Raw genomic sequence first — 576,716 nt, forward strand, 5'->3', positions numbered from 1 at the left:
TTGCACCCCTCTGACTAAAGGCTTTCTTCAGCATGGCTTAACGTCTCAGACCTAGTGGAAAAAACTGTCACATTAGATAGTCATTTCCAAAGCTTCAAAGCCCAGCACAGACGACTACACTCAATTAAGTTTGCTATGGAGATGAATGATTATGTCTTTACATACTTTCCAGAAAAGCTCAAAGGATCAAGTATGTTCAGGGAGGGAACCCTATTGCCTGTTTTCATATATTTAAAGAGGTTTCGGAAAAGAAAGAGAAGGATGCATGTTTATAATCTAAGGGCAAGGTTCAAGGGAAAAGGTTTTAATTAAAGGAAAATAATTTAAGTTACAGAACCAGTTTGGTGCAGTAGTTACGAGTGGCAGACTCTACTCTGGAGAACCAGGTTTGATTCCCCCACTCTTCCTCACGAAGTCAACTCTTCCAGAGCTCTCTCAGCCTCCCCCGCCAAAAAAGTCTAGTGCCAGAAAAAAATAGAACTTAAAGGCTCCCAGACAATCTTTAGATTTTCCGGCTATAATAAAAAGGTTAAAAACGTGGTCCCCTGTGCAAGCACCAGTCGTTTCTGACCCTGGGGTGACGTTGCTTTCACAACGTTTTCACGGCAGACTTTTTAAGGGGTGGTTTGCCATTGCCTTCCCCAGTCATCTACATTTTCCTCTCAGCAAGCTGGGTATTCATTTTACCCACCTTGGAAGGATGGAAGGCTGAGTCAACCTCGAGCCAGCTACTTGAACCCAGCTTCCACGGGGATCGAACAGGTCATGAGCACAGCTTAGGACTGCAGTACTGCAGCTTTACCACTCTGCACCATGGGGCTATAATACGTGATAATTATTGCCTTTCAATAATTATTATTCATTTAGATTGCTTTTTAAACCCTTCTATCAGCATTTGTTCTATTTAGATCCAGTTTGGTGTAGTGGTTGAGAGCAGTGGACTCTAACCAGGTGAGCCAGGTTTGATTTCCTACTCTTCCACATGCAGCCACCTGGGTGACCTTGGGCCAGTCACAGTTCTCTCAGAGCTCTCTCAGCCCCACCTCCCTCACAGGGTGTCGGTTGTGGGGAGAGGAAGGAAAGGAGATTGTAAACTACTCTGAGATTTTAAGTGAATGGTGGGGTATAAATCCAGCTCCTCCTCCTCTTCTGTTTAACTCTGTTTAGGACTGCACTGCAGGAAAATTATTGTTAAACAAAAAGAGAACAAGCACCCATTAGCTGCAAAATCAGTGGAATAAAGTTTATTTCAAAGGACCACAGCAGACAGCAGAAAGCCTTCACGCATTGTATAATAATGGAGTTAAGGCAATAATCTGTGCTATGAAAATAAGAACTTTTGCAAGCATGCCCCCGTCTTCATCTGTGGAAATGTTGGCAGGTATGCATTTAATGAGCAGCATGACTCTCCTCACGTACCTTCCTTTGTTTGTCTTCAGCTTCTATCTTGGATGCTGGGAGTGAGTAACGTACTATTAACAAGAAAACGTAGTAAATTAATTCCTACTTGCTGAACTCCTCTCATGCACATGTTTACCCAAGCCGAAGGGTCTTGCGTTGATTTCAAACTATGTTTCGAGTAGGCCTTTGGTCCTCTTAAACTGCAACAGCTATTCCAAACACATACCACTGAAAAGAACAGACTGTGCAGCAGAAATTCTTGGTGGGCTTCTACATCCCTAAGGAGTTAGTCTCTTTATAGCATAACTGGAAAGGAAACACTACTTTAATCGTGAAAATATAGGAGAACTTTAATAAAGAGGAAAAAACATTATCTGGATCTATAGTACTGTTCAGCTTGGAGCTAGCCCTTCATCTGTGGTTTTGGGACTTTGTTCAGGATTTCGTAGCAACTTTTATCTTTCCCAGCACCCATGGCCACATGTTCTGAGTATTTTTTGGAGCAGCCTTCATTCACAACATGTAATTACTCCATCAGTTGCTTCCTATTTATTTTGCTAGGAATGCACTATCCAAGCCCAGAGAAAAACCAGGCGAAGGACAATGAGTTTCCTTTACAACCTGGTTCTTTAAAAGTGTGGCAGCGATTTTCCTGGAACATAATTCATGTTAGCAGAAGGAACAGAGAGGCAGAACCCCGTGCTGCTATGGGTAGGAATGCTGTTCCTTCCATGAACCGTGTGTCGCTGCAGACTTGATCTTCTGTGCAGGACCAGGCCTCAGATTCAGCAAGAGCTCACAGGAGCACAGCACCTGAACCTTTCGGACGGCCCCCCTCCTCCCCACCTACCTACCTTGTCCATTGAATAGTAGGTGCAGCTGCATAACAATTCCTGGATTAGGAGAGCAGGCAGGCACTGGATTAGGAGAGCAGGGGCTTTGCCACACCCCCAGCAGTCCTCATTAACCCCTGGAGAAGCCCACGCCATCTTTTTCCACTTCTTATGTGATTTTGGGTGGCAGGTGGCTTGCTAGCCTTTTGACTGTGGTGCCCAAGCCAAGGAGAGCCCCAGGCGAGCAAGGCCTGCTAGGGCTGGCTGAATCACTTTTGGAATGCTGCTACAGGATGGTGGATACAACCACAAAATGGCTGCCACAGGAGGCGGAGTCAGCCACAGAACATCTGGTTTATGAATAATTCTAATAATACCATTTCAACATTTCAGGCAGACGCTCTGAATCAGGATGGCTTTTAAAATGAACAGACTGTTTTAAAATATTTTCTTGTATACACATACAACTCACTTTTAGTCACTCAGTAAAGATTATTGTGCTATGGTGACAGCTGCCCCCAAAGCAATTTAAAAAAAAAAATCTGCTCAGCCAATCAGAAACTGGCCCTGCCCACTTTCTAAAAAACACTTGGTGAAAAAGTTACGTAATTCAGCCAGCTCTGAATCAACCAAGAATACTTTATTGCAAGGAGAAAGTAACAAATGAACACAGGCAAAACTGCAAGTATATACAATCTGGCCATGGTTAACCACGGCCCCCTAGCAGGCAACAGTTACTTCTGTTGGCTCATTCCAGAATCCTTCATTTGCATCTCTTTGTTACAAACTGTTCCATGCCTAGCATCCTGATTGGCCATTTCTTCCAGGCTTCAGGATCCTGGTTTGCAAGGAGTGCCTGTCTCAAGCTCAGGCAACAGAACACAGTAAAACACAATAACAATGGGCACCAGGGAAAGTGTCTGCAGGCACCATGGCACTCCTGGGCACCCTGCTGGGGAACTCTCTGTTAGACTTTTCGTTGATTATTTCTGCTTTCTGTTTTGAGGTTTGTTTGTTTTTTTGGCTGCCATTTAGTTATGATTCTGCTGACCTAATGATTTTAAAGTTGATTTTTGCTGCTGTTTTTACTGGATTATACTGTTTTTATATTGGATTCATAACAAAGTGATGAAAGAGAAGCCATCTCATGAGTGTTCCAAGGCTGAACATGCAGATTAGAAATTATTCTAACAAATAAATATACACAGAAAGAGGAAATCTGTAAAAATAAGAAGTCAGCGGAGAGCAATTACTTCATGCACCCAATGTCAGAAGAATGGAAATTACCACAAGTCAAAGAGGAAGAAAAACCTTTCCAGCTTTCTTGCGTTATGCAAGCAAATAGAGATGTTAAGGAAAAGATCAGAAAGCTGACGTGAAATGCCATTTTCTGCTAGTTTCATGACTCTCCAATCCATAAACTTTCATCACACTTCAATGGGCCAAGCTTCCGTTTTCACATCGGTGGTCAATCAGTGGTTGCCAGGGCCCTTTTTCGTAGCAGGAACTTATTTGCATATTAGGCTACACCCCTCTGATGTAGCCAATCCTCCAACAGTTTACAGGACTCTTCATACAGGGCCTACTGTAAGCTCTTGGAGGATTGGCTACATCGGGGGGGGGGGTGGAGCCTAATATGCAAAGGAGTTTCTGCTACAAAAAACGCCCTGGTGGCTGCCCAAAATTCCAACAGAATAAATGCAGCTGAGATCTGGCATAACAATGCTACAAAATTCAGGCATCTGGCCTATGCATTAAATACTAGTAAGTTCCCACCCTCTCTTGAGGTAGGTTTCCTTAGTGGCCCTGTGAAGGACAGGTTGCCTTTACCCATTGAAATCAACCCCCTTTCTTGTTTTTTAAAGCGACATGAAACTCCCCAAATAGGCCCCCAGGAACATTTAAAAAAAAAAAAATGCATTCCTTCTGACGCTTCAGCTCTTGGAAAAACTGCAGAAGTGTTTTGTCTGCACATAATCTGGAGGGCAAGGGCACATTCCAGTGCAAAAATGTGACACTGCGGTGGGTTGAGAGAGAGCAGACGTGGTGAACATAACTGAAGGCAGAAATCAAATACGGGTAAGAACGGCAATGTGGGGGGCGGGGGAGGCACCATTTCTGCTCAGACGAGGAATTTGCCACTGGAATGCACAGTATCCAGTGGCTTTTGATTTACCTCCACAATGACCGACAGCAAACTGAGCAGTGAATCAAGGAGTCTTAAGAATTGCTTGATTAAATCATACACAGATTATGCCTCGGCAGAGGGGCCAGCTACAGCAAAAGCAAACTCTCCTCGTTGTCCATGAAATGTTATAGGTCAGGCATGGCCAAACTTGCTTAACGTAAGAGCCACATAGAATAAGTGTCAGATCTTTGAGAGCTGCAAGCCATGAACGTCAGATGTTTGAGAACCAGAAGGGAGGGAGGGAGGAAGGAAAATAGATGGGGGAGGGGAGAGGTGGAAAGAAAGCAATTTTAATTTAAATGAATTTTTCCAAGCTGCCAGCTGGCTTAGCTTGGCTTGGAGAAGTGATTTAAAGAGAGAAATGCCTTCTCCAAGCTGGCCAACAGGGTAGTCGGGGGTTCAAGAGCCACACAATATGTGTGAAAGAGCCACATGTGGCTCCTAAGCCACAGTTTGGCCACTCTTGTTATAGGTCTTTCAGATAAAGCCAGTTCTCCATCACGCATTGTGCAACCCTTAAAACACTCTCCTGGAAGTAAGCTCCACTAAATACACTTCTGATGGATATGAGTAGACCTGCTTGCTTGGCTTATTATGATCTGAGACTAGCAGTCAGGAAAATCGACAATATATAATACACACTAGATGCATAAAATAGGTATTCTGTACAGAAAGCAGGGGTGGAATTCTAGCAGGAGCTTATTTGCATATTATGCCACACCCTTTTGATGAAGCCAATCCTCCAAGAGCTTACAAAAAAGAGCCTTGTAAATTCTTGGAGGATTAGCTACATCAGGGGTGTGTGGCCTAATATGCAAAGGTGCTCCTGTTAGAATTCCACCCCTAACAGAAGGTGTACTATTAATAGTAATAACAAAATTATTAAAATACTGGACCACCTTTTTGAACATGCCAGAAGCACAGAATCTTGCTGTCTTAAGGGCAGTTTCATTAAAACAACTGGCAAGAAGAGAAGTATACAAATAATTTGATCTGAATATTTGGACCTAGTTGGGGTAGAAGAAGAAGAAGATATTGGATTTATATCCCGCCCTCCACTCCGAAGAGTCTCAGAGCGGCTCATAATCTCCTTTACCTTCCTCCCCCACAACAGACACCCTGTGAGGTGGGTGGGGCTGGAGAGGGCTCTCACAGCAGCTGCCCTTTCAAGGACATCCTCTGCCAGAGCTATGGCTGACCCAAGGCCATTCCAGCAGGCGCAAGTGGAGGAGTGGGGAATCAAACCCGGTTCTCCCAGATAAGAGTCCGCACACTTAACCACTACACCAAACTGGCTCTCTCAAACTGGGTAATGTATGTGTTTAGAAAATTGGCAATGTAAGATTGTTTAACTGTTTCTAGTACTCCAGACTGACATGGGCAGAGAGATGTACAGAAATTACATCACCTCAGTAACGGCTATTGGCCCACCTTCCTGGTTCTGGTGTTGTTTGTTTATAGTTTTTTTTAATGGAATTATTTTAAATATTAAATGCCTCTTTAATTGGTCAACTGTTTTGTTTTTTATGTTTTCTACCTTGGAAACCCTGATCCAGTGGAAATGCGACATAGAAATGCAACAGCAGGAAGGAGAAGGAAGAAGGAAGAAGAAGAGGAGGAGTTTTTGTTGTTGTCAGGCCCTCTTTTGAGCAGGAACACACAGGACTGCAGTTCCGGCTGGCTTGTTGTTGGGAGTGTGGCCAAATATGCAAATGAGCTTTTTCTACAAACAAAGCCCTGGTTGTTGTTCTACATCACATCGAACACTAATCTGCAATCTCCTGTCTTCAGGGGGGACTAGTATATACTAGGAAGGTATGTAAGCAAGACATGAAGGAAGCTGTAAAGTTCTCATAAAACTGTAACTGCCATGAAACTCAATGTTTATTTATTCTTGAGTAAACATGCAAAAACATTGGCTGGTTAGGTACACACAGGCATGTTTATGAAGTTCAAAAATATAAAGAAAAGATATTTATACTCCTTTTTTTGTAGCAGCAACTCCTTTGCATATTAGGCCAATTCTCCTGGACATTACAGTAGGCCCTGTAATAAGAGCCCTCCAAGCTCCAGGAGGATTGGCTACATCAGAGGAGTGTAGCCTAACATGCAAAGGAGTTCCTGCTACAACAAAAGGCCCTGATGGCAACTGATCGACCACCAACTCAGGGCGGTATTACCAAACGCTGCCACCACTCTGGGTTAAGGGTTCCCCTTGAGAAGGTCCAGAGTTCCCTCCCAAGCCCTTCAGGCCTCCTTTAGCTTAGGCCAAGTAATAGGTGTGAGGACCAGGTAGAGTGAACAGGAAAAAAAGTTTATTTAAAAGATCAGTCAGTGTAATAACAAACAAGGTGCATTAAACAGTAAAAAGGGTGAAGGGAAAAGAAGCAAATGCTCTAACGCAGGGGTAGAAAAGTGGCTCGCCAGATGTTTTTGCCTACAACTCCCATCAGCCCCAGCCAGCAAGGCTAATGGCTGGGGCTGATGGGGGTTGTAGGCAAAAAAACCTCTGGAGAGTCACTGTTCCCCACCCCTGCTCTAACGTGTCTAGACTTACTGTCCCTAGACTGTCTCAGCCAGACATGGGCCTACTCACCTTCCTCTAAGGGCAAGGGTATCTTCCTTGTACTAGCTCTCCCGCAGCTCTGTCTCCTAGGAAAAGGACACCCCCTGCCTGGGCTTGGCCTTTCTATGTTCTCCTCCCAGGCCCCACCCCTCTCTGGGCCAGTTTCCCTCCAAAACCTTGCCACCCAATCAGAGGGACAGAAGGGATCCTGGGAAATGTAGGCTCTTTTGTAACTCTAGGCAGGCTTCTCTGGTCCTGCAGGCCTCGCTAGGCCCAGGATCATGACACCCCCTCCCAGCCCATGGAGTTTTGCAGTGAGGATACACCAGGGGTGGCCAAACTTGCTTAATGCAAGAGCCACATAAAATAAACATCATTTGTTTGAGAGCCACAAGACATGAATGTCAGATGTTTGAGGGAAGGCAGGCAGGCAGGCGGGCAACCAGATGAGGAGGGAAGGGGAAGGAGAGGTGGGAAGAAAGCAACTTTAACTTTAAATGCATTCTCCAAGCCACTGGGTGGCTTGGCTATAAAGAGACAAATGCCTTCTTCAAGCCAGGGCAGTGGGGGCTTTTCAGATACATCCCTGGTAACAAATTAGTTCAGCACCTCTGCGTTACACTCTAAGACATGGGTTTCCCCCTCCCTGTTTTCCAAACTGGCAAAAGGAAAGTGCTGAAATTAGAAAATATCAACATTACAATAAGGGGTGGAAATATTTTTAGAAACAATTCCATCATCTTCCAGCCAGCATTACCCATTTAGCAGAGGTGATAGCAGGGGCAGCGTCCTCACAAGCAATAGTCCTTTCTAATGGCTTTCAAAATGCTGGGAGGGAAATTAGGGCCTCACTGCAGGCAAACAGATTACAGTTTTAGTAATTTACCAGCATATCTGGGTATTAAACTAATCTGTAATTAAAAGTGTGAACTCTCTTCATTGCACGCAGTAAGACTTGATACAGACATCACATGAAATCAAGGTCCATTTTAACTACATGGCTAGTAAGACCAGGTTTCAGCCTACGGACTCAAATCCTGGTTTGTTTCGACAAATGCTGGTTTCATTTCCTTCGCTCTGTAACCTGGGAGGGCATCAGCAGGCATTAATCCAGATGTTTTATTCATGCAGGACATGAAACAATAGTTAAAATCAGGGCTTTTTTTTGCACAGGAATGAACAGAAAAGCAGTTCCGGCTGGCTAGGCATCAGGGGTGTGGCCTATTATGCCAATGAGTTCCTGCTGGGCCTTTTCTACAAAAAAGGCCCTTTTTAAAACAAGGGTGATGCCAGGTGATGTGGCCTAATATGCCAATGAGTTCCTGCTGGGCCTTTTCTAAAAAAAAAAAAGCCCTGTTTAAAACAAGGGTGATGCCAGGGGGTGTGGCCTAATATGCAAATGAGTTCCTGCTGGGCTTTGTCTGCAAAAAAAAGCAGCCCTGGTTAAAACTAACCGTGGTTAATAAACCAGTGTCACAGCCTAGATTCATATCCTGTGTTAAGGAGCCATGGTGTTAAGGTCTGAATTATGTATTAAATGTGAAGAAAATCAACCACTTATTTCATTTATGTCATTTAAGGCAACAATAATGATATATCCTTCAGCGCAGCTGTATCACAAGTTTCTTCCAATAATCTAATCAGTTTCCGGAAGTTCCAGAGTTTTGGTTTCTGAAATTTCATTGTCATCACTGTGGACTTTAGAGAATGGGGGAAAAAAACCTCCATGGCATTCAACAAGCGTTCATGTGTTAGGCTGCTTTTTGATTTTGGTGCGTCTCTTCCCAAACCTACACCAGTTTCATTCACAAGTTTGAAAAAGCTGGAGGAATGTGAAGCAGACCCAAGGATTTAAGAGCTGTGCATGTCTATAAGATTGTCATCAACTAATGCTGTACTGTGCCCAAATATGTATTACAAAGCTGGTTGAATAAATAAAGGATAGCTGAAACCACAACCTTATCTAAAAACACTTCGTTCTGAAAGGGAAAATTTCACAGAGGGCCCTGGCACCTCCCCAAATCTTCAAATCTCTAGCCAAGAATACAGAACTATATATGAATCAAGAGTCTCTGTCCACAGTGCTGGCAATATAGGAGCAGTCGGGGCAGGGGAAGTTTGTTTTCCTAACCCTTCTGTCACCCAGTCACCATTGCAAATAGGCGTCTCCTTTTCCAGGTGCATTCTACCTGTTCCTTCCAGATTTCTTCAGGAAATAAGTCAAGGGACAAGCCAAGATGGGCTTCAAAGGCAGGAACACTGTCCCTTCCATTGTCTATGGTTTCACTTAGATAGATCCAGATGGGCAGCCGTGATGGTCTGAAGCAGTGGAACAAAGCAGGAGTCAAGTATCACCCTTAAGACCAACAAAGTTTTATTCAGAATGTAAGCTTTCGTGTGCACTAAGCACACTTCATCAGACAATAGTAAGGAATGGCAAGCAGTCCTAAATATATATATAGCTATATTTCCACAGTATTCCACAGTATTTCTCTTTTAGAATAATGTATCATTATAATGTTCTTTGTACTGAAATACTCAAACAGGGATACTGGCTGTTTATCTCATTACATATACTAACCCATCTTCCACTATATTTTAATGTATTCTTTTTTTCTAATGGCAAACTAGAATTACGTTTATATGCGTGTTACATGTTTACATCGAACCTCTTAAGTAACCCATGACTTCATTTTAACCCAGAGACTGGGCAGCAAAAACATTACGACAGACTCTCTTTTATTGCACTTCACTTCAGGATAACGAATGGGTTTAGTATCTGGACATCAATCTGTTTTGTATCACCTTTTGTTGTTGTTTCAGCCCAGTTAACACTAACTAACAAACACCAGGCCCCAACTCATTATTCTTTTAATCTGCTAAAATGACTCCGCATACTAACCCACAGCCCACTTTCTCTATATGTAGGTAGGTAGGTAATTTTATTTATATCCCGCCCTCCCCGCCGGAGCAGGCTCAGGGCGGCTAACAACATCATTCAGTTATACAAAAAACAAAGTTACATTTAACATTAAAATTCTGATAAATTTAAAATTAATTAATTAATTAATAATAAAAGTGCTAATGCTGCTTGTTCTTTTTTATGATGACGGTAATCATTAGCAACCACTTTCTTCATCAGCGAAAGCCAGTAGAAAGAGGAAAGTTTTGCAGGCCCTACGGAATTGATCAAGGTCCCGCAGGGCCCGCATTTCCTCTGGAAGTTGGTTCCATAGGTTCGGGGCTACAGAGGAGAAGGCCCGATTGCGGGTGCATTGCAGCTTCACCTCTCTTGGGCCGGGGGTGGTCAACAAGTTTTTTCCAGCTGACCTCAGTGCTCTCTGGGGTTCATATGGGGAAAGACGGTCCCTAAGGTAGACAGGTCCTCGACCATATAGGGCTTTAAAGGTAATGACCAGCACTTTGTAACGAACCCGGAATATAACCGGCAGCCAGTTATATGTAGGACTGCTTGCCATTCCTTACTATTGTCTGATGAAGTGTACTTACAGCACACGAAAGCTGACATTCCGAATAAAACCTTGTTGGTCTTAAAAGGTGCTACTTGACTCCTGCTTTGTTCTATGGTTTCCCAGTAAGCTAGAGGCCCAAAAGTGGGGAAGACTCCCCTAACTTCACTCTCCACATTCTGTCAAGCTATTCCTAGAGAATGTAAAGGTCAGGCCCTGCTTCTGACATCAGAGAGGAACTAGTTCCTCCGGTGCCAATGCTCTCCCACTACCCACGAAGCACTCTGTTCACCCCCCCTGAAATGAGTGAACACTACTAAACCAGGGAAGAAAAAAGTAATTCTGGCCATCTTTGAAAATGCAATGTTCATTTCATATTTTTTTTCTTGCTCTGCAAGTAAATGAAGTGGATGTATTTATACTGAAATTTTAAAAGCAGACAATGACAGGTTTTCATACTGTAAACAGTGCATAACACCCCCCCCCCCCCAACTGCATAAAATATAATTAGGAAATTCTCTAGGGGAGATGTGGCCTGACCTCCCAGACAAACATTAAGCAATCTGGGACTTCCCATGTGAAATTCTCTTGATGTTCCAAACCAGGCTTAGTAACCAAACAAAGATCTCCTGCAAAATTATCCAACTGATGGCCGAAAGTTCTCACAGAGGCTTCTCTGCTCAAATTCACTTACAAGAGGTTTTTTTGTAACTGAGACAAGAGGGTTTTTTAGACTGTACCACTTCAGGTGCACGGCGGCACACTCTAGAATCTACTAATGCCATCTATGAACGTATCTATTTAACATGTGAATTGTTTAATCGTTTTATCTAAATTGTTTAATGGCTGGGAATCATTTTTATTCTGATGTTTTTATTCTGTTGTTCATTGCTCAGAGCCCTGAATCTTCAGGGATACAGTGATTCACACATTGAAATAATAAATAAATGTCACCTTTATATAAACCAACAGCATGTCAGAGATGAAGCTAAGATGAACTCTTCTGGATCTTTTTTTAATACCCGAGCCCCCCCCCCCCCCCGAACATGGAAACTTCCTTCCTACCCTGTAGCCCTAAGCCAGGGGTGTCAAACATGCAGCCCGGGGGCCAAATCAGGCACCTGGAGGGCTCCTATCAGGCCCCCGAGCAACTGGCTCTTGTCTGCTTCCTTTTCCCTCTCTCTTTCTTCCTTCTGCATCTCAGAGGCTTGCTAAATTGCAGAGGAGCTACAGAGCAAAACCTCAGTTTTCTCCATTGGTTGAGACTCCTCCCCCTCCTGGTCCCCTGGGGAGGGAGGGAAAGAGCCAGAGCTTCCTTTGTCCAGTTGTCTGGATCCCAGAGGAGAGATACAAAGAAAGCACCTTTCAGAGCAATGAGTGCTAATGTTCTAAGCATGTTTTATTTTAAGGTGGGTTTTTTTTTAAATCTTTAGTCGTGTTTGTCTGTGTCCTTTATAAGGTTTATATCTCTGCTACCTAATCTTAAATAGGTACACACATGGCCTGGCCCGACACAGCCCTGCCTGGCCCGACAAAGTCTCATTTATGTTAGATCCAGCCCTCATAACAAATGAGTTCAACACCCCTGCCCTAAGTGGTATCACCCAGGAAAAAGGTTTTGCCACTTTATTCTGTCAACTCTATGATTCGGGCTTCACTCTTCCTTGGAGCAGTTCTGCAGAGCCTCCCAGGCATAAGAGAGAGAGAGTGCTAGACTGGCTGAAGTCCTCTTCCAGTCAGTGGTCAGCAGAACGGGCCCTTGTATGGGTGGCAGCAGCTGGCATCAGTTAGAACGGCCCCAGTCGGCAGCTGCTGTATTCATTAGAGCTGCAGTAATGACCAAGTCTCTACCGTTTTTCCAAAGAAGCTCAAATGGGTTTGGGGGTCCTATTACATTTCACTGACTGACAGCTGAGAAACCGAAAGCCGGGAGACACCCCCTCAGCTGTGCTAAGCCTGGGCTATGTTAAGAGCTTCTGAGGGGCAGTTCCTGTTACTGAGAAGTAATGCAAATCCAGCGCAGCTCTCCAGTGGCAGTTTGTGCCGAGTTCAAAGCGTCCCAACAATGCACTTAGCAACAATGGGAACATCAATGGTTCCTGGAAGCAATATATAACACTGGATCAAATTTTCGCCAGATGGTGGAGTGCTTCGGGGTCAGGTTTCTTGTTTCGCATAATCTTTTGACCCGCTCCACCACACAGTTAACCGATTCCTCCCACAAAAATGTATTGCAAAGCAGGGAAACTTTGATAATTGCTTTGTCGAGAATGCGGATGCTGGCTAATTTGGGGCAACACCTACTTAGGGAAAGGATGTGCATGAACTTTTCCCCGGTTTTGTTCAAAGTTCTGTACGATATACTTATTTTTTGGGAAACATTTTTGCTGCTAAAGTTCCTGGAGAAAAATGGGGAAAGAGAAGCCATTCCCATATGCCACCCCGGTCTATGATTCTTCTTGTAAGCCAAATAGGAAAGAAAATTTTAGACTTGCATGCTAAATTCTCATTTACCAAGACCTACGGAGGGGAAATGCCATCATTCCCCCTCCCTTCCCCAACTAGGAAGTGGGATTTTTTTTTTTTAAACCCAGGCACCTTACAGTATTGCAATAAAGAAAGAAAATCATGCTTACGAGGCAGTAAGTCCTCCTATATTACTACCAGGACCAGCCCTACCACTGGGCAAACTAGGCAATTGCCTAGGATGCCAGCCTTCTGGGAGTGCTAAATTGGGTCCCCCCCCACACACACATGACTCGGTGACGTTGGGACTCTTTAGCTTGGAGAAACGTCGACTGCGGGGTGACATGATAGAGGTTTACAAGATAATGCATGGGATGGAGAAAGTAGAGAAAGAAGTACTTTTCTCCCTTTCTCACAATACAAGAACTCGTGGGCATTCGATGAAATTGCTGAGCAGAAAGGTTAAAACGGATAAAAGGAAGTACTTCTTCACCCAAAGGGTGATTAACATGTGGAATTCACTGCCACAGGAGGTGGTGGCGGCCACAAGCATAGCCACCTTCAAGAGGGGTTTAGATAAAAATATGGAGCACAGGTCCATCAGTGGCTATTAGCCACAGTGTATGTGTGTATATAAAATTTTTTGCCACTGTGTGACACAGAGTGTTGGACTTGATGGGCCGTTGGCCTGATCCAACATGGCTTCTCTTATGTTCTTATCAGTGTGGGGGTGGGGGCGCTAGAAGTTAAGCTTGCCTAGGGTGCAGGACAGTCTGAGGCAGGGGTGGAAGGAAGGAAAATAGATGGGGAGGAGGTAGAGGTAGAAGGAAAACAAATTTAACTTTAAGTATCTTCTCCAAGCCAGCCAATAGGGCAGTGAGGACTTCAAGAGCTGCAATAATATGGTCTAGGGCCACCCCTGATTGGTGTAGCAGTTAAGTGGGAGGACTCTTATATGGGAGAACTGGGTTTGATTCCCCACTCCTCCACTTGCACCTGCTGGAATGGCCTTGGGTCAGCCAAAGCTCTCGTAGGAGTTACCCTTGAAAGGGCAGCTGCTGTAAGAGCTCTCTCAGCCCCACCTACCTCACAGGATGTCTGTTGTGGGGGGGAAAGGTAAAGGAGATTGTGACTGCTCTGAGATTCAGAGTACAGGGTGGGATATAAATCTAATATCTTCAATATCTTCTTCAGTAGTATAGTACTATAGTAGTATAATGCTACAATAATATAGTAGGCCTTCAGAGTAAAGATGCATAGAATCAGAATGAAAATGTCCTGGATCTGCTAAGTCCAGCAGAGCAACAAGATGAAGAGGAGGAAGAGGAGGAGATAGTTCTCTGAGGAGAAGACAGTCGGCAGACCTGACCCAAACCCATAGCCTATGGCAGTACTGCAGGATGAGGTAGTCCCTAAAGGACCTGACATAGATCCTCAGCCAAGAATCAGCACACACCGGCCCCTCAGCTTCCCAGCCATGGGCTGGCAACAGAGAGGCAGCTGCCAGTCAATTCACCCCCTCCATCACCAGAGCCTCAGGAATGCTGTTGGAGGAAGATAAGGAGAGACCTTCAAGTCCGGAGGCGCAGTGCCCAACTAGCAGCACACCATTGGCCCAGCACCAATAGTGAGGATAAGTGCTTGCAGGAAGACTGAGGAAGCCAGCAGGTGCACGATGCAACACAAGTGGTTTAGCTGCATGGGGCCTAAAAGGGAAAAGGGAGTTAGCTGTATGGAAGCAACTTGTCTGTTATTACTGAGCTTGCTGCCTCTATTCTGGATTGGTCTCCTTGTCTTTGACCTTGGCCTGAATCTAGAAACCTTTATAGTGGATTCCCCTTCGGACTTGAAGCCGTGGGTGTCGTCTAGCCAGTATCTGAACTTTATGACTGTACTCAAAGCAGCTCCGACACCTAGAAGCTAGCTGTGTGTGCTTGCCGTGTGCCTGCAATCAGGTCAGGAAAACTTCAATATACCCACATGTACAAATACAGGTTTGTAACGACGCACATAAAAGTTGGAGGAAGATTTAAAACAAATATTTTGCACAGAGCCATAGAGTTTTATATCAAGGCATTCAAGTAGGGTTCAGATCTCTTTAAATAAGGGGGGGGGGTTGTGCAAGCAATGGGAGTCGTGGAATTGGTACAGCTTTTGGGCCTTAAGGATTTTATTTGCAGGAACAACTGATACCCTCTGAGACACTTCTGTTCTCAACAAAGAATTAGTTACTCCCACTCTAACCTTGATAACCCAGGCTAGCCTGATTTCATCAGATCTTGGAAGCTCAGCAGGGTTGGCCTTGGTTAGTATTTTGGATGGGAGACCACCAAAGAATATAACAGTTGCTACACAGAGGCAGACAATGGCAAACCACCCTCTGAATGTCTTTTACCTTGTCATAAGTTGTCAAAAAAGTCACTTACGAAAGTCATAGGGATGATCGGCACAGTCAGCCATCACCAAAAGCATGTGTTCTTGTAGGATTTGTGATCCGAGCTCTTCCTGCGTCCTTTCGATGAAGAACAGCAGAAGGTTCCTCTTGAAAGCAGTGCTAGTGCTGTAAAACTGCTGCAGAGGTGTCACAAAGCACACTGTTGAAAAAAAGGAAGTAAGATCCAGGAGGTTCAGCATTCTGAAACGGCAAGCAGGCGTGTTCTACAAAAGCACCTGCTGACACCAGTAAGAAGGGCCAGAAGTTTTAGATGACTCCTGCAGATGTGGTTTGAACAGATTGTGATTGGTAGCAACTTGTGCCTCCAAAGAGGAAATTCAACTGTAAAAAAATGATTATTAAGTTCTCAGATTACTGAATAATTACCTGAAGACCCCACCGCTCATGTGGAAAGTTCATCCGTACTCTGGGCAAATATATTTGGCTTCAAACGGGGAGACAGTAAGGAAGGTGCCGCTCACATCTGGAATGACATTCAGCCATGTTCCCTGACAGATGCTTTTACAGGTGGCCTTTGCAGCTAGGAAGACTAGGTGGAAAGAAGCAGCAGTCCTGCATGCTTTTAAAAGGGAAATTCTGTCAAGGAGAGCATTCGTGCGTGCCGTGTGTGCTAAGCCTCCTAAGGCATAGGCGTCCTGTCCTATCAGCTCTGCTTCCTTATCTCCATCATCCATATCTAATAAACCAGAAGGTATGTACCCATCTTGTGGGCCTAATTCAGTGCAAAATGGGGGAAAGCAATGGAGTTAAGAAGTGGTGGGTCCATCTTTGAGAGCCAGTTTGGTGTAGTGGTTAAGTGTGTGGACTCTTATCTGGGAGAACTGAGTTTGATGTCCCACTCCTCCACGTGCAGCTGCTGAAATGGCCTTGGGTCAGCCATATCTATTGCAGGAGTTGTCCTTGAAAGGGCAGCTGCTGAGCACCCTCTCAGCCCCACCCACCTCACAGGGTGTCTGTTGTGGGGGGATGTTATGTGACGCAGAGTGTTGGACTGGATGGGCCATTGGCCTGATCCAACATGGCTTCTCTTATGTTCTTATGTGACTCAGAGTGTTGGACTGGATGGGCCATTGGCCTGATCCAACATGGCTTCTCTTATGTGACTCAGAGTGTTGGACTGGATGGGCCATTGACCTGATCCAACATGGCTTCTCTTATGTTCTTAAGAGAGTGTAAGCCTCTCTGAGTCTCTGATTCAGAGAGAAGGGCAGGGTATAAATCTGCAGTCTTCTTCTTTGAGCAAGCCCACTGCATCACAAACCAAGGAGAACTAGGTACAGGAGCAAAAACTTGGGAGGAGGAGGCGGGGGGAGATTGGATTTATACCCCGCCCTTCACCAACTACGGGAATCTCAGAGCAGCTTACAGATCTCCTTTCCCTATGAGGTAGGTGGGGCTGAGAGAGCTCTGACAGAAACTGCCCTTGAACAGAAAAGCGTTTAGAGAACTTGTGGCTGACCAAAGGTCACATCAGCAGGTATATGTGGAGGAGTCGGGAATCAAACCCAGTTCTTCCCGAGAAGAGCCCGTGCATTTAAACATTACGACAAACTAACCAAAGAGGTGCAACGCAAACGTGACAGTAAGACAGACAAAGTCAGCTGCATTGTTATGTGTCTCAGGTGTGCTACACCGCTGGTCTGTGGTGCACAGGCTCCGAATGGGTTGTCAGTGTATTCACATACCAAAGCTGTGTGACTCAGGCAGTAGTTCCCCATTTTTCTGCATGTCTAAGCACCTTTTGAGCATGGCACACGGAACAGCCATAAAAGTGAGCTTAGCAAGAACAACTAGATGCCTGATGACTTGCCTGGGAGGAGGAGGAGGCGGGTGATGGTGATAGACGGGGCTAGTGTGATTTGGACACGTGCAAGAATGTTGAATAACTTCCCCAGGCATGGTGGCTTAGGGTTCCCTCCCTCCCAGATATGAGGGATTGTTTTGTATTTATTGCTTTCTGTGCTTTGGTATTTAAAAAAAAAAAGACATCTAGTTCAAATATGCTGATGTCATTGCTGTTTATTTGGGAGATTTTAATATATTTCAGTTGTGGTCTCCATAAATTTTATCGGTCATAAACTGTCCCAGGAGCAAAATGTTAGAACCCAAGCAAGGCAGACTGAATGCAAACAAGAAGCAAAATCCTTTGAGAACCACCACCACCCCATCCTCCAAAAGAGCTGGTTCAGGAGTAAAATTTCCAGATGTTACTTGCCTGCCTCCCCACTCCAGGTGCAACCCACCAATCTCCCAAAAATGCTGCTTTTGGGGGATAACAGACTCGCAAGAAATGATGTGATGGAGATCATAAGAACATAAGAGAAGCCATGTTGGATCACTCTGTGTCACGTAAGAATGTAAGAGAAGCCATGTTGGATCAGGCCAATGGCCCATCCAGTCCAACACTCTGTGTCACACAGCGGCCAAAAACCCATGTGCCATCAGGAGGTTCACAAGTGGGGTCAAGACTCTAGAAGCCCTCTCACTGTTGCCCCCCCCCAAGCACCAAGAAGACAGAGCATCACTGCCCCAGCCATAAGAGAAGCCATGTTGGATCAGGCTGATGGCCCATCCAGTCCAACACTCTGTGTTACACAGTGGTCAAAAAACCCAAGTGCCATCAGGAGGTCCACCAGTGGGCCCAGGACATTAGAAGCTCTCCCACTGTGCACCAAGCACCAAGAATACAGAGCATCACTGCCCCAGACAGAGAGTTTCAGCAATATGTGTGGCTAATAGCCACTGATGGACCTCTGCTCTATATGCTTATCCAATCCCCTCTTGAAGCTGCCCATGCTTATAAGAAGAGAAGCTGCATGACTACAGCAGTAGGAAGGATCTGTGGAAATTGCCAATGTAGCATGGATCCAACTCAAACTGACTACAGTGGTGGGCAATCTCTTCTTTTGCAAGAAAGCTGCCCAGAGAATTATGGTGCTAGTTTTGCATTCCCATGCTTAACTTCCCTGCTCTGTGGTAGTTTTGAATTTAAGAACGTAAGTGCCCTGCTGGATCAGACCAGTGATCCATCTAGTCCACCGTCTTGTTTCACAAAGTGGCCAAGCAGTTACCCTGGAGGGCCAACAACAGGGCACAGTGAACAAGACCTCTGCTACCTCCCAGCACCGGTGTTGAAAGATTTCCTTCCTCTGAATGTGGAGGTTCCCTTTAATCACCATGACTAGTAGCCACTGGTAGACCTCTGCTCCACAGATCTGTCTAATCCCTTTTTAAAGGGATAACGGCTCCCCTCCCTGGTGGCTGCTGCCATGATGAGACAAGAGCCCGGGTGCTAGGGCTTTTGCAAATTTAGTAGCTTTTACAACAACATGCTACTAATAAATAACAACAATACGAGAAACAGTGATACCTCTAAGAAGCGGCTGGAGAGGGGCGAGAATTGACTCACTATTAGGACTGTGGTAGCTTCTCGCCCTCGAGACAAACTGATTGAGAGTGCTGCTGCCGGCTGGGCCGGATGCTGGTGTGGAGGCTGGGCGTGGCCACGGGCTGGAGTGCGAGGTGAGGCCGGGCAGTGGAGAGGAGTGTGGCGCGGCGAGAACGCAGATGGCAGCGAGAACGCAGCGTGGTGCGGCTGGCAACTGCTGCGAGCGGAGCTTTACACAGCTTTACACAGGCGACGTGGGCTGGAGTGGTGGATTATCTTCTTCCCGGAGTACTCTACCTCCGTGAGCACCCTCCAGCTTCCATCTCTGTGGGTGCTGCTGGGGGCGCCGCTGAATCGACGGCTGGGAGCCCCACAACCACGAGGCCCTGTACAGTGGCGTTTGGAGTGGCGTTTGGAAGCCTGGTGCGTTGGGCGACCCGAGGCGGCAACAAAACCTGTGATTATCCTCTGACCGGGAGTCAAAAGGGCTTAACCCGGACGGTTAGGGAGGATACAGGGGAGGTCTTATCCCCCCCTCCCCCGGGTCGCCTGAGCTGTTCAGGGTCCATCGGGCCCTCAGACAACACTGCTGCACTTTAAGAATGGCACTTTAATATCTATCACTCCTAATTTATAACTTTAACCTCTATCCTCCCCCGATTTGAATGTTTTATATTGCTGGCCACTAAATTGATTGGAATTTGTTATTAGTTATTTAATTGGATTATTATTTAATTGTTTAGCGTTGAAGAAATTCAGATATTTATATATATATTTAGCAAATTAATTGTTGGATAGATTGAAATTGGGGTTTTTTATCTATTAATATGCTACTGATGAAATTAAGTATTTTGGCTAATCAATTAAAGGGGAGTTTTTTAGGGTTGGGATTTTTAAATTAAATTAACTATTAATTAAATTAGTAGTGAGTCAGCCAATTTGGGGACAGGTAGTAGGAGGTGGGGGTTTGAAGTTTTTAAGAACTTATAGGAGGGTGGGGTTGGTTTTTCTCTGCGCTAGCAGAGGCCACACCGGACGCAGGTGTGGATGCCCAACCTGGGGATTCCAGTACTCCTGGGGAGCGGAAGGTATGATGGTGGAAGCAGACAGAATTATAAGGGAAGGAGGCAGAGACAAAACAGTGCTTGACCCCCTTCCAGCCTGTATCACATCCCGACGGTGACAGGTAGTGGGGCCAAGAGAAATAGCCCGCCTCCGTCATTGGTGTTATGTAACGCCCGGTCCATAAATAATAAGATCTTGATCCTTAGGAAATTCCTGCTTAAGTAGGACATGGACCTGGCTTGCGTGACCGAGACCTGGGTGCAAGATGGGGAGATGGTAGCTCTCTCCCTGATGATTCCCCCGGGTTACTCGGTCTTTCATCAATCATGGACTAGCGGGCAGGGGGAGAGTGGTGGCGCTATTCATATGGGAGGATTACTCCTTCCAGGCTCTCCCGGCCCCAATGATCAATGGTATGGAATGTGCCGGTCTGGCATGGGATGTGGGGGAGGGGTTGGCGATTTGGCTGGTGTACCATCCGCCTAACACACCAGTCAGCACCTTACCATCCCTGATAGAGGCCGTGGCAGGCTGGGCGTTGGAATACCCAAGGCTTGTGAACCTGGGTGATTTCAATGTCCATGCCGATGATGCGGCCTCCAGTCAGGCGATGGGTCTAGTGTCTTCCATGGCGACACTGGGACTCTCCCAATTTGTTACAACTCCCACTCACCAGGCAGGACACATGTTAGATTTGGTCTTTGCGGCCGGGGTTTTGGTGGACGGTATTACTGCTGAGGCGGTGCCATGGTCAAATCATTTTGCCCTCTAGGCTCGTGTGAATGCGCTGCCCCAACCCTGTAAGGGCAGAGAGCCTATTTTGGCTTGCCCGCGGATGGACGCTGAGCGGTTCCAAAAGGCTTTGCAGGATCCCTGGCGATTCCCTTGATGACCTGGTTGAGGCTTGGCATGGCCAACTATCCAGGGCCATCAATGAGATCGCACCCCGACATCCTCTGCGCCCTTGTGCTAAGCTGGCTCCGTGGTACACCCCGGAGCTATGACAGCTGAAACAAGTGCTCAGACAGCTAGAGAGGCAGTGGGGGCATACTCGTGACGAAGCGACGAGAACATCTTATAGAACATTTATGAGGTCTTATGAGATGGCAGTTAAAGCCACAAAGAAGGACTTCTTTGCGGCTAAGATTGCATCTGCAAATTCGCGCCCGACACAATTATTTAGGAAATTTTGGGAACCTTACAACACTGCCTCAAGGCAGACCAAACGTGAGAGAATTAGAGATTGACTGTGAGGCTTTCGCGAAATTCTTTGCAGACAAAATCACGTCGCTTCACCAGGACCTTCCCGCCACATTGGATACAGTGCAAGAACTCAAGGCTCTGTGCCTGTCTTCTGGTTCAGTTCTGAATCACTTTGACACACTTAGCCTGTGGAAGTTGACGGAATTCTCTCTACTGTACGCCCAACAACTTGTGATCTGGACCCATGCCCCTCTTGGCTGATTAAATCTTGCCAGAAGAAACTTAGATGTCCTATACAGGACATCGTAAATAGATCCCTCTCAGAAGGGTGTTTTCCAACACCTCTTAAAGAGGCTATGGTCCGTCCTCTCTTGAAAAAAGAGTACAGCAGATCCGGCCGAATTGGCAAATTATCGACCAGTCTCAAATTTACCATTTTTGAGTAAAATTATCGAGAAGGCAGTAGCGTTACAGTTGCAGGGTTTTCTGGATTACGCTTCCATCTTAGATCCTCACCAGTCCGGCTTCCGCCCGGGTCATGGGACAGAGACAGTGCTGCTCGCTTTGGTAGATGACCTCCAGCGGCATCTGGATCGAGGTGGCGTGGCGGTGCTGGTGTTAGATCTGTCGGCTGCGTTCAACACGGTCGACCATCAGTTACTGACCCGCTGGCTCGCCAACACAGGGATCAGGGGGTTGACCTTACAGTGGCTTTCCTCCTTCCTTGATGGACAGGGACAAAGGGTGGCAAGTGGGGGAGAACTGTCCTAGAGGCACTCACTAGATTGTGGGGTGTTGCAAGGGGCAGTCCTCTCTCCGATGTTATTTAACATCTACATGTGCCCCCTTGCCCAGATTGCCCGGAGGTATGGGCTTGGGTGTCTTCAATATGCAGATGACAACCAGCTCTATCTACTAATGGATGGTCGGCCTGACTGCGTCCCAAAAAATCTGGACCTAGCATTGCAAGCCGTGGCAGGTTGGCTCAGGTTGAGTAGGTTGAAGCTGAATCCAGTGAAGACGGAGGTCCTTTGCTTGGGTTGTGGCGCTCTAGGAAGAGAAGTTCCCCTCCCAGTCTTTGACGGTGTGTCACTGAAAGTGGCACACAGGGTCAAGAGCTTGGGGGTTCTACTGGAGCCTTCATTGCTAATGGAGGCCCAGATAGCGGCCACTGCCAAATCCGCGTTTTTCCATCTGAGACAGGTGAGGCAGTTGGCCCCCTTCCTGGGGCATCATGACTTCGCGACAGTGATCCATGAAATGGTCACCTTGAGACTGGATTACTGTAACGCCCTCTACATGGGGCTGCCTTTGTGCCGAACCCGGAAGCTGCAACCGGTGCAGAACGCGGCAGCTAGGCTGTTATTAGGGCTCCCAAAGTGGGAGCACATACAGCCGGGGCTGCGTGAGCTGCACTGGCTGCCAGTTGTATACCGGGTTCGTTACAAAGTGCTGGTTATTACCTTTAAAGCCCTATATGGTCGAGGGCCTGCCTACCTTAGGGACCGTCTCTCCCCATATGAGCCCCAGAGAGTACTGAGGTCAGCGGGAAAGAACTGGTTGACAATCCCTGGGCTGAAGTAGGCCAAATTGAAGAGCACATGAGAACGGGCCTTTTCGATTGTAGCTCCACGCTGGTGGAATCAACGTCCGGATGAAGTGCGGGCCCTGCGGAGTTTTGATCAATTCTGCAGGGCCTGCAAGACTACTCTTTTAAAGATGGCCTTCGCCTAAATATAGAGCTAAGTTAGACCCACTGTAGACGTATCCAGCCACTAAATTCACTGAAGATTTGAGATGTAGCACCATAAATGTTAATTTTAATAGTAATGTTGGTTTTAAACGATGTTTTTTATTTAATGTATTATTTATTGAATTGTACGGATGTTTTATTGTATACCGAATTTACATGTTGTGAGTCGCCCTGAGCCTGCTTCGGCAGGGAGGGCGGGATATAAATAAAATGTATTATTATTATTAAAGCTGCCTATGGCCACTTTAATCACTTGCTATGTAAAGAAGTATTTCCTTTTGTCTGTCCAAACGTTACTGCCCATCAGCTTCACAGGATGCCCTTGAAATCTAGGATTTTGGGAAAGGGACAAGTTCTTTTTCATCTCTTTCCATCCCATGCATAATATAAATCTCTATTATATTCCCCTTCAGTTGACACTTTTCTAAAAAGCCCTATATGGTCGAGGACCTGCCTACCTGAAGGACCGTCTCTCCCCATATGAACCCCAGAGAGCACTGAGGTCAATAGGGAAGAACCAACTGACTATCCCCGGGCCGAAGGAGGCAAAATTAAAGAATACTCGCACACGGGCCTTCTCCATTGCAGCTCCACAACTATGGAACCAGCTCCCGGAGGAAGTGTGGGCCCTGCGGAGCCTTGAACAGTTCCGCAGGGCCTGCAAGACTTTCCTCTTTAGGATGGCCTTTACCTGACTGAATGATTGATGGGACTCGTCTTAAATGATTCCGCCATCATACATACTTGCATCTAATAGAATAGCACCAGAAATGTTAATTTTAAATTGGAATGTTTTATGTTGAATGTTGATTTTAAAATTGTTATATAACTTATTGTATAGACTGATTATGTTGTTAGCCGCCCTGAGCCTGCTTCGGCGGGGAGGGCGGGATATAAATAAAATATTATTATTATTAAACTGAAAAGTCCCAGACTTTTTAGCCTTTCCTCATAGGCAGGACTTTTTTTGTAGCAGGCACTCCTTTGCATATAGACCACACACTCCTGATATAGCTAATCCTCCGAAAGCTTACAGGGCCTACTGTAAACTCCAGGAGGACTGGCTACATCAAAGGAGTGTGGCCTAATATGCAAAAGAGTTCCTGCTACTAAAAAAGCCCTGTTCATAGGGAAGGTGGTCCAACCTCTTAATCATCTTGCTTGCTCTCTTCTGTGCTTTTTCTAGCCATATGATTCTCTTTTGGAGATATGATGACCAGAACTGCACAGAGTATTCCAAATGAGACCACACCACCAATCTACTCAGGGGCATTATAACAATGGCCATTTTATTTCCAACCCCTGTTCTAATAATCCCCCCAACAACATGGGAGTTTGCCTTTTTTTTAACCATTGCAGCAAACTCCACATTTTAACCTACCAAGCACAGGGAACAAGTACAGCGAGGCTAGGGGTATAAAGTGCAGGTGTGACTCTACCCCATAGAGTCACACACCCTCTCCTATACCTGTTCAGGGACACAAGTTCATGCTTGTGCTGCAGATGAGCCATCTTCATGTGAACACTAAGCAATAGAAACTGTATTCTTCAAAAGAATGAGAAGAAAGGGGTGTGGAGTTCCTTTCATTATCCCTTGCATATCTGTTTTACAATAGGAGGCGGCTCCCATGTTCAGAAATAAATGCAAGGACGTGCTAAATTAAACACAGGAACTCCCCCAACTGAGCTGCTGTCATAGGCCAGAACCATTAAGAGACACAAAACCAGAGTGGAATTAAACTGATGTGTAGCTGCATAAACTGTTGTGGGTTCTGTATAAAGGATTTTTTTTAAAAAAAATGTAATATAGAGCTTCTTCAACCTCCCACCCCAAGATCCTAGGTACAATCTACCCTATCTGCTATGTGACCTCATTTATGCAGAGTTTCTGATTGGAGCTTCTCTGCTATGCTAACAGCAGCTATAGACAATTAGTTCAGGCATCCTTTTCCAAATCTTGCAATTAACAAAAACAAATTTCCCTTTCTTTCTGGTATCTTTTATGAATGAGACACAGTATATGAAAATGAAGGACAAAACTGGAAGGTGTGACTTTACACAAATATAAAAAAGGAAATCAGAAAGCAAACGTTACTGAGCTACTCCCATGTATTTATTACTTCCTCATTTCCCTGTACTTCACTGATCTGTTTCTTAAACTATTCCCGAGTTTATAAGCACCTTTGGTTTTCCATTTGACAAGCAGCTTTCCAGTTATCGAACCTCATTCCAGAAGTGAAGCTTCCTCAATCTAAAATATTTTCCATTATATATGGTGATATTAATAAGCCTGTATAGTTATAAAAAGACCCAATACTTGAACAACTTGTTCTGTTATTGGCAAAACCCAAGCCCAGCAGATCTTGTAATGTTTGCATTTGGTTCCATCAGCTTCATGGCAACCAAACTAGCTTGCGCTCTTCAACAAGTCAATGAGCTACAGTTCACAGCAGATCTGGCTTTGGAAGGTTATGAGAACAGAATTCCTGAACAGAGAATGTTGGCAGGTGTAAGAGAGATTGCACCTACTCAAGTGACCACCAGCCCAATGTTCCGACTTCCACTGCATGGGGGTCCCTCTAGTTGGATTTGTCAAGTGCTCAAATCCCTCCACAGGCACAAATTCATCAAGGGGCCCCAATACTCACTCTAGTTCACTGCATGTCACTGGGGAGATATCTGCAAGAGAGAACACAAAATGTAGGACACTCCCCTTTGCCATTCCAACTAGCGGTGGCAATCTTATGCTATGCAACCTGGAGTACAAAATTGTGCTGCGCAACCATCTTTATGCATAACTGGCAACCAGTGTTCCCTCTAAGTTGAGTTAGCGTGAGCTAGCTCAGTTTTTTTAGCCTCCAGCTCACATTTTTGTCTTGTTGTTGTTCAGTCGTACAGTCGAGTCCAACTCTTTGCGACCCCATTTTTGTCTTCGCTCAGGAAAAATGGCCCCAGAGCAACCTAATTTATGCAGGAGCTCACAACATTAACGCCAGCAGCTCATAAAGTAGAATTTTTGCTCACAAGACTCCACAGCTTAGCGGGAGTATTGCTGGCAACTACAATGAACAATCATACAAAGTAATGTGGGCTTTCTTTTCTCTTTTTTAAAAACATGCATTTAAAAGATGTTGCAAGATAACAGAAGAGAAATGCACACGAGAACCACTGCTCCCTACAGCAGGAGGGTTTGTCACCTATAATAATGAAACTAATGCATAACTTAACTACTGCAAACTCAAGATAACCAAAACGTACACCCACCCAAGACTTTGGTCTTACTGTAAAAAGCACGATCTCCTTAAAGCGATACAGAAAGCTTCATACACAAGTCAGGCTTATATTGTTTGGCACATACTGTGCATTGCCAATGTGCAAATTAAATTCAGCTCTTTTTAGACAAGCAGGCTTCTAGGCCGCAGTCTTGCAAAGCTTACAAATAAGGGAACATCAGCATGTACAGCCACCTGTATAACTTAACAGACCAAGCCACCTTGATTTAAAGAGGCATATCTGTTTATCTTGTGCATTAAACCTTCTTCTCCCTACCCCAAGTACAGAGCAGCCAGATCACATCTCCAACTGTACCTTTACTGCCCTTGAGTTCACTGGCAACAGCAACAGGGGGTACTATAGCTTCCCACTGCAGTCGCTTCTTCCATTCTTCCCTTCTGTGGGGCCAATGTTCTCTCTTGCTTTGGCAAAAGGAAAGAGGGCAGAGCAGGAGAAAACAGCATCATCTGTCAAAAGAGCAACCTCCGGGCTGTGACCCCTTCCCCCCACAATCACTTCCATTTGATTTCCACAGGATTGCCCCCCAGTGTGAAGGCCTACGGTACACCTATAACTGATGTGCTGGATTTGGAAGTCAAAAGTTTGATGCTCAGGGAGTTGCTACTCGTCTCTCTAGGTCAGGGGTTCCCAACCTTTTTGAGCTTGTAGGCAGCCCTGAACTTCATACACAGCATGGTGGGTGCAGTCATAAAATGGCTGCCACAGCTTAATTTAACCACACAGTGAAGATCCTTGTGCTGCAGTGGCAGCTGCTGCCAAAGTCACGATTTCAAAAATCAGGCAAAGCCAATCAAGTCTCCAATGGCCAACCAGAAGTCTTCCGCTTCGCCCCCAAAATAAGCATCACTGGAATCAGACACAGATCAAGATGGGCAGTTGTATTAGTCTGTCTGTAGAAGTAGAAAAGAGCAAGAGTCCTGTAGCATCTTAAACACTAACATCATTGGTGGCTGGGTGGGAGCGTTCATGAGACACTGCCCACTTCTTCAGATACAGCTCCAACAAGGGTGGCCAAACTTCCTTAATGGGAGAGCTATACAGAACAAATGTCAATCGTTTGAGAGAAGGAAAGAAGGAAGGGAAGGAGGGGTGGAAAGAAAGCAACTTTAAATGCATTCTCCAAGCCACCAGCTGGCTTGGAGATGTGATTTAAAGAGAGAAATGCCTTCTCCAAGCTGGCCAGGGAGGGTTTCAAGAGCTACACAATATGTGTAAAAGAGCCACAGACTGGCCACCCCTGAGCTAAAATAACAAATGACCCCATGTTTTAGCTGTATCTAAAGAAGTGAGCGGTGAAAGGCAAAGACAAGACATGAAGATTAGCAACTATGAATCCTTTCTACTTGACCAATCATGGGATCTGACCCAGCGATTGCACCCTGCTATACTGAACTAAAGAATCCCAGACTGAGGATGGGAATAATTATATCCCCTACTCAGGAAGACCATCTTAAGCAGAACAGCAAATACATACTGGGCTTCTTTAAATTTAAAAGGAAAAAGAAAGTCATGTCAATGCAAGTGAATGTGCTCAATTTAAAATAAAAATATTCAGTTGTATTTATTCACATATTAAAACTGTACAAACTAAAGAAAATGACACTGAACGTTTTTGGAGACTATTTTTACAATACACAGTACACAATACCAAATTGTTAAACAAGGCAGAAGACAGTAGGTACAGCCCAGAAAGCAACCGTGAGACAGCTTTTCGTTTCTTTAAAAAAAAAAATGGAACTTAACAAAAATAGATGTTACCAGCTACCAGTTATTATACAATGATAAATACTTCAAAAATATATTAAGTTATATGAAGTTTCTGGGTTTGACAGGAAATCCACAGAAAGCCCAGCCTCTGATGGACCTCCAAAATAGACCAATTTCAAAAAAGGTTTTTCAATAGTTAAACTCGCTTCAGTTAAAAGAACTGGTTCTTCAGCCTTCTGCTGTTTTGGTATCAACATTCATCGCCTACATGTAGTGTAAGTTGCATTAAGGTCATAACAAAAAAAGACCACGTAAGCTATTAATGCTCTGTGCAATATGGATCTTGCAGTTATACATTGAGGAGTCAAATCAGTACTGTGTGCATTGCACCAAAGGTGGAATTATGCTCTTCATTCTTGCTAATACTGGCTCACATTTCACAAGGCAACTTCTTCCCCCTACACACACAAACAAAAATCCAAACACACATCTTCACTTGGGTTCCATTGCAAGCCCATCTAACATATTTAGCATAACATCCAGTACTCAGCAGTTCTCTAGAATGGGACTAACATGACAACTACAGCTCTCACGTCAAGGCCAACAAAACATCCAAACTTAGGATTTAACCGGTCTTTGCTTCCATTCGTGTATTGCCACAGCCAAGGTGGGATGTGCTTCATTTTCAACGTTCTGCTCCAGACACCGATTAAAAAATATAAGCTTCTGTCTTTCACCATCATAGAAATATAGAATGGACTCTTAACTGGTACTTGTTGGCAGTTTCGAAGAGTTTTTCCCCCTCCCCATAGTCAAGTCCACCGATGTATTTTTATCGCACAGCCAAGAGGAAAGCCAATCCCGCCAGGCCAAATCCTGCGGCCGCCATGATAGCGTTGCTTATGGTACTGTTCTGGTCAGTTGCATCAGAGCCATGTTTGTTGAAGAAGTGATAGAACCCGTCCTAGGAAAACAAAGAGCAAGATCTCAAGTCAGAGGTATTGGGAAATCAGCCACCTTGCATTCAATCTTCACATCTTTATCCCTCCCAACCTCCAAGGAGCTCACAGGCCATGCAACAGGGTTTCCTCCCTCCTCCATTTTATCTTCACCATCACCCTTGAGGATGGTTAAGTTGAGAGTGTGACCAGCCCGAAGTCACCCTGCAAGACTCATATCAAATTCAAACTCGGGCCCCCTGAGCCCTAGTGCAACACCACGCTGACTCTCTTAGGAATTCTTCCAAGCCAAGGGGGAAGTAGATTCCTCAGGGTTAATTCACGACTTCAACCAGTGGATGGAAAACACCACTAGCAGAACCTTCATGCCAGTCCAAACAAAGGCACCTTTTAAAAGTGACCATTCATGTATTAAACCACAAGTCACTGAAGTCATTGCCTCTGTCAGCCCCAGAACTATGAGCTAGTGGTTCCCTACCCCCCCCCCCCAATGCTCTGGCACATTCCCAGCAAGGGTGGGGGATCCAGAGCCAAATTTGACACCATCCAACAATACCCCTTCCTCCCCTGTGGTCCAACCAATGCAGCACACACAAAATCATCCTGTTCTTTACTACAGTTCCAAGTTAAATGAAGCTATGAGAAAAGCCATGGTTACAAGTAAGAACCAAACACTCTGCCTCTAACTCGGCAGATGCCCCAGCCAAGCGTTATCCTGTCAGCTACAAATTGACAAACTTGGTACAGCAAGCCTCGGGAACAGATATCTTCAGAAAGGTACTATTCAGTCCTATCCCCGGTTCTGAATGTTGCGTGTGCACACATACGGATACACATGCTCCTTAGGCCTGCAAAGGGCTCAATTCAGAGATGACCTATGACCAAAAGAAACTGGGCAGCTGCCTTTATTCAAGATCAAGGAGAAATGGCAGTAACACAGCTCCAGATGGCCACGTCTGAACTTATCTGGCAGATGTCTATGTAAACGAGTTATGCCCTTTAATTTCTTCCGGAACTTTGTTCTTTCCACTTTAATTTGTGCACACAATGGATGCATTTTTCGCTGTCAGTTTACACTTTCTTTTGCCAGCAGCTGCTCTATGTTCATTAGCATTCAGGTGGGCAGATTACAGGAAAAAGAGAATTAACCCCCCCACAAACACACACAATTTGTATATGGAAAGGAAGAAGTTAAGCCAGTCACCTTTCAGAATTGTTTTGTGTACATTCAACAAAGTAGAATTGAGCCTGTACAACTGGAAATGAGACGGGGAGGTGACACATTATGGTTTATTTCCATTTCACTACTATTTGAAAAAGGACTGGAAAAGGGCTAGTTAAGAATGCGGGACAGAAAGTTCTCTTCTGGAAATAAAGGTTTTCCACTACTATAATTTTCCTATGGCAGATTCTTTTCGCCCCCTACTTCATATCAGCTGGAGCTGAACATGAGTAATCATTTAGACATCCAACTCAGGGGGAAAAAGCACATTAGACAGTTATTCCATCAGCTACACTTAAAATTAACTGTAGATATATCCAATCCAGTTTAAACTACATATAAACTGTGTTTTACTGAATTTTGCTCCATACCAAATAGAGACTCCAGATCTTTAGACAGAACTGTATGTACATATGCCAAATGAATCTATCTGAATGGAGACATTCTCTGATGCAAGAAAGCCTACACACCTATTAAGACCCATTTCAAGTCCACCACTAGTACCTTTTGCTTTGACTTTTAAAAAAAGTCTACCAGCACAATTAAGAAGTTTATTTTAACAAAAAACCCTGTGGAGACTAATTTATGCCAACTGACATTTAAAACTACTTTACATATAACATTTAAAACTTTGAAAGATGTTTCTTCCTGCTGTGGAGGAGTGCTGCTAAGTTTTCACAAAATGATGTTCTTTGCTTTGTAAAACCCATCTTATTCAAATGCCAGACTGTCACTACACTAGCATTAATGTCAGTTGCCCCAAGATTAAATGGGTATTAAGACAGATTTTCTGCTCTGGGCCCACACCCTAACCCTAGACCAGGGGTGGCCAAACTTGTTTAATATAAGAGTCACACAGAATAGACATCAGATGTTTGAGAGTTGCAAAACATGAACATCAGATGTTTGAGAGCTGCTAGAAAGGGAAGGAGTGGAAAGAAAGCAACTTTAAATGCATTCTCCAAGCTACTGGCTGACTTGGCTTGGAGAAATAATTTAAAGAGACAAATGCCTTCTCCAAGCCGTCTGATGGGGTGGGTGAGGGCTTCAACAGCCACACAATATGCATGAAAGAGCCACATGTAATTCCCAAGCCACAGTTTGGCCACCCCTGCCCCAGATACTACAAAAGCAGGTTTCTTTCTACAAAAGGGCCCCAGATCCACCAACCAATCAAGACTTTATTGACAAATGCCACATCAGCAGCAGGGGCACAAACATAAATCGTTCGCTTTGTAAAGGTAAGCTGATTTTCCAACATGTGGCAAATAAGGCTCCTGCTACTGTCACACATGCTCTCCTCTGTGCCCAGGTAGAGGGAAAGGTTGTGCACAAGAACCCTTTTAAAGATTATCTGCCCTAGGCTTACTTCAAAGCAGGTCCTTATGAATGGCTGGAGAAGTGGCATCTTATTACATTCGCCCATAGGTTAGAAAATAAGCTTTTGTCCAAATAAAAATCTTTAGGGGGCCTTCTTTTTGTAGGTGCTTTGGGATGTTTGCAGACTGTGACTTCACAGAGACTGCGGGGGAGGGAGGGAGATGTGACCAGATTTCACCAAGAGGCAGGTTTCGAATAGACTTTCCCACCAATGGCCTGTTTGAAAACTGAGAACTCAATACAGGTTTCTATGTATTCTCTACCCTAGTACTGTGGGAAATAGTTGCTTTGAAGTTGATTATTCAACATTCCTGGAAGAGGTTTAAACCTGCACCCACGCTCAACAATGGCCAGCGCCAGATACTTCAGAGAGACAGAAACTCTACACTGGGGTGGGGGAAGAAACCCTTAGTTAACTAGAAGAAGTATTTGTAAGCTTTGGCTGGGCCTTTGCTTGAGCCAGAAAAATAAGAAATCCATTCCTAAACAGTTAAAACATTATTGCTGACCAGCCATATTAGAAATGGATGTTTCTTTTTTGTAACGATCTCATAATACGTAAAATTCAAAGACAGAGAAGGCTTATGCAATATTAACGAGAGTATTTCTTTTTAAAATTTAAACTCTCTGAGATTCTAGCACACAGCAAGGCTCTATTTTTTTTAAACAGACTGACCTTTTGGAATTTCAAGAAGGGCTGGAGAAATTCCAAACACTTAAGAATTTGAAATATTTTTTCTCTCCAGCCTTGATTTTATCTAAGATGCAACAAAGACTTTTGTTGGCAGAGTTCTCATGCCAGGATCCATGGGAAAGGGGGGCGGAGAGTAGGGTTATGATTATAATGCAACCTCCTCCCCCCCAAAAAATGACCTGGAGAAATACCCTGCTTGCTCTTGCCTCCAGGGAGCCTAATCCCTTACACCAGAAGCTGTGGAATGTCCTTTTTCAGTTTCAGTGTACCCTTCCAGGGCCTTTTTTTGCAGCAGGAACTCTTTTGCATATTAGACCACACACTCCGATGTGGCCAATCCACCAAGTGCTTACAAGGCTTAGTACAGGGCCTACTGTAAGCTCCAGGAGGAATGGCTACATCAGAGGTGTGTAGCCTAATATGCAAAGGAGTTCCTGCTACAAAAAAAAAGCCCTGGTTCTATGCGCCATTTCAATAGTCGCACACCTCTCCGGCAATGCACAGCACCAAGCTGAGAAGGCAAACCAAACCTACCTAACATCAGCCCTCCAGAAGGAAAAAAAAAACCATACAGGAAACTGCTGTGTTGTCAGAAGCTCATGCATTTATGCATGACAAATGCTTTGGTGTTTATAGGTGAAGAGACTGCATTATAGGTGAAGAGACTAAAAGTCAAGGAAAGGAAGGACTTCCCAACTTCTGCTTGGGAACACACACATCCCTGCACTACTAAAGCATAAAGAATTCCCTTTCCCAAGCAGGGAATCTTAAGAACATAAGAGAAGCCATGTTGGATCAGGCCAATGGCTCACCCAGTCCAACACTCTGTGTCACACAGTGGCCAAAAAAAATTTATATATATATATATCTCGGCTTGGCTTCGCGAACGAAGATTTAAGAAGGGTGCAATAGTCCACGTCTGCTGCAGGCTCTATATACACACACACACACACACACACACTGTGGCTAATAGCCACTGATGGACCTCTGCTCCATATTTTTATCTAAACCCCTCTTGAAGGTGGCTATACTTGTGGCATCTTTATCCCCATATTACCACATGATGGTCAGCTGGGGAGGCATTCTCTCACCCCAACTACTACACCCATAGGCTGAATTCAAACACACCTAAATGACCACACCCAAATGCTACACAAATGTCCCCAGGGAGTCATGAGGATCAGGAGGTGAAGAGCCAGAGTGGTATGATGGCCAGAACAGGGCTCCCCACACTTTGTGAGCCTGCAGGCACATCTGGAATTCTGACACAGCCTGGTAGGCACAGCAACAAAATGGCTGCAGCAGGAGGTGGAGCTAGCTAGCAAAAAAATTATTGCACCCAAGGGCACCATGCTGAGGGGGGGGGGTGACTTTGGGCCAGTCACTCTGACAGTCTAACCTACATCATAGGAGAGAAAAACAAGGATATAAATGAAATATATTAATAAATAAAACTGAAGGTTCTGTGTTCCTAACTGCAAACTTCCACAAGTTTCTCTCCAGGCTTGGAGCTTGTTTGTTTGTTTTTAAAGGAATCTTCCATTCACCGCAAGCTTCATGAACCATACCTGAAATATGGCATGGGGTGATTACTGGAGCAATTTGCAACTTTGCTTTTAGGGGTTACAGTGTATTTATACATAGCATCCTATATTTAACAACAATTATAAGCTGCCATTTGAGGGCAATGCTTCATTCACTAAGTCCCATGAATACAGCCTTTGCACGCTTAGAAGATGATTTATTTCAAACGTCATCAAGAGACAGAAGTTTGTTCCCTGGCCTGCATACTCCGTTCCTTACAAAATGGCTACAGAACGGAAAACTTCCTAAAAACAAGAGATGCCACGTTGGATCAGGCCAATGGCCCATCCAGTCCAACACCCTGTGTCACAGAGTGGCAAAAAAAAACAAAACCAAGCGCCATCAGGAGGTCCATCAGTGGGACTAGGACACTAGTTCAGAAGAGCTGTTCCACCAGATTTAAGCATCATGAAGTGTGGGTGGCCCATGTCAGTACCACCAAACCAGGAACTTTTCCACTTCCCTGCCACACAAAAGGGGTGGGAATGTGTGAGCAAGAGGTCTTCTGGGATTACCATCATAATTAAACCTGTAATGTTGGCGACACCTTGGGGCGGTCAAATGATGGCTGCACCATTCTCAGGTTTAACCTTTTCGTATCTAGCAAGCCCCATGGATCACTTCTGGGCTTCACACTGGAAGACTCTTACTGGAATTCAAAGAGGTAGCCCGGATAGTCAACCTTCAAGGACAACTGCATGTGGCCGAGAATGCGGTAGTGCAGTCTGGACCTGATCACTGAACTCTAGCATCTGTTCTCTATGACCTCCACTAGCTGTATGAATCTAGGCAACACCAAACACCACACACTGCAGTTGCTGGCTTTGACCTTTACCACTCTTCTTCCACATGTCTAACCTGGAAATATGAAGGTAAAATACCGACATCTACTAAGCAACGCTTCCCTTTACTTGGGAAAGACTTTCCACCAGACCTTCCCCGTATCCAGTCATGGTGATAAAATCAGTACTAGTGATTAATCCCAGACAGGAGACACCCCAAGGCAAGGAGTGCCACTGTGAGCAAGACCTGGGGGCTAGGCCACTGTGAAATAGGTGTATTATTTAAGTCAAGGACAATGGCACTGGCCAGGGGTAGCCAAACTTACTTAACTTAAAAGCCACATAGAATAAACGTCAGATGTTTGAGGGAGGGAAGGAAGGAAAATAATGGGGAGGGAGAGGTGGAAAGAAAGCAACTTTAAATGCATTCTCCAAGCCACCGGCTGGCTTGGTTTAGAGAAGTGATTTAAAGAGACAAATGCCCTCTCCAAGCTGGTCAATGGGGCAGCAGGGGCTTAGAGAGCCACACATGTGTGAAAGAGCCATATGCGTCTCCCATGCCACAATTTGGTCACCCTTGTACTAGGCAAAAGGTTAATCACAGCTGCGTCTGTACTAGGCTATCAGGTTTGATCAAGGATGCCAACTGCCAGGTTGGGAATCTTCTAGAGAATTAGGAATTTCTTAAGAGAACTGGGGGTGGAGCCTGGGAAGGGCGTGGACCTCAGCAGTGTATAATACCATAGAGTCCACCCTCCAAAGCAGCCATTTTCTCCAAGGGAAACTGATTTCTATGATACGGAGACCAGTTGTAAATCTGGGAGATATCCAGGTGGATCTCACCTGGAGGCTGACAACCCTAGGCTAGATATAGACAACTCTTGTCTTTCACTCTCACCCAATTACCTTATTACAGCCCCAAGATTTTGAACAGGTAGGTTCCATGATCCCCAACACAGCCCTTTGGGTCTTAGGAGAGCCAGTCTGGTGTAGTGGTTAAGTGTGTGGACTCTTATCTGGGAGAACCGGGTTTGATTCCCCACTCCTCCACTTGTACCTGCTAGCATGGCCTTGGGTCAGCCATAGCTCTGGCAGAGGTTGTCCTTGAAAGGGCAGCTGCTGTGAGAGCCCTCTCCAGCCCCACCCACCTCACAGGGTGTCTGTTGTGGGGGAGGAAGACTCTGAGACTCTTCGGAGTGGAGGGCGGGATATAAATCCAATATCATCTTCATCTTCTTCATAGGGGACCTCCTTCCCTTTTTCACTAGAGGGCAGGTGAGGACATCCATTCCTATACACCCAATTTTCACTTTTCTAGCTAGTCACAGTAAAAAGAAAAATAATCATTCTAGAAAAGAGGTGGAACTATATAGAGTGGGAATACTTTAGCAAGGCTGCCAAGAGCCACCATGGGCCCCTGGACAAAGATTCCACCGGGGCTCCCATCTGACACTGTTCCAAAACAAAAATCAGAACAAAACTAATAACTTTGCTAGCTCTTAGCTTGCATCTATAATAATAACAAGGATTCACATGTCCATCTGTCTGTCCCATTCGCGGCAGGCATTGCTTACCAGAAAACAAAAACTAGGGATATCAAAATTGGGTACCGATTTCAGGATGATCGTGGGAGTTCCAGAGTCAAAAATGAAAGGAACTGGAACATCTTGGCCCCGGTTACCTCCAGGCTCCCATGCTATTTGCAACAGAAGCTAAGCTTGCGTAACAGTTAAAATGTTGGACTAGTATCTAGGAAACTCAGCTCTGCCAGGCAGAAGCTTAGTGAGAGACCCTGGGCCTGTCAAACACTCTCAGCCAAACCTTACTTCATGGACCAAGGTGGGCAACCCTTGGTCTTTGTTGGCACTGAACTCAAACTTTGTTCTACTTCACAGGGTTGGCATAAGGGTAAAACAGAGGAGACTTTGGGTCCCCCCTTGGGAAGAAAGGTGGGATATAAGTAAATAAAATAAATAGTCTTAACCTCTGTTCCTCATTTGTTACCACCAAGGTAGACCTTTTTGGCACCAGGGACTGGTTTTGTGGAAGGGAATTTTTCCACAGACCGGGGTGGGGTGGTGGTGGTGGTTTCAGGATGATACAATTGTGCACTTTATTTTGGTATGGTGGTTCAGTGTGCGGTTAAGCGTGCGGTCTCTTATCTGGGAGAACCGGGTTTGATTCCCCACTCCTCCACTTGCAGCTGCTGGAATGGCCTTGGGTCAGCCAGAGCTCTGGCAGAGGTTGTCCTTGAAAGGGCAGCTGCTGGGAGAGCCCTCTCAGCCCCACCCACCTCACAGGGTGTTTGTTGTGGGGGAGGGAGATAAAAGAGATTGTGAGCCACTCAGATTCAGAGTGGAGGGCAGGATATAAACCCAATGTAGTCTCCTTCTAATTATTATTATTACTACATTGTAATATATAATGAAATAATTATACAACTCATGGCCTGTTTTGGTACTGGTCCATGGCCCGATGGTTGAGGCCCCCTCACGTGATGGGTGGAAGGCAAGCATGTTTACTACTCTGATAAGATTATCAAACTGGTCATTACATTAACAAAAGTTTGCTATTATACTACTATTAAACATATTCTATGTTGCCAAGCAGGAGAGATGAAAAGTTGAGACGGAAAAAAATACAGATGGGGAGGAAAAAATTAGAAGTGGGGACCAATACTCCCTCTAAGCTGCGGAGTCTTGTGAGTAAAAATTCCACTTTGTGAGCTACTGACATTAAAGTTGTGAGCTACTGCATAAATTAGTTTGCTGTGGGGCCATCCTTCCTGAGCTAGGACAAAAATGTGTGAGCTGGAGGCTAAAAAGCTGTGAGCCAGCTCACACCAACTCAGCTTAGAGGGAACACTGGCAGATCATGGAAAAGAGTAAAATCAAGGAGGAAAATGTAAGAAAAGACAACAAAAGGGGGTTTTTGGAGGGGGGGCTGCTAACACACTCATACAGGACTGCCCCTTTGCAAGATCTGGTTGTGCTGGATGAAACTCTAAGAGAAAAACCATAGATAAAGACCTGGAGAGAAGTCTGCATGTGCCTAGCATGTCCTAGCTGGTCTTGCCTTGTTCCAGGGGTGGCTTGACTGATGGGTTTAGCAGGATACGACCACCCAATGGTTTCCCACAGTCTACTAGTAAATTGCAGAAAGGATTTCCCTTCCCTAGGCCTCTAGTGGCTGAAGAAATTAAAAAAAAAACATTTGGTCAATACAGCATATGGCTGGCTTCAGGGGCCCTTCAGCTGATTTGGACCCCTCAAATTTTGTTCCTCCCAGTCCCCCTCTTTTGGCAGCCCTGTACTCTAGAGCAGAGCTGGCCAAACTTGCTTAACATAAGAACTGCATAGAATAAATGTCAGATGTTTGAGAGCTGAAAGACATGAAGGAAGGAAGCTTTAAATGCATTCTCTAAGCCACACAATATGTGTGAAAGAGTCACAGTTTGGCCACCCCTGACCATCCAATAATATGTAAGCCTTCTATTTCACCAGGACCCCCCCGCAGTGTAGGCTGGGCAGACCACCTTCTTTAATGTCCTGTCTCAGCTACAGAACAGCACCTGAGCAATACAAGAGAATTTGGGTGTACTGTTCCAAGCAAGAACACTTATGTAATGGCATGAAAACAGTACACACTGTGCCATACCCAAAGGACTCTGGAGCTCCTTGCTGGGAAACCACACCACCCGTGTCAACAGGATAACCACATGCAACAGACTTGGAAGCAAAGATTCTCTTAATTAAAGCCAGGCTAGACACTTGCTCAGCCTGACAGACTCCCTTACGTCCAGGTCTTTACCATCTACAAAATGCAAATCTGTATTGTATAATAGTCAGCCTGGAATCAGAGTCCAAAGTTCCGCTCTGCCAGGGAAGCTCAAATGCCAGTCATATTTCTCAGCCTCACAAGGATGCTGCAAAGCTAAAAAGGGGGAGAGAGAACCCTGTATGCCCCCCCCCATCCTTGAAGGAAAGGAAAAGCAGGGCAAAAATGGGCTTAGAAATGTACACTGTGTGACTGATGCACAGCCCTCTTTTTAATGTCAAGAGGGACAACATTTTTCACATCCTCACAGCTGTGGAAATTTCCAGGAAAGAGGCACCCGAAGGCTCAGAATCCCTGCAGCGGCTCTTCCGTTCCTGACCTTTCAAGCTGCGCAGGCAGTCTTTTCGCCTTACGCCACCCAGCTCCTTCCCAGAAGCATTCCAAACTCTGCGGGTCCCTTGCCAACATTACCAGAAGGCTGAACAGATGCCCTTCGCTCCGCATAAAACGGCCGCAAGGGCAAAAACCTGGCCTCTTTGCAACTCCCCGCAAGCCCCGAGCGCCAGTTGCTGCAGAAGCCCGCCTTGCCTTAGCCAGGCAGGGTTCCTCACATCCATCTTTGGGCAAAGCATCATTCGGTTCTGGAAGGCTACACGGTGTACCGAGCAATTTTAGATTTAAAGGGACAAAGGCCGAAAAGGGGGGGAGAAGAGCAAAAGAGGCCAGCGCAAAAGGCAACTTCTCACAGGCTTGTCATAGAATTTGCTTCCCTTATATGGGAAAAAATATTATCCAGGCCTCCCTGATGTAACCAACAGTCATCCCTCCGCCTATTCAATCCTCTCCCCCCCCCCCCGCCCCGCGCTCCGGTTTGTTCTGGAAGCGGCGCCCCTCGCGTCTTCATGGAGGTTCTGGGGGTGGGGAGCGGTGGGCCAGGGAGCTCGCCCGCCCGCCCTGCCCCCTCCGGCAAGGGGGCTTGCAGCAGAGCCTTGGAGAGGGGACGGCGCGCGCGCCTTGGGGGCGCAGGAGCAGCCCGGAGGAGCGCCTTCGCCAAGGTCATTCTCAGCCAAGGAGCCCGCATCCGAGGCGGAGAGGAAGGAGGGGGGGGGGGAAGCGGGCAGCAGGAGACCCTGGAGCACACAATGAGCCCCCTCCCCCGGCAGCCCCGAGCGAGCGAGCGGTGCAGAGCTGCAATTGCGGGGAGACGCCTCCAGGCGCCGGGGAGCGCACAAGGACGGGGGTGGGGGGACGGGATTGGTCTCTTCCTGCGGGCAACCGGGGAAGGCGCACGCCGCCTGGAGACCCCCCTCTCGAAAGGCCGGGGCGCAGCCCGACGGAAGCGCAGCCATTGCGAAGGGAAGGAAGGGGCTGGGTTGGGGCTGCAGGCAAGCGATGCTGCTGCTGCGGCAGGAGGAGGAGGAGGAGGAGCGCGCCCCCCTCGCCCGGTGCCCTCGTCTTCTCCTCCCCGCTCTTACCCAGCCGCCGTGCGCCTCCAGCCACTCGCGTTTCTCGCCGGCCAGATAGGCGACCAGCGCCTCGGCCAGGGCGCTGATCTCCTCGCGGGCCCCCCGCTCGGCTAGCGCGGCTGCCAGGTTGCCGGTGAACACGACCAGCGCCACCACCCGGCCCCAGTTCAGGCCGCCGTCGGCTTCCATCTGCGCCGCCACCCGGCTCAAGTGGGCGGCCGCCCCGCCGGGCTCCGGTAAGGCCGCCGGGCTGCAAGCCGAGCGGAAGAACGTCTTCTCGCGGCTCTCCAGCTCGTCGGCCACCCGCCGCAGGGTCTTGGCCGTGCGGCTGGGGGGCAAGGCCGAGCCGCCCAGGTGGTGCTGCAGGTAGTCGTCCACCAGCTGCGCCGTCTCGGCTGGCAGCTCGCTCGGCATGGCGGCGGCCGATGAATCCGCTGGCTCACTACAACCGGGCCCCGTACCGGCGCCTGGCGCTGCCTAAGAAGCCGCCTCCGCCCCCGCGCTTGCCCACGTGGCCCGGCCGGCTTCGGCGGCTCCTCCTCCCGGCCTGGGAAGCTGAAGCTCCACGGCCCCCTCTCCTGGCCAAAGGAAGACAGCCAGCCGAGAGGCGCGCAGCCAGCGCCCATCACACGCGTGGCCTTCGGAAAGGTTCATTCCAGGCGGGGTGGCCTTGCAAAGCCCTGGCGGCAAAATAAAACAGGGATCCAGTGGCGGCCCCAAAGACTTCACAAACATTTATCCCATCAGCTGACTGGAGTGCCTGCTCACTAGGCTAAAGCTTACTCTGGAATAAATTTAACTGGTCATCATAACCGGGGCTATAGCCCAAGCTTGTTGGACCTCAGAAGTTAATCAAGGCTAGCCCTGGCTGGATATTATATTATTATCTACTTTTAAAAAAGGTAAAGGTAGTCCCCTGTGCAAGCACCAGTTGTTTTCAACTCTGGGGTGACGTCGCATCACAACGTTTTCAGGGCAGACTTTTTAATGGGGTGGTTTGCCATTGCCTTCCCAAATCATTTGCTGCTACTACTAGCAGTTTTTAAGTTGTAGGATTGCCAGCCTCCAGGTGGGGCCAGGAGAGCTCCCTGTTTTACAATTGGTCTCCAGATGAAAGAGATCAGTTCACCTGGAGAAAATGGGTGCTTGGGAGGGTGGACTCTATGGCCTTGCGCCATGCTGAGGTAAGGTTCCTCCCCAAGCCCTACTCACTTTAGTTCTACCCCCAAAATCTCCAGGTATTTTATAACCCAGAGTTGGCAGTCCTGGGATAAACAAGGAAATTCTGGGCCGCAAGGTCAGGCAGGCAATGACAAATTACCTCTGAGTCTCTTGCTTTGAAAACCCTGCTGGTTGCCATAAATTGGTTATGCCTTGATGGCATTTGCCACTACCTGGACTCCTGTTTTATTTTCCATTAAAAGGTGCATTTATTTATCTATAGCTGGCTTTTCTCCCCAAAGCGGCTGGTATTGTTCTCTCTTCCACAAGAATCCTGTGAGGTAGGTTAGACTGAGTGTGTGGGACTAGACTGGCTTCCCACAGTGGAGATCCAAACCTGGGTTGCCATCCTATGCTGAGTTACTTTGGAGGCACTCCTCTTCAAACTTCCTTCTGAGTAGGCTGGATCCACACAATGAAAAAAAACAAACCCAAAACAGAGCACTCAGTGGACGTTTGATCGGCATTCATGCTTTTACATTCTCAGGCCAACGTTTGCCTATGAGGAAAGGCTATTTTCTACACTACATTTATAGGCCTCCTTTCTCCCCAATAGAGACCCAAAGTGCCTTCCATCAATCTGTCCTCCATTTTATTTTTATAACAACCCTGTAAGGTAGGCTACACAGAGCGTGTGTGACTGGCCCAATGTTACTCAGATTCCATGGCAGTGTAGGGAAACAAACCTGGGTATTCCAGATCCCAGTCAGACACTCTAGCTCAGGGGTGGCCAGACTCGCTTAATGTAAGAGCCACACAGAATAAACATCAGATGTTTAAGAGTCGCAAGACAGGAAGGGAGGGAGATGGGTGAAGAAGAGGTGGAAAGAAAGCAACTTTAAATACATTTTCCAAGCCACTGGCTGGCTCGGAGAAGTGATTTAGAGACAAATGCCGTCTCTAAGCCGGCCAATGGGTTGGTGGGGGCTTTGAGAGCCACACAATATGTATGAAAGAGCCACATTTGGCTCCCCAGCCACCCCTGCTCTAATTTCTAGACCACGCTGTCTCTCCTCACTTTCTCCTTAATTCTCTGAAATTTGGTGAGCAAGACTGTATGGGTACCAATGCTCCCTTGCAAACTATGGAGTCTTGTCAACAGAAATTCTACTTTGTGAGCTACTGACATTTAAGTTGTAAGCTGCTGTATACATTAGTTTGCTCTGAGGGCATTTTTCCTGAGCTAAGACATGAATGTGTGAGCTGGAGGCTAAAAAACTGTGAGCTAGCTGACTAACTCAGCGTAGAGTGAACACTGATGGGTACTGTGTTCAGTTCTAGAAAATTTAATCACAAATGGCTGGGAATGTGTTTTCAGTTGAAACCAATGAAAATTTACAACACAAAACCTAAATGATTAAAACTGTGACTTTATATTTTGAGTCACACCTTCAGTAGCAAGATGTGTGGTACAACAGCTAGGGGAAAAAACACTCCATGGTTACCAAGTTGCTGTCAACTCATAATTGACTATCTTCTCTATTTTGGGAGGTGCCCATTGTGTCTCTGATCCATGAATCACAATGTGTGTGGCTGCAAAACCTGGTCCTTTAATGATAACGCTCTTATGCATCCCCCAGAATAGCCAGATATCATTCATTTAGCAGATATATTTTCCCAACTCTACATGTGTTATATTCGCTAGAAAAATGTTGCTCATTACTGTTGTGGTTGTTGGTAAGCATGTGGTAGTTGTTGCCAATGAAGTCATCCTCCATGGTTTCTAAACTTTCTTACTGCATAAGCAGATGAAAGCTTGCCCAGGAACTTTTTGAAACAAATAGAGAACAAGAAAAGGGAAGGGAAAATGAGAATGAACATTGACAAAAGGACAGGAAAGTTGGGAAAATTACAAGAACACAGAGAAGGAACAAGGGAAATGTGTAAATAATGGGTATTCCCCAATACGATGAGGTTATTTCCCTTACCTACGGTAAGCTGTATTTAAGTACTTTCCCCATAAAAAAAGCATAACTGAGAGGGTAGTATTTCTAGGATTTGGTTATCTCTGTAAACAGGAACTCCCCCCCCCCCATTTACTACTATGAAATAAGCAGGAGTTCATGGAGGCTCTTCACAAAATGGCTGCTCCAAAACTACCTCATTGTGTCTGTCATAAGGAAATATTTTGTTATTGACAATACTGTCTGGAAAAAGGTCCAGAGCACAAACTTAGTAATAATATGAATAAATCTGACTCTCCCCCTACCAGATTTGTGTGAGGGTTTTCTCCTCAGCCTACCTCATTCAGGTGGCCTGCGATCTACTAGGCCCGGCTGAGGCCTGCTCTCCTCTTGGGAGTTTTCCTGAAGAGCCAGAAGTCCAGACAGGGGACAGGAGTCTTCCGCAAGGGCTGTCTCTTAAAAATTAATATGAAACAATAGGAACAAAGCCCCAGGAACCCTGGGAACTGTAATTTGGTATCACTGGGGCTTCTTGTGGGCTGCAGCTGTTGTTATAACGAAAAGAAGACGACAACAAAAAACGTGGAAGAGAAAAGCCAAAGAGCCTGCACAAAGAACCAGAATGCAAATTGGGGGCCTGGCCTATGACAGGCTAGGCTGCTTTCCGGAAAAGAGAAAGAACTAGGGCTAAATTCTCCCTGAAGAGCAGGAAGAAGTTGCTCAGGTGAACAGCAACTGTCAGAGACAAGCTTTTGATGTGCTCAGGTGAAGACCTAGTGCTTTCCTCAGCAGAATCTGAAGTTTTCTTTCAGACTAAGTAGGCTTCCTCCAATGGAAAGGACTCTCTCCACTGTATAGATTTGTGTAATACACATGTACACACACACACTACAGAAAGTTAGGAAGATGGAAAGGGTTCATCATCTTTTTTTCTCATGAATTTCTTTTCAAAACCATGCCATCTACCAAAACTGTACAAAGCCTTATTTCACAGAGTGCATGATATTTTTTCTTTTGACATTGCACAATATGTATCTACCTGCACGTTATAATAAACCATGGTCATAACAAACTCAGTGCGTTTGGAAATTTTCAATCTTTTATTTTCTGCATGACTTGATTTTTCATGGTCTCACACTTAGTACAAAAGCAGAAGATAAAACCTTGGGATACCCCCACAACTGTCTCAGTTTCAGGAACCTTGATTTCAAGAAACTTTTTGTTGTTGTTCAGTTGCACAGTTGAGTCTGACTCTTTGCGACCCCAAGAAACTTTAGTACATTATTTACTTGTTCTGCCATACAATGCGTTGATAAGTCTATCCTAAAGTAGTCATTTACCATTAACACTCCCACCCCCACACTGCAAGTACCAGCTCAGCTTTCAGCAAAGCATCCTTGGAGCTAGTCTAGTTCTTAGAATAAACTTTGGGACTTTTGTTACTAGGAAAACCCCTATAAAACTTTGCAGTTTCTTGTAGTATTGCTGTTTTGTTTTCTGTTGATTCATGCCTTCCAACCACCCAAATCAATATAAGGCTTCTCACTATTATCTTTTAACGCATCAGAGAAATGTGGCAGTATAGATCCGAAGTCCAAGCTATTGGCTTTTATGTTTTATTACATTTATAGCTTACCTTTCTCCTTTTGTGTTCTACAACTCTGGTGAGTGACTAGTTGCTGCCAGAAACATGAATGGCAGTTTAAATCCACTTCCCCACCACATACTTCAAGATGGCCAGTCAACAAAACCTTCATCTCAACAACACACTCTAGGTACATACACCATCTATCTGGAAGGTCAGGAAGAACCAAGTCCAGTTTATACTTCAGGGTATAAATTCTCATATCTGACAAAGGAAGCTTGGATTCTTGAAAGCTTTGTACCCTGAAACTAGGGTTGCCAGCTCTGGGTTAGGAAATTCCTGGAGATTTGGAAAGTGGAATTTGGGAAAGGAAGGATTTAGAGAGAGGATGGACTTCAGCAGGATATAATACACAGAGTCCGCCCCAAAACAGCCATTTTCTCCAGAAGAATTGGTCTCTGACACCTGGGCATCAGTTATAATCCCAGGATATCTCCAGCTACCACTTGGAGGTAGGGAACCCTGCCTGAAACTTGTGTTGGTCTCTAAGGTGCTACAGAATTCAAATCTGGTTTTCTTCCCCGATTTTATTTTTTAAATAGATAATTTTTATTTAAAAATATATCACAAGGGGAAAAAAACACGTGAGGGAAAGAAAGGATAACACCTACATAGTAAAGGGAAGGAGCATTAAGTCAGTATATAACCCCAACAGAGGAACTTAGCAACCATGCACTCAAATAATTCCAGTCCTGGAAGTGTACATTAATTGGAATACTCTCCAATCTCAGCTAAATATTGGTACCTACAAAAGTGCTGTTTGTATCATCACAGCATTGAGAGTTTAGACCAGGGGTGGCCAAACTGTGGCTCGGGAGCCACATGTGGCTCTTTAACACATATTGTGTGGCTCTTGGAAGCCTCCACTGCCCTGTCAGCCATCCTGGAGAAGGCCATTTCTCCAGGCTAGGCCAGCCATCAGCTTGGAGAATGCATTTAAAATTAAAGTTCCTTTCTTTCCACCTCTCCCTCCATCTATTTGCCTGCCTTCCTATATTGTGGCTCTCAAGCATCTGATGTTTATTCTATGTGGCTCCTACATCAAGGAAGTTTGGCCACCCCTTATATTAGCGATCTTTCCCATTACAAATTGTGTCTAACTATTCTACTGTAGACCAACATGGCTAACCTTTGAAACCATCTAGGAAGGTGCATTCGTTTTCAGACCAATGGAGAAAATTAAACAGCTATTATTTGTTGCATTCACTTTTGTAACAAAAACAAATGTGAATTATAATGAGCAAACTAATACCATCCATTTAATTATTTTCACTGGTGCCTAGCCGTCTGGGTGAAGAGTTCAAGGAGGTGGAGAAAAGGTCAGTAGAGACAGATAAGAAACTGATACCTTTCCCCCCAATCATCCAAGTCAAGCACATCTGGCAACAGCAGCTGGAGCAGAAGTCAAGAAGGGGAGAGAGGAAAGAGACATCAAAGCATTCTCATTGAAACAAAAATAAATGCCATAAAATTAATGAGAATGGTAATAAATATAACCAAAAAATGGATTATGCTCTTGAAACAAAACCAAATTTAAAAAGAACGGCAACGTTTCTATGGGTTGTATGATAAGTTTCTTTTAGTTTCCTTGCAGAAAGTGCAATAAGTTTCAGCTTTTTTATTCTATCCTATTCTGGCAAAAGAAAAGTCAGGAATATATGGGAAACAAAGCTACATTTAAAAAAGTTAAAACCACACAGAACCAATCATAGAGGCAAAGATTCTCAGTATGGAAAATACAATTTATTACATGGAGGCCCATATCAACACAATGTTTTTTTCCCATTCAGAATGCAAAACACCTTGTCAAGTAAATACTGCCTAATCAAACATGTGCAGTGTGTCAGCTTGGCATTGTACAACATGCTCTAACATTTACAGTTTTTTACAGTGCGTTCAATTTGTCACAGGCATAATTTGCCACAAACACTGCAAAAGCACAGAGGATCATTTTCCCCAAACAGAAGATGCGGGAACTGATTTGACGAGGATCGTAGAAGTCTGAGAAGTTCCCAGCACATCAGTTACATTACAGTTGAATTCGTTCTTGAGTTGTGCAGCCAGACGTTTTCATGAACAAAAGAACTGCCTAATATAAGTATTTACACCTCTTTAAAAATAAATATTTTTTAAAAAATCTATTCCATAAATTAATTTCGATCAGTTGGCTGTACTACTGATAGTTCAATCAATTCAAATCTGGGCTAAAATAAATCTAAGAGATGCTTTCTCTATTCTTACAAGGAATCCCTTACAAAGATACAGGAGTGTCTTCAGCCATCCACCAAATGGCTGTCCACTAGCTGAAGGATCTGTTTTCCATTGGAAGGGCCACTTGGAGAAAGAGCTCAAACTTGAGCCAAGAGGCAAGGTGGGGTATAAATATTTTAATAAATTAATTTATACACTTTGCTCAGTGTAGTAGTAAGAGAAACCACCCCATTATATTCTTACAGCAGTTGGGCTGGGTTTAGAAGCAGTCTCGCATTCAATGAGAACGTACACTCCCCGCCCCTCTTAGACAGGGTGTACAGAGCTCAGAATTAATCTGTGCCTTCTATTTATTTGGATGGGAGACGTTTTCAGATTCCTGCAGCCTTCTGATTTTGTGTCTGTGGTACTGGGCAAGTTAAAGACATTGCAAAGTATACACTGCAGTGCCCATTACGAAAGGCTGAGGATGACAGTTTCAAATCATCCTCAGTTCTTTTGTACAGGCTGGTCTAACTGGTATTGTTTACAATCTTCTCTCTGATGGAAGTGTACCCAGCACATTAGACAGATTCTATTTGTAGTAACAAAAACAAAAAAATTAGTCAGAAATACTAGATGAGGCAATGGTGATTCTCTGATCTAATATTTATTGTGAAATACAGATGTTGAACTTCCTTTCCACTGTTCAGTGGAAATGGTGTTTTCTTATTAACCTCCCTTCTCCCACCATCCGACCAGCTCTAACAGAAAGCGTTTGAAATGTTTACAGGAAGGATGAAACCATGAACATGTTAAAATTAATTTTTAGAAACTTACTTTTTAAAATGGTGGATAGCCTTAATGGGTGTGGGAAAAGTCTAAACTGCCATATTATGTCACACAGTTTGCAGAGCCGAACTTAACACCATTGATCAATAATGTTATTCTTGGTTTCAGCCTTGCATGAAGAAAACCACAAGCTTTCCTATTCTCCAGATACAATTTGATTAACATGCGCTTAGGCCTTACACCCAGGTGAGAAACTCTTATGCACAGGTAGGTTTCTCCTGTAATTAGGGTTCCTCCCATTGATTTAAACATTGATGCTGGTTCCTTGAATGCTGTAGGTCTGAAGCTTGAGTGGAGCAGGTGGCCTAAGTAGTCCCGCCCCCCCTCCTGAATGACTGCTACAGATCTCAAATCCCCATCCTATATTGCAGCAGACTGAATTGTAACCTGAAAACAGACCAGGTTGGAACAAAGACTGAAGGAAAACAAAGCAAGTCTATGACAACGTAGGGATGCTTTCGTATGGAAAACCCCACTTATGAAAACACTGTATAGGCTTTAGCAGATATAGAAATAGAGCAGTCAGGTAAGTATGCCATGTTTCTACCATCAGTCACAGTTTGTACCAGAAAAAGGAAGATATTACAAGACTGATTATAAGAACAGATGCTTAGAATTGAACATAGTAGTACCTACAGTTCAGTTATATGTTGCATAGTATATAATTAACTTTCATCTATATGATTCTTCCATCATCTCAGGTTCTGTAGCAGAGGTTTGTAGCTCATCGTTCTAGAGCCCAATGGGTAGCACTAAATATGGTACTTTAGGCAAAGTAGATTGGAAGTAAAATCTTTAGGCAAAGGTAGATTGGAAGTTCAGGTGTGATGTTGTAATGCTGAATTGTTTTTATAACATTTTGTGATCTGCCTTGAGTCTCAGTGAGAAAACTTAATTATAAATAATAACAATTAAAAATAAATTAAAAAATACATATGGAAAGCTGCCGCCAGCACTCCTGCATATACAAGGAACCAGTGAACTCAGGGTTCAACATATTTCTTTTCTGGATAATACTAGCTTTTCTGGATATTTTATTTATTGGAAACTTGCATCCTCAGACTAGCCTATCTATTGTTCCTATTAAAAAGTTAATCCAAGCAAAATCCAAAAAATGGGACCTCAAACACAAGTCATCTTAGTCTAAACTCATTACTCCAAGTTGGCTTTCTATAACTCATACTTTCTTACATCTTTTTATTTAGAAAATTGGTACCGTTCATCTCCAGAACCTACTTCGGGTGGTTTCTGAGCAAAGCTGTCTGATGGGTACAGTCTGGGCTTGGACATAAAACACTCCTGTTTAGTTCCCTTTAGATACTCTGCCAAGTGCAAAACTCTCTATTTTTTTCATTAAAACTAAAACATTCTAACAGGTCAGGGAGAACATCAAATAGGGACTATGGTGTATGTTGCGTGTTAAACATGATGAGAACTCTGAACAAATTTCCCTTGAGAAATTTGAGCATTATATTCTCCAAGGCAAACCTTTTATCTGAAAGTGACCTTGTACTGAAAACTGGAATAGAATGGAAGATTTGTCACATGAATCTTCCTTCTCGGTGGTCCTGGGGTGGGGCAATCTTTATTTCCGAGATGAAGCCCCTCCTCTTAGCAGGCAGGGTCACCGATCTCTGCATGATTCCTGTAAGGGAGGGGCTTCCCCCACAGAGCCCTGTCCATTTCCAAAGCCTTAACACTCCCTTCCCCAAATAAAGCAACAACTCAGAACAACCAAGCTGAACTTACAAAGAAAGCACCTTCAAGACCAACAAGTGCTAATGTTTTAAGCATGTTTTATTTTAAGGTGGGGGGGGGTTGTGTGTGTGTTTGTCTGTCCTTTAAAAAGTTTATATTCTTAAATAGGTACAGACATGGCCCGGCCTGACCCGACAAGGTCTCATTTATATCAGATCCGGCCCTCATAACAAATGAGTTTGACACCCCTTCTCTAACCCATCCATGATGGATGTGGAAAATCTGTGTCCTAGAGAAACCTTTCCTGAAAGAAATGAACACTGACGAAGAGACTTCAAGGTAGACGCTTCAAGGTAGAAGCTCTGAGCCTACTCAACATCCAGACAATGCCACTGCTTCTCCCAGAAATGCTTAGAATTAGGAGCCAGTTTGGTGTAGTGGTTAAGAGTGGTGGACTGGAGAATGGGTTTGATTCCCCACTCCTCCACATGCAGCCAAGCTGGGGGACATTGGGTCAGTCACAGTTCTCTCAGAGCTGTTGTCTCAAGAGCAGTTCTCCCAGCCCCATCTATCATGGAGAGAGGAAGGGAAAGGATATTGTAAACTGTTCTGAGACCCCAAGTGAAGGGTGGGGTATAAATCCAAACCTCCTCCTCGGATCCTCTGAAGCAGGTGAGCATGAAACTGGGACCATTGAAGGACATCTTGACAGAAAACCACCATTCCTAAAAGACTTGCCAGGATTGCCCTGTGATGTCCTGAATGGCAGTTTGTATTTTCTCCTGCCACTCTTGCAATAGGAAGACTGTCATGATGATGATGATGATGATGATGACGGATTTATATCCTGTCCTCCACTCTGAATTGCAGAGTCTCAGAGCAGTCTACAATCTCCTTTATTTCCCCCCCCACACCCACAACAGACACCCTGTGAGGTAGGTGGGGCTGAAAGAGCTCTCACAGAAGCTGTCCTTTCAAGGACAACTCTCCGAGAGCTCTGGCTGACCCAAGGCCATTCCAGCAGCTGCAAGTGGAGGAGTGGGGAATCAAACCCGGTTCTCCCAGATAAGAGTCTGTGCACTTAACCACTACACCAAACTGAGTTGTGCGTATCATTGCTCCCCAGGTGTCAAACTCTCTAAGCCAGATATATGACAAATAAGTCAGATGATGACAAAACCATGGTCCTGGAGGCATGAAACTGTCTGACGTCCATCCTCTATTCCCTACTGTAGTGATGGGGATCTAATTAAGTTGTTGTCCAAATAAGGAAAAATGAACACTCCCTGGATTCTCAAATGTGCTGCCAATGAAGCCACAACTTTGGCGAACACACTTGGCACCAATTTGAGTCCAATACTGAAAATGGTGTCTGTAGTAAGCAAATCATAGGAACCTCCGGTGTGCTTTTTGGACTGGGAAACATTTATAAAAGATAAGATCAAACAGTAATCAAAATATTGACTCAGAATCGCGGCGCTCTCCAGAGCACAGCCAAAGGTGTCCTTCTGTCTTAAGTCAGGGCTAAAGACTGGGCTCTGTAGGTGAAGCCCCTCCCCTCCAAGAATCACACAAAGACCAGCAGCCCTGCCTGCTAAGAGAAGCAGCTTTATCCCAAAAGTAAAGACTGCCCCACCCCAAACTACTGGGGAACTTCAATCCTACCCCTAGTAAACTAAGATTTGATGAAGAGATGGTCTATTCTTTCTCTGCTTGAGTGTTCTTGATCCATCAGGTGGGTTTTTGCTTTTGCAAAGGCTTGGAGTCATTACTCTGCTATTAGGGTTGCACGCTGGGCTATCTCCTCCCTCGTAGGAACAATATACCAGGGGTGGAATTCTAGCAGGAGCTCCTTTGCATATTAGGCCACACACCCCTCATGTAACTAATCCTCCAAGAGCTTACAGGGCTCTTTTCTGTAAGTTTTTGGAGGATTGGCTACATCAGGGGTGTGTGGCCTAATATGCAAAGGAGCTCCTGCTAGAATTCCACCCCTGAATATACCATTCCATGTCCATGAACATGGGTCTCGCCTGCTCCCAGGGTCTGAATCTCTTGCAGCATACAAATGAAGCAATGAGAAAAACCTGCTAGGTTATGCGTGCAGCCTCACTCCATGAGCAATCATACTTGTGCATGTTCTGCCACTGGTTTTAACATCATGGACATGCAAAGTCAGATTATTGGTCCATCTGAATCAGAACTGCATAGTCGGACTGGTAACAGCTCTCCAGGGTATCAGGCAAAGAAAACTGAACCCGTGACCGCTGGCATGTAAACAACATGCCAGGGGCCCTTTCGTCACTGAGCCACACTTCCTCCTCTAAATCTGTGCGTCATTCCATACCTCCCCTTAGCCTAGGTGAGCTGCTCAAAATCTTACATAATGGGATTCTCAGGCATTTCTTCATTTCATCATCTCTACCAATGACAAGCACAATTTCCGCATAAGTTCACTGCTGGCAACACACTGTAAATGACTCATAAAGGGGTTTAGTTAGTACTTGCAACGCAGCATCTCGGTAATTCAAATATACCCTTCGAATGATACGAATTTATACTTTCTGGGGGCCTACCTAGCAATTATCTCACAAACACAGACATTAAAGCCGCTCTGCCATCCAATTTTGCTTTATGCTTAGAAGTTATTCCAGTTCACAGTGCACAGATTAAATTGTGGGAATCGGCAGTCACAAAAAGGATTGAAAGGATTCTTACACACAAAAAAACCCCCCAAACCCTCACCACTTTTATATAACAGCAATTATCTTTAATAGGAAATAGGTTGGGTCTCACAGGAACTGACTCTGAAGATTCTTGCAGAAATGCTAACTTGATTAAATTGCTGGACTTTATATCATTGTTCTCCACTCAGCAATGGCTAAGAGATTGGCAGATGTTAAGTCTGCACTGCACAGGGAGTACCTCCCAGTGTTTTATCACCTAATTGAAATGTTTCCTAATTTCGAGCTTAAGAAAATAAAATGCTGTTGGATTTTTTTTTTCCTTGATAAGCAGAAATTGCAGGAGGCCTCCAACTCAGATGGGGGCCTCAATGGATAATCTCCTTCTGGGGCGCCTATTTCCCCTGTGGAAGGGAACATACACATTGCCCGTATACTGCCTGTATGTTCCCTCCAACAGGGCAAAAACTGCAGTTCAGGGAATCTGAGGCTGGGGAAACAGAAGAGATAACCCCTGCCATGACACCATCCTCATCTGAACTGAGGTTGCTATTCCTTCCCTATCCAAAATGATTTGTCGACAGATGTGCTACTTAAATTCCCAAAGTCTTCAAGTCGTAACAAACTCATAGCAACCTCATCCACGGGGCGTTCCAGGCAAGACACATGCAGAAGTGGGGAGGGGTTGTGGCTCAGAGGCAGAGCATCTGTTTGGCATGCAGAAGGCCCCAGGTTCAATCCCCAGCATCTCCAGTTAAAAGGATCAAGCAGTTGGTGATGTGAAAGACCTCTGCCAGAGACCCTGGAGAACCACTGCCAGTCTGAGTAGACAATACTGATCTTGATGGTCCAATGGTCTGATTCAGTATACGGCAGTTTCATGTATGAGCTGCGGCCAGTCTGAGTAGGCAATACTGACTCAGTATAAGGCAGCTTCATGTGAATATTTGCCATTGCCTTCTTCTGCTTAGCTACCCTAGTCTTCCCTTGTGGTCTCCCATCCAAGTCCTAAATGTGGCCAACTCTGCTTAGTTTCCAAGTTCTGGTGAGCTCAAGTGAAGCTGGACTATTCAGGCTGAAAAATTACAAACTTCAGTAATAATCTCTTGGTTCTGGGGAGCAATCAGCAACCAATGGAAACAAATGGTGTGTGGAGGGGGACTCTCACTGGGTTTTAATTATTCTAAACAGCACTTGTTCTTTTTAAGCCTCAAATTCAGCACTCAACTGAGAAATGTTTCAAAGAACTGAGACTGCTTTTGCACACTCCAAGGAACCTGACAAAGAGGAGGAGTGAGTGACTCACACATCTTCTCCCCCATGCTGTTTTGGAGTCCAGGGTAAGCCAATGCCTCTTTTTTTAAAAAAAGCCTTGTCTAATTTTTTTTCCTTAGTTTCTAAGCTTGCCATTTTATTTCTCCTTTCACTCCTAGTTGGAGAATGTCATCTTTTTTTAAAAAAAAATTAATGCAAAACAACTTTGTTAATTACACTTAATACTATGAAAAACAAGCCAAAACAATTTTGCTTATTACACTTAATACTACGATATTAAGTACAGAGTCCCACGCGGGCTGGCTGTGCGTCCGCTACAGCTTCACATGGACAGTTGTGTGTGATTGTTCCTTCCAATACACTCACCATCCCTCTAGCTCTGTTCACTTTAAAAACAGGCTGAAATTTCCCTTTGCCTGGAGGTGGTATACTACACAGGGGAAAATGGTACAGGATTTAGTACGGTCTTCTGCCATTTTGGCACTATATGAACATATGAAGCTGCCTTATACTGAATCAGACACTTGGTCCATCAAAGTCAGTATTGTCTTCTCAGACTGGCAGCAGCTCTCCAGGGTCTCAAGCTGAGGTTTTTCACACCTATTTGCCTGGACCCTTTTTTGGAGATGCCAGGGATTGAACCTGGGACCTTCTGCTTCCCAAGCAGATGCTCTACCACTGAGCCACCGTCCCTTCATCATTATTATGTGTTACTTTTGACAGCCTAGACCAGCTCAATTTCATCTGATCTTGGAAGCTAAGCAAGGTCGGTCCTGGTTAGTACTTGGATGGGAGACCACGGAGGAAGCCCAGGGTTGTTATGCAGAGTAAGGCAATGGCAAACCCCCACTGAACGTTCCTTGCCTGGAAAACCCTTTGGGTCACCGTAAGTTGGTTGTGACCTTGCAGCACATAATTATTATTCAACAACAATCAAGTTTGCTGTGGCGAATAAGAGCAGATTCAGGGAATTAACTCAGTTGACGACAAATATAGGGTTTGATCGAAACGAAGGGTTTTCACACACATTAAATCATGCACTTTCAATGCAACTGGATTTTACAATGTGAAATGGCAAAATCCATTTGCAAGCGCTCACTGAAGCAGATTGAAACTACATTATTTGGCATGTGTGAAATGTGTGAAAGTGCCCTAAGTTTCCTGCTAATGGAAGGCACTTCCGCCAAGTACAGCAGAACTTCCCTGCCTCTCTCTCCCACCTCCCACTGCAGCCCTTTCTGAAATGCTGCTCCTGGGGGACATGAGGCCCTCAGGAATTTCAAGAGAGGAAAATGCAAAATGGGGGCAGGGGAGATAGTGATAGCAGCTGAGGATACCTTCTGCCTCAGGATGTCTGCAGCCAGCACAGTGATAGCAGCTGAGGATACCTTCTGCCTCGAGACCCACTGATGTCTGCAGCCAGCATGGAACGCTCTCCTTGCTCTGTGAACACCCATGCTGGATCAGACTAAGGGTCCATCTAGTTCAGCTTCCAGTTTCCAACAATGGCCGGTCAGATTTATTATTTATTTATTTATTCCTCGCATTTATATCCCGCCCTCCCTGCTGAAGCAGGCTCAGGGCGGCTTTCCCCCAGCAGCTGAGAAACAGAAGCTCAATGACTCTGAACCCAGAAGCCCCCGTCTGTTATCAATAGCTGGTGACAAACTATCCCTCCACAAGTTTGACCAACCTCCCCTTTTAAATCCATTTAAGCCAGTGGTCCATGTGAGACCTTGTGTCCTGTACGTTAGTTCCACAAGTCACCTACTTATTCCATACAGCAGTAGAGCATAAACATAGTGGGGAAGGGAGATAAAGTGGAAGTTACACATTCTTTCTCTCTTGCTGCCTTTATGGGAATGCACGAAGAAACCCCAACAATGGTAGGAATCTGTATTATTTCTGAGTTGACTTTCAGAAGTCACGTAATTCATGCAAAATACTATACACATAGTGTGCATTAAAATACTAAGGTCTGTTTTACAGGTTATTTTGATAGAAGTCTGGCTTTTTAGAATTGTTAAACTATTTTGCTAAGAAATAAAAGTCATTTCAAAAACAGAATTAAAAATGACTTAACTATACCACACACAGATCCCGCCCCCCGCCCGCTGTATGACAAAAGTGTATTTATTACCTTCTCTAACTAGTAGTGTTTGAGCAATGACTGGATAACCCTGGCAAAATATTATTCAGTTGTTTGACTACCAGATTGCTCCAAGCTGTTTCTTTTTGTTGTAGCTTTTTGTCTCTTTTTGAAAATGTAGATTTCATTTTTGTGTCCTATGATGTCAATTTTAACGCATAGTTGGAGACAGTGCTGAGGGTTAAGCCCAGATCTGCAGAGAGAAAAATAAAACTATGATCAGGAACTGCAATGGTATTTGGTTTTTTCCAGGGCTTTTTTTGAGCATGAACTCCATTGCATTTTAGGCCGCACCCCCCTGATGTAGCCAATCCTTCTACAGCTTACAGTAGGCCCTGTACTAAGAGCTCTGCAAACTCTTGGAGAATTGGCTACATCTGGGGGTGTGGTCTAATATGCAAAGAAGTTCCTGCTACAAAAAAAGTCCTGTTTTCCCCTCAAAATTAAATATATGTTACTGGCAAAACCTGAATTAGTATTTGGATATTTCCAGAAGATATTTCCAACCCGAAACAATGCTCAAAATTTTCTGTTTAGTTTCAGAGCAAGTAGTTTCAATCTGAAACTAAACACGGATTTCTGTACACTGTTTTGCACTGGAAATATCCGAACGCACACCTCTATCAAAGTTTCAACCCACAACCAGGGAGACATGGGTTCAGAGTCTCACCTGGACATTCACTCTGTCTCAAGGTGCAAATGGACGTGACACTGGAGGTTCTATAAACACAGCTCCCAGTGTTCTTTCCCTAAAAATCAGATGTCTGGAGCCCCAAAGTGGATTGCAATGAAGTGTACGGGAGGAGGTTAAGACTTCCCCTTAGGCCATTTCTCCAACCTGAGCTGGCCCCATTGAACTGCAAAGTGTCCTGCTGTATACCCCCTCATGTTCCTCAGAGGAAGGGCGGGGTGAAAATGTGATAGGTGATGTCCTGGGCTGGCAACAGGGTTTCTGGCACCCTAGGCCCCTACCCCCCCCCCCCCATGCATCAAGTGCCTCCAAGTGCATCCACTGCCCCCGGTGCTCCTTCCCTGCTGCTGCCCACCTGCAGGTAGACGGTGAGGCAGAGGAGGGCAGCAGAGAGGTAGCAAGGGTGGGCGTGGTGGCAGCGGAGAAGGGGCACGGGAGTGTACATAAGGAGGGGGAGGAGGCACCTGCCAGCCACCCAAGACCCGGTAGCACCCTAGGTGGCCGCTTACCTGGCCTACTGGGATGCGCCAGCCCTGATGATGTCAGATATTCCTAAAACTGAAGGTCAGTTCACACACCTCTGGCTGGAGGCAAAGGCATGAGTGAATGTATCCTTCCCATCACACACACGGGCCATAAGAAGGCATTATCTCCTGGTAGTCCCTGGGCTAGAAGAGGCTAGGTTAAACACAACCAGAGCCTTCTCAGTGGCAGCCCCAATAATCTGGAACACCGTCCCAGAAGCCATCAGGGACTTATTGCAGTTCTGCAGCACCAGCAAGACTGAATTGTTCCGGATGGCATATGACATCTGAATGGAAGAGGGCTGCCACCCCACCTGGACCTGTCCTTTGTATTAATACCTACTGCCTAGGAATTGACAGCTTTGGAGAGAGGAAAATGATTCTTGCCTATAACTGATGTAGTAGCACCACTGTGATTTTATTTGATTGTTTTACTGTTTTAATACTGTTTATTAATGTTGCCTTTATTTATTTTATGCTGTTAGCCGCCCTGAGTCTGCTATAGAATGGGCGGGATATAAATCTAACATAACATAACAAACAAACAAATTAAATACATATTATCTTAAATAAATCAACAAAGCAATTCCATTTAAATAGTTATTGACAGATACCTGGAAAAATTGGCGTAAATGTCTACATCTCTGCATGTATTAGAGATAACATTAACAGGAAAGAGAAGCAAAAAGAAAGCATATCCCATACTCTTAGTGTGTGATCCCATGATCCTGAGCAGAATGCGGTCCCATCACATGAAACTCTCAAAGTGCTAACACGATTCTCATGCCCGAACAGAATGGAGACACGCGACCCTTTCAGAACATCCCACACATTTATGGTGTAGTCGTTGTAGCCCGCAAAAAGTAAGCGACCTGCGAAAGGAATTTCATTAATAAAGAATAACCAAAAAACTTTTACGGCTGCGGGATCTGACAAATAAAGTAAATCTAAACAGGCCCTCGCTCCTGCTGTATAGCCTGACCTACACACTGATTTACCAATGGTTTATCCATGGCTAGTTGCAAGGCAAGCCCAAGTGGACTTGTCCATTTCACCTACTTCACTTCCTCTTTCTGCCAAGACACAAGCACTACTGCACCATGTGTGCAAACTGCCTACTTCTCCTCCAATAGAAAGGAACATTTCTACAACAGAACACACGGGCGAAAAGCTGCTCTACGCTGAAGTCTGACCACTGGTTCATCAAGGTCAATGTTTTCTACTCCATGGTTCTCCGCATCACCTGGTATTTGATCCTTGCACGAGCACATGCTGGGAGCTGAACCCAGGACCTTCTGCACACAGATACTTAGCACCAGGGCTTTTTTTGTAGCAGGAACTCCTTTGCATATTAGGCCACACACCCCTGATGTAGCCAATCCTCCTGGAGCTTACAGGGCTCTCTTAGTAAAGGGCCTGCTGCAAGCTCCAGGAGGATTGGTTACATCAGGGGTGTGTGGCCTAATATGCAAAGGAGTTCCTGTTACAAAAAAAGCCCTGCTTAGCACACCTTTCTCATACAACTACCATCAACAGGTGATGTGTAAAACTGCTGCCTGACTACAACAGGGGTCTCCAACCTTTCTGTGGGTACCTTTGGAATTCTGAAACAGTTTGATGGGCACATCCACAAAATAGCTACTACATTATGATTGCCACAAGAGGCACAGTCAGTCACACAACAGCTGCCATACCTTATCTTCAGCCACACAGAGAAGATCCCCATGCTGTTGTGGCAGCTGCCGCCAAAGCAATGTTTTTTTAAAAATCTGCACATCTGATCAAATCTTCAGTGGTTGATCAGAAGCCTTGCTGAGCAAAAGACCAATCTGCCCCACCCACTATCTAAAAACACTCAAAGGCCACCAGAAAAGGTATTCTGGCTAGCTTGGTGTCGGGGTGTGTGGCCTAATATGTAAATGAGTTTGTGCTGAGTTTTTCCTACCCAAAAGTGGGGACATGGGTGTGTGTGGCCTAGGGTGACCATAATGTCTGAAGGCCAGCCAGGGACCCGGGGGGGGGGAGGGGGGGGTGCGCGCGCGCGAAGCGTGTGCGCCGCCGGAAACAGGAAGTGACGTCACTTCCGGTGACGTCACTTCCGGTGATGTCATGCCACCACCGGAAACAGGAAGTGGCATCACTTCCTGTGACATCATTTCCCCCGCGTCACCTGCCGGAAACAGGAAGTGACTTCACAGCACTTCCTGTGACGTCCCCAAAAATCCCCCAAATATCACCGCCGGAAACAATTTTGTTCTCAAATCCTGAATATACTTCATCAGTATATGGGATAAGGCACTTTCTCAACTGTGCTGCATAATGCAGCCTATTTATTTTGTCCTGTTGGCTCTGTTGGCTCTATCTGCGCCACCTTCATCACTTTCGGGGTGTGGATCCCCCAGTGGGGTGGTCTCCCGACTCCCTCCGCTGACTGTTTCTGATAGCCCTGCGCCCCCTCTTTCATTTGATATGTGTCCCGTGCGGGTGCCACCCTCCCGCCGGGAGATGCCGCAAAATGAGCCCCCTTGAGGCTTATGGCGGCAGGGCTCGGGGGAAGCGAGCTAGACTGCTGTTCTTTTGAGGGGTTATAGAGTGTTTCGAGCCCGTCCCTGTGGCATCGGTCCCATCGTTGTGGGACCAAGGGGGCCGGCGCAGCGGCACGCCGAAGCAGCCTGTCACTAATAACACCGGTCAAGATGCAGGACAGGAACCTGGAAGTGACCGACAGGCTGCTTCAGCGTGCCGCTGCGCCGGCCCCCTGGGCCCCACAATGATGGGACCGATGCCACAGGGACGGGCTCGAAACACTCTATAACCCCTCAAAAGAACAGCAGTCTAGCTCGCTTCCCCCGAGCCCTGCCGCCATAAGCCTCAAGGGGGCTCATTTTGCGGCATCTCCCGGCGGGAGGGTGGCACCCGCACGGGACACATATCAAATGAAAGAGGGGGCGCAGGGCTATCAGAAACAGCCGGCGGAGGGAGTCGGGAGACCACTCCACTGGGGGATCCACACCCCGAAAGTGATGAAGGTGGCGCAGATAGAGCCAACAGAGCCAACAGGACAAAATAAATAGGCTGCATTATGCAGCACAGTTGAGAAAGTGCCTTATCCCATATACTGATGAAGTAAATACAGGATCTGAGAACAAAATTGCACTAGAAGACACAAACGCAAAGCTCCCTTACACTGAATCAGTGCTTGGGTCCACCAAAGTCAGTATTGTCACATAAGAGAAGCCCTGTTGGATCAGGCCAGTGGCCCCTCCAGTCCAACACTCTGCGTCACATAATAACATAAGAGAAGCCCTGTTGGATCAGGCCAGTGGCCCATCCAGTCCAACACTCTGCATCACATAACAACATAAGAGAAGCCCTGTTGGATCAGGCCAGTGGCCCATCCAGTCCAACACTCTGCATCACATAACAACATAAGAGAAGCCCTGTTGGATCAGGCCAGTGGCCCATCCAGTCCAACACTCTGCGTCACATAACAACATAAGAGAAGCCCTGTTGGATCAGGCCAGTGGCCCATCCAGTCCAACACTCTGCATCACATAACAACATAAGAGAAGCCCTGTTGGATCAGGCCAGTGGCCCATCCAGTCCAACACTCTGCGTCACATAAGAACATAAGAGAAGCCCTATTGGATCAGGCCAGTGGCCCATCCAGTCCAACACTCTGCGTCACATAAGAACATAAGAGAAGCCCTGTTGGATCAGGCCAGTGGCCCATCCAGTCCAACACTCTGCGTCACATAAGAACATAAGAGAAGCCCTGTTGGATCAGGCCAGTGGCCCATCCAGTCCAACACTCTGCATCACATAAGAACATAAGAGAAGCCCTGTTGGATCAGGCCAGTGGCCCATCCAGTCCAACACTCTGCGTCACATAAGAACATAAGAGAAGCCCTGTTGGATCAGGCCAGTGGCCCATCCAGTCCAACACTCTGCATCACATAACAACATAAGGAGGGAGGGAGGGAAGGAAGGAAGGAAGGGGAGAAAGGGAGGAAGGGAAGAAGGGAAGGAAAGGAAGAAGGGAGGGAGGGAAGGAAGGGAGGGAAGGGAGGGAGGAAGGAAGGAAGGAAGGGAGGGAGGGAAGGAAGGAAGGAAGGAAGGAAGGAAGGAAGGAAGGAAGGAAGGAAGGAGGAAGGAAGGAAGGAAGGAAGGAAGGAAGGAAGGAAGGAAGGAAGGAAGGAAGGAAGGAGGGAAGGAAGGAAGGAAGGGGGGGAGGGAGGGAGGGAAGGAAGGAAGGAAGAATGAGGGAGGGAAGGAAGGGAAGGAAGGAATGGGGGGAGGAGGGGAAGGAAGGAAGAAAGGAAGGGAGGAGGGAGGAAGGAAGGAAGGCAAGGGAGGGAGGGAAGGAAGGAAGAAAGGAAGGGAGGGAGGAGGGAGGGAAGGAAGGAAGGGAAGGGAGTGAGGGAAGGAAGGAAGAAAGGAAGAAAGGGGAGGAGGGAGGGAGGAGGGAGGATAGGAAGGAAGGAAGGGAAGGGGAGTGAGGGAAGGAAGGAAGGAAGGAAGGAAGAAAGGAAGGAAGGAAGGGAGGAGGGAGGGAAGAAAGGAAGGCCGCCCCCCGCCCCCCCCGCTTTCGGCCCCCTTACCTTAATCCAGGGCGGCGGATCAGCGGCGGCGGCGGCGGGGAGTCCTCCGGCGGCGGCCTCGCGGCGAGGGAGGGAGGGAGCTGCCGGGGCTGGCCTCTGGAGGCCTCCAGGGACCAGCGCCGGGCCTCTCCGCTACCGGCGCTGGCCTCTGGAGGCCTCCAGGGACCAGCGCCGGGTGCCCCGCGGCTTCCCCGCGGCCTTCCGCTTGGTTCCCCTGGAGGCCCTCCAGAGACTCTGGAGGGCACTCCAGGGACCAGCGGAGGCGCGCGGGGAAGCCTTCGCTGGCCGGCGCTGGTCCCCGAAGGCCTTCCAGAGGCTCTGGAAGGCCTTCCGGGACCAGCGCCGGGTGCCCCGCGGCCTCCCCGCGGCCTCCGCTGGTCCCTGGAGGCCCTCCAGAGACTCTGGAGGGCCTCCAGGGACCAGCGGAGGGCCGCGGGGAAGCCTTCGCTGGCCGGCGCTGGTCCCGGAAGGCCTTCCAGAGGCTCTGGAAGGCCTTCCGGGACCAGCGCCGGGTGCCCCGCGGCCTCCCCGCGGCCCTCCGCTGGTCCCTGGAGGCCCTCCAGAGACTCTGGAGGGCCTCCAGGGGACCAGCGGAGGCCGCGGTGGGAAGCCTTCGCTGGCCGGCGCTTGGTCCCGGAAGGCCTTCCAGAGGCTCTGGAAGGCCTTCCGGGACCAGCGCCGGGTGCCCCGCGGCCTCCCCCGCGGCCCTCCGCTGGTCCCTGGAGGCACCTCCAGAGACTCTGGAGGGCCTCCAGGGACCAGCGGAGGCCGCGGGGAAGCCTTCGCTGGCCGGCGCTGGTCCCGGAAGGCCTTCCAGAGGCTCTGGAAGGCCTTCCGGGACCAGCGCCGGGTGCCCCCGCGGCCTCCCCGCGGCCTCCGCCTGGTCCCTGGAGGCCCTCCAAAGACTCTGGAGGGCCTCCAGGGACCAGCGGAGGCCCGCGGGGAAGCCTTCGCTGGCCGGCGCTGGTCCCCGAAGGCCTTCCAGAGGCTCTGGAAGGCCTTCCGGGACCAGCGCCGGGTGCCCCGCGGCTTCCCCCGCGGCCTCCGCTGGTCCCTGGAGGCCCTCCAGAGACTCTGGAGGGCCTCCAGGGACCAGCGGAGGCCGCTGGGGAAGCCTTCGCTGGCCGGCGCTGGTCCCCGAAGGCCTTCCAGAGGCTCTGGAAGGCCTTCCGGACCAGCGCCGGGTGCCCCGCGGCCTCTCCGCGGGCCTCCGCTGGTCGCTGGAGGCCCTCCAGAGTCTCTGGAGGGCTTCCAGCGACCAGCGGAGGCCACGGAGAGGCCTCCACCACTGCCGCCGGGCCCCCGCGCGCGGGCGGGGAAGGCGGGGAGTGAGGGTGGGAGCGTCCCTGCGCGTGCGCAGGGGCCTCTGCGCAGGCGCAGGGACGCTCCCTCCCTCACTCCCCGCCTTCCCCGCCCGCGCCCAGCGGCCCACCGGCTCCTGGGCTGGCCTAAACCGGGACCTTTAATGGTCCCCGGTATAGGCAGCCCGGGGATCCGGGATTGGGTGGCCAGATCCGGGAATGTCCCGGGAGACCGGGACGGTCTGGCCACCCTAGTGGCCTGATATGCAAATGAGTTCCTGCTGTGCTTTTTCTTACAAAAAGCCTGTGTGAAACAATGGTGACATCCGGGGGTGTGTGGCCTGATATGCAAATGAGTTCCTGCTGTGCTTTTTCTACAAAAAGCCCTGTGTGAAACAATGGTGACATCCGGGGGGGGGGGGGGAGCCTGATATGCAAATAAGTTCCTGCTGGCTTTTTTCTACAAAAAGACCTGTGTGAAACACTGGTGACATCAGGGGGGTAGCCCTGATATGCAAATGAGTTTTTTTCTAGAAAAAAAAAGCCCTGGTATTGGTGGGCACCATGGTGCCCACGAGCATTGCATTGGGGATCCCTGGTCTACATGCTTTTAACCCAACAGGACATAAATGTTGTGTTACTCTACTTGTTATGTTGCTAATGGCATTTTCTTTAAAATATTAATTTTCCTATTTTATAGCATTTCAAACAGATTCTCAACACTAGATCCAATTTCCGGCAACATTCAAAAGAATTACATGGATTTCGGACCTTAATAAATGCCTGTCATATATTCTTCGGATGTCTCCTTCAGTCCTCTGCCTCTTCATTTCACAAGGCTGCAATTATACCCAATTTCCTAATTGTTCCTAAGCCAATGAGACAAAGCACTTAAAACAAGACCTATCCAAAAGGAAGCGGCTGTAATGACCGTGAGCTTCCCCAGCTCTTGCCTGATTGTGATCTGATTGCAGACTGGCAGCTATGTACAGACACAAGAGTTTTAATGATTTATTTCACTCATTTAGTCAATCAATACATTGGGAACAACAAAGCTAAAACTGATGAGGGATTCCACAGCAGTTCTCATTTCTCTCCCCCGCCCCCCAAATGCAGCAGGAATTTCAATCTCACCACTGAGAGAGAAGTCCACACTGGAGGCCCCCAAAGATGATGCTCTCTTTGGAATAAATAGCGACTTCTCTGTCCGCACGGAGGTCATATAAGCGGCACTGGAAAGCAGTAAAAAAAAAAGCAACATGAGAGCAAGTTTGGTGCAGTGGTTCAGTGCACGAACTCTTATCTGGGAGAGCCGGGTGTGATTGCCCACTCCTCCACTTGCAGCTACTGGAATGGCCTTGGGTCAGCCATAGCTCTCACAGAGCTGTCCTTGAAAGGCAGCTTCTGGAAGAGCTCTCTCAGCCTCAACCACCTCACAGGGTGCCTGTCCATGGGGGGAGGAAGATAAAGGAGATTTGTAAGCCACTCTGAGACTCTGATTCAGAGAGAAGGACAGGGTATAAATCTATGGTCTTCTTCATCATCATCATCATCATCATCATCTCTCAGCTTAAGGAGAGGTTAACACACACGTGATTTGTTTTTAGCATTATGTTCATTGAGTATAAGGGCTTTTCCACATTCCCATTTTCCTTGCTGTGCGTCAGAAGCCCCCACCCCCCGTCCCTTCTGCAAGCGTTTTGTTCCCTCTACTGTTCGATTTGATATTACATCACTTTCTGGTCCAGTCTATCTTCCTGCAGATTTGAATTGCAGGTTTTTATGCCAGAAATAAAGCTATGCAGTATCTAACTGAACAACCGAGGGAGCAAAACACTTGTGGAATAACACTTCCCCCCCCCCCCCCCCCACAAGCCAGCAGAACACACAAGTGAGGAAAAGCTCTAAGCCAGTCTGGCTCTCTTTGAGGAAAAAAAGCAGGGTACAACAATCTAAATAAATAAATACAGGGTACAAATGAGTGATTTCCCCACCCCACGATGGAAATAATTTCCCCTATGCAAAACAACATCCTCAGTCTCATTTTCCATGATGATTTCTTTCTCTTTCAACGATCCATCAATTTCATTTGTCTTGTACCAAATTAACCACTATTACTTTCCCTTCCCAAGCTTGTCTGAAGTAGCCGCCATTTTATTCATGAGAATTATATGCAAATGATTTCTTTAGCACATTCGTGTGTCACCCTTCCTCCAAGGAACTCAGAGTCATATACATGGGTGGTCATTCCCATTTTATTCTCAGAGTAGCCCTAAGAAGAAGAAGATATTGGATTTATATCCCCCCCTCCACTCCGAAGAGTCTCAGAGCGGCTCACAATCTCCTTTACCTTCCCCACAACAGACACCCTGTGAGGTGGGTGGGGCTGAGAGGGCTCTCACAGCAGCTGCCCTTTCAAGGGCAACCTCTGCCAGAGCTATGGCTGACCCAAGGCCATTCCAGCAGCTGCAAGTGGAGGCTGGGAGGATAGCAATTGGCTTTTGTCTCCCAGTGAGCTTCAGGGTTGAATGTGAATCTACTTCTCCCCGGTCCTCATCCAACATTACACTAAGTCACAGTGGTTATTTGTGTCTGACAGTGCCATCATAAGTAGGTATCATGCTACTGGCTTCAGTGGATTTAGAAGAGATTATCCAGGTCTTTTTTGTAGCAGGAACTCCTTTGCATATTATGCCACACATCCCTGATGTAGCCAATCCTCCAAGAGCTTACAGGGCTGTTAATACAGGGCCTACTGTAAGCTCCAGGAGGACTGGCTACATCAGGGGTGTGTGGCCTAATATGCAAAGGAGTTCCTGCTACAAAAGAGACCTGAGTGTATCCCTGTTTATACTGGTGCGGTCAAATGCTCTAAAACAACCTAGGATTACAGTATCCAGGGGACTCTCTTCTTGTATTTGAATCTCCTAGTTTTCTGAGGCAGTCATCCAAGAGTTTGCTTTGGTATACCTCTGTATGTTAGGCAGGGTAATTAACTGGGGACAGAGCCGGTTTGGTGGTGGTTCCGCGGTTTCCTTGGTGATGGTTTCCACTGGTCCATCAAGATCACTCAGACTGGAATTGACTGTACATGGACTCAGGTAGAGGCCTTTCACATCACCTACTACTTAGTCCCTTTAATTGCAGATACCAGCAATTGAACCTGGGACCTTCTGCCTGTTAAGCAGCTAATCACTGAGCCACGCCTTCCTCTCCCCTGCATCCTGTAAAGTGTAAACCTATGAAGATTAGTGCAAGGAAACAACACTGGGGAACTTTGGCTTTTCTGTCCTTCTGTTGTCCCTCCTGAATAACTGGTTGGCCGCAGTGTGAGAGAGAGAGGATGCTGGACTAAGTGGACCATTTGTCTGATCCAGCAGGCCTCTTCCTGTGTTTCAAGGCCATAGCCAGGATTTTAAAAGTCGGGGGCTTTTTAAAAAGTCAGGGGGCACCCTTTCCCATCCGCCGTGGAGCTTGCCACGTCTCAGAAGCTTTCTGGCATAGAGGCAAAAGCTGGAAGCTCTGAAAGTGGCGAAGTCGAGGCAGCCAGCCACCCGTAAAACTTTTGAGACAAGAAGGGACTGCACATTGCATGCAAGCGGGGGGGGGGGTTTCCTTCCATTTCCCTCTCCCGTACTCTGGCGCTTTGCAGCTAGCAGCTCCATCTGTCCCCTCTCCCAAGCCACACAGCTTTCTCAGCCTCCGGCTCCTCCGCCTCCCTTCTCTCCACCTGCTGCTTTTGTTGCTGCAGCGCACGATGTCCTGCTCAGCTTTCTCAGCTCCGGCTGCCGCTGAGGACGGTTCACTGGTTCAGCCATGGCGACCCCCACCCCCCCCAAAATACCGGCTACACCCAGAGGGCCCCCTAGAAGTCAGGGGGCCCAGCCTGGAAGTTGGGGGCAGTGTCCTCACGGGCCCCCTGTGGCTATGGGCCACAGTGTGTTCTAATCACAGTGGGGATCATGGAAGATCCATTATCACACAACCATGTTCTTTCCCACTCATATCTGCTTTCAGACTTTTGTTTTGCACCTTTGGTATGTGATTAGGGGAGGGACGGTGGCTCAATGGTAGAGGGACGGTGGCTCAGTGGTAGAGCATCTGCTTGGGAAGCAGAAGGTCCCAGGTTCAATCCCCGGCATCTCCAAAAAAGGGTCCAGGCAAATAGGTGTGAAAAACCTCAGCTTGAGACCCTGGAGAGCCGCTGCCAGTCTGAGTAGACAATACTGACTTTGATGGACCAAAGGTCTGATTCAGTATAAGGCAGCTTCATATGTTCATTATATAGGGTTTTATTTTTTATTTTTTTGGGGGGGGGGAGGGGAGGTACCATAGAAAGCAAGGTTGAGATGCCTTCAAATACATTACTACAGAAATATGTGGTTTTAGGTACATGGTTTTTATTCATTGTGTTTGGGATTCTCTCTGACATTGCTTTATTTTGGATCATAACCAGGGCTTTTTTTGTAGCAGGAACTCCTTTGCATACTAGGCTACATCCCCGATGTAGCCAATCCTCCAAGAGCTTACAGGGCTCTTCGTACAGGGCCTACTGTAAGCTCTTGGAGGACTGGCTACATCAGGAGGCTGTAGCCTAATATGCAAAGGAGTTCCTGCTACAAAAAATACCCTGATCATAACCTGTTATTTTAACAGTCCCTCCTTCTAAAGATAATCCTGTGACTGATCAGGACTGAGCATGCTCACTGCCCTCCAGGAGGCATAGAATGCTGAGGGCAGCATTCCTGGGAGTGGAATGGAAAGTAGAAGACGATGGGATAAATTGGCTAGCTTGAGCACTTAAGAGTTTATAGTTTCTTGTAGTTCTGTATGTTGGAGGAGAATGTTCTCCCCATCCTGGGAATTACTTATAGACCCTCCTCCTTTACATCTTGCAGGAATCTACTCTTTTTTGCCATGGTTGCTTGAAGAACCAGAACATCGACACAGAAAAGTATTTGTTCAGAATCTAAATGCATTCAACAGCATAGAGTAATGTGGCCAAACCATGGGGATTATTTCCGGGGATTCAGAACACAAAATATCTGCAACTACAGAGGACCTGTGCAGACACCATATGGACGTTGAAGATGCCCTAAGCAACAATGCAAACGTAAATCTGAAAGCACCCACTGCAGAATCGAGCAGCTGTTGTTTCAGGGTTTGGAAATCCCAAACTTTGCCACTCTCTATTCAGCTGTGAATCTCAGTGGGTGGTCCTGGGCGTGCCGCTATTTCTCAGCCTACCGACATCTCCGGGTTGCACTGAAGTTAAAAACAAGATGCAGATATGTTTGCTACCCATACCCGGCCCTCAGAATGGGACCTGAAAGAAATCTAAATAGATACAGAAAGCCAGCCAAGTTTCCCCTCTCATTTTCTTCCACATCTTCCCAGGCACTTAAAAGAAATGCAGTTTTATTGTGGTTAGCTTGCTAAGCTGGTGGGTGGGTGCAATGTGCCTGCAATTACAGGTATTCACGTGACGTGGAAACTTTCTGCTGCCCTAAGAAAAGCCTTTGTTTCATGTGCTTCTTTTAAAGTTGCATTTTAGTGTTATAAACAACAAGGTACAAACTTTGGCTTTGTCTCAGAGGAGATGGAGCCCAAATCTGGCCCTGGTAACCTTTCATCAGCAACTTTTCAGATTATCTAAAGGTACTTTCATCCTGATCTGGGTGGCTCATAATAACTCTATCTCATCAAATCTTGGAAGCTAAGCAGGATCAGCCATGGTTAGTTCTTAGATGGGAAACCACCAAGGAAGTCCTGGGTTGCTATGCGGATAATGGCAATGGCAAATCTTTTGCTGACCTGGATGGCCCAGGTTAGTCTGATCTGATCATATTTTGCAGCTAAGCAGGGCTGATTCTGGTTAGGATTTGGATGGGAGACCACAAAGAAGTCCAGAGTTGCTTTGCAAAAGCAGGCAATGGCAAACCACCTCTGAGCATCTCTTGCCTTGAAAATCCCACAGGGTCACCATGAGTTGGCTGTGACTTGATGGCACTTTCCAACAGGTAGAGATCCTCCAAATTAATCTTGCCAAAGATATATTTCCTGTAGGCCATCAGAACTGCAGCAGAGATTCTCGCCCACATTAACACCCACTACTAAGACCAGTGGTAATAATACACCATTTCTAATTAGGGTGAAAAGCACATAAGCTCGACAATCAATCAATCCCGTCTGCAAAGCAATTTCAAAACAGAATGCAAAGCAGTGGTCACGTGACAATTCCACTGCATGCCCTCACAGCCTAGTGGTATTCACTCTGTGGCTCATAGAGAGCCACACTAGCAGTTACTAGCAGTCAAAGGAGCCACATTTACTTCCAGACAAATGTTCCCTCTAAGCTGAGTTAGTGTCAGCTAGCGCACAGATTTTTAGCTTCCAGCTCACACATTTTTGTCTTAGCTCAGGCAAACTGACCCAAAATCACACTAATTTATGCAGTAGCTCACAACTTTAATGTCTCACAACGCAGAATAAGAACATAAGAACATAAGAGAAGCCATGTTGGATCAGGACAATGGCCCATCCAGTCTAACACTCTATGTCACACAGTGGCCAAACCACCCCCTCCCCCCAAGTGCCATCTAGAGGTTCACAAGTGGGGCTAGAAGCCCTTCCACTTTGCCCCCCCCCCGCCACAAGCACCAAGAATACAGAGCATCACTGCCCCAGACAGTTCCAACAATATGCTGTGGCTAATAGCCACCGATGGACCTCTGCTCCATATTTTTATCCAATCCCCTCTTGAAGCTGTCTATGCTTGTAGCCACCACCACCTCCTGTGGCAGTGAATTCCACATGTTAATCACCCTTTGGGTGAAGAAGTGCTTCCTTTTATCCATTCTAACCCGACTGCTCAGCAATTTTATCGAATGCCTACGAGTTCTTGTATTGTGAAAAAGGGAGAAAAGTACTTCTTTCTCTGCTTTCTCCATCCCATGCATAATCTTGTAAACCTCTATCATGTCACCCCGCAGTCGACGTTTCTCCAAGCTAAAGCCCAAGCGTTTTAACCTTTCTTCATAGGGAAAGTGTTCCAAACCTTTAATCATTCTAGTTGCCCTTTTCTGGACTTTTTCCAATGCTATAATATCCTTTTTGAGGTGCGGTGACCAGAATTGCACACAGTATTCCAAATGAGACCGCACCATCGATTTATGCAGGGGTATTATGATACTGGCTGATTTGTTTTCAATTCCCTTCCTAATAATTCCCAGCATGGCGTTGGCCTTTTTCATTGCAATCGCACACTGTCTTGACATTTTCAGTGAGTTATCTACCACGACCCCAAGATCTCTCTCTTGGTCAGTCTCTGCCAGTTCACACCCCATCAACTTGTATTTGTAGCTGGGAGCTTAGAGGTAACATTGTTCCAGACCCAGGAAAAGGCTCATGTATCACTGGGATTTGCAGCTTATCTGGCCTCCAGTCCCCCCAGGTGGATCTTCCAAGGTGGGAACCACCTACCAACCTCAAGTCTCACCAGGCAATGGCCTTACTCACTTCCTTGGAACATGCAGTGGGAACCACATTCAGGCTCAGAAGATCCACAGGTCTCAGAAGATCCACAGAAGATCCACATTGACCTACCTGTGGCTCCTCCATTGAGCATCTCTGCCTTAGCCAATGGCTTTCCGTGCACGTTCAGTGGAAAACGCATGAGGAATTTTACATGTACCACCAGCTTGATTTTAGCCAGTCCTAGCCCCAGCTTGGGTAATCATCAGACTATTCAAAAAGAAATCAAGCAACCTACCGTGGCATCATCTGAACCAGAGGCAAAAGCATCTCCGCTTGGATAGTACCTATAAGTGGAACAAAAAAACCCCATTACATCCATAAGGTTCGTTCTAAAAATAGTCGTCATACCTTGTAAAGCAATCTGGATATTAAGAAGTACTGCTATTTGCAATTCAAAACACATAAAGGCACTGGGAGATAAGAGACTGGATCTTCCCAGTGTCTTTTTAAGCTTAATTATGTCTGCACAGGGCCAAATCCAGCATATTGATTACCAATAAAGATCAGACCAGAGATGGATGGATTTCTATCAGTCTTTTAAAATTACATTACAGTCCAGTACTCACATGGGTCCCCCAGGGGCTGAACCCTTTCATCCCTGCATGGTTTCACTAACCAAAACCCTTGTGCTGTTCTGCCCCTTCAAAGAAAAACAAAAGACATTGTTGTCTCCAGGCTGTGTTCCACACCCACTCGGGGCACCAGGCGTGCTACCACAGGTGGCCTCAACAGGTCTGGTCCCAGTCAGCTCTCCATTCTCCCCACCACAGTAACTCACACTTGCATGACTGCATCTTCTAACGTCTTTATTCAGGCTTTCCACAAAGCAGGATTCCCAGGGCAGTTCACAGCCCTCCCTTCCCTGGCTGCCTCTTGTTCCTCTCCCAGCCTCCACCAACAGTTCTGCCTTCATACACAGGTCCTTTGGGTCAGTTTGGTGTAGTGGTTAAGTGTGAGGACTCTTATCTGGGTTTGATTCTCCACTCCTCCACTTGCAGCTGCTGGAATGGCCTTGGGTCAGTCATAGCTCTTGGAGAGTTATCCTTGAAAGGGCAGCTTCTGGGAGAGCTCTCTCAGCCTCACCTACCTCACAGGGTGTCTGTTGTGGGCAGGGGGGGAGGTGTAAAGGAGATTGTGAGCCACTCTGAGATTCAGAGTGGAGGGCAGGGTATAAATCCAATAATAATATCATCATTATCATAATCTTCTATCAATCTTCAGTTTCGTGTATCAGCCAGTTTGGTGTAGTGGTTAAGTGCTGGACTCTTATCTGGGAGAACCGGGTTTGATTCCCCACTCCTCCACTTGCAGCTGCTGGAATGGCCTTGGGTCAGCCATAGCTCTCGCAGACTTGTCCTCTCACCCCCACCTACCTCACAGGGTGTCTGTTGTGAAGGGAGAAGATATAGGAGATTGTGAGCCGCTGTGAGTCTCTGATTCAGAGAGACGGGTGGGGTATAAATCTGCAGTCTTCTTCTTCTTTGCGCTTAGGACCCTCAGCTGTGGAGTCTGTTCTGAACCCCTGCCTTCCACATGCCAAATGACTCCTCTGGCCTTCCCCAGTCTGCTTCGCTCCAGCCCCCAATAGCCAGCCAGCTTCTCTCCAATGGATGCCCTTCCAGCCAAGCCCATGTGATTGGGTGAGAGGTCTCCAGTTGCTCTCCCCTGCCAGCTCTTAAAGAGGCCCTGTCCCCTTTCAGCCCCTTCAAGCCCCAGTCACATATTTGTCATTTCCCCCCTCCAAAAGACCAATAAGAGGGCAAATGGTGAAACTGTGTAGGGAGGAAAGGGTTAAGCCCCTCCTTTCTCCTGGCATTGTTCCACTCTGCTTGGAGGCTGCTGCGTGCAGGTGAAATGTACCTTGTCTGGTCCTTACTGGTAATCAGCACCTGTTCTTGGACTTTCACTTGGTCACATTGCTGCATGACCAACAAGTAATGAAGCCCCCCTCCATGATCCCTGTAATGGAGACTCTGCCTTCACTTTCCCACCCATATCCAGCTTGGCACAACTACAGGGCAAGCAAGGGCAAGTGAGGGCTTGGTTCTGTAGATACAGCCTTTGCTATTCCACTGGCTCATCACAGACATAGTCAGGGAGGAAGTTCTACCCCCTCCCCCCATCTATTAGTCCTTTACACACCATCCCTAAAGTTGGAGTCCTGTCGCTCCCTTAAGACCAACAAAGTTTTATTTAGTATGTAAGCTTTTGTGTGCTAAAAGCACACTTCATCAGACAATGAAATGGGGTACAGTTAGCAGTGCTACATACAACTTGTGGGTAGTGGTTAAGCATGCAAAATCGTATAAAGTTAGACTCCATGGACAAGATAGTGAAAATAACAAACTGAAAGAATTTCAAGTGTAATTCCTTTAATTTAAGCGTAATCTCTAAGTGTGATTTTGTCTGTCAGTATTTCTGCACCTGCAATGGATGGTGTAAACGTTACGGCAATGTCCACTGACCTGACGCTGTTGACATCTGATTCGTGGGTTTCAAACGACTGGATGCACTGGCCAGTCCGCATGTCCCAGACCATTGCTTTTTTATCACACCCCTGAAAACAAAAAACTGTTGTCAAGTTATAGCAAGACCCGAATTTTAATGCAAACTTCTGATTGGTGCAACCTGGCCGGTGCGGGAAGGACAGAGGTCCCTCCTGACTGAATCTCCATTAACTCTGCATCTTCTCAAAGTTCTGCAGACCAAAAGACCCTGCTGGCCTGGCAGCAAATGCTTTGCTTGTCCTTCTATCCAAAAGCCTGCAGCTGCTAGAAGGCTGGGCCTAGGGGAATCCCACGCGGGTGGTTTCCCTGAAATTGGACATCCAGCTTGGAGCGAAGGGTTTCTCAGGGGATTGCTGCTGGAGATCCCAGTTCTTCCTCTCCTGAATCTTCAATGGGGAAGCTCATAAATCCAAGGGGGGAAAGCAGAACTCAAAATGCTTTCTTCTGCACCACAATGCCCAGCCACAGTCGGAAAGGGTTAGTTTGCCTGGTGTGCGTGCATGTCAGTTTCTGGGAACAGGCTACCAAACAAATAGCACAAAACTCCCACAACTCCTCTTACTACTTGAGTAATCAGCACCAGGTCCAGTTCTCACATGATGGAGTGAGAAGGCCAAGTTCAGGATGACCTCTGTACTTCATGGATAGGGTTGCCAGCTCTGGGTTGGAAATACCTGGAGATTTTGGGGTGGTCACATATGAGCACACTCAAAGATGCTAAACACTGGGCTAAAGGCAGAACAATTGTTGAGAAAAACTGTGTTTTTTGAGAATTGAGTCAAAAATATACAATAGGTCTATTGATGAGAAGATGATGATGATGATATTAGATTTACATCCTGCCCTCCACTCCAAATATCAGAGTCTCAGAGCGGCTTACAATCTCCTTTACCTTCTTCCCCCACAACAAACACCCTGTGAGGTGGATGGAGCTGAGAGGACTCTCACAGCAGCTGCCCTTTCAAGAACAACCTCTGCCAGGGCTATGGCTGCCCCAAGGCCATTCCAGCAGGTGCAAGTGGAGGAGTGGGGAATCAAACCCAGTTCTCCCAGATAAGAGTCCGCACAATTAACCACTGCACCAAACTGGCTCTTTCACCAAACTCAAAAGGTCAACTTCAATTTGGAATACTGTAAACCCACACCACGCCCCTGGTATAGATGGGTTTATGTTTAAAAGTTTTGCAAGTGTGTGTTCTTTGACTAGGGTTAGAGGCCACTAAAGAAGGCACATTAAGCTGAAACGTCTTTGGCCTGTTGGTTTTACATATACAATCCTTTTGGTCTGTAGTGAAGTTTCAATATATTGATAGTACTATTCAACAATTGTATTTTATTTTTAAAGTACTTTTTCACATTTGTTATAGAGTGGAATAGATATATGTAAGCTTGTTTTAATGGTTAAACTCAGCTTTTGAATACCGACCTGTTTAAGTGGCTGGGTTTCTTTCCCCTTTGGTTTGTTTGATTTTGGGGTGGAGCCTGAGGAGGGTGGCATTTGGGGAGGGGAGGGACATCAACAGGGTAGAATGCCACCCTACAAAGCAGCCAGTTTTCCCCCAGGGGAACTGATCTTGTCCGCCTGGAGAACAATTAACAATGGGAGATCTCCAGGTAGCACCTGGAAGTTGGCAACCCTACACTCAATGATCAGGAATGGAAAAGGAAAGGTCCCCTATGGAAGCACCAGTTGTTTCCAACTCTAGGGTGATGTTTTCACAACGTTTTCACAGCAGACTTTTTACAGGGTGGTTTGCCATTGCCTTCCCCAGTCATCCATGCTTTCCCCCCAGCAAGCTGGGGACTCATTTTACCGACCTCAGAAAGATGGAAGGCTGAGTCAGCCTCCAGCCGGGCAGCTACCTGAAAACCCAGCTTCTGCCGGGGATCGAACTCAGGTCGTAAGAAGAGCTTAGGACTGCCGTACTGCAGCTTTAACACTCTGCGCCACGGGACTCAATGATCAACCCCTCCACAAATTCATACCCCAGTGATCTAGAAAGAGAACAGACGCAAAATCCTGCAATTCTTTTCTCTGCATTCATTTTTAAATTCAGGCTGGCACGGGGAGGTGGGCCAAACGAACTGGTCAAGAGTCTGCTGAACTTTTTACTGGTCGGTTGTTTTCTTTTTCTCCAGCTCAAAACCAGCCCCCCCAGAAAAGGGGAAGTGGATGGGGAAACAGCAGGAAATTGTACCTTTGATCTCAAAGATAAAAGAAGTAGCTGGCTCAAGCCAGCCTCATTTCATCAGAAATCAGAAGCTAAGCAGGGTTAAAGAGCCCCGGTTAGTTCTTGGATGGGAGACCACAAAGGAAGTTCAAGGTTGCAACGCAGAGGCAGGCAATAGCAGACCACCTATGTAAGTCCTTTGTTGACATCTGGCTAGCCCTAACTCATCAGATCTTGGCAGCTAAGCAGAGCTGATTCTGGTTAGTATCAGGATGGGAGATCACCAAGAAGTCCAGGGTTGCTTCACATTGGTAGGCAATAGGAAACCACCTCTGAATGTCTCTTGCCTTGAAAACCCTATGGGGTCACAATAAGTCAGCGCTTTCCAGCACCACAGGGAGCTGTACCTCTGCTCTCGAAGACAGAAAAAGCAGCTTGGGACATGGGATTTTGAGCTGAAAGGGAAACAGATGTAAGCCTCTGTCAATGCCCTTTTCCTCCACACAGGTCTGCAGCCTGTCCAATGTACCCTGAGGTGTAGGAAAAAACGCTCTGCCTGTAGCGTGAAGCTCAATTATACAGCAGAGAAAGCAATGGCACCACAGATTGATTTTTCTTTCTATGTTTGTTTTAAGCACAGTAACCATTCTGTGAATGTTTTCATCCTCTTTCACAAAGAAGTGGCAAAATCGCAAGTGGCGAAATCACAGTTCAACACTTCTGGCATTATACCACATCACAAAAATTCCGGGAGATGAGATGAATTCTCACCATTTTTCTGACTCACCTCCCCCCACAAAAAAAGTGTCCGGAACAACCCACCCCCCCACCACAAAATCCCAATGTTGTGGAATTTTTACCATCTGAGATCACCTCTGCTGTTTATCTGAATCTGCCCTTTGTAATTGCACTTGAACACAAACCTCGGTGATGTCGGAAAACAGGTGGCATGACCTGTACAAACCAACCCCCTTGCAATTAAGATGTTGTAGAAGATTAAAAGCCCTCCTACTATTGTGTTGCCCCTAGACATTTGTTTGGGTAGCTTGTCCAGAGATCTAGGCCCTGCTCAGCAGCCATACCTACAAATATTGTCTTTCGCTTGGAGACCCACCCCCCCAGTTGAAACAGGGTTAACATCTGCCCCACCACAAAACACAAAGGCTCCCATGTGGTTTCTCCTCCACTGGAAACAAGCCCACTCATCCAGGGCCAGCTCCAGATTTCTAGGGGACCCTGGGCAGAGAGTTTGCAGGGGCCCCCTTCCCACCCACTCACCCATATGTCTCACAACCTACCTGTGCACCCTTCCCTGTCAATGCTCACAGCCAACTGCACTGCCCGCAGCCCCTTCCCCTGATGGCACTGGGCAGTGAGTGAAGCTGGGTGCATGGACAGCGGAGCCCTTGCAAGAAAGTCACATGTTGGGGAGTCAGCAGCTGCTGTGGGCCCTGGCAGCTGCTCCACCTGAGGGCATGCCGATGCCAGCCTCGTACTTACTCCTGAGACGAAAGTGTTCCCTGTTTCTGATGGAGCAAGATGCAGACACAGGACGTCAGCCCCGTGCCCATGGAAGCTTTGCAACAGCTGCCCGCTTTCAACATCCCAGAGAGCACAAGTGCCATCTCCGCTAGCAGTCAAGATCTGGAGGGCAGAGAAGGAAAGGAAGGTTATGGAAAGGATGCGTGGCTGTGCCCCAGAGGGGCCATGGCTCAGTGGTAGAGCATCTGTTCAGCATGCAGAAGGTCCCAGGTTCAATACCCAGCTAAGAGGATTTGGAAGCAGACCTCTGCCTGAGACCCTGGAGAGCTGCTGTCTTCCTGAGCAGACAATATTAACGTTGATGGACCAATGGGTCTGATCAGGGGTGGAATTCTAGCAGGAGCTCCTTTGCATATTAGGCCACACACCCCTGATGTAGCCAATCCTCCAAGAGCTTACAAAAAAAGAGCCTTGTAAGCTCTTGGAGGATTGGCTACATCAGGGGTGTGTGGCCTAATATGCAAAGCAGCTCCTGCTAGAATTCCACCCCTGGGTCTGATTCAGCATAAGACAACTTCGTGTGTTGAACTTTTGGCAATATAAATAGGGGCAAGCTCAGCAAAACAAATGACACATCAAGTATTATTTCCGCATTTTAGAATTCCCAGTTTTCACTTGATGTATAAGAAGGATATTTACATTGTCAAGACGGGACACAGACATTCTTTTGTTTTGGAGACCGAAGAAAACAAAACATTACTTATAGAAAGCATGCGAGCGCTATATTCTCAGTCAGAGAATGGTTAGTTTTTTAGTGCAAAACTCTCCCCCTTTTAATCCAGAAAAACAACCCAGTTAGGACAGCAGGTCTATGAACATCTCCCTTGTTTTTCATTCCCCCTCCTTAATCTATACGCAGTAAGAAGCTCAAGAAACATATGTAGGATGGATCGCTAATTGCCCCCTTGTGGTTGCATTTTAAATGGTTTTGCCAGCAAAAGAACTTGCATCAGTTCTTTGCTGTTAGAAAACCCACATCAGGATGACGTGGGCCTTAAATGAGAAGCCAGTGGCAGCATTACTCTTCCCTCTCCCACTCATGCAGTCAATGTACCGGACACATTTAAAAACAAGACGCTTAGCGAATAAGAAAGCTCAGTTGAAATGGGAAACTTGGAAAAGGCAAGTTGTATCTGATTGGTTTTGCGTGGAAGAAATGCCAAGTCTAGTAAGTCACTGGCCTGGAAATGAAAGTCAAAGTGAGTAATCCTAAACATGCCTACTCAGAGGTAAGTCCCATTTTATTCAATAGGGCTTACTTCCAGGAAAGTGTTCTTAAGATTTCAGCCAATGCACCCTGACCTGGATAGCCCAGGCAAGCCCGATCTCATCAGATCTCGAAAGCTAAGCAGGGTCGACTCTAGTAAGTAGTTGGATGGGAGATCTCTTTGGAATACCAAAGTTGGAGGCAGGGACAGACTTTATTCAGTCACCTCTCTGAATATCCTCCAGGCCCCCAGGAAGGGTCAGTCACCAGAGGTTGACATAACTTCCAGTTGCTCTCTCTCTCTCACACACACACACATGAATTAAAAAAAAAAAAAAGATTGCAGCCAAGGTCTCACTACAACATTCTCAAAGTCTAGGAAGCTGCATCAGTGCATCTGATTAAAAAGCCACAAGCATGCATGGCCTTAAAAATAAAAGTCCAGATTTGGATAAATGTTATACTAAAATGAAGGCATGTGCAAATTTCCTGTGATAACCTTCTGATCCCCAAAAGATCATAACTGGGGTTGCAGGACTCACTTCAGGGAATAGCTGCACGTATCATGAAACCTTTCCCTTCTTTACTGTGTTAGCACTGCTCCCCAGAGAAGAGATACAGAAGGAGCAGTTTTACCTCCTTCCCCTTTCTCGTTGTATCCTCCGACTCAACAGACTATCTTTCCACGTTGGTCCTGCAACCCCAGGATTTATCTATCTGAGGATCAGGAGGTAATGCTGACAAATCTGTGCTCATGCACAGGTGCTAGGATACAAGCCAAGGCCTCAACCAGAGGAGGGGTGTATGTTGGGAGAAGAAGGGCTCAGTGGTACCACTGTATTTCAGTGGCAGAGCATCTGCGTGGCATGCAAAAGGTCCCAGGTTCAAGCATCTCCAATTAAAAGGATCAAGTTGTAGGTGATGTGAAAGATCTTGATCTGGGGCTCAGTGGCATCCAGACAAGCAGAAGGTCCCAGGTTCAGTCTTCAGCATCTCCCATTAAATGCATCAGGCAGCAGGTGATGCAAAAAGACAGAGCTATGGACATTTTGACTAGACAGGACTGATCAATGGTCAAATTTGATCAAAGACAGCTTTGTAAATTCATGGATCTAGGTGCCTTAAGACCAATACAGGCCCCTAGCCTGAATTTTTGTTTTTAGAGTAATCTGCTAAGAACACATGCAGGAAAAAAAGGAGGGGGTTGTGGCTTAAAAGTAGAGCATCTGCTTTGCATGCAGAAGGTCCCTAATTCAATCTCCGGCATCTCCAGTTACAAAGGACCAGGCAGCAGGTGATGTGAAAGACCTCTGCCTGAGACCCTGGAGAGCTGCTGCCAGTTGCATAGACACACTGACCTTGATGGACAAAGGGTGTGATTTAGAGCATGGCAGCTTCATGTGTGCTCACATGTGTACCCAATGGCTATTTAAGGAACATATCTGGTGTCCAGTTTTCCAGGCACAAATACTTGGGTGCCTACTGTTAAATGGATTTGAACTGTTAGGTATCTTTAAACATAGCAGAATGTCTTTTTTTGCTGGTTTCTCCAATAATTTATGTCATTCCCCAGGAGTCCCCAAGAGTATCCCTTAGGGTTCAGTACCAGGACAAAATTTCACACGAGTATAAGCAGGGCTTTTTTTGTAGCAAGAACTCCTTTGCATAGTAGGCTACACCCCCCTGATGTAGCCAATCCTCCAAGAGTTTACAATAGGCCCTGTAAGAAGAGCTCTGTAAGCTCTTGGACAATTGGCTACATCAGGGGAGTATGACCTAATATGTAAAGGAGTTCCTGCTACAAAAAAAGCCCTGAGCATAAGTAGGATCCTCTTTCTCCATATTCCTTGCATTCAGGCAACCCTGTTTGCTGAAACACTGCCAGATTCTTGCCTTCTTTAGACCACAATTTAGTTCACGCAAGTGCTGCAGGTAGATCTCCGGCTCCCGTTTCCATAGCAATAGACGTGAATCATCATCTCAGGTTTATTACTGGAAACCACAAAATGGGAAACAACGGATTATGTGGAGCTTCTCCGGTCCTGAAATAGAATCAGCCACAGCTGACGTCCTGCTAGGAAGAACTTAAATATCTGGTGAAGTGACAGACACTAAACTTGTTCTCGGTTTTCCTACAAAACACCCCCCAGTCCTGAAATATTTTCAAATTTATGCACTTCAGTTTTGTTGTGCGATAAATTCCACAATTAGATAAAGAATTTTTTATTATAAATAGGTGCAAAATGCATGAAATTGCTGCCTTCTTCTGCGAACAGGAGGCTGGCAAGCTTGAAACTGGAGCTCAGTTTGCATCTCTGCCAATATATAATCATGCATGGCCTGATAAAGTCACTTTGTATTCTCCCCCCATTGGGCAGCAACACAGCTTAGGATTTTACTGCAAGTTGTAAGATGGTAAGGACCAAGGCCACTGGCCACTATGTGCCTAACTAAATGGAGAGTGATCAAAATGTGGAAATCACAGAGAGGGGCCAAAATGTGGAATTCTCTGCCATAGGATATACAGATGGCCACAGGAATAAAAAGCTTCAAAAGAGGATTTGAGAGATTCATAGAGAATATGTCTATCAGTGGCTACTAGCCATGGTGACCAAAGGAAATCTTGATAGTCAAAGGACTTCAGCCTCTGAATCTCAGTCCCAGGAGGCAACATAAGGAGAACACCCTGGCTTCTATGCCCTTTTGCTGGACCCTGAGAGGAACTGGCTGGCCACTGCATGAGACAGGATGCTGGACTAGATGGACCCTCACTGGTCTGATCCAGCCGGGCTCTTCTGATGTTCTTATGAAGGTCTCAGCCTCTATGCCCTCTTGTTGGCCCTCCAGAGGAACTGGCTGGCCACTGTGTGAGACAGGATGCTGGACTAGATGGACCACTGCTCTGATCCAGCAAGGCTCTTCTGATGTTCTTATGAAGGCCTCAGCCTCTCTGCCCTGTGGTTGGCCCTCCAGAGGAACTAGTTGGCCTCTGTGTGAGACAGGATGCTGGACTAGATGGACCACTGCTCTGATGCAGCAGGTCTATCATCGTCGTTGTCATCATCATCATAATCCCAATTTATTAATCATCCTATCCCAGTTTATGCCAGGGTATGGGCAATGTTCAAAAAGGGCATAATGCCATAAAATAAATACACAAAATATTAAAAAGTCAATATAACACATTAATAAAACTAAAAAACCAGATTAAAAATTCCAAGATGGCCTCCCTAAAGTTTTCATCCCAGTTCTGGACTGGCTGGCCACTTTCTGGGCAGGGGGAGAGGGAGCACAAAGTTAGAAGATTATAGGAAGGGGAGGGAGAGAGGGTGCCAGCCACTGCAGAAAACTGTTGCTGTTCTCAACCAAAAACCTGGAGGAACATCTCTGCCTTACAGGCCATGTGAAACTGCATAACATTGATAAGAGGGAGTTCAGGCTTGGATAAACAGTACTCAAGAAAACAATTGATTGTTTACAACAGTGTAAATACAAAACAGAACAAATACTGCAGGTCAAACTCTGTAGGTTTGTAGAATCATTGATCTTAAATCTACCTCACATCGAAGAAGAAAAAGAAAAAAAGAACAGATTGGATTTATACCCCAGCCTTCACTTGGCGTTTCAGAACGGCTTACAATCTCCTTCACCTTCCCCTAAGACATCCTGTGAGGTAGGTGGAGCTGAGAGAGCTCTCTCTAGAACTGCCCTTGAGAGAACAGCTCTGAGAGAAAAGTGACTGGCCCAAGATCCCACCAGCAGCTGCGTGTGGAGAAGTGGGGAATCCAACCTGGTTCTCCCAGATTAAAGTTAGTGCTCTTAAACACTACACCAACCTGGCTCTCTGCATGTGTGTTTATGTATAATCCTGCCCTTCCTTCAAGGTGCTCAGAGCTCTTCCCCATTTTATCCTGACAAGTCTGCCAGGTAGGTGAGCATGTGACTGGCCCAGCAAGGTTGCTCTGCAAACTTCTATGGCCAGTCAGAGAATGGGATCAGATTTTGCATCTGCCATCCAAACCACTAAACCACACTGGAACTGAAACAAATTCCTAATGGTGTGTTTTAAAAAAATAATAGACAGAAGCTACATTAAGAAGGGACAATTTGGAGCTGAGAAGCAGCAGAAAGGAGCTTAATAGCTTCCACGTGCAATGTGTTGCTACTTCATATTGCATCCCCTGCCCACTCCCACTCCCCAATTGGGTTCTAAATGCCTGTTTGCAACTTTAAATGTACATATGGAATTCTACAAGAGAAAAAGCAGTGTGTGTTGGGGGGCGGTGTTGAAGCAAAGAAGCAGCTGAAAAGACGGGTGAAGTGTTTCATTATCACAGCGTCTCTGCTCCAAACTGTATGCAGTCCGCTAAGGGGATGTGACAATGAACGTACATATGGAAACCTTTTGCAAAGGTGTTTGAGAGCCAAGGAATAATTTGTAATGGAGAACATAAACATGAAGCTGCTTTATACTAAATCAGATCGCTGGTCCTTCAAGGTCAGTATTGTCTTTTCTGACTGACAGCAGCTTTCCAGGGTCTCAGGCAAAGGTCTTTCACATCATCTGCACCCCGTCCTTTCAACTGGAGATGCTGGGGACTGAATGAGCAAGCCAAAGAGGTGCTCTACCATTGAGCCCTGGCACATCCGCAACCTGAAAAGTCACCTGCATACCTGGCTGCTGCTTCTCTGCTACAAACTGCATCCTCCCACTGCTGGTTCACATCTGTACAGCTGCATCTCACATTCCCAGAGCCCCTGTTGTGTTGCCAAGTATCAGTTTTGTTTTATGTCAAAAAAAGGGAGGGCAGGCACCACAAAGAAGAGACCTCGCAAGTGAAACATAGTCAAGTTTATGAGAACTCTTCTCCAGGGTTAACTGAACTGATTTGTCCTCTTCTTTGCCATCTCACATGTTGACTAACGAGTGAAGTAAAGCTTGGCAGCTGTTCTGCCATGACTCAAGTTCCCTGTCCCTGGTGGGCCACCAAACATCAAATTCATCCCTTTGTGACTGTACATGGCACTTAGATATCACTGAGAGAGCTTTTGCAGCAGCTGTCCTTTCAAGGACAACTCCTGTGAAAGCTAAAGCTGACCCAAGGCCATTCCAGCAGGTGCAAGTGAAGGAGTGGGGAATCAAACCCGGTTCTCCCAGTTAAGAGTCTGTGCACTTAACCACTACACCAAACTGGCTCTCAGTTCATACAATATAAATTCATACAGGGAGACTTTGTACTCTAGGTTTCCCTTTGTACTTTAGACTACACAGTTTGTTTCTTCCCCTTTGCTAGCCATAGCACACACCACTGAGAACACATGCATGAAGCACTGGTCCATCAAGGTCAATAAAGTCTACTCAGGCTGGCAGTGGCTCTCCAGCTGAGGTCTTTCATATGACCTACAACCTGGGACCTTCTGCATGCCAAGCAGAGGCTCTTCCAGTGGGCCACAGAAGGCAGCTTCATAGAACTCATGGGAAATACTTGCCTGCATGTCCGAGTTTGTGAAGCTGCAAGCTGACAGGTAGTTTGTGTGCATGGCGACCGATTTCTTCTTTGCGGCCATGTTCTCATTTTTTTCAAACGTCAGCGGATACACAGAACACTTGTTGTCCAGCCCACTAGAGTTAAAAACAGTCAGGGAAGAAAGAGTATTGAAGCATGAGCTGCACTGGATGGTTGCCAACTTCAAACCCCTCTGTTTTGTTTTTATAAAATTTTGTGAAGTGACAGGGAAGGCAGGACCTCCGGGTGGGGGGGGAGAAGACTTCAATCATAATTTCCCCCTCAAGATTCCTGTATTATGGAACTCCTTTCCCAGGAAATTCCATCACGCTATACCATTAAGATCTTTAGGATGTCAATTAACTATCTGATTTAGGTGGGTAGCTGTGCTGGTCTGAAGCAACAGAACAAAATTTGAGTCCAGTGGCACCTTTAAGACCAGCGAAGTTTTATTCAAGGTATAAGCTTTCATGTGCATGAACACTTCTTCATATACATTGCAATGGAAGTTACCAGTCCATACATATAGGCAAAGGGTGAGCAGCAAATCAGCATACAACATCATGAAGATTTTTAACAGATACAAGAACCAAACAGGAATAACCAGCTTAGTTTATATGGTCACCATTTGTTCAGGTTTAATTCTGGGGGGAAACATAGTGAAGCAAATAAATACATCAGAGTTGGAGATTGATGTGTAAATGTTAATTGTGGAATGCTGAGAGTAATTAACTGAGACCTGCTGTTACACTCCATCCATCTCTTCTCCAACATGGAAGTAACTAACAGCATCCTTTTCTTTAAGGTAGGGTGACTGGTTGTGCAGTATTATAGCTCCTCTGTCACCAGACCAGAGAAATACCAAAGGGTGATTAACATGTGGAATTCACTGCCACAGGAGGCAGTGGCGGCTACAGGCATAGCCAGCTTCAAGAGGGGGTTAGATAAAAATATGGAGCAGAGGTCCATCAGTGGCTATTAGCCACAGTGTGTGTGTGTGTATAAATTATTGGCCACTGTGTGATACAGAGTGTTGGACTGGATGGGCCGTTGGCCTGATCCAACATGGCTTCTCTTATGTTCTTATTCCAAATTACATTACATTCTACTATGCATTACATTACATTCCAATCACTATTCCTATTTACTTTTCCATATTAAAAATACAATAAAATAAAGAGAATGTATAGCCTTTCTTGGTGGGAATACAGATCTGAAGACTGAATGAGACTAGCATATGTAGTGAGATAAGAAACCAATATCCCTGTTAAGTCTGGGGGGAGGTATTTTTCCAAGTGTTGTAATAACTTGTAATTCAGTAATTTCCTTTTCCATTCTGTTCCTGAATTTCCTTTGCAATAAAGCAGCTACCTTGAGATCACCAATTGAATATCCTGGAAGTCTGAAGTGACCTCCTTCATGTTTCTCAGCATCTACCTATATGTATGGACTGGTAACTTCCATTTAAATATATCCGAAGAAGTGTGCCTGCACACAAAAGCTTACACTTTGAATAAAACTTTGTTGGACTTAAAGGTGCTGCTGGACTCAAATTTTGTTCCAATGAATTATCTGGTCTGTCCAGACCTGACTCTGCTAGTTTGTCTTTCTAAATGCTGCCATTGAACTCCTGCTGTTTCTGTAATTCCCAAACTGGATGCTTTTAGAAAAAAGCAAGAGTCCAGGAGCACCTTAAAGACTAACTAAATGTGTGGCAGGGTAGGAGCTTTCATTAGTCACTGCTCACTTCTTCAAATACAGCTGGATTGTGAGTCCATCTGTTCTTATATCTTGGAGAGCGGAGTGATTTCAATGCGAATTCTAGCTGTATCTGAAGACGTGAGCAGTGACTATTAGACCCTTGGCTCTTTTCTGCTGCTGCAGACAGGTCTTGATCTATTCCCACGGAAGGCACCCTACGTAGTCACACAGAATGGAAATCCATCACCTTTGTGAAAAAACTTGCACAGGTACAGACAGACATCATCTCTCTCACCAAATGCAGAAGATTTAACATCCCGCCCTCTCCACTTCCCCACATGTCACCTCCCCAGGGGGCAAGCGGGCACTGAACATTTTTATTCCCACCTTGGTTAGTGTAATGTTTTATTGTGGATGCTAAATATTTTAATGTTGTTTTAAGTTATTATTGTGTTTTCCTCAATGCAAGCTGCCCTGGGCCCTGCCTGCAGGGAAGGGCAGCCGAACAAGTCCAAAGAAATAAATAAATATAAAAAAGGGACTGAGAATTAATCCACTACAATCCCTACCTGAAGAAGTGTGCTGTGACTCACAAAGGCTCATACTCTGCAACAAATTGTGTTAGTCTTTAAGGTGCTACTGGATCCTTACTCTTTTCTACTGCTACAGACAGACTGACACAGCTACCCATCTTGGATTCTTTTAATAATGTTTCATGACCTTTTTTTTTTTTTAAACGTTAGCCCAATGTTTTTGTTGTAAGCTGCTTGAAGGTCCTATGGGGGTGGGGAGAAGCGGCCTTTAAACCTTTATATAAGATACACTAGTAAAAATCAAATTGCTTTGTGGAGATATGGTTACTGCCTCTGCCATAATGGTCATGAATGTCCTCCAGAGACTTTCACTTACCCGCAAGCAATGGCACAACCCGACGGGGCGTAGGCACAGGCCATTACCCAGGTACAAGGCATCGTCACGGCATGTTCCTGAAAGACAAGATATTCCTTGCATCTCACTTGCCAGTTTTCAGTCCACGCTGTATTACTGAATGGTACTACAGCACAGCAACCAACTGTAAGGAGATATGTGTGGTTTTGTTTACATAAAGAGGAAGAGACAGAGAAAATTTCTGGCTGGAGGAGGGGATTAGTGGGCAACCTCCATACTGGGCTTAGGGTTGCCAACTTCCAGGTGGTCCCTGGAGATCTCCTGTAATTACAATCAATCTCCAGATGACAGAAATAATTTCCCATGGAGAAAATGCCTGGTTTGGAGGGTGTCCACAAGGGGCGGAATTCTAGCACGAGCTCCTTTGCATATTAGGCCACACACCACTGATGCAGCCAATCCTCCAAGAGCTTACAAGGCTCTTTTTAGTAAGCTCTTGGAGGATTGGCTACATCACAGGTATGTGGCCTAATATGCAAAGGAGCTCCTGCTAGAATTCCACCCCTGGTGGACACTATGGCAATATATCCTGCTGAGCTCCCTTTCCTTTCCTTCCCTCCCCAAACTCCACCCTCCCCAGGCTCCATTCCCCAAATCCCCAGATATTTCCCAATCCAAAATTGGCAACCCTAGGATTAGAGAGCCTATAGTTCTCCTGGAATTACAACTGACCTCCAGACTACACAGATCAGCCCCCCTGGAGCAAATGGCAGCTTTGGAGGTGGACTTGTATGGTATCACATCCCAACTAGACTCTCTCCCCAGTTTCTTCCCCAAAGCTTCAGGAATTTCCCAACCTGGAGTTGGCAACACTTTATAGAACACAAAATGAACAAAAAATACCCCAAGGATTTTGTCGTAGCAGCAGAAGGCGTTGCTCACCTTATTGGTAGTGAAGGCGTCCCAAACAATCACTTTTCCATCCTGCAACAGACAAGCAGAAACAATGAATTTTGAAAACACAGAAATCAATTTAAGGAAAGCAGCTAGACAAAATGCCTGTGCAACAATAGGTGATTTTAACTACCCACACATTGATTGCATTGATATGTATTAATGTCAGGAGAAAGAGATTGGCTTTCTAGATACTCTCAATGACTCTGCCATGGGGGGAGACAATCCTGGACTTGGTCCTAAGTAATGCTCAAGAACTGATGAGAGATGTAAACATGATAGCACTTGGGAACAGTAACCATAATGTTATTAAGCATTTATGTAAATAGGGAGTTGTTCAAAAAGACCAATGCAACCACATTTAACTTTTGAAGGGTAATTTCGCTCAAATGAAAGGGCCACAGGAAGTGGCGGTGGCTACAAGCATAGACAGTTTCAAAAGAGGACTGGAGAAACAGAGGTCCATCAGTGGCTATTAGCCTCAACATACAGATGGTACACTCTGTCTGGGGCAGTGATGCTCTGTATTTTTGGTGCTTTGGGAGGCAACAGTGGGAGAGCTTCCAGAGTTCTGGCCCCTCTGGTGGATCTCCTGATGGTACCTGGATTTTGGCCACTGTGTGACACAGTGTTGGACTGGATGGGCCATTGGCCTGATCCAACACAGCTTCTGTTATGTTCTTAATTTTTAGAGCACACTGAAGCCAGTTCCTCCTATTTGTGTTTCATTTCCCCATGATGGCCCTGGCTTTAATAGAAAGGAATGACACTACAGTCAAAAGCCAAACAAGGCCTCTCTGAATCTAGGCCCTTGCTAGACCCTGCCACTGAAGGTACCCTAGGAATAGGGTTGACCTGGAAATCCTTCCAAGACTATTTGAGGAAATGTGGATACTGGGTCTCCCACTAATGGCCTCTTTGCCCATCATTTGTTTGTGGGTGCGATATTGAGCCAAAACTGGGGAGCATCTTTCATGAAAAAAAATTTGTCCTCCAATAAACTTTTGTCCTCTTCATGAAGTTATTTTATTTCTCAGAGGGTATACGAGCCAGAGAGAAGCCATTGTTATAAGCTGGCTTTCTGACATCATCAAGGAGTTAAATCCAATTGGCTATAAGGCATCATGACATCACCATATTCGCAGTGCAATTCCCGAACTGCTTGGAACAAGAAGAGACCATTTTAGAAAATGGCACTGGAACAGGAGCCAAGTGGTACTGTGAACAGGGGTTAAAAACAAAAACCAGGGAAGGCTTGGGGAAACACAGCGAAGCCACCCACTCTCCCCCAAGTCTTCCTTTTTGCACCAAAAACATTGCAAACGTTTGACTCATCCTGCATCAGGTTCCAGCCTCTTTTGTGGTCTTACTTATAGTCTTACTCATAGCAGCGTGCAATGCAAAAATTACACAGGCATGGAGCTAAAGTAATGGAAAACAAACTTTACCCACACAATATCAGCTTTTGTTAAGCCTACAAGATCAATTTAAAAAAATGGCATCCCAAACAGCTGGCAATCCTAGAGATGTAAAACTGATACTTGCTAAAGACAAGTGGGGAGAAATGGGAATAGCAGTACAGGAGACTGCTAATTCAGAACTTTTAAAGCTACAGGCAGCATCTCTGGGTTGAAATCTGGCAAACTCTAGGTACAAAGTCCGCTGGGGAAAATGGATTCACATGACTGTATCATAGCAGAGCAGAACTGAGAAATGTTAGATGTTTATGCACAACAGAGTTTACATGGAGTCCCTAGTCTTAAAAATAGATGCAAGTCCAGGAGCACCTTAGAGACCAACAAAAGTCTCAGGGTATTAGCTTTTGAGAGTAAAAGCTCCCTTTGCCAGATACAAGTAAAAATGTGCCTTACAGTCCTCTAGAGGGGTTCTACTAACTGTGCAGAGAAGAGATTCAGCAAGTACAGTTGGGTTAATGTTTGCTTCACCGTAACACAAGCTCTGCTGATTATCGGCTCTGCTAACATCCCACGACACTGCCCAGAGGGTTTTTACTGATGTGTCAATAACTTCATTTGTTTTCTGTCGAACTTTTATTAACCATTGTTTCTATCCATCATGATATCTCGTGATTTGTAAGCTGCCCTAAACTTGCTCTGTGGAGAGGACGGGAAATAAATAAAATTTTTAAAAATAAAAAATAAAACACAACCTTTACGCTTAAAAGCTCCTGTCAGACAAATTCTGCACATCACCTGATTCTGAGCCAACACAGTTTGTGAACACTCACCCAGTTTCCTGATACCAACCATGCAAGACTCTCCCAAGGGGGTTACTAACATGGTTCACAACTTAGGTTGACAGTACTGCAAAATACTACGATTTATTAACATCTTCTCCCAATGACAGGGTAGCATTATAAGCAACTTTTGACATAAGCCATGCTCTTCCTTTCCACTTCCCCATAACCATAACATGTGCGCACACGTGCTAACTCACACAGAGCTGTCGCTGTGTCGTGCTGTTAGTTCTTTGTACTTTTCCCTGATCTACACCATTGCCTGACACTGGCAGTATAGGAAAAGTACAATAAACGTATATGGTTAAGTATGTGCAAACATTACAAGGAGTTTGGGGGGGTGGGGGGGAGAACCTGACACAAGGCTGCCATTTTCAGCAGCAGTCTTGTGTCGAGAGTCAAGTCCTTCCCTGTTCATCCTGTTCCATTTGCAACTATTGAAATCGCAAAGATTCAGCACTGCATGAGGGTAACACCACCACTCCCAAATAAACACAGAAAATGCATTTATAATCTATCCTGAATATGTTTAATGAGATCAGAAGCATGCTTCCTCTAGTTCGGTGGGATTTATATATTTTTTTAGGATTACAGCAGTAATTTCAAACACCCTTGCCACACGGTGGCATACCAAAGTAGTCAAGAAACTCAAACAGATGGGTAAATTAGAGATCCAGGAAATATTCTTTACAGAAAGTACATTGATACATCATTGGATTATAGCTCTTCCTTTGGAGTAACAACTTCTAAGCAACCATCTCATAAAACCTTTTAGGCCAAGAGAGAGATTCTTGCTGAACGATACAGCAAAAGGACAAACCTCCCAAACAACAGCTGAGTAAACACCATCAAATGGCTTCTCTGTACCTGGGAAGAGCTGACGATTCTTCTTTTATCTTTGCACCAGTCCATGCAGAGGACTTTATTGCCGTGGCCTTTCAGCGTTCTCCGAGTCTTCATCACAAACTGCCCCAGCGCCTCCACACGCTCTGCCACCTGATGAACTGTAAGGAATTTGTCACAGAGAGTCACCACAGGATGGTGCAGAGGATGCCGTTTTTTGCAGAGATGCGCAAGACTGGATGTGTGACTTCCATAACAAAGAATAAGGTTGTTGGACTGCAACTCAGAAAACCTGTCTTGCATTTTTAAATTTCCCAGCGCAATGTCTTCTCCCACCCATTCTCCAGTCTCCACTCCTCCACTTGCAGCTGCTAGAATGGCCTTGGATCAGCCATAGCTCTCATGGAGCTGTCCTTGAAAGAGCAGCTGCTGTAAGAGCTCTCTCAGCCCCACCACCTCACAGAGTGTCTGTTGTTGGGGAAGAAGATACAGGAGTGTAAGCCGCTCTGAGACTCTGATTAAGAGAGAAGGGTGGGGTATAAATCTACAGTCTTCTTCTTCCATTAGAACAAACTGGAGTGCTCACTGAACACAAAGAGGTGAGTGACAAGACCAGACATAGCTGGGGAGTATTAGATAGCAGAAGTTACGGCTGACTTGCTTCCCACTGCATCAGGGAATTTACTAGACAACTTTGCTTTGATAATGGCCCTTCACTAGCAGGGTTTGTCTTTTCTGATAATGTTCCTGACCCTTTGAACAGTAACTGCACAGATGAAAAATCTCCACTACTGCATTCCTATGCTGGGAAAAGCATTACATGCAAAATGTCTGTCTGCAGGGACCCACAAAACAAAAGCGGGGAGTGGAGACAGCAAGTATATTCACAGGTGAAAGTATCTGTAATAGAGCAGGTAAGGAACATACGAACATAAGAGAAGCCATGTTGGATCAGGCCAATGGCCCATACAGTCCAACACTCTGTGTCACAGTGGCAAAAAACCCCAAGTGCTATCAAGAGGTCCACCAGTGAGGATAGAAGCCCTTCTACTGTGCCCCCCCACAAGCACAAGAATACAGAGCATCACTGCCCCAGACAGAGAGTTCCAACAATAAGCTGTGGCTAATAGCCACTGATGGACCTCTGCTCCATATGCTTATCCATTCCCCTCTTGAAGCTGTCTATGCTTGTAGCTGCCAGCACCTCCTGCAGCAGTGAATTCCATGTGTTAATCACCCTTTGGGTGAAGAAGGACTTATTTTTATCCGTTCTAACCTGACTGCTCAGCAATTTCATTGAATGCCCACGAGTTCTTGTATTATGAGAAAGAGAGAAAAGTACTTCTTTCTCTACCTTCTCTGGAAACGTACCAGTAGACAAAATGTTCAGAATCTTATGTCATTCAACGTCTATAAATAACACTCACGGGATGGAGGATTAGATAAGGGCAACAGCACTGGAGGAGAGGATCAATGCTCCCCCCCCCCCCACCATCCCATGCTATTTTCCCTATGTTAATCACACTGCTCAGTGGATATTGGCCCAAACAGGGAAACTGCAAGCGTATACAACTCTCACCTCTTATTAAAGTTACATCTTGCCTTTTGTGGAGTCACATCAGATCACAGTACTCTGTAGGGTTACCACTTCCGGGAATTTGGGGGCAGAGTCGGGGGATGGCAGAGTTTGGGGAGTAGAAAGGATCTGATGCCACAGAGGCCACCCTCTGAAACTGCCATTTTCTCTAGGGGAACTAACCTGTGCAGTCTGGAGATGAGTTATAATTCTGGGAGAATACCTCAGCAGGTGGTTGGCAACCCTAGTACTTGGCCGTGGATTGTATTTATTTGAATTTATTTAAGACATCAATTCATGCTTTTCTACCTTACAGGCGGCTGACAAGGTAAATAATAATAAAATACGTAAAATATATGTGAACGGCAGATCACTTTGAGGGAGAGGGACCTCCTCCTGGGCCTATCGGAGGGCTTTTTTTCTGGAAAAAGAGGTGCTGGGACTCTCAAGAGGGAAATGAAAGCAAAACACGAGTGATCCTTGTTAACTTTTAAACCTTTTATAATTTTGTTTCTATGAAGTTCTGGAACCAGTCCACCACATTCCCTCAGAGAAAAAGCCCTACCTATCTGCCATCTCTTAAATTCTCCAGGGAATGTTTGTGGGTGTGCAAACATGGAGAAAGGTTGTCACAAATTGGGACATATATGTAGGGAACTAGGAGCCATTGTGATGCCTGGACCTCAAAATGTATCACATTTTTCTCCTGCCTTTCCTCCAAATAGTTCAGGGCATCATACATGGCTGTATTCATGGCTCCATTTTTTCCTCACAACAACCCCATGAGGCAATTGAGGCTGAGAGGGAATGACTGCCCCAAGGTCGTCCAGTGGGATTTGTGGCTCATGAAGATATGAACCCAAGTCTCCTAGTCTACCACAGTGCCAAATTGAGGGCACTACCTCTCAAGACTGCTCCCTCAAGGCAAAGAGCAGGAGGACAACTGTCTCTCCCCCTCTGTTTATGCAAAGCAAGAAAAAATTACCTCAAGAAATGCTTTTAAACTAGGGCAGCCAGGTACACCCCACTCAGTCACTGTTGGGGGATAGAAGAGTTGCCAGATCCAGGTTGGGAAACTCCTGGAGATTTGGGAATGGAGTCTGGGAAGGGCAGGAACTACAGTGAGATACAATGCCATAAAGCCCACCCTCCAAAGCAACCATTTTCTCCAGGGGGACTGAATTGATCTCTGTAATCTGGAGATGAGTTGTAATTCCAGGGGATCCCCAGGTCCCACCTGGAGGCTGGCATACCTATTGAACACAATGCTTTTTGACAAATGACGGCCCACCCCAATCCAGAGTCAGCTCTAATTAATTTAATTTAATTTTTTATTCATAACCCACCCTATCCCGCAAACGGGCTCTGGGCAGCTTACAACATTAAAAACCTTACAGAAACATTAAACAAACCACATCCAGACTAGACAATATCATAATTACATAATCTGTAAAATTACAGAATTATCAAAATAGTATCCAACATAACTTAAGCACCTAGATGGTAAGGTGCTGATAAGGTGCTGGGGGCAGCGATGACTTCAGGGGGCACCTGCTGGATCAATTAAAAGTCTGGTGGAAGAGCTCTGTCTTACAGGCCCTGCGAAACTTGGATAAGTCCCACAGGGCCCGGATCTCCACTGGGAGCTCATTCCACCAGGCGGAGGCCTGGACCGAAAAGGCTCTGGACCTTGTTGAAGCCAGTCGGGCATCCTTAGGACTAGGGATCACAAGAAGATGTTGTACAGCTGACCTCAGGGCCCTGACAGGGGGGCTCGTATGGGGAGAGGCGGTCCTGGAGATATGCAGGCCCCAGGCCATAAAGGGCATTAAAGGTAAGGACCAATATCTTGAAATGGATCTGGTACTCCAGGGGTAGCCAGTGCAGTTCATGCAGCACCAGAGGCATCCATGTCCATAGAGGCCTCGATACTAATAACCAGGCTGCAGCGTTCTGCACCCGCTGGAGTTTCCAGAGCAGGATCAAGAGTAGCCCCACAAAGAGTTACAATAGACCAATCTGGAGGTGACCGTTGCATGAATCACTGTGGCTAGATCATGGGGAGTGAGGTAGGGGGCCAACTGTCGGGCCTGCCTCAGATAGAAAAAGGCAGCCCTTGCAGTGGCAGCAACCTGGGCCTTCATAGATAAGGAGGTATCCAGGAATACCCCCAAGCTCTTCACCTCTGTTGATGGCACTAATTGAGTACCATCGAGGGGTGGGAGCCTGATCCCACTTCCTGCCCTCCCCCAATTCACTGCCACACGAGGTGGCATTGGCTACAAGCATAGCCAGCTTCAAGAGGGGATTGGATAAACACATGGAGCAGAAGTCCATCAGTGGCTATTAGCCACAGTATAGTGTTGGAACTCTCTGTCTAGGGCAGTTATACTCTGTATTCTAGGTGCTTGGGGGGAACATCGGGAGGGCTTCTAGTGTCCTGGCCCCACTGATGAACCGACCTCTTGATGGGGGTTTTTTGGCCACTGTGTGACACAAAGTGTTGGACTGGATGGGACACTGGCCTGATCCAAGATGGTTTCTCTTACATTCTTATGTTCTTAAAACAGGGAAAAGGGTAATCACAGTCCACAAATGAGCAGTAAACTCATTTCTGGATAAGACTGTTTCAGGGATAAATGCGTTGTCTAGATCAAATCAAGCCTGAACTCTCTGTGGAAGCTAACATGACCAAACTGAGGCAATCATACTTTGTCACATCATGAAAAGACAACAGTCCCTGGAAAAGGCAATAATGCTAGGAAAAGTTGAAGGCAGCAGGAAAAGAGGAGGACCCGACAAGAGACGGATTGACACAATTAAGGAAGCCACAGCCCTTGGTTTGCAAGACCTGAGCAACGCTATTAATGACAGTTTTGGAGGACAGAAATTCATAGGATTGCCATAAGCCGGAAGTGACTTGACAGCACGTAACACACACACACACGACTTAAGAAATCCATTTTACACACAATTTGGAGAGTAGCAGGTGCACTTTTTAGAAAGAAGCTCTGTGGATTTCATCGTAATCTTATTTACAATTTTATCACCATAATCTACAGGTTTTCAGTTTTCTAGTTTTGTCATCCAACTTTATGTGCATCTTATATTGCTCTTATTGCATTTTTTATTTTAAAGACAGTAATTTATCTTGAATCTCAGTAAGACAGGTAGACTGCAGTAAATAAGTAAACAGAAATTGGAAACGAGTGCCTTATTGCAAGTTGCAATAAATCTGTAGATAACATAAAAGTACACAACGGAGCCAGAGATCCATAAACCATACTTGTTTTGCCCTGGAATTAACTGAACATTTCCTTAGGAACCTTCCCACAGAACTGGGTTGAAACTGTCCCCTCTCTGTGCATACACATATAGATGTACACCCTGCCTTTAGACCTTTTTTTTTGGGGGGGGGGGGAGACCTATACTGGGATGTGAAGCAAGGTGGGGGTGAGAACTAGTCCAGAGGAGAAATAAAACTGTATCAAGGTATGTTAGATAACAACTTTACATAAAAGCTGTTAGTTGGCTTTCTGTAAGAACAGACAGCTAGTATGGTACAACAACAAGTCCCAGGTTCAAACTCTGGACCCAGAAAGCTCTCTTAAGTGGCTTTGGACCACTCACTCTTTTTCATCTTGATCTACTTTAATGGATTGTCATGCGCATAAAGCTCCTTAAAGGGCATGGTTTTAATCTGATTTTTCTAATCAAACTAATTACTCACACATTAAAGTTTTTGCTCTCCCTGCCTCTCAAAAACAATAGTGTCAATGCCCTGACGGTATGCAATACAGCCCAAACAACTGAAACCTCCCTCCCCTCTTTTTGAGCAGGGCATCTATTTCTCTTTCGCTCCTTTCATGAGCACCACTAAGGCTCTGCGCTAAAAAACGCCCTCCCCCCCATCATTTCCAACCCCATACTTGTTTCCAACCGCCGCCAATAAGAGCCTGGGCCAGCCACCTGCTCGGCGAAGCCCCACCCTGCCCGTGGCCTCAACCCGGAGAAGGATCTCATGCGCTCCAAAGGGCGAGCAACAGAAGCCGGGGCTGTGCTAGGCGGGGACGGTGCGTGGCGCGGGAGGCGCTCCATCGGGCTGCGAGGCACGGCTTCTCCACCGGGCCGCCTTGCAGCCAACTAGGGGGACCCCTAGCTGGAGGGGGGATCTATGGCGCCCCCGCTCAAGGCCCCGGGCGAGGAGAGCAGGCGCCCATCTGGAGCGGCGGCAGCAGCAGCGGCACAGCCTCCGCCTTCTTGTTTTGACTGCCTCTCTCTCTCCCCCTCTCCGCCTTGCAAGGCGCAGCTCCTGTGCCGGCCCTCCCCGCGCCCCCGCCGGCCGGGACTCACGCTCCACGTCGTGCAGCTTGGCTCTCTCCTCCTCCAGCTTGCCCTTCAGGCTCTCGGCCTCGTTCTTCAGCGAGGCCAGGGTCTCGTTCTCCTGCAGCCCCTGGGTTGCCATCTTTGCCGAGGGAGAGAGAAAGCGGGGAGAGAAGAAGGAGTCAGGCGGGCGGCGGGGAAGAGGAGGAGGAGATCCGGATCCGCCCGCCTGCCAGTCTGGCCGGCTCCCCGCGGGGGAGGCCAAGGCGGAGCGGCAGCGCCCTCCCCTCGCTGCTGATTGACGCTGCGGGGCAGCCCGCCCGCATCTCTTCCCCGGCTGGCCCGGGGGCTCGGGCGAGGAGGTGGCTGCGGCTGGTCAGAAGGGCGGCATCCCGGTGGGAGGGTCCAGCGGGGCGGGCGGATCTCGCCTCCGCGCCCCACGCCCCTTGTGGCCCGGTGGGAGGGCAGGGCACGCCCCTAAGGCAAATGCGGGGCTCGCCTGCTGCTGCGCTAGGGAGCGCATGATGCAGCAACCTGGCTGGAGCCGCGCAGGCAGCAGACCTCCCCGGAGCGCCTCTGCATGCTGCCCTGAGCAACAACCAATGTCATGGGGAACTTGAATTTCATGACCATGGATTTCAGGGATTGCCTCTTCCTAAGCCCCTAGGTTCCAGCTCTGCAGCATCCCTGCTTCTCCAGCATCCTCCTCTCTGGGCTATAAAGGTGCAGGGTTTTTCCCCCATTTATAAGGAGCTGGTGCCAACCAATGCTCCCTCTAAGCTGCAGTCTTGTGAGCAAAAATTCTACTGGTATGAAAGTTGTGAGTTACGGGCATTACAGTTGTGAGCTCCTGCATAAATTAGTGTGCTCTGGGGTCATCCTTCCTGAGCTAAGACAGAAAGGTGTGAGCTGGAGGCTAAAAATGTGTGAGCTAGCTCACACTAACTCAGCTGAGAGGGAACACTGGTGCCAACGCAGGCGCTCTTGCAAGCAGCTCTGCGTCCTCCTGAGGCACAAAAGAGCTACGTTTTCGCTTTAGTTGCCCATAGCATTATTTGGATGCAGCCACAACTGGATATTGCCAGGTCCCCCCTTGGCCATCAACAGGGGCAGGGTTACCAGACCCAGGTTGGGAAATTCCAGGAGCATTGGGGACGGAGCCTGGGGAAGACAGGGACCTCAGTGGGGTACAATGGCATAGACTCTCCACCCTCCAAAAGCATCGATTTTCTCCTGGGGAACTAATCTCTGTCATCTGGAAATGAGCTGGGATCCCAAGTCCCACCTGGATGCTGGCATCCCTAATCCTGGGCCCTGAGCTAGATGTCCCAGGATAGCCCAATCTCATCTGGTCTTGTGAGCATTTGGATGGGAGAGCACCAAGGAAATACAGGACTGCTGCAGAGAAGCAGGCAAGGGCAAGCCACTTCCATTAATCTTTTGGCTTGAAACCTTAAGGGGTCACCGTAAGTTGGCTGCTTGCAACTCAGTGGCACTATGCACACACAACAACAACTGGCAGGACTCAGCTAAAAAATGTGACAGATGTCCCCAAGATCAGGGGTTAAGGGCCCCAAATGCATGCAGCTGTAGAGGTGCTATCACAGCATATGTGTGCATATCTTGGGCATTTATCTTCCAGCTTTCAAATTCACTTTATCTTGGAGGAGACACAGGTTGACTTTGACTTCCAAACTGGCTCCCTGACAAAGGACAAACAAACCATCAGAACCCAAGTATGAGGTCTAAATCCCACTGAGATCTTGCAAAAAAAAAAAAAAGGGAGGGCCTTCCTTGCAAAGCTGGAAAGGTGTCAACTGGCACCAGGGTGGTGCCCGTGGGCACCAGGCTGGGGAGCCCTGTTCAACGTCTTTTAGCTAACTGTATGGAAGGCACCATTGAGTCATATTTCTACCTTTCTTCTTCAGCTCATCTGCCTTTAACAGTCCCTCTCCCACTCCCAGCATGGGAAAACTTAGCACTCCTCTTGAATTTCCACTTGTCTCCTGGTTGGTAAAAGCATATGAGTTTTCCCCACCCCCCAAAAGTAAGGACAGGTGAACTGATAACATCTAACAGAGCATATTATTTCATCTACAGTAAGTAACTTTCAACACAACCAGATTGCCACTATTCCTGCACATCAGCTGTGGCTCATGGAATTCATTGCCACAGGAGGTGGTGGAGGCTGCAAGCATAGACAGCTTCAAGAGGGGATTGGAGAAACATATGGAGCAGAAGTTCATCAGTGGCTATTAGCCACAGTGTATTGTTGGAACTCTGTCTGGGGCAGTGATGCTCTGTATTCTTGGTGCTTGGGGGGACAACAGTGAGAGGGCTTCTAGTGTCCTGGCCCCACTGATGGACCTCCTGATGGCATCTGGGTTTTTTTGCCACTGTGTGACACAGAGTGTTGGACTAGATGGGCCATAGGCCTGATCCAACATGGCTTCTCTTATGTTCTTATGTTCTCATCTGTGTTTACTTTGCATGCATTTTTAAAAATAAGAATCTTAACAATGAAGGTATGGGCGCAGAACCAGTCTTCCTGCTCTTACCTGTATTTTATATATTAAAGTCAAGTATCTCTTGTGCTTGGACCTGGATAACTCAGTCTCATTTAATTTAATTTAATTTTTGGATTTATACCCCGCCCTATCCCGCAAGTGGGCTCAGGGCGGCTTACAACAGTAAAACAACAGAGTTAAAATAATATCATAAAAACATTACAAAACTGGAGCAGCACAGTAAACAATTCTACAGACATAGGTGGCATAACCACCCAACAGCATGTGGCTGATGGCTAACAGCATAACATGACACCATAATGGCGAAATGCTGGGGGAAGTGATGACTTTCAAAGGACACCCGCTGGATTAATTAAAAGCCTGGCAGAAGAGCCAGATCTCAGAAGCTAAGCAGGGTCAGCTCTGGTTAGTATTTGGATGGGAGACCAGCAAGGAATACCAATGGCAAAGCATCTTTAGAATCATAGAGTTGGAAGGGACCTCCAGGGTCATCTAGTCCAACCCCTTGCACAGTGCAGGGAATTCCAAAGTGGGAGCACATACAGCCGGGGCTACGTGAACTGCACTGGCTGCCAGTTATATACCGGATTCATTACAAAGTGCTGGTCATTACCTTTAAAGCCCTATATGGCCGAGGACCTGCCTACCTTAGGGACCGTCTCTCCCCGCACGAACCCCAGAGAGCACTGAGGTCAGCAGGGAAGAACCTGCTGACTATCCCCGGGCCAAAAGAGGCAAAACTCCAGAGTACCCGTATCCGGGCTTTCTCTGTTATGGCTCCACAGCTATGGAATCAGCTTCCAGAAGAAATGCGGGCCCTGTGGGACTTCGAACAGTTCCGCAGGGCCTGCAAGACTATCCTGTTCCGAATGGCCTTCACTGAGTAGAACTGCTAAGTAAAACTTGCCATCTGGGTAATAGCACAAAATATTAATTTTATTGTTTTTAGAATTTTACTGGATTTTAATTAATTGTAGTTAAAATGTTATATTATACAATGTATGTATTGAATTCTTGCTGTTAGCCGCCCTGAGCCTGCTTCGGCGGGGAGGGCGGGATACAAATAAAATGTGATGATGATGATGATGACAAATACCTTCCCCCCCCCCCATGTACACCCAGTGACCCCAGCTACATGCCCATGCTCAAAAGATGTTCTGAACATCTAATCTTGAAAACCCTATGGGGGAAGTTGATTGCAATTTGATGGCAAAACAATCCCTTACCATTTCAACACAGAGTGAGCAGTAGTTGAATTTCTCTGATTTGCGGTAAATCTCCCGGAGGGGACGCTCATTGTAGCAGTAGTCACACGGACCAAAGACATTAGCCAAAAAGGTCTGGTCGCACATCTTGGCTTTGAGGCTGGAGCTGAAAGAGACCAAGGAGGAAAGCAGAAGGAGAGAAACAAATTACATTCTGGGATCCATAGATCTAGCCTGTCATTGAATGTTTTGGGTGGCCCCTAAGGCTTCACAGTTAGTCCCCCCCCAACCCCCCCCCCCTGCTTCTGGGCTCCATTGAGAATTTTGCTGAACTCTACAATTTTACAAACTTTCTTATATTTCCCCCACAAAAAATGAGAAAAGAATCAAAACATATAAAGCAGAGATGGAAATCTCCATTATGCCAGTGTAGCCACATAGAAGAAAGTAATTGAAAAAGTATGACAGGGAAGGCTAACTTCTGACACACACACACACCCTCCCCCTGGCATTGATAACATCACTGAGTCATCTTCCGCTGCATTTTACCATTGATCCAAATACTAACCAGGGCTGACCCTGCTTAGCTTCTGAGATCTGGCTCTTCTGCCAGGCTTTTAATTAATTGGATGTCCAATTCAGCACCCCCAGAAGGCTGGCGCCCTAGGTAACTGCCTAGTTTGCCTAGTGGCAAGGCCAGCCCTGGAGGGACCTCCCAGCTGCACGTGGATCTTGGGGCCAGCTTTTCCTGCTGCATGGTTTAAACCACACCACAGGAGAAGCCAAGCCAAGCCAAGCCCTGGGTCAGGCTGGCTTTTTTTTCCAATCAGTATTTCTCTTCCCTGGTCTATTGTATAAAAAGATTGAGAGGGAAGAACATAATAGACTGTTTTGTGGTGTCACTAGCAATGCTAAGCTATGTCAAATAGTTACGGATCGAAGATTTTCAGGATTGTGACCAACTTCCACTGCATTTCACCATTGAAGCACCATGTTTTAATCATCTGAGAGAATGCTGCGATGTAGAATTTGTATAACAATGGAATATACTCAAACCCTTACAACAGACAGCAGCATCAATTCGTTCCTCTAGATGGATCGTAGACTCAAAACAGTGTAGGAGCTTATGTTCAAGAATTCTTAGATCCAAATTCATTGATACAGTTAAAACCACTGATACACAGAGCTGTTAGATACCTGTTTGTACTTCCCAGCATACAGCTATCCCAGTGGTCTGATAAAGAGCGTAGGGACATAAAATGGGCTATACAGCAGTGCCACAGAAGTTTTAGCTCTGTGAACAATCCTACTACTCAGATTTATCGGACTTGGGGAAAAAACTATAGACATCAATAATGAAAAAGAAGAGATCGGAATCTCAAGTGAGGGGCTGGAAAATGCTAATTGCAGCTTCTAAAAAGAATGATAAAGCTTTTTGGGATCTTGTGTTGGATGATTTTAATGTACATGCTTGATTCTTGTATCTCAGCTGATGCCGGCAAACAGCAGTCATTTTGTAGAAAAATAGGTGGTGGAGCTCATCCAGGGATTGCTATGCAGTTGCACCTACTATTCAACGGACAAGGAGGTGGAACTCTCAAGAGGAAGTGGAACTCTTAAAAAGGTCGAGGAGCTGCGCTCCTGTGAGCTCCCACGGAATCTGAGGCCTGCCTGGGAATTTGATTTCTGTAACATATTTATTGAAAATACAGCCGCATATGAGACCAGTATAATCTGAAGAAGTGGCTGTTCTGAGAAGGTGCTTGAAAGTGGGTAGAGACCCTGGAATACACCTAATACCTGCTGAACGACTAACCCACAACGGCAGAGCACTTTATTGGCATCTTTATTCACAGGAATTAATTCAATAGGTAAAATATCAGACCAATAGAAACACGCTGTCATTGTTCCAGTAGTTAAGAAAGGCAAACAAACAGATCCAAGGAATTACCTTGGCTTGTTATCAGTGATCAGCAAACTATGGTGCATCCTTTAGTTGACTGGATAAATTCAGAACCAGTGCTGGGTTCAGAGCAAGCAGATTTTACGTAGGGAGCCTCATCTTAATTAATTACTGTATTATTTTAATTTATTTGGCAGAAAAATATACTATGCTCAGGGAAAGTTGTGAGTGGCATTCACAGATCAGAAGTCAGCATTCAATTCCATTCCTAGGATACGCTTATGGAAAAAAACTCAGGAAAACCACGATTGAGCATTGATCGCTGTGGTTGGTATAGATGCTTCATGATAATCCAACAGTTCAGGTTCGGTTCAGTTCAGTTTATTATTCCGGCCCATGGGCAGCATAAATCAAAACAAACTAATTTATATAAAATACAGAAAGCACACCGCCAATGAGAGTATTACAGTACAATATACAAGGACTTAAGGAGATATTTAAGGGCAGAGGGGTCCTTATAGCATTCTTGACGGAAGTATATTCCTTAATTCAGAGTCCAAAAGACCCATAAATTTCACCAGTAACGGTTGGATAAATTTGGTTCGTGTTTCTTTATAGAGACTACACACAAGCAGAGTATGTTCAATAGTTTCTACTTTACCTGTGCCACACAGACAAACACGCTCAGCCATAGGCACCTTTTTGTGAACAGGGCCAGAATCTGCCAGAAGTATATTCCTTAATTCAGAGTTCAAAAGACCCATAAATTTCACCAGTAACGGTTGGATAAATTTGGTTCGTGTTTCTTTATAGAGACTACACACAAGCAGAGTATGTTCAATAGTTTCTACTTTACCTGTGCCACACAGACAAACACGCTCAGCCATAGGCACCTTTTTGTAGCGACACTCTATGACTGCAGAAGGAAAAGTGTTACATCAGGCCATAGTTTAGGTTAGATGTGGGCCAGAGGGGCAAAGGACAGGAACATTTTTTATGAAGTCTGGAGTCAAGCAGGGACGTCTGATGGCTCCACTACTTTTTAATGTTTTTAAATTATTTAGCGCCCACTCTTAAATGAGACAAATTTCACTTGCCAAGCCTTGGGGCCCTAGAAATACCCATTTTATCACACGCTGATGATATGGTGATCTCCTATCAGACTATGAAGATGACTACAGTCCTTCTCAGACTACTGTCAGGGACAAGGTCTGACAATTAACTCTGTGAAGAAGATATTGGTTTTTACAAAAAGTAAGAGGATATTAAAGTTATAAATAGATGTTAGAGGGTAATGGACTGGAGCAGGTTGGGCCTTTTAAATATCTGGGGTAGTTTTTGTTGCATGTCTGTTGGAAACCTCAATGGAAGAAGACGACAACATTGAATTTATATTCCGCCCTCTACTCAGTCTCAGAGCAACACAAAATCTCCTTTATCTTCCTCTCCCACAACAAGTACCTGTGAGGTAGGTAGGACTGAGAGAGCTCTCTCAGAAGCTGCCCTTTCAAGGACAACCTCTGTGAGAGCTATGGCTGACCCAAGGCCATTCCAGCAGCTGCAAGTGGAGGAGTGGTGAATCAAACCAGGTTCTCCCAGATAAGAGTCCACACACTTAACCACTAAACTGGCTCTCCAATATAAGGCTATAACAGCATCACTGGTCTGCTCTAGTGCAGCGCTTTTTCATCAGGAAAGATGCTGCTTCTGGCAGCAATTACAGCTTTTAATGCTAAGGTGTCTCGACTACTAGAGCAGCAATCTGGACCCATCAAGTAAATGAAACTATAGATTGGCTGCTAATACAGTTCTTGTGTCAGATCTCTGGGATCCCCAAATATGTGGTTAAGTACTATCCTTAGACTGGAACTTGGCCAGTGGTAAATTGAACCTAGGGCTTAGATACTAGGATTAAATCTGAAGCGCAAAATAATGTTATTTAAGAATAATAGCTTATTATATTATATGAAGCATGGGGATTTCTCCAACTCATGGAATCAGGCTATTACAGAAAAGTGACTTATTATGCAATGCCCAGAGAATGCTGTTTTTGTGAAATGGTGGCCCATAGCCCATAAGCCTATCAAGCAGTTGATTACGAAGACTGATATCAATAGTACTACTGTTGGGCTAGCAGTATCTGCTCTTCTCTCCATGCTCTTCTCTTCACAATCCCAAAATAACTTGTATAGCCTTGCAGTTCCAAGATACAGGTGAGCAATCATGCTCACTAGATTAAATTGTCTGCAATCTCTGAAGGCTGTATATTAGGCAGACCATTTTCAGATAGATATTGTGGTTGTGGCTTAGGAATCATAGAAACTGAAGCATGTTTCATTTGAATGTCTGCAATATAAGGCTAGAGAGAAATGGCTCAAACTATTTACACCCCAGTGAAATGAGCCTCCCCCAGATGTTTTAGTTACCAAAATTTTAATGGCTCCTACACCAGCTCAACATAAAAAAAACTAAGATCATGGCATCCGGCCCCATCACTCCTTGGCAAATAGAAGGGGAAGACATGGAAGTAATGACAGATGTCACATTTCTGGGATCCCAGATCACTGCAGATGGTGACTGTAGCCATGAAATTAAAAGATGTTTGCTCCTTGGGAGGACAGCTATGGCAAACCTAGGCAATATAATAAAAAGTAGAGACATCACCCTGCCAACAAAAGTCCAGACAGTCAAAGCGATGGTATTCCCAGTAGTAACGTATGGCTGTGAGAGTTGGACCATAAGGAAGGCCGAGCGCAGAATAGATGCTTTTGGGCTGTGGTGCTGGAGAAGACTCTTGAGAGTCCCTTGGACTGCAAGAAGATCAAATCAGTCAGTCCTAACGGAAATCAACCCTGACTGTTCCCTGGAAGGTCAGATGCTGAAACTGAAGCTCAAATACTTTTGCCACCAAATGAAAAGGGAGCACTCGCTGGAGAAGACTCTGATGCTGGGAAAGACAGAAGGCAAAAGAAGGGGACGGCAAAAGATGAGATGGCTGGACATCTCATACTGATGTGACTAACACAAATTTGAGCAGACTTCGAAGGATGGCAGAAGACAGGAGGGCCTGGCGTGACTTTGTCCATGGGGTCGCAAAGAGTCGGACTCGACTGTGCAACTGAACAACAACAAAAGACCAGCTAATACACTTGTTGAGGCCATGAGAGTTTGGGCAGCTCAGAAGACACCTTCTCAAGCATAGTATAGCCTGTCCTTGCTGGGTTGAATTCCTCCTTTTATCCTTAGCTGGAATAGGTCAATACTACTCAAGATACATAGGTCATAGAAGCAGAAGAAGAAAAGAAAGATTGCAAATATTTTACATCTGCTATCGCAAGGGGGGGAAAGATATAAAACCACCTACCTTCTGTTCCCAGAGATAAACACTTAGAAACGTCTGGAAGACAAGCAAGCGAACTAACTCTGTGTGAGTAGAACTGTGCCAGGAGAAACTTAACATAGAGGTAATCTACTTAGAAGATATTTAAGGCGCAAGTGTCCACTTCGATATTGTAAAGCCTTTGTGGCATTTCCATACCCCCAGTATAGGTGTCGGGAGCTAATGTTAGTCCTCAGTCCTTGAAGTCAGATTCTCAAATAAAGAGAAAAATCATCAGATGATGATGCTTAATGTCTTATTTCTAAAAAATTCTATGCCACCTTATCAGTGTATTTCTTGTGCTTGGACCTGGATAGCTCAGTCTCATCAGACCTCAGAAGCTAAGCAGGGTCAGCCCTGGATAGTATTTGGATGGAAGACCAGCAAAGAATACCACGGTTGCTAAACAAAAGCAGTCAATGGCAGACACTTAACCTTTAAAAAGTGCCTATGTGCACTTTAAAAGTGCCTGTGTGCACTTTGATTTAGTGCAGGTCGCTTGGGAAAAGAGGTTATGTCTAAGTACATGCATGCACTTGTGTTTCATATCAGTCTGTTAAAAGTTTTAGAATGTTAAAGTGCCTTTGTGCACATTTATATTGTTCATCTCAGATTATTTAGTAGAGTCTACTCAGAAGTAGAGACCGAAAGGTTTTTTCCCTAATACATATAAATGTTTTGATAGTATAGTTTCACCCTGACGTTGCTTCTATTATAGTTAATCCCATCCTCCCCAGCAGCTTTTGAAAAAAACCAAGGAAAAGGCCACTGTTATATACATGTGCGCAAGGTGATTTTCAGCCCTTAGGTTCATTGTAACATCAGTAAGAAGAACTTAAGAACAATGAAAACAATACAGGTGGTGTGATCCACGGGGGGTGTTTTGTTTGTTTTTAGCAGGAATGCACAAGAACACAGTTCCGGCTGGCTTGATGTCAGGGGTTGTGGCCTAGTATGCAAATGATTTCCTGCCAGGCCTTTTCTACAAAAAAGCCCTGTACAAACCAATTGTGACATCAAGGGTATGGCCTAATATGCAAATGAGTTCCTGCTGGGCTTCTTCTACCAAACAAAGCCCTGGTGCGATCTATCTATGCAACTTTATTCACAATGAAATGACCTCTGAAAATAGTTCATCAGGCTTTTCAAGTGCCAGGTAATTTATTTCACTTTCAAATTTGCATGGGCATGGATGTTTTCTGTTTCTTTTTAAAATAAAAAAAACCCTAGTCAAGTGGCTCATAAACATAATTCCAATAAAACTTCGGTAAGCACAGCTGGCCTATACAACAATCACAAAAAGTTGGGGGGGCCCCTTTCCCATTCACTGTGGGACTTGCCACTTCTCAGAAGCTTTCTGCAGTTGGCACACAATCTGGAGGCTCTGAATGTGGCCAAGTCAAGGCAGTCAACCTTAAATTCACTAATTCACCTTTCCAAATCCCCATTTAATGTGCATCAGCAATTCTCTGACAATCCAGATTTCCCTAATGTGTGGATCCCTGACATGATATTCCTACTTCACCCAGATCTTTGCCCTGACCTGCCTTGCCCAGGCTAGCGCAATCTCATTAGATCTTGGAAGCAGTTTTTGTATGAGTAGTCACCAAGGAATTCCAGGAGCGCTCTACTCTGTGGAGGCAGCCAATAGCAAAGCAACTCTGCTTGTCTCTTGCCTTGAAAACCATACAGGGGTTCCCATAAGCCAGCAGTGACTTGATGGCACCTTATACACACACCCAGGCCTCAGATTCAGCAGGAGCTCACAGGAGCGCAGCCCCTGAACCTTTCTGAGGGTTCCCCCTCTTCCTCCCCACCTACCTTTTCCATTGAATAGTAGGTGCAGCCAGGGCTGTAGCCAGGATTTTAAAAGCCAGGGGGCTTTTTAAAAAGTTGGGGGGCCCCCTTTCCCATTCACTGTGGGACTTGCCACTTCTCAGAAGCTTCCTGCAGTTGGCACACAATCTGGAGGCTCTGAATGTGGCCAAGTCAAGGCAGTCAACCTTAAAACTTTGGAGTCAAGAGGGGAGTGCTCACCAGCTTAGCCATGGCAAAAAGAAAAAGAAAGAAGCAGGCTGCAGCCCAGAGAGCCCCCCTGGGAGTCAGGGGGCCCTGCCTGGAAGCCAGGGGGCAATGCCCCCACAGGTTCCCCTGTGGCTACAGGCCTGGGTGCAGCTGCATTACAATTCCTGGATTGGAAGAGTGGGCAGCCAGCCAGCGGCTTTGCCACACCCCTAGCAGCCCTCATTAACCCCTGGAGAAGCCCGCACCACCCTCTCTTCACTTCTTATGTGATTTTGGGTGACAGGTGGCTTGTTGGCCTTTTGACGGGGGGGGGGGGGGCAGGAGAGCCCTAGGCGAGTGAGGCCTGCTTAGGCTGGCTGGGATTCTCCTTTCTTGCATCAAGTTGCTTTCGGCTGGGGGAGGGGTGACATATGCTAATGAGTTATGCTAATGAGCTCCACCACCTATTTTTCTACAAATCGACTCCTGTGCACACCAGATTTTCAGAAGCAACTAGTAAGCTAGCTGCCTGTGCTGCTGGAAACATAGCTCTCTGTGTACAGATGTGTCATGTGCAAACTTGAGAGTGAGGAAGTTCCGAATCTTCAAATCATTAAGGCAATGGATAAGCGTCATTTATCCAAATCAACTTCAGTCCTCTGAATAGGTTTTCTACCACTCATGGTGTTGGACATAGGAGATTTTTTTGCTTGTTTGGTAGGCATTAAGTATTTGACTGCTGAATAACACTGTGAATTGTCTAGAAAAACCATAGCTAGGTGAAAGAGAGTGCTGTCCCAACACACTTATAACTGGACACATGATGACATTAGCCTTATGAGACAATTTCTGACTATCTGGGAGAAAGCACTGAAAAGCAAAGTGAAGGTGTACTTCTGAATAAACATGCATAGGATTGCACTGTAAGATGTATCTTGAATCAGAGCCTTGATTTCAACTGCTTTGTTTAGAAACAGGCATTTTGCCATTTGTGTTACTACACCTCATGCCGTGAAGCTTTTGCACAAAACAAAGGAGGTCTCCGTGTGACCCAATGTGAAGCTGTGAATTCAGAGGATCAATACACTGACAAATCACTCCGTACTTCGTAGCGGCAGCTTCTCTGGCCAGGAACAACGGCTGGCAAACAGCCAGCCCATGAGCTGCACAATTTCCTGAACCAAGAGAATTGAGCCTGCAGTCTTAAGTATGGATGTTCTTAAAAGCAGAGCACTCTATTTGGCCTCACAGACGGTTCAGACGTTATTTTCCCACGGCTTCCTCTTGCAAGAAATCTGCTTGGGCAAGTGGTCTACCGGCTTAGAGCTAGTGCCGTAAATTGGTAGGGCAGGGGTGGCCCAACTTGCTTAACGTAAGAGCCACATAAAATAAATGTCAGATGCTTGAGAGCTGCAAGATGTGAACATCAGATGAGGAAGGGAGGCAGGGAGGGAGATGGGGAAGGGGGAGGAGGAAATAAAGTAACTTTAAATGGATTCTACAAGCTGCTGGTAGGCTTGGCTTGGAGAAGTGATTTAAAGAGACAAATGCCTTCTCCAAGCCAGCCAATGGGAGGGGGGCTGTGAGAGCCACACAATATGTGTGAAAGAGCCACATTTTGCCAACTCCTGTGCTAGGGTGATCTTTTCATGAGTCTTTCCTTCTCCAGTGAGGCTTATGAAAGTAAAGAGTAATGAAGAAATAGATGCCTGAACAAGCTCACAGAGGAAAGCTGGCAAGAATAAGATTAGAGTCTGGTACCACCTTAGAGATTTTCGAGCTTTCAAGAGTTAACATCTCCCTTTATCAGATGTAAGTAGAAATGGAAATCCAATGCTGATGTCAGAAAGTGGGAGCGAAGGGTTTTGCAGAGAAGGGAGTTAGGATGCAGAGGTACAATGCAATCAGCTTGACTGGAGCAGGGGAGAAATGCTTAGGAGCAAGACAAAGTGGAAGTAAGTAAAATCAGAGCTGACCCTGAGAGTTCTTCCTCCAATATTACATCGCCTAGGCAAGTGGACTGTGTGAGCCATTGTTAGCAGGAGTCTGCAGTGGAGAGGCTGTGGCTCAGTCGTAGAGCATTTGTGTGGCATGCAGAAGATCCCAGGCTCAGTCCCAGCATCTCCAGGTGGTAGATGAAGTGAAAGACCCTGAAGAGCAGCTGCCAGTCAGAGTTGACAATACTTACCTTGATATATCAAGGGTCTGATTCAATATAAGACAGCTTCATGTGGGAAAAAAAAACCTGTAACAGCTTGAAGATTTACAATGAGCACGGGAATTACTTCTTTGTTTCACAAGCACTACATCTCTTCTATTTTGGCTTCATCAGAGAATTAGGAGTGCAGACAACTCAGTTTAGAATGCCTAAACTGTCTTCAGAAAAATCATATACATAAGAATGGTACGGAGATCAAGATAGGTAGGGATGCTGTATCTATATTCCCTTTAAAAAGATGTACAAGCCATTTCTGCACATGTGCATAATTCACAGCAGCCAATTGCTTCTTTCACCAAGAATGTCACTGGGGGAAATATTTAAATAGCTCATGCGGCATCCTGTTGGTTTTGTAATGTGGACATGAGGATTAGAACAGCTGGGCAGGAAGCCCTTCTCTGCTCTTTCCCCATCCTCAAAGGACACCAGCTGAACAGCTTTTTCAAAGAGACCTCTGGGATGAGAGGGACGCCCACTCTGCAATTGTACGGTACATAAGTCGCAAGAGCAAGAACTCATATCCAGTTGGAATGTGGTCACTGGAAACAATCCAAGGGAGCTATATGCCCAGGCTGAGCAGAGGCATGCAGCTGACCTCTTCCCGGATGCACAGTTGTCCCCTAGCATTGTAAAACAGCTATGTAGGACTAAGGCCATCGGCATTAACAGGTGCAAAAGCCATCTGTTCTTACACGCACACAGTGCAAATGGCCTCTGTGATACAATTTCCTCTTGTGATGCCTGCTGGGATGCTTTTCATTTTGTGCAGAGACATAAGCAGCCCTTCCATCCAATCTCTGACTGGACCATAATTGTATGTAGGCAGAATCTGACAGACAAGATGCACGCAAGGTTTCAGCTGATCTGGTGAAGCAAGGAACATTAGTAGCATTGAGGCAACAAAGGTAGCATTGTGTTCACGTGATAGGAGGAGCACACTCTGATGGAAGGCCTAGGAATTTATTGGATTCATAGAATTTCGAAACGCTCCAATACTATTGCATTTTCACTGCGTCTTTCAGATATATCAATACAACCCACCTTGTACTGTGATTTTTTAATACAACCATACATAAATATTATCCATTCATTCAATTGATATTCCGTGCTTTTCTAAATATGTGGAACTGTTTATACAGAAATTTGAAATTTTACACTAAAAACGGAGGGCCGGGGCGGGGGGAATCTGGCCTTCCCCTGACTGGTGTTCTTGCTGGGATTTTTAATGTGCGTAATAGCAGATAATCTATCTACAGCTATAATCCTTAATACACTGAGAGGCAAAATGGACATTACAGACACGTGTGTCATTGGTTTTTGTGTGTGTGTTCGTTTTTAATGAAATGAGCTTTGACAGGAGTTGCTTAATCTTTTACTTGCCTCCTGTTTTTCTGTGTTGGCAAACATACATCTGGAATCCACTGGAAGGGGAAGGGAAAACAGTTTGGAAGCAATGTTCCCTCTAAGCTGCAGAGTCTTGTGAGCAAAAATTCTACTTTGTGAGCTACTGGCATTAAAGTTGTGAGCTACTGTATACATCAGTGTGCACTGGGGTCATCCTTCCTGAGCTAAGACAAAAATGTGTGAGCTGGAGGCTAATCTATGAGCTAGGCTCACACTAACTCAACTTAGAGGGAACACTGTTTGGAAGGGCAACTGTGAGTAGAAAAAAGGTTGGTGAAAAAAGGGTTAAGAAGTGGGGAGCAGCTGGGGCTCCAAGACATTCGTGTGTGTGTATTCACTCCTCCTTCTCTTGGCCTCCAACAATCCTTGTCTCCAAACCACAGCCTCCAGAGGCAGCATTTCATTTGAAAATTTAAGAAGTCTGGGCTTAGTTAGCTGTATTGGTGTGTTACATGCAGTTTGTCCTTCAACTGGAATCAAGTGCCTTTTAAACCAGCAGAGCTGATTTTCAGCACATGTATGCTCAGGAATCCTGTACAGCCTAAATCCCAAATGACCTCCTCTAGTTTTTAGTTTATACATACAAATGTTTTTGATATTCCAATTTCCCCAGAGCAGTGGGTCCATCACTACAAATCCTTGTTTGGTGAGGCTATCTCAGAATCCCCTAATCTGGAGTGTTTGCATGCCCTACCTCCCTGGCCCCCAGTATCCAGCTTATTGACACACTGAGATCTGGGAAAGCTCCCAGAATAGATCTAATCTCCCCAGAAATGATCAAGAGAAATAAAGCCTGGTGGGCACCTATTCTAGACAACCTATTTATCCAGATTGAACAATCTGGGAAGATACCTAAAGACTGGGGGACTGCCATCATTATCTCCTTGTATAAAAAAGGTAACAAGGAAGACCCTAATAATTATAGGCCAATCAGTTTACTCAGCATAGTGAGCAAACTATATGCTAGGCACCTATGGGGCAAATTTAGATACTGGCTGGAGTACGACTACCATCTCGCTGAGGAGCAAGCGGGCTTTAGAGAGGGTTGTTCTGTGATAGATCATTGCATGCTTTTGGACCACCTGATTTTTAAGTATTCTTCCAATTCGAGGGCATCCCCACACGCAGCCTTTCTGGATCTTAGATCTGCCTTTGATTCAGTATCTAGAGCTATCTTATTGAACAAACTAAGCTAACATTGACAGATGGCTACTTTTCTTTACCCAGGCCTTGTATGACCAGACATTTATTAGGGTCAAATACTCTCATCAGGCACTCTTAACAGACCACATTAGTACATACAACCATGCCTTCCATATTAAATATTTTCTATGGCGTAGCACAAGATGCTTAACAAACATCACTAATGTATACGCTCACACCCAGGATGAGAAAGCCAAACAGTGTTAGGAAAAGGTTGGGCAAAATAGACATCAGGGAATTAAAATACCACGTACGCTGATATAGTGCTACTAAGTTAAGGACCAGTGCAAGAAGTCACTGAACCGGCCTGTAATTTCAGTCTCTGCACATCCACATGGAGGTTGGCAAGCCTATAAAACTGCACTGGTTTTCTGCTTGTTTTATGATGCATGAGCACACCATAGTGAGCTACCATTTTTATGCACAGGAAAAATATTTGTGGGGCAGGGAGAAGAGAAGGAGGAAGGTTGATACAGAGTTAAAAACTGCCATTTTCTGTGTCTCCAATATAGTCCTACCCACATATCAATAATCTGACAATATATTGGCAGTGTATGATTGTCATCTTTACAAAAAAAAATCTCTCATCATATGTACACTTTAAATACCTACGATGACGGCTTTCTTAAAACATACATATACAGGGATCTAAATTTACAAACAGCATTACAAATATTGTAAGTGACAAAGGAATATTTTGTTTAGTCTTGAGTAACTGAAAGTGTTTAGTGCTAACAAGAACAATCAGGGTCCCGCTGCCCAGGAGTTAACACGGATAGATCCCAGCTCTCGGCACCTATAAACTACAACAAGGACAAGAGCAGGGCTTTTTCTGTAACAGGAACTCCTTTGCGTATTAGGCCACACCCCCTGAAGTAGCCAATCCTCCAAGAGCTTACAGGGCTCTTAGTACAAGGCCTACTGTAAGCTTTTGGAGTATTGGCTACATCAGGGGTTTATGGCCTAATGTGCAAAGGAGTTCCTGCTACAAAAAAAGCCCTAAATAAGGGTAAAAGATGAACAGTGCAATCGTATTCGGTCTAAGGCTCTTTATATCAAGCCAATTAGACTGGAGTAATATTGAAAAACAGACTGAAGTAACTTTGTCTAAGATTAAAGTCTAAGTCTAATGAATGGCACCTTTAAGACTTTAAGGTCTTAAAGATGCCATGGGACTCAAACGTATCTGAAGAAACGTTGCATGCACCCAGAAGCTTATACCCAGAATTAAACTTCGTTGGTCTTAAAGGTGCCACTGAACTCAAACTTCATTCTGTTGCTTCAAACCAACACAGCTACCCACCTGAATCTGTCTAAGATTGCACTGCAAAAAATTTAAGTCTGGAACAGAAAATATGATTCCTTATTATGTTTCTTACACCAAGAATTACAAACAGTTTTCAAAATTAACTTCTATGCTATGTAGCTTACTTCACAGAGTTTGGGGAAGCACCCAACTGAGTCTGATGTTTGGCTGTTCAAGGACAAGGTGCATTTCACAACCATCCTGTTTAATTATATTCTCGTAAGAAAGCCAAGTTTGAAACTGCTGGGAATTTGTATCATTTCCAGAGCATGCGGCGAAGGGGTGAAAGGAAACGTCACTGGGAAGAGATATTTGGTATCTAGCATCAACTGTGGAGAATTCTCTCTGTTGTTGAGCATCACCTGAAATTAAGAATAAAGAGGGCGAGAAGATTAAAGCTGTGCCAGTTCAAAACACAGAACTGGAGGACAAAAAGGCCAAAACAACATATTCTGTTAGATGGGACTGTGCAACAGAGATTGATTAAATTTACCTGTACTTTACGAACGAATGATGGAGTCACTCTTTTCTCAAAATCATCTATGGGAGTATATGAATTCAGGATTTTTACTATCTGTATAAAATGAAAAAAAAAATAATTAAATTAATGCTTGCAATTCACATTCTGAAAAAAAGATGTCTTCAGAGAAAAAAATAATTGCAGCAATAACTTTTATGTTCTCTTCCAGACCAAAAGCAACATATTGGGAAGACACAAAAGGGAGTTCAAAAAGGTGATGGAACAGTTAAGAGAAAGCAAGCAAAGGACAGAAGCCTGGTTTAAATCTAAAACATAGGGATCATGGAACTGGTGGTGGAGGAGCAGGGACTGCATATAAAGCAGGAGGTTGGTCTGTTTCTTTGTGGACAGCTCAACAAATAAAAGTTTTGGACATTTTAATTACAGAAGTTGTGATGCACAAAAGGGGGCCTGGACATATCAGCACAGCTCACCAGGAAAAAGCTTCAGTGCATGCCTGCCCAACTGAAATGATGAGTCATCAAGGTATAGAATGTTCTCAGGGGACACTCTGTACAATACTCTATGATTCCAGGAAGGAATGCCCTGGGTCAGTACCTGCACAGCAGATAAGGATGTGCAGCGTTCAGAGATCTCTTTGGCATCATCGTCTGTGATCTTTTTCACCTGAAGGAGCCAAGCAGCTTGGGAAAGAGGCTCCAAAGTCTCCTTGGCAGAGCAGTTCTGCAGATTCTTCTCCTTAAGCCATTCTTCCAGGTAGCTAATGTTACATCTAGGATTAACAAGCAAAAGCAAACACTTTTTTAAAAAATCCCTTTCTCTCAGAAGCTAGCAATGCAATGAATCACTTTTTACTATCCAGTAAAACCTCAAATGTAAGAAAAAATCTAAAGCAAGCTGGTATGCCCTGGCCTATCCACCAAAGATGCTGTATATGCTCAGAAAAGGAAGCTGAAACTGTCACTCACATGCTTTAACACCATGAGCTCTATTCTAGAGAGAGACATCAGTTAATATTTCCATTACTCTCTAAATTTAAACCTATAGATAATTATGTGAAATTTGCAGATGTTGTGCTACTGAAATACTGGAAGATACTAAGAAGTCTGTAACTCAGGCAGTAGCAAAATATTGTTTTGTCGCCATAAATAAGCGGAAGTTTTTAACAAAGTAGAGATGGTTAATAATGCCACTTTTAAGGTTTAACATTGGTGGAATTTGAATATGAGAATGCTTTTATGTAGTCAGAAATTATGGTCTGTGACTAGGAGATTTTGTATATTGTAATAAATTGGAATTGGAACGCCATGATCTCATCAGATTTTAGAAGTTAAGGAGGGTCAGCCCTGATTAGTATTTGGATGGGAGACCACTAGGGAAGTTCAGAGTTGTGACACAGAGGCAGGCAATGGCAAACCACCTCTGTTCATCTCGTCTGGAAAACCCTACGGGGCTGCCTAAGTCGGCTGCAAGTAGACGGTGCTTCCCACCACCACCAAAGTGATATGGTATGAACATACTAAAACATCAGACATGGTTTATATAAAAGAAACAATTTTTCAAAATTAAACCAAATAATTTACATTTCATCGCTGTAGACTGTTTATTTATTCACCCATCTTGGAAAGCGCTATGTTATTCTTCCTGGTAATTTTTGTATGCTGCCAAGCTTTTGTGTATGTGTGTGTTTAATGCAATACTGTTCTGAAGCAGCGGCAGACAATTTATTCTGTGCTGTAGACCGTATTGGAAACAAATCACCTGCCAGAAACCCACAGTTAATATTTTTGCTGCATTAGAAATAACAGACTTTGTATTTGTAAGAACACTGTGGGTACCATACTTTAGTTAGTTGAAATGTTACAGTTATTCAATTATTTCAGGAGTCTTTGTGAGCCTGGGGTCACATATGAATACACACACACAAAGCTGCCTAATACTGAATCAGACCATTGGTCCATCAAGTTCTGCATTGCCTACTCAGACTGGCTGTGGCACTCCAGGGTCTCTGTCTGAGGTCTTTCATATCACCATCTCCTTTAAAAGCAGAAATGCTGGGGCTTGAACCTGGGACCTTCTGCATGCCAAGCAAATGCTCTTCCACTGACCCATGGCCTATACTGTCCCCTGAACTAAATTTTGAACTCTGACATGGCATGGTTGGCACACCAACAAAATGGCTACCACAGCTTAATTTCAGAAACAGTGAAGATCCTTGTGCTGTGGTGGCAGCTGCTACCAGAGCAATGAATAATAATAATAAAAAATCTGCACTGCCCATCAAATCTCCAATAGTCAATCAGAAAGCTTGCTGTGCAAAGGCCTCACCCACTTCCTAAAAACCACCTACTTCCACCCACTTTCTAAAAACACTTGGAAGGCCCCAGAAAAGGTATAGGCACCGTGGTGACCATGGGCACCATGTTGGGGGAATCCTGCTCTATTTTATTAAGTACTGACGTTTGTCATTGAGGTTCACTTGAACTGGGTCTCCCTTGACAAAGTCCAATACTCAGCCAGTGTGCAAAAGACATAAAACGTAAAACATAAACCCAGCTTAAAATTATTCAGCATCAATTTTTGCACACTGTACAATCATGTTTGAAGGGTTTTGAATGATATCTGATAAACTCCCAGTTATTAAAAAAACAAAAAACCCTCTCCCATGAATTTGCTTTTTGGAAACGTTACAAGGCTTCACCTTATCTGCATGCCTTTTCGACAAGAGCACATGTCTTTGCGAAGGAAGAGGCTATTAAGCGTGACAGCTCCGACCAGATAGAAAAGCTGCTTCACCGCCTGCTTCAGAAGCTCCGAGTCCAAGCCATTCTGACACATCGTGGTGTAAAAATAGCTGAGCTGCTGCAAGATGGAGGTCATTGTGTAGGCATCTGTGTCGTCGATGCTGGAAGACCGCTTGCGGAACCCGGTCGGTTTTAAGCCAGAAATCCCCTGGAGGCTTTCGTACTCCAGCATTCCGGGCACTGGGAAAAGATAATAGCAAATGGGCAAATCTAAAAAGGTTCCTTTATCTTTGCCTTTTTGGCTCCAGAAACAAGTCATGATTTTCAAAAGCCGCTTAGATGTTTTAAATATCAACTGCTTATTACTACACTAATGCAAAGAGGAAAAGCCATCTGGGATACAACCTGTGCTCTGAGAATACCATATCTAAGCTAAACGAAATGGAAATACAGATTATATGGAGGGCAAGCAATTTACCCCTAGAAGAAAACTCAAATGTGATGCCAATTTGAAAGTCAGGCTAGGCACAGGACTATAACTGCATTCACACAAACACTGTAATGTAATCCTTTGGTCTGGGCTTTGGTTTCTAAAAGCTCTAGTTCAGGAATAATAACTGCCATCTTCCTGTTAAGAAATAGCAATCCAAATGTACCTTTTTGGAATGCTTCAGACCACTGAGGGCTTCTGTGCTGCAATCATAACTATCCTTTCCTGAGAGTAAGCCCCACCGAATAGACCCAACTGGGATTCTAAGTATTCCTGTTTAAGATTTCTATCCTATTCTCCTAAGAGTTAGGATCATTGTTAACTTCAGGGTATTTTTTTCATGATAGTGGAAAGTACCTCTTTTCAGTCTATATACCATAGCAAGGCTATGATCACACACACCAAATAATGCACTTTCAATCCACTTTCCAACTGGATTTTGCTGTGTGAACTTGCAAAATCCAGTTGGGAAGTGCACTGAAAGTGGATTGAAAGTGCATTATTTAGTGTGCGTGATCACGGCCCATGTCTCTGAATGGTGCAAGAAAAGGAAGATTGCTCCAGATATAACCCATGCTGGTCTCAGTAGTGGATGAGAGCCCAGGTATGCCTGGAGCACAGCTTCTTCTTCTATATTACGATGGCACCTAGGGATGCCAGCTGTGACGGAAAGCTAGGGGTTAACCAGAAACTGAAGACGCACAGGGCCTGCGTCAGGTGACCTGAGGGTGGGGGCAAAGTGCTCGGAGCTCTCAGGGAGGGAAAGTGGTTGAGTGACAGAAACTGCTGAGGCAGTCATTCAGTCACTTGTCTGACAGAGTTGGGGCCTGTCAGAAGTCTGTCAGTGTTGGAGCCTGACAGAGACTGAGTGGGTCAGTTCGTGCTTGACCGAGGCTGGGAGGGCAGCTGATCCTGTGAAGGAGCTTGAGACAGTGACGGGAAAGTCTTCCAGAGACTGCAAGCTCGACAAAACCAGCCAAGAGGGCTGTGTGTGAGGAACAAGTGTGAGTCAGTCAAGACCTGAACGGTCACAGACACCTATAGACAACTCTGAAGATCTAATGAGGTGGTTGAGGGAGTGGATGTGGGTCTGAGACACCAGAAGGGCTGAGAGGAGAGACTCCAGTCGAGGGGTGAGACTTGGCACATCATTCTCAAGAGGCTAGACCTTGGCTAGAGGTGGAGAGAGCAAGTTATAGGGAAACTGTGAACTGTGTAACTGAGAGACTCAAAAGAAGGAAAAAGTGATTGTAAAGCCTGAAACAACTGAGCAACGTGTTAGCCTGTGTAAATATCTCCCATGTCCCCAAGTTAAGACTTTATGTTACAATAAATCTGTGGTTTGAGTTAAAGTTCTTGAGAGCCTATATTTTTGGGAAAAACTACAAAGCTGCTGTGGTCCCCTACAAAGAGAATTCTATTTCCATCAAATAACAAAGTAAAATACCCTGAAGAGACTGAAATATAGAGATCCAGTGAGGCCGTGAGGTGGGCGCTGCTATACCAGCTTCTAGGTGGGACCAGGAGATCCCCCAGAAGTGCAGCTCATCTCTAGACTGCAGAAATCAGTCCCCCTGCAGACAATGGATGCTTTGGAGGGTGAACTCTATGGCATTATATCCCTCTGAGGACCCTTTTGTCCCCAAGCTCCATCCCCAAATCTCCAGTTTTCCAATCTGGATCTGGCAACCCTACCTCCCCACCCCCCACCTGGCAACTCTAATGAGGCCTAACTCACATGCACATGTGAATAAGGTAGGAATAAAATGGTAAAACACTGTGGTGGTAGAAAGGACAGTGCCACTTCAGACTGCATGGAGGATAATGGGATAGCCCATTTTTGAATGCTTCCATATATGAAAAAGCTTCTTGCAAACAGAAAGCAAAAACTGCAGCAAAAGCTTTCTCCTTTGAGTTTTCTGTTTTGAATGTTCCTTTGCTTCCCAAAACTCCACTCCCAGCAAGTTTCTTTAATGACCGTTCCCCCCCCCTCCCCCTACTTGTGGTACAGGTTAAAATCAACTGTAGCCCATTTGCTGTTTTTTCATAATTACTGCAAAGGAGGGGTGACTTAATTGCTCTGCTTTTGGCTGCTGTATCTTGCTGTTTTGTAGCTCTGTCTACCCTTTTTCTTGCAGGGGACAATTAATATATCACTGAAACTGTGTATGTGTTTTAAACATAGCCGTTAAGAGTAGATTCTGGATGTTGAAGGAATTTTGTTGACAAAACATGTACAAGTGCTATAAGCTATTTCTTTAAGTGACAGTATTGTATTATTGAAATTGGTCAGCTGAGAATGAAGAAACACCATTCTTTGAAAAGCTGGAATCCATCACCTGCAGTTTGAAGTGGTACATTCCATTCTACCAGTTTAATATTTTAAAACTGCATTTCCTGACAAGTGTAAACCAAACCTGAGGCTCTACTTTTGACACACAAGATGAAAAGTCCCACCACTCTGGTTTGATGAGAGAACTGGGCAATGTAGACAGTCAAAGACCCCACAGCTGTTTCCAAACATAGGTTATCTTACCGGCAAAGATTTCCTGCACAGAGCTCCCCCCTCAAGTAAGCTAGAATTTTTTTGCACATTCCAAAACCTCATATCAGTTTTACCAATGGCTTATAATAACTTATCACAGGCAGCAGACCATTTTTAGCCTTTTACACACAAAGCTAAGAATACAAGCACAGATATAAACAACTCTTTCACACATAGAGAAAGAGACAAGATGAAGGTTAATGCGCTCTTACAGCTTTGTGGCCATATTGTATGAGATTTATCTGAACAGCACAGAAGATGCTAAATAGGAAAGAAGTAGCACATTTATCTTCCCCGACTGCCTTTTTCTTACCTATCATTGGCTGAATGTTGTTCTCCATTACAATAATGAACTGGTGATAGATACGAATGGCCAAGTCACTAAGCACCTGCCTGTATTCCGACAGATCGAAATGCTTCAGGTTGTTCTTATTTTGTTGCAGGCTATTGTATTTCATGAACTCCTGAAAGTCAGTATTATAAATATGAGGCTCTTAAGACCATAAATAAATTGCAGGCTTTAAACTATTACGCATTTAACTAGATTATTAGTACCAATGCACATGAGAACAACACAGGGGATTTAGAGGTGAAGTCACAAGCATTTGTGTGTATATTTTCTACTTAACACTATTTTTATTTTTGTGAATTTATTTATTTTGAGAATTTATAGTCCGTTCTTTCCCAGGATGGGCTCAGGGCGGATTACAACACAACAGAACAGTTAAAATCGAACAATAAAACAGTTAAAACCATTAAATAAAAATGAAATCAGAATATCAGTGTGCTATGAAGTGTGCACACTTCAGAATATCAGTGTGCTATGAATATCAGTGTGCTATAACATACATTCAGTTTATTATATATCATATATTTATTGCACTTGATAATCCAAAACGTTACTTTGAATCTCAACATCTGATGGCTTCCTTCCTGCCTAAAAGTTCCATGGGCACAAGACTGTGTGGGATTTTTCACAAGCCCACCTTCCTTTGATAGCCCCTGAAATTCTGATTCAGTGGGATGGGAAATAACATAGAGGCGGAATTGATTATTTCTTGCAGGAGCGGGATTTTACAAAAATCACACACCCCACCCATGACAAAATTCTAGGCAGGGTCCAAGCCAATGTGTTTCCTTCTAGATGTTCAGTGCCTGGTGCATCTGGATAGCTCAATACAGGGTTTTTTTGTGTTTTTTTTTAGTAGGAACTCACAGGAACGCAGTTCTGGCTGGCTTGGCAGCAAGTGGTGTGGCCTAGTATACAAATGAATTCCTGCTGGGCTTTTTCTACAAAAAAGCCCTGTGTGAAGCAATGGTGATGTCAGGGGTGTGTGGCCTAATATGCAAATAAGTTTCTGTGGGCTTTTTCTACAAAAACAGCCCTGGCTAAATATGTATGATTTAAGAAGAAGAAGAAGATATTGGATTTATATCCCGCCCTCCACTCCGAAGAGTCTCAGAGCGGCTCACAATCTCCTTTACCTTCCTCCCCCACAACAGACACCTTGTGAGGTGGGTGGGGCTGAGAGGGCTCTCACAGCAGCTGCCCTTTCAAGGACAACCTCTGCCAGAGCTATGGCTGACCCAAGGCCATGCTAGCAGGTGCAAGTGGAGGAGTGGGGAATCAAACCCGGTTCTCCCAGATAAGAGTCCGCACACTTAACCACTACACCAAACTGTGCCATTCAGCTCCTTTTATACAGGAATATTAAACTATTCTTACCTCTTCCCCGCTGTATTGTTTCAGACAATTAAGAAAGTGGCATGTGTTTGAGAGCCAGAAGGACATCATTTCAAAATCTTCAACATGTTCCTAAATCATGAGACAATAAGTTTTTAAAGTTATATTTTGTTTATGCATATAAATAGTTTAGAACACCACTAACTGCAATTACAAATGAAGGTTATCGTCACATGTTCCGTTAGGGCAGATGAAATGTCTGAAGCATCCTGAAAAAAGAAAAAAGTTCTAGACTAGAGGTTCTAGAAATGTTTTCTCTCCTGACTTGGATAGCCCAGACTAGCCTGATCTCATTAGATCTCAGAAGCTAAGCAGGGTCAGCCCTGGTTAGTATTAGGATGGGAGACCACCAGGAATACTAGAGTTATTATGCAAAGGCAGGCAATGGCAAACCACCTCTGAATGTCCCTGGCCTTGGAAACCCCACAGGATCACTGTAAATTGCTTGCAACTTGGCAGCAAAAAGGGAGGGGGGGGAGAGAGGAGATTCCAGCCATCTGGAAACATCAAAGGATGACAAAAAAACTGGGCTGCACCCCTGCAATATGCCAGCAGAACAAGAGGATAAAATGCCAGAGGATAGGTGTCAGCTTCTGTGCAGTTCTCATCAACTCAGGCTCTTTGATGTAAATAAAATAAGGAGTTTATTGAAGGAGAAACATGTTCACAGCAAAAGACGTTTTCGTAAGAACTGTCCACCTAAGATTGGGTCAGATACTTGTACTCTATGCATGGCCATTAATACATGTAAGCAATTCTAGACGAGCAAGAAAAAGCTGCAAAAGCATTTGAAACATATTCCCATAACCCCCCACCCCACACACACGTACACAGCTGCTAGGTATCTTTCCACTGAAAAAGAAAATTAGAACTGTTTCTCCCACAGTCTTGATAAGTGTCTGGTCTTCAAGGTCTCTTGTGAAGCCTCCGTTAATGATTTCCCTACAAAGGCACGGGAACCCATAATATATATGACAAGGCATTACAGCCGAATAACATAAAACCCATGGCAAAAAAACACTTTCTTGTCAACTGGTTTATTATCTTGCAAACCACAAACCAGTCACCTATCACCTGGCATTTCCTCCCTGTTGTTCATCTGAAAACATCTTCGCTAAACAATACATGGCAGACTCCTTTGTCTCTGCCTCTATGGCCTTTGGGAAAAAGATCTTGGAACAAATGCTCTAGTAAAGGATGGATTTTGTTTGTAGGATGTTGGCTAGTGATTTGTTGTTCCCGAGACAGAATTCTTTTCCTCATCCCCAGGCTAGTTAATCTCCAGCCTTGGGCCAGCAGGTAGGTGATTCTGGATTCACCAACGATTCCTGTTCTTTCAATACATCACTTATAAAGTAAGAACCTCTGAATTATGCAATTGAAATGCCAACTACTGAACTTAGTGGCAAAGCAATACCAACAGGACTAGGAAGTTTTTAATGGCATTGGGTTAGGAGAGGAATGTAAGGCTTGGGAAGAAGATATTGGATTTAAATTCCACCCTATACTCTGAATCTCAGAGTCTTGGAGCGGTCACAATTTCCTTTACCTCCCCCCCCCCCCCCACTCCAACATACACTCTGTGAGGTAGGTGGGACTGAGAGCTTTTACAGCAGTTGCCCTTTCAAGGACAACTCCTAAGAGAGCTATGGCTGACCCAAGGCCATTCCAGCAGCTGCAACTGGAGGAGTGGGGAATCAAACCCGGTTCTCCCAGATAAAGAGTCCGCACATTTAACCACTACACCAAACTGGCTCTCAGAACGCATCTGAGGCAAGAATTTAGGTTATATGAACAGTCAGGATGGCCATGCATTAATACTCCAAATTTTGGCTATGTAATGTGCTCAGGTGTAATAGTTTCTTCTAGCTTTGCAGCTCATACTCAAAACTCCTAATTTAGCTATGCTGTAAACCCAGGATTAAAAATTCCACCTGATTTGTAATGTTTGCAGTCATGGCATGAGTTCTAGAATTTCTCCAGTCAGAAAGCCAATTTATTTGAGAATACAAAGAACTGATAGGCCCTTTCTTTTGCTGCAGCTTGTTGCTTCATAATGGGTGGAATATTCTGCAAGCAAAAGGAATGGAAGATGAATTTCCACAACTTTGCATGGGATCAGGCATGGGACAAAGTCACAGAACTAGCCCTAAGATACAAGGCTGAAACAGACTACTGCTTCATTGTAAGACCAGTAGCACTCTTAATGCTAACATTGTCCAATAGCCCCTTTAATATTCTGATCATATCAATCATATCAATATCAGTCACACATTCTCAGCCTAACCTACCTCACAGAATTGTTGGGAGAATAAAATGAAGAATGCCTGTAAATATATACAGGTCTTTTCCCAAGAAAAGTGGCCTTTTTGTTGCTATCATGGTGGAACCCAGGTTTCTTTGATAGAGTGACTGGTGGGGTGTAAGATGTAAGAGATTGAGAACCACTGGTATAGATGGCTGAAGTGTACAAGAGACAGGGGAAAAGCCTTCAATAATGTGTGATGCTGGGGAGGGGGAGAGCTCAAGCAGTAATTCTTGGCACTGAAAATAGGAATGCTGGAAGCTTCGTCTCTGTGTTCAGCTGTGAAATGTATGAAAGAAAGCCAAATGTAAACAAAACATCCCTACCTTAATTACTTGTTTGATACCGTTGATTGCCATATTCATGAAGGATTTCAGCATTCCATCATCATTCAGACAATCTGCATATCTCACACACATGAAAAGGATATGAGCCGGGAGCCCCGGTATCATATTTACTACCACTCCACGGGGTTTCAGATCTGCATGAATCCAAGAATCAAAGGGTATTTATTATTTATTGAATACAAAAGTAATCTCAACGCCTAGTGAGCTTTTAAGGAAACACAGTATAGTTTGTGGTGCCAGTGGTTCAGAGAAAGAAAGGGAAAGAGAGGCATGCAGATGCTATGGTGTTGCAGATGCTGTTGATGCGAGAAAATAACAAATGGGAAAGGAGGGTGGTGATAGATGGATGGGATCACCATAATGGCAAGGTCTCCTGGAAGATGGAGACAAAACAATGCAGAAGAGTCCTAGTGCATTCTTTCTATCCTATTTCAGGGTCTTTGAACAGACAACACCATTTTGGAGGTGGTTTAGGATGACCGTTCATGGATGAAATATAGTAAACGTAATGAGGAAAAAACCCAACATCGAATTAATTTGGCACGAGTTCTACCGACTCTTCAGAGAGAGTAACTTACAGAATCTGTAGATCTGAGAAGGAAAAGCAAATTCAGGACAGTGAAGCATTCCAAGTTTTTTATCTTCAGGAGTGACGAGCTTACATAAATCATGGGAATAGAGGAAAAGAAGGACAGAGAGATGAGTTGCATTTTCACATCTCTTCCAAAGCAATTAGTTTTAGACAAAGATACTCTAGTTTTGTTAAGAACAAAGCTGGAAATGACAGACAGGAGATAGGGGGGGGGGACCATTAATACTGGTCACAACCCAACAACTTGCATGAACTATTTTGGTCTTGCTTGTGAGTTATACTTAGCTGAAAAGCAAAGGATTACTGAAGTACCGAGAATCAAATTCTGAACTATTCTTGCTTCATCTTCCTTTCGGTATTGCAGCATTCCAATGTATTCCTTTTGCACAGTTGAAATGGGCACTTCATTGTCTGTTAAACATCAACACACACACGTTGCCAGGAAAAACATACTTTTGCTAGCATTAGAAAGTTTGAAAAAAATCTCAAATTATGGCATGTCATCTTACAGAACATCTACAAGAAGTGCAATAACCATGGCCTGCTGAACTTTGGAACAAAAGTCATCAGTTTCACTGTGGCATCTTAAAAGGGCATTTTGGTCACCACAAAGGTCTGCTACAGATATAACGCTGGATTCCTGCACTGTATAATTTGCAAAGAAGTAGCCAGCCTCTGGGACAGTTCCCTCTCTCCTCTGAAGTTAATCTTCTCTTATCTTGTTGCAAACCACAAACAAAAACCATGACTTACAAGTGGTTTATAAGCCTTGGTTATCAGGGAATTTGGGGTTAACTATGTATGCTTGGCATTATTTTATTTAATGTTTTACTTTAGCTATGTCCACCTTTCTAATTGAGACTCAAAGTGGATTTCACAGTGTAAACCCATTTAATTAACAGGATGTGGCATCTAATAAGCACAGTAATTGACCTTGGATTGCAAACATTTAAAACAAAGCAAAAAGCACATAAATTGAAAACAATGTGGCAAGAGCAGGATTATATGTACAGCTAATATATAATGCGTGCTATAGACAGAGGGACTAATCTGCAATCTCATTTTCTGTAAAAAGCATCTTCCAGAACCATTCTGTTGTGATATAGTTCTACTGCCTTTACAGAAAGGATCTCTTGAAGAATTCTGTTTAACATCATTTATGGAAAAACAGAAGCCTGGGAGTCTTCCTGACCTCCTCAGGGAGGCTGTTCCACAAGATGGAATCCACCTTGTGAAATGCAAAACCATGTTTCATGCCTACAAACAGAGGGAGGAGAGAATTTGGCCTAGAGAGAAAAAGAGGCAGGGCTGGCTCTTCCACTAGGCAAACTAGGTGCTTGCCTAGGGTACCAGCCCTGGAGGGGCGCCCACCTTTTTGCTTTAAAAAATTCCTGCCCCGCCCCAATCGCTGCTGTCTTTCTCCATTGCTTTGCCACCGCTTTTCTCCATCTCCTTCCCCTCCCTCCCTGCTCTGATCGCTGCTATCTTCCTCCGTTGCCTTGCCATCCCTTCTCCATGCCTCCTGCCACTCCCCTCCTGCCCCTGATCGCTGCTATCTTCCTCCATTGCTGTGAAGGGGCGCCAGGGAGAGGGGAGGCAGTGGCGGGGGGTGACAAGGCTGCCTGGGGCACTGCGGGCCCTAGGGCCAACCCTGAAAAGAGGGAGGGGAAGGAAACATGCATTGCAGAGAGAGTTGCTAGCTGTGAGTTGGGAAATTCCTGGAGACTTGGGGGGTGGAGCCTGGGGGGACAGGTTTGAGGAGAACAGGGATCTTAGCGGGGTATCATGCCACAGAGTCCAAAGCAACCATTTTCGCCAGCGGAACTGATCTGTGTAATCTAGAGATTAGTTGTAATTCTAGGAGATCTCTAGGTTAATAACCCTAGTTTCTGAGGATGGATCCCATAGCACATCCTACTTTGCAAAAGAGCCAGTGTTAGGGTTCCCACTGAACAAATAGTATACAAACTTACTTGGATAAATTATTAGGCACTGTGGTCTATACTGCTGTGGATAGCTTACTGTGATTGGATCCTATTATCTCATTTTTGCATGTTAATACTTATTCTGTGCTTCAGTTCTTTCTGCTTGGTTCCAGACTTCTACAACTGGATAGTATTGTTAATTGAATGTTTCCATTTTGTTGACTGTATGTGTAACCCACCTTGAGTCCCTGTGAGAAAGACAGGGAATGAGGGAGGGAGGGAATGAGGGAATGAGGGAGGGAGGGAGGGAAGAAGGGAGGAAGGGAGGAAGGGAGGAAGGGAGGAAGGGAGGAAGGAAGGAAGGAAGGAAGGAAGGAAGGAAGGAAGGAAGGAAGGAAGGAAGGAAGGAAGGAAGGAAGGAAGGAAGGAAGGAAGGAAGGAAGGAAGGCTGGGAGGGAGGGAAGGAAGGAAGGAAGTTCCATGCCAAAGTCAACTATGTTAGCCAAACCCTACATGTCTGGTATTGGGCAGTGCTCTTTGCTCTGACTGAATTTCAACAGCCAAACAACCTAGCTGGGTTACTTGCCCATGAGAATCCCTGTACACATTGGTTTCACTTTCCACATGATTTGTATTGAAGTCCACATCCAACTTTTTAAAAACAAACTGTGTACTGAAAACAAACAAACAAACCCAATGCTCTCACCTTTTTCTATAGACTTTCTAAGGGTCCTGATCTGATCCTGAAGTTTTTTTATCAGTCTGTCCTTTTTATCCAGCACTTCCTCTAAATCCTGCAACATTCAGTAAAAATGAAAACAAAACAAAGCAAAAGGATGTTAACAGAAAATGCCTTGCATGTTACAGGACTTCGACCTTCCTCTATGATGTCACCTAAGTCTATTCCTATGAGAAGAGTAAAATTTTTGGTTTATTGCTGGCCAATAATAGATGCCTCAGGGAAATGACCTTGTTACTTACACTTCAGACAGAAAAAAATGAGATTTGGAGCAATGCTGCAACTGAATGCTTCCTGGCAAACACTGCTATGAAGCACTAAGAGAATCCTTTGTGGTTTGATTGTGCAGTTTTAACTTACTGTGTAATGTGTTTTGCTCCAACTCCTTGCCCTTCACTGTTCTATTAATAAACCAGGTTGGATGTCAATCCACTGAAATATATGCCCAATTTGTGCACTGTAGCCTCAATAATATAAAATCAGAATCCTACAAAGATAGGGGGTCACTTTTTCCCCTTCCACTCCACAATCACTATTTGCTCTGCAAATGAAAACATACAGATATCTGCTACAGGAGTGTTTCTTCAACTAAACCGCTCGTGTGACTCGTTGGGACTGCACAATATGGGTGCTGATGGATGCATTTCCGAGGACTCAGCTTGCTCCCAGGGTTCATTGGTGTGGGAGATGGCAGGCTCTGGCTTTTGAACTCTGATAATTGTTGGCCAGGTCTAAACTGAGCTCCCGTGGTGAGAACCAGGGTGGCACAGTGGTTAGAATGCTGGGTTAGGATCTGGGAGGCACAGGTTCAAATCCCAACTCTGCCATGGAATGTCGCTGGGTGAACATGGGCCAGTTTAAACTTAACCTACCTCACAGGATTGATGTGAGGATTAAAACAGAGAAGACGAGAATAGTGTAAGCTGCTTTTTGGTCCCCATTAAGGAGAAAGGCAGAGTATAAATGGACATAAACAAACAGTTCACAGGCAGGCTCAGTTTAGACCTTGGCAGCAGCGAGTGGGAGGAGATAACAGGTGTACCATGCTTGGGGGACATACTGCCTTGTCCATACACTAGCTGATGTATTCTTCTACAGAGCAAACAGCTACTTGCGGTAGGGTGACACGAGAGGGAAGGATTATATTCTTTTTCCCCTAATACCAGCATGGCACTGATTCAAATCCACACACACACTGGCTGCTATTAGGTAAAATGCAATATGTTTGTTTAGTCTTTAGCAATATTTAAATAAATGATTACCAAGAGCATTTCCCTTCCTCACCGTGTTTTCCATGATAAGATAGGCCTCATCCTGCCACATTTTGCTCTTGGCTTCCTGCTCCATTTCATGCTGCTTCTCCATAGGATCCTTTTGAAAGTCTCCGTCTCTAAATATCAGCTTCTCTTTTTCTTTTGTGTATACTTCATTTTGCACTTGTAACACTCTAAGAAAAACAGAAATGTTTTAAAATTTTCTATGCATAAAATGAAAATACTGTTATAAAACAACCCACATTTTCACACTGTTCATGCATAGCATGCCAGGCAGACACGTGTGGTAATTCCTTATTGAACTGCCAACATATATTTATTTCAGATCTCTTTTCTTTGAGGCTGTAGCCAGTTTTTCAGAGACAGATGATCTGCTTACTTTCTCAGTGTTCCTTCCTCCTCCAAGTGATGACGTAACCGATTGGCCATTTCTTCCATTTTATCTTGAATAATAAGGAGAAGAAGTGAGCAGTGATGCACAAAAGATCATATCCTGTCACAAATTTTGTTAGTGTTTCAGGTGCTCCTGGACTTTTGCTCTTTTCTACTAAAATAGTTTTACTAAACTTCACACAACGCCTACGAAACTGCCTCATACTGAATCAGACCACTGGTCCATCAAGGTCAGTATTGCCTACTCAGACAAGCAGCAGCTAGCTCTCCAAGGTCTCAGACAAAAGTCTATTCATATCATCTCCTGCCTGATCCATTCAACTGGAGATGCTGGGGATTGAACCCAGGACCTTCTGCATGCAGGGCAGAGGCTCTTCCGCTAGGCCATAGTGCACCCCCTTACATAAAACATTCATGGGATTGATGTTCTCATCATAAAGATTTATAGTATATACATGTCACCTAAAAGTTGTCCTTCATGAAGTTGCCAGGCTCGACTCAAGGAAGATCTGGGGACTTTGGAGGTGGAGCCAGGAGCAAGGTTGTGACAAACACAACTGAACTCTGAAGGGAGTTCTAGCCATCACATTTAAAGGGAATGTGTGTCTTTTAAATGCCCTCCCTCCATTGAAAATAATGGAAGATAGGAGCACCTTCTTTGAGGGCTCATAGAATTGGACTCCTGGTCCAATCTTTTTGAATCTTGGGCGGGGAGGATTGAGGAGAGGCACCAGATGCTATGCTGAAACTTTGGTTCCTCTGCCTCAACAAACAACTCCCCCACAGCCGCAAATACCCACAGATCAATTCTCTATTATACCCTATGGGGACCGGTGATAGAAACCAGTGACAGAAAACAGTCAAGCCGATATTTCAGACCAGAGGTGTCAAATATAATGCCCAGGTGGCCAGAACTGGCCTGTCCATGGCTCCTATGTGGTCCACAAACAACTAAGAACATAAGAGAAGCCATGTTGGATCAGGCGAATGGCCCATCCAGTCCAACACTCTGTGTCACACAATGGCCAAAAAACCCAGGTGCCACCAGGAGGCCCATCAGTGGAGCCAGGACACTAGAAGCCCTTCCACTGTCCCACCGCCCCCAAGCACCAAGAATACAGAGCATCACTGCCCCTGACAGAGAGTTCCAACAATACGCTGTGGCTAATAGCCACTGGTGGATCTCTGCTCCATATGTTTATCCAATCCCCTCTTGAAGCTGTCTATGCTTATAACTGCCACCACATTCTGAGGCAGTGAATTCCATGTGTTAATCACCGTTTGGGTGAAGAAGTACTTCCTTTTATCCGTTCTAACCTGACTGCTCAGCAATTTCATTGAGTGTCCATGAGTTCTCGTATGATGAGAAAGAGAGAAAAGTACTTCTTTCTCCACCTTCTCTATCCCATGCATAATCTTGTAAACCTCTATCATGTCACTCCTCAGTTGATGTTTCTCCAAGCTACAGAGCCCCAAGCAATTAACCCTTCTTCATAGGGAAAGTGTTCCAACCCTTCAATCATTCTAGCTGCCCTTTTCTGGACTGTTTCCAGTGCTATAATATCTTTTTTGAGGTGTGGTGACCAGAATTGTACACAGTACTCCAAACGAGGCCACACCATTGGTTCATACAGGGGCATTATGATACTGGCTGATTTTTTTTCAATTCCCTTCCTAATAATTCCCAGCATAGTGTTGGCCTCTTTTAACTGCAGTCTTGACATTTTCAATGAGACCGTTTTCGCACACAGCTCACCACGGGGTCACATTCCTGTTCTCTCCGCAGCGTCCGTTGGATTTCCCACTATCTGTGCTGAAGTTACAGGAAATGCTGCGGCTTTTGCGTAGCAAACTTAAACTGCTAAAACCCAGTTTACGTTTGCTACGCAAAAGCCGTGGCACTTCCTGTAACGCTGGGGCAGATAGTGGGAAATCCGATGGACGCTGTGGAGAGAACAGGAACGTGACCACGTGGTAAGCTGTGTGTGAAAACGGTATGAGTTATCTACCACGACCCTAAGACTCTCTCTTGGTCAGTCAAATAAAATTTATTTGGTCGGTCAAATAAAAATTTTTTACTTACAGTCTCCACCAGTTCACACTCCATCAATTTGTATTTATAGTTAGGATTTTTAGCCCCAATGTGCATTACTTTGCATTTGGCCACATAGAACACGTTGATGCAATGGAAGGAGTGCTGGGGGGGGAGTGGGCGGAGCCACTCCATTGTGGCTTTAACATGGCAGAACAACCTTGCCTGCAGCAGTCAAGCACTGTGGGAGCATCTGCCCAGCGCTGCACTGCTGCCTGTCCAATCCACCTATGTGGGTTTTCCTCTGCATCTCCTTCCAGCCCATGGGGCTTTGCAGTGAGGATTCACCAACTTGGAGTTTACCAGCTGCTATCCTTTATACAGTTTGTATCTCTGGTACCTGGCGTTACGATTTATGGCACACATGGCCTGACTTGACAAAGTGACAATTATGTCAGATCCGGCCCTCATAACAAGTGAGTTTGACCCCTCGGTTTCAGGCATTCGGGCTTCGTAGACATTCTTAATAGTTGAAAACCTCCAGAAAATTCATGATAGGGTTAATTCCCTGGGTGACAAGTGCTAAAGCAAAACCCTGTGCTAATTCTATAAGCAGGGGTTTTTTTGTAATGATGGAAGGAAGTACATTCCAGGAGCTGCGCAAGCTTTTATATCAAAAGTGGTTCCCCTTATTCTTTATGGCTCAGCTATTTGGATAAAAGCTATCTCAGATAATATCGATCAAACCCTTGCTTAATTTTTAAGAAAACTGCTGGACATACCGTGTTCTGTCTCAAATGCTGTAGCACAGGAGGAGTTTGGTCAGATGTCTCTGGAAGTAGGAGCATGGCTTTATAAAGTTTATCTGATATTAAAAGGGGGGGGGTTGTTTGTTTGTTTTTGCTAAGGATGGCTTATGACCTGCCTTGAAATGGGATGGTATTGTGCCAGGATACAATTCTAGCATCATCTATGTACTTACTTCATTCCTTTTATAGATAAGTCAATATTGTGCACTGTACCTTCCCCCCCAGGCAGAACCTTTTGTTCCTTCTTTTATTTAACAGGAGGGGCAAACTCCATTCCTCTCCTTACAGTTGCCAGATGTTCAATACCATAACTGTAGTATTCCCAACTAGATATGAAACACCCTTGGGTCGGTCTAGCCTTGCTTAAATAACTGCCCACTTCTTCCACCTTAAGAAAGCAGCTCATTGTAAAATAACACAATTCACCTAAAAGTCACCCCCCCCCCTTTAAGCTCAGAAACTAACTGGATTTTTCTTTAAGCTCAGAAACTAATGAGTTGGAGCCAAGAAGGGACTTTTTCTCTTAGCAGTTTGGCAAAGGGATTCTGGGCATTGTTTATCTGCTTGAGCTGCGTAGAGACTAGAGGTAAGCATTTGGCTAAACCCGAGCTGAAAAAAATCCAAAAAAATCTTATTGGTTGACACCTCAGACCTCTTTACTGTGCCTGCAGAGACCACAAAAGAGGACAGCCAAATGTTTAAAGATTTTTAAAATGTATTGCAGCATAAGCCCATTTCATCATATGATGTGGGGTTTAAACCTGCAAACATACATCTCAGAATAAACTGTTAGTCTTTGTGGTGTCATGTGATTCTGCTGGTTCTGTACTTGATCCGTTTCCTACCGCCCTGCTTTCCCCCCTGTCCTTTTCATCCGGCAGAACTGTGGCAATGCTGTTAAACCTGGGACAGTTTTAGGAGACGCTCTGGTCTCCCTTCCATTAACTGGTCTCCACCTTCTACATTACCTCTTGCAGACTTTCAAACACACATTTCCAGCAATTATTTTCAAAAAGACAACACAGCTACATGTCGAAGAAGGGGCAGTGCATAATACATATAATTGTCATTGGATCTTAGATTTGTACCATTTTGCATTCTAAACTACTGCCTACCAGGTAATTTTACTTTTCTGTCATTGGATCTTAAATTTGTACCATTTTGCATTCTGAGCCACTGCCTACCAGCTATGTGTGGCTCTGCTCACTGTACCGACTTGGAGCACACGAAAGCTTACGTTCTGAATAAAACAAAGTTAGTCTTAAAGGTGCACTTGGCTCCTATCTTGTTCTACTACTTCAGACCAACGTGGCAGCTCACTTGGATCTATATAATTCACATGTTATTCTTTAGTTATGTGGGGCACAAATGCAGTAAATAAAATAAATAAACAAATACATAAAATATTCAGCATGCATTATTAATTAAACATATGAAAGTGCTTTTGTGAGTCAGACTATTGGTGTAGCTAAGGAGCATTCTCAAGCAGGTCTGCTCAAAATTAATTCCCATTTTATTAAATGGGGCTTATTTCTAGGGCAGAGTTCTTAGGATCACTGTCCTAATCAAGTCATAACTATTCTGACTAACAACAGCTCTTTGCAGTCTCAGGCATACCCCTGCCAGTTTATTTATGTATTTAATCTCAGAGTCGGAAGTAACCATCGGGGTCATTTAGCTTGAAGCCCTGCTAATGCAGGAAATACAGCTATAATATCCCTGATAAACCGTTATCCAACTGATGCTTAAGAACCTCCAATGAAAGTTCTTCTGCTTCAGAGGCTTTTGGTATGATAGGCCAAGAGCCAAACCTGGGCCTGAATTTGAGATTACCCGTTTTTAAAAATTACCTTTATTCTTTGCAGCTTCTTCCTGAAGACGGTTTTCAAGATCCATCTTGTGCTTCTGAAGCTCAGAGATCCGCTGCTTGAGATCTGGGATCATCTTCATATAAAGGGTGGAAATATTCAAACAAAAATGTCATTCTAGAGTTTATGGCAGAAATTTAAATAACTGGGACTGGAGGAAATTGCAGCTAACTACCATGGGACTTTGTAGGAGTGACAGGGTAGAAAGATTTCTAATCTATAAATAAACAAAACTGGGTGTGATCATTTATCTTTATTGACACATGCTGCAGACTCAAGACGATATTTGACTGAACAGGGAATCTGTACCCCCTGGTTCCCAGGAATTTCCTTATGCCCTGTCATAACTGTCCTCTTGCTATCTTCCCCAGAGGTTCTTGGACTAGAACAGGGGTGGCCAAACTGTGGCTCAGGAGCCACAAGTAGCTCTTTCACACATATTGTGTGGTTCTTGAAGCCTTCACCACCCAGTCAGCTGACTTGGAAAAGGCATTTCTCTCAGTTCTCCAAGCCAAGACAGCAACTTGGAGAATGCATTTAAAGTTGCTTTCTTTTTACCCTCCCTGTCTTACAGCTCTCAAACATTTGACATTCATATCTTGCAGCTCTCAAATACCTGCCGTTTATTTTGTGTGGCTCTTACATTAAGCAAGTATGGCCGCTTCTGGACTAGAAATACATCTCAGGTTACCTAGTCACCTCAGGTTACCTCAGAGAGCCAGTTTTGTGTAGTGGTTAAGTGCATGGACTCTTATCTGGGCGAACTGGGTTTGATTCCCCATGCCTCCACTTGCAGCTGCTGGAATGGCCTTGAGTCAGCCATAGCTATCGCAGTAGTTGTCCTTGAAAGGGCAGCTGCTGTGAGAGTCCTCTCAGCCCCACCCACCTCACAGGGTGTCTGTTGTGGGGGAGGAAGATAAAGGAGATTGTGAGCCACTCTGAGATTCTGATTCAGAGAGAAGGGTGGGGTATAAATCTGCAATTCTTCTTCTTCTTCTAGCAGCTTTTCTGCTAGAAGCTTCTAGCACAAATTCTTTAGCTGTTGCCAACATTTAAATAATTCTCTGCTGTATTCAAAGGCTTGTTAGGTTCTTGTTCCTCCCAAGCTTTTTCTCTCCCTTCTCTCCTAACTTCTCCCTGCTTTGGTTTAGGACAACGCTGTTTACACTGTGATTTAAAGCTACAAGGACCAATTTCTAGTCTCATTCTGACCAAATTCAGCACAAATGGACGTGTATCCTGCAGAATGTGTGTGTACATACTGTCTGCTCAATTGTGAAACCCGAATCTGAGCTGTAGCTTCAGATTAATGGCTGTTAGTTGTGTAAAGGCACCCCCTGATGGACAAATGGAATATCTGAATCACGGACCCAGGAAGAGAATTAAGATTCAGTACAAGCAGGCATCAAATATGGAACCTCCTGTAGCTTAAATGTTTTAGGACAAGGTGGCCAAACTTGCTTAAAGTAAGAGCCACATACAATAAATGTCAAATGTTTGAGAGCTGCAAGGAAAGACAGAGAGAAGGAAGAGAAGCAAATAGATGGGAGAGGGGGAAAGAAAGCAACGTTAACTTTAAATGTATTCTCCAAGTTGCCGGCTGACTTGGCTTGGAGAACTGATATAAAGAGACAAATCCCTTTTCCAAGCTGGCCAAAGAGGCAGTGGGGGCTTCAGAGCCACACAATGTGTATGAAAGAGCCACATGTGGCTCCCAAGCCACAGTTTTGCTACCTTTGTTATAGGATGATTCTTGTCATCTCTGACCCACCTGCTCCTTTTGGGATCTTCAGTTTGTATATGCTGATCAGCTGGCAAACTGTTGGTAAAAACACTGTAGATGAATTCCTTATAAAATACAGATGCCCAGCAGCAGCTGTCTTTACTTGTCACCTGTTTATATTCAGAAGTGATCTGCTTTGGTGTTTCTTTTCCATCTGTTTCAACAGATTGATAAAATCTTGCAGTTTTCTCCCAACATTGCTGATCACGTTTTCAACAACTTTCTCTAAATTAATGACTTCTGCAGGTCAGCAATGCACACATACACGGAGCTGCACAGAGTGACACACCAAGTGACACATCTTCTGACAACACCTTTTCTAGAAAGCATGCTTAAGCAATATACCTTTTTCTTGCTTTATGTTGTCTTCCTCGCTGTTAAACTTTGTGTAATGCAGACTAATGGAAGAGTTTAAAGTATGGGACTACCACAGTATAGGGCAGGGGTGACCAAACTTGCTTAATGTAAGGGCCGCATAAAATAAACATCAGATGTATGAGGGAGGGAGGGAGGGAGGGAGGGAAGGAAGGAAGGAAGAAAGGAAGGAAGGAAGGAAGGAAGGAAGGAAGGAAGGAAGGAAGGAAGGAAGGAAGGAAGGAAGGAAGGAAGGAAGGAAGGAAGGAAGGAAGGAAGGAAGGAAGGAAGGAAGGAAGGAAGGAAGATGAGAGGGAGGGAGAGGTGGAAAGAAAGCAACTATACATGCATTCTCCAAGCCGCGGGCTTATTTAGCTCGAAGAAGTGATTTAAAAAGACAAACCCCTTCTCCAAGCTGGCCAACAGGGCAGTGGGGACTTTGAGAGTCACACAATATGTGTGAAAGAGCCACATGTGGCTCCTGAGCCGCAGTTTGGCCACCCCTGGTATAGGGGCTAAGGAAATAAGATGTGCTGAACTCAATGAGACAATTCTGAAGCAAGGTATTTCCAAGTTCCGTAAAACTTGGTTCTCACCATGTTTTCTGAGGTCAGTCTGGCTACTTGTAGTCGAATGCTGTCATTTATATCATTCTCCTCCCTGAACAGCTTCTGCAAATGGCTTATTTCTTGACTTAGATGTTCCACTTTAGAGTTGAGACCATCTATTTCTGTCTCATAGTTCTCCTTCTGAGACTGGAAGTGGTTTTCCAATACTCTGTTAAAAGAAGATACACGCAAGGAAGTAAAAGAATATAAAAATCATTTAATATTGCAATGGGAATTCCAAGAGCAATCCGACATGAAAACCAAAGCACTTTAAATGCAATTAATTAGCTCCACCCCCCTCCAAGCTTATTTGTTTTAATAAGACTTGCACAGAAGAAAATTATGGAGGGCTACTCCCTTCCACTGCAACAGCAATAATGCTAGAAATAATGCTTAGAATGTTTAGAATTTTCAAATTCTCTAAAGCTGTACTGGAAATGAGCCAGTGAAATGGCTGTCAGTCATTTCAGCCTAACAGCACACCCACCCTGCCCATAGCTACATTAGGCCTATTTGGATAGAATTCACATGTAGGTAGCAATACAAATTGCTTCCTGTTTCTGTTTCAAGCCCAGTAACCTTTTAACGGTGAGAAAGCCTAATAAAAGAGGCATACAGAGTAGCACTGTATATTTTTTAAACTATATTTTTAAATTTTTGTCTATGCACAAGCACAATAAAAATATTAACAATAACAGCATTAAAGGCATACATTAAATAATCTCAGTATCATAGAATCATAGAGTTGGAAGGGAACTCCAGGGTCATCTAGTCCAACCCCAAGTATCATGCATGCAGGAGGAAGGAAGCAAATATACCGCAGAAATTAAAAATATAACTCACAATACACTGGGTTGCTCGGAAGGGTTTCAGAATCGGCTAAATATTCTGTTACAGGCTACCAAAGCATTTGAAAGTGTTCCTGATAAGATTCAATGTTAGGAAGGATTGCACAGCTAGTGATTTTGCTGCATACAAAAAAATCTCGAGATTGGTAGGCCACATACTTAAGAACATAAGAGAAGCCATGTTGGATCAGGCCAATGGCCCATACAGTTCAACACTCTGTATCACACAGTGGCCGAAAAAAAAAATTATATATATATATACACACACACACTGTGGCTAATAGCCACTGATGGACCTCTGCTCCATATTTTTATCTAACCCCCTCTTGAAGCTGCCTATGCTTGTAGCCGCTACCACCTCCTGTGGCAGTAAATTCCACATGTTAATCACCCTTTGGTGAAGAAGTACCTCCTTTTATCCATTCTAACCTGACTGCTCAGCAATTTCATTGAATGCCCACGAGTTCTTGTATTGTGAGAAAGGGAGAAAAGTACTTCTTTCTGTACCTTCTCCATCCCATGCATAATCTTGTAAACCTCTATCATGTCACCCCGCAGTCGACGTTTCTCCAAGCTAAAGAGCCCCAAGCGTTTTAACCTTTCTTTATAGGGAAAGTGTTCCAACCCTTTAATCATTCAAGTTGCCCTTTTCTGGACTTTTTCCAATGCTATAATATCCTTTTTGAGGTGCGGTGACCAGAATTGCACACAGTATTCAAATGAGACCGTACCATCGATTTATACAGGGGCATTATGATACTGGCTGATTTGTTTTCAATTCCCTTCCTAATAATTCCCAGCATGGCGTTGGCCTTTTTTATTGCAATCGCACACTGTCTTGACATTTTCAGTGAGTTATCTACCACGACCCCAAGATCTCTCTCTTGGTCAGTCTCTGCCAGTTCACACCACATCAACTTGTATTTGCAGCCGGGATTCTTGGCCCCAATGTGCATTACTTTGCACTTGGCCACACTGAACCTCATCTGACACATTGACGCCCACTCACCCAGCCTCAACAGATCCCTTTGGAGTTCCTCACAATCCTCTCTGGTTCTCACCACCCTGAACAATTTAGTGTCATCTACAAACTTGGACACTTCACTGCTTACTCTCAACTCCAAATCATTTATGAACAAGTTAAAGAGCATGGGACCCAGCTCTGAGCCTGCGGCACTCCACTGCTTACCGTCCTCCACTGCGAAGACTGCCCATTAATACTCACTCTCGGCTTCCTATTAATTAGACAGTTTTTGATCCACAAGAGGACCTGTCCTTTTACTCCATGACTCTTGAGCTTACTAAGGAGCCTTTGATGAGGAACTTTTTCAAAAGCTTTCTGGAAGTCAAGGTAAACAATATCTATCGGGTCTCCTTTGTCCACATGTTTGTTCACCCCCTCAAAGAAATGCAACAGGTTAGTGAGGCAAGATCTTCCCTTACAGAACCCACGCTGAGTCTTCCTCAATAACTCGTGTTCATCAATGTGACTACTTATTCTGTCCTTGTTTCTACCAACTTTCTTGGTATTGAAGTCAGACTGACTGGCCTGTAATTTCCCGGATCTCCTCTGGAACCCTTTTTAAGGATGGGGGTGACATTTGCTACCTTCCAGTCCTCAGGAATGGAGGCAGATTTCAATGGAAGATTACATATTTTGTCAGAAGATCCACAAGTTTAACTTTGAGTTCTTTCAGAACTCTCGGATGTATGCCATCTGGACCTGGTGACTTATTAGTTTTTAATTCGTCTATTAGTTGTAGGACCTCCTCTCTTGTCACCTCAATCTGACTCAGGTCTTTCAACATCCCTTCCAATATAAGTGGTTCTGGAACAGGCAAACACTTCTCATCTTCCACAGTGAAGACGGAGGCAAAAAATGCATTCAGCTTCTCAGCCATTTCCCTATCCTCCTTCAGTAATCCTTTGACCCCTTGGTCATCCAAGGGCCCCACTGCCTCCCTGGCTGGTTTCCTGCTTCTAACATATTTGAAGAAATTTTTATTGTTGGTCTTTATGTTTTTTGCAATATGCTCTTCATAGTCCCTTTTTGCCTGCCTGATCACAGTCTTGCACTTGATGCTTAATGCAGAAGCTGAAGAATCTCACCATTTTTTGGCTATAACAATTCTGGCTGCTGTTAATTAAATACATTATTAATCGTATATTTCGTCACCTATAGGAATAGTCTAAAACTCTTTCCAGGGCCCCTCAAAGAGGCAGTGGTCCTCCCTCTCTTGAAAAAACCATCACTAGATCCAGCTGAATTGGCACACTATTGGCTGGTCTTGAATTTGCCCTTTTGGGGCAAAATTATTGAGAGGGCAGTAGCGCTACAGTTACAGAGCTTCCTGGAGGACCCTTTCGTCCTGGACCCTCATCAGTCCGGTTTTTGTCCAGGTCATGGGGTGGAGACAGTACTGGTCGCCCTGGTGGATGATCTCTAGCGGCATCTGGACCGAGGTGATTCAGTGATACTGATGTTGTTGGACCTGTTGGCTGTGTTTGACATGGTGGACCATCAGTTGCTGATTCACTGCCTTGCTGACGCAGGGATTCAGGGGTTGGCCTTACAATGGCTCTCCTCTTTTCTCCATGGTCAGGGACAAAGGGTGGCGATTGGGGGACAATCATCCCAGAGGCACCCACTTAATTGTGGTGTGCCTCAGGGGTTGGTGCTCTCCCCGATGCTGTTCAACATCTATATGCGCCCCATTGCCCAGATTGCCAGGAGGTATGGGTTGGGTTGCAATCAGTACGCTGATAACACCCAGCTCAATTTACTGATGGATGGCTGGTCTGCCTGTCTGGTCCAGGGTTTTCTGGATGACGCTTCCATCCTAGACCCTTGCCAGTCCGGCTTTCACCCAGGTCATGGGACGGAGACAGTGCTGGTCGCCTTGGTAGATGACCTCCAGCAGCATCTGGATCGAGGCGGCGTGGTGGTGCCGATGCTATTAGATCTGTCAGCCGCATTCGATATGGTCGACCATCAGCTACTGACCCACCGCCTTGCCGACATAGGGGTTAGGGGGCTAGCCCTACAATGGCTTTCCTCCTTCCTCAAGGGACGGGGACAAAGGGTGGCAATCGGGGGTGAGCTGTCCCAGAGGCACACACTAGATTGTGGGGTGCCGCAGGGAGCAGTTCTCTCCCCGATGCTATTTAACATCTATATGCGCCCCCTTGCCCAGAGGTATGGGCTCGGGTGTCATCAATATGCAGATGACACCCAGCTCTATCTGCTAATGGATGGCCGGCCTGGCTGCGTTCCAGGGAATCTGGACCTGGCATTGCAGGCCGTGGCAACCTAGCTTAGGCTGAGTGGGCTGAAGCTGAACCCGACGAAGACAGAGGTCCTTTGCGTGGGCCGCAGCGCCCTAGGGAGAAAAATACCTCTCCCGGTTTTTGACGGTGCGCCGCTGAAAGTGGCGCACCAGGTCAAGAGCTTGGGAGTTCTACTGGAGCCTTCATTATCAATGGAGGCCCAGATAGCAGCCACTTCCAAGTCAGCGTTTTTTCACCTGAAGCAGGCAAGGCAGTTGGCTCCCTTCCTGGAGCGCCGGGACCTAGCAACAGTGATCCATGCAACGGTCACCTCAAGAATGGATTACTGTAATGCCCTCTACATGGGGCTGCCTCTGTGCTGAACCCGGAGGTTGCAGATGGTGCAGTATGCGGCGGCTAGGCTGTTATTGGGGCTCCCGAAGTGGGAGCACACACAGTCGGGGCTACGCGGACTGCACTGGCTGCCAGTTACTTACCGGGTTCGTTACAAAGTGCTGGTTATTACCTTTAAAGCCCTATATGGCCGAGGACCTGCCTACCTGAGGGACCGTCTTTCCCCATACGAACCCCAGAGAGCACTGAGGTCAGCAGGGAAGAAAAACAGGTTACTCACCTGTAATTGATGATCTTCGAGTGGTCATCTGTGCAGTCACACACATGGGTTTTCCCGTCAGGACGAACCCTACCTCGGAGATTTTAAAAGCTAGCCTAGGCGTTATTTTTGGCGCGCACTCCCTTTCGCTCTGGGGAGCAGGCATCCACTGCGCATGCCTGGAGCGAGAGGGAGGCGCCCCACCCACTCAGTTTCTTTCCCCGCCGCTGACATAGTAGGTGAGCGGTTGTATAGGACCAGTAGCCAGCAGCGGGGATGGCTGGGCGGGCGTGTGTGACTGCACAGATGACCACTCGAAGATCATCAATTACAGGTGAGTAACCTGTTTATCTTCTTCGTGGTCTCTGTGCAGTCCCACACATGGGTGACTGATAAGCTGACCTGCAAGGTGGTGGGTGCTGGCACTAGAGTTGGAGAAAAGAATAATGCAAAGGTTAGTGCAACACAGTCAGCACATAACAGGCTACAAGGTAAGCAATTACTCACCAAGCATCCTTAGTCAAAGATGGAGCGGAGTACTGCTTGTCCGAAGGATGCATCTCGCCTAGCACGAACGTCCAAAGCGTAGTGCATGGCGAAGGTCGAAGGGGAAGACCAGGCGGCAGCAGCGCAAATGTCTTCCATGGATACACCCCTGGCAAGGGCAGATGACGTTGACAAAGCTCTTGTGGAATGAGCTCGTATGGCAGATGGGACTGGTTGCTTTGCGAGTTTGTAGCACAGCTCTATAGCAGCAACCAACCATTTTGACAGTCTCTGTGTAGATATCTTTTTTCCCTTATTAAGGCGGCCGTAGGCCACAAAAAGTCTGGAGTCCGTACGGAACGATGCTGTTCTATCTATATAGTAAGCGAGTGCTCTTCTAACATCTAGACAGTGTAGAGCTGCTTGACCCTTGTCCGTAGGACGTTGGAAAAAGGCAGGTAAGGTTGTGATTCTGTGCAAATGAAATGCGGAAACCACCTTGGGTAAGAAGGCAGGGTCTGGCCGTAACACCACCCTATCGTGGTGAAAAATGGTGTAAGGCGAGTCTGCTCTGAACGCACAAATATCACTTGCTCTCTTAGCAGAGGTGAGTGCGACTAATAGTGCCGTTTTCCATGACAGAAGGTGAAGCGGTATCGTAGCCATAGGTTCGAAAGGCGGTTTTACTAGCTGGCTTAGCACTAGCGATAAACTCCAGCTAGGATACATTTGCCGCAATGGTGGGTGCAAATGTAAGATTCCTTTTAAAAAGGATTTCGCAGCAGGGTGTGAAAAGACAGTCCGACCCTGTACATGCGGGTGAAAAGCTGAGATTGCTGCAAGGTGCACCTTTAAAGATGAGTACGTGAGGCCCTTTTCTGACAAATGCAGTGTATATGCCAAGATTTGAGGTATGGAAGCCGAGAAAGGTCTGAAGTTATGCTTGGTAGCGTAGATGGAAAATCTTTTCCATTTCATGGAGTATGACTTTCTCGTTGCTGGTTTCCTCGCATTTAAGAGGACATGTCTTACTCCTTCAGGAAAGTCTGAGAACATATCCTCCAAGCCGTCAAGCGAAGCCTGTTCGGGTCGTGATGGAGAACCCTGCCGTTCTGCTGAGACAGGAGGTTCTGTGCCAGAGGAAAGTGATGGTAAGTATTTTTTGACAGAAAGAGGAGGGTTGTGAACCATGGCTGGCGTGGCCACCATGGCGTCACTAGAATGCAATCTGTGTTGTCCAGTTGAATTTTCTGTATACATCGTGTTATCAACGGGAAGGGTGGGAAGAGGAAGTGTAGTGGACCGGTCCATGTCTGTATGAAGGCATCCCCTGCAGACTGTTGTGAGGGCGGACCTCTCATAAAAAAGAGAGCACACTGTGCATTGTCTGGTGCAGCAAACGCATCTATTGAGGGGGTTCCGAATTTCCGGAATACTGGCAGAAGATATGACCTGTGGAGTGACCACTCGTGGTCGTTGATGAGATATCTGCTCAGCCTGTCCGCTTGAGCATTCTGGACGCCAGGAAGATGTACCGCAGTGAGATGGATCCGGTGAGCAATACTCCAGTGCCAAAGGTGCATTGCTCTTTTGCAAAGACGGGTGGATGCAGTTCCTCCTTGCCTGTTTATATAAAAGACCGTCGCCACATTGTCTGAAGCGATTTGTACATGTCGGCCTTGAAGAGATGGGAGAAACGATTGTAAAGCTCTGTGAACAGCTAGAAGCTCTAAACAATTGATGTGGAGCGACTGTTCGTACGGTGTCCATTGCCCCTGGACAGTGAGTATGTCAAGATGGGCTCCCCAGCCCCACCTCGAGGCGTCTGTTGTAACTACTGCTGATGGGCTTGGCCGTAAAAATGGCATTCCTGCAAGCAGGTGAGCTCGTACTGTCCACCATTCGAGTGAGGGGAGGATGTGGTTTGGAACAGTGAGGACGGTTCTTTGAGACTGGCGTTGGGGCCGAAATGCACGGACGAACCAGATTTGCAGGGTTCGCATGCGTAGTCTTGCGTGTGTTAAAACTGCAGTCGTGGCTGCCATAAGTCCTAACATGCGCTGAATGTTGAAGGCCGTTTGTTTGGGTTGTTGTATTATTTGTGTGGCCAGTGTCTGAATGGAAGATATCCTGTCTACAGGAAGGTATGCCTTGTGGTCCGTGGTGCACAAGCGAGCCCCTATAAAATGGATGTCTTGAGTTGGGGTCAGGTGTGACTTTTGTTGATTGACCTGGAGGCCCAGTTCTGCTAAGAGCGCAAGTGTCATTGAAATGTCCTTCATCAACTGTGCCTTTGAAGCTCCCACGAGGAGCCAATCGTCTATGTATGGGTAGGTTGCAATTCCGCGTTGTCTGAGGTATGCCGCAATTACCGCCATACATTTCGTGAATGTCCGTGGTGCTGTGGAGAGTCCGAAGGGTAGGGCTCGGAACTGGTAGTGGTTGCTGCCCACGGCGAAACGCAGGAACTTTCTGTGGCATTGGTGTATTGTCAGGTGGAAGTATGCGTCCTGTAAATCTACCAGTGCCATCCAAGAGTTTCGAGGGATTAAGGGCAGAATCGATTGTAAGGTGATCATTCTGAATTTTCTGTGACGGATGAATTTGTTTAGGGCTCTTAGATCCAGAATCGGGCGGTGTCCCCCATCCCTTTTGGGAACTAGAAAGTACCGGGAATAAAATCCGGTCCGATGGTACTGGTCTGGGACAGGCTCTATAGCCGCTTTGGCTGTTAAGGTGTCTATTTCTTCCTGAAGGGAAGGGGATGGGGGAGTTGAAACAAAATGATGTTTTGTTGGTGGTGTTTGAAACTCTATCGAGTAGCCTCTCAAAATGATATTTAAAACCCATTTGTCCGTGGTTATTTGTTGCCAGTTCTCGTGAAATGGAAGAAGTCTGGAAATGTGTTGGGTTGGTAAAGGTAGAAAGTCAAAGAGACTGCTTTGATGAAGACGCAGCCTTTTTAGGTGGTTGTGGTCTCTGCTGTCTCTGGTTAAAGGATTGCTTCGGAGGAGGAGCCTTACGTTTCCAGTATTCAGATTGTCGAGGAGATCTGGAACGTTTGAACGGCGTTGGTTTCCATGGTCTGGGCTTATAGCTCTGCTGTTGTTGTTGTTGCGCTACCCCGAGCCTTTTTGCTCGTTTGCGGCTGTCGTCCACGGTGGTAAGTATATCGTCTGTTGTGGCATTAAAGAGACCTTGGCCGTCGAAGGGAAGGTCCTCAATTTTGAACTTAAGATCAGGTTGCAACGAAGAGGATCGAAGCCAAGCGTGTCGTCTTAGGGCAATTGAGGCAGCCATCGCCTTTGAAGTGCACCCCACAGAGTGTCGGATAGTATTTATCTGTTGCTTTGAAACCCTGTTGAGCTCCTGTAGCAGCTTATAGGCTTGTTTCTGGGAAGGTTCAGGTAGGGCAGAGACCAGCGTATTTAGTTGGGAGGAGATATTGTGGGAATACGCGGCGAAGTATGCTAAGTAATTGTTGATTTTGGCATTTGCCGTAGAAATTGAATACATTTTCCTTCCTAGGGTGTCTAATTTCCTGCCTTCCTTCTCAGGAGGTACAGGGTGACGTGTCTGTTTAGATTTAGAAGAAGAATGAACTATCAGAGAGTTCGGGGCTGGATGGCTAAATAAAAATTTCGACTCCGTTGCTTGGATCCTGTAAAGGGATTCAATTCGTTTTGAAGTTGGGGGAATAGATGCTGGGTTGTCCCAAGCTTCTTTGATGGCTTCTAGGTGTACCGGTAACATCGGCAGAAAGGAACCAGCAGGTAAATCTGAGTGCACCAAGTCGTGTACCACGTCTGTTATCTTGGGTGCATCTGAGGTAAGGGTAACGTTAAGTGCAGAGGCCATGTTGGCAATCAAGTCCAGGTATGTCTTTGCCCCTTCGGAAGGTGACAAATCCGCGGGTTTGGCGATATCCGAGGCAGGGGATCCAGGGGACATCGACTGTATCGAGTCCGATGATTGTGCATCGGATTCGGCATCAGAGTCAGGTTCGGGTGCCGTTGGGTCCGGTCTGGTTGGAGTCGTGCTTTTAGGTCTGGTTGGACTCTTAAGCTTAGAAGTCGAAGTGGAAGGAGTCGGAGATGGCTGTTTTGTTAGTTGCTTACTCCGTTGGACAGGAGTCGCTTCCTTGGATTGGTTCCTGTGGTAATCGGTACGGTACCGAGAGTGGTGGTAGCCGCAACATGGATGGGAATCCATTGATGGAGACCTCGAAGCGTAGTGGCGTCGTCTCGGGGACATGGATGGAGACCGAGATCTCGGGTTGTAGCGATAGCGGTCCCTCCCCCTACTAGGGGATCTCTCCGGGAAACGCGTATGATGGTACCGATGTCTCTCGATGCTGGGAGATCTGGCTGGGAACCGATGAGTATCAAAGTACCTATAAGCGTCATGTCTGTATTGGATGGGATTCGACATATCGCGGAACGATCTAGGGTTGATGTGCTGTTGAGTCCACTGCAGCGGGTCTCGGATCTTCTCCAGCGAAGGGTCTGGTATGGATCCTTGCAGAGAAGGGGATCGAGACGGAATCGGAATAACTTCTTCCGTCTGCTGATGCGGTGATTCCGTAATCGGGGTGGCCGCTTCTTGGGTATCGGATCCGGGTGTGGAGGGCTCACATTGTCTGTCAGGCTCGTGGGCTTTCTGTTGTTCCGAAGATTTGTTCGGGTCGGTAGATTTTCTCGAGTCCTTCGGGTCGGTAGATTTTTTCGGGTCCTTCGGATCGGTAGGTTTTCTCGAATCCTTCGGGCCCTTCGGATCGGAGTGCTTGTGTTTCTTAGTGTGCTTCCCACTTTTCGTTTTAGTAGACGCGGCCGTTTGTTCTGACGCGCCGTCGCCGGCTTTCGCGGCATCGCCGGGCTTATGCTTGCTGGGAACAATGGCCACTGAAGCTGCCGACCGTGCGCCGTCCCCTTGGGGAGTCAGGAGGGGAGGCGACTTACTTGCAGAAGAAGATTGAGACATTTCAGGGTGAAGCACAGACTCCATAAGATGGCTTCTTAGTCTAGCGGCTCTGTTTTTGCGCGCCTGTTTGCCGAATTGAAGGCAATGCGCACAGGCGTCCACTTTATGGGTTTCTCCCAAGCAGAATAAGCAAAGCGAATGTCCGTCTGATGTAGGGATTTTCGCCCTACACCGCGAACACCTTTTAAAAGTTATTTTACTGTCCCTTCCTTCCATACGCCCGGGGGGGGGGTAGGGGAAGGGAGGTCTGAGGTAAAAGCGGGGAAGATATTTATGCTTTTTTTTTTTTTAGAGAGTATAAGAATATAAGAAAAATAGCAAGGGAAATAGAATAAAGAGGAAAACGTGAAGAAACGGAGGCTAGATGTTTGAGGTAAACGAGGAGCGCAGCGAGGTAAGACTATCCCGGGCGGCGGTTGGAAAGAAACTGAGTGGGTGGGGCGCCTCCCTCTCGCTCCAGGCATGCGCAGTGGATGCCTGCTCCCCAGAGCGAAAGGGAGTGCGCGCCAAAAATAACGCCTAGGCTAGCTTTTAAAATCTCCGAGGTAGGGTTCGTCCTGACGGGAAAACCCATGTGTGGGACTGCACAGAGACCACGAAGAAGATCCAGCTGGCTATCCCCAGACCAAAGGAGGCAAACCTACAAAACACTTGCACACGGGCCTTCTCTATTGCAGCTCCACACCTATGGAACCAGCTCCCGGAAGAAGTGCGAGCCCTGTGGAGCCTTGACCAGTTCCGTAGGGCCTGCAAGACCACCCTTTTCAGGATGGCCTTTGCCGGCTGAGCGACTGATGTTAGGTGACTTCTATCACCATTATTTTTGTGAACAGAATTAGCACCTAAAATCTATCTGTAATTGTATTTGTTTTAAATTGGAATGTTTTTAAGACTAATGTGATTTTTAACCTTTGTATAATTATATGAATATGTTGTTAGCCACCCTGAGCCCGCTTTGGCGGGGAGGGCGGGATATAAATAAAATTTTATTATTATTATTACCCCATAAAATCTGGATCTGGTACTGAAGGCCGTGGCAGGGTGGCTTAAGCCGAGTCGACTGAAGCTGAATCCGACAGAGGTCCTTTGCCTGAGATGCGGCGACCTGGGAAGGGGAATCCCCCTACCAATTTTGATGGTGCTCCACTTGCAACGGCGCCCAAGGTCAGGAGCTTGGGGGTGCTACTGGAACCTTCATTGACAATGGAGGCCCAGATAGCAGCCACTGCCAAATCCGCCTTTTTCCATCTTAGGTGGGTAAGGCAGTTGGTCCCTTTCCTCGACTGTGGCGACCTGACAACTGTGATTCATGCTACGATCACCTCGAGATTGGATTACTGTAATGCCCTCTACATGGGGCTGCCCTTGTCTCAAATCCGGAGACTGCAGCTGGTGCAGCTAGGCTGTTATTGGGGCTCCCCATGTGGGAGCACATACAGCCTGGGCTGTGGGAACTGCACTGGCTGCCGATAATGTACTGGATTCGCTACAAGGTGCTAGTTATTACCTTTAAAGCCCTATATGGCTGAGGACCTGTCTACCTTAGGGACCGTCTCTTCCCATATGTTCCCCAGAGGGTACTCAGATCTGGGACACAGAACCTGTTATCAATCCCTGGGCCGAGGGAGGCAAGATTGAAGACCACTCGGGAGAGAACCTTCTCTATAGCAGCCCCCTATTGGTGGATCCAACTTCTAGAAGAAGAGCCTTGCGGGACCTTGCCTAGTTCCACAAGGCTTGCAAAACAGCTTTATTTCAACTCGCTTTTAATTGATAGCTACATATGAGGATACTCAAGAAGACTGAAGTTATTGGAATCTACCTTTAGCACCAAATTGTTTTAATATGTTTTAATTGTTATACTGTTTAAGGTTTTAATTAGTTAATGCTCAATATTTGTAAATGTTTTTATTGTTGTAAGCCGCCCTGAGCCTGCTTTGGCGGGGAGGGCGGGATATAAATCCAATGAAAGAAAGAAAGAAAGAAAGAAAGAAAGAAAGAAAGAAAGAAAGAAAGAAAGAAAGAAAGAAAGAAAGAAAGAAAGAAAGAAAGAAAGAAAGAAAGAAAGAAAGAAAGAAAGAAAGAAAGAAAGAAAGAAAGAAAGAAAGAAAGAAAGAAAGAAAAAGAAAATGAAAGAAGTGCTGTTTCCCATGTTCTGGGTAAAGTTATAACATTTATCAACCTTACATGCTGGAAAATTTATCCTCCAAAAGGGTCTGACCAGTAAACATAATAGCACTGTATATTTCATTGCATCTTCCAGTGCAGGTGATCTGGAACTGCACAGCAATTTCAAAATCAAACAGAACTCTAGCCATCTTATGTTACTTTAAAAGGCCCCAAACACTGATGCATATTGCTCATCCTGCATTTAAATGGTCCAAGGTCAAGTAGTGGTAGAATGCTGGCAAAGAATGGGGAAAGAAGAGGGTAGAAGACGTTGGATGAATAAAGTGGAAAATGCCCAGCCACCACTGAATTCTAATTTGTATTTATTTTAAAATTAGTAAACCACAAAATATGGCTCCATGGAGTCTCAGGGTAGTTGATGCAGGGATGCCAGACTCCTGGTGGGATCTGGGGATCCCTTGAAATTACAGCACATCTCCAGACTTCAGACATTAGTTCTCCTGGAGAAAATGGATGCTGTCAAGGGTGAGCTCTACAGCATTATACCCCTCTGAGTTCCCTGTCCTCCCCTGGCTCCATCCCCAAATCTTCAGAAGTCTCCCAACCTGGGTCTGGCAACCCTACTTCCCCCCTCCCACCCCATGGCCTGGGGGGACCTAGCAACCCCCACTGGATGGTCTGCAAATCCTACTGCAAAACTTACTCAGATATATCCTAGCATTTGCCCATATTAACAAGAGCTTGCACTATTGATTCACTCCATAACTCTTTTCTGCTAAAAATTAACATGGTATTATTACAGATACTATTTGTTATGATATCTGATGTGTTTCATTATACTAATAGTGGACCTTGAACAAAAGCAAATAATAGATAATAAAGCTAACCTTGTCGCTTTTTTAAGGCCTTCATAAGCAAACCAAAGTTCTCCATCTTCGTTTAAATGTTCCAGATCTTCAGTAGACAATCTAGTACACAAAACAAAAGGAGGAAAGACTATGGAAAAAAAATCTTAAATAATGTGCAATTTGTAAGAAAAAAATCAACAATTTTCCAGAATGTACTTGTACCTGCTCCTCACATCTGCAGAATCATAACTATCAAGAATTTGCTTTGTAACATCTGACATCTTTTCTGCAAATTGAAAACAAATTAAAATTAGTGTTAAATTTTCACTTTGGCAGCACAATCTTACAGACCACATTTTTCTGTTTCACTGCTAACTCTCATTTTGGGAATATATAATGTTCAATTTAATACCTGTACATGAATCAAAATCAGACAATTCCAAATGCTTTCTGTGCAAACCTCCCATCCTAGCTATACTATGCCTATTAGGCCACGCCCCCTGATGTAGCCAATCCTCCTCGAGCTTACAGTAGGCCCTGTACTAAGAGCCCTCTAAGCTCCAGGGGGACAGGCTACATCAGGGGGGCTTGGCCTTATATGCAGAGGAGATCCTGCTAGAAAAAGAGCCCTGGTTAGACAGAATATTGGTCCCCACTAGGTGTCCTTCATGAACCTCTAGTCTTTTTGATGACCATTTTTGATGACCATTGATGAGCCCTCTAAGCTCCAGGAGGATTGGCTACATGGCTGAATTACAAGTGCACAACAAAGAAATATCCGCCATCAATACCAACTGATAGATATAGCGCCAACGATAATATTATGGTTGGATTTAATCCAATTGAATGTAATCCAACTTGATGTAATTAATTAATAATGGTTTTTAAATTAATGTATTAACTGGTTTTTAAGGTTAATTTAATGTATATTAATGTAATGGTTTATTAATGTACTGTTGTTTTTTGTTGTTGTTAGCCGCCCTGAGCCTGCTTGGCGGGGGAGGGTGGGATATAAACAAAATTTTACTTACTCTACTTACTTACATCAGGGGGGCTTGGCCTTATTTGAAGAGGAGATCCTGCTAGAAAAAGAGCCCTGCGTCTAACTTTCCCCCCATACTGAGTGGAGCAGTTCACATCCTGAGCAGAATATGACTGCTGTAATAATCTTCAAATGGGCGCCTTCAGACTGCTGCTGAGTGGGCATTCCTGTATTCATGAGTGGCTGCTCATGTGCACAGCTTAGAGGGAACACTGGTTGGGACCCACTTCCCACTTCTCTTCCCAATCACAAAGTATTGCAGAACAGCTCTGGTAAGGCTTTCAGAAGCACCAACTACTTCTAAGTTTTCACTCAGAAAAGGAAGGCAGGCTTTGTATTACATCCAGGAAAAGGTGAACTTGTTGCAAGAGAGCTGAAGTAGCACGTTTATGTTACTTTGAACAACTGGAAAAATGTATCAATAAGCCTAGCCCCTACATATCTTTACCATTTGAATGATAAATGGTTTCAAAACGTACCTCTCATTTCACGCTTCTGGGACTGCAGTTGCTTCTCCACATCCATTTTCTGAGTCTGAATAAGTTCAATTTCTTTTCGTAATTCAGGTATTGTCTGAAGCAGTCAGAAAGGGGTTACATGAAACACAGTCCAATGAAGTACACAAACCCCACTGCTTAGTTCCCTTCACTTTGAGAACTGCCCAGTTATTCTTACTCTTTGCTTCTTGCCATTTAACTGATTTTTAATCCATGAGAGAACCTGTCCTCTTATCCTAAACAATTACCTGGAAGTTTCTGTTTGTGCTACCTAGCAAACAAAACGTGAAACAAATCTGACTTTTACTTAACGATTTTCACTGGACACTTAAAATACCTTCGTCTTGTTTGTAAGTGCTGCTAGTTCCATTTTTAAACCAGCACGGATTTGAAGTTCTTCCTGAAGGTGATTTTGGAGCTGATCGTTTTCTTCTTTGAGAGTCTTTATTTCTGCCTTTAGGGACTCAATCTTTATTTCGCTGTCCTGCTTCTGGTTCTGAAAGTTTTTCTCAAGAGTTCTACAGAGATTTAGAAAGAGACTGAAATGTATCCACATTCCACACCCCTACTTGAGCACAAATCCTAAACATGCTACTCGGAAGTAAGTGCCTCTGAGTACTTCCCAGTAAATGTGTTTGCCATTGCAGTCCAAATCTATTTTAATGGAAGTAGATTATAGCATTGTAAAATGTTAAGAATAATCTAAAGAATTATGATATTCCAGAGGGGCATAACAGGTTCAATCTTACAGCTCCCTTCTACCAAGTAAGATGCTTTCCTCAAACAGAACATAGGCTTCTCACTAAGCTTAAAGTAAGATTAAACCTAGTGTCATAATTCTGTTTACCATATTCCAACTCCTCCCTCCAAAACATCCATTCTTAGAAGTTTTCTGTCTTTTGTGTTAATTTCAATTTACATAAATATGTATTTGTTTGGACAATTAAATGTAAACAGACTCTCCTTTGCTTTGCATATATGTGAAACACTCAGGAAACTTTAATGATTCAGCAAGGTGCACCGTTAGGTTATCAATAAGCTATTTAGCAACTGCCCTTAGCAATGCTTTTTTAGCCCTATTATAGACAACCTAAATTGTTTTGCAGAGAAACGCAAACTATGGCATTGTTCAAGCCATAGTTTGCTGCTATATAAACAAGTGTGGGAAAACCTCAGGCCCAAGTACTCCCTCCTTTCCTTTGCGGCAAACTACAGTTCGCTGTTATGTCCAAACTGCAAAGTATGGTTTATGCTTTTCTCTTCAAACCAGGATTAAGTCACAGTTTGTAACAAGGGTCGCCAGCTCTAGGTTGGGAAATACTTGGAGATTCTGGGGGTGGAGCCTGAGGAGGGTAGGGTTTGAGGAGGGGCAAGACTTCCATGGGGTATAATGTCATAGAGTCCACCTTTCAAAGCGACCATTTTCTCCAGGCGAACTGATCTCTGGCACCTGTAAACCAATTGTAATCCCAGATCTCCAGCCACAACACGGACGTTGGGCAACCCTATTTGTGACCCTAGTTTAGAGCAGAAAGCACAAACCATAGTTTGTCATTTGAATAAAACAACAAACTATAAGAACATAAGAGAAGTCATGTTGGATCAGGCCAATGGCCCATCCAGTCCAACACTCTGTGTCACACAGTGGCCATCAGGAGGTCCACCAGTGGGGCCAGAAGCCCTCCCACTGTGCCCCCCCCCCAAGCCCCAAGAATACAGAGCACCACTGCCCCGGACGTGGGCAATCCTAACTGGAAACCCCGGACTATGATTTGCTCCAATTGCAGAAATTATGTATTGGTTGGCTACGTGCAAGAGGAGGAGAGAGCAGGGAAGCATACAAGCCTAATTTGTTCATTTAGGTATGTTCATTTAAATTTAAATGACTATTGCCTCTGAGAAAGTTGCAACTTAAAAATCTTGCCAAATTTCATACATTCGTTGTCTTTCTTCCTTTTGAACATCAGTGAAGAGTTGTTTTGTCAGGTCATCCATTTTATCTGCAGAAAGATAATTCCATATTTTAAAAACTTTTATACAGAAAAAAATAACAGAGTCAAATATGTGTATCACATATTAACCAAATCTTAAAAATGTTTCATTTTAAAATGGAGACAGTCAAAATAGCTGGGAGAGACGTCATAAAAGTTTTGAAAGCACTACTTGCTTTAAAGTTAATTTTGGAGTAAGGACCACATAATGCAACTAACTCAAGGCAGATATTCAGCATCCAGGACCTAAAGATTCAGAATGGAGACTCCGCCCACATCTCTGGCAAAAGGCCCTAACATGCTTCAGGGCAGTTATGGTGATCCTGCACCCCAGGGCAAAAGTCCAGGAAGCCCCAGAAAAACTGCCTCCTCACCCCCCACCACAGGGCCAAGCAAGGGGTGGCCTTCACCCTGCACGAGGTAGGTGGGAGCTGCCACTGGGAACAGGGCTGCCAGCTCTGGGTTGGGAAATACCTGGAGATTTGGACGGGGGTGGTGGTGGAGCCTGGACTGGGGGTGGGGAGGGACCTCAGCAGAAGAAGAAGAATTGCAGATTTATACCCCGCCCTTCTCTCTGAATCAGAGACTCAGAGCAGCTTACAATCTCATTTATCTTCCTCCCCGACATCAGACACCCTGTGAGGTGGGTGGGGCTGAGAGAGTTTTTACAGCAGCTGCCCTTTCAAGGTCAACCTCTGCCAGAGCTATGGCTGACCCAAGGCCATTCCAGCAGCTGCAAGTGGAGGAGTGGGGAATCAAACCCGGTTCTCCCAGATAAGAGTCCGCACACTTAACCACTACACCAAACTGGCTCTCAGAGTATTATACCACAAAGTCCATCCTTCAAAGTAGCCATTTTCTCCAGGGGAACTGATCTTGGTTACCTGAAGACAAAGTGTAATAATAGGAGATAAACAGGTTGCTTACCTGTAACTGATGATCTTCGAGTGGTCATCTGTGCAGTCACACACATGGGTCTTGCCGCAGGCAACGGATCCATACCTCGGAGCTCCAATAGCTCGCCTATAGCGTCTTTTGGCGCGCTTTCCTCCCGCCCTGGGGAGCAGGCAGCGACTGCGCATGCCTGGAGCGGGGGGAGAGCGCCCATTCCACTCAGTTTCTTCCAGCCGCCGTTGGCACTGACACTATACAAGGTTAAGCAACAATTACAAGAGGCCAGCAGCGGGGAAGGCTGGGTGGGCGTGTGTGACTGCACAGATGACCACTCGAAGATCATCAGTTACAGGTAAGCAACCTGTTTATCTTCTTCGTGGTCTCTGTGCAGTCCCACACATGGGTGACTAGCCAGCTAAATGTCCTGGAGGAGGGTGCTGGTAAAAGAAGAAAGTTAGTCACGTAACCCAATCACATCATATGCAATGACATCATATTATGCAACATAGAGATGGAAGCGGATGCACTCACCCCTGACTTCAGTGGAAGATGGATCTGAGGACCGCTTGACCGAAGGAGGTGTCACGTCTCGCACGAACGTCTAAAGCATAATGGGAGACGAACGTGGATGGTGAGGACCACGATGCAGCCGCACAAATGTCCTCTAGGGAGACGCCTTGCAGGAAAGCCGAAGACGTCGAGACCGCTCTAGTAGAGTGAGCCTTAAGACCTTCGGGCAGAGGCTGTTTAGCCAGTTCGTAACACAACCTGATGGCACTAACTACCCATTTAGATAGTCTCTGGGTAGAGATTTTGTGTCCTCTGTGAGGCTTTCCGTAGTCCACAAATAGATTAGGGTCCTTACGGAAAGGTTGTGTACGATCAAGGTAGAAAGATAAAGCCCTTCTAACGTCCAGAGAATGCAGGGCTCGTTGACCCTGGTCGGATGGATTGGAGAAAAACGTTGGTAGAGAAGTTGAAGTCGATAAGTGGAACTGGAAGACAACCTTAGGAAGGAACGCAGGGTCTGGCCGCAGAACAACTTTGTCCTTGTGGAAAATGGTGTAGGGAGGATCGTGGCGGAAGGCGCATAAGTCACTTGCCCGTTTGCCTGAGGTAAGGGCTACCAACAATGCTGTCTTCCAGGAAAGAAGGTTAAGGTCTATGGTAGCCATAGGTTCAAAGGGAACTTTCATCAAGCAGGAAAGGACTAGTGACAAACTCCAGGTCGGGACGAATGGCTTAACAGGTGGATTGAGGTGTAACATGCCCTTAAGAAAGGACTTAGACAAGGGATGGGAGAACACAGTTTTGCCATCAACAGGGTTATGGAACGCAGAAACCGCACCAGATAAGTGAACTTTCAAGGAGGAATAGCAAGGTCCTGATTTCTGTAGAGAAAGTAGATAATCCAGGATCAGGTTAAGGGGTGCTGATTCTGGCTGCAGATGATTAGATGTCGCAAATGAGCAGAAGCGCTTCCATTTGTGTTGGTACGAAAGTCTAGTGGAAGGCTTCCTTGCGTTGAGGATGATGTTGGCTACCTCTGTGGAGAGGCAGGCGGATGTATTCTCCAGGCTGCCAAGGCCAGGACCCGAGGGTTGTGATGTAGAACCTGACCACTGGCCTGGGATAAAAGGTCGCCCACAGGAGGAAGACGGCGGTAAGTGTGGCGGGACATTTGAAGAAGCCTCGTGAACCACGGTTGCCGAGGCCACCATGGAGCAATGAGGATGCAGTCCGTGCCATCTCGTGCTATCTTTACCAACACCCGTGTCAGAAGGGGGGTTGGTGGGAAGAAGTAGTGAAGAGGACCTGTCCAGCTGTGTAGGAAGGCGTCGTTGCCCCTCCTGGAATAAAATCGAGGACATTTGGCATTGTCCCTGGAAGCAAAGACGTCCACCTTGGGTGTTCCGAAGCATCGGAAGATACGACGAAGGTTGGTCGGATTGATGGACCATTCGTGGTCGTCTATGCGAACCCTGCTGAGGAAGTCGGCCAGAATATTCTCCACACCCGGGAGGTGAATGGCGGTCATGTAGATGTTGTGCTTGACACACCATTCCCAGAGTAGTACGGCTATACGGCACAGACGGAGGGATCTGGTGCCTCCCTGCTTGTTTATGTAGTAAACTGTTGCCATATTGTCCGTGGAGATCTGAACGTGCCGACCCCTTATCAGTGGGAGGAACGATTGAAGGGCCCTGTGCACAGCAATCAGTTCTAAGCAGTTTATGTGCATGGCCCTCTCGGAGGGAGTCCAAAGCCCCCTGACGGTCTTGTCCTCTAAGTGGGCTCCCCATCCCCACTTGGAGGCGTCTGTTGTCACGATGGCCATCAGAGGAGTCGGTAGAAACGGCTTGCCTGCGAGGAGATTGTTGGGTACAGTCCACCACGTGAGAGATAGAAGTGCTCTCTGCGGAACAGTAAACAAAACGCTCTGCGGTTGTGCCTGGGGGTGGTAAGCTCATACAAACCAGAGCTGTAGTTGTCGCATCCGTAGCCTGGCAAAGTAAAGGACAGATGTTGTAGCGGCCATGAGGCCCAGCAGGCGTTGGATTGTGAATGCAGACTGACGAGGCTGTTGTTGAACTGACTTGGCCAGGGCAATGATAGTTAGTGCCCGATCCTCGGGGAGAAAAACACGATGGAGAGAAGTGCGTAGAAGGGCCCCTATGAACTTCAGGTCCTGGGTAGGTGTGAGGTGTGATTTTGACGCATTCACGCGAAGGCCCAGGGATCTCAGAAGGGTGAGAGCTGTGTTGAGGTTGTGCTGCAGTTGTTGTTGAGTCGGAGCTATGAAAAGCCAGTCGTCGATGTATGGGAAGACTGGGATGTTCCGAATGCGAAGCGCAGCTGCCACCACTGCCATGCACTTGGTGAAAACGCGGGGTGCAGTGGAGAGGCCGAATGGTAGGGACACATATTGGAAGTGGTCCTGGCCCATGGCGAACCGCAGATACCTCCGATGTTGAGGTCGGATGGTCACATGGAAGTAAGCGTCCTGAAGATCTAGAGAAGCCATCCAGGAATTTCTGGGGATAAGGGGCAAGATGGACTGCAGGGAGATCATTCTGAACTTCCTGTATTCGATGTGCTTGTTGAGCTTCCTCAGATCTAGAATGGGACGCTTGCCTCCATCCCTCTTGGGGACCAGAAAATATCTCGAATAGAAGCCTGTCCCTCGATGTAGAGGAGGGACGGGTTCTATGGCGTTTTTCTGGAGCAAGTCCAGGATTTCCTGATGGAGGAGTGAAGACGGGGGGGCGGGGTAGCAATGAAGTAGTGGTGACGAGGTGGAGAAATGAACTCGATTGCGTAACCTAGGCGCACGATGGTCAGCACCCAGGAGTCGGTTGTGATCGAGTTCCAAGTGGGAAGGAATGGGGAGAGACGTGTGCGGAAAGCAGGTGGGGTTTGAGGAAAGTCAAAGAGACTGTTTGGGAGGAAGGGAGGACTTCTTGAGTTGTTGTGACCGAGGTCTTTGTTGAAACTGAGGCTTCTGCTGCACACTCTTCCTCTTCCAGAAGTCATTTCGCTTGGGTGACCGTTGACGCTTCTGGAATGATGGTCTCCAGGGTTTTGTACGGTTGAACTGTTGGGAGAACGGTTGGGAAACTCCCAAGCGTTTAGCACGCTTGCGTCCATCATCCACTGAGGTGAGAACCTCGTCGGTAGAAGCATGGAAGAGGCCCAGACCATCAAAAGGGAGGTCTTCAATCTTCTGCTTAATGTCCGGCTGTAAGTTGGTGGACCTTAGCCAGGCGTGGCGACGCAGGGCAACAGATGACGCAAAGACCCTGGATGAGCAGGAAACAGCGTGGCGTATGGTGTTTATCTGTTGTTTCGACACTCTAGACAGTTCGGATACCAAACTAGAGGCCGTTCTCTGGGAAGGTTCGGGAAGGGAAGGGATGAGAGGCGTAAATTGGTTAGCCAAGTTGAAGATGTAAGCCGAAAAGTAGGCTAGATAGTTATTTAGCTTGGAATTTGTGGAAGCGAGGTTGAACATTTTCCTGGCCAAAGTGTCCAACTTCCTGCCCTCTCGGTCTGGAGGTGTCGGATGTCTGGAGGGCTTAGCCTTAGTGGCTGAATGCACAATGATAGAATTAGGTGCTGGATGGGAAGCAAGGAATTTGGCCTCGGGAGCGTGAACTCTGTAGAGAGAATCAAAACGTTTAGAAGTGGGTGGGACTGAAGCAGGCTTGTCCCAGGTCTCACGGAGGCCTTTGAGGTGCACAGGTAGCATTGGAAGTAGTGAACCCGGTGGGAAGTCCGCTTGCACCAAGTCATGTACAATGTCAGACACCTTTGGTGAGTCCAACAGAAGAGTAATCTTTAAGGCCTCGGCCATGGTGGTGATCAGATGGAGATAGGCCTTGGACGCGTCCGATGGGGAAAGTCGGGGCTGTGGCGCCGAGTCAGAGACTACCGAGTCCGGATGGTCTTCAGAGTCTGATGATGCTGACGAGTCACCTTCGGAGTGGAAGTCCTCACCCGAAGGAGGATGTGGAGGCGGGATCGGGTCCGAAGTGCCAGTCTTAGGCTTTACGATCTGATCACGCTGGTCCGTAGGAGCGGAAACCGGGGGAGCAATCAAAGCCGAGGCTGATGGAGTGCGCGGCCTAGCAACATCACGATGATGATAATGGTCCCGGACTCGAAGCGGCTCCACATGGGAGTGGTATTCGTGCTCTCGAATCCGACGGTGGTCACGGAGTCGAGGAGAATCACGAGAATAATCAAGTTCTCGGGTCCGATCCTGATCACGCGGTCGTGGAGAATCTCGATCACGGGGTCGTGGAGAATCTCGAAGCCGATCGCGATCACGGGGTCGTGGAGAATCTCGAAGCCGATCGCGTCCACGGGGTCCAGGGGAGTCCTCGTACCGGATCCGAGGTGTGAGAACCTCACGGCCGAAGAATTGTGCTGAGTACGGGGAGTAACGCGATCCCTCTACAGATGGGGAGCGAGAGGAGTGGTGGTAAGGCCGGCGTCTGGGCGAAGGAGACCGAGAGTAAAGGCGGTCGAACCTTCCAGGGGCATAGTAGTCCTGATAGTAACTCGAAGAGCCGGAATCGCGGCGCCCACGTGGAGATCTGGAGCGACCTCGGAATGTCAGCGACCGGGATCGGATTCGATGTGTAGGAGGATAAGCAGGCGAACGAGAACGAGCTCGATTAGCGGGAGCCTGAGTTGCGGAGTCCTTGTACAGGGGAGAAATCCCGATATCTCGGAAGGATCTGATCCGAAGAGGTGGTTTAAGGTATGCTTGAGTCGAGTCGGTAGTCGGATCGGGCTCTAGAAACTCCGAAGGAACCACGCTATGCACCGAAGGTGAACGGGATTGAATTGGTATGACCTCCACTGCTGTGGATGAGTGAGGCATCAGTTGCGGCATGTCGGTGATGACGTCCGACGGGGCCGACAGTTCGGGCGGAAGTGACGGCTGTGCTGGAGGCGTGGGATCCATGAATGTCGAAGTCGAGGTAGGTGCCCGAGGCTTCTTGGGAACCGAATGTGACTCGTGGAGTTTCCTCGAAGCCGATTCGGAATGACGAGCTTTTTTGGGCGCCGAATCCGTGGATTCAAAATGGCGCGATTTCTTCGAAGTCTTATGGCCGGTATCGGCGTGCTTCGAGGGTTTCTTTTCGGACTTGTGCTTCTGTTTAGAGAGAACCACGTCCATAGAGGCCGAATCTCCCGCTCGTTGTTGGGGAGGCGGCGAGCCCGACGCGGGCATAGCCCTCAGGGACAATTCAATCAGGAAACTCCGGAGCCTGGCTGCACGGTTCTTACGGGCCTGCTTGCCGAAGTTAGCACAGTGAGGACAGGAGTCGACTCGATGGGCTTCCCCCAGGCAGAATAGGCAGTGGCTGTGGCCGTCCGAGGTGGGGATTTTGGTCCCACAGCGCGTGCACTTTTTAAAGGTAACTTTCCCTTCCATGCGCTCCGGACAAGGGAGGGAGGGGAGGGAGAAGAGGGGAAAGATAGCGCAGAGACGGGCCTCTTTTTTTTTTTTTTAATTTTTCGGGACGAAAAGGGAAATATAAGAAGGAGAGGAATACAATACCAAGCGGAGATGAGAAGAGAGAGAAACGCAAAGGATGAGGTAACTGACGAGCTAAGGAGGAATGCAGCGAGGAGGGTGTTGTCCGGGCGGCGGTAGGGAAGAAACTGAGTGGAATGGGCGCTCTCCCCCCGCTCCAGGCATGCGCAGTCGCTGCCTGCTCCCCAGGGCGGGAGGAAAGCGCGCCAAAAGACGCTATAGGCGAGCTATTGGAGCTCCGAGGTATGGATCCGTTGCCTGCGGCAAGACCCATGTGTGGGACTGCACAGAGACCACGAAGAAGATCTTCAGGTGCCACCTGGAGATTGGCGACCTTAACTGGAAATCAGATTCCCAAGCCCTGGGTGGGGTGGGCACAAGTGGTGGCAAGAGTAAGGACCACATATTTTTGTTTCCTCATCTACTTGGGGCGCATGTGGGTGGTCAGGGACCCTTCCAGCCCACTCTTGCCCACTGGCTAAGGCCACCTCTGGAATACTGGCATAACATCATGAGGCACAGATCACGAGGAAGCGCTCCTGGACAAGTATCAATCAATTGGAGCTGTGCATAACTCTACTACCCATGAGGATACACCACTACATCAATGCATCCCGTCCCATCACGTGTACTGATTTATAAACACAGCAAACCTTGCCCCGTATCCTGTCGTGCTTTCTACTCATCATTTCAAAGGTACCCCATAGACATGTGAATCACTGCACCTTTCATTTCCTCCGTTTTCTCCTGAAGCTTCCTTTCTAGTTCCTCCTTCTGTTTCTGCAGCTTTGAGTTCTGATTTTCAAATTCTGAGATCCTCTAAAAAGAAGTAAAGACAGTAAAAACTCTGACAGGTCGCCCTTTTATGAGCAATCACTAATTTAATTAGTGCATAAATATTCCAAAGCACTCATAATTTCTAGCCAAATGCATTGCCAGTTATTCTGGAGTTGTTATTGTATTGCACATTCCATTCATTTGTACCTGTTGATAGTCATCCCTGTTTTTCTTCTCTTTCTCTTCAGCTTTTTTCTTTTGTGTGGCTGATTTCTCAAGATCCAGGTGAAGCTTTTGAATTATTTCTACATCATTGGAATGGTTTGAGGCTAGAGTGGTCAATCTCTCCAATAAGGCATGGTTTTCCTTATTCTGAAATTAATACAAAATTAAGACTAGGCAACAGAAATGCTCTATTGGTCTGCTTAGACAACTGGTAAAATTAACATGTCCACCACAGAAACCAAGAGGCTAAGTTCCCACTTATTTTATCTACCAAGTATTATATACAATAATATCTGTTCTTCCTTGGTTAAAAAGAATGCAACAAATATGTTCATTAATGGGATGCACTGATGCAGTAGCGAATCCTCATGGAACGTAGAGTTATGCACAGCTCCAATTAATTGAGACTTGTTCAGGAGCACTTCTTCATAATCTGTGCCTCATGAAGTTTGCACTTTTCTAGTACTTCAAATGAACCAGAATTTCTTCTTTTTAAAAAAGCTACTGAGTGAAAAGTGCTTAGCACAGTTATTACTAATATAGATATGCTATCAATATGAGAAAATGTTTTATACTGAACATATGAAGCTGCCTTCTACTGAATCAGACCCTCGGTCCATCAAAATCAGTATTATCTACTCAGACTGGCAGCAGCTCTCCAGGGGCTCAAGCTGAGGTTTTTTACACCTACTTGCCTAGACCCTTTTTAGTTGGAGATACTGGGGATTGAACCTGGGACCTTCTGCTTACCAAGCAGATGCTCTACCACTGAGCCATCATCCCTCCCAATTAAAGAACTAAATCACAAGCTAGCTGAAAATTTATTCAAAACAAAAGCTTTCAGGCTCCTCTGAATATCTGTGGTCGACTGGGATTCAAATCTGGTTCTCTCATATTCTAGGCCAATACTCAAATACTATACTACCCTAGCCATCTGCAGAACAATCAGGAAAAGACTGAAGCTTGGCCATATTCTGACAAGCAATGCTAACATTAATTTATTAATGTGAATATGGGATTATGTCAAATAAACATCAACTGCAAGTCTGTGATACAAGGATGACCAGATAAACATTCCTGGAAAACCAATAGTTATTTTATCAAAATATAAAACATCCATTGTAATTTAAATGACAGAACAATTGATACTTTTTATCTACCTTGTCTTCCAGTTTTTTCTGCAGTTGCTGAACCCTGTACGAAAGCTGGATGTTCAAAACGAAACGGCGAATACTCTGGAATCTGCGTCTAGCGAGCCAAGCTCGGGCGTATTTCTGGAGAATGACAGCTTTGTGTTCTTCAAGCATCTGTATAAGAAAACAGAGGGAAGAAAACATATATACTAAATCAAAATGATGTGACAACAACACAAGCTATGTCACAACAAAGCACTTCCATGACATGCCCTGGCTGTTCCATGGTGCACCCTGGGGGTTTGATTCCCCATTCCTCCTCCTGCACCTGCTGATGTGACCTTGGGTCAGCCATAAGTTCTCTCAGAGCTGTTCTGCTCAAGAGCAGTTCTGAGAGAGCTCTCTCAGCCCCACCTACCTCACAAGTTGTCTGTTGTGGAGAGGGGAAGGGAAAGGAGATTGTAAGCCACTCATTCAGGTATGAAAGGCAGGGTATAAATCCAATCTTCTCTTCTCCTTCTTCAGACGACCCAGAAACATGGCAGGGAAGCACTTCAGCAGTTTGCCACTGGGATGTACACGGCAGCTTTTTGAAGTGGAGTAGAGCCATCAGATGGCGAGGTGGGTGCACTTGTGGCTCAGGGTCCAGATGTGCATGTGTAAACGTGCCTTTTAAATCCAGGGGGGGTAGTTGTGTTGGGGCAAATTGCCCATCTGAATGCAGCCAAGTATGACCACAGCTGCACAGGAAAGCAGATGACACAACTCCTACTGGTCAGACAATAGCGTTCATACGTTCACCACTGCTGTAGTTTGCCATTGCAGCAATGCCCTCATTGTTAGTTGACTGTCAGGAGCTGATGCCAGGTTCCAACAACCCCACTCTGGCTGACACAGCTGAAGACAGACTCACCCATATGATGAAGGCCAGGACAGGGAGGTGGCTGGGATCCAGGCAGATCCCTCTGACACAGCTTAGAAAAAGGCAGGGAGGTGCGTGGTCAGAAGGCAAGGCTGAGCTTGGACTTGGGGAAGGTCAGAATGGGCGAGGTTAAGAGGCAGCCCTGAACAGCAAAGAGGAAGAGCAGGACAAGGAGACAGGCAAAGCTTCCATTTCCTTTTATAGGCTCCCAGATGGAGCAAGAGGAAGGAGGTTAGAGATGAGCCAGGTGGGGCTGGGATCAGGGAGTCCTATAAAAGGGAAAGCATCGCACCTGGCCAGGGAGGAGCAAAAGATTGAGGTCAGACGGGGGGGGGGGGGAGGGGGAGAGCACATGGAAAGCCATTCTGGGGACAGGAAGAGGACTTGGGTGCTGGAACCCCCTCCACTACCAGTTTGGTGTAGTGGTTAAGTGTGCAGACTCTTATATGAGAGAACCAGGTTTGATTCCTCACTCCTTCCCTTGCAGCTGCTGGAATGGCCTTGGGTCAGCCATAGCTCTGGCAGAGGTTGTCCTTGAAAGGGCAGCTGCCGTGAGAGCCCTCTCAGCCCCACCCACCTCACAGGGGGATCTGCTGTGGGAGAGGAAGGTAAAGGAGACTGTGAGCTGCTCTGAGACTTTGAGATTCAGAGTATGCGGCGGGATATAAATCCAATATCATCATCATCTTCTTCTTTTCCAAATCTGAGGCTGGTAGGAAAGTTCCCCCCTTTGATGGCAGATAGTATGGAGACTGTCTTAGGGGCGTGAGAGCCTCACCCTGATATTCCATATATAATTTAACACATAACATTGTCAACAACAGGCACTTACATAATGCTTTACACGGCAATGCTCCATAGGTAGGTAGATAGATAGATAGATAGAGAGAGACAGACAGACAGACACACACACGGAATACCAGGGTTGTGATGTGGAGGCAGGCAATGGTGAACCACCTCTGAGTATCTCCTACCTTGGAAACCCTACAGTGTTGCCATAAATCAGCTATGACTTGATGGTACTTTTCATCACTACCATGCTATATGAGGAGGCTGAGATTGTTTCCTGTAGTCACTTAACACAGTCTGCGACTTAGAAGACATCTGAATTGGGACTTCCAGGTACTACAGAAGCTCTGTTTCACAGATTACTTCGCAATTGTAGAGGCAAGACAACATTTGATAGATTTGAGAATATACTATTGGCGAGGCTAGAATACATATTACAATTCTGTATCTAACATTTAACAAATGTCAGAGCTGCCTCTTAAGTTATGGTACACGTCTAAATGATTTTGGCATTTATTTCTTCACTTTATGGTAAACCAATGCATAGATTTGTGGAATGTCGATGGAACATCTGATTGCTATTTTTACCTTTCTGTATTTCTTCCTTGCTAGAAATCCCCGAACGAAAGCTTGGATTGTCAAGGCGGCCACGCGGATAAGCTGGCAAAGTCTACGCACTAGGTATCCCCGGCAGTGCTTCTGGATAACAATAGCTGCCCATGTTTCCTTTAGGGCTCTTGCAGTTATAACTTGTCTAAAGAAAAGACAAATTATCCTTAGCATTTGAGCTCCACTCCCTGCCCATACCTTCTAAGAAGCGGTTAACATGCAATTTACTTGTACAAAGGAAACTGTAAAGAACATCATATATAATCCCAACACCCAATTTAATTTGTTATAATTACTTAGGTTGGGAAGCCACTGAAAGGAACATCTTGTGGATCAGTAATAGCAGAAATAAAGGAGTATTTAGCTAAGAAGGGTAACAATCTGCCAAAACTATTTATTTATGTATTTATCTACTTCATTTACCCTGTTTTTCTCCCTGATGGGAACCCAAAGCAGCCTACATTATTGTGCCTGGAGTGAGGACCAGCCTTTTGGGGGGAAGGGGGGGGGGCAAGGACGATATAGACACACCATTCTGGGAGGAATCAGGCCACAACTGTATTGATTACATCCTGGGTTCCTCAGGTCTTGGCACAGCATAGGTTGAGATGGGTTTGCTGAACGTCAAGCACCTTCTCCATCTGCCTCTTTCAAGTCTGAACTGCGAGCCACAGAAAAACCTACAGCCCACAGGCCTGCATGCCCCATCCTCTAGGGTAGGCAGCAGGAGGATGCTTGAGAGCTGACTGGCTGATAGTCAGTGCTGGGCTCAGTTGCCCCAAATTCCCTCCACCCAGGGACATATGGCTTCCCCAGTCCTTGGCCACTCTGCTACTCCATTTTATCCTATCCAGCAAAGAGTTAACCAGTTAGCAATTCCTGAAGCAATTAATCAATTTTACCATAATGTTAATCAACCTGTTAGGTAAAAGGTTTACCAACAGTTTTAATCATATGCGGAAGGAAGGAAGGAAGGAAGGAAGGAAGGAAGGAAGGAAGGAAGGAAGGAAGGAAGGAAGGAAGGAAGGCAGGCAGGCAGGCAGGCAGGCAGGCTGGTCTCCTAGACTAACTACTAACAGACTGGCCCCAAGAACACAGGAACTGGGAACAAATATCTGTTCCAGCACAGCGACTGCCAGATGGAATTCTAGGCATGACCTCTGTCCTTCCACTGAGTCACACATTTGTCAATAAGTAACAGGGGTTTGGTGCAAAATTACCTTACAGCACGCTGTCCTCGGAAATACTGCTGTATTGTAATCGCTGCTTGTCTTATATGAAGGAATTTTTTCCTCTGGAGCCATCCTCGAATATTCTTTTGAATCACAATGCACGCTTGCCTCAACTTATCTGACCGTAGCTTTTCCAGATATGCAACTTGCCCTGCTCTGAAGAAAATTTTTGTTCTGCCAAACTGATACTGGCCAGGATCCTGGGGTGGGAAATGTTAAATATGTTTAAAATCTGTTGAAACAAGATACAAATCCTAATGCCAGCCTTCATAAAACAGCAGTAACATATTTGGGCAAAGAATGTATTTTCATTTATGTGTATCAAAGGAACACTGGGAGTTTGATACTAAGAACAAACAGAACAAAAAGCTCTGACCTGGATTAGCCGCTGCAAAACGATCTTGCAAATTTGTTTCTTATCGTTCAAAGAGAGTTCATGCTGAGACATAAGAATGCTGTAACGGCTGTAGAACTCAATGTATGTCCACCTATAAAATAAAATGAACATTAGAACCAACTAATCTAGCTAGCAGAAGTGAAATTATTGAAACCAAAAGGGGACCACTACTTACCTGGATGGGTAACTCTGAGAGCTAATCCGAATTGTTTCTAAAACGCCACAGGCTCGTAATTGCTGAACCACTCTTTTTGAATTAAACCTAAGAGCACACAATAAAATAGTTATTTATGCCAGATTTATTAAAGTTTTTGCCCTATAATATAACCCATTTTGTCCCATGATATAATAGATGGGCAACTGTAACAGAAGCAAAACACAATTGTACGTGATAGTTTACTCAACTTTTCTGTTGGAATAAATTATGTCATACATATCTGAAATTTTATGGGAAAGAGATTTCCCACTTAATATTTTTGGTTCTAATGAACAACTGTCATGTGGCTGCTTCAATTTCATTATGCTTTTTCCTATGAACGATTACATCACATTTAAGTTGAACAAATATACTCACTCAAACGGTAATTTCTGATCATTTGGCTTTATGCATCGTACATAATGAGGTGTGGTTGCATTAAGTGTCTCCATTAATAAATACAAAGAATTGCAGAACTGAAAAATATGAAAGCAGCAAATTGGCTAATTTATCTTTCATGACAAAACAACAAACTTCAAAATCTTAAATTAGCACCAGCTTATCAAGGGAAATGTGGTGTATCCGCAGGTACAGTTTAAAACACAGAAAATCTCCAAATTAGGAAAGTGGCTGTCAAACATGATGGGCAGGACAGGAGCTGGTTTTTCTTCAGGACATTTTAGGGAAGAGGGCCAACATTCTACAGCCCTGGCATTCCTGGGAAACCAGGGAACTGGGCAAGTCATGAGATCTTCTTTATGTTTGGACCGGATCAGTGTTGCGAGGGGAGATCAGAGAAAAGGTTGCTACAGGTGGCACCTGGAGAACTCCCACTATTATAATTGATTGCCAGGGGACCCGAGATGAATTCCCCTAGAGAAAACGGCTGCTTTGGAGAGTGGACATCATGGCATTATACCCTGCTGAGCTCTCTCTTCTCCCCAAACCCCGCCATCTCCAGACTCCACCCCCAAAATCGCCAGGTATTTCTCAGATCAGAGATGGCAACCCTGCTGAAGGAATCTTTGCCTGGAGGAAGTAAGGGATATTCTACATGTGGTATCTTTTTAGCCTTCCATGTTCCAGTATGATGGAAGTGGAGAAGAGACCTTTGTATTTATGATAATTACACCTAAGCAAAGAGTGAAAATAGCTAAGGTGACCAAAGAAGTAACAAAAGCTACACATATTCCAAATCAGCAGCTGGGTCCATTTTGAGTGGTATTTTCTGTGCTCCAGGGCAAAGTCACCATGCCAAGGAGCTTTCAAATAATCACAATCAGGGCTTTTATTGTAACAGGAACTCCTTTGCATATTAGGCTACACCCCCCCTGATGTAAGAGCTTACAAAGACTCTTCTTACAGGGCCTCTTGGAGGATTGGCTACATCAGGGGGGTGTAGCCTAATATGCAAAGGAGTTCCTGCTACAAATAAAAGCCCTGATCACAATGAAAAATTAATGCTCCCCAGCAAAGAGTTCATAATGTTGACAATGTTGATAATCAGTTTTCTTGTCTCCAAGAGCAACTTAAAAATACCTTATTGCCGACTGTTGTACGGAACTGTTTATTAGGCGGTTTGATCACTGTTTTTGCAGGCTTAACTTTGATAGATGAGCTGAACGGGGACAGTAGCACCGGATTGTCTTGAAAAAAGTTTGCACAGAGTTGAAACTGAAAAGAGATAACAGCTACTGTATTTTATAAGAAGGTTAAGAATAGTTTCTGACAGCTATAGACAGCCTAAAAACATAAAGCAGAATAATTGTGCCATGTTTACAAACCTTGCTGTTTTTCAAGATTTCAATCAATACTTCATATACCGTATCTCTATTTTTTTCCAGAAATCCTTCACTTTTATATTCCACCTGTGTGAGAAAAGTGAAATCAGCAATTGCAACACAGCAAGTGGTTAAAAGTGCACCATTTCTCCAGGGCAAATGACCAAATGTAATAATCGGTATCATTATTAGTAGAATATAAGGATTAGAAGATTGCCTAACCTGAAATGTCAAGAAACTGGCTCTGGCTACTGGCCATTTGCATCTATGAGTGTTGCAATATCCCCTGGTCAAGCAGTCCTAGGTTCTTGGAAGAATGGCAAATGTACTTTCCATGGAAACATGGCAATATTTTGATAAAATGATGAATGAAGAACTAATGCAGTGGTTATTGCATAACTGAGAAGTGGATAATAGATAGACATTTTTATGCAAGGCAATGGAGTTGTGTATGCTTTCTTCTGTGTGTGTGTGTGTTTTACTCATTCAATAATGTTGTTTCAAACCCTAGTTTCAAACTCTGGATTAGGTTAGGATTGAATCCTGGTTAGCATTACTCATGGTTAATATTGGTGCAGACACACGGTAAATACAGAAACATGACTAAGGGCTGAGGCTGAAGTTTGTTTTATGTTGTATAGTTGGTACAGAATGCCACAGCTCAGCTATTATCAGGACTTAGATGGAGTATGCATATTAATCCCATCTTGCAGGCAATTCACTGGCTGCCCACCAGTTACCAGGCTCAACTGGTAGCACATGCAAAACTCTTCACGGCTATGAACCCTCGTAGGTTCTTCTACAGGTGCCAGCCTTCAAATAGGCAAAACCAGCAACTGCTTGTAAACAGGCCTTCTCTGTTGCGGCCCCCACCTTGCGGAATGGTCTGCCTGAGGAGGTCAGAAAGGCTCCCACCCTCCTGGCTTTCTGCAAACTATGCAAAACTGAACTATTCAAGAGGGCTTTTCTATGCAGGGAATAAGGCTGCACTATACTAAATGATTCACAATTCACAAATTTATTACAGACTGTGGCCTATACTACTATTTTACAATAATATGTATAGATGGCGCAAACTAGGATCCTACTATGGAATTTAATTTGTCATGTTAATACTCTGCAGTTCTGCTTTTAGACTTCCGGTTGGTTCTACCGGGGCTTTTTTTGAGCAGGAACACAAAGGAACACCGTTCTGGCTGGCTTGGTGTCGGGGATGTGGCCTAATATGCAAATGAGTTCCTGCTGGGCTTTTTCTACAAAAAAAGCCCTGAGTTCTACAATCCTAATCCAATGGCATTGTTTATTGAATGTCCCATTTGTTGACTGAATTGACTCACACTGTGTAATCTCCCTTGACACCAAGGGAAAAAGGTCCATAAATAATGAAATTAAGTTCCCCTTGTCAATGTTTTGTTTGTCTTTAGAAACAAGAAAAGGTCACCAGCGGAAAATGCTATGTTTTGCTGGCTGTTTGTCACATAATTTTCACAGTAAACATTTTTATAATTAGCTTTGTGAAAGGAGCAATACAAGGATCCCCTACCTTATCAGCAAAGTGCTGTATGATGAAAGATGTGTTTGACATTCTTGGCTTTTCAAAGAGCAGGTTTTTATTTATGAAATTATTGTATAACTTCTGAAGCCAATTTTCATCATTTCCTTGAGGGAGCTGCAAAGAAAACAGATAGCAAGGTGCTCAGACTGCATTTATTCTAGGCATTTTTATATCACTTTTCCAGAGGAAATAATCTGTACACAGAACATTAAAAAAGAACCCTTGGAACATGGAGACCAGGCACAGTTATGAAATATCTTGGCTGACAAACTGCACTGCTGGGCCCAGTGTTCAAGGAATTGGTGACTCTAGCAGGGGGACCCTAATGCCTCATTCTTTGGGCTGTCCTTGCAAGAAAGGAAGGCCATGGCTGCTCTGTGCTGCAATTCAGAGCCACTGCTGCAGATGATCAGAGAGCAGTAATGCAGCTACCAGCTCAACAAAGGTTAGGCGACATGAGAAACCGTTCCTAAGCCTGACCAAGCCCAAGAGCCTAAACCACTTTGTCACTCTAGACTAGCAGCACTCATGTAGTCTACGACATTTCTTGAGCTGCCTTGAGTTCAGCATCCTGTCTGAGAAGGTAGATTCAGGTGGGTGGCCATGTTGGTCTGAAGCAGCAGAACAGAGATTGAGTCAAGTGCTAACTTTAAGACCAACACATTTTTTCTTATTCTGGGTATAAGCTTTCATGTGCAGGCACACTCCTTCAGATACATTGAAATTAAAGTTACCAGTCCATACTTATAGGTAGAACGGAACGGAACGGAACGGAAAGGAAAGGAAAGGAAAGGAAAGGAAAGGAAAGGAAAGGAAAGGAAAGGAAAGGAAAGGAAAGGAAAGGAAAGGAAAGGAAAGGAAAGGAAAGGAAAGGAAAGGAAAGGAAAGGTCCCCTGTGCAAGCACCAGTTGTTTTCGACTCTGGGGTGACGTTGCTTTCACAACTTTTTTGCGGCGGACTTTTTACGGGCTGGTTCGCCATTGCCTTCCCCAGTCATTTACACTTTCCCCCCAGCAAGGTGGGTACTCATTTTAGCGACCTCGGAAGGATGGAAGGCTGAGTCAACCTTGAGCTGGCTACCTGAAAACCCAGCTTCCGCCGGGGATCGAACTCAGGTTGTGAGTAGAGCTTAGGACAGCAGTACTGCAGCTTTAACACTCTGAGCCACGGGGCTCTTTCCATATAGGTAGAGGGAGAGCAGTAAATGAGTATACAGCATAATAAAGGTGTTTAATAGATGCAAGGATCAAACTGGAATAACAAGCTTAGTTTATATGGCAGTCACTATTTGTTTGGGTTTAATTCCAGGAGGAAACATAGTAAAGGAAATAAGTCTGTCAAAATCAGAGATTTACAGCCACTGTGGAGGAGAAGGATCAAGTGTGCTAGGGTCTCAGTTAATTACTCTGAACATTCCACAGTTAAGAAAGGTACATCTGCCCATCAATCTCTGATTTTGATATATTTGTTTCCTTCACTACATTCTTCCCTATGTTTGACCACAACAACTAAGCTTGTTATTTCAGTTTGATCCTTGCATCTGTTAAATGCCTTTACACTGTAATAAAGGGTGGGATATAAATCCAATATCATCATCATTTGCTGCTCACCCTCTACCTGTATACATGGACTGGTAATTTCTATTTCAGTGTATCTGAAGAAGTTTATACCTTGAATAAAATTTTGTTGGTCTTAAAGGTGCCCCTGGACTCAAGCTTTGTTCTGTTGTCTGAGAGGCTGGCACTGGAATGACACAAGGACACATACAAACACTGAAGTATTCCTTACAAAATAAAAAAGAAATCTATTGTTCTTACATTTGAGTGATGTCTTGATGATGTGGTTGTAGAAATAAGACGAGTGGTAAGCATGGAGTAGAAAACAGTGTTAAGAAAAGGCAAAGGGTGCAGTCTGGAACAACCAATGAACCACAGCAAAACAAAAACAAAATGAAACTGGGGACTAACCATGCACTCTTCATCCAGCAGGTCCAAAATGCCCATTTTAGCTTCAATAAGGTCAATAACTGGTTGGTTGTCATAAAAATCAATGAGCGTCCATGGGATATTTTCTTTCATATATTCTTCTTGTTCAAGTTTAAAGACATGCTGATAATGAGATTGTCAGAAACGTATCACAACAAAACAGTCTTGTTAATTTAAGTATAACTAAGGTTAATGATTGCCAGTTTGGTGTAGTGGTTAAGTGCGCGGACGCTTATCTGGGAGAACCGGGTTTGATTCCCACTCCTCCACTTACAGCTGCTGGAATGGCCTTGGGTCAGCCATAGTTCTCGTAGGAGTTGTTCTTGAAAGGGCAGCTGCTGTAAGAGCTCTCTCAGCCCCACCTACCTCACAGGGTGTCTGTTGGGGGTGGGGGAGATAAAGGAGATTGTGACCACTCTGAGATTCAGAGTATAGGGGGGGATATAAATCCAATATCATCATCATCAACAAATACTGAGAACCCTTATTGGGTCAAAAGGTGGAATTATACTTGTAATTAATAAACAAACAAACAGCATGGCTTGAATGTTTTGAGTTTCAGGGTGGATACTAGCATTTGAGGCTTGTCAATGAATCATGAATCAGTCAGTCACATCAATGGGTCACTATGATAAAGTATAAGGATTTGGCCCATTAGGAACTCAAGCACCTGAGATTTTTTCCCTTGGTCCTGCTGTATATTTAAGTTAAACATAAACAAAGCTTCACAAATCCAAACATCAATTTTCCAAGACAGGCAATGCAAATACCAGTCCAAATTAATAAAATAATTCAAAAATTTCATACCAGGTTAAATTGCTGCTGTAATTTTTCATTGGCATAATTGATACAAAACTGTTCGAAGCTATTCACATCAAAAGTTTCAAATCTGAAATAAATGGTTGGAAATCTGATTATTAGGTTACATTTTAATTTGATCTGTGATAAAGACCATTCATGAAAGACAGTCATTAATGGTAACAAGATTTGGGAGGGGCAAAATCTCTTTTAAAATTTGCTTTCTGAGCATACTGGCCCAAATCCACAACATCCTTGTACAGAAGACTGTCAGTGAAACGTCTCCTTATGCTTTGAGCCTCTCTAGCTGGTCAATGGGAGGCCTTCAGTGACATTTCAGCCTTCCAACCTTTGTGCAATATCCTGTCCTAGGTTGCCAGACTTGGTAACCAATGGGAGACTGAGGACAGGCATCGCAGCTTGCCATTGGTGTAGGAAAACCCAGAAATGACATCACCTGTCTTGAGAAGACTGACATCACTTCTGGGTTTTCCCTGATGTGGCATCATGCCATCTGCCCAACAGACATTTAAAAAAAAAATATTCTCTTGCCGTTATTCCAGAGGGATGGCAGGAAATCAGAAATGGGGGGTTCCTTGCTCTGCCAGGGACTATTAAACAAATGAAACCAAGCACCATGTGAATTATATGAATAATATTAATGAAAATAAATTCTAAACACCATTCTACTATAATAAACTCATATAAAATGATGTGTTCAATACACATCATCCACCATGTCAATATAATAAAGATAAATTTGCCGCTCATATAGTCCCTGTAGTTTTTATGTGGAATATTAAGTTCACAAAGAAAATTCCACAAGATGATGATCACTCCACAATAGGATCCTACAGTGGGCTAGTTCTCCAGCCGTTTCAACAATTCTTTCTCAAGAACGGTTCACTGTAAGTGAACAGATGCTGTAAGCACAGACGATGACCTCTCCAAATACTTCCACCCACTGATACAGAAGCTTGAACTGTGAAAACACACTGGGACTGCAATCACACATTAATGCACTTTCAATCCATTTTCAATGCACTTTACAAATGGATTTTACTGTGTGAACTGGCAAAAATCCAGTTTGAAAGTGCACTGAAAGTGGTCTGAAAGTGCATTATTGTGTGTGTGTGATCGCAGGATGGAAATGGTTTTACTGAGTCTGAAAATATTTAGAAAAAGAGTTATCCAGTTTGTGTGATGAAGCTAATTTTACCAAAATTTGTTTTCCTACTATATACAATATCCTTTGCCATCCAGTGAGTCTCTTAAATCAATTTTTCAGCATATTAGTCTACATGAGACTGCATCAACAATCAAGAGGTGCAGTCTAACCCTTTAACACTTGTTTGTGTGAAAAAGAAATGGACCTACCCGTAGATGTCCAAAACGCCAATAAAAGTGTGCTGCTTGCCAGAAAACTGCAATGCCTTATTAATTCGTTCCACAATGAAATCAAAGAGATGGGAGTAGATCTTTTTTGCCAAAGCATCACGTGCATTAAGAGCTTGAAGTTTCGTCATTGGCTTTATCACTGTCTCAGAGGTAGTGATAATTTTTCTGTGGCACAGCCATTGTGCTATTTTGTCGCTGTCTAGATCCAGAAGTTCACAAAATATATTAAGATGTTTATCATCCAGCTTTGAAGAACAAAGAAGAAACCAGAACAAAATTTGAGCCCAATGGCACCTTGAAAACCAACAAAGTTTTATTCTGGGTATAAGCTTTCATGTCTATACACACTTCTTTAAATACATTATAACAGAAACCACCAACCATTTCATATAAGTATTGGCTGAGGAGAATGCTACCAAGAAGGGTTAATTAGAACTATGTTTGGATTAAGGCAATTGGTAAAACCTATGAAGAGCAGCAAATATTTGGGTTGCCAGCCTCCAGGTGGGGTCTGGAGATCTCCTGCTTTTACAACTGATCTGCAGCTGGCAAAAATTTTATTTACGTATTTATTCGGTTTATATTCCATCCTCCCTGTCAAAGCAGGCTCAGGGCAGCTTACATATTCGTCAGCTCCCCTGGAGAAAATGGCTGCTTTGGGTGGATTCTATGGCCTTGTACCATGCTGAGGCCCCTCCCCTCTCCAAACCCTGCCCTCTCCTGGATCCGCCCCCAAAGTCTCCAGGTATTTTCCAACCCAGACCCGGCAACCCTAGCAAATGTAGTCAAAATTGGATTAAGGCAATTGCTAAAATAGCAGCCGATCAGCATACAGCATAATAAAAGAGTTTACAAACTGATGCAAGAACTGAATGATGTCAGCATGTGTAGTGAGATAAGAAACTAGTAATCACTGGACCTTTTAATAAAAAGTCACTAGCAGTGCAATCTTAATGTGTTACACCATTCTAAGGATATTAAAATCAATGGGTTTAGTAGGGTGTAATTTGTTTAGGATTACATAGCAAATACTTCTAAGAGCTGTATGTATGAATGTAACAACAACCAAGCTGACAGTGGGCCGAAGAAGAAGATGATGATGATATTGGATTTATATCCCGCCCTCCACTCCGAAGGGTCTCAGAGCAGCTCACAATCTCCTTTACCTTCCTCCCCCACAACAGACACCCTGTGAGGTGGGTGGGGCTGGAGAGGGCTCTCCCAGCAGCTGCCCTTTCAAGGACAACCTCTGCCAGAGCTATGGCTGACCCAAGGCCATTCCAGCAGGTGCAAGTGGAGGAGTGGGGAATCAAACCCGGTTCTCCCAGATAAGAGTCCACACACTTAACCACTACACCAAATTGGCTCTCCAAAGTATATGGAATGGATAATTAACTACCCCATTATATGAATATATAACTACAAACTCATAAATTAATGAATGGTGGGTCTGCACATTTACTGGCAAAGAGGTAACCAAATTTTATAAAGAACTGTGTAACAGTCGTATGCATATATAGAAAAATCACATTTAAAACCCTGCTTTGAAAATTAGTTTCAGTACAGTATGTCTTTCAAAGCAGATGGAAATCACTTTAGTTTCTGAAATCCTTAGCTAAAATTAGGAGCAGACTCCAGTAACAGCGGCAATTTCCGTCCACTGGCAGCAAGTGGAGAACGAAGAGGACAGATGCTCTGGGGTGTGCTAAGACTGAACTCTGGAATTCATGAGTTCATTTGCAGAAACTTTCCCATGTTTTAGCTCATCTCCCCTCAACATGCAAAATGTTAATAAAAACAATAGTGTCTCTGACTACATAAAGAGGGCACTTGCTTCCTTCTGGGAAGCCAGAGATAGCATAGTTGCTAACTGAGAAGTTGCCTTTAATCCTGTGGTTTAGCCCTGTCCCCAAGCTGACATTCTACACTAGAATAAGAGAATCAAAGAAACCAACTCTATGACTCTATGTTTCTAGTGTAAAGTGTCAGTTTGGAGACAGGGCTAAACCAGGATTAAAGGTCTAGTGCAAAACTGGTCAGAGAGAGACAGCGAGAAAGAGGCAGAGACCCTTACCCCTTGACAGAAACAGACTGCTGATGGGCTTTATGTCAGTGGTTTTCTTGGTAATTCTACTTTTTTAATTTTTACATGATAAGATGTTTTGGTTTGGACTGTTTTATGGATTGTGCTCCAATTTTTATTTTCTTGCCACTGATGCTCTTCTGCATTGTCTTCAGACGGCTTTCTATGTTTTAATGTATTTTTATCATTTTAACCAAAGATTAAGTTGATGTGTACATATTTTGCATAGAAACTGTGGTACAAAAATATTTCAATATAAGCAGATGCCCAAGTTTCAAGACCCTGCTTATCTTCAACACTAACCTATCACTTTATGTGATAGGTTAAAGTGATCCTCTCAGCACCTGAGGGAAAGGTGGTATCAAGCTTAACAAAAAGAGCTGAAAGAGCTGAACTTTCCAAATAAAAGCAGGCCCTTAAACAGAAACTGAGGAAAAACAAGACTGGTCCTGCTGTTGTTCACTAAGCCGCAAAACATTTTATTGGTATTTCTTACGCTAACAGATGATCTTTCCTCACTGACAGCTGCTATTTTCATGTTGCCTAAATGCAGGATGGCCGCCAGTATTCTAAAAACATCCATCTGGAAATCTTCCTTTAGTCCTAAGAAAAAGCAAACAAATCTCCCTGTTATTTATAGCACTCAAGAATGGGAATGGGAAGATGAGCAGGTGTTGGGTCTTACAGTACTATGTAAGTAGCACTTTAGAGACCTACAAGTTTCAGGGGATAAGTTTTTGAGAGTCAATGCTCCCTTAGACATGAGTAGAAAAGACATGGAGATCTCTCTATGTAAGTAAGTCCAGGGCTATTTTTGAAGAGAAAGCCCAGCAGGAATGCATTTGCATATTAGGCCACACCCCCTGATGGCACCAGTGTTTCTCACAGGGCTTTTTTTGTAGAAAAAGCCCAGCAGGAACTAATTTGCATATCGGGCCACAACCCCTGATGCCAAGCCAGCCAGAACTGTGTTCCTGTTTAAAAAAAAAAAGTCCTTAGTGAATAATTCTGCAGCCAGCATGAGAATGAGTGAGCCAAAACTCTATATAGTACAAGACTTAACTATTTTGTCTAGACCATTTGCTGACTTCTCTCTGTTTCCCCCTTTTCCACTACATGCTGGAATAAGTGTGAACTAGACCCCATGGAAGTTGTATTTATACATTAAATTTATATAGTATACTGTTTCCCAATATGAATGAAGGGATGGGAAGACAGTATTTGCACATCAGAAGGAACAGGCGGCAGTTGGTTTCTCAATTGGGGCAAAAAAAAACCTGCCAGGGGGATTTGCAGGAAAGACTCGGCACGCTCAGGAAAGATTAAATACCTGCTGCTCACCTGTTCTCCCTTGCAACTGCCACCTTCTGTCCCTGATATATAAAGCACCGGGGACCCTGGAAAACTAAATCAAATACCCACTGCCAGCAGAAGCTGCCAAATTCCATTGAAGCATACAGTATGGAAGCCCCACAGTTAACAATCTATAACTTCTGGTCAGCAGCTATTTTTGCAGCTCTTGTAATTTATACTCCTGATACACAGACAAAATGTCTTAAAGGAACAACTCTGTCTACCTACCTAGCAGGGTGAATGTTCTTTGAGTCTCTATCATGTAGTTTCCGTCATCCACACCTTCAATCACGGTGTTTCCGCCCATATTAGTGTAATGAAATTCTTCAGCACTTCCTGTAGGAGAAAAGCAAAACATGTAACTGGATACTCCAGGTATTAAGATGAAAACATTCTGCTAGTAGGCCATAAGTAACCAAATAATGCAGCTACGTGTGAAAACAAGAGTTGTAGGGTATCTTAAAAACTAATAAATGTGTCTTTCTGGGTAAGAAACAACTGTAACTATGTGAAAAAACAATTCAAATGAGATGGAAGTTTCATTTTACTTTATTATTTTTCTTTTTGCCGTCATAGCCAACATGGCCATCTCATAGGGTTTTTAAGGCATTTAGAGATGGTTTGCCATTGCCTGCCTCTATGTTGTGACTCTGGTTGGTCCAAATATAATCCCTGAGCTTTGTGGAGGGATTTACGCCCCACCATCAACTAGTTGCCATCTCTCTGATAGAGCTGATGTTTGGTGAAGAGCCAGTTTGGTGAAGTGGTTAAGTGCACGGACTCTTATCTGGGAGAACCGGGTTTGATTCCCCACTCCTCCACTTGAACCTGCTGGAATGGCCTTGGGTCAGCCATAGCTCTGGCAGAGGTTGTCCTTGAAAGGGCAGCTGCTGTGAGAACCCTCTCCAGCCCCACCCACCTCACAGGGTGTCTGTTGTGGGGGGAGAAGATATGGGAGATTGTAAGCCACTCTGAGTCTCTGATTCAGAGAGAAGGGCAGGGTATAAATCTGCAGTCTTCTTCTTCAAAAAAAAAATGATGACACTGCAGGTCCATCAAGGTCAGTCTTGTCCAATGGCTGTCCAGAGTCTCAGGCGGAGGAGGTCTCTCCCATCACCTGACAACCTTGCTTAGCTTCCATGATCTGAAAAGATCAGCTAGGTCAGGCATCCCTTTTAGAGCCAGAGTGAAGGATTTACTTAATAGTCAACATATTAATAATTCTGGAAACAAATGTAAAGTTATGAATGATGGTGATGCTTTCGCATGGCCTCTGTGGTTTGCAATGTTTCGTAAGATGTCGCTCAAGAAGAAAAGAACACAGAACAGATTTATCTTTATAGCTCCAGAGTGGCCAGAGTCTCACAATCTTTATAGCTCCAGAGTCTCACAATCTCCTTTACCTTCCTTCCCTACAACAAACACCCTGTGAGGTAGGTGGGGCTAAGAGAGCTCTCACAAAAGCTGCTCTTTCAAGGACAACTCTGCAGGAGCTATGTCTGACCCAAAGCCATGTTTGCAATCAGGAGAAAAGCAGTTCATCTGGATTTATTTTGGATGTCCCCAACAAGTGTAGGTGCAGAAAAACATGCAAAATGCAAGGAGTTGTAGTGTCCAGGAGGCAGCAGACAAATTGCTCCAACAAGTTCAGGAGCCTTATGCCCCCATGGGCACTTGTCCTAATTCTCACTCCTCCCAGAGGAGTGGAGATCTTAAAGGCGCATCCACTTCTGGTTATTATTCCACTTTTCCACGATTGGTATCTTGGCAGAAGCAGGGAATGATATGAAGAGGTTCTTGGTGCAGATTATGGTAATTCCTGAGAGACTATGGGTTGAGCTCTTCTGGCACGCATGCCATATCCTAGTTATAGGATCCTTGATTGGTATCCATGTTGAGGTCCACACAGCAAGTGCGATCCAAACTTCAGGATTATACAGCCCTGCAGAGAATTTGGTCCCTCTTCTGAGCTGGTACAGAAAACAGCCGATGCTAACACCGGGACCTTTGAAGGTGTAGTGCCCTCTTTCAGTGACATGAGAACCCTTTATGAAGGATCCCATAGGTTTTTAATTCAGTAAAATAGCTCATAATATCAGTCTGAATTATATACAGCCCAAGACTGCTTAGAATTGCTTTTCCGTTCTATCTGAACAACAATCTTTTGCATTTTCAGGACTCTCATTCTCTTTTGCATCTACAATGAATCCAGAGATTGGAATTATATTTCCTATGCAAAATTATTCATTTTCCATGCTATCTGCTGATATTTATCATCACTGGTGTCAAGCCCGACTATTTCAGTGTAAGATGGCTGAACAAATGTCATGCTCTGGTTTTCCTCCATTATTTACAGCCCCCTCTCCACGTGTATCTTGGCAGATATCTCTACGTGTATCTGCCCTGTGGCGCAGAGAGGTAAAGCTGCAGTACTGCAGTCTAAACTCTCTTTTCACGACCATAGTTCGATTCCAGAGGAAGCTGGATTCAGGTAGCTGGCCCAAGGTTGACTCAGCCTTCCATCCTTCCAAGGTCGGTAAAATGAGTACCCAGCTTGCTGGGGGGGAAGTGTAAAAGACTGGGGAAGGCAACGGCAAACCACCCCGTAAAAAGTCTGCCGTGAAAACATTGTGAAAGCATTGTCAGCCCAGAGTCGGAAACTACTGATGCTTGCACAGGAGTCCTTTCCTTTTCCTCCACGTACACTGCCATCTGGTCAAGGATGTTTATGTAACGGTAACTGGCCTGCTATGTCTAAAGCACAAACTCCCCTGCATTCACAGGTTCTTATCAGTTCTCGGGTTGGTGATAGAATGCTTTTGTAGAATAAAGGAGATATACTGCAGTACCCTTTGAACCTTAGATTTGAATAGAGCGCTTTTTTGTAATGGTTTATGATACCCTATATAGCATCTTGTAACCTCTGGTATCTCAGTCTTTCCAAGGACCATGTTCCTTGGGCACCTTGAAGTTTTTAAATAAAGCAGTCTATTTGAAGCAAGACAAAGGACTTCATTATTGAAAATATCAGGGCTTGACAACTGGTCTTTCCTGAGCATCTAGGACAAAAGAATTAAAATATGTATGTCTATAACTAATCCCTTCAGCTTGGGTCTGGTAAAAAGGTAAGGGTAATCCCCTGTGCAAGCACCAGTCATTTCCAACTCTGGCATCACAACGTTTTCATGGTAGACTTTTAACAGGGTGGTTTGCCATTGCCTTCCCCAGTCATCTACACTTTACCCCCAGCAAGCTGGGTACTCATTTTACCAACCTCGGAAAGATGGAAGGCTGAGTCAACCTTGAGCCGGCTACCTGAACCCAGCTTCTGCCAGGATCAAACTCAGGTCATGAGCAGAACTTGGACTCCAGTACTGCAGCTTACCATTCTGCCCCACTCCCTCTTGGGACTGGTACAAACTCATATAGATAGAATTTAAACTACTGATGATTATTTTTCTATAGCTGATGCTTTATTTGCACTGAAATCTTCAGTATCCAGTACTATACATTTTAAATTCATGCAATCTGGTGTTTGTCAAACTATTATAAGAAAGCAAAAGATTAATAGATTAAATAAACCAATATTTTGAGACATACCCAGTTTAAGATGTTTAAATTCTGGCCTGTGAGCAGAAGCACACAACTGATAAAATATATGGTAATTTCTTTCATTCTCAGACTGTAAGTGAAAGAAAGGAACAATTGATAAAACTAGAAATAATTAAGAACAGCATATACAAGGGTTACCAGCCCCCACAGGTGGGAGTGGGAGATCCCCTGACTTTGCAGGAGAAGCCTGCCCCCAACAGCCACAAACCAGCATGTCATCCCTAGCATGATGATGTCATACAGAAGTGAAATCATTTCACCACAGCAACTGCATGGCAATGCTCTGGTATTTTGGACAAAATTCTATGGTAACAACAGAGTTTTGCCCAAAACAACAGAGCAGTGCCACACAATGACTCCCATGTGATGACATCACTTCCTCATGATGTCATCACATCAGGGAAGCCACACATGGTGACATCACCCTCCTCACTCCCAGAAAGCTTCCTGCCACCCACCCTGTCAGCACCAGGTAACGATCTGGCAACCCTAGTATATACTGTAGAACTGAACAATATGGCAATTTCTGAACTGCCTGTTTACTTCACTACCATAGCCTCATGGCTCTATGATGCGTGCCCTGTGAGATTTCTTCTTCGTCTGGAATGAAGAAGAAGAGGAAGAAGAAGATATTGGATTTATATCCTGCCCTATACTCTGAATCTCAGAGCTGTCACAATCTCCTTTACCTTCCTCTGTCCTCCCACAACAGACACCCTGTGAGGAAGGTGGGGCTGAGAGAGTTCCGACAGAAGCTGCCCTTTCAAGGACAGCTCTGCGAAAGCTATGGCTGACCCAATGATGTATAGTTATAACAAATGTTGATTTTAATTATATATTATGAAATGTTAATTTTAAAGTGTAATTTTATATTTTTATGTTAGTTTTATATATGTTGTAAGCCGCCCTGAGCCACTCGGTGGGAAGGGCGGGATATAAATCCCAGATAAATAAATAAATAAATAAATAAATAAAGGCCATTCCAGCAGCTGCAAGTGGAGGAGTGGGGAATCAAACCCGGTTCTCCCAGATAAGAATCTGCGCACTTTACCACTACACTAAACTGGCTTTCAACATCTTCACAGAGAGGCCAAGTGGCTGACTACAGAAACAGCACCAGAGCAGTAGATATGAATACAGGAAGCTGCTTTATACTGAATCAGACCACTGGTCCACTCAGATTGGCAGCAGGTCTCCAAGGTCTCAGGAGGAGGTCTTTCCCATCACCTACTGCCTGACCTACTGTAGATGCCAGAGACTGAATCTGGGATCTTCTGCAGGCCAAGCCAAATTACAAAATTCAGTGCACCCCAGTGTATCTCTAGTTCTGCAATCTCTGATAGTGAGATCTGAATGCACGCTCTCTCTAAAGCAAGATGGGCTATATTATACATATTTTGCCAAAACTGTTATTCTAATTATTACTTAAGTTTAGAAAAAAACTTGGGCAATGGAATAATATTGCCTGTGGAGGATATTAATTGAATAATTGCACATAGAATTCTGGTGGCTGCTTTTCTAAATATGAACACATGAAGCTGCCTTATACCAAATCGGTCCATCAAGGCCAGTATTGTCTACTCAGACTTGCAGTTGCTCTCCAGAATCTCAGGTCTTTCACATCACCTACTGCCTTATGGAGACACCAGGGACTGAACCTGGGACCTTCTGCATGCCACGCAGATGCTCTACTGCTGAGCCACAGCCCTTTCCCCACAATCTTTTTGGAAACCACTATGCAGAAACACCTTTTATTCTTTATCTGATACATCACCTTTTCCTTCCCCAGGAAAAAGCCTGCAGTTAAGCATCATGAGAATTAATTTGTCTAAAATTCAGACAGTTTGGGGGTTTGTACTGCATTCAAAATTGCAAGGATTTAAATGTCAAGACATGATACAGGCAAAGAGAAACATTATTTAACTCTACCAAAAATTAGTAAAAGGGCACTGTAACTTTATTGCTGAATTTTACTAACCTGGAAGACGACTCTGGATTTCTCAAGCAGGTATGTTCTCATATTTGCCCCGATGATCTGGTATCTCTTATCAAAACTGATTTCCGTGTATTTTCCAAACCGACTGCTATTGTCATTGCGTGTGGTTTTAGCATTACCAACAGCCTATAAAAATAATTAATTGTGTCAATGCATGTATGTGAGTATATACCTCTTTACAAAATAATGACTCAGGGATGTGCTCTGTTCAGGAGTGATCAACTTTGGGCTACCCAAACGTGTAAACTAGATGCTATATTATAAGGTAAATATATGATGCTTGGCCAACCGCTTTAAAAGCTTGTGATATCCAGACACTTCAGTTACATTTGGTAGCAGCATTTAAAATGTCTCTAGACCTTTCACCACACTCAGCATAAATGGGATGAAATGCAGTCCCATCTGCTTTTGGAAGAGCACAGCAATGTCTTCAGGCTCTGCTGCACTCCTACCTGAATTAAAGGGTGAATTCCCAGGAGCTAAAAGCCTCTCTGATTTATAAATCATCCATTGAAAAATACTTTAATTTCAGATGTTAGGCAGCTGTTCAGTCATTTAATAAGATTTTTTACCTGTACACTGAAAGAAGTACTCAGTGAGTTTGAATAGGAAGATTCAGCCAAATAATGGGCATACTTTTTAATTGCTTACCTCTGTTATTGGGTTAGAGGCCAAAACTTTATTCTCCACTTGTGCATTGCTGCTTGATCTACTGACTGTAGCAAAGTACCTCATGGCATATCTAGCAGAAACAGTTTTCCCAGCTCCTGATTCTCCACTGACTATAATAGATTGGTTCTTGTTGTTCCTAAATCAAGAAGGTAAGGCGTTACTCAAAAGTGTTTTTTTTTTAATTTGAAAACTGTGTTTCTATATAGATCTGCGTCACTGAAATTTTATAGCCACTGTGGCCTGGTGAATACTATAGTAAAACTTAGCCGTATCTTGACTGCAAACTTTTATCAGTCTTATATTGCTTTAATGCACATGGTTTCCCTCAAAGTATACTTTGTTGTTTTGTGAGGGGGCTGAGAATTCTCTGCTAGAAATGGCCTTCTACAGATAAATGACAGAGAGCAATTCATGACTCCTGCTTCCTCCAAGAACCCTGCAGGGCATACAGAATGTTTTTAATAATCTTTGAACAGCTTCCTGAGAATCAGCAAACCTGCTTGTTTGATAGCTAAACTGTTACTGGAGAGAACAAAGTTTGATTCCTGTGGCACTGGAGCGACTTCTCTGTATCCCTAAAAAGTTTTTGAGAAAGGCAGACGTGCTGCAGCCAATTGCAAAGCAAAACAGTAAAGGTAAAAATCCCCTGTGTAAGCACCAGTCATTTCTGACTCTGTGGTGATGGCCCATCACGACATTTTCACAGCAGACTTTTTACGGGGTGGTTTGCCATTGCCTTCCTCGGTCATCTACACTTTTCCCCCAGCAAGCTGGGTACTCATGTTACCGACCTCGGAAGGATGGAAGGCTGAGTCAGCCTTGAGCCTTCCACTGGGATCGAACTCAGGTTGTGAGCACAGCTTGGACTGCAGTACTGCAGCTTTACCACTCTGCACCATGGGGCTCCTTTGCAAAGCAAAGCAGCAGGATTTAAATTCTACTTATATCTAAAACATAATATAAAATACTCCATCCTCCACCTTGCCATCTGCTTGTAAGCTTCTTCCGCCACAGCAAAGATGTGTGGGTCCATATCTCCCATGTTCTGACCACTATAGGCGTGGATAATGGCATCTCCGTATATTGGCAATTGCTTGTAGGGGTTTATAGCGACCAAAATTATTCCTGTGGGGAAGGCGCATAACAAAAAAAGGAAGAGTTGTATTACGTATACTTTTTTTGCATCAGAGACAGTGAGCATGAACTTTTACTTACCACTGTAGGTATAAATAAGCTTGGACTCTACAAAGCGAACTTTGAGGTTGTGCAGGACAGCAGGCTCATGAAGGTAACTCAGCGCCGTGAGGTCATTTTCACCGACAAGTATATCTGGATTTCGCAAAGGAGGCAAAGCTCCGGGATCAACTGGAAAATGCAATTCCTGTCAACACACAACTGAAATAAGTCAACAAGCACTGTACAGGCTCTGCTACCGTTCAAGAAGCTTTCTCAGACCAAACCCATGTAATATCAAGGGAAGATAAGAACTATCACTGCAAAGTGCAGACCGGGATCCTCAGGCTTTTTGAACCCACAAGGACTTTTGGAAATCTGGCACAAGGTGGTAGGTGCAACAGGAGGCATGTCTAAAACACAAGTACAGTTCTGCGTAATATAATAGTAATCTTTAACATTTCAGGCAGAAGCTTTGCTTAATGGGAAGTCTTTGGAAATTAATGCATTGTTTTAAAATGCTCTCTTGCTTACACACATCACTTTCAGTCACACAGTGAAGTTCCTTGTGCTGCAACAGCCATTTTAAAAAATATCTGCTTAGTCAATTAGATCTCCATTGGCCAATCAGAAGCCCTGCTGGGTACAGAGCTAGTTTGGTGTAGTGGTTAGGAGTGCCAGACTCTAATCTGGGAGAACCAGATTTGATTGCCTATTCCTCCATGTGCAGCCAGCTGGGTGACCTTGGGTCAGCCACAGTTCTCTCGGAGCTGTTCTCTCAAGAGCAGTTTCTGTCAGAGCTCTCTCAGTCCCACCTACTTCACAGGGTGTTTGTTGTGGGGAGTGGAAGGGAAAGGAGATTGTAAGCCACTCTGAAGGGCAGGATATAAATCTAATATCTTCTTCTTCTTCTAAAGCCCCATCTGGTCCTACTCACTTTTAAAATCAGTTGGCTGGCACCAGGAAAGGTCAGTGGGCACCATGGCACCAATGGGCACCATGTTGGAGACCCCAGTGTAGACACTAAAAGCATAATCCTAAATGGTGTTACAGTCTTCTGAGCACTATTAAAAACTTCCACTTACCACACCATCTTCTAGCTGTAGGTGAAGTACATGGTCACCAGGCTTATAGTTTGTTGTGATTTCAGCAGACTGCCATACTTCTTCAGGATCAGGGATCCAAACTCTGTTGTACTAGGAAAAGAGCACAAAAAACATAACAATGCACTTCAGTTGGTAGCATTTTGTACAGATTAACCCGCAAACTGATAAATTATCTAGTGCTCCAATAACGTAGTTGCAATGAGTTCCAAAGGAAAACACAATGATGCTTCCTCAGCTCCAAAAGCAGTTCCTGTGCAAAAGACAATAGGGCAGTATTGAAAGGGACAGAGAGAATGTTTATGTTTCCTACTAGTAAAGACAGGCATCAGTCTGACAAACTGGAGCATTTTAAAGTCTCAGTGATGGATATGGCAGAGAGTTTAATCTGCTGAGTTATTGTTGTTCCTAGTGCAGGAAAATCAGATGTCCCTGCTTATGATGCTCTATAGAGTCTAATGATCTAATAATGTACATCTTGAGAAATGAACTTCAGACATATTTCAACAGCACAAGAGAAGCATCCTGTACAAAAAATTATCCAATTATCTTTACATTCTCTTTTTCCTAAGTACAGGAGCTCATATTCTGCTAAGTGAGCTTCCCTTTTCATTTATGTGACCAACTGGCCAGTTCCCACACAGTCACTTGGCTCAGAAACAAATTATTCACAGAAAGACGTATTCAGTCAGTGCCACATGAAGTGACGCCAGCCTGAAACACATTATTTTTTCTCCTGCCAGCTGCTAAATTGGGGGTCAAGAATGTATGAGTGCTTTGTTGCAAAAGGATGAAGATATGTTCAAAGGAACAACACAACCCAAACACCTAGGCCAAGTGTTACCATCACAGGTCTGCAATAGGTTTCTGACTGCCAGATCCATGAGATCCCCATATGCAAACGTATCATGTATGCAAAACAGCCTAAATTTCTACAACAGTCATCATCAATATTCAGAAAATGTCTCTATGCTAATCCTTTTTTTTGTTCTGCAACCATTTGTATTATTATACCACCAGATGATTCTTTGCACTACACCTATTCATTCCGTCACAGTCACTCCCATAAGTATCAAAGAGATGTTGAATACAATGAAGATTCTTATCTCAAACTGCACAGAAAAAAATGTGACTATTACAATAGGCATAGGTTTTACAAGCATTCAGTGTGAATACGCCATGCACTCTCCTGCCCCAAATATACTGCTGCAAACTCAACTTTTCTGGCAGCTGGCAGCAGGAGGAATAGTACATCTTGCTTCTGACATACTGGAAGGGGTCAATGGGATTCACCTTCACAATTCTCTTTTGTGGGTAGTTGACCTTTCTCCGTTTTTACTTCTAGGAATGCTTCAGACATGAAGGAAAGACTGAATCCTCAGATATAGTAGATATCTTTTGGTTAGAGCTACTCCAAATCAGAATCCCTCTGTATATGCCTAAAGAGAATGTTTAACCCAGCATTCCCACAGGCTGCCATCTCATCATCTACAGAGAAGAAATGGACTTCACTCTGCGACTTGTCCCATCCAACTAAAGTAAAGCAGGGGTCCCCAAGCTTTCTGAGCCTGCGGGCACCTTTGGAATGCTGACATGGGGTGGTGGGTGCAACCAAAAAATGGCCACTGTGGGACGCACAGCCATGCACCCACCCACTCACGCAAAGAAGTCCAAGTTTAGCGGGAAAGGGGGTAATTTTTAAAAATGCACTCAGAAAGAGAGAGAGACAGCAATGTTTTTTTTTTTCTGCACAGCCAATCAGATCTCCAATGGTCTATCAGAAGCTGTGGTAGGCAAGAGCCCCAACTGGCTCCACCCACTTTCTGAAAATACTTGGTAGGCATCAAATAAGGTGTTGGCAGGCACTATGGGGCAATTAGGCACCATGTTGGGGAACTCAGAGATAAAGTATGCCACCAATCCATGCTGTGTCTTGGTGATGGACAGTGACTTCTGTTTCTTTCAGGGAGGTTGTGAAGACACGAGTGACATTATTCTCCAGCATCCACAGCCATAACAAGTAGAGACTCCGCTATCAGATACAGGCTGGCGTAACAACACAGTAACCAGATTTTGTCCTATGTTAATGGCTAGCACAGAATGCACATTTTCAAGTTTAAGTTGCAAAGTGACTCTTGCGTCATTCATCAACATCAGGAGACAGGCTCAAGCACAACTTAAACTTGTAAATAGTGGCTGTAATAGCACTTTTGTAATTAAATTGGTTTATTTATTTCCTTGATTTGCCTTATCAATGCAAACTGTACAAGGGCTAAAATGTATAACAAGTTTAAAAAATGGTTCTCTTTTATTTTACGTTAATTACACTCATACATGCTTATATACAGAGCAAAAAAGTTAAAAAGAGATTTTTAATGTTATGCTAGAGACTAGAGTGGGTTGTAATCCATTGCCCAACTATCCATGATTAAAATCTACTGTTAAGCAATGTAATGTAAACATAATTGACTCTTTGTGGATTTAAACACATAGAACAATCCAAAATGTACAAAATTATGCATGGGATGGAGAGAGCTGACAAGAGAAATTTTTCTCCCTCTCCCCAAATACTAGAACTTGAGGGCATCCAATGACGCTAATGAGCAGTAGTAGGTTCAGGATGTACAAAAGGAAATACTTTACCCAGAGAATGATTAAACTGTGGAATTCACTGTCAGAGGATATAGTGATGGCCACATGAACAAACAGCTTCGAAACGTTGATTAGATATCATGGAGGATAAGTCTATCAATGGCTACTAGCCATGGTGACTGAAGGAAACTTCCACATTAGAGGCACTAATCCTCTGAATCCCAGAGTCAGGACACAACTTCAGGGGCAGGTCTTGGCTTCTTTGCCCTATTGTCAGCCCCCCAGAGGAACTAGTTGGTGGCTGTGTGAGACAGAATGCTGGACTAGATGGACCCTCACTGGGCTGATCCAGCAGGGCTCTTCTTATGTTCTTATTCACTATAAAGTGTGAAACTGCTCAACGCCAACTATGGACACCTATTCCGCAGTGTTATGCCCAACACTGAAATGCTTGCACAAGCCGGTGTTCCATATTTGCACTGATGCTCCTGCACACAGAAAGGGACTCTCTGGCCCGAGGCAATGAAGTATAAAGGAAGTGACTGTATGCTACATGTGCATGCATACGGACTTCGTCACATAATTATTTTATCTAAATATTATTCTAGCGAGGTCTAGTCATAAAACAGATTATTTTTGGTACCTCCATTGGTAAATGTAAGGAGCCACCTTCAGATATGTGAACCCTGCCTTACAAGTAAACATACAGAGTTTACTTTCATATTGAGTTACACCCAACCTACCCCTTCCGCACCCCAAGCTGGATAGTTCCTTGAACCAGCCAGGACACAACCATTGTAGTCAATCAAAAAACTTCAATTTAAATTATACTGATGCATAACAGCATGGCTGCATGGTGCTTCTAAAGAGTCACATGAACACCACATACTTACAAAAAAGTGAATAATCAACAGGGATTCTACAAAGGAATCTAACCTTTCCTCTACTTTTCAGTTTCTGGCAAAATTGCTTAATAATTGTATCTTTACTGTAATAAATTTGTACAAACGGCTCAATCACACAATGCTTTCCGCAAAAACAAATCAACAGGGTACAAGTCATCTAAAAAAATAACTTCTTTGCTTCATTTGTACTGCATTTTCTCCCAGTGGAGACCCAAAGTGTCTTAAATCATTCTTCTCGCCTCCATTTCATCCCTTCCAACAATCCCATGAGATATTTAGTCGAGAGCGGGTCACCCAGCAAGCCCCCTGGCAGAGTGGAGATTCAAGCCTAGCTCTCCCAGATCCTAATGCAACACTCTGACCACCACATCACATTGATAAGCATATAAAAACAAAATACAAGCATCATTGTCACCTAAGAAATGCACAAAGGAGAAACAAAAAAAGACAGGATGGAAATGTGGGACATAATTATTTTCTTGCCAAGTTTGTATAGGTACACTTGTTAAGGTTTGTTTTTCCCATCTCAGTTTAACATCCAATAAAAAGAACCAACATTCCTAAGTGACACCTGTGACGGTTTTACCCTTTGAAGTTGTGACCCAACAGTAAGTCCATTGTATTCTTTTCCCCAAGCAACATTGGACAAAAGAGACAATTCTGTTTCTCCCGAGGATGGGGTTCCCAGCCCCCTTTTCTGAAGACAGGAGGACAGTACTTCTTTCACATTCCAAATGCCCATGCCAGCTGTTCTTCATTTTTGATGCCAAGATCTAGACCTGAAAACCATCTCTACAGGATGAGAAACAGCTCGACGGTATTTGCAGGTATGTACAGGAAGTCACAGGAGGAGTTATACCCCTCCTCAGTCTGCCGATGTCTCCCTGCATTGTTATCTCGGCAGGCAGAGATTTTGGAAAACATCTCCTATGACAGTATTTATAGCTGACATTTAGCCACTATTTTATAACCCAATCTCATCAGATCATGGAAGCTAAGCAGGGTTGGACCTGCTCTGAACTTGGATGGGAACCATCAAGGAAGTCCAAGGTCACCATGCAGAGGCAGGCAATGGCAAGCCCAACTGTTTCTCTCTTGCCTTGAAAATGTTGTAGTTGCCGTGAGTTGGCTGTGACTTGATGGAACTTTCCACCACCCGGTCACTATAGCTCCCACAACAGTAATCATGAAAAAAAGATTTATCACAAAAAGCAAAAGACCATGAAAATTAGCTAATACAATACTTTAACTATATTTCAACTTATATTAATTTGTACTGAATCAAAATAGAAGTTTCTAATAAATCAAACAAGCGTTGTGATAATGTAATTGTTTTCGAAGTGGCAATGAGCTCACAATAATCCAGTCCAATAAAGTGCTTGTGCAAAAATGTATCTACAATCCTTCTGAGCCCGTAAAGTGCCAAGAATGCAATGATTGTCCACCTCCAACATAGTTGCTAGTTGTTCAGCTTGATTCAATCATCTTCCTCGTGGAGTGGTAATTGATAGTCCACAATTTTCTTGTTCCAAACCATCTGCAGATTTTAACAGTATAAACAAGCACAGTATCCTTCCAATAGAGAAAGAAATCTGAACAGCTACTAACAAGCTACAATGGAGGTGGACACTGACGTCCAATCATTATATTCTTGGCGCTTTATCGACGCTGATGAAGGATTGTAGAGGCATTTTTGCACAAGCACTTCATTGGATTGGATTATTGTGAGCTCACTGCCACTTTGAAAACAAAGTGCAATACAATTAATATAAGCTGAAATATAGTTCAAGTACTGTATTAGCTAATTTTCATGGTCTTTTGCTTTTTGTGATAGCCCACAACAGCAATGATTGTCTGAGACTAATTCATACAGGGCTGCTGAGGGAAAACTCTAGTTGTAAGATTCCAGGGATACAGGTTACTAGTAGAATGGCAGCATGCCTATTCTAATCAAACTTCTTGTATGTTTTCTGAATGTGAGGATGAAATAGGAAACTTTTGTGTGAGGGACTATAGCGATTTCTCAGTAGCCCTGAATTCATGTTGAGCAAAACCTTGAAAGCAGGTCTTCTCTGGACCACACAAGACGCAATTCTATTGAGCAACTGCTATCCTTGTGTACATCCTTTAGGGATGCTTATCACTTAATATGCATGTTCATGAATATTTAATATTCTCCTGATAAGTCTGTTAATGATACTCTGTAGGAACAAGTTCCACAAGGACCTTTTTTGCCTGCTGCTTTCTCTCATTTTTGCCATGGTGAGAAAAAGATGCATCACAGCTTCCCCTTAGGGCTGCCAAAAAACACCAACAAATTTGGAATATGAACTCTGAAGTATGAGGTTTTGTGTAAGAATGAACAGACAGCTTTGTAAATCTCATAACTGCAAATGCTGAAAACCTCAGCTGGTGAGAGAACCTGAAGAGTGTTCATTTGCTTCCACTTTTCCAGCACCACTATTTTTAAGTTGAGAAGTTCCCTGGCTCTCGAGAAACACTCAAGGCTAATGGCGGCAAATGGTACAATGTAGTCACAGAACAGATTTTTTTTTCTGCATGGTTTTACCATGTTCCACCAACTTTCAAGAATCCTGATGAAACAGCTCTAAGTGAAAGAGGGTACATTTTTGCTACTTGGGCTTTTTCCTGAAGAAGCGGACAGTGACTCATGAAATTCTTACGTTCTTATGTAAAGCTCCTGCCCTGCCACAAAAGCTCATACCTTGAATAAACTTTAGTTGGTCTTCTAGGTGCCTATTTTGAGTCTAGGCAACTCAAAATTTGTACTACTGCTTCAGACCAACATCACATGGCTGCCCACCGGGATCTGTCACACATTTTTGTTATTCTTTAAGGTGCTACCCTCTCGGCTTGGCTTCGCGAACGAAGATTTAAGAAGGGTGCAATAGTCCACGTCTGCTGCAGGCTCGCTGGTGGCTGACAAGACCAATGCGGGACAGGCAGGTCCGGCCACAGTGGCTGCAGGTGCTACCAGCAGGCCTTGAATTCAGCAGGAGCTCACAAGAGTGCAGCTCCTGAACCTTTCTGATGGTTCCCCCGCCTCCTCCGCACCTACCTACCTTGCCCACTGAATAGCTGGTGCAGCTCCATAACAATCCCTGGAAGAGCTTCACCACTTATTTTTCCGCAAAACGACCTCTGGCTACCGGCATCCAGTAACAAGACAGGAAACTTAGGTCTCAATTTGGACCAGGAGGATGCCAAGAATACACGAAAATAAGTCTGAAGTGGTGAGCAGTGACTCACACCCTACCACAAGTTGTTAGCCTTAAGGTGCTCCTCGACCCTTGTTCTTTCCCACTGCTGCAGGCAGACGAGCAGCGTAGTTTTTTACCCCTTTTCAGACATCTGGTGGGGCCAGCTAGCTCTGAGGACTGCGTGCCCTTCCTCATTCCTCCCAGGTTAAGGAAGAACTCTACCTCAGCAACAGATTTCCTTTCTTTCTTTCCTTCTCTCCCCGCACCGGGCGGCATTTCTCTGACCCCTCCCGTCGCGTGACACAACCCGACCATCCGGAGTCTCCATCCCCACGACCACCTCCCCTGCCCAGCGAACGCCGAGCACGGCTCTTCGTGCCCTGCGCTCCATATGGCGGGCTTTTCCCGAGGAAGAAGAGACCTCCAGGCGCGCCTCCCCTCCCTCACACCCCCGGCCGCCGCCTCCCCTCCCGCGCCCCCCAGCGGCCTGATCCCACGCACGGCGGTGGGAGGCGGGCAGACACTGCTGTGACCTACCTGCGTGTAGAGCTCGACCAGCGCCATTGGGGAGGGAAGGGGCTACGTGGAGCGAGGCCCGCCGGCTCGCTTCTCTGGGAGCAAAAGCGAAGCCGGCAGCGGCGGCGGGGCCGGCTGCTTCTCGTGAGGCGGGAGGAGGCGGAGCGGCGGGCTGGAGGAGCCCGGCGGCCCTGCCTGCCCCCTCTCGAGCGCCACGTTTGTTTGCCCGCCGGCCCGGCCTCCTTTTCCTCGGAAGGGCTGGTTTAGGCGGGCCAGCGCTGCCTGGAGGGAAGGCCTTTGCCTGCTGCTTGGAGGCTGGGCCAGGCGGGCAGTTTTGTTTCCTGGGAGGGAAAAGCTCAGGCAGCAGGTGCCACATTCCAGACTTCCAAAAGAGCCTCTCCAACATAAAGGGATTTATTCCAGAAGGGAATGTAAAAGGAGATTTCAGGTGCGCCGGCGTAAAATTCCACCCAATCTGACTCACATCTATGATGGGATAGGGTAGCCATATTTTGAAAAGAAGGAAAAAAGAAAGAAAACTTTTCCGACGAATTCAAACACTTGATCCCTGTGACAAATCTCATTTTAAATATCCCTCCTATTGAAGCTGTGATCGTTGCTAAGGAATATAACCTTTTCATCGGTTTTTTTAAAGTGCACAAAAGAGGATAGACCCCCCCCCCAAAAAAGGACATCCGGTATGGTAATCGTATCCTATGTTGGAATAAAATATTTTGTTTTTAAAACACCACTGAGCACTTATTCTGCTGCTCCAGACCAACATGTCATAACAGCCACAGGATTCTTCAAAAGGTTACCAGGGGACCCTAAATGCAGCACTTTAAAGACAACACATTCCTCCTAGTGTAATTTCTTTTTGTGAGGAAGAGCCAGCAAAGGCCTACAGCAGAAAGAAGAGAATCTTGTGGTGGCACCTTACATACTGAGAGAAGACACTGGCCCTAGTTTTGACTATATAACCAGGTGTAGAAAGACAAGCAATTTTTCCTCCTCCCATAATACCAGAGGTAGATGCATGACAAATCAATTTACTCCATGCAATGTATCACTTATACACAAACTCACTGCCACAAGCTGTAGTGCATTTTTCTCCCTGCCATCAAGTCACTACTGATTTATGGCGACTCCATAGGGTTTTCAAGGGAAGAAACAATCAGGTGGTTTGCCATTGCCTGCCTCTGTGTAGCAGCCCTGGACTTCCTTGTAGTCTCCCCATCCAAATACAAATCAGACCTAAACCTGCTTAGCTTTAAATGCAGGGATGGGGCAAGCCCAGGCCATCCTCAGAAGACATTAAAAGGGGACTGGAAATTGGGTCTAATAATGGTTATTTGCAATGATGGGTAGATCCAGCCTCCATGATGAGAGGTAGATTTCCTCTTACATCGGTAGCTTGCTTTTAAAAACTTCTGGGGCACCTTCATGGCCACTGTGGGAAAAGGATGCTGGATTAGATGGCCAGTGATCTATTTCACCAGGGTTTCTACTTCAGAAATAGAACTGAGCTTCAGACAAAAATGGCTACCCTCCTGGATCTACTTCAGAAATAGCTTATTCACACAGATAAGGACACCAGAAGAGACTTAACAGTTGTATTTTTATTTGGACATTTCAGTGACAGCTAAGATAACAGTGTTTATGAAGCATATGTTTACTAAGTACAATGTCACACTATGACAGTTTCGAGCGTATGTCATTCTGATACACCGTTTTAGTTTCCTATCTAAGCACGGTGGCAATATCTAGTGAAAACCTATCGTCCACGGTTTTGTTCCAAAAAGAATTACAGATTTAAAAATAGTAATTTTCAAAGGATTTTTTATGCAATGTTGAAATGTGTGTCCAGTTTTAAACACTAAATAAAAGCGCCCTTCACCTTTCAAATGCTGGTGGATTTGAGATATGGAGCAACTTAAGAAACAAACGAACAAAAATCCAGTGTCCCAAGCAGTCTCCGTGGAAATGTTTTACTGATATCAAGGGGACAAGTACACATATTAGCTCTGAACCAGAGATGAGACTTCATTTTTAAAAACATCCTCCTCTTTGCTGAGCAAAAAGGGCCAAAGTCTGGCTTACAGATTTACGTTCTTGCTTTCTCTCTGGAGGACAGATGGGCTATATCTGCAGTCATTTGCCACTGTCACTGCTTCCACATGGACAAGATCCTGTAGAAATCCACTCCACCAATCCACAAAGGATTCCCTTTGGTAGTGCACAAGGCGGGATTCTGTGGAAAGCAATGCATTCAAGAATAGCTGTGCTATCATGCAACAGCAGCAGGGTCTCTACATCCAGGTAAACATGTTGTATAGCACACTTTTCCTTACTTGTGAAGGCCAGGAGTGCGGTCCTTGCAATGCAGCTACGTGCAGATATGTTTCAATGGGGCACAGGATTACACACAATCAGGTAATAACACAGCAGAATCTTTCAGCACTAAGATCTATCCCGGATTGAAGCCAGAGAAGTGTCTGGCTGAAGTCTGGACATGATTATGTTTCTGACATCAGTAAATTTATGCTTGGAAGAGGGGGATTAAAAAAAACCCCACAGAAACCTAAAGAGGTAATATTTTTGCAATACTTCAGGTCCGTACCATTCAAAGGGGCTGTCTTGTTTCTAGCACTGGAGAGCAGTTTCAATATCAAATTAACAAAGAAATGTCCACATTAAAAGAACACAACCATGCTTTAAAGGGAAAAAATAAGCAAAAACAATTGTTTGGGGTTTAAAGATGCTAGCCTTGAAAACTTCTGAAAGGTGCAAGTAATACTGTTACGTCAGGTGTTCGATGCATTACAAAATACCAGTTCAGCTTAGAAATATTTTCCTTTAAAACATGTCAAGCAGCATAGAATTTTAATGTGACAGAAAGTAACACTGATAAAACTACTGAACATAAGGATAATGCCTATAAACATTTACTTTTCTGAGTAAACAAGGTAAATTTATTTTGCACAGGTAAAACTGAAAAGAAGCATACATTTAAAGAACCTCTTGGAATAAAATTCTTCCACTAAGATGAAGAGGGCTCCATCAGTTAGTTCAGTGGGAACAGCAGGAAAATACTGTAGATTGTGGAGGGTTTTTTAAAAGTTGGGTTTTAATTTTTACAGTGCTGCTGCCTTAATCATTATTACTTGATGTCACAGACCATGATATACTAGGAAGTCAGAGACAGTGTGAAAAGTTACTGTATTCCACTATAATTAAAGAAGCCATGATCAGCTGAGGCTAGGGTATTTCAAGGCTCCCATACAGCAGTGGGGTCTTGCTTCTGCAATCTACTTCCTTTGCCCAGTGCATCTTGGCAATAAAAATCTCTACCTGGCCAGTGCCACGGAGGATGTTTTGTTTTGGGGTGGGTTGTTTTTTCTTTTGAACAGAGCGTTTTAAGGAAGTTCTAAAAGCAGAACACCTTGTTGAAAGTCATTTAGTAGACTTAGTGCCAGATATAAGCATATTCAAGTAAAGACCTTTTCGTTTACTATAAATAAGAAAAGAGATTAAACAATAATGCTTTAGTGTAGGTAACCAGAGTTTTAAAAGCAACTATTCATAAAGGCATTCACCTTCACATCCCAGCCCACTTTTCTTTTAAAGAACAGTACTAGCACAATTGAAGCTCATTTTATTTACTTTTATCAGTACCCATGTACAAATTGCACATTTATCTTGTGTAAACCCTGGAATATCCTGGTCTTCTCAAACAACAGTTACATAGTTTCTAAGGATTTGCAGGCAAATTGTGTCCAGTTTAACAACAGGCCTGTGCAGCACATAGATATGTTTTAAAATAAATATACAGAACAGTTGTTATAATACATTAAAATATTGCACGTGGCAAATTTCAAAATATGTAATTCTTGCTATGTATACATAATCATCACTGATCACGTTTAAAAGAAAGAAAACAAGGACTGGAAAACATTGAGCCTTTAAGGTTCAAGGTACATTTTGAAATGTCAGTTCCACACTGAGGCAAAATTGACAGAATGTGTGAAATCTTGGTAAATATCTTTTACATCGAGCATTAGCTTTGTTGTGGTCACATCCAGTGAAAGATCCAGAAAAGCAGAATATTGCAGGCCCAGGAGCTAGGGAAGGGAGTGGGGAGGGAGAAATTATATAGCACACCGACCTGGTTGGAAAACAAAGGCCACGGCTTTACTGAATACAGTGCTGGAGCACTGGCACAGCATAGGGATGGATCCTACATCAAGAGACCTGTCTGCCACCCAATGAACCCACCATCCCCAGCCTGTCTGCTGGGGGGTTACAGCTGCAGAGTGACAAGCCTTTGGAACCATGTGGGTACCAGCCTCTGCATGGTTCCCTTGTCACCTGGTGGTGAGGGCTGACCTGCAGCCCTTGAGCTGAAAAGCTCCACCTCCCAAGACCCAATAAGAGGGTCCCCAAACCAGGGGGCACATAAGTTTCACTCCCCCCCAAAGGATCCGTCCCAGTGCCCAAACCAACGCAAGAGTGGAGAGGAGACCCCCTATCCCCCTGCCAACCTGCAGCCAATAAAGCAGCCTGTGTCGAAGGCTTTGCAGTCAGATGTCCATTACCAATTCCAACAAGTGGACCTCATCGTCCCAGAATAACACTGAGAGCCTGAGTGAAATGTCACCCTACTCCCACCCCACGATTCGATTAGCTGCATTGCATAAACCAAAACACAAGGAACCGGTAGCAATGAAAAGCAGCTAAGACTGAAAGCATCTCCCCAGGTGGCTGCTTGAATAGGCTGGAGGCGGGGTTGGGGAGCAAAGCAATGACCACTGGCTCTGGGCATATTGCCCCTTTTCTCTGACAACTGGTCACCAGCAAGCCATGGACAGCCCACCACAACGTTGCCTGCCACGACGACTTCCATCCCAATTAGCCAGCCATACAGCTGACCCCACGGCAGCTGCCATCTTCAGCTGCAACCCCCCCCCCCGCCCACCCCAGGCCACAAAATGCAACCTCAGGTAAAGTCGTACAGCAGCTTCATTAAAAAGTGCATCCAGATCAGATTTGCTTTACCTTTTAAATATTAAATATGTAGCAAGATATTTAAGGGATTTTTTGGAGGAGGGAGAATTCCTCCTTCAGGTAGGGATCTGAGATTATACCATGTTCCCCCATCCCAGATGAATAATATTACTTCAAACGCACCTCACCCTTGCCACTGGAACTTAAAAACAAAAGAAAACAAAAAACAATGGTGAAAAACTGGGGGGACCCCATAATGATAAATAAATACTGAAACATGACATGACTGGGTTTTGTTCATTTAAAAGACTTGAATACTTTAGTAAACATACCGTACTTTAAAAACAATTTTTATGCAGCTTCCAGTTGGTAATTTGTGCTTAGTTATTTACCATTACAGGTGATATTCCTTGACACTTGTGTAAATCCTACTGAAAGACTGTTTTGTTTGTTAAAGTTTTGTTTTTACTTTTTCTCCTGCCTAAAGATTATTATTATTATCATACATTTAAAAGAACACAGCACACAGCAGCACTTTGATAACGTTTTGAAATAGTACTAACTAATGAACAGCTATGTTGTACCACATAGTAAGCCAAAAGACTTTTAAAATATGTCATAATTTATGTCTCAGGGACATAAATAGGGAAGCTGTTTGACAGATTACTTCTTTGAGTGCAATCTAGTCCAAATTTCTATGCTGCACTCCCCAAATAAATGTATGGGAATCGTTCAGCAGTGTAACTGTACTCTTTGTTTACTTAAACGGGACTTGTGCAGACCAAATGCCTTGAAAATTCTGTTCCTCTATTGCCAGTGTATATTATACTTTCCAGTCTCTAACATCTCATACAGGAGATACCCCTAAATGCTTATATAACTTCACTAAAATCATTATATAAATTAACTAAAATCTTACATTATCTTCTCTGTCTTTCCTGATCAGATCATACATGACTTAGCTACAATTAAATACATTAAAATGCCCCCTCAGCTGTAGGTTTGGCTATCAAAATGAGAGTCAGAATCACATGGACTGAGAGTGTACAATGAAGCTATCCACACTGGCAGCTTTTTCCTCTCTATTCCACCATGTATACATGCAGCGGGGGCTGCCACTGTCGACTACTTCAAACACAGCCAGGTGTACACGCTGAATTCATAAGGCATGAAATGGCCCTCAGTCTTCTTAAACTGAGAACTGCCTCTTCAGGTGGCACCCAGTAGCCACAGAACAATCCAGTTCTAATCCCAGAAGAAATAGTCTCCAAATTTGCCTGGCCATACTGTTTCCAGCTCGAGATTCAAATATGAGCCAGTTTACGACCAGCAAAAAAGAGAAAAGCATTCAATCTGAGCTTTAAAAAAAGTTTAACTCTGAAAACTTTATATAGGCCTCAGCACACGAACAATGATTTATACAAATGTATACATTTCTATCAGCCTTCCAGCCATAAAACAGTCTGGCAGCCTTTTCTACCGGCCATGAGGTTTAGGACATGTACAATATTATACTTCCACTCCCCCTCCCCCTCCCCCACAATGGTTTTCCAGAATCCTAATTTTCATTATTTGAAATTACAGGCAGAAAACTCATGATCAATGACTAAGTGTACATTTGATTCAGACACGAGTGAGAAACCCTAGACCCAAACTTGCTGGAATCTGGATAGTTTCTAATGCAAGAGATGATGGGTTAAATGGGAAAGTGACGGGGAAGATATGCTTGGCATCCATTAACAACTGAGGGGAATCCTTCCTGTCCCGCATGCGCATCTGCAAAAATAAGAATGCATTACATTAGCATCTCAAATCTTATTTCATACTATAGAAATTTAATTTTCTCAACAAGCAATTATTGAAATGTTACTCAACTGTGCCATCTATCTCCTATCATTGCACGCTGTACCTGAATTAATATATTCTACATGCAAAAACTCTGACTTGTGTTCTGGTAAACTAGACTTCACCACTTTCTGAGTGCAGGAACGTGTTTTTTTTTCTGAATTAAAATTGGAGGCACAATTCACTTACACCTTGAAAGAATCAGTGCAAGCATTACCTGTCCTCAAATGAGCCCAACCGCACCCCCCACGCTGTAAACCTGTACATGTCACTGACCTAGATATATAACTGACCTGTATATAACTGTGCTGTCTATCTGCTCTGGGAATTAAGAGAATAATGCAACTCACGCATTATGAAAGGATGCAACAGAATTTCTCTCCCCCAGTAGAGGCCAACTGGAAGAATGCAAGGCCAGAGCAGCACATCATGCAGAGATACAATGGGCAGCCTCCTCTGCAGATGTATGTTTTGGGAGAACAGGTGCCTTAATTAATTTAAATTTATTCTGGAGCAGTTGCCATTCTGAGCCCATGAAAAAATTATGAAAACTTTAAAAATAATTTTAAATAAATGAGCCTTTACTTGAGAACAGCTCTCAGGAAATGCCTCCACTTGTATGTGCCTCCCTGTTTAGCTCATTCTGTGGCTGAGGCCTTGTTTCACATTCCCTTATTTACAAAAATGAAGTCTGCCAAAGGTGAAGGCTTATTTTTTTCAGTGCTGGCACCCAGAAATTGGAGTATCCTCCTAAGGAAGATCCATTTGTCAACAGCTTTGCTTGTGTTTCACTGATAAGTGAAGTTCTTTTTATTTAGGAAAGCATCTTCTAGCTGCTCATATTTGCACTAATGGTATGATACCTAATTAAATTTTCTCTATGAACTGCACCACCCCTCTCCAGAGCTTACAATACACAACCTCTTCTCATGCACAGCATAATGGCATGTCATACATATCACGGTCACAAACATGTGGCTAGACAAAACATGAATAATTAATCTCAGCATAGATTCAGCAGGAAGAAAACACCTCCATCTCCCACTTCACATTTACAGTATTTGTTCTCACTGGAATCTCTCTGTTATGCCAAACTATAAAAGTAGTGAAGAGGAGCTGGCTAAACAGTCTTACCTGTATCGTCCGGATAAACGACACCGTTACTCTTTCCTCAAACTCATTAACTGGAGTATACAAATTCAAAACTTTGACGATCTGTAAGAAAAACACACATTTCTTTCCTTCTACTGTTGATTTATTGATCCTTGCACTTAACCATGCACATTTTAAAATACAGTTTTCCCATGTGTTTTGGTTAAAATGTTCCTCTCTGCATCAATTTATTTATCAACAACTTCAAGACTTGCCTTGTTGCAGGGAGAGAAGAGGGAAGAAGAGTTTGAAATAGATAAAATTAATTTTAAAAAGTAAATCCTTTAAAGCAAAATTATCATGATGACCCTGCTATCAAAAGACTTCAAGCCCAAATCACCAGATTAGAACAAGAGTCTGTTATGGAGGGCTGGCCAAGTGAGATAAACACTCAAAAAGGGGCTGAAGTAAAAGTCCTCACAATTCAGGGTATTTCTGCCACCAGTCCCCTTCTACTATCCAGACAGCCAGAGATTAAAGCCCTCCTGGAACTAAAGCCAAGGAAATCACCATTGCAAGACAGGACACCTTGAAGGTTTCACATACTCTGGTAGCTGGAGTCAGTGAAGGCTAAAGTACTGGATTCAGACTGAAGCCTCCTGAAAAAACTCCACAAGAATATACTTAAAGTGATTTCTTTAAAATTGTGCAGAAATAATTAAAGCAAATCAGTGAAGATAAAATAAAAGCTAGAAGGCTAAGAACGTTTACAAACAAGGGTTCAAGGTTTCTGATATTACCCAACAGCACACTGAGATCTTCAAGATTCCAAGTCCAAGGCAAGGTTTCCAGTCAGTAAGACCAACCAAACAAGAGAGCACCCAGGCTCATCCAAGCATAGGACTGGACATGTTCTCGTGCCCATCTCTCCCATCACTCTTATCTACGTTTCTGAAGCATCTAGGTGCTTGCTATGTTTCAGAGGGGGGAAAATATTCTTTGTGCTAGGCCTCTTTACCAGGCAATTTTTAGTAGGCCCAGGGCCTGAACCAATGTTAAAACTTGAACAAAAAGCTGCGTAGAAAGCCAGTTCCTTGACACTTGTCCATCCTTAATACAGCTAAGCATCTGCCGTACTCTTAGCCTAACCCATTTTAGCAGAGACAGCTGGACTGATTAATTGCTGTTCCTTCCACCCAGAACACACAAATAAATGTGTAGGTCAGGGACCCTGAGTTTTGTCGAACCACTGGGTATTTTTGGAATGTTGAAAGCAAACACTGTGCACTGCAACAAAATGGCTGCCACAGGGGGCTGGCTCCAATCATGGAATATTGGGGGGTTCCACAGGTGTTGGAGGCAATTGTTTCTGAACAGGTGTTCCCTGTAGACACAGAGGGAATGTCTCACGAGCTCTTCTGAACCACCTCCTACCCCAACGAAGTAGAGAGAAGCCAAGACTGGCTTTTAGCTTGAGAGGAAAAGGTGGTTTTGAGAAGCAGCAAGTGGGTACCAAGAAACGTATCAGCAGACACCACGGCACCCACAAGCATCGTGCTGGGGACCACTAGTGTAGGGTAGACAATACCTGTAGGCTTAAATTTCACTACATCCCCAACAATGATTTGTTTGCCAGATAACAGTCTAATGATTTTTGATGGATTCCAAAGTAATCCCAAGAGAATAGTTTCCAGTAATAATCTGAGTCTGAAGTTAAATCTGATTATTGCCAACTTTGTTCCCTTTTAGCAATTCAGTTTGGCACTTCTGAGATTATCAACTGAAAAGACCAGCAGAAGAGAGCCCACTTTCTGATGGTAAGAAACCAACAATAAGAACCCTAATGGCACATACAATTAGCACAGTCAAACTCTGCATAGCATTTTTTTTCTCCAAATAATCATGTAAGGGAGGTGGGCTTACCTGTGCAGTAGTTAAGGCATTGCACATAGAACAAATGGCCTCTGCATCTTCATCTGTCTTCTTTTTCACCTGCAACAGCTGGGCTGCCTGAATGAGAGGCTCCAGAGTTTCTTTAGCTCCACTGGTCATCAGATTTTTGTCACGCAGCCACTCTTCAAGTTGACTTACGTTGTACCTGTGAATTGGGAAGGGCAGAATCTTATGACCATTTTCAGTCTAAAATAAGTTTATCTCTTGTCACCACCCATTATTCTGTAATTACTGAACAGACTTTTTAGTTAAGACTGTGGAAGCAGCACCTTATCTCCCCCCCCACCCCCACCAAGAGAGAGCCAGTTTGGTGTAGTGGTTAAGTGCATGAATGCTTATCGGGGTTTGATTCCCCACTCCTCCACTTGTACCTGCTGGAATGGCCTTGGGTCAGCCATAGCTCTTGCAGAGGTTGTCCTTGAAAAGACAGCTGCTGTGATAGCCCTCTCAGCCCCACCCACCTCACAGGGTGTCTGTTGTGGGGGAGGGAGATAAGGGAGATTGTGAGCCGCTGAGACTTTGAGACTCGGAGTGGAGGACGGGATATAAATCCAATATCATCATCTTCTTCTTCAGTTCTATTAACACCTTTAGAAGGCACAGCACCAAGGAACTGGGAGCAAAAAAAATCTCAAAACTTGCTCTTGTAATTTATTTGCTTCTTTGCTAGTAGGCAATTTTCTGTTCCTCTTTTTCATCTGGAAGAATGCCTTGATATTTTATCCACTCAAACCAGACATTTTAATCATCCTAAAGCCACACATATATGAAGCTGCCTTATACTGAATCAGACTCTTTGAAGACATGAGAAGACATCCTCACCTTATCTGCATTCCTTTGCTCCACGAACACATATCTTTTCGCAGGAGTAGGTTATTGAGCGTCACAGCTCCAATGATGTAGAACATCTGCTTGACTACCTGCTTGACCAGCTCTGGATCCATCCCATGTTGACACATGATTGAGTGGAAGGTGTTTAGCTGCCGGATGATAGAGTCCAGTGTGTATGTCCCTTCGTCTGCGATGCTGGAGGTCCTCTTTCGGAGGCCAGTTGGTTTCACTCCTGACACACCTTGGATAGTTTCATGCTCCAGCATTCCTGAAACTGATTTACATCATTGTTAGCTACAAAATCCTAACTTCAATGCAAAAATGAGACAACTGGGTTAAAAAAGCAGGGTCTTCTTGAGACACAGCACAAAGAACTATATCAAAGATAACATTTGTAGAGTGAGAAGAACAGCGATGATAGTACACGTATTAATAAACTGACTTGCACCAAGCCCAGGACCGGCTCGCCCACTAGGCAAACTAGGCGGTTGCCTAGGGCGCAGGGAGGGTGTGGGTGTCAAACTGGGCTCCCCACCACTTCCCAGTACCGTAGCCAAGCACCTAGTTTGTCTGCCTCCTTCACCTGCTACCACTGTCTGCCACCACCGCTGTGGCCGCCCACCCTCCGTTCCCTTCCCTTTGCCTCCCCCCCACAGCTCCGCATCCCTGCGCCTCCCACCTCCCCACCACGACGCCTCCTCCTCCCTCCCTTCTCCAACCCATGTCGATTTCAATGCCAGAACTGGCTCTAGCACCTCGTTCCGGCTATCTAAAGTCCTCCTATCCGCCTATCTAAAGTCAAGTGATCGGCAGGTGAAAGGGTGGCCCTGCTGCCACTGACTCCTCCCCTCCCCATGTCCTGGATGGGAGAAGAGTCAGTGGCAGCGGGACTGCCTTTCAGGATGCTGGTCCTGACAGACTGCGAGCACGGCCCTGCGGTGCAGTTTTACCTGCTGATCGAGTGATCATGGGGGGGGGGGGGGGCGCTTTACATAGCTAGAACGTGGTGCGGCATTGAAATCGACATGGGGTGGGGAAGGGAAGGAGGGAGGAGGCACAGCGAGATTGGGGGGAGGCGCGGGGGGGAGCATGGAGCCGCCGAGGGAGGCAAAGGGGGTGCTTTGGGGGGGCACCAGGCAGCAAGTCTGCCTAGGGTGCCATGGAGTGTCAGGCTGCCCCTGATCAAGCCAAAATGTGAAAATAGTTTTAAAGGGGCAATTATTAAATGTAAGTGATTTTGCCTGGATATCCAGAATGTTTTTACTTAAACCCACTTATTTACTTCATTTATACTCTGCCTTCCTACTCAACAAGGACCCAAAGCCACTTTACATTTTTCTGCTCTCTTCCTTTTTTATCCTTACAACCATTCTGTAAAGTAGGTTATGCAGAGAGAGTAGCCAAGGTCACTCACAAGCTTCAACAGCAGAGTGAGGATTTGGACTTGGATTTCCCAACCATTTTAAAACTATGGGCATCTTTGGAACTCTGACACAGCATGGTGAGCATAGCCACAAAGTGGCTACTGTAGGAGATGGAGCCAACTATAAAATGGTTGCCCCGGCTTACCTTCAGTCACACAGTGAAGATCCTTGTGCTGTTGAGGTAGCTGCTGACAAAGCAATGTTTTTATAAAAACCCTCAGAGTCAATCTTATCTCCAGTGGCCAATCAGAAGCCTGGCTGGGCAACAGCCCCATCTGGCCCCACCCACTTTCTACAAACACTTGGTGGGCACCAGAAAAGGTGTCAGCAGGTGCCATGGCTCCCATAAGCACTATGTTGGGGACACCTGCTCTAACCACTACACCACTCTCAACGTACTTAAGGCCCACCAATAGTATTCACTGTGACTCATCTCTCAATTCATGATCCACTCTAAGGATGTGTTCATACTACACTAAATAATGTGTTTTGCAAGTGGATTGTTCTTACACAGTAAAAATCCAGTTGCAAAACACATTGTTTAGTGTAGTATGAACGTACCCTAAGTCAGCTCCAGATCTGTTCCTCTCTTCTCTGAGAACAGACAGTAACAACTGCCTGCTTTTAATCAGGAGCAGCACCTCCTCCCCACTTCTGAAAAACTTTGGTAGTCTAGTGGTGAGTTCTGATGCTAGAGTTCAAGAGTCTCTTCTTTTAGTACCCCCAAAAGAATAATAGTTATACTGCTACCCTTTCTAACTCTTTCTTGTATAGGAGGAATCAGTCAACATTTTTAAGTCAAGTTTTGACACTGCTGTTTAAGGAGAAAATGCCTCCATCACACACAGAAAGAAATGTTCAGATTGGACATAGTCCAAGGAAGTTAAAGACATGATGACACTAACATAAAGACAGCAGATGACACTAACAGATAATTCATGAACAGGTAGATTAGAAAAAGAAAATCCTAGCATCTGTTATTAAAAAAAAACATTCCCCATTGTGTCTTACCAATCATTGGCTGCAGAATATTTTCTAACACCCTGACAAGCTGCTGGTAGATCTGAATGGCTAAGTCACTCAGTACTTGTCTGTACTCAGCAAGGTCAAAATTGGTGAGGCAGTGTTCATTCTGACGAGATGTGTTGTGCTTCATAAATCCCTGAATGCACAAAGAGACAAAATGCCAACTTTAGTGTATTCTGTTGCATATTTCCATCTATAGCCCCCTCATACTTAGTGAGCAAAGTGCCTGAACACAGAAAGTGTATTTTAAAAGGCAAATAAAGACAACCTCCTGGAGGCCAAGTGATCAGCCATCAAATGCCAGAGTAGCCTTTGGAAAATGTGCCTCTTTCTGCAGACAAGCCAAATTGTGCCTGAATCCGAAAAGGAAGCTCCAATGCATTCATACAGAGAAACGGGGAAGAAAAGAGGAGGAAGGATAAACTTGCCTCTTCACCACTGTACTGCTTCAAACAGTGTAGGAAGCGGCAGGTGTTCGATAGCCAGAAGGACACTGTTTCAAAATCATCACCTCTTTTCTGGAAGCAACAAAGAAATAAAGCACAGCTTACATCAAAAGACAATCTGAACTAAAATAGAGTACGTGTATCTGTAAATCTGATGTTTTAAATTGTACTGGACTTCTGAATGAAATGTCCTCTTTCATACAGCCTTGACCCCAGCCTGTGCTACAAATGAATATTAAATTGACAATTAAATAGATGACAGAGTATTAGACCCCCATACAGAGTTGAAGTAACACAGAGAACCTTCTCTGTATCTAGGTTAACCAGTCAATAATGAGAATTGATACCCTGAATAATCAGAGGGGCTGTGGCTCACAGGCAAAGCATCTGTTTGGCATGCAGAAGGTCCCAGGTTCAATCTCTGGCATCTCCAGTTAAAAGGACCAAGCGGTCGGTGATGTGACAGACCTCTACCTGGACCCTGGAGAGCTGCTGCCAGTCTGAGTAGACAATACTGACCTTGATGGACCAACTGTCTGATTAAGTATAAGGCAGCTCCATGTGTTCATGCGTACAAGGAATTTGCCAGGCAAAACTATAGCAAATGCACAAGAGCTTTTATCAGAAAAAAGATGGCCATCTGGGGAAAAGCCAGCCTTTGTTCATCCAGGCTCATGTATGCTTTCTAGGCAAGGGGAAGTCTCTTTCTCCATAAGACTGCTATATGGAGAGAAATGGAAACTCCACCTGTTGCTATTGTCATCCATTCCTGAAACATGCTTTGGTTATGATAGCATAGAAAAAGAGAAGATCAATAATAACTGCTATCTAGATGCAATCAACATGTTGCCCTCATGGACAAAAAATATGGTTGTTTGACTACACGAGTTGTCATATACATTCCCTAACTCTAGCTTCAACAACTCAACAACAATACAATTTATGAGGAGTACTGAAGAAACCAGTAAAGCCAAACCTTGTATCTGTATTCAGAGAAAGAAAGAAAGAAAGAAAGAAAGAAAGAAAGAAAGAAAGAAAGAAAGAAAGAAAGAAAGAAAGAAAGAAAGAAAGAAAGAAAGAAAGAAAGAAAGAAAGAAAGAAAGAAAGAAGTCTGTCCTTTCCTGGATAGAATGAATCTTCTTTAATGAACATCCATTTTTTAGGACCCCTGTTAAGATCAGCCTTAAATCAGGTTTTCCTTTGAGAGTTCCTGTTCTGTCACTGATCGAAGAACAAACACTCCTGTGTATTTACTATGCAAAAGGCACTATGGAAATAAAGCAGTGCCTTTTAACGAATGTAATACTAACTTATAAAAAAAATTTAAAAACCAAATAAACTGACCTTCAGAATCTTTTTAATGCCGTTAATCGTGGAAGTCAGCAAAGATCTGACTTTTTGATCGTCGTTTAGGTAGTCAGCATGGCGGACACACATGAACAAAATGTATGCCGGCAGACCTGGGATGAGGTTGACTGCCACCCCTCGTGACTTCAAGTCTAAGAGAGAAGACAAACATACAAATTCAGAAGAACTCTGCAGGGTTTAACAAGGTTATGACTCTTCTTGGGCTTACTGATCCATAATGATCTGAACCCACGACAGGATTAGTGTAAAGTTACAGAAGGCATCCATGTGCACATGCCATACAACTCGTACTAGGGATTAAAGTTTCTTAAAAGAGGTTTGTTTCAGGTGGGCAGCTGTGTTGGTCTGTAGTTAGAAGAACATTTGAGTTCAGTAGCAATTTGAACACCAATAAAACTTTCCAGCTTTCATGCATCAAAGCTTGCTTGGTCAGAAGTGACAATTAATTGTTTTTCTTTCCTCTAATGTTAGATAAATGGGACATAACAAATAGCAGCAATTTATTTGCAACATCCTGCAATGCATTTCATAAACAAGAAAGCATTCTTACCTAAAATAAGGTTTTTGACAAGCTTTGGCTCATCCTCTTTCTTATATTCCAACATTCCTTGAAAATCTTTTTCTTTCCTTGGAATATTAACAGGATGGATCGGCTCATCAATTATTTGCCCGGGGGAAATGTTCTCCATCTGGCCAACTTCATTGAAAGAGGGAAGAAAAATAAAAGTTTTTAAAACCCAGCACAGTTAAAATTTAAGTTGTGATCAAGAAGCCTGGTGCTGCATTATTGAAATTCTGGTCGTTCAACTTTGATGATGTCAAGAGATACTGTCTAACAAATGTATCTACAGAGTGGGAGGGGCTAGGGCTCGGTGACCGAACATCTGCTTGGCATGCAGAACGTCCAAGGTTCAGTCCTGGGCATCTCCAGTTGAAAGGGCCAGGCAGGAGGTGATGTGAAAAGACCTCTGACTGAGACCCTGGAGAGCTGTGCCACTCTGAAGAGATTATACTGATGGTGATGGACTGATGGTTTGATTCACTATAAGGTGGTTTCATCTGTCCCTGCACATTCCTCTTGAAAGAATAGACAAGTCCCTTCAAGTTATTTTAAACTGTTACTCCCATGTCATTCTTAAAGAAGCTGTGGAAACTGAATCTTTCAGGCAAATCAGGAACACAGGAGCAGCATAGATCTGCTCTGTGAGAGGTGGAAGAGAGCTGACAGAGGTTCAAAACAAGCCCATGCAATAGATCTCTAGACTAAAAATCCCAGCATAACCCTATTAATATAAACCAGCCCAAAAGGTAATTTTAAAAATAAATAAAAGCTAAATAATTCACTTAAGTGAATGAAAATTAGCAGAACAAGAACATGTACAAATATAAGCTTATACTTAAATTTTTTTTAAAAAAAACCCCTCTTACCTCTGTATAATCAGTATTTTAAAAAATACTGAAAATGGAAATTTGTTTCACTGAGGCCTGATTACGGGAATATCCTCAGCAATGTGGCCAAAAGCATAGTCAGTATGCTGAACAACTGGAAACTTACCTTGTCTTCTAGTTTTGTGTCAATGCAGAATGCTAGATATAATTGCACACTCCCTACAAAGAACTGCTAGCATCAGCCCAGAGAGTATCAGATGAGCCTGCTTTAATTTTCTAGCAACCGGCGCAGTTTAAAAACTGTTCTGTACATTGCCTGAATTCTTACATTGCATGAGGACTGAAGGCTACCAATACAGTGCCTGTGTTTCAAAGCTATATTTAGCGTGGGCAAACGGAAAGCAGGAGCTGAATCCAGGACACTCCCTGCTGCTGTTAAACTAAGTGAAAGGTCTTAACGTAATCTGCAAGACAGCAGCCTTTTGGGTTCCTCCTCCAGATGAAGTCCAGGGTTTGTATGTGTTACTTTCTCCGAGGAATAAAAATAAGATCAGGTGAAAAGGGAGGGGATACTTATGTATGAACTGAGCAGGGAGTCATCTTTATCAAGTTGAATTGAGAAGGAGTGTCCGCTTTGAGAAGAGTGTTAAGTCTTCCTTGCACAGTAAATATTATCTCTGGCAGCCAGTCTCATAAGAGCAAGCCATTTACTGAGATTGATAAACCAGGATGTAACTTTTCCCCGCTTATGCTAGCATTTATTAAAGCAATGATTGTTCTAGGCAGGGCCCAAAAGATCAATCATGCCCACTGGAATTCCTAAGTCCATTATAGCGCAGTGGGAATTAATTTGCTGACAGAGTTGCAGTCTGCATTGCCAAACATGCATGCAAAAATGAAACTAGAATTCCACCCAGAATTCAGTTCTTTAAAAAGAGGCTTTGTTCACCAGGAATCAGTTTGATATTCACTAGCTGATTATTCTTCCACTATATGATCACTTCAATCAAAACACAACTTGCTACTGAAAAATCAGCATGATTGTAAAATATTTAACAGGCTGCAGGGCTCTTTTTCTAGCAGGAGTTCCTCTGCATATTAGGCCATGTCCCCCTGATGTAGCCAATCATCCAAGAGCTTGGAGGGCTCTTAGTACACGGCCTACTATAAGCTCCAGGAGGACTGGCTACATGAGGGGGTATGGCCTAATATGCAGAGGAGCTCCTGCTAGAAAAAGAGCCCTGAAGTCTGTATCTTCCACCAAAATTTTTAAAGCACTGCAGCAAACTTTCTAAAGGGAAAACAGACCCAGGAATCTTGCTCTTCTGCACATAAATCCGAATTCCCCTTCAACACAGAACAAATCCCATATTGGTTGAAAAGTACTTAAGATTTTTGAGAAATGCTTCTGTTTTGCTTTTATTTTGCTATCCCCTTTAGCAGAAAGATTTGAGCCCACCACCAGCTCTGCTTTAAGCATCATGTGAAAAAACCATTTCCTTATTCTCAGGCTAGTATTTGGGGTTTTTTATCTTACCGCTCTTCCCTGGATCATCTTTGTATTATTTTTTAGATGTTTTACTCACGTCTTAAGCTGCTATTTTACCATTCTTCTTATTTTTTTCATCTTTTTAAAATTATCAACCTGCTGGTGGCTATTGGGGTTTTTCTTTGTGTGTATTATGTCTGTGTTGGAAGCGGCCTTGACAGTATTTTTGGCTGAGAGTTTAAAAATAAATAAAGGTCTCTTCCCAAAGTTAGAACAACAGGAGAATAAAGCAAGGGCCAGGCCTGCCCAGTGTGGCTGGAACAACAGGGTCAGGTATCCCTTTCATATCAGCATTGGGAATTGGACTGGCACCATGGGCTTTGAAGTGACGTTTATGGCATTTTGGGATGGCCATTGTTCAAGAAATCCATAAGTAGAAAGGGTTTCTGTTCTGAATTCTGATGCGAGACACTTTTGTCTTTCAAGAGAAAAGAATGCATTCCTATTAGTCAGATGTCCTCCCAAAGTAGTTGCTCTTAGTGAACAGGGGGGGGAAACACACATGAATTTCTGCTCTCGTTCAGCTACTTTGTCCTTGCCTTTCAGGTTATTATACACCCCCCCAAAAAACATACCAACATTTACAACCATTTTTATAATGTTTCAGAAGTACACAAACTTAGCACTTCTTTTCAGGTATGGCATCTAGTTGTCACCATCTGAAGACACTGTGCTTCAGGAACAGTAAAGAAAGACAATAAAACATTCTTGATCACACAAAGAGGCTGTACCTTCAAGTTCATCTATCTTCTTGGCAAATACTTTGAGCTGCTTTTTCAACTTGCGGACTGTCTTGTCCTGTTTTTCAAGCTGCTCCATTAGATCCTATACAATAAACGTAAAAGATAGGGGTTAGGTATTGCAAATGCCATCACATATGCAATATGCAAAAAAACCCAGATCCGTTTGGTTAGTGCTAGAAGAGGAACTGAGTGCAGTTGAAAGGTAACAGGCAACATCTGGCTGAGGATTGCAAGCCTGCACACTGCCTAGAACATCAGACATTGTATAGAGCATCTTGAAATACACGCAGCACAATGGAGACAGAACTCTTCCGCAGTGATAGCTTACATATACCAATGTATTCATACCTTACCTCACAGTGTGGTGTCATTCACAGATTCAGAGAAAATGCATCTTTGCTAGTTGTCATCTACCTGTGCCTTTAAGGTGCCTCTGGACTCCCATTTTATTCTGCTGCTACAGATTAACATAGTGATTTGTCTGGAATTATCACTAGAATTCAATTCTTAACGGTTCACCTTTAAAATGAGAGTATAGATACAGTCCTGGTGGACAGAGCAAGAAACAGCATATTGTTTCTCAAGAGCAACCAAAGAGATGCTGCTGGAAAGCCTACAACCAAGGCAACATCTATCCATGATTTTAGACTACGTCCCACCACCAACTGGAATTTAGAAGCATGCTACCTTTGAATAGGTGGGTTCTCTTTTTAGCAGTTATAGAAGACCCACCCACAACAAATTGCTCTAGTCCATTTTTAAAGCTAGCAGCCACCACCACATCTTATGGTAGTGAATGTTTACTCTGAAATACCCTGAAAATGAAGGAGGAGGATTGGATTGGATTTGCACCCTGCCCTTCACTCAGAGTAGCTTACAATCTCCTTTCCCTCTCCACAACTGACACCCTGTGAGGCAGAGAGCTCTTTTGGGAACTGCTCTTGAGAGACCAGCTCTTTCAAGAACTGTGGCTGACCCAAGGTCACTCAGCTGGCTTTGTGTGGAGGAATGGGGGAATCAAACCCGGTTCTTCCAGATTAAAGTCCATGCACTTATCCACTACACCAAATTTCAAATCTTTTATTCTGAATGTTAACTTCATTTGCCAAAGTGTTAGCCGTGAGTCTGCTTCGATCGTGCTGCGATGTACCAAACAGCAAGCTGTCATTAGTAACAACTGAACACTGACACAAAGACACAACTGACACAAAAAAAAAGCTGTGGGGGGGAGAAGGATATTGTGAAGTTCTCTGAAAAGAGTTTCCTGGAGAGTGAACAAAACAGCCAGCTCTTCAGTTAGCAATTTGGAAGTAACAAACAAAGAGAGAGGCTCTGCTCCGTGTACATACAATCATCCGTTTGTAAAGCGAAATCCGGTACGATTGATACTTCATAGGGTCATCTGCATATAACTCCTCATAATACTGAAAAAACAGGTAGAACATGGATTCTTCCCATTCTTTGAGGGTCTAATATTTCAGCAAAACTGCTCAAGAAAAGGCAAATGCAACTATACAGACTTTAAGGCAGCCCAGACTTCCCCTTCACCGAGCAAGGATGCAAAATTCATAGCCCGCAGATATTAACGGTGGGCAAAAGTTTTGATATAAAACATGTAGCTTTTAAAGGATATTTCAAAACCAGAGGACAATTAAAACAATTCAAAACACAATGTGTGCTTTTTTTAAACTTCAGAACTGGTTCAGTCAGCAGTATATTGTCATATTGGTCAATATCCAAATCACACCACTGAGAAAGAGGGAAAAGTTATAACCGACTCCTGTGGAAAAGGTTTGGATGGAAACCCTTCCCTTCCAAAATGTTTTGGCACAGTCTGGCAAGATCAAAAAAGCCCTCAGCCCCTCAGTCAAGCTATGAGCAGGGGTCATTTTGTAGAAAAATAGGTGGTGGAGCTCATCCAGGGATTGTTATGCAGCTGCACCTACTATTCAATGGACTAGGTAGGTAGATGGGGAGGAAGAGCGGGAACCCTCAGAAAGGTTCAGGAGATGTGCTCCTGTGAGTTCTTGCTGAATTCAAGGCCAGGCTGTAAGTATCCCCCTCAGCAGGCATGAGAAAAATTTAATACTTGTAATCAGTGTTCCCTCTAAGTTGAGTTAGCGTGAGCTAGCTCATAGATTTTTAGCCCCTTAGCTCACACATTTTTGTCTTAGCTCAGCAAGGATGACCCCAGAGCACAATCATTTGTGCAGTAGCTCACAACTTTAATGCCAGTAGCTCACAAAGTAGAATTTTTGCTCACAAGACACTGCAGCTTAGAGGGAACATTGCTTACAATAAACATGGTTAACTGAATTACTTAATGGGATCTGATCAGTTATATTGCATAGTAATCAATGCTACAGCCAATGGCTGAATTTGATGAGTAGACATAAATACAGGTTATTATGGGGTCAGAACTCAGAAAAGTGTCATGAGAAACCACTGCAGCATGCAAATGCAATAAAGCCAACACTCTTAAACCACAGATTCAGGTGGGCAGCCATGTTGGTCTGAAGCAGCAAAACAAAGTTTGACTCCAGTGGCACATTAAAGACCAACCAAGTTTTATCCCTGGTATCAGCTTTCGTGTGCCTTAAAGGTGCCACTGGACTCAATTTCCGTTCTACTCTTAAACCATGTATGAGCCACCTTCCCAAGGAAGAGGTTGGTCTGCCTGGAAGGAAGGCATCACACATCTCCCAAGCCTTGCCTTGGTCACATGGCTTGTGTGGAGTTAGGGTAGGAAATTGGCCAAGTGGAATAAGCTAATCTCCTGCCAACAATAGAATGCCTGGCCAAGGTGTGGCTTCCCAATACAAATACAGTTTATTCCCTCCCCCCAAGTTTTTTTTTTTTTAATGGGAAGGTATAGCAATGGGAGGTGCGGGAATACCAAAGTGATTTTTAAACACTTGATACTTTTTTGTGTGAAGCCTGCTGTACTACTGGCATTATTAGATGATCCTGCAAAAGGTATGTTAGTAGTTCCAGAGCTAACCAGTCAAGAGCAGCATTTAAGAACACTTTAAGTGTTAAGTGTACTAACCAGAAAGCTTTCCAAGTTATGGAGAAAAAATGTGCTTTTGGACTTGCAAAGTTAAATCGCTCCACTCTTTCTTTTTTAAAGATTATATATATTTTCACATTGTACCTTGGCATTTTGTTTATTTAGGTCTAGCTTAGTTTATGAGCCCTGTGAGAAACCCATTGGTTTCTTTTGTTCACAGAGTAAAAGAAGCTATCATATGTGTAAATAAATCAGTCTCTGTTTAAACAAAACCACAGCAATTTCAGAGGCTTTTGGCAGAAGTCAAATGTACCTATTTGTTTGGTTGTCTCACTGCTCTGTCCTAACACAAAGCTTCTACTGCCAAGAGACCTTAGGCCTCCTGAACCACTACAAGCTTTCACAGATCTTTGTGTGTGTGTGCACAGTTGTTTCTTATTCTTGTGTAGATACTAGATACCTTTTATCAAGCTTTCTGTTGCAGAGCTGCTGCATTTTCCTGGGTGAAAGCACTCAGTTCTTTTTGGGCAGTAGGAAAATGCAATGCCTGCCATTTCGGGAAGTTTTCCTTCCACTTCTTCAAAACATGAGCTTGCTGTATAGCTCAAGTATCTCTTTTTTTAAAAAAGCAGTTCCCTGCCAGGTTATCCCTTTACTCTCATGAAATTCCATGGACACTTTTCTTTTTGGGGTTTTGAAAAGCCTTTGTGCTTCTTTCAGAAGCACTTCAATACATACCATATTTTTTCCAGCTTTGCTTTTAAGAAGTGGCTAAAACAGCCTGGCCATCCAGGCAGACAAAACACTTATCTGTACTAAAGCAAGCTAATCCCCTTCCATTACATGCATTTTGTACTACAGTTATCGCTAAAGGGAAAATAGTTTAGGAAGTCCCTCGGGCTTCTGAGAAAGTGAGAATCTAAACAGTGCAATCCTTGAGAATGGCGGGGGGGGGGGGGCCCTGCAACCAAGACCCCCTCCCCTTCAGACGTTTTCAAAACTGTAAGTTCCTGAATCGTGTTTGAATAACAGGAACAGTGTGTTGGTGCGCCAGAGACAGACTGCTTTCCCCCAAAGGAATCTGTGGTTATTGGGCCTTGTTAGTGACTAAAATTTCAGAAATTGTGGGATGTATAGTTCCGTTAACTCCTGAAGCGGTGTTGTTGAACCTTTAGCCTGATAGGTTGTTTATTCCACTGCGAAGGGAGCTTATTTACCTACTGTTGTTAGCAGGGAAAGTTCTTTTAGCCCAGAAATGTAAAACTAAAAAGATCCCATCCCTTGAAGATATTGGTTTTTAAAAGCCAGAGATATAATGATACAAGACAAATTATCTACACAGATCCTATTGATCGAGTCATCATGTTATAAAAATAATTTGCTAGAAAAATGGTTCCCTTTTCTTGAGTTTACGAATACAAATGCCTCTGCTGAAGATATTATACCTCCTAAATATTTGGACTGTATCATTTTGAAGTTGGATAATGGTATTGTTTTTTACTTTTCTTCGTACTGTTTCTAAAACTTTTTTTGTATAAGAAGTTTTAAGTATTACTTATTATTTAGATTCATGTTTGTTAAAATGAAAAATGTTAATTTTAAAAAAATATCTGTCCTCTTGGGCTCTTCAATGCACTTTACACTGTTTTAATATTCGGCTCACCAAGTTTTCATTAGTCAGGCGAGTGATCTCGTGCTGCAGACTGGCCTCTATCCGAGCTTCAGGGGGCAGCTGCAGGTTCTGTGCCAACAGCTGTTGCTGGCGATTGTTCTCCTCCTTCAGACTCTGAATCTCGCCACGGAGGGCTTCCAGTTCATTGTCGTGGCTCCTCTTCTGGGTCTGCAGTTGAGATTCCAGGAGCCTACAGGAACCCCAGTAAACAAAGGGCATTTGGGGGAAGGCGGAGAGGGAAGGGGCGATATGGAAGAAGGAAAAACATTTTGTTCAGAACGGGCACTATAAATCCTCACCAAAGATCTGAAATTTCAGTTGCTGTTCAAAGATGTATTGCTGCTGAACGGCATGGAAAAAGAATGGAAAACGCAGAGTACTCTTTAAACCCTTTTAAGTGCCTTGAACTCCACTGGTCTATCGGTACGACATCACGCAGAGTTAAAAGTCGACCCAGCTTGATATTGCCTTGGCTTCACCTCTGATACACAGAAGCAAGCAAACAAAGCCATTTGATACATACAGGTTTGACATGCCTGGAGCTATGCAAAATTAGGCAGCCCACTTTAGGCGAAGTAGCTGGAGCAGATTTACAGGGCAGCACATTAGCAATCACTGGGGGGGGGGGCAGAGGTTTACCACTACAGGAAGGGGGCATTTGGATCTCCTGGCAGTGTATTGGTCCTTAGACTTCAAAGGACTGGTTCATTAGTCCAGGAGAGCTCTCAAAACTGTGTTGAAGAAAAGGAACAACTAGACAAGCCAATCATTTCTTTAAGTGAAGACTATGAAAAAGGAAGCTTCCTTCAGTATTGACTCTGGTTAGAGAGAAAGAGAAGCATCCTCCAAACAAATAACTACTGACCAGATCCTTTAAAAAAAAGAACAGAACAGATTTCCCCCTTAAAACAGAGCAATATTACTGGGGGAGTCAAATGCAAGATCCAGAATCAGGAATCTGGTTGTGTTGCAGATTCATTATGTTGCCTTGGATGCGTGAACAAATGATTCATTTGCCATATGTGACCTGTGGGAGGCGAGGGAAGAAATGAAGGATACCAAAGCGTTGAGATCGGTGCCTCTGAATCCTGCCCATTTGCCTCAGATCTACTGAAGTGTTCTAGCAGACACATTTCCAGGGTTTAAATATACCTAAGCGCACAAGCTGAGAGCTACATTGACCAAGCCTGGGAAGGTAAAGATGAGTCCTTTACCTTCTGTTTTTCTGCCACTTGCTCTAGAATCTATTGCTTCTAGAACGCTGGGGCAAGAAGCAAAAGCTACCCAGAGCCATCTCTCCCTTTGGCTCTACTCTGCAGCACAGCAACACTACTCCCAAGTTAGCTTCCGGCAGACTTACGAAAAGGAGATGTTGTTAATGTTTAGGGGAGTTTTTTGTTAGCAGCACAATGAAAGGAAAGACACAAAGTTAAAGAGTATTTGTTACAAACAAACAAACATTGGTTAAAATCGCTTTGCCAAAAATGCACAAGAAATTAACTATCCTTGTCCTAAAGAGTATTTGTTACAAACAAACAAACATTGGTTAAAATCGCTTTGCCAAAAATGCACAAGAAATTAACTATCCTTGTCCTGGCTCCTAAAGTATCTAACTGCAAGTATAGGAATTGGGTATTTGGGGAAGGTTTAGGACTCCACCGAACTAGTGAATGCATTCAACATATGTATGTTGGCTGTGGGCAGACTATCTTGCTATCATTTGAATAAACTTCCTGCAACAGTGTATTTCCTTCAAATGGTATCATTACTATTTCCATTTTTCCTGGACAGCTATGCATAATAATCGTTATAGTATTAAAGCAGGCACACACAAAATTAGAAAGCATTCAGTTTGGTCAGGTGTTTTATACAGCCTGTTTCCAGTCACAATACCCTTCCCACCCCACACCCCCCAGGCCATGAACCATATAATCACTGTTTAAAGCCTATTTGCAATAGCAGAATAGATGTGGCTTGTAAATACTTCCAACCAGTGGCAGCATGAGGATTTGGGGGGGATGCCAGACGGGGTACCTTTAGCACCCCTCCTTTGGCCTGGATGATGGCAGCTGCTGCTCCTCCTTGCCACCAGAAACAGGGTCAAAGTGATGAAAGAGGAAGAGGGGGCAAGGCAGCTGCCGCTATGCATTTGCTCTCTCTCATTCCATTTTTGTTTTCACAGAGGAAACAAAATCCCGGAAGGAGAGGGGGCAGAACAACAATGGACTACAGCGCCAGCTGCTCCTCCTGTCCTTGCCTTCATACCAAGCAGCCAGGTGGGACTATGCCCGCAAAAAGTAAGAGGAACAGTGGGATCGACCCCACATGTGTGCTCCCCCTCTTGCGCTGAATGCAAAGACTTGCTACCTGCCATTGACTTAGGTCTATGTTTGCATTTTTACTGTGTCAGAAGTTTCCTGCTCAAAAAGAGGCTGAAATGGCTGCTACAGCTTAAAGGCTCCATCTGGCCAGTGATGGGCCCTGGAAGATGCCCAGCCATGCTAAAGGCTGATGTGGGCCCTGTTTTTAAATGCTGGACTTTGCAAGATAGGGGCTGGGGTTTGTTTGTTTTTTCAACATAAATCGATTTGGATTGAACTGCGTTGGTAAACTGCTTGCCTGATTATAAAAAATGGGAAAAAAACTTGAATTAAATATTTGTAAAGTGCTAATGTGTAAGAAATGCTATTGCTGAAGCAGTTTTGTAGCAGGTTAGTCATAGTGGAGAAAGCAAGAGAGATGGCAAAACCAACAAGACCCATCCTGAGGAATTTTGTAACCTGTTGGCTTGTTTTAGCCCTTCATATACCAGCCACAGCTCTCCATCCTCATTCAGCAAGTGACAGTCCTGAAGAGATGATCTTCCAAGCAAAATGGTTTTAAAAATGCAAAAAAACACACAAAAAGGGATAATATGGTGATGAGGGTGATGCAACAAGTTAATGAAAAAAGGAAGCAATGCACGCCAACACAGTTTTGCAAAAAGAAAGTGAGGGGAGCTCATCAATCTTTACAGCTATAAATCCTACACTGCCTAAATTACCCCTTTGTTTGTGCTGGTATATGTCTTACATTACAGAAAAGAGCAGCTCCCTATTAATATAGCCACTGAGATGAGATCTTGGACACTGAACGTTAACCATACCTGTGCAAATGCTTTTGTTTTTTGGGGCTGACAGAGGCTTGCAGACCAGATAATAAAGCTGACTGAATTATACTTAAGTTAAATGAGATTTTGATGCGATAACTTGTCTGAGCCATTCAATGTGTAGGATATGGAGACTTCCTTGTTCCAGATCCATTCAACCCTTCAATCCCACCCCTACAATGCAAACGACAAGCACCACAGAGGCCAACAATGCAGCCCTGAGAGAACAGCTGGGTGAAGGGCACATGTGGAAAGTCTTCAGCTGCTATGGGGTATAACAGATATCACAAACACAGCAGCACAGCCTGACTGGAAGCATCCTTTAAAACATAACTAATTCCTTTTCAAGAGGAAGGTCTGAAAACACTAGGTGCTGCCAATTTATGGTAAAAGCTGGATGTACCGAATGCTGATTGTCTGGCTCCTCTTTATGACACAAGAAACCCTTTTCCCCAAACCTCAGAGTAGTTTTCTCTCTTAAAAAAAATGTTCTTTTCCCCTCCAATAAATAAAGCAGTGAGTGAATGGATAAATGTACGAACACGCAGACTGTATCTTACAAATTAAAATGTGGCCAACCTGCCTGAAACTTGACTGAGACAGCAGGCATTTTACAGGTCTGTGGTTTTACAAATGTAAAGCTCGATTCACACCACAGCTGACGGATGCATTTGTACAATGTCTGTCTCCATGCTCTGTCTCTCTTTTTGCACAATGTCTGTCTCCATGCTCTGGTTGTATGTTAAAAAGACAAAGTTTTTAAAAAGAGGATATTCTAAATTGGAATAATATGTAATTCTGAATTGGCATCCTAAAATGTTGAAGAAGACTATGTAATTAGATTCTTTTCTAGTATCTATCATTGGGCGATGACAGCTTCTGGAGGGGAAGGCACTGAAGGGGAAATAAGTTTGAGTATCCCAGTGCTTTTTTGTAGTAGGAACTCCTTTGCAAATCAGGCCATACCCCCCCCTGATGTAGCCAATCCTCCAAGAGTTTACAGGGTTCTTTGTACAGGACCTACCTTAAATTCCAGGATGACTGGCTACATTGAGGGGGTGTGGCCTAATATGCAAATGAGTTCCTGCTATAAAAAAGCTCTGGAGTATCCTAAAAAGACAGAATGTTGAGTTCAAATGTGTCCTATGTATACAAAAGCTGAAATCCAGACAAAATGAAGCATCATTGTTTAGATGGTGGCAATACAGTTTGCCAAGCACCTTTAGTAAAAAGAAAATGTAATCTATGAAAATTAAATATGCCTATCAAAAATTAGACATAAAACTATCTAGATCTACTCTTGCCATGAATATTGGATCAAGTGGTGCTACCTCTATAGAATATGTTTTCCCCAATAGATGTTCTAAAATGGAAAGCCTCAGTACTTTAAAAAAGGAGAAAAAGCCAGCTCTTTGCAGATGAAATCATCTGTCAGTTCAGTTCAAATGAAAAAATTAAAACCAATGTGTACAGAAGACCTTGTTTTTGGAGGAAAATAAGAGATGCAAATTAGTACATAAAGATCAAAGGCTATTTATCCTTATAGCTGAAAAGTGACCAGGCAAGTCTACTAAGAGAGGCAGAATCACATTCTGAATTAATGTAAAATACAACATAAAACAACCTACCTGTTTGTCTCCTTCAGACCAATATACGCTTGGGCTATCTCTCCTTTATCCTTCATCTTTTGTACATCCTCCAAAAGAATTGTGGAATCTGTCATGGTGTTCTGGAGGGAATGAAGAGAAACCAGTTTCACAATATAGATTAGTTTCCAAGTCCTTTTAAATCTCCTTCCCCCAGATTGGGATGATCTGAATATAGTGGTCCAGTTTAGAGTTCACCATGATCAATCATCATTTGGTTGTTGGGGACAAGACTCAAGCGCCTGTGCTTCCTCTTCCCCCCCCCCCCCCCAAAAAAATGTTATTGTTCTCTCCTCTTCTCCCTGGCTTTGTTTACACCTACTAGAGCCCACAGTCTGAAGTAGGTTACTAGGTCCAGCTCAGAAATAAACTATGGTTTACAGCAACCACAGTTTGTACAACTGAATACCACACTGTGGTTACAGTGGTGAATCAGAGCATGCAAGAGAAGAGGAAGTACACAGCCCAAGGTTTAGCCAAACCCTGGTTTCTGAACCACTGTTATGGACCACGTAAACGGTGGAGGAGGGAGGGCCGTGGCTCAGTGGTAGAGCATCTGCTTGGGAAGCAGAAGGTCCCAGGTTCAATCCCTGGCATCTTCAAAAAAGGGTCCAGGCAAATAGGTGTGAAAATCCTCAGCTTGAGACCCTGGAGAGCCGCTGCCAGTCTGCGAAGACAATACTGACTTTGATGGACCAAGGGTCTGATTCAGTATAAGGCAGCTTCATATGTTCATATGTAAACACAAGAAGCTGTCTTATACTGAATCAGACCTTTGGTTCAAGATCATGGTTGTCTACTCAGACTGGCAGCTGATCTCCAGAATCTCAGGCAGAGGTCTTTCCCATCACCTGCTACCTGATCCTTTCAACTGGAGATGCTGGGGATTGAACCTGGGGCCTTCTGCATGCCAAGCAGATATTCTCCCACTGAGCCATGGGAAGAAACGAATCACCAAGGCAGAGGGAAGGAATTAGGAGGGAGGAACTTGATTGACTGTGGGCCAGTCACACTCTCTCTGCCTACCTCTAAAAGGGCAACTAGAATGATTACAGGTTTGGAACACTTTCCCTATGAAGAAAGGTTAAAACACTTGGGGCTCTTTAGCTTGGAGAAACATCGACTGCGGGGTGACATGATAGAGGTTTACAAGATTATGCATGGGATGGAGAAGGTAGAGAAAGAAGTACTTTTCTCCCTTTCTCACAATACAAGAACTCGTGGGCATTCAATGAAATTGCTGAGCAGTCGGGTTAGAACGGATAAAAGGAGGTACTACTTCACCCAAAGGGTGATTAACATGTGGAATTCACTGCCACAGGAGGTGGTGGCGGCTACAAGCATAGCCAGCTTCAAGAGGGGGTTAGATAAAAATATGGAGCAGAGGTCCATCAGTGGCTATTAGCCCACAGTGTGTGAGTGTGTGTGTGTGTGTGTGTGTGTGTGTATAAATATAAATTTTTGGCCACTGTGTGATACAGAGTGTTGGACTGGATGGGCCATTGGCCTGATCCAACATGGCTTCTCTTATGTTTTTACCTCACAGAGTTGTTGTATTGAGGATAAAATGGAGGCTGGAAGAATGATGTTGGCAATGCTTTAGGTCCCCATCGCGGGTAAGGGGCATATAAATCAAAGGCATTCATTTACAACAGAATGGAAACAAGTTTACCTTGTCATCCTGGCAATCCATTTGCAAGCAGGAAAAGAAAACAAGAAACACTTGGTCACCCCCGAATTAGCCTTTGCCAAAGCTATCCCAGCAGGATGGGACAAGCTTTTCCTGGCCCACTGAACCTGCCAGAAGAGATGCCAACTGTTCCCAGCACTGCGTTGAAAGGCTCCTCCAGTCATTTAAAAAAGGACCTCATTTATGAGCCGTGAGAGCACGAGGCGTTTCATACAGGTTTGTTCACAAATTAGATCTCTTGCCTGGGGCTCCATCATGCATGACTACGTAGCCCCCTCTTCTCCAAAATTTATTTCCAGTATAGCATGATACATATACATTGATATGTACATTATTTTAATCAATCTTTTTTTTAAGAGGGGCAGGGAAGGATTGTACAAATTGAGTCTCAAGCAAACATGCAGAGCACCTGGACAACCTCATCCATACAGCGGGGAGGGAGACAGGCCCCTCCACAATGCATACTGGATCCCTGCTGAGTACATGATACTCATACTCAGATAGGCTGTGCCCTGTGGGATGAATGAAATAGAGGATAATCACCATGTTCTTCTGAACTGTAAATTCTGATGATGATCTTCGTACTGCTTTTCTAAAGCCCTTTTTGGCAATCTTTGGAGGGTCGATTTGAGGACCGTAAGATCTTTTCACTGTTAGCCTCAAACAAGAGTGAAACCATCGAATCTGAAGCAAAATTCTTTTCCCATCCTTCCAGGAGGTGATGTTCTTTTTGACCACAGACTCTATTGTTCTCCATATGGTGTTGCCTTGTCTTGTTATGCCAATAAAGATTGTTTGTGTGTGATACTCATAAGATACTCCTAAAGCTCACAGAAATTTCTTTGCTAAAATTCACAAACAACTTATGCCCCTTCTCTATGCCACTTGCATTCTGCCTCAATAGACAGGGCTGTTGTAATACTGGTCTAGAGCTGGTCCTCCTCATATTTCTTTTAGAAAGTGCTGAAGTTACTGAATGCTGTAACATATCAGTAATACAGGGCCCCTGCCTGAAAGCTTGGAATTACAACCAGAGGTGTGCGATTTTTTTAAAAAATTCAGTATTTTTCAGTTTGGGTCTACTGGACCTGGAGAAATTTTGGTATTTCTGAAGAATCCCAGATCCCAATACCAGTACAGTATTTGTATCCAGGAGTTTTCAAAAATCTGGGATTTGGGGGTGGGGTGGGGTGGGATGGGAACAGACCTGAGAAGAAAAATACCACATTAAAAACAAAAGCCAGCCTGATCTTGAGGCTGGCTTGGCTTCTCCTGCAGCCTGGTTTAAATGTTGCAGCAGGAGAAGCCAGTTCCAGGATCTGTGTATCATGGAGAGATTGCTGTTTGAGGCACGCAGATCCTGGTTGGGACGACTTCTCTTGCAGCATGGTCTAAACCGTGCTGCAGAAGGAGCCAGACCCAGGATCTGTGTGCCTTGGATCTCCATGCCAGAGGGAGGCTGTTCCTCGAGACATGCGGATCCAGGCAGGGATGACTTCTCCTGCAAGTATGCTTTAAACTGAGCCATAGGAGAAGCCAGCTCCTTGCTCCCAGAGACATGCAGATCCTGGCAGGGGTGGCTTCTCCTGCAGTCTGTTTTAAATCAGTTTGGTGTAGTGGTTAAGTGTGCAGACTCTTATCTGGGAGAACAGGGTTTGATTCCCCACTCCTCCACTTGCAGCTGCTGGAATGGCCTTGGGTCAGCCATAGCTCTCACAGAGCTCCTTGAAAGGGCAGCTGCTATGAGGGCCCTCTCAGCCCCACCCACCTCACAGGGTGTCTGTGGTGGGGAGAGAAGATATTGGAGATTGTAAGCTGCTCTGAGTCTCTGATTCAGAGAGAAGGGTGGGATATAAATCTGCCGTCTTCTTCTGCATGAGAAGCCAGTCCCAAGCCAAGCCTGCGGGAACAGTCAGCTCCCTCCAGCACAGTCAATCCTGATCCTCAGGCCATCTTCTTTAAACTTTAAAGGGATTGCAGCAGAAGCCTGACAAACAGCTTCTCTGTTTTCATATCTACCAGTAATTCCCGAATATAGCTGGGATTTTCCTGGGAATTTTTCCCTAAGAAAACCCCGATACTTTTCGGATGCCAAAATAAACCTGAAAAATACTGATAAGGTATTTTCAGGTACATTTTTTATTTGGATAGATCCAAATGTACACCCCTAATTACAACAGATCATAGGACTCAGGCTATTATTCACATTTGGCTTGAGGAGGTGGAATTTTGGAGTTGATATCATGTTCCACTTTGATTTCCCAAGTTCACTGTGACCTGACAATAAACCTGACATGCTCGCATCCTTAAAAGAATGGTTGGTGAAGAAATGAGAAACCACATTACATGTTTGCAACATTATCGGGAAAATATCTTCACACAGCACAGAAGACTAATGGAAACAGTGCAACGAATCATGTGCACTTCACACACAAACCAGTGGCCCCACAAAAGAACACACCGGGAGGGGAAGGCCTCCCCCCACTGCCAAGGTTTCCCAAATACATCTGAAAAGTAGACTGCTTTGAGGAGACAAAAGGAGGTGCATCCTTAAAGAAAGTGCTCTCCCCTCTACCAACTACAAGGAAAACTCAGGGTAAGTCCCAGGGTTTTTTTTGTAGCAGGAGCTCCTTTGCATACTAGGCCACATACCCCTAATGTAGCCAGGGCCTTAGTACAGGGCCTACTGTAAAGCTCCAGGAGGATTGGCCATATCAGGGAGTATGGCCTAATATGCAAAGAAGTGCCTGCTACAAAAAAAGCCCTGGTAAGTCCCATTTCACTTCTATGACCTACCTTGGGCTGAATGGCCTCTTTCTGGCTCATCAATTGTGACCTAAGGATGAGGACTTCTTCTTTGCGGACCTCCAGCTCCTCGCTGACTGACGTCATCTGCTCCAAGAGGACCCTGTATGCCGGGGCACCTGGCGCGGTGACACCCGGAGCATTCTTCTCTATCAAGGCCTTCCGCAGCTCATTCAACTCATTCTTGAGTTTCTTGTTCTCTGATTCAAGCTCTTGACGCTGCAGGAAAACAGCCAATGGTTGACCCTGTTTATCTACAAAATGTTTTTTGCTACAGAGCTACTGAGGGATGGGAAATCAGATGCTTTGGCCCAGTCAGCATTATGATAACTTCTTACTTTTTATGACTTGCCAAAGGACTCCTGAAAACAGAAGTTTGAAAACTTTCCTCTGATAGAGATTTCAGAAACATCCAAGTCAAGTATCCAGAATTACCTTAAGGGATTCATATTCAAGCTCTGCTCCTCTCATCTGGGGCCGTTCTTCTTCCTAGGATGACAGAAAGAAAGGTTTCATCCTTTAGGAAACATTAGAGGATGGAAAACCAAACATACTTAATAGGGATGGGCACAAACCTAAAAATTCTGGTTCACTTCGGGGTTCAGGATGACAACTGAATTGAACCTGAACCGAGTAGAAAAGGCCCCCCAACCTGGCCAGTTTGGATCCCCCTTTCTTCCAGCTGTGGCTTGCCATGGCCAAGAGAAAAGGGTTTGTGGGGGGGGGGGGAGAATGCCCAGGAAGGATTAAATGGCTGGCAGTCATTAAAACCTAATAGCTAACAGGTGGACATCCCACTATTAGGTTTAAATGGCTGTCAACCATTTCACCGGTCAGTTTTGTTTCCCTCTGCTTGGAAGCAAGAGGAAATGAAACTGACCCATGAAATGTCAGCTGCAGACCCACACTGCTCAGCTGTTAGGTTTAAAAGGCCTGAAGAACGGAACAGAAATGGACAAAAGTCTGGGAAATGTCTGGGGAAGGTGCCATCCCTGAACATTGGTTTGGGGGCTCCAAACAGGGCCAGGTCTGTGCCGAATATTGGCTCATGAACCAGTTTGTGCTCATCCCTAATGCTTAACTTGATGAAAGAACTGGATACTTCAGTCAGGAAAGGAAAGGTCCCCTGTGCAAGCACCAGTCATTTCCGATTCTGGGGTGATGTTGCTTTCACAACGTTTTCACGGCAGATTTTACGGGGTGGTTTCCCCATTGCCTTCCCCAGTCTTTTACACTTTTCCCCCAGCAGGCTGGGTACTCATTTTGCTGACCTCGGAAGGATGGAAGGCTGAGTCAACTTTGTGCCGGCTACCTGAATCCAGCTTCCGCCGGAATTGAACTCAGATCATGAGCAGAGAGTTCAGACCTCAGTACTGCAGTACTGCTGCTTTACCACTCTGCGCCATGGGGCCACTTTAATTCAGTCAAGGTATGTACAAAAAATGGGAATCTTTTTAAAAAAAAAAATACAAACAAGAACAAATGTTATCCATGTATTTGACCCATATAATGTTTTTGTTATTCATAAACACATTCACTGAGCACAGGCAATTAAAACAGAATAGGAAACTAGGATGCAGGGATGTTCACAAACGTTATGTGTTAAGAGAACCTCTCTAAAATCCAGAGGAAAAAGTTCTCTGATCCTTTTTTGCAATCAGCAATGGCAAAGTGTAAAAGCAGGTGCTGAACAGACACCTGCCTGTTTCCAAGGACATTTCATTTGAATGAATGGGAGCCTTCAGGTATTCTTTAAGATTTAATTCCATTGTGTTACTTTACTTCTAATCCGCTTGCCACCATGGCACAATATGAAAGTAAAATGGAATATAATATTAAAGAATAGTTTAAGGTTCCCAAGAGCTACTCAGGGGAACAAAATTATCTTTGAAAAACAAAAAGGCATTCTTTGATCATCCAGCACTGCCTATACAAAAAAGAAACATAACTTGCTGCCCTTTGACCCAATAAAATAAACACCCCACTGGGGGATGCTCATGGAGGAATTTGTACTTCCTTTAGTCACTGCCTACTTGCACCTCCCATTGAAAAGATCCACTGCATTTTGAGAACCAGGGATCTACGACCTGATAGAAAACAGGACTCCATTTTCAACCTCTAGCTGAAGAGAAGTGGAACTTTCTGATACCTTTTTTCTTCCACCCCGGCTGGGAACTGGGAATGCAATGACTGGGAACTGAACAACAGCACTTTAAATGAGATGCCATCAAGGTATATAATTTCTTTTTAATGTAACTGGTTTAATGATTTAAATGTATGCATTTTATTTTTGTACATCTCCCAGAGCCTGGCACTGGCTGGGATGGGGCAATTCATTCAGTGAAATAAATAATCAACAACAACAACTTGTTGGGTCTTTACCTTGGCCTTGGCTCGAAGAACCTGCTCCTCCTTTCTGTCCAGTTCATCCTGCAAGGACTGCTTTTCCTGCTCCAACTCGGTAACCCGTTTTTGTAGCTTGAGGAATAAAGACATATCGAGGGGTGCTTTCTTTTCACTTGGCTCCTGCTTCGAGGGGAAACCAAACCATGGGGAGATCAGCAAGATTCTAAATTGCACCAAAGAAGACAGGCCAGCCTACACATTACTCTCATTGTCACCGGGAGAATGTGGGAAATGGCCCCTGCACAATGGCTTCTCCGCAACAGTACCGCAATGTATGGTGCAATGTTTATATCCCCAGTGCCATAAGTCACCACACAGGGGTAGCAGTGGTGTAGAAACCAGCCATGAAATATGGAAAAGTTACATGATCTGTCTCACATGACAGCAGGGGCAAAAAGTTGACATCATCAGGTTGCAATATCAACCAGACTCAATGAACCTAAGCATGGCACCTGTTGAGCTCGTTAATGTGTAGACTGACCCTAAAAGTTTGCAAGAATCAGGGGTGGTGGGGTGGGGAGAAAGGAACAAGAAGGAATGTATCAGTGTTAAGAGGGTTGCTTATTGGCACTCAGGCTTTTCAAAAGGTTATTTTTTTAAAAAAGAAATCACAACTGTAAAAGGTCATTTTAGTAAATAAATCTAATAATATAAAAAGGCATCTAGCCTAAAGCTTTGAAGACAGAAAGCTAGGAACTAACTAGAAGATTTTAAGTCTATGATCACGCATACCTTTCTTGCTTTGTTTGAAAGGGGAGGGGAGAAAGAAACAGGGTTACCATTAGATGAAGGTTATGTAAGAAAGAGATATTTAGATGCACACAATTTAAAAAAAAAATATTTGTCCCTACTCTAAGGTGACCTGCAGCCTAAATTACATCCTTCAGTGCCCACTGACTTCAATGGACTCCAAAGGGTATAACTGTGTTTTGGATGGCTCTGGTAAGACAGTAGAACATGAAAATATTATGTATCTCCAAAAATAAGATTTCTGCCTTTTCCTTTGTATCACTGAATGTATCTGCACATGCGATGTTCCATGACTCAAAGGAGTGTTTCTATAATCAACTCATTTCATAGCTAATGTAATGTTCACTGCCAATTTGCTAAAGTCCATGGCACACTAATTAGTATTCAAACTACACTGCATGTGTAACACAAAAATATATAATCCAGCGTTGTCTGCAGCCATGAATATTAAAACTCCTTAACTTTGTTTTCAGCAGGGGTGGAATTCTAGCAGGAGCTCCTTTGCATATTAGGCCACACTCCCCTGATGTAGCCAATCCTCCAAGAGCTTACAAAAAAGAGCCTTGTAAGCTCTTGGAGAACTGGCTACAATGGGGGTGTGGCCTAATATGCAAATGAGCTCCTGCTAGAATTCCACCCCTGGCTTTCAGTATGATACTTTACTGAAGATTACAGTCATAGATTATGCTGAAGGAAAACAAGTTGAACCTTTTCTAAATCTGAGAGCAGGTTATTGCTCCTTGCAAAAGCTGAAAAAATAGTTCACAACTCTAGGTAATGGTGACAGCTTATATTTTTAACTAAGGGCTCCTACTGTGAGACCCCCAGCTGCAGTTCAACACAATTAGGTGCAGGGGTTGTGACATTAATTTCCGCAGCCTATGTATGCATAAGCTCCTGGAGAGGGGCTGAAAGGAACCCTCTTTCCTGTAAGATGGCTCCTTGAGTCATTCCATTACCACCACCCTTAACAGGAGAGCAGCATGGAAGCTGGGAGGGCAAGCCTTCACTTCAGGGGCAGCACAAGTTTGCCTCAAGGGAATTTGGAGAGTGGGGAGCAGTTAAATCAGCCAGTCGCTTTTGAGAGTCGGCAGAGAGTAATCAGAGCTGTTGTGCTATGAAAGTACCGTCTGGGCCATACTTGAAACCTCATCAAGAACACTGAAATGTTCGAAAAAAGAGTAAGTGGGCAAAGAAAGCAGAACTGAATCCTGGATCAATTAGCAGCATAGAATTCTGCCCGCTTTTGAACGTGCATGCTCCTCTGGTTTAGAAGGACAGGAAGCCTGGGAGGAGATGATCTTGTGCATCAAGATAAAATCTGCTTGTCTTAGAACACAGGACGTGAGAGTACATCATTGACAGAAAGCGAGGTCTTGCAGCAGGAAGTTATTGCGGCCTCATTTCTCTTTGGGTCGTCCCAGAACCAGTGTACCAAATGGAGGTGGGAGAGAAATGTGCAGCAAGAATTTAGCAAGTGTTCACCTGCAGTTGTTTCCCCTAGAAACTATACAAGTTAAAGACAAATAAGGCAGAATGCCTCTTCAGTGCTATCAGCCTGAAACATATTTACAGTGAATTCAAAAGCATCAAAGATTTGGCTCCAAAACAATCAACATCCAAGGAGGAGCAGCAGCAGGGTTTGAATTATTCATAACCAAGTCTGATCTTCTAGGGAAGTAACACAGCTGAGTCATCGTTCTAGAAATGTGTCAGACTTTCTGCTTCTGAACTTAATGCACAGGCAGGTTCCATTAAGGTGGCTCTCTTCCAGGTTTTCCTGACTTTCCTTCATCATGGCAACAAATGGACTTGTATTGGTAAACTGCCTTCCAGTTCACAGGACCCTTACTAAGCTTTCAGTATGGCAGCTTCAGTGGCTCACTCTCAGCAAGGTATAAAATTATCTCCTTTACTTTCTCCCCCTGCCAGCCTTTGGAATACATTTGCCCAAAGAACATGAGTGAGGAAAAGCCTGCCAGGTTTAAAATACAACGCGGATTTGCTTACTGGGCCAGTTCATAGCTAGGTCCCAGGACATGGCTGGAGGACGCATGATGCAAATAATTTGTTGAAGAAAAGAAGAGGAGGAAGGAAGAAGACCGCAGATTTATACCCAGCCCTCCTCTCTGAATCAGAGTCTCAAAGTGGCTTACAATCTCCTTTATCTCCTTCCCCCACAACAGACACCCTGGGAGTTGGGTGGGGCTGAGAGAGCTCTCCCAGAATCTGCCCATTCAAGGATAACTCTGTGAGAGCTATGGCTGACCCAAAGCCTTTCCAGCAGCTACAAGTGGAAGAGTGGGGAATCAAACCCAGTTCTCCCAGATAAGAGTCCGCGCACTTAACCACTACACCAAACTGGCTCTCTTGCCAGCGTTGCTGCTAAACTGCCAGCATCACTACTAAGTGGGTCTGGGGGCATTCTTGGTTTGCACAGGTCTGCAGCTAAGCTGCACATGCACCCCAAATCCTCTACAACATACTACTACTCTGAAAAGGACTCCCAGAGGGAAGAAAGTTTGAAAAACCACAGCCTTTGGAAAATCTTCTGTAATATTTATTCTCATTGTTCTATATTTCAGTTTACCTATTCACCTGACAGAAGAGCCAGCTTGAACTGTCTCAACTTTACATTTCAAAGACAGATTCTGTAATGCTTGTTCTTATATTAGTTTAACTCTGTTTGATTTTACTGTTGTAAGCCGCCCTGAGCCCACTCGCAGGATAGGGAGGGATATAAATCCAAATATTAAATTAAATTAAGGGTTGGAACAAAACACCCTCCAATGGGTGAGCGACTGAAGCTGGAGGAGGAAGGCTTCAAGCTTGAGCCAAAAGGAATAAATATTTTAATAAATAGGTAAGTAAATTTTGCTCAGTTGAGTGGTAGGACAGGGGTAGGATCTCCCCCAGTTGATGGAAACCTGAAACTGGGAACCACAAAAACATTTTCCATGCAGCACCCGTTCATGGAGTGGCCCAATCCCTGTCGTATCTGTTTGCTTGGGAAGCCACACCCACCACACACCCCATGCAGGCCAGGGAGCACTGCAGCGTTACACTCACTGTGCGCCTGCTGAAACAGGGTGCACTCTGACGTGGTTACCACGCAGGCCCTCACCAAATCTTTCCACTCACCATCTTCTAATTTTGGTATGCAAAAATTGCACATGTGCCAAATAGATGCAGGCATCTAACTATACACCGTTGGAGTGATAATGATGATCTTTAAGCCCTAGCTGCCAATTACTTTCAGAATCCTAACATCAGCTTTATTGTGGAAAACGACAGATAAGCAGTTCCACACAGAAGCCAGCAGGAGGAGGGTTTCTCCTTTCTAAGGATGACAGGGTGAATTTTGGCCACTTCAGGCAGCTGCTATGCTGTTCACAGTTCCAGGCATGGGTGTGTGTTTGCTGAAAACCCAAAGGGAAAGTATCCATGGCGAGAGAGCTCATTGAAGCTTACCTCCATTCTCATGGGAAGCTCTTCAGCCTCTGTGATCTCAGAGCCGTAGGTGTATTCCGATTCATTGCTACTGTGAGTGGAATCAGTTCTCTTGTGCCCAGGTTTAGAGATGTTCTAGTGGATGGAGGGAAAAGACAAAATTGCCGGTGTCACTACTTAATTTTTTGTGTTTTCATACTCCTACTGCTTTACACTTTTAGCGCCTTGAAGAAGTCAAGGTTGATTTAGTTCTTTTGTCGCATTGTGTTAGCCAAGAAGCATTTGGGGGAAAGGCTCAGACTTCTTGCTGAGACAGACAAGTGAACATATGAAGCTGCCTTATACTGAATCAGACCCTCGGTCCATCAAAGTCAGTATTGTCTACTCAGACTGGCAGCGGCTCTCCAGGGTCTCAAGCTGAGGTTTTTCATGCCTACTTGCCTGGACCCTTTTTATTTGGAGATGCCGGGGATTGAACCTGGGACCTTCTGCTTACCAAGCAGATGCTCTACACTGAGCCTCCCTCTCCAAGTGATTTGGGCAAGAGGTTTTTACAGAAGGGGAAATATATAAGAATGGTCAGCCTAACAGAATTGAAGTCAAGAATTCTCTAAAACCTCAGCTGGAAGGGTAATTAGCTGGGGTGGATGCATGCAAGGGAGAAGCTGAGGACAGCTCCCCCAACCACTCCTCCCATCCACTGCTTCTCTGCCTCTTAAAACTGTACCTTTTGAGGGAGATATTTTTGTAATTTTTGTGTGCATATGAGTGTGTGTGTGCACCTGGAAGTCATGGCGACTTGTGATGACTGACCCCTACTGGGGGCATGGAGGATAAAGCCTGCCCCTGCCTCCGGGTTCTGGTATTCCAATGAGGTCTCCCATCCAAGTACTTGCCAGAGTCGGCCCTGCTTAGCTTCCAAGATCTGATGAGATCACCTGAGCTATCCAGTTCAGGACAAACTGTACTATTTTTTTTAGTTGTATAGCTGAGTCTGCCATTTGCCCTTGGATTTCTTCACACCAAACCTTCCCCAGGGCCTGAAAACCACTCACCACCATCAGCTTCATCTCATCCTTCAGATCGTCATATCGCTCCTCTAACCGGCTGAATTCATTGAGCAGATTCTGATAGCGTAGCCTTTCGTCGTTCAGATCCAGCTCCAGCTGTTTCGTCTCTTCCATAAGCCTTTTCTCCATAGCATCTAGTTCAATGGGAGAAGGGGGAGAATATGAGAGCTGCAACTGACAGGTTTGCACAGTACAGCTGCGGTATCTAGAGGTACTGAAAGAATGGTTATCACTGTCGAGCTGCAGCCACTAAATGACTTCTCCTCCCCCAGCACAAACGTTCTCCACGTTACTCCCCCGCAGTAACTATTTTAAGGCAGGAAACAGCTGCGTAAAAGCCAAAACCATCAGAAATGAGAAAATGAATACTGTGTTTTAAGCTTGCAGCAACAGCTATCTGCAAATCTAACAGGGCCTTTTTTGTAGCAGGAACTCCTTTGCATATTAGGCTGCACCCCTACACACACACACACACACACACAATGTAGCCAATTCCCCAAGAGCTTACAGGGCTCTTCTTACAGGGCCTACTGTAAGCTCTTGGAACATTGGCTACATCAGGGGTGTGTGGCCTAATATGCAAAGGAGTTCCTGCTACAAAAAAAGCCCTGCAATTTTTAAGAGTCCTGCTCACTTATCTTTGGCTTGGGTCAGATGGAACAGTGGACTGCGGAGATCGAGATTAAGGAATCCTCAGCTTCACAAGCATCTTTCCTTCCTTCCCCCCATATCCTCTCACATGCAGTGATGCAGTTAAAACTTCTGCTTTCACAGTTAGCTTGTTCTTCCACCCAAGCCAAAAAAACTATGGTTCATACTCTACCCTGCAAACCAAGATTCCAAATCTTGGTTCAATTCTAGTTCAGATAGGGGTGCAAATTTCAGCGTTTGCTCAGATGTAATGGCAAGCCAGGGTTTGGTGTCAAAGCAGAAAGTCTTTAGATTGCTGCACCCAAGGGAAATTTATGTGATTTTCAAATGTTACAAAACTATCCCAAAGCCAGCTGTCTCATCAGTATAACCTTAGATTGCTTCTGAACTGATTTTATGATCTATAGAACTACCTCCACACCGGAATATATTGTTCTGCTGAAGGAGTAGGGGGGTATACAAACAGCTTTTTCAGCTCCCTTGAAGAACAAGGATAAAATAATTGTTAAAGTGATAAAAAGAAGTTTCAAAGTGTAAAGAGGTGTGCCTTTCCCCCCTCATTGTAGCAAGAAACTAAGAAGAGAACTGGTGGGCAATATTTATGTAGACATAATGACAAACTTGACAGCCTGACTGATACCTCTTTCCCTAGCAAGAGTTAGGCAAGGCATTTATACTATCCAATGAAAAGGAGGAGTCTCTTGGGGCCATAACTGAGTCAACTAACAATTCTTGTGCCGGTTTCACCAATTCAAGTCTTTCTGCTAGGGACAGAGTTTTGCTGGCAGGTGGGGTGGGGTGGGGGGGCTGAATCCAGCCTAGTCAACCCAAAATCCCAAGCGGAGTTTACCTGTCATCTCTTTGGCTTGGTTCTGGATGCGAAGGTTCAGGTCGTCTTTTTCTTTTTTAAGCAGCGTGTTTTGCTCTTTCAGTTCCAGCACCAACTACAAAAAATAAAAATTAGAGATGGCTTGCAGCTGAAGTTGCACAGGATCTGCCTTGATACATGAGTTCTTTGGGTAATACTTTTTTTTAAAATGCTATTTCAGTCAATGCTGATCAGTAAAGTCATTCTGATGCGACTTCTGTATATCACATGTCATTGCTTGTTTATTATTTACTTGCAAAATTTCTCTACAGAGAATCTTCCTCTGCCTCCTTGGCAGGAGGCCCTGATGTCTATATTATATGCAGCCTAAAACAATCAACAGCTCTGCTGTTGGTGGAGCTGCGATTTCAACAGTACTGCACAGAACTAAGCTAAATAGAGGCACTATGCAGAGGTTCAGTAAGACAGACCATGGGACAAGTGGTGCTTGTCACACTAGGACTATGGAGACCCTGATTCCAGTCTTCATTTTGACATGCAGCTTGCAGAGTGATCTTGGGCCAATCAGTCATACTCAGCCGAGTCTAACTCACAGGGTTGTGCGGAAGATAAAACTGTGAAGAAGAAAACTATGTGTACAGCTCCAAGCTCCCTGAAAGGGGGGTCAGATAAAGCTGCAACAGATCTGTTAAAAAAAAAAAAAAAGTAGTCCCCTGTGCAAGCACCAGTCGTTTCCGACTCCGGGGTGACATTGCTTTCACAATGTTTTCACGGCAGACTTTTTACGAGGTGGTTTGCCATTGCCTTCCCCAGTCATCTACACTTTCTCCACAGCAAACTGGGTACTCATTTCACCAACCCTGGAAGGATGGAAGGCTGAGTCAACCTCGAGCCACCTACCAGTGCTGCAGCTTCACCACTCTGTGCCAGTACAAAAGCCCTAATTCAGAACTCAAGAGTGGACATCGTCTTTAGGTACAGTAGCTCAAGAGAGATGCGACTGTTACCCATCAGGACAGCCCTTCATCCTCCTCCCTGTGACATGGCAGGATATGAATGCAGCTGTTTTGGTCAGCAGGTATTCCTTGTAATGTCTACTTCCATCCCCACCAGATAAGCCTGATGCGGCTTTTTGGAAATCAGTGATAAAAATTGCAGGGGAAATAATTGATTTTGACATTCCTTTCTTGCCAGAGTCTGTCCTCCTAAATATTTGGCATACCAAACCAAGCTCTAAAACAAAAATGGATCTTCTTTCAATTTTATTATTAGCAGCCAAAATCAATATAGCTCAATGATGGAAATCAGATAAATGTCCAACTATTCACCAATGGTACAATAAAATATGGGACTTGATGATCCAAAATAAATTGTCTACAAGCATATTAAGATACGAAAATCCAAGACCAGCTGATAATTTTGTTGAGAAATGTTTTTTCTTTCTCTCTTATATTAATGAGAAATCCTTATTAAGCCTACCTACTCCAAAAAAGTATCTGGATTTCATCATATATTAACTATGTTTATGATTTAGTTTGAGTCTTTACCTGTTATGTAAACTGTCCACGTAACGAATTACAGGTGTGTAAGTGATTGTAAAGAATTTCTTTATGTATTATTTATATTATTTAATTTATATTTTGATGTATAATGATAATGCCTTGCTTACTTGTATACCAAAGATTTTGACTAAGCTGTATGGAGTTATTTAAAATAATAAAAATTATTAGTTATAAAAGATAAGCCTGATGCAAGCCTCTTACTGTAACATGGAAATACTGCCAGCTGTTGCAACACTTAACGTAAAAATGCATGCGAAGAGCTTTGAGTGCTTAATAGATCACTAAAATAGACAGTAATATCATTGCTATATACAATTCCTAGAAAACGATTTTTCTTCACTTTTAACTGTCTTGGCTACCTACTACAACCAGAAAGCCTTTGAGAAAGGTAAGAACTGTGCATCTGTATGTCAGATATCAGCTCATGAATTATTGCTGGTGTCAGATTCAGTCTGTTGTAAGAACCATATGACGACAATACTTGGCAATCAAAGAAGGAGATTGTTTTAAATATAGAAGGGAATTATCAATCAGTCAACAAACTCATAATGAGTTTTAACCAATCAAGGCATTTAAATTTCAATGTAAACAAACAAAAAAATTTTTAAGGCACACTTGCTTTGTTTATAGATGACCAATCAGAAATATTTAACCATTTAATGTAAATCTATTGTCTGATCATAATCAGCAATGATCAACAGAAGTTTGCCTTTTTTATGTGGGGGCCGAAGGCATACTCACCTGATTTGTTTCCAGTTTGTATATCTCTGCCTTTTCTTGGATCAACTTCTTCTCAGTCTGTGTTTGGTGCAGTTCTTTTTGGAGCTTGGTGATCTCCTCCTGAAGGCTCAGGACCCGGTTGGTGGCGTTCTTGGCCTCTTCCTCGCTCATCTTAAGCCTTTCTACGTCACTTTTCAGCTTCTCCGTCTCTGAACTGTATGTCACTTCTAGACTTGTTAGCTTCTCAAGTAAAGACTTGGAGTCTTTGCTCTGGAGGAACCCAAAAAATAAAAAGAGATCAACACTCATAAAGATTTTTATTTAGCATGTAGGTGGTTCCTTTTGGTGTCAAATTTGTACAATGAAACAGCTCACTGATTTTTTTATCTACCCTGCTATCCATATTAAAGACACCCATTCATACCTTCCTTTGTTGAGACTCTAAGTTCTTTGGGGGCAGTAATGTATTTTGTGACCCTGAAGTTACATGTTTTGTTTTTTAAAAGATTCTGGGTTGGATCCAGCCTGCTTTCTTCACTCAGTCTCAACCAATTTACCTCCTTACTGCAGCTCTCATTTCCCATGGATTCTGTTCCCAGCAAAGATTTTTTAGATTGTCAAAGAGGACCCCCTCCTCCCCTTTTCACCAGCAGAAAAGCTAGTTGGATCCAACCCATTGAGTATTATTTACTAAAATCAATATGTCAGTGAAGCTAGCATTGCTCAGATCTGCTAGAATTAAAAGGAATTAGTGAACCAGCTACAAGCAGATAATTGTATGTGACACTTGCACACACAGAGGTCTTCAAGAGCAGTGGACTCTAATGGGTTTGATTCCCCACTCCTCTACATGAAGCCTGCTAGGTGACCTAGAGCCCGGCACAGTTTTCTCAGAAATCTCTCAGCCCCACACAACTCACAAGGTGCCTGCTGTGGGAAGAGGAAGGTAAGGTAAGCCACTTTAAGATCCTTAAGGCAGAGAAAAGCAAGGTTTAAAAACCCAGTCTTCTTTCTTCTTCAACAGGTTGTGCTCTACTTGGGGAAATGTTGCCAAGGTAAGAGTTTTGTTTCAGAGCATCCTGTGTGCTTTAACCAATTTTTTGACCATTCACACATGCCCCCCAGCAGTGGAGTGTCTTTGTACCTGTTCATCAAGTTTACGCTGGAGCTGCATGATCTTGTTCTCCATGCCAACGTTGAGCTTCTTGTAGTGTTCCACAGAGCGCGCCTCTATCTTCAGCTTCTTCAGCTCTCGCTTGGCCATCATGCGCCGGTAACAGCACTGCAGGTAGACAATCGCCTCCAGAGCCCGATGGTAGCGCGAGCGAGCCAGCCAGCCACGCACATGCTTCTGAATAACTGTAGCCTTGTACTCCCGAAGCATCTGTATGTGACAAAACAAGCAAACAAAACGCATGTGTTTAGTCTGAATTTCAGGCTTTAAAAAAAGGTTTGCTAGGGAAGATAACTGAGCGAATTAGAAGAGTTGGGACAAAGAATAATTAAGAGAACAATCTGAGGTGTGCTCAGAAGTAAGTCCTATTTTAGCCAATGGAGATTACTTCCAGGAAACATTCAGTCTGGAGAAGAGGAGGCTGAGGGGGGGACAGGATTGCTCTCTTTAAAGATTTGAAGGGCTCTCACTAAGAGGAGGGCAGAGGTACGTTCCTGTTGGCAGCAGAGGATAGAACTCGCAATAATGGGTCTATATTAAGGGTGAGAAGGTACCAGCTGGATATTAGGAAAAACCTTTTTACAGTAAGAATTGTTCAACAGTGGAATCAGCTACCGGGGGTGGGGGGGTCTCCCTCATTGGCAGTCTTTAAGCACCATCTGGACAAAAATTTGTCAGGGATGCTCTAGACTGATCCTGAGCAGGGGGCTGGACTAGATGGCCTATATGGCTCCTCCCAACTCTATGATTCTATGAAAGTGTTCTTAGGATTGTGCTGCTAAGTCAGTTAACTGAAAAACAGAGGAAAATTAAGACTATGGAATAAGGGAAGAAAGGTACTGTCTGGCAGGGTTCTTTTTGTAGAAGCCCAGCAGGAACTCACTTGCATATTAGGCCACACCCCCTGATGCCAAGCCAGCCGGAACTGTGTTCCTGCTCAGAAAAGGCCCTGTTGTCTGGCCACTACATGCACAGCTGAGTTATGTTCCAACAACCTACTGTTTTGGAGTGTGCGTGTGTATGTGTATGGCGGAAAGTGCTGTCAAACCGACTTATGGTGGCCCCCACAGAGTTCTCAAGGCAAGAGATATTCAGAAGTGCTTTGCCATTGCCTGCCTCTGTGCTGCAGCTCTGGATTTCCTTGGTGGTCTCTCCCATCCAAATACTAACCAGGGCCAACCCTGCTTAGCTTCTGAGATCAGTCCAGGTCAGGGCACGTGCATATATAGAATCCTGTCTAAATTCAACTCTTGGAAGACTGACTTCCCTGCCTCCCCTTCCAGCTGCAGCCTGAAATGCACCCCCAGTAGTCCTGGGAGGAGCAGCATGAGAGGAGAACTGATTGACTGCTACAGTGGGGGAGGAATTGGTGAAAAATCTCCTCCCTCTTGAACATGCGGATCTTTTCCATGAGATCTAAGCCTACATATTTTGAACACTAAGTGGAATTTCAGGTCCAAACAACCTCAACAGCCCAGCATTCGGATGTCTTGAGTCTAACATAGATTAGGCTTGCGCAAATACCACTGAATAGTTCCACAAACTTTCCAACAACTTCCATACAAATGGAAACTTCTTAAAAACAAAACAAAACTTTCTTTCTCTTCATTTTGCACCCTGCATTAACCACAGGAGAGCTTCAGAGTTCACTCCAACAGGAATATTTCTTCGTGGATAATTTCAAGTTAAGAGCTGCTGAATATAAAGTGGTTTTTGAGGATGCTGTTCAAAAACAAAGGTCTGCAAATTCTCGTTTAAATCCTTATGGCATGAGCTTAGCCTGTTAGCATTTTATTCAATGGCAAACCACCCCGTAAAACGTCTGCCGTGAAAACATCGTGATGCGACGTCACCCCAGAGAGTCAGAAACAACTGGCGCTTGCACAGGACTACTTTTACTTTTTTAAAGTAAGTTTTATTATCATGTACCTAAGAAAGAATTTTAATGTATTAACCATGTCAAGGCTAAATTACTGTGCCTATGTTAAGGTTGTGTGTTCTTTCAACATCTGACCATCTTACTTGTGGCACCAAAATTCTAGAACTCTTTCCCCAGGGAGACTGTCTCTTTCTACTGCAGTCTTTCGCCAGGGAGCAAAGACTGTTTTGTTGTGTCAGATGTTCCTTCAGTTATCCCTCCCTCCTGCCTTAGGTTTTAAATGCTGTTTTTTATATTTGAACTTTAGTTTTGTTTTTGTTTTATTGATGTCTTTTTGTTTGGTTTTAATGTTTTTTAAACAACGTATTTGTTTTATTACATGTGGTTTTTAGTCAGTCGGTTAACCAACTCGGTGGCTCAGATGAGGGCAGAAAGGTGGGATATAAATCCAAATAAATATCCGGCTGATCACAAAACTAACCATGATCACTCCTATTAAACTGACACTGTCACAGACTTCCCCGTACAGTGCCTTAAAAACAGTATAATACTCTGGTGACAAACGTGACAGTCTGGATCTGTTTCTCAATTGTTAGTATTCATACAAGAGTTTTTTTAAAGTTAGAAACTCCCAACACGTGTGATATTGCTAATAACATTTCTTCCTTTACAGCACTGTACTGATTTAGCATAGCACTTCCCATTCTAACTTTTTTCAAAGCCTATAATTATTTTAATTATATTTCAATTGCTAACTTATGCTATGATATATAGCTAGAGACATTTTAAAATATTTTCCTGATTTTTTAAAAAGGTCTCACAGAAATACCTTGATTCAGCAGGTATAGCAGATCCACATCTATAGTCAAGCAATCCAAGTAACCCCAAAGAATATTAAATTATCAAAACTTTTACTAAATCCATCAGATTGTTTACAAGACAACACCTGGACCTGACCGAGCTTCCTATGAAACTGATGGACATCACAATTGCATCACATGCTGGGCATTTAGAGCAAGTGACTCGGTCCTCTCAGAAACCTTATTATGATCATGTGACTACTGCCCATACCGGTTTTTTAAATAACAACTGTCATCTACTGCAATTCCTTCCTCTGTGCAAAGAACATGCCATGCAAGAACGTTAAACTGTTTCTAATGACAGAAACCCATCTGATGCATCAAATGAGACCAGACATTTGATATACAATTGACCTTATCTGAAATACCTGAAGAACCACCAAAAGCATGTAGGATTACAGCTGTACAGAGAGTTATCTCTTTCTTTTAGGTTCCAACAGACCCTTACTGAAGATTTCTCCTCCAGAACAGTTCTCATATTTTGTCTGTCTTTTGAACCTTTCTGTGATTAATATCTACAACAACAAAAAATCTAGAGCTCAGTGAAACAATTGTGATGCAATAGAAATAATACAAATCTGTTGGACCAAAGGTTAGCGGCAATCTACCAATAGGGTATAGTGGGTTGTCAAGGGGTTTTTTTGTAGCAGGAACTCCTTTGCATATTAGGCCACACACCTCTGCTGTAGCCAATCCTCCAAGAGCTCACAGGGCTCTTAGTACAGGGCCTACTGTAAGCTCCAGGAGGACTGGTTACATCGGGGGATGTGGCCTAATATGCAAAGGTGTTTCTGCTACAAAAAAAGCCTAGTTGGATTTAACATTTATCCTGAAAGACCTCAGCTGAAGTCCCTCTTCATCATAAAAGCTCAATAAATGCCTATGAGCCAATTCCTCTTTCAGTCTAAACCACCATAGAAAGGAGTATGGGGGGAGCTGTTACTGCTGCTATATGATAGTTGCACTGATTGGCTCTAACAAACTGGGTCTTCTGGTGAATACAGTGATCAGAAAGATCACACACTCAGCTAACACCCTCAGGGTTTTTCAAAACAAACATGTGCGGGACAACCACATGATTATAATTCAGCGTCACAAAGTGACTGGCTTAATCATCTTTCACTTGATAGCCCAAGGGTGGCTGAGATGGTGTGATCATATACCGAGAGGAAGTTTAGGGTCTGAGTCTAACCAATTTTAAATATCACTAAGTGCACAAACACAGATGATGAAGATCACAGGCATCCATTAGTATATAAAAAGTTAATCATGCCATGCATATAACCACAATCTAAATGGAGGAGGGGGGTGCATGCAGGAGAGTTTACTCTTCAAGCCCTGCTTATTCCGCTAGTCAAAACCAGGTTCCTTGTGCTGCTATCAGTTTAAAAGCAAAAAAGTCTAAAAAAGAAAAGGACCCTTTTTTTTGTTTTCCAAAACTGATCCTTAAGGGTTAACCTCCCCTGTAATGGTTTTATTAACCTTTAAAACCTGTCTCCCCTCCCTGTACAGCCCCAATACAAACTGCAGCTGCATGCACATTAATCTATCATGGCTACCATACAGTATTATCCTGCTTCAGAGACGCATGTACGAAGGTATACGTACATTTTTTGTGCGCTCCAATTTCCACATTTATTGTGATGAAGGACCCCACACTCCCCCTACACTCCCATTCAGTCCTTCCACTGAAAGGAACTAAGGATTTCTTGTGAGCAGGGGGAGCTCCAGTGCACCCATCTGAACTCCCCCACTGAGGACTGGATGCTTCAGTCCAAAATCTGTCTCATAATTTTCACCATGTAGACAGTGTGAATAACCTATCCTCCAAAATATAATCATCAAGCACAGGGTTACACAATTATGTACCCTAAGTTTTCAAAACTCAAGGCAAAATTTGAGTCTGAAGAACTCAAGGCAGCATTGCTGTCGACTAATAGAGATGGGAAACAGCGCAAAATCTCCTAGTATACTAGTTTATTTTACCCCACCTTATGAAAATATCAAAGCCCCTCTGATTAGTTCCAACCAAATCTCCCAGCCCTAATTAAAGAAATCCCATTTGGTTCAAACTTAAAAATTAAAGCATAGAAAAAGAGTCAAAAAGAACTGAAGGGGATAATTCAGACCTGGCAGTAAAAGAGTTCTTAGATGTACATAGCGAATTTTCGAAAAGCCCAGTCTTCTGCAATAAGAAGACTTCTCATCAGAAATACCTTTAGTCCTCTTTGGACTTTGCTATCTAATCTGAATATTATGCAATTTCTGGGAAGCAGGTTAATGAAGGGCACTAGGAACTTTGCAGCCCTCTTGACTTCCAGTGCATGAAACTCTGAAAGGAAGTCTCATTAAGCATATGACAAAGTCTTGGCTCTGACTCTAAGGTCCAACCAATAACATTTTTCTGCTAGAATCATCTCTTGCAGCTACTGTTAAGGAGGTGGGGAAGTCAGGTTATCAGGCCTCTTGTAATGAGGCACCAGCAGAAGATCTCTGGTCAAGTAGACTGGTATGAACTCATAACAGCAAAATATTTTGCTTTTATTAATTCTGCTGGATAGTATGTCTTTAAAGCTAAAAGCTGAGGATGATGGTTCCAATCCTCAAAAGTGCAGAAGTGTTACTAGGGTTTCCAAGTCCAATTCAAGAAATATCTGGGGACTTTGGGGGTGGAGCCAGGAGACTTTGGGGGTGGAGCCAGGAGCAAGGGTGTATAATTGAGGTCCAAAGGGAGTTCTGGTGATCACATTTAAAGGGACCGTACACTTTTTAAAATGTCTTCCTTCCATAGGAAATAATGAAGAATAGGGGCACCTTTTTGGGGGCTCATAAAATTGGACCCCTTGATCCAATCTTTTTGAAATTTGGGGGTATTTTGGGGAGAGGCACTGGATGCTATATGGAAAATTTGCCCCCCCAGAACCCCAGATACCCACAGATCAATTCTCTATTATTTCCTATGGGAATAAGTCTCCATAGGAAATAATAAGTTCCCAGCAGACATTTCCCTCTCCTCCTCCCGCTTCCTGATGACCCTGAAGCGGAGGGAGGGCCTCCAAACTGTTACAGGAGATGGTAATTTTCTAGTTCTGCATATTAATTAGCTCAGGTTGGAATGTTCAGATGCATTATGAATTGAGTATCATTTCCCCAAGCTCAGAAGGTAAAATTAATTCTACAATACAGTGTCAGAGTTTAGGCTGATCATGTACAGAGGTACACTCCATAAATGAAGCTGTAGTAGTGCAGTCCTAAGCTCTGCTCACGACCTGAGTTCAATCCCCGCGGAAGCTGGGTTTTCAGGTAGCTGGCTCAAGGTTGACTCAGCCTTCCATCCTTCCAAGGTCAGTAAAATGAGTACCCAGCTTGCTGGGGGGGGGGGGGGAGTGTAGATGACTGGGGAAGGCAATGGCAAACCACCCCATAAAAAGTCTGCCGTGAAAACATTATTAAAGCAATGTCACCCCAGAGTCGGAAACGGCTGGTGCTTGCACAGGGGAGCTTTCCTTTCCTTTGAAATGACAAAGAGCTTACACCAACATTATGCATTGGGAAAGATCTCTCAAAAGAAAGCAAGATATTTTCCAACAGGTCTTTGAGAAAGCTAATAAATATCTAGCTGATTTGGGTTTCAACTTAGGGGAATTAAGTCACCCCCCCCCCCCGATAAAACATACCCTCAAATTGAACACTGACATTCAATGACAAGTAAAGCTGTATGTCAAAGTAAAGCTACATGCTCAGTGGCTTTTGCTTTTGAGGCTATCACGCTTTAACTGATAGTGCCACCTGTTTTAATTTGTATTGCTTTTTAGCTGTTTTAATTATTGATTTCCTGTGTTTATATTGTTGTATTCTATCACTGTGATCCGCCCAGAGCCCGCTTGTGGGGAAGATGGAATAAAAATAGAAATAAATAAATAATAAACACCTGCTGTTAAAGTATGAGAGGAAAGCTAAGTTTGGAAGGGTGTCTTCTCAAAACAACAAGTGCAAATTACCGCTAGCTGTTACATTACTTCAATGTTTTGTAGTGACCTACCAGAATCCTGTCCTTTTTCACATCTTCATAAATCTGCCAGAAAAGTCTGAGATACACTGTCATCAACATGCTGATGACACTCAACTATACTTCACCTTTTCAGCTCAGACAGTGGACATTTTGAATCACCGTCAAGAAAGTACATCCTTGAGTCAGTAATGGTTGGGTTGGGGTTCATAAACTGAAGATTACAAAAAAGGTGGAGGATTTTCCTTGACACATGCTTCATAGCTGAGAAAGACATTGGAATTCTATGGATTCTAATATTTATGAAATCCACATCCTGGCAGGGAAGCTAGTGTATGTATGGATGCGATTTATGTGCATCAAGAGATAAGCCTGTAGAACCAAAAATGAGAATGTTTATACCACCCTGAAGGTAAGCTCTAACACATACCCTGGTTATAGAGAGAAAGAGACAAATACAGAGAACATAAATTTGAAATTAGGAGGTAAAAAACAGGCACTCTTACCCTCCGGTACCGCTTCCTGGCAATGTATCCTCGTGAATACGACTGCAGAACCACAGTGGCTGCTCGTGTGCGGCGATACCGTTTGCGAATGATGTACATGCGCTGGAATTTCTGAATAATGATGGCTGCTCGAGTTCTTCGAAGGAAGGTGGCAAGGCTAACCAAAAAAAGTGGAAAAATAGTTGTTTGCATACAGCCTCCCAAGTAGTATTCAGAGAGTATCATAAGATTGCTTTCTCTGAAAAATTGCCTTTGGAATTTTGCAAGAGAATAATGGGGCTAGAACCCAAAATCCTCATCATTACAACTTAGAATTCTAGCACTGCTCAATAGCGTTTACAAACTGTTGAAGATCCCAGACTAATCTTATGCATGCTCACTTAGGAGTAACTCCACTGAATCACTGAGGCTTATTCTGAGGAAACATGGACAGGATTGGTCCTGGTGTTCATTACCTATTATAACCCATGATGACACTGTAGCCTATGTGTATATGCACTTGTACCCCATATCTCTTACTTTGGGGCTGTTGATCACTATGAGACTTGCCCACAAAGAGCTTCTAGAGGAAAAGAAGCTCATATATGCTATATCTCAATGGCAAGAGTTGGATACAGCACCCTGTGAAAAAAATGAACCAAGGTTTTGGGACTTGACTTCTTCAGTATGGGTAATGCATCTATGGTTGTATGGCCAGATTTCAGTCAAAGACTGGCACTTTCGCCAAATCTTTAGGGCTCCCAATATCTGCTTTTCTGTCCGCTATAGAGTCCCCTGGCCAAAAATAAAAATTAGATTCAATCTTGACCAGTATAAATCCAAGTTCTGCAACAGAAGAAATTTTATTTCTTCTTCTGGACGTAATGCCTTCCGTATCTATCAAGGTTGCTCTTTTGCCCCAGCTGTTAAGCAAAACCAATCTAGGTTAGAGCCTACAGCCTAGGCTAATGGTTTGTGACAGTTCCTTTTATTGTTGGCTGCATATTCACAGGTTTTATAGGATTCAGTTTGGTAAAATAATTTAATGTTCTGCAATAACCTCTTTTAACATTGTCTGGAAGCAACCTTGGTTTAACATTTTTTCTATTTTTTTTTTTTTTTTGCGTTTGTTGCGTGAGCTCTTTTTATCTCTTCCTTGTAAACTCAGTTTGTAATGCCCTTTGGCTCCATGCAATGAATTTGAATTTTTTAAAAAAACGAAAGCAAAAATGCCAAGTATTTAGGTATATCGAATACAACCTGTGTATATCAGGCAGTCTGTTCATTTCTGGTTATTTCTCCCCTATAGTTTTTTGGCTTCTAGTCTTTGATATCAAATATTTTTAGAATTTGATATTGATTTTACTGTTTATTCATATTCATTTTAAATTCTGTTAGCTGTTATATGATATTTAACATTTAAATCATGTCATTCTACACTGCTGTTAGCTGTCTCAAGCCACATTTGCTGTGAGAGAGACAGGATTTAATTCGAAAAAATAAACATTTATTTATTTAATTTATGCCTCGCCCTACTCCAGAAGTGGGCTTAGGGTAGCTTACTACTTAAAACCACCAAACTGTAAAACTAATAAAACAATAAATGTCAGCAACACACAATAGCAGAAACCCATGCCTCGAGTCAGGCAGGAACAGAATGCAGTAGAATAAAGGAGATCAGAAAGTTGACCCTCAGCATGTGGGAAAAGTCAAGTTTTTTTTCAGAGCAGGCACTGCGGATGTGAACTGACCCTTTCAATCACTTTCAGTTGTCTCATCTTTGCTGCCTTTGAGTCCAAACACTGCCCCCTAAAATCAGAGAAGATCTTCACAGGCCCATTTCTTCCTCTCCTAAAACCACTTCTGTTCGGACAGCTAACCCGTAAAAGTCAGGAGGACGCCAACAATGTCAACCATGTCCTACCTGGCTTGTTGGTATACTTATTTTTTCTGGTCAATCACTGAAACAGCTGCTAAGGAAATATTTACTGAGATCCTTAATGACTGAAGTTATCTTTTGGAAGTCCGAACAAGATACTGCAGCATCTGTATTCTGTTCTTAGCTCAGTTTACAATCCTTCAAGCTGAATGCAGCTCTTCAGGGATGTACTGAGGTCCACGCTAGGCACTCACCCACTTTCTTTTTATAATCTCAGTCGGGTAGTAAAAACAAAGGGTATTTTGAGTAGGGCTGCCAACTCCAACTTGGGGATTCCTGGTGCTCTGGAAGGTGATGTTTGGGGAACACGGTGTTCAGTCGGGATGTGATGTCATACAGTCTGCTCTTCAAAGCTCCCATTTCCTCCAGGGGAATTGCTCTCTGCCCTCCAGAGTTCAGTTGTAACTCTGGACTCCACCATGAGGATGGTAACCCTACTATTAAGCCTTGGGTAGGCTGCAGTCAGTTTAGAAGAAGAAGATGATATTGGATTTATATCCCGCCCTCCACTCCGAAGAGTCTCAGAGCGGCTCCTTTACCTTCCTTTCCCACAACAGACACCCTGTAAGGTGGGTGGGGCTGGAGAGGGCTCTCACAGCAGCTGCCCTTTCAAGGACAACCTCTGCAAGAGCTATGGCTGACCCAAGGCCATTCCAGCAGGTGCAAGTGGAGGAGTGGGGAATCAAACCTGGTTCTCCCAGATAAGAGTCCGCACACTTAACCACTACACCAAACTGGCTCTTTAGGAATCACAAACAGTACAGGCCTGATTAATATTTATACCAGCCATAGAAACAGTTTTGCATGTCTTAATGGAATGCTCTTATTATTCTAACATTTGGCAGAGTATTTTATCTCCAATTTTAAGAGGCATCTCTGATTTACCTGCTTCCCACAAATTATTATTTCTTTTCAATCCAAAATAAATGTTGCTGAAACTGTAGCCAGGTTTCTTCAAGCAGCTGTCTATTTATGTAGTGATATTCTTAAATTAACTTTGGGCTAATTTTATGATGTTGTATTTTATACTGAGATATGCGTCTTAACTACAAAAGAACCCTTGTTAATGTTCATGTGACTGAAATGTATTTTATGCCAATAAAGGTAACTGAACTGAATATTTATACTGAGCAGAACAGAGGGGGGAACTGAAAATACTGGTGAGTGCTCTATTTAAAGCCACCTGCAATTAGATCAAAGTAAGCTCCCCAGGTGTGCAGCTTACCATCGTGCCTGGTATCCTCTGACGTATCTCTGAATGGTGATGGCCGCCTTCCTCATGCGGAGGTATTTCTTCCTCATCAGCCACCCCCTGATGGTCTTCTGGATGCGGACACAAGCGGCTCGCAGTTTATCGGACCTTATTTTTTCCAAATAAGCTACTTGGCCAGCCCGGAAAAATATTTTTGTCTTCCCAAACTGGTACTTATCCTTGTCCTAATTTCAAAAGGAAATGTACAATTGGAGACAAACTGGAAAGGACGTTAACTTGAAAAAAAGTAAAAGAAAGCTCAGTGACATCAGAATTAGTAAAGAGGCAAGAAAAAACCCCCAACAGTGAATTCTGGGAATTAAATAAGGGCAGCATTTTGTTTAAATCCTATTATTTCCGGGAGCTTTATAGAACTGAAGTATTTAGGGAAATACAGAATGTTAAGAAATAGAATACCTGCACTACTGAGCACTGTATTGAAGTACAAAGGGTTTTTTTAAACATATAAACAAATCCAATACAGTGTTACCTACTCTGCTTGAGGCAATTCATGTTAAAAATTAGCGGCATTTTAAAGAAAGCTGTACCACTCTATTAGGTCCTGATGCATTCTTTTGAAGGTTGGTTTTATTGGTCTGCATTTATATACTTTTGTTGGTTCCAGCATTTTAGTTTTATGGCTTCATGTAAATGGCCTTGAGCATACTGAGACTGGAAAAAGATGGTATGAATTAAAAAACAAACACAGATAGCTACTCAAGTTTCCTAACACTTAATGGCAAAATTAATATGGGATGTCCCATAAAATAACAAAAAAGAATCTGTTTTGAAATACTATGCTAGCTTTAGTATTTGGCAGTAACCACCTGGTTATTTCTGGAAGTGGCAATGAGTCAATGATACCAATGAGAAAGGGTAAGGAGGTCTCTCAAATAGAGGATACTGATTGGAGTACACTTCAGAGGTTGTCCCAAGTCCTTGGAAGCCAAGAAGGGCAGTCGATTGAGGACAGACAATAAGAAATACTTCTTTACATAGAGAGTGATTAAATTTGGAATTCGTTGCCAGGGTATGTAGTATTGGCTCCAGGAATAAACAACTTTAAAAGGGGATTAGATAGGTTAGTAAAGGCTACCAGTGGCTACTAGCTACGATGATTGACAGGAACTTCCATATTCAGAGGCACTAAACCTCTGAATCCCAGAGCCAGGAGGTAACATCAAGGGAAGGCCTCAGCCTTTCTGCCCTGCTGTTGGCCCTCCAGAGGAACTGGTTGGCTACTGTGTGAGACAGGTTGCTGAACTAGAGGGACTACTGGTCTGATCCAGCAGGGCTCTTCTGATGTTCTTATGAAGGCCTTGGCCTCTGTGCCCTGCTGTTGGCCCTCCAGAGGAACTGGTTGGTCACTGTGTGAGCCATGATGCTGGACAAGGTGGACCACTGATCTGATCCAGCAGGGCTTTTCTTATGTCCTGGGAGGTGCAGTTTTCTAAAGGAGAGTTGGCCATTGTAAGTTTTTACGAGCATTAAAGATCTAAACCTCTGTTACAAAAGCAGTCAACAGGCAACAAATTGTATTAATCAAATTTCTGTTTTACTCCTAGAAACTATCATGAGTGAGGCTTTAAATGGGAAGGTAATTTGGAATTGGTTTTTAAAAAGAATAAAAGCCCAGGCAATCATTTAGATTCTGCTTTCTTTTATCTTTTCACAGATGCTTCCCTCCTCCCCATGCTGATCTGACAGGATAAGACACTGGCAGATTACTGAAATGAATAGGAGGGCCCCTGAGTCCAGATAGTTTGGAAAGTTTAGCACAGATAGCAGATATCAAGCACCATAATGTCACTACCAGAATCAGCTTCTCCAGGACATTTTTACACGTCTGCTTCCTGTCCCCAAGGACATCTTTCTGTTTCATCAGGACACGATAGCGGCTGAAGAATTCTTGATATGTCCACCTAGTATCAAGAAGCAAAATGGTGTCAGCTGAACCACACACACACAAGCTGTCTCTGTATCCTTCCAACCATCCTGACCTCCACGGGCTTACCTTGAAGGAAAACCTGCAGCGCTAATTCGGATTGTTTCCAGCACACCACAAGCTCTAAGCTGCTGTACAGTCCGCTTTTCATCAAACCTATATATAAAAATATTAATAAAAACATGGCTTCTAGATTGGAAGCTCTGGTGTAGTTCAAAATGATGCAAAGTGAGTGCCTGAGGCAGAACTGTGGAACAAATAGGTCCAGAAATTGGTGGAGAGCAGAAAAGTCTCTAGTAGCAGCTTACTAAGAAATAAACAGAGACCTCCACCTTCTTAAAGGATTCACAAGCATATACTACATTTACATCTTGCCCTTTCTCCAAAGAGGTAACAGTGGCCTTTATGAGCTTTTTCCAGTTACATCCTTACAAAAAACAGAGTGTGGTAGGCTAGGCTAAGAGGTAGTGGCTGCACCAGGACACTTGTGGTTTAGTCATGATCAGAATCCACATTTCATGGATTGAATTCCACCATTTAATCCTCAATCCTGCATGGGCATCGTGTCATGGATGGAGCTCATAAATAGGCACAGATAGCAGTTAAGCTATGTGTGATTACTGATGTACCAGAAGAAGGGTGCAGAACGAGGCATTCCTTGCTCAGAGGAGCCACCTTGGTGCTGCTGCACTACAGCAGGCTCTCCCAAATACAAACATGGGCCAGTCAGAAGTGCCATCAGGCTTATGTCATTATGCATATTAGGTCACACACCCCTGATGTAGCCCATCCGCCAAGAGCTTACAGCGCTCTTATTACAGGGTCTACTGAAAACTCTTGTACAAAGAGCCCTGTAAGCTCTTGGAGGATGGGCCACATCAGGAGTGTGTGGCCTAATAAGCAAAGGAGTTCCTACTACAAAAAATGCCCTGGAGCAGCCTGATAAACAGGGGCACAATTCATGTAGCTTGCCCTGGGTTACCCCAGGCACAAAAATATTTAGTTAGGCTATTTTCTGGTCCTCCACTATCACTAATGTCCAGCAAGACAGAGGCTATGAGTTCACCCTTGCAAATAACTGCAATAAGTGCCAGCAGATGATACCAAGTAGAAGATAAGAAATGGAGGGAAGACGAGCTGAGGTAGAGAGGAACGTAGCAAGGTAGGTGTTGTCTAGGCAGCGGAAAGGAAGAAACTGAGTGGGAATGGCGCCTCCCACTCGCTCCAGGCATGCGCAGTCGATGCCTGCTCCCCAGAGCGAGTGGAAAGCGCACCAAAAAACGCTCTAGGCGAGCTACTGGAGACTCCGAGGTATGGATCCATTGCCTGTAGCAAGACCCATGTGTGGGACTGCACAGAGACCACGATGAAGATTATCTACATACATTTTGACACATCTCTGCAATCAATCTGGTACAAGATCTGTTAGTGGTTGCTCATACCTTGGGTCAGCCATAGCTCTCACAGGAGTTTTCCTTGAAAGGGCAGCTGCTTTGACAGCCCTCTCAGCCTCATCCACCTCACAGGGTGTCTGTTGTGGGGAGAGACTGTAAACCACTCTTAGTCTCTGATTCAGAGAGAAGGGTGGGGTATAAATCCGCAGTCTTCTTCGGATTCAGCTAGTGTAAACAAAAGGGGGACATGGGTGCTGGGCAAGTCCTGGGCTCCATATCACTGTTTGGGACTTTGCTAGAGACCACAAAGTGGATCATTGAAAATCTGCATCTTAGAAGATGGACAACAGTTGCCAACAAAGGCAACAAATGGGGAAAGGAACACAACTTTCCACTAAGCCTTTTGCCATTCGAAAATTAGAGTTAATGTCTGCATTGCCAAAATGCTCCTGCAGACTGTGCATTACGACAATCCAAAATATAGAAAGGATTTATACTTTTTGCCAGCTTACAAGTAACTCCTGGATCCTCTTCATAAACATGGCTGACTCACAAGCAGACATGGACAGAAGTCATTACGTTCCAGCACAGAACGATCTCACAGGAACACAAACCATAAAACTGCCCTGGCCTGCAAGCTCCATGTCTACGCCCAAGAAGCTTTCCGTGTCCTGTCTAAAACAAGCAGTAGTGTGTACAGGCTTTTTCCCTACCGTACTTCAGAGAGACAAGCATCGCATTTTATGTAACGTGCAAGCCAACTTACATGAATGGAAATTTGAAGTCATTTGGCTTAATACACCGGACGTAATGCGGAGTTGTGGCATTAAGAGTTGCCATCAGGAGCTGCAGAGAATTTCGAAACTATGGCAAAGAGAAGAAAACAAAGAAAATTGGAAAAGAAAAACAGAGAATCGTGCTCTGGCTGCTTTCTGGCCTGCTTCCTTTCTACAGGCTGCAGAACTCCTCAGCCCAGCCATGTGAAAGAACATTCCAGGCAAACATAAGCCACAGCACTAAATAATGCAGAGCCACCTATGGTCTGCGTCTCCCGTATTGATTGAATCGATCTGCCCTGGATTTATTTCGATCTTCCAGGAAGTCAAGTATCCCATACTTAGAGCGATGTTTTACTGCAAGGCGCTACGGTCTGTCTGGGCTACCTAGTCAAAAAAAGGATCTCCATTTGATAAATGACAAAAGGATTAATGTAGACTAACTGCTGCGTAAACTGTTATGGCATCTCTTCCTGCCCTATATCATAAGGGATACCCCTGATCACAGAGCTACACACTCCACAACTGCACAGAGTTGAAAGGGTGGCTGCGGAAATGGCAAGAACTAAATTCACCAACCTGATGACCCACTGTTTTCTTGTGTTCTTTGCTTGCTTGGTCCGTCTTAGACTTGGTGGGTTTAATGGCTGTTCGAGACAACGGCGTGCGGCCAGAGGATGTTGCTGAAGTGGGGCTGATGGCCTTCACGTCCAGAAACAGCTCAGACAGGATTTTAAGCTGGTTCAGACATGGAATAAAAATGTCATCTCTGAATTAGAAAGAGGGAGGGCACTCCAAAGGGCAGTGAAAAGGTGAACCCAAAAGGGAGGGGGGAGACTGTCTCAAACAAGATGGCATCCTAAGTTTTACCATGCTCCTTTGACTAATCTGAAAAGCTGTGGGAGAAATTTAGCCCCTAATTTTCCTTCACGAGAACAAGTCAATGTAAATAAGTGAACCTTCTTCATTTACCTGTAATAATTATTTATTCTGTCTTACGGTTCCCATCTATCAAAGGCATTTTTTCTTTAGTTCATTTTACATGCTCCCTTTGGCAGAACTTCATGGTAGGTTTGCAGAGATAATGCATACAGGCAGCTCAAACAGTGGAATAATCTCCTACTTTTTCCTCTGCAATCTGTATACTATACACAGAGCTTCCCTGGTAGTTCCTGTTCTGGCAATTTATCCTTAACATCCTGCAGATAACCTTCTTTTAAACATTCTTTCGGATAATGAGAGAAAGGTTACAGAAGCAGTTGCTAGATACATTTCAGCAGCTCTGAGATCCACATAGAAGTACTGTCGCCTTCAGGACAGATTTCTATTTTAACTTTTATGCACAAATGTATGTTGTTCTCAGGGCTGGTCCTAGACTGTCTGGCACCTTAGGGAAGGCTAACTTCTGGCACCCCCCCCCAGCTCTGATAACACCACCGAGTCACATGGGGGCACCCAATTTGGTATCCCCAGAAGGCTGGTGCCCTAAGCAATTGCCTAGTTTGCCTAGTGCAGGGCCGGCCCTGGCAGCTCTGAATGTATTCATTCTTTTTATATGAATTTATTTTATATATTAAACATAGCTTCATAATCTCCTTGTGTTATGATGGCTCAGTAGCTACATTTTGAGAGTCCAATACTGAGTAGGCTTTTGGGACATTTTCCTTGAATATAAATCTTCTTAGAGAACAAACAACATTTTAAAAGGTAAAGGTAGTCCCCTGTGCGAGTACCAATTGTTTCAGACTCTGGGGTGACGTTGCTTTCACAATGTTTTCACGGCAGATTTTTTTATGCGGTGGTTTGCCATTGCCTTCCCCAGTCATCTATACTTTCCCCCCAGCAAGCTGGGTACTCATTTTACCGACCTTGGAAGGATGGAAGGCTGAGTCAACCTCGAGCCAGCTACCTGAGCCCAGCTTCTGCCGGGGATCGAACTAAGGTCATGAGCAGAGCTTAGGACTGCAGTACTGCAACTTTACCACTCTGCGCCATGGGGCGTCTTAAACAACATTTACCTGAATTTAAATTAGCAGCACAAATGTTACATACATGGTCTCCTAATTACAATTAGGAACATGACAGCCACACCAGGCCAAAGAGAAATTTAAGATAGTATGCTATAGAAAGTGAAGCATCACATGGCCCACATAACGCTTTCGTCAGTGGAATACACTGAAGTTGCTGTCACTGCAGCCATGCTAACTCCTAAACTGGAAAGTTTGACATTTCAATATTCTCTTTGGATAATGGGATCCAGATCCCCACCCACATCCCCATCACTGCCGACCACGGAAAAGAATGTAGTCATCATGCAATGACATTCCATCACTGAGGAAAAGTGGATTCAGGTGGAACATAACCATATTCAAATGTCTAAGAAGAGTCTCACGGAAGTGAAACATGCCAAATAAGAAGAAAAGCAAGTCAAGAAAACAAAGCAATTCACAAGTCAGGGAAACAAAGCAATTCATATACCAGTTCAAGCTTGGTGTTACAGAAGGGTTGCTAACAATCTAAATGGAGCGCTTTGTTGGATTTTTTGGTAATGCATGACAAGGGCAAGAAAGGAAAGCAAGATCTACGGTGGGGCATGCTTCGACAGACAAAGCTGAAAATTTGTAGAAACAGGCGATGTGTGTTTCCATGATGTCGTTCAAGGAAGTATGTTTATGCTTTGCACTCGCCAACATTACTTTTTTCATGTGCTTGAGTGTAATATTTGTCACTACCATGCTGCTTGCAAATGCCAGCAATCTTGTACACAGTTTCAAGAAGGCCTCACAGCCAATGAGGCTTACTGAAGCATTAACTGTGTACAGGAAGGCACCTAAGAATGTGTCCACACCAGCCCCTTTGTTACACGTCACTGCATTTCCCTTTTATCCCTCACTTTAAATATTTTCAATTCCAAATGCACATCCTCCTGCCAGAATTGCAGACGGGTTTTGTTTTTTTTTAATTAAAAAGAATACTAAATTTGCAAGAACTGTTCCTATGCAAATGTACACCCAATAGTATACCCAATCCAAAATGTTATATGCAGCATGCCAGAAAAGTGGGGAAGGGGGCTTGAAATGGAATTGCAAAGTATCTGGTTTTGGTTTCCACTCACATAAATTAATGAATTGTCTAGGTGAATGAGTACAGATCTGCCATTCTTTTGAAACTAGAACGATACAATAAAGAATGACAGAGTTGCACAAGATCTAGGAACAAGGACAGAAAATTTGTGTGTCCAGTTCTGACAAAGATTTTTTAAAATTCCATAAAATATCCCAATGTTGAATGTTTAAGAACCACAAAGCATGACCAATCATGGGATATGATCCAGACAACACCAGTTTTTTAGTAGCAGAATCACATGAACACTGCTGGTGTGGACACCTCACTGGTGATCAGGATTTTAAACTCTGGTTTAAAGATTACCTTCTGGAGAAGGAGGTGGGTGATGAAAAACAAGGTAGATAAGTAAGAAGTCAGAAAGCTAATGCATACAGCCATCTATCTAGGTAATCTTAAAAAAATAAAGAACTGAAAAAATAAGCCATTTGCGTGCCCTCCCTTCTGCTTCCAAGCCTTCATGGTTGCTTTAAAACAATTAACAATAAAATCCAAATAAAAATTGACTTTAGACATCAATTGAACCACAAAATCAAATTAAAAGGAACGGTAGCTACAACATGACATCAATAAGAAAAAAAATAGATCCACTGAATGCTCAGGGAAACAATACAATTTTGAGTAAAAACAGGATAGGTGCCAAATGAATGTTTCTGGTGAGGATATTTCATAATTTCGGTGTCCCCCTCATCCATTGTCCAGGGTTCCCAAGTTCCTGCTGGGGGTGGGGGATCCCCCAGTTTAATGGGCCCCAATCCACTAGCAGGGGAGAGACCACCTGGGGGATTCCTGCCCCCAAAAGAGCCTGTTGCCACATGGCACAATGACATCAACCCAGAAGTGATGTATTGTGCTGGGCTCATTGTGAGGGACGCTCAAGGAATTTGGTTGAAACTCCATTGTTTTCATGCAGGGACGTTCTAGCAATTTGGGGAAAATGAGCACACAATAAATAGTCCCTCACAGCAGCCGTGGGGGACCTGGCAACCCTACCTTCATCACACACCTCAACACTGAGGGGGAGAGGGCACAGTAAAAAACTAGCCAGTAAATTACAGTAGGTGATCTTTCAGATGCCCTGGACCCAATCCATTTAGAGCAGGGGTGTCAGACATGCGGCCTGCAAGCCACATCTGGCCTATTTAAGGCCCAAATCTGACCCCCCTCCCAACCAACCTTCATCTCCTGCTTCCTCTTCCAGGGCTGCTGCTGCTTGGTTTTCTTTGCAGCTTCCTCAGTGGCTCTTTGCTTCCTGCCTCTTGCCTCCCCCTCCCGCCCTCCCTCAGACATTTTATTTATTTATTTATTTATTTTAATTTAGACCCCGCTCCTCCCGAAAACAGCTCCCGAAATCATAATATACCATAGAACAGGCGTCGCATTCAACAGAGTACAGTCAGTAATAGTGGCCATGTAGCATATCGACATCAATAAGTTCTTATTAACAGAACACCCACAGACATACACAGAACTCCGTGGCTGCATCATATGAACTGATCTAGCAAGGTCATTTCGAGTAAATTTATGGGGGATATATTGGAGGATATGAAAGAGACAGTGATACGCACAAAGTAAATCCGATATTACATTGGTGGATTTAAGGGAGAAAATATCCCATCCTCCATGCAAGGGAGACAGGATGGTGTACATCATACTCTTCTATTTATCCACATAACCACTCTGTAAGGTATGAGTGAGGCAAAATATCCTTTAGTATCAAGGGGGAAATCTCTATACTAACCTTACTTGATTTTAGAACTTGAATTTGTTCTTCATAGACAGTGTCTTTGTTTTTTTCCAAAAACCCTTCACACTGATATTCCACCTGGAAAGACAAATGCCTACTTTTACAAGACAAAAAAAAGTACATTTTCTCTCTCTCTCTCTCTCTCTCTCACACACACACACATAGAGAACCCTCAAAAGTGTTCAGCGCAAAAGCCTCTCCTGTAACATCTAGGAAAACTCCTGTACAATCACCAACCTTGCAGAGATTTAAATACAAATGCCGCTTTCAAGATAGGCTACTGTTCCAAATGGCAGATGATGTTTGCTACTGAGGTATCTGACCCCGCTAATAAGGTTCTGACAGAAAGTGTGGATTCTATAACATAAAAAAATCAATCCACTTTGTGATGCTGCAGCATAGGTAAAAGTCAAATCTCATAAAGATATTCAAGACTCAGACTAGACCAAAAGCCAGGAATTCCAAGACCCTAGCTACCAAGTGATTTTCCTTTTCTGAACAGAGCCACACAAGGCCTCTGTGAACTGGGGCCACAGGAAGAGGGAGGGGAAGGGGGCTATAGCCCTTCCTCCCCTGCATTGTTTTCTTAAGCAAAAGCAGCGCCACAAAATCTACTTCCCCCAAGCAATTCACTGAGTGAATAGCTGAGTGATGCTATTTTAGTTGAGGAATATCACATGGGAGAAACATGTAGCCTTTCTCCCATATTATGGTCCTAGTTCAGCTACTCTTTAGACCGCATAAACCACTTGGGAGGGCTGATCACAGAATCACCAGTGATTCTAGGACAATGGCATTTCTCATATCAGGGGTGGCCAAACTTGCTTAATGTAAGAGCCACATAGAATAAATATCAGATGTCTGAGAGCCACAAGACATGAACGTCAGGGGAAGGAAGGAAGGAAGGAAGGAAGGAAGGAAGGAAGGAAGGAAGGAAGGAAGGAAGGAAGGAAGGAAGGAAGGAAGGAAGGAAGGAAGGAAGGAAGGAAGGAAGGAAGGAAGGAAGGAAGGAAGGAAGGAAGGAAGGAAAATAGATGGGGAAGGGAGGAGAGGTGGAAAGAAAGCAACTTTAACTTTAAAAGCTTGAAGAAGGAATGTAAAGAAAGAAATGCCTTCTCCAAGCCAGCTGACAGGGCAGTGGGAGCTTTGAGAGCCACACAATATGTGTGAAAGAGCCACATGCGGCTCCAAAGTCACAGTTTGGCCACCCCTCTTATATGAATGCAAATTTTTGTACATAATTAAATTGACAGGTCTCCTCTGCACGACTTACAAATCATTATCTAAAGTATCTTAACTTGACACACCCTCACCGAAATATTGATTGATTTAAGCTCAAATTTAAAATTCTCTAATGTGAGCTGCAGCGAAAAGCCAAAAAAAGGTCTTTAAAATGCACCTATAAATGGGTTCAAGAGATGATAGTCAGTCACCATGGCTAAAAGAAGCATTCAGCGTAAGGAACGCCATCTTTTGTCTGGCAGAAAATCGACACTCTTACCTTGTCAGCAAAGTGCTGGATGATGAACGCTTTGTTTGACAGTCGGGGCTTCGCAAAGAGCGCTGTTTTATTCAAATGTGTATTGTACAATTTCTGGGCCCAGCTATTATCAGAACCCTTGGGCATCTAAAAAGGGGGCAAAGTCAAATAATTTGAAACAACCTGCCATTACTCTGAAATAAAGAAAACAACAGACAGTTGACAGGCAAGAGGAGGAAATTGTGCTGTTTTCAATTCCAGACACAAATGCAAGTGGGTCGACAACTCATTTTGTTGATGCTCACAAACAGAATGGCGATTCTCATTTGTAAATGCTACTTTAAATATCTGTCTGCGCATCATTACATACAGAGGAGAGCTATTCTTTCATTCTTAGATTGAGATCTGTATCTGACAAAAACAAAGAACTCCCTCATGTGGAGAATTTATTCACACAATGCATTTCTTGTCTGCGAGAGCAAAGGGAAGCAAGTAAATAAAAGGAAAAAAGTGAATGGGGATAAAAAAAACCAACCCTAAATAATAATAAGACTGCAGATTTATACCCCATCCTTCTCTCTGAATTGGAGTCTCAGAGTGGCTTACAATCTCCTTTAACTTTTCCCCCCACAACAGACACCCTGTGAGGTGAGTGGGGCTGAGAGAGCTCTCACAGAAGCTGCCCTTTCAAGGACAACTCTTGCGAGAGCAATGGCTAACCCAAGGCCATTCCAGCAGCTGCAAGTGGAGGAGTGGGGAATCAAACTCAGTTCTCCCAAATAAGAGTCCACACACTTAACCACTACCCCAAACTGGCTCTCACTACACCAAGCTGGCTCATAAATATGGATGATCAAAATAAATATTGTCCCTGCCCTCAAAAGCTTGTGAGTACAGTTTATGTCAAAATTCAATGCCACAGGGTTGAAGCAGCACAATCAACACAGTGGGTTGAATCCTACAGGTTTTTCCCACCACGGCTTCCTCCGCCAGAGCAAGGCCCCTCACGTAGCAGAACACAATCACAGGATCCAAGGCAAGGCTTTTAACTGTGCAGCCAAAGTCACTGCCATTCCTAAAAAGAATTTTCAGCAGCCCGATATGCATGTTTCCTTGGATGCCAAAAGCCCCAATGAATCTGATGGGGCTCTCTCCGAAGCGAGCAGACACAGGAATCTAGCCCAAGGCCCCCTTTTGGCATTCTCACACCCGCTCTCGCAACAACAATGCAGCATGAGCTCATCTGGGTGGAAGTCATGGGAGCAGCAATAAGAGCAGCTGAGGCAGCCAGGCCAATAACAAAACCTCTAGAAAAGGGGGGTCAAGAGACTGTCTGCCAAGACATCATGAGAGGCCATGAACTCAAAGAAGAGTTTTCTACAGACTTAACACCTGCGCGCTTTCTGTGCAGGAAATCTGTAACATTTGCTATTCGGGCTTCCATGTATCCCATAACCCAAATCTCCCCAGGAGCATATAGTAAAAGAAACGGCTGATATCATCTCGGCCAATATTTCCCACCCCTCGCAAGAGACAGCCAATGCCCTTGAGCAGGGATGAAAAAATGATGAACACGACAACATCATTTTGTGCATTTCTTCTACTAGACTTTACTTGAAATAGGGGGAAGATGTGGGTTATCAGCAGTCAGGTATTCTATAACATCTAATTAGACCCACAAGCAAAAGGGGACAGAACAAAGGCTTCTTCTGGGGAAAGGACAGTATTAGCTGGTGTTGTATCCAATGCATTTTATCCTTTTGTAACTACTGGTCCTCCTGTAACTACTTAACTAGCAGTCAAGGTAAATAGCCACACCTGTGTAACGGGATCAGTCCCAGCCTCTATTTAAGGTTCTGGTGGGAAAAACCCACAGGTTTACAAAAAAACAAATCAGATCTCTGAAAAAGAGGAAAAGGGGGAGAGGGAGGAAATAAAGCCTCAAAGCCATAAATATGCATGCACAGATGTTGCAAGTTGAAGTTGGACACCATTTTGAGTTGCCACAGCAATGGGGAGAAAATGGGATTTTCCTTCTCCTGTGATTCCTTAGAGGTTCCTCTCTTGTAAGTATACCAAGACATATACCATTCATCAGAGCAGCAAAAGCCTCCTTCTCCTTTCTCATCCTGCTCCCTACAAAGTGGTACACCAGGGGTCCCCAGTGAGGTTCCTGTGAGCACCATGGCACCTGCCAACCCCTTTCCTGGTGCCTGCCAAGTGTTTTTAGAAAGTGAGAAGGGCCGGGAGGGGGCTTTTGTGTAGTAGGGCTTCTGATGGGACATTGGAGATTTGATTGCATGTGCAGATTTTTTAAAATGGTTGCTTTGGCAGCAGCTGCCACCATAAGAACATAAGAGAAGCCATGTTGGATCAGGCCAATGGCCCATCCAGTCCAACACTCTGTGTCACACAGTGGCCAAAAAAATTATATATATATATATACACACACACACACATATATACACACTGTGGCGAATAGCCACTGATGGACCTCTGCTCCATATTTTTATCTAACCCCCTCTTGAAGCTGGCTATGCTTGCAGCCACCGCCACTTCCTGTGGCAGTGAATTCCACATGTTAATCACCCTTTGGGTGAAGAAGTACTTCCTTTTATCTGTTTTAACCCGACTGCTCAGCAATTTCATCAAATGCCCACAAGTTCTTGTATTGTGAGAAAGGGAGAAAAGTACTTCTTTCTCTACTTTCTCCATCCCATGCATAATCTTGTAAACCTCTATCATGTCACCCCGCAGTCGACGTTTCTCCAAGCTAAAGAGCCCCAAGCGTTTTAACCTTTCTTCATAGGGAAAGTGTTCCAACCCTTTAATCATTCTAGTTGCCCTTTTCTGGACATTTTCCAATGCTATAATATCCTTTTTGAGGTGCGGTGACCAGAATTGTACACAGTATTCCAAATGAGGCCGCACCATCGATTTATACAGGGGCATTATGGTACTGGCTGATTTGTTTTCAATTCCCTTCCTAATAATTCGCAGCATGGCGTTGGCCTTTTTTATTGCAATCGCACACTGTCTTGACACCACAGCACAAGAATCTTCACTGTGTGACTGAAGGTAAGATGCGGCAGCAATTCTGTGGCTGGCTCAGCCTCTTACGGCAGCCATGTTGTGGCAGCAATTTTGTGGCTGTGCCCACCACACTGTGTCAGAATTCCGAAGGCTGGGGACCCCCTGTGGTCAACAACAAATACCAACAACCTTACAACATACTTGAGGTCATTCGGACTCCTACCTTACATTCTTCATCCAACAAATCCAAAACGCCCAATTTGGCCTCTATCAGGTTAATACAAGGCTGATTATCATAGAAATCTATCAAGGTCCATGGAATTTGTTCCTTCATGTATTCTTCTTGTTCCAGCTTAAAGACATGCTACGGGGAGGAAAGAGGAAATGCAATTGTCAGAGCAAGTCCACGGACTTTGAATTCGCTTTCTTCCTTTGTAATTTATCTGTTACTTTGGTAAAATGTACCAATCAAGCCAAATAATTTATCAAAGAAGATAAAAGAATCTTTCTCCGCATAATCTATTCAAAGTAAAAGTTACTTTAAAAGGTTTTTTTTTGTTCATGAACACATAAGATTACAAATCTAAGAAAATATACATCAGTTGATGAAAAACAGTGCAGCAGTCAGAAAGGAACATCCCTCCTAAGATACTGATCAATAAAGTCTAAGAAAAGTAAGCAGCAGGGTAGAACAGGGGTGGTCAAATGGTGGCTTGGGAACCACATGTAGCTCTTCCAAACATATAGTGTGGCTCTTGAAGCCCTCTCTGCCCTCCCGGCTAGCTTGGAGACGGCATTTAAAGTTAAAGTTGCTTTCTTTCCACCTCCACCATCTATTTGTTTTGCTTGCTTGGTTGCTTCCTTCATGTCTTCTCAAATCTGACATTTATTCTACATGGCTCTTATGTTAAGCAGGTTTGGCCACCCCTGGGCTAGAAGGAGAGTCTCAGGCAACACCTCCAGCTTTGATGCTATTTTCTTTCTGCAAGGGAACACAGTTTTGCTGTACCCAAGAGGATGCTTTGTAGACAAGATTCTTTGGACATTAGTCTTTCTTCCCAAAACCTACACCTGAGTTTGTTCTTCTTGCACCAAATCAGTGCCTCTTAAGTCTATACATGCAGTACAGGAAATACCTTGAGGCTCCACCACTCAGTCTTAAGGGGCAGCCTGCAGCCCTTCTTCACTAGCATATTCTGCTGAAGGCTCATATTCTGCATCCTCTCACCCTAATCTCCAGCAAATCTAGAGATGCTCTCTGAAGCAGCAGGCTGGAGCCCTTTCCCACACGTGAATCTGCTCATGAGGTGGACTCTGGCCTGTTGCTGTAGTCACCCTACTTGTAAGACAATCCAGTTAACATTTTCAGTATCTCTCTCCAGACTTCCCAGGGAATACTGCAAAGCGTTCTCTTTCCCCATAATTATGCTCTTCCTTCTGGTTTTAGAATTCTAATTAGGGACAATTCGTGCAAATTATACCTCAGAGAGACATCCTAGGATGCTCAGCTGGTGTAGACACACCTTCAGTTCAAAGGATCCAGTCAGCAAAATGGGCTGTAGGTGGGTAGACCACACAGAGAGACGTGGCTGCTGTTTCTCACTTACCATATTGAATTGTTGCTGTAGTTTCTCATTGGCATAATTTATACAGAACTGTTCAAAGCTGTTGATCTCAAATGTTTCAAACCTGGAAAAAAAACAAAGCAGTAAAGTGAACGTCTTGGCAGTTTATGTTTATATAGTAAAAATCCAGTAAAGTCAACATGAGGCAAGGGGAGGGATTAGAAATGCAAGATGCCAGAAAACTATGCTGGCTGCAATAGTTCTGGAACTGAAATATTGCTAGGAAGATGACAGCAGAGACTACCAATGAGGTGACCATAAAATTTACCCCCTATAAGTGTGTGCATGTATCCATGGGAAAGGGGGAGACCAAGAACAAATAAAGGGGTGGAGAAAGAAGTTGTTCCAGACTCTAGGCCAGAAATGCCTTCTCATCACCCCAAACCATTTGGGGCTCCCATTTGCAGAATCTTAGATGAACTGTTCCTTTCTGACCATTACACTATTATTCAACAGCTGATGTCATGAATCCTGAAGACCAGAGAATCTAGGGGCATGGGCTATCTCAACTGCAGAACTAGATGAACTAAATCTCCATATTTTTGCCTTCTACTGCAGTGGCAGGCCTAATCACCGAAGGAAACCCACCTGGGCAACATACTGACATTCACAATACATGCACCAGTTTTAGCAAACGGTAGTCTGAAGTTCACACATGCCTAGACACCATTTCATGGCTGAATACATAAACTGGCTGCACTGGAAAAGATCCCTGAGGTGAGAAACGGCTTTGAATAGTTCCTCCCTCTACTGCTCTTTGATCAGTAATGGCACATTCACACATGCAAGCCGCCCACTTGATGCTTCAACCAGCCCTGAGGTGCATCACCATGTTGGATCAAGTTATTGTTCATACTTGCTTTATTATTTCGCCTCAAGGGGTGACACTCACCCATAGATGTCCAAGACGCCAATGAAGGAGTGCTGCTTCATGGTGGAATGTAGAGCTTGGTTCACATGATCTACAATCCAGTTAAAGAGATTTGCATAGATGTGCTTAGCAAGAGCATCCCTGGCGTTGACGGCCTGCAGTTTGGAAATCGGCTTGATGTAGGTCTCAGTGGCCGTAGCAAGTTTCCGATGGCAAAGCCAGTGAGCCATCTGTTCGTACTCCACCCCCATGAGACCGCAGAAGATGCTGAGGGGTTCGTGTTTGGGCTACAAGGAGAATCATTTCCTTAGATTTGAAAACCAAAACAGTTTCTCAATTCATACTTCCAAGCAGGCAAAATACACCCTAATTTTCCAATAGGGAGTAGGTTTAGAAACAGCCCATATGAACAGTGCTCTTTGATTTTTCAGAACACAAAAGAAAGGTTGGGTAAAACGAATCATCATTAGAATTCTCCTAGGAACTGCTTCTGGTCCTTAATTCGATTCCCACTTGCCCGCAGATGTGCTGACTTTATTCATCTGAGACTAATCAGGCATCTTGGAAAGTACACTGAAATTTCGACACAAGCTCCTGAGGTATCACAAGATTGCCTTCTGATAGCCAAGAGACAACAAAGACCCACTTTTACATCCTGAAAGGTTCTTCCAAACAAGACACAATGTTCTTCAAAAAGACATTGTTCTTTTAAAAGAGGTCTGTTGCGAATGGGTATGAAGAAAGTTGGTATGGAGAAATGAGAAAAGAAGGTATTTGAAAAAGATTTTGAGGGCACTGCAGGATGAGAGGAGAAGGTTCCCAAAGAGGGGAGAAAATGGAAATTGGTCAAATATTTACAATGCAGTTATGGTGTGCAAACCCAAACATAGCCAGGAAGATAAAGGTTATAACTAATTAGTAAACTGATTTGGAACTCACTGGTATTGTACAGCTGTCAGCGTCTCGAGATGTGAAGGACACATTGCCCAGGTGAAGAATAGCAGCGAGGATCTGGAAAATTCCCATCTGATAGGAATCAACGATACCTAGCGGGGGAGGGAAGATGAGTCAAAACTCCTTTCAGAAGGGCAATAACACAAGGAGTTGTAGCTGAAGAAATCTTAATAAGCATAATAAGGACAACAAAAAGACCTGGCCATTTCACTGCAAACCTTGACCTGGAGGGACCTGGCCAGCCCATTCCTGTCAGCCCTGGCTAGTTTGGATGGGAGACCTCCAAGAAACACCAGGGTCATGACACAGAGGCAGGCAATGGCAAATCACCTCTGAACATCCTTTGCCTTGAAAACCCTTCAAGATTGCCATAAATCAGCTGTGACTTGATGGCAAAAAAAAAAAGTTAAATCTCAAAGGGGAAATCATTACTTATATCTCCGCTTTTCCCACTTACTGTGGGACAGTAATGCACACTGTATGTTCAATTGGTGCCATTCTGATATTAACTATTTTAACTTCCGATTTTAAATTGTATACTTTGTTGGTAACTGCCCTGAGCTCTGTGAATTCAGAGAAGGGCATATACAAATCCAAATGATAAAGAAATAATGAATGTCCATCTCACAGTGCATTTGTTCAGGCATTCAGCTACTGCACCATCTCCTTAGGGAGGAAATCTAACTCAAAGCAGCCGCTGCCATCAGTGCTGGGTTTTTGCCACATCTTGTGCAGATTAAGTTCTGTTAATTCGACACTGCCTAAATACCAACTGCACCACCTGACTGAGCACTCAAGTCAGTTGTTCCCTGGGCTTTTTTGTAGCAGCAGCTCCTTTGCATATTAGGCCACACACCCCAGATGTAGCCAGTCCTCCAAGAGTTTACAGTATTTATTTATTTCTCGAATTTATATCCCGCCCTCCCCGTCGAAGCAGGCCCTGTTCTAAGGGCCCTGTAAGCTCTTGGAAGATTGGCTGCATCAGGGGTGTGTGGCCTAATATGCAAAGGAGTTCCTGCTACAAAAAAAGCCCTGGTTGTTCCCCAAGACACAATACCTGTTCAGGAGGCATTATAGAGCCCCAATTTCAGACCTCACCTTTTTTGCTAGGCTACGTTCATGCTCCCCTTGGCCTGCTGGTCCTTCTGAACTGTGGGCTACCACTTGCAAAAATTGACCCTTCCCTGACCTGAACTGTGCCACTGGCCTCTGACCCTGTTAGATCTGGGTTTCGACCCCAGAACCCTGAAGTTTGAGTGCCTGTCACCCATTACTGTGAGATATGATCTGCATTTGCATCAGATAGCACCAGGAGACAGATGTGCCATAAAACATTTAGGACTTCATTAAAGAGAACACCCCTACATGATTGCTACATCCCATTACCGTGGAACTATAAAAGGTTTAATATATCAGAACTGCCACCCTCCCTGAGAAGTAACATATATCAGAATAATATCACAGGGCAATCACTTATTTAAAAGGTTTAGGAGTCTTTACAAATATAAGCAACTGCATAAATCTATCAAGCTTCAATTCACATGCAACGCTCTGGTCACATTCCCTTAGACTTAAGTGCCTCTATGAAAAAGTAAGTGCCATAAAGGGACTGGCTTACTGTCTAACCAATGTGGGGGTTTTTCCCAGTAGGAAAAAGAAAGCAAGGTGATGCAGAAGAAATTAAGATCAAGCCAGCACAAGTGACAGAGATGACATCAGGACTTCATAGAACACATAGTTTTTGTTTATGGTAAGTAAGGTGCGGCAAATTAAGTCTTTTTTTTGTCCAAGCAGAGGAAAACAGAAATTAAAAACAGGAACAACAAAGAGTTCCAATGTGAAATTAGAAGACCGGCTCCTGATTTTTAAAAGCCTTCAAGTGTCATTAACTCGATGCTGGGACATCTGCAACTGAATCTTTCCAGTATTTTAAAAAGCTGCCTCCCAGGGCCCCCCAATTCAGATCAAGATCAGCTCCCTGGGGAGATGGGGTTTAATCCTTCTGTACAGTTCTGTTAATCAAAGTGCCCCTTCTCACACCCTCCACTGTTAGCTCTGGCATTGTCTGTCTGTTATCACTGGAAGGCTAAGAATTTTCTGTTTGTAAAACTATGTGGAAGTAGAAGGTTTCAGTTCCTTCTACCAAACCACAGCCCCTGGCCAGATTGGAAAAGACTGAGAAGATCCAATCATAGATTATTATTACTTCTGTATCGAAGGATCTGTGCTGGGTCTCCATCTATCACTCACAGTAAGCGTGTCAGTGATGGCTGATTTGCATATGCCTCTGACTCCGCTGCTCGTGCTCTTCCCTGTCCTCTCCCCATTTTGGGAGCAGTACTTTCAACTGCAGTGCATGGGATCCAACTCATCTTTCTAAAACGAAAGAACTGTAAAGAATTCATAGCATACTACCAAGACAGTAGCCACAGTGCCAAAGGTCTTGGAAGAAAAGGCGGGGGGGGGGGGGGTGCTTCTGAAAATTACCTAGCAAAGTGCAAGCCCGCCGAGTGTTCTCCATCTCTTTGGCATCATCAATCCCGTCGATCACTGGACTGCCCCCTTGCTTTGTATAATGAAAATAGTTTGCATTCCCTGTTTAAAAACAAACAAACATGCATCCATACCAAGTCTGTGAATGTTGGATTTTTTTTTAGATTTGGATTTAAATCCCGCCCTATACTCTGAATCTCAGAGTCTCAAAGCAGTCACAATCTCCTTTACCTTGCCCACCCCCACAACAGGCACCCTGTGAGGCGGGTGGGGCTGAGAGAGCTCCCACTGAAGCTGCCCTTTCAAGGGCTGACCCAAGGCCATTCCAGCAGGTGCAAGTGGAAAAGTGGGGAATCAAACCCGGTTCTCCCAGATAAGAGTCTGCGCACTTAACCACTACACCAAACTCAATAAATAGTAACACAAAATGTTAAAGACTGGTAACACAAGATGAGGCTTGGGATACTGATGTAATCAGAGGAAATTTAAAGTAAGAATTCTTAGGGCCCAGCTCCCCAAGGTCCATGCTTCAAATTAAGGCATAGTGTCTAGGAGGAATGTTCTTAGTGAAGATCCAAGGCTCCAAGACCTGGACAATGTGGGGGACAAGCTAAAGCTTGGGCACATGTTTTGCAGGAAGAAGGTTCTCGGTTCAGTCCCTGGCACCTTCAAGTATAAAGGCAGCAAAGCTGCAAAAGACAGCTGCTTCACACCTTGAAGAACCATTGGCAAAGTTCTGGTCGACAAGAAAACATATAAGTTACGTGATCATATATGTCTGAATTACTAATGAAACCACCCACTGTGTGTTCAAAGAAAGCAACAGCATATAACATGTAAAGGAATAAGTTTAATTCCTCTTTATAAAATACAAGTTCCAGGATATAACTGTTCTAGAAAAACAAATGATCTGTTGAAACAAAGGAGATTCCTTAATAGCCATCACTTCAACACGGGTTTTGTTACATGGCAAATCACAGAATATAGTAGACGCAAACTTCGTACCTAATCGCAACGTTTTAAATTCAGGCAATGTTGCAGAAGCACAGAGTTGGTAGAAGATATGGTAATTTCTCTCCTCCTCTGCCTTAAAAAAAAGATGAAATATCTGTCATTTTCATAAAGTCAACAACTCAGTTTGATTGGTTAGTAAAGCAGTAAATGGAAATTGAAGTAAACATGGATTGCATTATATCTCTATGAATAATCAAGATATAATAATCAAGTTTTTTGCCATCTTCTGGGCATGGAGTAGGTGTCACTGGGGGTGTGTGGGGAGAGGTTTATGTGAGTTTCCTGCATTGTGCAGGAGGTTGGACTACATGACCCTGGAGGCCCCTTCCAACTCTACGATTCTAATCCACTCAAACACAGTCCTCACTTCATTTAACCAACCTGTTTACTCCCTGAATTTCATCTGGGAAAAGGCCACTGATTATGAATTAACATGCTTGAGGTCTAACTGAGCATCAAAAACAACTGGGGGGAACTAACTAAAGATGAAAGAAAGGAGGTGCCCCCTCCAGCATTTCCAAACAGTGCATGTTGGGGCAATCAAGAACCCCCTCTCATACTTTCACATTAGCTGCATCCTCCTCCCATATAATCATATCCCACAACAAACATGTTGGGTTTCTTCCTTTCTTAACATGAGAGATTAAAGATAACACACTTTAATAGGTTACTAGTCAGATCTCTGTATGCCATTTTCTTTAAACGTAAAAACAGAAAGATGGAGGGTGAGTCAAGGCATGGCTCAAGATGAAAGGAGAGAGGGCTCTGAGTAACAATTGTGAATGACAGCTGCCAAGAGTGGTTTCATTTTATGCTCACTTTACCCTCTCTACTCTACATTTAGATAAGCTTCCAGGGGCAGAGTGACAACTCAAACTACAGTTTGGCAAACTGTTGTTTGCAAAACCATGATTCACTGTTACATCTGAACCCGGAAAAGAGAACAGTTTCCTGTTGTTGCTTTTTCCTTTCCTCTAGGCAGATGCTCAAATGAAAAGGCAAATACTTCAGTGGCATTATGTGCCATGTGTTGCCATCTCCCAGCACTGCTAATGAGATGTGCAAGGGGCCATGCATTCATAGATAAACTGCTCGTCTTCACTGTTCTGTCCACTGCCACTGTAAAATGTTATCAGGCCCCACAAAATTCCACCTCTGTTGTTCACCCAGACCTAGCATACTATGGTGAAAGTACTGTGGTTTTAAGTTTCTAACAGAGACCCTCCCCCTCACCTTCCCAACCCCAAATAAAATCTATGTGCATTTTACCTGGAACACCACTCTTGATTTTTCTAGGAGGTACGTTCTCATGTTAGCACCAATGATTCGATATCTCTTATCGAAGCCAATTTCAATATACTTCCCAAAACGACTGCTGTTGTCATTCCGCGTGGTTTTGGCATTCCCAATAGACTGTGAGAGTTGAGAGATAAAGGGGTCGTAAGCTGTCTCACAACAGCATTGTCAAAAGGTCATCGAAACCATATTTGCAAGGAATTATATGAACCACAAGTTTAGCCCCTTGATTCGTGAGCATAGATTCTCACACACAACTTACTCCCGTGATTTCCTCAAAAACGTCATGTTTAGAAAGATTTCTAAACACCCACACAGGTAAATTAACAGCCACAAGTTAGGCCTCCACATGTGGAAAATTAAAAACCTGTCTTATGGCAACAGAAGAAAACATTTCTTCTTATACAACATATTAAAATGCATGGATTACACTGCAACAAGACATGTCGATGGCATCACGTCCTGCTTGGAAGTTTCCCATAAGCATCTGGCTGGCTACTGCAGGAAACAGGATGCTGTAGACCAGGGGTGTCGAACTCATTTGTTATGAGGGCAGGATCTGACATAAATGAGACCTTGTTGGGCCAGGCCGTGTGTGTCATAAAATGTGATGCCATGTAGTGGATATTTAAACTTTATAAAGGACACAACCACAATCAAAGATTTTTTTAAAAAACCTTAAAAATGCTTAAAAGATTAGTACTCTTGCAATATTTCGTTTATTTAACACTTTCTGATAACTGACACCTATTGCTCTGAATTACTGCATCAAAATCTGTGCTGTAGGATGTTCAGGTGTTGTTCAGGTGTGTGTCTGTAAACTGTAAACCTACTTTTGATTTATTGACATTCATTACAGAAATCTCATGGTCAATGTTTTGAGCCTAAGACCAAAGGGAAAACATGAAATGGCTGGCATTGCAACTTTTGCACATAAGTTGCTTCATGTGCTGGTCAGCCAATGGAGAAAACAGAGGCTTTGCTCTGTAGCTTCTGTGTGATAGAGCAAGTTGTGATGCAGAAGGAAACAAGTGAGAGAGAAGAAAGCAGATGACAGTGAGTTGCTCGTGGGCCTGATAGGAGTCCTCCGGGGGCCTGATCCAGCCCCTGGGCCACACGTTTGACACCCCTGCTGTAGACAGACCTTTGGTCTAGTCCAGCAAGGGATCTTCTTACGTTAAAGGAGAAACCAATTTTTAGTGCAGACAACTGTATATAATTCACACTATGATAGGCAATATAATCAACATCTGTACCCTTGCCTGTCTCACAACAGCATTGCCAAAAGGTGATTCCCAGGGAACCTCATGGGAAGCATGGTGTGAAATACGTAAATCGTTAAGAAGACCACTTAAATACAAGCAACATTATACAGATTTTCTTTAGTAATGCGTGTGTGTTCATTCCAAGGTTTAGTGAATAAAGTTAACAGTCTGAGACTGTCTTGGGTTCAAAGGCATGTCAAGTACTGCGCAAGTCTCCTGCAACGCAACCAACATAGGTGAGGTAAGGCTAAGCAGACAAGAATGGCAACTGTACACTAAATGTGGTACAAAACTTAATCTTTACAGCAGGTCTCCAAAAGCACTCAGAAGTTGGGGACGGAATTTCGGTGTGGCACAGATCTACAGATAGTTCCTATGTAGGTTTTATAAACTGGGGTTTTTTATTACTTTCCTCACTGGAACCCAAGGTGGATTACAAGCATGATAAAAACACAAATTTTCAATTAATCAGTAGGTGGATTATAAGATTTAACATATGAATCTAACAGCAAAGATTCCTAGAAAGACAAAATAATGCCGTTGGGCAAAACAGTGGGGAAATCCCACACAATGCATGCAAACATCCATTTAAGGAAACAGGACAATCAGTGAAGGACAGACTTTATTCCCAGGGCTTTTTATGAGCAGGAACACAGTTCCAGCTGGCTTGGCATCATGATCTAATATGTAAATGAGTTCCTGCTGGACTTTTCCTACAAAAAAGCCCTGTTTATTCCTAATAAAAGTTAGCTCTTAAACTGAACTTTTACACTGCAGCTTTGCTCCTGAAACTGTCAAGAGTAGAATCACTTCACACAAGGAGGCAAAGGTAAACACACATGCCCACTCATTAGCCCATTCAGTGCTAATAAGCATTTAGTAAGATTATTTTGAAATTCCACACAACACTGCAAACCAGGTACAATTACCTTGTTGAATACCATATCTCAAAACCACCTGTGCTAAAGTTGCATTAAGGCAGATGTCATCTCTGCTTTTGTTTGTGAATCAAGGAATACACAAGAGGGAAAAAGGATATATATTTTTAAGTTATTAAGAGAGAAACAGTGTTTGGGTTCCATATTTTAGAAAGTTTTTCCTTCGAAAATTCTTTATACTCAAAATAATGGTAGCATTCAGCAGAGTAGTCATTTCTGTAAATTTTGCTCCATATTACATGAAATAGACTAGCTTTCCTAGTATACCAATATTTATTTAACTGTGATAAGATTTCAATATTGTATGCAGCTTTAAAAAAAAGAAAAGCAGATAAGGCCAAACAAACAACGAAATGAATTGTCTATTAAAGCTATCAGCAATACACACAAGAAAGGTGAAGAGTCTGTTGAACTGGACCCTGTTACACAGGGCTACGTAAGTCTGAAATGAACCTACTTCAATAATGAGTGCCAATGAAATGACTATTCTAACTCTTTGGGGTTCTTCAGATGGTACTTGTCCCTGAAACCCATATGTACAGTAAGACTGGGAGCAGGTCCTGGATTCACACACTGGAAATTAGGTTTAGGATGGTAAACGCCAAGTACTGAAATTACGCCAGGTCCTAGAGTTTCATTTTGACTTTCCTGCCTTAGGAGGAAAAGGGTCAGGTCATTTCAAATGCTAACATAGTACAGTTTGTTGATGGGAACCCTCTGCATTAGGGTTGCCAATCCCTGGGTAGAGGCAGGGGATCCCCTGATTTGGAGGTTCTCCCCCCACTTCAGGGTCATCAGAAAGTGGTGGTGGGGGGAGGAAAATATCTGCTTATTCCCTATAGAGACTGATTCCCATAGGGTATAATGGAGAATTGATCCATGGGTATCTGGAGCTCTGGAGGGGGCTGTATTTTGAGGTAGAGGCACCAATTTGCAGCATAGCATCCAATGCCTCTCTGCGAAACACCCTCCAAGTTTCAAAAGGATTGGACCAGGGGGTCCAAATCTATGAGCCTCAAAAGAAGGTGCCCCTATCTTTCATTATTTCCATTTAAAAAGTGTGCAGTCCCTTTAAATGTCATGGTAGAACCCCCTTTGGAGTTCAACTAAGCTTGTCACACCCTTGATCCTGGCTCCATCCCCAATGTCTCCTGGTTCCACCTCCCATGTCCCCAGATATTTCTTGAATTGGACTTGGCAACCCTATTCTCCATATAGGCGCCCCTTTACATCCCTTGTACATGTTCCTCTACTCTCTTACCTCCATTATAGGATTGGAAGCCAATACCTTCTCTTCAACATTAGCTTCACTGGCAGATCCACTTACGGTGGCAAAATATCTCATTGCATATTTCGCGGAGACTGTCTTTCCAGCTCCAGATTCCCCACTTACAATGATCGACTGGTTCCGTTCATCTCTGAAATAAGAAGCAAATCAGTTTCAGCTGCTTTCTGAAGCAATATGGAGAATATGCATATAGATCCAAAATAATGCAAAAACAAATGCAAATGGTATATTTATGAAATCTTGTAGACATTTGCAGTATCTGCTTTTAGATTTGGCTTTCTAAGCTCCCTCTGCTTTTAAATATAACAGTTTCCCTTTTGGATCAGCAATATTTACATTCATAAGCTTCTTATTCCAAAGCATTTCAAAAGAAAGTGTTTTCCAACACTGTATCTCTCTGTGTTTCTTCTAGACTGCTTCATTTCTCTCATATTACTAAACAAGAACTAGCTGTTTTCCCACATACCAGGGTGCAACATCACTGCAGCAGTCATTTCAACTGATGACAACAGAGTGACAGAAAGAACCGCAACTGACTAACTTGCCCTTTTCTTTATTTGCACTTCATTAACACACCCCAAAGGGTGACTTTTACACCTGTTAGGAGATGCAAAAGAACCCCTGATGGGAAAAGCATGGAGAACAAGAAGTGCATAATAAGTTCCTTCTCATGTTCTACCCTCATCAGTACAACCAAAACAAATCTAACTTCCATGGAAATCAAACCTAAAACCATACATTTTAACCTCATCAATTCCAGGGTGATGTAGGCACAGTTAACTTCCACTAGATTGCACTCGTGGCTGCAGAAGGCCAAACTAAGCAAAAGTTATTCATAGATGTGACAATAAATGGGTAGAACATTTAGAGGGAGCCAGGGAAAGTGCACACACCATACAACACTGCAGCGCAATACTGACTGGGAACTTGAGAGATTACAGTGAAAGACAGCATATACTTTAACAACGTAATTTGCTATTTGCAGTTCAAATCCTATTCTACACCTGTCTTTCAAGGGGTAAGGAGTCTGAAGTATCAGAAAGTTAGTTAGTAGCCATGTGTTCATCCCATATTTCATGCTCTAACTTTAGCTTAACATCCATTTTCAGAGGTTCAAGACCAAGCAAGGCCTCTCAAGCATCTCGCGTTACTAGTATATCTCTTCTAATACTGATCCTGGGCATAGTACTTGCCTGCACCATAAGAAGCTAAACTTTGAATAAAACAGATTACAAATGCTATCAACTCCAGCGCAAACATATAATCTGTTGATGCTCAATGTTTCTCTGTAACATTGTCTTGATTGCTTCCTTTTATTTTAGATGTTGTCTGTATTTTATTTATTTTATTACACCATTAAAGGTTTTGAAATTTGATTTTGTTGATGCTCAGTTCCCGTTTCTACTGGCATTGAGCTGTGGACGCTGTTCGCTTAGCTGATTTATTCTTTGGTTTTTACACGCTGTTTGTTTTGATGGTCTGTTCCGTCTAACTTTGATCTTGTTTAAAGCCACTTCAGGGGTTATGCCCAAGAGGAATACGCATTTTTAAGAAAGAAAGGATAACCTTTCCTAACAGCATCTGGCAAGTTCTTGGCACAGAGTGACTCCATAGAAGCAGAATAAACTGGTGCTGTCTACTCTACACTGAATATCCACACTGAACAAGAAGAGTTCATTGTGCATCTGCCACAGTCCTTTCAGACTTGGCCCCCACCCCACCCCCATCCAGGCTCAGAAGGCTCCAAGGCTTTAACAGGGAGTATTTATTTCCTGAAAGTGTGGAGGATCCCGGAAAGTTTGGCCAGGAGTCCATGGGCAAAAGCTTTTGTCTTTCATTATAAAGTGCTGTTCTCCAAGGGGTGTTCTTTTCTGCTTAGTAAAAGTAATTTTGTAGGCGTGGAGTGGAATCATACAATCTACCCAGGCAATTTGTTCCAGCATCCGATAATTGCGGATGTGATCCCACCTTGGTCTCTAGTTTACATCACGAATTGGAGCGAAGCATACTTGCTCTGCCAGACGAAGGCTGTGTGCTCTAAGCCCAGCTCCCTGGGATCTGCTCTCAGTGGAAAGAACTGCCCACCCTTTCTGGAGCATGTATTCTGGTGAGGCTGATGTGTCCCCTGCTTCGGCTGGGACTGGTAGGATGGCAGCAGCAGGATCACCTCTCTCAGCCCATGTCTAAGTGACTATTTCCTGAGAAGGTTCAAGGACAGCACCAGGGGTAGAATTCTAGCAGGAGCTCCTTTGCATATTAGGCCACACATCCCTGATGTAGTCAATCCTCCAAGAGTTCTGGCTTAGGAGACTCAAGTTCAGATTCCTACTCTTCCATGTAACCTTGCTGGGTGACCTTGAGCCAGTCACACACCCTCAACTCACAGCATTGTTAGGATGATTGAAATTTACTCACAAGCCTAATTTGGGTTTTTAAAAAAACGGTGTCCTTGTGCGTGTTTGTAAAATGTTTTTTTTTTGTAAACTCTTGGAGGATTGGCTGTATCAGGGGGTGTGGCCTAATATGCAAAGGAGCTCCTGCTAGAATTCCACCCCTGGACAGCACCCTTGATGTTCCATTCTTCCCCTTCTGACACGCAAGTGCCCAAACCTGGGTTCTGGGTTTTAAACCCAAGTATGCGCAGTGGGTTAGAGTTCTGGCTTAGGAGACTCAAGTTCCGATTCCTACTCTCCCATGTAACCTTGCTGGGTGACCTTGAGCCAGTCACACAGTCTCAACTCACAGCATTGTTAGGATGATTGAAATTTACTCACAAGCCTAATTCGGGTTTTTAAAAAAACTGTGGCCTTGTGCGTGTTTGTAAAATGGTTGCTTTATTTACATTTTTTTAAGAATAGTTTTATTTATATTGTAAGCCACCTTGCGTTACGCAAGCGAGAAAGGCAGCTAATAAATGGCTTTTTAAAATATATATATGAGGGAAAGAATGCTGTGAGCTATTTAGGGTCTCCAGGCGTTCCCTCTAAGCTGTGCACATAAGCGGCCACTCATGAACACAGGAATCCCCGCTCAGCAGCAATCTGGAGCCGTGCAGGGTCTTGCACTGCCTGTTGGGCATTTGAAGATTATTACCAGGGTCGGCCCTAGACTGTCTGGTACCCTAGGCAAGGCTAACTTCTGGCGTCCCCCTGCACTGATAACGTCACCAAGTCACACTGGGGGTGCCCAATTTAGTGCCCCAAGAAAGCCGGTGCCCTATGCAATCGCCTAGTTTGTCTAGTGGTAGATATGGCCCTGATTATTACAGCAGTCATATTCTGCTCAGGATATGAACTGCTTTGTGGGGGGGGGGGGAGAGTTAGAGGAAACATTCTCTACTGGGGAGAAACGTCAGGTATCAAAGAAGAAAATAATATTTGGGCTGGTACAAGGACCGCAAAGTGCCTTGCTTCCTCACTTGGCCCTGAGTGCCTTGACGCTGCAACTGTGGCATCTAAGACACAAGGAGCCTTGGAAAAACAAACTGCATAAATATGTGAAATGTTAACAAAATTCAGTTGTATGTTGTTGCTAGGGCAGTTTAACTTCTAAACGTTATTTCAGTTACTAGGTGCAAATACAATTTCTCCTCTGTGGATGGAATGTATCCCAGCCCATCCACTGATAATTCTCTAGGTGTATACTGCAGATAAGGAAATAGCACCTTTAAAAAGACATAAAACCTGGTATCTGTACAGATCTGTTCAAATAGAAGTGCCTGCTTCTGTGTTTCTTAAAGAGAGTTTTCAGCTGCAGTTCAAGATTTACTTGTGTGTGGCATTTCCATACTGCTTTCCAACTGAAATGCTAAATCAGCATGCAAAACAGTCATAATAAAACTTTAAAATAACTACAACAACCAAACATGACCAAACAACAAAGAGCAGCAATACTGCATGAAAATATTGTCATTACCCAAAAGCACAGGGGAACAAGGCTGGCTGACAGGAATATCAGAAAAGAGGGAACTAATCAAACATCAAAAAAGCAAGAAACCCTCTGGGGCATCTATGTAGAAGGAGAAGAAGACTGCAGATTTATACCCCACCCTTCTCTCTGAATCAGAGACTCAGAGTGGCTTACAATTTCCTATATCTTCTCCCCCCACAACAGACACCCTGTGAAGTGGGTGGGGCTGAGAGGGCTCACACAGCAGCTGCCCTTTCAAGGACAACCTCTGCCAGAGCTACGGCTAACCCAAGGCCATTCCAGCAGCTGCAAGTGGAGGAGTGGGGAATCAAGCCTGGTTCTCCCAGATAAGAGTCCACATACTTAACCACTACACCAAACTGGCCTTGCTTACCAGAGAAGTCAGTTTTGGAAGTATGGCCTCACAGACTGCTATTAATTCCAGGGAAATTCTTGTGAAAAGATCTGCTCCATGAAAAGCCCCACCATCTTAAGATATCTAGCACTTTCAAATACAAGTTCTCCCTATCACTTATAAGATTAAGAACATGAGTCAAGGCTACAAACAAAGGTTCTGTTTCCCACAGAAGCTATCCAGACGCCCCCAGAAGACCTGCAAAAGCAGAGCATATGCTCCAGAATTTCCCTCAATGTTGCCCCTCAACAAATGGTAATAAAAGAGGTAGACTGCTTCTAAACTTGGAAGCTTATTTAAGTCACTGCAGGTAATACCATTGATGGAACTGCCCTCAAATCATTTATCTAATCCCATTTTAACTCCATGTATTTTTTTTAAACAAGGAGTGAGAGGCATGCTGTATCTAATAAGCAAATGACCTGCCTGGACTCCCCCTCTCTCTGTGCCTCTCACTACAGGCCCCCCCCCTGTTCTCAGTGATTTAGGTTGCTTCCATTTTCTAATATGTTCTCTGCATTCATACAGGAAATGCACAGAAAGCCATTCCGCCTGTAATTTTGCTTTTCTATTAATGCCATTATCTATCAACGGCCAGCCTGCAGACAGAAAAGTTCCTGGCTTGCAGTTTATTCTCTTCCTTCTCTCCCAATCCATTTTAATAAAACTGCAGTTCCTAAAGGGAGCTTTCCATTTCTCGGCAGTGGCCCGGCTCATAAAATTGACTATGTACCCTGAACTGTTACCAACCCATGCTGTTCTAACGCCGTTACATGCCAAGAAGAAATTTTCTTTCTGTTCTAAAGGGGATAATTCAGCTTTGGAGATGTTATGAAGATGCATCATCTACCAGCTGACCTGAAACTTTCAAGATGCGAAAGCACTCAAGAGCCACTGGCTAGGTCCCAAGGAAGGCACAAGATGCAGCAGCCCAGCCACAGCAATGCAGGCCTAGACCCAGACAGTGTTGAGAGAAACCCCCTGCATGTCCCCTTAGAGTTTCATTGAGGCAGGGTTTAAACAGGGGCGGCCAAACTTTCTTAATGTAAGAGCCACATAGAATAAATGTCAGATGTCTGCAAGCCTCAAGACATGAACATCAGATGTTTGAGAGCCGCAAAATAAGGAAGGATGGAAGGGAGGGAGGGAAGGATGATAGATAGATGGAGGATAGACGGAGATAGACGACAGACAGATAGATAGAGGAGGAAGAGGTGGAAAGAAAGCAACTTTACCTTTAAATGTCTTCTCCAAGCCAACCATCAAGGGGTGGCAGAGGCTTCAAGAGCTACACAATATACATGAAAGAGTCACATGTGGCTCCCGAGCCACAGTTTGCCCACTCTTGGTTTTAAATAATGAACAAACAGTGTGATTGAGATATTCTATAGTGCTTGACACAAAGAAGACAGCCCTGACCTGCATAGCCCAGGCAAGTCTGACCTCATCAAATCTCAGAAGCTAAGCAGGGTCAACTGTGGTTAGTACTTAGATGGGAGACCTGCTTGGAATATCAGCAGTCAGGAGGCAGGGGCAGGCTTTATTCAGCCACCTTTCTGGATATCCTCCAGGCCCCCAGTAGGGAGTCACTTCATCAACTATGACCTCACTGGGGTTACAGTAGTGGCTTTACTGTGGTATACATCATATGTATATGAATTTATAATTATCTTGCACATCTGTGAAAGTTTGATAAGATTTCTGATATATTGTGGCTGGGGATTTCTGGTTGTTACCTCAGTAGAAGTCAAGCACTGGAAGTCATCAGGACATTCAGGTGAACACACTCACACATGCCCATATAAAAACACTTTTAAAATACCCAAAAAAAGAAGGAAAAAAGAGATACAGCAGACATGATGGGAGCTCTTTTATATACTTATTTATTACATCGAATCCTGACTTTCTTTCATCATGGAACACAAGACAGTGCACACAGGGTTGTATCCCGGCAACAACCAAACCAGACTCTAAAGACAGCTGTATCATGTGCCCTGAGGCCATGGCCATGCTGTAAAGAAGCCATGAAAGTATCTTGATGTGGAGAAGCAGAAGCAAAAGTAACATGGGATATCAGAGATCAGATCTTGCAACTGGGGTTTTTTGCTGTGCTGGTAAGGGCAGAGGGCTTAAAAAAAAAAAATTCTGCCTTCCCCTGTGCCATTTCCCTAATCAAAATTCCACACATGCACACCCCAAGCTGCTGTTAAGCCCAGCCTCGGAAATGACACAGGCACCTGTCAAAACAAAACAAATCGTGAGATCTGATCACAGACCTCCTGCAGCTCACGCTTTCCAGTGGCTTCCTGACATATCCTGCTGCTGTAAAATGCCTAAGCATAACCCTTGACTGAAGCAGATCCCCTTCTGCAGAGTGAGGATACTGTGAAGGCTCCTGGTTTAACACAATGGGTTTACCTGCTACCATGAGAAGAGAACTAGCACTGCAAGCAGTAACAAGTCAGCTTAAGCACGCAGATGGTGGAATTCTAAAAAAAGGCAGATCCAAATGCAGACTACAGTTTCCAGATGAAGCCTGAATGTACACCACCAGTGCAATGAACCCAAAGGTAAGACAAAGCAGACAATTTGATCTAAAAAAAAATTCTTAGGAAACAATGCTACATAGACAAGAAAAGGGTCACAGATTCCTTTAACATAACACAATCCCTGTCAGAACTGTTCTGCTTTCCTCAAGCAATCTAGGACAGCGAAGAAGTCTCCATTCTACAAACCTGGCCATTTGTTTATATGCTTCCTCAGCCACAGCAAAGATGTGTGGGTCCATATCCCCCATGTTCTGGCCGCTGTATGCGTTGATGATATCTTCGCCATAGATAGGCAGCTGTTCATAAGGATTTATGGCCACTAAAACTATGCCTGCAAAATAAATATCAGAGGTTCCTGCTAAATATCGATTTTATCTGATATATTCTCAGTTCTCCATATGTCTTCTCCATCTCCTTTTCTGTTTCCCTTCCTCCTCGTCTATGAGTTTTGTTTTCAAAATCTCTGCAAATATATATATTTTTAACACCATATGCATTTCAAAAAGAAAGCACTGGCTCTCAAAAGCTTAGGCTGGAACCAACTTGGTTGGTCTCACATTAGTTAGATTTCAGTTTTATTTTTTAGGTTAGATTTCTGTTTTATTTTGCTACAATGGAATAACACAGGTGTCCTTTGGAAATCATTATTCATCTGAAAGGAAACACTGCAGTTATCTATGAACAGAGAATGCACAGATCTTGAAGCAGATGAGCCAGCTGTGGCCATTCCTGAGTAGAAAATATCTTACCACTGTGATGCACATTCCAATAACATCTAAATTAAGATTACTACAATGTGCTCTACATGGGATTGCCCTTAACGACTGTTCAGAAGTGTCAATTGATACAGAATGCTGTGGTCAGAATGCTGACTGGAGTGGGTCACAGGGATCATATGTCTTGTTTCAGCTATACTGGTTCCCAATTTGCTTCTGGGTCCAATTCAAGGTGCTGGTATTGGCATTTAAAGCCATATTCTGCCTCGGGCCAGCCCACTTCCATATGAACCTACTCAATTTCTTCTGTCATCTTTGGAGGTCCTACTTCAGGTGCCCCCACCACCTGAAGCTAGACAAGCAGCAACCCAACGAAGGGCCTTCTTGGTTGTGATGCCAAAACTTTGGAGCTCCAACCTCAAGGAACATAAGAACATCAGAAGAGCCCTGCTGGATCAGACCAGTGGTCCATCTAGCTCATCCTCCTTTCTTACACAGTGACCAACCAGTTCCTCTAGAGCAGGGGTGGCCAACAGTAGCTCTCCAGATGTTTTTTTGCCTACAAATCCCATCAGCCCCAGTCATTGGCAATCTAAATCTATCTAAACTCCTTTAGCTGTTTATTTCTGTGGCCATCACTACATCTTCTGGCAGCGAATCCCACGCTTTAATCACTCTCTGTGTAAATTAGTATTTCCTTTTGTCCGTCCTGAAAATCTGTTTGCCTACCTCTACTGTTAAAGATTTGCTTGTTTTGTTTGTTGTTCCCTCACTAATTATTAGCACTCTTCCTCATTTGTGTGTTTATATGTGTTTATATTTTAACTGTTTTGAATACTTTATACTATCTGTATTTTAAATGACATTTTTATAATTCAACAAGTTTGCTTTGCTGTTGGGGACCCTGACTTGGGTCGAAAGGCAGTATAGAAAAGCTTTAAATAAATAAATGAAAGCACAGTACCCAACAGCAAACTGAAACAGGAGTCCAAGAGCACCTTAATGGCACAAAGGGGTTTTTTAAAGCAGGAACGCACAGGAACACAGTTCTGGCTGGCTTGGTGTCAGTGGTGGCCTAATAGGCAAATAAGTTCCTGCTGGGCTCTTTCTACAAAAAAAGCCCTGCTAAGTTTTCAAAATTAATAGCAGAGGGGTTACATCATATACTAACAGAACTTTGTGGAGCTTGATGGGATTAATCTCTTTCAATTTTAATCAGTTTCTCCAGCTTTCCATCTGCAACTAACAACAGAATAATGCTGATTTAAAACACAAAATTTGGTTGCCAGCTCAGGTGGCCGGAGACTATGTGAGCACTTGGCAGAGTTCACCTAGGAAACAAGTGTTTTGTTTCCTGCACTGCAATAGCAGCATCCCCAAGTGAACAGATGCATTTACCATTTTTCCAAGGGGGGGTGGGAAGAGGAACAAACAATAGTAACTCTAAGAGATACAAGGCGGGGGTGAGAGATAGCTCTCTGGAGTCTCTTGAAATGGCTCCAGTGAAAACAGGTATATACTCAAGTGATTTTATGTACATGCAAAGAAGCATTTTCCAAATTACATCACTCACTAAAATGCTGTTGTTAACTTGTTAAATACTCTGGGCTAAATCTAATTAAACTCAACCAAATTAAAAGAGAAGCACTTCAACTTCATCGCTTCGCAAGTTAAAAGTGCTATGAGGTTTTCATCTCCCAGGATGACTAATATCTCTCCGGCCCCAGAGAAAGATGAGGTAGGTCACTTTTTTCTTTATAAACAGTAGCTTTGTGTTTTGCAGTGGTTTTATATAGTGTTCTAACAATAATTATCGCAGTGCAGCAGTACAGGCATGTATTAAAACAAGCACACGTTCCTGCATTCCTGTAACAATAAGACTCAACGAACCTCAACTTCAGTTTTATCTTCTGGGGCAGATGATGTGGTCTGTGTGTTACAACAAAAACAAAGAGTACTGTGATACCTTAAAGATCAATAAGATATCATAGCGTAAAACTTTGCGCATCAGATGCATGAAGCATTATCCTTAGTTGTATTTATTCTGCCAAATGAGGATAATGCATATCTGATGAAATGGGCTCCAGGCCTCAAAAGTTTAAGCTGCAAGGAATCTCTCCATCTTCCAAGTAGGTGCTACAAAACTCTTGGTGTTTCTATAAAAATTGAGTGTGGAAACAGGCTGTGTATATGGTGAAAAATGTCAGAGAAAACAGATGATGAAGAATAAGTTTGTACATTTATACCCCTCCTCTCTGAATCAGAGTCTCAGAGCGGCTTACAATCTCCTTTATCTTCTTCCTCCACAACAGACACCCTGTGATGTAGGTGGGGCTGAAAGAGCTCTCACAGAAGCTGCCCTTTCAACCCAAGGCCATTCCAGCAGCTGCAAGTGGAGGAGTGGGGACTCAAACTCAGTGAACAACTCTTAACATTTATAGCTTTTTAGAATCACAGGACTGTTGTGAGGACAAAAACATAAGAATACCTGCTAACTCATACTCAAAGTGGCACAATGAATGGGCTATCTGAAAGAAAAACAAATTCACCCTGAATCTTCACAGGGTAGCAGTCCAAAACAGCCAGCAAGGTAAAGCAACCTGGTTCTGTGCTTACCGCAATATGTATAAATGAGTTTGGAGTCTATAAATCGAACTTTGAGGTTATGGAGAACAGCGGGTTCATGGAGATAGCTGAGTGCGGTCAGGTCATTTTCGCCCACAAGTATGTCTGGGTTCCTCAGGGGTGGAAGCTCCTTAGTTTTAGGATCAAGCTTATATTCAAGATCCTGCAAATTAAATTACATAAATTTCAGTTCATTTAAAGACATGACATACGGTCAGGTTTTCCACATGTAGTTCACTTGCTGTGTGGCCTAGAAATGCTGAAACCAGAAGATGCATGGATGCAATTATGATACATGGCATTACATGACTACAATCCACTGGATGCCCATACAACCTTGTACAAGCCTGGAAACCCATGGTGGGTGAAGGGTCCAACACACTGGGCAGCAGATGCAGAGGATGAAGAGCTATGAGCAGCCAGTCACAGCACTGCCGTTCTGCTTGCCTCAAGCAATGTCATCCCACTGACCTCAGTGATTGGACAAGAGAAAAAGACAGAAAGGGTCCACAAGCATGTTGTGGTAGGAAGCAACAACTCTGCTGATGGGGCAACAGAGATGCGCCCTTCCCCCACAAGCAATGCCAAGCCTTTTTATGTTTTGGGAAAAGCAGGACAATTCCTAGCAATTTCCATCAGTGCTGAACAATGAGATACTAGTGATAAGACGTCACATTACCTTGCCATCTTCTAATTTAAGATGGAGGACTTTGTCTCCTCGTTTATAATCTTTCAGGAGTTCTGCTGACTTCCAGACAACTTCTGGATCAGGGATCCAAATCCTTGCATACTGCAAAAAATAAAAATAAATAAGAAATGGGCTCTTTTCTGGATTTTCACGGGTAATTTACATTAAGACAACAGGAATAATCAACCACACACACACCCCGTACGAGTCACAGTTCCTGTTTTCAAGATTTCAATCATTCCAAGATGGGGGGAGGGGGGACACATCGATCACCCAATGAACCCAGATGAACAGTACACTGCAACTCACCCCACCTTTTAATGTTACTTTAAGATTTTTTAAATGATACTTGTAATCCACCTTGGACCCCAGTGAGAAAGATGGGCAATAAATGAAACAACTACTGCTATTACCATCTCACAAGCCATAACCCAGATAGATTCACATATCAGCTAATGAACTGAAATTCCTCTTCAGCATAGAAAAGCACCACAAACAGTAATTGTAAAACGATCAATATCACATTGTTAGCTAAACTCCAGATGAATAAATGCTAATCTTATTATTGTTTGTAAGTCTTAAGCAGTATAGAACTCTGTGGGAATCATTTAATGTCCCACTTTCTGGGTACGTCTTCGGGGCCTCAGGACAGTGCCCGTGAGCTCGTCAGGGGAGGGCAGGATATAAATCTGATAAACTAAATAAATTTTTAAAAAAGGTTCAGGAGTAATCAACACATATTCTTCAGGAGGACTTCTAAAGTTCTTATAAATCAACCAATTTAACAATGATCCTGCAAACAGGGTACTAATCTAGATGAATTCCATTAGGTCTTGATTTTGGCAGGAAAAGGCAAAGTAGATATTCTAAACAACAAATAAATAAATATAGGAAGTCAATGATGCCTTTACCTCCCCCTCCTTCTAACTTCACTGCCCTGTCCTCCTTTAACTCTTCCATTCTTAACTTCCAGAGACTGTTCAGTTCTACTAATAGATTTCCACACTCTTTGGTTTCATTCATCTCATGCTCTTCCCCACCCCCTCCCTCTCTATGGACCTTTAAACCAATGGGATAGTTTCAGGGCAAGCCTAAGTAGAATTAAGCTCCAGTGAAAGCAGTGAGCTTGACTAATTTCACATAGGGCTGTACAGCTTTAAAAGTATGATGTTGAGTGTGTGTGAGTGAGAGAGATATGACAAATTTCCCTTGCAAAAAAATATAAATGATGTATTTTATGGCTGTAAATTATTAATACAAGGTATTTGTAAATTTCAAAAGACTGAGCATTAGTGCTTACTGAGTAATATATATGCATTTGGATTTCTGTTAGTCTGACACTCAAACACCTGCATTATTGACATAAATCCCTGAAAAAACAAAATAGCTTGATAGATGTACAGGCTGGATTTTTTAAAATTTGTTTCTTTCAAAAAAAGTTATCAAAATCTATTGCTTTCAACAACAGATTCCCCATTCCTTTTTCAGGCTACATCAAGCCTGTCTCTTTCTACCGTCACAAACTCTTTATGTACTGGATCTTCCAATAATGCTCTCAGTTGCAGAATCTGCTTCTGGTTCTTCTCCCAGTGCCTTTTCTTTGGCCTTTTCCTTTTCATCCAACAGGTTTTTCCCAACTGTCTGAACTCCTCTTTTCTTCTCAGTAAAAAGGTATGCCCTGTGCAAGCACCAGTCGTTTTCAACTCTGGGGTGATGTTGCTTTCACAATGTTTTCACGACAGACTTTTTACGGGGTGGTTCACCATTGCCTTCCCCAATCATCTACACTTTCCCCCCAGCAAGTTGGGTACTCATTTTACCGACCTCAGAAGGATGGAAGGCTGAGTCAACCTGGAGCTGACAACCTGAACCAGCTTCCACTGGGATCGAACTCAGGTCGTGAGCAGAGGGCTCCGACTGCAGTACTACAGCTTTACCACTCTGTGCCATGGGGCTCTTTTCTTCTCAGTACCTCTGTGCAAAGGTTGGGATGGTGTAAGCAGTCACTAAAATCCTCCCTCTCAACACAATGCAACAATTCTCTGGATGACAGCGTGTAAATTTCTTCCCCAGGAATACTTGAGGGCTACTGCCCATACATTCCCAGCATAAACACCAAGCAGCACATACAGAGAGACCAGGCAAATAGCTATGTATTAGCCTGCCAGTGCTTGGCATTCTTTACTGCTAGCCACCCCTGAAGTAAAGCTTGGTAGAGCTTCTAAAGCACTCACTCTGCCCTTCCTTCTAGGGATGCCAGACTCCAGGTGGAACCTGGGGATCACCTGGAATTACAGTTCATCTCCAGACTAGAGATCTGTTCCCCTGGAGAAAACGACCATTCAGTACTTACCGTGAGGGGTCCTTCTCCTCTGAGGATAGTAGGGCACCTTGTGGGTGATTCCCAATTCATCAGTAGGGAGGCAGGACTAAATTTTCAACTTCCTGTTTCCCTCAACTCGGTTCGGCAACTCCTGCAAGCAGTAGGAACCTTCCTTCTAACTCAAAAAATATAACTTATATAACCATTAGAACTAGAATAAGGCAGCGAAAACAGAACAGAAATACATAGCATAGTTGAAAAAACAGGGTAACAGGAGTATTTACACTTTCTTGAGAACCTATAACTTGAGTTTTTCTCTGTTTCTGCTTCATAGAAATATTTTTAGATATCTGTTGCACGTCGATGGCGAGAATTAAAGGGTAGGGCCAGGATGTCCTACTATCCTCTGAGGCGTAGGACACTCTATGGGACATCTTACAAGCAGTGTCCCTAGATAGTGGGAGGGATCTCACCATCGACGTCCCTCAGAATATGTTGCAGCACTTTTCTTCCAAATGCAGCATCAGCAGAATCATATGCATTAATTTTGTAATGCCTGATAAATGTTGAGATTGATGACCACGTAGCCGCTCTGCAGATTTCCTCTACGGATGCCTGTGAGATAAGGCTGCATTTGCTGCTGTGCTTCTCACTGAATGAGCTGTCAAACCTTGTGGCGGCAGAAGTTTTTGAGCTTTATCGGTCTCAGTAATACATAAACGTAGTGATTTGCTAATGGCAGCATTAGACATTCTTTTGCCTGTGTGTGGTGGAGATATATTTATGAACAGAGAATCTGTTTTGCGGCAGCCCTTGGTTCTCTCAATAAAGCATCTTAGAGCCCATCTGATGTCCAGTTTATGCCACAACTTCTCCTTGGGATGTACCGGATGTGGACAAAATGAGGGTAAGTAGATCCCTTGAGCCCTATGAAATCTAGAGTCCAACTTTGGTCTAAATGTGGGATCTGTTCTGAGGACCACCTTGTCCATGTGGAAGATACATAAATCCTTGTGGACTGAAAGCGCTCCCAATTCAGAGACTTTTCTGGTAGAAGTTATGGCCACCAGAAATATAACCTTCATTCTAAGGAATGACAAGGAAATCTTTTTTATAGGCTCAAAAGGCGATTTTGTTAATGCAGTGAGCACCGTGTTTAATTTCCAAGTAGGAAAACTGTGCAACTGAGGAGGGAGAGAAAGAGTGGCACCTCTCAAAAACCTAGTGATATGAGGATGTCTATTCAGCGCATTTTTGCCATCTAAATTTAATACAGAAGCAAGTGCTGCCACTTGACGACGAAGTGTGGCTGCTTTGAGCCCTGAATCCAAGCCGATCTGAAGAAATTGTAGAATTTCTTTCACCCTAGGTTTCAAAAGGTTCATCTTTTTCCTTCTGCCTCAGCGGATGAACGCTTTCCAGGTCACATTATATATACAGACCATAGAAGGTCTCCGAGAAGCTAACATGGTTCATTTCACCTGATCCGAGTATCCCAGATTTAGCACCTTTGACCTCTCAATTTCCACGTGGTCAAATGAAACCATTCCAGGCGTGGATGACATATCGGCCCTTGATACAGCATGTCTTCTGATATTGGCAAAGTTAGCGGAAGATCTGTTGATAACTCTTGAAGATCCGCAAGCCAGGGACATATTGGCCAGTATGGAGCTACCACTATTATCTCGGCTTGAAGTAGTCTGATTCTCCTTATTAGCCTTGGTAAGAGTGGAATTGTTGGAAAAGCAAATAGTAAGGTCTGCGGCCACTCGGCTGTTAATGCGTCTGTGGCCTCCACTTTTGAATGAAAGTGCGTGAAGAAGCGCTTCAGTTTGTTGTTGTATGGGGATGCAAATAGATCCACTTCTGATTGGCCAAAGTGATCCACTATAATCTGGAATACGCTGTACTTCAATGCCCATTCCCCCTGACGTTTGAGGACAGCTGAGACAATCTGCTTGAATATTGGTAGAGCCCTTCACATGTTCTGCTCTTATCGAAGCTATGTGAAATTGTGCCCAATTTAACAGACAAGTCACTTCCTTGAGAAGAAGAGTAGACTTGGATCCTCCTTGTCTGTTTATGTACACTTTTGCAGAAACATTGTCCGTTCTGACTAATACATGGCCGTTGTCGATCCTTGCAGCAAAATAGATCAACACTAGTCTGATTGCCTGCAGTTCCAAAACATTGATTGGAAGCTTGGACTCCTCCTGGTTCCAGGAGCCCTGGACTGGAACGTTGAAGCATGTGGCTCCCCAACCTGATAGACTGGCATCCGTATATATTTGAATCCATTCTCCTATCCAAAACTGTTTTCCGAGTCAGGTTGGAAGTCTTTGTTCACCAGCGTAGGTCCATCTTTAGTTTCAGTGGAACCATCAATGAACAGTCCATCTTCTTTGAGATGCGATATTGGTAGAGTCGTAAGAAGTTCTGGAGTGGTCTGGAATAGAACCTGCCCCATTGGATGACATCTATTGTTGCAATCATTAAGCCTTGTAGTGCTGCTAACGACATTAGAGATGAGTTCTTGCTCTGAATCACTGCTGCGGTCGCTTCCGTTATCTTTTGCGCCTTGTGAAGTGGTAGAACTAAGCAATTCTGTAATGTGTCTATTATAACTCCCAGGTGTTCTAGGTGATTCGTTGGCTCCAGTGAACTCTTGTGACTGCTGATTTTGAATCCGTGGCTCTGCAGAATCTGGGTGGTCTTGCTGGTGTCCAACTGTGTTCTTTCCAATGTTGGCGCTCTTATAGGGTTGTCGTCTAAGTATGGGTGAATGTGAATACCCTGTTCCCTCAGCAGGACGACTAAGTTGACCAATACTTTGGTGAACACCTTCGGAGTCGATGATAGGCCAAACGGTAGTGCTCTGAACGGCATATGATGGTTGAGATAGCAAAATCGAAGGAACCTTCTGTGATCCACAAACATTGGTATATGTAGGTACGCCTCCGTAAAATCTATTGAAGTTAATAGTTCTCTTGGTTGTAGGGCTTCTGTTACTGAATGCAGTGTTTCCATTCAAAACTTCTTTGACAGGATGAATGTATTCAGATATTTTAGATCTAACACTGCTCTCCAGTCGCCTGATCTTTTCGGCAATGTAAAAAATATCGAATAGACTCCTTTCTTCTGTTCTTCTGGAGGAACGGGTTCTATTGCCCTTATTTCTAAAAGATGCTGAATTGCTTGAATGGTGCAATCTCTTTTTACTGGATTTGTATGACTTGGTGAGCAGACAAAGTGGTTGCGTGGTATTTGACTGAATTCTATTTTGTAACTGTCGGAGACTATTTTTTTGCACCAAGTGTCCATAGTTGAATTCTGACACTGATGTTGAAAATGGAAGAGGTGCGCTCCAACTGGAATTATATCGTAGTCACGCTTTATTTGGTTTGTTGTCTCTGTCCGATCTTTCTGTCTGTTTATTGAAATTCCAGGCTCCTCTTCTATTGTCTTGTCTAAACCGGGGTAATGTGTGTTGCTCACGAAAGGAAGATTGAAACCCCTGTCTGTTGTCTTGACGACGGGGAAACTTGGGCATAGCCTTCTTGTCTTTAGTATCTACTAGCACTTTATCTTAGACTTGGCCGAAGAGGTGCCCTCCATGAAACGGATAAGACATCACAATATTTTTAGAATGTGTGTCTGCCGACCACGCTCTCAACCAAACAGAATGTCTGGCTGCCGCTGATGAAGCAATAGCTCTGGTGGCGAAGATCATGGAGTCTAGGGAGGAGTCTGCCAGGAAGGATACAGCCTTTAAGACCTGATTGGTCCCTTCCACCATGCAATGGTCTTCCTCTGGGATCCTTGAAATAATTTTCCTCATTCATACAATTGAACCTCTTGCCACCATGGACCCTACTGCCAATGCCTTAAGCACCATAGCAGAGGCTTCATGTGCCCTTCATAAGGCAAACTCTGTCTTCTTGTCAATATGATCTTTTAGTGTGCCTTGGCCGTCTTCCGACACCAGACCATATCTCTGAAGAGCTGCAATTGGAGCATCAACTAAAGGAATCTGCAAGAAATTGTTAGTAAAGGAATATAACTGGTAGAGCTTTTTTAGAAATCCTGGGTTTAGCAGATGGTTTTCTCCATTTTGCTCTGATCTGCCTTTCAAAATACTTTGGAAATGGAAAAGTCTTGGCAGAGGATGCCCTTTGTTGAAAAAATTCCATATCCTCTTCCTTATGTTTTACTTTTGATTTTCCAGCTTCCTCCTCCTCCTCAGCATCAGGATCATCGTGAAGATCTAATGCTGTGAGGGTTCTAATGAGTAGATATTGATAGTCCTCCATTTTAAAGAATCGTTGGGCAGACTCTGGGACCTCAATATTTAAACCTTCCTCGTCTGAGAGGAATTCCCCTTCTTCTTTGTCACTGGTTCTATCAGACTGGTCATCTCCTCTGGAGGGAGAGGAATCTCTTCCTCTATTTGAAGAGGAAACCTGTTTTTGTGCTGCCTTGGTAGATCACTTATCCTTCCCTTTTGGTCTTCTAGAAGGGAAGAGTGATGATGATGAATGGGAGTGAGATCTGCGTCTCTTTGTACTGCGATGCTTACAAAAGGCCTGCATTTCCTCTCTCATTTGACCTCTAAGTAAAAAGAAGAAATCACTAGGGAACAGCACAGGAACCAAATCCTCTTGTGCAGCACCTGGAGGAGCCTCTAGCTGGTCTACTCGAGAGTAATGTGTAAGGCCGTGCTAGACTTGGCCGTGGATCGGGGCCCTGAAATTAGCGCTCTACCGCCCATTAAACAGCCCAGCTCACATGCCTCATCATCTCCACCGGACTGAGAAGGATCTGGACGGCCCGAGGCCTGCATTCTGCCTTTCGCCGGGGCATCTTTCGCTTTGCGGCCTGTTTTGGCGCGCTTTTCTGAGGCGCCGTGTGAATGCAGCAATGACGCGGAGATCCGCACAAGCCTCTCTTGGGTCTTGTCAGCTCCACTAACCCTCTGTTCACTCAAGGGCTCGCACTCCCCGCAGGATAGTGGGAGGCAGCACAGTAAGAATCATGAAAGAACTGCCAAGACAAGTGATAAATGACAGAAAAGCATACAAAAAATTGACAGAAAAACTACATGACAATGAGATGATGGATAATACCTGAGGGTCTGAGCTTTGAGCTGCAAGGAAAAAGGATTACAATTACAAGCACACAGGAACTGCGTAGGTTTTATGACGAACATAAAGAATTTGCACCATGATGGATTACAAATTATTATCTTGGAATGTAAATGGACTAAATTCACCACAAAAAAGAAAGGAAATGTTTCATTGGATTAAAAAGCAAAATTGTAGTATAGTTTGTTTACAAGAAGTGCATATCAAACAAAAGGATTAAAATTTTTATGGAATAAACAACTGGGACTAGAATTTTATTCATTGCTGAACAGAAGAAAAGGGGAGTGATTTTCTATATTAAACAAGAATTGGAGCCGAAATTAGTGTTTAAAGATAAAGATGGAAGATTTGTAGCGGTAGAAATAATATTAAATGCAAAAAAAGTTGTTATTGGGACTGTATGCACCAAATGGTGCAAAGGATGCTTTTTTAAAAGACATTATACAACAATTTAATGAACTGGTTTATGACCAAGTTTTGATAATGGGAGACTTTAATGGAACAATTAAGAACACACTGGATAGGTCTGGGGGAAAAAAATAATAAGGAAGGAAAATTACCAAAGTCTTTTTTTGAATTTGTCAAACAAGAAAATTTGGAGGATATATGGAGGAAATTTAATCCTGAAGTGCGGGACTATACCTTTTTTTCAGCAAGACATAAAACTTTTTCCAGAATTCACATATTGTGGGGCACTAAAGACTTAGACCTTAAAACAAGGAAAATAGAGATGTTACCCAAAATTGGGGCGGACCATAACCCAATAATGTGGATTACAAAATTGTATAAAAAGTTGAGAAGATGGAGATTGAATGAAGATTTATTACAGAATAAAGAAATAGTGACAGCTCTAGAAAATGAAACTTAAGCTTTCTTCCAAATAAATAATAGAGGATATAGAATTTCAGACCGTCTGGGATGCTTACAAAGCAGTGAGAGGAATATTGATTTCACTGAATAACAAAGATAAGAGGGCAAAAGAAAAACATGTTGGACATTCAAAATGAAATAAAGAAAAAAGAAGGGGAACTGAGAAAAAGACCAGGGAAAAAGAAAATTATAAGGGAGATTACAATATTACAAACGCAAATGAGACATTTGTTAAATAAAGAACTGGAATGGAATCTGAAAAGATTGCAGCAGAAATCTTTTGAGAGAGCAAACAAACCCGGAAAATATTTGGCCTGGCAACTGAAGAAAAAGAGAAAAAGTAAAATTATTAATAAAATTGTGGTAGAGGGAAGAGAGGTGATAGATCAAGAAGGAATAAAGAGAGAATTCTTCAAGTATTATGCCAAGTTATTTAAAGGTGTTAAAATAAGGAAAAGAAAGATGGATGAGTACTTACAAAAGATAAAAATAGCACCCTTAGCAGAAAATATGCAAAAAGTTTTGAACGATCCAATTGAAAAAATAGAAATTGAAGCAGCAATTAATGCAATGGAAAATGGAAAAGTACCTGGGCAAGATGGATATACAGCTAAATTTTTTAAAAACCTCGAAGAGGAGTTAATCTTCAGAAATTGATGAATATGATAAGAACAAAAGGGAAAATACCAAATACGTGGAAGAAAGCTGTTATTTCATTGATTCCAAAGGAAGACAGAGATGTTATGAACGTAAAAAATTATAGACCCATTTCATTATTAAATAATGACTATAAAATATATACAAGAATCTTGGCAGAATGGTTTAAACAATATTTGATACATTTTATAAAGGAAGATTAAGCAAGGTTTCTTCCCAAAAGGCAAATTAGAGACAATATCAGAACTGTTGTAAATATTGTAGAATATTGTGAAAGACATCCAGAAAAGGAAGTAGCATTATTCTTTGCGGACACAGAGAAAGCATTTGATAATTTAAATTGGGATTTTATGTTTGCAGTAATGGAGAAAATGGAGCTGGGAGAAAGCTTTATAAGAATGATAAAAGCAATATATACTGAGCAACATGCAAGGCTATATATAAATGCTGATCTTACAGAAGACATGATAATTAGTAAAGGTACAAGACAAGGTTGTCCACTTTCCCCACTGTTGTTTATAATGACTCTTGAAATATTACTGATGCAAATTCGAGAAGATAAAGAAATAGAAGGATTAAAAGTAGAAGGATTTACTTACAAATACAGAGCATTTGCAGATGATATAATGTTTATAAATGAAAACCCCATACGTCACACCTTTGTTGTTAGCCAAAATACAATAATATGGGGAGTTGTCGGGACTTTGTATTAATAAAGAAAAATCAAAACTTCTATGTAAAAATATACAAATAAATAAGCAACAAGAATTGCAGAGACTAACGGGCTGTGAAGTTATCTTCAAGGAAAAATATTTGGGTGTGGAGATAACAATGAGAAATATTGATTTGTTCAAAAATAATTATGAGAAGCTATGGCGTAAAATGGATGAAGATATGTTAAAGTGGAATAAACTTAATTTGTCACTGTTGGGTAGAATAGCCGCAATTAAAATGAATATTCTACCAAGAATAATGTATTTGTTTCAAACTATTCCGATTGTGAAAGACTGTAAACAATTTAACAGATGGCAAAGAAAAAATTCAGAGTTTGTGTGGGCGGGGAAGAAACCAAGAATTAAAATGAAAATTTTAACAGATGCAAAAGAGAGAGGCGGATTTCAATTACCAGACTTAAAATTATATCATGAAGCAGTTTGCTTAGTATGGATAAAAGAATGGATAATGTTGTTAAACAAAAAACTCTTAGCGTTGGAAGGTCATGGAAATAAATTTGGCTGGCACGCTTATATGTATTATGGGGGGGGAAGACGGCTTTTTCTCTCACCATTATATAAGAAACAGCTTGCTAAATACATGGATGAAATATAAGAAATACGGAGATGAGAGAAAACCGTTATGGATAGTGCCAGCCGAAGTGATAAAAATAACAGCTGAGACGGGTGAAGAAAAGTGGTTGTCATATAATCAACTATTAAAAATACAAAGTGGCAAAATAGAATTGAAAACTGCTGAAGAGCTGAATAATAAATATGATTGGTTTCAAATGCAACAAATAAAGAGCTTGGTGGAGAATGACATTAAAACTGAAGTTCTGCTTGGAGACAACGAAAAATTAATTTCAAAATTATATAAATTACTTTTAAAATGGTCTATGGAAGATGAAGTAGTGAAATCTCAAATGATTAAGTGGGCAATTAATGTAAATAAAGAAATACAGATGGAAACTTGGGAATATTTGTGGAAGAACTCTATGAAGCTTTTGACATGTCATAGTATTAAAGAGAACTGTTTTAAAAAGATGTATAGATGGTATATGACTCCTAAGAAATTGGCAAAGATGAATAACAAGATGCCAGACAGATGTTGGAAATGTAAAAAACATGAAGGTTCTTTCTACCATATGTGGTGGACTTGTGAAAGAGCAAAAAAGTATTGGCAGATGATTCAACAAGAAATTTCTAGGATCTTGGGATATGAATTTAAGAAAGTTGCAGACTTTTCTGTTGGGATTACAAATGGAAAAAATTCCAAAAGAAGATAGAACTATAATTTGGTACTTGCTTTCAGCTGCTAGGACATTATATGCGCAGTTGTGGAAGCAAGAAAAAATACCAGAGAAATGGGATTGGATTGTAGAAGTTATGACATGGAGTGAAATGGACAAATTAACGAGAATTTTAAGAGACTATGATTTAGAAGTTTTTAAGAGGGAGTGGGAAAAGTTCAGAAGATATGTAGAAAAATAGTGGAATATAAAAGGACATTAGACAATTTTTGATAATGATTACGTCCTAAAAAAAAGAAGAATATTAATTTTTGTTTTTATTAAGGGTACCTTTAAACATTAGTACTTTAAGTAAATCACACCGGCAGGGGTCAAGTAACGGGGGGAGGGGTGGGTACAAAGTAATATATGGGATAGATAAAAGAAGTTATTAATGATGCAAGAAATATAATTTGTTACCATATGTTACCAAATAAAATTGTTTTAACCAAAAAAAAAAAGAAATTGAGTAAAAGTATCTAGCTGAAGAGAATAATAGTAGCAGATGATCCTATATTCGATGCTCTCTCTACAGAGGCAGGAAAAGATCTGAGTTGAGGGCGACTCTCAACGGAAACAGGAAGCTGAAAATGGTTGGGAATCACCCACAAGGTGACCTATGCCTCAGAGGGAGAATGGATGCTTTGGAGGGTAGACCCCATTGAGGTCTCAGTCCTCCCCAGGCTCCACCTCCAAGTCTCCAAGAGTTTCCCAACCTGGATCTGGAAATCCTACTCCCCCCCATCCCCTGCTGATGACCAGAGAGGAATTGGCAATCCTACCTTCCCAGGATCTGCTCCCAAATCTCTAGAGATTTCCAATATAGAGTTGGTTGGCAACCTTATCTTACACGAAAGACTTCTAAGAATCATCTCAAACACCAAGGACCAAAATGTTGGAAGAATGATCTGTACTTAGGCTAACATGACTCTTTCCATGGCATTCCAAAGCTATCGGTTCTTTGCCTCTGCTCCCAAGCCCAATGGATGGTTCTCCGCCACAGTACAGCCTTCCCTGACCCACGCAATCCAACATAATGTATGTCGCCTTCTACATAGGTTTCCCAATCCCAGACTGGGAAATTCCTGGAGATTTGGGGGGCGGAACCTGGGGACGGTGGGGCTTGGGGCAGCAAAGAGCCTCAGTGGGATATAATGCCACAGAGTCCACCCACCAAAGCAGCCATTTTCTCCAAGGGAACTGATCTTTTTAGTCTGGAGATCAGTTGTAATTCTGTGAGTTCTCCAGTCCCAACCTGGAGGCTGGCAACTCTGCTTCTATGCCAGGCAACATAGCAGAGCCTGCAACCTGCCAGAGCTTCAAGTTCTCCACCAGACGTAGGTAAGCCAGTGTGGTGTAGGAGTAGCACCGGACTGGGGGGGGGGGGGGGGGCTGGGAAGCCCAACTCATTCACAACGTTCACAAAGAACTGCAGCCAATTGCTTAAATTTAAGAAATGAATTAATGAACTGAACTGCAAAAATATAATGGAGGAAGTGACATCATCAATACTCAAGGAAAGTGTAACAGTAATGAGTCAGATGTTGTTCTTGAAATATTCTGACAAAACTCCTGCCATAATCTTTACTATTATGTACAAATGCATTCCCCCCCCCCCCATTAAGCCTATGGCACAAAATAACCCCTCCTGTTAATTATTAAAACCATGTGATCAGACCAGCACAATTCAACACAACTGCCACATCTTGTGCCTTTGCTGTCTCCAATTGCTCATGATCAATTACTTCATTAACAAAACCTGAGTAACCTTCAGCCTATCAATAAAACATAGCTTGTTGCCTGCAATGTACCTACGTGACAGCACATTGTGGTCTGGAGGGCAGTAGACCAGTGTAGACAGCGCTGGCTTAGCCTACATGACCCCTTTCATCTCTAGGACCTGGATAGAGCAAAGAGGCCATAAATGATGCCTTGTAAATCCTGCTGCCCAAGGTTAAAAGCCTCCTAACTATGATACCTTATGCATGCATCTATCAGGAAGCCAGTTGTAATGTTTTCACTGCAGAAATTATGTCAGTGGCGCCTTGCCCCCAAGCTCTGAAGTTTCTAATTTTAAGCTAAGGTTTCCAAGATAAAACTGGAACCTTTGATTATATTATCTTCTGAAGATTCTAATCTGGAAGTCTAATGGCCGCACTATTTAGAGCAACCCACAAAGTGGACTAACAGGAAATTTATTATGCAGCTGACAAGGAATTACTCTATCTTTAAATCACATGGAGACACATGTCCTTGCCGAGATCAATATACACAACTTGGGGGGGGGGGGTGTTGTTTGTTTCAACACTTTTGGTTCCCAAAGAGCCAGACCAACACTCTTTGATGATCACCCTTACATAACGTACACCTACTCCTCCTCCCTGTGGTGGGTACAAATCCTTATATTGCCATCTGCCAGCCATACGCACTAGTACAAGCAATGGATGGACATCCATATGTTGCTATAACACGAAAACAAGTACAGCTGGTCAACAGTTACTGTCAATGAGGAACTGAGAGTTCTTATTTTATTTAATTAATTCATTTATTTAGATTTCTAGCCTGCCCTCCCCCTGCACTGCAGGTTACAACAGTGAATATATAACGCATTTAGAACAATTAAAACATAATTAAGCAATATTAAAACCTATACAGACATCAGATGATGCGACTCACAAAAAGGCAACCAGGCACAAGTTAACAAGTGTTTCCAAGAAAAACTATTTGTATCTATGCCCAAGATGGAACCAGCTACTGGGGCAAGCAGGGTTTCCAGGTTCCTACCTTGCTGCTGGCAGGGGGGTCCCAGACCTGGTCCTGGAATCTTTTTTGATACAAAACCACAGAGTTTGCCCAAAACCCAGAGCATCACTGCACAACGTTGGTGATGTGATGATGTCACTTCTGAGTGATGTCATTGCATCAGGGATGTTGCGCAACAGTGTCCCTGTTTGACAGCGGGGTCTGCCCTGCTGGCCAGCTTTGGGGCAGCAGACTGGAGCCCCGGAGACCAGGGGAGCTGGACTGGGGGGCTGGCAACCCTATGGGCAAGTAGGCAAAAAGCCACAAATGGTAGCACAAAAAAAATAGTGCAAAGCACGGGAAGGGAGGCCAGTGTAATTAGAGCTCCACTACCTCAACCATAGGCCTGGTGGAACATCTCCGTTTTACAGGCCCTATGGAATTGCAAAAAGTTTCACAGGGCCCTGATGTCACTTGGGAAAGTGTTCCACAGAAAAGGACCTAGATAGGACTGCAACCTTTCTGAAGGAACAGATTTATGGCCTTGCAGGATTTTGAACAATTCCGCAGGGCCTGCAAGACCAACCTCTTCAGGATGGCCTTCACCGATTAGAAAGAGAGACTGCTAAGTAAATTTACCATCTGCCGAAATAGCACCAGGATGTTAATTTTATTGATTTTATTAATTTTAAAATCTTAATTAAATTGTTAAATTAGTTATTGTTTTAAACATTATTGTATAAGTTAATGTATTGACTTGATGTTGTTAGCCGCCCTGAGCCTGCTTTGGCGGGGAGGGCAGGATACAAATTAAAATGATGACTGTCAGATTCAAGGTTGAAGATCTCCACATGGTCTCCTCCACAGTGTGTAGTGCCTCTACCCAGCTTTGGTGCATGCACCAGCTGCAGCCTTCTCACAACAAACACAACTTGGCCATAGGGTAACCTTTGCTCTGTTCACATCTAGATAGATCGATCTACCACAATGCACTCTGCATAGAACTATTTTAAGAAGATACTTGGGAAGCTTCAGTTAGTGTTAAATGCAGCATCCAGACTGCCGACTGGCACAGGTTTCTGGAAACATATTTTGCCAATAATTGAAGTTATGATGGCTTCCAATTTGCCTCAGAGTACATACAACTACTGCAGTACTGCAGTCCAAGCTCTGCTCACAACCTGAGTTCGACCTCAGCGGAAGCTGGGTTCAGGTAGCTGGCTCAAGATTGACTCAGCCTTCCATCCAACCAAGCTCGGTAAAATGAGTACCCAGTGCAGATGACTGGGGAAGGCAATAGCAAACCACCCCATAAAAAGTCTGCCAAGAGAACGTGAAAGCAATGTCACCCCAGAGTTGGAAACAACTGGTGCTTGCACAGGGAACTATCTTTATCTTTTTTACCTTTACAATTCAAAAAGGGCCATGCTGGTTGTGGACTTTAAAGCCGTGTACAGTTCGTATCAGGATACATAAAGATCTGGTTGCTCCCATAAGAGGCAGAGCAGGAGCCTCTGAGGAGGAGCTGGGTAGTAATGACTGCCTTCCCTGCAGCTGAAAAGAGAGGGCTAAATGCTTGCTCTGCCACTACCCTAAGTTTGGCATTTCTGCCTTTGCTGAAAGGAGAGGGTTGTGTATTTGCCACACCCTACAGGAATACAGATGAGCCACAGCATGTGGTGCTGTCTATAGCAGGAGTGGCCAATGGTAGCTCTCCAGATGTTTTTTGCCTACAGTTCCCATCAGCTTCAGCCATTGGCCATGCTGGCTGGGGCTGATGGGAGTTGTAGGCAAAAAACATCTGGAGAGCTACCATTGGCCAACCCTGGTCTAGAGCCCTGAGAAGCTCAGTTTAGACTACAAAACACAAAATTATGCCTGAAATAGTTTTGCCACATTGCAATCTGTGCCACCCCCCACCCCCACCCCCAGCACAGACAACTGCCTGCCTCCCAGGAACTAATGCCAAGCTTATGCCTATCCCACAACTGCAGTCATTCTCTCACTTATCTTATTCGAACAGCTCTGGAAGAGTGTGGTTTTCCTCTAATGACACTGTTCTTATGGGATGACATGACGCTGCAAAATCTGCTTCCCAGCCACAGTGAATCTGCAGCATCGCTGCTGTTTCCAAAGGAAGCTGCATGCTATAGTGTGAATGCACAGGAGCAAGAGATAACAACCAGTGCGAACACTACTAATTGTACAACCAGGTCTCCATGACATGGCAGGGCTGTATTGCTGGGAAAGGAAACGTAAGCTTTTTTTCCTGTATGTGCACCAATGCAAAGTTCCCACCTCGCCCTCCTTGCCGTGCTTTCTATCTGTTACGATTCAGATTGGCTTGGGGTGGAGGGAGTCAAATCAAGAGACTATAATTATCTGTAAGTATGGTCTACAGAGCCTTCTCATTTCCACATTCTTTCACAAGTTGTAGTGCCAAACACGTGTGTTATGTGTAAAGTCCCATCAAGTCGCAGCTGATTTGTTGCAACCTTGTAAGGTTTTCAAGAGGTGATCCTGGACTTCCTTAGTGGTCCTCTATCCAAATATTAACCAGGGTCGAACCTACTTAACTTCCAAGACCTCACAAGATCAGGCTAGCTGGTCAAGGCAGTGCCAAACATAGACCTGGGGAATATGATATAAGGAGCTTTCACATCTTTGTAAATGGCTGCAGTAGAAGATATTGGATTTATATCCTGCCCTATACTCTGAATTCAGAGTCTCAGAGCGGTCACAATCTCCTTTACCGCCTCCTCCCGCCACAACAGACACCCTGTGAGGTGGGTGAGGCAGAGAACTCTTACAGCAGCTGCCCTTTCAAGGACAACTTCTACGAGAGCTATGGCTGACCCAAGGCCATTCCAGCAGCTGCAAATGGAGGAGTGGGGAATCAAACCCAGTTCTCCCAGATAAGAGTCCATGCACTTAACCACTACACCAACTGGCCCCAGTAGCCATGGGATGGCATGGTGTTGGACCAGGGCTGTATTTCTGGGAAAGGAAATGTAAACTTTTCCTTGTACATACACCAATGCAAAGTTCCCACTTCAACCTCCTTGCCCTTGGGGTACAGGTTCTTGGGTTGTAAAAAACATGCACAAATTTGTACTTGCATAGACTGCAGAAGCATCTTGACTCTAGTGTATGTGCAATGTAAATTCATTCTCCCCCCCCCCTCCCCTAGCCTATCCCCATAATGGTTTACACAGTATGTGCGGGTATAAGGATCCCACAAATCACAGCTAACTTATGGTTTTCAAGGCAAAAGACAAACAGAGGTGGTTTGTCATTGCCTGCCTCTGGGTAGCGACTTTGGACTTCTCCGGTGGTCTCCCATACAAGTACTAGCCAGGGCTGACCCTGCTTAGCTTCCAAGATCTGGTAAGACTGGACTAGCCTGAGCCATCCAGGTCAGGGCTTAATTCACTACACAGAGCATAACATCGAAGATTTTGAATTGAAGCTATTCTAAATACAACCAGATTAAGTATTCCCTTAAATATATTTCCTTTATTTTTTAAAGTAGGAGAACACAGTGATTGGTTTATTTTTACCTCCCACTTGCAAAAGCCAGAGCAGGGAAGACATTTGTAGAGCAAGTAACTATAAGAAGCATCAGGACAGGATGGGGTGGCTAAAGGGAAGTGATGATTGGTCTAAGAATAAGTATTGCAAATTCAGCAGTGCCCTTATTTTCTCCTGTTAAATCTTAACAGGAATATTTCAGTCCTTCAAATATATATGCTAAAGTTTCAGAAAATATCTGCTGATGCATCAGTGATCCTAGAAGCAGATCCAGTATTAGCTGCACAGGAGGAAGGAAAAAGAACCTCTTGTGTCTATAATCTGAAGGAGGCAGCTCTGGCCCACTGAGACAGTTTATTACTCTTGGAATCACTTCCGAAGCAGATGCGCATGACTGGCTAGACAAGACTCAGGTTAACAGCATGACCAAGAAGCACTTGGACACAGTACTCCAGAAACCAGTCTGGTCTCTTCTACGCTAGTTTCAAAAATCATTGCACATGATGCCACGCAAAGCCTCCTTCCTACTTGACTATGCTTGATGCAAATGAACAGTAAAGATGTCTGATCTCATACATACATGCATATATCCTGATACTCTTATAGGGGTGTCAGCTCTGGGTTGGGAAATACTTGGGAGATTTGGGGGTGGAGTCTGAGGATAGCAGGGTTCTGGGAAAGGGAGTGGCTTCAAGGGGGTACAATGCCATAGAGACCACCTTCCAAAGCAGCCATTTTCTCCAGGTGAACTAATCTCTGTTACCTAGAGATCAGGTGTAATCCCAGGAGATCACCACCACCATCTGGAGATTGACAATCCTATTTATGCCATAAGAGATTGTAGTAGTTTTCGAGCTGCTGTCATGCTGATAATTTTAAAAGAGTCCTTGGGACCCTCTTTAACTATTCACATTTGAAAAGTCAAGAGCACTCCTGAATCACTGGGTACTATAGATCCAAGTGGGCAGCTGTGCTGGTCTGAAGCAGTTGAACAAAGCAGGAGTCAAGTTGCACCCTTAAGATCAACCAATTTTTATTCAGAACGTAAACTTTTGTGTGCTCTTAAGTACACTTCATCAGACAAGGAATCCAGCACAGTAAGCAGAGCAATACATAGCTGAGTAGAGCCATACATAGCTGGTAGGCAGTGGCCCAGAATGCAACATGGTACTGATTTAAGAACCAATGACAGTGAAGTAAAATTATCTGATAGGCAGTGGTTTAGAATGTAAAATGGTACAATGACAGAATAGTAAAATTAACAAATTGAGCAAACCTTTGATCTGAGTAGCATGAGCATGCGAAAGCAACAAAACAGCAGTATGCAGTAACATTAACAAATTGAGCAAACCTTTGATCTGAGTAGTATGAGCATGCGAAAGCAACAAAACAGTAGTATGTCAAAATGTGAGATTGTCTGTCAATGACAATGGGAGATGGGTTCAATATATGTAATGGGATAAGCAACCAAAGTCCCTGTTTGAGTGTGTCAATACAGCTAAAAGAGAAATACATTGGATAGCGATGTTCTTGTTCACCTAATTTACTTTTTAGCATGTAAACATCATTCTAGTTTGCCATAGGAAAAAGGAATACAATAAAATATAGTGAAAATGGGTAAAGTATATGTAATGAGATACACAGCCAATATCCCTATTTTGTGTATGTCAATACAAATAATTATACTGATACATAATTCTAAAAGAAAAACACATTGGAATACTGTGGATGTATAGCTGTACTCACTGAGAGTGGGTTTGGCATCTGTAATGAGATAAGAAACCAATATCCCTGTTCAGTCCTGGGAAGGTGTTTGTTCCAAGTTTCATAATAATTTGTAATTCAGCAATTTTTCTCTCCATTCTGTTCTTGAAGTTCCCCAGTTATGTTCGTGACACTACAGATTTTCTGAAGAAAATACAATCTTTGAACAGCCTTCCAGAGAATACTATCTTAGCCACCATGGATGTGGAATCTTTGTATACCAACATCCCTGTGACGGAAAGCTAGGGGTTAACCAGAAACCGAAGACGCACAGGGCCTGCGTCAGGTGACCTGAGGGTGGGGGCAAAGTGCTCAGAGCTCTCAGGGAGGGAAAGTGGTTGAGTGACAGAAACTGCTGAGGCAGTCGATCAGTCAGTTGGTGTCTGACAGAGTTGGTGCCTGTCAGAAGTCTGTCAGTGTTGGGGCCTGACAGAGACTGAGTGGGTCAGTTCGTGCTTGACCGAGGCTGGGAGGGCAGCTGATCCTGTGAAGGAGCTTGAGACAGTGGCGGGAAAGACTTCCAGAGGCTGCAAGCTCGACAAAACCAGCCAAGAGGGCTGTGTGTGAGGAACAAGTGTGAGTCAGTCAAGACCTGAACGGTCACAGACACCTATAGACAACTCTGAAGATCTAGTGAGGTGGTTGAGGGAGTGGATAATAATAATAATAATAATAATAATAATAATAATAATAATAATAATAATAATAATAATAATAATAATAATAATAATAATAATAATAATAATAATAGATTTTATTTCTACCCCGCCCTCCCCACCTAGGCGGCTCAGGGCGGCTCACAACAATTCATACATTAACATAAATGATAAAACATTAGATTTAACAATTAAAATTAAACATATAAAAACCAGTTAATTAAGTTAAAATACATAATTTAGTTATATTATATATATATCTGGCAGCAATAAAACTGTTCTGGCGCTGATTCTGCCAGTTAAGGTAATATTAAAGATGGCGGTTCTTTGTTCCTAGCAACTCAGCAGTCGATATCGTTATAAGCTTGTCTAAAAAGGGCGGTCTTGCAGGCCCTGCGGATGTGGGTCTGAGACACCAGAAGGGCTGAGAAGAGTGGCTCCAGTCGAGGGGTGAGACTTGGCACATCATTCCCAAAAGGCCAGACCTTGGCTAGAGGTGGAGAGTGAGTTATAGGGAAACTGTGAACTGTGTAACTGAGAGACTCAAAGAAGGAGGAAAAAGTTAATGTAAAGCCTGAAACAACTGAGCAACGTGTTAGCCTGTGTAAATATCTCCCATATCCCCAGTTTAAGACTTTGTGTTATAATAAATCTGTGGTTTGAGTTAAAGTTCTGGAGAGCCTATATTTTTGGGAAAAACTACAAAGCTGCTGTGGTCCCCTATGAAGAGAATTCTATTTCCATCAGATAATACAAAAATAAAATACCCCGAAGAGACTGAGTTAAAGAGATCCAGTGAGGCCGTGAGGCGGGCGCTGCTATAATCCCACACCGGGATGGATTAAAAACTGTAAGTAATATAATCTCCGATAAAAACATAGCTGACTTTGCTACCAAACTGTGCCATTTTGTTCTCACCCATAAATAACTACTTCAGATTTGGCAATGAACTTTTCCTAGAGATCAATGGTAAAGCCATGGGCACCCGCATGGCCCCACAATATGCTAACATGTATATGGCGGACTTGGAGCAGCACTTCCTAGACTCCCACCCACTCATACCTACCTTATACCTTCGTTACATTGATGACATCTTTATGGTCTGGACGTATGGTAAAGAAGCCCTGAACACATTCCATCAGGCTTTCAATGACTTTCACCCTACCATCAACCTGACAATGAATCAGTCTATGCAAGAAATACATTTTCTGGACACCACTGTAAAAATAAACAATGGATGCATTGACACCACTCTATACCGGAAAGCTACTGACAGACAAACATACCTGCATGCCTCCAGCTATCACCCCAAACACACCAAACAATCCACTGTATACAGCCAAGCTCTACGCTACAGCCACATTTGCTCCAATCCTGCTGACAGAGATTCTCACCTGAGAGCTCTACAACAAACCTTTTTGGAACTAAAGTACCCACCTGATGAAGTCTGGACACAGATCAACAAAGCCAGAATGATACCCAGAGAAAACAAAACAAAACCCAAAAGAGAAAATAACAGAATACCACTAGTGGTCACACACAACTCTCAACTTAAAACAGTTCAATGTATCATCAACAACTTACAACCTCTTTTGGACAGTGACAGCTCTCTTTCAAAAGCACTGGGGGGTAAACCTTTTCTTGCACACAGAGAGCCCCCCAACCTCAAACAACTCCTCACTCACAACAATACAGCATCTCATCTGAGCATGGACACCAGTACCAGAGTTTGCAATAAACCCAAGTGCCAATTTTGCTACCACATAAACCCAGACAACACAATCACTGGGCCTAACAACATTAACTATACCATCTCAGGCTCATTCACTTGTTCATCTTCCAACATTATATATGCCATTAAATGCCAACAATGCCCTTCAGTTCTCTACATAGGGCAAATAGGACAAACCCTACGCCAAAGGATAAATGGACACAAATCTGACATTAGGAATCACAGAAGTGAGAAATCTGTGGGAGAACACTTTAACCTTCCAAAACATTAAATGGGTGACCTTTTACTGCAAAGGAACGTCAAGAACAGAATGGAGAGAGAAGGCTCGGCCCTTCCCGGCCAAGCTGGCATCGCCAGCGTTCAGGCTGGGGGCCGCATTTGCCCCCGTGGAAGAAAGAGACCGACGATTGACAGCCCCAGCCCATCCGGGGCTAGAGCTGGGCGTGGCGTCAGGGCTATATAAGCCCTGGCCCCGCCCGGACAGTTTGCGGCTGTCTTCTTGGCTCTCTGAGGGAGAGCCTCTTGCGCAGCGGTGTCCAGGCCAGTGGGGATCGTCTGCAGAGTGCGGCAGGGTGCTAGATCGGCGGCGCAGGCGTTTGAGGCAGCACGAGCAGCCGGTGGTGGTCTGGAGCGTGGTTTGTTGGCTGGTGCAGGGGACTGGAAGGGCAAGCGACAGACTAGGGGGAGTCTCTTCAAGGCACGAGGGGACCGTTTAGGCTGGCTACGGCTGGGCTTGGGCTACAGCTCGCGCGGCGGCCGCTTGGAGGGTCGGGCTGTCCTGGGAGAGTTGCGAGCCTCGTAGCGGTCATTTTGTGAGCGGCCCCTCCCGATCGGGCCCTGAATACCCCGTGCTAAGCACAAGGTGCGTGCGGCGGCCATTTTAGGGCGACGGTCGTCCCGTTCTGCTGTTGGGCGCGGGCGGCGGCCATCTTTTCAGTCTATTTGGGCGGCAAAAAAGAGGCGCGTGCGGTGGCAAGGAAAAGGCGCGTGCAGGGCATATTATATAGGCGGGCGCCTCCCTCCCCCCCCACACCCCCCCCTTTTCTTTGCTAACCCCTGGTATACAGGCCTTGTACTTTTCAAACGCTCGCGGCGGCCATTGCATTAGGCCGCTGTGCTGGCCGGCGGCAGTGTGATTTGAGGCTGCTTTGGGCGGCGCGGCGAGTGCAAGCGGCGGCCATTTTCTAGTTTTGCCACAGCGGCCATTTTGTGTACTATTAGTTTTTAGCAGCAGGCCCTGGGCGAAGCCCTCATCCAGCGAGCCATATCCAGCCTCCTGGGTGCCACTAGCCTCCTTGTTGGCGGGTTTTCAAGTGTATTTCTTTGCCTGATACCTAGTTGGGGGAAGTGCTGGGAAGCAGTCCTTTTATCTGCGGCCCTCATTAAAGGTTGAGTTTGTCACTATGGCACCCAAGAAGGGTCAGTACAAAGGCAAGGGCAAACAGCCTGCACGGCCACCTCGCGCGCGTCCAGGTGGGGAGCACGGTCAAGGGGAACAGGTCCATTTGGCCCTTATTAGGCAGGTGGAGGCATTAGAGCAGCAGCGGATTGCAGTGGGAGCTCCCATTTGGCAAGGGCGTCGACGCGCTTCAGGGCGGTCGACGCGCCTTACATTTGAGGCGGAGATGCTGGCACGATTGTCTGCATTGCAGGGTGGAGTGTCAGCGCCTGAACCACAGCCGGAGCAGGAAGACGAGGAGGACCCTGGCGAGGGACCATCAGGGGGACAGCCGAGCGGAGGCGGAACTGGAGGCGATCCTCTACAGAATCCGGAAGAGGGCGGAACTCCTGTTGATGCTGGGGGTAAGTCTTTAGGACAGCAAAATCCAGGGTGGCCCTGGGGACCCATCCAGAATCCAGTTCCCCCCCCCCAAGTTTGGGGAGTGGGAATTGGGGCGCAGGGCAGCCTGCGGTACCCGCTATTCAGTGGGGGGCTGGGTTACCCTGGCCTTGGGGCATACAGAGCCCTGTTGCCCCTGGATCCGGTGTAAGTAGTGCTGGTTGGCAGGCTGCGGGTTTACAGGCTGTAGCGCCAACTCCTGTAGCACCAACTCCAGCAGCTCCCGCTGCACCTCCCCCCCAAGGGGTGCTGCCCTGGGGGGGACTGCAAGCTGCCCAAATGTTTGGCATGAGTCCCACTGGGCTGGGGGCCATTATATGCCATTAAATGCCAACAATGCCCTTCAGTTCTCTACATAGGGCAAATAGGACAAACCCTACGCCAAAGGATAAATGGACACAAATCTGACATTAGGAATCACAGAAGTGAGAAATCTGTGGGAGAACACTTTAACCTTCCAAAACATTAAATGGGTGACCTTTTACTGCAAAGGAACGTCAAGAACAGAATGGAGAGAGAAATTGCTGAATTACAAATTATTATGAAACTTGGAACAAACACCTCCCCAGGTCTGAACAGGGATATTGGTTTTTTATCTCATTACAGATGCTAAACCCACTCTCAGTGAGTATAGCTATACATCCACAGTATTCCAATGTATTTCTCTTTTAGAATTGTGTATCAGTATAATCATTTGTACTGACATACACAAAATAGGGATATTGGCTGTATATCTCATTACATATACTTTACCCATTTTCACTATATTTTATTGTATTCCTTTTTCCTATGGCAAACTAGAATGTTTACATGTTAAAAAGTAAATTATCCAATGTATTCCTCTTTTAGCTGTATTGACACACTCAAACAGGAACTTTGGTTGCTTATCCCATTACATATATTAAACCCATCTCCCATTGTCATTGACAGACAATCTCACATTTTGACATACTATTGCTTTGTTGCTTTCGCATGCTCATGCTACTCAGATCAAAGGTTTGCTCAATTTGTTAATTTTACTATTCTGTCATTGTACTATTTTACATTCTAAACCACTGCCTACCAGATAATTTTACTTCACTGTCATTGGTTCTTAAATCAGTACCATGTTGCATTCTGGGCCACTGCCTACCAGCTATGTATGGCTCTGCTCACTGTGCTGGATTCCTCATCTGATGAAGTGTGCTTATGAGCACACAAAAGCTTACGTTCTAAATAAAAATTGGTTGGTCTTAAAGGTGCAACTTGACTCCTGCTTTGTTCAGCTGGGTAGTATAAGTTGTCAAGAGTATAACAAGCCCTTACAAACAAAACATGATCTTTCCCACCTGCTAATGGCAACCATTTGATGCCAACCATGATGGAGGTTACATGGAGCGAGCTGCCCTCAGGCAACTTGTTTCCTTGTGCTGGACGCTTGCCAAACACTAAGCTCCTTTTCTAAAGCAATGCAAGAACTGTCTTGCTTCAGAAACTAGGGACAGAGTACTTCATTTTGTGTTCTTTGTACAAAAAAGTAGAGGACTTGTGAACATTTGCAGAATTTCATGATCTCTTTGCTAATGAAGAGAGGACTGATGTTCCGCCCCTGCAAAGATCATGGAAGGGGGTGAAAACAGACTCTAAGGTTAGGTTCCGGAAGACATGTATCCTCAGGCCAGTTCAGGATTTATTTGAGTAATTTCTGCACTCCCAAGATAGCTCATGAAACAATTACTTATTAAGTATTAATAGCGAATATTATTAAATATTGTAAGTACCACCAATAAAATATGCTTTTGCCAAGACTGGCAAATACACCCTCTTTGCTGCCAAGAAGACCACAGATAATGAGGAATAACTGAACACACCTCTCACACCCTGTGGCCACTTATCAGTGTGTAACTCTTCTGCCACCCAAGCACCCTGTTGCTCAGTGGTGCTGGCAGTCAAGAGCAACTCATGGGTGGCTGGTGCTGAACCCCAAGAACAATCAGAACACTGGACAACCTCTTCTACACAATGGAGGGTTGCCAATCTCCAGGTGAAGCCTGAAGATCTCTTGCTTTTACAACTGATCTCTATAAATATACTTGTTTAGCCTTCTATTAACCTTTTTTTCAATCCTCTATTCTCTTTTTTATTTGTAGTAGTTGTTGCTGTTGCAATTATGGTTCTGCAAAACTGGTTTTGTGTTTGTACTATTTCATAGAATATTTCAAAAACGAAAGTTATAAAAAACAAAAAGAAAAAAGCTGAGCAGACCAACAGGAAGAATGCTGCTAATGGTGGTCACCCCTGGAAATGTACGTAGGTCTACAACAGGAGTCACCAACCTTTTCTGTAATGGATACTGCCAGTTATGCATAGGCTTTAATACAATTTTTTTTAAATAAAACAAAATAATAGTCTACAGCAGCTCTTTCTTGAGTCATGTAGGTAGGGGATTCAAAAGGCACTCCACAGCAAGCAACAAGCTACCTGCTGGAGATCCCTGGTCAATAAAATAACATCCCCCCCCCCCCCATCCAGTGTATGCTATGCTACACAGTATCATGAGCAGCACTTGATTTTTTTATTATCATTTTTTGGCCAGGAAAACCAACCACCTCTCCTTGCAGCAACAAGAAGGGGAAACCAGATTATAGATCACCATAGAAACTAAACTGCCAGTGTCAGCTGATCCCTTCACAGGAGATATTTAAGGGATATCAGTGTCCTTCTAACACCAGAAAGCTGTAGCTCCTGAGTATAGGAGCTTTATCTTCCGTGTTTCTACTGCAAACACAGACGTCCAGTTGGAAAGGACTGAAATCAGCAAGGAGGAAGAGAGAATAATCTTCACAATGAAGCTATGTAAGGCAACCAAGATGTGAATCATTTGGTGCCATTTATTCCAAATGACAGCTAACTCTGTCCCAAGGGAAAAGCTCACGGATTTACATCAGACATGCAAAGAGCAGCACATATTACGTAGGGTTTCACGCACAGGCTGCAAGGAAATATAAAAGCAGGACATTGCTCTGGAATGTTATCACAGCAGTTACACACAAAGATATGTCAAAATCTAGACCAGACAGATCACTCTTGAAAGGTTCTTTACATGGCAGCTGGAAAGGAATTAAGCAAGGCTTATCTACTCTAGAATAGAGAAGAAAGCAAGCAGCAGCTGCTCCAAAAATATAAAATGGAACTGCCACACACAAAAATAGAACTCAGCTATATGGTGCATTATGTTAAAAGCAGATAATAAAACAAAGTACAGTAGCGGCAGCAGCCATCATCAAGTAAGACCCTTTTGACACCTGAATCATTGTGCTGTTTCAACAGAAGCTTGCAAAGAAATATCAGGTTCAACAGATTTGCAAAGGAATCTAACGGGGAAAAGATTTCCCTCAAGTCAACTTGCTAAGTTCCAAGAAAAGCGATGACTGCTCCAAAATGCCACTGAAAAGCATTGAATGTTTTTCAAGAAAAAATGATGAATGAGAGAACGTGAACTTCCTGCCCCATTGCACATACAGTCAGAATCCAATCAGGTAAAAAGAAAGGACACAGATGGAATTCTATCCCTCACTAAGAACAGAAATGAATGGCTGCAAGATTCCTCCAGCACTTCATGATCTCATCTAAGATCACATGGGAAGATCATCCGACCACATTAATTGTCAAAACAGTCATATCACAAGACCCACTGGAGGCAACGGCCTCTTGGAGACACCGGCAACAGCTAAAACCATTCACTGTGAATTCTCAAGATGGATCTGTAAACACCAGGATGCTGGAAGATCATCAAACCCTGCTGGAAAATCCATCAGAATGGGACAACTGCCCTAGTATCATTTTATCATTTTACTTGTAGTGAGGGACATTGGGAACACCAAAGTAGAACAAATTCATAGAGGATGGATACTTCAGTGGCTGCTAGCCATGGTGACTAAAGGGAACTTACACATTTAGAGACAATAAAACCTTTAAATACCCCTGCCGGGAGGCAACATCAGAGAAAAATCATGGTCTAAGAGTGTCAAACTCATTTGTTATGAGGGTCGGATCTGACATAAATGAGACCATATTGGACCAGGCCATGTGTGTTATAAAATGTAATACCAGGTAGCAGAGATACAAACTTTATAAAGGGCACAGACACAATTAAAGGGTTTTTTGAAAAAAAAAAACTTAAAATAAAACATGCTTAAAGTATTAGCCCTCTTGCAATACTGTGGTATCAAAGGAAGCTCTCCCTCTCCCCCCCACCCCCATAAGAGAGGAGCCTCAGCCAATGGAGAAAATAGAGGTTTTGCTCTGTAGCTCCTGTGTGTTTGAAAAATCCTGGCAAAGCGCACTGGGAAGCAGAAGGAAGCAAGAGAGAGGGAGAAGGAAGCAGACTTGCTCGTCGGCCTGATAGGAGCCCTCCAGAGACTTAGTCTCGATATGCAGTATTGTTGGCCCTTCAGGGTAACTGCTTGGTCAATGGTTAAGGCAAGATTCTGGACTGGTCTGATCCAGCAGAGCTCTTTTCTTGTTTCTGTCAACTGACTAAGTCTTCACCTGTTGCTTTCAATGATACAGATATATGTGGGGCATATATCAGCCCCACCTTCCTCACAGGGTGTCTGTTGTGGGGGTGGAAGGTAAAAGGAAATTGTGAGCTGCTCTGAGACTCTGAGATTCAGAATGAAGGGTGGGACATAAATCCAATATCATCTTCTTCTTCAATATGAATGAAGCATTATTCAACGTACCAAACCAACCTGTTGTTCAGAAAACCATTTTACATGCACTGCATTAATTCAAATGTAAACCAGTATAGATGAATAATACCAGAAGCACAAAATGCCATTCTAGAGTTGATGCTGCCAATCAGATTAAAAACAAGTCCATTTAGACTGAAAGCAATGAATAAATTACTTAATGAGTTTGTTGGGCCTTTATTGGTTCTAAGACTCCGCTTCACCAGACAGCCTTGGTCATTGCTCAAATTTCCAAAAATCTCTACTTGTACATAAAGGTAAAGGTAGTCCCCTGCGCAAGCTCCAGCAGTTTCTGACTCGGGTGACATTGCATCACAATGTTTTCACAGAAGACTTTTTTACAGGGTGGATATGACAAAATGCCAAAAGCCATCTATTATTGACTTTCTTCCTCCTTTATACCCCATTCCTCTCCTCCAGTAAACTCCATTTGCTGGGCCTTGCTCAAGGAAAAGTCTGTTTTCATAGGCTTAAACAAATAAAACTCAACTGAACCACCTCCATCTTTAGTGGCAAGTTTATCAAGTTTTAGCCAAAATATGAAGTCAAAACTAGACAAGATAACACATTTCTCAACAAGGTGGAGTTATCACCATGCACTTGGGGGGGAGAGAACCACAAAAAACAGAAGAGCTATTTCACTAGCACTCACTGAACTGATTTTCATCCCCAGTAGATTTAAACTATATAAACATCCATACATAAACCGGGCTGTCCATAGTTATCACAAATCCTTCCAGCTTTTGGACGACACAATAGATGGTTCAGCCTTCAATGAAGGGCTTTATCAAAAAGCTGTCTGGAAGTTCAAGTCCACCCTGCTGGGTTATAATAGCTGACACTTGCAAAGAACCGCATAAGTTTGGCAAAGGAAGACTTCCCATTGCAGAAGTCACAATGATGCTTCTTTAGCAAGGCTTGTTCTGCTGAATATTGAATGTTTCTTGTTTTTTAACAATGCCTTCCTCCAATTTAACTGAGGTAGGAGTTTGGCTAGCAAGCTTTTAATTTTGTGGGTCCTTGCTGGTTCCATTATTAAAAATTAATAATATGTTTCTTGCCTTCCTGCCCTCTGACGAGGAGCTGGTTTTAATGACAAGCTGCACATTTTCGTCAGATAAAGAACTCAAATTTGAAACTGTTCATTAAGGACTCTTGGGTGTGTCCCACCAGGACCTGATGAAGGGTGGCCTATCCATTCGGCATGCCTACGTGATCGCTTAGGGCACCAGAGATGAAGGGAGCCCAAACCAGCCTTGTCATCACACCGGTCAGTGTGATGGCATAGCAAGTCTGCTCTTTCACTCTCTCTAGGGGTGGGGGGGTAGCCCTCTTCCTCCTTTAGGAGGAGGAGGAGGGAGAAGAGGATGATGATGACATTTCAAGGACAACTCTTATGAGAGCTATGGCTGACCCAAGGCCATTCCAGCAGCTGCAAGTGGAGGAGCAGGGAATCAAACTCGGTTCTCCCAGATAAGAGTCCGCACACTAAACCACTATACCAAGGCAAGGCCGTAGGCAGGGCCCCAATATTCTTCCTTTAGGAGGTATGGCACTGCAACAAGCCACTGTCCCAGCCCTAGAAAGTGGCATGTATGGGGACAACTTCCCTGCAGTGCAGGGGTGGGGGTGCACCTTCCACATAGTGCAAAGTGGTGCTGAACTCATTCGCCTAGAGCACCAAAAATCCTTAGGCTGGCCTTTATCTGGAGCCTTGTCATCTCCAGCCTGTTACTGACTTCAAGAGTACTGAACAGCTGTGGGAAATGCACACTATCCATATATAAAGAAGACTGCTTTACATTTCAAAAGCCATATCAGTATATTGATCCATTTATTATTTGTCTCAAACTCCCCAGAGAGCCTGCATATTTTCAGTTTTACAAAAGAGCATGGAAACAGTTGGCAGAATCTATCAGACAGTCCTCAGGCACAATTAACAGGAACTGAACAAGCCCAGGAGAAGTTCCCTCTGGCTTCAGACCACCTTTTCCATTTTTTTATAAAAACAGCTGGTAAACTAGATTCAAATAATTTATGTCAAAAATGGCAGTGACCCAATCCCACATGTACAGATTCACTCCAGATCTCTGGCAAGAAGCTAAAACTGTCATATATGCTGTCATTTTTTGTTACTGATTTCCTAATGGCAGAAAGGGGAAGCCTCTTTTGCTTTGGTCTTTGTATTAATGTAATAAGTCAACTTCAGTTCTAAGGTTGCTTAACACTTTCACCGTTTAAGCAAGGTCATTTGATCAAGGCAGAAAGGTCATATGATTAATGAATTATAGACAGCCACCCTATACCCCAACATGAAAATCAGAACAGTTAAAGGAAACCTTGTTTCTGCACAGAAATAAGCATGCCTTCGATCATAAACAAAACAGACGAACAATGTATGGCTACAACAAGTCTAGTTTCCCGCTAGTGCATCCACTGAAGAAGGAAAGAGGAAGTCAACAGAGAGGCCTTGCTGTTAATATCTGCAGTACTGTGAAAGCCATTAACAGGTCACATTAGATATCGCTTGCTTCATGATACTCATCCCACTTCACCCACTGGTTGGACAACAGCTGTCAGGATTATTTCCCCCACAATTAATTTGCGCCATTTCCTTGCCACACATTTCTTTAAATGAATGTGAATTACTCCCCAGGGCATCTACAGGAGCCACAGGGATCATGGGGCTTTCCAGAATAAAGAACACACAACACTGAATTTGTACCATTGAAGAGGGCAACCAAAAAAAGGTAAAGGTAGTCCCCTGTGCAAGCACACTAGGACTATGGAGACCCTGATTCCAGTCTTCATTCTGACATGCAGCTTGCAGAGTGATCTTGGGCCAATCAGTCATACTCAGCCGAGTCTAACTCACAGGCTGTGAAGAAGAAAACTATGTATACAGCTCCAAGCTCCCTGAAAGGGGGGTCAGATAAAGCTGCAACAGACCAGTTAAAAAAAAAAGGTAGTCCCCTGTGCAAGCACCAGTCATTTCTGACTCTGGGGTGATATTGCTTTCACAACGTTTTCACAGCAGACTTTTTACGGGGTGGTTTGCCATTGCCTTCCCCAGTCATCTACACTTTCCCCCCAGCAAGCTGGGTACTCATTTTACCGACCTTGGAAGGATGGAAGGCTGAGTCAACCTAGAGCCGGCTACCTGAACCAGCTTCCTCAGGGATCGAACTCAGGTCGTGAACAGAGGGCTCCAACTGCAGTACTGCAGCTTTAACACTCTGTGCAAAGACAACGTGCCTTGATGGCAGGACTGTGCCACGACATCTACTGTGAGAGGGCAGAGCCAGTAATATCTTTTTGCCTGCTCCTCTGGCCATCCCAGATCTGAGAACACAGGTGAACCATTTTGTTGTTGTTGTTGTTCTACCTGGCAGCCTAGCACAACAAACTAAACAGAAATGAAACCGTCCTTTGTCCAGGCCATACATACCTAATCAATTTGGAGCACTGGAGAAGCCTACTGAGAGTCTCACTGAATATCCTTTCTGCAGATATGCCAAACATGCCAAACACTAAACATAGCACTGAGCAGCTTGACTGGCACAGAATATGGAAAGCATTGCAAAATTTTCAGACAATGGATCAGATTTTTTGCCACCCTCCTAAAGCGTGCCCTCTTTCCCCAGCATTCTTGATAAAATTATTACTGGGGAATCATGCAAAATAATTTGTGAGTTCCTAACTGAGATATTAGGAGCTCCGTGGCGCAGAGTGGTAAGCTGCAGTACTGCAGTTCAAGCTCTGCTCATGACCTGAGTTCGATCCCAGCGGAAGCTGGGTTCAGGTAGCCGGCTCAAGGTTGACTCAGCTTTCCATCCTTCCAAGGTTGATAAAATGAGTACCCAGCTTGCTGGGGAGAAAGTGTAGATGACTGGGGAAGGCAATGGCAAACCACCCCATAAAAAAGTCTGCCATGAAAACGTCGTGATGTGATGTTACCCCAAAGTTGGAAACGACTGGTGCTTGCACAGGGGACTACCTTTACCTTTTTAACTGAGACATTAAGTTCTCTACAATAACAAAGAATCTTACAGCATCATCAAGGACTGGCAAATTCATTGTGGCTTTCATAAGCTGGAGCCTTTGTTTGATGTATGAAATGTTACATTCAGTTCACAAAATAGGCTGCACTGGCTCACAAAATCTTACAGTGAACGTGTTATGTCTTTCGGGTACCATTAGATTCTTGCATCATTTCAGCTGCAGCAGCCTGTGACCCTGGAAATTCACTCTAGCTGGCAATGGGTCCAGACAAAGGTGAGTCTCCAAAATCAGTATAAAACCACACCCTTAGTTACAAGTACATAATAACAGCAATTCAGAATGCTTTATTCTCTGAGAGTTAGACTGTCTGATTACCCTAAGATCTTTAATCAGCGAATCAAACAACACATATTGGAATCTTAGGGAAACAAACAATGCATTCACCATTCCTGTCTCCAGAATCCACGCAGACCAAACCTAAATGCACCACATATATTTTGCTCTAATCTAAGTAGACATTTAATCAGGCTGCTTTGTACGATTACTACGTGTAAAGTAAATCACAGTGAAGTCCTATACAAAATGGAGTGAGTCTACATAACCTTGCACTGTAAGACTCCTCTATTCCTGGGCTTAAGATCTTTTCAAAATAGCCTGCTTTTATGAATGACATTTCGTATCCCTCAGGGTGTATGGATATGGCAGTTTCAGCAATGTGCAATTTAGCTCTCAGGTTCATTAAATCCCATAAGCTATGTAAGTGCACTGCTGATCTTATTCTACCGTTAGTAATATAATCAATAAAACATTTTGATCCTTGGTTGTTCGTTCCTTTTCAGAGACCTTAGCTGAATATCAGGAAACATAGCTAAGGGTCAAATACAAGCCTCAACAGTGAACGGAAGACAAAAATTCAATGTCATCCTCAACTGATGTTGCTAGGCCAAAAACCAAAATTCAGTTAAGGCCCAAAGGAAGAAAGGGACCAGCTGAACTACTGATGGACTGAAGGCCTAAAATATGTTCTGCTTGAACTGCAATTGGGAGCAGAGTAGAGAATTTCTGAGCTTTAGCCTATGACTTTGAAACTTAAGGTTTGTGCTGTCTAATGAAAGTGTCACACAGTTGAGCTAGTCTTTTTTGTGGCATGGTTTTAAAACAACAACAACAATAAATTTAATTTATAAAAACCCCTCCCTCAAAGGGCTTAGGACGGTGTACATAATTATTAAAAAAATACAATAAATTAAAGTATAAAATAAGTAATTAGTTGCAGATAAAATCAATAGACATCATCAAGATCATCGGTGTTTACTGTTATTTCTGTCCCTCCACAAGTCCACAGGGGTGGGTGGAAGGCCAGATATGACAAAGGCCATTGCTGTTTTCAAACTGTAGGCCTGGTGGAACATCTCTGTCTTACACACCCTGCGGAACTGATCTGGGTCCTGCAGGATGCAGATGTTACCAGGTAGGGAGCATGCCTAAGTGGTACCAGTGTTAGCAGCGTCCTATCAAGTGCTGGGAGTCAACACCCCTACCTTGGGTCGCCCCCACACAGCCAAAGGACCTCCAAGAACGTATCGGCTGTTTAATAAACTTTCCTGTTGATTGATTCTATAATAAACTTTACAAATCTTTTACAACAAACAACAGTCTGGTTACTTGTGCACAACTGCCCTGGATTTCTAACAACAGCAAATCCCCACTTTGCCATGGAAGCTTGCTGGGAGCACTGGATAAGTGTCAGCAGTGTGTGTTGCTAAATTTGGCTTTTGTTGGGTATTTTGGGCAAGTTGCACACTCTTCGTCTAACCTACCTCACAGGGTTCATGTGAGGACAGAAGGGAGGATTGGAGAACAATGCTAGCTGCTTGAAGAGGCTATTGGGGAGACGGGTAGGGTAAAAAAATGGAACAAACTTTTATCACTCAAAGAAGTAGTCTTCATTATAAATTTATTTATAAATTAATAAGTACAAAAATAAGATCCACACCAGGAAAAGCAAGGAAGATAGCATAATCTGAAAAATGGCCATGGGAACAGCCTTTAAAGCCATACAGGAGCTATGAAAGGAGTCCATCGTTCCCATTTTTCCCATCATCATGGATGTTGTTCCCTGTCACAGAAAAAAGAAGATGTGGAGTGGCCCAAGAAGAAATGCCATTCAGGTTACAAGTTGTCTCTTTCCTTCCTTTCCCTCCTTCCAAAAGTCTTTGTTCCAACTGAAGACTATAGCCAACGTATCCTATAGTTTCAGAAAGCCCCCGATCCAAATCTCTTCCTTGCCATGACCTCACTTGAGCAGCATTTCTGACAGGCACAAACAAGGTTAATTGCCAGGTTTCCATGCCTCTCTGTCTTGCAACCAGTGCTGTTAAGAATCGTTAAGAGTGCTGGACTATATCTCGAAGAACTGGGTTTGAATCCTCACTCATGCCAAAGAAGCATGCTGGGTGAACCTGAGCTATTCACTCTCTTAGCCTAACCAACCTCACAGGGTTGTTGTGAGGGTAAAATGGAGGAAAGAATGATGTAAGCACTTCGGGTTCCCATTGGGCAGAAAGGCAGGGTATAAATTAATAAAATAAAATAAATGCTGAGATGGAAGAGAACTCTTCTATTAACTCCAGGCTGTCGTGATTACCACCCGTAGCACCTTAATAAACTTAATTTATTTCCCAGAAATTGTGATCCTTAACCACACCATACTCCCTGTTAAGCATTCTAGCTACTGGGAATAACAAACCTCAGTTTGTTAATGAGGGTTGCCAGCCTCCAGGTGGGGCCTGGAGATCTGCTTTCACAAATGATCTCCAGCTGGCAGAGATCAGCTCTCCTGGAGCAAATGGAAGCTGAGGCTCCTCCCCTCCTCAAACCCCGTCCTCTCCTGGATCCACCCCCAAAGTCTCCAGGTATTTTCCAACACAGACCTGCCAACCCTAAAGGTGCCACAACGATATGGAATTAGTTGAAAGGTTCTGTATTCAACCTCTGCATTCCTATATGCAGAAGGAGCATGCAAATCCGGCAAGTCATCAGAATTGTCCATTTGTGGCATCTGAATTGAGCTGCTGCAGACAAGTCACTCCGTTTCAATGAAAGGTCTCCAACTGTAATACGGGGCAATAATTCTCCCTCAGAGGTTGTCGGACATCTCTGTGGGTTATTCCTACTGTTCCTTCAGGGAGGCAGGAACACTTTTTTCAACTTCCTGTTGGCGCCTTCGGAATAACCCCGCCCTCAGTTTTGTTCCTGCCTCTACAGGGAGCAGCAGCACAAGGCTAGGCTCAGCCTTTTTTCTCTGTTTCTTCTTCTCATTTTCCCTTCCATATCTTCTCCTTTCCATATCTAATTTATCCCTCCCTTCCTTCTGCCTTTTGCTGGCCAAAGACAACTGAGGGAACTTGTCTGGGTCGTTTAGAATGGACTGTAGTAGAGATGGTTTCCTATCAGACGAGGAGGGAGAGTCGCGCGCCGCGCTTCTAGCAGCGCCGACTCACGTCGAAGGAGCCGACCTGCCTTCGCGGCTTGTTCGCGCCCTTCCCGATGCGGCCGCAGACAGGTCAGCTGCCAGCGCCAAGAAACGGCGCGTAATGGAGGCCCCAGCGACTTTCCTCGGGGCGGCAGCAAACAGTGGCGGCCATTTTGGAAGTGCGGAGCGTAGCTCTCAGACCTTCCAACCCCCAAGAGCAGGCACTCCGGAGGCTCGGAACTACCTGCAACCGCACATCGAAGGCTTCCAGGACGGGGTGATGTACAAATGGGCAACCCTCTGAACCCAGAGGCTATGCTTTTTATTAGAAGGGCTATGCAGGAGGAAATGGGCTCCTTTTGCGCCCGCATGGGGCTTCTCCCTCAAGGACCAACCTTTCCTTTAGATCCTCCCCGTCCTTTCTCCTGGCCCACCAAGGCAGCGCGAAAGGCCCCAGTACAGTCTTCCCAGTCCTTATCTTTTGAGCCTGAGTCTATAGCATCTGGCTCTGACCAGGAAGACAGGGAAGAGGGGGAATGTTTCTCCGAGGAGGAACAGGAGGAGGTTAAAATTCCTGAGCAGGCTAGTCGTTTCTTCCGTCAGGAAGATTACCAGTTTCTCCTAGCCAAGACGCTCTCAGCATTAGAAATTGAGGAGGGGCCTATTGATGAGGAAGCCAAGGTAGCTAAATCAAAGAAGTTTAAGTCAAGAACCAGCGGAAACTCTGAGTTCTTGCCCAGGGAGGAAACTTCTGAACAAGTCTTCCCTTTTCCAGAATACTTTGAAAAGCAGGTTAGAGCAGAATGGGAAAAGCCAGCTTCCCTTAAGCAGTTTCCTCACTTAGTAAAGAAGTTATATGCACTGCCTGCCTATACCAATGAGTTGTTACAAGCTCCAACTGTGGATGGCCCAGTAGCAGCTCTACAATCCTCGGGACTGGTTTCAGAGGACGGCCAGGGTTCTCTTAGAGATCCCCTGGACAAAAAAGCTGAGGCGACCTTGAAAAGATTGTACGAATCTGTGGCCATGATAGTCAAGGCGTCCTCTGCGGCCTCCCTGTTCTCCAGGGCGTCCATTGTTTGGGTACGTAAGTTACTCCAGATGTTACCAGAGGACAACAGACGTATGTTAGAGGGCGCCTCACGCATCCTTAAGGCAGCGTCATTCACAGCCGACGCAACCTTAGATATACTGACCTTTGCCTCCAAGACAATGGCTTCCACTACTGTGGCTAGACGCCTTCTGTGGCTTAGGGCTTGGCAAGCTGACTTTCTCTCTAAGTCTACAGTGGCAGCTTACCCTTTTCAGGGGGATCGTCTCTTCGGGGACGCTTTGGACAAGATCCTAGTAGAGACTAGGGATAAAAAGAAGGCCATGCCCAAATCCATTCGGAGGACTGAAAGGAGGGGCCCCCAGTCCTTTCGGACCCAACATTCCTTGGCCAGATATCGCTCTGAATCAAAAAAGTTTAATTGGGAAACGCCAAAGAATTCCTTCAAAAGAGGTTCATTCGGCTCCAAATTCAATCGCAATAACTTCTCCAAAACGGACAAGCCTGACAGAGAGGCCAAGTCCAAGCAGGCATGACTACAATCTCTTACCAGTGGGAGCCCGACTACTCCACTTTGCAGAAACCTGGGAGGCCTCTCAGGCAGACCAATGGTCTTTAGAAATTGTACAAGAGGGGTATTCAATAGAGTTCCACCGCATTCCACCAGACAGATTTGTCAGATCTCCTACCCCCAAACAGGAGCACAAGCTTCTCGTCACCACAAAAGCAATACAGCATCTTTTCGACATTCGAGCAATCGAACCGGTCCCAGGGTTGGAGAGGGGGAAAGGCGTGTATTCCATCCTTTTCACCATACCCAAGAAGAATGGCGACTGGAGGGCCATCTTGGATCTCAAATTTCTAAATCGCTACGTCAAAGTACGTCACTTCAGAATGGAAACCTTGAGATTCATTATGGACTCTCTCTTGACAGGGGAGTACCTCACTTCCATAGACCTGACCGAAGCTTACCTGCACATACCTATCCACCCTTCTCATCGTCGATTTCTAAGGTTCGTGGTACTGAATCAACACTACCAGTACAGGGCCTTACCTTTTGGCCTGTCAACAGCGCCCAGAGTTTTTTCCAAAATGTTAATCCATCCGATAGCCCAGCTGAGGAAGCAGGGAATTCACATTCACCCCTATCTGGACGACCTCTTGGTCAGATCCAACAGCAAAGAAAAATCTCTTCGGGGTACAACTCTGGCCATTCAGTGTCTTCAGTCACATGGATTCCTGGTGAACACAGAAAAGAGTTCTCTTCAGCCGAGCCAGAGGTTGGAACATCTAGGTGCAATGATCGACTCCACCTGCAATTCGCTATTTCTACCTCTGTCCAAGGCCAGGGCCATCAAGGATTTGGCTACCAGGGTCATCCAGAGCAAATCATCACCACTGATGTTGCTTGCCAAACTAATGGGACTTTTGATATTGACCATAGACATGGTTCAATGGGCCAGATTCCATTCCAGACCTCTTCAATTGTTCCTACGTCCATTTCAACTTCAGATAATGGAGAGAAAGGTTATAAATCTGATAATTCCGTTAACAGTCAAGAGGAGCTTGCAATGGTGGACGGACTTGTCTCATCTTCGCCAGGGCAAATTGTTCCATCCTCCCTCATCCCTAGAGCTGTTCACAGATGCCAGCCTGGGGGGCTGGGGGGCCTCTCTTCAGGACAAACCAGTCCAAGGCAGGTGGTCACAATCCGAGAGTCTGCTTCCCATCAATCTTCTGGAAATCAGAGCCATACGTCTAGCTCTGGTTGCTTTCAGGACCCAATTGCTTCAGAAGCATGTGCTCGTCAGAACGGACAACATCACAGCCAAGGCGTATCTCAACAACCAGGGGGGCTCCAGATCTTCGCAGTTGCACAGGGAAGCATCAAGGATTCTGACATGGGCAGAAAAGAATCTGGCCTCTCTAAGGGCGGAACACATCAGAGGCCAGGACAACATACAGGCAGACTGGTTAAGCAGACAGGATATCTGCGAGGGCGAGTGGGCCCTCAGCTCAGACATATTCGATCTCATATGCCAGCGTTGGGGTCAACCAGAGGTGGATCTCTTCGCTTCAGACACAAACTCCCAGCTACCAAGGTACTTCACAAGGTTCTTCCATCCAGATGCCGAACAGACAGATGCCTTGACAGCTATATGGCCTCCAGGTCTCTTGTATGCGTTTCCTCCGGTCCCTCTGGTTTCTCGAGTTCTGCGGAGGGTGAGAGTTCTACAGGCAGAAATCATCATGGTAGCTCCCTATTGGCCACGACGTCCGTGGTTCTCAATGTTGACAGAGCTATCAATAGACCTTCCGATGTCGCTACCAGTTTCTCCCGACATGCTCCATCAGGGTCCGGTGTGGTTTCATCTGACCGCGTGGAGATTGAGCGGGAGACATTCAGAAGTCTAGGTTACTCACCGGAGGTGACGGACACTATGCTAGCGTCAAGAAGACCCTCCACAGTTCGCATATACAACACTACCTGGAAGGCTTTTGTCCTATGGTATCGTAGGAAAAAGGTTTTTTCGCTTAATCCCTCTGTGGCGGAGATACTAGCATTCCTGCAGGAGGGTCTAGAGTCCAAGTTACAACCAGCTACGTTAAGAAGGCAGATAGCTGCCCTGTCCACTGTCTTACCGGTTGTGGGAGGGTTCAGGCTGTCTCAACATCCACACATCCAGTTGTTCTTGCAGGGGGCAAACTTGAAGTCCCCTCCGACAGTCCATCGTTTTCCGTCTTGGCGGCTCCATACCGTTTTATCGGCGCTTACTAAGAAACCATTTGAGCCTCTTCGAGAGGTGGACCTAAAATGGGTGCAGATGAAAACTCTCTTTTTAGTAGCCATCACGTCTGCACGTCGAGTTTCGGAACTGGGGGCCTTATCAGTGAAGGCGGGTCTTTGCGTGTTCCACAAAGAAAAGGTGGTTCTGCGCACGGATCCCTCCTTCCTTCCTAAGGCTGCTTCTAGGTTCCACCGCTCACAAGAAATCTACTTACCCACTTTTTGTCCAGAACCCAAACACCCAAAGGAGGTAGTCTGGCATACGTTAGATGTGCGCAGAGCTTTGAAGATTTTCATTCTAAGATCAGAGTCAATTAGAAAAACTGACTACATGTTCATCAACATCTCTCCTCCAAGAGCTGGAGACAAGATGTCTACTTCATCAATTAGTACAGTTCTGAAGGCCTGTATCAGGGAAGCATATAGGGCATCAGGGTTACAGGTACCTGGGGGTATCACTGCACATTCACTTAGGAGTGCCTCCACAAACGCGGCACTGCTGAATAGGGCTTCAGTCGAAGAGGTGTGTAGAGCTGCTACTTGGTCCTCTCCGTCTACATTCATAAGGCATTATAAGATCCATTCCATGGCATCAGCAGATGCAGCATTTGGGAGAAAGGTATTGCAGCATGTTCTGGGGGAGGTCAGCGATGAAGACCCACCCGATTAAAGGGGACTGCTCTGGTAGGTCCCACAGAGATGTCCGACAACCTCTTAGGCCCATTGGACTTACCGTGAGGGGTCCTTCTCCTCAGAGGTTCGGAGGACATCTCGCCACTCCCAGATTCATTTTCATCGCTTAGGTTTCTTTCTACAGCCTATCTCCCTTGTACTGTGTTACTTTCAGTATTATCGGAGTTCAAGTTTACAGTTTACATTTTAAATACGAGTTGTTAGTTGTGTTTATAGTCCTTCTAGTTAGAGGGAAGACGATACTGCTTTCGGAGTCCCACAACTGAGGGCGGGGTTATTCCGAAGGCGCCAACAGGAAGTTGAAAAAAGTGTTCCTGCCTCCCTGAAGGAACAGTAGGAATAACCCACAGAGATGTCCTCCGAACCTCTGAGGAGAAGGACCCCTCACGGTAAGTCCAATGGGCCATTCTCATCTACCAGGAACAACTGCTAAAAGAATTACACTGAGATAATATATGCAAAGCACTCTGAACACTTGAAAGCTCTAAATGCTACATAATTATTTTTAGAAACCCAAATTCCTAAAATTATATCGGCTTCTTTTGAAATACTGGATTTGGCTGCTTGAGATGCCAAAACCCTCCTGAAAGAGAGCTCCAGAATAGACTTCTGAGGAACTCCCTGCCTAGGAGCTAAATGTGTATTTTTGTGAAGAACTTCATGCCTTTTAAAACCATGCCTTTCTCTCCCAATGTTCTTAAGCAGGCACACCCTGAGAAGAATCCTATGAGCAGCAAAACTCATTAGGCTGAATACTGTCTAAAACAGGAAGCTCTGCAAACACAAGTTCTAGAGAGCCATGTTTTTGCCATTCAAATCAGCTGTTAGCAGATTCACTGGAGCAGTGGTGGCCAAACTTGCTAAAAGTAAGAGCCATATAGAATAAATATTTGAGAGCCACAAAACATGAACATCAGATGATTGGAAGGAAGGAAGGAAGGAAGGAAGGAAGGAAGGAAGGAAGGAAGGAAGGAAGGAAGGAAGGAAGGAAGGAAGGAAGGAAGGAAGGAAGGAAAATAGATGGGGGAGGGCAAGGGAGGGAGAGATGGAAAGAAAGCAACTTTAATTTGAAAAACAGTCTCCAAGTCACCAGCTGGCTTGGCGAAGTGATAAAGAGACAAATGCCTTTTCCAAGTCAGCTGACGGGGTTGGTAGGGGCTTCAAGAGCCACACAATATGTATGAAAGAGCCATATGTGGCTCCCAAGCCACAGTTTGGCCACCCCGCACTGGAGGATGAGCCAGTACTCAACTGCGCCCCTCAAAGCACTGGGAGGCTGAAACGAGAAGGAACAACCAAGCCCAGCAACTACATTACAAATAAGTTTGGACTTGCTCTGCAGTTCTCTCCCAGCTAATCAATACACAGTTATACAGCTGTGCAATCCTATGCCAACTTACTTCAGCCTAAACTCATTTATACTAATCAAGTTACAGCGGAAGAACTCTGCACAGGATTGCACATAAAAGTTCATCTTTCTCCTCCAAGCATTCTGTTACATTACCATCACAAAACTAATAGTGGAGATAAATCACCAGGAACAAAATAAATTCTACAATAACAACATCTCGCTGTGGAACAAATCTGCTTTACAGGATTACTCTGACAACTGTTATGTCGGCAAATCCTCCTCAAAAAACTTTTAAGAATTTCAAAAAGCAGTACTGGTTTCCCCCTTCCACCCACCCCCAACAATCAAGAGTTTCATCCCATAAAAAGTTAGCTAGCATACTCTGAATAATCTTATTTATGTAACCTTTAAACATCTTAAAAGTAAGCTATACATTTTACGTACAACTGTAACATATCCCTTAAGATGCAGTCCTGTAACTAGTTACAGTTGAACATCATTATTGGGGTCCAGTAGCATCTAAAACTGGTGCTGGAGAAGACTCTTGAGAGTCTCTTGGACTGCAAGAAGATCAAATCAGTCAGTCCTAAGGAAAATCCACCCTGACTGTTCTCTGGAAGGTCAGATGCTGAAGCTGAAACTCAAATACTTTGGCCACCAAATAAGAAGGGAGCACTCCCTGGAGAAGATCCTGATGCTAGGAAAGACAGAAGGCAAAAGAAGAAGGAGACAGCAAAAGATGAGATGACAGCATTACTGATGTAACTAACATGAATTTGAGCAGACTTCGGAGGATGGTGGAAGACAGGAGGGCCTGTCATGACTTGGTCCATGGGGTCGCAAAGACTCAGAATCGACTGTGCGACTGAACAAGAACAAGCATCTAAAATACCATAAAGACTTCCAGATATAACCTTCCAAGAGGCAGAGCGCTCTCCCATCAGTTTTACAAGTCGGAATGTAGATCCTTCATTCCCAGTCAGAAGATGGGATGGCTGTTCCAAAGAAGGGAGTCAAGATACAGAGGTACAATAAAAAATATAATCAGCTTGATTAGAGCAGGGGAGAAATGCTTAGGGGTTGAAGAACTTTAGTTTCTTGTCATAGGCCTGACAGATGGAGATGTGATAGCCCAGCTTTATGAACAAAACTTTAGAGCAGCCAGGAAGACTTGAATTCTGTTTAGAGCTATTGAGGTAGGGTTCATGGCTGTTTAAAGTGTTTCACAACTGATCTTCCACCACCCTTGAAAACTGTTATTCCCCCCACCCCACTTGCAGGTATGATACCATTCCTGGCATCCCTCCTTCCCCCAAGACTGATAGCATCTTTCTGAGAGATTGATTTAGATTTGGAAAATGGGGACAAGATTCAACACCACCACCCCAACTGCTGTTCCTCTAGTAAAAACAAAACAAAACCCAACACCACCACCCCAGGGGGGGGGGGGGGGAGAGAAGAATTTTTTTATAGTTAAAAAAAACTTCTACATTTTAAAAAAGATCTTTCCCGTCATTTCAGCCTTTAGGTTGCTTGCCAATTACAAGACAATTCTATTTATATCAGCAACAAGGTGGGAAAGAAAAAGCAACACTTACTTTGACATAGGCATAGTCTAAGTCATCTAGCATTTGGTAGGGTGAAATACTGGCATTCTGAGCAGCAGCCACTGTAGATGTTACAAACGACATGTTCTTCAAGTAAATGAGGTCTACATTCAGAATCGATCCACAACAAAGTTCAGACAGCCCCTGACCGTCTCCCAGCTCTTCTGCAAGACTGGTGCTACCCACCTTTCAAAACTATGTAAAAACAAACCATAACTCCCCTGAAGAGGCCAATGTGTGACAGCTATGTCAGAACACTGAATTCCTTCATTGTCAAGGCTTTTCACAAAATCTGAATTGACTTCTTCAGCCACACAAAGAGGAAGAGTGTTTTCACTCCGTGCCTCTTGAGCGAATCGTCTTATGACAGTCATCAAGTGTTGAAATTGAAAAAAAAAATTACTCAGAGGAGGTTAAATAATTTCTTATTCATTCCCCTTAAGGCAGACAACAAGCAGCTCTCTTGTGCTGTGTGAACAGATGGCTTACCTATCTTCCTTCCTCCATGAAAAGCATGCTGATACTGGGAAGACTAACAGTGGATTTCATAAACCCACAACTGTATTGGTACTGGGATATGAAGTCTTACACATGGGGCTTTTTTTTGCAGAAAAAGCCCAGCAGGAACTCATTTGCATATTAGGTCACACCCCTGATGTCAAGCCAGCCGGAACTGTGTTTCTGCTCAAAAAAAGCCCTGATTACTTTCGGGAGTGGGGGGGGGGCTGTAATTCTGTCACCCATGTCCTGTCTTCATTCATAACCTGTTCCTAGCCTTGGCGGAACCATAATGTGGATGGAGGTGTAGATCTGAATAACTCCAGATGAACACAATGGAGTGCAACTGGGTAGCAATAACACTTTGATGTACATATAAATGTGCAGTTCAGTGAGCACCAAATTTATGCCTGTTCTCAGATCTCCTTAGCTGGACTGGAGTCCTTGCATCTTGAGAAACAAGTGCATATGTATAAACATAAGAACAAAAGAGATGCCATGTTGTATCAAGCCAATGGCCCATCTAGTCCATCACACAGAGGCCAAAAGACCCATATTTAAGTCACTGACAATTTTATCTGATACTATAATCTCTGGCCATTCCAGGAGGGTATTACTTCATATAGAACTATGAGTTTGTTCTGCTGCCATGGGAGTGATCCAGAGTGAAAGAATACTGTATGAATGCACAGCTCAGCTTTCCTTTAAAAACAGGGAGGAAAAGCCCTAAATGATGTAACAGCGTGCTCAAATGTTGACATGAAATAATGCCTAGTGAAATCTCAGAAACTAGACAAGGCATCAGAGCATGGCTGTGTGCCCAGAAGAAATGAAATAAATTATGAAATAGCTTCAAAATTACAAAAATTATGCAGGGCAAGAGAAATCATACAAAACTGCATAATTTATATGAACAGTATAGGAATTGTATTATTTTTGTTGGGGCATAGCTCCTGGAAGCAAGGCCTCGTTATTGTGCAAGGAGATCACAGCACCCAGTTATTGGAAGCCAGTGGTAGCTAGGAGACACAGGCAACGCAGCAGAGGTCTTGTTTCTGGGATGCGCTAACCCCAACATTATCACCTCAAAGCGAAAGGAACAGCCTCTCAGCATTCTGCCACATCACAACAGATGCTGCAGTTAAAAAAAAAAAAAAGACCACGGTCATACAGCCCGGAAAAATCTACAACAACTAGATGCTGCAGTCTTCAGCAAAGCTTATTTGATTGTAAAGAAAAAAACAGAACTACACAACTCAACAAATGACCTTAATCTTTTTTTTAAAAAATCATAAAAGGAATAGCCTGTCCACACCAGCTACAAAAATAACTGAGAATCAGTGCAGCACAGTGATTATCATGCTAGACTAGAAAAAGTCAAGTTCATACATCCATTTGGACACAAAGATTACCAGGTGACCTAATCAATCATTCTCTCTTCACTTGACTCGCCACAGAAGGTTGTAGAGACAGTAAAATGGAGGAAAGATGTATACAACCCTGAGAACCATGGTGTGAGGGCAGATTAAAAACGGGATAGAATCTTGCACCAGATTTTATTCTGCTGCCTCCTGCTCCTGTTTGCTACAAGGCAGGAGAATGCAAGATGCAACTGGTTGGGTACCATAATTCCCGCTGCAGGTATGGCACTTCCCACCCCAGGACAGCTGTGCTTTGATGTTTCTGCTACCACCTCCATCTCCAATGGATTACTGGGTTTGCCAGCTTGAGCAGGAAGGAACACAAAGCTCCCAAGACTTCGACTGTTCTCTACCGCCATTTTCTTCTTATAAAATGCTTGAGTAGTAATTTGTGTCGCTTTATGTATATTTACATATTTATCTGATGGGCTACACCACTCACAGGCTTACTGATTGAGATCTTTTCATGGCACAGCCCCAAATAACTGCCAGGTCTTCAGTTTCTCCAGTTCCAAAATTCTAACACAGACATGGGTGAGAATCCACAGAATAGCCTATGACACTAAGGGAAGTCATATCAAGATACAGTAACCAAGTTACCTATTTAAAATGATTGTATATCCCTCCTAAGTTCAGTGGGCTATAACAGATACCCAACTGATTCATTCCAGACTTAATTCTACAACATACATCCAGTCCAACACTCTGAGTCACACAGTGGCCAAAACCCAGGTACCATCAGGAGGTCCAACAATGGGGCCAGGACACTAGAAGCCCTCCCACTGCTGCCCCCCACCAAGCACCAAGAATACAGAGCATCATTGCCCCAGACAGAGAGTTCCAACAATACGCTGTGGCTAACAGCCACTGATGGACCTACTGCTCCATATGTTTATCCAATCCCCTCTTAAAGCTGGCTATGCTTGTAGCCGCTGCCACCTCCTGTGGCAGTGAATTCCATGTGTTAATCACCCTTTGGGTGAAGAAGTACTTCCTTTTATCTGTTCTAACTCAACTGCTCAGCAATTTCATGGAGTGTCCCATGAGTTCTTCTTTGTGAGAAAGGGAGAAAAGTACTTCTTTCTCTACCTTCTCTATCCCATGCATAATCTTGTAAACCTCTATTATGTCACCCCTCAGTCGGCGTTTCTCCAAGCTAAAGAGCCCCAAGCGTTTTAACCTTTCTTCATAGGGAAAGTGTTCTAACCCTTTAATCATTCCAGTTATCCTTTTCTGTACTTTTTCCAATGCTATAATATCTTTTTTGAGGTGTGGTGACCAGAATTGTACACAGTACTCCAATTGTACACAGTACATCCCCATGATAAATGTTTCAGAAGACCATGGGTGGCTATTAGGATACTGCTCTGCTTGCTTTCTGAAGGAATAATAGCTATGCACGCATTACTAACTTCTTTGGAGATGTGCCTGTATGTATGGCAAAGACTTTAGAGTAGACAGCTCACACACAGACTCCTACATGGTTACACGACTCACAGCTGAATTTGGCCATTCTCCATTTACTGGCCTTTCAGAAAGCTTGTTGAATCTTCTCGCAAACTGCTGATTCAGCTTACATATCACATCACTAAAGCGTGGGAGTGGTTAGTGGTTCTGAGATTGGAGTCTATTCAGCATCTATCTAGTGTTCATCTGGCACACCCAAAGTAAACTAGCTTTGCTTTGTGGCAAGGGCATTTCAGAGTCAATCCCTAATGTGCATTATTAAAGAAACATCGCAAGAAGCAACAAGAACATGGCATGTTATAGGAAGCCAGGACTTTTTATAGGCTACTTCATACACAAATGATTGTCTATATAGATGGTATCTTCATAGGTAGTATCTCTGTGTTAAGAAAATCAGGCACAATCACATATGAAGAACACATACACACCACACTTGGGAAGCCATGGCTAAGATCGTACATGGAGGATCAGGTCAGGGTTACCCTGACCTAAGTTCTTCAGTTTCTCATAATTTTATTAAAGCTTTGACAAAAAGTATTATAAATAAATATGGCATAACCCCTTGTTGTCTTCCCTACAACAAGAAGCTAACCCTAACCTAATTTCTCCCCTATCTCTCATAATTTCACTATTTAAAAAGCCCTGTTTAATTATTGTAGTTGGCATGGAAAGCAACAGGTTAAGAAACTATCTCTCGGCTTGGCTTCGCGAACGAAGATTTAAGAAGGGTGCAATAGTCCACGTTTGCTGCAGGCTCGCTGGTGGCTGACAAGACCAATGTGGGACAGGCAGGTCCGGCCACAGCGGCTGCAGGGAAAAGTCTGATTTAGGGTTGGTCCTGTAGCAGTGCGATTCTTCCTCAATCTCCTTTTGTCCTCAAGACCAGCTATGCGTGTGTTCTCAAAGGAAGAGACAGCCTGGTGGATGGTGTGCCTCCATGCTTTGCGATCTGAGGCTAGGTCAGACCACTGGTGATGGTTGATGTGACAGGTGCTAAGGGATTTCTTCAAGGAGTCCTTGTACCTCTTCTTTGGTGCCCCTCTATTTCGATGGCCGGTGGAGAGTTCGCCATACAGGGCAATCTTGGGAAGGCGGTGGTTTTCCATCCTAGAAATATGCCCTGCCCAGCGCAGCTGCGTCTTCAAAAGCAGTGCCTTGATGCTGGTAACCTCTGCCCGCTTGAGGACTTCAGTGTTGGTCACAAAGTCACTCCAGTGGATGTTGAGGATGGTGCGAAGGCAGCGCTGATGAAAGCGCTCAAGGAGTCGCAGGTGATGACGGTATAAAACCCACGATTCGGAGCCATAGATGAGGGTTGTCATCACAACCGCTTTGTAAACATTGATCTTTGTGCCTTTTTCCAGATGCTTGTTGCTCCACACTCTTTTGTGCAGTCGGCCAAATGCACGGTTTGCCTTTGCCAGCCTGTTGTCAATCTCCTTGTCGATCTTGGCATCTGAGGAGATGATGCACCCCAGGTAGCTAAACTGCTGGACTGTCTTCAGAACTGATTCACCCACAGTGATGCAGGGAGGGTGATAATCTTCCTGGGGTGCAGGCTGGTGGAGAACTTCTGTCTTCTTCAGACTAACTTCTAGGCCGAATAGCTTGGCAGCCTCTGCAAAGCAGGACGTCATATGCTGCAGAGCTGATACCGAGTGGGAGACGAGTGCAGCATCATCAGCAAACAGTAGCTCTCGGATGAGTTTTTCCATTGTCTTGGAGTGTGCCTTTAGTCGCCTCAGGTTGAACAGGCTGCCATCGGTGCGATAGCGGATGTAGACACCATCGTCCTCATCTAGATCTACTGCGGCTCTTTGAAGCATCATGCTAAAGAAGATCGTAAAGAGAGTTGGCGCGAGAACGCAGCCTTGCTTTACACCTGTGCCTATTGGGAAGGGCTCCGAGAGGTCGTTGCAGTGTCTGACTTGGCCTCGCTGGTCTTCGTGTAGCTGGATGATCATGCTGAGGAACCTTGGGGGACATCCTAAACGTTCCAAGATTTGCCACAGGCCTTCCCTGCTAACGGTATCGAAAGCTTTGGTAAGGTCGACAAAAGTCACATACAGACCCTTGTTCTGTTCCCTGCATTTCTCTTGGAGCTGCCTGAGAACAAATACCATGTCGGTGGTGCTCCTGTTAGCTCTGAAGCCGCACTGGCTCTCTGGGAGGAGTTCTTCTGCAATGGTGGGCACCAGTCTGTTCAGGAGTATTCTGGCAAGGATTTTGCCTGCGATGGAGAGCAGGGTTATCCCCCGGTAGTTGGAGCAGTCTGACTTTTCCCCTTTGTTCTTGTATAGGGTGATGATGATTGCATCGCGAAAGTCCTGTGGTAATTTGCCTTGTTCCCAGCAGGTGACAAGTACTTTGTGAAGTGAGCTATGTAGTACTGTGCCCCCATGCTTCCAGATCTCTGGTGGAATTCCATCAACTCCTGCTGCCTTGCCACTTTTCAGTTGCTTGATGGCTTTAACAGTCTCTTCTAGGGTGGGGATCTCATCCAACTCTGTTTTCACCGGTTGAAGTGGGGTGAGGTGGATTGCTGAATCTTGAACTACACGCTTGGCACTGAAGAGAACCTGAAAATACTCCGACCACCGGTTCAGTATGGATGCCTTGTCTGTGAGGAGCACTTGGCCGTCTGCACTATGCAAGGGACTCTGAGCCTGATATGATGGACCATATACTGCCTTCAGGGCTTCGTAGAACCCTCTTAAATCACCAGTGTCTGCACACAGCTGGGTTCTCTCTGCAAGCTTGGTCCACCACTCGTTCTGAATGTCTCGAAGCTTGCGCTGGAGGTTGCTACATGCAGCGCGAAAGGTTGCTTTTTTCCCAGGACAGGAGGGCTGAGCAAGATGTGCTTGGTAGGCAGATCTCTTTTTTGCCAGTAATTCTTGGATCTCTTGATTGTTCTCATCAAACCAGTCCTTGTTCTTCCTTGTGGAGAACCCGAGGACTTCTTCAGAGATCTGCAGGACGGTAGTTTTTAGGTGTTCCCAGAGTGCTTCTGGAGAAGGGTCTGTGGGGCAACTGAGGTCCTCAATTCTTGACTGGAGTTTTGCCTGGAAGGCAGCTTTAACTTCGGCTGACTGGAGGCTGCCAACCTGAAACTTCCTCCGAGGGATACCTCCTCTCCTGGGTGTGGGTTTAAAGTGAAGACGGAGATTGCAGCGTACAAGACGATGATCCGTATGACATTCTGCGCTGGGCATTACTCGGGTGTGTAAGACATCTCGAAGGTCTCTCTGGCGCACCAGAATGTAGTCGATAAGGTGCCAATGCTTGGACCGTGGGTGCATCCAGGTTGTCTTCAGACTGTTCTTCTGCTGGAAGATAGTGTTGGTGATGGTGAGCTGGTGCTCCATGCAGAATTCTAGCAGGAGGCGCCCGTTGTCATTGCAGTTGCCAATGCCGTGTTTGCCAAGTACTCCTTTCCAGGCTTCCGAGTCTTTACCTACTCTGGCATTGAAGTCGCCAAGGATGATCACCTTAAGAAACTATAAACTTCACATAAAAACAATCAATAAAAGAATTGCACACAGACACACTTTATGCCATACAACAAAGCATTCTGATGCAAAACGACAAATAAGATTTGTACATCTTTTGACAATTGCCAAGAGACTATGCTAAAATTACTGTAGTCCACAATTAAATTTCCAGATATTGTGGTAACTTGATGCCTGAGATTTGTCAAGTCCTGACTTTGTACCTGGCCCTTTCAACTGGAAATGCCAGGGATCAAACCTAGCACCTTCTGCATGCAAAGTAGATGCTCATGAATTAAGTTCCAGTTTTTTTACTGGACAGTAAAGATTACAAAATATATTATTTAATGTCTTGCTTTTGAGATCTACAAGAAATCTGCACCAGTGGACTACATAGTCCAAAACCACAGACACTCCCCACCCTACTAATATCATTTCCTCCTCAGAACACATCCCAGCATTCAGACAAAGTGGTCTAAACCATAGTTTAGCTGTTGATCTATCTGGTACCTTGTTCACTTACTGAAAAAGGCTTTAAAATGCAAGTGCAACATGTTGATCAGTAAATCTTTAATTTACTTCAAACACTCTGTTAGCTAAGTGCTGTTTGCACTGTCTCTGCAATAACTGCTAATAGCAGACTGTTTTACTACTGTTACAATTTTGTTGCATATTTTTCAAAGTAAGCTGTTTCTCTCAAGGATGCAGTTCCCGCAATCACATGACCAAAATGGGGTGGGGGAGCCAGAACGAAGATATTTCTAGTAATCCATGCTATGGGGGCACACAAACACACAGGTGGCATTATGTGAATTAAAAATAATATTTGTAAAAGCAACACATTTTTGCTCTCTTGAAGGATAGCTTCAAATTTCAGTATGATAGCTCTGTATCCATGCTCATTGCTTTGAATAACTAAGAAGACAAGCACAATAAAAAGCTATGACAGAAAGTATTATAAATAAATATGGCACAACCCTGGTTGTCTTTCCTACAAGAAGCAGCTAACCCTAACCCTTCCCTACAACAAGAAGCTAATGGAAAAATTCTGCATCATTTGAGTAAATTGGCAATATGACATCTTAATCCTACTTATTTCCAGTACTGGTCTAAGATAGCAGTTTGTGATATTTCACAAGCGTGGTGATCAATATGCTGTTAAACATTTATTTACCACTTTTAGGAGTAAGTCACATATATGTCAGGCTATAAACATGTCACCTAATTGGAGGGGAAATATTTCACATATTGTTTATGGGGAAGTGCTTCAGGCAAATTGTATGCAATAAGAGAAATCTCTCTCAACCAACGAAAGTACAACCTGGCATTCTGCCAGCTACTTATTACTTTTATTTAAATATATATTTCTTGTAAATACTGGAAGGAACATATATAACTGCTTTGGAATTGATTTTTTCCTTGGAAGCAAGAGAATATGCAGTTAGCGAAACAAGGTATTTGTCACTATAACTGTAGTGGAATGTACTCAAGGCCTAACTAAAGTCTGGTGTGATATGATTGACAAACCAGACATCTTTAAAAAATTTCACAAGGTTTGGCTGGTTACAAATCATGGCTTGTGCTTAGGGTCCTGGGTGACAACATTGTGCTGGTGACACTCTGATTTAGGGGCAAATTCTATTGTTTTGAAGGGGGAGGAAACCATAGAGTTTTGCCCAAAATCCACAGCATTGTGCATGACATCCCACCCATCCTTAGAACACCTCCAAAATTCCCCCTTGCCACAACAGTGAGGGGACCTGGCAATCCTACTTGTGCTAGCTGTGGTTTAAATGGTGTATAAACAGAGAAAACTATAGCTGACCTCCAGAGGCAACTGGACCTAGAGACTAGAGGACCTAGCAGATGGAAAATACCAACAAGTAACTTGTATTGATTTACTAAATTTATTCCCCACTTTCTCCCAATGGGGAACCAAAGAAGTTTATATTGCTATCCTCTCTTCCATTTTATCTCATAGCAACCTTATGAGGTAGACTAGACTGAGATATGTGACTGGCCTAAGGTCAGCCAGCAAGCTTCCATGACTGAATGGGAATTAGAACCTGCATCTCTCAGATGCTAGTCCAACATGCTAACCCATTACACCACAACTGGTGCACCACCTTAGACCAAAGCTTGCCTGCTGCACATTTGCAACCATACGTTGGGTTGCAGTTTATGGTTAATACAAACCAGAGATTGGCACAACATCAGAACTAAATCAAAGTTTAATACAATTAAGCCCATTACAATTAACAGAGGTGCCTTTTCAGCTTAGCAAGCCAAAATCTTAAAAGAAAACTCTAGCTTGAAGATGCAACTAGTGGACTTTTTACAATAAACTGCATATGTAAGAATGTGTATATATAATTATATCCCCCCAGCTGGCAGTTAGGAACACCACTTCCCAAGTTAGGCTTCAAAAGGCAAGAGTGATGCCATAAAAGCAGTCCCTAGGTTATGTGTAGTGAGGATGTAAATATTAATTAACACGTACCATTGCAGAACAATTTAAGACTGCCTAAAGAGAAAGCTAAATAAGCTTAAGGCTCAATGAAAGAAAGTTCTCCTCCTTCATAATTCTAAGTTTAGGGTTTCCAGCTCCTATTTGGGAAATATCTAGAGATTTCGGAGGTGGAGCCTGAGCAGAAGGAGGAACTTCGTTGGGGTACAATGCCATACAGTCTTCCTTCCAAAGTGGCCATTTTCTCCAGGTGAATTAATCTCTGCTGCCTGGATATTAGTTGTAATCCCATGACCTCTCCAGTTACCATCTAGTTTGCAATATACCTTCATGAGAGACGAGCAACTATGGAAAAAACATGAATCACAGCAATCTCAAAATGGCCTAAACCAATTGGAAATGATCCGGAACACGGCTTGTGTTCAACTGTCTAAGCCATGGCTCCCTTTGTACTATATTCTAAAAAGGGGAAATCTCTAAAATACTATCTTTACTAGCTCTTTTGCAAATTGGCAGGTTTCCCATCTATTCCAGAGCTTTTCTTCTATCAAAGAAAAAGGAACAGCTTTGTAGTAAACTAAGGCAAATCAATATTTATTTGGGGAATTTATACACTGCCCCACTGAGTTGAGGCAGCTAAGTAGTAAAGCAACGTTTATTATAAGCGAAACTGAATATACTTCTTTCTTTATATCTAGAGGACTTAAACAGCATACAGTTCCATTCACAGTTAATTTATCATTTATAAATTGCTGTAAACATATAAAAGTTGTCCAAGGTTCTGGAACCTGGCAAAGCATTAAACATATGAATTATAAAATGTTAGCTAGCTTAAATTATTGTTTTATTAAGTGAAATTTGTGCCCCTAGTGCATCCATCTGAATGTCCTCAGGCTGAAGGATAACACACACATCCACTTTTGCACTTCCAAACCAAAGTCGTTCATCTTTGTTCTCATCTAATGCACTTGAATTTTGTAGCCTTCAGTTGTCCCTATGAATGTGTGAGAAGGCATGAGTCAGACAGTCGAGCCTCTTTGCATTATCCTGTGGCTGCAATTCTAAGGGCACTTCCCTGGAAGAAAGCCCCTTGCTTCCAGAGACCTGTACAGGATTACTTCCTACAAACTGACCAGCACTAATGTGGCAATTTCTCGCTCCAACAATTCAGCAAAAAACAAAGTCATGATTAGGAGAACAACAGTCAGCAAGCCTACACAAACAAGGTTATCAAAAGCTATATGAGGCCATGTGCTTGGGTTGCCAGTCCCCAGCTGGGGGCAGGGCATCCCTCCCCCCACTTCAGAGCTATCAGAAAGGGGGGCAGGGGGTTGAATGTCAGCTGGGCACTCCATCATACCCTATGGAGACTGGTCCCTTTATTGGATCAGGGGGTTCACTTCTATGAGCCCCCAAAGAAGATGCCCCCATCCTCCATTATTTCCAACATAAGGAAGGCATTTAAAAGGAGCATGGTTCCTTTAAATGTGATGGCCAAAACTGCCTTTGGAGTTCAATCGTGCTTGTCACAACCTTTCTCCTGACTCCAACCCCAAAGTCTCCTGGCTCCACCCCCAATATCCCCAGATATTTCCTAAGACAAACCTGGCAACCCTAGTTAACTGTGCTTCTCTAGACAGTTCCTTCTGTTGACTTCATTTCGTCAGACCATGCACTGATCTTTTCAGTTGTTGCTCTCCAACTTTACATAACAGCCCACAGTCAAGAAAGTGAGGAAAGCTCCTTCCCTTGTAGACTTTTGAAATCGATGTAAGACTGTTCTGTTTACAAGTCAATGATTTTTCTTTTATTTGCCTTTCTGGTAGACTATTATGACCAACTACTTTGTCTCCCTCATATGCCCTAGATACAAACCAAACACTACTTAATACATGTCCAGAATCAGCATTGGTAGTTCAATGATATAATTAGTAAAAAGTAGCCCCTTCCCCAATTCTGACAACCAAACAAAACAAGACCATGGTGACAGCCCCTTGACAACGCAGAGCCTATTCACTAGCTAGGTTCAATTTGCTACCATCTGCAACACTTCTTAGAAGATTCCACAAAACTCCCTATGCTAACAGACTATGTACTCGTGCATGTCCAGAGTCAGAAACTTTAGAACATGTGTTCCTAAACTGTACTTTTTACTCTGACCTGCGCTCCATACTCATTGACGCGTCTGAGTGAGCAAACAGTGAAGCCCAACAAATATGAAATTGTCTTCCTGTTGTCAACTCGGAACTAATTAGTAATTGAAACTGTTGCAAAATTTTTATATTTAGTATCTAGGAGGCGCTTAATTTGCAAATTGCCATTTGATGGATGGATTGGTTCCTTGTTATGTTCAATATCATGCCAACAAAAGTTATTGAATTGAATAGAAAGACTATGGTGATCCAAGACCAGATGTCTAATTTTTCCTGATGGGCAGCTGGATTTCAGCCACTGTGTGACACAGAATGTTGGACTGGATGAGCCACTGACATGATCCAACATGGCTTCCCATATGTTCTTATGTCCAAATTGGACAGGGATTGTGGCACTGGCACTCATGCCATATTCCTGGTGTAAACTGTTCCCCAACTATTTACCCAGTAGGAAAAACACCAGGAAAACAACAAAGGCACAGGGAAGAGTTATCCTCCCCCACCTCCCAAAAAACCTGTAACGTGCTCCAATACAGGCCTTCTCACAGCTACTATGTAATGGAAGTTTAAAGAAATGGGAGAATCAGTCACAGATCTCCAACTTCTCATATAGACTGGCCCTCAGCTAAAATTAAAAAGTAAACATAAAACAATTTAAAAGAGGCAACCGTACAAAAAAAAGTTTGGGTATTACAAGCTATATGAACTCAAAACTAAATCCAACCAGAGAGAGGAAAAAGAAAACTTAAGATATGTTCCATAGATATTCTACAAGACAAACTAGTTTTTAAAGCAAACAAACTGGCAAACACTACAGATTCTTCATTAGATAGAAGAGCTGATAGCAAAAGTGAATCATTGTGTATAATATGACTTGGATTATGGACTCTATTCAGCCAACTCACTTTTAGGGACTGAATTCAAGCTAAATCCTACCACAGCAAAAAAAGAAGAGAATTTAAAATATGTTCAACAGATTTTCTACAAGAAAAACTAATTTTTTTCAAAGCAAACAAACTGGCAAACACCACAGATTTTGTCACGAGATAGAAAAACTGATAGCAAAAGCGAGTAATTGTGTGTAATATGACTTGGGTGATGGAGACTATTTAGCCAGCTCACCTTTATTCTAAGAACAGAAGATGAAGAAGAGTACATTAACAGAATCAGAGATCTAAATATATAGTAAGCAGAAAAAACAGCTAGCATTCTTCACGCTCCAAAACCTTTTAAGATTCACAGAACCCTGTGAGATCACATAAACAAGAACAGCAATACACAAGCTGCAGATTAATTCTGGAAGCACATCTGGTCAAAACTCTGTGGTCAGATAACGGTTTCATTTTTAAGCCTTCATGCTGAAAAAATGTGTATGTATGTTTGCATGTGATTTTGCTCTATCCCAATTTCTCAAATGGAACCATCAAACGGAACTGTGAAGTAAAGCTCCCCTGGCCTCCTCTCAAGGGTTAATGTGAACAGTAACTTCCTCCAGGTGTTACTAATTGGTCTACAGCCTGTACAGTTGTTATCATCTTCAAGGCCAGAGATGAAGGTGGCGTAATTAGCTTCTCACGAAAATCTGCTCCTGTATGATAGTGGGGGTTGAGGGTGGAAAACCCAGGATGATGAGGCAGTCTTTTAGAGGCTTCTTCAAAGAGTGTGTCCTGACTGGATGTCATCCTCACCTGATGTTGCTGGGCCAAAAACTATAACTCAGCTAAGGCCCAAAGAAATGAGGACTATGATGGACTGGAGACCTAAACTATATTCTGTTTGAATTCCAACTGGGAAAAGCATAGAGAATTTCTGAGCTTTGGTCTATGACTGTCTAATTCATACTCTGAAAGTGTTAGATGGTTGAGCTAGTCTTTCTTGCTGCATAGTTTTAGAGTAATGTATTGACCGTTTAAAGGAGCCCCGTGGCGCAGAATGGTAAGCTGCAGTACTGCAATCCAAGCTCTGCTCATGGCCTGAGTTCGATCCCGACAGAAGCTGGATTCAGGTAGCCGGCTCAAGGTTGACTCAGCTTTCCATACTTCCAAGGTCAGTAAAATGAGTACCCAGCTTGCTGGGGGAAAAATGTAGATGACTGGGGAAGGCAATGGCAAACCACCCCATAAAAAGTTTGCCATGAACCTGTCATGATGCGACATCACCCCAGAGTTGGAAATGAATGGTGCTTGCACAGGGGACTACCTTTACCTTTATTGTTTAACAAACTTTCCTGATTTATTAATTCGATACTAAATTTAAAAATATTTTATAACAAACAACAGTCTGGTTACTTGTTTACAACCAGCCTTAGGACCCATAGAGTTCAGGCCTGGTGATCTCACAGGAACCATTTCCTGATGGGACCTAAAACCTCCTTTTCCTTTTGATCCATATAATTTGCTTCATCATTTTACAGAGTAAAAGAAGAGGGCACAGTTCTAAACATGGGGCGTGAGGGTACTTTTCTTCCTCTTTTGTTCTTGCTGCTTCAAGTCACTTTGAAAAGTCAACTTTCCAAACTACAACCACCTTGAAATTGATGTGGCTACATCTGTGCTCTGTGTACATTCTGTGGCCACACCTGTAGCCACAGCTAAAGACTAGCTTGGGAACTCTGGCACTGTATGTTCTCATGAGCACTCAGAGTAGACTTCTCTTTTTTAGCAGTCATCCCAACATATCCTGACTAAGGCAGCTTTCAAGGGAGATGTGAGACCCAAATCACTGGCATTTCAGGCTCTTCACTCTCTAACTATAGCTTCACTGGCTAGTACCAGCTGGGCATCCTTAGCAAACAAACAAAAAAACAAAAAAGGCACTGTGACTGGCAATCTGTATTCCTTCTCAATCACATCCTTTCATTAACATGCAGAATACATGGCAACTGATTATAACGAAGCCAGAGTGATAGACAGAGACTTTTTAAAAATCATGCAACAAGGATTACCATGAACCTCTCAAGAATGAACTACTAAGATAAACACTTCCTGCAGGGCTAAAGTCACAGTGTTGTGGGGGGGGGGTAGGAGGCCTTGTTTTAAACCACCTTCAAGACCCATAGAGTTCAGGCCTAGTGATCTCTCACAGGGCACCATTTCTCAAGAGGAACCATCTACGGAGTCTAAAACCTCCTTTCCCTTTTGATCCATACAATTTGCTTCATCATTTTACAGAGTAAAAGAAGAGGGTACAATACTAAACATACTAAATCTGTGGGCTTTAGTTCTCCTCCACAACAGATCACTTTATTTTTTTTAAAAGGTGCCACAAAATGCTTTATTGTTCCCACCAGGCATGGGAAGGGAGCTGTAGGAGGGGATATGAAATAAGACCACAGGTTTACAAACTGGCCCCCAGATTTTAAATATAGCCCAATGAACTTCCTTCCTCTCTTGCACAATTCAGGCCAACCCCCAGATGCAAATCAGATGGATGCTGTTAGAATATGGTCCACTAAGATGACAAGTAGCAGGCATTCCCTGAATGCTACAAAGTCACAGTGCTGGGGGGAGCTAACTCTTTATTGAAGCCTCAAAACTGCCCCTCCATAAGCAAGACAGGAAAGAAGGACTGGAGAAACAGGAGGAATATTAAACAGTGGCTCCATGAAGACTAGCAACATTTCATTCCTGCTTCAGCTTTTGTGAGTCAGAACTAGAAGGGAAGGTATCTCATTGAGGGCTAGAAAACAGGAGCAGTAAACAACAGCATCCCCCTCCCATCTCCCCCATAAGAAGAATTCTCAGTATGATTTTCCTTTGCCTGTCACTCTAAAGAAGCCAGCTGTGACTCACAGAAACTCATACTGACCCCAGTGTTGTCAATCTTTAAGGTGCCACTGGGTTTCATTTTCTGCTGCTAAGTCGGCCCAACACAGTTTTGCAATCTGAAAGACCAACAAACATTTTATTCCCTGCATCAGCTTTTGGGAGTCAAGAGCGCTCGCTTCCTGTGATGCACAGGATGAGGGCTGGAAAACAGGAGGGGGGAAATTGAACAGGAGGTCCTCTTGAAAAAAAATACAGGCAACATTTTAATTTCTGCATCAGCTTTGGTGCGAAGCGAGCGAGCTGACTCATGAAGGCGACGCTGGGACACAAACGTCACCATCTTTTTCAAAAGGTGCCGCCAGACTCTGATGCCAATTCGCAGCAACAGAGAAAACAAGAGGGGAAAAAATTAAACGTATATATTTTAAAACATAGACAACATTTTCTAACGTTGTATGATTTTGCAGCTACAGACTACCGTCTGTTGCTTAACGCAGCTCCACCTGACTCGCAAAAACCCTGGGAATTTTGGCTGGGTCTCACCAGGTGCTTCTGGGGCTGGATTTTTGTTTTCCCTCAGGAGAGAAATTCCTGACAGATGGCCCTGTGGGTCCGCCATTGTGTGCGTCTGTGTAAAAGTGCAGCCAGCTCAGGGCGACCCCTCATGGGGTTTTCACCAGGAGCACAATGAAACGGGCACCCACCGACTCCTCCAGGAGGCCGCGAAGAAGCACAGCCTGCCTTCCCCTGCTTCACACAACGGTTTCTTCTCCCATTTGCTACCACTGAAAAAACCTTCCTCACGGGAGTAAGAATTCCCCTAACATTTGTCTCCTAAACATTTGGGATGACTTTAGACTTTCTGAATTAAAGCAGGAGTTGATTTCTTTGCTGCTCAATGCAGCTAAGTATGCTACTGCATTACACTGGAGACAGAATTCAATTCCCTCACTGGTGGCCTGGCCTGGTTAAGCAAATGCTGGGAGTATTTTGTTTTGGACAACATTACACATAATTTAGAAGAGAGGCATGCTTCCCATCAAAGGTCAACTATTTTAACGAAGTGATCCCCTGTTCTGGATTATTTCTCTTGTGAGAATTTTGGTTCAACTAAACACCATATAGCGGTCCGGCATTAATTTGTTTTTAATTTGATTTTGCATTGTTTGTACTTGTGGTTCATTTGGATGTTGACTGGGGACTAGCTGACTTTGTGGGATCATAATTTTGGCTATTATTTTGACTATCATCCTGAAGGTTAATCTGTTTGTTGAAATAAACTGTTTTATTTTTAAAGGGGGGGGGACCCCTCATCGCCCTAGGCCTGGCCTCGCTTGGCCTCCTCACCGGGCGCCGCCGACCTCCCCCCTCCCTTAGCAACCACCCCTCCCTCCTCCCCGCGTTGCCAGGCGCCTTCCAACCGCCATTAACTGCCCCAGCCCAACGGCGCCTCAGCCTGCCCGGGCCTGGCTCCGTTCCCGCCTCAGTCCCGGCCTAGCCCGCCTGCCCTCCGCGCCTCTCATCTTCCCCTCACCTTGGTGTAAAGCTCGCAGGCTGCCATCGCGGGGCTGCTGCTGCAGCTGCCGGCCCGCCGGCCGCGGCTCTCCGTCCTCAGTCTCCGCCGAAGGAGGCCAGAGGCGGGGTTGGGCAGGGCGGGGTTGCTTCGGAAGCCGGGGACTGGAGGGGGAAAGAGGTTGCTGAGGAGGAGGAGGAGGCGGCGGCGGCGCTGCTGCTGCTTCGCCTCGCCTCAGGCCGACCTCGCCATGTTGCTACCTGGGAAGCGCGGCGGCGGCGAAGGATGGGGATGATGCAGCCTCTCGGCAGGCCCCCTCCTTCTGCTGCGGCGGCTCTTCATGCATTGTGGGTACCAGAGCCGGCGCGGGGATGCAGGCGGCAGCGGCAGGAGCGTGGCGTCCCCGGACTCCTGAGCGCGCTCTGCCTCCCACCGGCTGCGGGTGCAAAGTGCCGAGGAAAGGGGGGAAGCGCGGAGAGGTGAAGGGGCGGGGGCGGGAATAAACTGGTAAGAAAAGAGACAATGACAGGAAAGGAGCTGTTGGCAAATGGCAAGCCCCCCTGCCTTCCAGGCTCCTTTAAGCCCCCAGCCCACCCGTGTTTCTGTTTTGCAGCCTGATCCTTTTATGGGTGGCTGCCTCTTAGGAAGTTCGTGCCAGGGGCCTTTGGGGGGGTGGGTTGCATCTGATCAAGTGAAGGGTTGACTGCTCAGGAAATTTTCTTTTGGTCTATAACAGGGGTGGCCAGACTTGCTTAACATAAGAGCCACACAGAATAAATCTCAGATGTTTGAAAGCCACAAGACATAAACATCAGGTGTTTGAGAGAGGAAGGAAAATAGAGGGAGAGGTGGAAATAAAGCACCTTTAACTTTAAATATATTTTCCAAGCTGCTGGCTGGCTGGCTTGACTTGGAGAAGTGATTTAAAGGGACAAATGCCTTTTTCAAGATGGCAGACAGGATGGTGGGGGCTTCAAGAGCCACACAATATGTGTGAAAGAGCCACATGTGGCTCCCAAGCCACAGTTCGGCCAACCTTGGTCTATAAGCTGCTCCTGGGCTAAGGATGTGATGAGGAATTTTCTTTTTTATATATATATAGTTCAAAAACACTCTCTTACCAAAGTTTCCTAAAACAACCTGACGCTCTCAGGATCTCATACATGAGACCCAGAAAACTTTTTAGAACAACAGATAAACTTTATTGTACTCCAGTTTTCTCTCAGGACAGTGTGCTTAGGCTCTCTCTATATAAAAGCAAACCAGCCTCCAGGTGGGACCTGGATGTCCCCCAGAAATACAGCTTATCGCCATATTACAGAGATCAGTTCCCAAAGAGAAAATGGATGCTTTGGGGGGTGGACTGTATGACATTGCATCCCACTGAGGTCCCCGTCCTCCCCCAGGCTCCACTTCCAAATCTCCAGGAGTCAGGGCCAGATGTACTTATTTTTGGAGGAGGGGCAAAGTTGAAAAATGGTGCTCTCCACTACCCTCCCACCATGAAGATCTACCTATTTTTTTGAGAGAAAAGGGGTGCTGGTGTCACTCCCCCCTTGCTCTGGTGCCCGGGGTGGATGCCCCCTCTGCCCCCCCCCTTAGATCTGGCCCTGCCAGGGGTTTCCCAACCTTAATCTGGCAAGCCTACCCCCCTTCCTCTGCGGATGACCAGGGGAGACCTGGCAACCCTATTGTGGGCTCTGATTTTGTTCTGCTTAAAGGACTAATGACCTGAGACTGACTTGGAATAGTGTAGTATTCAGCACTTTAAAAAGTGTAATTCAACATGAAGAGAGTTAACTTTCCTACCTCTTCAGTTGTAATGCTAGATCTCTAGCTGCCACCTGGAGACTGGCAACCCAATATAAAGAGTTTTTGTGGTTTTCTTTCTTTGAATGTACAAGATGGTGAACAGCCTTTTTGTGCATCATTAGAAGAAGAAGATATTGGATTTATATCCCGCCCTCCACTCCGAAGAGTCTCAGAGCGGCTCACAATCTCCTTTACCTTCCTCCCCCACAACAGACACCCTGTGAGGTGGGTGGGGCTGGAGAGGGCTCTCACAGCAGCTGTCCTTTCAAGGACAACCTCTGTCAGAGTTATGGCTGACCCAAGGCCATTCCAGCAGGTGCAAGTGGAGGAGTGGGGAATCAAACCTGGTTCTCCCAGATAAGAGTCCGCACACTTAACCACTAGACCAAACTGGCTCTTAGTGCGAAAGGTAAGCTTTTTCAATACTTATTTGGAAAATTAATGTTGCCTCTCCAGAGACCTGCTTTAGGCAGCTCATAAAATTAAAAAAAAATTATTATTTATTTGGAATACATGTATACTACCACATTTCTCATTTTATTTCTAAAGCCCAGCAATTACTTCCTCCTAGGATGCTTAGCACTAGCTAGGTGCTTCATCCATTCTGGTTCTGGGCAGTGTCTTTGTCGTAGTGTATTCCTTGATACAAAAGGTTGAGTCAAGCCAGCATGGAGTCTGCACAAAGGTTAGTTACAACAAATTTACTGAAGTATATTACAGTACCTGATGTGCAATTGTGTATTGTCCCCTAATGTTCTGTGATAAAGTGTACCATAGTTTTATGGAAGCTGTCTAAAAACGCCATGCTTTTCTGAAAATAGATCCCCATATGGAGTGCTAATGCAGATAATGTAACAAATAAGGGCATGTTTATAGTACTTCTAGAGTACAGGTAGGAGGGGGCAGAACCCTTTCCCCAAAAGACTCTTGTACATAGATAAGGGCCCCTTTTGCTGGACATGTGCATAGATTTGTTATACTAAGCAACATCCAATCATATGAGCCTCCCCTAACTTTGAAGGGTACAGCCACAATTCCAGTTACCTGTGCTACTTCTCCAGGGCTTCTGAACTTTTTTTGCCTTATCAATGCTACATGATGCAGCAGTGACATAGGGTCACCCAGTGTCAGAAGCCACACAAGTGACAACAGCCTTGCCAACTCTAGGAAACTGGAGCAACTGAGTGGCAAGAGCTTGAAAAATATTTTAAACAAGTTACCCATTCATCCCTCTGCCAAAAAGTGTTACAAAAGATGGCCACTATTTCCATATCAAGGAAAGTTGTTTGCCCCCAGAAGAAAAATCTTATTCCAGAACTCAATAAGGAATTGTTAGCCACTACTGAAGAGAGGCTCCATATCAAGAGGGAAGGAAATGAGAGTGAAAGCATGAGGATATTGTTCACAATGTTTTCCCAAAATACTATAGTTTTATACATTAAAGCAGGGACCAGAAGTTAGTGCCCAGGGTGCCTATTGACACATTTTCTGGCACCTGCCACCTGTTTTTTAGAAAGCGGGCAAAGCCAGGTGGGGCTTTTGCCCAGTGAGGCTACTGACTGGCTGTGCAGATATTTAATAATTGTGTTTTGGTAGCAGCTACCACCCCAGCACAAATATCTTCAACAATGTGACTGAAGGTAACCTGCAGCAGGCATTTTGTAGCTGCTACACCTTCTGTGGCAATCACATTTGGACAGCTGTTTTGTGGCTGCACCCACCATGCTATGTCAGAATACCAAAGACATATGCAGGTTCAAAAAGGATGGGGACCCATGCATTGATTGCTTTCTCGTTTAGATTTAAGGGTTTGCTTTTTATATTTTAACCAAATCTATTTCACTATATTTTCATTCTTTTCCATCTAACTACGACTGATGGAGTTTTTATTTTTATTCCAAGGGATTAAAAATTAAGTGGGGTAGCTTTATAAAAAGGTAACCCTTCAACTGTGTCTGAAGTGGTACAATCTATTGTACTACTCCATTCTGCTGTCTAGACACAGGCAGCCCAAGATACGGTATGTACCATTTTGAAACTTTCCAGAAGCATCCATGGTCCAGTGTAGTTACTCTCTCTTATTAAACGCAAGAAGCATCATCTTTTCAGAACTGTAAAACATTAACATCTTGAGGCATAATGTCTGTTTTAAACATTGCTACTGCAGTTACAGAAAACACAAATGGCCTTATACAGGCCAAACTAGATGCGATGGTGGCCACAGGGTCAACCTGTAGCCACCAGTACCATATTAAAAGCACTATGTTGCCATTTTAAAATTGTCTTGAGGACCTGATCAGGCCTGCAGTTGCAAATTATTAGGAAGGGAATTGAAAACAAATCAGCCAGTATCATAATGCCCCTGTATAAATCGGTGGTGCGGTCTCATTTGGAGTACTGTGTGCAGTTCTGGTCGCCACACCTCAAAAAGGATATTATAGCATTGGAGAAAGTTCAGAAAAGGGCAACTAGAATGATTAAAGGGCTGGAACACCTTCCCTATGAAGAAAGGTTGAAACGCTTAGGGCTCTTTAGCTTGGAGAAACGTCGACTGCGGGGTGACATGATAGAGGTTTACAAGATAATGCATGGGATGGAGAAAGTAGAGAAAGAAGTACTTTTCTCCCTTTCTCACAATACAAGAACTCGTGGGCATTCTATGAAATTGCTGAGCAGACAGGTTAAAATGGATAAAAGGAAGTATTTCTTCACCCAAAGGGTGATTAACATGTGGAATTCACTGCCACAGGAGGTGGTGGCGGCTACAAGCATAGCCACCTTCAAGAGGGGTTTAGATAAAAATATGGAGCAGAGGTCCATCAGTGGCTATTAGCCACAGTGTGTGTGTGTGTGTGTGTGTATTTGGCCGCTGTGTGACACAGAATGTTGGACTGGATGGGCCATTGGCCTGATCTAACATGGCTTCTCTTATGTTCTTAAAAGGCAATTGTTTTCCACCTCCGTACATTTTGAAGTGCCAAAACTGCCCCTGCAGGGGCTTTTGTTGGAATGGAAGACCTAATGTAATAAATGGGATTCAACACCTACAACTTACCTTTTGTATTTTAAGTACCTTAAGCTTTTTAGCGAATTAACAATAAAGCTTCTACGTGTGATAAACTCATTCATCCCATTATAGAAACTTGTTCCCTACCTGTATTTAAGAAGCACAAATGCAATGTAGCTGTATCTACTTACAGTACTCATGCATATCCATTGATTGAACAGAATTCCACCATAGGTATTGTTCATTCAATTTGTTAAGTTTAGCCAGCTCGGGTTAAAAATGCCTGCTGAACCACTTGCTGAATCAGAATGCAGCATCAGAATGCAGCAAACTGGATGCCTCTGAAAGTTCACCACCAATCAGGTACAAAGGGGATAGCCATAACATTGCAGTGTTACCCCTTCCCTAAAGCTAGTGTTCTCATGTTACTATAGCCAGGGCTTTTTTTGAGCAGGAACACACAGAAACGCAATTCCGACTGGCTTGGCGTCAGGGGCTGTGGCCTAATATGCAAATGAATTCTATAGAAAAGCCCTATGTGAAAGGGTGATTTCAGGGGTTGTGGCCTAAAATGCAAATGAGTTCCTGCTGGGCTTTTTCTACCAAAAAAGCCCTGACTATAGCCAATAAATATTCAGCTTCCCTCCTGCACCCCTCTAGCCCTGAAGTCATCCAAAACTGGAACACAAAGCTGTGTCACTCAGTTGGCTGTCTGCTATGCAAGGCTCTTCAAGATCCTCTTACAGGCCCAGCATCTACCTGGCCACCTGTTTGGGGCATCCATAGTTAAATAGCTGATAGTGAACGGCCTGAAAGACAAAGGTAATGGTGGATGGAAAGCCAGACATCTTTAAGGCCGTTGTGCTTCCCACCTGTGATGAGGTTCAGCTTACTCTTGCTGACTGGGGTTATACTGGATTCAACTTTACTGCTGGGAAAGCAAGTTAATGCAGCTGCAAACATAAAACACCTTTCTTCCAACTTAAGAGTGGAAGTTGGCTCCCTATCCAGCCAAACTGGGCACCTGGATCCATCAAGACTAGATTACTATAATGCATTCTACATAGATAATAATAATAATAAATTTTTATTTGTACCCCGCCCTCCCCTGCCGAAGCAGGCTCAGGGCGGCTAACAATACGATGACCAATGGTGCACCAAACAATAAAACAGTTACATTAGAACCATTAAATTAAACATTAATTAACCTTAAAAACCTGTTAAAACAATTAACTAAAACATATTATGACACTATCCTTGACGCTCTTCTAGTTAGTACTGATGGCGGATTTTCTTCGTTGTCGGTATAATTCAGTTATTCATAAAAGCTAATTTAAAAAGGGTGGTCTTGCAGGCCCTGCGGAACTGATCAAGGTCCACTCAAAGTTGGCTCAGACTTCAAGGTAGCGCAGAATGCCACACTGGGCTATTATGAGAAGCTAGCTAGAGTGGGCACATTGCATCCATTATGCAGTCACTCCATTGGCTGTCCATCAAGCATGGGGTTCAATGCAATGTATTGGCTGTCACAGACTGGCTTCATTACCTTGAACCCCAATACCTGCAGGATCACCTCTCCTTGCTGCACCATGACAGCTTCGCTTATCTGATCAGGGCCTTTTGCAAATACCACCCTCCAAATAAGCAATCAACCCATGCATTCTCTACCGCAGCCCCCACTTTAGAGAATGGGCCGCCTGATCATGCCAGAAAGGCTCCCACCCTCTGGGCAGTCTGAAAACTATGCAAAACTGAATTATTCAAGATAACAGGGCTATATTTTAAAAGAATCATCAGGAAGATGCTTTAAGAGATTGTGCAGTAGTGTATACAGGACTTACTACCTGCTGCTATATGCTATCCTACTACAGAAGAAAGTTTAAGTCCAATAGTACCTTTAAAACCAACAGAGTTTTATTCCAGGTGTAAGCTTTCATGTGGGTGCGCACTTCTTCCGATACATTGAAATGGAAGTTGCCAGGTGATCAGCAAATTAGCATACTGCTTAATAAAGCTGTTTGACAGATGCAAGGACCAAACTGTCAAAAAAACTTCATTAAGCTAAGCTTGAGTCCAGAGGCACCCTTAAAACCAAAGTTTAATTTTGAGTAAGTCTTGTGTACATGCATACTTCAGATCTGACGAGTACCCATGTTGGTCTGAAGCGACAGAACAAAACTTGAGTCCAGTGGCACCTTTTAAGACCAACAAAATTTAATCTGGGTATAAGCTTTCATGGGCATGCACACTTCAGATCTGACAAAGTGTGCATGCCCATGAAAATTTATACCCAGATTAAATTTTGTTGGTCTCAAAAGGTGCCACTGGACTCAAGTTTTGTTCTGTTGCTTCAGACCAACATGGGTACACTCCTGAACTTTATTAAGTTGTATACTAATTTGCTGGTCACCCTTGACCTATATGTATGGACTGTCAACTTCCATTGCAATGTATCTGAAGAAGTGTGCTTGCACACAAAAGCTTACACCTTGAATAAACCTTGGTCTTTAAAAGGTCACTGGACTAAAACCGTTATGCTGCTCCAGACTAACATGGCTACCCACCTAAGTCCTACTATGTAATTTTCCATGTCATATTGATATTTATGCTTTGTTTTAGATTTTCAAACTCCTAACCATTATCTTTATTGGATGTCCCATCCTATTGAGTGCACTGACTTTATGCTGTGTAGTCTGCCTTGAGTCTCAGTGAGAAAGATGGACTGCAAGTAATGAAAACAAAACCCAACCCGCTTCGGCAGTGAGGGCAGGATACAAATCTAATAAATACAAAATAAACCCTGCCTTTCCTTGTGTCATTCAAGGGAACACAGCCTTCAGTGTGAAGGACAAGACATACGACTAGTCCATCCAGCTGTTTGAGTGACAGCTTTATGAAGTCAAGAGGTTATATCATGTGAAAGCAAGCCTGCTAAAGTTGTGCTCTCTCAAGCTAAATGCAGCTTGTCAGCCACATAGAGTGGTCCACTAATGAGCTTGTTGGGCTGCAGTTCCTAGCTGTCAGATTGTATTCAGCTTGGTGCCTCACAAGCTGCTTTGAGGCAGACCTGCCCAGTCTGTTGAACCAGCCATACTGAACAGAACCTGCTGCCTGCAGGTTTTGCAGTTACTGCAGTCTCTCCTACATGTGTTCATTATGCTCTATTCCCAAAGAATTGTGGTCCACTATGGTTCTAGCCAAGATGGCATATAGACATCTCAGTCTGGGAACCAAAGTCGGGGTAGAATTTAGAGTGCTGTGTCACACTCTAATAAATGGGCAATGCCAGCAGCACCCACAACAACAAAATCTTGTCCAGCATCTGCCTCAGAAGGATCCAGCCAGGGAGAAATCTGGTTTTGAACAGTTATCACTGCCATACATTTAAGCATTGAAATAAGCTTATTATGGAATTAAAGTTTCAAAACAATAAGCTTTTAATACCATTATTAGAAAAATAAGCACTGAAATATATAAAGGTAATTACAGTACGGTAACGTTTTAGTTCTGTAGTCAAACACATTAGAAAATGAGAGGCCCCAGCTATGTTATCAGAAGTCCAAAGCAAGTTCTGCAGAGATTAAGCCAGAAGTAACGAGATGAGATGCAATGATGAAAAACCACAGTCAAGACCAGACAAACTTCTACGAGCAATGAAAACTAATTAGATGAATTTATTATGCATACTATACAGTGTGTGTTGGTAAGGAGCAATTGAAATTTTCATCACTTCAGCATCAGGAATGCATTAAGGGACAACATGGCAAACCAAACAGTTCTTTTGTGGCCTCTGCACAAACACTCTCCTCTAGCTATGAGTCATGAATGGGTGGGACAGCAGTAAGGGGAGGGATATTTATGAATCACTTGATTTAATTCACTAATAACTAATGGGGAAGGTTCAAGGGGGGGGCACTACTAGATACTGTCTTCATTATAGACATACTTAAGCACTACTCATCACTGCATAACGCTGAGAGATTGCCCGACTATAGTGCAGATAGATCTCTGAAAAAGTAATTTATCAAATGGTAAACTCATATTTATACAGTATGTACACAAGCTTTACAGCTTTATCATGATGTAGTAAGCTGAAAGTTGTTAAGTCATCACAGTTTGATCTTCTACTAAAATGATTGTTGATCTACTTCCTTGAATCCTTAACAGTGCAGATGACCGAGCAATCTTCAGTTGTTGAGGTTCATCCAGAGATTCAGGTTCACCACTGGATCAGACTAGTTGTTTCTGTAAGTTCCTTACAAATCCATGTATGTTTTCCTTACAGCCTTAACATTTTAATTCAGTGATGGGAAATGGACAGTTTGCAGAGAGGAATAAAAAATGCAAAATCACAAACTAACTTGGGGGGAAGGAATGTTTAGGTTTACATGGCTATTTATATCTCCCTAGACATCATACTAATTCAACCTGACTAACTGCTGTACAGCAGCAGCAACCAGAAAACAGAGTCATTTTCTGTAGTAAGAATCACCAGGTTTAGGCCACAGTAGTTCAATTCATACAAAGCCCAGATTTTGCATTTAATCACTACTCATACAAAAATAAAGTGATGGGTTGTTTAGACGATCTTCCAAGGAAACCCATTTATTGTCACCTTGCTCCTTATTCAGTAAATGGGATCGTTCTCCCCTCTGTGGTTTTTAAAAGCAAAGTGTAAAGTACGTAGTTGTCAACTGCAGTTAAGAAGATCACACTTAAATGCTACAGAGAGATGCAGTAAGAATCAGGCCTACTGAATTATTACCCATGGACAAAAGTTGGTATGTCCAAGAATTTAAAGGCATCTTCCTTGTAAGACAGGCCAACAACAAAATAGCCCCTGCACAAGTGACATTAATTTTGAATATATCTAAATCTATCACCCTTACATTATACCATGTCTATTCTTGGTATAGAAACAATATTTATTTTTAAGAGAGGGGGTGAAGTCAATAGGAGATAGAAATGCTCAGTACCTTTGAAAATCAGGGCTTTTAGTTACAATACTTAGTATTACAGGCTGGAGCTTTAACATAGTAATTACCCATATTGATTTTAATTTGCTTCTTAAAGGAAGATTTCTATCTTTTATATGGCCCCTCTTGCTATATGCTCTTTGTGGAAGTTGAAGCTACAGTCTGACGGATTCCCCTCAGAGTGAAAATGCTTGGTAAAAACAATCTGAAATTCTTTTAATACCATCCTTAACATTAACTGGTTTTTATGAACAAGTTAGTTAAATATCAATTTTAGCCAACTGCTTTAATCTGAAACAGGTCACCTTTCAGAAATAGTCCCTCCTGGAATATCTACTTATAATATACATTGACAAAAACATTTCTAATTGTTTTCATCTGAATCAAGGAATTAGTTTGTCACTGTAGCATATGTGAAATTCTTAAGTATCACCTGAAAATACTTCCCAATCCAAATGAAACCAGTTAGAATTCTTTCTGACCACACTACTTTTGAGTAAGCATACTTAACATATCAAATGACCTTAAGTAAAAACACAGATTCTCCCACACTTACACATTCCAAAGCACCCTATTGTTCAAAGTCTTAAAAGGTATAGTTTTTTAAAGATACTGAAAAGCAAATACAGCTAGCCTTACACAGTGACCTATACAAGCTGCTTCGTGTAATATATTTGCCTTTAATTCTCTCAGTTCCCCTTTAAGTAAGCCAAACTACCGCTTAGATATACTAGCTGAAATGTTTCTATTTTAGGACTGGAGATTATTATTGATACACACAAAAATGGGCATACTAGTGAAGACAGCTCATCATAGTACTTCAGGTGTCCCCCAAGTCTTCTACATGCAGGTCTGTTGCTTTCAATAATATAATTCTGACTCAGAGGTTTATGACTTTCAAAGGTACAGAATCATTTGTGCTTCCAGTTGGCACATTTTTTTTTAAATGTAGAGATAACAGATATTTGCAAAAGTTGTGCAAAACTATCTTATTTACAGAAATGGCACAAAAGTGAATTCAGTCAATGCACAGGCACACTTCATTCACTGCAAGAACGTGTTCTATGCTACGGAATCCAAAGGAATACCAGCTTCAACAGATAGTTGTCAATAAGCACTAGGTTCACAAGAATTACACCAAAATGGGCAAATATTGCCCAAGTAAAAAAATCTATTGTTAAAGCTGAAGTAGGTTTAAGGCCATTCAAGTTCAAGAGCAGATACGCAAATTAAGTCGGAGCCCCATCTCTCTCTTTTTTTAATACATGCTTTACCTTCTAGTAACTTGTGGTCTAAAACCTCTAGTGTACAAAACCAAAACATAGGAAGAAACACAAACAGGGGAATTGTATTCAATACAAACATACTATGCTGTAACTAAAGTGAACTTAGGAAAGCAGAAACATTAAAAATTGTCAAACTTGGTATTATGTCACTTGCTGGAACCAGCCCTACACTAGCAAATAGTAATATGTACATTTTCAAGTAGAGTAACTTTACATTGTTCTAACAAAACATGTCCTTTTTTTTTAAATCAGTGCATTGTTCTCAACTTATCCCAGGACTACTCAACTTAATTCTTAACAGGACTCTTACAATAGCAGCACAGGCTACCTCTACCTGCAAAGCGATCAGTCAATGACTTAGTGAAAACAAAAAAAAAGAGTGAGAAATAACTATTAAGGAAAGATTAAGGGAATGAGAAGATTCATGCAGTTCTGAGAGTCAAGTCAGCCAGCCAGTTTGCTAGCAACAAGAGATGGTTTTCGCTGTGGAAGGTCCTGTGGAGTAGGAATGTGGTCGCCTGTGACTTCTGTCTTGTCCGGGGCTGTGGTAGGGAGCTGCTTGTTCTTCATTTTTGCTTTTGCCATATTATAATCCCCAGAATCAAAATACTTTTGCTGAAAGGGGAAAAACAAAGTCAGTGCTTGCCTCCCTGAAATGCAAATCACAAGTGCACACAAATCCAGCATTCCCTCAAACAGTATTCAACCCCTCTTTCATTTATGAGTCAGGTTTGAGTCCCGTGGTACTATAGAGACCCAACAAGTGCTTCAGGGTGCTGATCTCTAAGGTGCTACCGGAATCAAATTTAACATTTCTACTACAGACCAACACGGCTGCTCTTCTGAAACAATCTTCATTTATAACTAACTCAGTCATTATAAACAGTACGTTCGCACTTGTGCAGAACTCATTCAACCTTGTTAATTCAGGACTAAATGTAAAGCTTTAAGGTTCAGTAAGATAACCCATCATTGAAATCCATGATTACTTTCACAGTAGGAGCAATCCTAGGCAGGTCTACTCAGAATTAAGCATCATCAGAATTGCAACTGATGCTATCTAACCTAGTGAATGAGAAAGGCAGGACATTTCCTGCAGTAGCAGCTGAAGTTCCACAGAAACACTTCTGCATTTCAGCCACTCATGGCCATCAGAAACATGCCTGTACTACAGTGACCAAATCATGACTATAGGAGCTTAATGCTGGCTGGCTGTGCAAATCCATCAGCCACAGGAATTACTCACTCTTAGCAACTATACATGAGGCATTATGAAGCTGTCTTCTATTACCATCCCAAGCTAGATAAGAGACCCACTATCTCTTGATTTTATTTGAAAATATGCTTCGTCAAGCTACAAGTCCATCTAACCCAGCATCCCATTTCTGTAGCCAAATGCCAACAGGAAATCCACATGAAAATTGGCAGCCCTCCCCTGAAGATGCTGCCCTCCCCCAAGCAGCTAGCATTTGGACAGACCTACCATTCTATCACGCTCTGAGCTTCGTTACAGAAGGTGGTAACATGATAAACATTCTGTATCTTGCCTTTCTAGATACTTCAGTGAACCCTAGAGCTTCATCTCCTCACCTCCATGTGATTCATTTCCTCAGAATCCCAGGCTCCCCCCCCCCAATTTTTTTTTTGTGGGTACCTGTGCAAGTTCTTCTGCAGCAAAGATCTACACCAAGAATTCACTTAGCTTCTCTACTACCTGCCTCCTTGTACCCCTGCAATCTAATGGATGGACCCTCACTGAGAGCTGGCATGGTGCAGTGGTTAAGAGCAATGGACTCTAATCTGAAAAACCAGGTTTGATTCCCCACTCCTCCACATGCAGCCTGCTGGGTGACCTTCGGCCAGTCACAGCTCTCTGGTCCTACAAAACAAGTCTAGCTTGCCACCAGCATAACGCTAAGAGTCAGAACTTGCAACTGCCAGACAATCTTCGAGTCTCCAAGCTACTCTACACACAATGCCATACAATAACTAATTTAATTTTCTTTTTCTGATGCATTTCAATGCATCTTTATTGCTTATCAGGTACATGGTGTTTATAACTGCTCCCCCTCTCAAGGCAGCCAATTTAATGCGATTCAGGGAGGAGAACCAACACACAGAAAGGTTTTACTACATGTCAGAACAAGCATAAGAAATACTATGCCCATTAATTAAGTAGGGCTTTAAATTATACTAGTTGGCAAAACTAATGTGCCGAGGATCACAAAGAAACAGGCCACACTAATATGCGCTGAGGTTAAGAGCAGCTGGCACAATACTCTGGGCCCCAAACAGTTTTGTAGCAACAGAAAGACCAGAATCTTTTTATTCCAGCATGAGTGTTTATGTCCCAGCGCCTACATAATCAGCTCAGTAGTTATGCTGAAACAGAAAGTTACTAAAAGACTGCTTGCAGTGCAGTAGACTTAACATGGAATTTGCTTTTCTGGGTTCTGCAGCTGGCCTTAATATAAAAACTACCATGTAAGGCCTTGAAAAGCATTACAGGATTTACACAGATGAGCAAACGAAGCAATCTGAGCACCCTTGATTAACTCGGAGTTATTTACAAAAACCCCCCAACACTATTTGAATTGACGCCTTCAAGCACTCTTCACTAGGGCAGTCAGTTCACCAGTAATTAGAAAAGTAATATTAGGCAGTGTGAGAATAAATGTCAGAGTGTTACTGTTCAGAACTTTTGATATTAAATCTTCATGTGTAAGATATATAAAAATGTTCCACTATTCATTTACTTTCAAAAAGGTTATATTGTGACAAAAACATTTTATCATCCGGCAAAAGTCCTGGTGCACAGCGACATCCTATTTCTATAAGTTTGCTTGCTGTTGAGGAACAACTTTCCTGCCACAGTACACAAGTGCAGTTTATTAGCCTTTCTGGGGAAAAGACACCTATATGGTTTTAATTCCAGAAAGCCTTTCAAGCTCTTAAGTACTGTTTATGGCTGCTAAGCAACTGTTTACAGCTAACTACTTTTTAGCACTACTCTTATTTCTGGTTTTTAAACATGGGCTTTAGATGCTGCATTTTGCTAGAGGCTGCAGGACAGCTTATAAATAAAAGATTTTAAAATGAATGACCACTAATCCTAAGCATGTCTATTCAGTGTTCCTGCCTACCTGAACAAGTTGAACAAGAAGTACGCTATATTTCATTAAACTTTCAGAAGAGTTTAAAACCACATTGGGATCTGTACCGAGGACTCAGTATGCATACACTCTCAGTACGCATACAAATATTAGTGTAACAGAAGTTCCAGGAGAAAAAGTACCATAGCCTTACAGTAACAATTTCGCATTTTCTTAGACTTGAAACATCTTTGAAGCTGTCTTCAGTAGCAACACTAGACTGTTGAAGAATTTGCATACCTCCTGCTGGGTAAGGTGTGAAAAACAATTCACATTTAAAATGCCATGTGTTACAGAAGCAAGTGTCTTTCAAGGCCCTACTCTTAAGGCTGCTTTGACCCTGTGCACACATTCACTGACGTTCAATTACAATCTACAGGCTTTATACTCAGGAAATACTGTTAGGAATGGGGTGCTAAATATTGAAACTAGCCTTACCAGCAGAACTGGCAAGAATACAGGTTGACAGATTTAAAAGGCTTTCAGCCACCCAACACAGTCCAAGCATACTTACTCCTTTCTGAAGCCTCTTCCTCAAGAAATCTGAGCCCCCGGGCTTTTGTCCCAGATGAGGATATCTGGCTTTCAACTTTGCTTCCTCAGCTTTCTCCGGGCTAATCACCTTGTCTTCCATTTCCTGAAAGAGAAATAATACTACATCACCACTGCCTTCCCACATTCTGCCTTGTGAAACCACTAGTGTGATTTTTTTTGTGTGGCTTAAAACAGTACTAGAGAATCAGTCTTTATACCCATTTATTCCTACAGGCTATTACTACATTTCAAGTTGGACAAAAAGCAGTACGTCTGAAAACACCTAGCTGAAAACTGAATACAGCCTTCCCACCATAGCCACACCCCACCAGAAGTGTGTTATACCATATTTTTCTGACTACCAGGTATTTTAGGAACAATGGGGAAGAAGAGACAAATACAATAGGAAGGCTGATTCAAGCTAAATGGGCTTCCATCCTTGACCCCTGCCAGTCCGGCTTTCGCCCGGGCCATGGGACGGACAGTGCTGGTCGCCTTGGTAGATGACCTCCAGCGGCATCTGGATCAAAGTGGCGTGGCAGTGCTGATGCTGTTAGATCTGTCGGCTGCGTTCAATACAGTTGACCATCAGTTACTGACCCGCCGCCTCGCCGACAGAGGGGTTAGGGGGTCGGCCCTACAATGGCTTTCCTCCTTCCTCAAGGGACGGGGACAAAGGGTGGCAATTGGGGGTGAGCTGTCCCAGCGGCGCACACTAGATTGTGGTGTGCCGCAGGGAGCAGTTCTCTCCCCGATGTTATTTAACATCTACATGCGCCCCCTTGCCCAGATTGCCCGGAGGTATGGGCTTGGGTGCCATCAATATGCAGATGACACCCAGCTCTATTTGCTAATGGATGGCTGGCCTGACTGCGTCCCAGGGAATCTGGACCTGGCACTGCAGGCTGTGGCTTAGGCTGAGCAGGTTGAAGTTGAACCCGACGAAGACAGAGGTCCTTTGCGTGGGTCGCGGCACTCTGGGAGGAGAAATGCCTCTCCCAGTTTTTGACGGTGTGCCGCTGAAAGCGGCGCATCGAGTCAGGAGCTTGGAAGTGCTACTGGAGCCTTCACTATCAATGGAGGCCCAGATAGCAGCCACTGCCAAGTCGGCGTTTTTTCATCTGAAGCGGGCAAGGCAGTTGACTCCCTTCCTAGAGTGTCGGGACCTAGCAACAGTGATCCATGCAACGGTCACCTCAAGATTGGATTACTGTAATGCTGTCTACATGGGGCTGCCTCTGTGCCGAACCCAGAAGCTGCAGCTGGTAGAGAACGCAGCAGCTAGGCTGTTATTAGGGCTCCTGAAATGGGAGCACATACAGCCGGGACTGCGCAGACTGCACTGGCTGCCAGTTGTAAACCGGGTTCGTTACAAAGTGCTGGTTATCACCTTTAAAGCCCTATATGGTCGAGGACCTGCCTACCTGAAGGACCGCTTCTCCCCATATGAACCCCAGAGAGCACCGAGGTCAGCTGGGAAGAACCAGCTGACTATCCCCAGGCCGAAGGAGGCAAAATTAAAGAATACCCGTACACGAGCCTTCTCCATTGCAGCTCCACACCTATGGAACCAGCTCCCGGAAGAAGTGCGAGCCCTGCGGAGCCTTGAACAGTTCCGCAGGGCCTGCAAGACCTTCCTTTTAAAGATGGCCTTTACCTGACTGAACGACTGAAGATTCGCCTTAAGTGATTCCACCATAGTATTTACACCTAATAATAGGAATGTTAATTTTAATTGGAATGTTTTTAAGTGAATGTGATTTCAAAACCTGTTGTATAATTTATTGTATGGACTGAGATGTTGTTAGCCGCCCTGAGCCTGCTTCAGCGGGGAGGGAGGGATATAAATAAAATATTATTATTATTATAAAAAAGTGCAATGCTTCTCACACCAATATCCATTTTCCCTCTCTGTGCACAGATCCATCCATCCAAAATTCAAGCCAGGCCACAGACAGATGCATGTATCCAGCAAAAGAATTGCAACCAACTAACACTCAACTAATGCAAGTGGCACCAGAACAGAGGTTTGTAGCTTGTCAGTATCACTTTCAGTCTGAAGTTCCCATGTGAAACTGATCTCTTGTCAGAAAAAGTGGACCATCAAAGAGGCAGCCAAGTTCTATGAGTCTCCTTGCAAGAAAGCTCTCTTCACACCCATCAGCTCGATCCATTCTAAAAATGGGTAATAACTAGAACCATCTTTAAAGCAACTTTTTGTTCAAATGTCACAAAGCTGATAAACTGAGAGGCATCAACATGTAGTAGAATTTTCAACACACAACTCTAGCAAACTTAGAAGTGTGCTCCTAAAATTCACAGCAAATACCCATTTGGAAGCTACAGCAATGACAGAGTCAGCACAACATCATATCCCATGAGGATGCTTTAGCACTGCAGACCAATCTGTATCAGGGGTAAGAACACTGATAAACCCCAAAAGCTGCACCCTGATAACATTGGCTGCAATCTGGTGGACATTTACCTGCGGGGCTGACTTCTGAGTAGACATGCCCAGGGCTGCACTGCTCAGCCCAGTTTTCTGCTTGCCAACACAGGCTGCAGCATAAAACTGGTGCATTAACCGTCAGAACCAAGACTCCTTAACTCCACTCCTACCCGAAACGGAAAGCTGTCTAGATGCTGACAAGCTCTTCAGATTTAAAAAAAAAAAGGGGGGGGGGGAGAGTCGATAATATTTTTAAGTCAAACCACCACCTCCAATTACAAAAAGGCCACTGGATGCGTTGTCAGCATGTAACCCTCGCACTGTATTTTGCCTGCGGGGGGGGGGGGGAGAAAAAGATTTAGGGATGATGTCACGTTGCACAGCTGCTTCCCGCGTCTCCTCGCTGCGCTGGGGCCCTGACCCAGCTCGGGGAGACTGGGACCTCGACAGCAGCGAGCACGCCCACCAAGCCCTCCCGCTGAGTTCCACAACGAGCAGAGGTGGAAGCCAATCCAGCGGGGCGTCGGGCAGTTCCTCCCAGCGGGGCAAGTGCGAGGCTGGGCCAGATGCTGCAGAAGCACCCCGTCACCACCCTCAGCCACGCCGTATAAACACCAACCAAGTGGCTTTGCTCTTCGGAGCGGTCTTCCACGAGGAAGAAAGGTTGAGAGCTACGGCTAGCGCCGCACACACGCCCCCATTGCTATCCGACCCCCCCCCACACACACACACACCTCCGCCCAGCTCAAGACGAGGCCTCTGCTCGCGCGGTTTCCTTCCTATAAAGAAAGAGAAAACGAGAGTGGCCCCCTGGCTCGTTCCCAGTCTCGAGCTTCAAGCTTCCGGGCAAACAGAAGGGACTGCACCCCTCAGAGAACTCAAGCTTCTTTCATGCATCTATCAGTCAGCGCGCGAAGGTGGGTGGGTGAGCGGGCGAGAACCCCCTCGTCGCCCCCATTCCCTAAAGTTTTCCCCGACTCCTCAGCGAAGCCGCGGCCTAACTTCTTCCCGCTTCCCCCCGGCGGCGCCCTCTCTCTCTCTTTCTCTCCCGGGGGCGCCCCGCTGACCTTCTGCTCCTCCGCAGAAGCGGGCTCCGGGCTCTCCGCAGACATGGCGCGGCTTCCCACACAACAGCAGCCGCCGCTCTGACAGGGAGAGGAAACGCTGGAGCCGGCGAAGCGCAGCCGCCGCCGCTACCACAACCGCACACAAGATGGCCGACGCGTCGAGGACGGCGAGTCCGCAGGTTCAAACTTCTTCCGTCGCGGCGAGCTGCTCTTCTCCGCCTCCTTTCTAAATCCTGCCGCCCCAGAGCGAATGAATGAGCCCGACGAGAAATGACGAGAGGTCCGGGTTGTAGTCATATTCCTAGGCCGCCGCCGCGGCATTCTGGGAATTGTAGTTTGATAGCCTTAATAGTTTTTTTTAAAAGCAATGATGGAGGAGGACGGGGGAAGAGACTGGGCTCAGGTACCTGTGGCCTTTCAGGAAGGTTTGCTTGCCAGATTTATGGAGCAGCAGTCCAGTAGCCATAATGGTTGAATGGAACCTCCATGTTCAGGGGCAGTGTACCCCAGGATATCAGTTGCTAGGGAAGGCTGTAGGCTTCCCAATCCCCAGGTCCCAGAGGGGGATCCCCCGGTTTTACAGGCTTCCCCCCTCCCCCAGCCAGCTGGCCGGCTGGGGAAGCCCCACCCCCACAGCCATCATGCACCTCCATGAACGATTCCCATAGGGAATGATGGGGAATTGATCCACGGGTATCGGGGGCTCTGGGGGGGGCTGTTTTTTGAGATAGAGGCACCAAATTCTCAGTATACCATCTAGTGCCTCTCCCCAAAATACCTTCCGTGTTTCAAAAAGATTGGACCAGGGGGTCCAATTCTATGAGCCCCAAAAGAAGGTGCCCCTATCCTATGGAAGGAAGGCATTTAAAAAGATGTGCAGTCCCTTTAAATGTGATGGCCAGAACTCCCTTGGAGTTCAATTATGCTTGTCACAGCCTTGATCTTGGCTCTGCCCCTAATGTCTCCTGGCTCCACCCCCAAAGTCTCCTGGCTCCACCCCCAAAGTCCCCAGATATTTCTTGAATTGGACTTGGCAACCCTAGAAGGCTGTGACTTCCATCTTCCAGTTATTCTGGCCTTCCTACAAGTAACTGATGGAATCAGCATTCTGTTGACCTGATGGTCTTCAGGACTGATGCAGCATATGGATTAGAAAATGCCTCTTCTTTTATGGGGCAGCTACTGGATTTAGGACTAACTTTAATCTTATTTCAGATGGAAGTAACCACTTTATTTATAGCCTGTCTTTATTTTTGAAAACATCTCCATCATCCATCAGAGAATATATGATGGTGCAGCCAGACTTTTAATTTGCAGATTTCCCAACCTACTTGGATGGAAGAGCCTCTCTGTATTTCAGAAATCTGATCTCAATCCCAGATGTATAAAAGAACAGATCGAAATAAGAGGAGATCATTGTAAGATGTATAAAAGAACAGATCGAAATAAGAGATCATTGTGTTGTAGCAGATCATAACATAAGAGAAACCATGCTGGATCAGGCCAGTGGGCCCATCCAGTCCAACAGTCTGTGTCACACAGTGGCAAAAACCCCAGCTGCCATCAGGAGGTCCACCAGAGGGCCAGGATACTAGAAGCCCTCCCACTGTGCCCCCCAAGCACCAAGAATACAGAGCATCACTGCCCTAGACCGAGTTCCATCTATACACTGGGGCTAATAACCACTGATGTACCACTGCTCCATCTGTTTATCCAATCCCCTCTCAAAGCTGTCTATGCTTGCAGTCATCACCACCTCCTGTGACAGTGAATTCCATGCATTAATCACCCTTTGGGTGAAGGACTTCCTTTTATCTGTTCTAACCCAACTGTTCAACAATCTCATTGAGTGCCCGCGGGTTCTTGTACTGTGAGAAAGGGAGAAAAGTACTTCTTTCTCTGCCTTCTCTTATGTAAGCATAATCTTGTAAACCTCTGAAGAAGCTCACTGAGTCTCATCCATCTGACATTCATGTCTTGTGGCTCTCAAACATCTGACATTCATGTCTTGTGGCTCTCAAACATCTGACATTTATTCTTTGTGGCTCTTATGTTAAGCAAGTTTGGCCACCCCTGTTCTATAACATCCAAATCTAAGCTGAAATTCAAAATCTGCGCCAATGCTCATAGTTTTGAAATGTGACCTAGAACCTTCTTTTTTCAAGGACACCAGATGTTTAATTCTGCAGTTTTCCACAAAATTTAAGAAATTTGTTTCTCCTGAGGTGATGGAAAAAGAAATCTCTTAACAGCTATTCTCTCTAGAGTCTAGGCTTGCCAATCTCCAGGTCCCAATGGGGGTTCTTCTGCTTTCCCAGGCTGCTTCCCGCCCCCAGTCAGCTGGCTGGTGGGGGGAAGCCCCGCCCCCAGAGGACCATGTGCGTTTCTACCTCCGGGGGCTTCAGTCTCTGATTGAAAGGCTTCCTCTTGGGATGGAGTGTTTGTGTTACTTTGAAGAAGTTGACAGCAACTCGTGAGTAGAGAGGCCAATCCCCCTTCAGAGTCCCCAGAAATGGGGGTGGGGGGGACGTCTGCTGAGCATTATTCTCTATGTGGAGATTGATTCTCATAGGGTATAATGGGGAATTTATCTGAAGGTTTCGGGGGCTCTGGGGGAGCTGTTTTTTGAGGTAGAGGCACCAAATTTTCAGTATAGTATCTAGTGACTCTCCCCAAAGTATCCCCCAAGTTTCAAAACAATTGGACCAGGGGATCCCATTCTATGAGCCCCAAAAGAAGGTGCCCATATCCTTCATTATTTTATATGGAAGGAAGACATTTAAAAAGGTCTGCGGTCCCTTTAAATGTGATGGCCAGAACTCCCTTGGAGTTCAATTATGCTTGTCACACCCTTGTTCCTGGCTCCGCCCCAAAGTCTCCTGGCCCCACCCCCAAAGTCCCCAGATATTTCTTGAATTGGACTTGGCAACCCTACTAGAGTCAGTACGTCAGTTAGGAAAACAGTGCTTAAATTCTACATTGAAAGATCTCTGCAGTCACACCCTTGACCGAGAATACTGAATTGTCCTTAATCTGCAGATGAGGTACTCACTGAGAGTCAAGCAAAGCCATTATCTACGACCTTTTTAATATAGGACATCTCTTATGGGCAGAAAAAGACTGAAATCCTCCCACTTGGCAGCTACGACATGGGGCAGTGCTGGTGTGCAAAAAGCTCAGGAGTATTTCCCCATGCAAATTGCAAACTTTCCAAACAAGCAGAAAAGCTGCAGCAGAAGTGAAACTGATCAGCCCACCCAGTTCAATGGCAGCACACCAACCCACCTGCAATGCCGAGGCAGCTGTCAAACAGGTTAAGGCCCGTGGGTTTATTGTTGTACAATTTCTGGCTGAGAGACTTCCGGGGTTGGAAAATGCCGAGATGAACTGCTTCTCAGAAGGGGAGCAGGCTGGAACTTCTGTTAGGGGTAGTGGAAGGCAATCTAATGCCTACTGCCTACTTTTCTCAGACAGAGATCAGTCCAAGATATGCACAGGAAACTTTGAGGAGATTTACCTTGGCTAAAAGGGAGTCCCGGGGGGGGGGGGCTCCTTTAAGGGATCTCCGGAGACGAGTTGCATTTTCATCATCTGCAGAAGTTTCGAGTCATTTATTTGACATAAGCTCGACAAGATCCTAATCTTCTTTGATACTGCTAAACATCTAAAGCTATACAAGACCGGTGTTGATCTGGATAACTACAGAAAAGGTACAGATTGCTATCTTTCATTCCGGGATTAATTAAAGTTAAACAAAATAAAATCAGAAGGTGGGAAATTGAAATCTAGAAAGCTTGGAAGAAGAAGGGGAGAAGGGATGAAATTTGGACTTTGTAAATTTAAAGGACAGTGCTAAAAAGTGGAAAGGAATTTATTGTTTTGTCTACTTGCGGTTTTGGAGAAAAAGCCCCATCGTCATAAATTTGCAGCTCCCACAGCCAACACAGGAAATACATCAAGTATCGTGAGAAAACGGGATTTGGTGGCAAGCAAAGCAGGAAGTATCAGATGGAAAAGGGAAATCATTGAAGCAGCCAGCCTACTCTAGGACTATAATATCATAAAAAAAAAATCAGCGGCCATTGCTAGAAGGCTAAAATTTAAATCAATTTCTTAAAGTGTTCGGGACATTAAAAATTGGTGGAACCGACAGAGGTGACGATTATAAGGTAAAGACTATTGGACATTACTGTTAATAACCATTTTAGAAGCCTCTAGAGGAAAAAGGAAACAAAATTAAAGTGAGGCAGAAAGTCACAACCGCCATTTTGGAAAAAAAATAAAAACTTTAAAAAATAATATCTGATCCCAAGAGGCTCTGAGGACAGCGAAATTAGGCTTATTGGAAAGAGCAAGCCTCACTCTTTTAAATCTGATAGTTGAAATTTAATTTGGTGAGGTCAAAATTTTCGGTGTTTTTACATGTCAGACCACAAGCAAACCCGTGCAAGGACTGCTTCACTGGAGAAAATGCAGGACCGATTAGATGCAATGGAAGCCAGGATAATGAAAGGAATGAAAGAGATGATAACTGCTTCCAAAAAAGAAATTAGAAAAGATATTGACGAGCTAAAAAAAGATATAGAGGATCTCAGAAATGAGACTGATGACATCAAAAAAAGTGCAAGAGGTGGAAGGGAGAGTGAAACTACATGATTCCACCTTGTTAAAAATACAAGAAAAAGTGGCAATTCATGACTGCAAATTAATGGAGACCCAGATACGTCTGAGAGGAGTACCTGAGGATTAAGAAACTGATTTGAAAGAATATATAATAAAAATAATTGCAGAATTTTTGGAGGAAGATCCTGAAGGGACTAGAAACATGTATGACTATATGTATACAGTGAACTCACTATATGCCAAAAAAAAAAAAAAAAATCTACCAAGAGATGTGGTTATAAGATATATGACAAAAGAAATGGTGGGAAAAATCATGAATAAAAACTTTGAAAAGACATTGATAGTGGGAGGCAGCAGAGTAAGAATTATGAAGGAGTTGCCAAGACAAGTGATAAATGACAGAAGAGCATATAAGAAATTGACAGAAAAACTACGGGACAAGGAAATGATATATAGATGGATAATACCTGAAGGTTTGAGCTTTGAGCTACAAGGAAAAAGGATTACAATTACAAGCACACAGGAACTGCGTGGATTTTATGAAGAACATAAAGAATTTGCACCATGATGGATTACAAATTATTATCTTGGAATGTAAATGGACTAAATTCACCACAGAAAAAGAAAGGCAACGTTTCATTGGATTAAAAAGCAAAATTGTAATATAGTTTGTTTACAAGAAGTACATATCAAACAAAAGAATTACAAATTTTTATGGAATAAGCAATTGGGACTAGAGTTTCATTCATTGGCTGAACAGAAGAAAAGGGGAGTGATTTTTTATATTAATCAAGAATTGGAGCCGAAATTAGTATTTAAAGATAAAGATGGAAGATTTGTAGCGGTAGAAATATTAAATACAAAAAAGCCATTGTTACTGGGACTGTATGCACCAAATGGAGCAAAGGATGCTTTTTTAAAAGACATTATACAACAATTTGATGAAGTGACATATGATGAAGTTTTGATAGTGGGGGACTTTAATGGAACAATTAAGAACACACTGGATTAGTCTGGGGGGAAAAAAATTAAGGAAGGAAAATTGCCAAAGTCTTTTTTTGAATTGGTCAAACAAGGAAATTTGGAGGATATATGGAGGAAATTTAACCCTGAAGTGCGGGACTATACCTTTTTTTCAGCAAGACATAAAACTTTTTCCAGAATTGACACGTTGTGGGGTACTAAAGATTTAGGCCTTATAACAAAGAAAATAGAGATTTTTACCTAAAATAGGGGCTGATCATAACCCAATAATGTGGATTACAAAATTGTCTAAAAAGTCAAGAAGATGGAGATTGAATGAAGGTTTACTACTGAATAAAGAAATAGTGACATCTCTAAAAAATGAAACTAAAGCTTTCTTCCAAATAAACAATAAAGAAGATATAGAATTTCAGACGGTGTGGGATGCTTATAAAGCAGTAACGAGAGGAATATTGATTACATTTAATAATAAAGACAAGAGGGCAAAAGAAAAACAGATGCTGGACATTCAAAATGAAATAAAGAAAAAAGAAGGGGAACTGAGAAAAAGGCCAGGGAAAAAGAAAATTATGAGGGAGATTACAATATTACAAACACAAATGAGACATTTGTTAAATAAAGAACTGGAATGGTATCTGAAAAGATTGCAGCAGAAATCTTTTGAGGGAGCAAATAAACCTGGAAAATATTTGGCCTGGCAACTGAAGAAAAAGAGAGAAAGTAAAATTATTAATAAAATTGTGGTGGAGGGAAGAGAGGTGGTAGATCAAGAGGGGTTTAGATAAAAATATGGAGCAAAGGTCCATCAGTGGCTATTAGCCACAATGTGTGTGTGTGTCTGTGTGTGTGTGTGTATATATAACTTTTTTTGGCTACTGTGTGACACGGAGTGTTGGACTGGATGGGTCATTGGCCTGATCTAACATGGCTTCTCTTATGTTCTTATCAAGAAGGAATAAAAAGAGAATTCTTTAAGTAATATGCCGAATTATTTAAGGGTGTTAAAATAAAGAAAAGATGGAAGAGTATTTACAAAAGATTAAAATAGCACCCTTAACAGAAAATATGGGGAAAGTTTTGAATGATCCAATTGAAAAAATAGAAATTGAAGCAGCAATTTATGCAATGAAAAATGGAAACGCACCTGGTCCAGATGGATATACAGCTAAATTTTTTTAAACCTTCAAAGAGGAGTTAATCCCAAAACTTCAGAAATTGATGAACATGATAGGAATAAAAGGGAAAATACCAGCTACGTGGAAGGAAGCTGTTATTTCATTGATTCCAAAGGAAGATAGAGATGTCACAAATGTAAAAAATTATAGACCAATCTCACTATTAAATAATGGCTATAAAATATACACAAGAATCTTGGCAGAACGGCTTAAACAACATTTTACAAATTTTATAAAGGAAGATCGAGCAGGGTTTCTCCCCAAAAGGCAAATAAGAGACAATATTAGAACTGTTGTAAATATTGTAGAATATTATGAAAGACATCCAGAAAAGGAAATAGCATTATTCTTTGCGGATGCAGAGAAAGCATTTGATAATTTAAATTGGGACTTTATGTTTGCAGTAATGGAGAAAATGGAGTTGGGGGAAAACTTTATAAGGATGATAAAAGCAATATATACTGAGCAACGTGCAAGGCTATGAATAAATGCAGATCTTACAGAAGACATGATAATTAGCAAAGGTACAAGACAAGGCTGTCCGCTTTCCCCACTGTTGTTTATAATGACTCTTGAAATCTTACTGATGCAAATCCAAGAAGATAAATAGAAGGATTAAAAGTAAAAGGATTTATTTACAAATATAGAGCATTTGCAGATGATATAATGTTTATAAATGAAAATCCCATACAAGTCACACCTTTGTTGTTAGCTAAAATACAGGAATATGGGGAATTGGCACGACTTTGTTTTAATAAAGAAAAATCAAAACTTCTATGTAAAAATATGCAAGTAAATAAACAAAAGGAATTGCAGAGGCTAACGGGTTGTGAAGTTACCTCTAAGGTAAAATATTTGGGTGTGGAGATAACAATGAAGAATATTGATTTGTTCAAAAATAATTATTAGAAGCTATGGCGTAAAATAGATGAAGATATGTTAAAATTGAATAAACTTAATTTGTCATTGCTGGGCAGAATAGCTGCAATTAAAATGAATATTCTACCAAGAATAATGTATTTGTTTCAAACGATCCCGATTGTGAAAGACAGTAAACAATTTAATAGATGGCAAAGAAAAATTTCAGAGTTTGTGTGGGCTGGGAAGAAACCAAGGATTAAAATGAAAATTTTAACAGATGCAAAAGAGAGAGGCGGATTCCAATTACCAGATTTAAAATTATATCACGAAGCAGTTTGTTTAGTGTGGATAAAAGAATGGATGATGCTGTTAAACAAAAAACTCTTAGCGTTGGAAGGTCATGGAAATAAATTTGGCTGGCACGCTTATATGTATTATGGGGGAAAAAAGATGGATGTTTTTTTCTCTCACCATTGTATAAGAAATAATTTGCTAAATACATGAATGAAATATAAGAAATATGGAGATGAGAGAAAACCGTTATGGATAGTGCCAGCAAAAGTAATAAAAATAACAGCTGAGACGGGTGAAGAAAAGTGGTTGTCATATAATCAACTATTAAAAATACAAAGTGGCAAAATAGAATTGAAAACTGCTGAAGAGCTGAATAATAAATATGATTGGTTCCAAATGCAACAAATAAAGAGCTTGGTGGAGAATGATATTAAAACGGAAGGAATAAAAAAAAGAGCAAACAGAAATGGAAAGAGTTCTGCTTGGAGACAATGAAAAATTAATTTCAAAACTATATAAATTACTTTTAAAATAGTCTACGGAAGATGAAGTAGTGAAATCTCAAATGATTAAGTGGGCAATTAATGTAAATAAAGAAATACAGATGGAAACTTGGGAATATTTGTGGAAGAACTCTATGAAGCTTTTGACGTGTCATAGTATTAAAGGGAACTGTTTTAAAATGATGTATAGATGGTATATAACTCCTAAAAAGTTGGCAAAGATGAACAATAAGATGCCAGACAGATGTTGGAAATGTAAAAAGCATGTTTTTTTCTACCATATGTGGTGGACTTGTGAAAGAGCAAAAAAGTATTGGCAGATGATTCAACAAGAAATTTCTAGGATCTTGGGATATGAATTTAAGAAAATTGCAGAGACTTTTCTGTTGGGATTACAAATGGAAAAATTTCCAAAAGAAGATAGAACTATAATTTGGTACTTGCTTTCAGCTGCTAGGACATTATATGCGCAGTTGTGGAAGCAAGAAAAAATACCAGAAAAATGGGATTGGATTGTAGAAGTTATGACATGGAGTGAAATGGACAAATTAACAAGAATTTTAAGAGACTATGACTTAGAAGTTTTTAAGATGGAGTGGAAAACATTCAGAAGATATGTAGATAAAGAGTGGAAAATAAAAAGACATTGGACTATTTTTGATAATGATTAAGTCTTAGAAGGAAGAAGAATGTAAATTTTTGTTTTTATTAGTTAAGGGTACCTTTTAATATTAGTATTATACGTAAATAACACCGGCGGGGGGTCAAGGGGTGATTAGAAAGTAATATATGGGATAGATAAAAAGACGTTATTAATGATGCAGGAATAAGATATTGTTACCATATGTTACTAAATAAAAATTGTTTTAACCAACAATTTCTGGCTGAGAGAAGGGAATTGTGATTTACATGCGACGGAAACAGTTAACACATGAGGAACATTGTTTTTAAGAAACCTAACCTTTGCCATATATTTGATCATTACAATCCCAAGTTCTCAAACAAGCTAGATTTCTCACAAGTCTCTTGTGCCAATGAAAGGTTCCTTGCAGCTTTTGAAATGGTCTCCATTTGATATTATTAAATTCAAAGAGCTCCCAGAGTTAGGACTGGTCTGTTTCCTATAATCTTGGGTGTACAGGAAACATACGTCTTCCTCACCCAACAGCTTCCAAAACCCCCAATATAAATTAAATCTGGGAGATTTTTGAGTGAAAAGCCTTATTCATCCAATACCCAGTGTGTGATCTCTCACTCTCTCCCCACCCCAGACCTTTAAAAAAAAATCCCCAAGGTCTCTCATTCACTGGGTGAACTCTTGGAATTGATAACCTTGTTTGACAGCTTGTAGCTAGTTTGTATTCCAATACAAACTAACTACAAGTCGTTGTCAAACAAGATTTGAATTTATCAGTTACATTGAGTGTGCACTACAGAAGCACATATTCAGTCTGTTCCGTCCAAATGTGTGATTATACAGAAGACCTGAAAGGAATGACAAATCTTATCTATATACAGTAATATTCTGTATTGCATTGGAATGCCAAGATACTATACAGAATCAGAAGAGTGCATGTAAAAGTTTGTTTTACAGTAAGCAATGGCAACTTTGGATCCTTGCATCTTGAAGATTCAGAGGGAAACTCTCTGCCTCTTTTACTGTCAAAAGACACGGACCAAAAACAATCCTGGCTATAAAGGGAGACTGAAGAAATGCACGTTTGCCACATTTACATGAATTAGTAAAGAGATAAATGATTAACTAGTTATGTTATGATTAGTAATATCTAATTTAAATGTTAATTTGTTAGGTGGGTGAGGTGCATTTCCTAAGCACCAGTGCCCGGTATCATGGCCAGATGTAATTGGGCCAAATTGAATGTGTGAAGTCTGACCCGGTTTAGAGGGGAAAGGCTTAACTAAAGAGGCAGGAGCTCTGCATGTTGGCTTTTACCTGTTGACTGCACAGGAGACGAATGGGTTAGTCAGAGCTGTTCCAGTGCATGGATGCTGCAGAAGTGAAACAGGGAAAAAAAATCCCTTTGAGATTCTTAAAGATGTCTTGGTAATCATTTCCTCTGAAGAATATGCCATTTTATGCACATTTCACACACGAGATTGTCTAGTTTGGTCAGCTACCTGTTTTCTTGGGAGGGGCTTCAGGTCAGCAAGAGGAGACTCAGATCTTTGGCCATGTCCGGCAGGTATGTCTTAGGCCTTAAAGCAGTTCTTCACATGGGTTGTGGGTTTATTTTGGAACTTCCAAGGAGAACACTACGACTTTGATGGTGGCAGTTGCTGCAATTAGTTCTTGCAAACTGAATCGTTAAGCAGGCTTAACTGGAACTAGGGAAAACACACCTGGGATTTTTAAAGGTTGTTATAAAGTTGCATGAACAAGTGATGATTTTGAAACACCATTAAATGATAAAGGTATGAAACATTTCAAGCAAAAAATTCAGTCACTTTCTCCAGGTGTTTTGTTATCACTGCATGTCTTAAATTCAGTCAAAATTGCCCACACCCCACCTTGAGACTAGAACTTGAACAGGATTGGAAGGGGTATTAATATTTAAGATTTCTTTCTCCCTTTCTGCAAGCATTATTAACCCATCTGCAATCCAGAGAAGCATGCATTCTGCTCTGAACAGTTGCTCCTTATTCCACCAATTGCTGTTTAAATTCTAAACAGTTTCTATAGTGCACCTTCAGAGCCATTCTCTTTGGGGGAAATACCCTGCCTGCCTGCACATGTACAAGGAACTTGCAGGATTATGAACCTGTTTTCTAATCTAACATTAATCAGTCTTGTACAGCATTACTGCTGTTATAGTCATATTGTTTTTCTCCAGACAGCTGATTTCCCAATGATCTTCTCTCTGAGCACTGATTAAGGCCAACAGATGAGCATCATGTGGTTTAGAATGGGATCTGTAATCCTCGGATGGACAAGGTAACTTTCAGTAAGATTGGCCAAAACAACATTGAAACAAGCACAATTGGGTTTCAAGTACAGGCTAAGCTGTACTAATTTCTGATTCTGTTACCTCTCTGAAATGTTTGATCATATATGTTAAGACAAGTCACTTTTAAAAGGGAGCACAGCAATTTGGAAATGGTATGGCTTTCCCATTCATGGGGTTCTATTAATTTTCTTCACTTGCATGGTCGACAGAGACCTTCAATGAATGGACTGACCTTGTACAGCCACCTAGTGGCCTGTGTAGGACATAAACGCTTCAGTCCACAAAAAAAGTCCCCAAACAAAAACCAAGAGTGCAGATTTTGCTATTTTCACATATATTTTGAGATATTAAATACTACTTTGTTTTCACAGTACATCTTTTTTTTTTTTTAAAGAACACACAGTCTGAGAAAGTCATGTATGGGACAGCAGTATTATGTAAAATTTCAATCCCGGTTAGGACAAATGAAATGCTTTAAGGGAAGGTCTTTTCAGGGGACATTATGAGCTGGGGGTGAATGGCTGGAATGAGCTGCCACATTTCAAATGTTGTCATGGGTCTCGAGTGGGAAAAAGAAATCAGGCATATGAAAAAAAAGCGGGAGCCAACCTTCCCCTAAATGCTTGCATAGTATGAGAGATAAGATGCAACGGAAGTTCAAAACCCCATCCTTATTTTAAGCAGCTTAAATATCACTTTAAAAACACATCACACAGCAAAGACTTTTTGTATATATTTTGGATTTCAATAGTAATGTCAAAAATACATAGTATGATTTTACATAGGATTTGTGCTACATTAGAACAGTAAAGACAAACATCACTTAAGTAAAAGAAACATTAAATATTAAATAACCAAAAAAACAAATAAAATAAAGGTGTAAACACTAAAACTAATTTGGGAATCTGCTATTGCAACACATCCAATGAAGTGGTTTAAAACCAGTATAAAAAAAGATTAGGACTTAAGTATGTTCCAGTCTACTTGGAATACACAAACACTAATCTCAGAAGCCTTTCCAAAAACTGGTCCAGGAGCCCAGAACACCCTCAGTGCTCACTTAACCACCTTTTCACTTGCTTCTCTACTTAAACCTTTACACAACAGGTCTCATGTCAAATTTTCCCATCTGTTAAATCATAATCCCACAATACTTTTGTACAGTTCATCCTCGCTAGCATCTGGGTGAAAACTGAGGATTTGTCGGAGATTCAGTGTAAGATTTGAGTTCGTATGCGGCGCCGCTGTCAACTTCCATGGATTTCCGAGAGAACAGGAGCCTTACGTCTCTGTAGAGGTAGATCTTTCCAGACTTAGAACTCTGGAACCTAACAGAGGAATAAAACAGCGGTGTTAGTCAGGAGAACGAACGGCACAATGAACGTGTGTCGCAACAGAAAGCTGAGACCCAGGAGATATTTCTACACAGACTAAACAATTTTTTAAAACTAGCTTTTAAAATGCATATTTGCAGGAAGCGGCTGCTTTTCAATTAGTGTTAACTACTACTCCTGGTAAACACTTTGCAGATCTGGCAGAGCACTTATTTGAAGAGGTGAGTGCAGATGAAACTTCACTGCAAGTATGACTTTTAATTAAATGCTCAGACAAATTAACAGGGCTATGATATAAATATTTAAAACATAGGGGAAGGTGAGTCTGTTTGATTATTGCATTTCTCTCTCAATAACATAGTGGCATTAACCTGTCTAGACAACTGCTACTGTATTGTGGCTAAAGGTAAAAGTAGTCCCCTGTGCAAGCACTGAGTCATTACCAATCCATGAGGTGACATCACATCCCATCATGATGTTTATTGGCAGACTTTTTGTTAGCGGGTGGTTTGCCATTGCCTTCCCCAGTCATCTACCCTTTAGCCCCAGCAAGCTGGGTACTCATTTGACCAACCTTGGAAGGATGGAAGGCTGAGTCAACCTTAAGCCAGCTACCTGAACCCAGCTTCTGCCGGGATCGAACTCAGGTTGTGAGCAGAGCCTGGACTACAATACTGCAGCTTACCACTCTGTGCGATGGGGCTCACTATATTCTATCTAGTGTTTTTTTATCTCGCCCCTTCCTTCAGTTAACATGGGGCAGTGTACCTCTGTGAGATAGGTTCAACTGAAAGAGAATGACCAGCCAGGGTCACCCACCGAGTTTCCATGCAGGAGTTGGGCTTTGATCCTGGGTCTTACAGATCCTAGGCCAACACTGAGCACTACACCACGTTGCTTGTCTAGAGCCAGGAAACCAGGGCATTTTTTGTAGCAGGAACTTCTTTGCATATTAGGCCACACACCCACCCCTTGAATCATAGAGTTGGAAGGGACCTCCAGGGTCATCTAGTCCAACCCCCTGCACAATGAAGGAAACTCACAAATATCTCCCCCTGTATTCACAGGATCATCATTGCTGTCAGATGGCCATCTAGTCAAGTTTAATACGGTCATAGACCAGTTAAATTAAATACAAATAACTTAATAAAATACAATCAGGTAAAACAATAATCAGAATAAAACATACACAGTATGATATAATTTCCCTCCAGAACACTAGTTAGGTTCCATAGCCAAGGCATTCAGTTGGATATTTCCCTTAGGAATTGCTTCCGGAGACTTATAGCTCACGAAGCAAATTTTGCCACACATAAAGTGGTACTTTTATTCCTATCCGCCAATAATTTGTCTAGCTGATATCTAATATTTCTCCCAGGGACATTGGAACAGATCGGGAGTATATAGTCGGCCCTAATACACTGATATAATTTACATTGGAATAATACATGTTCCCTACCTTCTGGTTTCTTGTCCCCACAAATACACAATCTCTCCTCGTATGGTTGTCCTGTGTATCTGCCTTCAATAATAGCTGACGGTAACATATCAAGTCTGAGAAGGGTAAATGCTCTCCTATACTCAACTTTATCAAGATTATGCAAGTATGGCATCGGTGTTATTTTATGTAGCTCTATTCCTGGTAAATAACCTTTAAGCTGATTCAAATCATGCTGTCTTTCGACATCCAAGATTCTCTGTTTAAGAAAGGGTTTAACCAGATTGTACTCCATGTTGAGCAAATATTGTTTAGATAGTCCATAATAACCCAACTTGGACTCCGTTTCTCTAATCCACGGAGGCACAAACGCGTCTCTTGCTATCAGCCCCGCCAAACTGGTGGGCTGAGTCATTAGTTTATACCAGTAAAGAATAGCAGCAATCCACAGTCTTGCTTTCACCATGACCATACCCGTTTCTACTCTGATAAATGAGTTGGGAGCACATGGAGGGACTTGTAGTATATGCCTAAGGAACTTTGATTGCACTTTCTCCGCTAAATACCAGAGATGCTGATATGGTGTTATACTCAAGGGTGCCCCATATAGAATTTGGGCGAGGGCCTTGGCCTTAAAGTCCTTAACTGCAGCCACCACGTTCTGCCCCCCGGAGGTCCAATAGAATTTCTCTATGGCTCCTGAACTTTTTGCTGCACTTGTTGTAACATATTCCACATGTGCCTTCCTGGCCCCTGAGGCCTGAAAGACTACCCCTAGGTACTTAAAGCAGCGTGTCTGTTCAATAGCCCTATCGTTTATCTTCCAATGATGTACCTTGGGTCTATTTGCAAAGGCTAAAATTTTAGATTTTGAATAATTTATTTCAACCTGATTAGCTTGGCAGTAAAGTGCAAGAATTTTCATTGCTCTCTTTAGCCCAACTGGGGTCCTAGAGACCAGCACTGCATCATCCGCATATAGCAGGAGCACGATATGCCTATCTGCAATCTTTGGAGCATGCACCTCTGGACCACTTAAATGTTCCCCCAGATCGTTTATAAAGAGGTTGAACAAAAGTGGCGCCAAGATGCAACCTTGCTTAACTCCCTTCCCTACTTTGATGGCTTTCGTGAGATGTCCCTTTGGATTGATCCTTGTCCTGATCTTGGTATTCCTATATAATACTTTTATCAATGCCAGAAGCCTCTGATCAATTCCCACCCCTCTCAATGTTTCCCACAGTATGTCCCTCTGAACCATATCAAAGGCAGATTTAAAGTCTATAAAGGCAGCGTATAGGGAAGAGGTGCTGTTAGAGGAATATTTGGAAATAAGATGGTCTAATACTACACAATGATCCAGGGTGGAACAACCCGGTCTAAACCCAGCCTGTTCTTCTCTCAGGATGTTATTACACTCAATCCACTCCCACAGTTTCGCTTTAAGATGGCTGGCATATAATTTGTTTAGGATACTTAAGAGACTGATGGGTCTATAGTTATTTGGGTCATTTCTGTCTCCTTTCTTATGAATAGGTACAATAATTCCAATATCCCAACCCGTAGGTACCCTCACTGTCCTGTCTATTTCAGTGAATAATTTGGCAAGCATGGAGCCCACCAGTCAGCATTTTCTTTAATTAATTCGGCCGGGATTAAGTCTAGTCCTGGAGCTTTATTAGGCTTCAGGGCTCCAATTAAAGATTTTATTTCTGAAGGCTCAACCGGAGGCCACTCTGGCAGTTCCTGAAAATCCTCTGGGGGAGAAACCACCTCATCTGATGTCCCATACAGTGCCATATAATAGTTCTCCCATACTTCTGGAAGAATAGTATTAGTAAGCTGTGAGGAGAGTCTACCAGAACCGCTATTTACCAACTTCCAGAATAATGACGGATTTTTTAATTTGACGGCCTGTCCCAGCTGTAGCCACACTAATTCTTTTGCCTCTTTCTTCTTCCTAACAATTAACTTTTTATATCTAGATTTCTGTTGTTTTAATTGTTCTCTGTTAACTGCCTCTGGATCCGCCCTATATGTCAAATAGATTTTACTAAGCTCCTTCTTTGCCATCAAGCATTCATTATCAAACCAACCATTGTTCTTCTCTGCCCTCCTTACTGAACTAGATATTTGCCCTTCTAATGGGGATTGGAAATGCTGAATGAGATCCTCATATAATTTGATGATCTCTCCCCCCTCCTCCGAAAGCCTGATGTCATTTGCTAATTTAGATATGTGCTCTTGCTCAAGAAATTCCTGCATATATTTCTTCTTTTGGTCGTCCCATTTAATCCTAACATGTTGCCCCCCAAATTCGTTATTTCTCAGGAAACGATCCTCAATGCGGGGGTGAAGACTGAGGATTACAATATTCAAGGTAAGAGGAATGTGATCGCTGCCACAGTAGGTAGCCACCTTGAATGATTCAACACATGGCACTAGGTTCCCTGAAACAAGGAAGTAATCAATTACACTTAACCATCTAGCCTCTGTTTAAAAACCTCTAAGGAAGAAGAGCCCATCACCTCCTGAGGAACCCTGTTCCACTGAAGAACGATTTAATTTCGACCCATTGGTTCTGGTCCTAACTTCTGGGGCCACAGAAAACAATTCCACACCATCCTCTAGTGTAGATGACAGCCTTTCACGTACTTGGAGATGGTGATCATCTCTCTCAGCCGCCTCTCAGCCACCTCATCTCCAGCCTAAACACACCCAGCTCCTTCAACCTTTCTTCATAGGACTTGATCTCCAAACCCCTCACCAACTTTATCGCCCTCCTCTTGATCCGTTCCAGCTTGTCTATATCCTTCTTAAAATCTGGTGCCCAAAACTGAACACAATACTCCAGGCGATGTCTTACCAGAGCAGATGATGTATCCAATCCTCCAAGAGCTTACAGGGCTCTTAGTACAGGGCCTACTGTAAGCTCCAGGAGGATTGGCTACATCAGGGTATGTGGCCTAATATGCAAAGGGATTCCTGCTACAAAAAAAGCTCTGCATGAAACATTTTATAGGCTTCACCCAAACCAGTTTACTGGAAAATCCTTTCTAAAATCTAGTTAATCTTGAAACAGTGAACTGTGGATTGCACACTAGTGTGATGTGCTGTTCTCTGTCTTGCATCAGCAAATTGTATCTCAGAATTTGGCTCACACACATGAATCTGCCCAGAACACCCAAGAGTTTTGACACACACACACACACACACAACAGGTGTGAAAAACTGCACAAGCAGAACCGGCCCTTAGGTTTTAAAAGGCTGCCTCTGTAAAACAAAAAAAACCTTTTTCTGAATGTCAAGTTTCAGCCGGGGGGGGGGGGGGGGAGAATGCTTTTTGCTGACAATCTCTTGCTAAGGGGCTTTTACACAATGGAAGCGCTGACACCACTTTAATTAGGGCCTTCTAAACAGATGCTGCCACAAAGCCGTTTACAGTTGTATGACTTCATTTGTTTTGCAGAGAAGAACTTGTATGGTTTCAGCAACTAAACTTGAGTCACTTGTTTCAAATCTATTGTTCCAGGATCGGACTTTCACCTACACAAGCAAAAGAGCACTGTTGACTAGCCTGCATTCATTGCCTTCTTCCAAAAGGATTTGTTGAAAAGCAAGCGGTTGGTTTTACTGGTACTCCTTTAAAAAAAAATACATAAGAGTTCCTTGCTTGCAAAAAACACGACTCAAAAGCGCTCTCTCTGCCCTTGCTCAGCAGTCTCACCTCAGATGAATGAGGTAGCGAAGAAGCCTGTCTTCAGGACGCCTGTGAGTGTTTTCTTTGTTGACACTTCTCTTTGTTTCTCGTCTCACGGGGACAGAAAAGGTTCTTTGCCGTAGGAATGTTTGATGATTGGCCGGCATCTCTCGCAAGTCGTAGATCACCACAAACATCTTCACCACAGTCTTGTTAGGATTAAATAAGGTCTGGGGAAAGGACAAAGGGACAACTTCAGAATGAGAAAAGTACTCCAAGCGGACTGCAAAATGTACAGATGGGGGACAAACTCATTGAATGAGTGCAGTTCAGAAAACTCTACAGGAACTACGAGGTGTACCTGGTTTTGTTCATCATCCTGACTAATCTAGATATCAACAGAATGAACAGAGCCCATTACCATGAACCTGTACTACACGTAAAGCCGCCTTCTACTGAATCAGAACCTTAGTTCACTGGAGTCTGTACTGAATACTCAGGCCAGCTGTAGCTTTCCAGGATCTCAGGTCTTTTAACAGGAGATACTGGGGGTTGAACCTGGGACCTTCTGCTTGTCAAGTGGATGCTCCACCACTGAGCCACAGCCCCTCCCAACATAGCCAGCGACAGGACACTACACAGTCAACTCAAAAGCTGAATTAATTCTGCTCACTTGCTTGCCGTTAGCTCCCCATCAAGTCCCTGGGCATCAAGCAGCATAGCAAAAGGTGGGGTTTTGGGCACTACATTTTTGTGAGTACATGTTCAACGTGCAAACACTAGGCAGCTTAAAATTAAGCTGTCTCTGCAACCAACACATCAACAAATACAGATGCTAAGAAAAGATTTAAATGTTCCATGTAACTCAGTAACTTTTATATTTATTTACAGTATGGCAGAGTTACACACCGGAAGTATATAAAATATGTAAGCAGGCTGATACAACAGGTATACAGACCAATTGGGCAATCCCCCTAACTAATGGTATAATTAAGTGATGATAGACAGATCAATCTATTGTGGTTGCTCAGGCTGTGATTTGACAAAAGCAACTGGCACAAAGGAAATCCCTTTCTTTCCTCCGTTTCCTGCTGAAAACGGACCCCCACTGCTACTTTTAGTCCATGGGGGCAGCACAGGTTAACGTATTTGCCTCCCCCTTCAAACTGCATCCCCAGCAGCTGCGTTCTGTAAAGAAGAAAGTACACTACAATTTTTCATAGTCTGAAATTCATCTTTAAGAATCCCATGTGCAGACATATCAGTCTAAAATTACCTAATTTTTTACCCAATGCCAACAATTCTGCAGTATTCTCAGATCACATGTTTTGAATATTGCTCCAGGAAAATTTAGGTCAGATTGAGGAAGCATCAACAAAAGACTAATTTGCCCTGAAACACACACACAAGAACCTATACCGGTGTCAGTGTAACTACACAATTGTTAGGCCACGTTTGCCTGTCTATAGCAGTAGAAAATAACAAGATTCTAATGCCACCTTAAAAACTGACAAAATTTGTGGCAGGTAGGAGCTTATGAGGCACTGCAGAAGTGAGCACTGACTTACACAATCTCATACCCTGCCACAAATTTTGTTAGTTTTTAAGGTACCTGAAATTCACCTAATGCACTTTCTAAATATGGCTAGCACATTTCATCCAAAATCAGTGTAATGCACACAGAGAAAGACCATAAAGCACCCAGCTCCAGAGATGCCTATAGATAGGACACTCCAGAGAACAATGTCATTTCCTGCAGCACACCAAACTTCATTTTGTTCTACTGTGAGTTTTATCTACCTGAAGAACTGAGCGCTGACTCACAAAAGCTCATATAAAAATAAATGCTAGTCCTAATGTTAGACTATTCCATTATGCCATGGAATTTGTGTTTTATATATCTGAAGTGCCCTAACAACAAATACAGTTACTCATGATTGACCTACATTTCATAGGTCCCTACTTCTGAGAATAGTTCATTTCCTAAAGGAACATTTTGTATCCATGGTTAGGTGTTTGGAAAGGTACTTTCTTTATGGAGGCTAAATATGCTTCATTCTTTCTGCTGTCTCAAAACTCTTAACACTCTTTAACTGGTCTCTTCTGTTCCTCTTCAATGTTATTCATTGGTGGATCTGTATAATATGGGATGCAAAAGGAAGATACAAATGATCTTAAAGGACCCTTCACATCCGGGCCACTTGCTATTTGAGATCTTACCATCAGGCAGACGATATAGAGTGTTGAAGGCTAAGACAAATAGATTTAAGGGCAGCTTCTATCCAAGTGCTGTGGTTAGGCTAAATGCAGGGCTATGAATGGTTATTTGTTTTAGATGTAGGCTAAATGTAGGTTTATGAATGGTTATTTGTTTTAGATGTATTTAAATGGATTATGTATATTTTTTTTTCTTTAGTGTTGATGTGTTGGTATGTTTGTGGAAGAGCACCTCATTTTGTTGCTCTCATTTTCCTTTTTTGAGAGCAATGACAATCTATCTATCTATCTATCTATCTATCTATCTATCTATCTATCTATCTATCTATCTATCTATCTATCTATCTATCTATCTATCTATCTATCTATCTATCTATCTATCTATCTATCTTCACTTCTTCCTTAAATTGTGTTAACCACTGGCCATGGCTCTGTAGCCAAGGTGCAATTGCTGTTTTGTCTTTTGCACAAGGCGCTTCTTAACACAACCCACAGCACTTTTTTTTCATAGCAGTGGTGCATTGTTAGCCAACTACCTTTAGATATTGACTGACATCCACTACAAAGCAGTCCTTTTTCACTGGTGTTAGTTAAGTTATCCCAAATTCTAGTGATTTTTTGTTTTCTCCTCAATCCTCCATCTGATTAACACCATTGTTTTTACTTTTCCAGCAATATAATTCCGCCCCCCTACATTTTTACTATATTTTCAGTTTTTAAAAAACTGTGAGTTCCAAATCTTGGACATTCTCAAATATTTGATGTTTTTAAAATTTTGTGGACTATATTACCTGCAGTCCCTGTTCAGCTGAGACTAAGAAAGAAGCACCCTAAATTCTCTCTAAGTACATTGCCCAGAGCCCAGTTTCAGCTGGAAAGGGGCAATTCATTATCAAATTAATAACAACAACTTAGTCCACTGCACAAACAGGACTCCGAAGACTCCACTGGTAGAAAACACTGCAGGCCTGGTTACTACACCTGGCGCAAGGCATCATATGCATGTCACATCTGTTCTAAGGGAACTCCTAAAACAGCAAGGAAGCTTATCTAGTTCTGGGTAAAAGCTAATTCCTAGGTACACAGATTAGAGAAAGGGTTATTAAAGTAACTGAATAGTACAGGCACTTACCACTTGTATTGTTCCTGAAGGAGGTACCCGATAACCCCTTTTACCAAGGGATTCTAGAGCAATTACACCCTGAGAAGAGTGGAAGAAGGGGGAACAAGATAGTTAACATTATTACCACGCTGAATATCTCCAAAATATAGGCAAAGTACACAATCTCTCGTGTGCAGAAAGAGGTGTAATGCACTCCTTGGGAACTAGTGAACAATCTCCTGGTTTCAGTCTATGCCTTGCACAGTCCTAACAAAAGTATATTACATTTCAACAAGCAGAGAGGCAGGGAATCCATCTTCCACTTTGACTGCATGACTCTACAGAATACACAGCTAGCCTTTTGGCTAGCTCCCTTGTCAATAACCCTTATCTAATAGGTCTAAAAGTTTATACACATCATCTGTTGCGGATTATCCAGCAGCCTTTGCTGTGCATACTTGCTTAGGTACAACTGTCTTGGACAAAGGTTGATGATAAACATTGACATATATGTCTTTAGCATTTAAGAGGCTGTTTGTGTAAGAGCTGCTTCACATGTGATTTCCTACACACACATACACACACCAAACACAGAAGGACAGCCAACGTTGTGTGGCGGTTAGGGCATTAGACCAGCAGATCCAGTTTTGAACCCCCACTATGCCATGGAAGCTCACCAGGTGACCTTGGGTCAGTTGCACATTCTCAGCTCAACATATTCATTCACTCATTGATTAAAACATTTATACCCTGCCTTTCCTTGTAAGGCAGCTTACAATAAATAAGATACGTTTTCAGTTCAAATTTAAAAAAAAAAAACGGCAAACCCCAAATCTCACCTCCTCATGGTACTGCTTGCAAGGATAAAATGAAGGAGGGGAGAATGAAGTATATTACTTTGAGGGTCTTGGAAGAGAAGTGTAAAGAAAATTCACTAAATAAACAAAAAATGGCTCTGGCCACTGATGTATACTCTCCACCCATTTCAAGAAGTCACAAGGTGACTCTTTATAGTTTGAGCTCAAGAACAAACAGGACCTTCATGCAGATAAGAAAATACCCATGTAGCAGTATCATTGCTTGTGAACTTGCAGAACCATAAAACAGCTGAGATCCCACACAACATACCCTGAATTGGTAACTGGAAAAGGTCAGGCCGGTACCTCCCTGCATATTGCAGGAAAACCCGGCCATTTAAACATGAGCATACATTTCTCAATTGACAGCACTGCATATAGAATCTGCCTCTGAAATTAAGATATCTTTGACCAGGCGTGGCCAAATTGTGGCTCAGAAGCCACATGTGGCTCTTTCACACATATTGTGTGGCTTTCAAAGCTTCCACCACCTTGTTGGCCAGCCTGGAGAAGGCATTTGTCCCTTTAAATCACTTCAAGCCAAGCTAGCTGGTGGTTTGGAGAATGCATTTAAAGTTGCTTTCTTTCCATCCCCCATTTTCCTTCCTTCCTTCCTTCCTCATCTGACATTAATGTCATGGCTCTCAAACTTTTATTCTGTGTGGCTCTTACATTAAGCAAGTTTGGCCACTCCTGCCTTTGACACTTCCATACATACTGAATGATGCACTTTCAATTGACTTTCAGTGCACTTTAGCGATCATTTGCAAGTGTATTTCCCCCTTTCATGCAGTAAAATCCAGTTGCAAAGTGCACTGAAAGTAGATTGAAGCTGCATTACTCAGTGCCCCCTTCTTTCTACTCAGGATCCAAAAAGTAAGCTGTGCACAACAGTACAAAAAAAAAGAGGTGACATAAGGACTTTCCACACTATATCTACACAATAATGTCTGCCGTAGAATGTGGTGTTCAATTTTTTTTCATTTTTGTATTTTGTATGTACATGTGCACGTTTGCACCTGGATGTCATGGCAACCTCTGGTGACGGATCCCTACTGGGGGCCTGGAGGATATTCAGGGAGGAGGCTGAATAAAGCCTGCTGCTACCTCCTGCCTCTGGTATTCCAAGGAGGACTCCCATCCAAGTGCTTGCTAGGGTCAGCCCTGCTTAGCTTCTGAGAACTGACAAGATCGGGCTTGCCTGGGCTATCCAGGTCAGGGTGGTGTTCTGCAATCATTGATACAAAAACTACTTCTCCGAGTTTAAAAGTTTATTTCTTTACCTCAGTTATACCCAGGCCTTTTTTTGTAGCAGGAACTCCTTTGCATATTAAGCCACACACCCCTGATGTAGCCAATCCTCCTGGAGCTTACAGTTGGCCCTGTACTAAAAGCCCTGTAAGCTCTTGGAGGATTGGCTACATCAGGCCTAATATGCAAAGGAGTTCCTGTTACAAAAAAAGGCCTGGTTATAACTCATTTTTCTCCCCACTGAAAACCCAGAGCAACTTACATCATTCTCCTCTTCTCTGTTTTATCCTCCCAACCAATGTTCCCTCTAAGCTGCAGAGTCTTGTGAGCAAAAATTCTACCCTGTGAGCTACTGGCATTAAAGTTGTGAGCTACTGCATAAATTAGTTTGCTCTGGGGCTATTTTTCCTGAGCTAAGACAAAAAATGTGAGAGCCAGAGGTCAAAAATCTGTGAGCTAGCCCACACTAACTCAGCTTAGAGGGAACTCTGCTCCCAACCACCCTGTGAGGTAGGTGAGGTCGATGTAGGTGACTGGCCTAATGTCATCCTGCCAGGTTGCAGGACAGAGTGAGCCTTCACACCTTGAGTCTCCCACCTCCTATTCCAAATCTCAGAGCACTAGGCCACACCAGCTTTTTTCCCTTACAAGGTAACAGGATTTAGTGTGATACTCAGGGGTCTATGAGCCACTGATTTCTGTGGTTAATGACAAAGCTCCGCTTCTTACCATATAAGGAGAGGGGGCGTTGTCATCAGAAACACTGTAGAATGAAACTTCAACCGGAAGAGTCATGTGTGTTGGACAGAAGATGCCGCTTGCTCCCACTTCGGCTGTGAAACCATCTACGACACCCAGGGGATCTAAACGATAGTTCAACACAGACTCCTGAAAAAACAAGGAGAGAAACAAACAAACAACATTTTTGTTGAAAAAGCCATCTACAGGGAAGGTGGGAAAAGTCTATTAACATTACCCCTAACCCAGCTAACTACAGTTGCCATTCTGAGCATGTTTACTGGAGTCAACAAGTGCCAAAGAATTCAATGGAACTTGCTTTGAGAGAAAACATGCTCAGGATTGCAGGCTTGTGCCACAGAGCCCCAGCAGCCTTATCAGTACACCAGTCACAAAAACAAGAGAGGGTTTTTAGAATTAATGTACAATACCTCAAAGTTTCCAAGGAGGCTAAGACTTGTTACAGGTGGTGCACTGGAACTCAGAAATGGTTTCTCATGGCCATCTGGGTCATTCTCTTTGCTTATACAATGTTGTGGACTATTTAAAAATGTTGCAAGAAATCAAAAGTTACTACTTTTTTCCCCCCACTGTTAATAGGCATGCAAGTAAATTTGTATTCCAACTGTTGCAACTTTTGAACGACAGCATTTACTTAATGCAAGACTAGGATTTCCCCCCCAGGTATGTCATCAAAAGGGGAGGGGTTCATTCACAGTTAAGTTACAATTCTGACCAGTAATGCATTTTGTTTAGAGTGTGTGTGTGTGTGGGGGGGGGGGTTGTCATACATTCAGGATCATCCTCCTTTTGAGTAAATACGGTACTTGAAAGTTAAAGGAACGTACAGAACTTCCAAGGCTGCTGCCCCAATTAAGATACTCTCAGAAACACCTGGACAGACACAATTATCATTTCTGCTTTCATTAATTTGCTGTTTTGAAGTGTACATTTGCCTTACTTATGTGTAGACTAATATGTGCCCAAGCAACTTCCTGTGCAATTGTTTTGACACATGAATGGTTACATTTCATCAACATCCTACACCAGAGGCTGGTCTCCACTCCTCAATGCAAGGCTGGTACAAACACAGAGCAGAGGGTCAGTGGGGATCTGTGGGGAGATAGTTGTGAATTTCCTGCAATGTGCGGGGGGGGGGGGGGGGGTTGGGGTTGGTCTACATGACCTCTGAGATCCCTTCCAACTCTTACGTTTCTATGAAACCTGTCAGCCCCAGCACAAGACTACCTGCTTTGTCTCAGTGACCAGGCCTTAAGGACCCGGTCATCTTGCTGAATATAAATGTTTTAATTAATTGTGTTGTCATTAAGACTTCATTCAGACAAGTACTTTAAATTAGTCTCTTTTTGGTTTATTTTTTACATTATTGCATTAGAAGCATGTTACTTTATAGGAAATATTTATTAAATTACATACTATAGAACTTTGCATCATTTCAGAGGAATGCAAACAGAAAAGTTATAAGGCATGTGAACTACCTGAGTCTGACGCACTGAGCATTTGCACTTTCTCCAAACCAATCCTTCAGTATTATTATTTACATTTTCTAATGTTTGTAACTTAATTTTTAAAAAAGCTTTTTAAAAGTACCTTTTGGAGGACAGACATTTCAACTGGAACAGAGACGCGTCAAGATCGAAACAGCCAGAACGTGTTTTTCTTTCAGGAACCTTAAAATAAGAACACACATACAGCACTTAGTTTGGACAACCTGATAATCATATAATGTGTGACGTTATTTTTTAAAATGGAAGCAAGTTGGACAACAGAGCAATCTGTCCATTTACAAGCTGTGATAAATGTCCATCCTGTTTGCAAAAATGGCGCATCTATACAACTTGATGATGATCCACCCGGAGCTTCCCTCTCAACTGCCTTGTGCCATTAAGATAGATCCAGGTGGGCAGCCGTGTTGGTCTGAAGCAGTAGGACAAAGCAAGAGTCAAGCTGCACCTTTAAGACCAACAAAGTTTTATTCAGAATGTAAGTTTTCGTGTGCTCTAAGCACACTTCATCAGACTACAGCATGGAATGGCAAGCAGTCCTAAATAAACTGCCCCATTTTCTCTACATTTAGGACTGCTTGCCATTCCATGCTATAGTCTGATGGAGTGTGCTTAGAGCACATGAAAGCTTACGTTCTAAATAAAACTTTGTTGGTCTTAAAGGAGCAACTTGATTCTTGTTTTGTTCTTGTGCCATTAAGGTTTTTAAATGGTTTCAGTCATTGATGGGCTTCCAAAAGCAAGATGAAGCAATAGATTCATTGGCTTTATATTTTAACCAAGTCATCCAGCACAACAGAAAATTATTTCTGCATGTATGCTGGAGTCTTTCGCTGACTCTAATATGGAACTGTACACAAAAGAGCAGTGTGTACATCCAAGCACAGAGATGTCCCTGTCTCTGCTTACTGGATGTATTATCTTGCTTTTACTGCATTGTTCTCTACTTTTGTAATTCTGTTTTTGCACTGCAAACAATGCAGTGGGAGTAGCATAAATAAAATCAGAAAAAAGGCAACAAAAGGGATGTATGAGACACATCATGGAATATGTCTAATGCTCTTATTTTGTTTTCCTTTTCTTTCTTTTTTTTGGGGGGGGGGGTGATCCTAGCCTCACTTCATTATTTGTCAGATACCTCATGCTGTTGGGCTGCATGGTCTTACACTGCGTGATCTGCCCTGAATCTCCATGAGAAAGACAGGCTAGAAACGAAGGCAAGAAAAAGCAGTTAATCCAAACATGTGCTCCCCCCCCGCCAGCTCTGACAAATGTGCTCCCCCCCCCCCAGCTTGCAGGTAAGTAATGCAGTGATCCGTGTGCTGTTCATCTTTTATGGATGCAACCCTACTAATGCAAAAGAGGTGGGTGGGGGAAATCCTTCACGTGCACAGAGGAAGGATATGTGCACAATGCTCCCTACTTAGTGAGCGTGCTCTTGAACTAGCTATCAGGGTGCTGTCACCTCTAACAGCACCAAATCACTTTCAGGTGGAGAAGAGTAAGGAAAAAGAAATCAAAGCATGCCCTTCCTTCCCATTTCCTTTTGTCATCCAACATGTGATCATGACAACCTGAGCTGATGGCACCAACAGCTTGTTTTGTGAAGAGAGCCTTGTACACAACTCACTGTTGCATACAAGGATAGAAAGATCAGGCCAAGGGTTTGCCAAGAAATGGATAAGAATCAGTGTTCCCTCTAATCTAAGTTAGTATGAGCTAGCTCACAATATTTTTTAGCCTCCGGATCTCACCTTTTTGCCTAAGCTCATGAAAAATGGCCCCATAGCAAACTAACTTATGAAGTAGCTCACAGCATTAATGCCCGTAGATCACAAAGAAGAATTTTTGCTCACAAGACTCCACAGCATAGAGGGAGCATTGGTGAGAATGCTGGCTCTCGCGAGGTAGAAGAGATTTTAGGGTTTTGTCCTTCCCCTCCCACCCCAGACTAAAACTGGAAAGATTTTGAAAAGTGATTTCAGAAACCACGTAGTCCCCATGTTATAAAAGAGAGACTGCTATGCTGCTGTCAAGTGGATTTTAGGGAAGGGTTTACAGGCCTCGCCAAGGCTCAGAAGACAGCAGACAGGGCTGTTCATGAAAGATAACTTCCTGCTCAGAGTTGATGCACTTTTTAAAGGATGCAGTTTTGGCCATGGATGAAGGGGAGAAGAGGGGTGGAAGCCCCAGGGGAATTTCCAGAGAATTTCCCCTGTAATGCTGAACCCACTACATTGAGGAAAACAGCTCTACAAAGAATCTTTGATGACAAAGTTCCTGGAGGTGCCTTCTGGGCAGCGGGCAAAAAGGAGTTGAGCTGGAGAGATACAACTCGCCCTCCAGCATGCATGCTGTTCTGAGTTCTGCACCTTTTTTGGAGCATGAGACGTTTCTGAGATCGTGGTCCATGCAGCCCAGAACCCCATCAGCGAGTGCAGAGACCTGAAGAGCGTGCAGTACAGTACCTAACTCTCTCCCGCCCTGGTGGTAGGGGTTAAGAGCAATATATTGGAGCTTACAGGGCTCGAAAGTAGAGGCAAGCCAGTTCGTGGATGGAAAGCCTTGGTGGAAGTCCCGTCCAGATGGTGAAAATTATTTCTCCGCCAAACGTGTTTAAGTGGTATTGTTCTCTGTCCACAGAAAAAGGAGAAAAAACAGGCTAGGTATATCAGGAATGAACAGAGATAAAATACAGCACTGCTAGCCACCTGCAAGAGTGATTTTTGCTATATAACTTCTTACCTTCTAGTGTATGCAATTTCTACAGTTCATGTAATAGTTTGGATTCAAACCCAGGTTCTCCATCTGTTTAGGCTACTTGTTGAGACAATCGCAAATACATTGCAGAATCTAAGGGACTTTAACATTTGTGAGGGATTTTTTTAACAATGTATTATAATCCTTGCTTTAGAACTTGGGAAGCTTTCCACATAGCTCCAAAGCGCTGAACTAAAAGAAATGGGAAGCATCCCTTGCAGAAGTGCCTTCGGTGGCTCATTTTAAGATTACAGCCTGTTTCAAAGCTGAATTGTCAGATTATAGTTTTCAAAGATCCCAGAAGCTCATTGCCGCTGATTCACGTTTGCACTTGCATTACTCATCAACAGGCACTGTTCATTTATTTTTTTTAAAAAAACCCACACTATGACACACAGGACCTAGGGTTGCCAAATCAAAGTTAAGGGGCATCATGGAGCTGAAAAGCTTTCCTTCGAGAACTATCCTTTCTGATTTATAGCCTTGTGATGTTTTGGAATAATTGCCAATCCTTTAGATAAAGCCATATAGAGCATTCTGTGCTTATTAGCAAACACCATGAGGAAAAGAACCTACCAGTATGAACCAAAACATAATGTAATAGGGTTACCAGATGTCTTTTTAGAGGACATGTCCTCTTTTGGGGTTGAGAGGTTAGGAACATTCCTACCAATGATCATAGCTTAAAATGAGATTTGGCATAGCAGTCACTGGTTTGAAATAGTCAAGAAATACGTCCTCTTTTTTTGCTTTTAAGAGCAGCCATGTTGGATCAGGTGAACCAGGATAAGAACGTAAGAGAAGCCTTGTTGAATCGGGCCAATGGCTCATCCAGTCCAACACTCTGTGTCACACAGTGGCCAAAACCCAGGTGCCATCAGAGGCCAACTGAAAACAGCTGGGGCCTGAAACAGGAAAGACAGCTATCAAACACCAAGCCACCCTATTTGCATCCAGCTCTAGCTCAAGGAAGAGCCCCGTGGCACAGAGTGTTAAAGCTGCAGTACTCAGTCCTGAGCTCTGCTCACAACCTGAGTTCGATCCCCGGTGGAAGCTGGGTTTTCAGGTAGCCGGCTGGAGGCTGACTCAGTCTTCCATCCTTCCAAGGTTGGTAAAATAAGTACTCAGCTTGCTGGGGGGAAAGTGTAGATGACTGGGGAAGGCAATGGCAAACCACCCTGTAAAAAGTCTGCCGGGAAAATATTATGAAAGCAATGTCACCCCAGAGTCGGGAATGACTGGTGCTTGCACAGAGGACCTTTCCTTTCCTAGCTCAGAATTCCTCCCCCTCCCATGCGTACACACACACACACAAACTCACTCACTTGCTTCCCCAGCTAGTCATTACCATGCTGAAGCAGCTGTTAATTACTTTAGGGAAAGATGGGGTAGACATTGAATAAGTCTAAGTTAAAACATCACTCACCAGTACATCTCCATTTTTCTTTTGTTCACCAGGAGCTGAGCCATCATCTATGGGTTTCTTCTGCAAACGCTTTTGGGTTGCATAGTCCGTCGGGTCTTCGTTCTCATCATGCGTGGTTTTCACTTTATCTTGCTTGTTTTTGCACTGGAAACTTTCGTGGTCTTTATGCAAATAGTTTTCAATACTAGTGAGCTGGGAGTTCAGTTCGCAAATATTTGGTTGTTTAGAGTCTTGGCTTAAGCGCTTCGGCTCACTTTTGTGCAAACTGTCAGGTGCCTGTGTTACAGTCACTTTAATATTTTCAAGTATTCTAGACCGATCCGACATTGGATTGTTTAAACAGTCTGTGTTGCCATTTTCGCTAGCAATTGTTCTGTCCTTAAGTTTATCTGTGCAAATCAGTTCACTGCCACAACTGGAAGAGGAACACTGCTTGGCAATACTTTTGTATACCACTCGAGGTTTACGGGGAGAACCGGAAAGTACCGCTTCCAATTTATCTGCCAATTCTGCTCTATTATCTTCTTTCTTACAAGACTGGATCGTAACAGTCATTGGAAGCGTGTTTCTACCGGAAGGAGATGGCTGAAATGTATTTTGGACTACATCGCTATGTTCTGCAAGAAGCAATTTTCTTCTTGCTTGGGGTTTTGGAGATGCCTTTGATTCAGCGTCGTATCTACAAGAACTCGGAGGGGTTGCTGGTGTTCTGCCTTTTGCTTTTAGGTTGTCTTCAAGCAAACTCAGCCTTGAAGCAGAGAAGGAATCCGACAAAGTCTCCCTTCCTTTCTTCGGCGGGCTGTTCTCCACACAGGAACTATGAAAACCCTTTGGATTAACTGAACTGATTTCATGTATGTTGAACACAGGATGGGAAGGTGGAGGATCACAGTGAATCAGGTGTTGAGCAATCCTAGCGATAACCTCCTGCCGCTCCTGAAGTAAAGAACTTATCAGTGGGTTAGCTTCCTCTATAGTTTGGCGGGAGCGCTGGGTCACTGGACTCTGGGAGTTGGAGAATGGTAATTCTGGTATTATTCGGGGTTTTCCTATATTGCTGTTTTCTGATGAAGCTAGTTCTAAGTTAGCCGTAGATCCAGAGGACAGTTCCTTTCCTCTTCTCAGCAGACTTTCACCTTCGTGCACAGTTCGAGTGGCTTTCGAGTTAACCATGCCTGTTTCATTCCCATTGAATGGCCGCCCCATAATAGGCGACGTTGCTGGATCACAGTGAATCAAATGCTGGGCGATCCTTGCTATAACCTCATGCCGCTCTTGGAGTAAAGAGCCTATCAGTGGAATAGAATCTCCTAATGAATGGCGGGAAGAGTAGCCATTAGGGGAGTCGGCCGAAGGCTTTAACGCTCTCTCTGAGGTTTCCTGTGATAGTTTCTTACTCTCAACAGTAGCTGTATAGCACTGGAGCTTAGACTCTGCCTTGAAGTCTGATCCAAGCCCAGTCGGTGGGAAAAATTTCAGGGTTCTGACAGCTGTTCCAGGCTCAGGACTTTTTTTGGCACTGAGCACACCTTCGGTCCACAGCAGTTTGCTGCACAGGTGCTGCGAGGCAGGTGTGTTACATCGCTCGGCCTTGAAGGAATTACAGTGCTGATGTCCTCCACACTCTCCTACCCTCTTTTCATAAAAGCCAAGGTTGGTGTGAATACTGCAGGTCAGGACTGGATAGTTAGATTGTCTCGGCAAGGACTGGACACTGACTTTCAAGGCCACGTTGTGAGAAACATTAGGAACGGGGAAAAAATGCTCAGTTGGTGTCTGGGAAAAAGTCCACTGCAGGTCTACATGTGCTGCGCTTACTCTGAAATGGTAAACAGAAAGGTAGATTTGGTATTTTGAGGCAGTACTGCCTCTTCATGCGCAGGTACAACAGCTATCTGCTCTCAGAAGGAAAAGACTGCTAGGAACAAACAAGCATCCTTCATAGAACAATGTTTGCGAAGCACAAATGAAGAGCAGTTTGGGTTTCAGACATACCTGTAGAGAATATTGCGTGGCACTGCGCCATGTGAAACGCTCAGCCAAGCACTCAACTGAGAAAAGAACACAAAAGAGCGGACAGCCAGTAAGAGGGTCTTCTCTTCAATAAATCGGTCGCCACTTCTAAAAATATATCCAAAGAGAGAGACAGAGACAGAGAAAAATACCAGTGAGACCTGTTACACAGAACAACAGAAGAGTATTTCGGCATTGATGGATTGTGAAAGTATTGGAGGGGAAGGCTTTTTTATTATTTTGCAAGATTTCCTTTCCCATTCTAAGAAATTTTAAAATGGACTACAGGAAAATGTGATTCAGTGTGCACAGTTTAAAAACATGCAAAGTTTACCAAAACAGGTTATCAAAACAAATAGTATTAACTAGCAAAACTCAATTTTGCTAATATTTAACATGCCAACAAAATATTAGGATTTCAGTCAATTATACTGATATATAGTTAAGCACACACCATTAAGAATGCCACCTAGAACAGAAAGTTTAGCAACTTTTCTGCTTGTGGATTCACTCACTTTATCTGCTTCAAGCAATTGTAAACCATTAATGTGCTTATCTAGACAATATTTTGCCCAGGCAATGTGCAAAAGTTGCAGGAAAATACCTCATTTAAAATACTGCATTTTCATTTCATAAATACAAAAATGGAATCATATAAAACTAGTATAAAGATGAATATGGAACCAAATACACATCAGATGACAATTCTCAAATTACACATTAATCTTAGGAAATTTAGGCCCACCCACATATACAAACTTACTGTCGTGGAACTGGCTCCAAAATCCATCTCTCTAGTAACAAGGCATCTTGCTTGACTGCAGGATCATTTAAATCATTCCCTTCTGTGGCTGGCCCTTCATCACTATAGCAACAGTCTGGAAGTAGCATCACTTCTACCATGATAGGTACATTATTTTTCCACAGCAATGTGACTTCAGACCTAGTGCGTCGAGCTTGACGACACTTAGAACAAACAAATTGGAAAAACACATTAAATTTAAATTTTGATTGCCAACAACATAAAGGGACCTGGCCACAATCATATACAGGTGCAATGTTTAGAAAAATCCTGAAAGAGCTGTGTGGTACCATAAAGTTTACTGTGTCATAAGCTTTTAAGACCCAGAGTTTGCTTCATCAGATACACAAAGTATATTTGTAGGAAGATATACCTCTCTCTTTCACTTGAATGCCAAACAGCAGAAAGGGGAGGGCAGGTTACTGCAAAGAGAGACCAGAAGAGCCAGTTTCCCAAGACATTACGTTGCATGGCTCAGCAGAGATGAAAGCAAGATCCAGTCAAGAGTAAAGGATCCACAAACCCAGGCCTCAGATTCAGCAGGAGCTCAGCTCCTGAACCTTTCTGAGGGTTCCCCTCCTCCTCCCTACCTAACTTGTCATTGAATAGTAGGTGCAGCTGCATATTTATAGCCCTCATTAACCCCTGGAGAAGCCCATGCCACCCTTTCTCCACTTCTTATATGATTTTGGACAGCAGGTGGCTTGCTGGCCTTCTGACTGAGGGGGGTGGCTGCCCAGGGAGCCTCAGGCGAGCAAGGCCTGCTTGGGCTGGCTGGATCTCTAGCCAGTCCAAGCAGGCCTCGCTCACCTCTCATTTCTTTGGGCTGCTTTGGGCTGAGGGGGGGGGGGCAGCATATGCTAATGAGTTATGCTAATGAGCTCAATCACCTATTTTCTACAAAACAACCCCTGCATGAACCATTCTTGAGAACTACTGATGAATTAGGATGAACCCGGAACGATGTAAACAGATCCAAAAAAATTAACAATTGCTTTCTGAAGTGAGCTCATCCCCTGCAGTCTGATAACATCAAATTAGAATGAATTCCAACGATAGATTGAGATGGATAGTAGTGTTAGCCTGTCTGCAGCAGTAAAAAAGAGCAAGAGAGTCCAGTAGCACCTGAAAGACTAACAAATACGTGGCAGCGTATGAGCTTCTGTGAGTCACTGCTCACTTCTTCAGGTACAGCTGGAATGTGAGTCCATCTGTCCTTATAATTGGAAAGTAGAGTGATTTCAGACACTGAATGACCACAGCAGGTGAATAATGGTAGGTGTGACTGGATTAGGTGTGATATGTGGAGGGGTAAGTGAGGCATGCAGAAAGCAGCGCTGGTAATGAGACAGAAAACCTAGGTCTCGATTCAGTCCATGTGGATGCATTCTCTTGTGCCTCATTATCAGTTGCAATTCAGCACTCTCCAACTTATCAGCCTCCCTTTGAAACTCTTCCACTGAAGTATTGTGGCCTTTAATTCTATTACTGAATGTCCAAAAGAAGAATTGCAAATTTATACCCCGCCCTTCCCTCTGAATTAGAGACTCAGAGCGGCTTACAATCCTCTTTATCTTCTCCCCCCACAACAGACACCCTGTGAAGTGGGTGGGGCTGAGAGGGCTCTCACAGCAGCTGCCTTTTCAAGGACAACCTCTGCGATAGCTATGGCTAACCCAAGGCCATTCCAGCAGATGCAAGTGGAGGAGTGGGGAATCAAACCCGGCTCTCCCAGATAAGAATCTACACTCTTAACCACTACACCAAACTGGCTCTCAGAAGGGTTGACATTCTCACCTACTAGTTTCTAAACATTTCAAACTTCTGATTCTATTTCCATTTACTTGCACTGGGACTGTCCAGGAAGAGGGACTGTCCAGGAAGAGGAACTATTACAGGTTTATGTCACCTGTACTGTACTTTGCTAATTCATTCACTGGGAGCTCTGAGTGGATTATTTACTCTTGCAACAACTGGGTCTTGTTTTCCTCTGCAATTTAATGAACACACCTATGTCCACAGGGAACTATACCTTCTAGCACATCTTTTTCTTGAAATGCAAATACTGAAAACATTTTGGAAGGGCCCAATACCTCCTTCACATGTTTGCCATTTAATTTATTGGATGAATCAGTTTATAAAGCAGGGTCAACAACAACAGAGAACACTAGTTGTCATACCTGGGCCAGTTTGTCACTGCATTCATGCTTGGCTGTTACTGGCTGACCCGACTGGGCTGGAGGACAGTGGAAGCCTTCGGTTCGACCCTTGACAGAATATTCTGGTGTTCTACCTTCAGTAATCAGCAAGGCCAAGTTGACAAGGAACTCTTCCGCTTCATACTCGAAGTATTCATCTAACGTGTCTAACAAAGAGACCAAAGGCCCCAGTTATATATGAGCACCAATATAAACAGTAATCACATGCATTCATGTTACTTTGGCAAAATTAAATTGGGTTGCCAGCCTCCAGGTGGGGACTGGGGATCTCCTGGAATTACAACTGGTCTCCAGAAGACAGAGATCAGTTCCCCAGGAGAAAACGGCCACTTTGGAAGGTTGATTCTAAGGCATTATATCAAGGTGACATCCTTCTCCTCGCTAAGCTCCACCCTCTTGAATGTTCCCCCACCCCCGAATCTCCAGGAATTTCCCAACCCAGAGCTGGCAACCCTAGTTCCATTTCTTTATTCCTTTCAAAAAACAGCAGACAACTTGCACCTTCAGATTGCTATGCCACACATTTTGCCATTTTTATGTTACAGAAAAAATCAGAAATTATTCTCAAAAGTGAATTCTGGTTCCAGTCTCTAGTTAAAGGTCAAGTTATTTTATGTAACAGTAAAGCTTCTGTCTAGACAGCTTTGACTTCCAGCACTGAGATCCTAATATCAAAAGTTCAAACAGGTTGCATCCACAAAGAGTTGCCCACAACAAGTGATGCTCTGTATTCTTGGTGCTTGGGGGGCGGGTCACAGTGGGAGGGCTTCTGGTGTCCTGGCCCCACTGATGGACCTCCTGAAGGTGCTTGGGGTTTTTGGCCACTGTGTGACACAGAGTGTTGGACTGGATGGGCAATTGGCCTGATCCAACATGGCTTCTCTTATGTTCTTAACAACTCATATGGCTGATCGTAACCAGGGCAGGACAAGTACTCTATGTGCTATCCATATACAATTATTGAAATTGGGAGGTCCTCTTTTTCCACTGGCATTCCATATCACAAGCCTAGTGCTATAGTCACCTTCTGAAAGGGCCCTCAGCAGAAAGGATCCTAATTAGTGCCTAAAAAATAACTTCCTTAGCCTCTAAGTATCTGAGATCCAAATCAACTGGCGGTTCATTTCTTTCAGTCCCTGATAGATTGCCAAAGTTCAAACCAAAATGACTATACACCATGATAAAAAATGTACCAACAATTATTTACTCCACAGAAGATTAAACAAGTAGCAAACAGGTGTAAAACATCTACAGGAATTACACAAAGAGGCCAAAAGATAAATAGCAAACATTTACCAAAAAACATTGACAATATATACAATAATAGGAAAATACTGGTTTGCAGGTTACACTGATCCCTAGGTGTCAAATCTTAAGTGTTTACAATTATTTCCTTTCCTTTACTAAATTTGCTTGCAGAGGCAAGCAGCATATACTTAAAATGCCTCTCCATAAACATAAAGCTAGTATTTTGAATCCCTCAAATTAATTCTAAAATGGCAGAGCATGTTGTATCAGTGTTTAATTAGAAGCTAATCTCCAGCCCATCCTTCAATATGTAGGCACAGAGACGTCTTTGCTGCCTTCCAGGTAGACCTTGATGTTGATGATCCCTGGTTGGTTAGAAATAACATCACCCTCCTCCAGAATTTTGGAAGAGGATGTTGACATGCAAGCCTCACTGAAACCTGGCTAGATGATACTAGGCCAGTCACTTTCCTCTCCACTGACTCCACAGAAGTTTGCAGACCTTCATCAACCTTGACTGAAAGGGATGGAAAGGAGAGGTAGCTATAATCTTCTAAGTGTCTTCCAAAGACACCTGGAGCACCGAGTAGCCAGTTTTGATTGTCTTTTGTGCCTGGCATTGGGTAGCAGGGACAGGGTCAGGAATTCTACCAATTTACCATCCACCTTTTGCACCCAGTGGTCTTCTGAGCTGAGCTGATGGAGGTGATCTCTGGACCAGAGCTGGAAATGAGAACTCTAGGCTGGGAGATTCCTGGAGATTTGTGGGTAAGGACCCCAATGGGGTATAATGTCATAGGGTGCACTCATCAAAGCAGCCATTTTCTCCAGGGGAACTGATCTCTGTCATCTGGAAATCAGCTGTAATTTAAGGAGATACCCAAGCCCCAGCTGGAGGCAAACCTAAATGTAGAGATTTCAATTTCCATCACCTTGTCTGGCCAGACTCAGGAATTCATAGCCATCACAGAACCCATGTTGTTTGAGGTCTAACACATTAGAAAGACCATCCAGTCACTAAAGCCAGTTCATTAGCTACCAGTCTCCTTCCCTGTGAAGCTCCAAGTGCTAGCTTTGATCTACAAAGCCCTTCACAACATGGACCCCCACCCTGTATATCTCTCCGGATATGTGGCCACATGCTGGTATGTTACCTGCTGGTAAGCTTTTCTTTCTGAAAGGAACGCTTGTCCTTTATTAAACTTACAGCATTTTCTGTAGAAGTCCCCAAATTATGGAATGGTCTGCCATAGGAGGCCAATAAGAGCACGTTCTTCGGGGAGATTTAGAACACCGCACAAGCCTGCTCTGTTTCTACAGGCCTTCGAATGCTACAGGTGCTTGCTTTGTATTGGGGTCAGAGGTCTAGGGCATTGTGCCTTTTGGATTCCCTGATAATGGAAAGTAGCAAACCCCCCAACCGCTCACTGAGCCTTAGGACAACTGGCATACACTGCATAAGTTGATGCAGCAAATTTACTTTTTTATGGCATGCATTTTTAGGGGACAATCTGCAAGTTTAGGACTATATTTGCTGCATATACTTTAATGAGGTTAGCTGCTTCATGCTATAAATAAACAGGACACAACATTTCCATATCATCAAATAAATGTTCTACAGAGCTTTGCCCCTGGCATAGTTGGAAAAGCAAACAGGATTTGATTAGTTTGCCAGGAACGTGTTTCTGCTTCATACATTTGGAAAGCTCCAAAGGGTACGTTCGCAGTACCGGTACATTGAATGTCATCTTGCCATTTCATAAAGCAAAAGCGTTGGCTTAAATACATATTCTTCCTCTGAAGCTATCACTGGACATCCAGTACCCCAACTCCCTCATTGCTCCTGTTCCATTTCTCCTTGAAGCTAATCTTAAGCGCTATTTTATATTAATCATACCTTTTAACCACTTCTACCACATTTTGAAAAACAAAACAAGCCCGTATCATTTCCTGGAATCCCTTGTAACGATGAAATATTCCAGCTCAAAGCATCCATGTTGGAAGGGACAATAGATTGCTGTCATTACTACTCAGTGGTGTTCTGGGCAAAAACTCTAATTGCTAGAGCAGCCATCATCAAACCAAATGCCAAGGTTCCGTGCGAGGTCTACATGGTACTATACCTGTCAAGTCAGCCTTTATTGGATATATATATATATATATATATATATGAGCAAATTGGTTAAAAAAGATAACATGGAACGATTATGTACATATACATCAGAATAAGCATATACAGAAACTGCTTCTATGAGATCCTCTGACGTGCCTTTAAAACAGAGTAAAGAAACTTAGACACTTTCTCAGTGACACTAGATGAAGTATCGTTCAAAAGTCTATAGACCTTAAGTGCATCAGAACAATCAACCATGCTAACTAAAAGAGGATGCAAATAGTCAACAAGTACACTGTGCAAAGTAACCAGAAATTATTTGTTGCTTTTTTTTATTTAAAATGTGCATTTGATTCAGTTGACAGGGACCTCCTCTGGATTAAGCTATACCTGTCATTAAGACCAATTAATGTTAGAATATAGCACCTTTAATAATCAGGAGGAATGAAAAAAAGCGTGGTACCCAGGAAATGTCCTTCAGGATAAGTTTTAGAACCCTGGTACGCCTACCATACATAATAGTTTAGAAATCTCAGCATTTAGCATTTGCCACCTCTTGTGCCAAGTGAGGTTTTACAAGGAACACAACAGAGTATTCATTGTTACAGTACAAGTCCAGTCTAAACTAGTACAAGGAATTAAAATTCAGCAACCCTCAGTAGATAAAGCAGCAGCTGGCAGTGCTCTTCATAAATTACACAGAGATACTTGATTCCAGCAGATGCATAATGTAACAAATCCCCTTGTTTTATGTTTCTATCACAAAGCACCTCCACCCCCTCCATTGTGAAAACAATACAGGCCTCATTTTTGCATTCTGTTTCAGTGGTACTAGTCCAAGTATTCCTAATGACTACAAAATTTTAAAAGTGTTTATGATTAGAATGGTTTAGCTAAACCATTCTTTGCAGAACCACTAAAATAAGATTCCAAGGTAGCAGACAATCGTCAGGTATGACAATAAAGGAAGTTCGGTTTAATACAACAGTCAGGTATGACAACTAAGGAAGTACAATTTAATACTTAATGAAAAACTGGAGCGAAAAATGGATAGTACTAACACAGAATGGTTGAGCAGATAGTGAAGTTGCTAATGTGTTATCTTGATATTGTTTTCTATAAAGACTAACACAGCCACACTGTACTAATTCCTTAAAAAGATCTACTTCCTTTAAAAAAGGTCAAACTGGAAGACTATCTGAAAAAGCAGCTTAGGTTTTAGAAATACAGATGTCATAGTTTGCTCTCAAATGTTGTGACAGGTTTCACTGAAACTTGTAATTGAAGACTACACCTTTATGCAAGAGATTCTAGGATTCAGCTCAACTTGAAACTACCTGACAATGCAGTAAACTCTTGAGCTGCATGCCATGACCTTCCTGCTTAAGATCAAAAATAATAGTACTGCCCTTTTTCATTGGAGCTTAGCGAAGTGATTACAAATAACCACGTCTAAAATACTGCAAAGGATGAGCTAAGGGACTTATCTTTGCTAAAAATATACAACACTCTTTTTGTTTTAATTGCCCAGCTATTTATATTCCAGATATGAGCTGGGGGGGAAGAGATCACTAAGTCCTCTTTTAAATAAGGTTATTTTCTCAAAGCAAAATTGCTTCTTGCTTCCAGCTTCCTCAGCTTCTAACAGTGTAATCCTGAGCAAAGTTACATCATTCTAAGTTCAGTGACGTCGACAGGCTTAGAAATGCACTGCAAGTCTCCCTTTTCTGGTACCTTCTCCTCTGCTAAAACACTGTTAAAAAAAACTACAAAATAATGTTTCACCAGTTGGTTGACAGCTTTGCCCAAGAGCTAGTTCACACAATCTCCATTGTGTAGACTCTGTGATGGACACTAGCAAGAACTGGGTCACATCATTTCCTATACCGGGGTGGCCAACGGTAGCTCTCCAGATGTTTTTTGCCCACAACTCTCATCAGCCCCTGCCAGCATGGCCAATGGCTGGGGCTGATGGAAGCTGTAGGCAAAAAACATCTGGAGAGCTACCGTTGGCCATCCCCGGCCTATACAATTTTCAAGTATCTTGTGGGCTGGTTTAACATACTTGGAAAAATGGGCCAAACAGGGTTTATGCTGAACGCTGGTAGTTACTTTGTTATTTGAAATATGCTTAAGTTTGGGGTGACAAGCGGCTTTGTTTTGTGTTCAGGCTGGCCTCAGTATTTCACAAGGCAATGTGAAATGTTTGACTTGCCCATATATGCCAATGTATTAATTAGCATACACAAGGGAGGGAGGGACAATTAAATGGGTCAATTCAGGCCAGTGTGTCCATCATTCATTCCTATGAGTTGCATGTCCATACAGTAGAAGCCAGGCAGGAGATCCCCTGCCCTACAATTTCCCAGGTGCTTCCATAATTTAAATTGCATCTCAGCCAGCAGGAGAAATGCATACAGAAACACTATGCTTCCATAATCCCTATCCTACCTGCCTTCCCTTTCAGGCCAATACAGCTATTTGTCTTCTGTTCTCCAGGCTGAGAAAACCACATGTCAGTTTCAGGCATTTTAAAACAAATTAGAGAAAGAAACAGGCAAATTATTGCCATCAACAATTTCCATTGTTCTGTACAGCTCTAGTTTATCTTCAATGAGAAAGGGGGGAGAATCCAAGGGGAAGTACAGTCGTGATATTACAACAAAGTCCTTCCTAAACCATGGGAAACTGTTTTAGTTCTTCTTGCTCAGTCTAGTAGGATGTTTCTTCACTGCACAGCCAACAGACTAGTCTTGATTCCAAACAAAATTTGGGAGTCAAACCAAATTTGGCTTCTTCCCTCTCTGAAGGGGAAAAGAACGCTCCCTTCTTGTGGCAGAAATCTGGGCTGTGGATGTTCACAAGGAAACTAGAGCTTCCTTAGAACGGTCACTTCCCCTAACCAAAGAAGAAGAGAACTATGCAAGGAAAGACACATGCAGGTGGTGTTATTTTGTATATCAAGCACAGAATAACTCCAAGGAAAAAGCAATCACTACCTGCTTCTGCAATGCCATGTTTTTTCACTGATGTGGAAAGCGAGGCTTTTGTAAAACAAAATGGTGGTAGTACGGCGGGATAAATCCTCTGCGGACTTTGAAGACTGACTCAGATGTGCTGGATAAATTAAAAACTGGAGTGAGGCACAGAACTGAGCAGAGAACAAGGAGCCGAGAAACCTGGACAATATTCAAGCTCCAAATTAATATTCTTTTGGTTATTGAGCATCAAACAAATCATTAGGACATCCTATTTTGTTCAAGAAAGTGCGCAATACCTCTCAAGCTTCAAATCAGAAACAGGTTAGGTCATCTACTATTTAAACGAAATTTCACACAATGGTGTTGCTGCATGTTCCAAGAGAATGCAATATGTTTAAAATAAACACATCTTCAAAATGTTTTTTCCCCCAACTACTTGGCAAAAGCAATAAACGCACAGACCTCCAATGTTAATAAAATGCATCACAAATGATTCTAAGGTGTTGTGAGAGCAGTACAATGTTTTTGTGCCAAGGAAACAAAGTAAACAAATTCACATAAGGATTTGTAATAGTTTGCTGACTAAACATGTAGGGCAGAGGTGTCAAACTCATTTGTTACAAAGGCTGGGTCTGACATAAATGTCACTTTGTCAGGACAGGCCATACGTGCTATAAAATGCAACACCAGGTACTGGAGATATAAACTTGATAAAGGTGATTTCAGATGCCGAATGGCAATAGCAGGTGAATGACAATAGCAGCTTGATTAGATTAGGTGTGATGTGCAGGGGTAGTAGGCATGAAGCAGCATTAGTAAAGCAACAGGAGACAGCAGCATCCTCAGGGAATCACAGAATCATAAGGGGCCTCCAGGGTCCAACCCCCTGAACAACACATAAAATTCAAATACCTCCCCCACCCCTCCACATCCCCAATGACCCCTGTTCCTGCCCAGAAGATGGCAAAAACATCCAGGATCTCTGGCCAAGCGAAAAACTGCTTCCTGATGCCAAAGTAGCAATCAGCATTTCCCGGTGTGTATAAGAAGGGGCCACAAGAACTCAGAACTGATACAGAGAAGGAAGTAGGAGAGAATTTCATCTCCCTGCACTCAGCCAAATGCATATCTACCTGAGTTCCTTTTACAGAAACCTAGCACAAGTGCGTTTAAAACAGCCTTTCTTGTCTTTCAGTAATCCAAAACTTGATACATGTCCATTTAAGAATTAATTTTCCATTTTTCACATACGAACACCAACCATACGTGGGAGAATGGATTGTTTATTTAGCCTCCCCACCCATTTCTGGAAAAGAAGCAAAGCCATTTCTAGGATTTACATTAAGAAACCTATAGACAGTGAGCAAGAGAACACCTCTATGCAGAGGTGTTTGGAAGAGGAGATTTTTTGGGGGGAGGACTATTGTTGAAGTGATGCTTCATTCCAATAATAAATAGTTTTCTTCTCCACAATCAGCACCTCTCTACAGTCGCCACCTTCTCTTCTAAAGATGCAGCCTTCCACACTCTGGCTCCCTGGCCGAGAGGAAGATAGCCTCCTCCTTCCTCCAGCTTGTTTCCACCCCCCAAAAAGAAATGTTGCGGCTTGCGAAGCGAAAGCAAATCAAACTCCTCAAAACTGCCTCTGTGCCACTGCAGCTTCACCAGCAAAGGTTTTACTTTTGCAGGGAGAATCAGCATTTTCTGGCTGTAGGCAATACAATCCAAGAAGAAAAAACGCTTCCTATCCCCCTTCCCAATCAAACCACAAACACACCTAGTCTCCCCCCAAACCACAACCTCTCCAAAATATTATTCCAATTGCCCAGAATTCAGAGGGTGCAAAAGGAGCAAGAAACAGACTCAGAGGAATCTCTCTCTCCTCCACTCCCCCCCCCCTTTTTTCTCTTTTGGTATCAATAAATCCAAAGACGTTGAAAGTCTTCTAAAAGCCACTAAAAACTTCCTAGTCCACTGGATTGGAGCTCTCTCTTCTGCTTTTGTGGAAAAGGCATCAGGAATTTTTTGCTGTTGTTGTTGTTGCTAAAAATGGAAGCCTCCCTCAAAAAGCAGGATCAAACATGATCACTTTAGCGACCCCTCCCTTTAAAAAAAAGAAACGCACCCCTCAGGAGGAGGAGGAGAAGGAAGAAAAGGAGGAGGAAAGGAGAAGCAGGAGCATGCTTGCACATAAAAGCTTATACCTGGAACAAACAGTTGTTGGTCCTGAAGCTGTTTTCTCTCTTTCCTTCCCCTCTCCAAAAAAACAAGAGAAGGAGGAGCCCCTGAGAAGGAAGCGGAAGCTCTGTGTGTATGTGTGTCAGAGAGAGAGAGGGAGGGGGGGAGGCAGGCAGACAGCAGGAAGTGAGGAGCCACCAAGGAAGCTGAGAAGAAGGCAGCTAAGGTGCGGCTGCAGTAGCAGCCCTGGAAAAGAAGCAGAAGAATAAAGTTGCTTGGAGGGGATGGATTTAAGCCCTGTGTGGGCCAGTTGTGGCCCACGGGCCACATCTTTGACACCCTTGAGTTTTTGGTTCTGGGTTATTCTTTCTTTCGCACCATGAAAAATACACACACTCAACGAAGTCTGACTGCTTTCTCACCATTTGACAGGCCAGAAGCCACCCTTCAAATGCAACATTTCAGACACATTTTAAAACAAAGGGTTAATTCTGATATTTGTTTTCCTTCGTATTAGTTTGGAAGGCAAAACATGGGTGAGGGATTTTTTTTGGGGGGGGGGGGTTAGAGGGTGGGGAGTTCAGTGGGCAGGAAAAGACACTTTCACCAGGAATTAGGTTTCGTCCAACAGGGAAAGGCAGCAATTGAAACCTCAGTTTAGGTACAATGTATTGTTTTTTAATCAAGGTATCTGACATGTTGAATCCCAGAGTGAGAGCAAGGACTCACAGTCAACGAATGAAATTTGAGAGGTTCTATTTTAAATACTGTAGACTATCAATCTTCGCTTTGCACAGCTTAAAAACTCATATCCCAGCATAGACTGTCATGAATGTAAACTTGCAACATTTTACTGAAACTGTATTGCAAAGGGATTCCCAACACACACTCATTAAATCAAATGCTAAAATGCTGCCAGAATGGTTTAGTCTAATTTTGACCCTTAAAAACATTCTTGCCCCTTATTTGGTTCAAGTGAAAGCTATAGGCTCCCTCTGAGATCAAGAGGGCTAAATATATATGGGCACAGATCAAGAGAGCTATATAAGAACACTTGCTTGTCTAGCTCATAGAGTTAGTTTCAGGTAAACATGCTTAGACCTACTAAAAGGTACATTTAAAAAATCAAAACTGACAAAGAGGTTGTTTTCTCCAACACACCTAACCAGTACCTTCCACATCCTTCTATTTTCAATTAGAAAACAGACAAGCACAATGGCTTATTAGACTTTTCTCATCTGTTCACCTAACACATTTAAAATTTAACCAGCATAAGCTTCTAATAGATTTTGTTTAATTCTTGCTAATTTATTAACATTTGTCCAACATGACACAATGAGACAGAAAACATAAAACAAAAAGCAGAAATACACAACGGTAAATTTTTCAGAGGAACATTCAGCACAATCTAGTAGGCTGATCTACAGTAGTGTGTTTACCCAGCTCTGACCTAGTTTCACCCCTGTGGTCCCCGAGGGTTATCCCAGTTGCAAGCCTATTCTGAAGAGGAGTTATTGTGTGTTTTGTAACACCCTGTGCTGTGTATTCTTAGCACACATTTTCTAAGGGCCGGGATTCACAGCTCAAAATACACAGCTCCAAGGTAACCCCCACCAGTCTGCCCTGCAAGTCAGACAAATTAACAGCTGCATGAGCTTTCCGAATCACGTTTCATTCTTCCATCCTTGAATAGGTAAAGAGAAAGGAGCCCAAATCACAATGACACTGGATCTAAATAAATATTAAATTGAATGCATGGTCAGGGAGGGACGGAGAGAAACTGTCCCTAAACACAGAGTGAGTACTCGTGTTCCTTGGGAAGGTAAAATACATAGAACAACTATGGCTATGGCATAAACCAAATGTTTTTCCTGATGCGTTTTGCTGCCAGCTAAATAATATTTATGCAGAATGGCTGTGCTGCAAGCGTCTTCAGGAATCTCTTCCCCACAGTGGGCATTAGTTCTAAATTCCTCTGCAGCATCATTATTCCTTGTGCAATAAAATAACTACAACATGCCCATACTTCCACTGAGATTGGAAAGCCCTTGCCTTGTTCTGGGTCTGAGGGGGCTGCAATTCTCCCCTCCCAAGCTCCACTAGTCCCACAAGGCTTAATTCAGAGAAGGAACCCACACATACAGGAAACAGAGTTCTCAAAGTCTTGTTCTCTAAAAGCCAGACACGCAATCCTAAACTTTACAGACCTATAATCCTGTTCCTTACATTTCATTGTTATCACACCGGTTTCATACACACACTTATGACTGCAGAAAGGGCATCAACCCTTGGAAAACAGCCTTTGATGCAGTTTGTGAAGTCAGCTGTTCCTGCACTGGGCCAGGTTTTTCAAATTACTCCAGGATACAAGAGGAGGCAGCTTTGCTGCAGTTCTTACACCACTGAGATAACAAAAACACTTTGCAACTGAGCCACTATTTACAGCTACATTTACAGAAAAACTTTTCTCAGAAACTGTGTTCTTGGACTTAGACCCCAAGAGATCTAGATTAGGGATGGGCACAGAGCATGAAAATGTTCATTGGTCTGCCCAATTTGGTGGTTCGGTTTGTGTTTTTATTTTCTGAACAAATTGTGGTTCGTTTGGTTCAGGAAGGCGTGGAACTGCCCGAGAGGGTTAGGAAGTGCCGGTGTGCCAAAATGGCATCACCCAGAAGTGACGTTATCATGCTGGGAGCATTGGCAGGAGGATGCACTATCATTTGGAGAAAAACTTTATGATAAAGAACCAATAATGACATAGACAAGCCACCTAAAAAACAAGCCATTTCATTTTTATTTTGTGCACAGCACCATTTGCCAAACCAATTTGTAATGAACCACAAATCGGCCCTTTTAAGTACAAATTGCAGTTCATTTGTTGATTAGTGCCCACTCCTAATCTAGATTCAAATCCTTGTGCCAATCGTGAAGCTCACTGGATGGACTGAGTAACCTATTTTGTCTCAACCTAACTCATCTAACCCAGCTGCTGCAAAGACAGGATCTCTTTGTTTTCTGCCACCTCCTAACCAGGCATTTACATCTCCCAACTTAACTCAAAACTTGCTGTGGAGAAGTGTTGTTCCTTCATACCTCCTTTTAAAAATTCTGCCTAAAACATGTTTGTTTAAAAGCTAGGATTCTCAAAGCCTTGCGGCTAAGTGAAGTCTCACAGCAGTAAGAGCAGAACCGATGTGCACCCCGTGCAGAACCTCTTGCACCATGAATACAATCCACATTCTCTATCTAACTCCAGATTTGTGGGACAAATAAGCCTGAAGATTTTCTGTCCCCAGCTGTGAAGAACCAGCTAAAGGCTGCCTGTTAAGAACATTGTTCCTTTCCACCCAGGCCATCTTGGAATGCTTTAACCAAGGAAACATGGGAAGCAGCGCATGCAGCCAAACAGGAACCACTATGTTGTTTTTCCCTACTCAAAAGCGAGCCCAGTCTCCTCCCTCCATTTACAATGCATCAGGCAGATACGTTTGAACAAAGGTTCCACCACAGATTATCAGACTTGCCCCTTCCCCCTGCTCCAGGTATAGAGCCACCCTTCTCTCCCCCTCCATTTTTATGCACTATTTGCATGTTTAAACAACTCTAGTTTCACAACCGATTTCTTTTTTTAAGGTGCTTTTTAAAAAATGCCGCAAACCTAGTCTGGGAAATGGTCTTAATGAAATTGAAAGCGCCATTCAGTCAGCATGGCTACAAACTAGCAGAACCATTTCTTGACCCAATTAAGTTGGCAAAAAATTAATTGGGTGCATGTATGAAAAAGTGATGAGTGTACTTCTAAACATGCAGCAACATTTTCTTAAAGATAGTACTTATTTTTCATGTTCTATTTTGGTCATACATACAAACTTGTCCCCCCTTCCCCCGAGGGTAAATACATTATAGCAAAAGAAACAAAAAAATGCAAAACCCCACCCTAGATTACACAGGGAACAGCTCTTTACATATATATCTACATGTGACCTCTGGCTTGAAGTGGTTCAACCAACAACTGTTTGGTTTGGGGAGGTCCAAATCCCTATCACAGGTATCTTCACAAAGCAGCAGTTTCATCCCTGCGCTCCCTTTCATATCTTACAGCATTGCTCTTCACATCTTCATGACTGACCCCCATGTTTGTAGTATTTTCTGCTTAACAAAGCTCTGTGTACAACAAGCTGACTACAGTATCCTGATGGGAATTCAGGACTTTTATCTTGTGACAACATCCTGATATATGAGTCAAAGTTTAACCAAGCAACTGCTTCCACAGATTTTCAAACTTCTTGGAGGGGGGTCTACCTCTCTTTGGACAGAATAGCACTATAGGATATGCACAAGTCGTACTAGAATTTGCAAAACCTGTTGAATATTTACTCTCATAGCAGATTGTAATTTTTTTTTAAAAAACCCTCTATTCAATAATGAGAAGTGAATAGAGAAACACAGCATCATCTCCACAGGGGAGAAGCCAAAACTATCTGAGCATTGAAACTTGATTTAATGACGTCCAAGTTCTTCAAGTTCCCTCAATTATAAGTCAAAAATGTATCACTCAACTGCCACAAGAAGGCCCAAGATTCTTAAATCATTCTGTTTGGAGCTAGAACATTGTGAATTGGGCAGAATACAAGCGCTAATGCAGTCTCTACATTAGATCAACTAATGCGAGCAAGTCGCATATACATCTATGCACTAACTACATCTATGCACTAAATAAGCTTGATGGAGCTGAAAATGGATTCAGACATCTGTTTGTGGACTTCCCCCCACAGACAGAACAAAAAGAAATGCTGTGGGATTAAAAGAAAAGAAATAACCTGCATAGCTGCACACTTTCTACAGGTGAAGATAGATCAGGAGCCCCTTCCTCCTCTTTTCAAAGCACTGGCAACCAGACAGCATTGATCAACTGGTAGGAGAAAATGGAAGCAACAAACATATACCCTGCACTGAGGGTCTGTTTGACCTCACACTGCAGGACACCCCTGGGCAAAAGAGAACTGCTGGCGTAGTGATGGTATCTTTCAGGTAAAGCTGGGGGAGTTGGGTTCAAAGCACTGAAAAGAGCTGCAAACCACAACCACAAAGCTTTCTCCTCCAAAAGCTTTTTTTCTTTTTTTTAAGTTCCAGTGTGTCCTTAAAGGCCCCACTTGAACACTGGGTGCAGTCCTAACACTGTTCAGTTCTGAGTATATATGTCCTACAGGATTGTTGACTATGCTGGAAAAAATTCTTAGGTGAGTACAAAGATAAAAGGAACATCTAGAAGACAAATCCTATGAGCAAAGGCTGATGTACCAGGTATGCTTAAAACAGATTAAGCTAAAGATATACCAACAATTTTTATTTTTAGATTGGCACTCTTCTGCACAATTATTTTGTTGGATGGAGTCTCTGCATAAGTCGATTATAGTGCAGCGAGGCCTTTAGCAAGTTCCAAAATTTTCAGGTTTTTTTGTTTAGTTTTTCCCTATTGTCTGCCTGATCCATTAATGACAACAAAAGCAAATGAACCTGTCTTCTGTGCTTTGAATTAAGATAACCACTATGGCACTCCTAAACCTAAGGGGAACTCAGCACTAGAATAAAAATATTAGAATCCTATTGTCGTTTGAGACAAAGATTTCCTTCCTTGGATTTTCAAGGGAAAGTTGGGAGCCATCTGTCATGGATAGTTTAGCTACAGATGTCCTGCCTCAAGGCAGAAGGACTTGGCCTTGATCTCCTTTCCAACTCTATGGGAATTAGATAACCAGCATAAGCATCGTATCAGCCAGCAAAAATAAACGAATTCCTGAAATCAGCAAGACTTACTTCATATTACATTTTAGAAACTGTTAAGAAACAAATTTGCTTACTAAAAAACTTATCGTTGTGCCCCTCCATTAACACAGTGATGAAAAGAGAGGGGGGGAGTTAATCATAGATTCAACATTTAGAAGTCAACAAAATGTTTGGAGGGGGAAGATATTTATTTCTTAGATTTATATCCCACCCTCCACGCCAAAGCAGGCTCAGGGTGGCTCACAACAGTCAAACTAAAACAATACAACAGTAAATAAACAATTAAAGTTTTAACAATTAATTAATACCAATTAGATAATTTTAAAACAATTTAAAACAATTTTGATGCTAGTGTTGATTTCATTAAGTTCAGCGATGTTGGGCATCTACTTATACTATAATTCAGCTAAAGGCAAGTCGAAATAGGACTGCTTTACAGGCCTTGCAGAACTGAGCAAGGTCCCGCAAGGTCCTTACTTCTTCTGGAAGTTGGTTCCACCAGTGAGGGACCGCAACTGAGAAGGCTCTTTCTCTGGTAGCCTTCAGTCTCGCCTCCCTCGGCCCGGGGATTGACAAGTTCTGCGTTCCAGATCTGAGTACCCTCTGGGAAACATGTGGGGAGAGACGGTCCCTAAGGTAGAAAGGTCCTCAGCCATATAGGGCTTTAATGGTGATAACCAGCACCTTGCAGCGAATCCAGAATACTATTGGCAGCCAGTGCAGTTCCCACAGCCTTGGCTGTATGTGCTCCCATATAGAGAGACCCAATAACAGCCTGGTTGCCACATTCTACACCACCAGCAGTTTCTGGATATGAGACAAGGGCAGCCCCATGTAGAGGGCATTGCAGTAGTCTAATCTTGAGGTGACCATTGCATGGATCACAGTTGCCAGGTCACTGCGCTCAAGGAAGGGGACCAACTGTCGTACCAGCCTACGGTGAAAGAAGGCGGATTTCACAGTAGCTGCTATCTGGGCCTCCATTGCCAATGTGGGCTCCAGCAGCACCCCCAAGCTTCTGACTTTGGGTGCCAATATCAGTGGCTCCCCATCAAAAGCTGGCCGAGGGATTTCCCTTCCCAGACCACCACGACTCAGGCAAAGGACCTCTGTCTCCATCGGATTCAGCTTCAGATGACTCAGCCTAAGCTACCCTGCCACAGCTTGCAACGCCAGGACTAAATTTTCTGGGGCAGAGCCCGGCCGGCCATCCATCAGTAGATAGATAGACCCTGCCCATATCTCCGGACAATCTGGGCAAGGGGGCGCATATAGGTATTAAACAACATCGGTGAGAGCACCGCCCCCTGAGGCACTCCACAATTAAGTAGATGTCTCTACCCTATGTCCCCGACCGAAGAGAAAAGAGGAGAGCCATTGCAGGGCCAACCCCTGAATCCCTGCGTCAGCAACGCGGTGGATCAGCAACTGATGGCTGACCGTGTCGAACACCGCCGACAGGTCCAACAACATCAGCACTGCCGAACCACCTCGATCCAGATGCCACTGGAGATCATCCACCAGGGCAACCAGCACTGTCTCTGTCCCATGACCCGGGTGAAAGCCGGACTGGTGTGGGTCTAGGATGGAAGCGTCCTCCAGAAAACTCTAACTGCAGTGCAACTGCCCTCACAATAATTTTACCCCAAAAGGGTAAATTCGAGACCGGCCGGTAGTGTGCCAATTTGGCCGGGTCTAATGTTGGTTTTTTCAAGAGGGGGTGGACTACTGCCTCTTTGAGGGACCTTGGAAAGAGCCCCTCAGAGAGGGATCTAATATCCCATATAGCATATCGAAGCTCTACCTGGCATGCTTTAATCAGCCAGGATGGGCAAGGGTCCAAATCACACATTGTTGGGTGCACAGTAGAGAGAATTCTGTCAACTTCCTCCAGGCTAAGTGTTGTAAAACTGTCTAAAGCTGATCCAGAAAACAGGCATGGAGCCTCGAGCTTGCATACTGTTTCAACTGTGGCATGGAGGTCGTGGTGGAGCAACGAGACCTTATCTGCGAAGAAGGTTGCAAAAGCCTCACAGCCAATGTCCAATTCCCTACAATTTGGTCTGCCTTGTGGCAGTTGTAAGAGTCCGAATAACCGTACTGGGTCCATTAGGTTCCGTGGGTGAGCTAAAATACGCTTGCCGCCTAAACGGGTTTGGGGTGGCACATCCATACAGGCCTTCAGGACACAGTGGTCCGACCATGGCACTGCATCTGCAGTAATTTGGTCCACCGTAACCCCCGATGCAAAGACCAAGTCCAGCATGCGCCCAGCCTGATGTGTGGGCATTGTTACAAATTGAGGGAGTCCCAGCGTAGTCAAGGATGACACTAGTTCCATCGCCTGACTGGAGTTCGCATCATTGGCATAGACACTGAAATCACCCAAGATTAACAGCCTTGAGTATTCCAATGCCCAGCCTGTTACAGCCTCCATCAGGGATGATAAGGCGCTAGCTGGTGTGTTAGGCAGTCGGTACACCAGCCAGATAGCCAAATCCTCTCCAACATCCCACTTCAGACCCGCACAGTCAATGCCATTGATCTCTGGAGTAGGGAGAGCCCGAAAGGAGTAAGCCTCCCGTATGAATAGGGCCACACCTCTCCCCTGCCTGCTAGTCTGTGACTGGTGAAAGACTGAGTACCCTGGGGGGGCTACTCTGGGGGGGGGCGGCTACCGTCTCCCCATCATGCACCCAGGTCTCAGTCACGCATGCCAGTTCCATATCCTGTTTAACCAGGAAATCCCGAAGGACTGAGATCTTATTATTTATGGACCTGGCATTGCATAACACCAGTGACGGAGGCGAGTAATTCAACCTGACCCACCACGTGTCACCGTTGGGATGGGATGCAGACTGGAAGGGGGCCGAGCATCTTCATGTCTCAGCCGCCTTCCCTTACATTTATGTCTGTTCCCACCATCATACCTTCTCCTCCCCAGGAGTACTGGGATCCCCAAGCCAGTCATCCGTCCACTTGTCTCCGCAGTCGCCTCAGACCAATATATAGGATGCCCTGCTACAATCCTGTATTCTAGTTTCTGCTTTCTTTTCTCCCTGCCCTTGCTAACTAAGAACACCCTCCCCAGTCAATCTATCAGCCTCTGCCAATTACCCTCCCCTAAATGGTTAATTCTAAAACCCCTCTTAATTTCAATATATTTAATTACCTAATAATAATCAATTTACCCCAAATGGCCAATTAAATTCTAAGCCCCAGCCACTCACTAATTTATACTCCCCAACTTAATTCGCCAATAACTCAAATTTCTCAATAGCTAATTAATTCAAATAACAATCCCAACCCAAGTTAATTCCTCTCCCCAATTAATCAACCACTAATACAATAGGTTCAATTAATTTAGCAGCCAATAATCACAAAACATAAATTAGAACCCATAGCTAGCAATAAAAGACAAAGAAAAGGGCAAGTTATGAATTAGGCTGCTTGGTCTTCAGTATGCATCATTTGAACTCTTAACCAATTTTGACCAAGGGGGGGGGGGGCAAGCATGAACAGGTATTCATGTTTTGTTATGAGGTATCCCTCAGCAGTATTTTTACTCACTAGGAGACAGAGCCTCCCCTTTCTATGTTAGCCAGTAAGACTTCCCAAGTTTCTCAGATAAGGAGAAAGACACACACACGTCACACACACGCACACATTATTTTATTTGTGTACACATACATTTGAAACAAGACAGCCCATATCAATATTACTTACAAAGACATTGTTGCTATAATCAAGAGACCTGAATGCACTGTGACATACACATGGAGTTCACATTCAAATGTGTCTCTCCAATCGCTTACATGGAAGAGGTAGCTCTGTGCACTTAAAGGAATAAATGTACACAGTTGCACCTTCCACCAAAGGGAACAGAGGTGCCGCTGCAAGCATGGACACACCACGTGTCTGCTGTGAGCTCCAGGAAGAACTTTTAGGAGGGCCATGGCTGCAGAGAGAAGGACTACAGACTCCCAATTTCTCATAATCTTCTATGCAGCAGGAAACTATCAGCAATTTCTTGATGAGCATGTCGAGCATTCCATTTCCAGAGACCAAACTGAAAAATACTGTATGTAGAGCTGTAACGAGAGCTTTAGGCTGCTTATCCAGAGTGCTGGATAACTTGAAAAGATGTACCTAAGCAATGTATTTCTTCAATCACTTATGCTATCCTTCACTACAACAATATGCTTATAAAACACAACATTTTACTAGGACTGTGAAAAAGCATACAAAACGAGTATGTTCTTCTCCACTCATTTTTTAAAAAGTCTGCATTTGTGTTTGTGTGCTTGAGTGTGTTTGTGCCCTCATGCCTGAAGTCATGGCTACCTCTGATGACTCCTGCTGAGGCATGGAGGACATTCAGAGAAAAGGCATGATAGCCTGCCTCTACCTCCCATCTCTGGTATTCTCTGGAGGTCTCCTGTCCAAATACTTGCCACGGTCAGCCCTGTGTAGCTTCTGAGATCTGACGAGATGGGACTTGCCTGGGCTATCCAGGTCAGGGTGTCCTTCTGCACTCTTGGGACATGGCAACATGGGACAGAAAATCTAGAAGTTCACAGCTACTGAGAGATGCACATCAACTGAGTTAATGTCTCCTATTAGAACCTTGTATTTCTTCAAAACTTCATCTCACAAGAGCCCTCTTCAGATGCTCATCCACAAGTGCAATATACATGGAGGGGAACAAGACTACACCTGCTGGCTCCACCCCAATGTATACATGTTCAGCCGCCCTGAACCTGCTTCGGCGGGGAAGGCGGGACATAAATTAAATATTATTATTAAATGTCTGCAAGGAGACCTTAAGTATGTGGGCTCCTCCATATGATCAGGAACACTGCAAGAAGTAGGGTCCCAATCAGGCAGAAGAGCCAGTACACATATGCAGAGCCAGAAGGCACAATCCCTCTCCCTATCCCCCACTCTTTACAAGTAAACACCACATAGACGGAGACCTGAAAAGGGCTGATGTTGTCAAGTGGAAGGACAATGGTGTGTCCACTTCCAACTTTAAATTAGTTTTCAGGTAGCCAAACAGCTGGTTGCTATTTGCATAACCTTTCTTTGCCCTTAGCTTAAGCATAAATAAATGACAAAAGACAGATAATGCTGTGATGATCTTTGCTATTATAACGAATGAAAGTACTGTAATAATTTCCTTGTGTTTTGAAAGAACTTTGACCTATGTAACGGAGGAAAAAAGAACACAAAAGAAGCACTGTCAGCCAAGTCTTTTGTTTTTACAGTAAACAACAAAAGCAAACAATATATATGGCTATAAGAAAGCTTTTCTATGGTAACATTAAAGTGGATATTGTGCATACATCACTGCTGTGTCACAGTGGGGGTAGAGACCAACAGATTTTGACACAAATTATTCTGAAAAACATTTATTTCCCTAGTTTTACCACTAGAATAACTATAGGAAAGAAAACATGGAACTATGTAGAATTTAAACTTAGTATGTAACAGCGTTATGTTAAACTGTTCATGGTTCAAGTTATAACTACGGAATTATTAACACAGTTACTCAATAACCAAAACATTAACTTCAGCACCTTCCACTGACCATTTTTCATTATTAAAAAAAGAGTATTTTTGAGAGACAGCAGCTCACTTTTTTCTTGCCTATTATTCCTCCTCCCCCTCTGTCCAGAATCAACAATTCAGAATTGTTTCTAACATCATTTTGTCATTGCAAGTCGCAAAACAGTTAAATGGAAATTATCTTTGTTTACTAGTGACATGCAGACAAGAAGAAACGGTAGCCCGTACGAGCTTAACGCCAGTTCTACCAAAGGAAACATTCAGGTTCATAAACAACTTAAAAGGTATTTCAGTATCTTAGAATTACTAAATTCTTTCAGTTACACACCTTCTATATGCAGCCCTTTGTTTCCGCTGTAAACCATACTGGGATTGTTGCGGAAAAAGTTGTTTACTGGCAGCAACTGGACTGACTACACAGCCAGTGTTTCAGGGATCCAGATGTCTGCAGTGGCTAGAAGAAAAATGTTCGGCTTTGGGTGCATACTCAGCCTCTCCGTGCAAGACATTTTTCTCCCCCACAAAGAAGGCAGAGTAAGAGTGCACATAGCAACAGAACTCACAGCTGATTGGATGGAAGGCGTGCTTAAGCCCTTCACCGCTCACAAGGTCTACTACAGTTTCCTGTCTGTTTGGCAGTAGTATCATGTTTTCCTTTCTCCTCTTGTGAACCCAGCTGTGTTTGGGCAATTTGAGAGGAAAGAACAGCAGAACAACAAGTAGCCAGAGCCACTAAATATGGCACCAAGAGTTGCTATTAATACCGTTCAAATAATAAAAGATATACAAATCCCCATTACTTTTAACACACACACAAATACCAAAAGCAGCATTCAGAAATCAAGACAGAAATCAAGATGGATTTGATTTGTACAATATGGCAAAAAGATGAGAAACATCAGTTATTTCTGATTTCCTAGGAAGTGTGTCTACATTTAACATTTATTTATGCTTAATGAGCTGCACATTCTAGACAGGTCGACGGAGAAACAATACAGGAGAAAATGGATCCAGGTGGGTAGCCATGTTGGTCTGAAGCAACAGAATAACGTAAGAGTTCCAGTAGCACTTTTAAGACCAACGAAGTTTTATTCAAGGTATAAGCTTTTGTGTTACACACAAAAAAACGGCAAAAAAGGAGAAAATCACATAAATGTACTTATGCAACTGAGTGGGTTCAGAAAGCTGCCCAGTTTTTCTTAAACAGAATATTCAGCATGTACCATATATGCTCATATAAACAGGCAAAACAGACTGGATCAGGACAGAGGTTGATCAAGTAGGAGATGGTTAAAGTTCAAAAGAGAGCAGACCTTTTTAAAAAAATTAATGCTAAAAAATGTGTTTCTTACCCCGCCCCCTGGTCAGTTTCTGAAGCGTTCTAGTCCTCAACACCCAAATTCATTCCCAGCCCTTGGATTTTATGTGCCATAACTGGGTCTCCATCTCACCCCACTTACTCTGAACCTCACAATGAGTGCTTATATTGATACATTAGCACAGCTTACTTCTCCATTCCTAAATAGACAGGGAAACATAAGACCATATTAATTTTGTACAGCTGTTATAGGTATCCTTGCCTTGTAGGAAGGAGGTAAGGTCCTTCACTGCAAATAGTCATAAGACACACACCCAGGGTCAGAAATATATTTTAATTCTTACTTCCAGTGAAACCAAAACTTCCAAAAGTCTTTTTCCAAGTACATACTTTGAGACCTGAACTCTTTCAGTGTTGGGGTCAACAGATGCAGAGAAAACAATGCAATAGTGATTTCAGGTTAACACAAGAAGCTAAGTAATGCCCTACTGATCAGATCAGTGGTCCACCTAGTCCAGCATCCTGTTTCACACAAACCTCAACATCAGTTGCCTTGGAAGCCTGAACACGCAGAGGCCTTCCCATAATATTGTTTCCTGCCTCACATCTACTGCTTCTGAATGTGGAGGTCCCCTTTTGTCATTAGGGCTTGCTGTTCTTGTTGTTCAGTCGCACAGTCAAGTCTGACTCTTCGTGACCTCATGGACCACATCACACCAAGCCCTTCTATCTTCCACCGTCCTCCTAAGTTCGCTAGTAGCTACCAAAGAATCTGTCCTCCAGTCCCGCTTTAAAAACAGAAAGAATAATGGTTTCTTTAGCTTTAAAACTAAAATTAACATCTATTGCCAACCCTACCAGCAGAATCCAGTGGACTAGACCAACCTTCTGGAAACCCTCCTCACAGAGCTAAGCCTTTGAAGGGATCAATTAATGCAAAGGGACAGAGGAGATGCCCTAGTTGGCATCAACAGGTAAGTCAGAATCAGCTGCCACCTCACAGTTGGAAGCAGCAGGGATGACTGACTACAGAGGTTTGGAGGAAGAAGGAACCTAAGTTAAAGGAGTGAGACTTTGCATAGTACACAAGGAAGTTGTCCTCAGGGTGGCTTGGCATAAGAGAGGCCAGGCAGTTATATACAAGGGAACAGGCCACCTTTCTCACTGCACAGGACCAGCTGCTGCTAACATCCGATGTGAAAGGTGCAACCCAGAGAAGGGACTTGGAGCAGCCAATGAGGCCACAGCTGGGTAGGGGCCAAAGACATGTCAAAATCCACCTACCCACTTCCTTGTTGACCTCAACCAGCACTGAATTAGCCAGAAGGTAAAGTGGCCCAGTACTTTTGCTATTAAGCCAGCCCCGTGGCACAGAGTGGTAAGCTGCAGTACTGCAGTCCAAGCTCTGCTCATGACCTGAATTCAATCCCGGTGGAAGCTGGGTTCAGGTAGCTTGCTCAGGGTTGACTCAGCCTTCCATCCTTCCAAGGTCAGTAAAATGAGTACCCAGCATGCTGGGGGTAAAGTGTAAATGACTGGGGAAGGCAATAGCAAACCACCCCGCAAAAAGTCTGCCATGAAAACGTGAAAGCAACATCACCCCAGAGTCGGAAACTGGTGCTTGCACGGAGGATTACCTTTAGCATTTATATGTGCACACCCTGCAAACAGGTCTGTATTATCTACCCAGCTGTTACAAGCACTCTAGTGCATCTGTATTCCACAAGTAATCTGATATTCAATAACGTAATTTTAAAATAATGTACACTTCCTACAATCCACCTGCCTTTTACTCCATTTGCTGTCTGTGCTTCCACCATTAAAAAATACACAGAGCATTTCAAGTGCATTTCACGTTTAGAAACAACACTCTAAAAGGATCAGCCACTCTCACCATACAGTAGATGTGAAGGGGGGGGGGGGAGAGAATGACTGAGGCAATCTAGGAGCGGCTCAGTTAAGGCCACCTAAATGACAATCTTCAAACAATTCCAGGTTACAAGAAAAGGCGTTTTAATATTTTTTTTTTGCTAATGTTTTATACAATGAAATGCTACCACTATCTAGATCAGGGGTGTGAAACATATGGCCCAGGGGCAAAATCAGGCCCCCAAGCAACTGGGTGTTGTCACCTTCCTTTTCCCTCCCTCTTGCTCCCTTCTGTATCAAAGCTTGCTCTGCCAGGCTTGCTCAATCGCACAAGAGCTACAGAGCAAAACCTCTATTTTCTCCATTGGCTGAGGCTCCTCCCTTGGGCAAGAAGGGGGTGGCAGAGCTTGCTTTGCCAGGCTCTCTCAATTGCACAGCAGAAGTACTGAGCCAAACCTCTTTCTTCTATTGGCTGAGGCTCCTCCCCATCCTGGTCCCCTGAGGAAGGAAGGAAAGATCCAGAGCTTCCTTTGCCCAGTTCCCTGGATCTCATGGGAGAAATACAAAGAAAGCATCTTTAAGATCAACAAGTGCTAATGTTTTACGCATGTTTTAATTTTTTAAAAAAAAATCTTTGTGTTGATCTGTGTCCTTTACAAAGTTTATATCTCTGCTACCCAGTCTTAAATAGGAACACACACAGCCCAGCCCAACATGGCCCAACCTGACAAGGTCTCATTTACGTCAGATCTAGCTCTCATAACAAATGAGTTTGACACCCTGATCTAGATACAATATGTAAAGTTTGCTATGTAGTAGTTCTGTACTGCAACAGGGTCTTTCAAAGACTCCCCCACACACACTCTATGTAATTCTGGTAACTGGGAAAGGAGTGCTTGCATCTATACCTGCAGCATTTGCTTTGCTTTTTCACAGATCCAGAGGATCTATGCATCTGATGAAGAGAGATGTGTTTCTCGAAAGCTTATGCTACAATAACATTTGTTAGTCTTAAAGGTGCTACTGGGCTGTACTATTTTGCTTTTTCAGAGTATGCAGGGGCTACCATTAGTCTTCCTCAAGACCTGCCCCAGCTCACTACTACTGCAGCTATGCAACTTCCTTCTACTTCTTGCAGGGACACCTGGTTTAGTCCCTTCCTCCAAAGTAATTAGAGGCTGGCCTGCTAAGGCCTTGTGTAGATTCTTCCTTCTCCTGCTATTTAGTGTGATTCTCCATATTCTTCTTCTATCAGAGGCAGCTTTCTCAGCATCTAAATTCACTTGGGCTTTGTTTCTCTCTTTCCCAAAGGCCATGGAAAGCACACCAATGATTTTTTTAAGTTATGAAACTTTTATTCAAACTTATACATTATATATACATGGAAGCACACCAATGATGATGCACACAGCAATGAAAAAAAATCAGAAAGGTAGCATGAAATTGATAACATCTTTCCACACTTCCTTAGTTTTAGCCAGGTGAGAGGGTGGTGAGGGAAATACTGTATTGACTCCATCACCCTGAATAAGGTGATCCCCACCCAAAACATGTTATACTCAAAAGGATTTTTATCATTGGATGTACCGTAACTGTAACTTGTATGCAAATTTAAGACACACACCTTTTTTGATGGCATTATCTGGAAAAAAACTGTTTTGCATTTGAGTAAATACAGGAGAGTAAGGCGGAGGATATAGGCAGGCAGGCACAGTTGCACTCTACATGAGATAATCACACAGGGTCAGCTGAGCTCACACTTCAAAAGGAACTATGTTGCAATTGCAATCTAAACAGATGGGGGGGGACAACAAGACAATAACAGAAGAAGCACAAAAAGGCAACTGTCTGGAAAATCATCTGCTATTTCTCAGCAATGAGAGTGAACAAATGACATCAAAATCTGAGAAGAGCGGCATGAGCAATTCTTCTGTTCCTACTCTCTTCATCTTTTAATCTTTTCTTTTTCAGGAATGACAAACTTGCCCTTGTTCAGTCATGCCTCTTTCCCTATCAGCAAAGCTGGTCTGATCAAGCAAATTACTAACCAATCTTAATAAAGACATTTTATGTTCTAGGGCCCACTCATTAGTCACTCTGATTGGCTAATCACTTCCTAGGTGACGTTATACATCATCATCATATTCTTTTTAGCATGCCTCTCTCCATAAGGTTCCTGAACAACTCATCTATTTTGAGGCTACCTGTGCATGACCCATTAGCTTCCTCCCTACTTCACTTGGCACCTCTCTTTGCCCGTGTGTTCTTCATCCAGTTCTCCAGTTACTAGTGTCCTTTGCTCTTACTCCATGGAGATGCCCCTCCTACTCATCAAGTACCCTTGAAACTCTCATCTGGAATAAATACATTTATTCACAGAGCTCTATAGACCATATACAATTGATGTTTTTAATAAAAATTATGCATGGACTGGAGAAAAGTAGACAGAAAGAGCTTTTTCTCCCTCTCGGAACTCAGGGGACTCAACGGAGTTGATGGGCAATGGTTTGAAGACAGACAAAAATAAACACATCTCTACTCAAGTAGATACAATGATGGCCACAGGCAAAGATGGCTTTTCGAAAGGTGTTTGGACAAACTTCATGGAGGAGAGGCCAATCTATGGTTACTAACCATGATGACTAAAGCAAAACTCTGCAGAGGCAGTAAATCTCTGAAAATCAGTGTTAGAAGGTATCAGAGTAAGTCTCTCTCTCCTGTTTGTTGGCCCTACAAGCCAACTGGTTGGCCAGTGTCAAGCAAGATGCTGTATTACAAAACACATTGGTCTAATCCAGTTAGACTTTAATCCAGTAGCAATTTAGATGTTTGGGGTATAAACTTCATCAGCACTGAATCTGGAAAGTTTATACCCTGAAAATCTTGCTATTCTCTAAGGTGCTACTGGACTCAAATCAAGCTGTTACTGCAGACCAACATGGCTACCCTCTCAAACTGGTCTAATCCAGCAGAGCTCTATTTCTGTTCTTGTGTCTCTTTAGAATACGTTCTTTATCATCCTTCCATTCTACATTTTGTGCAGATGGTCTGAAGAACTAAACCACATACTTAAAAGTGTGTTTGCAATAAAAGCATGTAGTCATGAGATTATATATAGTACATAAGGGCAATTCCATGTAAACACCACCTAAACAAGGAATTGCATCTCCTATGCACTCAATTCAGTTTGTTTTGTAACCCACAAATCAATAGTCCAACCCTAAAGCTTGCTGTGAACGCAAACAAATGCTTGAGTATATTACCTATTCCGAATATTTTATCTGCCGCCTCTCTAGAGACCTGCCCAAGGCAACTCACAAATAAAACTATACAACAAAACCAAACAAGCAACTAAAAAAGCAATCAAGGGCATAAAAACAGCTAATATATTGAGAAACCTAACATTATATTCATAAAACACACCCTCAGGCTAGAAGCAGACCATAAAAACATCTGAAGATGGAACCCCTTCATTAAAAGTTTGGGTAAAATGAGATGTTTTGACATGGGGCCTAAAGGAAACAAGGGAGGTGGCCAGGCAAACCTCAAGCGGGAGGGCATTCCAAAGGAGAGCTGACACCACCACAAAAGCCCCATTCTCTGGTCACCACCCTACTGCAGGTAAGGCTTCAGAAAGCAGGGATCTTAACTTGCCAGAATGATTTTACAAACTTTGCCAATCAATATGGTTGCCCAAATGCTTGTGATTGGGATGTAAAATGATTCACAGTTTCTTTTAATCAAAATATTCACAATACAGTTGAACAAACCAACGTGCTACTTAGGAACCACCCCAAGATGTGCCTCTGTGCTCTGCCAGCTGTCCTATATTAGAATATACTAAGCAACTGCTATACTAATACAGTTGTGGCTGTCATTATGGCAGAGACCACTTCTATTTTATCCTTCGTTATGTGATACAACAAATTCATTTAAGACGACCCCACTGCCATGTTGATTACATCTCACCATTGGCAAAGAAGTTTGAAAGAATTCTTCTAGCTTTAAGGTAGTAGAACTGGGAATTGGGGCAGCAGAGGCAGATACTCTAACCTTCTTTGGAAAAAAGGCTTGTTAACATTAAGCGCATTAAATATGACGGAACTCAAACTGACAGTTATTTTTAAGGCCTACTGCTTGTTTGGTAAGTTTCAGGAATCAAAATGCATAAGACCAGCTTGAAAGACAGACAGACAGAGAAAGAAGAGAGTTTGAAGCTCTCAGTGTCCTTTATTTTGGATGAAAACTTGAACCCAACACTATTTGTTTCATGCTCTACTTCAAGCAGCTGAATAATTAGAAACTATTGAATAAAATAAGTTTACTGTGGCTGACTGGCATGAACCTCAGAATAGCATGGTGCTCTATTAACATACCAGCCAGTACTAGGAAAACTACAGGATAAGAACTGGGATAACTAGATAATAACTAGGATAACAACTGACCTACTGAAATAGCAACTGGAAGGGACATAAGAGAAGCCAGGCTGGATCAGGCCAATGGCCCATCCAGTCTAACACTCTGTGTCACACAATGGCCAACCCCCCCCCCCCCGCAAAAAAAAAACAGGTGCCATCAGGAGGTCCATCAGTGGGGCCAGGACACTAGAAGCCCTCCCACTGTTGCCCCCCCCAGCACCAAGAATACAGAGTGTCACTGCCCCAGACAGAGTTCCATCAATACACTGTGGCTAATAGCCACTGATTGATCTCTGCTCCATCTGTTTATCCAATCCCCTCTTGAAGCTGTCTATGCTTAAAACTGCCACCACCTCCTGAGGCAGTGAATTCCTTTGGGTGAAGTAGTACTTCCTTTTATCCATTCTTACCTGACTATTCAGCAATTTCATTAAGTGTCCACGAGTTCTTGTATTGTGAGAAAGGGAGAAAACTTACTGCGAGCGAAACTGGGGTGTTGGGGCTGGTCTTGCCAAACAAAAGTTATAGCACTCCATAGCCAGTGACATGAGCTGTCATTACAGCAGTAATCTGGGGGAATCTTCCTGCTTGAGTATAGGGGGCAGACAGGCCATGTAACTTATCAGGAAAGTACCCAATAGGCTGCTGGTGGCCAGGAATAAGCAGAGATAAACTCCACCAGTACCACAAGTACCACAGAAGTCTGCTTCTGTCAAAAAGTGCCTACACCGATCATCCATTCAGTACACCGGTTACCCCCTCCTGTCCTACCAAGGAGGCACCTGATAACTCAAAACCAGTCACTATTGTGGCTACACGTTCTGGGATGAATGATCCCTACGATGCTGGCTTGCAAAAGTGCTGGGGCTGCTCAGCTTTGATCAGGCCCATTCATCCCCCAACTGTCCAACTGCTTGGGTGCATCTCACCCAGTAAGGCTTAAAGACTGATTGCTCCTGCTTTAATGGCAAGCTGAGGCTTGTTCTCAATATCTAAACCTCCCCCCCATTACAGTTTGTTCACTTCCCCCTTAAACCAGAATACTAAATCATGGTTTAACCCTGGTCTGGAGAAAAGGACAAGCCATAATTTGAGGTTCAAATAAAATTGCAAGCAATTCTGTACTATGAAACCAGAAATTATTCATTTCAGAAACGTATGCAAGACCAAGGATCCTGCAGCAAACCACGGTTTGTCATTATGTTTGAACCATGCCACAGGCTACTCTAGAAGAATAAGAGAGAGCCACCACTAAAGGAAGTTGTTTACCTCCAGCAACCCCCTTCCATAAGCAAGTAATCTGTGCAAGAAAAGGCTGTTTGTAGTCGCTCCTTTGTTGTCACTCCAACCATCATCCCCTGCTGCTTCAGAATCCCTACTTTCTCCAAGACTCAAGAACCTAAATGAATACTAGGAGGTGGGGAAGGTATGATCTAATCTAATTGTCAAGGTATTTTGCTTTAGGCAAGGGAATCTTGATTAGAAGGCAATCCATTGTGCTTTCCATCCCACCCCAGAACATAGAAAAATAACCACACTAGAGTGAAAAGACCATGACTAGTGATTCAGTTGTTGATAAGGCTAGTTCTCCACATGAAGTAACAACAAAGTCACAACTCAGACCCACTACTAGGTGGAGATGGAAAGTAATCTGTCCCAAACATTAAAATCCATGCTATAAATTTAAAAAATCCACTAGCATTTTAGCTCTACAGACCTGCAAAAAAATATGTTGCATCGGTTATATTAGTGTGCTCTTGGTGCCTCTAACAAGCACTCAAGGATGTCTTCATCCACATATAAACTCCTTGTGTTTTTGCCACAGCCATGATCCATTAATTTAGATTTCACATAATCTTTGATTAAGGTTCATAATAAGCAGGCAATCTTACTTGGCCGTGCAAGGGAAAGTTAGAACTGATTAATAAAAAAACCCAAAATCCTATCCCTATATACAACAAACAGCTCCTTTTTATCTCTTTATGTCAATAAGGTACTGACTGGACTCCTTTTTATGTCTGTACACAATATACTAGAATTGCAAAAGTAGCCACAGATTAAGGCTAGATTCCCACAGTACCATGGGTACCACCTGCCACTAAGATTTTCAATCTCATTCTTTCAAAAATACGGATATTAAGAAGTCACGGATGCACTTCCAACACACACCACAGCTCGCTCTCTCTCCTTTATATTTTTCAGCAACATGATCCCACAGCCAGAAAAACAGCCAGAACAGCTTTCTCACTACAACAGGAAGAAGCATCACTTCCAGTGTATTGTCTCCTCCCTGCATTTACCTGTGACATCTATAACCAGAAGCACAACTTAGGCATTTTCCGAACAGCTGCTCTGGCTAAACAGGAAGCAACATCACCTGCAGCTCACACGCTGCTTGTTGTAATTACTGATTACGAATACACAGTTTTATTATCTGTTAGCCGCAGAGATTTAGTCAGCTAGTCATTTACAAGAACACTCTCCAGTCAACCATTACAAAACTGTGAAGATAAAATTAGATGCAAGGCATCAGTGTAGTTAAACACCACAAATTTCAGGGCCTAACAATTAAGCCATTTATTCCCCACTTGCCCCCCCATACACACTTACCTTGCAACATTAAGAAAATTTTTTCCCAATCTTAAAAACACTAAAGGTGTCACAAGGGGGGGGGAAAGGCACTTCTACAGTATGCCAGTCAACTTTCCCCCCCAAAAAATCTGAAAAACTCAGCTGCCACTAGAAAGGAGCAACTCTTGTGGGGACTGGGAGAGACAAAGAGGATACTAAGGCAGCTACATCTCTCAAGTCACTCTTAATTGAAAGTTCTGCGCTATCATTCATGACCCTACTCCCACTTTTTGGTCCCTGACTGTGGACAGTAATGATGAGCCCTGCGGCACAGAGTAGTAAAGCTGCAGTACTGCAGTCCAAGCTCTCTGCTCACAACCTGAGTTTGATCCCGGCGGAAGCTCAAGGTTGACAGCCTTCCATCCTTCCAAGGATGGTAAAATGAGTACCCAGCTTGCTGGGGGGAAATTGTAGATTACTGGGGAAGGCAATGACAAACCACCCCATAAAAAAAAAATCTGCCATGAAAACGTCATGATGCGATGTCACCCCAGAATCAGAAACGACTGGCGCTTGCAGAGGGGACTACCTTTACCTTTTACTGTGGGACACTGGGAAGGGTAAGACATTTAAAGGCAGATGGGCAAGGTTGCAATTGCCCTAGGACTTGGGGTTTTCACCCTACTCATAGCAAATGAAATTGTTCCTATGTTTATAGACTGTGTTGTTAAATGTATGGTAACTGTCATAACTGGAAGGCTGATGGCTAGGCCTTGGTCTGGGGAACACAGTACAGGGTTACGGAGGGGCAGGCTCCCCACATGATATAAAGGGAGGCCCCCCTCAGGGACTCAAGGGTCATGTAGATAACAATCATTCTTAGGGAGAAAGAAAAACAGTCACCAGACTCAAAGCTAAGGTCTCTTGTCAAAGAAATCACTTTTAAGCCTGTTGATTTCAACAGAACTAGGCTCCTGTTTAGAATTTCTCCCGCTGAAAACATTGGCAATTAAAATGTTTTAACTTCTGCTGGATTGTGCCTTCACCTGATTGCAGTATATCAAGAACAAGGAATTATACCAGGGGCCAGTTTTTAAATTTTGAGATAGGGCAGCAGGCAACACCACAAAACAGCAGCCATCAGGGTAGCAGACAATCACAACTTTGGGGGGATTCCAAGCCAATTGTCCTTGCATGGTGGGGAGAGGAATTTCCAAATTGATGCTCACTGTCATCCTAAAGAACCAAGTTAGAGTCCAATAGCACCTTTAAGACCAACAGAGACCAACATGAAAGCTTACATTTTCAATAAAACTTTGTTGGTCTTAAAGGTGCTACTGCAGTCCTAAAGGCTGAGATATTCTGAAGTAATTCCTACTCCAATGAGGCGGGGAAAAACAAGCGGGTGCCAGGAAACATGGAATGAGCACCATGTCGGAGATCAGTGGAACACCACATTGGAGATCAGTTTCCGGCTTTCCCATTTTTAGACTTCAACCAAGAAACAACTGCAGTTCAGACCAACTCCATAATTCACCAGAGAATCTTTCAGACACATTTTTAGTTTACAGAGAAGTAAAAAAAGAAACATTTCCAGTTTTCAAAGTGGGGGGAAAGCCCTCCCAGAGGTAAAAAAAGCATCTGGCACATTCCATCCTATGCATATTTGTTTTCTTGCAACCTTTTAAAATCACAGCAGATGCTTTTTATTTCAGAGCCAAATTTTAGTCTCTTTGACCAAACTGTCTTTTCTGCAGAGAGCCCCATGAATCAGTTGTTAAACAAATGTGATGACATGCTGCGTTTTTAATTTGCACAAGGAAGTCATCCAATTCAACACCATGTTGACTTAAAGACATAAGCATACAATTCCATTCTGCAGGCAACTATTTTTCCTGTCCTAATCTCCAGTTGATATGATCACTTTACACCTAGGTGCAAATATAGTTATAAAGGAAAAGACAAAATGACTATTGGTTATTAAGGCCTGATGTATCAAATCAAGAGAAAAAATAAAGCAGATATAAAATGTCTTTTTTTGCAGTCTAATGCAGAATACTTTCCTTCCAATTGGTCCAGTACATCATGGATTGTACTACAGTTCAGTCAAGATCTCTGCTCATCCCATATCCTTTGCTATTAATTTGCAACTCATGGAAGCAGGTAACTGCACCCTTGACTGCTTGACTGTAGCTGCTATGCAGAAAACTGGCACAAGTAAACATCTGAATTTGGTCCTCCAAAAAAGCATCTTCAGGCTCATTGTAGCAATCAGGCCACACACTGTAACTCTTTGTAGATACCATAACAATACAGGAGCAGTTAAATTCTGTAACATTGTTCAGTAAAATTACAGCTTATTTCCCAAACCAAATAGCTGTTGACTTTTGATTGCTTAAAATTCACTTTCTGATAAACGATAAAAGCTATTACTGTCCATTTTACTAAAGTTAAGCCATGCAAGACTTTGGAATAATATAATACAAATCAAATCAATACCCCAGCTGGTTTCCACAACCGAGGATTCAGACACTGTCCTCCCTCCCTCTAAGGTACACTGACTAACTACTCTATAGCTCTCTCATTAGAAAAATGTTAACTGCCTTCTCAAAGAGTAAAGTGCTCTTGTTTATCAGAACCTTAGACAAACAGCTCCAAAGTTCTGGACTGTGAAAGGAGTTACAAAATATGGAGAGAAAAGGAAACAAAAGATTCAATATTTGCAAACCACATTCTTCTAGAGCATTGTGTGCAAGAGGGTCCTAAGCATATTTATTCAGAACTAAGTCCCACATAGGTCATTGGGCCTTATATTTCCAAATAACTGTACTTAGGATTCCAGCTTTTACATAAATAATCTGGGAAGAAATTCATACCATATGTGTTGTAAGGCTTACTCTCATGTAAACATGCAAAGGAATGCAGCCTCAATGATGTCCAAAAGCACTCTGGAAATAGCTGTCAAAATGCATAATGCACTTTTGTTTCAATTGCAACACTTTTGTGTCAATTGCAACACATCCCATCAGCTCTTCTTTTCCAAGTAATTCCAACATTGGTAAAATGCATATTCTCTTGCACAATCAAATAATACCACATACTTGAGATACTACATAATGTAAAGTATTTTGAATACAAAAAATAGACTAAAAATAGCTACCCAACAGGCAAGTGTCTGAAAAAGCCATCCCCTTTTTGATGCATCATAATGTTTTTGTAGAGAATTTATTACATACCAGAAGTGATTCATGGACCAGGACTGTATATTTGTTTCAGGTTATGGAATTACACATGCATAAACAAAAGCAGGGGCCCGGGAGATTGCTCACTGCTGCGATTTGTGGGGTATTACAAAAAAACTGTTCTCCAAAGTGGTTACTACAGTGAAATACAGCAATGTATAGCAGTGAAGGATAAGTATTATTTAAAGCCAGATGTCACGACACACAAAACTCCTCTAGTGGCAAAAACAACCTTCACAATAACTACACAAGGTCAGAATACCACTTGACCCATTTATTTTATCTCCTAGCCAAAACACGTACAGACAGAGCAGGTAAAGAGATACAGGACTTCATCAGAAATACACATGGGAAACAGTATGAGTTTTAGCTGTTTTTCAGGAGTTGTTTTTCTAACTTCCATGTACAGGGAGACTGCATTGCCAATATCAAGCTGACTGTAACCGGCAACTGATTTTTTTTTTATTATGTTGCAACTGAATGATAATAGGGCAACACTGTTTGGCATTTAAACTACTACACCATCTTCCAGGGCAAAGGGTGTTTTCCACAATGAGTTTCTAACTCTTGACTTGATTAAGTAAATGCAACAATTTACATAACAGCTTTTAAAAGAAAGTTTCAAACAAGAGTCTGTTGATCAGGTCCAGGTTTACAAGAAAAAAAATGAGATTGAATAGAAAAGGTTTAACCTGCCCCACCAATCCATTATCAATTATCCAGTATTGATCATTATACATGGAAATACTTATAAAATTCATTTACCTCGCTCAGGCTTCATTTTCAGTCCGGTGGTGTTGCTTATGTCAGTGAAGAAGCCTGAATGGAGTGTCCTTTCCCCCCCACCTACGGTGTCGTCTCACACGGATGCTGCCTCCAACTAGATTTGCTCTCTTTCGTAGAAATCATTAAAAAAAAAAAACTCGAAATCCAGTCCTTATTCCTTAACAGCTTACAAAAATACGTCTCACCTAGGCCTCCTCTTGGCATTCATTGCAATTGCAGGCAGTAGTCTGCTGGGGAGGGGGGGGGGGGTGATAAAGACAGCCCGTCTCTCTCTCTCTCTGGAACTTGTCCTTCCTTGACACAGCCTCTGAACAGGTCTATTTATAACCTGCCGGGGCAAAAGCTCAGAAAACAAAAGCTGAACCCCCGCCCCCCATCAGAATCCAAAAATCAGAGCTCAAGGCAACGTCAACCCAAGCAGGACTCCATTGCTTTCTGCTTGCTTGGTTTTGTTTTTTTTTTTTTTAATGTACCTGTTCGAGAGTCGGCCAGGAGGGGCAGAGCTTAACCCTCTTTTCCCCTCCTCCTCCTCCTCCCAAACCCGTCTAGCCTAAATAAAAACCGTCTAGCGACAGACGCTGACGGCTCATTGTCAGTCTCAAGAGGTACGCAGCTCTCGGAGGGGCTACCAAGGCGAGACCCCCCTCGCTTTTGCGCCTCGAGGGGTTAAAAAGGCTCCCCGCGAGCATAATCCGAGCCCGACCCGCAGGAACGTCTGAACCGTCCTCCACGCGTCAACCCTCACCTGACACAACCCGAGCGGGGAAAGGGAGGGAAACAATAAGGGGGAATGGAGGGGGGGGGGAGAGAAGGGCCCAACTTTCACCGCCTCATCTTCCTCTTCGCGAAAGAAAAACAACAAAGCGAGCCCCAAAAAAGCAACCGCCAACGGCTGGCGCCTCTCTCTTGCTCAGACAGACGAAGACGACGACCTAACTGGGGGGTTTCTGGCCCGCCCCGCCTTCCCCTCAGCCCCCTTCGCGCCTCACCGCCCCGACGCCCCTCCGGCCCGTCGCGCCCTCATCGCCTCTCCCTGAGGAGAAAAAGCGGCGCTCAAAATGTCGCCCCTCGCGGAGAGAGAGAAAGAGAGACGGGCCAGGCAGAGGCCGACCTGCCCGCCCGCCCTTCCTCTCCCCCTGTCCCCCAGGCCTCAGCCTCAGTCTAAACACAAAGCCGCCGCCGCCGCCTCTTCCTCCTCCCCTGCCTGCTGCTGCTGCCGCCGCTTGGGCTGCTCTGGCTGTTGCTGCTGCTGCGGCGGCCGCAGAGTGTTTTCCATGACTCCGCCGTGCCCTCCTCTCCCCTCCTCTTCCTCCGCGGCGGCTGCTGACTAACTCTCCTCCTGGGCACCCTCCAGCAGCCCAAACGGGTCACACACGCGCCAGCCCCAGACGGGGTGGCAGCGGGGGAGGAGGAGGGGACTCGGGCCACGGGCGGCGGCTGAGCCTGACTCGTGCAGGCCAAAATAAAACAGGGAGGAGAAGAGGCAGGCGGGCGGGGGCAGCACGCAGGCAAAGGAGCTCTGCCCCGCCTCCCTTGCAGTAGCCGCAGCCGGCAGCGTTGGTAGGGCCCTCCCCGGGAGACTGCTCGTCACCCCCCTCCCTCCTTCCCGGCTCCATTTGCTCTGTCGGGGGGGGGGGGGAATACAAAACAACAAACACGCGCGCGGTGGCTCGCCCGCCGGGATCACGTGGTCGAGCGGCAGCCAATCGCCTTTGGCAGCCGCGGCCTTGCCCCCGCGGCGGGGCGGAGCTCGGTTGGGATGGCAACCGAAGGCCGGCTCCAAACTTGGGTCTGGGAAGCCCGAGAGTAGTCGGGCAAGGCTGGGTTTTCCTTCTTTGCGAACCGCGCAGACGGGCAGAGCCCAGCGTGCCTCGGCTGAAGCTAAAAAGCAGAGCAAAGTTGGAGTCCGGTGGCGCCTTTAAAGCCAACAAAAGTTTAATTCTGAGTATAAACTTTTCGCAGGACAGCTTATACCCAGAATTAAACTTTTATTGGCCTTAAAGGTGCTACTGGACCCAGGCTTTGTTCTGTTGCTTCGGACCAGCACAACTATCAACCTGAATCGAAAAAAAACCCTCTTTGCAGACCGCACAGATCTCTTCCTCAAGGCCCAAAAACAACAACAAACAGATAAGTAGGGAGCAAAATTGCCACAGCATGTGGATTTACATTCATATTGGCAAAAAGTACACGTAATGGCTGCAACCAGGGTTGCCGTCCTCCAGGCTGTGATTGGAGATCTCCCAGAATTACAACTGATCACTAGACTACAGAGATCAGTTCCCTTGGAGAAAATGGCTGTTTTGGAGGGTGGATTCTGTAGCATTATAGCCCGGTAAGGTCTTTCCCCCTCCCCAAACTCCATCCTTCCCAGGCTTGACCCTGCAGAATCTTCAGCAATTTCACAATCCAGGGCTCGTAACCCTAGGTGTAGCATAATAGAAATAAAACTCACCCAGGTGCTGCTATGACTGGGGCCATAGGCAGAGCTCACCTCCTTCTTCAGTGACAGGTTATTGCTCCAAAAGTAACCAAAAGCTTCTGCAGGAATAAGACACAGACACACATTGCAGCTGACTTCAGTGGTGGGGAATCCAAAAATCGGAGAATTGGCATTTTCCTATCTTCCATCAAAAAGAGGCCTGAAGTTTAAATCCACCCCCCATTCGAAGCCCCGGCACATAAATTGGCTTTACAGAGCCTCCTAAGAACTCTGCATCCCCCTCACCTTCCCGAGGAGTCTGTTCCAAAAGGAGTGGGCTCTAGCAGCTGCCTTTGGACTTTTCTAATTGGAGCTGCTTCTCATGTTTCGCCCTGCACTTTCCTAGATTAGACCTGATTTTATGTATTGTTAACCCTACTTTACTTATCAGCAGTTGGGAGTGGTCCTCATCTACTCCGAGGAGACTGATTGCTTCTTTTTCCATTTAATCTTGTTTTAAACCAGCCTTTCTTTGTCGCATCGCCCCCACCCTTTCTGTTGTTTGCATTTTTTTTTAGTCGAAATGCATCTGGATGAACCCTCCCTCCATGAAGTAAGCTCTGACTCACAAACACTTATGCTGGAATAAATGCTAATCTTTCAAGATGCCACTGGGCTACTGTTTTATTTTGCTGGATGAAAGCAGATCCCAGAAATTTTCCTCAAGAAAAAAAAAAAAGGACTGTCCACTGAAAAGGGGGATACCTCTGGCCATGTTCCTTTCACCAAGTGCATGATGCCCACAGCCCACCCATCCTCTGCTTTATTTTTTAAATTTAAATTTAAATTTTATTTATAAATTTATGATTTAATATTTTATTTATACATTTAAAACTTTGCAACAACACAAATAAACCATATTAAAGCTAAACAATATTGCAATTACAGAATTATCAAATTAGGTTGAAAACCAGAATCCACATCATCAGCAACAAGTCATCAAACCACCTATAGGCTGATAGTATTCAGCTTAATTTAAATACCTAGGTAGTAAAGTGCTGGGGGAAGCGATGACTTCAAGGGACACCCGCTGGATTATTAAAAGCCTGGCAGAAGAGCTCTGTTTTACAGGCTCTGCGAAACTTAGATAAGTCCCGCAGGGCCCGGATCTCCAGCAGGAGCTCATTCCACCAGGTAGGGGCCAGGACCGAAAAGGCCTTGGCCCTCGTTGAAGCCAGTCGGGCGTCCTTAGGCCCAGGGATCACGAGAAGATGATGTGCAGCTGACCTCAGAGCCCAGGGGGGCTCATATGGGGAGAGGCAATCCAGGAGATACTTTGCTCTAATAGTGGCCATGCCATATAGAACATAAATCCTGCTCCAGTGCTTGCTGATGTAAACTCCCTTCAAACGCTTAAAAAAAAACAACAGATGTATTGTGGCATAAGCTTTCAATGGGGCAGAGCCCACTTTGTCAGAGGTGTGAAGTGTTTTCTTTTTTAACTGTCAAACGAGGCTCATACTTCATGCCTCCCTCAGCCCACGAAAACTTATGCCACAATCAATCTGTTAGGATTTCAGGTGCCATAAGGGTCTTAGTTGCCTTGGTTAAAAAACAAACAAGCAAACCCTAACATGACTTCTGAAAAAGATCTGGAAAGCAGTCACTCCTCTTCGCCCCATGGGCAAAAGTTACTCAGACATCCCCTTCCCTCTGGAAGTGTCAGGAGTCTCTGGAAAAGTTTATCTAAGAAAGTTTCCACCGTTTAACTGTTCCTCCACGGATACCTGTGTCTTCTCAGAACTGTTTTGATGTTCCCATCTTCTCCTAGTCCTTTCTTGTCCTTTTCCAAATAAATACAAACTCTCCTGCATTAGTTCAGGATCTAGTGAACGTTTTACAGAGAGAATAATCTGAAGAAATGAGCAGTGACTCAGTAAAGCTCGAGCCCTGCCAAAACTTTTGTGAGTCTTTAATGTGCTACTGGACTCTTGCTTTTTTCAGATCTGAAGAAGTGTGCAGTGACTCACAAAAGCTTCCAGCTGGAACTCATTTGCATTTTAGGCCACACACCCCTGGTACTAAGCCAGCTGGAACTGCATTCCTGTGCATTCCTGCTCAAAAAAGCCCAGGATTTAAGGAGAGAAATACCTTCTCCAAGTTGGCCTATGGGGTGGCGGGGGGCTTTGAGAGGCACACAATATGTGTGAAAAAGCCACATGTGGCTCCCAAGCCACAGCTTGGCCACCCCTGGTATATATCACAAGAATATATTCAGTACGTATTTTGTGCTCCCAAAGTGGGTTGTAGTCGATGCAAATTTGTGCCACAATATAGTTCCTGTAACTTTCTGGAATTTCTACCAAATTAACACTAGGCAAGCGTTATTTATCTGGCCCTCATATAAGACAGTCAGTTTAGAACTCTACAAACACCTAACCCATCAAGTTACAAAAGAAACTTATTTTATTATGCAATGACAAAGGACAGACCCTCCCACAGGTTATGGGTTTGCAGCCCAGCCTGCCCTCCCCCATGTCTAGAAGAAGAAGAGATTGGATTTATATCCCGCCCTCCACTCCGAATCTCGGAGTCTCAGAGCAACTCACAATCTCTTGTATCTTCTCCCGCCACAACAGACACCCTGTGAGGTGGGTGGGGTGGAGAGGACTCTCACAGCAGCTGCCCTTTCAAGGACAACCTCTGCCAGAGCTATGGCTGACCCAAAGCCATTCCAGCAACTGCAAGAGGAGGAGTGGGACATCAAACCCAGTTCTCCCAGATAAGAGTCCATGCAGTTAACTACTACACCAAACTGGTTCTCTTACAGGGCTGCCAAGCTCCAAATGGCACCTGGAGCGATCTCCCACTACTATGATTGACCTTCAGACAACCAAGGTCAATCCCCCTGGAGAAAAAGGCTGCTTTGGAAGTCGGACTGTATGGCATAAAATACCCTGTTGAGGCCCCTCCCCTCCCCACACCCCACTAGGGTTGCCAAGTCCAATTTAAGAAATATCTGGGGACTTTGGGGGTGGAGCCAGGAGACTTTGGGGGTGGAGCCAGGAGCAAGGAAGTGACATCACTTCCAAGTCAAAGGTCAAGTGATGTCACTTCCTGAGCTTCACTCCTCTATATCACTTCCAGCACACTGCATCAAACCCCACCTCTAAAACCCTTCACGGGGGTTTAAGAATCCTAATTTCTACATCACTTAAATTGAATGTGTCCATCTAAAAAATTCAAACCCATGGGCAATGGCTATCCTCCTACACTTCAAAATGGGGTCTCTTCTAATACTAAATGTATATATCCCTCCCCAGCAAAAATGATCAGATATAGCAAGGTGCTGTAATTAATCTGAATTTTTTATTGAAGAACTTTTATTAGATACTCCAGCACACCTGATTCTAAAGGGGGGGGGGGAGAGAGAGACTTTAGTGCTAGACTCAATTCAAATGATAAGATTCTAATTGACAGATTTGGATGAAAGCTTGCTAAATAATGTCACTTAATTCAAAACAGATATGGGCTTCCCCCTTAAACAGTGGAAGCCATTCCCAACCTAGTAAGACTTAGTTACTGCTGTCTTCTCAGGTCAAACACAATTACAAGGCTAAGTAGCTCTATCATACCTCTGGTAATTTTGTGGTCAGGTATTTCTCAGTTGCATTCCCTTTGCCACAAAAAAGAATTTGTAGCTCTTTATGCTTCAGGAACTTGGCAATTTGGAAGCTTAAGATAATTCACACCAGAGAAAATTCTTATATGCACACTAGAGCATATTATGTCCTCCTCTATGTCTAGCAATTGGGAGTGGAGGTTTGCATATATCACCCCTACCAAAAATCCTAATAAGCAGCTCTGGTTACCATCATGTAATAGAATAGCTCTAGGGTTGCCAGGACCTGTCACTGACCAGAGGCAGGAGTAGGGTTGCCAGCTCCAGGTTGGGGTATTCCTGGAGACTTGGAGGTGGAGCCTGGGGAGGACACAGAACTCAGGGGATTACAATGCTCCCAAAGGCCACCCTCCAAAGCATCCATTTTCTCCAGTAGAAATTGACTTTTTAATCTGGAGATATGCCATAATTCCAGGAAATACTTTCAAGTATCAGTTATTCGTCTTTCCATTTAGTGGGATTAGAAAAGAACACAATATCAAAGCAATATCTGCAGTGCTGCATTTAGAACACCTGAGACTCAGAAGCAATGTTCCCTCTAAGCTGTGGGGTCATGTGAGCAAAAAATCTACTTTGTGAGCTACTGGCATTGAAGTCATGAGCTCCTGCATAAATTAGTTTCATGTGGGGCCATTTTTCCTGAGCTAAGACAAAAATGTGTGAGCTGGAGACTAAAAACTGAACTAGCTCACACTAACTCAGCTTAGAGGAAACATTGCTCAAAAATATGTTTAAATGTCATCTAGAACCAACATATTCATAATGCAATAAACTATATTGCTTCTTTTTCACAAAAAATACAATTCCTGTCAAACTATCTGATCTTTACCTGGAAAATCCCTCCCCCCAGTTGTTATAGGATTGGTTTGTTTGGTGTGTTTGTTGTGATAAAAAAAAAACCTGCTATATCTTAAGGGGGGGGGAAGGAGAGCAAGATAATTAACTCAGCTAAACAATGCTAGCAAATAAAAATAGGTTAGTTTAACACCCATTTTCTCAAGTGAAAATGACTTCTGTAATCTGGAAATGAGTTGAATAAGTATGCTTGCACATGAAAAAATATACCTTGAATTAAACGTTGTTGGTCTTAAAGGTGCCACTGGGTTCAAAGTTTTAGCAAGGTTTTAAAAATTAAGACAAATTTCTTCAGAATGTTCCAGACACCCGGGCCAGCATATACTAAAGTTAAGCTGAACATGGGGTAGCCAAAGGCAATAAAAGCAGAGGAGGCAATAAATCAGATAAGACAATGAAAAAATAAACAGTCTCCACAAGAACACAGGGCTGGGACTGCGCTTAGCCCAGCCCGGCTGAAAAGCACATAAAACGAAAACTTAAGCACTCTAAACCAATACCTTAAATCATTGTAGAAAGCACCTTAGTAGCAGAGCAAAACAGCGTCAGAAGATTACTCCTTGCCTGTACACCCACCCACTGCAATTCCTGTTCTGGAAGAGAGGCTTTTCGTCTTAAAAGCAAAGCAACCCCAAAAGTTCTCAATAAGTATTCTGCTGCAAAGTTCTGCAGAAGTTGCTGCTGACAGGTTGAGGGCAAGGCAGTTTATCAGTTCATGCATCATTCAAAATCTCATCAAGAACACCTCATGCCTTTCCGTTCTGTAGTGAAGGCACAGGGCAGGTTTGTGTGAGGAGAAAATGTTTGCTAGATCTCCCCTCTCTCGGTGCCTGGAAGGAATGTTTATTTACACACCAACCACCGTTTGAGCAATGAGATCTACAAATCCCGCAGGCTCTACAAATCTTCCTTACTAACAGGACAGGACAGACACCCCCCCCCTTCCCTTCTTTTTAGGCTCTTTCTTAGCATGCCTGGGTGATGACTGGACTCCAGTGCCGAGCCTTCGGTGGGTACAGGGAATCAGGCAGGCTCTCTCCAGGAGAGTGGCATGAAATTGGAGCCGTTCCCCTCCCCCCCTCCCGCTTCTGGACTTTTGAAGAGCGGGGGAGGAGGCTATAAATTCTGGAGTCCCCCGCCAGGGCGGGGGGGTTGGGAAGCCTACACCCCACCTTTCCAATCTCCACCCCCAAAATATCCAGGAATTCACCGACCCAGAGCTATCAACCTTACCCATGCTCCAGTATTCCCAATTCCATACCTGGGCCCTGCTTACATTCAAACCACACACGATTAAGAAATAAATACAATGTATTTACATTAATACAACATAAATACAATGTTATCTCAAAGTATCATTCTGAAACTTCATCATGCCAGAATAATTACTGTTTTAAGGCCTTAGATGTCAGTAGTCTTTATACAGCCTAAAATAATAGTTTACTGCCCATCAGGGCTTTTAAGCTCAGCAGGAAATCATTTCATATTAGGCCACACACCCCTAGTTCTGAAAATCTGGTGCCTCCACCTTAAAGAACAGCCCCTCAGAGCCCCACATACCCACAGATCAATTCTCCATTATACCCTAAGGGGATCCAGTCTCCTTGGGAATTATGGAGTATCAAGTTGACATTTCTTCCCCCCCACACACACCTCTGATAACCCTGAAATGGGGGAAGGGCTCCAAACTGGGGGATCCCCTGCTCGCAACTGGTGACTGGCAACGCTAACTCCAAGGATGGCAGCGTATAGCTATTTTCCTTAAACTGGACTGCAATCCAGGTGTAAAATCCTAGAGTTGCCAGCTCTGGGAAATACCGGGAGATTTTTGGGGTTGAGCCTGGGGAGGGTGGGTTTGAGAAAGGAAGGAACCTCAGCAGAGTGTAATACCATTGAGTCCACCCTCCAAAGCAGCCATTTTCTTCAGGGGTACTCAGCTTGGTCATCTGGATATCAATAGCAATAGCAGAATATCCCAAGGTGCCACCTGGAGGCTGGCAACCCTAGCCCAACACTGGTATGTGGAACAAAGAGAACAAGAGAGAGAACAAGAGAGGCCAAAAGAAAAACTTGCCAGATGCATTTAGCTAGTAGGAAAGGAAAGGTCCCCTGTGCAAGCACCAGTTGTTTCTGACTCTGGGGTGACGTTGCTTTCACAACATTTTCACGGCAGACTTTTTACGGGGTGGTTTGCCATTGCCTTCCCCAGTCTTTTACACTTTCCCCCCAGCAAGCTGGGTACTCGTTTTACCAACCTTGGAAGGATGGAAGGCTGAGTCAACCTTGGGCTGGCTACCTGGATCCAGCTTCCGCCAGAATCGAACTCAGGTTGTGAGCAGAGAGTTCAGACCACAGTACAACAGTACTGCTGCTTTACCACTCTGCGCCATGGGGCCGCTAATAGACATATGTACAAAGTTACAAATATAAAGGGAGGAATGACCAAGAAAAATCTGGAAGATAGATAGGGTTGCCAGATCCAGGTTAGGAAATTCCTGGAGATTTTGGGGGGGGGGGCCTGGGGAAGACCAGAACTTCCATGTTTTAAACAATTTATTGATAACATATGGTTACAGTATCTAATTATATTCTTGCTATCTCTAACCCATACGATATTTTCAATCCCCCCTCCCTCCATTACTAGACTCCCGCTGAGGTTATATATTTAAATTCAATTATAAAGGTACCCTTAACCAATCAAAGTTCAATGTCTTTCTTTTCCCACATTCGTATTAAAAAATTGTCCAATATCTTTTTACATTCCACTCTTGCTCTATATATCCTCTAAATTTCTTCCACTCCTTTTTAAACACGTCCAAATCATAGTCTCTTAAAGTTCTTGTTAATTTATCCATCTCACTCCACGATAAAACTTTCACGATCCAGTCCCATTTTTCTGGTATTTTTTCTTGCTTCCACAACTGCGCATACAATGTCCTAACAGCTGAGAGCAAATACCAAATTAAAGTCCTATCTTCTTTTGGAAATGTTTCCATTTGTAGTACTAGCAGAAAAGACTCTGCAACTTTCTTAAAGTCGTATCCCAAAATTTTAGAAATTTCTTGTTGTATCATCAGCCAGAACTTTTTTGCTTTTTCACAAGTCCACCACATATGAAAAAAGAACCCTCATGATTTTTACATTTCCAACACCTATCCGACATCTTTTTACTCATCTTTGCCAGTTTTTTTGGAGTCATGTACCACCTATACATCATCTTAAAACAGTTCTCTTTAATATTCTGACACGTTGATATCTTCGAGTTCTTCCAAAGATACTCCCACGTATCCATTTGTATTTCTCTATTCACATTAATTGCCCATTTAATCATTTGAGATTTTACTACTTCTTCTTCTGTAGACCATTTCAATAATAATTTGTAAACTTTCGATATTAACTTTTTGTTATCTCCAAGCAGAACCCTTTCCAATTCTGTTTGCTCACATCTAATTCCATCAGATTTAATATCATTTTCCATCAAGCTTTTTATTTGTTGCATTTGAAACCAGTCATACTTGTTGTTTAACTCTTCTGCAGACTTTAATTCAACTTTATTACCTTGAATCTTTAGCAGTTGATTATATGACCGCTCTTTCTTCATCAGATTATTACTTCTGCTGGCACTATCCAAAGCGGCTTTCTCTCATCACCATATTTCTTATATTTTATCCAAGTGTTTAGTAAGCTATTTCTAATATAGTGGTGAGAAAGCCTATATGGCTTGGGACCTGTCTACCTGAAGGACCGTCTTTCCCCACATGTTCCCCAGAGAGTACTGAGGTCGGGAACACAAAATCTCCTTACTATCCCTGGGCCAAAAGAAGCCCGCTTGAAATCCACCAGAGAAAGGGCCTTCTCTGTTATGGCCCCTACATGGTGGAATCAGCTGCCGGAGGAGGTGAGGGCCCTGCGGGACCTTGTTCAGTTCCGCAGGGCCTGTAAGACGACCCTCTTCCAGCTAGCTTACACCTAGCTTGAGAATTTAATGCAGCTTGCCAGATTTCTTTTTATATATTTGGAATATTTATTAATTTTTAAGGTTTTATCTGTTTTTAAATGTTTAATTCCTTACATGTTTAAATATTGTTTAATTTTTGTGTCGGATTTATTGTTGGAAGCCGCCCTGAGCCACTTGTGGGAAGGGCGGGATATAAATTCTAAAATAAATAAAATAAAATAAATAAATAAATAAAAAGAAAAGAGACCGTCCATCTTATTTTTCCCATAATACAAATAAGCGTGCCAGCCGAATTATTCCCGTGAGCTTCTAACCATAAAGGTTTTTTATCTAACAGCATTATCCAATCTTTAATCCATATCAAGCAAACTGCATCATGATACAGTCTTAAGTCCGGAAGTTGAAAACCTCCTCTCTCCTTAGCATCTGTTAAAATTTTCATCTTAATCCTTGGTTTCTTCCCGGCCCATACAAAATCCGAAATCTTCCTTTGCCATTGATTAAATTGTTTGCTATCTTTCACAATCGGAATAGTTTGGAACAAATACATTATTCTTGGCAAAATATTCATCTTAATTGCAGCAATCCTGCCCAGCAAGGACAAGTTAAATCTGTTCCATTTCATCAAGTCTTTGTCCATCTTGCACCATAACTTTTCATAATTATTTTTGAAGAGGTCAATATTCTTCATGGTTATTTCTAAGCCCAGATATTTGACTTTAGAGGTAACTTCACATCCCGTCAAAATCTGCAATTCTTTCTGTCTATTTGGTTGCATATTTTTACATAAAAATTTCGACTTCTCTTTGTTTATATATAATCCTGCTATTTCTTCATATTCTTTTATCTTGGCTAACAACAAAGGAGTCACTTGGATCGGATTCTCAGTTATAAACACAATATCATCTGCAAATGCTTTATAAGAAAATCCTCTAATTTTTAATCCTTCTATTTCTTTATCATTTTGTACTTGTTGTAATAAAATTTCAAGAGTCATTATAAACAACAATGGTGAAAGCGGGCATCCTTGTCTTGTACCTTTGCTCACCTTCATTTCTTTTGTAAGATCTGCATTTACACACAATTTTGCATATTGTTCCGTGTATATTGCTTTCGTCATTCTTATGAAGTGTTCCCCCAAATTTATTTTTTCCATTACTGCAAACATGAAGTCCCAATTCAAATTATCAAAGGCTTTTTCTGCATCCACAAAAAATAAAGCTGCTTCTTTTTCTGGATGTTTCTCATAATATTCCACAATATTAATAACGGCTCTCACATTGTCTCTTATTTGCCTTTTAGGGAGAAAACCAGCTTGATCTTCTTTTATAAATTTAATCAAATATTGCTTAAGTCGTTCTGCCAAAATTCTTGTATAAATCTTATAGTCGTTATTCAGTAGTGAAATTGATCTATAGTTCTTTACATTTGTGACATCTTTATCTTCTTTAGGAATCAACAAAATTACCACCTCCTTCCAAGTATTTGGAATTTTTTTTTCTCTTATCGTATTCAACAATTTCTGCAGTTTGGGTATTATCTCATCTTTAAAATTTTTATAAAACTTAGTTGTAAACCCATCTGGCCCAAGAGCCTTACCCTCTTTCATAGCTTTTATTGCTGCTTCAATTTCAATTTTTTCTATTGGATCATTTAAAATCTTTTTCATATACTCAGTCAGGGGTGCTATTTGGATATTTCGTAGATACTCTTCCATTTTTTCTTTTCTAATTTTCATACCTTTGAATAAATTTGCATAATATTTAAAAAATTCTCTTTTAATTCCTTCTTGATCAACTTCTCTTTTTGATTTGCCATGATTTTGTTGATAATTCTATTTTCTCTCTTTTTCTTCAGTTGCCAGGCTAGATATTTCCCAGGTTTATTCGCACCTTCAAACGATTTTTGTTGCAAACTTTTTAAATTCCATTCTAATTCTTTATTCAACAAATGTCTTACTTGGGATTGTAGTATTGTAATTTCCTTTATTAACTTCTTCTTTCCTGGTCTTTTTTTTAGTTCCCCTTCTTTTTTCTTTATTTCATTTTGTAAACCTAGCAACCGCTCTTCTTTGGCCCTCTTATCTTTATTATTCAATGTAATTAATAGTCCTCTCATTACTGCTTTATAAGTATTCCAAACTGTCTGAAATTCCATATCATCAGTCTCATTTATTTGAAAGAACACTGCAGTTTCCGTTTCTAAAAATGTCAAAATGTCTTTGTCCTGTAGCAAGTCCTCATTAATTCTCCATCTTCTTATTTTCTTTTGCAATTTTGTAGTCCAACATATTGGATTATGATCTGCACAAACCTTTGGTAGAATCTCCACTTTTTTAGTTATGAGGCCCAAACTTTTGGAGCCCCATAACATATCTATTCTGGATGGGAAGACCAGAACTTCCATGGGGTACAATACCATAAGAGTCTACCCTCCAAAGCAGCCATTTTCTCCTGGGGGACTGATCTCCGTAGTCTGGAGGAACAGAAAAGAGCAAGAGTTTAGTAGCATCTTAAAGATTAATGTTTGTGGCAGAATACAAGCTTTCATTAGTTGTTCTCATAAAAGCTCATACTCTGCCACAGTAGAAAAAAAAAGTAAGAGTCCAGTAGCACCTTCAAGACTAACACAATTTGTGGTAGGGTAGGAGCTTTTTCAAGTCACCACTCCGTTCTTCACATACAGCTAGAATGTAAGTCCATCTGTCCTTTATATTGGAAAATAGAATAATTTCAGATGCCAAATTACATTAGCAGGCAAATGGCAACAGCAGGTGTGATTGGTTTAGGTGTGATATGCAGAGAGGGGTGGAGAAATCAGCATTTGCAATGAGACAGGAAACCTAGGTCTTGGGTCAGTCCAGGTGGATGCATTGTCATGAGCATCCTTATCAGTTGCAATTCAGCAGTCTCTCTTTCTAATCTCCCTTTGAAATTCCTTTGTAAGATAACTGCTACTTTAAGGTCAGCAACTGAATGTCCTGGAGGGTTAAAACATCCCCCCACTGGTTTTTGAATGTTGCGGTTTCTGGTATCAGACTTATGTCCATTAATTCTTGAAGGGGCTGGCCTGTATGACCAATGTAGAGGTTGAAAGGGCATAGCTGACACATGATGGCATCAATCACGTAAGAGAAGGAGCAGGAACTTTAGATGGTGAGGCTTATGTTGCTGGGTCCACTGATGGCATTGATAGGATCCGGGGGGGGGGTGCAGAAAAAGTCCAGCAGGATGCATTTGCATCTTAGGCCACACCCTGTGACACCAAGCCAGCCAGAACTGTGTTCCTGTGCATTCCTGCTGGGAAAAAAAAATCCCTGCTAGGATCTAGATGAGAGCAAAACTGGCATCTTGGTTTGTCGCAAGCCTTGGTACCAGATTCCATTTGACTGTTAAGTTAGGGTTGCCAGCTCTCAGGTGGGGCCTGGAGATCTCCCTATTTGATGACTGATCTCCAGCTGGCAGAGATCAACTCCCCTGGAGAAAATGGCTGCTTTGTAGGGTGGACTGGACTCTACGGCCTTGTACCCTGCTGAGGCTCCTCCTTTCCCCAAACTGCATCCTCTCCCAGCTCCACCCCCAAAGTCTCCAGGTATTTTTCAACACAGACCTGGCAACTCTATTTATCATTGCAGGTGATAAGTTGTTTTAGTCTGTCTGTAAGCAAGAAAAGGGTACACCCCACCCACCCACCCCGCACTGCCTCTGTAAGGGAAGTGTCACTATATAGCATGGATTGTAATGTGTTGAACGGGCTTGAGTTGTGAGCTGTAGGTGACCACCAGTGGTGTTCTATTGTCATTTTCTTTGGGTTTGTCTTAAAGCAAGCTATCACTGGGTATCATTCTGGCCTTTCCAATCATCCTTTTTCACCATGTCAGGAGGATTCTGCAGTTGCGAAATGCCTGTTGCAGACCCTACAAGTGGGTATTCCTGTCTGAGGCAAGGGCGCCCAAACATACAGACCACGATTCTGAAACTGGCCCATCCAGGGCTCTTATCTGTCCCGTGAGCAACTGATACTGTTCTCAGCCCATGAGGGAGAAGGGGTCATAGGAGGACAAAAAGGGCTCCCTGAAGGTTTTGGAAATCTCCTCCAGGCCTTCCCCTCCTGGCTCCACCTCCATTGTCTCCTGGCTCCACCTCCAAAGTCCCCAGATATTTCTTGAATTGAACCTGGCAACCCTATGCCAATTTGTCAGTTTCTGCCACCAAATTTGTTAGTCTTTCAGATGCTATTGGACTCTTGCCCTTTTCTACTGCTACAGACCGACTAACACAGCTCCCACCTTGTAGTCTGGGGATGAGCTATAATTCTGAGGGATCCCCAAGTCCCATCTGGAGGCTGGCACCCCTGAAGACAAATCTTCCAAAAACGTTGTGTTTCCATTGCATTGCCGAATACAGATGAAAACAAGATCCTATGAAAAGAGACCAAAATCCAATCAGAGTGGGTGTGGACCACCACTCCCACTCACTGATGAATCAACAAACTGTGCACACAGACCTGTTAAAAGAGGAACAATGACTTCCCCTGGTCAAACCAGTCCCAGCCCAAACTGAGCCCATAGCTACATATGAATGCCAACTCTACAGCTTCTTACAGAAGCCTCTGGTAAAAACTGCTTTGAGAGAAGAAGAGATTGGATTTATACCCCACCCTTTGCTACCTAGATGCGTCTCAGAGCAGTTTACAATCTCCTTTCCCTTCCCCTCCCCGCAATGGACACCCTGTGAGGCAGGTGGGGCTGAGAGAGCTGACAGAAACTGCCCTTCCCAGAACAGCCTCTGACAGAGTTATGACTGACCCAAGGTCACTCTAGCAGTTTGTTATGTATGTGATGGTAATGTGTCTATGGGGTTCTTGCCTGGCTCATTGGAGCCTGTAGGATAGAGCTTGGGGACTCGGGAACAATGGGCAGTAGGATCCAAATCCCTTCTGCCCTGCTCCAATCACGGGCCCCCTGCTGGTTTGAATGGTCCAATAGGACGCTAGCATGGGAACCTGGAATGTATATATAGTTGGCCCTGTTGGCCCAGTAGTTAGTCTTTTAGTGCAGCCCTATACTATGCTATATTGAATAAAGAGCTGATTTATCACTACCACCTCGCCTCTTCCATGTGTTGACCCCACTATATTATACAGTTGCATGTGAAGGAGTGGGGAATCAAACCCGGTTCTCCCAGATAAGAGTCCACACACTTAGCCCTTACACCAAACTGACTCTCTTTGCTTTGCTAGAGGTCTGGCAATCTTCAAATATTGTTACTGAATATTCAGAGAGGTTTCAGATCAGTTGCTTTAAAGCCCTGCTGTTATTCATTCTCCTTGCTTCCTGAATTTATACATTGGGATTCCAGGATGGCTTCAATTGACCCCCATTTGTACAAGTCCAGTTGAGCCTTTGAGAGCAGGCGTCTCCCCACATCTCACTCCTGGCAGCTTTAGCTCTGCCCACAGGAACTGGATCCAAAGTCCCCTGAGGAGAAAAGCCGCTAGCAACTGTGTCACACACCCTTGCAGAAGCGCTCGTTTCTACAGCACTTCTCGCACTCCCGCTTGTGCAAGAGGTTATGTCATCTCAGGCTGGTTTTGAAAGCTGCTTCCCTAAAGGTTTCCATGTGCATCAGGTGCTCACACCAGCTATTACTGGTTGCTGCAGGTTACAAAAACCCTCTAAGGCAGGTCGTTTTGCTTTGTCATACACCCAAGGTGTGCTCACCAAGGACACCTGTTCCCCTAATTTAGGGCTATTGTCCTACAGCCCTCATGGGTCAATGGCTCGAGGCTTATTTACTCTTTATTCCTGCCCTTCCCTCTAGGGCAGGGGTCCCCAACCCCCAGGCCATGGACCGGTACCGGTCCGTGACCTGTTAGCAACTGGGCCGTGAGTTGTATAATTATTTCATTATATATTACAATGTACTAATAAGTGGAAGAAGACATTGGATTTATATCCTGCTCTCCACTCCGAATTTCAGAGTCTCAGAGTGGCTTACAATCTTCTTTACCTTCCTCCCCCACAACAGACACCCTGTGAGGGAGGTGGGGCTGAGAGAGTTCTCCCCAGAAGCTGCCCTTTCAAGGACAACTCTATGAGAGCTATGGCTGACCCAAGGCCATTCCAGCAGCTGCAAGTGTAGTGGGAAACCAAACCCGGTTCTCCCAGATAAGAGTCCACACACTTAACCACCACACCAAACTAAAACTGGTCCCTGGTGTCAAAAAGGTTGGGAACTGCTGCTCTAGGGTCTCAGGGGTCTTCTTTTCTCCATGACATTGGTCAGGCTGCATCTGGAGTATTGTGTGCGGTGCCGGAGGCCTCGCTTCCAAAAGGATGCAGACAGAAATGAGCAGTGGAGAGCCAGAGAATGGTCAAAGGCCTGGAGACCAAGCCCTCTGAGGAAAGGCTGAGCTGAGGGACTTGGGAAAGTTCAGTCTGGAGAAAAGGATGTTGAGGGGGGACCCGATTGCTCTCTTGAAGTATCTGAAGGGCTGTCACTTATAGGTAGGCTTCCCAACCCTCCCGCCCTGGCGGGGGACCCCCAAATTTGCAGCCTCTTCCCCCGCTCTCCAAAAATCCAGAAGCGGGGGGAGGGGAGGAAACGGCACCAAGAAGCGTGGCGAGCCGCGAGTCCGGGTCCTTCTGAGCCCATCTCGGAGGAGCAGCTAGGTGAAGCAGTGAACGATTCCCATAGGTAGCACTATTATACTACCCAGGTTTAATCTGCTACATCCAGGGTTTCTAAATGGTTTCCCTTACGTCCACCAACGCTTACATTGGTCTCTTTGCCTATCCAGAAAGTACCAGCCGACCAACCACGATTCAGCGCGCTGAAGGGAACAAGCAAGGTGCGCTGCTGATTGGAAGCAGAGTAAAGAGAGGCAGATGGAAGAAAGCTTAGGCGAGCGACGATTGTTTAGATTAAGCTCCCGCCAGGGACCACAAGAGCAAAACAGATTGGTAGAGGAAAGGTGGAGGCGTGGTCTCTCCTGTTGAATGGGCGGGTAATCTCAGGCGCGAAGTGTCAGGATTGGGGGTGACGCGCGTATTGCGGCGCAGTGATTGGCCACGTCACTGCCATGTCGTTAAACCGGCTGCGCTCGGAGTGGGTTTAGTGTGGCTGGGAGCTGTTAGATGCGAGAGAAGGGAGTGGGATCTGTCATGGCGCGGGTGTCGGTGCTTGGAGTTTTGGTGCTGGAAAATCCGAGCCCCTTCAGCCACCCGCTTCATTTCCAGGTGCAGTTTGATTGCGGAGAGGCTTTGCCGCACAGTAAGTGGGGAGGGAGGGAGGCGCCGTCTCTTTCTTCTCACTTGGACGCCCAGGTAGGGGAAGGGCTTGGGCTCTACCCGTCAGACCAGCTGCCTCCCATCTCCATCGACTAAGGCAGGCAGAGGGTCTTCATATTTTGCCACATGGAGAGGGGGGCGGAAGAGAGACTTGTGTGTTCCCACGAGAGGGGAATTGATCAGTGGGTATTGGGGGCTCTGGGGGGGGCTATATGTTGAGGTAGAGGCACCAAATATTTAGTATAGCATCTAGTGCTTTCCCCCAAAATATGCCCCAAGTTTCAAAACGATTGGACCAGGGGGTCCAGTTCTATGAACCCCAAAAGATGGTGCCCCTATCCTTCATTATTTCCTATGGAAGAAAGGCATTTAAAAAGGTGTGCTGTCCCTTTAAATGTGATGGTCAGAACTCCCTTGGAGTTCAATTATGCTTGTCACACCCTTGTTCCTGGCTCCACCCCCAAAGTCTCCTGGCTCCGCCCCCAAAGTCCCCAGATATTTCTTGAATTGGACTTGGCAACCCTACTTATAGGAGGGCACAGCACTGTTCCTGTTGGCAGTTAGGGTTGCCAATCCCCAGGTGGGGACAGGGGATCCCCTGGTTTGGAGGCCCTCCCCTTACTTCAGGGTCATCAGAAAGCAGGGGGGAGAGAAATGTCTTTTGAGCACTCCATTATTCCCTATGGAGACTGATTCCCGTATCTGGGGCTCTGTGGGGGCTGTATTGTTAGGTAGAGGCACCAAATTTTCAGCATAGCATCCAGTGCCTCTCCCCCAAATACCCTCCAAGTTTCAAAAGGATTGGACCAAGGGGTCAAATTCTATGAGCCCAAAAGAAAACACCCCTATCCGTTATTTCCAATGGAGGGAAGGCATTTAAAAGGTGCGCAGTCCCTTTTAAATGTGATGGTCAGAATTCCCTTTGGAGTTCAGTTATGCTTGTCACAACCTTGCTCTTGGCTCCACCCCCAATGTCTCCTGGCTCCACCTCCAAAGTCCCCAGATATTTCTTGAATTGGACTTGGCAACCCTATAAATGGCAGCAGAGGAGAGGACTCGCAATAATGGGTTTAAATTAAGGACGGGAAGCTACCAGATGGATATAAGGGGAAACTTTTTTACAGTAAGAGTCGTTCAATGGTGGAATCAGTTACCTGGGGAGGCGGTGAGCTCCCCCTCCCTGGCAGTCTTTAAGTAGCATTGAAAAGTTTCTCTAAGCTGTGTCTCCAAATTGCCCATCAGGCAGCCTCCTGACTTGCTGTTGAATTGAGTCTTACTCATTCCACCATCTGGTGTTATCAGTTTTGCTCTACCAACTAAAAAAACACAGAGGAATTCCCAAATATCAAGAAGCTATCTCCAAAACCATGCACTCCCACTGATGAGATACCAACAGATCATCAGAGCAGTCAGTTTCACGAGTTTCACGAGAATATGAAGAAACAGGGCTTTCCCCCACCCCCCTTTTTTGAGCCGGAACGCCCAGGAACGCAGTTCCAGCTAGCTTGGCATCAGGGGTGTGGCTTAATATGCAAATGAGCTCCTGCTGGGCTTTTTCTACAAAAAAGTCCCATGTGAAACAATGATGATGGCAGGGGGTGTGGGCTAATATGCAAATGAGTTCCTGCTGGGCTTTTTCTACAAAAAAAGCCCTGTGAAAAAGTGAGCAGTCACTCACAAAAGTGCAAACCCTGCCAAACATTTTGCCAGTTTTTAAGGTGCTGCTGGACTCCTGCTTTTTTTAGCTGCTGCAGACTAACAATAGCAAAAATGGGCTCCTTTGTTAAAACCATTCACAGCTATATAAAACAGGAAAATGCACTCCTCATACAATTCAATATCTTGTATCACAGTGAACTTTATATATATTGTACAATTATTTAACCAGACAAAAAACTGTGGAAGACAATGAAACTCTTAAACAAAGCAGGAGTCAAGTTTCACCTTTAAGACCAACCAAGTTTTATTCAGAACGTAAGCTTTCGTGTGCTCTCTAAGCACACTTCATCAGATGAGGGGATTAGGTATGCTTAGAGAGCACACAGAAGCTTATGTTCTGATTAAAGCTTGGTTGGTCTTAAAGGTGTCACTTGACTCCTGCTTTGTTCAACTGCTTAGACAGACACTGAAGTCTCTTGCTCCTGGGGTCCCTTGCCTTGTTAAATAATTCCTTGAGCACTCTGTTTGAAGGACTTTTGTTTTGTAGAGTGGACTTGTTTAATGAGTCGTGGACTGAGTAACTTACCAGTACTTTGCTACTGCTGGAGACACAGGATGTGAATGTTTTGTTTAATAGAGTAATTGCATATAGCTCCATTTTTATTGTAGTACAATATATGTAAAGTTCACTGTGATATAAGATATTGAATTGTATGAGGAGTGCATTTTCCTGTTATATACAGCTACAAACAGACGAATACAGCTACCATCTTGATCTAAGAATGGTTGAGGGCAGGCCATCAGTGGTAACAACAGGGCTTTTTTGGAACAAGAATGTACAAGAACGCAGTCATGGCTGGCTTGGTGTCAGGGTGTGTGGCCTAATATGCAAATGAGCTCCTGCTGGGATTTTTCTACCCCCAAAAAAGTTCTGGGTGACAATGTATTCTATTTCCATTTAGAATTTCTCCCCCCACACACACACATCTCCGCCAGTCCTTTCTCTCCATAAAAACTGTTGCCCAAACGATACCTCCCCAGTATTAGAGTCCTATGAATGAATAATCCTTCCGCAACCAAGTGCATTGCTCAAAAGACAAGCCAGCCATGTTTCTCCAGCCAGACATGCAGAGGTGAGTAATAATAATCCCATAGCAGTGCTTTGATATTTAAATTCCCTAGTAATTCAGGATATGTCACCCTGTGCAATTGTTCTCTGCATAATTACAGATCTGAAAGCTTTGCACCAGATGTAGCATCGCTCCTCAAAATAGAAAAGGAAGAATCTCAAAGAGCAACAAGAATGTACAGAAATATTAATACAGGTGATTGTACTTCTGGATGTTTCAGGCACCATTCTCACCCTCCAAAAGTCTTGGCATTCTCCATAAAAGGGAAAGAAAAGTGGCATCCTTCAGAAATAACAATTGGGAAAGTTGTAAGTGGGTTTTTTTCCTAGATGTGTTTAAAACCTTTATTGCTCCTCAGGAAGTCACTGGAATTTAGGAAGGGAGCACTGGATTGTTGATTCCTCTGATACCACTTCAGAAGCCAGTGAGGATGTATGCATGTCAGATTCTTGGGCTCCCTGCTTTTGTGTTCTGTTGTGAAACCAGATAAGCAAGAAAGAAGTTGTTCCAACAAAGAAGATATTATGTGGGTATAATATTGCACCATGCAAACATGTTGACAGCTGCAACATTTCTAAAAAAACCTCTGCGCAATCAATCAAACCTCAATCAAACCTCTAGCCAATCAGAAGCCTTGCTGAGCAAAAGCCTCTCTTGAACCCCCCCCACACACACTTTCTCTCGCATTATGCACAAGTATTTCCCCTCACTTTCACTGTGCATGTCCATTAGGTTTTCTTTGTCATTCTGCATTGATTTTCCTCCCTTCAGCACTCAGTTCACCTTCTGGTTGATGTTTCCCTGGATTTTCTGAGAGCGCTTTCCTGCCAGTTTCCCCTTTGTTTCGCTTGGAGGTAATTCAAAAACATACCAATTCCCTTGGATTTCCCCCCTGCCCTTTTGCCACCCCTAGAAGGTCACTTCCCACACACATTGCAGTTGTTCCTCCCATTCTACACCTTCAGCCATCCTCTCCCCTTCCTCGGTGCATGAGTTCCATTTTCCCCTTGCTTTAAAATTTCTATTTTTTTTTTACAAGCAGCATGAGTCTAACGATAAGAGACTATAGCTAGTCTTGGATTGCTGAATTTAAAAATTAAAAATGACTGGGTGGGGAGAGTTTAAAAGGAGCTGCACAAGGTTTAGTTCCCTGCTGGTGTTGACGAGGGAGAAAAACAGGGTATAAAAACAAATAAAGAGAACACTTGGGGGACTGGCTGGCAGGCGAGATCACTGCTTATTTCAACATTTTAAAGTTCATTTCATCTGAAAAAATGTCTGCTTTGGATGGTGGGATCTATGGTCTGTGGCAAGGGTGGCCAAGAGCTACATGTGGCTCTTTCACACGTCCTGTGTGACTCTCAAAACTCCCACTGCCCCATTGATCAGCTTGGAGAAAACATTTGTCTCTTTAAATCACTTCCCCAAGCCAAGTGAGCCAGGGGCTTGGAGAATGCATTTCAAGCTAAAGTTGCTTTCTTTCCACCTCTCCTTCCCTCCCTCCTTCTCCCATCTATTTGCTTCCTTTTCACCTTTCTTTCAATTTTTCCTTCCTTCGTTGCTTCCTTCCTTGCAGCTCTCAAACATCTGACATTTATTCTTTGTGGCTCTCACATTAATCAAGTTTGGCCACTCCTGATCTATGGCATCGTACCCATTGAAGTCCCTCCCCTCCTCAGGCTCCACCCCCAAAACCTCCAGGCATTTTCTAACCCAGAGCTGGCAACCTTACTGAGCTAAAGGTCTGATGGTATAAACTGACTTCATATCTAACCAGCTAGAAAATGAACCAGATCGCTCCTTCACATGCTGCTTGCTGTTACTGAAATCAATATTCTTTTCAGCTGGTTTCATTAGACTGAGAACACACAATTCCAGATAGTTCTGGGATAACAGATCAGGTGTAAGTTCTGGAATAATAGATCAGATGTAAGATGGCATGGGATAATTTTAAATAAATGTGTGTGTTAAGTGCTGTTGAATAGCTTCCACCTTATGGCAACCCTATGAATTAATGACCTTGAAAATGTCCTATCCTTAACAGCCTTGCTCAGGCCATGGCTTTCGCAGGGGTGTCAAACATGCAGCCCAGGGGCCAAATCAGGCCCCCAGAGAGCTCCTATCAGGCTCCCAAGCAACCGGTTGTCATCTGCTACCTTCTCCTTTTCTCTTCCTTCCTTCTACATAACAGTTTGTTTTTCAAAGCTTGCTCAATTGCACAGGAGCTATAGAGCAAAACCTCTATTTTCTCCATTGGCTGAGGCTCCTCCCTTGGGGAGGAAGGGAGGGAGAGCTTGCTTTGCCAGAGCTCTCAATTGCACAGCAGGGAACTGGGCAAAGGAAGCTCTGACTCTTTCCTTCCTTCCCTAGGGGACTGGGGGGGAGGAGCCTCAGCCAATAGAAGAAAGAGAGGCTTGGCTCTGCTGTGTGATTGAGAGAGCCTGGCAAAGCGAGCTCTCCCTCCCCCCCTTCCTCCCCAAGAAAGGAGCCTCAGTCAATGGAAAAAATAAAGGCTTTGCTCTGTAGCTCTTGTGCGATTGAGCAAGCCTAGCAAAGCAAGCTGTGATGCAGAAGGAAGCAAGAGAGAGGGAGAAGGAAGTAGATGACAGCCAGTTGCTTGGGGGCCTGATTCGACCCCCAGGATGCATATTTGACACCCCTGGTTTAAACCTTCCAATAGTTTGGGGAGTGGAATTTTAGTGTATATAACCAGGCTGAAGCCTGAGTGTTCCAGTTTGATGGAATCATAATAAAATGATTTGATCACTATGTTTGGCGTCCTCATCCTTACCATCGATCCCAGTATTTAATAGTTTTCAAGGTGAGAGATCTTCGGGGGTGGTTTGCTGTTGTTGGTCTCCACACAGCAGCTGCAGTGTCCCCCCATCCATATGCTAGCCAGGGCAGACTCTATATAGCTTCTGAGATTTGATGTCAACGGGCTAGCCTGGGCCATCCAGGTCAAGGCAAAATACCTTTCATTGAATAAAGATCTGAATGTGAACTGAGTGTTCAAGCAAACTGGCTCTCCTCGTTGCCTGTGAAGGTGGCTTACTCGTGCGTCATTTACCATGCCATCCGAAGTAGAACTGCACTCTTCTAAGCCCATGGACTTAGAAAGGTGTCCAGGGGTGGAATTCTAGCAGGAGCTCCTTTGCATTTTAGGCCAAACACCCCTGATGTAGCCAATCCTCCAAGAGCTTAGAAAAAAGAGCCTTGTAAGCTCTCGGAGGATTGGCTACATCAGGGGTGTGTGGCCTAATATGCAAAGGAGCTCCTGCTTGAATTCCACCCCTGGGTGCAACTCTGTACTGTTCGACAGGTTTCTTCCCCTCATCACAGAACAGTTTCTTTCATCACAGAACAGTTTCATGCCCAGGCCACTCTGATTACCTTTTGCTTCACGTGTTTGAATAGATTTCCTCCCCAACCCCTTGATTGCTTCCCACTGACACTATGGGAACAAGTTTTAAGCTGTCAAAGAGGGTTTCCTATTAAGCGTGCATAAAGGTCTTGCAGATATTTAAAATGGAATGCTGGACAAATTCGCGCTGCTGGGATTTACGTTTTGTTCACATTTAAACTCTCAGTCCCTGGCAAGTTTTGCAAAGCTCTTTGCTCTGTTTGCTCAAGTGGGGCAGGTTAATGCTCCTAGTCTTGAGCAACAAAGACAATGTGCAGTCCATCCGTGGGACACACGTTTGTGGCTTGCCTTAACGGCCTGCTGGACTTTGTGCTGGCCTCCAGTCCCTCCCATCTCCCAGGGGATGATCTTCTCTCAGAGGTCAGTCCACTCTGGGTTTTGGACAAAGGTCTATGGTAAGATTGGCTATCAACCGTAGAGTTTTGCTCAGAAATTAGAGCATCACCGCACCCCCACCCCCATCCCGATGGTGCCAATGTGATGGCGTCACTTCCCAGAACTGCCTCTTCCACCAGCCAGGTGCGGGAGGGTTTTAATGATCCTATTGCACTTGGCTGGTTTATGGCAACTCCAAGGGTTTTTCAGGGCAAGAGATATTCAGAGGTGGTGATGATGATGATATTGGATTTATATCCCGCCCTCCACTCCGAAGAGTCTCAGAGTGGCTCACAATCTCCTTTACTTTCCTCCCCCACAACAGACACCCTGCGAGGTAGATGAAGATATTGGATTTATATCCCGCCCTCCACTCCGAAGAGGCTCAGAGCGGCTCACAATCTCCTTTACCTTCCTCCCCCACAACAGACACCATGTGAGGTGGGTGGGGCTGGAGAGGGCTCTCACTGCGATAGCTATGGCTGACCCAAGGCTATTCCAGCAGGTGCAAGTGGAGGAGTGGGGAATCAAACCCGGTTCTCCCAGATAAGATTCAGCACACTTAAACACTACACCAAACTGGCTCTCCAATGGTGGTTTGCCATTGCCTGCCTCAGCATCACGACCTTGGTATTCCTTAGAGGTCGCCCTTCCAAATACTAGCCAGGGCCAACCCTACTTAGCTTCCAGAACCTGATGAGAGTGGGCTAGCCTGGACTATCCAACTCAGGGCACTAAGCTTAGTGATACTCAATAGCGCTGAAGCACATGCGGTTCTTGGACAAGCCCCATGTGTTTCTTTTGAGCACTATTCCTCAGCATGGCACCTGCCTATGGTTGGCGTATTGTCAGGACTTTTTTTTTTTAGCAGGAACACCCAGGAATGCAGTTCCAGCTGGCTTGGCCTCAGGGGGCAGGCATAATATGCAAATGTGTTCTTGATGGGCTTTTTCTACCAAAAAAACCCTGTGCAAAATAATGCAGATGTTGGAGTGTGGCCTAATATGCAAATGAGTTCCTGCTGGGCTTTTTTTAAAACAAAAAGGCCATGATGACCAGAGCTTTTTTGGAGACAAATCCCAGCAGGATTTCATTTGCATATTAGATCACACACCCTGATGGCACCACTGTTTCACACAGGGCTCTTTTGTAGAAAAATCCCAGCAGGAACTCATTTGCATATTAGGCCACACCCCCTGAGGCAAAGCCAGCCGGAACTGTGTTCCTGTGCATTCCTGCTAAAAAAAAAGCCCTGATGATGTTGGTAATAGAACAAAGCAGGACTTTTTTAAAGAAGGAACACACAGGAATGCAGTTCTGGCTGGTTTGGTGCCAGAGGGTGTGGCCTAATATGCAAATGAGTCCCTGCTGGGCTTTTTCTGCAAAAAAATGCCTTTCGTATTGTAACAACCCACTGAAGGTAGGCTCTGACAGTGAGGATGGGTGGAAATGACATCACACAACACCTTGGAGAGGAGTCCTCGCTCAGTAGTAGATAGGATTGCCAGACCCCTGTTGAGGGTGGGGGAACCTCCACTTTTGTGGAGTGTTTCCCTGCCACCACCCAGTAGATGGAAGAAATCCTGCCCCCAAATGGTTCAAGAAGCAATGTGATGATATCACCCGGAAATGATGTAATCGTGTTGCCAAAATCACATGCCGACGCTCTGGGTTTTCGACAAAGGTCTATGGTAAGATTGGCTACCAACCATAGAGTTTTGTCCAGAAACTAGAGTGTCACCTCCTGATGGTGGCAATGTGATGGCGTCACTTTCCAGAATAGAGCACGGATTCCCCTATCGGATGCCAGGTAGGACCAGGCAACCTTAGTAGTAGAGCCTCTGCTTGGCATACGAAAGGTTCTGGGTAGTGCTGGCCCTAGGGCACATGGTGCCCCAAGCAGGCTCCCTGCCCGCTGCCCCACACCACCTCCTCCACTGCCTCCCACCCTCCCTTCGCAGCGCCTCCCTCCCTCAGAGAAGCATGACAAGGCTGGGCCTTACTGGCTTCAAGGCAGCTGGCATCTGTGTGTTTTTCGAAGAGACTGCTAAAGAAGGCTTCTCCTTGCTCCTTTCTGGAACCAGAAGTGAGGGGGAAGCGAAGCCTCCTCCAATGCTCTCTTTGAAAAACGTGCAGATGCCGGCTGCCTCGAAGCTGGTAGGGCCCAGCCTCATTGTGGCGAGCTTCTCGGGGGGGGGGGGCAGGTGGAGCGCAGCGGAAGGGAACGGAGGGGGCTGGCTGTGGTGGCAGCAGGGGGGAGAGAGGCAAATTTAGGCAGTTGTCTTGGGTACCCAATTCGGCGCCCCCCTCCTGGCACCCTAGGCAACCGCCTAGTTTGCCTAATGGGCAAGCCGGCCCTAGTTCTGGGTTCAATCCTTGGTACCTCTAGTTAAAAAGGATAATATAGCAGGTGATGTGAAAGACTTCTACAGATGACCCTGAGAGCTCCTGCGAGGAGCATGCATCCTGGAGAGTGACAGATACTATTTTAAGTAGCTTTTCTCAGAATTTGCTTTCTGTACAAGAATTGGATGCCGATTCCCTCTGATTCTTTCCTAACCAGTTGATTTAGCAAAGAATCATCTCGGTTTGCTAAGAACAATCTGTTGACTTTACTAAGGATAGGATTGTGCCAGAGGGCCGCTTTTGCCATCCTTCAGTCCAGTGCAAGGTCCAACCTGAGTGTTAAGTGCTTTGGAGCAGAATCAAAGTTGTCGTGTCCCACAGCAACGGAAGTTTAAAGGTGGTTTGCTCATCTTCTTGAGACTAGCAACTGAGTTCTGGAACAAAAACATACTGTTTTAGATACAGATGCTGTTGTTCTCTCCTGTTTTTCTCTCAAATTACCAGCCCTTGATTTTAAAATGCGAAAATAATCACCAGATAACAATAATACTTCACACTCACAGTGTGTAAACATACTCTATTTAGTGCATAACCAATAAACTTGCATTAAATACAATCATACATTACTTGTAACCACTCAGAACTGAAACGCAGAGTGCTCTTCTCTCACCCAAAAAGTTTACTCCAAAGTAAATTCAGTGTTCGGTGTTTGAGGGGCAAATGCCTCCACAATGTTGTTCCTTATGTCTATAACTTGGGTGAAGCCCTGCAGTATCCAGTAGTTAAAAACAAATTCCAAATGAGAGACTAAGGGACCGTATTCCCAGGATTCCTCACAATTTCGTATCCTCAGCCTTTTCTCTCAAAAACGTTACTTCTTGGAGCCACAGTTCATATTTTTCAAACACAGATCCACACATGTTTCCAGAAACAGAGATTGAAAATAACATGCGTTGATATGTCATAGAATCATATAGTTGGAAGGGATCTCCAGGGTCATCTAGTCCAACCCCTTGCACAATGCAGGAAACTCACAAATATCTCCCCATAAATATGTTTGAAATATATGTACTGAGGCTCCAAGAAGTAACATTTTTGAAAGAAAAGGCTGAGGAAGGACCGAGGATACGAAACCGTGAGAAATCCTGGGAATACAGTCCCTTACTTTCTAGTTTGGAATTAGTTTTTCATTACTGGATACTGGAGGGCATCACCCAAAGTTATAGACATACAGAACAACATCATGGAGGCATTTACCCCTCAAACACCGAACATTGAATTTACCTTGGAGTAGACTCTTTGGGAGAGAGAAGAGCACTCTGAATTTCAGTTCTGACTGGTTACAAGTAATGCATGATTGTATGTTTATTGGTTATGTACTAAATAGAGTATGTTTACACACTGAGAGTGTGAAGGTATTATTGTTATCCGGTGATTATTTTTGCATTTTCTCTATAGGCACCGGAACCTGTTGTGCATCATTACACTTGATTTTAAAATGGCTGTGGGGCTCAAACACCGCTATCAGATAGTATCATGGTATATTTTGCCAAGCTCTTAATGACAACCTTGTAGTTTTGCCTCCATGGCCATATACCCCAGTAAGGCAAAGCAACAAAATTCATTTTAGAATTATTCCCTTCAGCAGAGTTTTTTGGACTGAGTAGCAAATCCAGAATCAAGGTGTGTTCCACATGAAGGTTAAGTCGAGTTCACATCTCTGGCTAAGTCCTAGGTTCAGTCTCAGTTATCTCCAATGTAAAGGAGGAGGGGAAGAAATGCTATGAAAATTTGGTGCCTCTCCCTAAAAAAAAAAAAGCCCCCTGTAAGCCCCAAATACTCATGGATCTATTCTCCAGCATACCCTATGGCAGGAGTGGCCAACGGTAGCTCTCCAGATGTTTTTTTGCCTACAACTTCCATCAGTCCCAGCCATTGGCAACGCTGGCTGGGGCTGATGGGAGTTGTAGGCAAAAAACATTTGGAGAGCTACCATTGGCCACCCCTGCCTTATGGGGAATGGTCTCCATAGGGCATAATGGAGTGCCCAGTGGACATTCAGGTTCCCCTCCCCCCACTTTCTAATAACCCTAAGTGGGGGGAGGGCCTCCAAACCAGGGGACCCCCTGCCCCCAAATGGGGATTTGCAACCCTACCAGCATATTTGTAAAACTGTTTGTAAACTTTGATTGAAGGAAAGGGCCATGTAATATTGTCATTCTTTCACTTCTGCATTTCCATTTATAAGTCTTTCCCTGGTGCAACCACTGCAGCTATCCAAACAAATGTGTCAGCAACCTCTTTGCATCTGTTTGCAAATCCTCAAAAACAATCCCCACTGTGAAGCAGAGATGGCTTTCGTTATTACCGGTCACGGTCCCCTCCCGTCCTTCACTGTCAAGTTGTCACCTCAGAAGTTAATTACAAAAGCTTCAAACTTATCTGATGAAACTTTATTGCGTTCACTCTCCTAAATGAGAGATGTATTCAACTCCAAGCCACTTGGATAAAAACAGAAAAGGGGGGAAGGGGGACGTGGCTTGGTGCATTGCGGGCACAGGAATTGCAGCCGTTGTGCTGATTAATTTAGTTTTATGTACAAAAGAGGATTCTGCCTCCCTTTGCCCTTACAAATCCCATCCAGTGGGGTATTCTGGTACTGATCCCAAATACTATAATAGGGAAAGGATTTATATTTAGGGTTGCCAGCTCTGGGTTGAGACACACCTGGAGATTTTGGAGGTGAAGTTTGTGGAGGGGAGGGGCCTCAGTGGGGTACAATGCCATAGGGACAACCTTCCAAGCTCTTTTCTCCAGGGAAAGTGATCTCTGTAAGAACATAAAAGAAGCCATGTTGGATCAGACCAGTGGCTCATCCAGTCCAACACTCTGTGTCACACAGTAGCCAAAAAACCAGGCGCCATCAGGCAGTCCATCAGTGGGGCCAGGACACTAGAAACCCTCTCATTGTTGCCCCCCACAAGCACCAAGAATACAGAGCGTCACTGCCTCAGACAGAGAGTTCCATCAATATGCTGTGGCTAATAGCCACTGATGGACCTCTGCTCCATATGTTTATCCAATCCCCTCTTGAAGCTGGCTATGCTTCCAACCAACCTGTGACAGTGAATTCCACGTGTTAATCACCCTTTGTGTGAAGAAGTACTTCCTTTTTAACAGTTCTAACCCGACTGCTCAGCAATTTAATTGAATGTCCATGAGTTCTCGTATTGTGAGAAAGGGAGAAAAGTACTTCTTTCTTGACCTTCTCTATCCCATGCATAATCTTGTAGCTTGTCACTTGAAGGCTAGTGGTAATACCGAGAGATCTCCAGCTTCCACCTGGAGACTGGCAACTCTAATATTTGTGTTTATTTGCACTGGACTTGAGTATGTTGAAATATCTCTAAGAATTGCTACTTCCCTTCTGCTACCCCCCCCCCCCCCCCCAGTACTTACACAGATACTTGAGCGAAGAGGCATTTCATCACTCTGAGATACTCCTTAATTTCCAGCACATCCAGGTTCACCTCAAAAGAACACAAAACCTATCAGGTGTTCATCATGAGGTTAAAGACTAACAACATTTATTCCGGCATCAGCTTTCAGGAGTCAGAGGTTGCATCTAATGGTGGGCAATGACCTACGATCCAATAAGCTTAAGAAGAGCCCTGCTGGAACAGTGGTCCGTCTAGTTAGAATCCTGCCTCATACAGTGGCCAACCAGTTCCTCTGGAGGGCCAACAACAGGGCACAGAGGTCAAGGCCTTCATAAGAACATCAGAAGAGCCCTGCTGGATCAGATCAGTGGTCCATCTAGTCCAGCATCCTGTCTCCCACAGTGGCCAACCAGCTCCTCTGGAGAGCCAACAACACGGCACAGAGGCCAAGGCCTTCATAAGAACATCAGAAGAGCCCTGGATCAGACCAGTGCATCATCTGATCAAACATCCTGTCTCACAGAGTGGCCAGCCAGTTGCCTTGGAGGGCCAACAATAAGGCATAGAGGCCAAAACCCTTCCAGCACTGGTTTGCCAATACTGTAGAGGCAGGATTCCTTTAGCCACCATACCTCAGGACCATAGCCCCTGAAGGGCCTCTCCTCCATCAATCTGTCTAACCTCCTTTTAAAGCTGTCTATGCTCATGACCACTAGTAGCAAATTTCACAGTTTAATTTCTTATTGAGTAAATAAATATTTCCTCCCCCCCACTCCCCACCCTGATACAGGTTTACAAAATTATACATGGGATAGGGAAGGCAGAGAAAGAGGTACTTTTCTCCCTTTTTCACAACACAAGAACTCCTGGGCACTCCATGAAATTGATGAGCAGTAGGCTTATAACAGATAAAAGGAAGCCCTTTTTCACCCAAAGAATAATGAACATGTGGAATTCACTGTCACAGGAAGTGGTGGCAGCTACAAGTATAGACAGCTTCAAGAGGGGACTGGAGAAACATATGGAACAGAGGTCCGTGGCTTGTAGACATATGGAACACTCTGTCTGGGGCAATGATGCTCTGTCTTGTTGGTGCTTGGGAGGCAACAGTGCGAGGACTTCTGGGGTTCTGGCCCCACTGATGGACCTCCTGATGGTGCCTGGGTTTTGACCACTGTGTGACACAGGGTGTTGGACTGGATGGGCCATTGGCTTGATCCAACATGGCTTCTCTTATGTTCTCATGTTCTTGAAGCTGCAATAAATTTTATTACCGTAATCTTTAAAGTCCAGCTGGACTCCTGTTCAATCTTGCTGGTATACACTATGGGAGATAGCCATCAGAAATTACCTTCCTAAGTAGGGTTGCCAGCTCTGGTTTGGGAAATTCCTGGCAGGGGCACTCAAAGAAGGGCCCTCAAAGAGGTTTGGTTACATTCATATATGGGAGTAGGCTATCCTTAAGGCAGGGCTCCCCAAAGTGCTGCCCATGGGTGCCACAATGCCCGTCAACACCTTTTCTGGTACCTGCCAAACGTTTTTAGGAAGTAGGTGCAGCCAGGTAGGGCTTTTGCCCACCAAGGCTTCTGGATGACTACTGGAGTTTTGATTGGCTGTGCAGATTTTTCCCCCTAAATGTTGCTTTGGCAGCAGCTGCCACCACAGCACAAGGATCTACACTATACTGTTGAAGTTCAGCTGAGGCAATCATTTTGTGACTGGCTCCACTGCCTGCAGCAGCCATTTTGTGGCAGCCATTTTGTTAGATCACTCCTGACAACCAGTGGGGGATGAGGGGACTTTACAAGAACAGAAGGGAAGCCCTAGCTATGTCGCCAGTGACGATGATGACACTTTTGGCATATCCTGGAAGAGATGCTATCACATTGGGCTTTTCATACACATGGACATCGTGATCACCAGTATGGTTGCCACGGTGCCTGGATTCTCTGGTTTTTGAGCAAAAACTCTGATAAAAATTGCTTCTACCATAGAGTTTTTCCCAAATACCAGAGCATCACAAAGGTGTTACTGATCTGATGGCATCACTTCCAGTACATGCTGGAAGTAACATTGCCACATTGCCAGTGATATAGCCTGGGCCTCTCTCCTGCTTCTTGTAAGTCCCCTTACCAACCTGTTCGTTGAGGAGGCAGGGGGCAGGGCCCAGGGGTGGGGGATCCCCCATCTCTAGTGGGAGGCCAGCATCCCTACATTCTGTTGCTGCATCCACCATGCCTTGTCAGAATTCCAGATGTGCCCACAATGCTAAAAAATGTCAGGGACAGCTGCTTTAAAGTATTGTAAGAAAAAGCCCCCTACTTTTCATACACATGGACATCGTGATCACCAGTATGGTTGCCATGGTGCCTGGAGTTTGACTCACACACATCTGCTCTAAGAAGTGGATTTTGCCCACGGTTTCTAAGGCTTATGTGGATACTATAAGCCTCAGCTTTGCAGCAGCATTCTATATCTCTGGATGGGTGTTAGCTAGAACTACAGACGAGCTTCCAGCTGCTCCTTGCATGCCCAGTCTTGGCCGCTACAGTGGAAGAAGCCATGCTGTCATGAACTGTACAGGCAAACAGTTTCCAGCCTGTTTCCATGAACCAAAGGCTAACACCACGAGAATCCATCTTGTTTTCCTGACTCCATTACAGCAAAGCAAGAGACTCACATATCCAACAGCTGCTTCAACTTCTGCATAAGAGCCATCAAGCTTATCTTAGGCATGGACCCTGTCAGACTGCCTAAGCCTTTGTCTAGTGGAACTCAAGACAAAGACTGGTGCCAACAGAAGACTGAAGAAGAGGAAGACCATCTTCAGCGAGCCAAGTTCCTTTGTATAAACCGGGTGTTACCTTAGGTAGCAATTTGGCCATCTATTGTCACATTTTTAGATAAGTTTGATAAACTCAAGCACACCTCCACCCAGTGATTTCCCCCATTCTTCTCCCCAACTGTCATCCTGGAGCATCCCCACCCTGGTCCATTGTAACCTGAAAGTCCAACCAGGTAACCAGGACCCAAGCTTGTTCATTGGTCAGTTATGGGCACCCAATTAGGGGCCACCAATTAACTTGCTATTGGCTACTGCAGAAGTCCAGCCCTTATGGTCACTGCAGAGCCTCCCCTTTTTCCACCCCTGTACCTCCCACTGCAGAGCCTCCCCTTTTCCCACCCCTGTACCTCCCATCCCCTAAGGGCTCAAGGTAGTCTTTATAACCTGTGATGCAGCTCCCCACATTTGTGCATCTAGCAGTACCCTATCTCTGCTGTATAGATCCACCCCCGATTCTGGCCACAGTTGAGGGTCCTATTTCCCCCGTCCTCTTACGTCACCATTGGAGCCTTCCTTGAAGACTACGATTGGTAATTATCACTCTGTTTGTCTATCTATGTGTTGTCTCTATCTCTCTCTATTTTTCTTAGGACTATATGTATGTTTCATGAGCACATTGCCTTGTATGTATGCCTATATTTTCTAGAATAAATTTTAATTGTTTTACTTAATTAGAGTCCTTGATAAATTTAAGCATTAATTTCTGGATGTGGAATCCTGTATACATAGGTAAAAAGATCCTGATTAAGCCAAGTGCCCACCTGACAATTCCCCATCCTCGTTTTGAGGGCATTTTGGCTTACAATATGGTGGACCCAGGCCACACACATAGGGTTGCCAATCCTCAGCTGGGGGCAGGAGATCCACCAGTTTGGAGGCCCTCCCCCTGCTTCAGGGTCATCAGAAAGTGGGGGGAGGGAAACATATGCTGAGCACTCCATTATTCCCTATGGAGACCGTTTCCCATAGGGTATAATGGAGAATTGATCTGCAGGTATCTGGGGCTCGGGGGGGGGGCTGTTTGTTGAGGTAGAGACACCAAATTATCCACATAACATCCGGTGCCTCTTCTCAAAACATCCTCCAAGTTTCAAAAAGATTGGACCAGGAGGTCCAATTCTATGAGCCCTCAAAGGAAGGTGCCCCTAACCTTCATTATTTCCTTCATTATTATAAAAGGTGTGTAGTCCTTTTAAATGTGATAGCCAGAACTCCCTTTGGAGTTCAATCCTGCTTGTCACACCCTTACTCCTGGCTCCACCCCTAATGTGTCCTGGCTCCATCCCCAAAGTCCCCAAATATTTCTTGAATTGGACCTGGCAACCCTAGCCACAAAGGACTTGATGCTGAAATAAATTTAGCCCGTCTTCGCAATGCTACTGACATATTTTATTTTGCTGCTGCTATCGACTAAAATGGCTGCCCCATCTGGAATTATTATAGGAAGACATCAATTCTTCTCTTTTCATCATGCGAATGACCTCCTAGGGCGCACTGCTGGGAAGAAGAACTGTACTCTCAGAAGCAGACTTACAAAGATGAACAGGGAAGCTGTGTGCGCTGGAGGGCAGAAACAAAATAACCCTCAAGAACTGCTTTTATCAGAAGCTTCGGAGCAGGGACAACATCATATTTCTTTCCGGAATGCAGATGGACCGACACGTGTTGACAGATGGCTTTCACGCTGCTGCCCATCATCTGCGAAACGTGGCTTCCTTCTCCTGGCTCCCGACCAAAACATTGACACAGACACTGTGTGCTTTCCTCGGTTGTTCCTTTGGCACGCACCAAAGTGCATAGCTGGATCCTGACTCAAAACGGGAAGCTAACGTCTAACCCGTACGAAGGATGACGTGTAGCCGAAATGCATACGAGGCAGGGAACTTTCACGCGCTGACAAGTTGCCACGTATTTTTTTACTGGCGTTGCTTTTAAAAAAATAATTTAAAGGGGTTCTTCATCAGCTCATGCACAGCTGGAATCTTGGCAGGGCCCTTGAAAGTAGTTCAGTGAAACCAGGCCTCTGACTCAGCGGGAGCTCACAGGAGCACAGCTCCTGAACCTTTCTGAGAGTTCCACTTCCTCCTTGTCCATTGAATAGTAGGTGCAGCTGCGTAACAATCCCTGGATGAGCTCCACCACCTATTTTTCTACAAAACAACCCCTGAGTGAAACTATGGAACTGAAAAGTTTTAAAGTGACTTTCAAATGGAACAGAACCAGGCCTGGACCAGTGAAAACAAAGGAGTTTTTTATTTATCATGTCATGGTATTTCAAGTGAGCCAGCTCTGTGCAAAACACAAGAGAAGTGGTAGCCAGGAGTTATAAGTTGTTTGTTTTGAACTCTTCCCTTTCTGCCATCTTGAATGGTGTTTACTGGAAAGCTAGTTGGGTACCGTGGTTCAAATCTCTCCTCTGCCAAGCTCACCGAGTGAATTTACCTACTTCTACAAGGATGTGGTGAGGATAATATGGAGGAAGGGAGAAAGATTATGTAAGCTGCTTTGGGTCTCCAATGGGGAGAAAAGCAGGGTATAAAATACTTCAATATATAATAAGTAAAATCTTGTCAGATCTCAGAAGCTAGGCAACGTCAGTACTTGGAAGGGAGACCTCCAAGGAAGGCTCTGTAGAGGAAGGCAGCATGGTATGATCTTGTCAGATTTCCGAAGCTAAGCAGGGTCAGTACTTGGAAGGGTGACCACCAGGGAAGGCTCTGCAGATGAAGGCAGTGGCCAACCACCTCTGCTTCTCACTTGCCTTGCAAGCCCCTTGCTGGGAGAAGCTGAGCAGGGTTAGTACTTGGATGGGAGACCACCAAAGAAGGCTCTGCAGAGGAAGGCAATGGCCAACCACCTCTGCTTCTCACTTGCCTTGAAAACCCCTTGCTGGGATAAGCTGAGCAGGGTCAGTACTTGGATGGGAGACCACCAAGGAAGACTCTGCAGAGGAAGGCAATGGCCAAGCACCTCTGCTTCTCACTTGCCTTGAAAGCCCCTTGCTGGGAGAAACTAGCAGGGTTAGTAGAATCATAGAATCAGAGAGCTGGAAGGGAACTCCAGAGTCATCTAGTCCAACCCCCTGCACAATGCAGGAAACACACACATACCTCCCCCTAAATTCACAGGATCTTCATCGCTGTCCGATGGCCATCTAGCCTCTGTTGAAAAATCTCCAAGGAAGTACTTGCATGGGAGATCACCAAGAAAGACTCTGCAAAGGAAGGCAATGGCAAACTACCTCTTCTTCTCACTCACTTTGAAAATCCCTTGCTAGAGTCACTGTAAGTTGGTTGCAACTTGACAGCACATAAATATGTCAATAAATACAAGCTTTAGACACCAAGCCTGCCCTGCCCTGCCTCTCACTGGTTTCATGGAAAAAATAGTCAGATCACATACTGAAGAATGTTTTTAGGGGAAGAAAACCTAATAAAAATATAAAGAATGTTTTAGGGGAGGAAAAGACTAATAAAAATATGATTGATGGAATCTCCCCCCTCCCTCCATTCTCTATCACAGAATGCAGGGAGAGGAACAGCTGAGGGGGGGGGGGCTGAGCATCTGTCCTTCCCCTTTCTGCACGCTAGGCTTGCCAGAGGCACAAGCCTTTTGCAAGAAGCAAAGGGCATAAGTCAAAGGGCTCTCAGCTTCGACCCTCGGTCCTTCCTCCGAGATCCTGAGTAAACTGCATGGCAGAACCAACCACCACCCTAGGAGTCCATTCACACACTACACTAAACAATGCCTTTTGCAAATGGATTTCTGCTATTCTTAAACAGTAAATATCCAGTTGCAACATGCATTATTTAATGTGGTGTGAATGCACCTTAGGATGACCTTATAATAACTCCTCACAGGGGTCGTTTTGTAGAAAAATAGGTGGTGGAGCTCATTTGCATAACTTATTAGCAGCCAAGAGCAACACCAGCCAAAAGCAACCCAACACAAGACAGGAGAGCCCCGGGCAAGCAAGACCTGCTTGGGCTGGCTAGAGATCCAGCCAGCCCAAGCCAGCCTTGCTCACCTGGGGCTCTCCTTGCCCTTCCCCCACAGTCAAAAGGCCAGCAAGCCACCTGCTGCCCAAAATCACATACGAAGTGGAGAAAGGGAGGCATGGGCTTCTCCAGGGGTTAATGAGGGCTGCTGGGAGTGTGGTAAAGCTCTTGATGGCTGGCTGGCTGCCCAGTCTCCTAATCCAGGGATTGTTATGCAGCTGCATCTACTATTCAATGGATAAGGTAGGTGGGGGCGTCAGAAAGGTTCAGGAGCTGTGCTCCTGTGAGCTCCTACTGAATTCAAGGCCTGACTCCTCACCTGCTTTAAGAGTAGTGTGAGAAAAAGACCCCTAGTTTCAGAACATTGTAGTCACCCGTTTGGTCGCCAGGGTGCCGTTTGGTCGCCAGCTCACACACATCTTCCAGGAGAACATGGGTTTTGTCTACCAGATTATAAGGGACTTATGTGAGTACTAACAGCCACAACGTTGCAGCAGCACTCCGTGTCTCTGGAGGAGTGCTAACCAGGAGAACAGATGGGCTTCCAGTCGCTCCGTGCGATCGCCATCTCGGCCGTTGCAGCAGAAGAAGTTGCGCCGCCAGGAACTGTCTGGGCAAGCAATTTCCAGCCTTGACCATAGAATCCATATGGGAAAGCTAACATCACCAGCAGCTATCTTCCTGCAGTGCCAGACTCCATTACAGCGAAGCGGGAGGCTCACGTACTCAACAGGTGTCACCTATGCATAAGGCCATCAAGCTTATCTTAGGCGTGGATCCTGTCAGACTGCCTAAGCCTTTGTCCAACGGAACCCAAGACAAAGGCTGGTGCCAGTAGAGGAATGAAGAATAGGAAGAACATCTTCACCCAGAGCCACGTTTCTTTGTATAGATTGGGTGTTACCTTAGGTAGCAATTTGGCCATCTATTGTCACCTTTTAGATAAGTTTTGATAGTTTTAATCCCCTCCACCCCAATAATTTCTCCCATTCTTTCCCTTAATGGTCATCCTGGAGCCTCTCCCTTTGGCCCATTGTTACCTGGAAGGGGGGTGGGGGGGAGGGGAGGTGGGCTCCCTCTGGGTGTCCTGCCCCCCCCAGGGAAAGTGCATGCACGATACATCGCCTCTCCTTTCCCGGTGTAGTGAATGCTGCGTGGTCACTGTCTGGCTATGCCTGGCAGATGGTCACTGCAATGGCCTCTCCTACATTACTGCATCCATGGCAACACCTTCTCGCTGGTCCCCCCCGTTTTCACAGAGTTTGCCACATCATGGTGCGACCGAATGTCCGGCGGTATAACCAGATGGGCAGGTTAGGCTCACCAACCTCGCCAGCCAAGAGAAGGAAAACTCTAACATCAAGCCTGGGCAGACAGAGCTCGTTAATGTAACATCTACCACCTGGAGGACTCGCTGCTGGCGTCCTGGCTTACTGGGCCATGGCAGATGACCCCATGGTGAAAGGGTGGAGCCAGTACTGCGCACACTGCGCTTCACCTAAAAATTCCTCTGCGCAGGCCTGAAGGGTATCCACATCCACAACCCACAACATACCAAGTCCTGCAGCGATGGGCAAGGGGCGAAACGGCAGGTGGAAGATGCCACTGGAAGCCGCAGTCCCGATCCTGCATGTAGGCGGTTCAGGGTATTGGTCACCTGATGCTGACCCGGAGACGAAAGCATTTTTCGGCAGCACCCTGAACGACCAAGCAGCCCTATTTAGGGATAGCACTGCTTGCTCCGTATGGAGAGGGGCCTAGAAAAGGTGGCCTAAACAAAGCTCGTCTCCTCCCCCCCAGTTGGCTAGCCGCGGTCAACGGGCATCCTTACTTGCGGTCGAAAAATAACAACAAAGAAAAGGCATGCACCTGCCTCACAAAGTGTGCAAAGACTAAAGCTTGCGTGTTGGAACATCAGAACCATGCTTGACACAGTAGACAGTGGTCGCCCTGAACGACGCTCTGCTCTAGTTGCCCATGAACTTCTCAGGTTGAATATCGACATGGCAGCTCTCAGTGAGGTCCGTTTCCCTGAGGAAGGTAGTCTTCAAGAACACGGTGCTGGCTATACCCTCTACTGGTCGGGTAAGTCAAAGGCTGAGAGCCGCCTTTCTGGCGTTGGCTTCATGATCAGGAACTCCATTGCCTCTAAACTCGAAAACCTGCCGATAGGTCACTCAGATCGCATCATGTCTATGCGCACTTCAAAACAAGCAGCATGCAACCCTCTTTAGTGTGTATGCCCCAACCTTTCAGATCCTGCAGAAAAGAACAAGTTCTATGCTGATCTACGTAACCTTGTAATGGAAGACCCCTACAGAGGACAAGGTGATCATCCTTGGCGACTTCAATGCTGCTTAGATACATCCCCTATTCTTGGCCCGTTGAGGGTCCCCTTCCCCATCATCCTCGTTTGTCGCCATTGGATCCTTCTTTGAAGACTACGATCGGTAATTATCACCCTGTTTGTTCATCCTTATGTTACCTCTATGCATTTCTCTCTACTTTTATTAGGTCTGTATGTATGTTATATGAGACTACTATCTTGTATGTGTGTGTTCTATATTTTTCTGTAATAAAATCATAATTGTTTTACTTAATTAGTGTCCTTGGTAAATTTAGCAATAATTTCTGGAGGTGGAATCCTGCATAGATCCCTTTTTAAGCCGAAGGTGCCCACCTGTCAATTCTCCAACCTCTTTTGAGGGCATTTTGGCTTACAATAGATCCAAGTGGGCAGCCGTGTTGGTCTGAATCAGTTGAACAAAGCAGGAGTCGAGTTGGTCTTAAAGGTGAAACTTGACTCCTGCTTTGTTCAACTGCTTTAAGAGTGTCCTTGGTTATGTATCTTTGTTTCAATTGTAATATTTGTGTGGACGTTTTGTTACATGACCCAGTTTGAGTCTCCTGGGTGGAAGAAGAGCAGGGTAAGAACATTTATATAAATGGAAAATAAATAAAACATGACTGTATTTGTATAAACAGCAGCTAATTGTGTTCAGCACCAGAGTTAACAACCTTTTTTTGATTTGGAGTAAAGCTTGATCTATATATGCAGAGGAATGGTAGAGTTCTGAAATGGTATGACAGATTGTCCTACTTAAGGTGAGAGACAGGCATATGTTTCCCCTTCATTAAAAAAAAAATCCTACAAATACTAACACAGCACTGAAACAGAAAAGTAGCACTGCTAGAACGTCTCTCCCAAATGCATTTATATATTCAAGAACCAGTTTAAAATTGGGGACTGCTCAAAAATTTTATTTCTCCTATTTGCATCCAAGTACCAGAATACTCCATTGCCTTGTTTTGCCATAGCCTGTTTCCAGAGGTGGAAATTAGAGGACGGAAACCTATGCTGCTCTAGAATCTGCTGTCCAGAAGTCGCACTAGATGGTAAGTTGAACCTTATTAGGCATTCCGTTCCAAGTCATTCAAGAGGGTGTCCTTGATTTCTGTGCAGTTCACACGCTGCAATGTACAGGATTACATTCCCTGCAAGGGGGATCATGTTCAGTGAAGTCATCCGAGTCCTTCTTTGCTAGGGAGGAAGTTGTTCTCTGAATCTGAGAGGGATGGAACAGGCTGTATTCTAGTAACGCTGCTATTTTTGAACTGGTTTAAGGGTTAGGAAGAATATTTCCCTTTCAGGCCTGATTCACACATGCACTCTCTTATAAATGCAGCACCGTTTGCAATGTGCGAAACTGCCATCAGAATAAGCCTGTTGTCATATTGCCTGACGTAAACACAGACCACAATACTTCTAAATAGCACACTTCATACATTTGGCTGGGGGGGGGGAAGTCTAGTGCAAATGGAATAAAAGACTGTGAAAAGAGGCCAATACTGATGCATGAACCAGCCTTACAGGTGGAATCATAGAATCATAGAGTTGGAAGGGACCTCCTGGGTCATCTAGTCCAACCCCCCGCACAATGCAAGAAAGGATCTCTTTTGTTGTTCGTTTTTTTGCAATTTCACTGTTCACTCACGACTAGTCTACATATTCAGATATAACAGGCTCTTAACGTAAGAGCCACATAGAATAAGCATCAGATGTTTGAGAGCTGCAAGACATGAACGTCAGATGTTTGAGAGCGGAAGGAAGGAAGGAAGGAAGGAAGGAAGGAAGGAAGGAAGGAAGGAAGGAAGGAAGGAAGGAAGGAAGGAAGGAAGGAACTATAAATGCATTCTCCAAGCCACTAGCTGGCTTGCCTTGGAGAAGTGCTTTAAAGAGAGAAATGCCTTTTCCAAGATGGCTGATGCGGTGGTGGGGGCTTCAAGAGCCACACAATATGTATGAAAGAGCCACATGTGGATCTTGAGCCACAATTTGTCCACCCTTGAGATATAGTATGTGGTACATATTCAGATATAGTATGTGGTGGACATGAACTCATACATGTGCAGCTGCTTTGTACTAAGTCAGATCACTGGTCCATCAAGGTCAGTATTGACTTCTCTGACTGGCAGCAGCTCTCCAAGGTCTCAGGCAGAGGTCTTTCACATCACCTACTACCTGATCCTTTTAACAGGAGATGCTGGCGATTGAACCTGGAACCTGGAACCTGGAACCTGAGCCAAGGTCCCAGATCAAGGTCTTTCCCATCATTGGCAGCAGCTCTCTACAGCAGAGGTGGCCAACGGTAGCTCTCCAGATGTTTTTTGTCTAGCCAGCATGGCCAATGGCTGGGGCTGACAGGAGTTGTAGGCAAAAAACATCTGGAGAGTTACCGTTGGCCACCCCTGCTCTACAGTCTCAGGCTGAGACCTTTCACATCTCCTAGTACCTGATCCTCGTAATAGGAGATGCTGGGGATTGAACCGGAGGACCTTCTGCATGCCAAGCAGGTGCTCTGCAGCTGAGCCAAGACCCCTCCCCATAGTTTCTGGGGTGGTACCCTTCATCACGCTTTATCTGATTGACCACTGCTGCTCTTAAAAAGTGAGATGATGCAGCAAAAGTAGACAGGGTATATAATGTAATCACTGCATTAACTACATGCACAGTCCTAAATAGAATTGATGAAGAAAAAACAATGTTATATCAGAAACAATGGCGTTTTGATTTGAACCAAACATGGTCTGATGAGGAATGAGAACAAATTTGGTCATCACCGAGCTTCAATTCAAAAACCTTTGCAGTCCAGCTACAAGCCATCAAACTCATAGCCAGGTGGTATTTACCATCTACATATATGAATAATCAGATTTCACCTTACTGTAAAAAGCAATGTGGAAGCTTAGCCAATTTCATACACAGCTGGGGGTTCTGTTCATCTATACCAGGGGTGGCCAAACTTGCTTAATTTAAGAGTCACATAAAACAAACGTCAGATGTTTGAGAGCCGCATGACAGGGAAAGAAGGCAGGCAGGCAAATAGATAGGGAAAGGGAGGGAGAGATGGAAAGAAAGCAACTTTAACTTTAAATGCATTCTCCAAGTCACAGGCTGGCTTGGCTTGGAGAAGTGATTTAAAGAGAGAAATGCCTTCTTCAAGCTGGCCAACAGGGCAGTGGGGGCTTCAAGAGCCACACAATATGTGTGAAAGAGCCACATGTGGCTCGCAAGCCACAGTTTGGCCACCCTTGATCTATACAAAACTTTTGGAACCAGATAATCAATAAAATAAAGGACATTACAAACATAAAATTATCTTGTACTCCTGAAGTGATACTTTTGTAAAACTGGACAACTCTTCACATAGATTATTTAAAGAAAGATCTTATTTCTATCTCATTATCTAGAGCAAAAACTCTGATTGCAACAAAATGGTTAGATAAAAATCCACCCACAGTGGCTAATAAAAATATGGGACAATTTCATTCTTTCAAAAATGGCTTATCTGTGCTCCAACTTAGCCCCTAAAATTTACAGGGAAAAGGTTGTGGCAGTGTGGTACCTAGTACTTGAATTTTTAATACAATACAATATAATTCCAAAAACCTCTTTGTATTTAGATATGATTTATTTTTAGCTAAAGTTGGTTTTGTTTACAGGTTACATTTCCTCTTAAGTAATGAGGATTAAATATTATCTGAACTGTATGTAAAAAGTATTTACTAATGATTGTTCATTACTGTTTTTTGTATATCTAGTGAATTCATAGACATGCAAAAAACAGTAATGAACAATCATTAGTAAATACTTTTTACATACATCTAGTGAATTCATAGATGGAATACTACAAAAAGTATTAATTAAAAAAAAAACCCTACATGTACAGAGTCACTGAAGCCACCCAATGTTATTTTCAAAGTTTAATATAGACCTCAGTCACCTCCTGAGGCAAAAATCAGATATTGACAGTGTTTAGTTAAATTTGAGGCTCCCGGGGAAAACATGCTAATTAGAAGCTACCGTATCTGTATGTGGCAGTGCTTGTTGACTATCCTGAAAAGTCAGCCTATCTCTACCCACATGAAAGTTGTGGATCACTTATCTGTGCATCTTTGTGGCACTGCTCCAAAAGGCTACACTTTTTTTGTTGTCGTTCTTTCATGAAACAAAACCCAATGGAATCCCACTTCCAGTGTTTATCTTCTGAGAGCCACAAAAGGAGATGTCCTCAGGAAACAACCAGGGCAGCCCAGGAAATACATCCCGCGCAACAACCATGATGTCTTGCTTCAGGAACAAAACCTGCCCAACTTCTTTCTAAAGTTTTTCTAAAGCTGGCTGTGTTACCTCTGCTGGCTCTGCCCACAGAGACTTGCAAGATGCACTGACATCAGCCTAAACTCCTGTTGTGTCAACAAACTGAGTACAATTTAAGTTCTAAGCTAGGTTTGTGGCAGATCTTAAGCCAGGGGTGTCGAACTCATTTTTTATGAGGGCCAAATCAGACATAAATGAGACCTTGTTGGGCCAAGCCATGTCTGGCCAGGCCACATGTGTACCTATTTAAGATTAGGTAGCAGAGATATAAACTTTATAAAGGACACAGACAAGCACAATTAAAAAAAATTTTTAAACTTAAAATAAAAAATGCTTAAAACAATAGTGCTCGTTGGCTTTAAAGGTGCTTTCTTTGTATTTCTCCCATGGGCTTCAGGGAACTGGGCAAAGGAAGCTGTGGCTCTTTCCTTCCTTCCCTCAGGGAACCAGGAGGGGGAGGAGCTTCAATCTATGAAGAAAATTGAGGTTTTGCTCTGTAGCTCCTGTGCGATTGAGCAAACCTTGCAAAGCAAGCTGCGATGCAGAAGGAAGCGAGAGAGAGGGAGAAGGAAGCAGATAACAGTCAGTTACTTGGGGGCCTGATTCAGCCCCCGGGTCACATGTTTGACACCCCTGTCTTAAGCTATGGCTGCATCACTCAGCAACACGGTTGCCGGGTCTTACCTGGCAGCCGGTAGCGGTACTCTATGGTGCTATAGAGTTTTGTATCCAAATGCTAAAGTGTCCTTGCATGACATGCACAGCATGATGATGTCATCACTCTGGGCACGCTGAGCGCCAACAGAGCTCTTTGGGGGTGGGCTTCCATGCAAGCCAGTTGTGTGCCAATGGGTTGAAGACCCTGAAATTGGGGGAACCCTGCCTCCTGTGGGAGGCTGAGAACCCTACTCAGCAAGTCAGCATAGGCCCAGGCCAAGTTTCTTCCATTTTACTGTCCTATTATAGTAGGTCACCCAGCAAACAGTGCCTCCCACTGATGTCCCCAGCCACTTCTAGGCTTGCCAGTTGTCCATTGGTGGCTGGCAGGAGACCTCCCACTCACCACCCACTGTTTCTCACCACCACTGCTCAGATGAGTAGGGGGGGTGAAGTTTGAGTGAGTGATCAGCATCCTGAGTTTGATGACATCTCTTGCAGTGTGTCACGGTCTGGGTGCCGACGTGAGCAAGTCTGAGCCCAGTCCAGGGTCGAGCCAAAAGTTCCAATGAAAGCCGAGTCATAAAGCCAAGTCAAGGAGTGGAAAGTGAGGTTGTCTAGAGCTGGGAGTCAGGATACTGAAGAGTTGCGTGAGAGTGCAGGGGCCGAGGTGGACGTGCATTGTGCCAAAACAACATGTTGCTTTCATGAAGACCCCAGCCCCAAGCAGGGACTAAATGGGCCTCCAGTGGTGCTCCAATTAACAGCGGGAAAGCTCCTGCTAATACTCAGGGCTTAACGACTGCCTTCCCCTTTGACGTGCGTCCCTTCACTGGGCTGCTAAGTCATGGTGTAGCCATTCTATTAATCATGAAACTCGCAGGGGTGAATGAGGCGGGCTCCCTGCTTGCAGCTGTGCCTGCTCTTCCTCCTCTGCTGCTGCTGGGTCAGGAGTGGGGACTGCTGGCGGCAAGCTGAACCTCCGAAGCACTAGAAGGGCCAGCTGCAGGCTCAGATGCCTCATTGCCCAGGATACAGTGTGATCCAGAAGTGACATCATCACATCCGATGATGCTCTAACAATTGCTCAGAACTGTAATGTTAAACCATACATTTTTAACAAATGCTAGAATGCCATCTAAGAACATAAGAGAAGCCATGTTGGATCAGGCCAATGGCCCATCCTGTCCAACACTCTGTGTCACACAGCGGCAAAAAAACCCAAGTGCCATCGAGAGGTCCACCAGTGGGGCTTGAAGGCCTTCCACTGTGCCCCCCCAGAAGCACAAGAATACAGAGCATCACTGCCCCAGACAGAGAGCTCCAACAATAAGCTGTGGCTAATAGCCACTGATGGACCTCTGCTCCATATGCTTATTCATTCCCCTCTTGCTGATTTAAATTATTGTATTATTTTAATGCTGTTTTAAAAACTTATTATATATTGTATAACTGTTTTAAATTTACTATATATACTGTATAACTTTGTTTGAATCTGTTGTTAGCCGCCCTGAGCCTGCCTAGGCGGGGAGGGCGGGATATAAATAAAATTTATTATTATATTATTATATTATATTATTATTGAAGCTGGCTATACTTGTAGCTGCCGCCACCTCCTGTGGCGGTGAATTCCACATGTTAATCACCCTTTTATCCATTCTAACTCAATTGCTCAGCAATTTCATTAAATGCCCACAAGTTCTTGTATTGTGAGAAAGGGAGAAGAGGACTTCTTTCTCTACCTTCTCTGTCCCATGCATAATCTTGTAAACCTCTCATGTCACCCTGCAGTCGACATTTCTCCAAGTTAAAGAGCCCCAAGCTTTTTAACCTTTCTTCATAGGGAAAGTGTTCCAACCGTTTAATAATTCTAGCCCTTTTCTGCACTTTTTCCAATGCTATAATATCTTTTTTGAGGTGCGGTGACCAGAATTGTACACAGTACTCCAAAGGAAACCGCACAATCGATTTATACAGGGGTGTTATGATTCTGGCTGATTTGTTTTCAGTTCCCTTCCTAATAATTCCCAGCATGGCGTTGGCCTTGTTTATTGCAATCGCACACTGTCTTGACATTTTCAGTGAGTTATCTATCACAACCCCAAGATCTCTCTCTTGGTCAGTCTCTGCCAGTTCACACCCCATCAACTTGTATTTGTAGTTGGGATTTTTGGCCCCAATGTGCATTACTTTGCGCTTGGCCACATTGAACCTCATCTGCCACGTTGACACCCACTCACCCAGCCTCAACAGATCCCTTTGGAGTGCCTCACAATCCTCTCTGGTTCTCACCACCCTGAACAATTTAGTGTCATCCGCAAACTTGGCCACTTCACTGCTTACTCCCAACTCCAAATCATTAATGAACACGTTAAAGAGCATGGGACCCAGTACTGAGCCCTGCAGCACCCCATTGATTATCATCTTCCACTGCGAAAATTGTCCATTTATACTCACTTTCTGCTTCCTATTAATTAGCCAGTTTTTGATCCACACGAGGACTTGTCCTTTTACTCCATGGCTCTCGAGCTTACTAAGGAGCCTTTGATGAGGAACTTTATCAAAAGCTTTCTGGAAGTCAAGGTAAACAACATCTATTGGGTCCCCTTTGTCCACATGATTGTTCATCCCCTCGAAGAACTCTAACAGGTTAGTGAGACAAGATCTTCCCTTACAGAATCCATTCTGAGTCTTCCTCAATAACTTGTGTTCATCAATGTGCCTACTCATTCTCTCTTTGATAATGGCAGGGCTTTTGGGGGGGGGAAAGCCCAGCAGGAACTCATTTGCATATTAGACCATGCCCCCTGATGTCACCCTTGTTCCATACAGGGCCTTTAAAGAAAAAAGCCCAGCAGGAACTCATTTGCATATTAGGCCACACCTTCTGACACCAAGCCAGCCGGAACTGTGTTCCTGTGCATTCCTGCTAAAAAAAAAAAGCCCTGGATAATGGTTTCTACCAACTTTCCCAGTGTTGAAGTCAGACTGATTGGCCTGTAATTTCCCGGATCTCCCCTGGAACCCTTTTAAAAGATGGGGTGACATTTGTTACCTTCCAGTCCTGAGGAATGGATAGGGTGGCCAGACCGTCCCGGTCTCCCGGGACTTTCCCGGTTCTGGCCACCAATTCCCGGCTCCCGGGCTGCCTATACCGGGACCAATACAAAGTCCCGGTATAGCCAGCGGGGAGCCGGTGGGCCGCGCGCGCGGGCCGGGAAGGCGGGGAGTGAGGCAGCCAGCGTCCCTGCGCGTGCGCACAGCGGTGTGCGCACGCGCAGGGACGCTGGCTGCCTCACTCCCCGCCTTCCCCGCCCGCGCGCGGGGTCCGGAGAGGCTGGCGCTGGTCCCTGGAGGCCTCCAGAGGCCAGCGCCGGCAGCGTGGAGAGGCCGGCGCTGGTCCCTGGAGGCCTCCAGAGGCCAGCGCCGGCAGCGTGGAGAGGCCGGCGCTGGTCCCTGGAGGCCTCCAGAGGCCAGCGGAGGCATCGTGGAGAGGCCGGCGCTGGTCCCTGGAGGCCTCCAGAGGCCAGCGGAGGCTTCGTGGAGAGGCCGGCGCTGGTCCCTGGAGGCCTCCAGAGGCCAGCGGAGGCTTCGTGGAGAGGCCGGCGCTGGTCCCTGGAGGCCTCCAGAGGCCAGCGGAGGCATCGTGGAGAGGCCTGCGCTGGTCCCTGGAGGCCTCCAGAGACCAGCGGAGGCAGCGTGGAGAGGCCAGCGCTGGTCCCTGGAGGCCTCCAGAGACCAGCGCCGGCCTCTCCGGCCTCCGCAGCCGCCGCCAGCCCCGCCAGCAGCCCGGAGGAGAGGCCGCCACCCGCCCTGGATCCAGGTAAGCCAAAAGCGGGGGGGGGCAGCTGGCGGGGGGGCGGCTGGCCTTCCTTCTTTCCTTCCCTCCCTCCCTCCTTCCTCCCTCCCTCCTTCCTTTCTTCCTTCCTTCCTTCCCTCCCTCCCTCCTCCCTTCCTTCCTTTCTTCCTTCCCTCCTTCCCTCCCTCCCTCCTTCCTTCCTTCCTTCCTTCCTTCCTTCCTTCCTTCCTTCCTTCCTTCCCTCCCTCCTCCCTTCCTTCCTTCCTTCCCTCCCCTCCCTCCCTCCCTCCCCCCTTCCTTCCTTCCTTCCTTCCTTCCTTCCTTCCTTCCTTCCTTCCTTCCTTCCTTCCTTCCTTCCTTCCTTCCCTCCCTCCCTCCCTTCCTTCCCTCCCTCCCTCCTCCCTTCCTGACTGAATGGGCCACTGGCCTGATCCAACAGGGCTTCTCTTATGTTCTTATGTGACACAGTGTGTTGGACTGGATGGGCCACTGGCCTGATCCAACAGGGCTTCTCTTATGTTCTTATGTGACACAGTGTGTTGGACTGGATGGGCCACTGGCCTGATCCAACAGGGCTTCTCTTATGTTCTTATGTGACACAGTGTGTTGGACTGGATGGGCCACTGGCCTGATCCAACAGGGCTTCTCTTATGTTCTTATGTGACAATACTGACTTTGGTGGACCCAAGCACTGATTCAGTGTAAGGGAGCTTTGTGTTTGTGACTGGAGTGGACAATACTGACTTTGGTGGACCCAAGCACTGATTCAGTGTAAGGGAGCTTTGTGTTTGTGACTGGAGTAGACAATACTGACTTTGGTGGACCCAAGCACTGATTCAGTGTAAGGGAGCTTTGTGTTTGTGACTGGAGTAGACAATACTGACTTTGGTGGACCCAAGCACTGATTCAGTGTAAGGGAGCTTTGTGTTTGTGACTGGAGTGGACAATACTGACTTCGGTGGACCCAAGCACTGATTCAGTGTAAGGGAGCTTTGTGTTTGTGACTGGAGTGGACAATACTGACTTTGGTGGACCCAAGCACTGATTCAGTGTAAGGGAGCTTTGTGTTTGTGACTGGAGTGGACAATACTGACTTTGGTGGACCCAAGCACTGATTCAGTGTAAGGGAGCTTTGTGTTTGTGTCTTCTGGTGCAATTTTGTTCTCAGATCCTGTATTTACTTCATCAGTATATGGGATAAGGCACTTTCTCAACTGTGCTGCATAATGCAGCCTATTTATTTTGTCCTGTTTGCTCTGTTGGCTCTATCTGCGCCACCTTCATCACTTTCGGGGTGTGGATCCCCCAGTGGGGTGGTCTCGCGACTCCCTCCGCCAGCTGTTTCTGATAGCCCTGCGCCCCCTCTTTCATTTGATATGTGTCCCGTGCGGATGCCACCCTCCCGCCGGGAGATGCCGCAAAATGAGCCCCCTTGAGGCTTATGGCGGCAGGGCTCGGGGGAAGCGAGCTAGACTGCTGTTCTTTTGAGGGGTCATAGAGTGTTTCGAGCCCGTCCCTGTGGCATCGGTCCCATCGTTGTGGGGCCCAGGGGGCCGGCGCAGCGGCACGCTGAAGCAGCCTGTCGGTCACTTCCGGGTTCCTGTCCTGCATCTCGACCTGTGACAGGCTGCTTCAGGCTGTGACAGGCTGCTTCAGGTTGAGAAAGTGCCTTATCCCATATACTGATGAAGTATATACAGGATTTGAGAACAAAATTGTTTCCGGCGGTGATATTTGGGGGATTTTTGGGGACGTCACAGGAAGTGCTGTGAAGTCACTTCCTGTTTCCGGCAGTGGCATTTGGGGGAAATGATGTCATTTGGGGGAAGTGATGTCACAGGAAGTGATGTCACTTCACGTTTCCGGCAGGCGACGCGGGGAAATGATGTCACAGGAAGTGGTGTCACTTCCTGTTTCCGGCGGTGGCATGCCGTCACCGGAAGTGACATCACCGGAAGTGACGTCACTTCCTGTTTCCGGCGCCACGCACACTTTGCGCGCGCACCCCTACCTTCCACCCCCCCAAGGTGTCCCTGGCTGGCCTTCAGACATTATGGTCACCCTAGGAATGGAGGCAGATTTCAATGAAAGATTACATATTTTTGTCAGAAGATCCACAAGTTCAACTTTGAGTTCTTTCAGAACTCTTGGATGTATGCCATCCAGGCCTGGTGACTTATTAGTTTTTAATTTGTCTATCAGTTGCAAGACCTCCTCTCTCGTCACCTCAAACTGACTCAGGTCCTTCAACACCCCTTCCAAAATTAGTGGTTCTGGAGTGGGCAAACCTAGTACGATGATGTCACTTCCAGATCACACCAGAAGGGTCATCATCATGCTGGAGATGCTAAGTGATTGATCCCCCTACTGTAAGACCTGGGAAGCAGAAAAGGGGCAGAGACTTCAAAACCGGCATTGGTGATGCTATGATATCACTTCTGAGTGACAACACAGCATCACACGATGCTTTAGAAGTTGCCATAGATATTCTGGAAATCCCTAGAGTGTCCTGCATGTTACTTCCAGTTCCAAAGCCAAAACTAATGTCACACCATTGCCACCACTGATTTATGATCTTCATCATGGGGGCTAGGGTTGCCAAGTCCTCATCATCCCCCAGCGGGGGACAGTTGTGTGCGCACTGTGCGCTGTGTGACAAAATAACGTCACCAGGAAGTGATGTCATCAAAATGGCACCGCCCGTGTGGAGCTGCTCTAGGCATTTCCAGGAAAACTCTGTGGTTTTCCCAGATGCTCTAGCCATTTGGGAGGTAAAAACTCTATGGCACCACATTGGGTCGGTGGGTTGAGAACCTCCCAGGCGGGAGATTTCCCACCCGGATCGGGGGGTTGGCAACCCTAATGGGGCCTATCCCTTGTGTTTTTAGCTCATGTCTGTCACCCTTCTTCCCCAGCCAGGCTTTTTTGTCTGTTATTTTAAAGCAGCAGTGGGAATACTGTTAGGGCACTATGGAAATAGATTTATTTCTTTATTTCATTTATACCCCACCTTTTTCCTCAGTGGTGACCCAGAGCAGCTTACATTGAACTTCTCTCCTGCATTTTATCCTCACAACAACCCTGTGATGTAAGCAAGGCTGAGAGTACATTACTTGGTCCAAAATCACCCGGCAAGCTTCCATGGCAGAGCAGGGATTTGAACTTGAGTCTCTCTGATCCTGGTTCAACCATGCTACCACACCGGCTCTCCATTAATATGAGAAAGAAAGAAAGAAAGAAAGAAAGAAAGAAAGAAAGAAAGAAAGAAAGAAAGAAAGAAAGAAAGAAAGAAAGAAAGAAAGAAAGAAAGAAAGAAAGCCCAGTCAGAGGTGGGGACAGAAAAATTACATCTGTGAAGAGAAATAGCACCAGATATGGAAGAGTTGTGGTAACCAGTTTCTAATCCAAACTCCCTCCAAATTCACCTCAGATATGACCCTTCAGGAATTATCATGTCAAAACAAGTTTGGGGAAACCTGCAGCCCAACCAGTAAAACCCACAATGATATTGTGAGGAAACCTTCTCTCAAACCAATGTAATTTGGGAGGGGAATGTGAGGAAAATCTTTACATGGAATAAGCCTGAAGCGGGAAGGTGACTGCAGCGGAATCTAGAATCCAGCCATTCACAGGTGAGGAGATTAAGGTCAAGATGACGGCAGTGGAATCAACAATCCGGCCCAGTCTCAAGAGCCATTCACAGATGAGGAGATTAAGGTCAAGCACTTCTTAGAGCAAAGGCTTCAAGTAAGGTGAGTCTAAAAACAGGACAGCTATAGACCTTCCGCACAGAAGCCAGAGCCTCCAGCGGGGAGGGAACAGGAGAGAAGCATCAGAAACGCCTGTTCTGTTCATCAGGTGAACAACCAATGTCATGTAATGGTTAAAATGTTGGACTAGGATCAATCCCCCACACTGCCATGAAGTTTGCTGTGGGACCTTCAGTTGGTCACACTCAGTCTCTTCTCAGTTTAAATTACCTCACAGGGCTGTTCCAAGAATAAAATGGGGGAAAGGGAGAGCCAGGTACACTAACTCAAGCTCCTTGGAGGAAGGACAAAATAAAAATGGACTGGATAGACATATGGATTAGGACCGCCAGACACCCCCCCCCCCCAGTGGGGACCTGAAGAAAGAGAAAGGCCCAGGCCTTGTCACCAGCATTGCATAGGAAGTGACATCACATCAGAGACGTCCAGGTGATGCTCCGGTATTTGGACAAAAAACTCTATGGTAAAATCTGCTTATACCATGGAGGTTTTTTGCATTGGAGCGATATCACAGCGTGCTGATGTCACTTCCTGTGCAATGCTGGCAACGAGGCCTGGCTCTTTGCTTTCTCCAGATAAGTGCTCCCCAGTCCCCTGCCAGTTGCAACCCTAATATGGATAGGTCAGAGGTCTTCAATATGGTGCTCGTGGGGTGCCTGCCCACATCTTTCTTGGTGCCCAAGTGTTTTTAAAAAGTTGGTGGAGTCATGTGGGACTGTGGCCCAGCTGATTGGCCCCTAGAGATCTGATTGATTGTACAGTTTAAAATAATATTGTTTAAGTGGCAGTTGCCACCAGCTGTTGGTTTTATTCCATCTGACTCCTCTTTCCCAGAGTATTTTTTTTTTTAAATTCTCCTCCCTGCCCTTGGACTTGTGGCCCCCACCTCCTGTGGCAGCCATTTTGCGGATGCACCCACCACCTTGTGGCAGAAGTCCAAAGGTGTGCACAGTTTCAGAAAGATTAGAGACCCACCAGCAGAAGACTGGCAGCAGCAAGATATGGGGGAGAGGGAGGGCGGGGGGCAACCATCTGTGACAGTGTGACAGAATGTCTGAGAAAATCAGAATGTGACGTTTACAGTTCTACCATAGAGTTTCTAGTGATTCCTCAAGAGGACTGGAAGTAACGTCATGCTGCTGGCCCGACAACCTTTTAATTTTTTTCTCCTATTGCCACTTTCAAATTATGGGCTGGCAGCTCCTTTAGCTCCTTTCCTCCTCCTGTGCCAGTGTGCCCACTGTGTGCCAATTTTAGGCCTCTGTTTTCTAGTGTCTAGAACAGGGGCTAAATCAGGGCCCCAGAGGGCTCCTATCAGGCCCCCGAGCAACTGGTTGTCATCTGCTTCCTTCTTCCTCTTTCTTGCTTCGTTCTGCATAACAACTTGCTTTGCAAGGCTTGCTCAATCGCACAAGAGCTACAGAGAAAAAACTCTATTTTCTCCATTAGCTGAGGCTCCTCCCTTGGGGAGGAAGGTGGGGAGGCAAAGCTTGCTTTGCCAGGCTCTCTCAATCATACAGCAGAGCTACTGATCCAAGCCTCTCTTCCTTCTATTGGATCTTTAATTGTCCTTTATAAAGTTTCTATCTCTGCTACCTAATCTTAAATAGGTACACACATGGCCCAGCCCGACAAGGTCTCATTTATGTCAGATTCAGCCCTCATAACAAATGAGTTTGACACCCCTGTAGATGGTAATGTGGGATAAGCTACACTTTAAAAGCAAATTTAAATCAAATGTTTGCATTTTAAAGCTGTATGGCCACTATTTATGGAGTCAGGTCTCAGAAAGTAGCTGGTTCTATAAATAGCCAACTAAAAAAGCCCTGACCCACACTCTAATCCAGGAGTGTTAAACATGCAGTTCGGGGGCCGAATTAGGCCCCCGAAGGGCTCCTATCAGGCCCTCGAGCAACTGGCTGTCATCTGCTTCCTTCTCCCTATCTCTTGCTTTTTTTTTTTGCATAACAGCTTGCTTTGCAAGATTTTCTCAATTGCACAAGAGCTACGGAGCAAAACCTTTATTTTCTCCATTGGCTGAGGCTTCTCCCTTGGGGAGGAATAGCTTGCTTTGCCAGGCTCTCTTAATCGCACAGCAGAGCTACTAAGCCAAGCCTCTCTTCCCTCTGTTGGATAAGGCTTTTCCCCCTCCTGGTCCCCTGGGGAAGGAAGGAAAGAGGTGGTGACTGCCGCTTCTTTAGCGATTCGCTGTCCTTCCTGCCCCCGCCACCCCAGTGCTGAAAGTGCTGAGAGTGCTCAAAGGCCAGCATAGGATCTGCCAGCCCCAGCACAGTTTTTCCTGCCGATCAACTGATCGGTATTGGGGGCGACTTTGAAAAAGCCCCGGGAGCCGGCGCTTCACAGACAGTTTCCCAGGCATTAAAAACTGGGTGGAAGTTAGGGAGGGGGAGGCAACTGGGAATTTGCCTAGGGGGCAGGGCAGGGGAAAAGGCAGATTTTGGCACCTCTGCTCTACCGACACACTAGGCAAATGCTTAGTTTGCCTAGTGGGCGGGCCTGCCCTGCCCACAAGAATCCTTATGGCTTCCCAGTTGTCTTCACCTTCTAGATCAGACATTGTCCAAGATATTTAAGCGAGATCTGAGTCCAGTAGCACCACAAATTAAGAAGATTTCCAGGGTATAAGCTTTCTCTTTTATAAGTTTTATTTTGCATTTTTATAGGGGTACAGAAAAGGGGGTAAGGAGAAAGCAAGGCAAAGCAAAACAAAACATACAGGACACTTTTTACAGATAACAAGGAGAAACATTAATTAAAAATACATTATATAATAAATCAGCATTCCTTGATAATTTCATACTGTTATCACTGTTTGACAGTCAACACTCCCTTGATTCTCAAACTTGCTTAACGTAAGAGCCACATAGAATAATAAGCATCAGATGTTTGAGAGTCACAAGATGGATGGATGGAAGGAAGGAAGGAAGGAAGGAAGGAAGGAAGGAAGGAAGGAAGGAAGGAAATAGATGGGGAGGGAGAGGTGTAAAGAAAACAACTTTAAATGCATTCTCCAAGCCACTGGCTCACTTGGCTTGGAGAAGTGCTTTAAGGAGACAAATGCCTTCACCAAGTGGGGTGGTGGGAGCTTTGTGAGTCACACAATATGTGTGAAAGAGCCACACGTGGCTCCTGAGCTTAAACCCTGGAAATCTTCTTGATCTGTATGGAGCTACTGGAACTGAATTTTGCTCTTTTACTGCAGACCAATGCAGCTACCCACCTGAAACCATTCTCAAGATATTTGAGCCAGTCCAGCATAAGGACATCATGATAGCCCAGGCTAGCCTGATCTCGTCAGATCTCAGAAGCTAAGCAGGGTCGGCCCTGGCTAGCACTTGGATGGGAGGCCAGCAGTGAAGTGCAGGGTCGTGACGCAAAAGCAGGAGATGGAAAACCACCTCCAAACATCTCTGGTCTTGAAAACTTATGAGAAGAAGAAGAAGAATTGCAGATTTATACCTTGCCCTCTCTGAATCAGAGACTCAGAGTGGCGTACAATCTCCTATATCTTCTCCCCCCACAACAGACACCCTGTGAGATGGGTGGGGCTGAGAGGATTCTCACAGCAGCTGCCCTTTCAAGGACAACCTCTGCCAGAGCTATGGCTGACCCAAGGCCGTTCCAGAAGGTGCAAGTGGAGGAGTGGGGAATCAAACCCGGTTCTCCCAGATAAAAGTCCACACACTTAACCACTACACCAAACTGGCTCTCCGAGGACTCCGTAAGTCAGCAGTGACTTGGTCACACTTTCCACCACCAACAACATAAGGACAATCCATTTCAGTTTGACCATGGAGTCTAAATTTACTCCCTCCGCAGATGGCATCGATTCCATTGGGATTGCAGTGCGTAGAGGTAGCGCTCCTGGCTGCTCACCTTTTTTTTTAGCGTGCCTTTCCCAGTCAAAACGTTCATTAATCATAGGCATCTCTTTTATGTTTAAATTACTTTTTTAGAATTCATTTTCAAAGAGACAACATGTTTTATACTTGGGATGCTTGCCTGAAATTGGATTTTTCAGTCCCTGAGTCGATAACATATCAGATGGCTCATAGGAGGAATCTTGCTCAAGTCATTAATCACCAAACAAACAGCAATTCCATTAATCACCCTGTGAAATTAGTGAGCCAGAGTAGGAGGGAAGCTTCATATGTTACATCTTTCCCTGAAGTCAGATCATCTTTGTGTGGGAATAAAGTGGGGACACTGTTGGTGGTTTCCAGACTGAACAGGCTTGTGTGATTCTCCTGTTGCCAGCACGGCTGCAGATAACAACAGCAACAAAATAACAAGAGCAAGTTTCCCTGCAATTTCCCTGACCAACCCCTTCTCTTCTAATTATCATTTTATCGGTCTGCTAATTCTTAAACCTCAAGCTACATTGTGATGGTGATGATGATGATGACGACGACGACAACAGCAACGAATTGTCCCAGTCAGATTTTTGACTGGTAGGTCGTATTCTGCAATTCAAGTTCTAGCCAAGTTCTTGAGAGTTCCAGGTGTATCTTTGTGGGATTCTTTGTTCCAAGCAGCACTGTCTTCTGGAGCTGAGCTGGTGTTATTTGCTCAATGCTCAGAGTGTGTCCAGGTGTTTCTTGAGACTTTTAGGCACTCCTCCAAGGGCTCCAACAACAACTAGCACGATGGTCACCTTTTTCTACTGTATGTTTTTATAAAATGTTGTTAGCCGCCCTGAGCCTGCCGAGGTGGGGAGGGCGGGATATGAATAAATTTATTATTATTATTATTATTATTATTATTACTCTAACCCTATTTGTAGGTCTTGGTTATCTTGTGATCATCTCCTGTTCTTTCTTTTCTGTTCTGCTGTCTCTTGGGATTACAGTGTCCATGATCCAAAACCCTGTTTCTTATTTCCACCCCCATTCTCCTACATTTGTGATATTAGGGGTGTTATGCTCCAGGTATTTATCTATTTGCAACTGGAAGTCCAAAAGAGTCTTTGTTTCATCATTCTCCACTATCTTGTCTGGTTTGTGCTCCCACCAACTTCTGACTGATGGTAAGCCATACTTTTTGCAAAGCTTCCAGGGCAACAATTTTACTGCAGGCACTGGGCACATGGTTGACTGTTCACATTTACTGTTAGCGCTGGTCTTCTAAATCTTGACTCTCCTACTACTACTACTGTTGTTACTGCTGTTGTTATCACTATTAAATTCATTCATAATTTGCCTTTCTCCCTAGCGGGAATCCAAAGTGACTTGCATTGTTCTCCTCTCATCCACTTTACCCTCCCAACAACCCTGTGAGGTAGGTTAGGCGAGAGTATGTGACTGGTCCAAGGTCCCCCAGCAAGCTTCTACAGTACAAGTGGGGATTCAAACCTGATCCTAGTCCGATGATCTAGTCACTGCACCATGCTGGCTCTCTGCCTCTAAAGACATCAATGGAAGGGCCTGTTGTCAACCCTTCCTGGTCCTTTTCCAAGGAAGTCAGAGCAACAGTTGTTGGTGAAACGCCATATAGCAACGAACATAGGGCTGCCACCCTGTGTTGAACTGCCGCCTTCACTAGCTGTAATGTTAAGTTCAAATCATCCTGTACTTATCCAGCACAATACTTGCAAGGCAGCCAATTAGCAGGGATGTAAAAACACACATTCTAATAACACCAGGGTAACCTGGCCTAGACAGGAAGCTGTGTGTGTGTGCGGTGCATGCGTTACGTGCTGTCAAGTTACTTCCAACTTATAATGACCCTATAAATTAATGTCCTTCAAAACATCCTATTGTTAACAGTCTTGCTCAGGGCTGGCAAACTGAGGACTGTAGCTTTGGGGGAGAAAAACAGGAGAGCTAAAAGAGAGTCGTTTTCAGCAGCAACCTTGTGTGGTTGGTAATGTGTAGTTTCACAGGAAATTACTTTCCTAAGGCCGTTAAGGTCAAGGCCTTTTTTGAGCAGGAATGCACAGCCGTTCCAGCTGGCTTGGTGCCAGGGGGTGTGGCCTAATATGCAAATGAGTTCCTGCTGGGCTTTTTACACAGAAAGCCCTGATTAAGGGTATGATCCTGCTGCACAGAATCACTGTTTAAAAGCCCCCGTCAGAAGAAAGTGGGGGATTGACAGTGATGTTACCTAAATTAAAACCAATAAGTTATTAGTATTTCAAGAGAGTAGGTCAGGAGGAAGGCACACAACCAGACACTATGCAGTATTGTAGATTATAGAGTGGTTAGTTTATAGCTCCAATTTACTAACCGAGTCAGCAGGGCAAAGTTAATTTAGAAGAGTGCCGAGGAAATCACAAAATTCTTAACAACTAATATGAAGCAACTTGTTTGAGTATCTACTTCCCAGAAGCCTTTCAAAGTTATTGATGGTCTTGTATTTTAATAAGGTACAAGTAGTTTCCCCAAAAAGTTCAAGGGCAGTGCCGTTTGGTTTAGTTTTGTGTGGAATAAAGGGTGCTGGTGATTTATGGTACATTTTTAACACTTGCTTTATTTACAAATACACAAGCAGAATACAGCACAGGCAAATAGATTTCTTTAGATTCAGGTGGGTAGCCATGATGGTCTGAAGCAACAATGAGTCCCGTCAGTGGCAATTTTAAGATCAATAACATTTAATCCTGGGCATAAGCATTTGCGTGCGTGCATTCTTCTTCAGGTACATTCAGGTGGGTAGCCATGTTGAACTGAAAGACCAACAACATTTCATTCTGGGTATAAACAGGGCTTTTTTGTAGAAGGAACTTCTTTGCATATTAGGCCACACCTCCCTGATGGAGCCAACCCTCCAAGAGCTTAAAGGGCTCTTAGTACAGGGTCCAGAGATAGAATTCTAGCAGGAGCTCCTTTGCATATTAGGCCACACCTCCCTGATGTAGCCAATCCTCCAAGAGCTTACAGGGCTCTTAGTACAGGGGCTACTGTAAGCTCCAGGAGAACTGGCTACATCAGGGGTGTGTGACCTAATATGCAAAGGAGCTCCTGCTACAAAAAAGCCCTGGGTATAAGCGTTCATGTGCATACACTTTGTTCTACTTCTTTAAGAATTTAGCGCAAATTCTCAGATATGGTGGTGGATTACTCCAGTGTGGCACCACCCCACCTCCCAGTTCAGCTAACTCTAGTTCTCTCTGTGCCTCACAACTGGCTGTTCCTTCCGCCATGTGGAGCCACCTCCAGGTAGTGGCTGGAGATCTCCTGCTATTACAACTGATCTCCAGGCAACAGAGATCAGTTCTCCTGGAGAAAATGGCTGCTTTGGAACATGGACTCTATGCCGTCATACTCCGCCCTCCCCAGGTTCCATCCCCAAATCTCCAGATATTCCCTGACCCAGAGTTGGCAACCCTAGGACTGTGATCACACACACTAAATAATGCATTTCCAATCCACTTCTTTCCAACTGGATTTTGCCACTTCTCACAGTAAAATCCAGTTGGAAAGCGCATTGGAAGTGGATTGAAAGTGCATTATTTAGGATGTGTGATTGTCACCTAGGATTACATCCTTCTCCCCACACCATTCTTACAACCTCCAACATGCCCCCAGAGCTGCTATTAAAACTAGCGGAAACTAACAAATATGTTTCTCTCATAATCCTGACCTGGATAACCCAGGCAAGCCTGATCTTGTCAGCTCTTGGCAGCCAAGCAGGGTCAACTGTGGCAAGTACTTGGATGGGAGACCTCCTTGGAATACCAGCAGTCAGGAGGACAGGGGCAGGCTTTATTCAGCCACCTCTATGAATATCCTCCAAGCCCCTCATAGGGGTCAGTCACCAGAGGTCACCATGACTTCCAGGTGCACGCACACGCATTCACATACATGCATATATATATATATTTTTAAATGCTCAAAAATATGTTTCTCTCAGTATGGCAAACAGCAATTTGGGCTAGTGGGGGTGGGGCAGCATTTGAAGGGGAAATGTGATAGGATAGAGAGCTGCAAACCTCTGCCCTGTGGCACAGCTCCAATCCACCTGGGGGACCCCCATGGCTATCATTTGCCAACTAAAAAATGCCAAGAGCTCTTGGATCTTTTGCATTTCAGCTAGTTTAGTATCAGTTGAACGAATTGCCTGTTCAAGAACATTCCCAGTCATTAAAGGGGCTCATCCGTTCTGCAGTTCCATGCGCAATGCTCCCTGAGAGCAAGTCCCACCGGATTTTGGTGGGTTTCACTTTTAAATCCACGTCCTTAGGACTGTAAAATAAAATCCTATCAAGAGTAATTGGAAAAGAAACTGGGTGAAGAACCCATTTGAAATAATCAAAACTGGGCAACTGCAAGCACTTATCGAGCCAGCTGCTTGCTCTCTTAATAGCTGAGGACATTCACACCCAAAATGGACATGAGAGTTCTGTCGTAGAGGAATCCCCAATTGAGAAAAATCTACCTTCACCCTTCTGTGAACAAGCCCAGGCACCTTCAGATCCAATGGATATTTCAAACGCTATAGTGTTACCCTGTCTTTCTCAAACAGTCATTGTGGATATGATGACACTCCAACCCAAGCCCTTATCCCATTGTGTTAATGGTTGTATTTTGAATGATTCTCAGAAGTCCCTGGACCATATAACAAAGGTAGACTGACTAAGTAAGGAAACTGAGGCTGGTAATCCATGTTGTGTTTCCTGGAATATAGCAGGCTGGAGGAACAAATTATCTGATTTAGATTTTATTAATTTTTAAGACAATTTGATTGTATTTTATTGCAGGAGACATGGTCTGCTGACATACCAAACCTAATGGACTTTAGAGTTTTTAACCTTCCTGCTCATAGGATTCATAAAATCCTATCAAGAGTAATTGGAGAAGAAACTGGGTGAAGAACCCGTTTGAAATAATCAAATCTGGGCCCGCTCATGTAACACTATAATTCTCTAAAAATAATAATAATCTAGTATACACATCCTAAAATCTCTGAAATGCTGAATAATGTAAATATTAATTTCCTTATCCGCACATTCGGGAGAGGGGGAATTAAAACTGTTAAGAGCTATGAGCTGGAATCCGCGGAGCTGATCTAAATCAGATTACAGACGTCAAATTAAACAGCTAGCCCTGGATAGGCTTCTGCGCAGGAACAATAAACTCATCCAACCTTATTCATTTTAAATTAACATTGCAATCTAGAGATCATGAAAATGGGAACTCAAGGCGTTCATATTGGAAACTTGTTTTTGAGCTGCTTTCAGAATCTATTTTGCAATACCGCTGATAATTAAAAAAAGGTTATTCACTGTTCACACAGCATTTTCCAGACAGCAGAGGCATGTTTTATAATAACTAAAATTGGAGGTGCACGTCACTCTTACATCCAAAAGGAGACTGCTAGAAAGAATCACCTTCCCATGGAATTTACCTGATTGTTCTCAGGCCACAGAACAATGACTCATGCATGGATGCAATAAACAGCCTCATCTAAGCATGGGTAATCACGTGGAGTCTCTGAAACAGAAGTCATTGAATGATCTTCCTTGACTAGGGAAACCATTACCCAGCAATGGTGTAACTCATTGGGATAAAAATGAAGACGTTCAATTGGAGTCAGCAGGGATCTTATGAGTTGAGGGGAGTGTCTGTATGCAAGAGTGTTCTTGTCTGCAAAGTGTTCAGAGACATACAGTGCTTGCCCCCAAGGCTACTTTGGTAGCAGGAACTCCTTTGCATATTAGGCCACATACCCCTGATGTAGCCAATCCTTCTGGAGCCAGGACCGGCATGTGGGAGTAGACAAACTAGGCAACTTCCTAGGGCAGCAACTCCCAGCAGGGGCAGGGGGCGGGTGTCCCCTCCTCACTCACACCATCCCTGAGCCTCAGATTCGCTTCTGCCGTCCGCAGCACCTTCCGAATTCAGCAAGTGCTGAGGATAGGAAGTAAGTGCCAGGAGTCTTTCTTGGCTGTAAGGGGTTGGGGGAAAGCCCTTAAAGCCAAGAAAGAATGGTGCTTCCACTCTGCAGTGCCCGCTGAACTAGGGGACGCGCTGAGTGCCCTGTGTGATGGCGTCACTTCTGGGTGACATCATCACGCCGTTGTCAAGTCTGCTTTAACTCTGATCAAGTCTGTATTCAATCTTTGGTTCAGGAGGGGAGCATCCTGGGTAAAGCCATACTGTATTCCAATGCTGCTAGCTGTCCTCTCCTCTCCCCCCTCCTTTCCTTTGTTATGTAGCATTGCTTTGAAATGGGAATTTGGGAAAGAGATTATAGTGCCTTCTCAGGCAAGGTGTCAGTGGGAGGCTGGAGGAGAAGACGCTCAAGGCCAAACCAGGCCTGAGAACGAAATAGTAACATCAATGTGTGAATGTGCCCTGCATAGTGTACCCCTCCCTCAAGAATCCCTTTGATGTGTACCTTAATATGATTGCTTTTACTGTATAGACTTCAGTCCTTCAATCTCTCTGTAGTCGAGAACAATGATATCAATAAACTAGCTACGTACTTTGTTTCAACGAAGCCTCGTTATTGAATCCAGCCGACTTGACAGCCGTGCACAAAGTGCACACATGTAAAATTTACTAGCAGAGGGGCACACGTTGGGGTTCTACCTCAGGCCACGTGCAGGGCCTGCCTGGAGCTTACAGTAGGCCCTGTATAAAGAGCCCTGTAAGTTCTTGGAGGATTAGCTACATTAGGGGTGCATGGCCTAATATGCAAAGGAGTTCCTGCTACAAAAGAAGCCCTGCAAGAGAAGAGCGATATAGAGATTATCCCTTCATACATACATAAACTTTATGTGTCATAACGATGTACAGCTTGTGAATTGTTAATAATTTTCTAGATCATTATACTGGGAAAACCAATAGCCCTGCTATTTTAATTCCCAAGGGAATGGCACTGGTGAACCTAGCAAGCACATGTAGTTGGAGTCACAAGAACAGAACACCTAGGCTTCCCAATCCCCAGGTCCCAGTGGGGGATCCCCCGGTTTTACAGGTTTTCCCCTTCCCCCAGCCAGCTGGCTGGCGGGGAAGCCCCGCCCCCACAGCCATCATGCACCTCCATGAACGATTCCCATAGGGAATGATGGGGAATTGATCTGCGGGTGTTGGGGGCTCTGGGGGGCCTGTTTTTTTAGATAGAGATGCCAAATTTTCAGTATAGCATCTAGTGCCTCTCCCCAAAATACCTCCCAAGTTTCAAAAGGATTGGACCAGGGGGTCCAATTCTATGAGCCCCAAAGAGGGTGCCCCTATCCTTCATTATTTCCTATGGAAGGAAGGCATTTTAAAAGGTGTGCGGTCCCTTTAAATGTGATGGCCAGAACTCCCTTGGAGTTCAATTATGCTTGTCACACCTTTGCTCCTGGCTCCGCCCCCAATGTCTCCTGGCTCCACCCCCAAAGTCCCCAGATATTTCTTGAATTGGACTTGGCAACCCTCAGAACACCAAAGTACACAATATTGGGGGGGTGGGAAAAGGAACACAATAATAATGTAAAGTTTTTTATAAGACCGACTAAACTCATCGGAAAGACTTCAGAATCTGCATTCAACAATCCCTTTCTTTATACAATGAATCTTGGGTGACTGCCCTCTAATGAGGGCTAACAGATCTATTATGGCTCCCTGTGAGGTGAAGTTTCTTGCACGTGCAGTGTGATGTTCAGGGCTTTTTTTTGTAGCAGGAATTCCTTTGCATATTAGGCCACATACCCCTGATGTAGCCAATCCTCTTGGAGCTTACAGGAGGCCCTGTGCTAACAGCCCTGTAAACTCTTGGAGGATAGGCTACATCACAGATGTGTGGCCTAATATGCAAAGGAGTTCCTGCTACAAAAAAAGCCCTGATGATGATGTCACCTGGAAGTGACTTTATTGTGCCGGCCATCCTGCGCAGGGATGCTCTAGCACACAGGTGTCAAACTTACAGCCTGGGGGCCAAATCAGGCCTCCCAGAAGGCTCCTATTAGGCCCGCAAGCAACTCACTGTCATCTGCTTCCTTCTCCCTCTCTAGCTTCCTTCTGCATCACAACTTGCTTTGCCAGGCTTGCTCAATCGCACAGGAGCTACAGAGCAAAGCTCCTCCCTTGGGGAGGAAGTGTGGGAGGAGAGAGTTGCTCTGCCATGCAACTGAGGCTCTCTCAGTTGCATGGCAGAGCTAAGCCTCTCTTCCTTCCGTTGGCTGAGGCTCAACAAGCCAGTGAGGTGTTTGGCTGAGTGTGTGTGTTTGTCTGTGTCCTTTATAAAGTTTATATCTCCCCTACCTGGCATTACATTTTATGACACACATGGCCCAGCCCGACAAGGTCTAACTCCAGCCCTCATAACTAATGAGTTTGATACCCCTGCTCTAGAAACTCTATATGGTCTCAAAGATGGATCTCCAAATTGAGACCATACAGAGTCTGAGAGAATATGAATTTTTCTGATGATGTTGAGAACACATGCACCTTCATATTTTGTATATTGCACTTAAATAACTGTGAATATTGAGGATTTTAATATAATGGAATGGGTTTTTTTTGTATACTTTAGTATTTTTCATTGATTTCTCACAGTTTTGGCTCAGGGAGGTATTTGTGAGTTTCTTGCATTGTGCAGGGGGTTGGGCTAGATGACTCTGGTGGTTCCTTCCAACTCTATGATTCTACGTGTTACCCATCTGGGGATTGACAACCCCAGCAGTAGAACAGCTAGTTTTGAGTCCAGTTGCATGTTAGAGACTAAGAACATCTTTGAAGTATAAGCTTTTGAGAGCCAGAGCTGACTTTGTTAGATGTGAGTAGGATGGAGATCACAGAGTCTTTATACCCCAGTCAGAAGGTGGGAAAGTATACTTCTTTACTGTTTCCTGTTTTATAATTTTAGGACAGCAATTCCAAGCATAGATATTGGTGAGTTCAGTTCAGTGGGAGTCGCTAACAAGTAAACATACACTGAATTTGGAGTGCAAGCATCTTCAAAGGTGTGCATGGTCATTCATTTCCCATTTTGTCTGTCCGAAGAAGCTAACTGCCTATTGACTGCCCAGACTCAATGTGTGTTTATGTATTGACTATGTAATTGAGCATTCGCAGCTCCAGGGAGCTTGCTTTTCTGCCTTGAGTCTCAGCCCAAACACCAGTTTGCTCTAAAGATTGGCATTCTCATTCGTTTTGACATATTGGTGTCTGTTGCGGAGAGGGCAAGGGAAAGGAGATTGTAAGCCACTCCAAGACTCCATATGAAGGGCAGGGTATAAATCCAATCTATTATTATTCATAGAATCACAGAGTCACAAGGGATCTCCAGGGTCATCTAGTCCAACCCCCTGCACAATGCAGGAAACTCACAAACACCTCCCCCTAAATTCACAGGATCTTCATTGCTGTCAGGTGGCCATCTAGCCTCTGTTTAAAAACCTCCAAGAAAGGAGAACCTACCACCTCCCAAGAAAGCCTGTTCCACTGAGGAATCACTCTGTCAGGAAGTTCTTCCTAATGTTGAGCCGGAAACTCTTTTGATTTAATTTCAACCCATTGGTTTTGGTCCTACCTTCCGGGGCCACAGAAAACAATCCCACACCATCCTCTATATGTCAGCCCTTAAAGTACTTGAAGATGGTGATCATATCACCTCTCAGCCGCCTCCTCTCCAGGCTAAACTTCCCCAGCTCCTTCAGCCTTTCCTCATAGGACTTGGACTCCAGAGCCCTCACCATCTTTGTCGCCCTCCTCTGGGCTCGTTCCAGCTTGTCTATATCCTTCTTAAAATGTGGTGCCCAAAACTATCATTATCATTATTCCCAGTACTATTCTTCCCAGTGCTATGGCTAATGCCATCCAGCCCACACTACAGTCATGCATCCCTGCTTCTCTGGCAGTCATTACCATGAGCACTTCTCCACTACCTTTAGAGCCTTGCTGAGCACTTGGTACTGGCCCTTTGGCCTTGCTCTTGCCTGGAGTTAGTCTGGGCCCCTCATCTCAAAGGGCACACCTGGCCTCCCAGGGCTGCCAAGGCCACTCTCCTGCCTTGCCCGACATAGTGCATAAGAACATAAGAACATAAGAGAAGCCATGTTGGATCAGGCCAACGGCCCATCAAGTCCAACACTCTGTGTCACACAGTGGCAAAAAATGTTATATACACACATACACTGTGGCTAATAGCCACTGATGGACCTCTGCTCCATATTTTTATCTAAACCCCTCTTGAAGGTGGCTATACTTGTGGCCGCCACCACCTCCTGTGGCAGTGAATTCCACATGTTAATCACCCTTTGGGTGAAGAAGTACTTCCTTTTATCCGTTTTAACCTGTCTGCTCAGCAATTTCATCGAATGCCCACGAGTTCTTGTATTGTGAGAAAGGGAGAAAAGTACTTCTTTCTCTACTTTCTCCATTCCAGGTGTGCAGGTCAAGCCAAACTCTACTGACCAGGATCTCCCTTCTCCAACATCCATCCTCTGTCCCAACGCTGGCCAACAACCCCTCCCTTGATTGGGCAAACCCAGGCTGGGTGTGCCAACATTGTCTTGGCGCATGCCCCACTCGTGCATATCCTGTCTCTCCACCACAATATCACTTTGGAAACGTAGTTAAAAAGTCAAGGTTCCACCATGTTGCCAACTAAGGCTGCCATCACACACACTAAAGAATGCACTTTCAGTGCTCTTTCCAACTGGATTTTGCCATTTCACACAATAAAATCCGGTTGGAAAGTGCATTGGAAGTGGATTGAAAGTGCATTATTTAAGGTGTGTGATCACAGCCTAAGTGTTATATCTGATAGAGAAGCAGACTATTGTGTTTAATTTGCAATCCATTTTTTTTTGGGGGGGGGGTGAAAGTGATAATGCCATTGGCCATGAGATAGTGAAATTTGGTGTACATTCTCAGGGCACAATTCTATGTTTCAAGTCTGAACACCAGTTCAGGTTGCTGAATCTGTTTTCAAAGTAGGGGAAGACACAAAATATATTGTTGTGCAATATACTGTATATATTTCAAATATTTCGGAATGTAAACTGATGGGCATTGTAAGGATACTATTTTAAATTTCGAGTTCAAAACTCACCTTGAACTCAAACCTCACATCCGGGAAAGATCTAGAACACACCAAAATGTGAGAGGTCCCTTGAAGAATCAAGGTACTAGTAGGGTTGCCAATCCCCAGGTGGGAGCAGGGGATCCCCCAGTTTGGAGGCCCTCCCTCTGCTTCAGGGTCATCAGAAACTTGGGGGGGGGGGGAAATGTATGCTGGACACTCCATTATTCCCTATGCAGAGTGATTCCCATAAGGTATAATGGAGAATTGATCTGTGGGTATCTGGGGCTCTGGAGGGACCTATTCTTTGAGGTAGAGACACCAATTTTTCAGCACAGCTTCCAGTGCCTCTACTTAAAACACCCTCCAAGTTTCAAAACGATTGAACCAGGGGGTCCAATTCTATGAGCCCCAAAAGAAGGTGCCCCTATCCTTCATTATTTCCAGTGGAGGGAAGGCATTTAAAAGGTGTGTGGTCCCTTTAAATGTAATAGCCAGACCGCCCTTTGAAGCTCAATTATGTTTGTTACAACCTTGCTCCTGGCTCCATCCCCAATGTCTCCTGACTCCATCCCCAAAGTGCCCAGATAGTTCTTGAATTGGTTTTAGCAACCCTAGGTACTGGTAATGGAAGTTGGCAGCACATTCAAGAAACTATTGCCCATTTCAAGCCGCCTCTCATATCCCACATTTTTATTTGAAAGGGGCAAGAAAAGATGGTAATCCCTGCTGCTATGCAAAGTCTGACTATCATAAGATCAACATGAAACTCGATGTTTACAGCATAATTTTCTGTTTGGAATTTAAACATCTGCTCCACTCCCACTCTTATTTTTCAAAGCAGGGAGGAAAAAAATGCAAAACATATTGCAATGTAATACATCACCTACAAAAGATTTTAGGTGTTGAAATGGAAGCACAAATATTAACTCTCTTAAGTAATAGCAGTCAACTCTGAACTGAAGGAAGGATTCTTAAAGGGACTAAATGGAGGCTGAAACATCAAATTTTAAGTTTTCTCCAAAAGAAGAAAATTAAAGATCAAATAAACAGAATTAATTTGAGATATAAATAAGGCAGAGGGGGAATTAATTACTAAAATATTTAGGATGTTATTAAATCAAGGATGAACAACTCCAGTGCAAACAATGAAAAAGAACTGGGAAATAGAACTGAACACTTAATTTAAGTAAAGGAACTGGGAAAAATATTTCAATGCTTTCCTTTCAAATCAGTCTCAAGAGGTTTACAAGATCCTGCCAGTTTGGTGTAGTAGTTAAGTGCATGAACTCTTTTCTGGGAGAACCAGGTTTGATTCCCCACCCCTCCACTCACAGCTGCTGGAATGGCCTTGGGTCAGTCATAGCTCTCGCAGAGTTGTCCTTGAAAGGGCAGCTTCTGGGAGAGCTCTCTCAGCTCCATCCGCTTCACAGGGTGTCTATAGTGGGGGAGGAAGGTAAACGAGATTGTGAGCCACTCTGAGACTCTGAGATTCAGAGTGGAGGCCGTGATATAAATCCAATTTCTTCTTTTTCTTCATCAAAGGTGTCTCAAAAGTGGTACTTCACTCGTGTTAGGCTAGCCCACCTAGTGAAAACAGACTGTTGGAGAGGTTGTGGTGAACTAGGGACGTTTATTCATATGTGGTGGTCTTGTCTAGTTATAGCAAATGTTTAGGAATCAGTATTTGCAGACATTGCTAAAATAACCCAGGAACAAATAAAACCTACTATTGAGCTAGCCCTGCTCAACTTATTTATCAATAAAAACTCCCAGTGTAAACAAAAAAAAACCTTCTTAGCGAATAATTAAACTGTGGGATTCACTGCCCGTGAAGGTGGCGATGGCCATGAGCATAGATAGCTTTAAAAGAGGGTTAGACAGATTCATGGAAGAGAGATCCAACAGAGGCCGCTAGCCATGTAAACTGAAAGCAACCTCCTGTTGCCAGCCTCCAGGTGGGACCTGGAAATCTCCCACATTTACAACTGAACTCCAGGTGACAGAGAACAGCTCCCTTGGAGAAAATGGCAGCTTTGAAGGGTGGACTCGATGGCATTGTACCGTGCTGAGGCCCCTCCCCTCCCCAAATCCCGCCCTCTCCTGGATCCGCCCCCAAAGTCTCCAGGCATTTTCCAACCCAGATCTGTCAACCCTAATGCAGAGGCAGTCAACCTCTGAATATCAGTGCTGGAAAGCAGAAGAGGATGTAGGGGACCCTGTTTGTTTGGCCCTCCAGGTAGGGCTGCCAGGTCCTGCCTGGCTCTTGGTGGAGGGAATGTTCTCACTCGCATGACATGCCTGGCACGATGATGTCACTGATGTCATCACACCGGGCATGTCGTGCAGGGATGCTCTGGCAATTTGGGTAAAGATTCTATGATGCCATCAATGATGCCATAGAGTTTTCACCCAGATTGCTAGAGCGTCACCTGACGTCATCATGCCAGGCATGTCATGGACGATGGAGCTCTTTGGGGGCAGGGATCCCCCCACCAGCCAGCTCCATGCTGGTGAGTTGGAAGCCCCAAAATCAGGGGAACCCCCGCCCCCAGCAGGAAGAAGAAGAAGATACTGGATTTATATCCTACCCTATACTCTGAATCTCAGAGTCTCAGAATGGTCACAATCTCCTCTACCTTCCCCACACACAACAGACACCCTGTGAGGTAGGTGGGGCTGAGAGAGCTCTCACAGAAGCTGCCCTTTCAAGGACAACTCCTGTGATAGCTATGGCTGACCCAAGGCCATTCCAGGAGGTGCAAACAGAGGAGTGAGGAATCAAACCTGTTTCTCCCAGATAAGAGTCCACGGATTTAACCACTACACCAAACTGGCTGGGAATTCTACCTCCAGGGCAACTAGTTGGCTGCTGTGTGAAACAGGATGCTGGCTGGACTAGATGGACTTGTAGTCTAATGATCCAGCAGGCTTTTCTTATGTTGCTGAGACAAAAATATGTAAAATACACTGTAGAATCTCCCTTTATTACTAAACTTTCACAGGGGATGGACCATCACTTGGTAGCCCAACAGTTGCTTGCCTTGCATGCAGTGGGTCTTGGGTTTGACTCTAACAATTCCCAGTTTAGGGATCTCAGCCCTGGAAAAGACCACTCCCTGCCTGAAGCCCTGAATAGCTACTGTTGGTTTTAACAGAAGAACGGCTTGACTTGCTTTAAGACAGCTGTAAACACTGGTCTTGAATATCTCTCCTCGGAATGCCAGCCTCCAGGTGGGACCTGGGGATCCCCTGGAATTACAGCTCATCTCCTGACTACAGAGATCAGTTCCTCTGCAGGAAATGGATGTTTTGGAGAGTGGACTCTATGGCATTGTACCCCATTGAGGTCCCTGTCCTCCCAGGCTCCATCCTCAAATCAGCAGGAGTTTTTCAACCCAGATCTGACAACCCTTCTCTATACTATCCTGGGCTGTGCCAAGAACTGTCTCATTCTGTATCTTTTCTTGAATGATGTGTCTGCTACATGAAAAGAAGGAATTGGATTTATATCCTGCCCCATACTCTGAATCTCAGAGTCTCAGAGCGGTCACTATCTCCTCTACCTACCCCCCCCCCCCACAACAGACACCATGTGAGGTGGGTGGGGCTGAGAGAGCTTTTTACAGCAGCTGCCCTTTAAAGGACAACTCCTGTGAGAGCTATGGCTGACCTAAGGCCATTCCCGCAGGTGCAAGTGGAGGAGTGGGGAATCAAACCTGGTTCTCCCAGATAAGAGTCTGTCCACTTAACCACTTCACCAAACATAACAAACCACAGCTTAGATAAGGTTGCCAGCTCTGGTTTTGGAAGTTCCTGGAGATTTAGGGGGCTGTCTTGGGAAGGGGGGATCCGGGGAAGGGAGGGGAGGGAGCTGTGGGGAGATAGTGTGGCCCACTGGACGAGAATCCTGGTTGATATCTCCACTCTGCCATGGAAGGTTGCTGGGTGACCATGGGCCAGCCATATATTCTCAGCTTTTCCTGCCTCACAAGCTTGTGCTGGGAATCAAATGGAGACGGAAATGATGTTGTAAAGCTCTGTGGGGGCGCCCCATTGGGAGAAAAGTGGGGTACAACTAAATAAAGTAAGTGGGGAGCTCAGCAGGTGCGTGATGCCATAGAGTACCCCCCCTCCCCAATGTAGCCATGGAAACCAATCTCTGGAGATCAGTTGTAATTCCAGGAGGCCTATGGTTTAGTCAGCCTAATAGTCCATATTAATTTGTTTCTGGATTTGCCGCAATAGGGCTATTTTCAGCACAAATGCTTGCGTTTCACTGTGCTGTTTTTCTTTCTAATCAGGATTTAAGCAGCTGATTCACAAGAACGCTGCCAACCGAATTTTCCAGGGCACTGAACGATGCGGTCCTGACCCTGAGAACAGCCCTAGTCCTAGTCCGTGCAAAACTCTTCCTTCAATGTTTAACCTCTCTTACTGGGAGATAGAAAGTAAGAAAAGGTGGTGTTCAGCTATGGCCAGGAATGTGTTCTCCGGTTACATAACTGCAACCAGAGTTCCAAATTGAGTAAACAAGATAAGAAATCTGCTCAGAGACTGCCTTGGCTAAAAGCCCGCAGGGATAACAAAAAACCAGAATGTTCCGTGACTCACACAACAAGGACTTGTTCATGCAAAAAAACCAAAGCTCAACATATTCTCTACCTAAAAAGCATCTTTGATACAAGTGATAGGACAGACCTATACGTGACATTCAACACATGGCTGCCGTCCAAAATGGTATCCCTGTGTGGATTTCACCTCTCTCCCATAACAGGTAGGATGGCTATCCCACCTCAGAATGCAATCACCTTGTGGATTTCCTTATTTCTGCCTGTGTTATTGCCTTCCATTGGCAAGCAAGAGAAAGACAAAACTCATAAGGTTACCAATCTCCAGGTGGGGCCTGGAGATGTTTTAATATTAGTCTCCAGACTACAAAGATCAGCTTCCCTGGGGGAAATGGCTGCTTTGGAGGGCGGGTTCTATGTAGAGTTGTCAAGTCCCTCTGCTGCTGCGGCAGGGGACTGTTTTCTCATGCTTGCAAAGTGCACGCAGCACGATTATATCACTCGGAAGTGATGTCATCACGCTGAAGACGTTGTGCCTAGGATGCTCTAGGACTCAAGATAAAACTCTATGGTACCATAGAGTTTTACCATGAGTCCTAGAGCGTCCCTGGTATGACTTCCCCAGCATGATAACATCATCATGCTGGGGACAGTGCATGGTGATGGGGCTCTTTGGGGGCGGGGTCCCCTCAGCGGCATGCTTCCTGCCAGTGGGTTGGGGACCTCCAGACCAGGGAATCTCCCACCCTCGGTGGAAGCTTGGCCGTCCTAACTTTATGGCACTGCACCTGACGAAAGCTCTTCCCTCCTTAAACCTTGCCCTTCCCAGGCTCCAAAATCTCCAGATATTTCCCAACCCAGAGGTGGCAACCACAACAACAGCTCAGAAAAAACTCAGGAGCAGCAACATAACTTGAACTAGCAGCTTGGGAATTCCAGCGAGCAACCACAAAATCATAAAGATGGAAGGGCCTAAGCAGCCATCTTATCTAACCCTCTGTGGAATGCAGGAAGTTAGAGAACTTTCAACAGATGGTTGAAGAGTTTCTCCTAGAAAACCTTCAGGAAGGAAGATCCATTTCTGAGGTAAGTGTAATTGAAATCATGACAGACATTTAGCCACTATTCATTTAAAACATCTTTATGCCACCTTCCCACTCAATCAGGGTCTCCATAGGGTTGCCAGCCTCCAGGTGGGGCCTGGAGGTCTCCCACTTTTACAACTAAACCCCAGCAGGCAGAGATCTGCTCCCCTGGAGAAAATGGCTGCTTGGAAGGGTGGACCTAATGACATTGTACCACAGTGAGGCCCTTCCCCTCCCCAAACCCAGCCCTCTCCTGCATCCATCCCCAAAGTCTCCAGGTATTTTCCAACACAGACCTGGCAACCTTAGTCCCCAAGGCAGTGAAGTGAACATGAAACCATCTGAACAATTTAAAACATTTAATATTATAAAATAATTCAGTAAAGACACATAAACACACAGCACCAGGTCAGGAGAAGAGGCCTATAACCAGCATATTGCAAAGCAAAGCAAAGCAAAGCAAATTTTATTTTTATATCCCGCCCTCCCCCACCAGAAGGCGGGCTCAGGGCGGCTCACAGACATGACAAGCATGATTCGGTTAAAATAGACAGCAATGGTTTAAATAATACAATTACATGAATTAATAAAGTTTAAAAATATAAAAATAAGAGAATAGGAGATTAAAAGATATAAAAATATAAAGTAGGTAGAAATAGGTGCTATATTTCTGTCGGTCATAGTTTACATATTGTCATACATCAGTTCCAATTTCAACATAAAGTGGCTAAAATTACGATAGTTAGTCAGTTTGGTCAGGTCCTGTTCCAAATGAGAGCTGAAAAAGATGGGTTTTGCAAGCCCTGCGGAACTGATTCAGATCCCGCAGGGCTCGCACCATCTCTGGGAGTTGGTTCCACCAACGAGGGGCCATTAGTGAAAAGGCTTGCTCCCGGGTTATCTTAAGTCTGGCCTCTTTTGGCCCAGGGATTTGTAGAAGGTTTTGGGAGCTGGATCTTAGTGCTCTCTGGGGAATATATGGGGAGAGGCGGTCCCGTAGGTAGGCAGGTCCTCGGCCATATAGGGCTTTAAAGGTGATAACCAGCACCTTATAGCGAACACGGTAGACAACCGGCAGCCAATGCAGATCCCGCAGCACAGGCTGCACGTGTTCCCATCTAGGTAGTCCCGCTAGCAGCCTGGCCGCCGCATTCTGCACTACCTGGAGTCTCCGCGTTCGACACAAGGGCAGCCCCATGTAGAGGGCATTGCAGTAGTCTAATCTTGAGGTGACCGTTGCGTGGATCACAGTTGCTAGGTCGTCGCGTTCCAAGAAGGGAGCCAACTGCCTCGCCCTTTTAAGATGAAAGAAGGCGGATCTTGCGGTGGCGGCTATCTGGGCCTCCATTGATAGCGAGGATTCCAGTAGCACCCCCAAGCTCTTGACCCTGCGCACTGGTATCAGTGGCGCACCGTCAAAAGCCGGCAGAATGATCTCCCCTTCCGGTCCGTCCCGGCCCACGCAAAGGACCTCAGTCTTCGTTGGATTCAGCTTCAGCCCACTCAGCCTGAGCCAGTCAGCCACGGCCTGTAACGCCCGGTCCAAATTTATAGGGACATCGCCAGTCCGGCCTTCCATCAATAGATAGAGCTGGGTGTCATCAGCGTACTGATGACAACCGAGCCCATACCTCCGCGCAATCTGGGCAAGGGGGCGCATAAAGATGTTAAACAATATCGGGGAGAGAACTGCTCCCTGAGGCACCCCACAGTGCAGAGGGTGTCTCTGAGACAGCTTCCCTCCAACTGCCACCCTTTGTCCCCGATTTTCGAGGAAGGAGGAGAGCCACTGTAAGGCTAGCCCCCGAATTCCTGCGTCGGCGAGGCGGCAGGCCAGCAGCCGGTGGTCGACGATGTCGAACGCCGCCGACAGGTCGAGCAGCAGCAATACTGCCGAGCCACCCCGATCCAGTTGCCGCCGGAGGTCATCTATGAGGGCGACCAAGACTGTTTCCGTCCCATGGCCCGGGCGAAAGCCGGACTGGCATGGGTCCAAGGTGGAAGCGTCCTCCAGAAAGCTCTGCAGCTGCAACGCCACAGCCCTCTCAATAATTTTGCCCAGAAAGGGCAAATTTGAGACCGGCCGATAATGTGCCAATACGGACGGGTCTGATGTAACTTTTTTCAAAAGAGGGCGGACCACTGCCTCTTTCAGGGATGTTGGGAAAACACCCTCCGAAAGGGATCGATTTATGATGTCCCGTATAGGACATTTCAATTCCTCCTGGCAGGCCTTAATTAACCAGGAGGGGCAAGGGTCCAGGTCACAAGTTGTGGGTCGTGCAGTGCCAAGAATTCTGTCGACTTCCTCCAAGCTGAGTGGGTCGAAGCAGTCCAAGGTTAAATCTGAAGACACGCATTGGGCCTCAAGTTCACTTACTGCATCTAAGTTGGCGGGGCAGTCGTGGCGGAGCGATTGGACCTTCTCTGCAAAAAATTTCGCAAAAGCCTCACAGCCTATCTCCAATTCCTTAGCTTTTGGATTGCCCTGTGGCAATGAAGTAAGATTCCGAATTATTCTAAATAATTGGGCTGGGCGCGAATTTGCAGATGCAATCTTGGTCGCGAAGTATGTTTTCTTTGCGGCCTTGATTGCCATCTCATAGGATTTCATAAACTTCCTATAAGATGTTCTAGTCGCTTCGTCGCGAGTACGTCGCCATTGCCTCTCTAGCCGTCTAAGGCCTTGTTTCAGCCGGCGCAATTCCGGGGTATACCACGGAGCCGGCCTAATCCGAGGTCGCAGAGGGCGTCGAGGTGCAATCCCCTCGATGGCCCTAGCGAGCCGGTTATTCCAGGACTCAACCAGGTCATCGAGAGGAATGCCAGAGGGCCAGGGATCCCGCAGAGCCATTTGGAACCGTTCCGGGTCCATCTGGCTCCGCGGGCGAGCCATAATAGGCTCCTCGCCTAAACAGGTTTGGGGAGGCATATCTACATGGGCCTTGAGGGCAAAGTGATCCGACCATGGCACCGCCGTGGCGGTTATATCGCTCACTACAACCCCGGCCGCAAAGACCAAGTCCAACATGTGACCAGCCTGGTGAGTGGGGGTCATAACAAGTTGAGAGAGTCCCAGTGTCGCCATGGAGGACACTAGGTCCGTCGCCTGACTGGAGGACGGGTCATCAGCATGGACGTTGAAGTCACCCAGGATTATCAACCTTGGGTGCTCCAGCGCCCAGCCCGTCGCCGCCTCCAGTAGGGACGGTAAGGCGCTGGCCGGTGCGTTAGGCGTACGGTACACCAGCCAGACCGCCAACCCCTCTCCAGCCTCCCACGCCAGGCCGGCACATTCGATACCCTCAATCTTTGGGGCCGGGAGTGCCCTGAAGGAGTAAGCCTCCCGTATAAATAATGCCACCCCTCCCCCCCGCCCACTAGTCCGTGATTGATGTAGGACTGAGTAACCCGGGGGAGTTGTTTGCGAGAGGGCTACAGTATCATCCTCTCGGGTCCAGGTCTCAGTCACGCAAGCCAGATCCATGTTTTGTTCGAGAAGAAACTCTCGAAGAGTTGAGGTCTTATTGTTGATGGACCTGGCGTTGCACAACACCAATGACGGAGGTGGGTTATTCCATCTAGCCCTACTACCTGTCACCCTTGGGATGGGACGCAGATTGGAAGAAGGCCGAGCACTGTCTTGTCTCTGTCCTCTTCCCTTATAATATCTGCTCCCACCGCTATATCTCCCCCTCCCCAGGAGCACTGGAATCCCTGAGCCTGCCATCTCTCGTTTGGTGGCAGCTGCTATGGTCACCACTATCAGGCTGGAGTCAAAGATGTTTCTGTTTCTTCGTCCCACTAGGTCCTAATATTCCAATTGACCCAAAAATTCAAAGATCTACCTCCCCCAATTTCTTATATATATTTGGTAAATTAACTCCTATAGCAAATTAATTTAGTCCCTCTTGATTGCTTTAAATCACTCAAATTAATTTAATCCCTCTTGATTACTTTAAATCAATCAGCTAAAAATTCATACAGTCTGATCCAAATATATAGTAAATTAGTCTATGTGTCAATTAATAACTAATCCAATTTAAACCAGTAGGTTACGAAGTGCAGTTGTAAAGTGCAATGCAAAAATTCTCTTAGGAGGTAGTGAGGTAACAGCGGGGTGTTGTGGGTATTGCTGATAAGATGTTTAGCAGCCAGTGCAAGTTAAAGTGCAAATGCGGGTCAGGGGCTCCGGCCTCCGTCCGTTAGCAGCCAATGTAGATTAAAGTGCAAGTGTAACGTCAGAGTTCCAGGGTTCCGGAGTTAATATCTAGGTGTTCTGGGTGGATCTGGTAGTCGCAAGTTCTGGGTGTCAGGTCTTGTGGATTGGGGGCTACCCGATGTTCCTGCCTAGGCTGGTGGGTTCGCGGTGAGTATGGGGGGTATGCTGAAGGAAACAAAAAGTCTTCACCTGCAGGAGGAAGACATCAATAGAGATCTGATTAAGTTCAGACATGCTGAGGTTACAGTGTATTACGCAGAATGCTGCAGCCTACTGTTACCGCCGCAAACATGACACAAAGCATCTTAAATACTTTTGATTTCAGCATATGTTCGACATATGTTTGGCTAACAGTGGGGAGGGGGTGTTCCACATGACCATGTTGAAACACACGCTTCGCTTTTTGTAAACATGACGCAGCTGCGTGGAGCCCCACCCGTACGGAAGCCATTTTAGCTGGCTACCACACCACCACCTATTTTTCTACAAAATGACCCATGCGTATATAGTAGGTGACATGGAAGACCTCTGCCTGAGATCTTGAGGAGTTGCTGCCAGTCAGAGTAGACAATAGAGGCCGTTACCAGCAGTTTGATGGCAGCTTCATGTGTTCAACGTCCAGCATCAGTGAAGTCATGGCAGTGGGAGATGAATGAACCAGATAAGGAGTAAAGGGGGGGGGGGTGTCAGACAAATCAAAGCTGTCCTCCTGTAGTGTATCAGTAAATAATATGCGACCGGGCGCAGGGGCAACTGGGCCGTCCCAGAAGCCCCAGCGCAGGGCGCGAATCTCCCCGCCCATCAACAGCTGTGGCGGGAAGTTCAACGGGTCAGGATTGGCCTGACCCACCCTGTAGGCTGTACCGGGGATTGTATATAAGTGGGACCCGGCCCGCGTGTTCTCTCTCTTGCAACGTGCTCCTAATAAACAATGTTGCCCTACTCTCGTCTCCGCTTCGAGTACGTTACACTGGCGACGAGGATGGGATCCTAGCCTTATCGGCTACGACGGAGATCTTGGGCAACGAACGACCGGTCACGACCGCCGCCGCCACCATGGCCAACCAGGGCGGAATCACCGGCTACCTCGAGCCCTTCGACCCTGCAAATCCAGAGGGCTGGGAGTCCTACTCGGAACGGGTCGGGTTCTACCTCCGGGCCAACAAGATCACCGACGCCGGAGCAAAGAGGGATGTTCTCCTGAGCGTATGCGGGCCTGCCACGTTCGAGATCGCAAAGGGTCTCTCGGCGCCCGCCCGCCTGGCGGAGAAATCCTACGAGGAGATCATCAGACTCCTCACGGGCCACTTCTTGCCGCAACCCTCACGGGTGGCTCGCAGATTCCTGTTCCACAGGAGGGACCAGGCGGCAGGAGAATCGGCCGCCGACTATCTGGCAGCCCTCCGCAAGATCGCCGGGAACTGCAACTTCCCCCAGCTGGAAGACACCCTGGCCAACCGATTCACGTGGGGCCTCCGCGACGAGAGGCTCCAGCAGAAGCTCTTCGCCAAAGAAGAGCTCACCCTCCAGAGCGCCTTCAGCGAAGCGGTGGCGTTCGAGAGGACCTCCAGGACCTTTCCTAAGACCCGGTCAGACGCCGTCCACCACGAGGAGCTGGACCACGACCGCATGGAGGAGAGAGAAGCCTACCAGCTGCGTCGCCCCGCCGGCCCACCCAACAGAGCGGCCCAACGCCCCCGAGCGGCCGATCGACCACCGGCGTCGGAGAGGGTTCCGGCCACCAAGTGCGCCAGCTGCGGCGACTCCCACGATCGGAGAGACTGCCAGTACCGGACCTGGGACTGCCGGAGCTGCGGAAAGACCGGCCACATCGCCAGGGCTTGCCGGGCCAAGCTCAACCGCCGGAGGCCGACCACGCACCACGAGTCAGCGGAGTCCCACTCAGCAGACTCCACGTCCCTACAGGTACTGAACTTGCCCCTCGCCACCCCCGATAAAATTAAAGTGGCAGTCCTCATCGAAGGGAACCCCTGCCAAATGGAGGTGGACTCAGGTTCCTCCATTTCCCTCATAGCGGAGGAGACCCTGAGGGAACTGTGCCCCCGGCAGCGGCTGCAACTACGGCCAGCGAACTTCATACTCCGGGACTTTCAGAAGAACCCGGTGCAAGTTGCGGGGTGGGCGCGGGTGCAAGTCGAGAGGGGGTCCTTCTACGGGCCGCTGGACATCCTGGTGGTAAAGCGCCAACTTGCCACCCTGCTAGGGCTGGATTGGTTCAAACCCTTGGGGATACGCGTGGAGGGGGTGGGGCAAACCTTAACGCCCAGCGGGTTCGGGGAGATTTGCAAAGAGTTCCCCGAAGTATTCGACGGGTCCCTGGGAAGCTACAAGGGGCCGGCCATCTCCCTGCCCCTAGACCCCACGGTCAGGCCGATTCGGCTCAAGGCAAGGAGGGTTCCGTTCGCCTTGAAGCCCAAAATAGAGGCCGAACTAGACCGCCTCACAGCCCAGGGAGTCCTGGAGCCAGTGGACTACGCCCCCTGGGAGACCCCCATCGTAACCCCACTAAAGCCAAACGGGGAGGTGCGGATCTGTGCAGACTACAAATGCACGATAAACCGGGCACTGCAGGATAACCCCTACCCAGTGCCGGTGGTGAGCCACGTCCTGGCTGCCCTCGCGGGGTCTAAAATCTTCGGGAAGCTGGATCTGGCCCAGGCCTACCAACAGCTCCCGGTAGACAATAAGACGGCCGAGGCCCAGACGATAGTAACGCACAGGGGGGCCTTCCGGGTGAGGAGGCTACAGTTCGGGGTAAGCGTCGCTCCGGGGATCTTCCAGAGTATAATGGACGCTCTCCTTAAAGGGATCCCCGGAGTCCAGCCGTTCTTCGATGACGTTTTATTCGCCGCTCCGGACCCCGAAGAATTCGGCAACCGCTTAAGAGAGGTGCTCCGCCGGTTCCAGGCTGCGGGGCTCAAAGTCAAGAGGGAGAAGTGCCTGCTGGGGGTTCCGCGGGTGGAGTTCCTGGGGTTCGCCGTGGACGCAGCAGGAATCCACCCCATGGAAGAAAAGACACGGGCCATCGTGCAAGCTCCGGCCCCCACCTGCAAAGCGGAGCTACAAAGCTTCTTGGGGGTCCTTAACTTTTATCACTCATTCCTCCCCCACAAGGCAGCCCTAGCAGAGCCCCTTCACCGCCTACTGGATAAAAAAGCCCCTTGGGTTTGTGGCAAACGACAAGCCGCCGCGTTTCAGGCGGTCAAGGACGTTCTGGTGTCCAACGCGGTGCTCCACCATTTTGACGAGGGCCTCCCCGTCATCTTGGCTTGCGATGCGTCGCCGTATGGGGTGGGAGCAGTCCTGGGGCACCAACTCCCGGACGGGAGGGAGGTGCCGGTAGCGTACTACTCCCGCACACTGACACCGGCAGAGCGCAATTACGCGCAGATAGACAAGGAGGCTCTGGCGATCGTGGCGGGGGTCCGCAAGTTCCATGAGTATCTGTACGGGCGGAGGTTCACCATAGCCACGGACCACAAGCCCCTCTTAGGTCTGCTGGCCCCAGATCGACAAACCCCCCAAATCCTGTCACAGCGCGTGTTGAGGTGGAATCAATTCCTCAACTCCTACACTTACACACTGGTACACCGGGCCGGCAAGGCTATGGGTCACGCAGACGCGCTCAGCCGCTTGCCGCTTCCGGAAATGGGTCCAGACCCCGCCCCCGCACACCAGGTCATGCTGATGGAAAGCCTCCCAGAGCCGCCCCTTCACGCAGCGGAGGTCGCCAAGGCCACCCAGAAACATAAGACACTTGCACGGGTGCTCGACTGGGTGGTGAGGGGGTGGCCAGAGGGGAACATGGGGGAAGATTTCAAACCCTACAAGGTCAGGAGGGAGGAACTAGCGGCCCACAAGGGGTGCCTACTATGGGGAAGTAGGGTGGTGATTCCGCCCCCGCTGCAAAGGCGTGTTCTAGAATCCCTCCATGAGACCCACCCCGGCATAGTTCGAATGAAGGCCCTGGCCAGAAGCTACGTCTGGTGGCCGGGAATGGACGGGGAAATAGAGAGTTGGGTCCGCAGGTGCCAGACGTGCCAAGAGTCGCGGCCCGAGCCTCCCAGCGCCCCCGCCACTAGGTGGGAGTCCGCCAGGAAACCATGGTCGAGACTCCACCTCGACTTCGCGGGGCCATTCCAGGGGCAGATCTTCATGATAATTGTGGACGCCTACACCAAGTGGCTCGAGGTCATCCCCGTAGGGTCCACCTCGTCCGCAGCCGCAATCCGAGCATTACGCAGGGTCTTAAGCACACACGGTATCCCGGACACCATCGTCTCGGACAATGGGACCGCTTTCACGTCCGCAGACTTCCAGGCGTTCCTCCAGCGATACCTTATTAGGCACATAAGGTCGGCCCCCTTCCACCCAGCCACCAACGGTCAGGCAGAGCGGATGGTCCGCACCACCAAAGAAGCCCTGGGCCGTATTGTACAGGGAGACTGGGACCACCGATTAGCGGCATTCCTATTCGACAATAGGATCACCCCCAACCCGGTCACAGGGGTTAGCCCGGCCGAGCTCCTCATGGGACGAAAGCTCATAACCCGGCTGGACAGACTACACCCTGACCGGGCGTCAGACACCCGCGAGAGCCCCGAGGTCCGGGACGCAGTCAGGGGTTTCTTCGCGGGCGACCCGGTTTACGCCCGGAACTACACAAGGGGGCCCAATTGGGTGGCGGGCCGAGTGCTACGAGTCACCGGGTCCCGCCACTACGACATATCAACTGAGGGGGGCCAGGTACTACGGCGGCACATAGACCAATTGAGGCGCCGCACGCTACCAGAGGAACTGGCGGACACAGAAGAGGCAAGAGCCGGAGAGGAGCTCATCGGGGACCGACCGGAAGACGCGGACCCATCACCCCTAACGCCGGCCCAGGTAGCACCGGAACCACCAGAGCCCGAAGGTGCCGAAGAACCAGTCCGGCCGCCACCGGCCGCACCAGGGTCCCCCGCAGCATCAGATGCGGTGGCGGCGCCTCCCCCACAGGACCTCCCCAGACGGTCCACCAGAGAGCGCCGACCTCCCGCATATCTGCAAGACTATGTTCATTAACCAGGGGGGGAGGGGTGTAGTGTATCAGTAAATAATATGCGACCGGGCGCAGGGGCAACTGGGCCGTCCCAGAAGCCCCAGCGCAGGGCGCGAATCTCCCCGCCCATCAACAGCTGTGGCGGGAAGTTCAACGGGTCAGGATTGGCCTGACCCACCCTGTAGGCTGTACCGGGGATTGTATATAAGTGGGACCCGGCCCGCGTGTTCTCTCTCTTGCAACGTGCTCCTAATAAACAATGTTGCCCTACTCTCGTCTCCGCTTCGAGTACGTTACACCTCCCTTTCCAGTCCCTCTCCCACCCAGAGATCCTGACTGTCAGGGGATTTTTTTTCTGGGAAAAGAGGTGCCGGAACTCTCAAGAGGGAAATGAAGGAGAAACACACAGGTGCCCCTCATTAACTTTTAAACATTGTTTGAGAATTCTGTTTCCACAAAGAAGTTCCAGAACTCTGTCTCACAGTATTCCCCCAGGGAAAAAGCTCTGCAGACTGTTATGTCAATATACCAACCTATTTAAAAAGTAGTCCTCTGTGCAAGCACCAGTCATTTCTGACTCTGGGGTGATGTTGCATCACGACATTTTCACAGCAGACTTTTTATGGTGTAATTTGCCATTGCCTTCCCCAGTCATCTACACTTTCCCCCCAGCAAGCTGGGTACTCATTTTTCCAACCTCAGAAGGATGGAAACCTTGAGCCGGCTGCCTGAACCCAGCTTCTGCTGCGATCGAACTCAGGTCATGAGCAAAGTTTGGACTGCAGTACTGCAGCTTACCACTCTGTGCCACGGGGCTCTTTACCAATCCATTTAGGAGAGCAAAAAAGACCCTCCAGATGGCCCCGACCGCCATGATTCTTTTGAAGAAAAGATGAGGTATGGTGGCGATAAGCAACTGGACAAAATGCTCTTGTACTCATGTTTGCTGAAACGTGAGTTTCTGGAGGAGGACTGTCAACATCACATGCAGTTTTTGATCCAATAGACATCATCAATAGACAACAATTCAAAGGAAGCGTGAGGAGAGAGAGCCATCCTCCAAGTCATCGTTTAGGCATTCTTTTAATCGGTGGTGTGGCAGCAACAGGGTGTTTTCGTTTAAGAGGCAGGAAACAGGAAGTGGAGTTCAAAAGCATGACAAGACATACCGATCCTAATGACTTTCCTCCAGGGAGCTTAGAGTGACATTTTTAAGTTCACTCACAACAACCTACACGCACTGAGGGAGATAGGGGGTAAAGATAGGACGCCTATGGCCACCCACTGAGCTTCAGAGAGAAATGTTGTTATATTAAAAAAAAATTAAATTTAAAAATTAATGGGGGTATGGAAAGGGGAAAGGGTATGGGGAATAATCATCTAAAATAATTACACTAACTAAGGACATTCGTATTTTTACTGTCATACCAAAAATATAGTGTACTTCATTTTACAGCATTTTCTTTTACCATTTAATGTGATGTACCAATAGATTACTCACACCATCAACAGAGACTTATTAAATGAAAATGAAAACGAAAGAATTGCATCCTCATTATTAACGTTAATATGTGAGCTCAAAGCTTCAATTTATTCTTAACGTAATCTTAATATTATTAGCTTTATAAATCAGAATCACATATGCTATAGATTAGCTTGTGAACAGCCATTAAAAAAAACCAATTATGCATATACTAGAAAAGTAATGCATTTCTCTCATAATACTGATTATCATACACTAACAAATAGTTCAAGTCTTATGTAACCTTATATAAACATATATGTACTTTTATCTTTGGAAGTTCAGAAGTTGTGACTTATGTCTTTCTTTTCTGGTATGTCCGTAATATGAATAATAGGCTTTCCATTAGATAGAAATGGGATTTTGAACCTGTCTCTCCCACATTCAGATCCAGTAGCTAAATCCCTGCAGGTTCACAATAGTAGGGGCTTTTATTTTAGTAATTTATACTGCACCATTCTCCCTCAATGGGGACCCAAAGTGCCTTACATTGTTGTCCTGTCCTCTGCTTTATTGTCACAACAACCCCCCTGCGAGGTAGGTGAAAGTGTGACTGGCCCAAGGTCACCCAGCAAGCTTCCATGGCACAAGTGGGGATTTGAACCTGGGTCATCCAGATGTTAGTCCGACATTCTTAACCACTACACCATACTAAAAGGGAAGCTACTGAAGATCATGGATGTCATAAAGTAAAGGATACTGGTCGAAGAAGGGATTTGTGTTGACACAGGCTTATCACAAACGAATTGGAGTTTGGGCACAAAGCAGGTGAATTGCTGAGGTCTTGCACTCCTTCCCTCCCTTCTTCATGGTGCCCCAAAACTGAAGTTGCAAATAGGCTTCAGTTGTCACATCTGACTGCAGGTGGCTTAACAAAGAGAGCTTTATTTTTAATTTTTTAAAATTTGTATGTGTGTGCGCGTGCATGTGCCTGGAAGTCATGGTTGACTTCTGGTGACCCCTACTGGGGGCTTAGACATTAAGAGAGGTGGCTTCTCTTGCCTGCCTCTGCATCCCAGCCCTGGTTTTCCTTGGAAGTCTCCAATTCAAGTAATTACCAGGGTCTGCCCTAGGGTTGGCAGTTTCCAGGTGGGGTCTGAAGATCTCCTGGAATTACACGATCTCCAGATCATAGATCAATTCCCCTTGAGAAAATAGCTGCCTTCTATGGTAGACTCCCAGGGTGTCAAACTCATTTGTTATGATGGCCAGATCTGACATAAAAGAGATCTTGTTGGGCCGGGCCATGTCTGGTTGGGCCGAGCCATGTCAGACCAGGCCAAGATTAGGTAGCAGAGATATAAACTTTATAAAGAATACAAACACAAATATATATATTTCTAAAAAACTTAAAACATTAGTCTTAAAAGTGCTTTCTTTGTATTTCTCCCATGGGATCCAGGGAACTGGGCAAAGGAAGCTCTGGCGCTTTGCTTCCTCCCCCAAGGACTTGGGGGGGGGAGCCTCAGTCAATAGCAGGAAGAGAGGCTTGGCTCAGTAGCTCTGCTGTGCCTGGCAAAACAAGCTATTCCTCCCCAAGGGAGGAGCCTCAGCCAATGGAGAAAACAGAGGTTTTGTTCTGTAGCTCCTGTGCAATTGAGCAAGCCTTACAAAGCAAGCTGTTATGCAGAAGGAAGCAGATGACAGCCAGTTGCTCGAGGGCCTGATAGGAGCCCTCCGGGGGCTTGATTCGGCCCCTGAACTGCAAGTTTGACACCACTGCTCTATGGCATTATACCCCCTCAGAGCTAGCACCACTGCTCTATGGCATTATACCCCCTCAGAGCTAGTCAGCCCTGTTTAGCTTCTGGGATCTGATGAGATTGGGCTTGCCTGGGCTATTCAGGTCAGGGCAACAAAAAGACGTTTAGGACAAAGTTGAGTAACACCTTTAAGCCCAATAAAGCTTAATTCTGGATATAAGCTTCCTTGTGCATACACACTTCTTCAGATACATTCAGGTGGGGAGTCATGTTGGTCTGAAGCAACGGAACAAGGTTTGAGTCCAGTAGAAGACCAACAAAGTTTTACTCTGGGTATATGTTTTCATGTGCATGTGTGCTCCCAGTTTCTGGGGATTCTTAAGCAGTTTTAATCTTAGTTGAGAAACCCAGTGATTGGGGCAGAAGCAAGCATCAGCCTGCTCAAGTGCCCACATTTAATGTCATAACACCTAGAGCTGAGTTGAAGATTTTCAGGCCAGGGGCACCTTTAAGACCAAGAAGGTTTTATTCGAGGTATAAACTTTCATGTACACACACACTTCTTCAGATGCAGATGCTGGACCTGAACTTTCTTCTGCTGTTTCAGACCAACACAGCGACCCACCTGAGTAGAATTTCAGGCCTTAACCTTTGCACTGCTTCCAGAGCAGAGGAGGAAAAGGGAAGGAGGGAGGGAGCATAGGAGCCAGATTGGGCCCATCATGGATGAAATCCAGTTTGTTTGCGATGTCTGAATGCACCTGGACATCCTGCTCACCCAAAGACACCGGCCATTGTTTGCATTGCATTTGATTCCCACATCGAGGACAAGATTTTAAGATCTTGAACTCAGAGCAGAAGGGTGGAATTGCTGTCCTGGGGCAAAAGATCGATGACTAGGGTGGCCAAGGAGGGCCTGGAGATCTCCTGCTGTTACAGCTGACCTCCAAACAATAGAGATGGGTTCCCCTGGAGAAAACGCCTCCTTTGAAAGGTGGACTTTATGGCATTATACCCCACTGAGGTCCCTTCCCTTCCCTCCCCGAATCCCACCCTTCCTTGACTCCACCCTCAAAATGTCCAGGTATTTTGCAACCAAGAGTTGACAACCTTACATGAAACTCAAGCACAGAATTTTCCCTACAATACTTTAAAAAGGCAGTGTCTACACCAGGGGTAGCCAAACTTGCTTAATGTAAGACCCACATACAATAAATGCTAGATGTTTGACGGGGGGGGGGAGGGAGGGAGGAAGGAAGGGGAATAGATGAGAAGGGGAGGTGGAAAGAGAGCAACTTTAACTTAAAAGCATTTCCAAGCCACCGGCTGGCTTGGCTTGGAGAAATGATTTAAAGAGACAACTGCCTTCTCCAAGCCGGCCGAGGGGTGGTGGGGGCAATGTGTGGTTTCCGAGCTGCAGTTTTGCCACCCCCGGTACACAGCTCCTAGCTAGGCTCAAAACACACACTGTGTCGTTTGGAACTCTTGCAGCAACCCTGTCAAGTAGGTTGCTGTTTTTATCCCCGCGTTACAAAGGGAGGGTTGAGAGATACCGGCTTGCCTAAGGCCACCCATAGAGTCCAGGGCAGAGAGGTCAGATTCCAAGCAGGCGCAGCCTGATTTAGAGCAATCAGTGGCATCCAAACCCTTGTCACACCCTTCCAAGCCCATTGGTTTATAGAGCACTGCAAGAGTAGCTGTGCTGGATCAGACCTCTTGTCCTGTGACTAGCCTAGCATCCTCTTTCTTAAAAAATATTTATTTATTTATTTAACGTCATTTATAGTCCACCCTATCCCAAGGAGGGCTCAGGGCGGATAACAACATTACAAAAACAATATGAATAACAATTAAAACGTGTGAATAAAATAAAAGACAATACAATCATAGACAGTTTTCGATGGCGGCTCAGTTGGCACGTGTTGTACAGCCTAAGAATCAGCTGGCATGTGTCGTAAGGACTACAGATCAGTCCTTAGAATGGGTCAGACACAGCAAAGGTAATTTAATATTACGACTAGGGTTGCCAAGTCCAATTCAAGAAATATCTGGGGACTTTGGGCGTGGAGCCAGGAGACTTTGGGGGTGGAGACAGGAGCAAGGCTGTGACAAGCATAATTGAACTCCAAGGGAGTTCCGGCCATCACATTTAAAGGGACAGCACACCTTTTAGAATGCCTTCCTTCCATAGAAAATAATGAAGGATAGGGGCACCTTCTTTTGGGGCTCATAGAATTGGACCCCCTGGTCCAATCCTTTTAAAACTTGGGAGGTATTTTGGGTAGAGGCACTAGATGCTATACAGAAAATTTGGCACCTCTACCTCAAAAAACAGCCCCTCCAGAGCCCCTGACACCCGCGGATCAATTCCCCATCATTCCCTATGGGAATGGTTCCTGGAGGTGCATAATGGCTGTGGGGGTGGAGCTTCCCCCGCTGGCCAGCTGGCTGGGGGAGGGGGGAAGCCTGTAAAACCAGGGGATCCCCGGCTGGGACCTGGGGATTGGGAAGCCTAATTATGACAGAGGTGGTACTACAGCCTAGGGCCGACCAATGGAGGAGAATGCCTGATAGCACAGGACGCCCGCTGCCTCAACTAAAGGCCTGGCGGAATAGCTGTTTTGCAGGCCCTACGAAAAGGTAACACTTCAGTAAGGGCCTGTATCTCAAGGGGGAGCTGATTCCACCAGGCTGGGGCCAAGGCCGAAAAAGCCCTGGCCCTAGTTGAGGCGAGACAGACATACTTCGGGCCAGGGACGGTCAGCAGGTGTTGTGCCCCAGACCGTAATGGGCAGATATGGGGAGATGTGGTCCCGTAGATATGTTGATCCTTTTGGACAGTGATGAACTGTGCCCCCCAGAAGCCTCCAAGCAGGGCACAGAGACCTCTCTTCTTGTTGCCTTCCCACAATGCTGCAGGGCAGGCGCCCTGAGGCATCAAGGCAAAGATGAAGATAGATTTCAGGTGAGTATCTGTGTTGGTCGGAAGCAAAAGAACAAAGTCTGAGCCCAGCAGCATCTTTAAGACCACTGAAGAAGTGTGAGGGTTGCCAGGTCCGACTCAGGAAATATCTGGGGACTTAGGGGGTGGAGCCAGGAGGCTTTGAGGGGGGGGGGATAATCATGTGATAAGCATGATTGAACTCTGAAGGGAGTTCTGGCCATTACATTTAAAAGGACTGTGTTCCTTTTAAATCCCTCCGTTGGAAATAATGGAGGATAGGGGTACCTTTTGGGGCTCACAGAATTGGATCCCCTGGTCCAATCTTCTTGGGGGTTATTAAAGGAGAGGCACCACATGCTATGCTGAAAATGTGGTGCTTCCACCTCAAAATACAGCCCCCCCTTCGAGCCCCAGATACCCACAGATCAATTCTCCATTATACTGTATGGGAACCAATATCCATAGGGTATAATGGGGTCCCCAGTGGCCTCCAAACCAGGGGATCTCCTGTCCCCCACTGTGGATTGACAGCCCCAAGAAGTACACATGCACATGAAAGCTTATGCCCAGTATTAAACACTGTTGGTCTTAGTTCTGTCAAAGTGTTCTTTGTTCTGTCAAAGTGAAGAGCCATTGATGGACCTCTCCTCACTGAATTTGTTTAATTCTCTTCTAGGGCCAGCTAAACCAGCAGCTATGGCTACGTCCCACACAGGGAATAATTACTCTCTGTGTGAAGAAATACTCATAAGAACATAAGAGAACCCATGTTGGATCAGGCCAATGGCCCACCCACTCCAATAAGCTGTGTCACAAAGTGACCAGCCCGCCCCCCGCAAAAAAACCCCAGGTGCCATCAGGAGGTCCACCAGTGGGGGCACGACACCAGAAGCCCTCCCACTGTGCCCCCCAAGCACCCAGAATACAGAGCATCCCTTGCCCCAGACAGAGAGTTCCATCAATATGCTGTGGCTAATAGCCACTGATGGACCTCTGCTCCGTATGTTTATCCAATCCCCTCTTGAAGCTGTCTATGCTTGCAGCCACCACCACCTCCTGTGGCAGTGAATTCCATGTGTTAATCACCCTTTGGGTGAAGAAGGACTTCCTTTTATCCGTTCTAACCCAACTGCTCAGCAATGTCATGGAGTGCCCATGAGTTATCGTATTGTGAGAAAGGGAGAAAAGTACGTACTTCTTTCTCTACTTTCTCTATCCCATACATAATCTTGTAAACCTCTATTATGTCACCCCTCAGTCGACATTTCTCCAAGAGCCCCAAGCATGTTAACCTTTCTTCATAGGGAAAGTGTTCCCTTTAATCATTCTAGTTGTCCTTTTCTGGATTTTTTCCAGTGCTATCTTTTTTGAGGTTTGGTGACCAGAATTATACACTTCCTTTTGCCTCTGTTGACTCTGCTGCCCATCAGCTTGTGCCTGAGTTCTAGTGTCCTAGAAAAGAGGGGGGGGGAGTTCTACCTGCTTTCTCTATTCCATCAGAATGTATGAACCTCTATCATATCCCACCGTTTAGCTGTCTTTCCTCTAGAGTCAAAAGCCCCAACCGCCTCAACTTTCCCTCACAGAGCAGGTATTTTCCAGCCCCTCACAGAGCAGGTATTTTCAGTTTGGTTGCTCTTTTCTGCCCCTTTTCCAGTGCTGTGACATCCTTTTGGGGGGCTATGGGCCAGAACTGTACACGGTATTCCAAGTGTGGACACTTGAATCTGCCTTTTCCACCATTGCCATACTCAGTCGTCATCTTCACCATGATCCAGAGAAATCTTTCCTGGTCAGCCACCCCCAGCTCAGGCCCCATCACACTATAAAGTCATAGACAAGTTATAGGGGTTGCATAGAATTTCCAAGGCAAGAGATGTTCAGAGATGGTTTGGCATGAGGGTTGTCAGTTTTAAGTGTGAAAATATGTAAAGATTTTTTGGGAGGTGGAACCTGGGAAGAGTGGGGCTTGGAGAGGGAGGGACCTCAGGTGAGTACAATGCTATAGAGCCCACCCTCCCAAGCAGCCATTTTCTCCAAGGGAACTCATCTCTGTAGCCTGAAGAGGGCTTTTTTTGTAGCAGGAACTCCTTTGCATATTAGGCCACACACCCCTGATGTAGCCAATCCTCCAAGAGCTTACAATAAATCCAGTACTAAGAGCCCTGTAAGCTCCAGGGCTTGCGTGAAGATCAGTTGTAATATTAGATCCAGGGCTTTTTTTTTTTTTTTAAGAAAGATTTTTGCATATTAGGCCATGCACCCCTGATGTAGCCAATCCCCCAAGAGCTTGCAGGGCTGTTCTTACAGGGCCTACTGTAAGCTCCAGGAGGATTGGCTACATCAGGGGTGTGTGGCCTAATGTGCAAATGAGCTCCTCCTACAAAAAAAGCCCTGATTAGATTTCTAGGCCCCGCTGGGAGGCTGGCAATCCTAATTTGCCATTGCCTGCCTCTGTTTGCACAGCAACTTCCTTCTGCTTAGCTTTCGAGTTCTGATGATATCAGGCTAGCCTGTGCCATCCAGGTCAGGCTGAGAGCTCTTTCAAGCAAAGTAAGGTATTAAGGATAGGATGCACAAATGCATTTCTCTCTCCCTTTAATCAGTTCTACTAGACTGTAAGCTCCTCGGGGCAGAGATCAGTGTTTCACTTACGTTCCTTCTGAAGTGCCACATGATTGTACATTAGTGCCACTTTACTGTGGTAATAATAACAATAACAATAATAGAAAATACAGCCCTTTCATTTTAAAAACTTCTTGCCGCTGCCATCGTAAGCAGGGTTACACCCTTCTCAGCAGACTGAGAAGGGTGTAGTTCCTTTGCCGAAATTGGCACTGTAAATCTCTGCTAGGCAAAGACGTTCACAGGGAAACAAGTTAAACTGAAGTACTTGTTTCACCGAAATCAACCCACCTCAGTCTTAAGACATGTTTGTTTTGCAAAATGTCCCATGATGTCAGTGAGACTTGTGTTCCTTTCAAGTTAAGTGTGATTAAGGGCCACACCCTTTATAATTTCCATGCGTGTCGTTTCGCCCTTGCCATCTTCCTGAGGAAAACTTGATCCAGATAAACATTTGTGGTGTTTTGTCATAAGATGTGCTGGGTCTGCCCTCTTATGGCAATTTTGCGAATTGCAAGAGATGCATCATGTTCTTCCGAGGGCTCTGGGCACCTTGTTATCTGTAGGCATTCCATTTCCATGAACAGGAAGCATTCATTATTTTCCTGAGGGGCTCACATCTCTCACAGTTGTTGTTGGCTTCAGGTGGGTAGCCATGTTGGTCTGAAGCAAGACAACAAAGTCTGAGTCCAGTGGCACCTTTAAGACCAACAAAGTTTAATTCTGAATATAAGCGTTCATGTTAGGATTGCCAATCCTCAAGTGGGAAGGAGAGAAGATAAGCCTCCATGCAGGGCTTTTTTTGTAGAAGGAACTCCTTTGCATATTAGGCCACTCCCCCCTGATGTAGCCAATCCTCCTGGAGCTTACAGTAGGCCCTGTACCAGGGATGGCTAAACTTGCTTAATGTAAGAACCACATAGAATAAACATTAGACGTTTGAGAGACACAAGACATGAGCATCAGATGTTTGAGAGCTAGGGAGGGAGGAAGGGAGAAAAATAGAAGGTGGAGGTGGAAAGAAAGCAACTTTAACTTTAAATGCATTCTCCAAGCTGCTGGCTGGCTTGGCTTAGAAGTGATTTAAAGAGAGAAATGCCTTCTCAAGTTGGCTGAGAGGGTGGGGGGGGGGCTTTGAGAGCCACACAAAATGTGTGAAAGAGCCACATGTGACTCCTGAGCCACAGTTTGGCCACCCCTGCCCTGTATTAAGAGCCCTGTAAGCTCCAGGAGGATTGGCGACATCAAGGGTGTGTGGCCTAATATGCAAAGGAGTTCCTGCTACAAAAAAAAGTCCTGTGCTCCGTGTATACTGTCTAGATACTACGAATAAGAATTTCTTAATCAAGGTCAGACAATAGAAACAGAAAACTATTAAATACCTATTATTAAATCACAATATGCGTTCATACAAAAATACCAAACAGAACAGTACATTTTAAAAGGTAAGCAAACAGTCAATGTTTCCTGCATTGTGCAGGGGGTGGGACTAGATGACCCTGGAGGTCCCTTCCAACTCTATGAGTCTATGAATTCTCATATAGTTCACAGTTCTACTGGTAAGTCCAATTCCTTTTCTTTCTAGGTTGACTGTTCAGTTCTCCCGTTTTGTGTAGATATTAAGACGGACTTCAGGACACAGGAAAAATATGCTCTAGTCTGAAAGAAGGTTCTTCAATGTGCAATAATTTCCACTATTCTCTGTACAGGCTGTGCAAGCTAAACGGGCCTCCCAGGATGTTTGGACCTCACTTTCACCCAAAAGGGCTTTATCGAAGCTTTAATACACATCAGTACATTTTCAGCCGATCCAATGCCTCAAACTCTTACACTTCCCATCAAGAAGTGTAATTCAGTTTTTAAGTTAAGAATTGAACCTTGATGAAAAGTGTAAGAGAGGGTTACCATCTCTTTTCCCTTCCCCTCCTCACAAAAGACACCCTGTGGGTGGGGCAGGTGGGGTTGAGAGTGCTGGCAGAAACTGCCTTTTCCGGAGCAGCCTCTGGCAGAGTTATGACTGACCCAAGGTCACTCCAGCAGTTGCTTGTGGAGGAGTGGGGAATCAAACCTGGTTCTCCCAGATGAGAGTCCACGCACTTAACCACTAAATCAAACTGGCTCCCAATACAGCTTATAGGAAATTGATTTGAACTCTTGTGGACATTATTAGCATGCGTTTGCTATATGAGTGTATGTAAAATGTATGGGTCCAATTTGTGCCGTTTCTGTTTCTTCTGCTATGGTGTTATTTAATTATTTGTAATATCTCACTTATATTTATAATTCCCTCATTGTGCTTTATATATATTTGAGGCTGGACTAGGGTTGCCAAGTCCAATTCAAGAAATATCTGGGGACTTTGGGGGTGGAGCCAGGAGACTTTGGGGGTGGAGTCAGGAGACATTGGGGTGGAGCCAAGATCAAGGCTGTGACAAGCATCATTGAACTCCAAAGGGAGTTCTGTTCATCACATTTAAAGGGACGGGCCCCCCAGAGGCCCCCCAGAGGACGCCCCCCCATCACATTTAAAGGGACGCCCCCCCCAGCCCCCCCAGAGCCCCAGATACCCGCGGATCAATTCTCCAGGATTTTCTATGGGAATAAATCTCCATAGGGAATAATAGAGTTCCCAGCAGACATTTCCCTCCCCTCCCCCCGCTTTCTGACGACCCTGAAGCGGGGGGAGGGTCTCCAAACTGGGGGATCCCCTGCCCCCACCTGGGGATTGGCAACCCTAGGCTGGACATTCATGGAAACCTTTGGGTTTTTCTCCAGTCTACTTATAGCCATGATTTCCTCTTGGTTGCTCCACCTGGAGGTTGACAACCATAGCTGTAATTCCAGGAGCTCACCAGCGCCACCTGGAGGCTGGTAGATGGACCATTGTTAGCTTCAGCAGGGCTGCTCTTATGTTCCTAACCTCATCGGGGGCTTTCAAAAGCAGTTGATAACACAGAGCCAAACAAACGTATGAAATTAATAGCACTGGGCATCCATCACATTTGTACAGTGCAGTCAGAAGCAAGCCTACTCCGTGGTGCTTACTCTCAGGAAAATATTCTCAGGATTGCACTGCTTTATGCTTTAAGTAGCCATGGAATTAAAAGACGTTTGCTCCTTGGGAGGACAGCTATGGCAAACCTGGGCAGTATAATAAAAAGTAGAGGCATCACCCTGCCAGCAAAAGTCCAGATAGTCAAAGAGATGGTATTCCCGGTAGTAATGTATGGCTGTGAGAGCTGGACTATAAGGAAGGCCGAGCGCAGAAGAAGAGATGCTTTCGAGCTGTGGTGCTGGAGAAGACTCTTGAGAGTCCCTTGGACGGAAAGAAGATCCAATCAGTCAGTCCTAAGGGAAATCAACCCTGACTGTTGCCTGGAAAGTCAGATGCTGAAGCTGAAGGTCAAATACTTTGGCCACCAAATGAAAAGGGAGCACTCCCTGGAGAAGACCCTGATGCTGAGAAAGACAGAAGGCAAAAGAAGAAGGGGATGGCCAAAGTTGAGATGGTTGGACAGCATTACTGATATAACTAACATGAATTTGAGCGAACTTCGAAGGATGGTGGAAGACAGGAGGGCCTGGCGTGACTTGGTCGATGGGGTTGCAAAAAGTCAGACTTGACTGTGTGACTGAACAACAACAAATGTTTTAAGTAGCTCTTTTGGATCCCGGCCCCTGCTTAGAATAGGTCTTCTACTGACCTCTTTCAGCAAAAACTAAACCCAGCCGTTCAATGATCTTGTTTCAACATTTGCCTTCTCCTGCACACTGTATCATTCATCAGGACATGGAGAGGTCATGAATGGAAGCCATTGTACAAATTCAGTAATTTTTGAAAAACTGTAAAGTAGCGGAGTGCAGAAGATTTATACATGGCTGGTAAGAAAGAAGAGCAAAGAAAAGTAATGTGAAATGAAACAAGGTTATCTGTCTGGACACAAGGAATTTCAAATGCAAGGGTTGAATTGGTCAGAAGAAGGTATTTCTATGCATTTATGATATTCTTCCTGGATACGGTAGCATATTTTGAGAAGAAAATGTAATGTTGCTACGGTTTGTGAAAAGAAAAAAGCATACTAAAGTGTGTGTTGAGTACACTGAGGGGAATGTCATGGAACTGTAAGTAAATGTACTGGTCTGGAAATGTAGAGGGAGTGGATGATTTATTCAAAGCAGTTATTACTTCTGACAGTGAAATTGGACCTTGTTAATCTTTTAGCAGTGTTCAGCATAGCTGATGAAGAGATGCCAGTAACAATAGATCTACACGTGATCTCTCAAGAGGCTCATGTGCACATGCACGTGTGCACACATTAAAAAAAAAAAAGCTAAAGGTAGTCCCCTGTGCAAGCACCAGTCGTTTCTGACTCTGGGGTGACGTCGCATCACAATGTTTTCCCGGTAGACTTTTTTTTCTGGGTGATTTGCCATTGTTTTCCCCAGTCTTCTACACTTTCCCCCCAGCCAGCTGGGTACTCATTTTACTGGCCTCGGAAAGATGGAAGGCTGAGTCAACCTTGAGCCGGCTACCTAAACCCAGCTTCCGCTGGGATCGAACTCAGGTTGTGAGCAGAGAGCTTGGACTGCAGTACTGCAGCTTTACCACTCTGTGCCATGAGACTCATCATGTGCACACATACACAATATATAAAAAAAGAGAGAGGGGAAGAAAGAGGTTTTGACTGGGAGGCCCCAGAGCAGAGATTCTCATAACAGTGCCCAACTTCATATTTCCTGGTACCTATTTGTTTCTTGAGTCTTGGGAGAAAACCTAACAGGTTTTTGGATTCAAAACAGCAATATTTAGGCCACTCTCTTCAAACTGATTGACTGAGCTCCTCTTGGGCAGGTATTAGGGTTGACAGGTCCCCCAAGCTGCTGATAGTGGACGTGGGGATGGGGGTAGGGGTAGGGCTGCCAGATCCAAGTTGGAGATTTGGGGACCTCAGTGGGGTGCAATGCCATGGAATCTACCCTCCAAAGCAGCCATTTTCTCCAGGGCAAGTGACCTCTGTTGTCTGAAGATGAGCTCTAATTCTGGAGGATCTCCAGGTCCCACTTGGAGGCGGGCATCTTTAGCAGGCAGGGCTTTTTTTGAGCAGAAATGCACAGGAATGTAGTTCTGGCTGGCTTGGCGGCAAGAGATGTGGCCTAATATGCAAATGAGTTCCTGCTGTGCTTTTTCTACAAAAAAAAGGCCCTGTGCAAAAGACTGGTGCTGTCAGGGGTGTGGCCTAATATGCAAATGAGTTCCTGCTGGGCTTTTTCCTACCAAAAAAGTCCTGCTAGCAGGTATGACATAGCTTTGCACCCTCAACAATACCACACTTGCAGACTTCTTTCTCTGGGCTCAGCAACTACTGCCCATGGCCATGGTGGGGCAGCAAACCCACCTTGGAGACTGGGAACCAAACATCCGCCTCTTCCCTAAAGCAAATTGTCAGTTTCCTATGTCAACCATTTTGTGAAAGACCCTGCCATGGCAGCCATTTTGTGGCAATGCCCAGTACCTTTTCTCAAAATTCCAAAAGTAACAACTGGATCTACAAGGAGAGAGATACCAAGTACCACCAGGCAAAAGCTTGCAGTCACCTTGACAGCTCTCCTGTAGGGTTGCTAGGTCTTCCCTGGCCTCCAGAAGGGAGTGGGGTTTAAGGTTGTCAGATCCAGGTTGGGAAACTCCTGGAGATTTGGGGGTGGAATCTGGGGAGAGCAGGGACCTCAGTGGGATATAGTTCTATCGGCTAAGGTTGCCAGCCTCCAGGTGGGGCCTGGAGATCTCTCGCTTTTACAACTGATCTCCAGTTGGCAGAGATGATCCCCTCCCCTGGAGAAAAGGGCTGCTTTGAAGGGTGGACTCGATGGCATTGTACCATGCTAAGGTCCTTCCCCTCTCCAAACCCCACTCTCTCCCAGCTCCACCCCCAAAGTCTGCAGGTATTTTCCAACACAGACCTGGCAACCCTAGACTTTACCCTCCAGAGCGTCCATTTTCTCAAGGAGAATTTCTTTGTGGCTGGGACTGTAATTCCAGGCAATCCCCAGGTCCCACCTGGAGGTTGGCATCCGTATGAATTCCCTTAGATAACTTGGCCTTAGGCAAGGCTGCCCAGCAACTTTAGGAATCATGAGCTGTTGTGGTTTAAAGGCCCAGCCATGAGTCAAGAAGCCCATGGTTCAGAATTCCTCAAGTCCTCGGTGCCCATCTGCATAACTGTTCCCCAGCATACTTGGTAGAGCTCATTTGCCTCAGCTATGGAGCTGTGTTATAAATGCTATGGAGCTGTGAAACAAAACAGGAGTCAAGTATCACCTTTAGGACCAATGAAGTTTTATTCAGAATGTAAGCTTTTGTGTCCTAGCACACGAAAGCTTACATTCCGAATAAAACTTTGTTGGTCTTAAAGGTGAAACTTGACTCCTGCTTTGTTCTACTGCTTCAGACCAACACGGCTGCCCACCTGGATCTATCTATATGGAGCTATGAGTTTGTGGTCTAGTTACTGAGCTCATCGCTGGGAGGGTAGCTGATCAGGTTCAAGCCGATTACCGTGATGTGGCCTATTTGTGTCACTTCAGAAATAAAATAGATTCTCACCCCCCACCCCCCCACATGGCTCGTGAGACGTTATATATAGAGTCGGAGAGGGAAACCATATTCCAAGTTTGAGGACTACCACTTAAATCCTGATTGCTTCAACTCGTTTGCATCTTCTTCTGCCTATTTCTGTTCAGGGATTACCTCATGGAATTGTGGGAATGGACAATGGTGGATCCGACAAAAGGAGCAGATGTTTCTTAATGGCTGTGGATGTTTCTAGAATGGCCAATGCAGCTGGCAGGGAAGAGGTCTGACCTGAATGCTTGTCAGGTGGTGTGTGAAGAACAAGAGAGGACAAGTCTGTGGGGAAATCTCAAGGCAGTAGCACCTTTGCCTCGCTAGATGGAGCTGCCAATATGGCCAGATGTGGTTTCCAAAGAAGTGGATGGGAAAAATCAATGGCTTCTTCCAGAGCCTTTTCGCCGGGCCCAGAATCTAAGCAGCTCTAAGGCTGATCAGGGATTGGATGGGAGACCTCCAGTGTTTCTCATGTCAGCTGACATGTAGGATGAAATGTGAGATTAGAGACAGAAATCAGCACCTCCGAATTGTTAGCATGTTAGCAAACACATATCATTTGAATAACCTATTCAACAAGATTTTCAGAATACAAGCTTGTGAGAGTCAAAAAGCTGCCTCTATCAGATGCTTTCTGACTCCCGAAAGCTTCTACCTCACGAATGTTGTTGATCTCTGTGCTACTGAAGTCAAGTCTAGCTTTTTTACTGCAAACCAACATGGCTACCCACTGAAATGATCTTCTACATCTTGACTCACGCAGGCTGTGGTTTTCTTTCAGCTTCTACAGACGGCTATGCAGTTTGTTCTAAAAGGTTTTTCTGCCTTTTGGCCTATTTGCATGCGTTAAATATTACAATATAAATCAAATATAAGCCTATATATATTTTAACAGCATTATTATATGGCAGGGCACATTGTCTTAGACAGGGACTTGGTTCATTTATTGATCCATGCTGTAGAGCAGGGGTGTCAAACTCATGAGGGCCAGATCTGACATAAATGAGACCTTGCTGGGCCAGGCCATGTGTGTCATAAAACATAATGCCAGGTAGCAGAGAGATAAATTTTACAAAAGACACAGACAAACACAATTTTTTTTAAAAAACCCTGAAAATAAAACATGTTTAAAACATTAGCACTTGTTGGTCTTAAAGGTACTTTCTTTGTAGCTCTCCCATGCAAGCCAGGCTCTCTCAATCGCACAGCAGAGCTACTGAGCAAAGCTTCTCTTCCTTCTATTGGCTGAGGCCCCTCCCCATCCTGGTCCCCTGGAGAAGGAAGGAAAGAGCCAGAGCTCCTCCCCTGCTTCCTCCTCAAGGGAGGAGTCTCAACCAATGGAGTGAATAGAGGCTTTGCTGTATAGCTCCTGTGTGATTGAGCAAGCTGTGTTGCAGAAGGAAGCAGGAGAGAGGGAGAAGGAAGCAGATGACAGCTAGTTGCTTGGGGACCTGATTTGGCCCCTGGGAGGCATGTTTGACACCCTACAGCCTACGTTGACATGGATGGCCCAGGCTAGCCAGATCTTGAAAGCTAAGCAAGGCTGGTCCTGGTGGTGAGTATGTGGATGGGAGATCTCCAGGGGATACCAGGGTCATGATGCAGAGGCAGGCAATGGGAAACAAGCTGCTCTCAGGTCTGTTGCCTCAGAAATGCTATGGGGTCATAGGTCAGCTGTGAACGGATGATACTTTCCATCATCACCACTGTATAGCCCCTGAGGGGTAGTTGCTTGAGTAGGAGCTGGAAATCCTGGTTTCAATCCCCACAGGAAGCTTGCTAGGTAGATTTGGGCTGGTTTCTCTCTGTCAGCCTGCCCTACCTCATACAGTTGTTGTTGAAAGGATAAAATGGAAGCAGAAAGAACAGCCTTGGGGTAGAATCAGTTCTCCTGATTAGAGTCTGCTGCTCTTAACCACTACACCAAGCTAGCTAGCTCTCTGTAGCCTACAGACTAGACTGCAGATGTCTTAGATGCCACCATTCAAAGCAGCCACTTTCTCCCGGGGAGCTGATCTCTGTTGCCTAGAGATCAGCTGTAGTTCTGGGAGATCTCCAGGCCTCACCTGGAAGTTGGGAACCCTATAGGCCATCAGTTTTGATTGACCCTAAAATGTTACCTCTGCTTAGGACACAGGCAATATAGTGATCCTTCAGAGAATACAGGTGGGTTGAACTGGGAAGACTCTTACTTTTGAAGATAACGCTATTGTGGTTTCTGTGCAGGGCTGAAGACAAATTTCTGACTGCTGTGTGCATGCGTGTTCAGTGCTGTCAAATCGCTTCCAACTTACGGTGACTCTATAAATCAGGGGTGGCCAAACTGCGGCTCGGGAGCCACATGTGGCTTCTTCACACATATTGTGTGGCTCTTGAAGCCCCCACTGCTCCATCGGCTGGCTTGGAGAAGGCATTTCTCTCTTTAAATCACTTCAAGCCAAGCCAACTGGAGGCTTGGAGAATGCATTTGAAGTTGCTTGCTTTCCACCTCTCTCTCCCCACATCTCTTTGCTTCCCTCCCTCCCTCCAATCTTCCCTCCCTGTCTTGCGGCTCTCAAACATCTGACATTTATTCGATGTGGCTTTTACATTAAGCAAGTTTGGCCGCCCCTACTATAAATCATTGTCCTCCCAAACATCCTGTACTTCACAGCTTTGTTCATATTGTGCAAAGTGAGGGTCGTGGCTTCCTGGATGGAGTTGATCCATCTCCTGTTGGTTCTTTGTTATGTATGAGAGTCAATGTGTTATCAATGGTGTTCCTACCTGGCTCATTGGAGCCTGAAGGACTGAGCTTGGGGACTTGGGAACAATGGGCAGGAGGATCCAAATCCAGACTGCCCTGCTCCAATCACAGGCCCCCTGATGGTTTGAATGACCCAATAACGTGCTAGCATGGGAACCCAGTGTTGTATATAGTTGGCCCAGCGGGCCCCATTTTTCAGTCTTGTTAGTGCAGCCACCTACCATGCTGTACTGTAGGGGAGGGATGGTAGCTCAGTGGTAGAGCATCTGCTTGGTAAGCAGAAGGTCCCAGGTTCAATCCCTGGCATCTCCAGGGCCAGTTTGGTGTAGTGGTTAAGTGTGCAGACTCTTATCCGGGAGAACCAGGTTTGATTCCCCACTCCTCCACTTGCACCTGCTGGAATGGCCTTGGGTCAGCCATAGCTCTGGCAGAGGTTGTCCTTGAAAGGGCAGCTGCTGTGAGAGCCCTCTCCAGCCCCACCCACCTCACAGGGTGTCTGTTGTGAGGGGAGAAGACATAGGAGATTGTAAGCCGCTCTGAGTCTCTGATTCAGGGAGAAGGGCGGGATATAAATCTGCAATTCTTCTTCTTCTCCAAAAAAGGGTCCAGGCAAATTGGTGTGAAAAACCTCAGCTTGAGACCCTGGAGAGCCGCTGCCAGTCTGAGTAGACAATACTGACTTTGATGGACCAAGGGTCTGATTCAGTATAAGGCAGCTTCATATGTTCATGTTCATATGTACTCAATAAAGAGCTTGTTATCGCTTCCATCTCTACTCTTCAATGCCTAAGAACCCACTATATTATACTAGTCTTCCTCTTTTCCTGCGGTTTTCCACTTCCCCTAGCATCTTCGTCTTTTCAAATGACCCTTGTCTTCTCATAATGCAACCAAAGTACAATAGCTCCAGTCTAACTTCAAGGGAGAGTTCGGGCTGGATTTGATCCAGAACCCACTGATTTGTCTTGTTGGTGGTCCATGATATCCATAAAACTCTTCTCTAGCACCACATTGCAAGAGAGTCTATTTCCTCCTGTCAGCAACTGCTAGGCGCCAGCATTCAAATATGACCAGGTCTTTATGACGTGGTACTAGGGATTTCCAGGTCTCATAAATGCACATCCTAGCTCCCCATCTAACTATTCTCATTGTTGAGCTTAGTCAAACAGAGATTTCAGAATGACGGCTTATATGAGAATGAGCTTCCTGGAGAACCCGCACAATGCTTCCAAGCCAGAAAACTGGATACTTGCCAAAAGGTGTGTCTGCCGCCAACACTGAGACCCACTGATATCAGCAAGGATCTCAATAGCTTTGCACTGGCAACAGAAAGGAAGCTGTAGCAACTGTGGGAGCATAAGCATTAAAAAGGTAAAGGCAGTGCCCTGTGCAAGCACCTGTCATTTTCAACTCTGGGGTGATGTTGCATCACAATGTTTTCACAGCAGACTTTTTTAACAGGGTGGTTTGCCATTGCCTTCCCCAGTCATCTACACTTTCCCCCCAGCAAGCTGGGTACTCATTTTACCAACCTCGGAAGGATGGAAGGCTGAGTGAACCTTGAGCCGGCTACCTGAACCCAGCTTCCACTGGGATTGAACTCAGGTCATGAGCAGAGAGCTTGGACTGCAGGACTGCAGCTTTACCACTCTGCGCCACAGGGCTCCTCAGCATAAGCAATGGTCTTCAGTTAACTGTTTGACATAGTGTTGCCAGCTGCAGGTTGAGAAATACCTGGAGATTTGCAGGGTGGAGCCAGGGAGGGTGGTGTTTAGGAAGGAAAGGGACTTTGGTGGGGTATAATGCTATATACTCCATATATACCACTCCTCTGCCCCGAGGCACAGAGTGGTAAAGCTGCAGTACTGCAGTCCTAAGCTCTGCTCATGACCTGAGTTCAATCCTGGCAGAAGCTGGGTTCAGGTAGCCGGCTCCAGGTTGACTCAGCCTTCCATCCTTCTGAGGTGGGTAAATTGAGTAAACCTTTTTGGTAAACCTTTACCTTTTTAAAAAATGCCATAGAGCCCACCTTCCCAACCAGCCATTTTCTCCAGGGGAACTGATCTCTGCAACCTGGAGACCAGTTGTAATATGGGGAGTTCTCCAGTCACCAGCTGGAGGCTGGCAACCCTAGATCCAAACTCTCTAAAATTATATTTTATAATATGTTATAGAACAGGGGTGGCCAACGGTAGTTCTCCATATGTTTTTTGCCTACAACTCCCATCAGCCCCAGCCATTGGCCATGCTGGCTGGGGCTGATGGGAGTAGTAGGCAAAAAACATCTGGAGAGCTACCGTTGGCCACCCCTGTTATAGAATATAAAAAGAATAAGAATGAGTTTCGCGTCTTCATATGGAACACAAATGTGCCATCTGCGGCACAAAACAAAAAAAAACCCTTTGCAGAAGGAGGACAGAACTTCCAGCCTACAGACAGGCTGCTGAGAGGGGGAAAAAGAGCTATCGCTTGAGAAAACTCATGAAAGAGCCCACGAAATGGTGAGTCAGAGACATTCCGGATGACTGGGCAAGCTCTGTCATATTGTTCCAATTTCCTGTGAAGATTTCAGGAATGAGTAACACAAAACTCCAGCGGTCACATTCTGGCAGTATCACTTTGATTTCCATGAGGTCGGGGCACAAACGCCTGAGCACCTCAGGAAATGTGTTTCCAAACCAGTGATTGCAATGCGGCTGGGTTGGAGTATGATGGAGAACTGAAGAGGGGGGCTAATCTTCTCAGTCTTTCCCTCAGGAGCCCTTCTCCGGGATATTTTCTTCCCATGGGCTTTATTTCCTGTCAGGGCCAAGACATGGAGGGAAAAGCCTTGAGTAGAGTTCTCCCTTCACCTTCACTGATTTGCCCTCACTATCTCTCGGTCACATTTTTAGCCCAAATATAGTTCTAATAGGGTTGCCAAGTCTGTGTTGGAAAATACCTGGAGACTTTGGGGATGAATCTGGGAGAGGGTGGAATTTGGGGGTGGGTGGGTGGTCCTCAGTGTGGTTTAGGGTTGCCAAGTCCAATTCAAGAAATATCTGGGGACTTTGGGGGTGGAGCCAGGAGCAAGGTTGAGACAAGCATAATTGAACTCCAAAGGGAGTTCTGGCCATCACATTTAAAGGGACCGCACACCTTTGAAATGCCCTCCTTCCATAGGAAATCATGAAAGATAGGGGCACCTTCTTTGGGGGCTCATAGAATTGGGCACCCTGGTCCAATCTTTTTGAAACTTGGAGGGTACTTTGGGGAGAGGCACTAGATGCTATACAGAAAATGTAGTGCCTCTACCTCAAAAAACAGCTCTCCCAGAGCCCCAGATACCCGCGGATCGATTCTCCATTATTCTCTATGGGAATAAATCTCCATAGGGAATAATGGGGTTCCCAGCAGACATTTCCCTTCCCTCCCCCCGCTTTCTGATGACCCTGAAGCGGGAGGAGGGCCTCCAAACTGGGGAATCCCCTGCCCCCACCTGGGGATTGGCAACCCTAGTGTGGTTATACAATGCCATGGATGCTACCCTTCAAAGCAGCCATTTTCTGCAGGGGAGCTGAGCATTGGTAGCAGGAGATCAGTTGTAAAAGCAGAAGATATCTAGGTCCCACCTGGAGGCTGGCAACCCTATGCAATCCACAAAATAGTGTTTGTGTGTGTCTTAATTGCTGTCAAGTCAGTTATACCGAGAGAACATGCGTAGCCCAAGGTCACCCAATGAATTTTGTGTCTGAAGGAGGATTTGAACTCAGGATCACACTCTCTAACCATCTAATTCTCCCGGCATGGTGATCCAGACCTGAAGTCAGCTCAGCTCTTGCTACATACTACATATGTTTTTGTGATATGTTGTGCACTGCAGGAATGCCTTCAAAAAAAAAAAAAACATGCTTAATTTGTATCAGTAAAACTTTGGAGTCCTCATCTTCCTGCTAATAGTCTCATATCCACCGGGGTGTGAACCCAGGAAAAAGACGGGTCACTGACTTAAGGGGTCCAAAATAACATGGTAGTGTCAGCTTTTGTGATCCAAAGTCCACTTCAGATCATTTATTGTCTTACTTACTCTCTCTCACACATATACACAGAGCTCTGATCTCTTCCTCTCAGCTAGGGATGCCAGCCCCCAGGTGTGGCCTGGGGATCCCCCAGAATTACAGCTCATCTCCAAAGTTTGAGTTCAGTGGTACCTTTAAGACCAAAAAGGTTTAATTCTGGGAATAAGCTTTCATGTGCATGTACACTTTTTCAGATTACAGAACACAGATTACATAATAAAACCAACAATTTAGGAATGCTTTAATAAAATGAAACGAGTTTGAGTCCAGTGGCACCTTTAAGACCAACAAAGTTTAAATCAGGGTAAGAACATAGAAGCCATGTTGGTTGAGGCTAGTAGCTCATTCAGTCTACCACTCTGTCACATAGTGGCCAAAAAACCCCCGGCACCATCAGGAGGTCTACCAGTGGGGCCAGGACACTAGAAGCCCTCCCACTGTGCCCCCCAAGCACCAAGAGTACAGAGCATCACTGCCCCAGACAGAGTTCCAACAATATACCGTGGCTAATAGCCACTGATGGACCTCTGCTCCATATCCAATCCCCTCTTGAAGCTGGCTATGCTTGTAGCTGCCACCACCTCCTATGGCAGTGAATTCCTTTGGGTGTGAAGAAATACTTCCTTTTATCTGTTCTAACTTGACTGCTCAGCAATTTGAGTGCCCAATGTTCTTGTATTGTGGGTATAAGAAGAAGTGGGGAGGGACGGTGGCTCAGTGGTAGAGCATCTGCTTGGTAAGCAGAAGGTCCCAGGTTCAATCCCTGGCATCTCCAACTAAAAGGGTCCAGGCAAATAGATGTGAAAAACCTTAGCTTGAGACCCTGGAGAGCCGCTGCCAGTCTGAGTAGACAATACTGACTTTGATGGACTGAGGGTCTGATTCAGTATAAGGCAGCTTCATATGTTCAAAAAGTGTGCATGCACACAAAAGCTTATACCCAGAATTAAACTATGTTGGTCTTACAGGTGCCACTGAACTCAAACTTTGTTCAATTGCTTCAAACCAATACAGCTATCCACCTGCGCTCCTTTCCAGACAGAGATCAGCTCCCATGGAGCAAATGGATGCTTTGGAGGGTGGACTTTATGGCATTGTAGCCCACTGAGGTCTTTGTCTACCCCAGGCTCCATCCCCAAATCTCCAGCAGTTTCCCCATCTGGATCTGGGAAAGGGGCTGGCAACTTTACCTTTTTCAAACTCAAATAAGCATCAGCATTCAAGAACACAGAGTGGACCTCATCTATTAAGATATCATTTCCTAAGTGTCCCCCCCCCACCAATGACAAAATGTTGACACATTACCCTGGAAGAGTATTCTCCAGTAATCTGTTTAACAAAGGAACAATCCCCTTCCCAAAGAAGATCTGGTCCCCAGTTTAAGTTCTATATGGCCTACAGCTCTTCCCAGAAAAGACAGGTTAACAAGATATAGGGATTTACTGCTAGCTGCTCACAATTTACATAGGTATTTCCCCCAGGACTATTAGCACTTTTCTCTCTGGACTAAAAACTATCCTCTTTTGAGGTTTCCATTCACACTGCTGGTATTTGCAAGACAAAAAGGCAATCCTTTATCCCAATCCATTCAGCCTGAATCTCCCATCTCCAGTGGGGAGGCCTTTGTTTTTAGATTTTGCCCTAGTCTTTTATACTCTTGGCTACGTGCACCCTTTCAGGCTTGCAAAGAAAAAGCCTTAATAGCCCTCACTTGACAGAAGGTAGCAAAAGATTCCATTCCCAAAACCCCCAACAAAAAGAGGCTGAAGTTGGTCCACAGTTCCTTATTCATTAATTCAGCCCCAAAACATTGAGTTTAAAAGCTCTGCACTCCAAAATAAGGTCAGGACCAGTATTCCCTCCAAGCTGAGTTAGCATGAGCTAGCCCACAGGTTCTTAGCCTCCAGCTCTCACATTTTTGTCTTACCTCAGGAAAAATGGCCCCAGAGCACACTAATTTCTGCAGTAGTTCACAACTTTAATGCCAGTAGCTGACAAAGTAGAATTTTTGCTCAGAAGACTCTGCAGCTTAGAGGGAACATTGGTCTGGACCACCATAAACCACCAACAAAATGTGGTTTGGCACCACAAGTTTCTATTTTGAGAACCACTAAGGGGCCTAAGCAGGAGTCAAGTTGCACCTTTAAGACCAACAAAGTTTCATTCAGAATGTAAGCTGTCATGTGCTCTACTGTACCTGATTCCTCATCTGATGAAGAGCATACGACAGCTGACATTCTGAATAAAACTTTGTTGGTCTTAAAGGTGCAACTTGACTCCTGCTTTGTTCTACTGCTTCAGACCAACACGGCTGCCCACTTGGATCTATCCACTAAGTGCCCTGTATTTCAAAGCATATCTGAATAAGAAATTGGAACAACTGCATGCCCTCTGTAGTCTGAAATTAGGGTTGGACCACCACACATCTTACACCACCGCTTTCAAGGGACTCTCCCCTTCAAGGGGACATATGCTGTGTCCTGGCCCAAAGCCCAGTTCTTGTGCCAGCTGCTCCAAAGTGAGGTGCCCATAGGACAATCACACAGACAAACACAGGAGCCAGGTTTAGGGCTGCCAGCTCCAGGTTGGGAAATAACTGGAGATTTTGCAGGTAGAGCTGGAGGAGGGCTTCTATTTGGATTGCCACCAAGAGGCCTGACTTTCAAAGCAGATTTGAATAAGGAACTGGAAAAATTGCATGCTTTCTACACCAGTGGCCCCCAACCCTTTTTGGCACCAGGAACTGGTTTTGTGGAAGACAATTTTCCACGGACTGGTGGAGGTGGGGGATGCTGGAAGTTTTGCTGCCCCCACCCCATCCCTGCCCTCATATGGGGGTCTTTAAATGAGGAGCAGGCAAAGGTCTCTGCCACACTCCATGGCCGGTTGCTAACAGGCCACAGACTGGTACTTAGGGTTGCCAAGTCCAATTCAAGAAATATCTGGGGACTTTGGGGGTGGAGCCAGGAGACTTTGGGGGTGGAGCCAGGAGCAAGGTTGAGACAAGCATAATTGAACTCCAAAGGGAGTTCTGGCCATCACATTGAAAGGGACCACGCACCTTTGAAATGCCTTCCTTCCATAGGAAATCATGAAAGATAGGGGCACCTTCTTTGAGGGCTCATAGAATTGGACGCCCTGGTCCAATCTTTTTGAAACTTGGAGGGTACTTTGGGGAGAAGTACTAGATGCTATACTGAAAATCTGATGCCTCTACCTCAAAAAACAGCTCTCCCAGAGCCCCAGATACCCGTGGATCAATTCTCCATTATTCTCTATGGGAATAAATCTCCATAGGGAATAATGGGGTTCCCAGCAGACATTTCCCTTCCCTCCCCCCACTTTCTGACGACCCTGAAGTGGGAGGAGGGTCTCCAAACCTGGGGATCCCCTGCCCCCACCTGGGGATTGGCAACCCTACTGGTACTGGTCCACGGGCAGGGGGTTGGAGACCCCTGTTCTTCACCCCAAAATAAGGTTTGGACCACCACACGTCATACACTCCCATTTTCAGGGGACTCTCCCTTCAACAAGGCATATGGTGTTTCCTGGTCCAAAGCCTTGTTCTTGAGCTAATTTCTACGAACTGGGGTGCCCTGAGTACCAATGTCCCCTCTAAGCTGAGTTAGTGTGAGCTAGCTCACAATTTTTTAGCCTCCAGCTCACACATTTTTGTCTCAGTTCAGGAAAAATGGCCCTACAGCAAACTAATTTATGCAGTAGCTCACAACTTTAATGCCAGTAGCTCACAAAGTACAATTTTTGCTCACAAGACTCCACAGCTTAGAAGGAACATTGCTAAGCACCAATATGTTTGAAATGGTGCATGGTCTCAATACGGCTTCTCATACTAAAATGCTGTAGTTTAACCACCAAGATCCTTAGTTTCCATTGATTTAGGAATACTAGGTCCAGACTGTCAATCACAATTGTGTCATGTGATTTATAGTTCTGAGCAACTATATCTCTGACACTGCCTCACCAATGTGGCTAAAACTGTGAACAAAATAGTATCAAACGTATAATGTCAATTCATCTAACACAGATTTTGGCTTTGTTATCAGTAGATTTATTGTTCCTGGTTATAAGAGTCCTTCTCCTTCAACAGTGTGTGGTCGGACGGTGGCACCTTTGGTAGTAGATTTCTGCTGTTGTTGCCAAGGTATGCCAAAGTCACCTCAGGTTGACACAAACCCTTTGTTCTACACACCTGGGGAGTGCAGGGACTTTTCTTAGAAGTGAGCCACAAGACCACACTGAGCAGTGGGCTAGTAAGGAGAATGTGGAGGCAGATCCGGGTCTAAACTATTGTGTTTTAGGGTAAAAAGACTATCTTTACATGACCTCTGGTCACCGGAGTGGGCTTCATGCCTCAGAAGCTCACTGTACAGTTAATTTCAAGCCAGTATGGATGGGCTGTGAAATAATAAGTAATAGAAAAACCGGACAGTGGCTTTGTTTCTAATACTTTTGATGAAGTGTCCCTGGAAATGTGAGTCTTCTCTCCTGGGTTGTGGGGAGGAAACATGAAGATACATGACTGACACACCGCAACAATGTGGTTGGGAAGCAGATGTGGTGGAGAAGTGGACATCTGAGAGCCAGTTTGTGTGTAATGGTTAAGTGTGCGAACTCTTATCTGGGAGAACCAGGTTTGATTCCCCACTCCTCCACTTGCACCTGCTGGAATGGCCTTGGGTCAGCTATAGCTCTCATAGGAGTTGTACTCTAAAGGGCAGCTTCTGGGAGAGCTCTCTCAGCCCCACCTACCTCACAGGGTGTCTGTTGCGTGTGTGTGGGGAAGGTAAAGGAGATTGTAACTGCTGAGACTCTGAGATTCAGGGTATAGGGCAGGATATAAATCCAATATCATCATCATCGTCATTATCTCCTTCTTCTTCATATTGCTGAAGATGGCTTTTGTCTGCTGGGAACTCTGTTATTCCCTTATGTTCTTATGTTTTATGATCTCTTATTCCCACAAAGGGCAAATTAACGTTCAGTTGACATCATCTAGAAGGAAGCTGTGGACAGGACATCTCTTTCTTCCTCTGATTCTTCCTTAACTAATTCCATAGAAAATAATGGAGAATTGATCCGCGGGTATCTGGGGCTCTGGGGGTGCTGTTTTTTGAGGTAAAGGCACCAACTTTTCCAAAAGAAGGTGCCCCTATCCTTCATTACTTCCTATGGAAGGAAGGCATTGAAAAGGTCTGCTGTCCCTTTAAATGTGATGGTCACAACTCCCTTTGGAGTTCAATTATGATTGTCACAGCCTTGATCTTGGCTCCACCCCAATGTCTCCTGGCTCCACCCCCAATGTCTCCTGGCTCCACCCCCAAAGTCCCCAGATATTTCTTAAATTGGACTTGGCAACCCTAATTATAAGTTATAGAAACAATTTTGTATCTGGAGAAGAGATTATCAATGTTTGTGTGCCCTTGTGCATGTATGGTGCTGTTGGGTGGGGAGAAGGAGACAGTCTGTCAGGGGGAAGCCTCTGGAGTGGGGGGGATGTGTCATTTGGGGTGATCCAATGATTGTTTTGGGGTGCAACCTGGCTCCAGTGTCCACCTGTGTGATTGGCCTGGGGCATCCTGCTTTCAGAGCAGTTGGCACAAGAACTGTGCTTTGGACCAGGAAACAGCATATGTCCCCTCGAAGGGGAGAGCCCCCTGAATGTGGGGATGTATGATTTATGGTAGTCCAAACCTTATTTTGGGGTTCAGATCTTTTATACTCTCCTCAATGTTTTTGGGCTGAATTCATGAATTAGTCATGAATAAGGAATTGGGAAACTACTTCAGCCTCCAGTTTGTTCTTTGTTCTTGAGCCCCAAGTAGAACTGCAGTGGTTTCTGTCCATTGGCAGAAAAGGAACAGATAAAAGGAAGTACTTCTTCACCCAGAGAGTAATTAACATTGGAATACAATGTCACAGGAAGTGGTGGCAGCTACAAGCATAGACACCTTCAAGAGGGGATTAAATAAACATGGAGCAGAGGTCCATGTGTGGCTATTAGTCACACGATGGAACACTCTTATCTAGGGTAGTGATGCTCTATATTCTTGGTGCTTGGGAAGGCAATAGTGAGAGGGCTTCTGGAGTTCTGGCCCCACTGGTGGACCTCCTGATGGCACCTGGATTTTGGTCACTGTTGGACTGAATGGGTTGTTGGCCAACATGGCTTCTCTTACGTTCTTATGTTTTATGATCTCTTATTCCCACAAAGGGCAAATTAATGTTCAGTTGACATCATCTAGAAGGAAGCTGTGGACAGGACATCTCTTTCTTCCTCTGATTCTTCCTTAACTAATTCCAGTGGAGAAGGATTTGCTGCTGGGCAAAGGGAACAGCATCAGCTCCTTTTGTTTGCCAAGAAGCCAGTCCGCCTTTCCTTCCCTGAGATAGCCACTTCCAGTTCTTGGAAGCACGAACTGCATTATGAAAACCAACTGGAAAAAGGAGGAGTAGGTTTCACGGCCCTCCTCTTGGTAAGAACTAGGTTAGGGCAAATAAAACCTTAAGTGAACCCGCTGTTTGTGCAACATGGGATTGCCCTGTGTCACACTGGCTGTGGCGTGGTTTTGGGGTGTGGTTTAGTTTCTTCAGAGGAACTCACTCTTGTTGTATAGAAATCAGCTGTAATCTCAGGAGATCTCCAGCTACCACCTGGAGGCTGGCAAGCCCAACATCAGCTATTGTTCTCCTCAGCACTTTAAGAGCCTTTCTCCTGCTTAGCCCTCCATGAGAATTTAGCCCTAGCGGGCCTGGTGAATTTAGTCTCTCTGTTATGGCAGCCAACTTGGCAAATCACAGGTCAGGCCCTAATTCCTGGAAGTGTCAATCATGCACAGGTTTCTTATGGCAGGCCATAACAACAGTGTTGCTTTGAAGCAGGCATTTTGTGAAGAGCCCTAACAGCAACTAAGAACAGTGCCTCCAGCAGATTGTACAGGAACAAGAACCCTTTTGTCACAGAGGGCAAATTCTGGTCACCAGAGTTATTTATAGGAACAGGCACCTTTGTGAGGGAAGTGAGTGTGGGACGAGAAACTGGCAGCCCTAAATAATGTGGATAAGTAGAATGTCTCTTTAATCCTCCATTTTGGTTTCAGTGAAGGCAGCCTGACATAAGTGCACTGCTTAGGATGATGCCAACCCCAAAGTGGGGTCTGAAGATCTGCTGGAATTACAACTAGTATCCAGCCCCGTGGTGCAGAGTGGTAAAGCTGCAGTACTGCAATTGAAGCTCTCCTCAGGACCTGAATTTGATCCTCACGGAAACTGAGTTCAGGTAGCTGGCTCAAGGTTGACTCAGCCTTCCATCCATCTGAGGTTGGTAAAATGAGTACCCAGTTTGCTGTGGGGGGAAGCGTAGATGACTGGGGAGGACAATGGCAAACCACCCCATAAAAAGTCTGCCGTGAAAACGTTGTGATGCGACGTCATCCCAGAGTCAGAAACGACTGGTGTCTTTTTTTTTTTTATCCAGACAATGGAGATCAGTCTCCTTGGTGGAAAGTAGGGTTGCCAATCCCCAGGTAGAGGCAGGGGACCCCCGGTTTGGAGGCCCTCCCCCTGCTTCAGAGTCATCAGAAAGCGGGGAGGGAAATTATAGTTCATCTCCGGATGACAGAGATCAGGTCCCCTGGAGAAAATGGATGCTTTGGTGGGTCAACTGTATGGCATCATACCCTGCTGAGCTCGTCTTTCCCAGTCTCCATCCCCAAATCTCTAGGAGTTTCTCAACCTAGATTTGGCAACCCTACCCACCCCCTCCAACCCCCACCAGTGGCCAGGGGGGACCTGGCAACCCTACGTAAGTCTCCCACATTCAGCCAAACAGTGACTTTAGGCCAATCACTTTCTCTCATCCTCGCCTTATTTATAGACCATATTCTTGGTGTTCTGGTGACTGAACATAGGAGAGCCCTTAGATTAGGGTTGCCAGGTATCCCCTGGCTACTAGCAGGGGGTGTGGGGAATAGAGCTCCAAGACCCAGGCCTGTAAACTCCTGGACTTTGGGGCATGGAGCCTGAGGAGGACAGGGACCTCAGATGGGTCCACCCTCCAAAGCATCCATTTTGTCTAGGGCAGTAATGTTTGCTCTGGAGATGAACTATAATCCCCGGGAATCCCCAGGTCCCACCTGGAGGCTGGCGTCCCTAGCACTGATGTTTAGACCCAACCATTGACTGCACACATAGCCCCCAACTGTCCTTTCTGAAGAGGAAGAGCAACTCCTGGAGAGAAATATCCAAAGGGAAGAAGGAAGTAAGGAAATTCAAAGGCTCACTCTTACATTAACAAAGTTACACATTAGCTAGGTGTGAGAAGCTGTGGGAGGGACACCAGTAGGCTTAGCTAAGTGAAAGAGACCATCTCAGTGTTCGTGACAGACAACATTCTAAATGCAGTACTCCTTTAGCAGGGTTGCCAACTCTGAGTGGGGAAATTCCTGGAGATTTGGAGGGCAAAACCAGGAGAGGGTAGGGTTTGAGGAGTGGAAGAGGCCAGCAGAGACGTGATGCCTCAGAGTTCTCCCTCCCAAGCTGCCATTTTCTCCAGCTGGTCTCTGGAGATTCTGAAATTCATGGAGATCTCCAGGCCCCACCTGGAGGAACCAATCTGGATAGTCTGGAAATCAGTTGTAATTCCAGAACAACTCCAGCACCCACTTGAAGCTTCCTATCAGGTAGATGAGGAGAGAACTTGCCTTTTCCCTCTCCCATAATCTGAACTTCGAGGGGCACCCAATTAAGCTGATGGGCAGTAGATTCAGGCTGTACCTCAAAATATGTACGAATTGAGTAATTAAATTGTACAAGGCAGTTTGACGGATAGCCACTAGTGTGGATGGCTTTTAAAGGGTTTTGAGATGGCTTCATGGAAGAGATGTCCATCAGTGGCCAGACCCAGTCTATACAAAGACACTTGGCTCAGGGTGGAGATGGTCTTTCTCTTCTTCAATCTTCTATTGGCACCAGTCTTTTGTCTAGGGTTTCGCTGGACAAAGACAGTGGCGGTTGGACAGTTGTCCACGCCCGGGATGGGTTGATTGCTGCATGTAAAGGTGACATCTGGCGAGTACGTGAGCCATTCTCTTCGCTGGAATGGAGTCTGGCATGGTAGGAAGATAGCTGCGTGTGGTGTTAGCCTCCCATGGTGGATTCCATGGTCAATGCTGCAAACCATTCGCCTGGATAGCTCCTGGCGGTGCAACTTCCTCCGCTCCACGGCCAAGATGGACGTCGTACGGAACGACGGGAAGCCATCTATCCTGGCCCCACTGACTGACCTCCTGACGGCACCTGGTTTTTTTGGCCACTGTGTAGCACAGAGTGTTGGACTGGATGGGCCATTCGCCTGATCCAACATGGCTTCTCTTATGTTCCATTGTACTGCACTGTCTTCCCCTGGCTCCGTCCCCAAATTTCCAGGAGTTTCTGCACACGAAAGCTTATACCCAAAATAAAACCATGTTGGTCTTAAAGGTGCCACTGGACACCAACTTTGTTCTGCTGCTTCAGACCAACAGGGCTGCCCCACCATCCTTTTTTCAAGGAATGATTAAAATGTAGCATTCACAGTGCTAGAGGATGTATGATGGCTCTTAAAAGAAATTAGACAAATGAATGGGGGACAGGGTTTTTCAGTGGTATCAGCCATGGTGACTACAGGGAACCTCTGGACACCAGTGTAAGCAGGCTGGTAATCCCCGGGCCAAAAGACAGGGCCTTTTTAGCCCTGGCCCCAACCTGGTGGAATGAGCTCCCCATAGAGATCAGGCTTCTCTATGGGTTGCCAACTCTGGGTTGCCAACTTGATGGGGGAAACTGGGTTGCCAACTCTGGGTTAGGAAATAGCTGGATATTTAGGGGGTGGACCTTGGGGAATACAGGGTTTGGGAAGAGGAGGGACCACATTGAGATATAACATCATGGATTCCACCCTCCAGAGCAGCCATTTTTTCCCCCGAGGGAACTGATCTCTGTAGTGTGGAGACTAGTTGTAGTTTCAGGAGATCAGGAGAGGGGCAACTGTAGCAGGGGAGGACTTTATTTATTCAATTTCCATCCCGCTCTCCCCATTGAAGTGGGGCCAGGGTGGGTTACAACATAGCAGTTTTATACAGTAAAGCATGTCTAAGAAGTTAGATCAGGTAAACCACAGTAAAGAACACAGAGATGGCATTTTAAAATCATGCTATCCTGGGTCTGTTTTTGATTTTCATAAATAAATAAATATGGTGTGATCAATGGCTTACCGAGTTGCCAGTGCCAACAGAGAAGCAATTTTATGGTGATTCAGGCTGGTGGTGTGAGCCAGAAATTTGAGGAGGGGCAGTTCATATTTGGATGTCCATGCCTCAACTAGAAGCGTGGTGGAACAGCTCTGTTTTACAGGCTCTGCAGAACTGTACAAGGTCCCACTGGGCCCTGATCTCTATGGGAAGCTCGTTCCACCAGGTTGGGGCCAGAGCTAAAAAGGTCCTGTCTTTTGGCCCCGGAATTACCAGCCCTAGTTGAGACTAGACAGACTGTCTTTTGAGCCTGGGATTACTTTGGCCTCTATGCCCTATTTGTGGGCCTTCAATGGCAACTATCTGGCCAATGAGTGCAAAGGATGCTGAACAGGATGGTCCAGTCCAGGGGTGGCCAAATTTGCTTAACATAAGAGCCACATATAGACATCAGGTGTTTGAGAGCCACAAGACATGAACCTCAGATGTTTGAGAGCTGGAAGGCAGGCAAATACATGGGCAGAGAGAAGCGGAAAGAAAGCAGCTTTAACTTTAAAAGCATTCTCCAAAGCACTCCAACAGGGCAGTGGGGACTTCGAGAGGCACACAATATGTCTGAAAGAGCCACAGTTTGGCCACCTCTGGTCTAGCTCAGCAGCGCTCTTCTTATTTCCTGCTCTTACGGCAGGTATTGAGTTCGCGGCCCCTTTAAACACCGCAGCTGTTATCATTCACGCTCCGCGTGCCGGGCGGGTGGCCGTTCCCCGATTGGACCGTTACTTTCTCTCTGACAGCATCACCGCCTTCTGCAAGGTTGCGCTTGCGCCGAAGAAAAGAGTCCGAACGGCCCCGCCTACCGAGCGTGCTTAAGGGCCACTGGAAGGGGCGAGGCGCGAGGATGAGTGACAGGCGGAGGGATCCGGCGGGGCGGCGCTTCGCCGTGTTCGCAACCACCTTGAAGCCCGTGCCGGCCTGAGGAGCGCTCAGAGAGGTAGAGACTCTCCGAGGGGACTGTCGTTGGTAGCCGGGCTGGTAAGCATTGAGGGGAGGCGAGGTCGGGTGGGCGCTTCGTAGGCCGGCCTTTCGCGGCGTATGTGAAGGATGAGGTGAAAATAGGCCAAATACGCCTTCCTCCCCCGGTTATTTTCCTCTCATCCTTAAAAAAAAATTATATTCTCCGCGCTTTCCTGTCAGCGCTTCCTAAGCTGGGAGCCACGGCTTTGCTCCCCCTTGGGAGTCGATGCGCAGTGCGTGTGGGAGGGATGGATTGGGAAGCCACCCCAAACTCATTTCCCTCTTCCTTCCCTCCCATCCTTTCCCAAGCCCCCGCCAAGCATCCCCAGCGTCGACGGCCTTGCGGAGGCGGCCAGGAAACCGTCTGAAACCACACGCCCAAATCCCTAGGACAGGGGCGGCCAGGCTTCCTTAACCTAAGAGCCACATAGAATAAGTGTCAGATGTTGGAGAGCCGCAAGACAGGGAGGAAGGCCAAGTAGATGGGGGAGGGAGAGCTGGAAAGAGAGCAACTTTAGCTTGAAATGCTTTCTCCAAGCTGGGCAGCGGGGGCTTCGAGAGCCACACAGTGTGCAAGAAAAGAGCCACATGTGGAAATCGGGGGAGTTCCCGGCGAGCCTCGAGGTGCTAAAATGGCCCCCGCCCAAATCTGCCTGAAGGGAAGCGGGGGCGGGGAGGGAGAGATGGAGGAAACGGGGGGGGAGGGGAAGTCTGTGCACGTGCGAGGTGGGGGTGATGGGGAGATCTTGCGGTGCACGAGGCGAGGGCCTCTGCAAGGTTCCAGCAGGACTTCTCTTTATTCCCCCTAACTAAGGCAGCTGATTTGCTTATTCCGAGTATTGCTTTTTTTTCTAGGAGCTTCGGGGCTCCGTAAAGACTAGCTACATTTTTATTTTAGCTTAAGCTTGCATGATGGGATGGACCAGTTACTGCATTGGAGGCTCAGTGCGTCTCATGCAAGCCATGCAGCAAAGCTTATGCTAGAATAAAATTGAAGTCCTGCTTTCAAGGCGCTGCAAGAGCCCTCTTTTTTTATTTTTATCGCCGCAGGCTAACAGGGTTGTTGGAATCTCTCTCCAGTCGTTTCTCCCCTCCCCAGTGAGAGCTTTGCCAGGGGATCATGTTGCACTTGCTGCCATTTCTGGCCTGGCTGGTTGTTCTTGTCCTCCCACCCACCCCTTCCAAAGGGTTGTGTGTGTGCGGCAAGCATCATAGTTTTATTATGGGGCATTATTGGGTTGTCCAGGCAAAGGCATTCCAGTCTTATCTTGATGCTTTCAGCTGTGCTGTTCAATGTTGTGCAGATTTGCTTGGAAATGCTGTAAGCCTACAGTTCTGGCAAGGTGGAAAGCAAACCTAAGGTAGGAAGTGAAAATATGATTAGGAACTTATTCTGGCTTGTTGAAATATAAAATGTTGGGCCTGATTTCCCCCTGGCGGTATCTTTCAGATAATTGGTTTTCCTTATTTCCCTAATCTAACGTTTCCTGATAAGTGAAATGAGAAGGCTGATCTGCTTAGCTAGCCGAGGTGGCGTTTCCCTGGGATGACCTTGGTTGCTGTAGCTCTCCAAGCAAGGCACAAGTTTTCTTCTTGCTGGATGGGAGCAAATAGAGATTTCCATCCAAGTGGTTGCCTATCTGTTGGTATCCTATACTGGAGTTATGAAATGCAATGTGCCATTTTTTTGAAATAGAAGCAAGTTTCACCTTCAGATCTGCTCAACAAGGTTGTATGACTACACCTGTTTGGCAAGCATTTCTAGAAGAATGTTAAATCTTGCAAGAAGCTAAATGTGCCTGATACCTTGCTTAATATAGTTTCAGGATTACAAAACTGCTATGTGCAGGGAGGTTGTAGGGTTAAAGAAAATAAGTATGTTGGCAGAGCTGGCTCAACCAGGCCAGGGAGACTTGTCAGCCTCCCTGTGGGCATGATTCTGCTGCCGTGTTGGGACTTGCTGCACCATTGCAGTGGCTTCTGGTGTGCTCTTTATACCATCAGCAATACCTCACCCTTGCCTTAGGCACTATAAAAAAGAAGGAATGCCAGACCTCCCTTTAAGCATTAACATAGGCAGTTATATATGTAAATTGATTGGGGAATAAAAACTTTTTTGTACATGTATTGAATTCACATATCTGGTGAGTTACTGCCATATATTTGCCTCTGAATACCCAGTGAAAGTGAGATTCCTTTGACATGTTTTTCCTGAGTGCAGGTAGAAGGCATGCACTCCGCCCACATGATCTGGCCCATGCAGAGAGCTTGAAGGAGGAAGTATCTGTGAAAATTGACCCTCCCTTCCTGCTGCTAAAGGGAAAGAGGTGGCTGGCAGGCTCAGGTAATGGATGCCTGCGAAGGCCAGCTGCCAAACTGAATTAAGTGGGAACTAATATTTCAGGTAACATTTGATGTTACAGTATGCTTGAAGTTGTGACCTAGTATGGTGGTAGGCCTCATTTGTAAGTATCTTGGAATATTGTGCATGTGAAGGAAGAAACCTGCAGGCAAGCTTTCAATTATTATGCAGTTTCCAGCAAGAAAGAAGGAAATGACTAAGCAAATGGCACGTTAATGGAATGTAAAACTAGCTGCTTGGTTGTGGCCTGCTATTTCAGTGTGGTAATCTTTGCTAGAAAAAAAATGCCTTGCTCATCATGGCCGAGTCTAATTGAATGAGAATTTTGTGTTTATCTTGGTCTATCATAGGGGTGCATAGCGTTAACCTGTCAAAGCATTCTCCTGATAATGCTGGCCTATAGTGTCTTGTGCAGATCATTCTGAACTGGAAAAGGCTTGACCCTAAAAGCCTTGAGTTGCCTATATCTGAGATGGCAAGTCTCTGTAGCTGAGTCATCTGTTATATAACAAAGACCAGTTGGAACACCTGTAGACAGTACAGGCTTTTTCAGACTGAGCTATAGATGCACTGTTCATAGGAATGTCAGCTTGGCTTGTTGGCAGAAACATGTATGCTTAGTTTTGAAACTGGTGGGCAATCTTTAGATTGCTTGTTTCTCTGAAGAAATAGACTGCTGTAATTCTCCTAAAGGGCTCATGGGAAACGGTGTAAGTTTCACAAAACTTATTTCACAGACTTATTTAGGCTTTTGAGACTCAGTTCTTGACACTGGTTTTAAGGACAATTTAGGGTTATGTCAACTTAATAGTCTTTAAAATGCATTGTATGGAAAGCAAGAACTGTTTCATATACAGTTGATTATATTTTGGCATCATGTGGTCTGTATTATGTGGTAACTGGATGAGAAGTAGATTTTATTGGGCAATTTGGGTAACTTAAATATTCATTTGGAAATCGAATGTTCCAACAGGTTGGAAGAATTGTTTTCATATGCCCTCTCTCATTGCTTCACTAAAGCAATCTACAGCTAGACAGGATTGTGGTAGTACAATACTCTGCTCAGCGCACACTCTTTTTATCACAATATACTGAATGCATTGTAGCTAAATACAGCAAAATTTAAATGTAGCTTTCAGACATCTTATTTGTGAAGCCTTTGTTTTGGGTCCTTAATCTTGTTTTCTGCAGAAAAAACGATACCAAAATATTAATAATGGCACTTTCTCACACAAATCTCCTATTATCAGAATCTTCAGCAGGCCACTTATATTGATCATCCTTGGTAAATGGGAAAGGAGAAATGCTTGCTGATAACCTAGCACATATAATGAAGAGTTGTGTTCTCTGTGCTCCTGGTTTTAGGGAGAGAAGTGTCTTATATACTGATTTAACCTGGCTCTTTTGAAAGCAGCAGAGTTACTGCAGTATGTTGTGATAGCTGGCACGTAGGAGCTGAATGAGACTGCAGTTACAGTCTCTTTCCACTACTGTGTCTGTGCACAGTAAACCTTCAGGCAAAATGATGCTGTGTCTCTAAATTTAGTGCGTTTTCCTTGGTATAAATCACTTCATCTGATTTGCTTGGTCAGAGGAGTACAAGAGAACTATTGGGATTAAAGCTGTCTGTGTTAGGTGCTAGTTTACAAATATCAAATTTATTTAGGTGCTTTTAACTTGCCAATGAGGACTGAAGGCGATAAATGGGCCATCAAATACACTGAATCACTTCCTTCCTGGAGTCAACTTCCCTTTAAGCTCCCAGGGGAGGAGCGGGGAGCCTGGTAGCAATGCTGTCTTCAATGGAAGCGGTCCCTACCAACCTGTTTAGGGAATATTTTTAACAATGGCCTGTACTACTGCATAAATTGCGTGCATTTTTAGAAGTGAAAGTGGTGGTAACCCAGCTCTTTAGCAGAAAGGATAGTAGTGAACTGAAGTGTAATGCTGTCAATCATGGCTACAACCAGCACAGTACATAAAACTGAGGTTATCCCATCTCATTAACTAGTTATTCATGATAAGCATGACCGTAAGCTTATCACATGACTTAGCTCTTCTGTGATAGATCATACAGTAGCCTGCCAACTAATCTGCCCTTGTTCAGGGAAAATGCTGATGTTGTATTGCATTGTTGCCCCACCTGACCCTTCAGAGCCAGTTAATCTGTGCTTTGCAAGCCAGTATCAGGATTCCAGGCTATAGATACCTGCTTGGGTCAAAGATAAACTATATGATTTTAGTAAAGTGACAAGAAGAATTTGCTCAATAAGATCTCACTGCTGGATAAGATGTCATGCCTGGGCACAACTGGCAGATAATAAAAGCCTTTTGAAGATTGGAGCACAGTTCACAAATTGCCCTGTTGCAGATTATGAATGTATCTACTAATGTATCTAAAGATGTGTGCATGCACACAAAAGCTTATACCAGGAATAAAACTCTGCTGGTCTTAAAAGTGCCACAGTGGACTGCAAACTTTGTTTTGCTACTTCAGACCAACAGGGCTACCTGCCTGAATATAATTGCAGATAGACAATGAGAACAGGAATGCCAGAGAAGCCAGTTAATGCCTTGAGGTGTATACTAATGAGGTGGTTTGTCCTTACCTGCTTCTGCACAGGGACCCTGGTATTCTTTGGTCTTCCATCCAAATACTGACCACGGCCGACCCTGCATTTGGGATCTGGCAAGATCAGGCTAGCCTGGGCTATCCAGGTCAGGGAATATGCTTTTATAGCATTTTTAATCAGACAAGTGCTGCTGTGGCTATCCGTCTGAATTCTTGTATGCATTGATTAGTCTGTTAATTTAGAATAATTGAAGGCTATCTGTTTGCCAAAGAAAATGCTGATGATTAGAGAGATTGTGAAGCTTATTGCATGATAAAATCATTTCACCCCTTTACAGTAAATGTTTCATTGTGTTGCTTTGACAGGCAGCCTTGTCACACCCTACAAATTGGCTGCTCTTGAGGTCTGAGTTTAATGAAGCAACTAGGATTTGGAAGAAGAGTACACTCAATCTTAATAAGTGCAAATAGGATTGCAGCCCTAGCTTGTTTTTACCCAATGTTATATAATGATTTATCCGTTTGACTTCAGTTTAGTTTGATTAATAATATGCAGCTTTCACTCTGTAATGTGATCTCAGTTTTCAAAAGTGTACTTAAGGAGGCTCAATTTTAGGAAATTGTTCATTTATATTTTTGTGTGTATGCAAATATTATACTTGCTGTGAGTATGCAAGCCCAACAGTGCAACTCTTCACGAGTAACTTGTGAGTCCTTTAAAAATAGAAGAAAACTATGTTAGAAGGTTAATGAAACTCAAATGTGAAACAGATTCTATAATGTAAAGTAGTGGTACTAGAGTTTGAGATTTCTACTATCATTCTGATAGTCTTCCCATCCTTTCCTATCACTCTGCACATCTTCTAGGCAGAAATCTTTTCAATTTAAAAACAGTGAAAACTCGGATAGTTTTGCAATCTAAATTATGTTTACTCAGCACAGTAATGGTATAGTTAGGGATGCTGGCTTCTTTCGATGTAGAATTATAATGGTTAATCTAAATTGGAAGGTGCATGTAAAACAATACTAATCTAGTGTTGTGTTGTAGAAGTAGTACAGTACAAATGAACTTTTGGCTATACCTGTAGAAAGTGGCAACAGCCCCACTGTTTTATGTTGGTTTCAGTGCTGGGCTGTGAGTTAGGCTCAGTTACATTCCACATTGGAATTTCATCCCAAATAAAATCTGGTTTCTACAAGAGAAAAAAAAATAGTAGCGAGTGGTTATGAGTTGAGACATGTGGAAGGAGTGGTGTTTTAAATTTGCCTAAACGTTTTTGCAGAACACTATGAATGTGAGCTTGGCTACATAAGACTATACAAATACTTTGTGTGCTGTGGAATACTAACAAGGAACGCTACAGCAATGATTTCTTGAATTTTAAGTAATAGATGCTTGTATGTTATTTGAAAGTGGGTCAGCTTGTAGCTTTTTCTGTAAGACTGGAACAAGAGCTACCATGTTTTAAGGAGGGGCAGCTACAAATGCTGAAATGGCATCCAAATAAATTGGAGCCCTTTCTGCGAGGGAAACTGCACGTACTGCAAAGGTCCTGACCAGAAAGGGTGGAGCTTCTCTGGATGATCCAAGCAGTGTTAAAGAGCTAGCACACAAAACACTAAAGCTGCTTTGAATAGCACTGTTGCAGAGATGAAGGATGTTCTGATACTTTGGCATAATTAAGAAAGCTTCCGCTTGTTGAGCAGAGTTTAAGATAAGAAAGTTTCCACTAGTCAGCAGTGATTTACAAAGTTAGTGTAAAGCTGCATCGGGAAACTGTAAATACTTTAATTTGAAAGGTGGTTTGCTTGGGATGAGCTGAGCTTGAAAGGAGTTATTGGGATGTTAGTTTCTGTTATCCCCAAGCTGTATAGCACACAAATACACTAGCATTTTTGATAAGAGCAGAAGTGGGTCCCCAAGCCAGTAGGTTTCGAGCTGTGGGTTGTAACTCACAGAGTATCTCTGAATTGGCAGCAGTGTGCCTCTGAATTTAGATTTTTAGCCTATCTTTCTCTCTCATGGCTATCACTCCTTGACTAGGTATGTGTTGTATTGCTCATAGGCACACACACAGAGGTGAACAGGAGTTAATCATGAGTATGTTTGATGGCTGGGAAAGTCTCCAGCCTGCAATCTGCATCCCTTTCCCCTCCAAATCTGTGAGGTCAGCTGTGCCCTCAAATGATCTGCTTGCAGTTACCTGTAATGTAGCAAATATTTATCCTGGATTGGTCCTTATATTGGGAAACATGTTCTCACACATGGCTGCTGCCAGCACTAGGGATCTGCATTTGAATACAACTGAGCCAAAAATATAGCCCCCATACCTTATTGTTATTTTTTTGGATATATTTTGACATCCTAAAATCCTGGATATACTTGGGATTTTGCAGGACAGTCATGGGGACTGGGGATTTGCTTGTTTCTGTGTCTGGAGGTTCTGTGGGTTTCCCCTCTGCTCTTGTCAGTTTCAAGAGGTTCCTTCTCACTCCTGTGCAAGCTTTCCTTTGTGTTCCTTTCCCATTTCCCTGCATACAGCATGTAAAATCCCTCCCTCCTTTGGATTTGTGGCTCTGTTCTTTGAAATCAGTTCTTTTTAAGTTTGTAATTCCAGTGGCACTGGGTTCTGCTGAGCATTCTTCACATTGTAATTGTTTATGCTGGACTTGGAAAATCCCCCCCCCCCCTCTCAAACTTGGATTTCTTGCCAACACTGCTTTGAGATCAGTCTTTTTAAGCTTAAAGTGCCACAGTGGCACTAGGGGTTCTGCTGGGCTAGCAAAAATGCCCCCTTCAGTTTTTACTGCAGAGGTCTCTGATTTGCCCTTAGTTTCTGTTTGGTTTGCATTGCCTCAGTGGCGCTGGTTCTGTTGGAATAATGGGAAATGCTGATATATCTTTTGGTCCAATATACTGAACTCTGTGTGTGTATTGCATACCCCAAGCTTTGAAGGTCAGGCAGCTGTCCAGAAAATAGAGGTTGACAGGCATGTGAAACCAATCCCTTCCTCCTTGGTATGATCCCTGTTTTACTATTCCTTTTGGTCTTCTGGTTCAGAGATGTGTGGTATGTGAATGGTAGTGGGGATCCTTGATTAAACACTCCAGCAACCTCCCCCCCCCCCCAAAAAAAGTGTTATTTCTGTTAAGTGCAATTTTCCACTGTTCTTCTGGCACTTAATAAAAAGTGGTTTAAGGATAGTAGAAGGTAAGTATGTTGTGATTCTAGGATGGGCAGGCCTCTTGTCAGTGTGAATATTTGGTTCCTTAATATCTTGTATCAATTCTTTCTAGGTTAAAAAAAATTCAGTAGCCATGTCTAAACCCCATGATGCCTTTATCCAGACCCAGCAGTTGCATGCTGCCATGGCAGACACATTCCTGGAACACATGTGTCGCCTGGATATTGACTCTGAACCAATCACTGCAAGAAACACTGGTATTATTTGCACAATTGGTAAGTGGAGTTTTAGCATATAATTTACACATGTACCTGTACTGTTCACTTGGTTTTGACAGGCTCCCTTTGGCTGCAAAATCAGTTGTTTAATTGAGCATGTCACCTTTTTGTGGCATGGCTGCAGTGAAATCTACAAATGGAAAATGTAATCTCTGGTTATCTTGAGAACTCAATAGTAGTTTATTTGTCATTGTTGTAGACATTCTCAGATGTTAAAGCCTCATGAACTAAGGATGGGCAATATTTGCAGAATGTAATTTTTTAATAAAGGATAACTGTATCCTTTCTTGAAACTGTTGCAGGAAGAACTAGACAAGTGAGCTGTAGCTACTAACAGACTGGACAGAAACGGCCAAAATACATGGTTTTCTGACCAAATTCAGTCTCTGTTGCTTAGTACAAGGCTAAAGAAGCAAAACATGGTGACCAAATGATCTATTGTCTCTTTGTGTCCAGCAAACTTATGGCTAAGAATTTAATTGTATCATGTTCCTGCAGTTAACTATGGCTGGGTATTCCTCTCAAGTTCTCCTTCCTCAGGGCATGATTTGGCTACCTCAAAACACCAGCTGAGCTGAAAAAGGGTACTAAGAGTGAAAATTAAGAACTAACAATTTTCTGGGGTTCTCCGTTGTGTTATTACGCTTTAAGTTGTTTTTTCCCCCCTTTAGAATGTTTCACAGGGTTTTGATGGTAGGAGCAATAAACGTGATACAATAGAATAGCATAGGATGCTACTTGGGATCTCAGAATAGCATAGGATGCTACTTGGGATCTTGCGTTCAGCTAGCAATGTATCGTGGTAACCTACTTGCACAGGATAAATATGCCCAGGCTGCATGTGCAGCCTATGCAGGTCATGTGGATATTAGAAGTGCTGCCTCCGCATGGAGGAACACATGCACATTTTATCTGGCAACACTTCCAAAGCTGATTCCAACCTTGTGTTGCACCATTGGAGTAATGGACTTGTAGTCATTGGTTAGGAGGTTCTTGCTGCAGTACAGTGGAGAACTTGGTTAGCCTTGGCCCATAGCAGGAGATTATTTTCCGTGTATTTTGCAGGTTTGGTTTTCAGTTGAGGTACATGCTGTGTTGATGAAGATTTGGCTCCACATAATAACTGTTTGCCTCAGCTTGTGCAGCTGTGCCTGTAGATTCATAATTTTACAGGGATTGAATGAGCACCTACTAATAAAGGTTTTTTTGTCTTGAAATTTCTAGGCCCGGCTTCTCGGTCAGTGGAAATTTTGAGAGAAATGATTAAATCTGGAATGAATGTCGCCCGTCTCAACTTCTCTCATGGTACTCACGAGGTGAGGACAGATTGAAGGATAAACTTGCACAAGAGCTCTATTGGCTTAGACTTTGGCAGAAGCTGGATTGGACCTGAGGAATGAGATTCCTACTGAATTAAAAAATCATATGTAGTCCAGTTATGGATGCTGATGTTTCTTTGGCAAAATGCACCTTAATGCTTCAAGTCCTTCCTTCTGCTAGTTGTAAAATAGGTCTTGCAAGAAAGGTCACTTTGAAGTCCAAATGCACAGAAATTGCCATGCAGACTTAAGGCAAGCATGAGCAAATGTCAGATTATAACTAAAAAAAAAATCCCTGCTTCCTGATAGAGTACAGAGCGTGCATTACAGTTCACCTACTTAAAGGTCACTCCTGACTTGCCAGATGCTGCTGCATGTCTGACTTATAGACAAGACCTAAAAACATGTTTGCCCTTGTAGGTGCAGCATCTCTTTCTGTTAGAAGTGTTTAAACAGAACTTTGATACTCAAGCTAGCTGGATTGTGATCATATATGTCTGTTGAAAACTTAGTAATTTTAGCTGTGCTATTAGTGGTTATATGTTTTACTTACATGATGTACCGGTCTAGTGCTGTATTAAACGATCTGTTCTATTGAAACCCACTGCTGTCTTCTAAGATGGTAGCTGCTGATGTCTGGGTCATTTCTTTTGTGCCAAATTTGATTAGTAAGGCATCTTGCTGAAACAGCATTTGCAGTGGTAAGGTGTAGAAAAATTTCCAAATTTTTTGTGAAGTGAGCCTGGAAATGCAACTTGTCTTGATAGGACCTTGGTCTTTTAAAAGCAGGGGACTTGGGAAAGGTTAAGGCCGCAAGAAATGCAAGTGACTGGCAATAGAGGGCAAGGCAACTTCTATAAATAAAAAAGCCTTCTCACTATTACCACTGGACTGGAAGGCTCCCATTTCCGACTGCAACTTTCCTTAAAGGCCACCTAAATGCCTGTGGGCTGGCTTCTGTTACTTCCTAAAGGTCAAGCTTCATTCTGGGCAGCAAGTTACTGAGAGCTTCATCTTAGTTCATTAAATGGTCTGCAGTCTCCCATCTACCTTGTCCTTCTCTTTCAAGTTTACATTGAATACTATTAAGATTCAAGTGGGTAGCCATGTCAATCTGAAATAAGTGAATAAACTGACCTTTTTAAAAAAAACCCACCCCACCCGTAATAGTGAAAGAGTGCTTACTTACCTTATCTCACTTACCAAACCATCCACTCTCCCAATGTTTGTTTACAACAGGGGTCCCCAACCCTTTTGAAAACCTTGAAATTCTGGCACACAGTGGTGGGCACGACTGCAAAATGGTTGCTATGGGAGGTGGAGCCAGCCACAAAAGTGCCAAGGAGCATTTCTGAACAGAAGCTCTATTTAACAGGAAGCCTTTTAAAATGAGCACTGTTTTAAAATAAATATTTGTGTGTGTGTGTGTGTGTGTATGAAAACAAACTGACAGTGTAAAGAAATACAGAAAGGGAAAATTAATTATATCATAAAAATAAGAGATAAGGAATACTTGTTCCCAACACCTTCTTCATTACATTTAAGGGTTCTTTGGACACTGTCTTTAAGATAAAATAGAAATTTCTCCATTGGGGAGATTTATATTCAACATTGTTTTGTTCAACATTTCAAATTTTGTAAGCAATCTGTTTCTCAACTAAATTTATTCACCATTGCTGCATACTCTAACTGCATACTTTGCCATTACTGCATACTCGTTATCACTTTTGGCATAGTACTGTAATGAAAATAAAGGAGATAATTATATATCATAGTAAAAATGAAAAATGTTTCTCCCCAACACCCCCTTTCATTACACATAAAGGTCTTCAAACATGTCTATGGAATATAGTAAAAGTGTTCAACATTTCACATTAATAATAATAATACTTTTTATTTATATCCCACCCTCTCTGCCAGGGCAGGCTCAGGGCGGCTCACAATATACGAGTATAAAATACAATAAAACCATACATAGTAAATTACAATTTCAATAATAAAATCATCATTAAACCATTAACAACTATATTAAACTTAACATTGTGGTGCTATAACTTAGGTCTTAAAATTCAGTGGCTAAAACATGTCCAGCGAAACTTTCTTGGCTCGGTATTAGGTGAAGGCTAGTTTGAAGAGGTAGGTCTTACAGGCCCTGCGGAACTGATCTAAACATCGCAGGGCCCGTACCTCCTCCGGGAGTTGATTCCACAGCAGTGGGGCTGCAATGGAGAAGGCTCGATCCCGATTAAAACTTTATTGTTCTGCTTCTTCATAGTTACACATTTGTGCACAATATTTTAAACTATTTCTCATTCTAAGTTTGTCTCCTTAATTGAAATTAAATCTTTTTGTGCCCCCCCACAAATCCTGTCTTGGCCCATTACACTGTAAAGTAGCCATGAGCAAGGATGACTTGTTCTTTCCAGCCACCAGCAGCTGTGAGCTGAAACTTTACACAGCCTTGATTGTGAACTTTGTTTACTGTATGCTGCTGTTTGTTCAAGATAAGCAAACGGTTACTGTATGAATAATCTGAAAAAATAATCTAGACTCGAACTGCTGTGATTCATTGACTAGAGCTGAATGAGCAGTGTTCTCCATGTACATTTTTCAGGTGGACTTATGATTGTAGTATTTATTGATGCTGAGCTGGTGTGCTCAACATGGACCCAACTATCTGAAACTGCAGTAAAGTACATGGCTGACATTGGGCAGTGGATGAAAGAGCAGTGTTGGACTTGTTAACAAAATCCATGCTGTTTAGTCTCCTGAATGACTGGAGTAACAGTCTTCAATCATTCTTGCCTGTGCTGTAAAACTAATTGACTTAAGTATTGCTCATATTTGACAAGACATCAGTAAACACTGATAAGAAATATTGATTGTTCAGCCGTCAACACTGTCGCTTGGCAACACATTGACGAAGTGAGGGGCAGACACATAAGTTTGGTTAGGAAACATTTTGAGCAATAAAAAACTCCATTCCAGATGGGTGCTTGATATTGTGTAACCACTGGATATTCCCTATTAGTACCACGCAGGTACCATCAAGAATGTGCGAGAAGCTACTGAGAGCTTTGCTTCAAATCCTATTACCTACAGACCTGTTGCTGTTGCACTGGATACTAAGGGACCCGAAATTCGTACTGGACTCATCAAGGGTGTAAGTTGATGCAATTTTGTCTCTTATTTCCCACTGAAGCAGTTGAGGATTGCTTGTTCTAAGGCAGGCTTGCCTTTTTTCCCCTAATCTCATGTATGTAGGTTGCTGTTGCATGTGAAGACAATATATGGATGGGTCTAATAAACAGACACCGGCAGTAGAAAAGGAATGGCATGGGACATTTCCCAGCTCTTCCTAAAATGGCACAAAAAGGTTGGGATGATGGGATAGGACAGGGAAAAGAGGACTGGCAGTTTACAAATCAATGTGGATCCTCTTACGTTTTCTGCCAGGGGATGTTTCTGAGTTATCCTAGTTTTTGCAGGTGAGGGAGGGAAGGTCTAGTCTGCTTCTGGTTCATATTTGCTTGAACTTCACATTCCCTTCTTCTGGCCCTGTATCCCCAGCGGCCTGTCCTGTGGATTGAACATTATTCCAAGGGCAAGGTTGCTGGTTTGACTGGCAACACAGCCATTCCATATAAGGATGTCCAGTAGTTTTGGATTATTGTTTGTTCCATAAAGCAGAAAACCACATCAAAAGAGTGGGGGGCATCGGGTAGGCTGTGAGCTAGACGTTTCCTGTCCTTCTTATAAGAACCTTGTTGCATTTAGAAATCTGTGATAGCCAGGGCTTTTTTTGTTGCAGGAACTCCTTTGCATATCAGGTTACATCCCCCCCCCCCCCCCGATGTAAGCTCTTGAAGGGTTGGTTACATCAGGGAGAATGTAGCCTAATATGCAAAGGAGTTCCTGCTAAAAAAAAAGCCCTGGTGATAGCTGTCAGAATGGCAGTAAGGGGTTTTTACAGCAGGCATATTTTAGGACAGTTCCATGAATGGTTTATGTCTTCTAGAGCGGCACAGCAGAAGTGGAGCTTAAGAAGGGGGCAGCTCTGAAAGTGACCTTGGACAATGCCTACATGGAGAAATGTGATGAGAACGTCCTGTGGGTGGACTACAAGAACCTCATCAAAGTGGTAGAGGTTGGCAGCAAAATCTATGTGGATGATGGTCTTATTTCTCTGCAGGTTAAAGAAAAAGGTAAATTGGGGGGAGTCAGACCATAAACACAACATTTTTTCAGACTGGCTGAATGACATACCGTCTTGAAGTAATTAAAAAGTTAGCTGTCCTTACCAAAATAAGTGAGGCTGAATGTAGGTATGGCAGAAAGTATTTGAAATAATGAAAGGACACTGATCTGGGATGTAGCTGCAGCAGCATGCTGGAAAGGCATACTGCCTCTCAGCATCTTAGCTGCTATAACAGCCCGCTCTGTTGTTCATTTGACATACTTTGTAAGGAAGTAAGGTTGGACCAGACAAGGGAATCACAATATTGCATGTCAGCAGTTTATCAGGAAATTAATATGCCAATTCTTGGAATACTCCACAGGTGCTGACTTTGTCATCACTGAAGTTGAAAATGGTGGAATGCTGGGCAGCAAGAAAGGAGTCAACTTGCCAGGGGCTGCAGTAGACCTTCCTGCTGTTTCTGAGAAGGATATCCAGGATCTAAAATTTGGCGTGGAGCAAGATGTGGACATGGTGTTTGCTTCTTTCATTCGCAAAGCAGCTGATGTTCATGCTGTCAGAAATGTGCTGGGGGAAAAGGGAAAGAACATCAAGATCATTAGCAAGATTGAAAACCATGAGGGAGTGCGCAGGTAAACTAGCTCTAACCACCACAGTAGACCTTTGCTTTATTGGCCATTAACCCAGTTCCTCTAGTGCCATCATTTTTCCAAAGGCATTGCCTGAGCGAAGACTCATTCTTAAAACCTGATCGAAGAGTTAAATTTAACTTGCTGAAATTCCATTGTCCTTTCTGTCTAATATCACAATTTATGATGCATTTCCTCTGCTAAAGGATGAAAATAAGAGCTGATACTCAATACTCAGCAGCCTGTTTGTGTTGTCAGATACTTCTTGGAGGATCGCTAGGGGGACTGCTGCAATCCTTCTGCTTGCAGGGCAGAAGCAAGGGTCTTCTACAGGGGGTCAAGTCTGGCCTGCATCATAAGCAGAAACCTTGCAGTAAATTATAAATTTGTCTCCTGACTGGTTCTGTTGCGTGGATACAGTTCTGGGCATGATTACTTCAAATACTGATGAGCATAGTATCTTGAGTACTTGTGTCCCCTGTTCACACAAGATACATGCACGCAACAGTGCTCCAAAATTAAGTTTCACCTTCCAATTAAAAAAATTTGCCTTGCAGGTTTGATGAGATTATGGAAGCTAGTGATGGTATCATGGTAGCTCGTGGCGATCTTGGTATTGAAATTCCAGCTGAAAAAGTCTTCCTTGCCCAGAAAATGATGATTGGTCGATGCAATAGGGCTGGCAAGCCAATCATCTGTGCTACTCAGGTACTTGAGACAAATGAATTATAAACTGTAGTCATTCTTACACATACTGAGAGAGATTAATGTTTTTACATGCTTATTAGTAATGTTTGTGCTATTAGTTGCTAAGCTTGGAAGCATTGAAATTTTTGTTTGGCAGATAGACTAAAACAAGCAGTGGCCATTGTGTACTACTTCTGGCCATTGGAAACTCTTCTAATTTGTTTGTACCTACGGTATTTGTCAAAGTACAGTAATACGTATATGTTTTAAGCAACCTAGAATGGCATATGGCTTAAATTATTGTAAAGTTTTTTCCTGAAGAAGTACCGTATTTTTCGGACCATTAGACGCACCGGACCATAAGACGCATCTAGTTTTTAGAGGAGGAAAACAGGAAAAAAATTTTTGAAGCTCTGCACCCAGATCTGGGCACCTTCCCCCTCTCAATCCTGCCTCCGAACCCAGCCCTTGCTAGAAGCAGCAGCTGAAGCCTGGCAGACAGGCACAGAGGAAGCCCCCCCCCCTTCCGCAAACCCAGCGCTTCGCGAAGCATTGCGTTTGCGGAGGGGGGGGGGGCTTCCTCTTTGCCTGGCTTCAGCTTCTGCTGTTAGCAAGGGCTGGGATCCGAGGCTTGGCTGCCTCCGAACCCAGGCCTTGCTATCAGCACAAGCTGAAGCCACGCAGACAGGGACAGAGGAAGCACCCGCCCCCTCCGCAAACCCAGCGCTTCGCAAGCGCTGGCTGTGGAGGGGGCGGCGTGCTTTCTCCCTGCTTGCCTGCCTGGCTTCAGCGCTGATGCTTAAAGCAAGCGCTGGGATCGGAGGGCAGAGGGGGAGCGATCCTGGCGCTTGCTGTAAGCGTCAGAGCTGGAGCCAGGCAGGCAGGGGCAGGAAGCGCCGGGACGGAGGCAGCGGATCACCCCCCCCCCCCAAGGAAGGTACGTATGGTACCTTCGCTCCATAAGATGCACACACTTCCCCCCCCCCCACTTTTTTGGAAGGAAAAAGTGCGTCTTATGGTGCGAAAAATACGGTAAATGGTTAGGCTTCCTTACAGTCGAACCTGTTTGTGTTACCAGATGTTGGAGAGCATGATTAAGAAGCCACGTCCAACACGTGCAGAAGGAAGTGATGTAGCCAATGCTGTTTTAGATGGAGCAGACTGTATCATGCTCTCTGGTGAGACTGCCAAAGGAGACTACCCTCTGGAGGCTGTTCGTATGCAACACCTTGTAAGTGATAAACCACCTGGTTTTATATAATAATCATATGTGGCCACTAATGGCTTTGAAAGCATCTGGAATATGAGAGTCCTTAAGCTTTAAGTGTTGCATGGTTTCTCATTATGTTGGGGTTATGTGGCCTTCCCCCTTCTAGAATATCCTGAATCTGAAGGCCTGTTTTGTGGCCACTTGGCGCACTCACATATTCATTTCCTCCCTCATAGTCCTCTTTTATGGGTTTTACATGAGGCAAGGGAAGGTGCACCTACAGTTGCATCCTTTGAGGAAAGTAATGCCAGATGCTAGAATTCTGATGTGGTGGGCTGGGCAATTTCTTCAACTGTTATGTTCAACTGTTGACCCTTGTACAGTGTTGTTAAAAAAAAAAATTGGTGCATGATGACTGACCTTTTACATGTTTAAACTGCCAGAAAACTCTCTGCTCTGCTTGGAATTCTCCAGTTTCCTATTGACCACTCACTGAATACCAGAATTAAAGTACTGATTGTGTTGGCTGCCTGCTGTGAGTTACAGCCCGGATAACCTACTAGTATGAAAGCTGCCCTCAAGTTAGCTAGCTTATTCAGTACAAGTTCTGCAGTAATAGAGAGGAGAGTTCTAACACTACTTCATACTGTTCTTGTAACCTGGCAAAACACTAAGACAGATGTGGGAACCAGTACCTCTAAACCAATGGCAAATAGGCCTCATTGCCTGGCTTCTAACTATCTAAAAGCATCCTTTTCATGGAATGATCAGAGAAGCTGACTTCACTGGCCTTCAGTTGCTTGCTAGAGCAGTGAAATTTTACAACGTGCTTTAAGCATTGTGCAGTATGATCCTGTGCAGCTTTTATCAGGAAATCCTGCTGAGTTTATTGGAACTTCAGAGTAATTGTGCATATAATGTTGTAGCAGTAACATGGATGAAATTAGGGGTCCTGTGAAAAGTAGCCCTGGTATGCAAACACCTTCCCAGGACCAAAGACAAGACTTTGTTTTTCTGTGTATTTTGGGTGCTGTTGCCTTTAAGCTTCATGATGAAATTCATCACCACTGGCTTTATTTTAAGATGTGTTCTCCCACAGCAGAAAGAGAGGATATGGAACCTTAAAAAGAGTGACATGCAAGGTTCTCCACACCGCTATGCTCAACAATAGCAAGTGAAAGTAATTACTTACAAAGAACAGGTCTGTTCCCAGTTGAAACTAAGTTGAGGTGCAGATAAAACAAGCATGGGAAAAGATAACATTTGAGAAATCTGTGGCTAGGTTATGCTGTTCAAAGAAAGCATAGCTGTTATTAGATTTAGTATTATAGGACAGCTTATTGGGACATTGACCTGATTTAACAAAAGCAAAGTATTCATTTGACAACCTGTTTAAACTGACCTTACCTAGTCACTTAGGAGTTTTGACTCCTTGCCTAATCCTCACAATGCGTTTGCAGAGATGTGTTTGCAAATGTGCACCTGTAGAGAACTGGTAGTGGGGTGGATAATTGGGTATCCATTTGTACAAAATCTTGCAGAGCTGTGTGGCCTCTAGGTTTCAAGCGCACGGCTTCATGGCTTGATGTCCCTTTTGTGTGGTTCCAGTCACGTACTCATAGAAAGCAGATAAAAGCTTTAAACCTGTGCCTGGACTGTCCAGAGCTGGTTCTAGAACTCAAAAACCATGCTCTCCAGCAGGCCAGGTCTTTCTTTCTTTTTTTCCAGTGGAGAGAATTGTTTTGCCTATAGGGGAGCATTCCGCCATCTCACACGTGCACACGCTGCATTCTGGAAGGAAGTGAGGTTGATATCTGTTAGAACTAGGCCATGCTGGTGTGCTCCCTGAGCTAGATTCCTGGATGAGATTTTTTAAAAGCTAAGGCCTGATGAAGCGTCTCTGCAACTGTGTGACACTGAGCATGTGTGTCTGTGATCACCCAGGTAACTAACTTACATGGGTTTGGGATTCATACTGACTTACACACCTGCTCCTTTTCTGTCCAATGGGCCTGATTTGCCTCATAGGACTGAAGAACAGAAATCAATTACAGTTCTTGTAGAGAAGGTACTATATTGTCTTAAATAATGGTCTCAAATTGTCTAATCTAGTAGATATCTAGCTAAAAATTCTTTATTCTCTGCATGCTCTTTAAAACCCTGCAAGTCTCTGTTTTGGCTGGCAAGAAGCTATATAGCTCCATCAAAAATTGTATTTTTTTGTGACCCGCAGTTTAGAGCCATCCATTGGCAGCGGTATAATACTGTAGCAGCATTCAGAAAACAACCATCTGAAATTGTCCAGTGTCAGTAGCCTGTAACCCTTGGGCTCTGATGGCATTCTTCCATGTTGGTTCTCTGGGCTATTAGAATGGACCTGTGACTTTTACAGCCAAAAAAAGGACTTGATTTCCTGTTAAGGGGTAGGGTGGTGCATTTGTGGCTTTAAGGTAGTTTTTGGAATCCCTTTCCTTAGGGTGAAGTATGTGACTAGCTCTTCAATTCCAAAATAAAAATCTTGACCCATTCAGTGACTCTGCCTTTAAGCTGATACATTAATCTGTTCAAAATACTGGCTTTGTGCATATTGATCCTTTACATAAGGGCTTCTAATCAATTGGACATTTAAATGAAGCTTGGACCTTAAAATTTCAGACGCCTGATTTTCAACTTGAAAACTCAGCATTTGCACCACCCAGTCTCTTAACACTGATGCAAGACTGATAAATAAGCAATTAACTCTCACCACAGATTAACTTCATCAATATCACTCTTGGTGTATCTCTTTCCTTCCTTCTGTGTTGCTTTTCTTTTCCTCCCTCCCTCCCTCTTACTCTGGCCTACAGATTGCTCGTGAGGCTGAGGCTGCTATCTATCACCGTCAGCTGTTTGAAGAACTTTTCCGCATCACTGCTAACAACAGGGAAGCTGTTGATGCCATGGCTGTAGGCGCTGTGGAGGCCTCTTTTAAGTGCTTTGCTGCAGCTCTGATAGTTTTGACAGAATCTGGCAGGTAGGGCTCAGTTAGGCAGCTACCTAGAGTTTGTAAGATAACCCATCATTCGTTTCAAAGCAGTCATCTAAAAACCAAGGCTCTGCTTCAAACCAGTGGTTCCTGCAAGCGGGAAATTCAGCCTTCACATAACATTCTTCCATAACTAAAATCTTCATCCTTCTAGCAAAGCAGGATTTGAGGTAGGTAGAAGCAGAGCGAGAGTGACTGGCAGTTGTGCATGGGTGAGTGCAAAGATTATAGGCGGAATGGAGTGGGGTGACTTGGCAGATGTTCTGTTCTAGAAGGGAGCCTTCTCCCTGCATCTCCTTGCTCCGTGAGTGGATGCAGCCCAAACAGCAACGCTGGTTGCTCTTGTTGAGGGTGCAGAAACCAGGTTCTTGGTTAGAGTTGCCCCATCAGCATACTGACAACCTGGGTTTGCTGGGGGGTTTTTTTGGTGTGATAAGCTCTTCAGCTCTTTTGCAAGTGCTCTGCCAAGGCTAGCTCCCCACCTTCACTCATGCCGCTAGTGGTGACTGACATGAATGTCGTCTTCCGGACGCATGTTGCTCTTGTAGATTGCTCGCGAAGCCGAGGCAGCCATCTTTCACAGGCAATTGTTTGAAGAGCTTCGTCGGCTGGCCCCCCTGAACCGGGATCCTACTGAAGCCGCCGCTGTTGGCGCTGTAGAAGCTTCCTTCAAGTGCTGCAGTGGGGCCATTATCGTCCTCACCAAGTCTGGAAGGTAGGAGGTGGAAGGCTCTACCAGAGGTCACATGGATTTCGGTTATACAGATAATCAACTTAAATCAGTCTCCCAAGCGTTTGCCTCAGCTGGAGGAACTGCGATTTCATGAATCTGGGTGGAAGAGCGCATCTAACTGTATTGCTGCCCTCTCATTTTGCTTTACCTGCACCCTTGTGGGGAGGTTGGTGTCTGAGACTGTGATACTGTCTTTTCAAAGCAAGTCTCAGCATGGCTTAGAGCAATGAAGTGGTGGTTTTGGGGTTTTTTTTACCAGATGTCACAGCAAAATGTAGTTATGAAACATAGATTCCTTCCAGAGTGTGAACAGTTAAAAGCTCATATAGCCAAGGTGCTAGAAGCTAGAATGGAAATCCAAGGCTGTAAAAGTTGGAACCTGGAGATCAGCAGGAGGGAAAGACAAGCACCGAAGATCCTGGGGAAATAAAGAGCCTTAGCTTGGCGCACTGGAAACTGACATGAAAATGCTGAGTTAGACTCCTTTGGGAAGCACTTTGAGTGAGGCCTGCGGTTCCTTCCATCCAGGGAACCCTGCTTGGAGCAGCCACAGACTTCCCTTTCTCTGAATATGGATGGAGCAAAGCTGCCTCAGATCTTAATGCGTGCAAACGTTCCAAATGAGGAGGCATTCTGTGACGTGTGCTTCGAGTCCTGTCCGTTTCAGTTGAGGAACTGGCCCACTGGCAAAGCACGTCACATACTTGTGGTGTCTGTTACTGACTTCGCAGCCAAAGGAACATGGCCAAAAGCCTGAGAAGAAAAAAAAATCAGAGTGTGGCCCATATAATTGGAGTTTGGCTGCACCACAGTACAGTCTAATAGAACACTTAATATTTGGATGCTACATGAAGGCAGAATGGCATTGCTGACTCAGTATTGGTTAGTGATTCACTTCTGCAAGATTGTAGTAGATAAATAAAATAGCTTGTGTTTTCCATAAGAATCATGCCAGTCAAAACCCCATCAGTCTTGTCCAAGGCTGCTTCCCGATGGGTATACCTGAACCAGAGAGCAAGCCACAAAATTCAAGCATACAAGACAGCTACACTATAAATGAATATCTTAAAAACTGAGGGAATTCTCTAGAAGTTAAGTGTGAAGAGAGATTGATCACATCTGATATGCAGGAACTTCTTTATAACCTGCTGTTAATCAGCACATGAACGTCTGTGCTCTTTGGAGCTAAAATTGGTGCAGAGTTCATAGCCAATTGTGTCTTGTAAGAGATACAAACTGCCCAGAAACATGGGGTCGCCCAAGCGATGCCAAGCTTGCTGTAGCCATTTCACAGGCTGGAGATCTTTCTTACAATGGAGAACCCAGTGAAAGGGGAAACTTTGCATCTCATCAGTGGACAGCTGTAGATTATGTTGTAACTGTTGTTGGAGCAACTGGTGCAGGTTTACCGAGATGGGCTGAATTGAAGCTGTAAGGCAGTTGTGTTCTTGTGCCCTTAATGTTTGCTTGTAAAAGATTCCTGCCAGCCTTAGACTTGACCTTTCTGAAGAGATCTGTGAACTTTCAGAATCTAATTTAGCTCTGGTTTCTATTTCAGCTGGGTCGCCTTGAGCCACAGTTTTTTTATATGCTGTACTGAATGTTGTGGTCTTGAAGGCAGCAGCAAATCATTCTGTTTACATTTGAGACTTGGACTGATTGTGGGAGTTTATGCTGGGTGATTTTTTAATTCTTGGTGACAGAGATCAACAAAAGTGAATATTGTGGTTTACTTGAAGTCGTGATGCACACATCTGAACACAGCCTTCTGCTCTATTCTACAGAGCAGCAGTAGTATTTCCATTCAAGTTCTGGGTACAGTTTGCATTTCCTGCACATCAAGTTAGGTGCCTTAATGTGAACCCGGTTTAGTCCAAACCGACACTTTCAGGGAGCAAATTGGCAGAGCAGCTGAATTTCCCTGCCATTTGGAAGTTACCAAGGCATTATTGTATGCCGTTCAAGCAGCTTTCTAGAGCAGATCCTTTCCGTGGAGGGCTCCATGTCTTCATACGAGGCTTGGCACGGCAGCCAGTACTTGGAAATGGAGAACATGATCTCCTTGACATTTTGTGTCAGAAGTCACGAAGGCACCTGACTAACTTCTATCACTAGTCTTCAAAGCTTTTACTGGTAAACCAAATCTATCAGATGCATTACTGTCAGGCAAATTTGGCTAAGTTTATTTGATAGAATTTCCTGAGTAATATGTGGCTTCCGTTAATCTTGGACAGGGTCCCAGGTGTGTACTTAATGTCCTTTGTGCCACTCAAAAGGGAGAAAATCAGACCTACTTGAAGATTTACCAGAATGGATGCAAAAAGCCCCATTTCTCCAACATGCTTTTAGTAGAGAAGGATCTTCCATGCTGGGAATGACACTTGTCTGAATGGTATTTGGTTACAGCTGGTGAGAAGCAAAAGGAAGTGAAGGACCCCTCATCTCCTTAGAATCAACATATAATAATTAAACGAAATCCTTTGGTGTAAAAAAAAAAAGAAGAAAAAAAGAATTAACTTTGGCTCATTTTTGCTTTTGTACCTGAGATCCATTTTGTACTTTTACATGGCCCAGCTAGGCTTTGAAGCTTAAGATGGTGTTTTTGCTGATTGTGCCTTGCTTTCCAGGTCTGCTCACCTAGTGTCAAGGTACCGCCCACGTGCTCCTATCATTGCTGTGACCCGTAATGAGCAGACAGCCCGCCAGGCCCATCTGTACCGTGGCATTTTCCCTGTGTTGTGCAAAGAGCCAACCCATGATGCCTGGGCAGAAGATGTGGACCTCAGAGTTAACCTGGGCATGAATGTTGGTGAGTAGTCACCCTCAGCTCTGCTTTCCCATGCTGTAACTGGCATAGAAGCTATAGGGAATGCATGCAGTCTTGGGATCGGCATGGACCATACCACAGACCTAATTTTTCTATTGACTGGGGCCCAGCTTGTGGCCTTTGAGCCCAGTCCATGCAATCTTGCCGACATGGACCTCCCACAATCCTCCCAAGATGTTCATTGGGGGTCTCTGTCCAGTGGGGCTTGCAAAAGCTGTTTAAAGGCAATATGTTCCTTTTAAATGGTTTCTGTGAAGCTGTGTGATGGCAAGTGAGGGCCAAGTGGCAGTTTCACCTGGAAGTGGCCTTCATTCTCGCACTGATTGGCTGTGTAAGCTGCGTGGCATCATGAACCAAATGAACCCATTCTGTTGAACATGGAGATTCATGGTCCAAGGGTCTGTAAACCCTATAGGCCTTGAATCTCCATGGAGTGCCATTTTTCTGGACCGTGCCCATCCCCACTTCAGTCTGTATAAGAACATTTCTCTAGCAATGTTTATTTCATATATCCTTCATGACAGTACTTGGTTGATGCCCAGAATAGGGTCACCCAACCTTTAGGTTCTAACTGTCAATAATAGTAATTCTGAAATCAGTTAAAGCTAACTCAGATATATCACTGTGTCCTACATTAGATTTTATGTTGGCTTCCTTGGAAAGTAGAGCCATGCTTTTCTATTTTCCCTCTGTCATACGCAGCTCCCAGCGTTGCTCTTCTAGCCTTCAGCTACCAATCTTCACTACTTTTTCCTTCTTTCTAGGCAAAGCTCGTGGATTCTTCAAGACTGGTGATCTGGTCATAGTACTTACAGGATGGCGTCCCGGCTCCGGCTTCACCAACACCATGCGCGTGGTGCCTGTTCCCTAAACATCAAGCCCGGCAATCTCATCTCTCCCCTACTGTCTTGGCACCTTCCCCTTGCACTAGACCAGCATTCGCTTGCAGTATTGTCTTGTCTGTAGAGTGGGTAGAGGCTGCCAAAAACCACCGAGTGCAGTAACCAGGGGAAGAGTCTAGAAATACTTGAAGTAGTTCTCTGGAAAGCAGAACCTTGCCCGTTTCTTCCCCTTCCTCGGCTACCCTGCCTCATTGGCCGGGAGCCAGCCTTAGCGTGTCTAGCATAGTAACTTGGGCTGCCGGGTGCCCTGCAACTCCTCCGGAGAGTGCAGAGACACTCCACAGCAAAGGGTGCTGGTCTGGCCAGCTGGTAGGGCGTTGCTGCAGCGGCTTGACGTCGTGCCTGCCGTTCCTCCTCCTGTCCCGAAGTCTCCTTTCTGTAGTCTGGACTCCACCCAAACACTCCAACTGGGAGCGGCACTCGACCACAGCTCTGTAGCCCTTGCAGCATCTTGCGAGTCTTGCCTCGTCCCTGTGTGTAGGCAGGGCTCTGGTACACTGCAGTCTTTCTGCCGCACAAATCACTCAAATAGCTAAATGTACACTCCAGTAGGCGGTATAGAAGGCAGTACTTGCTCACCCCTTTTTAAGCCCCAGAACACCAGCACTCAGAAGTAGCTGTTGTGTTGTCTCTTTTGTGGTACAGCTGGAAGAGAATGATGGAAATAAGAGCAATTTTTGGGGGGTGGGGGTCTTGCTCAAAGAGTCACCTGACCTGAAGATTGTAGTGTGATGGGAGGCAATTCAACACGGCAGATTCAGCGTATGGTACTTAGAAGACTGAGCAGCACAGTTGGGTTGTTCCGCTCAGTGCACTCCCCCCATCTTCAGCTGCTAAGAGCTGCTTGTGCGCCTGTTGCAGTGTTTGTTGTGTTTGTGTTTCTTGTTCCCTGAGAGCGCCGTCCTTTGTCAAATCTGGACGCACTGCCTCCTGTAACAGGTGAATCAGGTTGTAGAGTACAACTTTGTACGTCAATAAAAGCAAAGCTCACACACCTATTATTGCATGATTTCTTTTCTTGAGGCAGACATCTGTCCCTCTTTCATGAGTTTAGCAGCCTCGTGCCTGGATGCTGTTGATACAACCACCCTCGTTTTCTCATGCTGTCTACCAGAGCTAATGTCTTATGAGACTATGTCGTCTCTCAAAATCAGGGACTGCCTAAAAATGGTCTGTTACCAAATTCTATTTGCTCCCAGATTTCTTGGAGGCTTTAAGGTTGCCATTGTTCATATACATATGAACTGCCTCCGCTTCAGATAAACCTTGTCACTGAAATATTTCTGGGCAGTAACGGTTGGGATTAACTCTGTCTCTTCTCCTTTAAGGGCCTAAGCAGCTAGTCAAAGCATAACAGCTTTCACTGGAACAGCTACGGACGCAATATTGATTCTAGCAACTTCTCACTTCACTCCTGAAGGGCGGGTTTAGCCTTACAACTGGGGGAAGGATATGATGTGGAGATGCAGAGTAGATATATATATATAAAAAAAACGTATCTCTTAGGGGGAATCATAGGCCTACATAGACAAGCAGTTAGGCCATTGATTACCTGTTCTGAGTTGTGATTCCAACTATATTGAATGTTGCAGCAACATGGTTAGTCTTGAACAGAGTGTGACAAAGTCCCTTCATGTTTGGCTCTGAGTGGTGGGGTTTTGTGGCCTTTTCTCAACTTCACTTGAGTGGGAACCAAGCTGTAATCAGTAAGAACTTAGGAAATGCCATGTTGCACTCTCTGCTGTGTTTCTGCTACCTGCTACATGTTGACTGTGTCTTGGCATCTTCTCCTTGAAACCGATGGTGGCTGAATCACCCCTTCTTGCATTCTTTAGGCTGACCCAAATACTTCCAGCTTGAAGAACAGAGGAGGAGTTTTCTTCTGTGCCAAAGAGAACAGTTTTATCAGACAAAAGCTACTTCATTTAGGTTGCCCGAGATGTCTGAAGTTGCTGGAGAAGGGGGGAAGGAGGGAATGTGTGCTGTCTCATACAATCCTGTAGTCAAGTTGCACCTTTAAGACCAACTACGTTTTCTTCAGAATGTAAGCTTCAGAATTCACACCTTTCGTGTGAATCCAAGAATGAAACTATGCAGGAGAGCACACAGGGCTTCTAAATTACCTTTGCCTGTCACTGTCTTGGCACTAGTTTTTCCATGCTTCCAGAACTGTGGCATCAGACTTGGTAAAGGGTTTGTTCAGCCTTATACCTAACCTCCAACTTATTTGTGTTTAACTCACTTATACATCACCTCAGTGGGCACCCAAAGTGGCTTGCATTGTTTTTCCTTTTTATCCTCACAACAACCTTATTTAGCTCTGACTGAAGAACTTCCAGGGCAGGGTCCTTTGTTAGGGTTGTGTAGGAGGAGTCCAGCTTGATTAGGCATAATAGGAAATAGCAAATTGAACCCGGTACATTTCATGGTGCAAATGGGCAGCTTAAAAAAAGACTCGGATGCCACAAAAGTTATAGGGATAGTCTTACTCCAGGTGAATTATATGAGATCATATACAGACTTAGGATAAGAGAGAAGGCTATACAGAAGGTGGAGCCTATTGGGTGGGGGGAAATACTGTACTAGATGAGCTGCTAATCACATTGCAACATCTGTCTAGAACAGTGAGTGTTGAACTCATTTGTTATAAGGGGCCGGATCTGACATAAATGAGACCGTGTTGCGCTGGGCCATGTGTGTACGTATTTTAAGATTAGGTAGCAGAGATAGAAACTTTATAGAGGACAAAGACTTTTTAAAACCTTAAAACGGGCTTAAAACATTAGCACTTGTTCTTAAAGGCAGAAGTAGAAAAGATTTATTGCATGTGGCCATTGGCCGTCACAATATAAAATGAAACACGCTATCATAAAAAGTGCTTTCTTTGTATTTCTCCCGTGGGATCCGGGGAAATGGGCAAAAGAAGCTTTGGTTCTTCCCTTTCTTCCCCCATGGGGCCTGGAGGGGAAGGACCCTCAGCCAGTAGAAGGAAGAGAGGCTTGGCTCAGTAGCTCTGCTGTGGAATAGAGAGCCAGGTAAAGTAAACTGACTCCTCCCTTGGGGAGGAGCCATTGGAAAAAATAAAGGTTTTGCACTGTAGCTCCTATGCAATTGAGGGACTGATACAGAAGGGACCAAGAGAGAGGGAAAAGGAAACAGAAGACAACCAGTTGCTTGGTTGGCCCTGGGCTGCATGTTTTACATCCCTGGTCTAGAAATTCTAGCTGCTTTGCAAAATAGCATGGCTCCTACTGTACTGTCCATAGACTGCACTAAAGCAGTTGTTGCTGCCTTCATTGCGACCTGGGTGGGCTATCTTGGGGGTGGGAGTAACATTTTTCAAGCTCAGTGTACCAACAGAATGTACCTCTCAGTTCTTCCACTAGAGGGAGGGATCTTTCAATTTAATTCCTCTGTTGTGATTACCACTGATGACGTGTGTAGGGCTTAGCAGGAGGAAGCTTTTAGACTGAAAAGCAAAACAAACTCCTGGTACTATAGCAAAACAGAAACCAGCAATAGTGGTTGGACTGGGATCTGGGAGCCCGGCATTCAGATCCCTTTCCCCAGTAACGAAGCTTGTTGAATGGCCTTGCAGCCCGTTAACACTCTTGCAGCCTAACTTACCTTGTAGGGTTCAGAGTCTAAAATGAGGAAGAACCACATGTGCTGCTGTGAAGACGTTTAAACAATAACATTGTAGAATCAGAAAGTGCCTTGTGTTTTGAGGGGAAGAGAATAGATAAAGCCATAATCAAATCACACAAGTCCAGAAGCAAATTCATGGCTTTGGTATAATTCTTATAGGGAAGATTCACCAGAAGTACAAAACCCTCAGTGCTTCAGTTCTGCAAGTATAGTTTCCCTGAAACAAGTGAATAGTCAGCCTCACTGGAGATGGTGGCTTGTTTGGTGTAGTGGAGATGGAGAACCAGTTTGGTGTGGTTAAGTGTGCGGACTCCTATCTGGGAGAACCAGGTTTGATTCCCCACTCCTCCACTTGCACCTGCTGGAATGGCCTTGGGTCAGCCATAGCTCTGGCAGAGGTTGTCCTTGAAAGGGCAGCTGCTGTGAGAGCCCTCTCCAGCCCCATCCACCTCACAGAGTGTCTGCTGTGGGGGAGGAAGGTAAAGGAGATTGTGAGCCGCTCTGAGACTCTTCAGAGTGGAGGGCGAAATATAAATCCAATATCATCATCTTCACAGCTCTCTCAGTAGTTGTCCTTGAAAGGGCAGCTACTGTGAGAGCCCTCTCAGCCCCACCCACCTCACAGGGTGTCTGTTGTGGGGGGAGAAGATAAAGGAGATTGAAAGCCGCCCTGAGTCTCTACTTCGGAGAGTAGGGAGGAGTATGAATCTGCAGTCTTTTTGCAGCTCGATCTCTTTCCTGGTAGCCAGACAGAAGGGGGTAGGAGGCTATGGAGGTTGTATTAAAGTGTGCTTCCATCAGTGTCAAATCTAAGTGGTCTTTAGGGGCCAGGGAACATATGACTAGTGGGTGCCCCTGACAATCAAGAGCCAAGTTCATAAGCCTAGCCTACAAACCTATTTCGGTAGCTGAGCTGCCCGTATCTTCATTTCTGCCATGTTGATAGTCTGAAAAAAGAAAGAGGGTCAACTCTTCTAGCTTCCAAGAGCTCCTCAGCCTAGGCTCCTAGCAAAAAATATTAGCTTGCTAAAAGCTGCTTTCTGAGTAGCTTTCCAGGCTCCTTAATACTGGCCAGCTGCTGTCACCCCAATGTTTAGATATATTTAAGATTCTGTGTTGGTCTTGTGAAATGGAGCTGTTCAGTGGATGAGGTGCTGTTTTCTGACCATTAATATCTCCAGTGCCCCTTGCCACATAAGCACTTCCCTTTGGAGCAGTGGCCACACAGCTGCTTGGTCTGGAACTAGGGTTGCCAAGTCGGTGTTGGAAAACCCCTGGAGGGGGAGGGGAGGGGAGGGGAGGGCCTCACTCAGCATGGTACAATGCTACAGAGTCCACCATTCAAAGCAGCCATTTTCTCCAGGAGAGCTAATCTCTGCCAGCTGGAGATCAGTTGTAAAAGTAGGAGATCTCCAGGCCCCACCTGGTGGCTGGCAACCCTAGGAATCACTACCCTTGCAGCCAATGTATAAAAAGGTAAAGGTAGTCCCCTGTGCAAGGAACAGTTGCTTCTCACTCTGGGGTGACGTCGCATCATGACGTTTTCATGGCAGACTACGGGGTGGCTTGCCATTGCCTTCCCCAAGTCATCTATACTTTCCCCCCAGCAAGCTGGGTACTCATTTCCCCAACCTCAGAAGGATGGAAGGCTAACTCAACCCCGAGCCGGCTACCTGAACCCAGCTTCTGTCGGGATTGAACTCGGATCGTGAGCAGAGAGCTCGGACTGCAGTACTGCAGCTTTACCGCTCTGTGCCGCAGGGCTCTTTTTTTGTGCTTCCTTTACTCCTTGATTCACTCAAAGGGATTCTTCAGTTACACTGACAAGAGACCAGAATAGGATTGTAAGAGCCACAAGTGCAGGGGGGGGGAGGGTGTTGTGGGTTATAGTTCCTTGATGCCAGTCAAGAGGCAGGCCTGGTTCTCTATGCACATAGGGTGACGGTGTAAAACGGAGATCTAAAAACCAGCAGAATCTGTGCAAAATGTCTGAGCTAAGCAGCTAGTCCCGTTGTGACCCGTAGGTACTCATTTGCCCAACCCCCAAGTAAGTGCTTAATAGGGAAGGGATACCCATGTCTCTGACATGGGGTGGCAGCTATCAATTTGCACAATACCCCTCCCTTCCCACCCTGCAAAAATCCGGTCATTTAAATGCCAGCCTCACAATGAGAGCTCTTATCTCTCCGCTTTGTTTACAGCCATGTGGCCCAAAAGCACATTCAGTGGGGCCAGTGTGGAAAAATCTGCAGCAGGCGCCCTAAGCGGGTTCCTTGAAAGGCCAGCGTACTTCTGGAGCGTGATAGAACACTTGGAAGCCAAGTCACATATTCCCAACCATCTCCGCTTGTTACCCTGAATTCCTTCCATGAGTTCGCAGATTTCTTCACGGGGTCCGGTGTGGCTGGCCATGATGACCATCTGAGTGAGCTGTCTCCGTTATCCTGGCTGTGTGCATCACACTGCT

General features: G+C 44.4%; 7 protein-coding genes across 17 annotated transcripts; 1 reads left to right on the plus strand and 6 right to left on the minus strand.

Annotated features, from left to right (window-relative positions):
- Window positions 1-27,617: 27,617 nt before the first annotated feature.
- On the minus strand, window positions 27,618-40,123 carry BCL2L10 (BCL2 like 10). The gene is made up of 2 exons (XM_060259885.1): window positions 39,663-40,123; window positions 27,618-28,753 (listed from the first exon to the last, which is right to left on the minus strand). The coding sequence occupies exons 1-2, from the start codon at window positions 40,065-40,067 to the stop codon at window positions 28,622-28,624; spliced, it is 537 nt and encodes a 178-aa protein (XP_060115868.1). The 5' UTR covers window positions 40,068-40,123; the 3' UTR covers window positions 27,618-28,621.
- Window positions 40,124-55,004: 14,881 nt separating this feature from the next.
- GNB5 (G protein subunit beta 5) lies at window positions 55,005-104,482 on the minus strand. The gene is given in 14 exon segments (XM_060260240.1): window positions 55,005-55,464; window positions 57,192-57,358; window positions 63,523-63,553; window positions 63,555-63,620; window positions 70,160-70,208; window positions 72,390-72,481; window positions 76,103-76,246; window positions 82,842-82,974; window positions 85,469-85,545; window positions 86,390-86,431; window positions 89,526-89,662; window positions 95,431-95,542; window positions 99,155-99,299; window positions 104,401-104,482. Coding segments are annotated over 13 exon segments (1,188 nt in total). The 5' UTR covers window positions 99,281-99,299; window positions 104,401-104,482; the 3' UTR covers window positions 55,005-55,452.
- An 8,107-nt stretch (window positions 104,483-112,589) lies between these two features.
- On the minus strand, window positions 112,590-192,390 carry MYO5C (myosin VC). Of its 2 annotated transcripts, none has more exons than XM_060260303.1 (41): window positions 192,273-192,390; window positions 185,000-185,110; window positions 183,957-184,122; window positions 183,722-183,866; window positions 182,721-182,877; window positions 182,052-182,195; window positions 180,062-180,143; window positions 176,690-176,797; window positions 175,605-175,711; window positions 173,005-173,270; window positions 171,637-171,718; window positions 170,812-170,952; window positions 168,833-168,958; window positions 167,293-167,376; window positions 167,048-167,182; window positions 165,887-165,984; window positions 165,488-165,574; window positions 165,292-165,403; window positions 164,904-165,115; window positions 163,663-163,828; window positions 161,391-161,537; window positions 160,213-160,377; window positions 159,954-160,047; window positions 152,231-152,294; window positions 150,632-150,812; window positions 150,277-150,370; window positions 148,972-149,041; window positions 148,795-148,875; window positions 135,572-135,752; window positions 132,821-132,914; window positions 128,116-128,179; window positions 127,747-127,909; window positions 126,430-126,517; window positions 124,111-124,209; window positions 123,186-123,340; window positions 120,537-120,626; window positions 119,124-119,274; window positions 115,733-116,015; window positions 113,629-113,803; window positions 113,044-113,124; window positions 112,590-112,912 (listed from the first exon to the last, which is right to left on the minus strand). In XM_060260303.1, exons 1-41 carry the CDS (start codon window positions 192,297-192,299, stop codon window positions 112,760-112,762), a joined length of 5,229 nt encoding a protein of 1,742 aa, XP_060116286.1. In that variant the 5' UTR covers window positions 192,300-192,390; the 3' UTR covers window positions 112,590-112,759. The 2 variants fall into 2 exon arrangements, with proteins under 2 accessions (XP_060116286.1, XP_060116287.1); XM_060260304.1 differs by having other exon boundaries at window positions 148,978-149,041; window positions 192,273-192,309.
- Window positions 192,391-193,850: 1,460 nt separating this feature from the next.
- Window positions 193,851-344,131, minus strand: MYO5A (myosin VA). Of its 8 annotated transcripts, none has more exons than XM_060260295.1 (41): window positions 343,832-344,131; window positions 284,064-284,174; window positions 283,376-283,547; window positions 280,230-280,374; window positions 273,144-273,300; window positions 269,653-269,796; window positions 268,375-268,456; window positions 267,364-267,471; window positions 264,862-264,968; window positions 263,944-264,209; window positions 263,034-263,115; window positions 261,650-261,790; window positions 258,415-258,540; window positions 256,908-256,991; window positions 252,623-252,781; window positions 252,034-252,131; window positions 249,943-250,029; window positions 249,742-249,850; window positions 247,902-248,113; window positions 244,759-244,915; window positions 237,475-237,714; window positions 236,352-236,600; window positions 234,070-234,163; window positions 232,554-232,702; window positions 231,520-231,633; window positions 227,275-227,418; window positions 225,328-225,381; window positions 224,884-225,111; window positions 220,380-220,480; window positions 218,384-218,464; window positions 215,595-215,793; window positions 212,271-212,345; window positions 210,910-211,003; window positions 207,791-207,937; window positions 207,217-207,371; window positions 205,855-205,944; window positions 205,412-205,562; window positions 202,968-203,250; window positions 202,116-202,290; window positions 200,235-200,315; window positions 193,851-199,031 (listed from the first exon to the last, which is right to left on the minus strand). In XM_060260295.1, the coding sequence occupies exons 1-41, from the start codon at window positions 343,856-343,858 to the stop codon at window positions 198,879-198,881; spliced, it is 5,631 nt and encodes a 1,876-aa protein (XP_060116278.1). In that variant the 5' UTR covers window positions 343,859-344,131; the 3' UTR covers window positions 193,851-198,878. The 8 variants fall into 8 exon arrangements, with proteins under 8 accessions (XP_060116278.1, XP_060116277.1, XP_060116285.1 ...); XM_060260294.1 differs by having other exon boundaries at window positions 227,275-227,421; XM_060260302.1 differs by lacking the exon at window positions 218,384-218,464.
- Window positions 344,132-352,283: 8,152 nt separating this feature from the next.
- ARPP19 (cAMP regulated phosphoprotein 19) lies at window positions 352,284-362,379 on the minus strand. The gene is made up of 3 exons (XM_060260379.1): window positions 362,094-362,379; window positions 358,558-358,680; window positions 352,284-355,506 (listed from the first exon to the last, which is right to left on the minus strand). The coding sequence occupies exons 1-3, from the start codon at window positions 362,136-362,138 to the stop codon at window positions 355,336-355,338; spliced, it is 339 nt and encodes a 112-aa protein (XP_060116362.1). The 5' UTR covers window positions 362,139-362,379; the 3' UTR covers window positions 352,284-355,335.
- Window positions 362,380-374,219: 11,840 nt separating this feature from the next.
- Window positions 374,220-432,544, minus strand: ATOSA (atos homolog A). Of its 2 annotated transcripts, none has more exons than XM_060259731.1 (12): window positions 430,944-432,544; window positions 396,844-397,028; window positions 394,625-394,827; window positions 393,844-393,969; window positions 391,849-393,667; window positions 390,185-390,295; window positions 387,748-387,827; window positions 386,568-386,676; window positions 386,128-386,286; window positions 383,321-383,389; window positions 379,999-380,201; window positions 374,220-374,827 (listed from the first exon to the last, which is right to left on the minus strand). In XM_060259731.1, the coding sequence occupies exons 1-12, from the start codon at window positions 430,957-430,959 to the stop codon at window positions 374,674-374,676; spliced, it is 3,234 nt and encodes a 1,077-aa protein (XP_060115714.1). In that variant the 5' UTR covers window positions 430,960-432,544; the 3' UTR covers window positions 374,220-374,673. The 2 variants fall into 2 exon arrangements, with proteins under 2 accessions (XP_060115714.1, XP_060115713.1); XM_060259730.1 differs by lacking the exon at window positions 430,944-432,544 and adding an exon at window positions 417,089-417,286.
- Window positions 432,545-546,564: 114,020 nt separating this feature from the next.
- On the plus strand, window positions 546,565-571,599 carry PKM (pyruvate kinase M1/2). 2 transcript variants are annotated; one of them, XM_060260315.1, is made up of 11 exons: window positions 546,565-546,691; window positions 554,906-555,068; window positions 556,296-556,387; window positions 559,422-559,553; window positions 560,409-560,595; window positions 560,950-561,220; window positions 561,775-561,925; window positions 562,983-563,135; window positions 565,961-566,127; window positions 569,500-569,681; window positions 570,464-571,599. In XM_060260315.1, exons 2-11 carry the CDS (start codon window positions 554,927-554,929, stop codon window positions 570,568-570,570), a joined length of 1,584 nt encoding a protein of 527 aa, XP_060116298.1. In that variant the 5' UTR covers window positions 546,565-546,691; window positions 554,906-554,926; the 3' UTR covers window positions 570,571-571,599. The 2 variants fall into 2 exon arrangements, with proteins under 2 accessions (XP_060116298.1, XP_060116297.1); XM_060260314.1 differs by lacking the exon at window positions 565,961-566,127 and adding an exon at window positions 566,688-566,854.
- Window positions 571,600-576,716: the final 5,117 nt, after the last annotated feature.

This window comes from Heteronotia binoei, chromosome 19 (assembly GCF_032191835.1).
Source record: "Heteronotia binoei isolate CCM8104 ecotype False Entrance Well chromosome 19, APGP_CSIRO_Hbin_v1, whole genome shotgun sequence".
Classification (NCBI taxonomy): Eukaryota; Metazoa; Chordata; class Lepidosauria; order Squamata; family Gekkonidae; genus Heteronotia; species Heteronotia binoei.

What these genes read in the sequence shown, in the direction of transcription:
- BCL2L10 (XM_060259885.1), bottom strand. Translation starts at nt 40,067, where the DNA reads ATGCCGAGCGAGCTGCCAGCCGAGACGGCGCAGCTGGTGGACGACTAC. An exon ending in TGGAGGCGCACGGCGGCTGG is followed by an intron (nt 28,754 to 39,662) that starts GTAAGAGCGGGG and finishes TTGTTTTCCTAG; the next exon opens with GACGGGTTCTATCACTTCTT.
- ATOSA (XM_060259730.1), bottom strand. Translation starts at nt 417,125, where the DNA reads ATGGTTTACAGCGGAAACAAAGGGCTGCATATAGAAG. An exon ending in TTGGAGCCAGTTCCACGACA is followed by an intron (nt 393,970 to 394,624) that starts GTAAGTTTGTAT and finishes ATATATTTTTAG; the next exon opens with AAGTGGCGACCGATTTATTG. An exon ending in CGCTACCTCATTCATCTGAG is followed by an intron (nt 374,828 to 379,998) that starts GTGAGACTGCTG and finishes TTCCTCTGTTAG; the next exon opens with GTTCCAGAGTTCTAAGTCTG.
- ARPP19 (XM_060260379.1), bottom strand. Translation starts at nt 362,138, where the DNA reads ATGTCTGCGGAGAGCCCGGAGCCCGCTTCTGCGGAGGAGCAGAAG. An exon ending in CTTCTGCGGAGGAGCAGAAG is followed by an intron (nt 358,681 to 362,093) that starts GTCAGCGGGGCG and finishes TTTCTCTTTCAG; the next exon opens with GAAATGGAAGACAAGGTGAT. An exon ending in GGAAGAGGCTTCAGAAAGGA is followed by an intron (nt 355,507 to 358,557) that starts GTAAGTATGCTT and finishes TTCCCCTTTCAG; the next exon opens with CAAAAGTATTTTGATTCTGG.
- MYO5A (XM_060260294.1), bottom strand. Translation starts at nt 343,858, where the DNA reads ATGGCAGCCTGCGAGCTTTACACCAAG. An exon ending in TCCAGCACTTTGCTGACAAG is followed by an intron (nt 256,992 to 258,414) that starts GTAAGAGTGTCG and finishes TTGTCTTTCCAG; the next exon opens with GTGGAATATCAGTGTGAAGG. An exon ending in CCAAGCCAAAGAGATGACAG is followed by an intron (nt 232,703 to 234,069) that starts GTAAACTCCGCT and finishes CCATTGAACTAG; the next exon opens with ATGCTATGGAGAAAAGGCTT.
- PKM (XM_060260315.1), top strand. Translation starts at nt 554,927, where the DNA reads ATGTCTAAACCCCATGATGCCTTTATCCAGACCCAGCAGTTGCATGCT. An exon ending in TCTGCAGGTTAAAGAAAAAG is followed by an intron (nt 560,596 to 560,949) that starts GTAAATTGGGGG and finishes AATACTCCACAG; the next exon opens with GTGCTGACTTTGTCATCACT. An exon ending in AACCATGAGGGAGTGCGCAG is followed by an intron (nt 561,221 to 561,774) that starts GTAAACTAGCTC and finishes TTTGCCTTGCAG; the next exon opens with GTTTGATGAGATTATGGAAG.
- MYO5C (XM_060260303.1), bottom strand. Translation starts at nt 192,299, where the DNA reads ATGGCGCTGGTCGAGCTCTACACGCAG. An exon ending in AGGAAAGATCATCTGTTAGC is followed by an intron (nt 173,271 to 175,604) that starts GTAAGAAATACC and finishes TGTTCTTCAAAG; the next exon opens with CTGGATGATAAACATCTTAA. An exon ending in CGAAAAGGCATGCAGATAAG is followed by an intron (nt 113,804 to 115,732) that starts GTGAAGCCTTGT and finishes TGTTAATCCTAG; the next exon opens with ATGTAACATTAGCTACCTGG.